Consider the following 569,963-nt stretch of genomic DNA (forward strand, 5'->3'; position numbering starts at 1 on the left):
ACCTAAATCTACTCTCTTAAAAGCTTGAAACCAATTCCTCTTGCTCTGTCACCACAGACCCTGCTAAAGATCGTGTCCCCTTCTTTTTCCTGTGGCTCCCCTTTAGATAATGAAAGGCTGCTAGCAGGTCACCTGAGAGCCTTCTCTTCTCCTGGCTGAACAGTCACATCTCTCTCAGCCTAACATTTACATTTGTGTATAACTCACACAGTACAAAGAGGTCCATTGGCTTTGGTGGGAATATACAGATAAAAATTTAGCAGAAGAGTGAAAAAGATTTTTAAAACTCCTGATTCTTGTTAGGAGACAGGCCCACACCTTGTCCCAGCACAAGGTGCAGTAAATGCTCTCGGCCACCCGGGGCAGCAGCTTGCAGTGGCAACATTCCCATCCCCTCTGCAAGCATGAGCACAGTTTGGAGTCCCATTCTTACCAGGAGAAAATACCTTATTCCTCTAGAAACGTCAGTTGACGAGGAACATAATTTTTGCTCCTCTCCACATCAAAATCAAAAACCCTAAAAATAAAGGTTTAATAGAGGAGAAATGTAATACTGTAAAGCAGCTTCCTCATCTACAGTTTGAATTGCAATTTAAAGATTAAAAATATATACATATATATTTCTGAAAGCTGAAGAGGACAAGCATAACTTTTTTTTATTATTCAGTCTTGTTTTCTTTATTTTGGGCAATAAACAGATTAAAGATACAAAGAACCACTTATGAGGAAAACAGCTGGGAAGAAATCTGACTGGAGTGCATACAGAGGGGATTAGTGAGTTAAGAGCACAGAGGAGAAATGCAAAGCACGTACCAGAGCTGGAAGGAGACTGAATAGTCCCTTATCTGTCAGCTGGTCAGATAGCAGCTAGTTATTTCTAGACTGACTTCTCAGAAAACAGTGTTCAGTGATAAGAGTATTCAAAATGTTTTTTTTAATTTGGGATAAAATGAGGTAATATGAGAAAGCTCTGCCTGGTCTTATTAACTAAATTGGCATGTTTTCTTTCCCTCAGCAAGGGCTACATCTGTTTACATTGGTGCTAGAAGCAGGCTGGTGCTGGGAGCTGCTGTGTGGTGGGTTCAGGCCAGGTGGAGCCTGGCAGGCCACAACTCAGCTCCTCACCACGCTGGGCACTACCTCCCAGCCTGTGTCATCGTGGTTTTGTGCTGAGAAGATCACAGACCACTTGCTGTGCTCTGGGTGAGCTTCCTGTCAGGGTTTTCCTTCTGGCCTGAAGACTCATCACCCTTACAACAGCCAAACTTGGTGCCTACTCTTCCCCAAAAAGACCACAGAGCCATCATAAGCACTGCATCAGCATGAGTTACTGTCACCAAGAACATGCCAAAACAAACAAAAACAACTCACACACACTCCTGTTCATCAGTCATCAAAGGAAGAAATACTTATTCTTGTTTTTCCCACCGGTGTTAACCAAATTGGTTTAGAAAAGCCCCAGCTGTGTCTCACCTGTTCCCAATCAGCAGTTAGGAACTGATGAGGAGGGGGTAGGCCAGTCCCCTCCACTCAGTGGGCCTAACTCTGCTCTGCTCTGCTCACTGGTGCTACTGCCCTACAGTTTGCTGCTGGACCTGCCCCAGCGCTGCCAGGATTGCAGCACACGTGCTGAAGTGTGCCATAGATGTTATTTCTTCTTCCTTTGGTGAAGAGAAATCTGCATTTTTCATGTTTATCTTGGTGTTAGCCATATTAGTGGCATTGTGCTGAAGGAGTATGAAATGTGTTTATTTGGTTGGTGTCGGATGTTCTTTAAAATTTGAACCAGACAAGAACAAGACAATGTGCAGCTGGGGCATTATTTAATCTGCTTGGAAACCTTATGCTAACATTTAAATTACATCTCATTTTAATTGAAATATTTACTTCTGGGAACATAGAGGGTACAGACACTTACAAGCCTTCATGGCACTGACACTGACACACTGGGTGATAATATCAACTGGCTTAAAAAATAGATATGCAGAAGCATTTTCTCCAGAGGTTTGGCAGTGAGAAAACAGAAAGTTAAAATATTTCTTATGTGTTAGAAAAATTATCAAGAGCCTACATTAATTAAAATGTGGTCCTTTATGTATATCGATTCCTTTTGGGATTCTTAGCAATGAGAAAGATACAGAGCAATGGATTAAGCTAAATGTTGGCAATTACAGAAATAAACTGAGAGTTTAAAGCCTGTGTTGACACAAATTACTGAAAACTTTCTTTTTGTGGCTTCTTATAAGAGCAAGTACACAGTAACACAGCAGAACTGTTCATTGTAAGCTCAGGCAGGATCTCAGCTTTGTGGCTGTGACCTGGCAGCCTTTCAACCTTGTGCATTGATATCTGTTTCTGTAACTTGAAAGCAGGTTCTTTGGCACCCTTTGGCTGCCTCTTTTCGCAGACTCTTCTCAGGTTCTCTCTTTTCCCTGGTGCCTTCTTCTCATGGAGTTATCTAGATCAACCTATGTCCATAACCAGGAGCAGTAGGCCTGTGGGCCCTCTGGCCTCTGAAAATGGGAAGGGAAAAAGGAATAGGGAGATGGGAGCTGGGCTCAAGAAAACAAACAGAGCAGCAGCAACAATCTAAGGAGGAAAACTTATTTTACTATGATATCAGAATGCAGGATAACACAATATAATACAATCTAATTGAAATTGAGCCTAATAAATCAAGTAAAATAAGAGAGAGATTTCCAAAGAGTGAGAAGCCTACTTTGAAACTGAAGGTGCACAGCTTGGAAGAACACCCAAAGCTGCTGCCAGGCACTGAGAGAGAGTACGAGCATCACTTCTGTGACGTATTTTCCTCTCTGACCATGAGGTCCTCTGGGACATGTAGTTCTTCTCTGTGCTCCACATGATGTCATGATGTGGAGCAAAATTACAAAACCATGATGCTTCTGTAACCTGTGGCTGCATGGGGCTGGTCGTGCTGCAGCCCTCACTGCACACAGCATGGTGGGGCTGCAATGCTACAGGTCCTGCTGTGAGGCTGTGTGTGTGTGTAGGGTGTGTCAGCTGTGGGACTGGATCCAAAAAAAAACTCCTATGGTCTTTGTGGTTTGCTTAAAGTACATGTGTATTTCATGTGTGGTTCAGGTGGGACAAGCCAATCCATCTAGTGCTTTGTAGTATTGTTCTATTAATTTCCATCTATTTTCCCCTTACAGGTACTTGATAAATTTAAAAGCCTGTAATGAGGGTTGGTAAATGTAATAGGATTTAAATCAGCATAAATAATGCAGAAACTGAAATTGAAGGACGTAGGAATGCTTTGAGATGAAGGCACTATCAAAAGCTTTAGCTGCCCTCTGAGTTTTCTGTGTGTTGCTGATGCACTGAAAATTATTTATAGACATATGTGTACTACTGTCTTTAATTTAAATGTGCACTGAGTGCTTTAAGATCAGGAGCCAGACCCTCTGGGAGAGAAAGGCTGCTCTGTGCTGTCAGCAGCGCTGATCCTCATGGGCAGATAGCTCGAATCACGATGTGGCGCAGGAGAGTTCTCCAGGGTCGGCATGGAGAGGTTTCCTGCCACACACTGCAAAACAAGTGGAATTTACTTCTTTTGCTTGTTGTGACTTTCAGCAAGGTGGTTGGACCATGTCTTATTGAGTTAAGAAATCAGAGCTTCAGAGCTGCAGCTCAAAGTAGTAGCTGTGGAACTCAGAAACATAAGAGAGTGGATCTCTAGGTGCTGATGTTATCTGTGCACATTCCCTTGTACCATCTCAGCCCAGTCACAGCTTCGTGTGCAGGAGTCACCTATTGGAACCGCGGTGCCAGGCCCTGCCTGCACCTGGAGCTCACAATCCCCTTTGAACTGAAGTGGCTGCATTTGTAAGAAAACAGTTGTTACTGAATTTGCTCAAATATTCAGTTTGTTCCATTCCAAGGATTTATAATCAATACTGCATTCTAGCAGAAAAATAATGTAATAAGCCCTTAATTAGTATGATGTATTTGTTGATGCTCACAGCTGACAGCTAATCTTTATTTTAATTTATTTTAATTAATTCTTAGGTTAGTTAAATAAAAGCCTGTCTCATTTTTCACTCTCCATTTCTGAAAAAAAAGAAACAAGACAAAGCTTTATTATGATCTCAGCACAGATACAACCTCTGGGATTGGCTGAATTTTTACCTTCTGCTAGTGCCTAATTTGTCAGAGTATCTCTCAGCACTGATGCCAGCCTGTGTTATTTTTGGAAGTTGGTTAAGCACAAATCCAATATCAGTTTTCATAAAATGTTGTGGAAACAAGTTGTTCTGATATTCCCCTCTGCGTGGATTGATGAAAGGCAATTTGCATATTTGCCTATGACTGCAATTTCCTCTTTGCTGTATTTATGTTCAGTATATCTCAGTGTGACAAAATGAAGCGTTTCAGTTTTTACTTTGTCAGAATTTCACTGGTACTACTGGGTTATGGTGTAAGCCAATGATCTTTCTCATGCATCCTGGAGGATACCATGCAGGATGCATCTTCCCCTTCCTCCTTCCCTGGACAGATGTGGAGTTGGCCATAGGACAGGCAAGATTGGTTGCCTTTGCTGTTCTTTGGATAGCAGCTCTGCCACAAAACAAATCCAACTTGCAGTAACTCTTCTGGTTGCTGTAGTTCAAGTTGATGATAAAACTGCTTCTTGTAAAGGCTTGTTCCTGTGATGCCTCCCTTGTATTTGTAGCTCCAGGCCATGGGATGTATCAGCATTCCTTAGCAATACAATTAGCTTGAGGTGCTGCATCAACACAGTACTCAATGATGACCTCAACACAGCACCAGATAATAACCTGGAAGTCAAGGGAATACTCATTGCTACAAAAAGCTGGTCTTGATAGCCTAATGGGACTTCTGTCCCTAACAATTAGGATTAATCTTGTTCACCGCTAGTAAACAGTTGTCAAATGCAGAACTCCTTGTCTTTCTCCTTTCTGAGTGAATGTAAGAAGAAGTGAATGTTTCCTTAAAGACCAGACCTGTTTGTACTTCTGGTAAGGAAATTTAATCACAACAGTGGTGGGTAACATGGTATTTTGACCAAAGAGCATAGAGTTTGCAGGGGTATTATGTGTTGAGAACAGTTTTGGGTTTGTATATCAAGGCATGAAAAAGACTGATTTATCCTGAGAAGTTGTTTGGGGTTGATTTCTCTTTGATTCATTTGTTGCAATCCCATTTGAGAAAGCAACTTATTTTAGCTTCTGTGAAAATTTAGTGACTTTTTTTTCCTTGAATGTAGAAGCATTCAGTGTTGGGAATTAACCCACCCATGTCAGGGTCTGTAGGGACCTTGGGAAGTTGTGCAGCCCACCATTACTACTATGCTTCTCTTCTTGCTCCTGGCTTGCCTGCATGCAGCAGGAAACACTCTTGTATTCAGTGTTCATTGACCAATTCACCCTTGCAGGTTGCTGAGATTTTACTAGCAAGTTGTAGCTGCCTCTCTTGCACACTTGGTGGCATTTTCTTTTACACATATTGGAGACAGCTGATGAGAACCAAGCTGCTGTAGATAGAATGAGTTAGAAAATGCCCATTAAATTTCACAGTGGAAGTTGAAAATTAGTCATGCTTAATTTAAATTTTATGTAATCTCCCAGAAAACTCTTCCTGACAAGGCGATTACAAGCAAGGACCTTCACAGAATCTTCCTCCTAGCACATTTCACCACTAATGCTCCAAGGTGTTTTCTGCTATGCAAGTTGCTACAGGGACCTTTGGCTTAAAGATGAGAGGCTTACAGGAGAAGAGCAAACTCTGGGTTAAGTAACTCCCTGTAGGCAAAGCAGGCTGCCCTGAGTGTGTGCAGGCAACCAGTGCCAGCCACAGTGCTTGGCTTGGTGCTGCCGGAGGTGCTTGGTCCAGTCCTGCCACAGGCAGAATTGGGCTATTGCAGCCTCCAGGTGTAAACGATGGAGGGAGGCCACTCTGAAAAGCTGTGGGGGCAAAGCAAGTCCTGTGCATCTGTCTGCCTGAAGTATCCAGGCTGGGAAGGAAGGTAGATGTGCAATTACCTCATAGTCATTATTCTTGAGAAGTAATATACTACTCCTGTTGGATCCCATCGGAGTGTTGCTATGCGAGGAAAATCCCTTCACGTAGAAATTTTTATAGACTCCATACTTAGCCAATAGCAGTCGAGCAGCTACACTGTTTTATGTGAAATTAAAATGCTTACCACTCTCCCTTTCTTTCTGGAAAACCTGCAATGTGTTTGTGGGCTGCCAGATCTCTGGGTGATGGAATCATATTTGATATAGAGAAGAGCACATGCTCGTTTTAGGCTGCTTTTCCCCCTCTGTGCTATTTAATATTAATGATGGAAGTTATTGTGTCAAAATACTAAATAATTGTGACCTGCATTAGAAAGGAATTTTAATTAACCTTTAAAAGCTCTATTTACATGTTTTAGTGTATATGAATAATGCATGAAGTTGTGCAGTAAGTTTATCCTCAAAGTCATTTCAGGATCAAGCTGCAGAAAACAAAGAGAAGAGTGGTTTCTTTTCTCTCGCACTTCCCCTTCTTTAATCCCCCAGAATTCGGGAAATAGAGTTGAAGTCTTCCACCTATAGGATTTCTCACTGAACTTCAAAGCTTAATTTAGTCTCTACTGGAATGAAGAGAGGCATAAAACAGGCACAGAGGAATCCATTTAAATGAATGGCTGCAGAAGAAATACAGCTTTGAAGAAAACAAATGTTCTGCACAATAGCTCAACAAAAACCTGCTGTGCTGGAAGGCAGGTGCTGAGGAGCGTCAGCCTCAGCATGTGGGGCTGCCTTGCCATGGAGTCCCAGCTCTGTGCTCCCCCAGGCTCCTCTGTGTGCCTCTCTGGGGAGAGGCAAAGCCCCTCGGTGCCTTCCCGGTGGCAGGAGCCAGCAGGGCCATCTTGCAGCCCTGTGCGTGTACCTGCGAGTGTCGAACAATTTTCCAGAACATCATTTTAATAGGACATGGCAGCATGGAAGATTTGGTTTATTTTCCAGCATATTTGATGCTTCATGAAGGATACAGTTTTACTTCAGACTGCTCCTTTATAAGGCTGCTTGTCAAGAAAAATTCTTGTCATTAGCAAGGTATTTCTTTTAAATCATTTTTCTATCTGTGCTTCTTATCCACTGCGACATGAATTTTCTTCTATGAAATGAGCTGTATAATTTTGCTAAGGCAGTGCTAAGTGCTTTATTTTAGAAGCATTACAGGTTAATGCAGACTTTTGACATATCTTAAAGAACTAAAGGCTGCGATCATTTGTCCCAACTCTGCAGCAGTTTTATGATAATTGCTTGTAATCCAGACACTGCAGGTCTGCAGGAAGTGCTCCAATTATGCAGTATTTCTCCTGATGCTCTGCTGATGTGGAACTGACCTTGGAAGATCTCTCCACTGTGGTCCATGCAAGAAAATCATTGTCCTTTTTGGTGATCTTAAGAGCATGTGATGATCTAGTGCTTCTGGTCTGGAGATGTCACCGCTCTGATTGGTGCTGATGGAAGGCAGTGGGAGGCTGGGCACTGCTCTGAGCGAAGGAGCTGTGGCTGAGGCCAGGTGAGGCAGGAGCTGGGCGCTGCTCAGCCAGACAGTTACACACTCCATCCCTGCCTGCTCCTGCTAGTGGAGCTTCTTGGCAAATCCTCTGAGCAGGAGCTCAGTTGTGCAGAGGCCCCAGGGAGCAAGGCATCCTCTGGTAGATTTGCAGCTGTACTCCCTGGTTCTGTCACCACCCACCCACTGCCACACCGAGCTGCTGTGCTGGACTGCTGCGCTTCTGCCTGCAGTACTGGGCAGGAACAAGCAGGCATGATGCTCTCAATCAGCATGTCCTTCAGATTTAAAGCCACCTCACACATCTGCCTTCTGCCACCAGCTGTGCTCTTCTGCCTCTCAAGAGGTGCAGCGCTGGGCTGCAGTCCAAGGGGTGGCCCAGACTGAGGGATGGAGCTCTGCAGAAATGGCAGGGGGAGTGCTGGCTCAATGGAACGAGGTAGCATTAATTAGGACTGATTTCATTTAATCGTCTTTGGTTTTATCACACAGTCTTAACTGTTGCATAAAACATTTCATTTTAATAATGCACTGGAAATGCATCTCTTTTCATTTATGGGAGTGCTCAGTGCCGTTTTATGTGACTAAGAGCAGCTGTTTGTTTCTTTGCTGCTCTTACAGATAGTGGGGCTAAAGCTGTGGGTCTGTTAACAGTGCTCGTGACCAAGGTGAAGAAACAATGCATTTCCTTGAACACTTGTGTGAGTTGCTGTAAGAAAGTAAACATGAAGTTACTGCTTGAGAACCTGGACCATCATGTTCAGGTGGTGGATCAAGTACTGCAATAGGAAAAACTTCTGAGCTTAGAGCAGTCGATTGAAAATAAAGAGATGTTATAAGAACAAGTGCTGACACAAGCATCTCTTCTCATTTGAGTATGAAGAAGGCTAAGAAATGCCTTCCTCTTAGATGCTGTGGTTCAAAGGAGAAGAGCTGACTTATGGTCCTTTAATTTGTATGTCTGCAAATTTGTTAGGGTAATTAAAGGCTAACTTAAAAAGCAGATTAAAAGGATAGCTTCCTTAAAGATTGCTCTCGACTACCCAGGGTCAGAAGTAAATTGCAAGTAACACAGTTGAGAAGTTAGATCTTTCTGGCTGCCTATGCCACATGATGCAGTAACTCAACTTTCTGTATTTGAATGTCTCGTTATATTCAAGGCCATTGAAAGACACATTAAGTTCCAAAGAGGTGACACATAAGGTCCCTTGCTGAAAACCCATCCTGTAATTATTTTATGGAGGTTAATGTTGCTGTAGTAGAGCAGTAGCTTGGTCTTAGCAGTGAATAATAGGTTTCAGTAGAAACAAGTTTAATGGAGAACTAATAAAGCAACTCAGAATGGCTCAGTTGCATAAAGGCTGGTGATAATGTTCATGATATTTACTGTTGCTTTAGAGGTTTGATTTTGTAGACAGTTTCCAGAAAGCAAAGCCATTTTCTCTCCTATTGTTCTGTCCTCTGTGCCCGCTAAGTTTACCTTTAGTTCTTCTTTTCTCCTTTTTTCTCTCTCTACTTCCACCTCTCTAGAAGAGCTAAAGTGAACATGAAGTAAGGAGATTTCAAGCAGAGATACCAGCCAGTGCCTCTCCCTAGAGGGAGTCTCTCCTTTCTCTGTGTAAGAGTTTTCCTGGACCTCAATTACGGCAGAGGGCTCCAGGGTAATTGCTGCTCATGTCTTCAGAATGGGCCTGGCCAAAATTAGTTCTGGTTTTGTGCTTTTGCCCATGTGCAGGCTTCGTGTCTGCTCAGTGTGGTAGGGCATGTGACCTTATGTCTCTGCTGCCTGTTGTTCAGGGGGATTTCAGCTTCAGTGGCCAGGGAATCAGCATCAGAGCACTTGGGGAATATGGCTCATAGACACGGTGAGCCTTGCACAGGCTGCAGCGATGGGTGGGTGTCTGCAGATGCCTCCTGTGGGTCCCAGCACTCCTGCTCTGGAAGGAGAGGAGGAATGTAGAGCATCAACAACTTCTGCCTTTAACAGAGAAGCAGGTCAAGGTGGTGGAGAAGCTGGACGTTGGCACTGAGCTCCTGGCTGACAGGCCAGAGTGGGATGGGATGGGCCAAGCCCTGGTGTGCAGCTGTGGGCGGATGGAGAGTCTCCACTCTGCTTGTGTATTGTGGCAGCACTGCTTGAAAAGTTCAAGGGCTAAGCTCTTATTTTTTGAAATGTAGCATCTCTGTTTTGTTCTAACTGCCTGCGTATGACTCATCACAGCCTTAACTTCCTGAAGGAAGCCGAAAGCTTGAGGGAATTGCATGCATGCTTCTGCCTCTGCTATCTTACAGCTGAATATAAAAGAAAGAGAAGAATATATGTGAACATCAACATGGCTTTTAATGGCATGGTAGCTTATTTTTTCAGACTAAAACATCCTGGTTAATTAAAGCTCACTATGATGAGCATATAGCTTGTTGAGCGTAGGAAAACCTGCCTTGCAGGGAAATTGTTTTTTTTCTTGTTTCCCATGATGTGGATGTGTGCATGCAATGGATGCAGTAGGAGGAATAATTCAATAAAACCTAACATTCACTATTTGGCTTTTACTCATGACCGCCTGAGATACAACTGAATTTGGTTCTAGGAATTTTGTTGCTAAGTGTCATTCTGTGACCAGGTAAGTAAGGGAGTCCCAGTAAGATTTGTTTTGCAGTCTGTACTAGCTCTAACAATCTGCTTCTTCTGAGACCTGCTCTGTCCCTCTGGATACAGAGAGGTTCACCTGCAGCATACTAGGAACTGATACAGATAACCTCTGTTTGCAGATAATCCCTTGGGAAGAGGGAAGGATGAATGATCTCTAAACAAGTTGTGGGGAAAATAGTTCAAATATAGGTATCTGAGTCAGGTTTTATGGGTCTTCTGCCAGAAATCCTATGGAATCAACGTAGCACTGTCTAATCAGGTTTTGGGCAACCTGATCTAGTTGTAGGTACCCTGTTCATTGCAGGGGAGTTGGATTAGATGACCTTTAAAGGTCCCTTCAAACTCTAAGGATTCTATGATAGTCCATGACCTGAACAGTACCAACCACATGTTTAGTCTTTCTCCTCCTGTGTCTGACCAGAGTCCAAGTATTGAGCAGAGATGCAAATAAAACGTGTACCCTGTCTGTTTAACAAAAACCAAACACTTCTCATATTGCATGGATCAGCATAATGCCTGCCCAGCCTTCTTATGGTCAGCATCGGTGTCTGCTGTGCAAACCTGCTGCAGGGTTGAGGTCAGTGGTGGTAAAGAGCTCTGTCTTTTCAAGTGCTTTTGAACTGCTGACTTGGGATAAAAGGTTAAAGCTGCACAGATCATTTATACTTGTGGGATGGTGTTGGGGAAGGGAGGGGCAGCGATCAGTGTCTGTGAGCACATCTGGGGACAGTTAAGGAGGGCAGCAAAAGTGACAAATGTGTGTTGGGCTGTCAGTTTAGAGATGACTCCTAGCCATTAAATGGCAAAGGTTCTGCAGCCTTCTTTCTATGGGAATAAGGGCTAAAAAATGTTGTAATTCTTTATAAGATGGAATTCAGTGTATTTGTGAGAATAACTCATGGTGGTGCAGGCAGCAGTAGGGTTAGTATGCTGGCCCAAGAAGTACTTGGCTACTCTTAGTATCTGAAGTGAATTCTTAGGGAATATATAACAAACTGATATATCTGTGTGTTTATATACCTACAAATGTAAGGTGTGTGTATATAAGATATATGTATATATTATATATAAAACAGAGACAGATGCTGTTCCTCATTTATGGGCATTGGTTGGCTATAGCAAGCTGGGTTTTGGCATTCACAGATGTTACGGATATTTAAAATATTTCCCCTTCTAATTTTAGCCACCTGGAGTCTCCCTTACAGGACATGTGCAATTACAAAGCCCTCTCAGAGTCTGCAAGTTGTCCTCACCATCACCATTTATGAGGATGAAACAGTCCAAATATTTCTTTACGCTGATTCCACAAACCTGTGCCAGGATTGAAATGCAATGTAATAAGATGTCATTATCACAATCCTGATGGTTTTTTCCTTGGACACAATTTCTGCTGCATGGTTTCATGTGTGTGAGGCCAAGAGCAATATGTGCAGAATTTGCACAGTGTGCATAGGCCTGGGTTCACACTCATCAGGTTGTGATACAAGCCATCAGCAGTAAGTGGTGCCCATGCAGGCCTTCAGAGCATTTTAATGCCATTTTTGAAAAGAGCCTGTTCTCTGTTAAGTCACCACAAAGGTGAGTGGTGCTGAGGCCCAGAGCCATGCACAATGGGGTGTCCCAGCACTGCCCCACAGTGCAGCTCAGCCCCTTGCCCTGCTGTGGGGAAGGGCAGCTCAGGTTGGTATTTGCTGACGTGATGTTATGGTGCCCTGCCTGCATTGCTTTAACTGTTGGTGTTTAAAGCAAGTGCTTTCCTTGCTGAATTTCAGGGATTCTTTTCCCAGTGATCAAACTTTAAGGATGTTTTACAGCTGCTTGGAGTGGCATTCAGTAGCTTTTCCTGCTTTTCTGTCATTAACATTTCAGTGACAACCATTAAGAAGTACAGCTTGGGTGGAAAAGTAAAATGCTGGAGGTTAGTTTTAAGTGGAGTTCAGGTAATGGAAGCTGAATAAAGCTTTCCAGATCCCTTTGCTACAGCTGCTTTTGTTCTGGGTTGTATTATAAATGTTTCCCTATTTGCATTTTCCTGGACTTTCCTGGGTAAAATAAAGTAAGCTGCAGAGCTACCTTTCCTTCATTTGCACCACTGCCGATGGCAGAGGGCTTCTGGCTTTGTAAATGGGCCCTGCAGCTCGGAGGCAGCTTCCCAGCACCAACAGGGACTGTGCTGGATGGCCTGAGGCTGAAGTGCGCTTGATGTCTCATTTGTGGTAGTTTTATTTTTTTCAGTGCCAGCGACACATACAGAGGAAGCCCAGCTCCCTTTATACAAACTTCTGGTTTTATTAAAACTAACGTTTTTGGGCAAGTTTTCAAGGAATCCCTTACTTCACGTGAACAGAAGTGCCTCGCAGTCTCTCCAGCTGCGCTGCTCACTGGGTGCTCCCAGGCACAACACCTGGCACAGGGGCAGTGAGCGGCTGAGCAGACCTCCATCCCATCCCTGGGGCTGTGGCTGGTGACAGCACTGGGCCAGGCTGGGCCAGGCCGCTGGTCCTGCAGAGGGAAACTGTGAGTCGTGCTGAGAAGAAAGGAACAGGTTTTCTGAAGTGCTCAGATGAAAACTGTTTATGGGTGTTGCCACACTTTTCCTCCCTTTACATATGCCCGCTTCCAACTGGTAGCCATGAAATCCCCAGCAGCAAGGAGCAGCAGAGCTCTGCCATTAAGGCTCTGGCTGTCTGTGTGCAGAGAAGCGCCTGCAGGCAGACAATGGTGTGTGGCTCAACCTTGTTCTGCCACCCAAAATTCTATCCTCTGCTTCTTGCCTTTTGGAACACCTGAAGTGCCCTGAAGAACACCTCAGGGTGGAGAGAATTTGCACTGCTCAGCAGACTCCTCAAGTATCTTTGCTTTAGATGCTATGAAGGTCTAGTCTCTTTTTCTTTAAAAAATTATTTGTAAGCACAGTTGAGTGCTCCCATGCTATCATCTTGGCACATACTCTCTGGGCAGCCCTGTGAAGTTTCTTCCCCTCAGGGCCTCATCCACTGTCAGGATGTATCTGTTGATAAGATCTTTCATTTCCTGGGTGAATGGCTCAAAATCCTTTTGCTTAGCACCAGACCGCTTGAAGTTCCCATCCCTGTTGTTCTCAACACAGAGCAGGCGGTCCTCTGTCACTGTCATGTTCAAGAACTCCACCATCTCCTTCAGCTTGGGGATGAGGCTCTGTTTCAGGTCCTCATAGTGGATGACAAGCAGACGCTTTCCGTACTTCAGCCAGTCCAGAACGTGAGAGGCCCACCAGGAGGCATAGCTGTTCACAAAATCCGGCCAGTCTATATGATGGGAAAACCAGGAAAACGAAAGCATGTTAGCCATGATGTTTCCACAGTGTTCCAAAAATTAAGTTGGAACAAGATTAGAGGTGCTGGTCACATATGAGGTGGTTGGATGTGAGTGCTGGAGAAAGCAACATGGCTGGCTGTAGCTACTCAGCTCTGCAGCTATTGTGAGGAGATGGGTGCTACTCTCCTGCTTTGCAAAGTGGCGAGGATGCAGAGTTCCCAAATGTACAGCCACCAGGCACCTGGACTTCTTGGTTTCAGACATTAGCAGTGCTGAGAGTCACCCAGCTGCCTGGGAGCCCCTTGGGACGGGCAGGGCACCTTGGGGCGGAGCTGCAGCTCAGCATCCTCAGTGTGCCGAGCTTCTAGGAGCAGAACTCTCCTCTTTGAACAAGCTAGCAGCTCCATGCAGGGGCTAGGGAAGGGCAAAAAGAGAAGGGAGAAGCATTTGGATGAGAGCAGTGAAGGGGCACCAAGCAGTTTCTGCTTGGCTGCTCATTTGAGCAGTTTTTTGCCATGTTATTTCAAGCAGACCTTTTATCCTCTGTAATTTTCCTACCTTTATACCTCTGTTTCAAATGTAGTTTGAGAAAGATATGGGGGCTATTCTATATTTCATATATACGTGTGCATATAAATCAGTATACCTATAAATGCAGTATTGAGACCCTGGTTTTGGCTGGGGCACTTCTCAGTCCAGAGGTGTTGAGTAATGTAATTTTCTCACTGCTTCTGGGGAGATGATTTAAGGAAACAGGATTAATAGGGAAGGTGCTTCTGTTCCTGGCATGTGGGAGGGATTCGCCATCACTTGCCAGGATCACTGTGACAAAGTTTACTGAAATATTTTCCCTCTACTGCCATATATGAAACCTTAATCTCTTGCTGGTGCCTGTGATAATTTTCTGAGGGTCAAGCTGAAGGCTTTACTCTTGATGAAGTGCAACTGTGTCCAAATTACAACAATTTGTAGTTTGCTGTATGGGAAAGCCACACTCTCCAGGCTTTGTTTTCCCTTTTCTGAGGGCTATTTTGTTTAGGTTTTGATAAATAGATCTTGAGCTGTGGCTGATGAAGGGTGATCTAAGGACTTGGGAAAGAAACGTGCTGTGACCAAGGGCACTCACCTGCTGTCCCCTGAGCACTGTGCTAAGTGGTTTGCCAAGTCACAGCTTTTATGCCTGAAACATGCAGGGGGAAGATGTGTGCTGAATCCTTCCTGTGCTGCAGTCTGAGTGCAGCAGTGTGTGCAGCAGGGCAATCACAGTCCCACCATCCAGCAAGTCATTTTGTGCATTCATGGAACTCTGAAGTCCCCTTATTGCTCCTATCTTTATTTATCTGCAATGCAGCAGCACCCGTACAGTGCTGTAAAATTTCCTTCAGGAAAAGTCATGCTTCATCAAACCCTCAATTAGATTTCTCTCTGTTATTACATGCTGCAGGGGCAAACTTCCTTCACAGAGCACAGCCTGACAGATGGGCTGCACACCAGGCATTTGGTGCCTGGATGTGTTTTCTCTGCTTTGTGCTTCTTTGTTAGCAATGCTGCAGTGCAGGTGCTGCTTTGCTGTCAGTGGTGACAGAGGCACAGCCTGAGTGCTTCTGGGCTTGGTCTTTGATGATGCTCAAGTCCCACTTAATGTCTGCAATGCTCCCTTAGGTTTTGTGATCATGTCCTCGTGTTACCCCTTCCCAGCACGAAACAACTACAGGCTCTGAGCCCTGACCACAGCAGCCCTGTGCACCCATCACACTACCTTTGCTCTTCCAGTTGCGGTCCGCAGCATAGCCCAGATGCCCGGCGAATTTCCTGTTGAACTCTGCCATGAGTGATTTGTACGGGTTTCGTATCAGCAGGATGGCAGAGTCAAACATCTCAATCTCCGTCTTGCCACTTTCATGTGTCTTCACACAGATGGTCCGTCTACTTCGCCAGTGGTCTTTTTCTCCCTTAAAGCCTGTTTATAAGACAATATTGTTGTTGTTTTTTTCCCCACATGGCCATATGTCTGTGACTTTTTACACTCTTAAACAAGGCCTTACTGCTGCGAAAACAGTTGATTAAACTTGTTGCCCAGTACCTGGGACCAGGGCTGCTGCCAGCAAGGGGCAACTGGGGTAAGAGTCACCCTGTGAGCTCCTCCACAGTTGCTGTGATCAACAGCAGTGATGGCCTTGGGTGGCTCCAAGCAAAAGGCTGCTGAAGCAAGAAAAGCCCCATGCCTCAGAATGGCTCTGTGTGTCCCATCACACCCTGAAAATGGTACCTTTGTTGTAGAGGGCTCCATCAAAGTAATAACTGCCCGTGTAGTAGCCTGTGGCGTGCTCAATCAAATGGCGAGCCCACGTGTTGCCAGCCCCTGGGAAGCTTGACAAAGCAATGAACCATTTGGATTTTGTGGTTAAGAATTTCCTGTCTGTGCAGCGGGTGTCTGTGGGTACAGAAGATAATTCATTGTTAGCATTGTGGTTTTCTAATTAATTTCACTGAGAGCCCTTGATTATAGGGTTTATTGTCTTTTTCCTCCCTTACAAATATAGGATATCAATTTGAGTCCAGTTGTGAGTCAGCTACTTCTGAAAATTAATTCAGCCGGAAGGGGCCAAAGATATTATCCTCAGAAAAGGTTTTCACTGGTTTTGTGTGAGGTGATGCTTTCTGTCAGAGTTGCAGTGAACCATTCTACTTGCCAACAAGTTGTGATAAAAGCTCCTTGATGTCTGTTTGCTAGCCGCTGTTTGCCTGGCAGGCTGGCTCCCCAAATACACCACTGTACCTGGAAACAGCAAGTTTTATAATGCAGGAGAAACTCTTCTACTGAAACAAACTGGCAGTCAGTTCTCCTCCAGAAAAGGGCCTGAGGCAGTTAGGAGCCCTCCTGGGGCTGACCACCAGCAGGGGCTGAACAGAGCTCTGCTGCCAGCTTCTCTAAGTCCAGCCCATGTGGCTTGGCATGCATTAAAAGCAAGGGCAGAGGCAAAGAGTGAGCCTCAATGATTCAGTGACTCAAAAAGAAGCCAGAAAATAAATTAGAGATCTGTCTTTTTGTTCTTCAGAGTAGCCTACAGATGAAGCCATAGCCTGACAGTGCCAGCACAGTATCAAGAAGGCTGTCTTGTGCTGTTCCTTATCTACAGAGATGTGGCTGATAGTAGCAGTTTCAAGAAAGCAAGCATTCTTCCATGGTCTTTGTACATGCTGTTATTTGCAGTCAACAGCTGTACTGGGAAATGGAGCAAAACAATGGATGTTGGGAAAAACACAGAACCTCTCTTCACTTTAAGCTTGTAACTAGTTTTGTAGAACGTGGTGCAAAGCACTGCAAGGAAGAAGCTGTAGGCATTATCTTGATGGTTCAGTAGATTGGGGCATTACTCTGCTTTACTCTCCGGCTTTGACATACACAGGAAGGTATTTTGGAGGAATATGGGCAGAGCAGAATCAGAGTCTGCTGAGCTGTCTCTGTGCCTGCCCAACATGCTGGCGTGTGCTCAGGGAGCAGGTGAGAATCCAGGCAGAGTCCTGGTCCCATTGCCTCAGGTTTGGCTGCCCGGGCTCTGCCTCCTCTCCATCTGAAAAACCGTTATTTTTCTCAGTGGAGGAGCTGTGCAGCTGAACAAAGGAACGTTTGGAAGTAATATTAGGATAAATGCATACATATATGAGCATGACTGTGAGATGAGGATTTAGATAAGGGGTGTTTTCTCACTGCAGGTGTTCCCATGTGCTGCAGGAGGGACTGGGGCTGTGGGGCTGTACCTTGCACGGGTGTCTGGTAGGCCAGGCAGTATCTCCCTGTGGCAGTGCTGCTGGCGTTGGGCATCGCGCTGCAGAGCCGCCTGTCTGCGCCATGCCGCAGAGGGAAGCGCCCCGTGGGGTACCCGCAGTAGCACTCCTGCCCCCGGATCACTGCCAAGGGAAACTCCTGCCATGGAGAGAAAATAGATTAGTGAACAAATGCCACAGCATCAACAGCCTGTGGGGAATGCTCTTGTTATGCAAAGGAAGATAAATCTTCACAAGCCACTGTCAAGATCAAAGCAGTGTTTGATATATCATTGTAAAGCTCATTTCTTATAGTGCCGCTGTCTTTCACAGTGCAATTTCTTAAAAAATGGTTTTCAGACAGATCTTGTAAGGCTTGAGAACTCACAATGCTGCTTTTTCATTATTCATAAAAACATATAATTCAGTGATATTCCTTCAGTCCTACTATGTAACTGCACCTGAAACTTCAGCAGGGGAAAGGCTGTTCTTATTTACCTCTGAAGTGAGCATTTTGAATTGCACCGTCTTTACAACTTCCATCTACGGCCCCCAGACAGAGGAGTGAGCTGCCGTTATGCTTAAAGTCACAAAAAAATGTGTGTCTTCCTATGACTGCTTCACAGTCTGCAAAGCCTCAGTGTCTGCAGAGGGGCTGCTGCAGGTTTTGAGCGCTACTTTCCATATTTTTATGGAACAACTTCTTGGGACCACAACACTAAGCCGGCCCTGTGGCATCTCCTGGGGGGTGTGGGGCTGGAGCTGCCGTGTGGGCACAGCACCACTCAGAGGGAGCTGGGCTCTGTCCTTGGGCACAGCGCCTCCTGCATGGCCTTTGCTTCTCAGTGGGGACATGTCGTGTGAAACCCAGGCTGACTGTTGTCAATGACAGATCCCCTAGCAGAGCAAGCCTACCGCTGTAGATGGTGTTTGTCTCATGGAAATAATTCACAGTGCAATTTCTGGCTCTACGACATTTCTTTTCAACGTGTTTGGTTCAGGTTTACTAATCTTACCAAGAGAAGGGATCAAGTTGCAAAGCAGCTTTGCTGTGCTCTGCAACAGATGCAGAGTGGTGGTGCTGGGCCACTCTGCTAATATTGATGAGAATAAATAGAGGGGCTTGGAGGAAAACATCTGCTTGTTGTTTGCTGAAGAAATTAGTGGGTGCTTAGGAGTTCCATAGGAAAAGTACATTTACCAGTTTGCTAAAACTGGCCCTAAAATTCAGTCCTCATCTCTGTCAGGGGACTGGGAGTACGTTTTCTCAGACTTCCAGTGTGTCTCCCGCGTGTGGCACATCAGTATGCGTGGAAGGGCTCGACCTCAATGACAGTGGCTGAAAGCAGCTCAGGGGTTATTCGAGCGCAGAGTATTCAATTCTACCTATTCCACAACAACACTTTTTTGCCTTTTAAAAGTCTTCTGGAGTCTGAGAGCTCGTGCCAGGACTGCTGAGCAGCTTATCTCTTGCTCTTCTCCACATGTTCATCCTCTGATAAGGAGTCAAACACAACACGCATGCCATCTGTGCCCAAACAGTCAAAATTTGCTTAGTGAATGAGATACGACATTGTCAAAATCTATTTAGTGATTTGATCCAAGGGCAAAATAGTTTTGCCTGCAAACAGAGATCTTTCCTTCACAGTGAAGGGATGTTTCTCCATTTGAAAAATGAACAAACATTCTGGCCCTAAAGTGCAGCCTGGAATAAGAATGTGCCATGTCTCCTGCCAAGTGGCACCTGCGAGGGACTCACTTTATGGGAAGGATGCAGATTTTCTCAAGAGACCTGAGCAGGTACTTCATTGCTCTTCCGCATTTCTGTGAAATGACTGTCATGAAGGCAAAGCAAGGCCGGGACAGTATAGTACAGTTCTGCAACCACTCTGCATCACGACCTGTGCCCCGGTGGCGCAGTGGTAGCAATGCCACCTTGCAACACCGGGGCCCGGGGTTCGAATCCCCCCTGTGGCGCAAGTGGTAGAAGTGCCGCTCTGCAGCACAGGGGCTCGAATCCCGGGGGCTGGACTCGATGATCTCTAAGGTCCCTTCCAACCCGCACGAGACTGTGAGACCTATGCCTGTATGTGGTTCAGGGCAGCAGGGATCTGGGGTGGGTGCTTCACCCCTGCAGAGGTAGCCAGGCTGCTCTCCCATGTACAGCCTCCCTGCTGCTCAGGAAGCACTGTAAGAGCACTCTCTGGTTTTCCGTTTTTTGTTTCTTCAGGTGTTTCAATGCCTTTCCCAAGCTTTCATGCAGATGTGCTTAGAATTTCATCATAAGAAGTAGGATAACTGTGTACCTGGACTCTGCTCCCATTGCCTCCATTAGCTTTGTACTACTAATGCTACACCTCCTGCTTCCACTGTGAAGTCCAGTAATCCTGCCTGCATGCAGTGTAGTGTACAAAGTATACAAAACCCCTATCAAAGAGTTATTTCTGGGATGGGGAAACGTGTGGCAGGAGACGGGAGAAGGAAGTGGCTGGAGCCTGCAGCACTCTGGGAGGAACAGAGTAATAATGACTGGACCCAAAGCACCAATGCCAAGCACAGAAATCAGCAACTGATTGCCTGGAGTTCGACTGTCTAACAAAGCACATCAAGTGACTGTAAAATGGCATATTCAGCCCTGACCTCCCATTCATATTCCATCAGCAGCTACATGCCAGCAACTTTGCTCAGGCCCAAGCTACAGTTAACACTTGAGGCAGCTGCACATGAAGCACAGAGCTTGTCCTGCAACACACAGATCTGCGGTGCTACACTTCACTCAAAAACAAGTGAGCCAGGAAAATCTGTGTGTCTGTAATTGGGTGTCCATCTGCACTGCACCTGGCAGAGTATGCTCCAAATGTGTAAATTCTGCAAGCCGTCCCATGAGTCTATTGTTTATGAGAAAATAATAGCATGTAGCTGCATCTGGAAACCAAAATAGCAGGTCTGTTTGGAAATTAGAACATTGTGTTTTTTTCCTGGGAACAGACCAAGGAAGCATCCTAGAGGTGCTCAAGTCTGAGTTTGCAAACTTGCTGGCATGGCTTAAGGATGCATTGAGCTGGTGGGGTTCTCTAGACTTGCGTACCTCATTTTTATTTTCATTGTATGTAACTATAAAAAGTAGCTGAAAGGTAAAATAACTGAATACTTAAAAATATAAATTCAGATGGAGATGGCTAACTTACTGTACAGGTTGGCTTTCAAGAGAGCATATATGAAAATTATGGCTTCTGGCAAAAAGATACATTCATGGCTCTGTGTTATGGGGTGATAATGGGTAGCTATTAAGGCATATCATCACTCACAATTAAGGAAGAAATTGATCAGTAAGGCTACTTAGCAGGTTTCGTAAAGTTTTTACCTCAAATTCATATCTCATGTGCTTTCAAGGACTAGAGCTTCCCCCTTTTGGCTGCACAAAGCCATATGAAAGACTAACAACTAAATGTGCTATACTGCAGTTTGATTTTCTTCAAAGCCCCCACAGAGCAAGAGAGTCATTTGTGTATTTAAATATAGGCCTCAAACCAGTCCTATGAAAAGCCCGCCGGCCTCTTCAGGACACACTGGATTTGGGGGAATTATTCTCTTTCATGTAGTGGGTGGGATTAAAATGAGCATCCTGACCTGACTGCAGGAGAACTAAGTAGGCCTGTGTCAGCAAGGAAGCCATCCATCTTGTTCTGAAAGGATCTAGAGTCAGTGTGAATTCCCACTGTTATCACAGGACTCACTCTGCTGTCTGGAGTTAAAGCTCATGTTGGTTTTTTGTGCTCCAGCCACAAAATTTCTCTCGAGTTGCTGGCAGTCTATGTGCACTGTGGTCTTTTCTCCTTTCTGAACTGGGTTGGGTCGCAATAGACCTTATTTCTTCTGCTTGATTACTGGCAGGAAGTGCACACCACAAACAAACTATGAGATTGGATTGTGACCTTTTTCCCCAAAGCACCTGCAATCAGCGTGGCGCAGATTTCATGGAAAAAATCCTAGCACAGACTTCATAAGCTTTTCCTTCCTGCATCATTCATTCATAGCTAATACGCAGCTTTTGCATTTGTGCCAACAACATGCCAAATCACCAGTATCTGCCAACCAGCATGCCCAAAACGGCACTGCTGCCACAGGAAGAGAACATGGCTTGAGGGAAAAGTAAAAACAAGAATAAATGTAACTGTGGTATTATTTTGTGTTGTGTAGCGTTTTGCTTGGAGATAAGAAGCGGTACAACAGTAGACAAGAGGTGAGCACTGTGATATCCAAATGGTGTGTATCAGTGGGTTCTGCGGCTTTGCTACTGCTGCTGTTTAAATGCAGGGAGGTTTTGCCAGACTTCGTGCAGGCAAATCATCGCCATCACCATAGATGTTCTCTAGTGTCTGCTTCTGGAGGTCAGCACGGTGCCTGGCATCGCTGGGTACTGACTCTGGTGAGTTTTGTCCTTACTCATTCACAAATTCAGAGCTCTAAGGCACTAATCTCTGCTATTCCTTTAGTAGATTAAAGTTTAAAGTAACAAAAAAGAAGAAAGGATGTGAAATGAGAACTGTTCTTACTTTCTTGGAGCAAAATTCAGAGCACATCTCCACCGTCAAATTGGGCTGTATCCAAGAGGCTGGAAAGGTGTCTGTTAAATTTTCTGGAGCTCTAAAACATCCTCGATAGATAACATTCCTCCCTGCAGGGATATGAAATAGGTTTCTCTTGAGAAAACAATGTCCATAGTATCCTGCCTCTATCACAAAGAACAATATTAGGTTCAGAAGCTAAAGAATAATGAAATAAATCTTATATTCCAAATACTTTAGAAATAAGAGAAACCGTGATAATATACTAGAAAAATGTGTTGCAAATCCTGTGGTATGAAAGGAGCACATGCCTTCGGCTTTTACTAACCCCTGAAAGCAGGGCTGCAGCCAAGAGTTTAAATTAAATTCCACCAGTGGAGGGCATTGCTATTGTTTGCAACTCCTGGCTTTCTTTTGAAGACACGCTCTCCCCGAAAGGCTTAAAAGCCCCGATAAAAATCTACAAAGCTTCCCATCATCTGCACCAGAAAAGGATTTGAAATGAATCCTGAAAGCCCCCACGGGGACCCACCTTCCTGCACATCTGCTCCTCCTCTTCCCCTTCCCTCCCTTCTTCTCAGGGTGAGGGAATTTGCTGCAGTCTTCAGAATCTGGACTAGGCTTTTGCAAGCTGCTCAGGGAGAATTGCTTTCCTGAAGTCTTTAGCATCAGCCTCTGATCTGACCTGCCCTTCTATATACACTGCTGAGCTAGGCAGAACTGCTCCATTTTTTGCATCACTGATTGAAGTCAAGGTGTGGCCCAAATGGTTGTTACAAGCTGCAGTGCAATTCTTCCCTCCTGCTTCAGAAGCATCCCTGACAGAACCCATCAAAAACCCAGAACTATCTATCATGGAAGCTCCCTGTCCCAGGTGAGGTGATGCATTCGCACAGATGAACCAATGGCCATGGAGAAAACCTCGTGTGGCGGGGTTAGAGATGGAAAGAAGTGTGAATGCTGACACTGCTGTAGATCTTAGGATTCTGTGAGCTTTACAGACGAGGAAAACGTCTTCATCTTTCTGCACCAACTCTCTGCTGACATAATTAACTGAACGTGACTTAATAGAGCTAATGGTCTCTTTAGGTCTTTTGAGTCTTGGTCTGTGCCCACTGGCCACACCAACCAGCGCACATCAGAAATGATGTGGGAAAGGGCTGGTGTTGGATGGCAGCAGATGGGTAGTGCAGTTCTGAAGGCTCCTGGGAATGCACAGCCCCCCAGGCTGCAGGAGCTGCACACTTCACACTTCAGCACTTCTGGGGTGAAGGGGACTCAAGTCCTGTGCCTGCCCATAGACACAGGGCACGAGTAGCAGAGTCCCGTGGTAAGGGCTGTGCTGTTCCCACTGCACGAGGAGCTGCTGCCTGAGCTGCATTCTGCACTGCTGCCATCCCCAATGGATTCTGCAGATTTCAGAGTTAACTCCCACTACATTTTCACAATTATCATTGTGATTAATGCTTCTGTTGGCTGCTCAGCTATCTCATTGTCTGTGGGATTTTTCGGTCAAATATCAGGTGTTAGTAGGAGCAAGCAAAATACCAGTCTTGCTTCAGGCTAGATTAATTTGATGACTTATTCATTAATAGTTAAGAAAAAAATAAATGTTGTCTTTCCCTGTGAAATACGTGTATGTATTTTCACACTGAAAATTTAAACACTTGCCAATGGGCGTGTCAGCCTGACACTGGCAATTTAGGTCTATGTGCCTTTGGTATGTAATTTCTGCGTGGATGATCAATGATGGTACAAACTTTGACTCTTTAAGAAGTGAAGTGGCAGCAGTGCTGCCACAACCTTGGTCTTGGTGCTTGTTCTAAGCAAATAATATCCAGTATCAAAAACGAAGCTGTGCTCAGCCGTGGATATTTCACATGCCTTGTGTTGGCCCAGAAGTTTATCTGTTGTGTCTCCCGTGGCAGCTAACTGAGCAGATGAGTGTTACAGAGAGTAGATGACAAGCAGTATCATCCAAAGATGCAACAAACACCTCAGGTCCTGCTAGAACAACGACCTTGGGAAAGAGGAACTCCGGGTCTCATTCCTGTTACCGAGACTTCTCTTAAGGTACTGGTGCACTTCTGCCTCTGCCCTCTATTCTCCTGCTGTAGTCACAAGATTTACTTTTGTTTAGGATTATTTCTGAGCTAAGGATGGTATTGGTGGGTGTTTTTAAGCCATTCTAGGGCTGTGTCTTAATCACAAGGTTTTGTGCCTTTGCAGAGGATGCAGAAGGAAGCAGTTTCCTCAGCTAAAGTTCTGCCCCACTGCAATCCCCATGCAACACTGCCTGCCTCCCGGTGCCACTGCCTTCCCAGGCAGCACTGGGAGCCATGGACCACAACAGAACCGCAGCTTTGTCCCTCAGCTCCCAGCAGTGACTGCACATGCAGTGCCCGAGCAGCACTGAGAGAGCATCACCCACACTTACGTTGTGGTGCCGCCGCCTGCAGCTCCTCCACTCTGTAGACTGACAGCCGGTTCACTCCACCGCATACTGAGCCTTTCTCACCCTTGCACTCGCTGTTGCACTCCTCAGGCCTGGATGTGGTGGCTGGGAGCTTGTTCCCACAGTAGCACTCTGCACCATATACCAGACCTGCGTAGGCATAGGCCCTGTGGGTGCAGCACAGGCACAGTCAGAACGGGCCCTCTGGGCACCCTGTGTGGGGTGGGGGTCTGGCAGTACACTCTGTGCACGCTACAGGAGCTGCATGCTGCTCTGTGGGGTGTGCTGGGCTGGGAGCTCCGATGCTGCTGGGGCTGCACTGATGTGAGCATAGAGATGTGGGCTGAGGAAGTGCCTAACCAACAGCTGACTGAAGGCCAAGTTTTGCCCAGAACAACAGAAAACACATCTAAGTCACTGTGCTACAGTAAGACCAGTAGATGGGCGTCAGTGACATAATCTGTCCCAAATGGTAGCAGAGTTGCTACAGGTTTGAAGGTGTGAGACAATCACGGTTTTCACAGATGCCACATGTTTAATGTTTGTGGGCTTTTCCCCTCTCAAACACAGCTCTGCTTACTGTCAGAAAACTCGCTGTGAATGAGCAGCTCACCTCTCAGCACACGCCTCCTGACAGTGAGCCACCGTCATTTTCCGTAAGTCGTAGAATACAGCTCCCTTCAGTGTCCTCTCCCTCGAGTCATCGCTGAAGCAGCCCACGTAGGTGCCTGTGTGCATGTAAGGCAGAGTCAGGACACGTGCACAGCAGCAGGTCCCAGTCAGGGCTGTGCTGGGAGAAGCTGCAGCCTGCCTGCCCCGCAGGATGAGCAGTGCTGAGCACGGTGGCGCTGGGATGGGCTTGGGAAGGAAGGGCAGCAGCCATCCTCAGCTGGGTGCTGCCAGGGGGCTGTGTGGGCACAGAACGGACAGTCCTTAAAATGGTGGAACTGTGGGATATCCTTTTTGATTTCTCCCAAGTTTCCTTGAAAATCTCTAGTGGTGCAAGAAAATCTAAGATGGTGCAAGAAAAATGTTAAGAAAATCGATTTCCTTTGGGTGTGTAGAGTTACATTAAAGCTATAATGGAAAGATAACTCCGGCCCTAACTAGGCAGCACTGTTGCATTAAGCTATCTTCTTGGGTGGTGAGAGATTCTTTTAGCTTATGTCTTGCTTTAGTTAGCATATGAAAGAAGTATTTCTGCTATACTGCAGCCTCTGTTAAGCCTCTTTTGTTGTCCTGAACAAAACACAATGCAAATCTAGCCTGTTTTTTTTCTTATTTGTGATTGGAAAGCTGATGTAGCACCCCACTATTGTACAGCAATTTTGTGGTTACAGGTGCATGTTATCATTAATATGCTATAGAAAAAGGAAATTTGATTTTGGATGTTGCAGTACTGAGATGACAACACTGGGAAATTAAATAACAGGAGCTTCAGAGAGGAAGAGAATATATGATGAAAACCCAAATTAAAAAGCATTATATTAACAATAAAATAGTGCAAAATAAAGTGAAAGCCACTGTCTGCAGGGCAGAGCCTGGGCACGATGGTGTCTGGCACTGAGCATCCACAGGCACCACAGCCACAGGGAGAGCGCTGTGCTCAGAAGGGATCACAGAGCAGTAACAAGGCTGCACAGCTACTGGGAGCCAGGGGAGATAAAATGCTCTGCATAGGAAGTTAAATTTTTAATTGATCATAATTTCCAAAAGCTTTCTAATGCTTGTTAACAATACTGTTATTAACGATGTCACTTCATGTTCAGTCAGATACTCATATAACGTGTATTTCAATCAACATAATTCAATGGCTAGTAGCAATAAATAGTCCTTCTGGCTGCCTCTCAGTCAGCAATTAGAACTCAAGCAAGGGCTGGCAGCACGCAGAGCTCAGGGCCAGCTGTGCCCCACTGCAGCCCAGCATCCCCTGGAGGGTGCGGGTGATTCTTCTCTGGCTTCCTGTCCATGAGGAGGTTCACCTGGTGGTACCAATACCACGTGCTGCTTGTGGCAGCTCCTCTGCCTGATGGGCACCAGGTCCCCATGCCCCCACGCTGGGCTTGGGTCAGCACTGAGCTCATTTTGTGCTTGGCCAGGTGCTGCCATTGGGCTGTATGTCCAGAGCAGGCTGGGAAAGGCAGTGGGCTGCTGGGACAACCCTTGCTCCTGTGTGCAGGGTGCTGGCAGCAGTGCATGGAGCACTTGTGGAGTGCTCCTGTGAGCTCTATGCCTCAGAGGCTCCAGCAGGTGCATGATGCAGCTTCAAGCACTGCCACTGCTGCCTTCTTGTTCCCATTCCCAGCAGCTCACACAGTAGGAGTCACTTGGTGGCATGTTTCTGTGGGATTTCTGCAGAAGGTGCTCCTTTGGATGAATTTATTCAACAGAAGGAGCAGTGTAGTAACACGATACCTAGTCATTCTGACCCCATTCGTCTTGTGCTGCCAGTTCTTCTGAAAAGCAATGCATCAAAGAGAGCAAAGCCACAACCTGGTGCTGCAGCCTCAAAAGTGTAGGGTGCTGAGCAGCTGGTGTGTGAGGGCATCGTGCTGCTGGTGTCTGACGCTGCACTGAGAGCAGCCTGGCCCTTTTCTTACGTGGGTGGGAAAGCCCTGTGCCCACAGGTATCAGGAGGTCAGATCTGTACAGCTGTTGATAGAAATGGCCAACACATCCCTGCCTCCCTAATCGCAGTGACCCAGCATGAATCCTGATGCTTTCTGCATCCCTGTGCTCAGCCTCCAGGCAGGCAGAGCTGGGGCTGCAGCATCGCACAGTGAGAGCAGGCAGTCCCAGAGCAGAAACCATGCATAGGTTAGATAGCAGCAGATAGCTCCTGCTTTGCTTCTTCGCTTGCCCTGGGGACTGGTTTTTAAGAGGTTTCCTACTGAATAAACCATAGCAGTTCATGTATGTATTTATTAGTAGCAGTACGTATTGGCTTGCAGGGAAGCGGGCTCTAATTTCTGTCAGTCCTGAATAACTTTCCATTTAGGATATTATTTAATCACGAGGATTGGAAAATGTACAGTTTTGTACCTTGTGCTCTGGCTGCTAATGCACTGCCCTGGCCCTGCCCCACACAGTGATGCACACGCCCTTGCAGGTGGCAAATTTCCAGCAAATTCACCAAACACTGAGAGTTTGATTCAGGGCTTCTTGTGGTTTGGTGCTTAAGAAGGGTCTAAGGAGTGGTGTGCGCCCATGTCTCATTCCTCTGAACACAGTGTGCTTATGGGGATGGCTCCTGAAAGCAGGCTAGGAAGAAGGAATGTGCTTGTCACAGCAGAGCTGAGTCTATGTTGGAAAGCAGAAACCTACTTCTAAACAGAAGTTACAGCGCAGCTTTAAACAAGTAATGAAATAAAATTCATTTTTAAGCGTTCCCTGTTCTGAGGAGAAACAAGCTTCAGCAGCATTCTCCTTTGCCTGCTTGAAGAGAAAATCATTTAAATCAGAGGAGTATGGTTCTGTCTGGACTTGCACCAACCAGCAGAAATACATTTCTGGAGCTACAACTCAGCATGCAGGGACACTGCCTTACTCTGGCCTGTGCATGCCCTTAAAAACTGGCGTGGAAGCGCTGTTGAGCCGCTGAAAGGCACTTCTAGCACACCTCACCAGGACTGCTGGTCTTTGCTTGGGTTGGGCTGGGGAGCAGCAGTTTGTGCATGTGCCAGAAGGTGGGCAAAGGGCGCATCCCTTACCTTTGTGCTTCGTGGTACCCCTCATGGCTCTCAGTCCTGCAGTCTGCATGGGTTCCTGGTCACCAATGAACCTGTGGAACCACCTCCTCCGCAGCCACCTCAGCTCTGAGTTGCGGGATGCCATCCAGCGAGGGCTGTGCCACGGTTCCACCTCTGGCAGTGTGTCTGTTCCCACAGGGAGTTGGGCACCAGGGCTCTCTGCCAGGTGAGGGTCTGCGTCCTTGGCTCCTGGCCCCACGTCCGGCCCTGGTAGTGCCAGGCCTGAGGCCCCACGTGGTCCCTGCTGGGCTGCAAGGCGGGCGCGCTGCAGCAGCACGAGGCTGCCAGCCATGAGATATGCAGCAGTCAGGAAAAAGAGCAGAAACTGGGTCCGCCGAAGGAACTTCTGCAGCCTGAAGAACACTTTGGCCATGCCCCCACTGGTATGGGCCTTCACGCCTCCCAGTGGGCTGCCGGGCACCCACCTGGACAGGTGCTGCTTCCTCCCATGGGTTCAGCCCATCACTCCAGCACTGCTGCTCTGCATGTGGCTGTCAGGGCCCCGGGCGGCCACCAGGCTGGGCCCAGTCCTGCGTGGTGCCATGGCCGAGCCGCTCGCTGCACCTGCCATGCCAAGGGGAGAGCATCAGTAGAACCACAGTGCTCCTTGGGGCACCTTCCCTGTGCCCTCCCTTCAGCCGTGCTCTCCTCCAGCTGCTACTCATAATTATGCACTTTAATGACAATAATCCTGTGAGAATGACTGATTAAGCAGCAGATAGCTCCAGCTCTTCAGCGTTAATATTTCTTGAGCTAGAATTGTACAAGAAATAGTTATAATGAGGTGATTTCTCTAGAGATGTTTGGAGAAAGGTTCTTTATTTTCTTTTGTTAATAGTTATCTTCTCCCTTCTTTCTCCATGGCTGAAATGGACAGACACTGCACCAGCATTTTTCTAGCAAAGCACTGGCAAATTCCTTCCTTTCAGTTATGCAGTAGCTAAGCTACAAATGCCGATCAGAAGGGAACAGCAGTGTGGGTGTGGGGAGGAAAGAAACTGCATCAACAGACAGTGGATAGGAAAATTATTAGTCTCTTTGCAGTTGAGGACTATATGATCTGTGTGAGGGACCGTGCATGTCACTGTGAGAGGAACTGAATGTCCTGCTTTTTTTAGTCAATTTTTATTGACAAATATCAACATGTAGAGGTGCGTGGGAAAAGTACAGTGAATGTCTGGGATAAAAGCTAATTTCAGATTTAACCAAATAACCACTTCTGAGCTTTGCAGGCTTTAATTGTGCTGATGTGTACCATGATGGGATTGCATGGGAAAGGAAAGTTCCTTTGTGCTCTAGGGAACCTTTAACCTTCTGTAACAAACATGAGGTGGCATCTCCCCACAGGTTCCTGCTTCCCTGGTTAACCACTTCTCTGTGGGGCCAGGCAAGTGCAATGTTTTCCAGGAAAGAAAACATTATGACTTTTGCTTAACTTGCTACTGGAGCACCCCCTGCAATCTCCCGTCCCAGTAAAGAAACATCCCTTTGCTGTACTTTGCTGTTTCTGATCTACATTTTTGTGGCTATACACTTATTCCTCTTTTTTTCAGTAGATGTTACCAATTAAAAGCCTTTGCTTTTTCATTCAGTTGTACCATTTCTTTCTATCTTACACACAGTCAAAAGCAAGCTCAAAAACTTCCAGGAAAAAAAGCACTCCAAAGCCCAGCTTGATGCGCTGTCTGTGGAGCCGTAATTCCTGGCACATGGACCAGGCTGGCAGCCTGCAGGCAGTTCATGGTGCTGATCTCAGCCATAACACTGAAAATACTGGGTGCTTTTGTTTCTGCTGCCGTCCTTACTCTGAGAGCTCAGTGTGACAAGGCCCTGTTCTCCCTCTTCCAGTACCTGTGGGTTTTTAGCAGCTCATGAGCTCTAGAGAGAGACAGCGCTACGGGCTACAAGGCAGCAGCATGCTTTAATAAATTAAGATCACTTTCCCACTGTGAAAGTGATCCCAACTCCCTTCTGATTAGCTCCAAAGCCAAAAGGAAAGAAAAAAAAGAAAAAAAAAAAGACACTGATTTACGGCCGTGGAAGAGCTGACCTTTAGATTTAAATTATTGAAAATCTCTGATTAACGTTGTGAGTGCTCGGGAATTACAGTAAAAGGGTCAGAAGTACCTAGACAGATGAACAGAATATTAGCTCTAATTAGACACTGCAGAGTGCTGCCATGCTCATCTGTCCCAAGGAATAGTGGCAGTCCTGCCTTGTCCCTGCACTGTGCTGGACGTGGAGCTGCAGATACTCCAGCACAGCGCTGCGTGCAACCATCATGACACTGCTGGGCCCTGCACGGAGTCCTGCATGGGAGAAGCCACCCCTGGGGCTCACAGGACTGACTGACAGCCCTCACACAGCGGATAAAAAGTTTAAATGCCATGAGGCAGTTTTACCGCAGCCAATGTGAGGGATACGAAGAACCTCCAGATGCATTCACCCTCACTGTGGTTGCCATGACAGTGCCTTGTAGTAAAAACCAACCAAACAAATAAGCAGACTCCCCGCCCACAGCAACTGCTGAAAATGTACTACACAGAAACGAGATGTTGCATTTTAGTGGGGAGATGGCAGAGAGTGCTGCTGACATTTAAAGAAGAAGTAATTTGATTTTCCCATAAACCACATATTGCAGCAGCATCAGAGTATGCCTAAAAGAACTGAGGTGCATCACTTCTGATGATGGCATTAAAAACAAAAGAGTAGGAAGGACGTGTTATAGTATCTGGTAATGGAAAACGTGCCATTTGTCTTCTTTACACAGATTTCACTTAAAATAAATGAAGTGAAATAGAAGCAGAGTCTTCAGTTCTGATTTATCAGTTCTGGTAGCCACAGGGTTTTAGAACTGTATTAATTGATAGTTGAGTTAAAATCAGTAAAATCATAAAATAATAATAGGAAGAACTTTGAGATGGGTAATGAGAACTGTTGAACAGCAGAAAGCCTCTGGGCAAGGAGAGCAATGAAAGGGTCAACGCTGCACCAGGAACAAAGGGAAAATGAGGAGCAGTGGGTGCTGTGCTGGTACCTGTGGATCCACAGCGCTCAACCATGCAGCTCTGATGGTGAGCAGAGCAGCGCTCAGAGGTTCTGTTTTATACAACAGTACTGTGTTCTTACTTCATATTCATTCGTATTACTCACTTTAGGAGCCACAGGTGCACTTTTAACTGTGTGGAGGTCAGATAACCATTTGTTTGTTTGAACGGTGGCCTTTAGCTGTTTGTGCCTGGAAATGTCATTAGGGAAAAGCAGCATTACATTCTTCAGTGAGACCTGTAGTATTTCTGTTTACAGCAGATAGAAATACCCTGTGGGGAAACTTTGCAATGCTGTATGCCAGCAGGACTAAGTGCAGAGCGATTGGACAACTCCTATCTGAAATTCCAGAACCTCAAAATATAGATCTGTTCCAACGTCTTTCCTAGAACAAACAGTTCTGGGACTTCTTTTGCTGTCCTGGGACAGCCAGCTGCTTAAAATAAAGACTTCCCTGAACACAGAGTAGCTGAGTGCAGCAGTGTGCTGACCAAGCTCAGCATTGTGTCAGCGCAGGGAGCGCTGCGGTGCTGCAGCCATATCTGCACCTGCATAGGAGCCACCCACCCTGCGCAAACTGCCACACTCCTACCAGCACCTGCACTGAAGCTGCTTTGCTTCCTGCAAGCTGCATTGCCACCAGCCTGCTCCTGGGGCCCTTCTGTGGAGTTGTGCAGAGCACTGGGCAGTGCCAGAGCACGGTCCAGGAGCTCAGCAAGCTGTGCCCTGGAACGTGTCCATGGGACCATGCATCGCAACCAAGGCACTGCCCAGTCTGATTATCACTGGTTTCCTTCTAGTCCTTGCATTCTTTCATTACGCATATAGTACCAGATTTATAACTGCCATAAAGGAGTTGTTACAAGGAAAAGCAGGTCAGAAACTTGCTTCCAAAATGATCTCACAAATTGTGATGTAAAAAATGTCACGTTAGGCAGCTGCACTATCATTATATTGTTATTTCTAAAGAGAAATAAACAATGTAAAATTGTTGGTGATTCTGCCCTCCAGGCTGGTGGTGAAGCTCCAGAAACCATAGGGGAGCACCGAGTGCTTTCACCGGTGCTGTGGAGGCAACAAAGAATATTCTCAGGTGCGCGGGTGAGGAACTGCCCCAAGGCCCATCCTTCCACAGGGTGTTCCGTGAAGGAGCTCAGGTCAACATCGCATTGAAGGCTGCAGCTCTTCAATAGCAAATCCTACCTAAAGACCAGCAGGATTTTGCAAATTCAGAGTTCTTGGCACAGAAGCAAGAATCAGTTTTCTCCTACGAACTGAAGGCAGCGGGACTCATGAAAACTATTCTTAGGAAAAAAAAAATCCATCCTTTTCCACATTTGTTCTGTATATCCAGGCAGAAGTCAACAAGCCGTAATCTAATCTGCCATTTCCTGGACACTCAATTTGGGCAGTCAAGGCCAACAGTGTGCTGCGTCTGTGCATGGTGCAGGGCAGAAAGAAGCATCTGGGAAGCTGCAAATCTACAGTTGGGGTCCTGTCAATAGTTTACAGGTCACTAGGAATAAAAGCATCCTGTACCTCAAATGGAATCAGTAGTGGAAGGCCACATTCTCACAGCTTCCAAATCATAGGGTATGAGAGAAAAACAAAGATGTGGGTGAAGGCTTTTCACATGTAAAACAGCATGTGCTGCAAGTAAGGATTAGAGGACATCCTGCTGCTCTTGTGTCTTAAGCCAAAACCTACTCACATTGAGATTCAGGTTGATGCTGACTGATTTTGGCTTAGATCCATCGATACTTTTTCTGGCTTGTTTAGAAAGTGCCATGGGGCATCTTCTCACTAACTTGACAATGTAACTTAGAAATTCATGCAAGCAATGAGATGAGGTGTGAGGAACAGGAGCTGACCGCTGACCCTCCTGGCGGCTCAGAGGCTCACATAAGCACCACCCAGCCTTCCCTGGAGGCTCAGGGCAGCAGCAGCAGAGGAAATGCATTGCCATGGGCACTGCCAGCCCCAGCCTGTGCTGAAGGGTGTGGAGCTGAGCAAGCTCAAGGCTTGTGGCCCATTTTACACAACTGGGGCAAATGGAACCTGGCTGAGCCTTAAGAGCACTTCTTTAGCTTAAAAATTAGAGCGTAGGAATGTGACCACACAGCATTGTGGGGAACAGTCCTTTTGGGGTCACAAAAGAGGACACCGCATGTGCAGGGTCTCTGTGCTCCCCCTGAGGGTCGGGCACTGCCAGCAGTTCTGTGGCCCCATCCTGCCTGGGCTGTGCTGTACCCTTCCTGTCCCTGCCCTCCATCCATGTGGGAGGAGAGCCCTGGTGGCTGTTCTCCCCCGGCCCCAAGGCTGGTGCTGGGGGCACATCAGTAGTGGGGAGGCCATGGCAGCCCTTTGTGGGCCCCACCAGGTCCCCCAGCTCTGCAGCTGCCAGGCTCACTGAGGGTCTATACAAACCACAGGGAGTAGGATTCTTCCCCATCCCTTTCCAAGGGCCTCCCCCTCCCCAGTCGTCTGATTTAGAGCATAATTTAGCTTTTAAATATTCCTGTGTAATAACTCTCCCACCCCTTCCCATGAAAATGAAGCTGATCCCCAGGATTTTTGGTAAAGCCACAGTGGGACCACTGACATTTTCCATGTTATCTTTCAGGAAGCATGTAATTTTTTTTTAATTAATTAATTAATTACCTATCCTCTTCTGTTAAACAAGCAAACACAAAACCACGCGCGCAGGGACCACCAGCCTGCGCTGCCTGCTGTGCTCCCGTGTGCCAGCCCTGTTCCCAGCTGCCAGGAGCAATGTGCACATCCCCACCTGGGGAGTGACACACACAGCAGGAGGGCTCCATGTGAGCAGGTGGTGCTACCTGAACTCTGAGAGCCCACCATGAGGGTGAGATGAGCACCGTGGTGATCCACGTGCTGTGCTGGCAAATGGGGCAGCCTCCTTCCTCCCAGCAAGAAGTGCACTTGCTGCAGGATGTATCACACTGTAAAGTTAACTTTGATACTGATATGGTGTTAAGGGTGTTTAATTATGGTGGTGATCAAGCAGAAAAAATAGAAATCTTTATGCAGAGATGGCATGGAGATGGGGAAATGGGTTAATGTAAACTGTAGTCACATGAAGTTAAAAAGACACACGCTTACATAGTATGCACTGTGTGCAGAAGCCAATACAACATAGGAGCCGTTTCGCAGCTGATAATAATTTGGCTTCAGCAGTGGAAGGTGATGCCACAGAGCAGAGCTGCAGTGTGAGCACAGGGGCTGCCAGCACTCGAGTGCATTTGGTCGCTGCAGCTCTCTCACCAGATGTGCAACTTGCTTAAGACCAATTTGCTAGCACGGGTAGGTGGAAAGCTGGAAAACAGCACTGTCGGAGGCACAGCAGCCTCTGGGCAGGAATGCAGAGCAGCCTGCAGGAGGCAGCTGGTCTGGGAGCATTTGTTGTCAGACAGACTTGGGAAGTGCTGGGTGGCATCTGGGAGGAGGAGGCAGCGGCTGCCTGGTGCTGCTCTGGGAGCTCCTGCCCGTCTCAGTGACAGAAAGAACCAGACTGTGGTTCTGTGCCAGTGGGGAAAAGAAGCAAACAGACATGCAAACAGACCTACATTTTACACGTATGTACACACATCTCCATGTATGTATCCTGTTTCACAGAAGGATGTGTACTCAAAAAACAGCTGTAGGCGCATACAGTCCTCTGTCGCTATTCAGTGATAACCTAGACCCAATTAACAAACAGTATTCTTGACCCTAGGAAGTGTTTTGCTCAGTGATATACTGTAGGTGCATTACGTGCATCCCTGATACTCAGAACTGAAACACTGCAAATGATGCAGTACATGTGATTTCAAACAGAAACAAACCAACCACCAAAACAATCACCAGCACTGCAGTTCTGTGCCTGTGGGTTTAAGTTTTGCAAGAGCTTGTTGCGGGCAATATACCGTACATTGATTTATATCGCATCCCACCATAGCTGAAGCTGCTTTCCTGTGTGCTCTGTAATCTGCTGGAATTCAGACACCACGCAGATCTGTAACTACATCACTGCATTTAAGCAGCGTCTTTCATAAAACCCTCAATCCCGATCCCTGCGGCATCCACCCACCGCACACCGTCGGTCTGTAACCGGCATGTTGACGCTTCAGAAACAGTCCAGGAAAGCGAAGCCTCCCGCCTGCCTCGCCAACACACACACCGCATCCCTTCCTACTTTCCCGTATTTTGTGGATGCTCAGAAAAGGGCATCTCTGCAGGAAACGGCGTTCGTTATGAGTAAGGCAGCTGAGCTCAGCGTAAGCCGCGGACAAACGCACCGGGGGCAGCAGCCGCGGTGTCAGCAGCGGGTGGTAATGCCCGGCGTCTGCCAAAAGTTGCCCGGTAATTCCTCGCCTCGGGGCCGGCTGACGAGCAGCCCGCAAGAAGCGGCCAACGCGGCTGCGTAAGAAAATGAGAAGTCTCACCTGCGTTCCGCGGTCAGGGAAGCCCCGTTAGGGTGAGGCGCGGTCCCCGCCGATCCGGTGGGTATCGCTGACGGTCACGGTGGCGGCCGATGGGCGCTGCGCTGCGCGCTGACCCCGCGCCGCGGAGCCGCGCTGCCCCCCGCTCGCCCCGCCCGCCGCGCCGCCCGTCAGCCGCCGCCCGCACATGCCCTCTGCGCGCCGCCCCGCGATACCGCGGACGCCGGGGCCGGGCCGGGCCGCGTCGACACCGCCCCGCCCGCGATCCGAGCTCCGCGGGGCGCCCTCGGTGCGGCGGCCGGATGCACCGCGCCGTGCGGCCGTGCGGGTGTCGGTGCACGCGCGGATCCGCGGGGCGGGGGAGCGGCCGAGGGGCGCCGCCCTGCACGGGCGTCCCCGAAGCGCTCAGCGATGTGCGGGGCGTTGTTGCGGGCGGGCCGATGTGAAGCGCTGCCGCGCAGCTCCGCCGCGCTGCCGTCTGGCGTGAAGAGTTATTGACTCGTTTTAATAACGGCCGTCCGTACCTGGGGACAGGCGGCCGCCGTACGGCTCAGTGTGCTGGGGCACCTCGGAAGCTCCGCGTCTTGGAAGTCAGGCTTTGGGCTCGGGGCCGCCGTAACGCTGGGAGTGCCTGGGGTAGGGGGGAAGAGGGGGCTGCTTTTGTCAGCGGAGAAAGCCCTTATGGCGAGCAGATGGTCCTGGGAGCAGGTTTGCAGTAGCTGTCGTGCAGAAATTGAAGAAGGAAATATAAGGGGTTTCAAGCTGTTACAGCATTCGTATAAACCTGACAATCCTTCAGACTCGATAAGATGCAGAAATGAACATCTAAATACAGTTTTAGCAAACATTTTCTGGGACTGAATATGTTGGTAGGGCTGCAGCTGTGCAGCAGGTTTGGAGTTGTGAGCAACCAAGAACCTGGACATGAGTTGGAATTGTAACGTGCCGATGTCTGGAGATGTTCTCTCACTCAGTAAGTTGTGCATCTGCAGCCCATCCAGCCTTTAGGCGTGTGTGCTGCTTGAAGGCTGAAAAAGTTGGCAATTAATTTTACTGAAGTGAATCAAATGTTTAATATAATGGCGTTTTTAAATGTTCTGCTGAGTTGAGGCCTAAGTCAGTAGGATTACAGGAATACATCCATGTGAAGCAGTGGCAGGAAATGAAGTTCACAACAATCAATGTGGGAGAAGTGATGCTGATGATTTCCCAGCCCCCCCGATTTGCCTGCTGAGTGTCAGCAGTACAACCCATGTCTAGGGCAGCAGCAGCCAGCTGTCCTTCAGCTCAGACCATAAAACTGTTTATGTTCCACTGGTTTGTTCAAGTCCCAAACCAGCATCGTTTCTCTGTGTCTTCAGGGAGGGCCGGGCTGTGACATGTGCAGTGCTGTGGGGGCTCTGTGCCCCCTGCTGCTGCCCCGCACCACCTGCAGCTGTGCCCTGTGAGCTGCGGGATGCTTCCTGTGCTCCCCGGGAGAAGCTCCAGACTGTGTTAATGTGGCTGAGTGTGGTGGTGCAAAGGGGGGAGAGGAGTGAGCAGTGAGGGGCACGCCAGGCATCGTAATTGTGAATAACAGCCTTCAGCATCCATGGGCATTCGTTGTGATGCAGGCACTCTGCAGCTGAGTGAAATCCTGAGCACTGTTTTTCTGCTTGATGCCTCTCCTTGTTTGTTGCACAAAGTACAGCATGGAAACATTGCAGTGAGTGGCGCTGCTTTTAGAACCCTGTTGTGGAAGCAGTTCCTGTGCTGAACGGCTCCAACTTTCAGTCACTTCAGGAAACAGCCTCAGCTGTGCGGGTACAGAGCTCACGGGTGGGTTTTTGTGGGTGTGGCGTCATGAAATGATCTGAGGGACGTTGTGGTTTCATAAATGAACATAATGTGAAAAATAGTTATTTCGTCCTTTTTATTATCCTGAGTAGTCGGGGATTAGACACTTCATGTGATGCTCCACACAGTGCAGTGCAGGAGGGCACAGCACAGATCTGCTGCAGCCCTCTGCTCTGGAGTTCCATCTGCTGCTGGGGGGCACAGCTCTGCACTGCGGGGCTGTGGAAGGACAGGTGCTGTGCCTAATAAAGTGTGCTTGAAGGGAAGATCCTTTGGAAGATAAATGAGCGGAACAAAAAAAGAAGAACGTACATGATATTTCTAGTGTCTGGAAGGAGGTGAAATGCACTGCAAATATAGGAGATGTAGTAAAGAAGAGTAGCATTAATTTTCCAAATTCTGAAGGAATCTGAAATGTGAAAGTGAACTTTCTGCTTCATTGAGGATTGCTGTAACTACAGCTGCTGTTGCTGCTCTGCTGCTGGTTAAAGACTGAAGTTGCTGTGAAAGAACATGCAAATGTGATGAATTTTGGCCAGTGTTGCTGCCCTAGAGATCACTGCCGTTTTATTTCACAGTTTGAACAGGACATCACATGAAGCAGTGAAGAGAAGCTTCCAAGTAAACAAAGTGGTGGTGGCTCTGCACACATGGGTAAGCTGTGCAGCTCATCGCTGCCTGGCGGATCACCCAGAGCAGTAGCAAAGGAGTGTGGGACTGGCTTGGTTCAGATGGACATGGGCAATGTTTGCCCTTCAACAGCAAGCTTGCTTGAAGCAGGTGACTGCAAGGCGGCCCTGGCAGGCTGATGGCAAGCTTCTGAGAGGAAGTGGATTATGTCACACTGTGAACTTGTTGCTGTTTCCTTTCTGCGGGCATGCATTATGTTTTGTTGCAGTTTTTGTCATGTTTCATTTACGTTTGTATAAGTTCTACAGATATTTAAATATATTTTTGAAGAAGTGCCAGCTGCACAGATGGCAGTTGCACATAGTGCTGCACACGGCAGCGGTGATGGTGTGGTTGCCATCCCTGGGAAGAGAAACACAACTGGTGGAACAGAGCCGAGGTGGTGACGTGGCTTTTCTGCAGCAGTGGCAGGGAACAAGACAGCCTGGTACTATCAGTGCAGAAGGGAGGATCAGGGGATCGGCACATTTCCTAAGTGAAGCACAACACCACACGACAATGACTTCTGGAAGAGAATTTATGGCCAGCTTTGCAGCAAAAATGAACACTTAGCTGATCTCTGCCAGTCTTCGTGCTTTCAGCTTCATGCAAAATCAATTAAATAGAGGGGATTGTTTGAACTGACCTTAAAGATATGATGGTGATGCAAAGGAATTATTTTTAAGTGGCTGAAAAAAGTAAACTTGCTAAAAGCACTTGTTCTGGTTTTGTAATTTGGTTGGTGTTGCTATTCCACATCAGAACATCATATGGGATAATGGGAGTTCAGGGGACAAGTTTTTTTTTCTTTTCTGTGGACTGCCTTAAATGTGCATGTGGGGAGCGGCACCGGAGGGAGGTCAGGAAGGGGATGGGGTTTCTAGATCGGTGTGAGTGTGCTCTGAATACTTGACTTGAGTCTGTGTCATGGTGGGCAAGGGCACAGATTTCAATCAGCCTCAGCTTCTGTCTTTTGAATCGTGTCCTGAAGTTTGCTGACACTGTCATAAATGCTAATTCTTCATTTTTGTTGCTCCTAGACGGTTTGTTAGTTCTTGTTGTCTCTGAGCTATGCTTTTTCAAGATGATTGGAAGAGTCCATGAGATGCTAGTTGGACATGTCTGAGTAATCAGCCTCAACTGGTCTAGTAGGGAAATTTTTCTCAGGATTTGGATGTGGAGAAAGGCTTAGGGGTCCTGGTGGATGTCAAGCAGGGTAGGAGCCAGCAGTGTGAGCTTGCAGCCTGGAAGGTGAACTATATCTTGGGCTGCATTAATAAAGCATCTGCATTTGATAAGGAAGTTTACGAAAGAAAACAACGTCTTTATTCCAGGAATGTAATGGTTTTAGCTCTGGAGTACAAACTTGGATAGAGTCACAGTATGTGAAAGCACAGAAATGCCAAAAAAGAGCTCTCCTGGAGCTCATTCAGCAGTTGTGGATGGGGGGTCTGAACCCTTCTTTGTTTTTGGCTCAAGGTTTGCTTTCTGAGTCATTTCGTGTGTTAAAACTGTGACTTACCTAGATGAGAGGTGGGTGTTGCTCTGTGGCAGTTGGCATCACTGTGTGGTCAAGGTTACGTTTGAAAGCATTTCTGTGGAGCTGTTTGCCTCTGGAAGAGAGTGCTCTGGTGTGTTGACTTGCAGAAGATCTGGCCTGTGACTAAGCAACTCCAGCCTGGTATGGAAAAATTGGGGTATAATACCATTGTGTCCAGACAGGAGGATGCAGGTGGGCACTTTCCTGCTCCCGCTGATTTGCTGGCAAGGCCCAGAAGATGGGAACAAAGGAATTTCTGCTGAGGTTCCCTTAGCCAGAAGCCATCTCTCCAAAGAGAACTGACTTGACCTCCTTGGATTTATTTATAATTAAGTTTGTACTGATGATGGAAAGAACTACCATTGTAGATGTCAGCTGAACAACCACCCTGATGATCCCTCACTACTGAAGATCAACATCTGAACTACAAGCCGTGCAAATGATAAGTGACCATTACAGGTGATGGGACATGCTGCTCTTTGTGCATTGTCAAGGTACTTATCCAGAGAATTCTCTTCTTCCTTCTCCTATTTATATGGCTTATGTTGTCAAGTTTATAAGTAGAGTTGAATACTTAACGTGCTGAATGGAAAACGCAGAGATGAGGTTTTGCCTGTAGCTGCCTGTTGCCCCACATCCTAATGCTTCTGATAGAAACCTCTGAGGACCAGTTTACTGTAGGGCTGTGTGTATACATACTGCCTGGTGCAACAGCATCTGTGCATTGCTGTTTGTGCTTTGAATTCCTGGGCGATGGAATATTGGGAGTTGAACAGAAAACTTCCTGTGTGGTCAGGGAAATTTGGTTCATAAGAAGTTCATCAAGATATGTTAGCTTCATATTATAAGCCTTTCATGTAAGGTGACCTGAGGAAATATGGGATATCTTGGATGCTTTCTGTAGGTTCGAGCCTTACTGAAATGATGGGGAACTTGTGTCTGTTACTGAAATGGGTGCGGCCACGTGCTGAAAACTCTGAGGAGGAGACAAAGACCAAAACTGATATTTCACTTGATTGCTTGGGGGCAAATTGTTCCTTTAGCCATGAATTTCGAAAGCTTCTTTTTGTAGCTAAGTGACAGTATTAACTAAGATAGTTTTCCCTCAGCAGTTCACACTGTGTTCAGGGGAGTCATATCACTTACCAGTATCCCAGGACACTCTGCTTTCCAAATTTCTTACCTATGCCTTTGGAGAAGGGATTGAGCCTCCAATTCGTTGGTTATCAGCCTTGTGAAATAAGTTTAAGACTTGAAGTAGTAAAATAACTTGACCTCCACAAACCTCTTTCCCTCTTCGTGTTCATTTGAACCGTTTGGTCTTTGGGCAGGTTTGCCTTTTCCTATTAACTTGCATGGAGAATTGGCAAGTTGTCATTTGGGCTTTCAGGGATTAATGAGTGCCCACAGAATTCCTCGCTGCAAGTCAGCAAGGTAATGTTAAGCTGTTTTCCTTGGCTAGGTAGGTGTTCAGTCCTGCAGTAAGAGTTCTGAGAAAGCCTTCCTCAGATATTTTCTTACCACTGGTGTAGTCTGTGGCTTTTAGGAAATGCTTCTTCTCTAAGGGAATGGTCAGGTGCTGGAATGGGCTGCCCAAGGAGGTGGTGGAGTCACCAACCCTGGTAGTGTTCAAGAAACATTTGGATGTTGTACCCAGGGGCATGGTTTAGTGGGACATATTGGTGGTAGGTGGATGGTGGGACCTCTTGGAGGTCTTTTCCACCCTCGCTGAATCTCTGATTCCTGTTCCTAAGCTCCAGAATCCCACTGTCTCCTTCCTGTGGTTCAGCAGACATTTGTCAATGGGGTTTAATGCCTCATGCACAGATGACACATTTTTAGGGTTGGGGTTGATTTTATTGATGTTATTGGTGACAAGGGGGATGCATTTAATGGTTGTGTGGCCCCAATGGTGCCATGATGAAGGGCCATGGTATGTTCTGGGGTCAGAATAGAATGGGTTTTGGTGGACGGCTGCCAAGGGCAGTTGCCAGCTCCGCAGGCAGGACACAGTGGAGGGTGTCCCTATTCAGCATGACCAAGATGAAGAACACAAGCTGCAGCAGGCCCAAGAACAGCAGAAATCGCCTACGCAACAGAAGAAGGTTCAGTCAGATTCAGGGGCAGGTTTGTTACAGCATTTTCTGACCAGACCCATCAAACACCCCCACAGACCTGTGCTGTACAGGGAGCTACCAAATCTGTTATACTTAGACATAGGGCTGCCAAAATCCCCACCCCACCTGCTGTTCCCACCCAGGACACTAAGAAGGACTGAAGCTTTTCATCCCCAAAAAGTCCAAATCTGCCCAGTTGTCTCTGGACCGCAGGGCAACTCACCGCAGCCAGGTAGTGAGTGGGCGCCTTTGTGCTGCCGCCTGCTCATCCTGGAGGACAAGGCAAAGCAGAGAAACACATTGGGGTGTCTGAAGGTTTGGGCACTAAAACCCCTCCTTCATCCTCACAAATGGAAGTAGGCCCATATCCCCTGCTGTGGGCCTGAGGTGACCCTTTCCTCCCCAGGACCACAGCGGGGCTTTCTGACTTACCAGCTGCACAGCCACAGTTTCATACATGACGGAGCTTATGTGCTCCTTCCGGCATGTCACCTTCTTCTGTTACAGACAGTGGGAAGTGTGAGAGGAGGCCCTGGCTGGCACCGGCACCTCTTCTCCCCCAAGATGGCCACAGGGACCCGAGGCAGCTGCTCAGCCTGTGCTGGAGCTGGGACGGGCACCTCTTGGTGCCAGCCCTGCACAGGCCTGGCCTTCCCAAGTTTGTACCAGAGGTACAGATGTGGGGGGGCTGCTGGGATCCCCCTCTGCCTCAGGTCTGGGCTGTGCTGAGGCCTGACTTACGGGACAACACGCCTTTTGATGTTGTCCTCAGCTCTTTGGTGTTTCTTCATCTCCACCTCCACCTCTTCCCTCAGTGCCTGGAAAAACAAGGGTGCAGTCAGGAGCCCATCCTGTGCCTGCACGCAGGGGCCTCCCCCCGATGACGGCACTGTTCTCCATTCTCTCTCCCTCTTGGCCTCCTTACCTGGTGGATTTTTTGTTGTTCTTTGACAGTGTCTGCCAGTTCCGCAGACATCTTCTTACACTGTGAGACAATTGGGACCAGTTACATGGATGCAGGGTGGGAAAGGGCATTTGCAGCCTGTCCCCAGGGCACGGAAGGCCAGGCCAGAGCAAGGCAGCAAGGTCTGCATAGCCCTGGCTGCGCAGCCCGGCATCTCTACCCTGCGTGGATTCTGCAGGTGGATTACACACCTCTATGAGCTCCTCAAGAAGTGCAGAGGAGTGCGCATTGTCTCTCATCAGCGATTCCCAGGTGTAGATTCCTGCCATCACTTCACCTGCTGGTACATGAGAAGGCAGAGAGCGGTGTGAGGGGCACAGCAAGGCACGGGTGCTCCTGCGGACAGTACCCTGCCCTAAAGCACCATTGTGCACTGCAGCTCACGTGGGCTCCTTTCCAGCTGTACTTTGGCACAGCGGGCATCCCACATGCAGCCATGAGTGCTGACATGGGTACAGCTGCCAGCCTGTGGGCATGAGGGCCTTGCCCACCCTTCAGGCAAGCCTAGCCCATGGCACACTGTTTGAGACCCAACGTGACCATGCGCAGGCACAGCAAGAAGGGGAGGCAGAGCCTCAGGAATTCTGCCTACCACTCATTGCTCACAGCTGCAGACAAATTCACGTTGGTCCTTGACCACAGTGTGGACTAGGAGGGTACCAGAAGCACACTCTGCCTTCAGTCTCCTCTCCCAATCTCTCCCACCTCCTCGCAGTGCTGCTGCTCAGCACTAAGTGCTCTCAGTGCCCAGCGAGAAGTGCTTATGCTTCTCTGCAGGGTGGTTGTGTCACAATGCACTGGGAGGAGATGGACACCAGGGAAGAGTGGGGTACATATGTGAATTGGGGTTTTCAGGGGAGAAAAGCACTGAGTTTAAGAGCTGATCTGAGACAGTCGGCATGGCTTCATTAAGTGCCAGTCATGCCTGACAATGCCTTTGGCTTTCTATGATGGAGTAATGGCTTTGGTGGACAGGGGAAGGGTGGCACGTGTCATGTGTCTGGACTTTTGCAAAGCTTTTGACTTGGTCCTTCACCACATCGTTCTCTCTAAACTGGAGAGGTGTGGGTTTGAAGAACGGTTTGTTCGATGGGTTAGGAATTGGTTGGTTGGACACAGCCAAAGGGTTTGTGAGTGGCTGTCAGGGTAGAGGCCAGTCAAGAGCAGTGTTCCTCAGGGGGTCTGTCTTGGGACCAGTGCTTTTCATCGTCTTCGTCAGTGACAGACGGTGGCATCAAGTGCACCCTCAGCAAGTTTGTGGATGACACCAAGCTGAGTGGTGTGGTTGATACAGTGGAGAGAAGGGAAGCCATCCAGAGGGGATGGGACAGGCTGGAGAAGTGGGCCTATGAAAACCTAGTGAGTTTCAATAAAGCCAAGTGCAGGGTGCTGCACTTGGATCCGGGCAGTCCCAGGTGTTTAAACAGACTGGGCAGAGAACCTCTCGAGAGCAGCCCTGCAGAGAAGGATTTAGGAATCTTGCTAAATTTGAAGCCGGTCATGACCCAGCAGCGTGTGCTTGCTGCCCGGAAGGCCGGTTACGTTCTGCAAGAGGAATGGCCAGCACGGAGAGGGAGGCGATTGTCCCCCTCTACTCAGCTCTTTTGAGGCCCCATCTGGAGTACTGCATCCAGGCCTGGAACCCCCATTACAAGAAGAACACAGTGCTCTTGGAGTGGGTTCAGAGGAGGGCTACTGAGATGATCAGAAGAGCACCTTTTCTGTAAGGGTTGAGGGCAATTGGGCTTATTTAGCTTGGAGAAAAGAAAGCTCTGTGGAGACCTCATTTACTTGAAGGGAATATATAAGCAGGAGGGAGAATGGCTGTCTACGAGGGTTGGATAGTGGTAAGACAAGGCCTTTGAGCAAATTAAGCAAGAGATAGCCCGTTCTGTGGCCCTAGGGCCAGTACGGATGGGACAGGATGTGAAGAACATCCTTTACACTGCTGCTGGGGAGAAAGGTCCCACTTGAAGTTTGTGGCAGAGAACCTCAGGCAAGACCCGAGGCTGACCCCTGGATTTTGGAGTAGGGTATTCAGGGGGTCGGAAGAGGGCTACACTCCAACTGAGAAGGAGATCTTAGCTGCATATGAAGGGGTCCAGGCCACTTCTGATGTAATTGGCACCGAAACGCAGCTTCTCCTGGCACCTCGACTGCCAGTGTTGAACTGGATGTTTAAAGGGAAGGTTCCCTCCACCCTCCATGCCGCAGATGCCACATGGAGTAAGTGGACTGCGTTAATCACACAGCGGGCCCGGATGGGGAACCTCAGCCATCCAGGGATCCTAGAGGTGATCATGGACTAGCCCGAAGGTAAAAAGTTTTAAGCACCATCGGCAGAAGAGGTGTCACGCGCCAAAGAGGCCCCACCATACAATAAACTTGCAGAAAACAAAAAGAAGTTTGCTCTGTTCACTGATGGATCGTGCCGCATTGTTGGGAAACATTGCAGATGGAAGGCTGCTGTGTGGAGCCCCACACGCCAAGTTGCAGAGGCCACGGAAGGAAGAGGAGAATCGAGCCAATTTGCAGAGGTAAAGGCTGTCCAGCTGCCCCTAGACATTGCTGAGCAGGAGAGATGGCCAGTGCTTTACCTCTATACTGACTCATGGATGGTGGCCAATGCCTTATGGGGGTGGCTGCAGCAATGGGAACAAAACAACTGGCAGCGGAAGGGTAAACCTGTTTGAGCCGCTGAACTATGGAAGGACATTGCTGCCCGAACAAAGAATATGGCCCTAAAGGTGCGTCATGTAGATGCCCACGTGCCCAAGAGTCGAGCGACAGAGGAGCAACATAATAACCACCAAGTAGATTGAGCTGCCAGAATTGAGGTGGCCCAGATAGACCTGGACTGGCAGAATAAGGGAGAGTTATTCCTAGCTCGGTCGGCCCATGAGACCTCAGGCCATCAAGGCAGAGATGCAACACGTAAGTGGGCTAGAGACCAAGAGGTGGACATAAATATGGATGCTATTGCGTAGATTATCCATGACTGTGATACCTGTGCCATGATCAAACAGGCCAAGAGGATGAGACCTCTGGGAAAAGTATAAAAATGGGGAGGCATGGCAGATTGATTACATCAATGTGGACTGCCTTAAATATGCATGTGGGGAGCGGCACTAGAGGGGATGTCAGGAAGGGGACGGGATTTCTCCCCGGCTCCCTGCAAGGAGGCAGCGTGGTTGGAACTTCCTGCCCCCCACAGCCCGTCAGTGAGACTGGGACTTGATTTTCTCCTTGTTGAAACTCTCTCGTTGTTGTTTAGTGTTACTGGGTTTATTAAACTGCCATTCTCAGATCATTCTTTCTTTCTTCATTTTTTCCTCCTTGACCCATTCGCAATCTCCCTTCCCTTCACCTCTCCTGAAGTGGTCGGGCTGCACCACGCTGTTAGAGAAGGGAGGTATTTTGTTCCTTCTCTCCCTGGGTTTGTTCCCACCGTCATGGACTGAGTTCTAGAGAGAACTTGGTGACAGCACTACTCTGAGATTCAGACCAAGTAACGTAGTAGCGCTCATGATTTGGTAATGGATTGTGCTTTGCAATATGTGTTCAGAAAACACCATTCTGTGAACCCATAACCCGTGAGGTGATTTAATTGTGATCTGGGGATTAATAGCCCTCATTACAGCAGATTGCCTCAGGTACAGCAGAGCCACGTGTCACACCGTGTGCAGGCTGAGGAACGGAGCAGGGAGTGGTGAAGGTGGGCAGCCTGGCTGCAGGGAGCCTGGCCTGAAGGGAGCACAGGTGTCAGGCAGGTGGGCACCAACCTTGGTGACTGCACGCGGAATGGGGAAAACAGCATGTCGGTAATCACAGCTGAGTGCTTCCTGCTGTTTGAGCGCCTTCAAAGGTAACTGGAATGTCTGTTCCTTCCTGGCATTGTGTGTCCAACCAAAGTTCCCTTTGTGCTGCACACAGGGAGAGGCATGGAGCAGCTTGCTGTCTTTGTCCTTCCTCTGTGAGTGGTTTCCAGCCTCAGAAAACACATTCAGCTTAAAATCCTGATGTTTTCCTGCTGCTTCCTTTTGATGTTCTCGACCTGTATTATCTTTTACATGCAGCTGTTTGTGGAGGGGAAGGAAGGCCACAGTGCCTGCAGCTTGATCAGCACTCTGTGCCGTGACCGGGATAGGGCAGGCCCTGCTCTCCTCTGCTGTGTTTGTTCTGCAGGGGTTGCTCCCCTGCTCAGAGCCAGGGCTGCACTTCAGTGGAGGCTCTATTGGAGGAGCTCGCAGCTTCCATCAAATGAACTGTTTCTGTTACTGCTTGAAGTCTCAGGCTACTGACAGGTGTAATAGCTGCTTCTTTATTTTTAGTGGACGATAGTAAACTTGAGTATATAGAAAGTCACCTGAGTAATAAACATTTGAATGCCTGAATGTCTGTCTGTATCATAAATACCATCAGTGCCTCTCAGAAGCCTTTGTAGCCTCTGCAGATTCTCTAGAGAGAAGCACTGAACTCGATGATTAATTATCAGGAAATGGCAGCAGAAATTAGTGAGCAATGAGTGCCCAGCACAGCCATGATCACACTGTTATGGTTTTGCAATTTGGTTGGTGTTGGTATTCCACATCAGAACACCATGCCTAATAATGGGAGTAAAGGGGCATGTGGGGAGGGGCACCGGAAGGGAAGTGGGGAAGGAGACGGGGTTGCTGGCCCGGCTCCCTGCGAGGAGAGAACGTGGTCGGAGCTTCCTGCCTTTCACAGCTCCATCGGTGAGATTGGGGACTTGGTATTCTCTTTGTTGAAACTCTCTTGTTGTTGTTTAGCGTTATTAGGTTATTAAACTGCCGTTCGTTCTCAGATTACCTTTTTTTCCTTCATTTTTTGTTAGACTCAATCGCAATCTCCCTTCCCTTCCCCTCTCCCTAAACGCACGTGGCCGGGCCGCGCCGCGCAGTGCCGTGCAGTGCCGATAGAGAAAGGGGGGGGGGCTTTTGTTCCTGCTGCCCCGGGTTTGTGCCCACTGTCCCGGAGTGAGCTCTAGAGAGAACTCCGTGACAACACTGATTCAGGCATTAAATGAAGTCAGGGTATCAGTATGCAATGTGCTGCGCTTTGCAGGCTGGCCTTACTGCCACCACTGCCTTTCTCCAGCTCTGAAGGGAGATGTTGCTGAGTCACAGCAATGTCTGCTGTCAGTGGTGCCCATGAATTAGGTTACTGAGTTGGCCAGTTAGGTTTTCTGTGGCAAAAGCTGTCCCTTCCCTCCAGTTTTGAGTGCATCACAAGCAACAGCTGTGGCAAAGCATCAGAGACGGATCCAGAGAGACAAAGATCACAAAGGAAGGATGAGGGGCGGTGTCATGAAGAGGTGTGGGAGGACAGGTGGTACAGAGACAGGGAGCTGGAGGTGATCAGCACAACCAGCAGGCATCAGTAGTGCTCAAAGCAGGCTTCTATGTTTGCATGCTTGCCTGGTGGTTTTCAAAGAGCACAGTGGATCTATGCAAGGAAATAAGAACAACCCTGTTAGTGGCAGTTAACAGCATGAAACAGAGGAGCACCCCTTAGGGAAGTGCAGAGAAAGCTCTTCTCAGTTGTTCACAACACCAATTTCCTGGACCTGCACGTAACTTCGTGTGCCCTTAAATATATGAGAACTCTTTAATTCAGAACTGTTTGGGTAACTCACATGGAATTGTGCTTTTAGATATCCTCACATAAACTAGGGCTCTGCTGTTTCAGTTCTGTTCTGTTGGGTTACTTCAGGTTTTCCTTTGCCCAGTTCCTCTGCCAGTCCCCTGCCCTGTGCTTCTGGAGCCCCCCTCTGCTCCCATCTCTGTGCACACTCCATGCTCTGCCTGCGGTGCCATCAGTGCAGCCTGGCTGGGAGTGCAGGCTGCCAGCGGTGGAGCAGGGCTCAGCTGTTGCTTGGAAACCAGCAGCCACAAGTCAGAAATGTTCCCTTCTCCAGTGAGCTTCCTAAACTAACAGCTTTGAAAGGAGCAGTTGTTCTTTCAGGATCACATTCATTTTGTTCTTTCTTTTTAATGAAAAAAGTCTTTCAGCCCCAGCTTTCCTTTCTCCTCAGTTCTCTTCCCTCACATCTGTCCCACAAAGGCGGGCAGTGTCACACGCCTGGGAGCAGAGCCCTTTTATCCTCATCTCCCTGGGGCTTCCATGTTGGCATCACTGAATTTCGCTCTGAGTGGAAGGAAGCCACAAACAGTTCCCACAGTGCCTGTGGTTGTGTTACCTCTGCTTTTCGCTGAGCAGTTCTCCTCTATGGGGGCAAAGGGCTCGCATCCCATCCCTTCAGGTCAGCAGGGTCGATAGCAGCAGGCAGGAGCATGTCCTGAACCGAGGCTGCCGTGGCACACCAGCTCAGCTCCCAGCCCACAGCCCATCTTGTTGATTGTTGGTTTGTACCAGGCCCTCAGGATTTATATGGCACCAATACTTGTATGTCTTCCACAAACATAGCTTTACTTTACAATGCAGGTAACATGTACAAGGAGGATGGCTCCTGTGCACTGATCTCTTGGTTAGGAAATTAGGAACTTCCCAAATTGTGTACACTGAGGAGGGTACAAATTCTCATACCTGTTAAACTGCTGTGCATGGAGTTGGCTTGTTTAATAGAGTACAGACCCTCCTGTTTGGAGCACCAAGGACTCTGCTTAGCATTCCAGGGCCAGCACAGGTTTTCCAGGTTCTAGTGGTCATTCCACATGCTGTAAAGTTCCTTAGACACAGTGGCACTCCTCCCTGCAAACACCAGAGGTTGTTGCTGCTGTTGTAAATTTCAGTCCAGCCTTTAGAATGGGATGTCACAGAGCAGCGGATGGAGAATCCAGCAATGTTACCAACAAAATACAAACACAGTGTTATCTCTGTGCTTCAGACTCCCTGCTCTGGATGGTTGCAGCCACATGAACCTTGGGCTCATTGATATTTTAATATTTTAGTGAGATGGGTGGTGGGAGGCTGCAAGATATCAGTTGTCTTTGAAAAGCAAAGAGTGTTTGGAAGAAGATGATGGATGGGTGGTTGTCTTAATTCAACATTGTAGTGGCAGTGGTAAGACTGACTCCCTCCTGTCTCCTCCCTCTCCCACATGTACTTATTCTGAAAGAATCACCAGGGACATCTGCATTCCTGGGTGACACTCAGAGGGTCTTTATCCAGCCTGCACACACAGACAGCACTCTCTCTGTGCTTCCCCCACGTCCCAGGTGATGACCGGTTTCCCTCTGCTTCTTGGATGGATAAGGTTCTTCAAAACATCAGCACTGCTGTAGTAAATCAGAGAGAAGAGCATGTAGTTGTGTAGCTCAGAGGGCTTGCTTGAGGTAAGCAACAATTAGATGAAATGCTGCTCTGCTCAGAGCTGGAGCCAGACCGTTTAGGGCCACACACAGGGTCCTTTTAAGAACTCTTCAGTCCTCATAGAATTTCACATGTAATCTAAAAAGAAATTGCATGTAAGATGCTTTTATTTCTGTTTGGGTCATTTTTAACAGTGCTCTTGAGATATGAGTTACTTAAAAACAATCAGTTTGTTTCTTTACGCAATGGGATGAATGCTTAACCAAAAGGCTTTCCTGGTCACTACAGTCTTAAATCTGGGAGAGATCTCTGTGCTTTTTCTTAATTGAACACCTAAAGAAAAAAAAAAAGGGCTTGGGCTCATAGCATTTTTAGTAGAAGTAAATGTTAGATTTATTTAGCCCTGTTAACTTTTGAAATACAACCACTAATAGCATCTGTTTAAACACTGTCCTCCAAAATGGATAAAACGATTTGCCGCTCAGCATTAAATCCACCAGCGGGGCATTTTATATGTCTCCACTCCTTGCACAGCACATTCCTGTGTGAGGGGTAATGGGGCACCCACACAGAAGGCATCTGCAGAGTGTGGCAGGGCAGGCAGAGCAGCAGCCCCGGTGCAGAGTGTTAAGCTGCTGGGCCAGCACAAAAGGCCAGCAGGCACCCACCTCACCCCAGCCAGGATGGGATGTGCCCACAGCTGGCAGTGGGCTGGGCATACTGAGCACCTGCTGGCATTGGACAAGATGTGATACTCAGGCACCTGCTGGCATTAGGCAGACAGTGAGGCCCGGGTACCTGCTGCATGTGGCACTGGGGCTCAGGACATGGGGATAAGGTTGCCCTCCCACATCAGGCAACTTGGCACACCTGTCCACACCAGGCTGTACATCTGGCTGCAGCAGAGGAAGAGCAGCTTTGTGCCAGCTCTGTGCTGTGTTTCTTACCTGTAGCTGAGCTGACCTGCACAGAAGCATGATGGCCCCACATGTGACCTTGTCACAGAGCTGCAGGATCTTCCTTTGGTGCTGGATCTGGTTGCAGAGCATTTCCTTGTCTCAGCAAGGAACTTGTGTCAGATACATCTGTGGTAGAAACAACCTCAAAGGCTGCTGATGAACCTAATTCTACAATTACAAGATGTCTGCAGGAGTACCATTTTCCTCTCTGACCAGTTCCAGCCTCAAACTGCTCCTCAGGAAGTGGGAATGGGATTGAAGCACAGAGCTATGCCCCATTAGGACCCTTCTGCTTGCACCTGAGAATTGCAGTGAATGGTTTTGACAATCTTTTAAATCCAAAATGCATCTGGCATGGCTGAGAGCAGCTGAAGCTGTGTTTCCTTTTGCTATTCACAGAGAGGATGGGATGTTTCCCCACCACCAGCCGTTGTTGGCTGATCCCTGTCAGTGCAGATCTGGAAGCAGGAGGACACGTTTCACACCACAGTGCTGTGCTGGGTGTTAACCTTAAAATCAGCATGTGAGAGGTTGGTGTATGCAGGTGAGTGTCACCACAGCTGCACCAAGAGACACTGGGATTCCTCGTCATAATTAGCATTGATTCCCCTTTTGTGAGAGGGCTGCATTGTTTGTGAACTCGTTAGGCTGTGACCCACATGTGAGCCTCACGTTTATGCTCTGCAGAAGTCAGCGCATTCGCAGGGGGTTATTATACTTCTGAGGCTGAAGTTTTTAACATGTGTGATAAGAAAACTGTTTAGAAATATTTCAAGAAAGAACTATAAAAACAGGTCCCAAGGATACTTTTTTAATAGCCAGAATCCGTTCTTCTGCCTAAATGTGACATACTAAAAAGGCAGCACTCTGTTTATGAAACCAGCATGGAATCGCAATGCCAGTGTTCATTGTTCCTGATGAATAGAGGGTAGCAACAGAGCTGACGGAGCTGATTTGGCTCAGTTATTGCTTTCTTCAGGACTTGACTCTTTTGTGCTGCATTATCTCCCAAGTGATGTAGCCCAATGCAATGCACCTCTGGAAAAGGGAAGAATTTATGCAGTGCCGTGTAGGAGCAGTTCTGTTCAGAAGATGGAAGCATTACAAGAAGAAACGGCTGCATGTCACTGATGTGCTGTGTCAGGGCTGGCTGGTGGTCATGAGGCTGTGTCCCACCTGCAGAGTGGCTGGCAGCCTGCAGCCTTAGCACTGTAGCACAGTTTATGGGACAGGTGTGAAAGTACATTCTGTCCAAGCATCCAGCAGGTGTTGGGTTAACAGAGCATCTACTGGAACTGGAGTTTTTCTCCAGGTCTCGGAGCAGAATGCTGCTGGGGGGAACAAATACATGAGCATCCTCATCCCCTAAGACAAAATTATTTCAGGGGATTCAGAATGAAGGGGACTTTAAGATTCAGGGCATTTTGTTGCTTGTGCTTAAAGGATATAGAAAATGAATAAATAAGAATTAGAAGGGATAAAAATGCAGAAAACACAACAGGATCATCTTAGAGCAGCAAGATGGCAATTAGGCAGTTCAAAAGTCTCCACCTGAAAGCAAATATGATATGAAAGTATAAATGAGTTATGCGGAACCATTTCCTAATCCGAAATAATAAGCAGCCCTCATTAAGGAGTGAATCCTCTTGTCCTTACATGTGCTAAGCCCCTGGGATGTGGCTGCCCTATGTCTTCTTTACTGTCATGAACATCTTTATGTATAAGCTTAACTTTCAGAAATAATGCAGTTCCACTGGGACCGTAATTGTATGGTGCTACAGTGTTCCGTTGTGTCCTCCCATGTCCTCTTTACCCTCTCCTTTTTTCTAACCCTTGGTACTATGTTATTCTAGGATGGGTTTTGCTGTTGTTGTTGGTTTTTGGCTTTTTTTTTTTTTTTTTTTTTTGTTACTTCTTTTTTCTTTCTGCAGAAGTTCTCCAATTTGTTTCAGCTGATGAATCAAAGACTTGAGCTTCCTTTTAAGCACTAATTGGGAATGTGCTTTGTCCTTAAAATGAGAAATGTGCTGTGCATCCCTGTGCTGCTGACTGGGCTGAGGATATTTACATGACTTACAATTATATTGCTTTCTGTAGCTGCATCACAACTTCTGACCTAGTTGCCAGGCATTACACAAGTCAGTGCAATTTTAATATAACTAAATGAAGTCCAGCTTTTACTGCAGTTACAGAGCCAGTGTGTGAGGAGTGCCCTGGCAAATCATCCTTTGGCATCAATTCCACCCCAGCTGAGATGTGTGTGGTTCTCATGCTGAGCACGGAGCAGCCTGGACTGTGAAGAGCCGAGGCTCCACTTGGCAGTGCCAGGACACAGAGGAGGGGCAGGAAGCCCTTCTTGCTCTCCCTTACTACAAGTGAGCATTGCTGTTCGGTGAGGCACAGTAAGACAGCATTGTGGGGTTTTTGTTTTGTTTTGCCTTGTATTTTGGGGGGATGACATTCGAGGCTGAACATTTTCTGAGCTGGAGATGTCAGAAACGTGATTTAATGAGGTCTTTCTTTCAGGCACAAGATGATGCAAGGCTCTGGGGCTTTGGGTGGCCCAGCCCTGTGTGCTGCAGCAGATGGGGCATCACGGAGCTCCCAGCAGAGCACCCCGTATTCATCAGCTCTCTCCACAGCTCTGAGAGAGCACAGGGCATCTAGTGCTTCTTGTGTTGTCTGGAGCCTTTTTTTATCATTAAAGTCAAAATGGAAATTTCACAGAGGAAGGCAATTTGTTGTCCCCCCTCTTTGGCCAGAATTCATCACGGGGCCAGTTATAACAGTGCAGTACTTGTTAACAATAATTCAGAGTAACTGTTCACTGCAGTGTGTGTTATTTAGCAAGGCACGCTGGGATGTACCCGGATCTTCAAAGCACCAAATGCGTGGTGTGTCCTGGGTGCAGCTCAGATCTTTGCCCTTTCACCGTGACTTCCCAGGGCAGCTGAATGGCAGCCTGGCTGAGTCCGAGTGGAAAAAATGACAGTTTAAGGAGAAGTTAGCACAGACTTTGTGTATTGTGTCCTAATTAACTCCTGGGTGCAGAAGTGGAACTTCAGTTGGAATGCTGCTCTGGCTCTGTGCAGTTTGTGGCAGCACCTTTGCATTAGCCATTACTGTACATCAGCAAAGCCATGGCATGATTTAGCACAGAAATGGACATGCATCGTAGGGCTCATAAACTGGTGAAGCTCCAGTGATTTCACTTTTACTGTTAATGAGTTGCTGGAATTAATTACAAATTTGATTGATGGTATTAACCTGTGTGTAGCTCTGTTTAACATGCACCCTGAATACAGGCATGTCGTGTATTACTTGTCCTGCCAGGCTCAGTGTGCTGGGGCCCTTGATTGCAAAAGGGGTGCATGTGGGTATGTGTTAAGGAGTTTTCTTAGATGGGGCCTTGTGGGCTGTGCTACGAGAGCTTGTCTCTGTGCACTCACTGTGCTGTATGACTATCTAAAAAATACTGCCATCTTCATACCTGTTACTGAGTATGCTTCCTGCCTTCCATGTGAACTTGTGAAGACTTCATTTTTCTTGAATCTCTTTTTCCATCTCTTTTCCTTCTCTTGAGGATAAGGAGAAGGCTGAAATCCTCAATGCCTTCTTTACATCTGCCTTTAATGGGCAGACCAGTTATCCTCAGGGCACTTTACGCCCTGATCTGGAAGTCTGGGATAGAATGCAGAATACACCCCCAGTGATACAGGTGGAGATGGTTAAAGAGCTCCTCCTCCACCTGGACTGCCACCAGTCCATGGGAATGGATGGGCTCCACCCTTGGGTGCAGAGGGAGCTGGAGGGGGTGTATTAGAAACCATGTGACCAGTAGGAGCAGAGAGGTGATCATCCCTTTGTACTCAGCACTGGTGAGGCCGCATCTCGAGTACTGTGTTCAGTTTTGGGCTCCTCACTACAAGAAAGACATCAAAGCCCTGGAATGTGTCCAAAGAAGAGCTACAAAACTGGTGAGGGGTCTGGAGCACAAGTCTTATGAGGAGTGGCTCAGGGAGCCGGGATTGTGTAGTCTGGAGAAGAGGAGGCTCAGGGGAGACCTCATTGCACTCTACAACTTCCTGAAGGGAAGTTGTGATGAGGAGGAGCTTGGCCTCTTCTGCCAGGCAACAAACAGGACTCAAGGAAATGGCCACAAGTTGTACCAGAAGAGGTTCAGTGTAGATGTCAGAAAGAACTTTTGCTCTCAGAGAGTGGTCAGACACTGGAATGTCTGCCCAGGGGAGGTGGTGGAGTCACCATTCCTGGCAGTGTTCAAGAGGCATCTGTATGAGGAAATACCAGATATGGTTTAGTGGTTTGTTGTAGCTACAATAATGGGAGGATGGTTGGACTGGATGATCTTGTAGGTCCTTTCCAACCTTGTGATTCTATGATTCTATATGTCTGGAAACCCAGGTTTTGTTCAGCTCTGTGGGCAGTGCCAGCAGGGCTGCATTCTCAGTGCATCTGTGCTTCATGAGCTCCAGAAGGACATCTCATAAACTGTGCCATTATGGCACAATAATTGTCTTTAAAAGTGGCTGCAAGTGTGAATTTACTCTACTTATTTCTGATGGCCAGTGAAGCTTTAGACAGCAATTTAATCATTATTATTGCTATGGTACAGCTGCTCTCTGGAGGAGCTTAAAACATGTCAGAAAGGGAACCAACATAATGAGTCTGACAGAATTTCGTAAGGAGCGATTAAATTTAGGATAATGAGTTCCTCTGAATTTTTAATGTTATCACAACAATTCACTCCACTACAGCCTGCTCATCTCTGGGTTCAAAACCAAAATGTGCAGTTGGGAATTGGGCTGCACAGGTATGTTCTGCTCCAGGTTTATTCCTCTTAATGTATATATAAAACACAAGACAAAAGAAAGCAGCATCCCCCCTCTCTGTGTGTCAGTCTGAGGGCTGCATTGCTGCTCTCTGCTCTACCCGAATTCAGTGCTTGTGACACACAGGAGCAGTGAGGCTGCAGGGAAACTAGAGATGTTTTGTGCTGTTGGTGGCTGGTGCTATTAAAACAATAATAATAGAAAGGCAGTCCAGCACATGAACAGACACTGGAATGTGAGGCACTCCTGTTCCGCTCTGAGTTCTGCTGTGTGTTAGGAAAGCTGTTCAGGCTTTGTGCTTCTGCCACTCTCTGCCCACAAAAAAAAAAAAAAAAAAAAAAAAAAAAGAGTGTCCCCATGGCACATTCCCCTGAATGCAGAGTTCTGACCACAGAAGTACTGACAGAAGGCATCTGACACTCTCAAGCAGTGCTTCTGGTCTCTACTGATGGGCTCTGCATCTATTTGTGTGGCACGGAGCGTAGTAATTCCCATATCTCAGGTGCTGAATGATGTGATATAATTAATAAAGGTAATGACAATTTCTTCACTGAATACCAATTGATGCTCTGCCTTCTAAGGGAACAGAGATTGGGAATGGAAAGCAGATGGGATGATGGCACATAAAGAAATTATTTCTTTGATGTAAAAGGCATTAAGGAAGTGCTTCATCCATAGCAGGTTGAAAAATGAATCAGCTTTCATAGAAGCCATAAAAATGTCTTAATCTGTCGCTGTTCCTTCTTTACTGGAGACACGAGGGAGCTCAGTTCAACACAAAACTCCCCAGTGCCCGTGACCTTAAATGTCACTGCTTCACTCACGAGTTAACTGTGTTCTGGGGAGGCAGTTGCTCTAACAGGATTTTTTTCCATCTGAAAAAGATGCACTGGTGAGAAAGGAGAAAGTGCAAAGCAGCTCCAATGCAATGCAGTGAAACAGAAAGGACCCCCAGATGAGGCAGTTCCTCTGCTTACTCAGCCTGCCCTGCTCCACAGAGCATGGGTTGCTCAACCCCTCTGATATGTGGCATCTGAGTTGTGCTGCTGTGAATGAGCAGCTATCTAACGGCTACTGCGTCTGGTGTGGGGATTTGTTGTTTTTTTTATGGTGTGCTGAAATGCCAGGGTAAAATCTGACCTGCCTCATTGATCAGCTCAGTATTAGGAAAAATAAAGATGCAGTTAGAATTTGGAAAAATTAGATTAAATACCCATTTCCTCATAGAAAGACATTAAGGCTCCTCCTGTTTCACATTAAGCTCCAAACGGGAAGGAGGCTGGACGGCAGCCCTGTAATTGGTGCAAATGGCACAGGACATGCTTGGAAGCACCTAAAGAGCCCAACTTCAGCTAATGTGATTCATAGCTGCAGGAGGGTCACATCTTCTCATGGTTTTACTGCAGACGGAATTGCCTTTGTCCTTGCTGCTTCTTCCCTGTTCAGCCCAGTCCTGCTTCTAGTTTAAATCTTAGCAGCTTCTTGCTCAAACGCTCTCCACTGCTGCCTCTCCTGCCCTGTGGCATTCGGGTTCTTTTCTATCCCCTCTCTCTGTCACACCTCAAAATCGTTTTATTCTCTGAGACCTCGGTGTGTGAAAAGAACCAGAGGGCCATGTTGATGGCAGATGTGGAATGCTGAGAGAGCCCTTGTCTCCCACACAGGGCCTGCTGGTCCTGATTGTTTTATGGATGTTCATCCTGGAGCCCTGGTTGTGAGATGACATCATGTCTTTGGGCAGTGAATTGTACTGCTTGGTTCTTCATCCCTGAATGAGCTTGGAATTGCATGTGGCTGGGATAAACAGAAGTGAGCAGGGGAGTTGTTAGGGTTAGGTTAGCTGGGTCCGCTGGTACAACTGGCAGCCTATTGATTGCTTCCAAGTAAGGAGATAAAAGAGAACAAACCCAGCCACCCATGTCTGCTTGGATCTGTTATGCTGCCCATATGGTTTGCTATGAATTACTGATGAATTGGTATCATGATGTCTCACTGACAAAACTCATTTAATAGGTTCCCTCATAAATGGCCTTCCCATAAGGCAAAGCTGCTGTCCCAGACAGTCCCTTAGAAGCACATTTTTTTTCTCGGGGAAAAAAAATAAAAGGATAAAAAATATACATACTTTTCCCTACATGTCCCCTGACAAATGGAGCACGATGCTGTTGATATGATCTTTGAAAAGCTTTCTTAAGATAAAACTATCAGTACATAAAAACAGTTTCTTAACAGAGGAAGCATTTGTTGGAAAACCTTCATTGGTGGTAGAGTGGGAGTAATTAGGTGCAGTGTCATCTAATGACTCAAAACGACAAACAAGCTCTGGCATAGCTGTGTAAGAACACGTGGTTCTACTGGGGAAACCCAGTCTGAAAGGAGCGGCGTTGCTGGGGAGTGATGGGACAGAGCAGTGCTGTGCACCCTTCATGCTTCCCTTTTATCTCTTGCAGCCTTTGAGCGACATGGGGCGGCAGCCCTCAGTCTGCCCTGGTTCTGTGTATAGTTTTTGGGTGTAGTCATTAACCACAGATCTTGGTATAACTGAAATTCATTCCCATTTTCCTTTCCTCCTAATCCCTTATATGCTGTTATGTGTGAATGGCGGTGTTTCTGCATTGAACGTGAAGTAGAAATGAGACAGCCTTTGTGATGCACAGAAACAGGAGCTGCACAGCACACGTGTTCCTGCAGCCAAGGGCTGCTCTGCTGAATCCCAGGGTCAGTCTGTCCTGTGGTGATTTTCAGTACCTCCTGGAGACATCTGAAGATCATAAGTTAATTTTCATGCCTCTTTTATAACCGCTTTATAATTAATTTCTCTGAACCTGTTTGTTTTTCTGCTGCTAAACACTTCAGTGCTTATATGTAAATTTTCAACATCTGAAGCCTTCTTCCCTTAGAAGAGAATACAGGGCAATCATCAGATAAAAGTCATTACATATTCAGAGCTATTCTGCTCCACCAATAATAAAATATTCTTAGGGGAAGGTGACCTTTCTACAATAGACTTATTAATGTCAAGACTTAAGAATTGTCTTTTCTCATTACAAGTCTTACAAAAAACATTAAAAAGAGTGAAGTTTATGATCTTAAAGATATGTCAGTGCACAACCATTGAAGAAATTTTCACAGAACATTATTTATATAACCTATTTTTTGCATTTTATAGGGCAAATATTCCGAGTCAGTCTTGTTTAAAGGGAGCTCCACATTTATGACTGCTCTCTATTCCTGACATCAATCCTGCACCCCCAGTAAGGCTCCTGGCTCTAGGTCTGTAGCCTGGAGGTGTCCCGTGGCTGTGGGGCTGCGCTCCTATGAGCACCAGGGCAGATTTTAAATGAGGATATGTGGAATTCTGCCAAGAGAAAACCTGCAAATGCCATTTTGTCATCTGTAAACAAAAGCTGCTGGTGCCAGTTGTAAGCATGGAAAATTCGGGTAATTTCTGCTTATTCACCACCCATTGACAGCACCTTTTGTTCATGGACACGGGTAGAAGAAGGGGGATGCATTCATCCAACAAAGGCAGCTGTAGCAGAAATGCTAAATCAGGCTTTGACCAGCAATGGAGCCCAGGGGAGCTCAGCTGCATGCGGTGTACCTGAATGACTAGAAGGGCTGGAGTCAGGATCCACCCCTTCCCAGACCTCCTTGAAGGGCTGGAAGTGGAGGTGAGGGTATCTGAGGAGATCCTACCTGAGGCCTGAAGGTAAGCAATCTCTTGTTTGTTTCTGTACCCACAGCTGTTATAATTGAGCAAGTCCTCACTTGCTGCAGCCTTGCACCTTGCTACTCTGCTGTCATTACTGCACTTTCCATGGTGTTACAGCAGCTCAGCACCTTCTTCCATGTGCTACTTCTGAGCCCACAGCCAGGCTGGAGTTGGTGTTAATAGCAAAATCCTATTTCCATTGTTCTCTACATGCTGGGAGACCACGTCTGCAGAATTAGTCTCAATGAAGCCAGGAGACCTACCAGAGAAAGATGAGCACTGTAGCGACAGTGAAAAGCTGTTGCCAAAAGACAGTTTTGAACGTTTTAACTGAAATGTGTGACAGGATTTAGCAAAGGAAGAAAAAGAGAAAATCGGGACTTAATTTCCTACAGGCTTTTAGCATTCAGAAAGTTGGAAGGTGAGCCCATTCACCCTGTGGGTTGTGGCAAAATATGCGAGTGACAGCTTGATTGATCTCTGCCATCAGGTGACATCTGTGCCAGGAGGACATCGGCTCAACCAAATGTAGTGATGTCTTTGTGCCATCCTGACCCCATGCACCAAGCTCAGGTTCTCTGTTGGAACCCCATCCCAGGACTTTCTGCTGCTGTTCTGCTCTCCACCTGCCCCACTCTGCCCAGCAGCTCTGCTGACTGCTGTGACAATGGGAACTCAGCCCCACTGCCTACACACTGGTATCTTTCCAAAGTCAATATTTTTAAAAAATGAAATCATCCTACTGGAATTGTGATTCAGACAATGATGGCATCAATATTAATGCAATAATTGAACTTTTAGTTGCTAAGTAACCCACCATCCCCACCTGAACCAAAACAACTGAAAATGGAGAAAACCTCACGTGAGAAAGGTGTTACGGTGTGGGGGGAGCCTTAGCCAGAGGTACAGCTCTGCAGAACAGCCACCCATGGCTCTGCTGGCAGCCGGGTGCTTTGGGCCATCCTGCACTGCCTGAATTTGGTTAGCACAGACAATCAAACACAGTGAGGAATCTGTTTGGTTGTTGTTTTTTTCCCCCGTATTTTTGAGACTGACTGTTTTTATTCCAGCAAATCAGTTTTGTGAGAGAAATCCCAGAGCCCCTTCCCCCATTTGAAGGCGATCTAATGGGGCTCAATGCTGTGCAGACCTGGCACTAACAGACAGGAAAAGGGCTTTTTTCAGCAGCTTCTAAACAACAGACTAAGAACACTTAAAAGAGGGAAGGCTGTGAAAATACTTCCTTTGTACTGTTGTGTTTTTGTTTTTTGTTTCTTCCCATTAGGTGTTATCTTGAGAAGCCCAAAGAAGTCTGTTTATCTAGGAAATAAGATTTGGTTTTAGCGGCGGATGCAAGCAGAGGTTGGGAAGGGGTACAGAAGCCAATTGGTGCAGGAGGGAGAGAGAAAAGAAGTCATTAATTATCATTTGTCCTCACAGTAGCCAGAAAAGCAGAGAAAGGAACATGTCCTCTGGGATTCCCTAGCTGGCAGGAACATCTTTGTAGGGTGACTTCCAAATGCACCAGCAAATGGGAACAAAAATATCTATTCGTTGGAGAACTGCAACTTCATGGATGTTGCTTTAATCTGAAGAGCTGCATAATGATGAGAAGTAGAAGAAAAATAAGATCACAATCTCCTGGAAGCTCGGAGCATGTAGGAGCATATCCAAAGTACTTTTATCTCATTTTCAGGGCTAACCAGATCTTTCATGCCTTTTCTGTTTCTATTTTTCTCTACTTTTCTTCTCCGAAAAGCCAGTTCTGCTTCATCCCGTGTGATCCCAGTGCTGAGCAGATGCCCACTGTGTCTGTGGTGGCTAACAGGATGTTTTTGTTTCAAGACAGCAGCTATCTCATTTTTCCACTATTGTAATTTCCTCCATTTCTGTAATTAGCTCACCTAATGTAAACAGCATAATGATCTGCTCGCTTCTCTATGATGATCATCAGCTGCTGAGCGCTGGCTGTGCAGCCCCCACTGTCTACTCCTGTGTTCAGTGTAGGTCGGATGGGAATCCTCTGACCCGGGGAGATCCCCTGTGCTCACTATTGATCACCCGTGTGCAGACGGTCCCAGCCCAAAATAAGCAGATCTCTGAATCGCATGCTGCCCTTAATCCCAACTTTGTACCGTAGGGGAAAGAATAAGATTCTCCCACTGCAGATATGTTTGGCTCCCTGCCCTGCAGCCCCTCCAGCATTGCCCCTGGCCCCGGCCACCTCCGCCACAGGGGCAGCGCGCTGACTGCACGCTCTCATTGCTGTTCAGCTGGGGGAAGCTTTGGCTTCATGGGTGATTTGAGCAGCTATTGTCAACGCGAGAACAAAGTCAGAATAACCATTTCTGCCAGGCGCTGTTACGAACAGAGAACATTGCGTTCCTTGTTCACAGTTCCTGGCAGTTTATCACGTTCATTTGCTTGTATCCTTATGTGTCAACATTCTGATCAATTTCATTGCAGCTGCCTGTGGCTGGAATATTGCTATGGGTAGTTCTGATTGGGATTTAGGGTTAGGAAGAAGTCATTTATAGTGAACATAAGGGAATACTTAAAAACATTGGGGGAAAAATTGCAGCCATAGAGCCACATAGTCGTTATTTACATGACAATATTCACTTGTACTCCATGTCAGTGTAACCTGGTGCTTCATGAGCCACAGCTACCTCCTCATGCTCTTCTGATGCCAAGATATTTGCACACGCTGTGACACCACAGCGACTTCTGGCCAAGCCCACTGTCCTGCTGTTCAGCAGCACAGCATCCAGGAGCACGAGACAAAACAAAAAGTAGCTTTTGGGGCATAACGGTGTTGGAAGTGTGCATTAGGTGGGCACTGGGGGTGAGCCCTAGCACTGCTCAGCACAGCATAGCCCTGTGCTGCACTCAGACCAATGGCCATTGCGCAGCACAGCACCCAAAGCAGCAGTAACAGCGCCTGGCAGTGGGCTCTGCTCAGCTCCCCAGCCTCACTGCATCATCTTGGGCAGCACTGTCACCTTCAGCCTGCTGCAATTTGTGATGTCTGTGTGAGGAATGCAAATGAGAGGAAAACAAATTTTGTCCTCGGAATGATGCAGCAAACAATTTTCATCACACACAACAACTGGGAGGCATGCAGAGCCTCAGTGTGAGTCGCTGGATGTTTTCAGCCTGCAGGCTTTGCTCCAGCTGCTTTGCTGCAGCTGTTTCTGGAACTGCTCATTCATTTCTGCTGCTTCGCACAGTAATGTCTCCATCCATGTAATCACTACATCAAGGCAAGGCCAAAGTGTTGTAAGGGACTTGCACTACAGGCAGCCGATACTGCCTATCACAAAACCAAGGAGGAAATTGGTATTGCAGTGTTCTCTGGGAGCTGGGTGTATATTGCAGTATCAGTGTTTTAGGAATTTGTTTGTGCTTGTATTAAGAGCAGTGCAACCCAATTGGAAGAACAGATCATTTCAATACTGAAATCCTGGAATAACATTACTGCAAAATGAGCAAGGACAGTAGGGAGGAGCCCTCCTTCTTGGGGGCTGTGCTGCAGGAGGAGCACAGCAGGGAGGTGGTCCACACCAGGAGTACAGTGTCTGTAGGCGCCAAAGGTTAAATTTAGAGCTGTAAATTGCCACAGTAATTTATATTGTTTAATTATGAGGTGGAGTATTAGCATGTGTTCCTTTGTAGAAGTCAGAAAATAAAGAGCAAGAATAGAGGAGGAGTTGCATTCCTGGAGAGCTGCAGTAGAGCCCAGGAGGTGGGGTAGCAGCCCGGTGTTCAGGGAGGAGGATGAGTCCACATTATCCCAGCAGCATGTGCTGGTGCAGGGGGTTGTTGGTAGAAGCACAGTACAGCTGGTGTTGCATCCTCCGCTAGCTGTGGGAGTGATGAAGTTGCTGTGTCAGTTTGCTTCTTCCTGTGCTCTGTGCTGTGGGTTTGTGTCCCACACATTTGTGGTGTAGGGGCTGCAATCTGCATCCTATACTCCAGCATCTGTTTCTTTGGAAAACAGACTGCAGTTGCAGTTTATACAGAGTTGCTCTTTTCAAAAAGAGATGATGGGCCTGATTTGGACTAATTATAAAGTCACTCAACTATCTGGCGTGTGACAATGTAATTCTTACTGTTTCTCCAAGTCTAATACTTCTGCCAGGCAGGGTGGACACCACAAAGCTTTCTTCCTTGACCTCCCCAACCTTGGCAGTACAACAAAGAGCAGAGATAAATCTGTGCCACTGTAGGGGTGCATAGGAGGCAGGTTGGCTTTCTAGATCCTGCAGCAATTGTTTTCTTCGTGCTACTGTGGAACATACTGTGGAACATAGTGTGCAACATTGGGTGTGGGGGCATGGTCATCCCATGGGGGTTGTAACCAGATCACTGGTAGAAAGTGTTTTTTCTCTTTGAGTTTTTGGCCTAATTTTAATCTTCAGTAAACGTTTTCTCAAGCAAAAGTGAAAGGGAAAACATGAAGCAGAACTTGACTGTGCTTTTTTTGTTGTTGTTGTTGGGAGCACTGCTGTGATCTCAGGAGGAGGAGCACAGAGTGGAGCAGCAGTAGCTGCTGTTTTAATGCTGGGTGCTGGGAGAGGCTCAGGCTGCAGTGTGCAGTCAGCTGCTGGGGAGTGAGCAGTGCAGTACATGCAACCATCCTGAGGTAACACACATTACAAGTGGGAAAAGTATATGCTCGTGTTTCCAAAGTGAATTAGGCAAAGTCTGTGAGGCACTGGTGATTTCTGTTACGCTTATTGGGGCTTTGCTGGATTAAGTTTTTGTGTTGGCTTTTTGTTTGGTTTTTTTAGTTGCTTTGTTTTCAGTGGAATCCAATGGGAGGAAGGTAATTAGGTTGTAAGTATCTGAGACACAGCTGTTGTGGTAATACTTAGCAAGGGGTATGCTAGAAGAGACAGGCTTCTCTCGTGGCCTTGGAGATGACTTGTTTCAGAGTGGTCAGTTCTGAGATGCACGTGTGGTTTGTGTGGCTCTCCCCTGGGTGAAGCAGCAGCTATTCCCATCATAAGGATGTCTGATGTTCCCCAGAGCAGGGCTGCAGCATTCAGCTCTCTGCATAGTAACTCCTGGGGCAGATGTGGACAGACCCTGCTCAGCTGGGTGGGTCGAACTGCTGCTGGCATCCATCAGAGCTTCCTCCTGATGTCCCAGAATGCGGTTTCCTTGTGCCCAGAGAGCGCTCCTCTCCACAAATGGATTTGGAGCAAAGCTTTCCATTGGGGAGGCGGAGCAGCGACAGCCTTCCCATCTCTATGTTAACTATTCGAAAATCCTTGTGTAATTCAGGGCAGGTATCTCAGCTTTTCCCAGTGAAAATATGATACTGTCTTTTCCTCTTTCCCAGCAACTGCATTTTTTTCATTTAAAAAATGAAAAGCACAACATTCAGCAACCCTTTTTAACTAGGCTGGAGTTAATCAAGCTGACTTTATTAAGAAGATCTTTGCAACCAAATGAGCTGATTACCAGCAGGAAGAAACTTAGTTCATTATCTGATTCTAAAAGCTTGAATAATTTCAGCTATTGACTTTATTGTCAGGTGAAAACTATTTCAATTATTATTTCTAATAACTTTAGAGGACATCTTTAAAGTTCTTTGCTATGACTCCTACTTCAAATGCTACTGCAGAGATGAAAGGAACAAGCTTAACCCAATGAATAACTCATAAACCAGAAATATCACTGCCTTTCCTCAGAACATCACAGATCAGAGCTTGTCCCTTGAATCTAATCATTGTGTATGCTATCTCTGGCCTTTATTGGAAGTGAAGCTTTTTTATGATATTCTGTCGTTTATGGCAGTTCCTCCAGAGAGTTCATTAGGATGAACATTAATGTGGCTGAGTCTGGGAAACTGCTTTTCCTGACTTAATGCCAGCATATATTACAATGCTGTGCCAATGCAGCAGGGAAGCTTTATGGTTGTTTAATGCGTGTGTGTGTGTTGCAAATTGCATCACTTTTTAACTCTCTGTAAAGCAGTATCTTTTTTTTTCTGAATTGTCACCACTATAAATATATGTAATAGGGCCTGAACAGCTGTTTTGTTCAGCAGTTATCTATGATGATTATGTATTCTTGGGTTAGTTTTCAACACTGGAGAGCTGCAATTAATCTACACTGTGCTTCAAGCCATCAGAGCAGGCAGTTGGATTTCCCCTTCATGTTATTAGTATTTCTTAGTGTTCTGTATACATAACAATCTGTATTAGGAACCTCCTGCATTATGTACTATTAGTAACTTCAAGTCTCCAGGCAGGTCAGTTGCTGAGTACTGGGCAGTATGCAAGGCAGTAGTGTTGGTCTACGTAGTATAGGGCATGTGTAATGAATATATATTACATTTATTGTTGCTGTCAGAGGATTTAATATATCTTGTAAAGTAAAGCATAGCTGAACATGTTTGCTGCTTCGGGAAATGGATTTCCTCTGGCTTCTCTGCCAGTTCTCTGGGCAGTTTCTCCATAGAACTGCAGAACCCATATGGGTGTCAGTCTTTGCAGCTGCTGTGCCAACTGGGACAAGGTCCCTCGCATCATCCTTTGTCCTTAGCAGTGAGAAGGGCTACAGTTTTGGGTGGGTGCATTCTGCTGTGAAGTGTCACAGAGAGGATCTGGGTACTGGAGCGGCTGCCTTGTAATCCAGGGCAGTGCTTCCCTCCCTGGTTTACTGTGCAGGGAGGAAATGGAGGAGGATGGCTGTCCCTGCAGGTTGTGACCCACTCAGCAATGCTGCCTCCAGCTGCAGGGCCAGGGGCACGTGGCCTGCTATGGGGCTGAGATCAGCCTGGGGATCTGCTGCTGTGTGCTTCCTTTGGCAGATGGATGCTGCAGCTGGAGTCTGCCATGTGCTTCTCCCCATTGCCCTGCTCTGATCTCCTTCCTTGGTCAGTTCCCAGGTATGAGAGCCATGCAATTACATTTTTAATCGTTTTCAGTTTCATCTTCTTGATCCCACTGTGCCCATTGTGTGGCACTGTTGTGGGAGGCAGCCAAGCTGTGACTGCCAACAATTAGGGAGTTTGGTGCACTCTCATAGTAATGTACAAATGGCTATTTCCCTGAATAGCCTGGGTGAGCATCACCTGCAGCTGATGGGCACACTGATGTGGCAGCTTTCAGGTGCTTTCAGGACGTGATGGGAAGTTTAGTCCACTTCTAGAAATGTTGAAACAGAGTTGGCTTTGTGGGGTCTTGGCTGTCATGCCAAGGTTTTGTTCTCAACTGGAACACAACAAAAGAAGAATCAGGCTTACAGAGCTATTAGCGTTTCTAAATGGTTTTGCTTTGCTGCACACAAGTCATTCTGCTCAATAAAATCAGAGCTTCCTTCATTTGTATTTTGTGTGAATATTGATACACCAACAGAACAGAATGCTGTTCAGTGCCATCCTGTGTTCTCTAATGATGTGAATGATAAATAATAGCATAATGACTTTCAAAGTAAGGAACTGTTTCAAAGTCAGCCCCATCCCTCAGTCCTGTGCTTAAATAAAGCCAAAGCAGAAGAAGAGGACACACTGAAGATTTTCTATTTTCAGTCTTCTCAAAATACAGTTGTTAGTTTTAGCATTGGATGAAACTGGTTTTGTTTCCAGCAAGATGGTGCTTTGCAACAGTAAAAACACTGGTTTTATGACTCTGATCAACTGCACGTGGGGTCTTAGTACTGGCAGCATTGAGGCTCACAGCTCAGCTGGGTGGGAGCTGTACCCATGGGGTGCTGCGTTGGGTGCAGCACTGGGGCTGTGGCCTTCAGTGCTGGTGTGCTGGAAGGAAGGGAGAGAAGGGAATCATAGAACTTCATCAGTTAAATGGTGAACATTTCTGTTTATCTGGCTGCATTCATTCTGCCTCCCCTCTTCCCCTGAGTGCTCTTGCAAGTGAAACTCCTGCAAATAAAGCAGGGGATCTGCTGAATGCACAGTCATGCATGATGTAGTGGTGTTGGAGCCTCCTGCACAGCTCACCATGAGTGTGCAGCCCCATCAGTGCAAACACCCCATTGTGGGTGGCGGGATTCTGTGTGCTGCTGCATTTTGGTGCCATTTGGGCATTGGACTCTGCCAGGAATTAAAAGCTGATTGTCAGGAAACCTTTTAGTGGGTACAGCACCCAGCGGAGATCCAGTCATGTGTATGTATGGTTAAAGTGAAGGAGTGTTGGTGAGCAGGCTGACGTCAGGGGATGGCATGGATAAATAGCAGTTGTGTGTTTCACTCATAAGTCGCAAGATGAATTTGGTGCTGGGGGAAGAAAACGCAGCATCCTGAATTCTCAGCAAAAGCATTTCGTGTCTCCAGACTGAATGTTGAGGAGAAATGCACAGCTGAGATCTGCCTGTCCTGGGGGGGGGGGGGGGGGGGGACAGGGCATGGAAAATGATTACAGCCAGTGTTAGTATTTACTTGGATTAATAGAATATTGTGCAACATTGCCTGAATTAAAATCAAGGTTGTAATTAGTAGGTGGTTCATCCTGCTCTAATAGTGCAGAATAATTAATTCTTCCTTTTCACCCCACAAATAGTAATTAAAGAGAAATACCAGGTAGCTGCACCTGTTTTTCATTATATGGTTGCCACAGTGAGTAAACCAAATCTTTTATTGATGAGAACAGCCACGAGTTTGAAAACTGAGTGAAGAGCACGAAAAGCCCTTGGAGGCTCCCGGAGACACGCAGGAAATCTGAAATTACGGCAGCGTGTGGTGGCACATACTGAGCAGTGGCCGCCCACCAGCCACGGCTCCTTGAGGGCTTTCAGCTTCGAGTGCTCTCACCCCGATTATTTCTTCTTCTCCATCTTTAAGTAAATCAACAGGAATCAACGCAGCACTGCACAAATAGTGCTGGGCACCTTTTCTCATCCACCTTTCCCAGTGATTTTACTCAGTTAGGTTAGTTTCTTTCCTTATTTTCATAGCCTGAAAAGTGAGGCGCGTATATGAAAGCGGAGCAGCAGAGCGAGGGCTGTTTTCTTCTCCCTATGTTTGACTGCCCGTTCAGGCACGAACCTGACTGAGAATGCGGCTGCAGCGGATGGGCTGAGGATAGTTGGCGGCCGTCGGGCGCGGGTGGGACCGACGAGAGCAGCTTTGCGTATGGGAGGGAGGTTGGAGGTGGTGCGGGAAGTGAGGAAGGGGCTGAGGATGCCGCTGCCCTCTGCGGACCGGAGAAGCGCCGCGCAGGAGCGAATCGCGGCGCCGCTCAGCGGAGGACGCTCAGAGGTGCGGTGTCTGCTCCAGAGCAGCAGGGGATGCAGAAGGTCCCGCTCAGTGAGCGTGCTGCTGGGTCACTGCATTGACTGCACTGCTGTGCTTCTGCAAAGCCATTGCTGTGCAGCTGATGGGTAGCAGTGTTTACACCTGGTACTGTGGCTCAGACCTGAAGTCAGGGTGTGTTTGTGTGTGTCTGGTTGAGGTATTTATGCTGTTTGCCAACTTCTTCAAGTGGAAGGACATATGCTGTCACTTGTTGGCCATTATTTATTGCCGTTCTCTTTTTATAGGCATATGAATATTTATTGACATTGATTAATATTTATTTCTAATAAATAATACATCACTTTGGTTCTGTACAGCCCACTGAAAATAGTGCAGAAATACACCAAATGTGTGCAATAAATGTGGCAGAGGTGGCTGCTTGGAGTAATGGGGGGACCTGGGTGTGTGAGTGCTGCAGTTGGAAGTGTTGCTGCCAGCAACTGCCCTGTTCCAGTGCTCACTGTTGGCTGGTGTTTTGCTCAGTAGACTTGGACAGCCCAATTGGGTCTCGTGGGCTCATTGTGCTGTTCGTAGTGCAGGTAAACAGTGCAAAAACTTAACCCTGAGAGAACCCACAGTCCTGGGATCTGTTAGCTCAGATAAGAGGGAAGAAGGAAACCAACATCAGAGGCGAGCACAGCTCCTCAGTGGGCAAAAGTAGGTCATTGTGAGGCAGCAAAGAGCTGAAACAAAAGAAAGAGAAGCAAAGATAGAGAATAAAATAGACAGATTGCATCAAAGGAAGGCAGCCCTGTTGGTGCACAAAGGGGCAGTGCTGTTGTGGGTTCTGTGCTGCAGAACCGGGGGAGGAACATAGTGCCCTCAGTGCTCCCTGCTCTGTGTGGAGGGCAGGAAGGTATTGTGGTACTGTGGGGGTCACTTTCAGAGGAACAGCACAGGGACAAATGAGTAAGGAAAGTTTGGATGCATTTTCCCAGTTGCTATTTAGAAGCCAAGCTGAAGATCAGTCAATGTTGACTTTGTTTTGCAGCATCTACAGCTTCATCTTTCCTTGTTAGCTTAAGTGTATTTCCATAGGAAAGATGCATTGGCAGAATTGCTGTTTTTCCTGGGTTGTTTCTTGCTTTGCAAATCTGCACTGTTACATTTATCTGAGTAGAAGTTTCATTAGGGAAATTGTGAAGATTTTTCTTTTAATTAACAGGTATAATGCTTATTTGGTCAGACTGCAGCTGCCAATTCCCAGATGTTGTTATGGCATTTGTTTAATTAAGAGCAGAATTACCTGCATGGTTGGAGATGGGCACCATTGGTGTCTGTGGAGTAAATGCTACATGAAGGGCTCAGCCCAGGGATATTCCTGTGGCTCTTTTCCTCTCCTGAGGGGTTCCAAAGGCTGGGAGAGGCACGAATGCATTCAAAGTCTTATAACAAGAGGTGAGAAATGTGGAGATGTGCTGCTATAAAGGACTGAGGCCTTTATGTCCATTTGCACTGCACTGTACCATCGGCTGTTCCTGTTAATGTGTTTCTCTGCTAATGGCTCTGAGCAAAATATGTTCCCAGAGTAGTTTATGATGAGAATTAGTGCCATCTCTGCCCCATTGCTCTTTTCCCATTGATGATTAAAAGGGAGAAATGCAGAAATCCATTTCTGGGAGGGCTTTTTTCCCTCAACCACCGATCATTGTCCTTCCTTATGAAGAATAAAGCAATTAAAGATCAAAGAAATTGCCCGTTTCTGGGAAGTCTGCTTTATTTACTTGAAATTTCAGGAGGTAATTTCTCTTTGTAAAAGGAAAAATGTTCAGAATTGAAAATGTCACTTGGAGCCCCTGCAGGAGTTTGCTCACCTGTCAGCTCTGTAAGCACACAGGTACGGCGGTCCTTTTCTGCTGGCAGACTGTCTGATTCTGGCTCTTGTCAGCATGGCTGGTGTGTGGGGTTACACCAGCAGTGTCTGAGCTCACACCTCATGTGCTGTACTGAAGGCATCTTGTGAGGAACCTGGTGCACACACAGCTTGGTGGCAGCAACTACCAGAAGGTCTGTGCAGGGAGATGTGCATGTGTGCAGTGCTGGGCCCTGTCCATCTGTGGGTCGATGCCAGCACTGGGCCACATCCTGCAAAGAGACCCAAACAGAACCAACACATTGGGGCTTTTGTTCAGCCCTTCTCCCAGTGACAAACAGCACTGAGCAGCATCGCAGCAAATGTCTGCAAGGATTCTGGTAACAGATGTGCTGAGGCTGGGAAAAACCTTATTTTAGATAAGGTAAATAATCTTTTCAATTATCTTTTGCTGAAAATATTGTATTTTTCAAGGCATTCAAGTACATGATGGCACAAAATGCTGGCCTAATTACCATTATCACCTCTATTATGTTAGCAGAAATATTCTGTGGGGTTGTCACACTGGTGCCCGTGCTGTTGTTGGAGCTGAGCTCCTTTAGACAGCTGTGCTGTGTGGTTTGCTCTGCACATTGCAGGTGGGGAGGGACCAACAGGGCCATGCAATGTCTGTGTTGTACACCAGGGCTGTGGCTCTGCTCCTGCCCTGCCAGCTGTGTGCTCACATCCTGCCGAGCACCTGCTGCCCAAACTGTGCTGAGCCCAATGCTGTTGCCTGCTGTGCTGCATCAGTGAGCCTCACTGGAGCTTTGTCTTGCTTGCACCTCCTGCAGCAGTCAGGTACACAGCTTCTGAAAAGGTTATGCATGCAACACTGTACAATCTTGATGAGAAGCTAATTTGATACCATTTAAAATTCTTCTTTTGCTGATGAGCCAGGATTTTACTGATGCTGCAAATATTCTGTGGTGCAAATGCTGTTAGGTGTGATGTTGCATGGCCTGTGGGCTGGAGGTGGGGATGTTGGTGTGCAGTGCAGCCAGCCCTGCCCTGCTCTGATGGGGGCTGATGGTGACCAGCACCCACTGCTGGGGCTGCTGCGCCCCGCGTGTCTCAGGCCTGTGCTGAATTGCACAGAGTTTTTTCCTTGGAAAAAATAAAACGTGCTCTGAAAGTAATGGCATCCTCTGCAAAACTGAACTATGAAATAAAAGGCGGCCTTATCTGACTTAATTTCCTCTTGCTTTGATAGGTTTTGAAATAAATTACTTATTTAGTGGATAGCACGAAACATCACATGGTGATATTTCAGACATTCAAATGCCTTGATCATTTAATACTATTTTCCCTTTTTTATTATGCTATAGGCAGGATTTTAATTAAAATATTTATGCAAATTCTGTTTGTATAATCATATTTGAGAGATGGTGTGGATCAAATTTTCCAGCCAATTTATCTAAATACGAGCTTTAAACTTTCCTTTTATCACTACCACAAACGCCCTCTCCCTCAATTTGTCCTTTCAGGCATTTTCTGCAGGCTCTGTGCAGTGTTGGCCATGGCTCCCAATGAGAAGTGCTGCACTTTGACTGGGCTCCAGCCCTGCGGGAGCTCAGCACCTTTTCCCCCTCCTCCACCTGCTGACACTGCCACGTGTGAATCCTCTGCACCGTGTTGGTGTGACGGTGCTCATTAGCAAATAACTCCAGGGTTGTCTAAATGAGAAAGGCAATTAGGTGGACCTGTGGAAGACAAAACACGTATTGATGAATAATGTAATGATGACACGTGAGGAATAATTTTGGGAGCAAAGTAGAAATCAAAAAAAGAAAGCAGGTGTCTTCCAATTAGGGCATAAATCAACAATTACGAGCTCGCTGACTGCTGTCTGAAATGCGCTCTGTGCATAGCACTCCAAAGGATGGAAGCCACCAATATTTTATATAATTAAAGGAAATTATATATCCAATACCTTTTAATATGATTAACAACTATTGGGAGAAGCTGTCTAAGTGCAGTGGTTAAGGGGAATATTAGAGTGCCATTTACACAGAGTTAGACAAGCAGGGCTGTGTGCGTGTGGCTGTGGGCACTGTGGCGGTGTCTGTTTGGTGTTCCCTTGGGTTAGCACTGAGCTCACATGGATCCTCAGCACAGCATGAAGATGCCAGGCTGCACAAGAGGGATGTTATTCTGCAATGAAAAAATAGATATGCTCCTAAATGCATTATGCAGAAGAGAAAAATTAATGTGGGGCTGAGCTTTTTATGAGTTCACAGCTCAGTGGTCTGCACTCATTTTGGAAGTGGTGGAGCAGAATGGTCAGCTGCAGCCCAAGGCCCCAGGAGCAGGGAGAGGTGAGGTGTGTGGCAGCAAGGCTACCTTCAGCACTTGATGGGAGCAGGGCAGCAGCTGCTTTGGACTCTGCTGGTCACAGCCAGTCCCCAAGCTCACTCCTGCACAGCTGCAGAAGAGGCACTGCAGTGGTCGGAGGCTCTGGAGGTCACATTTATGGCAGCCTGCTGGGTCCAACCCAGGGATGGCCTCTCCCCATAGCGCAGCTGTGTTCTGTATGGCTCTGGCTGCAGTGGGCAGCTAGAAGAGAATCCAGCATGGGGATGCTGTGCAAGTTCTAAGTGGTGTTGATGCAGCAGGGGACCCTGAATGGGACAGAAAGCCAAAAATAAATGAGTAAAATAAATCTTCAGAGCATTGTGAAGGGACAGCGGTAGCAAGGAGGCCAGACCTGGCTCCAGCTGCACAAAACTAATGCTGTAGGCACAGGGCTGAGCAGTGTTGGCAGCAACATAGGCTGTGCATGGAGTGGTACCTGTGGGGCACAGAGCTGAGCTGGTGGTAGCACAGCCCCACAGTGCCATCCTGCACAACACTAGCTGCCAGTCCCCAGCACAGCCCAGCTGAGCTTTCCCTCTGGTCCACTTTCCTCTCTCTGGAGCAGTGTGAGTGCTCAGTGCATCTGTAGGATAATGTGGGAGGGTGGGAAAACATGGGAAGAAACACAGCTGCTATAATCTTTCAGTCATCTCTGACTCCTCTGATGTGTCTTAAAGCACTGTGTCTGCTTAATGAGGGTTTGGATCCATCCCACTAAATTACCTTAGCAAACCCCCACTAGAACATAGTCCGAGAAGATGGAAATCAGTGCCTGGATGGTGGAACTCGCCTGCTCCTCTTATTTCAAGCAGTTAAATGGCTGAGTAATAGATCCATAAATGAACATCTTATTAGCCTAATCCTGAATGGAAGAATACACAGATCAGCCATTTGTTCCATGGGTCTCACAGCTGCCATCCATCTTAGTCACAGGAGCGCTGCGTTCAATGTGTCAGTGCTGCAATGAGAGCTCCCTGATGGGCAAGGAGGAAGGGCAGTCTGAAGCTCTGCTGCTGCAGCCAAGCACTGCATGGTGCTCACAGGGACAACGCCCAGGGCTTGCACCAGTGCCACTCTTCAGCCCAGGGCTTGCCATACTGGCCTGGCTCCACACATTCCTTTCCATGAGCATCTGCCCAGGAAGATGAAAAGCATGGGCAGACCCCAGCAAACAGCAGTATTAATTTATATATTATTCCTGCCATACAGTCTGGAATGGGTGCAGTAGGGAGAGCAGCCTGTGCACAGTACGGCTGTGTGCTGTGGGGCCTCTGCGTGTTCAGTGCTTCAGAAACACCCTGCTGCCTCTGTCACTTCCCACCACCCCTCTGTCACTTCTTGGCATGCAGGCTCTGTCCTGTTTCAGCTCCGCATACAGCACAGCTCCTTAATGTCACAGCCATGTGATTTAGGCTTTTGATCAGGAGAATATAGTGATCTGGAGCACTTTTAATGAACTGTGTATTTATCTAGGGAGTCATACTGCTTTCATCCTCAACATAGCTAATAACCATAGCTCAAAAGAGGCCACTGGCTCTGCATCTCATTTTCAATTTCTGCCTTTTAAAGGAGATAATGATGGAAAAAAATGGCTCTGGGGAACAGCTCTGCTCCCTGTGTTGCTCACAGGACGGGGAGGGGGCAGTTTGCCCAACCCCTGTGCCCAGGGGGTGCTGGCAGTGCTGTGACAGCTGGAGGTGTTTCCACTGCACACTGCAGAGGAGCTGCTGGGGCAGAGGGGAAGGGAATGTTGCTTGAGGAAACGGAGGGAGGGTTGGCTGCATGTGGAGCTGTGCACAGGGCTGCCCCTGGTGTAACTTCTCCCATAACAAAAGGTAGTTGCACTGCAAAGTAAGTGGGAATTCTGAGGTGTTCTTTACTAGAAGGGTGGTTAGGTCCTGGAACAGGCTGCCCAGTGAGGTTGTGGATGCCCCGTCCTTGGAGGTGTTCAAGACCAGGTTGGACGGGGCCCTGGGCAACCTGATCTAGTAAATGTGTATGTTTGGTGGCCCTGCTAGGCAGGGGGGTTGGAACTACATGATCCTTGAGGTCCCTTCCAACCCGGGTAATTCTGTGATTCTGTGTTCAGATTGTGCTGCTGAAGCCATGTCTGAAAGCAAATCTTGAATATTCTTCTTTCCTCCTTTTTCCATAATAAGAAACATTGTGTGTCAATTGGAGAGCAGATAACACTGGGACTCGCCAGAGGGAAAATCAGAGGCAGGTTGTCAACAGTTCAGAGCAGCAGAGAGCATTCAGCAGTGCATCGTGGTTTGTGTGGCAGAACTAATGTAATTAACAGCGTAATGCAGACAGCGTTATTACCAGTTCTGATCCAGTGGTGCTAATTACAGAGCAGTGTTAACATGGAAATGCAGTTTTAGTGTGGCCCACATAGCATAAGGAGATGAAGGAATCCCATTAACGAAGGAGACCATATCACAGGCCAAAGCAGAGCTGTGACCTCGGGGCACTGGGAGGCACTGGCAGCTGTCGCTGTGCCGCTTCTCCCTTTGTCCTGTGAGAAGATGCCCTTATATTTGCAAAGCAGACAAATGATTTTTAAAAGGTGAAAGAGTATTTCTAACTTTGATAGCGTGATTAGCTCAGCTCAGCACAGCGTTACAGCTATCTCGCTCCTCTGTGATAACTCAGAGAAACAATAAATGTCTCCTTACAGCAGACTGACATTCAGTATTGAAATTGGTCTCCTAATCTTTATGTGATTGCTTTCTCTGTGATAGAAATATTGCCTTTTGCAGAGTATTTATTGTCTGCTTCTTTCCAAAGTATTGACTTTATGTAACAGTTTGATATACATCAGATCCTTTATAGATTTAATAAACTCCTCTGGTCAGTCTTCTGTTGTAAACACGTTGAGATTTATGGCCATCTTTGTGCAAAGCCCTTTTTTGCTCAAGTTCTCTCCTTGCAGCCATGGTGGTGGGAGCGCTGTGTTCATCCTGCAGGCGCTGCTCCATGCTGTGATGCCATCCTGTTGTGTGTCAGTGCCCATTGCTGTGTCCCTCTGTGCTGCAGGCTCTGGTGCTGCTGTGCTTTGAAGGTCTGTTCCTTGCAGTGCAGCTCTCGCCCTGGGCTCCCTTGGGGCAGTCCTGCAGTGCTGCACAGTTGAGTTTGAAGAAGCAATAGCTCTCTGTACAGGAATCAACTTTCCAGAAGTGGCCTTCAAGAAATCCAGCAGAGCTTCTAGAATTCATCCATTAAGTGCAAATACTCTCTCCCTTATAATGTATTAACCTTCCTCGGGCAGCAGGAAAGCAGCTTTTCATCTCCCTGCTGAGTTATTAAAAGAACATGTGGTGAGAAGCTTTGGAGTGACACAGATCAATACGAATCATGGAACACCACAGACTCCTGTTTTCTTTTGTGGAGGGATTATCGTTTATAAATGCATGCTTTATTTTGTGGAGCAGGAGCCAGCAGCTTGCCCTGTGCACAGTACTGCATGTCAGGACCCACTTCTGGGGCTTCCTCTGGGCAGAATGTCCTGGACCAGGGATCTCATAGGAACATAGAGCCACAGGACTGAGTTAAAGGGGCCTTTAAAGGCCATCATGTCCTACTGCCCCACAGTGCACAGGGACACCTGCAGCTCAATCAGTGCTCAGATCCCCTTCAGCCTCTCCTTGGCTGTCTGCAGGATGGGGCACAACCCCCTCTCCGGGCAGCCTCACTACCCTTATTGTAAAAATCTTTTTTATATTCAATCTAAATCTCTTTTAGTTTGAAACCATTTCTCCTGGTCCAATGCTCTTGTTCTGGGAGATGTAAAAGGGTGCATTGAATTTCCATTGCCTTCTGATGGCTTCAACAGATGAAAAAAATGTGTTTTGTTCAGCACTGAATGGACTTGATGGGTTGTTTTTTTGTTTCTTTTTTTGTGGTTCCTTTTATTGCTGCCCTTCACATCCTGGCCATGGTGAGAACATTGGTCCTTACTTAAAGTCAGAGGGCTGTCTGGTGCCTGCAGGGCTTCTCTTGGTGCTGCTTGGCTCTTGGATGAGTAATGCCATGTGGGGGTGGAGCTGCACCAAGTTGAGGAGAGCCTCACAGGAGTGATAATGCAGGATCTGGGTGTGATGAAGAAATATCTGGGTCATGTTTTGTGGTAGGATGAAAACTGGCAGCATGTCAGCATCTCCTTCCCCAAGCCTGGTCTTTGGGAATAAAGCATAGTTCAAGTGAATGGCAGTAAGAACAGCCTTACAGTTCTGTGCTGAGGGAAGGTCCTTCTGCCTGCATATATTATTCATTACAGCCCGTGTTCTATTTAAGTTTACATTTTAAGTGTTGTGGTTTTTACAGTCATTGCTGTGGGCTCTGCACATTGCATGGTGCTGCTGCCCACTGAGCGTGGACGCTCTCTGTGCTCTGCCCACTGCTACACAGTGCCCATAGGAAGGTGACTGCCTGCAGATTGCCCACTCCATTGCAGGCAATATTGCACCTGGCTGGAGCCCCCCTCAAACACGTCAGTTATGGTTTCCAGGATAATTATTGCTCCTAGCTGCCACATTGGCTCCTGCTGTGGCACCAGCTTTGTCACCAGCAGAGCACTGAGCAGAGCAGCACATGGAGCTGCAATATTGCAGCATTACTTCCCCCTCCTGATCTATCAAGAAATAACCTCTTACAGCAACAGGGACGTATTGTGCTCGTGGAGATGGCTTAGCTGGGACACAACCGCTCATTCTTCCTTACTGATATTTTATTAATATCCATTAGTAACCTTGATTCTCCTTCCCCATAGTGCTTTATCATCAGCACTAATTAATTCTTCTTGCAGGATCTCAGGATGGGGTGGGCAATGCCTGTGTCCAGGCTCATGCCTGTGGGGCCACCTGGCAGCAGGGTGTTGCTCTGTCCCTTATGGCTGAGCAAACAGGACACCAAGATGATGCCCCAAGAAATACTGGGCTGCTCTCCTCCTTCCCCCGATACACAGCTCCTACATGCAGCCTACAGGCCTGGGGGGGGCTGGGAGCCCCCAGGTTGCTGCTGGAACTGGTGCTGCATGCGGCCTGCGGTGCTTTACAGGCATCTCTGCACTATTCATTCTGAACCAGACTGTGGTTTGTCTTTGTAGATACCTCCAATACATTAATACAAATGGTGTAGTAGTTAGGAGATGTGTTATAATACAACAGTGTGCTCTTAGTAATTCTCCTTCAGCAGGTGAACGCTTCCTTACTCCTTTGTATTCATTGTTTTGATGCTTAACTTGAAAAGTGTGTGTTATGCAGTGTGCTGAAGTCTGTGACAAATGGAAGAAGCTGGGCAGGGGATAACAATGTCCTCACCATGCAGGGGAGGAGGGGGAGAAGGGTTCTGCAGTGTTGTCCTGCATGCAGGGCTATGCATGCTCTCCAGGGGCAGCTCCATTGGTGAACATTTTCAGGACAAGCTGCGCCTATCCAGTAGTGATGAGGTTCTCAGCTGTCTTGCTTGCAAACAGCCAGGTTTTGCACGAGAACAGAGTGCATTCCTCCACCTGCAGGTGCAGGGTGGGTTCCAGCTGGATGCTGGAGGTGGGAATTGCATTGGTTCTAAGTACAAGTGTGGGTTTGGTGCCTGTGTGTCTGCACAATTTGCCTCGTGGCAGCAGTGGGGCTGTGGCCCAGCAGTTCCTGCAGAGCTCTCTCAGGGCTGTGCTGATGTTCTGCATTTACAGGAAGGGCAGAGCTGTGTGGGTCCTGTGCTCAGCACTGAGCTATGGCCATCGTGGATTTTACTGTGGGGCTAAATGTGCAGCTGTGCTAGAGGAGGTGTTCACTGCTATTTATAATGACAGATTTATCTTACTGATTTTTCCAACACATTTCTTGAGAGGAAATTATATGAGTACTTGGTTTAACCTGCGTCAAGAATAAACTGTTTCCCTAAGTACCTAACAGCTTATCCAGAGAGGTGAGGAATAGCTTGAGAGGGCTGCCTGCAGGGAGCTGCAGTTCTTGGTGCTGCTGCACTTCTCCAGGAGGAGCTCAGCAACAGGTGACTGGGAGAGAACTTCAGCTATGTAGAAGTCTTGCTTGAGGAACAAGATGAGGCACTCCTTAAAACACCTCAGAATGGGCAAATGGGTTCAAAGTTTGGATTGTGCCAGCTATAAAACCTGCACTGGTTTACAGCAGGTCTGGACACTGGAGCAGCTTGCAAGGTAATGGAAAAGTTCCTAGCAGCTAAAGTTGCAAGGGGAAATAGGGGAATTGCATCCTGGTTGGTCAGAAATGATGCAGGAGCAGCTGGTGAGTAGGACAGGAGTGCAGATGTCCTTCCCATCCCCAGGAGCTGCTCCTGATGGTGCTGTCCCTGCTGTGCTACTCAATGCTGTCGGCAGGGACCTGATGCACAGTGGCAATGAGAAGTGGCCTACCATCCTGTTACTGTCACCATTACCAACTCCATCTACTTTCAGAGCAAACTCTGAACTCACAGCTAAGCAAATAAATTATGTCTCACTGTGGGAACCATCTGAAACAATCCCTGTGTGCTGGGAAGAGGTTCCCTCTGTCTCTCCTGACATGCTGGGTTATTTTTAACCGTAATTAAAATCCCAACATGGTGTGTCACAGAATCCATTCTATTAACTGATGTGCCAGCACATTTTTTATTAAATAGCCTACAAAAAGTTTTTAATTTTTAGTATTTGGAGTCTTGAAGGAAAGAGCACCCCAACGCTGATGCCTGATGACAGGTAGTCAATGAATAGGGAGCAAAATGCAGTGGTGGTTTTGTCTGTCTGCAGCTCCAGCTGGCACTAAATTACAGAATTAATAGGCTTTTAGAGGAGACTGACACATAGGTGCTGGGGAGAAGACAATTAGATGTGTAAAGCCACTTTTCTCACCGCATTTAATTTTAACTGGAGGCTTTGAGACTCAATAAATCTTTTCCTTATTTCATCCTCAGTTTTTCCACAGGTAGTCAGGCCTTTCAGGGAAACAAAAGGAAAGCAGCACTTAGAAGTGACTCCATTTGTCCTCCCCTTGTGTCCTCTTTGCAGCCCTTTTTTCCCTCCCCTGTAAGCAGCAGTGTTCCCATTGCTCTCTGTGCCCCTGGAGCTGTGCGTGCTGTGCAGGGCTGGGTATGGCTGAGAGCTGCACCCTCCGTGGGCTGCCCAAGCTTTGAGCTGTGGGTTGTTGGCTTCTCTGTGAGCCAGGAGGCATCAGCACGTGCAGTGAGCATTGGCAGCAAATCCCACACACAGAGCTGGGGATGGTGCATTCTTTGCATCATTTCTCAGCAGTACAGGAAGAATTTGCTTGAGAAAATGCTGGAATGAACAAACAGCCCCTTCCTGTTCTGTGTTTGTGGCCCTGTTGTTCTGAATTCAGCTGCCATCTAGTTAAGCATTTTCCTGTGTGAGTCACTGAGGACATGATTAAATTTTAAGTGGTGGCAGAGGAAGTAAATTTAGAAGTAGCAGAATGAGCCATTCCCGGAGAGATGCCCAAAGGCGTCTGCGTGGAGCCAGCACCCACTGCAGCCTGATCTGCTGCCAGCGTGAGGCCAGCACCCATCCTGGCCTTTCATCAGATGTAGAGCAGGATAGAAAGCTGAATTGTGGCTGTGGGATTCCATGGCTGTGCTGCCGGCAGTGCTCCCAGCAGATGGTGGCCATTTACCACTGACACACTTCAGATTCTTTAGAAGACTATTTTTCACCGTTATCATTAATTATTCTTAAAATAAAGTGCTTCCATGCAACATTAATTCAGGAGCAGAAAATGTTAGTTCCATCTTATTCTCTAAGGTTGGTTTTCGCGATGAATTAATGGGAGTTAATTTAGTGCTGCACAACAAGCAGAACGGCTGAAGGAATACAAAGTAGCTGCTGCTTCCCAACTTGTTCCTCCTCTCATTAGTGCCCCTTTTTGGTTTTAATCTGCATGATAGAAAAGGTCTTTGTCAGGCAAGAGGTGAATCTGCTGAAAACATGACTATAAGGGACGCATACAAGGGCATTCCTGCTCCTGTAAGTGCCAGCATAAGTGTGGGCACACAGCTCTGCCCATGGCCATGTGGGGACAGCGGCTGAGCTCTGTGCCATCCCTTTTGCACAGTGTGCCTTGTCCAGGTCTGGAGGGGAGAAACTGCAGAGAAAATCCCGCCAAGCAATTAAGGAATCAGAGCACCTCAGTGACCAACAGGTTGGTTGCTGTGCGCAGGGCGTTGCTATTCTGTACCTGCCACGACAGTGGAAGGCTGTATTCTGCCCAATCACACCTCCCATTAATCCACATCTTATTGAAAGTTTAAATAACAGGCAACATTTGATCCATTAGCTGTGTGATTCCAAGGAGGTGTCCAAGGAGGCAGAGTTAAACCTTAGGCACGTCTGGTGCTTCTGGGTGCTCCTCTGGCACCTCAGGGACCTCCTGCTTTCATAGCATGGCGTTTCAGTGTCTACATACACAACAACAGGGCTTCCCTGCCTATGTCAGTGCAGGGTGCAGAGTTTTCATTTCTTTTAAAGGTTCTTAAGAAATTAAACAAACAAACAAACAAAAGTTAAAATACATTTTTGACACAGTTGTTGCCAGAGCTCACTATATAGAGGAGGATTTGTATGACACACAGAGGGTTGATATACCCATTTCCAGGGGCAGACAGCTCGGACATGGCTGGGGCTCCTGGTGCAGGGATAGGCTCTGGCAGAGGAGACAACTGCAGCAATTTATGGGGTTCCTGCAGCCCCTCCTTCCCCAACCCTGTGTTCACCCTGTGCCCACAGGGGACATACTGGGGGCTGCAACCCAATGGCCGCTGTGAGTCCCTGGATGCTGAGAGGTCAGTGTGACAGCGTTAATGCAAGAGAACACAGCTCTGTACCCCAGGTATCCTTATCCTAATAAATAGTTTCGGTTAATGGACAGCAAAGGGAAGGTTGCTCAGTAAATCTGATTTTACAAGCCTTTCACTTATTTACTGTGCCTATTAGGTCAGAAGTTGGGTAATGGTGACTATCCATTAGTGCATTAGCTCAGAGATGAGGGAGCTGAATTTTAAATTTAAAAGAAGTGAGAAGAAAGCCCCAGAGCTCTGCCCATCGCTGAGCCTTCTGCTCCTCAGCAGCCCATCAGTCAGTTCCCACCTGCCCAGGGGGGCGCATCCTGGCATGGTGCTGGGACCAGGGCAGCCCCTGCCCTGTAAGGTGGCACTGAGCAAAGGATCAGCACTGGGCTGGAGGGCATTTGAAAACTAAACTCATAACAATCAAACTAACCATTGCATGGATAGCCCTTCTTTTGGGGTTTCCTGATTTCCTTTAAAATTTTTACTGTACCCAGGAAAATTAGTTTTTAAATGTCTTTTTCTAACTTCCTGGATACTCTGGGATTATTTACACACCCCAGAAAGAGCTTGTGACTGCTGCAAGTAATTTAGTGAACACTCGCTTGGAGTTAATATGTAGCTCCATTCCAAGTGCTGGCAATTTGCTGATAATTGGCACACTGGCATACCCTGGAAAATCCCCATCTCACAAGGTACTTTATGCAGTTGCATTATGCAGCATAAAAGCCAAATTTCATCATTTACATGCTAGTAAGGAAACTTGTTGATCATTAATGATTAGCTGGCTGCTGGGATGCAGGAGGGCTGCTGGGATTTGGCAGGGCTGCTCTGGGGGCACAGCACACTGTTTGTGCACAGACGTGGAGCTCTGCTCCATCCTCATGTGCTGCAGCAGAGCTGTGTGCAGAACTGAGCATCTCAGTGGGCATGGAGTGATGTCTGACAGTGGTGTCTATCTCCTCTACAGACACATTTCATTTTCAATTTGCTGAGTGTGCCCTCTCTGCAGACAAGTAATGGGTGTAATAGAGACCTTCCTCTGATGCTAATAGAAGGTGATACATGGAAATGAAATCCACTTTGTCTGCCTGTGCTGTCTGCTTGCTGTCCTCATGTGGTTCCTATTATGGGGGTCACTTCGATGCTGGCATTGCACCAGGGGTTTCCAGACAAGAACAGCTCTGCTGCAGGCTGAGGGTCTGGTATGGCGTGCAACACGAAGGGGGCTCAGGGCAGTGGGAGTGGTGGTCCAGCAATTCCTCCTGTTTCTTTTGCCTCTCCTTTTTTCCTAACTGAATTTCCTGAACCAACAATCTTCATGGTACAAATCATTTTGATGATTTTCATGCTATGCTTTTGCCCTCTGAAAATTTGTTTACAGCAAAGATTGGGTAAACATCCTGAAAGTAAACAGTTGAGACTGTCAGGCAAAAAAATGAACATACACAACATGAACCATTTCTAAAGAGTTTGTTTTCGTTGGGGAGCACCATGCCCAGGTCTGCAGGAGGAGCCCTGTGCCTCCACCTGCTCCATCTGCATGGGGCTCAGTGCTGCTTGGTGCTGCATGCAGTGCCCAGAGCTGCCCAGCTGCAGGGTCATGGCATGAAACACAGCTCCGTGTCCATCCCATGCTGAGCTCTGTCCCCAACTCCACAGTTGTCCTCAGAGGGTGACCAGTGTGTGCATGGGAGCAGGCACAGAACAGGACGTATTCTGCAGAGTGCTGCCAGAGTGGGCGCCACATGGGCACCGCGCTGGGATTAATGTTTGAACAGCGCTTATCCCATAAATCTCTCTCTGAGGCTTTCTCAGAACAAACAGCTGAGAACAAGGCATCTGTCTGACACTGACAGAGCTCCAACCTGTGTATCAGGCAGGGAGTGCTGTCAGTGCAGCCCCACGTGCCGCAGGCACTGTGCCGGGAGCTGCCTCCACACTCATGTGCAAGGAGAAAGAGTCATTGAGATTAATTGCAGGATGGCATATGCAATGTGTTAAACAGTTATGTGGAAATGATTGTTTGTGTTTAATTATGACATATGCGCATGTTTAACAGTCATACATTTTTCATTGGATTGCATATGCAGATGCAGGCAGTGCAGCACAATGATGGGATGCAGCAGTTCGGACTGGTCTGGTCCTGCAGCACAGCGCTGCTCCTCACCCATATGGTGGCACAGAGCCCAGCACTGCCTGCCCCACCACGCAGCCCTCGGGCACAGAGCTCAGAATTCACACATTTGCAGCAGAACAGGATCTTTTTCTTCTGGAAGGGAAATTTCCAACCAATGGAGCTGGTCTTAGTGCTGTGCTCATCTCATGGGTTCTTAAGTGTATGCTGAAACCCAGCATGTTTCCAGCAATGACAGTGCTTTTCCAGCTCTCTATTTTCTCTTCTGTTTCTCCTTCTTTCCTCATTCCTCTTTCCCTGACACACATGTACAAATGCATGTTGCCCTTGGTGAAAGAAGAAAATGAAAAAAGTGCAAGGGAATAGGAGAGGCAGAGAGGATGGGCTAGAGAGAGGAAAACAGAGGGAAGATACTGATAAAGAGGAAAGTTAATCAGAATGGAAAATTCCCATGGAAAAAAAGAAGTGCAGTTGCTGGGAGGTGGAGGCAGAGCCCTGCTTTCACTGCTCATTGGAGCACAGGAGTTGTGTTCCCACTGCCGACGCCTGGTGCGGTGGTGGGAGATGAGCAACGCTGTCTGTGTTGCTGAACCAATCCCTCCTGGGACCAAACACATCACTCGGAGAGTTTCATAATGTTTAATTTTGCATTAGGCACAGAATGCACTGTTTCTGTGTTGTGTAATCACACGCTCATGCTGCCTACGTGCTGCTGAACGATGACATTTTTTTCCCTTTTCTCCATCTGCAAGTCTGCAAAGAATGCTCCATTTTTAGTGAAAATAATAAATGCAAAATGGCTTTTTGACCCAGAAGCCAAAGCATTGGTTTTGAACAAAGGAATAGGGGTGTTCTTTTCGACTCATCCTCTCAGATGGTCTCATGTTGGTGCAGCTTTACTCTGTGTTCTGCAAAACATCCATGGGTGATGGGATGTAGCTCAGACAGGATGGAGTGCTGCTGCTCTGTGTGCTCACACTTCAGCACAGGCATCCCAGCGGGCTCCAGCTCATGGCTCTGGTGCAGAGCGAGCACTGAGGGCTGTGGTTAATTAGAACGGGTAATGGCAGAAGACAGTCTGACTGTAAAGGCTGCATTAATCCTGGGAAAAGTTCATTGTTCTTTATTTTTGCTTTGATAATTAACTACCTGCGTCATAGAACTTAATATATAATTACTCTTAAGTGTCACATACATGAGCAGCACACAGCTGCGCCACACGCATGGTGCTGTCAGTGCTGTTCTGAGCACAACCTGAATCCTAGAGCACAGCAAGAACAGCACATCATGGCACGGCACAGCACTGCACAGGACAGCCTAGCATGGCATAGCACAGCTGCTGAACATTTTTCTCAACCAAACCTGCATGTTGTATAGGTTTTAGCCTGTTTAATGAAGCATGATAATTGAATGGTAATAGCTGTTCTTTGAAAGCCCAGAAAACAGATGGAAGTCTGTTAGGATCAATGTATTGTCTACAGGGAAATAATCCATCTCTGGAAGAAGCCAGTGAGTTGTTCTTGTTGTTCTGTGGAATTAGGAAATACTGCTATTTATGAGGCACATTTATAAAACCAGCGCTCGGCTTTTATGGAGTCAACCTGGGGGCATTTCCCACCACCTGCATGCAGCCAGTGGGGCTCTGGGTTTCCCCCACGGGAGGCTGTGGCATGGCTGTGTGCAGTGCGGTGCTGGGCACAGTAGCCGCGGGAAGTTCAGTGCTGTGCCAGGCAGCACAGCTCGCTGTGCACACTATTGAAAATGAGAAAATCAGGCACAGCGTAAGATTTGGTCTTGATTGATTGTGTGTGCTCAGAGCGCAGCCAGGTCGATTCAAGCCACTGCGTTAAAAAAGCGGCAACTTGACAAGAGTTGCATAGATTGCCAACGTGCTCAGAACTGGTTTTGCTGTTTTACTAAAATAAATGCCTCAGCCCTGCCAAAGCATTAAAGGTGGAAGGAGCGAGCACTGAGGTGCAGAACTGAGGGCTGCAAGCTGCAGCTCAGCCATAACCGTGCACTGCAGGGCAGGGGGAAAGGAGAGCAGGGGTACGTGTCCAGGAGGGGCCATCCCAGTGCTCCTTTGGTTCCCTGCAGTGTGGTTTCCGGCAGAGGTCCCTGCTCACCACAACCTGCTTTTTTATCACTGTAGCTGATGGAGAAATTACATTTGTTCATGTTTTAAACCCGGTCAAAGAATAATGTGTACATTTTCCGCCCCATGGCTTAAAAGCCCTTATCTGCAATTTTTTCTGTACTCACTCTAAGATGTGTTGGCCTTAGCGGTTGATTACTTTAATTTCCCCAGGCAGGCATTCATTATCCCGCACCACTCACATCTTTATGAAATAAGATGTTTGATGTAGCAAAATGACTGCAGTACAATTAACAAGGTATTGTTTCCAAAGGAGCCCCACACTTGTATGTAGGTAGAAGGGCACCCAGGGCAATATTTCACAATACAAGAAGGCACATCACTGGGGTTGTGCTCCTTGTCCCACGGTATTTGCCCCTCGACACTGATGATCCCAAGTTTGAGTTGGGCTTCAGGGAATAACCACAGGGCCTCCCTCCATTGGGAGCACTGACAGTCCATGCACTGCGCCCTGGGCAAGGTCAGTGCCATGGATCTGAGCCTACAGGGCTGCAAAAAAAAAAAAAAAAAGAATTGAATCATTGCTAAATAGAGGCCTATTTTGGGTCTGTTTCATGCAATGATTATAATGTGGTAATGGTGATGAAAACAAGCCATTATCTCTGTGCAGCCCGTGGTGGCTAATGGGCAGCACCGTACTGCCTGCAGCCCCCAGCTCAGCCCTCAGTGCACAGAGATCAGAGCAGCCCCTGCATGGGACGGGCAGCAGAGCGAGGTATGCAGGAGTGCAGCCCCAGGCCAAGATGTGCCCCGGCCCCACTGTACCGTCCTGCCCAGCAGCTTGCATGTGCTCGGGTGCTCTTTTTTGTGTAAATATCATGGTAAAAAGACATGACATTTTCTGGGCCATCTTCAGTATTAATAAGCTTCCAAGTATGGGGTGACCTTTTCACAAAGGATTTGTAAATGCCAAAAAATGCATTAAAAAAAAATAAAAATCTCTCCTGCTGAAGCAAGCCGAGGCTTTGTAATTCTGCATTTAGTTCTTAAATAGTGTTTTCTTTCCTTCCCCCTTTGGCTTTTATCATCTCTTTCTACTGGATGTCCATGATGAAATCTGAACCTCTGTAACAGCCACAAAGACAGTGAGCAAACCCAGCAGTGTGGCAGCCCTTGACCTCAGCTTTCAGCTGCGCTGTCAGTGCCTCTGCCCTGTGACTGTGCTCAGCACTGTTCATCCATCAGTACACCTCCAAGAATCCCACTCCAATACCACCAGATTCCTCCTCCTCTCCCTTGCAATAGCCCAGAGATTTTGGTTGCTGGCATGGAACCAACGCTCTCCTATGCTGCAGCTTGAAAAGATAAATTAACTCTGGATCTGACTCAAATGTAAGCTTCATATTTGAATGTTTTATCACCTCAGAATCTCATACTCCTTTTAATTTCCTGAGTGGTTCTTGCGCCCAGCTCAAAAACTGCTAATGCACTCCAAGAGTTTCCTGCTCAGCTTCCAAAGCTATTCCCACATGCACCTCTGCCTCAGTACGATCCAAACAATGGGAAGGAGTAGAAGAGCAGGCTGCAGTCCTGTGCCTGTTGTGTCACCTGCAGATAGTGGGGATCAGTGCAGGAATGGGAACATAGTTGAACAGGAAGCACCACGTACACATGAACCCAGCAAAAAGATCACCTCAGATGTACCGCCCAGCTACACAGGGTGCAAGGTCTGAACCTCACTAGGTTCCCCAGAGCACACTGTTGAGATCAGCATGGATGCTGCTTACCATGCTTATAATGTAATGGTGCTTGGCAGGTTTAATTTTCTTCTTAAAAGCTCTATATTATGGCAAAAGAAACACTGCACGGTGGTAACACAAGCTAATTGCTCCGCTCTCAGACAATATAAACATTTGCTCACTGCTTCTCAAAGGCACTAAGGCACTCAGCCCTGCAGCAGCTCTGTGCCTCTCCTGCCCAAAGCTGAGGGGCACCAGCTGCAGCCAGATGGAGTTTCTCTGTACCTGGACCAGGTGAGTGCCAGGCAATGCTCTGAGACACATCCCAGACTACAGCAGCTGCTCTGTGTAGGGCTGCTCCCCATGTTTGTGAGCAGCTGTGGCCCTACACACAGCCAGGAGCTCCCCAGGCCTCCCAGCAGCCCCACAGACCCCTGGCTCACACCACGCTTCTGCTTAGAACCTTTCCATCACAGCTGCACTGATGCAGTGTGAGCAATTACTTCTCATTTGGTTCTCATTCACTAATTAGAGTAATGGGTCCCTGTCCTCCATATTATGTCCCTCTCAGTATTTGTACAGAGCTATCACAGCTCCCTCTGGTCCCCTTTCCTTTTCACTTACAAGAGTCCCAGTTCACTTTAATCTGTCCTCCCTGACCCTCACTCCTACTCCCACTTCATGCATCACATAGCCAGGCCTCATTGATCTGCAGGATCACATCAGCGGGGGCTGAAAAAGCAGCTGTTTGGGTTCCTGTGGATTCCCTCAGCTGCCCACAGCATCACACAGTGTCTGCACCATAGGGCTGTGTGGCAGTGGTGCATGCAGGGCTGTGGCACTCATTGTGTGCTCTGCAGCACCAAGATGGGGGTTTGTCTGGATTTAGAAAGTGGAAATGCCAAGCTTCGTTTATGTTCTGGCACCAGCGTTAACTACCTTTTCCTTTTTTAGCACCATCCCTGTGTTCTGTTTCTTACTTAGAGCTGATGATAAGCTGTCTGTCCGTGTAAGCGCTCTGCTGACACAAATAGTGATGGATATGAGCAGTAATAAGAGCACGGCTAATGAGACATGGCTCACAATGAGAGGAAAAATTGAACCGCATTCTTTAATCATCAATGTGCAAAGCCAACTGGAATAGATTTGTTTCAAGAAGGCCTCTTTTCTATTTAAATGTAAAATACACTGAAGTGCTTTAAGAACCACAGAAAATCACGGGTTTCTGAAGCAGCATTATCCTTGTAATCCCAGCCGAAGAGAAAACAAAAAACACAGGCAGCTCTGCAGCGTCATAAAAGGGGCCAATGGCTTCTCCTGCTCAGATCACTTCTGTGCAGAAGTACAGGAAACCACAGCTACAAAGAGGTCACTGAAAGCATTGGTCACTCATTGCTCTGGGGGACACCACAGACTTGGGAGAGCAAATGGACGGCCTCTTTTATCTCATCCCTTTTGCCACACCCCCCCCCCCCCAATCTCACTCTGAAGTCTCTCTTAATTGCATCCACTTCACAGTACAACACTATAACTCCTAGCACCACTGTGATGATCCAAATGTTTCTGTGCAATATTCAAAATGCTGTGATCCCAAAGTGAGCTCTTTATTGGGAAGAATGATGAAATCTAGAGTAATAACGTCAATCTCTGAGAACAAAGAGTCAGATACACAGCTCAGGGGTTCTCCAGTCATATGTAAATGAATCGAGGTGCTGAGCCATGTTCTGTTTGCTAACCCCCTTCCCACCCCATGCTGACAGCCCAGCCCCACAGAGCCCTCAATGCAAACAACTGCTCACTGCTCATCACACTGCACACACACAGCTCCCACCAACTGATTCTGCCAAAGACATGAGATTGGATTAAGAGCCATCACACCTCCAGACAGAAATTCACTGAGGGTCTTTGTTTACCTTCGGGAGAGGATTTTTAGCAAATGTTCTGATCTCATTTCCTCCCGCTTAACACACTCATAAAAGCATTGTGGAAAAGAAACCAGGCTCCAGGCCAGCGTCTTCAGCACCTGAGGTATTAATAAGCATCAGATGCTGTGGGAACCTGCTGTGAGATTTTGGATAAGCAGCGTGAAGGAGAAACAGAGGGGGCACGCAGTGCACTGACAGGCACTATGTAATCACATGGAGTGACAGCCAGAGGGAAGGATGGCTTTAAGAGGAGCTCAGTTAACTAAGAGAGGAGCAGCGTCTCTGTGGCTACAAACCCCTCAGCCCAGTGAGCCTTCTGGCTCAGGATGTCCCTGATCTGCTCACTGCCATGACCTGGGGCTCTCATGTTGCATAGCTCTCTGGGTGCCCGCCTGGCTCACACAGGATGCTGGCTGTGGTGCCCCAGCTCAGCTGTTGGCTCTGCCCATGTCCCAGCAGCCACCCCAAGCTGCAGCCTTCTGGTTCAGTGCAGGCTGAGCCCTCTTCCTGCTGCATGATGATATTTTAGTATGGCAATAAGGTAACTGCACTGACACAAGTCAAACATGAACATTTGGAGTGTGGGCTGAGGGAAAAAAACACCATCTTTATGCCCGCACACATCAAATGATCCTCTCCAACAAATGGTGCAGCAGCGTTGCTTCCCTTGGCAGCGCACATCACTGCTCCTCCCTCAGCTCCTCCAAACGCAAACGTCTCCACCACAAATAACAAAACCAGAGATTTTTCCCCAGCAGACACCCAGCCCTTGTGATTTCAGATGCTTTGTTTTCTTGTTTTATCTTCACGAACAGTTTGAATGGTTTTATAATTTGCCTGCACTTCCACTTTATTGTATCTGTCTTCCATCTGTTATTTTTATGGCTTCTGTTGCCATTCTGCTCTCACTAATGCCAACGGCTCCACTGTAAAACTGATGTTGCATCCTACAAACTTATCACCTCACTCCAAAGATACATCTTGTGCATGGCAGCATTAGAACTGCCTGGAGAAGAATGAATGGATCTTTTATTAAAGATTTTCTCATAGGAAGAGGCAACACGATGGTTGCCCTCCGTGCAAATACATCTTCCCACTGCAGCTGCAAAATTCCCCCAAGCTCATTAAGGACCTCCCCTATTTGGGGCAGCATGCTGTCTTCCTCCTTGTCTCCTGGCTCAACTGACTCCAGCCTGCTACTAAGGCAAGGGATGGAACTAATGCTTGTTAAAAAGATTCATTCTGAATACACCAAATTGTCCATTTCGAGTTCATGGCACAGATAAAGCCACGGGTAGGTGAGCCTTGCCAAGGCACCAGGATGTGCCCAGTCACCAGTATTCGGAGGCAGAGAGACATCAGCACGGAGCTGCTTCCACCCTGCTGCCAGCTGGGAGGGATGGAGCTGGTGAGCAGCCCACAAGTCCAATACATACATGTGTAAATTAGGATGTATTAAAAACATAAAGTGCTCAAACATTAATATTTAAACACCATCCCCTGCAGCGTCACCACAGATTTTTGCTGGGGAAGTAGATAAAGAACATGAAGGTGACAGAGTCTAAATAACTGCCCTAAACTCCTTGTCCAAACTCCTGGTGTGGTTTTGAATGGAGCTGCCTTGGGGACAGATCCAGCCCCAGGGTTCTCAGAGGAGCACCACAGGGGAGCGCTCCTGCCCAGGGGGTGACTCCAGCTCATCTACCCATAATCCTGGACCAATCCATGTGCTGCCTCTGGTAATGTGCTCCCTAACTAGCTTGTGTTGGAGTGAGCCTGGTGTTAGCTAATGCAGAGGCCATTTGCTGAGCACAATACATTTATCACGGAGTATCTACCTATCTCTATTGTACTGAGCGTGCACATTTTAACTCACTCTATTATACATACCATGAAACTTAACAAGGTATGTCCTATACAGGGCTATAACATTGCAGCTGTGAGGACTAATTAGATAACACTCATTACTGTTGATTCAATTTGCGTTTGCAGATGCAGGGAGCTGAGTGCTGACTGCTCTCACTCTGATTGATTACCCCCACTTTACGTTCATTAGGAAGGTGGCCTCAGCACAGTGGTTTTACAACATGTGTTTGCTCCCACGTAGCTGGATGTGCCACTCAGATGCCCCGACTGTGCCTCTGATTAACAATGTTGTGCAAACACAGCACAGGCAGTGCAGTGCAATGGGCAGACAGCAGGGCTGGGTGCTGCAGGGAGAGATGGCCGAGGGGGGGACCAACAACAGCGCAGTGTGTCCAGAGATGGCAGCACCCATTGCTCATCATCTGCTCACACTGGACATGAGTTACAGAAACAAATGGCTTTGCCAGGAGTCTGAGCTGTCAGAAAGATACCAAACCTGCAGAATGAGGGCAAATGGACCCATTGCATCGGCCACTGTACCTCTCCCTTCTGTGCTCTGTTTCCCCTTAGACCAGGCTGCAGCCCCTGTCCGGGCTGTGCTGACCTCAGAGCTCACCTGATATCAGCACTGCAACCAGAACCCATCAGGGAATCCTGTGTGTTCCTACGCGAAACACACAGGATGGGCTGAGAGCCAGTTTAGCCTTGTCTATCCATGAGGCAGGATTGGATTACGTGTTGTCCAGGCCTGTGATCAAAATAATAAAGAAACAGGGCAAGAGGCAAATTATACTTTCTACAAATACTGTCCACGTACTGAAGAGAGGTGCCAGTCCAACAGCTGGTACTTCTCTCCCCCTGCACTGTACCAATCTGACTGTATTTAAACAACAACAACAAGCTGTAAGTGCTATTTTTTGCCATCCCCAGAAGTCTGCTTCCACTTCTGAGTGCAGTGAGGGCTCCGTGCTACAAACACAGACATTATAGCTGCTCCTGCAACAAGTCCCATTGTACTACGAAGCAACACAAGTGCTTTTGGCAGATAGTGGTGTTTTCTCAGCCATGCTGAAGCTGTGACACAGTGTTCTGCAATGCAGCACATGCCCCTTGCAGCTACAGCTTTACAGAAGCATCCTGGTATTCAGGGATTGGGTTCAGACCAGTACAACCAGCTCAGAGCCCTCTGAACCAAACCAGAGCCTGTGCACAGTGGTGGGAAAAGGGACTGTGTCCAGCAGGAGGGCACACCTTGCCCCGGGGACCCCATGTGTCCCACTGCTCCCCAGCCACAGATGGGCATGTCCAAGGCAGGATGCTGCCATGCAGAGCTGAACTGGTTCCAGGGGATTTTTTCATTACACTCAGTGTTGCCAGGCACAGCTCTGCTGCCATCATGCCACCAGATGAACTGTTGCTTCAGCTCATTTCGGTGTGAAACACTGTCACTTTTTTCCTCTTTGCTTATGCAATTCTCGCTGGATAGTTCAGGCCTATGCATAACATATTTATTCAGTAGTAATCATTTAATTTCTGCAAAGGAAATATGTTCCACCACTCCTACAGCTGACAGGCTCTGGCATACACTACAAGCTGTGGCCCCAAAAGGAGGGAGAATATGTTTGTAGGATGAACCGCAGTTGTTTGCAGCACTCTTCTGCCCTAGCAATCGTTTTAATAGGAAGAATTCCTGGAGGGTTATTTGGCTTCTGCACAGTGCACGCTGTGCTCACAGCCTCTGGTTGGGTATTAGAGGAGTGAACCTCCAAAGACACTTCTGTTCCTGCAAAGCATTTTTAACAGAGAGCAGGGTTCTGTTCTGCAGCCTGCTTACGCACCAGAAAACACTTGCTCTCATAAATGGCACCAGGAATGGTACAAAACCCAGAACATTTACATAATCTGCATTACTGTAACCCTGCTCTTCATCACTGTGAGCTGCCTTTTCCTCCCCCGGTTCAGAACTCTTCATGCAGCCCAAAGGTGTGCAGCGAGGAGAGGCACAGTGCAGGTGGGACCAGCTGTGTGCTGTGGGGTGCTGCTGCAGGGCTCACACTGAGCAGAGTGCGGCCCTGGGCAGCATCATGGTCGGGCTGTGTGCTAGGCTGTGTGCTGGGGTGCAACCAGGGATGTTGTGCTGCATTTCAGTGGTGAACTGAAAATTCAGCAGCACTATGTGGATGTGTGGCTGCTACGGCTCAGCAATCCGGCTCTGCCAGGATGGCCCTCAGATTGCTGATCACTGATTACAACACCCCAACCTGCCTGGGCCATGAGCAGAGCAGTCCATTGCCTCAGCTGGAGCCGTGGGTGCTGTGTTTGCCCCCAGGCTCCTGCAGGTGGCTGGATGAGGAGATGTGTACATCCTTACTGGGTATTTACTTCCAATTCAGCTGTGCAAAAGACTATTTTTTTCCTTATAATTTCGTTATGCTCTCATTTTCATTTCAAGAAACACACTTGCTTCTACTGCATAGGTAATGTGCTAAGAGCACTTCTACCAGGAAGGCTCTGCTCACAAACTTTAGACCATCTAACAGTGACTTTGGCTGGGAAGATTTGTTTAACAGACTCGGTTATAAACAAAACCAAGAAGCAGCAGAAGGGCAGCACATGGCACAGTAAGGCTGAGCAGTCATCCTGGGCTGTACACAGGGTGAGATCTCTTCAATGGATCAGTCTCAGTCAGCCTCAGCTCCAGCCACAGCCCTGGCTGAACCCCAGTACTTCTGTGTGCCACAGATAGCTACTCAGCAATGCAGTGCTGCACAGACCTGCACGCAGACATGGGGCCACCAAGGCTCCAGGAGACATTTCTAGCTGAAAGTAATGGAAATCGGTGGCCAAACTGAAAGTTAAATACTTTAAAACTTCTGTGGAAAGAGATGTAAGAGACCAACACGTACATAAATAACACCTGCCAAATCACACTTCGGAATGTCAGCCAGAAAAAAGAAAACCCTAACAAATATCCTGGTACAGGGAAAGCAGATAACAGTTTGCTATCACCAAATAATGTTTGTTGCACACAGAAATGCCATCCTTTATCTAGATATTTAGATGGGAACAGAAGTTCAGTGGGTTTGTCAGCGCCATTCATTTCTCTGGAGAGAATTCCGAAGTGCTGCTGCCGACAGAACATCAATAACGGAGATAAATGCTCCAAAGCGTTAATTTTCTCAGTGCTGTGAAATCTGACTCACGCACCGTCACCATGCAGCAGGGAGGGGGTGATATGAGCAGGCACTGCCCACATCGACTGCAAATGAAACAGCATAATTCAAGTGGGAGATGTTAGCAGGCTGGAAGGTGTGCTCTGGCCATAGGATGCGGTTTCAGCAGCTCCCAGCAGTGCTGCAGGCCAACACTGCTGCCAGAGTCTGCCCTGCTCACAAAGAGCTCTGCAGGAAACACTGAAGGAGCTGCTGGCAGTGTCAACACAGCCCCATGAACCTGGTGGTGTTCTGAGCACAGAAAAGTGCTGGCAGGAGCAAATGGGGACACTGAATGTCACTCTTTAGTATGAGCTGTTACCTGCAAACTCATCCTCGGTTATCCTGAATGCAGTACCACATCAGAAGGTCATTCTTCCCACTTCCCACAATCAGTCTGGGATTCATTTTGCCAGTGCTGGGCAAACACTAAAAACATTTATGCACAAGCGTTCATTAAAACATGTTCGTTAGAACATTTCACGTACTCAGTGCAGACCATTTTCTCCTTCCTTTTAGATTCAGTTCCCACAACTTTATTCTACCAGACCCATTTATGATCACAGTATCCACTGAAGTAGCAAATTGCACATGATCATTGGAGATAATCCACCAGGAGCAATGTGATAAATTCATTATTAATTCTCATTATGAGCACCACTGTTTGCTGCCTGTGGCTCTGCATTCAGTCCCCAGAGCTGCAGGCACTGAGCAGCACTGTGCCCAGTGTGGGTAAACCCAGAGCACCTCACTCTTCCTGGTGAGCAGTGCTGCATCAGCCGTTCATTTCATTTAGCTGCTTTCGAGGATGGTGTTGTTGAACTAAATTGAATCTGTCTGCTGGCAAATACCCTAGAAACAGGCAGCAGCCCTCTGGAGCGTGTGGGACCACTCCTACACCCAATCCATCTTCTTCCAGTGAAGGTACTGTGCAAGTCAGGCCTGGATGCTTCACTCAGACAGGCAGGACGAGACCTGATAGAGACAGATCAGAGGAACATGCTCTCCCAGCGACCACATCACTCTCAGGGGAAGACGTATGAGTTGCCTCAGGAAATAAATGCTGTAATCCATAAATGTCTGCAGGTGCCCACACAGCACTGCCCTGCACTGCGGGGTGGTGACAGGCACTGCAATGAGCTCTCCTTGCTCCAAACCTGCAGTCTGCTCACTGGTGTTTGTGCTGCATTCATGCCCATGCTAAATGCCTTGGAAACTAAAGGATTTACACTGAAACTCCTTTAAAAAAATCTTTTAGCCTCAAGCTACACCAAAGGCGTAAAGCAGGTCTGTGAAGTGTTGCTGTTGTTTTCCCAGGCCATCCATGCAGGCACAGATCATGGGATGGAACAGGAGCTGCTGCAGTGCTAGGACCCTGTGGTGCCGATGGCAGGGAGATCCCCACCACGGCACACTGCTGCTGCTATGGCACTGCTCAGGGGCAGCTGCAGCACTTTCACTGACCTCAATGACATTCAGTATGAGCACTGAATTGTCTCATTATTTTTTCAGAGTGAAGAGCAATGAGGAATTAATATCCTTTCCCTCAGAGCTCACTTTTCTACCATCAAAGCAAAAGGCAGATAAAGTAAGGGCCAGGAGGGAAAAAAACATGTATATATATATAAAAATATTTTTAAATGACATAATGAAGGGGTTTGTATTCTGCATTGAGTTATCCCAGTGGTTGGTTATTCCCCTGCCATCTCCTGCCCCAGGCACTGAGCTATTTCTGGCTCAGTTGTGGCCCCGCTGAACAGAGAAGATGTTTCTAACCTTTCTAGGCAATAGCCTTTAATATTTGCAATTCCTGCTGAGGTCAACATAACTTCCAGGCAGGACAAGCTTGCATATTTTACATCTGGCTTTTACTGCCACTAATCTGTAAGTGTAAAAAAGAATTGCACTTCACCACTCCCCAGAGGTAACTTCAGGAATAGGATGCGATAAGCACTGCCACGGTCAGTTGCTCTGTGTTTTCCTGATGCTAATCTTCAAATAGAAATGCAGCCTCCTACCTGCTCCTTGGCTGCGACCCTTCACCAGTTGGCTTATGCACTACAGTCTGGCTATGAGCACGGTAATGCATCCTATGGCATGGGGTGTTTGGGCTGGGACAGCATTTTCTGACCATTGGCTTTGAGGCCGTCTTAGAACCTTGTCTCCAGTTTCCAATCAAAGCCCTGAAAAGCAGATGAGAAGCTGCTGGGGAGGGTGAGAAGGGAACAGAGCCCTTGGAGGAGTGGCTCCTAACACACCCATGGACTGCAGTTTGTAAATGGGATCAATACGGTGTATAACTGCTGGGAAAAACACACACACAAATACAACAGAAATGTGCTGTAAAATATGTTGGGGCAGGAAAATGAATGATCTCTCTGTCAGCTATTTAAAAGCAATCCAGTGATGTGAACAATCAGAAGTGAAGAAAAATCAATGTGCTTCTCACAGCGCAGCAATGAAAACAAGCGGGATTTGCTCCTGCAAAATGCAAACAAAAGCCAATGCATTCATTTTTCTTGCTAGTAATGTGGTCATTTCTTCAGAGACCGAGCCATGCTCAGAGCAGCCCTCTCTATAGATGCCATATGCTATGTTTACTGATGTCAGTCATAATATTCCCCACTGGTGTCAGTGGTACACAATCCAGTCTTTACACTAATTATCAATTATGAGCAATTGTGGTTTATTCCCATCACGTTTAATTTGTTTAATAAAAAGTCAACTAGAAGGATCTCAAGCAAAGGGAGGACAGAGCATGCCAAACCCTACTGCTCCACTCCACTCTGCCTGATGCTCAGGAAGCACAGCAGAGCCAAAACAAAAAGTAACGCTGCCCCTATCAGAGAGATCAGACCCTCAGAGGAACAACTGGTGTGTCCCGCAGGGCTGCTGCTGCAATACAGACCGAAGCCAACATCTGCCCTCAGATATCAGAGGGGAAATCGCATCAGGAAGTACAAGGAGAACACGGCTGGAGCAGCACAGAGGTGGGGGGGTATCCAGGAGGAGCTGCAGGGGGGCTTTGTAATACAGAGGAAATCAAAGGGGAGAGGAATTAGTGGTGCAGAGCAGAAGGCAGCAGGATTGTCATTTGTGCTACCTGACACTTCATGCAGCTACACAGCTTATCTCAGGACTCAGTGTGTGAGCACAGAAGGAAGTACATACTGGTTTTCCTTTCCAAACTTTCTTATCGGACCTAAGAAATAAAGCCAGAAACATCACAGAAATTAAAGACTGCAGAACTGGCACTAAGACCATGGGAACTGCCAGGCCTCAAGTCAGCTCCTGAACCTTGGCCAGGGCTCTGCTTGTTGTCACAGAGGGACACCATTGTTGGACAGTCTTCCCCCCAGTCCGCTGAATGGTCGCAGCAGCCAGCACTGCCAGCAGAGCTAAGGGAGCCTGTGCATGCAGCAGCCCAGGCTGCGTTCCTCATCCTCAGGAGCAGCTCCATGCACCACACCTGAAGGCAGCGCATCCCAGCAGAGCTGCAGCCCCACCTTGAGAACCAGCAGTGCCCAGCCAACACAGCACACTGTGCCACCAGCAGCTCACTCTGCTCCTGGGGACTGAAGGCGATTTTGATAGTATAGATCAAGTCATGAAAGTGCTTTTGCAAACACGCTGCCCCATCTCCAGCTGCAGCAGGAGAGCAGGAATTACTGCCTCACTTTTCTGTCTGCAGGAGGAATATGCATCAGGAGCACGGTCACCATGGTGACAGCAGGGACACAGTGGGAGAGTTCTTTGAAAACATCAGTTTGGATCAGAATTAATGCAGGAAATGAGCAGCTGAAGAACAGCAGAAAAACCTCTTGAATTATTCAGCTGGAATAAACTGTCAGCGGAGGTTCTGAAGCAGACGGTAGCGACGGTGTCCTCCCTGGGCACCACAGGAACGGCACCACCGGAGGGCAGGCAGTGCACGAGCAGCCCAGTCCTGGTTCTGCCTGCATCCCTTTGCTGATAACACTGCGAAGGCACTGTGAGCATTTCCAGGCATTGGCATCACACCTCTCCAGAAATGCCGACTGTTCCGGCGCTCTGGAGCAGCAGAGTCAGCAAAAACGGCAGCGCTGGTGCTGGCAAACAAAAACACGAGTGGTGCAACAACTGCTTGTGTTGAGCGTGCACCAAACTCCACGGCAGCTCATCACTAACAGCTCCTATAGAGCTGCTTAGGACCTGCAAAGATGTGCTGCTACAGTAGGAGAAACAGCAGGTATTAAAGCCAAAATTTCTGAGCTACCCCCCGGCCTGAGAGCTGCGCTTCACCCACGTGCTGCTGCTGCCACCTGGCGGCCAGAGCCCCAACCTGCAGGCGGAGCAGCGCTGCGTTGCGCAGAGCTCTTTGCAAACACAGTAGCGCCGGGCAGGGGGCGGGATGCAGCAGGAGCTGCTCCTCGGGTTTGGAGGTGTTACAATTCTGTCCGACTGCTCCCAGTCAGGCCCAAATCGCCCGGTTCCGACGGGGTCCTCGTGGTGGTATGCGGAGATAGCAGCGAGCATCGTTTACATGATAATGCAGAGCAGTAATCCTTAATAAAGACCGTGCCAAGGCTCGGATGTGACAACACTGTCCCACCATAGGCACATAAACAGGGAGTCTGAAGCAGGGCATCATCATTAACAACTGCTATGAATCTGTAGACAGTTGGAAGGCAGAGCTGTGGAAATGCCATTGAGCTGTGCTGTAATGCTGTGGGGCAGCAGCAAAAGAGCAAACTGAAGATGAAGCAAAGCAGTAATGCATTGTGCAGCAAAGGAAATGAAGAATCACTGCCAGGTAAGGAAGTTAGCCAAGCTATAAGTAGTCCCATGTCTAAAGAAAACACGTTAATTCAGTAGGTAATTTAGTAATAGACTTCTAGCAGATAAATGCTGTAACGACTGTTTTTATTTTCCTCTTACACTCGGATTCATGTTTGATTGGATTTTCTGTAGTTCTTAAGAAAATGAAGAGCAGCGCAGTTTCCAAGTGCCATTCATTGTGCACATCCAAGACACAGAAAATTAGGATCCTGATGTGAACATCTTCAGATCAAAATTATATGGAATAAGACTGAGCTGTACCAGTTGCGTACACAGCGTATCGTAATTGCAGCTACTTCTGGAATAAGTTGTGATGAGCACCTGAAACATGCACAGGGCTGAGCAGAACAAGGTCCTTCTGCTAAAGCTGAATGAGTTTCCTGTCCAGAAAACACAGCTCTGAGCTGGAGGTCAATCTGAGTTAATGCCTTCCTGGGAAAAGGATTTGCTGTTAGATTTCACCTGATGAGCAGACTTAGCAGCTGAATGCTCTCAAACACATCATTTATCACATACAGGCTAAGATTGCCTGTACCCCTAAAAGCCAGCAATTTACCTTGATTGCTGCCCTCCAAATCCTATGGAACCTGAATTCAGATTTCTGCTCCCACAGCCTTCACACCTCGTTTGATCTGTGGGAACAGAGGAGGCAGTTCTTTCAGTGAGTTCTGTTATGGGGAATTTTTTATAGAACCATACAACCATTTGGTTGGAAGGGACCTTCCAACCATGGGCTGAGAGCCCCCCAGATAAGCGCGCCATCCACAGCTTGGGGCTCCCCCAGGGACGAGACAGCACTGCTGCAGCCTCAGAGCACCCTGAAGTTCTTTGCCTCCCAAGTGTTAAGTCCACATTCTCCGGGTGACTGTTCAGCACAGGAGGGTGACGGCAGTGCCATCTGCTGGGCCACGAGCTCTATGGAACAACCGAAGACAGCAAGGAGAAATTCTTTCACCCCTTCTGATACGGGTGTGAGAGGAGTGAGATCTCTGCCCAGAGATGCTGCTCCCTCCGCTGCTCACCCTTACAGGTGGGTGAGGAGTGCACTGCTTGTACCTGAGCTCCCCAGGGCAGCTGTGCTTCCTTGCCCGGTGCTCAGCCCTGGGCTGGGCTGTAACACAGCAGATCGTACACATTAACTTTATAGATTCTGGCTGCAAAACTCATCTGTTCATTTCAAAGTCGCCCATCTGTCAGGTTTGTAAATATTTATATTCCTCTTTAAAGGTACATCTTAACTGTTTGTTTATCTTTAAATCTCGACATTGTCTCACACTACAAAGTTTAACTTAACAACCTCGGGCTGATACTGCTCCATACACCAGGAACTGTCAAGAAATTCACGCTGCATAACAACTACATTTCGTGTCTCACACAGTGAGAACTGCTCACAACCAGCAGCTCCGTTGTGCTGCAGCCTGAGCCCCCCACTGTTCTGCCCTGTGCCATCACCCTGACTGTAAAAATGCCCTCAGCTCTCAGAGCCAGGTGCGCTGCCTGGTGTGCGACTGTGCTGAGAGAGCTGGGGAGATGCATAGTTCCACTTGGTTCTCATTGCTGCACACCTTTTCCTCACCCATAGAGTCAAAATAAAGATGTTCCAGTTCATTCATGAGATGCACTTTGATGGCCACAGACTGGTTTGAAGAAGCAATTAATTCCTCTCCTTGCAAACTGTTAGGGAAAGCTTTCTCACCCTGCCCAGCCCCAGCTTTGTACCCAGCAGTGGCAGCTCTCCTCACGGCTGGGCAATGGGGCACAGGTTGCAGTGCTGGATGGCCATAGAGCTGCTGGGTGTTGGGCACCTTGGGGGGATGGATGTGGCCGCACTTGGTGCCAGTAGGCAGCTCTCCTGAATGGACAGGACCCAGCTACAGCTGAAGGCCCTTCCTGGTTTCACTTGTATTGGTTACAAGGCAGAGTATTTATGTTGTTTGTGCTTGGTGGGGGTACAGGTTGGAGTTGTTTTTTTTTTACTGTTCAATAAAAGTTGAAGTTTCATTGCTATTCTATTATTTTGTTATTGCTGCTCCCAGAAACGCAGGGAAACAAACCCACAGAGCTCCCTTTTCCAGCATCCCTGAGCACGGAGCAGCGGGCGCTCTACTCCGGGCACACTCTGCAGCAGCGAATGGCGCTGCGGGGTCCCGCTGGGTGCGATGCGGTTCAGTGTCTGAGCCCTCGGGTGCGGGTGCGGTGCGTGACCGGGCAGCCACTCCCACTGCGCGCCTGCAGAAAGCGAAAGCGAGCAATACCAAGCAAAAGCGAAAGGGCAGCAGCCAGGGAGCCATGGGCTGCGGAACGTGGCTGGCGGCCGGCTGCCTCCTGAGCGCCGGTACGTGCGGGACGGGGGCGGGGGGGACGGCGGCTGGGAAGCGGAGGGGACGCGGGTGGTGGGGAGGAGCACGGAGCTCCGCCGCCGCTCAGCACCTCCCGCATCAACGGGAGGTTCCGCGGTCGGGTTCCGGGTTCTGACGCGAGAAATCAGGCGGAGTCCGGCAGCTGAGAGCGGCCCGGTGCGTGCAGGCGGTCCTGGACCTCCTGCTCCGTCCTCCGCGTCTTTGCCTGCGCTTTGGCCCCGTAAAGCTGCTCCCACTCTTCCATTTCTCAGTTTCACAGCCACTTCGCGTTCAGTGCCCTTGTGCCCTTTCCCCCTTCCCCCTCACCCCGTTTCCAGCCCCACCGCCTCCGCCGCCCCCCACCGTTCTGTTCTGAGACACAGCTGCAGTGCACGACCGTCCTCATCCGCTGCTCCCCCAGAGACCCACAGCAACAGAGGAACACCCAGAACCATGGGCGCTCCCAGCAGTCCGTCTGACACTGCCATGCGGGCTGTACTGAGCCTGTTCCTGAACTCCATAGAAAAACACCACCCTCGCAGCAAAAGGATTCCAGATCTCGCAGCATTTTGCAGTTCCAAGAGACCTCCAGCACTCCACACAGCTCTGCTCAGCCCCAGCACAGACCCCACACCCAAAGGGTTCTGCCATGCAGCACTGCGCCCATTGGGGCTCACCCAAATTCTCCCCTTCCAACACCTGTAACATTCTAATGACTGGTCTTATTCTAAAGCAATGCTTCCTCTATTTAAAGAATTACTTAAAAGGCAGGTGTTTGAGTGTTACATTTATAGTAAAAGAACACGTTTCTTGAAATAAGGAGACCACCATGGGCAAGCAAAATGGACTCATCACATATAGAAGTTGCAGCTTAGTAACTGTTGTCACTCTTTCATTTTAAACATAGTTTGATTGTGCACGATCTCTGTTTTTCAGTAATCACAAGACCGATGAACAGCATTGTTTCTGCAGAGCCAGGGCTCAGGAGGAACCTACAACTTCCCTGCGTGTTTGAAATGAGAAAAACCATTCCCCTGTCCAATGAAACAGAGACTGTGCTGCTGAACGTCAGGCTGCTGCTGCCTGTAGCTGGAACAGAAGTTGCCCAAAGGCCTCAGACAGAAAGGCTTCCTGCAGACAACCTGCCCTCATTCATTTTACAAGGTGAGTTATTTGCTCAGAGGACCGAGCCTGGCTTGTGGCAAGAAGTGAGCAGATGGGCAGCCCTGCTGTGCTTTAGCTGATGGGGGTACAGCAAATTCAGCATTTCACAACTCAGCACAACAGCTTCACCTCCCCCTGAAGATCTGAACCCAATGAGACCACTGCCCTGTGAGAGCCCAGTGTGGGGTGCTGGGAGAGCTGGTCCCGTCCCACAAAGTGAAGGCAGATGGGCAGCTCCATCCCAGGCCCAGATCCAGCAGTGCTGGGCAGGATGCTGCCCCAACTAAGTGAGGTCACTCCTGCTGGAGTGCACTGGGGCAGGACAGAGCAGGGCAGGACCACACGGAGAGCTGTGTGCAGACAGGAGGCTGCTTCTGTTGCCTTTGGGTTTGCTGGGATCATAAGGGGTCCATGTGTGTGTGTTCATACAGAGCCCTCAGTGAATATTCTGCAGCACATGGATGAGGATATCAACATGCTTGACTGCAGGATCAGCCCTTACTTCACAGCCAACACTCAGATCCTCTGGCCTGGGAGGGAGGTCCAAGCCCATGGCCTGGACACCTGGTTCACTTGCACCATAAAGCACACAACTGGGAAATATGCAGCCACAGCCTTCCTTGTGCAAGGCCACAAGGACAGAGAGCACCAAACTCCAGGACAGCTTCATCAGGACATTGCTGAGCAAACACATATGTCAGGTAATGTTATTCTGGGGAATGTTGTACATTCCCAATGAAGCACGGGGTGGAAAAGGGGGAGGGCTGGAGCTCAACTGTCAGGGCTGCAGGCCATTAAGGTAATTAGCAAGCAACTACCACTGAGCTATTTCAGCTGTGTCCCAATCTGCACCCTCCAAGCTTCAAGCTGGAGTCATTTTCAGAGGGATTATTTAGAGGGAAAACACCTGTTCCTCTCCAGCTATGCTGGGCTGCTATGAACTCCCAGCCTGGCTTTCTGTACCCCACCAGCTGTTGCTTAATGTCACCACCCAGACACTTTGCTGCTGGGCTTACAGACCTCAGACTATTTTTACCAGCCCTGTGAGTTTACAGATAGATCAAGATAACATTTTAACAAGTGTAAGGCAAAATGCTTTAACTGAAAAGCATACGTTCTCCCTTGTGTTGGGGGCACAACACTGCAGAAATGAGTAACTTCAAAGCAGCTTCACAAAAGCAAAACTGTTCATGTAGTTCTATGCCATTATCACTGAGAGCCCTAACAGCAAACATACAAGTCACCAAGGCTCTAGCACAGACAAGTTAAGGCTTTTCAGCAGGCAGAACACTTCCACAGCGTCTGCACAACCCACAGCATGAACTGCTTGCTGAGTTGAGGGAGAAGGCTGCAGAGAAAGAGCAGAAAGTAATCGGCATCTGCCAGAGGGCTGCAGCCTCATCTATACAAGAAATAGGGTTCCGGGTCCTGCCTGCAGACTGCCGTTACTAAACCGCACCCGGCCAGGGCCCGCCCTTTGCTAAGCAGAGATAAGCAGCTGCAGTTCTTAAAAATAGGGAGAGCGAGGCACTCTGGTCCAACAGCGGGGACGCAGCCACGAGGCGCTACAACAGGGGGCAGCACTACCTGCTGGAGGCAGAACACAGTGCAAGCACTCACATCCCCCGCCCAAATACCCCCCCTTACTCCGCATCACCCTTCCTCCTCCCCCTTAAGAAAAGTCAAATCTTCATTTATTACTCACCCCATCAGAGGGGGCTTCTCTGAGACAGCCACATCCAGACAAACCACGCCACCAAGTGACACACCCCTCCCGAGCTCTCTCTTTCGGCCCCACCGTTCTCCTCCCACCGCAGGTTAATTGGGCTCAGCTGGCTCTGATTTGCCACCTGGGGGTGCCCTCATCCCCCTCGCGCTGGAACTGACAGCAGCCCGTGCTGAGGTCACGCGGAGCGCTTCGTTCGTTCTGCAGCTCTGCAAAGATTCCCAAAGCGGCTCGGGAAGGTGTTGCTTCATTAAAGCCAATGTTACGGCAGAAGCTGCGGGGGAATCACCGCATCTCCCGTTCTGTCGCATATAGCGAAGCACAAAGGAGGCTTAGCGATGGCTCAGGGACAGCAATACAAGCAGTTACCGGAGGGCTCGGGGCTGTTCCCCCCGGGCGCAGCTCTGCTCGTGCTCTGGGCTCGCACCCGGCGCGGGGTTGGGCTGAGCCGGTGCGTGTGGCACCGCTCCGCCCGCCTCACCTCCATCCCGACCCGCAGCGGTGCTGGCGGTGCGCACGCGGCTGCCCCACGTCCGTACGGCGCTGGGGACGGACGTGGTGTTGGACTGCTCCTTCTCCACCGAGCAGCGGGTGGCCGTGGCAGTGCGGTGGGCGCTGCGGCAGAAGGGGCGGCAGGAGAGGAGCATCACCACCTCCGGCGGCGGCCGCGCGGAGATGTTCCCGCAGGAGCCCCGCGGTAACGCATCCCTGCTGCTCCGGCGCGTGGAGCTCGGAGACGAGGGGACATACATCTGCACGGTGCAGGCGGCAGCCCTTGCGCTGGAGCAGACGGTCCAGCTGCAGATAACGGGTAAGGGTGCTCTGACACAGTGTGAAGGTCTGGTCAGTTCAGTTGGGTGATGGAGACAGAACTAATGAGTCAAGAAACTCAGCAGTGCCATAAATCTTTGCTCACCAGAAAAGCCCACAGTGACTGTCAACGTGAACTCCCTGTCCCTGGTGGAGGGGGAGCAGCAGAAGTTGGTCTGTGACATCCGCAACTACTACCCTGCGGACATCCACGTGCAGTGGCTCCGTGAGCCGCGGGGTGGTGGGCAGCTCCCTGACGCCGTGCCCAACGTCCTCACCAGCAGCCACCGGCGCAGCAGCAATGGCACCTACAGCTTCTCCAGGTTCTTCCTGCTGACAGCAACTCTGCGTGATGACGGCTGCACCTACACGTGCCGTGTGGAGCACCCCAGCCTGCAGGCATCCATCCGGAGGAGCGTCACTGTGGCAGTGAGAGGTACCGAGCACTGTGCTGGTGCTGACCAGGCACTGATCCCATGGTGGGCTGGGGGGGGGGAGGAGAACAGCCCACTCACCCATTCCTGCTCTCAGCTTTGCCTTCCATTACTTTGAATAAAACAAGCAAAACAAACAACAACAAAACAGGCTGGTCTTGGCCCTCTCTTGTACCTGTCCTTCTCCTTTTGATTCAGCTGCAGAAGCAAACTCCATCACCTGGCTGCTGCTGCTGCTGCTTGGCCTCGTGGGGTGCCTTGTGGCCTCACTCCACCACCTCCACAAAGGTGAGAACAGCTTCAGGTAGGGGGCGTTTGTGGTGGGGGTGAGAGGACTATACCATGCTGTGCCATGATAGTGCCATGCTTGGAGGCGAAGATGCCCCTGAGGTGCAGCATGGCTGTGCTGGGCTGCAGAGCCTGCCTGCTGTCCTTTTATTCACAGCCTCTTTTCTTTTTTTTAACCCATTTTCCTTCTGCCCACCCTAGCAAGGAGCACAACTAAGGTGAGTGTGCTTCACATTCCTGTTTCTCCTACATGAGTGTTAGTGCTCTCCCTCGTGCTCAGCACTAAATCTCCTCCTCTCTGCCCTCAGCCCAAACCTTACTAGGCACAGTGCCCCACTGCCTGGTGAGGAGCAGCCACGGCCCAATGAACTTCAGATACAATCAACACTGCTGAGTGTTCCAGGAGGCTGGGGCAAGCTGAAGGCAACAGCTGTTGCTGAATACCAGTGTGGATGAAACAATCCTCCCAGTGGCAAAGGGGGGAGCTGCAAGAATAACTTTTGTAATAAAGGTTGATTTAGAGAACACAAACTTTGTAGGTTTGGTTTTGTTCTTCCTTGGCCCCTCTGCTGCTGCCCACTTCTGTCCCACGGCATTATCCTGTTCTCATACCAGCGCTGTTCATCGTTCAGCCCAAGCTGTAGGGAAAATAAACAGACACTGTTCCTAAAAATGAAAGCATTTTGTAGCATCCTGGGAGGGAAAGAGCTGGGAATGACAGCACGTCCTCACAGTGCTCAGCTAAGGCTGTCATTTCATGGACATAGTACACATATGGACACAAAATATGTTATTTATTGTGAATTTTGCAAAGACACATTTAAGCAACAAAATATACATTTGTGAACCTTTAGTTTTATACATAACAAATACAGTCTGCTACCATAGTAATAAATTAAATGTACACTATTTACAACAGACATAGGCCACCAGGAACTACAAAGCACCGCCTCTCCACATAAAAAATAAACTTCTGTCAGATACATTTTTATTCAAGATCTTTTTTTACTCTATAAACTCTCTTCACATTCTAATTATATAAATCCAGCATTTTCCTTTGCAGGATATACGCAGTGCTACATTCATTCAAACAATGAAGCATGCTCTAAGGTTCCGAGGTGAGCACATCCCAGCTGCACATGGCCCAGGCAGTGCAATGTGCCACCCCAGCACCAACTGCCCCTGCAGCAGCGGCAGCTGAGGAACCCCAGGGTCATGGCCTCCACTGGGGTTAATGCTCCCAGCAGTGCCAAGGAAACATCCCGGCCCTGCATCTGCCATCACCAAAGAACCCAAAACTCCAGAAAGAAACTGAGTTTGTGCTTGGCACGGTCCCTTTTTAACCAGGGAAAAAAAAAAGAAAAAACACTTCCATTTGTATATAGGTGTGTATATGTGTGCGTGTGTCACGTAGAAGCACAAAACGTTTTGCAATATATATGCAGGAACGCCCTCACCCACCGCTGGAGGACACAACATGGCCGCGCTCCGAACGGTCACACCAGGCAGAGTGGTGGGGCCGCACTGCAGCCCATGACACCCCACGTATCGCTTCAGCCCTGGAGCTGCAGCCCTCCCAGAGCCCTCCGACAACAGCAATACGGGTCAGAAGGAACCTCACAGCTTCAAGTAATAACAGAAACAAAACGACGACCCAAAAACAAAAGCCCAGACGAGAGCAGCCACTGCATCTTCTGTTGAAAGATCTCATGGAGATCAACAGGCACGCAAACGACACCACAGAACTACACAACTCCTTGGGAAAGGCACTGAGCCTCAGGCATGCAGCCAGCCAGCAGCACAGCCACCCTGCAGCACAGCGCTCCGTGGACGGGCAGGGATTCGGTGCTCCCAGAGTGTAGCAAAGCGAGGAGGACCGTCTCCAGCAAAGAGCGGTTCGAGATTTAAATGTGGTTTAAAAGCAATTCACGGACCTCAGGAAGGAGCACTCAGCGCCTGTGAGGGACCGCAGCCCTTCCTTCAGACGGGGCACACACTGGGGTGAGCAGCACCACGCAGCACCACCAGGGTCCTCCCGGCAGCTGCAGCCGCGCACAGACGGCTTTGACACTCCCAGCTGTGTGTCATTAGGAATCACGAACTCAAAACCAGTTTCCATTTAAATGAAGAACATCACTTCTGGAGATTGTTTTTGCAAAGGTGATGGATTGTGATGAGATGCAATGCGGCAGAAGTGGATGGGGGAAATCACACCCTGAACATAGTGGACAGGCTTCAGCGAACCTTAGACAAAGCTCTCTAAGGGCAGAGGGATTTCTGTGTGGTCAGAGAAATCTTCTGCAGGGTGGCACAGAGAGGTCACCTTGCAGAGCCATAACTGCCCTCTTCCAAAGCGCACTCAGAGGCAGGGGCTGATGCTGCAAAGGGTGCCCAATGCCATCCCAGCCACCAGCGGATGGAGCAGCCCCAGGACGAGGCAGACCCCACAGGCTCAGAGTGCTCCGAGCATCAGTTCAGGATTCAGTTACACTGCAGCTTTGGATTTGGTCTGTCTGTCCCAAGCCCACGCTGGAGTTCTGGGCAGGGAAGAAGTACTGAAAACATACAGAGAGTGCAGATGGCCTGATGCCATCTGTGCCAGCACCCAATGGGGGCACAGGGCTGCATGGCCCCAGGTGTTTTGCATCCCAAGAGCTGGCGGTGGAGTCAGTAGGGGCAGTGCCTGAGCCCCAGTCCAACACCACTGCCACTCCAGCTCCAGAACTGGAGAACCAGACCTGCCTGTGCCTGCTAACGGGAAAAATACCTACAGGAGTGTGTGCAAGGATGGTGCAAGCATGGGAGGGACACTGCAAACCTCTCCAGTGCTCACCCAGCTCCACACCCACTGGGGAGCACTGGGAGGGCTGGGATTGCTGGGGTCGGGAAGGAGGTGATGTCCTCTGGTGGGCACAGGGTTGGCTGCAGCAGGGAGGGCACCGTGCTGGCATGTGAGGTGTGTGCATTCCCACAGGTTGGTGAAGTTTTCCCTTTGTTGAAACAAAAAATCTCTGGAAAAAAAAGAGAAAAAAAGAAAAAATAAAAAGGGGGCAGGGTGACTCTCAAGAAAAAGAGCAAGAAAAAGCAGCACTATGTAGCAGCACTGATAGGCAGCAACCACTCCATCATTAATTGCTACCGTTTTTCTTGCTCAGTGCTGCCCCCATCTTACAAAAGCATTTAGAATGCCTAAAGGCCTGGTATTGACCACATAATAATAAACACTGCAATTGGCTGCTGCATGCTGTCGTTAAAGGATATGCATTTGACCACAGATCAGATAAATAATTTCACACAACAGCGCTACAAACACTCACCGCTGAGAAGTTCTTGACTTCCTTTTTTCCTGCTAGTGACTCTAAATGAGAAACCAGAATTCAGGTTGGATTGCAGACAAAGGCACAACGACACACACAGCAGCACTGCCCCACAGCCCCACACTGTGCCCTACAGGACATCCCCATGGTGCATACCGTGCTGGAGCTGCCGTGGCTGAGCTTATCGAAGCGGAACTTCAGGTTTGACCTCGGGGAGTTTCTGTTCTTTATATCTGCTGGAGGGTGGAGAAAAGCAAAGTGAAGTAATAACCCATGAGCAAAAGCAACTGCTGAAGCAGGAGGCAGCCAGGAGCTTTAATATTTTGTCATCAGTGTTACCAATATTTAGTCTATCTTGACTGAACGTTTGGCAAAATCTGTACATTAAGTGTTTTTGATGGAATAAATTGAGGCTTAATTACATCTCACAGTGTTCCTACTGGAAATGCCACTGAAAAGGCTGCAGCAAATGACTGATCTATGTAAGTAGGGGTGGATTTCAATGCTCTTGGCAGGAAAATGCAAAATAAACACTTTAAGCATTAAAACGCTGTTTTGTTCATTCTGAAAATTGCTAATAAAACAGGAAGGACTGGTGGGGTGCTGATAACAAGGAAGGAGAGCCAGGCTGCACTCCCAGCTCCGTCCTTCTCCGGAGTTGCTCCCAATTATTGAGCTGCTCCCAATTACTGAGCTGTTAGTGGTGGATTTGTAGCTCTCCGGCTGCTCTGCAAAGAGCTCCTGAGTTCCTAATATGTGCTTTCATTTGAATCATGCCTCCTTCCAGCAGGACCGCACCGCACGGGGAAACTGCAGAGCTGCAATGCATGGGGAGGGGCGGGCACCCGCTCTGCCCATTTGGCTCATGTTGACTCGTACCTCACTTTGCTAATTGGCTCCAACAGATGGAATTAGTGCAGAGTTGGTTCGCAGGAGGGGTAATAGAGCCAGGCCCGAGGAGAGCTGCTTGGTTATTGAATAACTCCTGAGTCACAGCTCATTCCTTGGAGACAGCGAGTTTCCAAGGCTACTGCAAATGTCCATCAGGAGAGCAGAGCAAGCAGGGTCTCAGCAGAAGCCCCCACCCCCATGCTGGTTTAGAGCTCCGTGCTGCAGTATGAGTGAGCTGGGCAAGCTGGGGCTGTTAGCAGCTGGGCTGCATCCTGCAGCCGCCCCAATGCCTCTTCCAGAGCTGCACCCACCCCAGGCTGCCCCAGAACCCACCTGTGGGGCTCCGGCTCATGATGACTGGGGTGGCTGCAGCCCCCATGCTCGGGCTATCACTGCTTGGTGATGCGCTGTAGATGAACACATCCTGCTTGAAGGGCGATGCGGTGGATGGCTGGCTGCCCTGCACAGATAGAGTGGGACATGACTCCACTCCCTGCAGTGAGCTGCCACCCTGTGCTCTGCGCATGGCTGGCACAGCTGCTCTCTGTGGCACAGCATGGCACAGAACAGCAAAGCATGGCACAGCATGGCTCAGCACAGAACAGCAGCCTTATCCTTACCCTTATCTTATCCTTCAAGAGGATCATCCCATAGGAGCCAATCCAAGTGGGCACATGCACCTCCCATTGCCCCCCGCCCTGCCAGGAGGACACTGGCACCCACTGGGAGCATCCGGGGACATGAGGCTGACATCCTCCTGAGGATCCCACAGAGGTGCAGCAAAACCCCCCAGAGCTACAGTGCAGAACTGGGTTCCTACCACACTTTCGTACTCCTCCAGTGTCTCGCTCTCCCCTGCCGTGCTGCTGAAGCTGCTGGTGCTCGAGGAGGAGCGTGAGATGTTGGACCGGCCGTTCTCCTTCAGCTTGACGAAGGGCCTAGGAGGTGATGAGACACTTAAGGAAAGCACGTGGTCACTGCACCAGTGCTCACCAAGCTGAGCACTGTGGATGAGCTCCTCTGGGCACAAAGCAGCCACCACGGGATGGAGTTGGGGCACTGCTGGGAGTATTCCCCTCCAAAGGAGGGACACAGCAGCTGGCAGATGTGGGAACATGCAGGGGGAGTTTGCTCCAGGTACCTACACCCACCACTGCCAATATGGCTCCTTGCTGCTGCTCTTTTCTGAAGATGGTTATTTTTAGTTCATTAAGGAGCAGTGCATGTCAATCACCAGAGCCTCTGTTTTACTCCCTCAGTATCTAACTTATTCATAGCAGAACCTGGAGATGTTATTTTTGACGGCCCCTGGTGCTCTGGCTGTTGGCTGCCGGGACTGTGGCAGTTTGGTTCTGTGCTGCTCACCTGTCTTTGTTGGGGCATATTTCAGGGGAGCTGGGGTTGGATGAGGTCTCAGATTTCATCTCCTGGGATGAATGTCCAACATCTGGTGTCTTCTGTGCTCCAGAACTACTGTCACTGAGAGCGCAAAAAAGCTGTGTGAGTTACACAGGAGACTTAAAATGAGTGGTCAAATTATACTCCTAGCACCAAGTGCTAAAACTCAGAGTAACAGATGCTCTTCGAATACCACATCTTTGATTTAAGTCAGAGGAGAGGCACCCAAGAGGCCCCAGCTTTGATTTGGCAGAAGCAGCCCTGATGCAGAACAGGGAGGTTCTGGCACCAGAGCCACACTGCAGGGCTGCCAGCACCTTCAGCACTGGGGATGCCATGCTTACCATCGTGCCCTGCTGTCTGCCTGGCTCTCTGACCCCGTGTGCAGGCGTGGGAACAGCCCTGAGCGGCGCTTGATGGGACTCCTCGACTGGTTCTTGGCTGCGGCTGCCGAGACAGGGGGCTGAAAGAACCACACGTCCTGAGCTTTAGGAGTGCACAGCCCCATATGAGAAACTCCCACAGCACCCCACCAGGATGGGAGGGAGTGGACACACAGACAGCGGGACAGAGGGCCAAGGGGCTGTGCTTACCGAGAAGGTGGTCTTGGTCACCTCGCCACTGTTGTGCGTGATGCCCCCGCTCAGGCTGCCCGGGATGCCGCCACCATGCTGCTTCCTCTGGCTGCCCACCATCGTCTCCATGGAGTGGCTGCGCACGCGGATGGCTCTCTGTGGCCGCAGGGGACAGGGGACAGCGGTCACCAATGCCCCAGGACTGTTGCTACCCACAGCTCCAGAGCCCCAGGCCCTGCTCTGCAGAACCCCCAGAGGAGCGACAGCGCAGCCCAGCAGTACAGCAGCATCCAACCACACACCCCAGCACCACTCCCTGGGTTTGCAGGAAGGCTCCACAATGAGCCTCTCTCCTGCCCCTGCACTGCTGACAGCTCCCATGCAGCACACAGCAACTCACAGCCTGCTGCCTTGAGATGTCTGTACCGCTTTCAGTACATACTGCTTCCTATGAAAGAGCAGTCCCTGGGATATTCAGTACTGCCTGACTGCCTGATCTCTGCGCACTGGAGGGGCTGCGGTGCCCCTCATTCTGGCAGCACTGGGGGTCATCCTGCTGACAGAGATCACAGTGGTGCTGCAGGGAGTGAGCAGCCCCTGCAGAGCAGCCCAGGGGTGCAGAGAAAGAAGCAAAAGCACAGTTCTGAGCAGGATCTGAACACATGGGGGCTGAGGACGACTTCAACGTGTTTTGACTCAAACTGTTAGAACCAGAGCTGTGCGTGCGGGAGGCAGAGACCTTTTGCGAATCTGAATATCCATTTTGGATGCTTGAACAGGACTTGAACTATTTTTAAAGCCTTCCCTCAGTTGTTGTCCCAGGCGCTCACAAATAAGACCACGAGATCTTTTGGAAGTCTGGCACACACCATGAGGAGCAGCAGGGAAATGTGCAAGTTAAAAAAAATCTGTACGCATATTTTAATTACTGTGATCACCATAGCAACCAGAGCCCAAACTGGATTGTGATACCGGTGTGTCAGTTACAGAAAAGTTTCTCTTTGCAGCTACTGCCTCCTCAATTTCTGCTGTGCTACCTGGCAGGCCACAGCTACACCCTCCTCCAGACCATTTAAGCACAGCTCAGGACACAGAGGTATTGGAGGAAACTAACCTCCAAAGGCCATGTTTCTGAAGGTTTCCAGTACTGCATCCACATCATGGGCACCACTCTGCTACTGGCTTCAGGCCCCATGTAAAACACCCCATTACTGACCCACACTGCACCCTGCAGCACCCGACCACACAGAGACCACGGTGTCCTTTCCTGCCCCTTGAGTAACAAGCTGCAAGCAAGCATCCATCAGACTGGATTTATTGGGATCAGCAAATTGTACAAACTGATGGTGTCTGTGGGCAGGAGCGGCAGGTCACTCTGCTGCCAGCTCTGCACTGTGCAGGCAGGAGGGTCTCCTCCTGGCACTGCCAGCAGCCCGGCACAGCATTCTATGCATGGCACATCCCCTACCCTGTGAGATAAGTGCCTGCAGAGCCAGCAGGAGAAAGGGGCCAAGAGCTCATCAGCATGATGCAAGGGGCAGAAGGACATCCCCCCTGCTCCAGCCCACAGGGCTCAGAGCACACAGCGCAGGAGAAACGCCAGCACACAGCCCAGCAGCATGGCCCCAAGGCGGCGGGGCAGGAAGATGCCAGCTCCACCTGTTGGGTGCACCACACGGCCCAGGGCGCCCTGCAACACCAAGAGCTGCATCTATCCCCTGTGCACAACAGTGCAGAGAGAACAATCAGTGTCTCAGATCATGAACATGCTGCTGGACAGCTGCATCATGCCTCAATTTCTGCATCTCATACCCCAGCAGGATGCAGCTGAGCCTCCACCCACCCTGACAGCATGAGACCAGCAACATGGGGACCCTCTTCTGCCTTCAGGGTCATTCATGCCCAGAACCCCATCTGCACCTTCCAAAAAGATACCTTCCAGCCATAGGCACATGTTAACTTTACTGCTGGGGAGGGACTGAGGTTTACCTTGAAAGACTCCAGGAAGCCCCCATGCCCTCCATTCTCCAGCTTGTCCTCCTCGGGCCCCAGCCCCAGCATGGTCTGTGTGTGCCCGTGGAGCTCATCATGGAGGTTGTCCAGCAGGGCAGCACGTGTCCGGTCCTGGGGAGCAACACCAGGCTCAGGGTGACGAACCCAGGTGCAAGGACATGAGGAAGCTCACACTGCTGGTACCTGAGCTTGTCCCAGAGCTGACCCAGCTCAAAGCAAGGCAGTGTGGGGGTGGTGTGGAGCAGTAGGGGGCAGAAGGCAGCAAGCCGTACCTCCAGCTTTGCAAACTTGTCGGACTTGCAGCAGGCATTCTCAGCATTGATGAGCTTGGTGAGCAGGAACTCCCGGAACTCAGGGCTCTGGGGAGCAAGAGTGGAGGGTTGGACATCTGCACTGCCCTGCTGTTGGTAGCACCACATGATGACCCTACAGACCTCACACCCAGCTCTGCCCCCAGGTGCGCCCTGAGGAATCCTGGACTCACACCCACACACAGTTCCCAGCTTGGCATGCACTTTCAGCCCTGTCTCACCTTCTGAAACACCGGCGGGCTCGGCAGTGGTGGGCCAAAGGAGGGGACGTCTTCCCGGGCTGTGACAGACACCTGTGAGGACAGGGGCAGTGGTGAGGACAGTGTGCAGCAAGGAGCCCATTGGGGTGATGCCTCTAGCCCCAGCCCCCGGCTGCAGCCCACCTGTGCCCATGGGATAACTGCACACATCTACTTCTCAAAAACCGTTTCCACTCGTTGCCCTAAGCAGTGTGCTTTCAGTGTGAAAAACTGTCCTGCTGCATCTCTTGATGGAAGGGTCATGATGCAGCCTACACTTGGGGTATGTGTTTAGGTGGTATGAGCTGTTCTGAGGCTCATTACAACATCTGTGGCATCAAAAATCCTTCTTAAATGAGCATAATGCTACATGGGTAAGTTTTGTACACATATGTATATACACACACACACTGTAACAGTACAAACACAAATGTATGTATTCATGTACACACATATGCTTGATATACAGGTTCTCCAGTTATGTAGATGCCTGAGCACACTGAGCGCACATGAGCAAATGTGTATTTTGGAGACGCAGCTCATCCTGCACGTGACTATGCAAAAACAGAGCAAAATGCAACATGTGCGAGCTGGGATCCCCTACCTTGTAGGATGCGGTGTCTGCATCGGGGTTCTCCACCTGCACCACAATGTAGGCGTGCAAGAAATTGGAGGCAATCATGTCTGGGACGAATGGCGTGTTCTCTTCTTGAAAGATAATTGCCACTATGTCATTGCCAATGTGTCTCTTCCTCTGCAGCTGGGTGGAAAAAGAAAGTGTGGTTGGTACAGACAGGTGGTCCTGCCCTTATGGATGCTCCAAGCTCATCCCTCACCTGCTGCATGTCCCCTTCCGTGAAAGGCAGCTTGGTGGAGACATGGAACATGATCTCCCTGTCCCGGAACGTGGTGTACACGGACTCAACCCCCGTCTGCCCATGGCTGACATCCAGGCCTCCTCGGAAACTGGAAATGAGGGGAAAGTCAGAGAGAAAGGGAAAAATATTCATTGACAGCTCACCAGAGCCCACAGGCAGCTGTCAGGGGATGAGGCGACAGAACAAGCCATCTCATTTGTCTTTATCTAGCAGCAAGCAAACAGGAAAGAACAAACCATGCACCATGTAATGCAATGCAGCCTGAGGCCTGGGGTGTGTGGCACAGTCACAACACCAGGCATGATGTGGACCGTCATGGCACTGCCGCACTCCCATGGGCCCCTCCTCTACAGCCAAACTGCAGCAGTCTGCTTCACAGCCTCAGAGCTGCAGGGATGGAAGTTCTGCTGTTGGCAGTTCCATCTCCTCTGTAAACTCCCTCAGCTGTGATCCACAAGCCACTGATCCACACAAGCCAGAGCTGTATTTGTTCTGCTCTGTGCTGCTCATGAATGAGCTGACTTCTGCTCTTGCACGATAGATGCTTTACAAACTATATGGTCTCTAGCTAAATTTACATGTAAAATCAGTCTTTCCTACGTACCCTTTAAAGTCCTGCAGTGTTATGGTGTCTCCCAGCAAATTTAAGAAGTTCCTGAAGGCAGCACTCTCCTCGTTGTTGCCGAACAGCTCTTCCTCCTGGGTCTGCAAAAACACAGATGCATGTTGGGAGAGAAACAGGCAGCCAACCTCAATCCTTCATGTATGTATTTCAAAGCAATGAAAACTTAATAATGGTCTTCTATGAGTTATTCGATCCAAAATAAAATGCAATACATACAGATAATGAGGGTGCCTGTCAGAATAATCTATGGCAAATTATACAACTCAGCTGTGCCCATGCTCTGCAGCCAGTGCCCCAAACTAATGGAAGCACTCACAGGCAGGTCTGCATGGCATGCAGCTCCCACCAATGCACCACTCTGCACTGTCTGAACACACACCATGGCTGCTACAGTGCATTTCCACACCCATTTCTCCCTACGGCTGATTTCCATATTGATTATTTTTCAGTCACATCATAGTTTAATGACTCAGGGCCTTATCCAAGTCACCAGAGACTTGCTGTTGGTAAGGACACCAGCTGCAGCATGTGCCGCACATGGCACTCATTTACCTGCAGCTCTCACTCACCTGCCTGAACTTCTGGTAGATGACACCAAACTTGAATGTGTTGTTGACCTCGTGCTCATCATAAGCCACTATCATCTGGGAGGCCTGCAGTGAAACAAGGCACAGCTGGGAGTCCATGGCACTGCCATGCACTGCTAAGCCTGCTGCATGTCTGACACATAACAAGTGGTTGAAGATGATGGATATGCTGTAAAACTTTTCCATAATAGGCTAGTAAGCAGCTCAAGAACTTATAGTGCTCCAGTGATCCTGGAGCAGGGAACAAGTGAGTCCCAGCCCCACCACAGTGAGGACAGGCTCAGACCTACTGGGCTTCCAGCTGAACTGCAGGAACCAAACCCAGACTAGGGCTGGTTCGTACCTCACAGCCTGTGTGTCCTTCCCTCTGGCATGGGGCATCTGAAGGAACCACCATAGGATCACAGAATGGTTGGGTTAGAAGGAACCCTAAAGATCACCTTGTTCCAATCCCACAGTGGGCTGGGTGGTCTCCAACCAGAGCAGGCTCTGCAGGGCCCCTTCCACTCTGGCCTCGGGTATTTCCAGGGATGGGACACCCACAGCTCTGGGCAGCCTGTGCCAAGGTCTCACCACCCTAATCCTATAATGGCAAGCCCTAAAGAAAAGATGCCCTGCATCTGTACAGAGTACCAAGGAGATCTTTCTGCTAGCTCTGCACAAGTTCCTGTAACCAAGCTACTGAACTGTGGGGAAAAGGGCAGAATTATCCTGACCTGATCTCTACTGAACGCAAGGTAAGTTCCTCACCTTGGGATACAGAACTGGATTGAACTTCAGTCCAGAGGCATCATCACAGAAGGCCTGGGAGCAAGGGAAAGTGCTGTGAGCATCAGTGGGCAGCCCAGTCTTGGGACTTTGGCAGCATGGCTGCAGACATCAGAGAGACACACCCAGCCCTGGGCTGCAGGAGCTCCCTCAGCATCCCATTCTGCTGCAGTGCCCATGCCCAGCTGGTGCTGAACAGAGGTGCAGTGGGGAAGTACCTGGGTGCAGCTTTCTCCCCCCCCCATAGGGCAGTCCCTGGGAGCAGCTTCCTCCTCCCCTTCCCTGAGCTCACCCAGCAACCCACCTGGAACAGCCCCATGTAGGTTACCTTCGCAATCTGTGGAATGCTGGGCAGCTTGCTAAATCCTGACAGAGGAATTCTTTCGTGCAATGTCTTCACTTTGGACCTAGCAAGGAAAAAGAAATGAACAGAAGCTGGGGAGGATCCCATGCAGCCTGAGGCACTGCAGCCTCCCTGACCACCATCAGCACAGTTCTGTGGAGTGCATGCTGCAGAGGCTCTGTGCCATGCACACTGCAGGAGGTGCTGCAACATGGTGTTCTGCTCGGCTTGGCCAGTTACCAAGGGCTCACTATTCTCTTCTCTGCATCTCTTAAAATATTTATTATTTGGAAGAGAATTGAGGCAATGGCTCAGGCACCCTGGCCAGAATAGGGGAAAGATGGCAGCAGATATGACAATGGACCATGGGAGTTCCATATGTGATTTCAGCAGCAGATCAAAGCTCTGTGTTCCCAACAGCGGTCAGGCAGCTTCAGCACAGAGCAGTACAGGGACAGTGACTCTGGCTTCTGCCCCATCATAAACCCCTTGAGCCCCTGCACACAGTGGCAATGCACATGCTGCAGCCCAACTGCTGTATTTAGAGAGAAACAGAGAATCTTTCAAGGAGAAGATATTTTGCTAAACACTGCACTTTTTTTTCCTCTTTACCTGAGTATAATCCTTAAATATTCGGTGCCATCCACCTCCTCACACTTAATGGACAGGATCAGGTTTCCCAGGCTGCTGGCCGTGCAGTAAAAGTTTAAGTGGTCCTGCAGAGAGAAGCAGCAGTTGGGTGGTGGAGCTCAGCAGGAGGGCAGTGGGGCTCAGCACATTGCAGGATGATGCTCCCACCTCCCCAGGTCCCACAGGCTCTGGGCACAGCATCCAGCACTGTGAGCCAAAAGCCCTGCTGCCCCTGCCCAGAGGAAAGCTGCAACGCTTGCCTTTTCCACTCACAACTGTGAAATTTATTATTTTCTCCTGGCCAGGAGAAATTTCCAGCCATTCCTTTGCCTTCTCCTCACCCACCTTCCCCAGAAAGTGCTTCCTGTAGGCTCTGGCCTCTCCTTTGCACTCCAGCTTGTACCCGTAGGGGCTGGGGCTGAAATTCTCCTCCTCCTCCTCGCAGACACTGCTGTCGGATGAGGTGGGTGTGCCAAGGTTCTCTGGGTCCTCAATCCAGTACCCCCCAAACTGGGGTAGGATGACCAGCGGGTATGGGCTGCCCTTCTCCAGGATCTGGGGAGGAACAGGATGATGGGCTGCCTCACACAGCAGGGTAGGTTCCGCCCCTCTGCAGCACGCTGCTCTTCTGTGGGGAGCAGGTATGGCACTGCAGAGCTGGGCAGGAGCAATGTGTCTCACAGCTCCTGCTGGAAGCAAGAATGCCACGCACTTCTGGAAAGGCACTGCCCTGGGGGTACAGAAGCATGGTGCAGAGCACGTACCTCATCAATGCTGGGGTATGGAATGTAGTCCTCCTGCAAAGGGAATCACAGAATTGCACGACTGCTTATTTCCCAGGTTCTATCTGTCCCCAAAACCCAAACTCAATTTCACACAATAAAGGTTCAGCCCTGGCTCTGCTCTGCTCTGCTCTGCCCGTGGCACCACCCGCCCTGCACACAAGCCAGCTCCTGCACAGCACCACAGAAGCAGCCAGCACACATCACTCAACAGTAAGATGCACTGGTTTGGACACAAAGCTGGATTAGGGATTTACATGCTCCACTCACTTATCTTCACAATTCAATCAGTGCCTTGCTTTTAGATAACTCCTATATCCCTTTTAGTCCTTTAAGCAACTGCCTTTGCCTACGCACATTAAAGCCCCGATTTCTAGAGATAACAGGGAGTGCTTGGAAAGATCCATGCAAGAAATAAAATCCAACAAACCTTATGTTTTTGGCTTCCAGCTTTCTGATCTTCAAGTTTTGGTGCCTGATTGGAACAAAGTGAACAGATTGAACAACGAAGAAGCTGCCACCACACAGATGCCAGCAGGACATCTCATGCCAGAGCCGCCCAGCACTGCACTGCAGCTCACCTGCATTTTCTCCAACATCTCGAAGAATTCTGCAGACTGAAAAAGAAAAGAGAACTGTGTTGTCCAACCTGGCGCCAGGAGCTGCTGACATGGGCTGAGATGCCGAGCAGAACAGTTCAGCCATCCTGCAGGCCTGGGCTGAGATGGAGCTGCATACTATGCTGCATGCTATGGATGCAGCACTTCCTCATGCCCAGTGCTGCATGGTGCCGGAGATCAGGTAGGCACAAAGCCCGGGCTGCAGCTGAGAGCTCCACACAGAAACCAGCAGCAAAAGCTCTGCTCTGCAGCTGGGCCTGGCCAGGTATGGGCTGACTCATGCTCTGTGGTGAGCAGTGGCTCCTGAATGCACGGCACCTGCATGTTGACCCTTGGCAGGACACTGCTGGGATGTCAGTGGCACAGTCACCCTGCGTGGCCCCTCCTGCTCCCACATACAAGCAAATAAATTATCCAGCATCCTCCAGATGTCAATATTGGGGCACTCCCAGTAAACCAATACATGACTTTGCCAGGGTTATATGATGAAGACCTTCTTTCTCCTCTCCCTTATCCTCCCCCACCCACAGCCTTTAATCCATGTTCATTGCAGGACAGCCGCAAGGAGCCATGGTACTGCTGGCTTCAAGCAGTGGTTGCAGCAGAAGGGGAACGCAGGACATGGGGCAGGGGCTCACGGCACCACGCCAAAGAGCACAGCACCAGAGTATGTTCTGGGGAGCCCCAGAACCAACTGAGTTCCTTAAAAGACAAAAAAGAGAGAAAAATCAGAGGGGGAGTTGAAGAAACAAAAATAATTCCAAGACCAAAGGCGCCTCACACAAGTTATCTCACCCACAGACACAGCAGAGGTGAGGTGTTCCGCAGCAGCCACCAGCCACCACTCCCACAGTGCAGCAGAAGGCGCTGCCCGACGGCCGGGCACCAGCACAGCCCACAGCCCTGGCCACAGTCCTGCCCTTAGACTATGACCCTTCTTTATCTCCGCACCTGCAGCAGGAGAAATGCACCTAGGGTTCAGAAGAGCTCTGTGCCCAGACTGGGAGCACTTGAAAAATGTTTTGCCTTATCTTAAGCTCCTTTCAGGTTCCTGCTTATGTCCAGGTGTCTGCAATAGACGTACGCTGATACAGTGAAAATAGTTGTCACCCCACTGCCAACAGCCAGGGCAGACAGGAAAACAGCAGAGCAGAACCTGATCCACCTTCCCAAGGGAGCTCCCTCCAGTAGAACATGTGTACACATTTAATAAAGCAAAGAGCAGTCTGTAGCCATTAGAAATTTATGCAGACTAGAAGCCAAGCTTTACCAGGCCACAAATATTTTGGTAAATATAGTTAGGACAATTATACCTTTGTGCTGCTCAGTCAGCAGCAGCGTCACCTGCAGTGGTTCAGTCACCAGTTTGTCCTTACTGAGCTGAGTCACTGAGCCTGGCTGCTCCTGCAGCTGCTTTACAAATGCAACCAAAGGCACCACCAGCACAGCAAGCCATTCCCTTCCTCCACAGGCAGGACAGACCTATCCCAGAGCTTGTAGTAATGACCTTAGAAATGCAAAATATCCAAGCCAAAAATAGTACTGCTGTTGTTTTCTTCCTAAGCTCATACATCCACACTACCTCACAGCTCAAAGCATTCTCCTGACAGTAAAGAGAAAAGATCACAGCATCACCTCCAGCATCCCGGCACAGAACACTGCATTTGTTCCTCTGCTCCAAAGCCCCATTGGTGGAGCTGGTGCTGCTGAGCCCACAGCACACGTGAGCACAATGCAGCGAGTGGATGAGGACCAACCAGGATCAGAAGTAGCATCACAGCCACAAAGTGCCCAGATTGGAGGTTTCCAAAGAAAACAACACTCAGAAAGAAAACCGCACCAAGAGTGCGCAGCTAAGGGCCACACACCCGGAGGCGCCCGCAGCCAACCTCTGCCCGCAGCCATCCCCCGCGTGGCACTCACCAGCAGCTCCCGCAGGAAATCCATCTCATCCCGCACTGCCCGCAGCGCTCAGCCTCACCTGCGTGAGCTGCTGCGGACACTGCGAGTCCTCCCGGGAGCGCAGCGCTGAGCAGCCCAGCGTCAGACGGGCCACCATCCCCACTGACACCTCCCTTCGTTAATGTTTCTCCAGCCAGAGGCATGGCAGGGCTACTGCTTTGTTATTTACAAGGGTGGCTCCGCGGGAAGTGCCCCAAACAGGTTGGGCAGGAAGCGGGCAAGATTTCGCACGTGTCTCAGGTCGGTTCTCAGTCATGAACGCGAGTGGTGGCACAGGGAGCTGAATGGGGCGGACGGCAACGGAGGGAAAGGGGCTCGGTTCCAGCGAGCACATCCCCATCTCCCAGCCGCATCCGCGCAGCGCAGCAAAGAGCACGGCACAGCCAGCACAGGCAGCGCCTTGCCCCAGCCGCAAGTCATTGCCGTGGGCAGCCCTTCCAGCCTGCCTTCAACCTGGCTGCTCTCCATAGAAGGCCAGTCAGAAAGCCTGCACCACGCCAGGTCCAGGTCTGGCTGTGCCACGCCGTGCCCACCTGTCCCCCAGCTGGAAGTGCCTGGCACGGCCGCAAACAGAGGAGAGGTGGCTGCAGGGCCATGGCTGCCTCTGGAACCGTGTCCCTGCCTGCACCTGCTGCCTCCTCTTCTTCCCTTGAGTTTCCAGGGCAGACATAGCAGAGCAGCAGGGGAGCCCAGGAGCAGACGGATGGCTTTGCCCCGTGCTCCTCGCCTCTGCACACTTCTGGATCCATCTGCCACTTTTCCTGCACAGCGATGCCCATTGCAAGTGGCAGACAGATTCCTCCTGCTGAGGGCTGGTAGGCAGCAAGCCTCACTGTGGAATTACACCAGCTAAAAAGACTTTTGCAATTGTAGTTTATCTCCTTCAAGGAATTTGAGTTACACCAGGAAAACACATTTTTGCTGGCATAGCTTGCATGCTCTTAGAAGGAGTTTGCTCACCCAGCTGAATTAGCAATGGGCTGTGCTGCAAGAAGCGAGAGCCTCCAGCAAGCTGTCTGCAGCCTGTGCCCAGAAATAAGCAGAAAGCACGGAGTGCACACAGAGATGAACCTCCTCACACTTTGCAGCTCAGCTGGGAGCCCCTGGTTGGGGGCTGCTGCAAGGCAGGAAGGAGTGAGCGAGCTGTGCTGGGCAGGACTCACAGCCGCCTCCATGTGTCCCCCCATCCCACCTCCCTCAGCCCCAGCCCCTCACAGCCCCTGCCATACACCAGTGTGCTCTGCCAGCTCACTCCTGCTTTGTGTACCCAGGCCACCAATGTAAGTGCAAATGAGCCAAAACTTGAGAAACTTCGCTAATAAACACCAACTCAATTCTTCCCCAGCCCCCCTGCCCTTAACAGCCATTTAACCAAGTTCTCAGCTGTCTTGTAAGCTTCTCTTCGATCTCATCTTCGCCAGTTTAATGAGTAATCTCCCGAGTGGCAACATATCGAGTGCTTTGCAGCTACCCAGGGGGAAGAGCTGCCATTTCCTTTGTCTGGAAGCTCCACTTGCACTAATTGCTCGGGTTACTCAGATGAGAGCAGAGGACCTGCACTCCTCTAAGGCTTATGCTGGGGCCAAAGAGCAGGTGCCAGCAGGCATGCAGGTGGGTCCTGGGCGGCTGCTGGGGCAGCACAGGGAGTTGCGGCCGATGAGAACAGCAGCACCATGTTCTGCACCCACCTGGCACTGCCGCTTGGCATTGTGTAATGTGGCAACAGCAGAGCAGGGCCCACTGGCACCCGCACCGCACTGTAGCTGATGGTGTCTGAACATACTGCCGGCTGCTTTCCAGAAACCACCTACTCTGCTCGGCTCAGAATGGCCCCGGCTGCTACAGTCGCTGCGTTGGAAGTGCCACTCCTCGCCAGCTTCATTTCCAAAAGCAGTACCCGGACCGGACTGCACGCCCACGGCCCACAGCCCTGGCACAGGGTGCTCAGCCCCTCAGTGCAACTCACCTTCATGGTGGGGGGGGCAGTGAGCGGGGGGGAAAGCGGCCGCTCCGGGAGGGTCACATCCGTGCTGCTCAGCAGCTCCTGCTTCCTGCAAAACAGAACAGGCACCATCAGCAACCCCTGCGCCCCAGTCCAAGGGGCAGGAGAGAAAGAACACTGTGACTGGTCTCTTTTTGTTGAACCAACCTCACGTCTCAGCACCACGGCCCCACAGAACTCACTGTGGCGGTGCTGCTTGAACTGCCCAGACCTCATCAGACTGGGCTTTGGCAAGGGCCAACCACATGAATCCCCATAGCAGAGTGGCACTGACACTGCTCTCTGGGGCGGTTTTGTGGGGATGTGACACTGGAAAGCAGGGGAGAAAGAGCTGTACCGAGAACCTGCCAAGAAATGCAACCCCCACCCTCCTCAGCCTTGAGAAGCTGCACCCAAAGGCCTCCACTGATGATCTGATAAAAACACACTGTGCCTTTTAAAAAAAAATCCCTTCCCATGCAGACAATCCAATCATCAGACACAGCAGAACTGCCAGATGCTACTCTGGGAGTCAGAAAATCTGAGATTTAATTTCGTTTCCTCTCGTTCCTGCCAGGTTAGTCCTGCAGAAATGGGGCCAAAATGTCCAACTGTTTATCATGCAGTAACAAGGTTTGCTCCCATGGCAGCCTGCCTGGGATGGCACAGAACAACATGAGGCAGTGTATGGAGAGCCAAGCAGTGGTGTGCACCAGGGCCCCCTAGACTGGTAGGTGCCTGCAGCCAACCAGGCAGCAGTGCACTGCAGCAGAAGCGGCTGCACCAATGCAGAATGTGCCCATGGTGCTTCATAAGGAGCTGCCACATCACCATTTGTGCAGACCTGGTTTTCTATGAGACCACTGTGGTAAAAGCAGAACCCCACTGCTACCGTGCAAGGCAAAGAACGGCTGTGCATGGGTGTCCCTGCAATGAGAGGCTGAGCCAGATCCTGACAGGGCTTCCCACTGTTCCTCCCGCCTTCCTGCTCATATTTACCATTGCTTCTGCTAACAGACGTCTCCTGGTCCTGATGGACTTTGACTCCATCTGTCGAGACACACACATGTACGCACTCACCCGGCTGAGCATGTAGGACAGAGTGGTATGGGGCTCCTGCCTTGCCTGATCCCCAGCCCTTGGCTGGCCACAGAAAGCAGAGCCAAGGGGCTACAGCTCAGTGCTGAAAGCAGGGGGAAGGAGCTGACAGGACACAGATTGATAGCTAATAACCATGGAATGGGAATTCATGGACTCAAATTATCCACGGAGCCAGCGGTGGGTCTCAAGGGCAGTGTAGGACTCAGGCCCCTGTCCAAAGCCTTGACCCAAGGCCAACACCCAATAAATGAATGGAAATGCTATAAGACTGCATATGGGCAGTAGCAGAAGCCATGCACTGACCGCCCATGTTGGCCACTGAGTTCTCTCCCTTCCTACTCCCCACAAACTCATTGCAGCTCCACTGCTGAGAAGGTGCCTGGATGGCAATTTGCACTCTTTGCTCTACAACTTCCTGGGTCAGTGTAGGCAGATGGACCTGTAGGCAAGCACCCATCTCTGCTTTCTTCCTTTCAACCCTCTTTCTGGCTGACTGCACCAATCTGCAGAGCGGACTCAAAGGCACAGACCTCCGAAGATGAAAGTTATGGGGATGCATACAAATAATTCTATTTGATCTGGGATTTGTAACAGGTTGCCATAGCATCACGTTCTAAGTATTATAAAATCACTCGCACAACCTAACAACGTGTTCTGCTATCACATGTTGATTTCTTCTTTGGGGCCAAACTGCTGGAGCTGCGATTTCTCTTCAAGGTAAGCACACAGAACACATTCACCAGCACACAGTCCTGGTGCTGGCACCACACTACGGTGACCTGCAGCACTGAGCACAGCCCTCTGTCAGTGCCAGGGTCAAGGGCCACCAGCCCAACTCCCAGCAGTCTGCCCTTGTGGGATGATGAATGACTCAGGGGAAGGTCAGTGTGTCTCCACCTGCAGAGGGCACAGCAGCCCTGGGAGCTCACCTGAAGCTCACAACAGAGACTGCAGTGCCAACAGCACAGGGACCTGGGCATGCATCCGGCATAGCCCTGTGCCACCCCAGGCTCCTCACAGCACAGCACAGCCCACAGCCACCAACTCTGCCCTGAGCACACCCATGGCTGCAGTGGGGCAAAAAGCAAAGGGGATAGAGGCGGGAAGGGGAATGGAGGCTGGGCAATCCCTCACTGCACCCTGCAGGGCCAGGGCAAACCAGGCATGGCAGAGGCTTCCCGGAAAGCAGCGCAGACATCACTTAGGTAATGTTATTTCTTCATTTTCCTCATTAGGCAAATTAAGAAAGAAGGCAAAAAAAGAAGAAAGAATTAGAATCCTACATACTTAGTAAATCTAATTAAGGAAATACCTAAATGCAGTTACCAGGCCCAGCCACAGGGTTTTCTGAAGGGGAGTGGGAACCAACGCACTGCCCAGCACTGCAGCACTGTCCCATTCTGAGCACGGGCACCAGGAACCCACAAAGCAGGGAGGATGGGTAGAGTCACTCTGATACCTACAGATTCAGGTCCTGAACCTGGCAGACCGTGCTGGTATACTGAAATGCTGCTCAAAACGTGCTGCTGGGTGCCGAGCATGCCCTCACTGTGCTGCATTGCTGAATGTACCCAGCAGCAAGGCAGCACTGCTGCACCATGAGGAGCTCCCTGGCAATCAGGAAATCAGGGGTATGGACAAGAGGTCCCACACCAGCCACCCTGCTAGTGACAGCCCCAGCACCATAATGGCACCGCGTATATGGTCCCAGCTTGGGGGGCTTCCCTACGCCCGCCTGGGACAACACCAGAATTCCAACATAATCACATCAGGGATAGGTTTGTTTGCCTTTAAAAACCCATTTTGGGGATCTTTGTGTGAAGGAAGGTGGCCACTTCCACCCACCAGCAACCACATTGGTCCACCACCTCCGGCTGTGCCATCCCAGCTCCACCTGGCAGCTGGGCATCAAGATGCTCTCCACTCACCAACCTTCCTGCAACATCCCAGGACTTCCCTGGGCACAGACTGAGACCAAGCTGCAGCCCTGCAAGGCATGGTATGGCTGTGTGGACACAAGCAAGGACACGAGCACCTTGCACAGAGCCCTCAGCTGCACTTTTTCTCCTATCTTCTCACTAACATCAAACAAAAGACTTCTGCATGCATTCTGCCTTTTTGTTTATTCGTCTGATTTACCAGGCAGGCTCTAACCTGACAGTGCATTGATACAAATTGCGCGTGGGAAGGGGAGATGTCAACATATTATGTGACGCTGTGGTGTTTTGCAGCGAGCAGTAGGCACTGCCTTTTGTTATGCTGTGTCAATTAAGTGCTTGGAGCATCGCAGGTTACATTTATGCCTTTGCTTAATTCTGCTGATGAAACCTGGCCCATGGAGGTGTTAATCCCTCACAGCACACCCATCTGCAACAAGTTCAGCTGTCGGGATGCTTTATCCTTGCAAAGGACAGTAAAGATGTTCTGTAAATTAACAGCCTCTATTTTTGGAACTCTCATTTTTTGCCCTTGATGGGCCTCACCTTGCCAGCTGCTCCCTCTCATTTATTTAACATTCAGTGCCCAGCATCTGAAGTTTGCCCAGAGGCTGGCTCCCCACCCGCACAGCCATGGCCCCACAGTTACTCCTGGGCTCACCCAGACAGAGCCCACGGGCAGCACCAGCCCCATGCAGCCCCGTGCCCTGGGGGGATGGCCATGGGCACACACTTCAGGGCTGCCCAGCTCCGGCCTCAAAGCTGCAGGTGCACAGCAGCTTAGGGCAGGTGTTGGCAGAGCCCCAGCAGTGCAGCATTTTCCCCAATAACCTGATTTACCTTGGTTACCTATCGCTTTTCTGCACTGAAGCCTAAAAGTCAGCAAAGAAAGAGAACAATATTTTCTGGTCTAGATTGTTTGCAATCAATTTTGTGTTTCCAGACTACCAGCCTGCATCTTGTGCATAGAGCCACCCTGACTGCACAGCACGCACAAGCAAAGAACCAAAGCCCTGCTCAGAGCAAGGTGACATTTAACTGCAAATGAGTTTAGCTTTAATTACTCCCCTGTACCACAAATAACTGTAGTTGGACTGTAGTCAGGACATCCCGCACTCATGCAGGCACTGCTGTGCTGTTTCAGGAGGGCATGGCACGCTGAATGCCCGCCCGTCCCACTCATGCTGCTGTCTGCAGCTGGATGGGAGCTGGAGCCCTTCCAGCCCACCAAGGACTTCCCACTTTGTCTTGGTAGGAGAGTACAGCTGGCTCTGCAAATAATGCTAGAAAGAGATTTTTATCGCTCACAGATTTTGTTCTCTGGTCTCACTTCCAAGAGCAGAGAGGAAGCAATGATTTCCAGCAGCTCTTGGATAAATCAGCCAAGGAACTCGTGGACTGTTTAATACCAGAAGGATTGTCTGATCCGATTCCTGAAAAAACATGAGCCAAGGAACCTCGGGCAGCCGCTTCTGAACTGATTCAATAATTTGTAAATTAAACAGAACAGCTCCCAGAAACCAGAGCTTCCGACCGCAGGCAGAACAACACCGGGCAGAGGGATGCTGCCTCTGTCTAGCACCTGGGCAGTGGGGCAGGGGAGCACTTCCAATGGTGGGGAGGGACCAAAAGCCCATGGTCTGCCTTAGTGAGCGTAATCTTTGATCCCACTGAAGCAAATGGGAATGTTTAAATCAACTTCAGCAAAGATTTCACCCCAGTGACTTCAGCAAGGTGTGCAACAGCTGTTGGTGCAGGGTGCTGCTTCTCTGCCTCAGCCTGAGTACAGGACAGGCACAGACCTATGCAGTACCCAGGTGAGCATTGCCTTGCTCCTGTAACAGGAGCCTGACAAAGTCCATTTGTTGTGCTGTACTTTGCTGGTTGCTAATAAGACAGGGACGTGGGCCACCAGGGACTCTGCAGCTGCCACTGATCCTGCCAGACTTGCATATGGCTCATGGAAAGCAAAATTCAATTGCAAATGCAGAACAAAGCCTGAATGTAGGAGGAAAAAAAGAAAATAGGAGCAGGTGGAGGAACAGAGTCCCTTTTGACTACACCGCTAACAGTCCCTTCCTTTTCCTGCAGATTATGTCACTTTGATGGCCCTGGCAGCTTGCATAAGATGAAGCAGCCACAGTAAAGTACTGCCTGAATTCTCGCTATTGCTCCCATGAAGGCTTCTCACACCACAGCAGACAGGAGAAAAAATTCCTCAGGGTCTGGTTCTCCCCTTGAGGTGTCTGTGTGATTCTCAGTGTTCTGAATTAACCCCACAGCCAGAGCACCACTGGGAGGGTTTCTGCTCAGCATGATGGGGAACAAAATGGAAAACATCAGACTCCTGTGTTACAGAGCAGATTCCATGAGAGTTTGGAGCCAAAATCTTTTCTCAGTCTTCAGGTGTCTTTCTGAGCTCATTCATAGAAATCTGGCACCCCATGGGAAGGAGTCACTTTGGGAGCCTCCATGCTCTACCTGAAGCCCCAGCAAAGGAGAAGAAAATATCCCAGAGCAGCAGCAGCAGTATGAGCTACACAGAAAGCAGCCCTAAAATCCTGCTGCCCAGCACACCCACTGCCCATACAAAGCACCTCCAGCAGCAGAACACAGGGCCCCATGACCCAAAACTTTGGGGCGAGGGCAGAAGGAACTCACAAGGGTTGGTGTGCTGGGTTGTGTAGCTACAGGAAAGACTCCAAATGATCAGTTCTTCATTCATACGTTTTTGTTTAAAAATCATCATTTCAACAACAGCACAAAAAGGAAACCATCAATCTGCAGCAGTGCCCATGCTGCTCCCACCATGAATCGGAGGTATGCACACCACTAGGATTGGGATGCATATTTCCGACTATTTTTAACAACAGAGTTGCCAGAGCAGCACAGTCCTGGAAGAGAAAACTCCCTGACCGAGGCCGCACAAATAAATCAGAGCGTGGAGAGGCTTTGAAGCAAAAAGCAATTCGCACTAATAAGTGGGGGGATGCGGGAGCCGTGCAGAGCAGATGCCAGCTCACACAATATTGCAAAGAGGCTATTTCCTCAGTATACAGAGTTGAACATCAAGTACAATCCGTGACTAGTCAATGAAAGATGAAACCATTTGTCAGCTGTTCCTCAGCGAGAAGACAAAGCTGTTCTCTGAGTTAAAGCAGTTCCACGGGCACCGAAAGTGGTCCTTAATGTTCTCATGCCATAGAATCGGGCCCGGGTTCGCCCTGCACAGCAGCGCACGCAGCCGGCACCGCGAGTGGCTGCACCCCCCGATCCCGCTGCCCTGCGCTGCGGTACCACCATCCGCCGGTACCGACCCAGCACCACCGCAGCGATGGCCCGGCGGGCACCGGGGACACGAAGCACAGCGCTCCCCCGGCCCGGAGAGCGCACTCGGGCTACTCAGCGGCAAGGACGGATTTCTTTTTAAACCTTCAATAAAGAGAGAAGAAAAAGAACGAACTTGCGCTCTACCTTTTCTCCTTGTTCTGCTTCCTGGACTTGTGCAGCAGCCCGATGAGCACCACGGCCGCGCGGATGCCGGCCCGCCGGGAGTGCATCCTACCGGCATCCGCCCGGGACATCGCCGCTCTGCGGCCCCGCGCCCGCCCGGCCCCAGCGCGGCACCGACACCTGCGGCGGCGGCGCGCCCGCGTTCCTCGCGCCTCCCCGCGCGCTCCCGCCCGCCGCGCCGCCCCTGCGCGCACAGCCGCGGGCACGCCGGGCTCCGGGTAAGGCTGCGGGCGGGGCGCGGCAGCTGCCGAGCGCTGCTCCGCTCTTTTCTCCCCTTTTCCCCTCTCGGGCTCGCGGCGGCTCAAAGCAGCGCAGCGGGAGCTGCCCGGGGGATGCGCTCCTCGCGGCTGTCGCTGCGCGCCGCCGGGGTTCGCGGGGCTCCGAAGGTACCGCGCACGGGGAGCCGGGCTGCGCTGAGCTCCCGCGGCATCGCATGGCTCCGCTGTTCTCACGCCGAGGTTTAAAGAGAACGGCCCGCGAGCCCCGCGGACAGCAGCGCTTCTCAGCACCTGAGGGGATGGGATGAAGTTAGGTTACGGCAGCCTTACATCCGAACGGGGAAGGACTTTTTCCCGTCTTGCAACCATTTCCTTCTGCCTTTGGCAGACATTGCAAAACCCCTCCCGCGCGGGAAAGCCCGAGGCTGCTCCATGCAGGACTCTGGATTTGGTCCCAAAGTCCCCACATCCCCACCTTCTGCAGCAGCCAGGCCAAAGCGGCGTGAGCCCCAGGCTCGGCCCCTAACCAGGAGCTGAGCACGCAGCTTGTTCATGGCAACTGATACTTTTTTTTTATTAAGGAAACTGTCAGTGATTTACTCCACGAGCTCAGCACCCTTCCCTGGATGTCGATGTTGCCACGGCAATAGAATGGCCGGGTCCCTCTACTCCCCCCCACCTTTCTCTGTGCCCCCAAATGCCCACAGAACACGGAGGGGCTGCAGTGCGCTGACTGCACTCTGAGTTGGAAGGGGCCCTTAGGGGCCATCGGGTCCCACTGCCCCACAACAAACAGGGACAGCCACAACTCCATCAGCGCTCAGAGCCCCTTCAGCTTCACCTCGGCTGTCTGCAAGGATGGGGCACCAACCCCTCTGTGAGTAACCCGTGCAGTGCCTCATCGCCCCTGCACAATCCCTAACCAAACGTGATCTCTAAGTTAAACAAAGAGCCCCATCGTCTTCATTGCGATTTCTTTATGCATTCCACCCTAAGTCAGACAGAAATGCATTAAATGTTGTTTCTGTCCACATCCCACACTGATCCAGCTCGAGGACAACCTGACTGCAGCACAGCCATGGCTGCTCCACCTGTGTTCACCAGCACAGCACACATACAACTCCTGAAACATTTGAGATTTAGACTTAGATATAAGATTAATATTAAACAACTCTTTAGTGGGTCCCTGGGAACTCTGGGGCAGAGCAGCCCCTGTGCAGCAGCCAAAGTCACTGCAACACATAAGCACAAAAGAAAGAACCCAACCAGCTCACAAAGCACCCGGGATGTGTTTGTGCCTCCCCAGGACAACAACAGATGATACAAAACTGCTCACAGTGGGTGAGAAGATGTAAGTGGACAGGAGGAAAAACTACATTGACCCTGGATGCTTCCCTCACTCTCACCAACTCACACTGCAAAATCTTTTGATGAAGTTTTGGTTGGACCAGCAAATCAGTTTGTTTGTGTGGAAATACCCGGCTGCTTCTAAGCAGAAATCATCAGTCTGACCAATTTCTGAGGCATAGCAAAAGAAAAAAGGAAAAAAAAGAGAGAAAGAAAACAGAGCCCATCTCGATGCCAAATGGTATCAGTTCTGCAGCACCTCATTAGCTTTCATTTAATGGAAGGGGAGGGGTTTCAATTTTAAACCTTTTACTTCTCACATTAAACAAGAGGCTTCAGATCTCATCCAGTCTCTCTTTGTCTCTGGAGACATCTTCCACTGTCTCTTCCCCCCTGCTTCCAGACAAGTTAAGTATTAATCTTCCCTTGTTTTATGCTGAAGTGGCTTTGTATTGATTTTTAAAGATGTTCAATTCTCTCATATTTGGAAATAGAGAATCACTTTACGCAGACACACTTAGCCCTATTCTCCTCTCCACTCAAATACTGCAAATAAGTCTTTGCTGTAATCAATTTCTTCTGGACTTCATTTGCACCAGATATACAATCCATAGCAGGAGGGTGGGGTGATGATGCTGAGGGGCAGAGCAGCTCTGTGCAGGGGCACAGTCAGCACAAGAGGGATCCATCTCCCAGAACTGCTCCTGCTCAGGGCTGAGCCACCAAGAGCTGCAGTGAGCATCTTCAGGTGTCCTTGGGAGCATCGTCAGTTGTCCTTGGGAGTGCAGCCAGGGGCAGCATGTGCTGTAGGAGAGGATGCAGGCAGTAATAGGGCAAGTGGAAGCTCCAGGCTCTGCTTTGCTCTGGCCTGTTGTTGTTCCCTACGGGGTGCATCCCGTTTCACCTTCACAGGGGTCATCAGCTGGGAGTGCCCCCCCAGCCACCTCTGGGGGTTCTCTGAATCTTCATCCTTCCTGAGAGCCACAGCGTTGCCTATGCAGTGCCTAAATAACCGCTGAGCTGAGCAGCTGTCACTACTTTATGAAGAAATAAGTCTTGAATAGCCCGGACGGTTCTGCTTCGGAGAAAACAGCTTTTGCAGTGAACTACAAAACTGAGTCCTGAGGGGATTGGGGGAACTCATTTCAGGTTGGAACAATTACACACTATGATTAATAGATCACCTGGGCTGCCGGATTGTTTGTGCAGTGCTTGGCATTTCCTACTGGACATTTTGCTAAGAAAGACAGATCTGAAAATGCCACACTGTGACAAGAGCAAATCTTCATCCCCAACGCTGTAGAATCTCCCCCAGATAAACAATGTGGTTAATACTGAAAATTCATAGTTTGGCTCTGGCTTTTGTGTTAGTACACCAGTGAGATCGAGCTGGTTGCTGCTGCCCATGGCACAGCACAGCCCCGCATCCTACCATGGCACACAGCTGGGGTCCCAATGGATGGAACGGGTGCTGCAGCTCTGCCCACACCAGAGGAGAGAAGCAGGAAGGAAGCAGCAGCAACACAGAGCAGAAACAGCGACCTGTTCTCTGCAGGAGCAGCCACATCCCTGTGCTCCTGGCATAGGAAGAAAAGGATTTGGGAGCTTGCAAATGAAGAAGGTGATTACAGCATTTAAAAATGTGCTGCAGGATGAGGATAGGAGTACATCCAGTTTTAAGCATCACGAGAAACTGAGCTTTAGATTATGTTACATCCAGCCCTGAGTAATCTTATTAGAGCTGTATGTTATAGCTTCAGTGGCTTTCTGACACAGAGGAAATATTGAGGAAGCACGAGGCAGATGAGCTTTTTTCCTTCAGATGAAACATGCCTCAGCCCCAGGAGCTGACAGCCTCCAGAGCATTGACTCCAGCACTGCTGCATCATTAAGAGCAGGAAAAGGTGACTTTGAGACAGCTTAATCACCTTTCATACTACAGATGGTTACAGAGAACCCACCAACAACACAAGGAAACTTCCAACCTGCTTCTGCTCTGGGCACAGTCCCTGCCATTCTGCTGTTCAGGAACAACATCCTCTTCAAACAGCACACGTCCTTACATGAGAGCCAAGGTCACAGAAGACCAGGGCTCACTGCAGCAGCCTCAGACTGGCTGTGTACTTCATGCAGGTCCCAAATCTGTAAAAGCACAGCTCTGGGATCTGCAGAGTGGCCCAGGAGGCAGCAGTGCCCATCTGCATGGGAGCCTGGCTCAGGTCATCGCTTTCTGCCTGCAGGGCAGCAGTGTGCCCTGGTGGAGCTGAGACACAGCTGTTGTGCAGGTGGGGGTCTCAGCCTCAGCCCACACCTCTGACAGAGCTCAAGGGCAGCTGGGGGGGATGGTCTTGTGTGCAGCACAGCTGGTCTGCGGGCAGCAGGGGCACAGAATGCTGCAAGCAGAGTCTGCACTGCTCCCTGCTTGCAGGGTGGAGGCTGCTGTGCCCACATCCAGCTTGCTGCCTTCTCCATATTGAGAGATTTAATAAGGGCAGAAAACTCAATTCAATTGTTTTCTCGATAGAAGGTCATTTGTTCAGCAGCCAGCAAACAAAGTGAGGAGGGAGGGGCAGTGCTCCCTGCTTTCTGCTCCCTGCCCATGAAGGTGAGCAACCTGCTACCTGTGGCTGCAGGAAATGTGGGACTGAAGGCACTGGGCCTGGATCTCCCCAGCATGGTGCAGGACAAGGGCTGTGTCCCTCCAGCAGCCGCAGCACCTCAGACACAAAGACAGCAGGCTTGGCGTTCCATTGCACTCAGGCAACATCAAGCATGAGCCTCAGAACACAGATAGCCCAGCAATGGCAGCCCTGCACATAAAGCAAGGTCTGGTGTGACCCTGTGCTGCCACAAAACATGGTACTGCCTCCATGGGGACAACACATGCACCCGAGCAGCTGCACCAAGAGCCCAGAGCGTGCCTTGAGCTTCTGCCTGCCCGCAGTGGAACAGGGCCCACAGTATTCCATCTCCACAGAGCAATTATCAGCCTGCCCAGGAAACAAACAGGAAAAGCAATCAAAGCTGCAATGAAAGAGAAAAAATTCATTACAAACAGACGACCTCTCATCTCACAGGGAAGCCAAAGTGCAGGTAGATATCAGTACCCATTAAAAATGGAACAGGTCCCCTGTGAGATTGGCAGCAGTGTTTGCAGATCAACAGAGCCTCAGATAAGCTGTGCTGCTGGGGAGCAGCAGATGGGCACAGAGCAATGCTAGGGCACAGGACCTGTTGGTGGGTATGGGAGCAGTGCCTGGCCATGCCAGCAGCACCCCCAGAGGCACACATGGACCCCTTTGTGTCCCATGGAAGAGAGTTTAGGAGCAATCTGAGCTTCAGCAAAAGATCTATCTCATCACTCAATTAACTCCAGTGATGCAAATTGCTTCTCTCTGGGAGCCCGGACCTTCAGCCCTGCTGGAACTACTGACCGTGTTTCTGCCCCATAGAAAAGAGCCAGATGAACCACTCAGTGCATGTATTGCTCAGCACGATCAGCTGTTTTCTGCTGCTTGCAAACAGACCCCTGTTCCTACAGACCATGCAGCCATTACTGAGTGACAGAGAGGTGCAGGAGTGGCAGCAGCTCTGCCCTGCACTGTCCCTGTGTGCACTGCAGTGCCCATAGAATTGTACAGAGCAGCGCATCACTGCAGCACACAGAGGATTAGCAGCACTGTGCCACTTCTGCCACATTCATGCAGTTAATCTGACTTTAAAACCCACCTTGAAGCAGCCGTGTCTGCTAGAGCACTCAGACTGAAACCGTCAGAACTGTAGGAAAGCATCAGCTGAGAGGGGCTATGGGCTGCATGGGGGTGAAGGAGAGGGGACCGTGGGCTGCCCGAGGGTTGGGAGGTGCTGCCAGCATGGACTAGACATCACAGAGCCCTGTCAGGTACCTTCCTGCCAGGTGAACCTATGAGCCCTCTAATGTCACTGTGTATCGCTACAGCAAGAATAATGCAAACTCTAGACATGTTAGCACAGTGATAGTAAATGAATTTGTACTATCACCTTAAAGCACAAAGGACAGAAAGCAAATTTCAGCGCGGCTAGTTGTGTTTCAGCAATGCAGCCTGCACCAGAGTGGGTGATGGGGCTGTGCGATGCCCGCAGCATCCTCTGCCCTTTGCCATCAGCTGCCTGGCGCGAGCGGAGGCGTGCAGCACTGACCTGGCAGGAGCCCGACTTGGCAGCCATCTGCTCTGGGGCCAAATCTGTGCCTGCTGCTCCAGCGCCAGCCACAAGATGCCTGAGCAAGATGGTGTCGTGCCTTACGGCAAAATTATCTATGTTACAGCCATGGCTTGCAAAGAAACCTTGGAGACGGAGAGAGGCCAAGCAAAGAGGGCAGAACCCTTCACCCCAGATGCTGCTGTGACACCCCCAGACCCAAACAGCTGAAGGGAGCACTCTGCTCTCTGTATTCAGCACAAATCACTGGTTGCCCCAGGGGCTGCAGTCCCTTTTATGTGAGAAGATCTGTAGGCAACCATCTATGTATCTACAGATACCTATCTTATATTCCTGTACATCCACAGATTCTCGTGGTGTTATTTTTGTAACTGTTCCCTCTTCCACAGTTGCCCCACACACTCAGCTCTGCTGAAAGCTCTCAGGAAGGCCCCTGGGCAGCACACACAGGAGGAACATGCCCTGGTGCCTGGCTCTGCTATGACTTGCAGTGCCAATGGGCACACAACACACCAAAGGCCTTCAGAGGGCATGGAAACAGCAGCATGGGGAGAGGAAGTGCTACAGGGCAGGCAGAGGAGCAGGGGCAGAGAAGATAAGATTGGGGTGCAGCACCGGGTGCCAGGGATGAGCCCCTGGGCAGCTCCAGCCTGGCTGCCCCATTTCATTTGATGGAACGCAGCACAGAGTCACCATGCCTATGGCAGCAGCATAATTAAATGGAAATCATATGCCTGATAACTTGGAGTATTTTTTGCTATGAATCAAGGCTTTCTGAAGAAACAAGTTTCAAGATTTCAGCATTAAATTAAATTAGATCAAATCAGCAGAGGAAATAAGTCTTTACAGTAGGAGCAGCTCCTTTGAAATTCACCAGCAAATCGGTGAGCTAAATGCCATCATCTATCATTAGCATCATTAATAAAGTCAGACTAGGATGCATAGCAAACCAACACCAGAGATGTGCCCAGTGCTCCTGGAGCCAGCAGCAGGATGAGCCTGTCCTGCAGCCATTCTCCAGCCTGGCCATGGAACCCACAGCAGGCTGTATTTGGGCAGAAAAGAGCTCTCCTCCTCCCTGGGACCCAGAGGACCTACTACCCTGCTCTCCCCCACACTGCTGGCACTGGTGTGCACTGCAGGGCCCCAGTGACATGGGAACGAGGCACTGAGCTGCACTCCTCTGGAGCAGCTCCATTACTGTCTCCCTCTGACACCTTGTTTGATGCAAGCAAGTGAAAAGGCATAATTTGTGGAGCTAAAACACGGGTATTATCTCAGTGACACATCCCTACAATAGGGAGTGCGCTCAAGTCAATCACGTTCAGAAATGGGTTTCTATTGTTCCACAGCCTTTCCCTCGCCTCTTGCTCTCAATTAAAAGATACAAAGACAGTAGGAAGTGTTGGCAAATGAGCATTTTCTTCTTTCAGTGCCTCATGCTACATGGCCTAACCAGGCAGGAGCAGGACTGAGCAGCCCAGCACAACCATGGGCAGAGCAGGAGTGCTGCGCACAGCACAGCTGCTCAGAGCAATGCTGCTTCCTGTTCACAATGGAAAGAAACAGCAGCACTGCCATGCTCCATTTCTCAGCCCTGAGTACTGCCAGGGAGAGGACAACACAGCCCCCAGCTCAATCATCTACCACTATCCCTGTTTCTTCCGCCTTACTCCCCATCTTCTGTTTAACATGCAAGCAAAGAACAAACCCTTCAGTTCCTGCAGCTGCACTGATTGCTGGAGCTCTGCTGAAGACCCAATGGGAGTTGTTCCCCCCTCTCACAACCCATTCGAACTGGAGCTGCTCATTATTATCAGGATGTCACTGAGTCGCAGAATCCGCATTATCCCAGCAAAAAGAACACGGAACGCAGCTTTCCAAATTGAAGAGGATTAGCAATGAACTGCTTGTGCAAGGAAGGAGCTGTCATAGCCCCCGGTGCGTGACACCAGTAACATTTGAGAGGAATCAGAGAGGACTGTATCTGAGAAGAATGACCTTTGAGTCTTCAGAGAGATTTCACAGTACAGCCCCAACCTACCCATGCACCAATCAAACCCTCCCACCTATCTCCCAGATAGGAATTCAAGATGCTCCAGCCTTTTACAACTGACTTTACCGACATGGGGTTCTCAGCGGATCACTGCCTGCCATTTGCTAACCAAGCACAACGCTGCACATTATGAGTGTCACTGGAAATAAAGCTCTGGAGATGGAGAGCCCATTTCCAGGTGCACTGGCTGTAGTGCTGGGCCCCATTGGCTGCCAAAACCCAGCTCGGTGCAAGAAACAACCATGGGAGCAGCACAGCGGTGTCAAATCATTGCCAGGAATCAGCCATAGGCTCTGGCGCAGTTCATGCACTCCCACACCTGGTACTGCTGTGTCCCTCTGCAGGTGCTGCTCCCAAAGCACATCACCCCACAGCTGCATGGCCTGAGCCAGGGACTGCCTGCAGCAGCAGGTGGGAAGGGAGGGCCCCCCTGCCCAGGGAGTGCCAGGCAGCTCACGGCCCCCACGGAACACCCTGTGCTTGTGCAAACCAGGACACACGGTAGCACACATCTGCGGCCAGATGGTGCCTTTATCATTGCAGCCATTAAGTATCCCTCCCCCCATTACAACAATATTTGCTTTTGGAGGGCCGGTATTCTTTCAGGTGGCCTCCTTTTGATGGTCTGCAAACAGCTCCTATTTTTACAAGGCATAAGTATAGCAGAAGGGAAGAAATATACAAACCAACGCAGTTTATTGCTTCTGAAGCAGAGCTAAAAATAGCCCCACGTGGCTGCTGAGTACTCTGGGCAGATGTAATTGTGGATAATCTGGCTTTAAACATGTGAAAGCTGTTCTGATAGGAATGACAACATTTCAACATATGGGATTCAGCATCAGCACACACCACAGCGCCATGTCCAATGTCTCCTGGGAGCAGCGCACACATTGCTGGATCACAGCAAACTGCCTCCATGTCATAGCGCGGGGTTCTGCATTAATAAACCCCCAAATAACCCTGAGCACCTATGGCAAGCCACCGAGAGGAAAGAGTCTAACAAAAACCAAGCCAAGTCCCAAGAGCATCAGTGGGGCTCTGCTGGGCTCCCCCCAGAGGATCTGCCCCCAGCATTTATGTAAGTTAAGCTTACCAGGCAGAATGGCTGAAACACTCTCTGGTCCTTGGGGCCGCAGCTGCTTCCTCTCTGAGATGGAGCTCCTCCATCCCATGCACACTTCAAGACCTGCTTTGAGGATTGCTGCAGGGCACAGGGCTGGGTGGCTCCAGAGGAGGCAGCAGTGATAACAGCCCTTCCTGGAAACAGCAGACAGCCACATGCTCACCACAGATAGGGGAGCAGTGCTGGGACAGCTGGATTGGGAAATCCTCAGCCAGCTGCTGAGCCCCACAAGGCTGGGTTAAGTCCCAGCACTGCCATGCACAGGGTGGGCACCGTCCTTGCAGATCCAACCCCCGCCACTCACCCCTTCATAGAATCATAGAATTACCCAGGTTGGTAAAGACCTCAAAGATCATCAAGTCCAACGACAGCCTAACCATAGTACCCTAACTCCAACAACCTTCTGCTAAATCATATCCTTGAGCACCACATCCAGGGACGGTTATTCAACCACCTCCCTGGGGAGCTTATTCCAGTGCTTAACTACCCTTTCTGTAAAGAAATGCTTCCTAACGTCCAACCTAATCTTACCTTGGCACAACTTGAGGCCATTTCCCCTCGTCCTGCAGTTTTGTGCCCATTAACAGCCATTTATGTCCATAAAGAAAATAGGATATCATTAAGGCTCCCATCTTCCAAGTTCTGTTTTCCCCCTCTAAAAAAAATGGATGTGATTTGTGACAGCTGTTCTGCTCTCACACACAGCATCAACCAATGTGCCCCAAGTGCTGCATACGGATGGCTCTACCCAGGGCTGCACTGCTGCCTGCAGCTGCCCTGCCTACTTCAGCCCAGAGGTGATAGTGCTGGGATATCCACACAAGCCCAAGTGCCGTCTGCTATAGCAGCCCATGAAGGCTGGCAGGAAGGCAGTGCAATAGCAGCACATGGCCCTCAGCACCCTCTTGCTGTCCCATCTGTTTGCAGGTGACCTGGGCCCAGCAGCAGCAGAGTACGTCCCCAGTGCAGCCCTGGGGGCACCCCTGTACTGCTGTGGGAAGGGCAGGGAAGGGCCATCCCTATCTCAGCCCCACAGCAGCACTGCCACGAGGGCAGAGCGCAGATTTCAGAGAAGCGCAACGCTATGGAACTGGCAGTCACTACCTACAGCACTGCCCTGTGCTGGTCCACAGCCCAGCAACCCAGAGAGGAAAACATAGCCGACACCAACTTCTTTGCATATGGAGCAAATAAAGCAGGAGCAGTGAGAGTTGGCTGATGATTCATCTGAGACACCAGACGCACTACCCTACTTTCACCCTCCTTTCACTGATTTATACATTCCTCCCTTTAAATTACTGACTCCCACCTCCGCATCCCTGCACTGCACAGGGCTCTGTGCCTTCAGAACTGCATGCTTTCAGGTACAGCCCTCCTGCAGGGCAGCACCCCCAGCAGCAAATGCAGCACAGACACAAGCCATATCTGTGTGCCCGCTGCTGGTCATGTGTGAGAAGTAGGGAAATGCTCCACATGTGCCATCTCCTCCCAGAGCAGGAGGATTGAGTCATGCTGCATAGTGCTGGAAACCCACCCAGCACAGAGGGTTTTTAGTGTTTGTTTGTTTGGGTTTTAATGCTTATGTGTTTGCTTGTTTGTTTGTTTAAAGCTGATTGCCAGAAGGACTCAGACCTCCACACAGCATCCCAGGCAGTGCTCCCCTCTGCCACATTTCTCAGATCCAACAGCAGCCACAGAAAGCAACAGCACTGCACTCCCCCAGCACTCCTTTGCACTGACATTCTTGAGGGATCCTTCAATTTCAGAGTGAATTCTGCTTCCCCTCCCCTCTCTGCCACATGAAACACTGTGAGAACCAACCCAAACGAGCGCGATGGGAAGCAGCTGATTTATGGCCCCATCACAGATGGTTGGCTTTCCAGCAAAACTTTACAAAAAAAAAGCAGAGATGAGATTACAGTCGGGGGACCAACAAAGACAGCACGGGAAAAGCTCCGAAGAATTTGTTTTGATGAGATGAGCCACATGAACATCCATAAAAATCAATACAGCTGACAACAGAAGCGTCAGAAATGAAGACGTGTTTCCCAAGGGTGAGAAGGGCGTCCTACAGCCGGACAGGATGACGCACCGTAAATCATCCTCATCCCAGCTGGGTGCCCATAATCCCTCCTCCGTGCCCCGCAGTCGAGTGTGAAGCGTCACGGGCCCTTCTATGTGCTTATTTCTTGCCCCAAAAGCCCAAAGCACAAACTTTAATTCAAATCTCCGGTGTTCCCTCCATGCACCAGCACTCGGGGCGGTCCCCAACTTCATCCTCCCGTGAGCCCTCAGCCTCAGCCTCAGCCTCCTCCGCCGGCAGCAGCACAGCGCCACCTGGTGGGCAGTGTGAGCGTGCAACTCGCACACTGGCCCCGTAGTTTTTCTCTCGCATTTCTTTGCTAATTATTTTCATCAGCCGCCGGGCTGGGGAGGGGATCACTTCTGGAAGCTTCAGGTGGCATATCCCACAGCCCAGAATGTCCACAATCACACACCCGAACAAGGCATGAATCCTGCTGCCTCACTGCTCACAGCCCAGCTGGAATGTACGCACCACTGCAGCCAGAAGGCAACTGCAGGTATACATTTACACACAATTATCCATTTTCACAGATGGTAATAAAATCAAAGGTATTTTCTCGGACAATCTCTTCCCAGACCTTGTCCCAGCAGGACCTGAGCACACAGTGATAGTGTAACAGCAGCCAGCCCTGCAGCTCCCAGCAGGAAGCCAATCCATTGCCCTCCCCTCAGTGCAGCTCTGATCCAAGAGTACTGGAGAACCTCAGGCCTACGTGCAGCTCACCTCACTCAGCCTCACACTGCCAGGTGAGCACCATGCACTCATCTGTGGGAAGGTGAGTTGTGCACACCCCAACCTGCACTAGTTGGTGCACAGGGCTCTTCTGTTCCATAGAGACACAATTTCATTGTGATTTTTGCTTCAAAAGGACAAAGTAGGTGGAGTAAAGAAGTGGAGCCTGAGGGCTGAGTAGAAGCCTCAGACAGAGGATCCCCACAGGGACAGCCCTGAGCAACTCAGAGCTACATCACATCCCAGCACACCACCTTGCACTGAGCCCAGAGTAGAGCTGCAATGAGCTCAGGATGGGGTGGGAGCATCTCTAGTACTGCCCAGCCCCGGCAGCCCCTACATCTACCCTGTGCAGATCAACGTGAGAGAGATCAGCTGGACCAGAGCTTCTGTGTGACACAGAATGATCCTTCGCCATGATGTCCTCCTCCCTCTAGAGTCACCTTCCTGCTTAGGAGGTTGCTCTATCTGCAGAGTTACTCTGTGCTGGGATTCCACTCCCACACACACCAATCCCTGGCGTGAGCTCCAGACCCACCTGGTAGCACAGTGGTGCTGGTGTCAGCCTCCTTTGGCAGCATCCCACCATCTCACACTCCCCAGCACTGGCCCCAGCCAGCCCCTAGCAGGGCTGCGTGCAGACAGACAGCACTTGGTGGCACCTCCCGAGGGCAGTCCATGGCCATGCAGTACAAACACCTAAATCTGCAGCAACCCATGGTTCCACACATTAGAACCTCAGCGCTCCCCTTCTGAGTGCCCCAGCACCTCCAGAGCCTTTGCTGCATGCTTTGCAGCAGCAGAACCACTGCACAAAGCAGAGCTCTGCATGCACTGCCAACTGCAAAGCCAGAGCAGGCTGGGCACAGGGCACAGCCAGACCTGCACTCACCAGAGCTTCCTGGGCATTTTGGAGGCCGGGCCTAAAGGCAGCAGCTCAGCAGCAGCTCCTGAACAGCACAGAGACGCTTGGAACTCTGCAGTGCATTTGCTCACTGACTGCACCTGCTAGTGCGTCCTGACGCCTCCCGGAACAGAATAAGGCCGAGCACAGCCTGACCACAATGTCAGGACTGACAATCTCCCTCCTCCGGCTCTCCCCCTCTGCAGCATCCACTTATTCTCTCCAGTCTCCAGTCCCTCAGACATATTCATGGTTACCATAGGAACTAATGAAAGCCAAATTAAAAAAAGAAAAAGGAGAGACAGACAGAGGGAAAAACTGCTTTGAAGCTCTGGTGCCACCTGTGTGTTCAGCCCGCTGCATTCTGCAGCTCTGCACAAGTGGGACCCAGCTCTGCTCCCACGCCAGGAGCCGGCAGGGGCACACAGCCACCCCAGGGTCCCTCTGCAGCCGAGAGCTCCAGGCCCAACAGCACTCACTGCTCTGCTCTGCCAGATTCCTGCAGGTCACTGTTGATGTCTGCAGTGAACAAGGCTTCTTGAAGCACTCTGGCACAGATGCAGCAGCTCATCTTTTTGTTAACAAGTTATACAGCGGAGCAAATTGGCTACGCCTGGTATCCCAGCCAGAAGGTTGCAGCAATAAGAAGAGGGCTTTAGCAAACCAAAACGGCTTTTACAAATACTTAATGTGGCTCTGGATGGGCCCCAATTACAGAAACATTTTGCCAGGCAATCTGTGCACAAAGCAGAAGCACTAAGAGGTTGTGGAAAGCATCAGCTACAAATAGATGGATGGAACACCTACACGGACACGCTGCTGTGTGAACACCTCGGGGCCACATGTGATGCTGTGTGGCCACAGCCCCCTGTTGCACTGTAGGCAGAGCACCCCAGGGCCCTGCAGCACCCGGCATCATGCTGGGGCCATCATGGTACTGCTGTAGTGTGACAGAGACTGATAACAGTGGAAAGAAGCTTCTGCTCCATGGAAAAGCACATTGCTTGAAGAGGTAGGTCATTGCAGGCACTGCCCCCATAGCTGCAGCTCAGCAGGGCTCTAGCTGCACTTCATGAGTACTTGAAGTCACCTCCCAGAAAGTAGTTTTTATTCCCCTACTGCACTTTTGCAGACATGCACTTGTGTCAGGAGACACATGTCAGCAGTAAAGATGCTTTGCTATCACCTCATGCTTTATGTAGGGAGGGAAAAGAAAAAAAAAAAGAAGAAGAAGAAATCAAAAGCAGCATCTGCCCCCAAATCAGGCAGGTAGTGCGGAGGAGCACAGCAGATGAGCACCCCAGGGTTGTGGGGTCACACCACAGTCACCACCCCTCAGCCCAAGCACAAAGGCATGTGAAGGCACACAGTGCCCATGGTGGGCACAGAAGGTCAAACAGTATTTTTGCCTCAGAATAGTTACAAAGGCCCTGAAAAAAAATAAATAAATAAAAGCCAGGGCACAGCACAGTGTGGTGTACAAGGCACAGGAAAAGAAAACACACCAGAGCTGTAAACCTTGACTTAAACTTCTCATTAGTTCACCAAAAACCTGAGCGGTGAGCTTAGCAATGGCACTTCTGTTGTGCTGTTTGCAAAGGGCATTTCACAGGCTCCTTCACTCAACAGGTTCCCCAAAGGCTCTCTGTATATTTTTCCATTAATGAATAATTAGCACAAGTAATGATTATAAAGAGAAACCACATGAGCAGTTACCCATCCATGTTACTTTGAGCCCAAGAGAGGCTCAGTCAGAAGATTTCTGTGCTAGCACACTGCAGTGCTCACAGAGCTGGGAACAGCGGGAGCGCTCATGGTAGAAAATGCCCAACCTGGGAAGTGCTACAGGGGAGAGACAGGGGCTGACACAGGGTGTCCCTGGAGCTGGGGTTGGCTTTGTTGGTGAGACGTCCAAGAGAACCACGGCCACACGGACATATTCCCAGTGATGCCTGCTGCAATGCCCAGAGCTGTCTGGGTACAGCATGCTCCATCCCTGCACTCTGAGCCACCAAAACACCTCATCCCACCTCACTGCAGATGCAGGATGTGCCTGGTGGTCACCCAGGCAGCACACAACAGGGCAGCCCCATGGAGCAGCACCAGCACCAGATGGAGGTGGCTGGGAACAAACCCTCCCAACTCAAAGCCAGCCCAGCCCACCATGGACTTCACAGGACAATGGTTTGTAAGAGAAGAGTGCAGTACTCACTTCATCTTCAGGCTGGCCAGCATCGTCTTGTCAATCCTGGGGAGAGAACAGAGCAGTGTTATTGCGGGCACAGGGCCGTGCCTGTGCCACCATGGGTCCTGCTGGACCATTCAGCCTGAGGACCTGAGGTGCAAACCCTGCCCATGCATGGCCCAGCTCATTCCTGTACTTCCCTCTTGGCTCTTCCATATGGGTTCAGCTCTCCCGCCGTGCTCCCAGATCCACTTACCCATGCTCAAGCTCCCCCCATGCTCCACTCCCCAGCTCCCCATACAGTCCATGTGTGATGAGGACACAGCTGAGACACCTCTGTGCAGTGCACCAGGACCCACAGCCCTGCAGGAAGCCCAGGACGTGGTAAGGACCCACAGTGCAGCAGGGCCAGGCACTGCGGTGCAGTGTTCATTGCTTTGGTACTGGTGATAAATTATGGTCCCCAAGGATTATTGTGGTTAAAGCTGTATTAATATTAATTGATGCAAATCATTATAATGTCTCAAAATGCAAAATGATGCCTTTTGGCAGTAATTGCAAGTATTACGATATCTGCCACGTGAGTTAGTTCCCCATCTTTACAAGCAACAATAACAAAAGGCCAAAAAAAGTAATTCCGAAAGCCCAGTTGTGTGCTCTGCAACCACAGTGCTGCAGGAGCGCAGCTTCCACCCTCCAGTGCTGCACTTCCCCATCACCACGAGGCCACAGCAGCAATAATGCAGGGCTGCATCCCCACAGTGCTGTGCTGCAGCCAAAACTGTGCCACCAGCCCATGGGGATGCTACTGCTGCTTCATGGGGGGGGGGGGGGGGGGGGGAGGGAAGGGAAATAAAAGAGTGAGAAAGAGCACTGTACTCCACAGCTGCACATTAGGTGAGCATGGTGCTCAGTGCGGGACAGCTGCTCTGGTGGCACCACTCTCCAGCTGCAGCTCAGCTGGCAGCATGTGGTGCATGACAGCACCGCAGTGCCCCATCCCTGGGCTGTGCAGTGCTGCGTCTGAGCACTGGGAGCCCCGTGTGGGAACGCAGCTCCCATGTCCGTGGAAACGGATGTGGCCGGTAGAGAAAAAAACAAGCGCTGTTAGCACAGTGCTGTGAATAGCAGCTGCAGCCCAAGCGGGGCGGGGGCTGTGCCGGCCAGTTGTGGGGCTGACTCCCTGCGCTGCCACAGGAAGGGCGTGCAGCTGTGAGAAGCGGCCCGGCAGCAGGGAGCACTGCCTGCACTGCTCACTGTGCAGAAACTGATCCCCATATTAAAAGATAAGAAAAGTTGATGCTGCTCCCTGATCAGCCCAGACCCGGCGCTCCAGCAGCACGCGGCCATTCAAGGACAGCATACGATGCTTTTCCTGTGCTGCTCACTGGTTAGCTGTTATCTCTTCCCTGCAACTGTCGAAGCAAGGAAGAAGTGAGCAAAGCCTGACTGCCCCACGTGCCCTGCGGGGCGGAAGGCGTTGGGCTCCACCCGTCCTTGTGCCACCTGACCGATGGTGGGATGAGCTCAGCACTGCCACAAACAGCAGCTGGAAGGCAAAGCTGCAATTCCATCCCAGTGCAAAACAAGCCCAAATGTCACAAAACTTATTTACAAATAAGTTAATTGGGGTGCTTCCTTATGATTTTTATATCAAGGAAAAAAACAACCATGCAGCACAACATCTGACTCCAGAAGGTTTTGTCAACCCTTGGCAAGTTTGCTGCTGTCCCACACCACATCTCAGTTACTCAGCACTTCTCAGGGGCCCAGGAAGCACAGCAGCCACCAACAGTCCTCCCCAAACCACTGCTGCCTATCAGGCAGCCCAGCTCCGGGCAGTGGGAAGCAGCCACTTCCAGCCCTGGGAGGACACCCTGCTGTGTGCCAACAGAGCTGCCAAGCTGTCAGCTCAGCCATCATAACACATAAACACAGCACTGCCCTGGAATGGCATAAAACAATGAGAAAAAGAGGAGAAAGGGCAGAGAAAGAGAAGTGCTGTTTTCTTACAGCCTTTCCCTATAGAACACAACACTTAGAAAAGGGACACAAGAAATACAGCATTCCACTGAGATCAGTGCACAGGTGGCAGCCACGGTGCTCTGTGCAAGGACAGTGGGTGCAGGGAGGGACCAGGGAGGCATCAATAGCTCCAAGCCAGGTGGGAGCACCTAATGTGCTCCCAAGACTTCTGCGAGCATCACTGTCTGGGCAGTACCCATGGGGTGAGCAGGGAGCTGACAGCTACAGGGTGCCCCACAAGTGCTGTGCCACGGGAGCTCTGCACCAGGACAGCAGCAGCAGCAGCAGCAGCAGCAGCACACCTTCCCCAGCATCCCCGCACTCCCAGAGTGGTCAGGCTGTACCATGAGCTCCCAAAGGGGGAAGAAAAGCCGTGAACAAGCAGGCACTGAAGCAAAAGTCACTCACCAGCCATAGCCACCGAAGGAGATGCTGCGCTTCCTCTGGAACATGGTGGCTGCTTGGCGCTGCCGCAGTGCTGTGGCCGAGGGACACGGTGTCTGTGCTGGCAGCATGATGCACCAAGTTCACAAGGGGCTGCTGCTTCCTGCCAAGGTGGGGGACCCTGATGCTGCCAGGTTGGCTGCCCCACGTCGCACTGCGAGGCGCGTGCACACACACACACCCACCAGGAAGTCATTTCCTTTTTTGTTGTGCGGTTTTGTTTTGTTTTTGTGACCTCAGGCTTTTCACAGCCTTGTGCACAAACATCACATTTCTCCTAATGGCTGGAGCCACGCGGCACCACGGCAGCAATTGGCACCAGAGCACAGTGGAGTCACACTGTAGGTAAAACCAGCAGCTGCGTCACAGCCACTGCAACACAACGCTGCCATGTCGTGCCAGCAGTGACGCCACCTGCACAGCAGCTTCTTGGGGCTCACATCCCACTGCTGGCAGGTTCTGGAACCCCAAATGTGCTTCCAAAAGTCCCAGCACTGCAGAAGCCAGAGTGAACCCAGTGCACCCTATGGGATATGGGACAGCAGCACATCGAGTGCTACACAGAGACACTCGGATTCTGCCAGATATGAGGAAGGAGGAGGAAATAGAGGACTACAGAGAGAAACCACATATAGGGCAAAAGCCCAGACTGTAATACAGCTATTCCAGCTCTCACTTTTCTGCTCACGTTAACCTCTCCTTAAAGGAAAAGATGATGAAAATCCTTCATATTGTAAAGCTCTTGAGGACATTTGTTTCAAAATCCAAAATCCAAAGCATGCTGATGGTTTGGAAGCTGCAGCCCAGGCACCACAAAGCACCTGGAGCACACAGTCCATAGAACACATTCCTCCCCCGCCTCCTGCTCCACACTGAACCTTTACTGCTGCAGCAACACAATGCACTCACTTCACTCTCCCGCGGTCATGCCTGGCTGACACACACCAGCTGATCCCTGCCCACAGCTGCTCACCATTTCCATGCCTGAATACAGCAGCGGGAGCTTCCCCACATGGCTGAGTTCTGCACTGCATCAAAACAACGCGGCTGCAGCAGCTCCTGCAAACACTGGCATGGCAGAGGTAGCCATGGGAAGCCTCAACCCACGGCTGGCATCACATCAGAAGCAACTCTGAGAGCAAAGGAAAACAGGAGCTCTCCATGTAGAAATGTGCTTTTACAGTGCTGTAAGCACCAATTACTGCATCTCATTCTGCCACGTCAGTCCTTGTGTGAACTCACTGGTTTGGAGCTGCAGGAGGCATCAGGAAAACAGTGAGGGCTGCACGAAGCAGAGCAGCGAGCACCCAGCCCCAGAGCCCCATGAAAAACACAAAGTGAAAGGCAGCATTTGGGCTGAGCAAAGCCTAGAGTTATCCTGACATGGCAGCCCAAGCTCTGCAGGGCTCTGCCTGCTGCCCTGTGCCCATCAGCATCAGTTCAGCTCAATGGGCACCTCCCTGATGTGCTCAGGGCAGCACCTGCCCAGGCAGCCACACTGTACAGCACAGCCAGGAGTTTGCCTGCAAGGACACATTCCTGCTTTGCTTCTTCCCTCCGAGGTAGCTCACATGGCTGGGCACAACAAACAGAGGCAAAAAGCCTCCTCCTTTCAGAGCAGGTGCAGCCGTATCAGAAATGATCAGCCAGATCCAGGAAAAAAAAGCCTAGGGGAAGATGCCTCCATGGTGCCATCTGCATGACACAACATTACAGTCTCACAGGGGATCTCCAGCAGAACCAGCAGAGCACATTGCCCAGCTCACCACACGGCCCCAACCTGCTCTTCTCCTGGCACAGGGCAGAGCATCCAATTGTTAACAAGCAAACAAGTACAGCCAAGCCCTGCTGGAGTTGTGGGGCCTGGCAGACAGGGGTTGTCTGGGTTTTCAGGTGGCTCCATGGTGGCACAGCAAGGGGAGGTAACAAAGGAGCAAGATTGAAGGGAGGAGAGGCCACAGTAATAACAGCGTGCTGACAACTATGTGCCATTAAAGCTTAATGAGTACAAACTACTGGGCTGATCCTGTTTACAAAGGGAAGCACACTGCCAGCCCATGCTGGGGCTGTGGCTGCTGGGCAGCCCTGCTGGGGATGGAGCTGGGGCGGTGGGCTGCCTCCAGCACCTCCCCCATGCCCGGCTGCACCGCAGAGGAATGCAGTAGGGTGAGCTGCACGGAAGGTAGTCCAGAGGGGCTCCAGCTGTGACTGCACCAACCACCCTCAGAAACGTGCATCTGCATGGAGATTGTGGCTCCGAGAGCTCCTGGGGCAGCTGCACAATTCCACAGCCCTGCACAGCTCCTGGCAGCACAAAGTGCTCGAGGCAGTGACAGCACCTGAGCACGGAGTCTGCACAGCACAAAGGGCCCCCATGGCAGAGCCAGGTTCTGTCCAGAAAGGGCAGTGCAATTCTTTCTTCTGCTGTGTGGGCTGAGGGAGATGGATTGCATCATTAGTGCTTTAATATTGCATGTGGTGCGCTGAGGGCATTCATCTTTCCATTATGGTCCTAAGGAAGGTTGTGGGCACCCAGAAATATTAGATTTTGTCCTGGCAGGAAGAACACACTGCGAATATCAGCATCCTCAAAGCAAAGGAAAGGAGTCAGAATTACTTCTGACTCAGTACATGGAATGTTTTTAACGGCAGTGCTGATGGAGTGAGATGAAGTGAGGATCTCAGTGACTCAAGCAGCTGCGTCCCACTGAGGCCAGGGCTGCAAACATGGCTCTCCAAGGCAGCCATTCCCCACCCAGCAGCACCACAGTACCCAAGCAGTGCCACGGCTCTCACCAGCAGTAAGCAGGGCAGCTGCTTGCCCCAGCAAAGGGCAGCACAGCACTGACAGCCACACACCCACCAGGCACCCGCCTGGTATGGGGAATCCAAGAGCTTCTGCCAGATGGAGCCACTCTGCTCCCTGGGAGCAGAAGGAACTGAGCTGCGCCGGCTGTTTATCTAAAGCCTGCTTGTTAAACTCATTAGAGAAGGCTCATTACATCCGAGGTTTAGCTGGGAGGATCAGCCTGAAACATAGAGCAACAATTGCACACACATCCAGACAGAAATGAAGAGATAATTCCCAGCAAAATACTCAACTGGCCAGAAAATAGTGAGGAAGTTAAACACGTACGTTATCAGCAGCCTGCAAAGCATTTAAGAGAGGCAGCCTTACCCCAGGTGCTCCTACCCAAGGAGCAGACAGCAGTGGGAAAACTCCCACTAGAGGAGGGCAAAAGAGAGCAAACTGCGAGTCCTGCTGCTTCCCCTGAGGTGGGCAGCAGCACCTGCAGCTCCAGAGCTGCACCCAGGGGAGCAGGGAGTGCATGGCCCAATTCCTGCAGCAAGCAGATGGGGATGCGACCACAGCCTACAAAGAAACTCTGGAAAGACAGAAAAAGATCTGCTTAAGCTGCAAAGCAGGGCTGGCACAACGTGGGGGAGGGAAGCACAGGTATTAGACTGGAGCGCGTTTGGGCTAGAAGTCAGGAGTTTATAAGCTTTAATACAAACAGCCCCTGGAACCGCTCACTAAGTGGAACCATAAGGAAGAAGCCATCCATGCAGTCCTGCATGCCTGCAGCCCTCCTCCTGTACAGCACACTCGGGGACACCCGCACCCACTCCCCCTAAGGCCCAGGAGCAGATGGCTGAGACTTGGCTGCCTGCAGCCAGAAGTGCTGCTGTGAGATTGGGAGTAGGCAGCAATTGGCACTCGGACTTGAGGCCAAACTTGTACATGGCTCCATCCAAACACTGCAAAGCAGGACGCACCAGGTTAGGATACAAGCTTGTCAAGACCTTGCTAGACCTTGCCAGCATCACCTGGATTTTTCCATCATTTGGGGCAGGTTTGCAAGATCTGGGCTAGATCCAAATCAGAATGAAGAAACAGCCTTCTGATTGGCACCCAACTTGGAGGCAGATGTTAAGTGTAAGCAGGGATTCATCTGCCCCCATGAAATTGGAAAGAGGTCTGGGGAGGATGAGCTGTTTTTAGCTCCTGGAAAAAATGCCTCATGGTAATGTTGCTGCTGAAGTCCTGTTCCTGTTTCCACAGCAGCCACTAAGGATGCGCAGAGCAGCCTGACTGCAGGTGGAGGGCGGCAGCAGCAGCAGATGGGCTCTGAGCACCCCCAGACCCACTGCCACACAGCACTCACAGGGACGGGGGGGGGAGAGAGGAGGATGCCACGTCTCAAAGAGCAGAGCTCTGCTGCTGTGGTTGTCACGAGCTGCCCTTTGGGAGGACCTCGCAGCAAAGGGAGAGGGAAATGTTTGCTGGAAGCAGCACACGCAGGGAGGCTGCCTGCCGTCTGGATGCACAGCTCTTGTTGAATCCGAATTTAGACTCACTGGCTTGTTTCCAACTCTTGATAAATCACACCGTGGGGACAGATATTGTATCCCTTGTGTTCCTAAAGCAACAAGCAGCCTTAAATAAAACAGTGAAGCCTGGAGTATGAAAAGGATGAGGAAGTAAGGCAGCACACAGCAGGCTCCATCTCACACCCGTGCACAAGGATGCCAACAACACGCAGCCCTTACAGCCCCACAGCAGGCACCACTCACTCTGCAGGGATGAGCAGCACAATGGAAGGACCGCACTGTGTCCATGGGCATGGTGCCTCCACCCCGGCACAGGGAGCAGTGTGGGGTGAGGATGCCTGGGCACACAGCACAGCAGTCTCTTCCCTTGTCCTATTTCTGTCAAACAGAAGCTCTGCGGGCTCCCTGGCAGCAAGGTGCCCTGCTACAGACAGGACGATGCCCCCCAGCCCCACCAAGAGCTGCTGAAAGCTCCCACCAGCCACCACCAACCCAATGAGCAGAGCACCAAGAAGCCCCTCTGAAGTCACCTCCTTTGAATTTTTAGCGTTTAACATAAGCACTATCAGTCACTACACCAAGAGATCATCACACAGAGGGCACGTTCCTGGTGAGCAGGAGGTGCCCCTGCTCCCATCCCCAACACACAACACCCACATGCCTCCAGTGCTCACTGCATCATTTAAATGCAAACGGAATTGTGAAGAATTTCAACAATAGCTTTCCCAGCTGCGCCTCGCACTGACATCCAGCCGAGCCCATCCCGGATCAAAACAAGGAACAACGCAGACCTGAATATCTCCTGTCAGAGGCTTACCGTACAGATCTGCATCCCAGTCTCCACATGCTATTTAAATCCTTCCATGTACTGTGATTGCAGTTCAGATCTGGAGGGACTCGGAGCACCTTACCTTGATTTCCCGGCTGCTCCCTCTATGCACAATTAACACTGCAAGCATCAGCGTCGGATGAGCGCAGAGAAGCAGATTTCTCCGCCCCGCGGCAGCCCGGGAAGCAGCTGCAGCTATGGCACCGTGGCTGGGGGTGCTCTGCTGACAGAGGCATCGGCACGGGGGAGGGGGCACAGCATCTCTCTGCAGTCTCACAGCCCCCTTACTGCATCGCACCGCTCACTGGGGGCTTGGAAAGAGATGCTCCAGGCAGTACAGTGCTACTCGTGGGGCTCTGCAGAGTAACCCCAGCAGCACAGCTGGGGGCTGAGCCCACAGACCTCCCTGCAGCTGTCAGAGATGAGGGACCGTTTGGTAAAGAGAGGCAGGAAAAAAAAAAAAAAAAAAGAAAAAAGAAAAAGGAAAAAAAGGAGAGAGAAAGAAGCCCCACCATGCTAGAAAATGGAGCAAAAACCTGTGAATTCCACTGTCAAGCACATTTCAGCCTCATGTGAGCCCCTCCATCTGCCATGGCTGCGCTAAAGACAGACACAGACTGCATCCAGGCAAAAAAAGAGCTTCCAGGGCCAAACTCTGTACCCAGAGGAATGAAAGTCAAAAATTCTGTTGCTCCTGATGGGGACAGGTTTGGGGCCACCCCTTCTAGTTTATGAGACTTGCCCCAGAGTCTTCTGAGAATGCAGATATTCACAGACACACATACTGTCACAGCAGAAATCCCATCGAAATTAAATGAGTTTGTTAAAAAAAGGCTGAAGTTACAGGTGTGCACCAGTGAGACTGGAAGCCAGTCTTTGAGCTCAGATGTGGAACAAAGAGCACTGGTGTTTGCAGAACTGCATCAGGCCCCATGTCCCCATCCTCCTGTAAGTGCTGTTCAGGTGAGATGGATGAGCACTATGATGTATCAGTAACAAAGCTAATAGAACATCCACTGCCTCAACCCCAAATGTGATCACCCACCATCCTGCTCAGCTTGTCACCATCACCACACAAAGAAAGACCTCTTGGACCTCCTGCCCTCTGCTCTCTGGTGCAGAACCTCCCCTTGGTGTCCCCCAACACAACTCCATGCCATGCCCTCAGGCCCTGCCATGTTCCTAGCCCAGCACAGCCCGGTGGATCACTGTGGGTCACCTCCCCACCCACTGGGAAATCAAATCAGTCCCATGGAATTAACTCCATCAGCACTTAGTTCTAATTATAAATTACATTACAAGCATTTAAGTTCCACATGATATATGTGCCTGGATGCTGAGATTAATGCAAACTTTGATGGTAATTTGCAAAACTCATTTAAAAAAATCAATAGCTATCACAGTGATTTTGACTGTCCCCACTAAGCCTCTCTGGTGGAAGAGGAATCCCCATCTCGGGAAGCAGATCGTGCTCCAGCCCTTCCTCCTCCTCCCAGTCCTGCTGAGACAGGTGGGCAGCCCCCACTTATGGGCAGGTGTGCTGCAGGGATCTGGGGGCTCTGCTGGCAGGGGAAAGGCTTTCAGCACACAGCCACCCAGAAAGGGGCTGCTCAGTGCTCCTAATGAGCAGAAATATGGACCCAGTGCTACGTGTTCATGCAGGCCCACGAGGCTTTTATGTGAATGGTGTTTTACCACCACTCAGATCTAATCCATCAACAGCACACGTGGCACCAGAGGCAGACAGAGCCCTCCTGCATACTACCAACAGTGTGACTTCAAGATGCATTTCCAAGGAGTTCCGAAGGAAGGACTTCAAGCACTGAACAAAATGATGGTGTCAGAACATACACTCTCCCAGAGGGATCACTTACAGCTGCACCATGGCTGTGCAGCCCCTGGGTCCCAATGCATTTGCTCAGCAAAGCTGGAGCGTTCTGTGTGCAATGGGGTGAAGCAAAGCACAGGGGAACCGTGTGCCATTACCTGCTGGGTGAGCCCAGGTCAGCGCGGCTGACGATGCGATGCTGCTGGGGAGAGTACAGCCACTGGAAGGCTGTCAGCGTCCTCTCCTCGATGCGGAACCGTCCCTCCCTCACGTACCTAAAAATAACAGTGAGAAAGGCTGAAATATTTATTAGCACGGTGCTGTCAAGAGAAGGAGATGCAGGGTACAGGGAACGGCTGGCCCAGAAACACTGCTTCAAGTTGCAAGTCAGGCAGTAATAATAGCAGCACGTTCATTAGTGAAAGCAGCAAAATTACAGAACCAGTGCCCCACTTGAGCCCAGCCCAGAGCCTCACAGTGTCCCCACAGCCCCAGCCAGGTACCAACCCTGGAGCAGCACCCCCTGACATCCCCCCGGTGTCTCCCCAACATCCCGCTGCAGCTCTTCAGGCACAGAAAGGCAAACAATGAACAGTTGCAGATAAATGGGGGACATTTCCCCAGGAGGTCGAGGCACAACAATGCTGCCCAGCACCCCTCAGCCCGAGTTGACAGCCAGCACCCCCAGCACTGCTGTATATCCCCACTGCCCTGCTCACATGCAGGTGTGCTGAGCCCCAGCACCAGTATTGACTGCGGGAGCAGACAGATGCCTTCCTAACCTTGTTTTGAATGCCAGGCCAATGTTGAAGCTCAATGATAATCAAGTTATGAATCGGTGTTTATTATTTTGATTAAAGCAGAGCATGCTCTCCATTATGTAAGCAAGATGCCCATGCCTGCCATTGTTCCCATCTTCTAGCACAAAACTCTGCTGCCTGCATCTCAGCTGTGCTTCATCCTTCCTCCTCTGAACGTGAAATTTCATCAGCAATTCATTAATTATTTAAAGCCTCTGTAGCATCAGTTGGGGATGCACATACATACACACACACCTGGAATTTCGATTCCTGTGCCCATTAATCGGAACAAACGGAAGCCAAGAGGGAAGAGGAGCCTGGAGGCACCGCCTGGGAACGGCACAGGTCAGTTGCTCCGGGCAGCAGTAAGCTGGGGAGGATCCCGGAGAGCCCCGGACAAACTGAGCTGCTGACTTTTCCTGGAAGATGGTAGCGAGGGGTCTACACTCCTAGTGCCCTCTGACAGCTCATGAGTGTGGTACTGTTGCAAAAAGCAGCAACACACAAAGCAAAACGTCTTTTGGGGAGGAAGGAGAGGGTGAAGAGGAATGGCAGAACAGGCAGGTCAAGCAGCCGTCACAGCATTTTGGGTCTAAGTTTGCAAGAAAATGTGCAAACTCAGAATGCCAAGGAGAAGCTAAAAACAATCCTCAGATGATTCCCGTCCTTGTCAGACAGCCCTGGCCCCAGCCTCTGTCCCGGCCGTGGGGCAGTCCCTGGGCCGCTCCCAGCTCTGCGGCACCCCCCGGAGCCTCTCCGTTCGCATCCTGGCACGGCTACAGCGCCCTGCTCAAAAGTCACACGCCTCTAACGTCACAAACTACACAATTAAAGATACAAAGATATAGAGAAAGCTCGTTCCCAATGTCAGCCTGTCCCAGCGGCTCCGGCCGCTGCCATCACCCCATCCACGGAAGGAAACAGCGGGTAACCACGCTCTATGCTGCCCCAGTACCCCTGGCTCCCTAACAAGAGCCACAATGCCCCCAAAGCATCCGTGCCTGTCCGCGAGACTTTCCTGGTGCAGCTACAACAGCCGAGTACGCGCGGAAGCAGAACGCTGCCTCTGCTTCTTCTCTCGCGCAGGACGGGGCGGCTCCCCAGACCACAAAGCTCTGGGACGGGGAAGGTCTCCGATCCTCTCCCGCCCCCGCGGCTCCACAGATACCGAACGCCGCCCGAGCAGCCGCGGCTGTGAGCTGCACCGCCCGCGCGGAGCCGTGAGTCCGGTGCGCCGCAGGAGAGCTCGGTGCCCGACTGCCGGGGCTGCACACACACACACAAAGCTCCCGGAGCTCCCAGGAGCCGGGATTCCCCTCCTGGCTCAGAGACAGCCCCACACACGCAGCTCAGGACCCCACGCACAGCGACCCCCGAACCGACCCTACGGAACCCCTCCCGGCCGCTTCCGCGGCCACAAGACCCGCACCCACCAGCGCACCAGCTCCCAGCGCCGCTCCCCCGCCGCTTTGCCCGAGGCCATACCGCCTCCGGGCGGCCTCGCCGCTCTCGGAACCCCGAACCGCAGGGCGAGGTGAGGCGGGGCGGCTGTGCGGGAGGCGCGGAACCCCCGCCAGGTGCGTGCGGTCCGGTTACGCAAAGAGTTACGCAACGCCCGCGCGGGACATCGGCGCGATCCGCTCAGCGCGCAGCGACATTTCCGTAGGAGCCCGTTTGCAGAACGAACTTCTCGAGGCAGCGCTGCATCCCAACTCACAGCTCTGCCTGCGGGGCGACGCGCCGCCCCATCTCCGGAGCGCTGAGCACCGCGAGTCATTGGGATGCGCGGAACTCAGCCGGGCTATTCGGCCCGAACCTCCGGGAAGGGCTCCATCGGGTACCGATGTCCGTCTGTAGGAGCTAATGGCCCGGCGAGCGGGAACGTCAGATCAGAGTTATTCTGCTTCAGAAAGCCCGCACCGCTCTTTGAACGCTGCTTTCCCCTTCTGTGGTAACCGGAGCTGCTGTCGGTGTCGGTCGGCTCGTGGTGCTTAGGGAACAAATGGGGCATCGTTTCGAAAAGGTTCAAATCGCTCTCAGAGCGGTTTCTCCAGAAGGATGTCCTGGCCCCAGATCTCTGATCTGTAAGAACAGGCCCGGGATACCGAGAGAAGAGCCCCAAAGGGGAGGCTGGTCCCAGCCCTTCCCACCCATCCGGGTTCCCCCCGTGCTGGGTCTGCCCAGAGCTCCGCTTGACAGTGTAGGAGCAGCTGCTGGCAGAATGGCCGCTCCAGCAGATACCTCGCGGGTGAGATACGATCAGACCCCATTGTAAACGCTGAGCTGATAATAAACTTACTCAAACTCTCAAGCTTCCAGCCCTCCATTGCTTTAAGAAGCTTAGTTTCTCGAAGCAGCTAGCAGGCACACACACACATCGTCCCAATTCAGCTGTAAAGCAGTATGCGAGGGTAAGTTAAACTCGAGTTTTTAAATGAAATACATTCAAAGTTCGTCCAGTAATTTACCGGTGGCTGAGGGCCGGCACTGCGCCGAGCCGCCGGGGGGCAGTGCAGGCACGGAGCTGCGGAGCCGCGCCCCGGACAACGCCCGCAGAGCCCCGCAGCGCCCGCGGGGAGTGGAGCTGTGCTGCGGGCTGCTCCGGACCGGTCGGATAACAACCAGAGAGGGCGGGGGGCAGCGGGAGGCCGAGTGCGGCCGCACTCCCGTTGGAAGGCGTCTCGGTTCGCCACGGATGGTGGCACCAACCGCCGCTGTGCGGGTCATAAAGCGCCCGGCCCGCAGGAGCAGGAGACCCAGCGTCGGAGCGAGACACAGCTGGGAGGGGCGCGGGGTGACCGCGGGTGGGTGCTGCTGCACTGGGACTCAGCCGAGGAGACCACCCCGGCACATCCCGGCCTTTACACCAGCTCAGTATAGGAGGGTGAGCACGTGGGAGAGCTCATTAGAATTATTAATAGCGTGCATGCATCGTGCATATATCTCGCTGCCTTCTAAACTCGTTGTTCCTTTTCTGGTTCTTCATTTGACCCATATCATCCCATCTTAGTTGAAGGTGTGGCCTCATTATCGAATTATGACTTCAGAAGTGTATTTGAGCACTTACTGTTGCTCCCAGTTCTGTCTTGCCCTTAGACCTTCATTTCTTCCAGTCATAATGTGAACATACTACACTTAATTTTCGTGGTGCTGTTGCCAACTTCCACAACACACTCATCACATCCCCTCGTTTTGTTGTTTCTTCATTTCACAGAGCCCCAGAACCAGAGGGGCTCACAGGAACCTCTGGAGACCCCCCAGCCCAACCTCTCCTGTGGGGTAGTGGCTGCAGGGCAGCTGCTTGGCCACACGCCTGCTGGATGCTGAGCGCTGCTGCTGCCCTCACACGCTGGCACGGCTGTGTCCCGGAGCAATGATCTCATTCAGAGGCAGCTGTCTGTCCCCAAACGCCTGACCTTGATTGTCTGCAGGCTCGTGTTTTATTCATTGGAAAATCAATGAAAACTTTACAGATCTGGTGAAACATGATGCACTCCAAAACCACCCTCCCCCATCCTGCCTGTAATTCACTTCTGCTAAAGCAAACACATGAGTTAGGGAAAGCTGCAGGGAGGCACTGAACAGCCCTGCTCCCACACACAGCACAGGGACGGGGATGGGCAAAGGACAGCCTGGCAGTACTGACCCCGTAGTTACAAATGGGTGAGGGATCACCCAGTGAGACAACGTGTCTCTGAATAAGAAAGCCTAATTCACACAAATAGCCCTCACCTCATAACAACTTGTCCTGTCAGGAAGAAGGCATGTTTTAAGAGAGAACAAGTTTAGAGGAGGGCCACACCAGAGTCTGTGTGAACAGGGGAGCATTAGGAGGCACCGAGGTTCTCAATTGCGCTGTCTGTGGTCTCGAGTACCACTGTCCAAATAATTTATTGCAAATCCATCTCCCTCAAAGCATGGGGTGTTACAGATCCACTGTGCAGAACTGTGCCTGCCCACCTGCAGGCAGGATGCAGGACTGCTTCCCATGGCAGAATCCAATTGCTGTGCACAGAGCAGGCATTCACTCAGGGGCTCAGACATCCAGGAAGGAGACAGGACATGGGATGACGAAATGACACCACAAGCTATATCCAGTGGGCTGCCTGACAACACGCTCACGTGCTGTTTGTGAACAGGGGGGCAATACGCTAAAGCCTCCCCTATGCAGAACAGTGCAGCCTTAAGGTGAGGACGGCAGCCCAGCCCCATGAGCGCCTGCTTGGGAACGCTGCGCTGTGCAGCAGCTTTCAGAGCAGGGAGCAGATCAGCAGCCTGTCAGCTGACGGGAGGACTCTACCATCTCTGTATTCCTACAGAGCCATGTGACATGGAATAGGCCACATTTCAGCTTCCCCTGCGGTAAGAGAGACACAATGAATGCAGTTATCTTTGCAAGTGGAGCCCCAGCTGCTCAGGATGACACAAATGAAAGGGCGTGAAGAATTACCAGCTGTATGAGTAAACCTTTTCACATCATCCCTCTGACCACAGATTCAAGGAAGCTCTTTTTTGACAGGGTTTCCCACCGATTTCCTTACTGAAGCCACTGCCACCCCATATTTGACATCCCCGCACATACCCTGTATTGTATTAACACTAACAAGTCGGGGGGAAGCACGAACACCGCAAGTTTTCCATCAGCTCCTCGGCTCCCGGCCTGCTGAGAAACGGCTCCGTGGAGGGGCTGCGGGGAGCGGGGGGCTGCTGCAGGGCACGCTCGAGCCGGGGGTCCCCGCAGAAAGCGCGGGGCAGAGCGCGGGGCGCCGGGAGGGAGCAGTCAGCACCGCGGACAGCGGCGGCGGGAGCGGAGCGGAGCGCGCAGGGGATGAAGCTCCCGGCGCTGGGGCCGACCCCGACAGGCCTCGCCGCGCCCCGCTGCTGCCGGAGCCGCCTCGTCCCGCGGGTGCCCGGCACGGAGCGGCGCAGCTCGGTTCGGTTCGGCGCCGCGCGGTTCGATTTGGTCCCGGCCCTTCCCGACCGCGGCCCGGCGCGGCGCCCCGGCGGAGCTCCCCAGTTCCGGTCACGTTGCCGCCTGTTTACGGCGCGGCTGCCAGCGGGCGGCGGGGCCGGGCCGGGCCGGGCGAGGCGGGGCCGCCGCAGGCAGCGCGGGCAGCGCGGGAGCCCGGCGCGGCCCCGGCCCCGGCCCCGGCCCGGCCTGGCGTGGCCGCTCCATGACGCCCAGCGGGCGCCCCGCGGGGCCCCGGCGCTCCCCCCAGGTAACGCGGCGCGGTGACGGGGCGGGGGCCGGGCGCTGCCCGCGGGCGGTACGGCTGCAGCCGGGGCTCGGCGAGATCCGCTCCTGCGCGACCCGCAGCCGACGGGAGGGCGGGCGGCGGGCGGCTGAGCGCCGCGGGCACCGAGCGGAGCGGCGGAGCCGGGGAGCCGGGCGGCACCGGGCTGTGGAGCGAGGAGGGAGCGTCCCGGAGAGGGCTGCGGGGGGGAACTCCTCCGCCCGAAGTTGCCCGCTGCCCTCTCCGCGTCCGTTCTAGAAGTTGCGCCCCGAGCGCGGCCGGCCGTCGCGTCGATCCTTCAGAGGGCGATTGCCGTAGAAAAGCGGACCGGAGCGCCGCCGGGGTCAGCCCCCTCCGCGGGGTTAAGGCCGTTGGAGGACTCGAGGGTCCCCAAAGCGCTGCTGCGAAATTCTCCAAGTGCGGAGTCGAGCAGCAGGGATCGCGCAGTACAGATCGTGATCGACTCCCTGCGCTCATTGAGGGCCGCGTACTGCCCCGAGCTGAGCCCCGTCCGCGGCTCCTTCCCTGCGGGCAGCGGCAGAGCTCGGCCTGACCGCCGCCGTCTGCCACCCAGAGACAGCCCCCAGCTCTGGCTGTCAGACCGGCAGCGGTGTGCAAGGAATTGCTGGAAAGCACAATAATTTATAATCAACGTTCCTCCTATTGATTTTATCTTTGAATAGATACTGTTAGATAATGAATAGCAAACGGGACTCTGAGTGTAATTCTGCACTGCTCAGATCAAGGAAGGCTCCCGCTGACTTTCCCAAGGCCAGGATTTCACCTCTAGTTTCTATTCCTGGCACCGTCTCTGCCTCTGTGACCTTCTCAAGGCTCCCAGATTCCCTTTGCCATAGATTCCCTACATTTAAAGATGCACTTGCTTCATGACATTGCCACAAAGTTCAATGTGCTCAAATTCTTTGTGATCACGAAGAAGAACAGAATGAATTTCTGGTATGTATCAGTGTTTGTTCCTGACCATGCTTTTATGAGATGCTGAGGGGAACCACAGCAGGGGGAATTATCAACCTGTTCCTGCAAACCTTGATTGTGCCATCTTACTCCCAAGGTAACTGGCCAAGTGATGACACAAACAGGGACTGGATCTTGGTTTGACACTTCTTGTGCTGGGATATGCAGACATGCAGTATGTACACATCTGCCTTTGAAATGCACCATCAGGAACCAAGGCTGTTTCCTTAGGTCAAAGTTCTGGTATCCCAGGTCACAAAACTGACTTCTGTACAGTTTTGCCTCAGAAGCAAATCTGCAGACAAGATGTCCCTATGATGGAAATCAGACTGAGCAGACCTGCAACTAAATCAGTCATTGCAGTTACTGCAGGAAGTTGCTTCAGTCCTTTTCTTTTGCAAGTTCATTGGAGCCGGAGTGCAAGAGCAATCCAGAAACCTCCCATAACACACTGGGTGCTTAAGTCATTTTTAACACTAAATGTCTGGTCCCAAGTGCCCTGCAGAAGGCTCTCTGTGGCTCCAAGGAGTCTGGGAGTCCTGTGCTCAAAGCCTTGTGGGGGCAGCATTTCTGGAAGGTGGTCTGTGATGGAATGAAGTCCTTTGGATATCCAGTGATGTTTGAATGCCAAAGTGAAGCACATCTTGTGTGGCACACACCACCTTGAGGTGCTGCAAAACCCAGGAACTCTTGGCTGTCGAGAGCCCTTTGTGCATCCAGGGACTGTCTGAAAAGCACCACCAGCCCTAACCCTGTGAGCTATCCTGCCCTCCTAGCACAGTCGTTCTTGGTGCAGTCCTAGGCACGAGCAGAGCTGATGCCTGCAGCAGAACATGGCATCAATGCAGGCAGAGCTGCAGGAAGGGAGCAGCTCAGGCTGCAGGTGTCCCCTCTGGGAGGGGCACAAACCACCCTCAGTGGGCTGCTGCCTCCTTCCTGGCCCTGTGTGTGTGTGAGCAGCTACCAGCAACAAGGGCACAGAGCATCCTTCAAACTGAAGGGGATATCACTCACCCTTGGCTTTTATGCCACATGACATCACCTCCCAACACTGCATGCTCTCACTCATCTCCCCAGGGCCACACAGTATGTGGTTCTGTGCAATCTTCCACTGCCACTCATGGTGCCAACCTGGGAGTCCGAAATGCAAAGTCACAGCCACAGTGGTGAGGGAGGGATGGGAGCGGGACCTCTTACAGCCCCTCCACTGTTCAGTGCAGACTGGTGCCATCCCCCAGGGCAGCAGCCCTCACCATGCCCTGACTTGTGCCCTGCTCCAGCATGCGGGAGCTGCTCTGCAGCACCTGCTGGGGGCTGTGAAGCCATTGGCACATGCGTATGGGCACTGCTCACTGGAAGGCACAGCGGCACCAGGAGGTGTCATTAAGCCAGCAGCACATCATCCTTATTAGCTCTCAACATCTCCCAAGTGATTTTGCTTTGTGCAGTGACCAAAGAAACTGCTTCAAACTGAACGCTCAAAATGCTGTTGCAATCTCTGCTTAACTTCAAAAGCAATGATGGGAAAATAATGGCTGCCGAGAATTGGATTCAGAAATTCTTTAGGGTAATGTGTGCAGAAACTCCAGCAAGGCAATAGCTCATTCATTCCCTTCTGATAACATTAGAAGTGCTCAAACAGCTTACAGATGCTGTTGAGACTCCATGACATCATTAACAGTGAGTGGCTCTCACATCATTACCTGTTGCAGAGGTGTCAGGGAATCCATGTGCACATACCCCATTGCGGCCCCACGGCTCCTCTCAGCCATCAGAAGAGCAGCATGCAGGTGGCTGCCAGGAGACCCCTGCCCAAGGTGTGGACAGCTCTGTGGGAGCAGAAATCAGTCCCATGGAATGAGGGGCTCAGGACCCACAGTGGCAAACAAAAAACTTTTGTTTGGGTTTTTATGTTTGTTTGTTGGTTTTTGTTTTTGAACACACAGGTCAACTACACAGATCTTTTGTCTTCCAAACCAGACAAAGCAGACATTAACTCCTTAACTCCCCAAAATCTTTTTCTGTTTATTTGTTTTTAAATCAACTTATTACTTAACTTGACTTTAAGGAGAAAAAAAATCATTGTTATGAAAAGGATAATTTTCCACTTAAAGGAGGGGAGGGAAAGTTCAGCGGCAGAACTCAAACCATTTTGACTGAGTTCAGCTCAAGCAGATAGAACAAAGTACTTGAAAATAGCAGCACATTTCCTCCGGGGCTCTGCCCAACCTATTTTCTAACCACCCAGAGATGAAGTCTCACCGCTTCCATAAAGGAGCTGCTCCAAAGCCATTCATGGCTCTCCTACTGCCCCTCCCCATCCCCAGAGCTGGGGGATCACCTGCTGCTGCAGCAAGGTGTGCTCCTGGGCTGCAGGCCCCAGGGAACTCCTGCACTGCCCCTGCTGGCTCTGGGCACTCTTTCCATGCCTCATCCACACTCCCCAGCTGGGGGCTTTGCTGCAGCACTGCAGCAGCAGATGGAGCAGCAGCAGATGGAGCAGCAGCACCTGAATGTCCATCCAGCAAGAGTCACAGAACTCCCACAGGCAGAGACTCCCCCACCGTGCAGCACCCCAGAAGCACAGTGTGCTGTGGAGTTTTGTATCAGGGCTGGAAGGAGGGGGCTAATAACTCTCCCTGTCTGTCACAGTTGTTGTAGCTGTGCAGGATGTGCCAGCAGAGCACCTGAATCCACGTCAGGATGGGTCCAGCAGTGGCCCAGTGCTGGGGCTGCGGTGGGGCAATGGCCACAGCAGGAGTGAGCCCCAAGTGTTGGGCACTGGGACCCGAATGCATCCCCTCCTCTTTGTGAAATGCAGAGTATATGGAGCCCCGATTTCAAGGTTTTCACAAATCTGTAGATGCTTTGGCAAGAATAAAGCTTTGAGCCAGAACTGCTGCCAAAATTGCTTACTTTGGAGTCAAGCTTAAATGGAGTTTGATTTGATATAGGTTGTGGGAATTAGCTTAAGATGTCTTGCATTAAAGGGCTGGGCATGCTGTAAACACAAGCTGAACATTTACTTAGTTCTGAAGTTATGCAGAAAGGAATGGAAAATCAGGAGCAAATGAATGTGGAGTGGCTTCCCAGCAGCAGGACAGTGCATGCTGAGCTGTGGCTTTCCTGGCAAAACTCATCCTGACCTCTGCAATGGATTGCTGTCCGTTCCCTCCTGAGCTTGGTGCATGGCACAGGGACAGGTTCCACATCTGCACAGTGATATTTCCGAGATCTAAGGGTCCTTCAGAGGTTTATTTTCCCTTCCCTGTGCAGGTAAGCAGCACACAACACTGTGCAGTGCTGAACTTCGTGCCCTGGGGCCGACCCTCCCAGCGTGAGGCAGTGCTGAGCTTCTGCCATGTATTGCTGATCGGATTGGACAGACCATATTGCATTTTTCATGCTCTGGATCTTCTGCAGTTGCTGCTTTGCAATGTGGAGATCATCGAGCAGCTGAAATCGCCTCTGTACAGCTCCTAGTGGCGATCCTGCCCCAGGTGTAACCCTGCTCAGTGAAGAAACAGATTTCCTAGGGCCAAATTTAAAACAGAAATGAGCCCATTCAATATGAGGGTTCATATGGTGCATTTTCTGTTTTCACAGTGCTGGAGCTCTCAGCCCGAGCCTGCAACAAGAGGCAATGGGGCCAAGCAGGGGCATGGGGTCCTGGAGCCCTGCAGGGGCATGTGTGGAGCTGCTGCACTGCAGCCACATGCCTGTGGAGCACAGGGAGCAGAGTGGGTGCCCAGCACTCTGTGTCCCATGGGGCATGGGGATGGTGCTACTCCTGTGGTAGCCCACCAGGCTGTGCTCTGACTGTGTGCCCTCTCTTCTCCCTCAGGCGTGGGCTGCAGATTCAGTTGCAATGGAGACTGTGTCCCTGGAGCACCAGATCCAGAGTGTGCAGAGGCACATTGCTTTCCTGAAGAAGGAGCAGATGGAGCTGCTCCATGGCCTGCACCTGGAGATCCTCCGCCTGCAGAAGCACTGCTCAGGTAAGCACTATGGCACAGGGAGCCCAGTATAGCCCATCCTGCCCCCAGAGACAGACCTATTATTGAAACATAGAGCTGGTTCTCCCACAGAATCACAGAATCACAGAATGACCTGGGTTGGAAGGGACCTCAAGGATCATGAAGCTCCAGCCCCCCTGCATGGCAGGGCCACCAAACTTCCACATTTACTAGATCAGGTTGCCCAGGGCCCCATCCAACCTGGCCTTGAACACCTCCAGAGATGTTCTCCCAGATGCCATTTGCGCAAGGGAAGGAAAATGGCTGAACTCCAATGATGATGGGGTGAGCGGGCATGGGACTGCGCTGAGCTCCCTCTCAGAACTGGAGGAATGTGGGTTCATGGCAGGGGCAGATTCCCCCATCCTCCTGCCCACCCCTGGAATCCACCCCAGTGGCTCCCATCAATAATTCAGCCTGGCCAATTACTCGTTGTCTTCCAGCTCCTCCTCATCACTGATTCCTGGGAAACAGACATGAAGGCATTTATAAAATTGCCCACCTTCCCCCCAATCTTTTCTGTGCTTTTGCTGTTCCATTTCACTGTTCTAATAGCCCTATCTGCAGCCTCTCCAGATATGAGGGGCCAGGGGACCTTCAGGCATAAATCATGCAGGGAGCTTCTGAGCTGCCCCGGCAGCAATGGCCCTGCCTCACTTGCTGTTTGCAACAAACACTGTGCTCCATCCATGAGGCATGCAGCTCTGCTTCTGCAGGGCATGATGGGTCGAAGCTCCAATGTAGCTCTGGGGTGACTTTGGATGTGTTTGTTTGCAGTGCCAGTGCCTGCTGTGCAGTTTGCATGAGGGAGGTAGATGGTTCAGTCAACAGTTCCCTGCCTGGTCCAGGTGTGTAGCTCACTGCTGCACCTGGATGTGCTGCTGTGACCTTGGGTTTTTGCATCATGACCTTGGTGTCTCGGTGGCCTCACTGCCAGCAGCTCCTGTCCTCGTGCAGCTCTGCTCCACAGCTGTGCATTGATGGAGTGCTGGCAGCTGGGGAGGGACTGCAGCACCCGCTGCACCACCAGCACAGGACAGCGGAACAGCAATCCCACAGCCGCACCATGGGGTCAGGGGAAGCCAACCCCAGAAATGCCCTGCAGTGAAACATCCCCGGTTGGAGGCTTTGTGGGAAGATAAATGCAGTGATGCACAGTGCAGTGTGATTCATCTGCTGGAAGGATCCTTGCATTACAGCAGTGCTGGCTCCCCTCCCACTCCCGTTTTATTTGCAAAGTATAAACACAGCAGAAATAGCAATGATTCTTACAGACTCCTCTGTTTCCCCTTTTACTGGAAGATGAGCTCAGCTGCTGTGGCAATAATTAGCACATTCCCAGCATTAGCAGAGCAGTGAGAGGAGAGCCACGCTGCCCAGAAGGGCTGTGGTGACAGAGTGAGGGCTCCACGTGCTGCTGGGCTTTGGGGGTCTGTGCTATGGGGCCCAGCAACGGCCTCTGCTGGAACAACACAGTGCAGTGAGGGCATCACAGCCACTGCTGTGTCTGGCTGCCAATGGGGACACTGGAGCCTGACCCACCCATAGGAAGGGGGGCACATGTGGGGCCAGCCATGGGAGTGGCAAAGGGAGGGATTCAGAGGCATCGGCACCTCGGCACAGAAGCAGGGACTCCATCCTGAGTGTCGCTGTGAAGGCAGCCACAGCTTTAGGTTTCCTTTGGAATCTCTCTGAGACTCAAAATCCATTATTTTAAGTTCAGTAAGGTAACACAGCTGCCACTGATCTTTGCAGGAGCACTGAAAGCTTTCCAGAAACTGCATTACGTTCTCTGTTACTCTGCATTCTCACCACAGATTTGTTTTCCAAGACAGACAGCAGAGCAGCCTCAGCCAAGAGCTCCATTTCAGGGTGGCAGTGATGGGGATTAGAGTCAACACGAAAGCAGATTAAAAGAAAAATGTAGGGCAGAGATTAACCATTTAAATTCACACTCAGAAGAAAAAAAAGCCTCAGGACAACCAAATGCTGCTGTTGTCCCTCTGCTCCCCCTCTGTTTGCTGGTGTTTTGGTGGTATACGAGAAGCTGTGTGGGGTCTGTGGGGTCTGTGGGGTTGTGGTTGCTGTGCGTCTGCTTGCACCACATGCAAAGGCAGAGATTGCTCTGCGGGCAGTAAATGATGAAATACTTCAGGTGGCAGTCTATGCTTTGGTCTATTTTCAGTCCATTGCTCCGTTCTTTGTCCTGGTTTAAGGTGCCAAAAATGGTTCAACAGAGAAAAAGCTGCAGAGCACTCCCAGCGCCGAGCACTGCTGTGCTGCCCGAGCTGCTGCCTGCATTGCTGCTCTGTGGGCACTCACAGTGGCACTGAAGCAGAGCTGCGCTGTGTCTCACTGCTGTCTGGTTTCTCTTGCAGAGCTGACCCATGACCTTGAGATGAAGGAGCTGGAAGCCCGCCAGCAAGGTGAGACATGTCAGCATGCGGGGGGATGGATGCAGTGCTACAAGGGGAGGGGGGGCTCAGCAAGCCGACTTGTCCCTCAGCCTGAAGGATCGCTGGGGCTCCGCACTCAGATCAGACGGCCCCAACTGCCTGTCCTGATGCCCCAGGGAGGGTTTGCATGTGAAAGCAAGCATCCCTCAATTTGCTTTGCTAATCCCCTTACACACAGGGGCACTGCAGACCCCTGGGGAGTGACTCAAAGCTTTCAGACCCCTAAGCCCTGGGAGAAAGCAAACACAAAGGTTGGTGACCCTATGCTCCCCCCAACCCCTGTGCACTGTCCCGGGCAATCAGAGGATGATTCAGAACCTCTCTCAGTGCCACTATGTAACACTACATCCCATGGAAAAACTCTGTGCTCCAAGAAATGGTGCAGAAAGGTCCCGGCAAGCTCAGCATGGCTGCAGGCTGCAGGAATGAAGATGGCACTGAGCCCTCATCCAGTCCCTACCTTGTGTCTGGGCCCAGCACTGCACAGCTGCTGTGCCCAGTAGAGGATGCTGTGGGAGCAGCTCCTCCTCCTCTCTGGGATGAAGCCAAACCCCGTCCTTTTTCTGTTCCAGCATGATGCCATGGCCACATGCCAAGGGCTCAGCTTCTCTCCCTGCCTGCACACTGTCAGCAGTGCAAGTGCCTGGCAGTGACCATTGCCTGCAGAGCACCACCTGCAGGGCGCTGCACATCAGGCTGCCTGAACAGCTCCAAAAGAGCACAATCCCACTTTCTACATTTATGGAGCAACAACCTAAATTAAGATGCCATCAAATGATCACTCTTCAAACACCACTCATGCAATAATTACCGTGTGCAGCTGCCTCCCTTTAGATCTCATTATAAAGCATTTCTCCTTTGCAGAAAGCACTTAAAAGCCGAAGCTGTAAAGCGGTTGCAACTTGTATCACAATGGGCAGAGCTTTCTGCAGGCTGTGGGATCATGCCTGGACACACTGTGTGCTGTGCATGGCTGTGCATCCACCCCTCCGGCTGTGCTTGAGCAGCCGCCTTCCACCACATCCCCCTGCCCCACATTGATCACATCTCCACACCTCCTCTGATGGCAGAGTGCAGGGAATGCAATGCGGTGCTGTGTCCCTGCAGGCCCTGCACCAACACCATCTTTCCTTGTAGAGCTGAGAATGCTCTTTATTGAAAGGCAGAAGCCTGAGGCCACAACCCCCTGCACCCAGCCCCTCCTGGGGGCTAGTGGGGGCTCAGGCCAATGTGGGGCACTTGGCCTGGTGCTGAGCTCATGCTCATGTTCCACAGAGGGTATCTGCATGTACAGGATGGTGGGATGGGTAGATGGGAGCTGGTGCCATCCTGCGGGCAGCAGGAGCTGCAGTGGAGCAGCCAATGTGGCCCAGGCAGGGCGGTGCAGAATGTGCAGGAGATACATGCAGGGCTTGTGTGAAATCACCTCATCACCCATCACCAAGTGTTGCTGGGTGACTCAGGAGGGCTGGGATAGGGAGGGTACGGTCCCCGCTCCTGGCTGGGAGTCATGGGGAAGTGCTGCTTGCTGCAGCACCACTGCTTGAACATGTCCTGCCAGGGCCTGTGCCTGGCAGTGACAGCTGCAGTGCAGAAAGAAGCCAAACAGGTTGGGTGTTAGGTGCAGGGAGGCAGCACAGGGAGCACATTGAGGCAGGCAGCGCCTGTGCAGAAGAGCTCAGGTCCCTCCTGCACACTCAGCAAGGAGAGTAGCAAGGAAAGGAGCTGCAGACGTATGGGCTCCGGTGTCTTCATACATATACACACGTGCATATGTGCCCCCGGAAAAACAGCCACACACGTGTACACATTTATGCTGAGGTGCTCAACTGAGCCTGGCCCAACTGCTCAGTAATCCCAGATTAGCATTTTCTGTTCTCTAATCTGGCTTTTCGGTCTCCTGGCAGAAGGGCAGCAACACCCAATGTGCAGGGCTGACAGTGTTAGTGTTGGCTGACAACGTTACTGCTGGACTGGCGGTGTTAGTGCTGGGCTGACGGTGTTACTGCTGGGCTGTTCTCTTTTCTCCCAGCCTGAAACCGTCCCCATGCAGAGGGGACTATGGGGTACAGGGAGGATCTGTGTATACTGGGAGTGAACCACGACTCCCAGAAGCACACAGCTGGGACGTGCCAACACCCTCCATGGCCACCTCTATGCTGGAAACCACTCACAGAGCAAAGCCCCCCTCACTTCTGCCTCCCCACAGATGCGCTGGACCGAGAACTAGAAGAGAAGTGCCGGGCAATGGAGGCTCAGCTGCAGGAGAAGGAGAAGGACAACCTGGAGCTGCGCAAGGAGCTGCGGCACAAGGAGACGCTGGTGGCCGCGCTGCGCTCCAGCCTCCGCAGCAAAGAGCGGCACTTCCTGGAGGAGCTGAAGCGGCGCAGCCACCGTGTCACCATCCTGGACACGGAGCTGCAGAAGCAGACGGAAGCGGCCGCCTACCTCTCCCTGCAGCTGCACGCCACCGCCCAGCGCCTGCCGGGCCCCCGCAGCAGCGGGCGGCCGCCCCCCGAGCAGCCCCCGGCCGAGGGCAGGTCGCAGCGCCGCGGCCATCGGGTCCATCAGCGGCGCACACCTGGGGTCGGCACCCGGCACAGGGACCCCGTGCGTGAGGAGCACGACGCCATGCCCGACCCGGCCCTCTTCCTCTATACGGCACAGCCGCCCGCCCCGCAGCGCCCGTCACCGCTGGAGTCCCCCGCTGAGCCCCGGGGCACGGGCACGGCCCCCCGGGCACAACGGCTGCCCCAACCGCGGCCACAGGAGCCTACAGCCAGGGCTCGGCCGGCCAAAGGTGAGCCCGGCAAGCAGCCGGGACCTGGGCCCCACGGAGCCCGCGCCCGAGAGTAGGAATTGAGGCGGGCACGGCTGACCCCGAAGCACCGCGGTGAGCACCAGCCGAAGTTGCTGTCCCCGTCCCCCGGGATGGGAAGGGGGCAGCGGGAGGCGGTGCTCTGCTCACAGCCCGGGACTGAGCCCGCGGGGCTGGGCCATGTAGAGCGTGGTGGGGCAGTGCTGCACGAGGCTTCCAAAGGGCAATAAAGGAAGAGGGCTGGGACAAGGCTGTTGCAGGGGGGCCCCAAACTGTAAGCTGCCCGCCTGCAGCACCCAGCGCTGCTCCCTGCACGTTGCTGGAGCACGGCTGTGACAAACATCACCCGCACAGGGTGGGCTCTGTCCATATGCCAGCACGGTGCTCCTCATTGGCACCTACAGCTGTTTTCTCACCACAGACTGAGTCTCATCAGCAAGGCACTGGCAAAGCGGGGTCTGGTGCACTGCTACCCACGGGGCAGAGCTGGCCACGGTGCAGCCCCATGAGGAGCAGAGGCTGCAGATGATGCTTTGCCCACAACGTTTGAACCATTGGAGCCCACCTGCTTCACTCTCAGTTTGAAGCCCTGGGAAAGCATCACCTTCCCTCCAGACCATCACCTGCTTCCAGCCTGCAGAGTGCCCATGTGGCCAGAGGTCTCTATTTTTGTTTATACAGTGTTTGTACCTTACAATGCTTTTATGAGACTCAGTAGCAGTTCCAGGCCAGCTTTCCAGACAGTAAAATCAAACACCAAAGTACTATCAGCTCTGCAGGAGGTGGGCAGCTTTCGTGCTGCCCTTTGGCTGTGATGGGCACCCAATGTCCAACAACAGTGGTAGCCCCCCCTGTGTCCCCAGTGCTGCCCCAGCAGCATCTGGCTGCACTGCCAGGAGGGCACTGCATGGCAGCGGGTGAGGCACAACCTGGCACCCCACAGGTGAAGTCCCTCCCGGCCTTGGGACAGGGCTGCTTTCCCAGGGCTCTGAGTGCTTCTGCTGAGAACACTTCCCAGTGTTCTTTTAATGTGAGAGAGGGTAAAACATCTCTGTGTGTCCCTATGCTGTGATTTGCACAGCACGTTCCCTGTTGTTCCTGGACAATCCTGATACACAGAGTGTGTTGCATTTTTATTATAAAGTTATTGATAAAATCATGTTGTTTATGACCGATCTGAGCATTAGAAAGGGGAGGGTGTGTAAGTACCCTCCTGTTCTCTGTAAATATCTTCCTAACAATCAGCATTTTTAGTGCCTAGTATGTAAATGAAGCAACCCTGTGGGAGCTGCAAGACCCCTCCACAGCCATCAGCTGCGCCCTGTGCTTGAGGGGCACATCCCACCTCAGTGCCTCGTGGCTTCTGCCTGCCCCATGGCAGCCTGGATGGGCAGGGGGGCAGCAGGGCCATGAGAGTCTGGGGCCAGCCCTGCACTGGGAAGGGCTGGCCTCACACACTGCACTGCGGTCACTGCTGTTCCTGAATAGGGGGAAGCTCTATAGTACAATATATACGCACTTATATATATATATATGTATACACATAATGCACTTGCTTTGAAGGGAAAACACTGTATGATTGTATTAGAAATGATGTTGAAATAAATTATTTTAATCTTTGTATTTATATAAAATGCTCAGTGAGATCTAAATGATCCATAAACCCAGCAAGGCAGCGCTCCTGTGTTTAACCTGTGGGATGCTGCTGGGTGCGCTGGGCCATGGGTGCATGGAGCAGCAGGGAGCCCCAGGCAGCACCTGCAGGGCCCACGTGTGCAGGGGGCCCAGCTGCCCCCAGCCCCTGCTGCAGTGCAAAGCAGTGCAGAGCAGTGCAGAGCAGTGCCCCATCACTGGGTTGCTCAGAGCTGCTCTGCGTGAGTCAGAGCGGTTAATGTAGCTGTACATTGTGCTGCAGAGCTCTGTATCTGGACACACACAGACTGTCAGGAGTGTAACTGCTGACACCTACGTGCTCTGTGTGGAACAAGCAATGTGTAACGTTGACACATAAAGCTTAATAATTAGACTGGAAATGGATGCGTAGCAATAACGCTCCATTGTTAAACATAACCTGATATATATAAAACACAGCGTGCTGGCAACTCCCGCATGCAGACCAACAGCCAAGCACTGCTCCTGCATCCACTGCTGCTGTTGTGCACTGTGCACAGCCCGGTGGACTTGGAGCACTGGGGCACTGATCATCCTTCCCCCGTGCTGCAGCTCTCGGTGCTCTCCAAGGAGGGAACACACTGTGTTGCACAGCCTCACAACAGGCCTATGGCAGATGCAGCCCCACAGTCTGCACAGTGCACCAGGCAGGCTGCTCGGGGAGCTCTCCTTGACGCCATTCACAGCCCCGGGCTCCAGCTCTGACACGGCTTGAAGCCGATGTGCTCGTGCCAACACCCGGCCCTGTCCTCGTGTCCATTTCCACGCCCGTCCCAGGGACGCAGCCGCGGGCCGGCCGAGCTCTGCGCTCCCGGAAGCCCCACAGCTCAGTCCCAGCCCGGTGCCGCTGCTCCCGGCCCGACTCGTAGCGCGGCGTCCAAAGGACACAAACCGAGGGGAACTGGCTTTTGGCCGCTTGTTTTTCAGTCCCGAGGAAGGGGCCGCCCGCGTCCCGGTCCCGCACGTCCGTCACCCCCCGGTGCCTACACGCCGCGCTCCGGCGGCACCGCAGCTCCCGAGTCCCGCGCGGAGCCGGCCGCGACCTTGCGGGCGTCGGGAAGGTCGGCAGCGGCCTAAAGGGCGGCCCAGCGGCGAGGGCCGCTCCGTGCCCGTGCACCGGGCCTGAGAAGCAGCAGCGCCGGGCAGAGAGGAGCCGCGCCCCCACCCCGGCCCGTCCGGCCCCACCGCCCCGCACCGCGCTCCGACGAGGCCGCCCCGCCGCAGCCCACCCCGCCCCCGGCCTCGCGCGGCGCGGCCCCTTTAAGGCGTTACGGGCGGCGCGGAGGTTGGTCCCGGGCCGCGCGCCGTAGCGGGGTCGCCGCACCACGTGGGCCGGAGCGGCGCTGTCCTTCGCGGCGCGGCGGGACGGGACACGGCGGGCACGGCGCGGGGCGCCCATGGTCAGCAAAGCGGACGAGATGCCGCCGGCCGCTGTGCCGGCCTCCGCGCAGGGCGGAGAGCAGCAGGAGCCGGGACCGCGCGGCAGGAGGGAGGCGGAGGCCGAGCAGCGGCCCGGTAAAGTGGGGGGGGGGGGCTGCGGCGGGGCCGGTGGGGGCGGCCGGGACGGATCCCGTGCTGCGGGCCGGGTCGCCGCGCGGTGCCGCCGCCTCGAGGCGCGGGGCGGGCGGAGAAGGAGCCGCGGCCCGGCCCGCGTCGGTGCGGGCGCGGAGGCCCCCGGGTCGTCGCGCGCGGTGTCCGCTCTCTCCGCCGCGCTCCTCTCCGCTCCTGGCCCGGCCGTGACGGTCCGAGCCGGGCAGTCCGGGGGGACGCTGCGAAGGCGGCCCGGGGCGGCGGGGCCTCCTCGTACGGCGCCGCGGGGGCTGCGCTCGGGGCCGGAGGGAGCGGCGGAGTCGGGGGGTGCGGTTGGGCCCCGCTCCGGGCGGGAGACGGAGGCCGGGAGCGGCGGGGGCGGCCGGGCGCGTTCCTACCCGGCGCGGCGGCACGGGGAGCCCCGGCCCCGTGAAGGTCACCTTCAACGGACGCGGCGCGGCGCGCCCGGGGGGGGTGGGAGGCAGCCGGGAGGGGCCCTCGTTCCCCGGACTCGGTCTGCTGGCAGCGGCGCGGGGGTTCCCGGTGCCGTCCGGGCCGGGCGGGGGACAGCGGGGCCTTCCCGGCCATCCCCGGGCAGAGAACCTCGGTGCGGGCCTGGACCGGAGCGCTGGGGAGGCCGCGCCGTGCCGCGCTGGGAGCCGTGCGCTCCGGGCCGGCCCCGCGCAGCCCCGTCCGTGCCCGAGGTCAGCTGCGGGCCGGGACCCTGCGCACGAAGCCTAGTGCCCATCCCATAGCGCCGGAGCTGTGCGCTGTGTGCAGCCTCGTGTGGCTGTGCCGCGGTCTGTGTCCCATCCTGCTGCCTTGCCTGGCTGGGGTCTGCCTGGGCCCTGCGGGCTGCCATGAGGTCACTGGGTGCTGGTGACCACAGGGTGACTGCAGAGGGATGTGTTTGTGCCTGTAAGCGATAATCTCGTAGAGGAGTTATCTTGGGCCACAAAGGTGCAGTTCGCCTCGTGTGCTCTTCTAAACTGAGTTCTGCTGGGGCTGGTGTCGCAGTGTGGTGGTGTCTGTAACAGGTGAGAGGCAGCTGAACTGCCCTGAAAACATGAACTGCAAGAATGTGTCACTTCATAGAATGCTCAAAAGCAGATATGTGGGATTTCCTGGGAAGAGCAGGTAGCTCGTGAGAGATCTTGGCTGAATGCTGCATGCTTTGACTCTGTAAGGCCCCAACTGCACATAAATGAGGGGGCAGCTCTGCACCCTGATCGGGACACTGCATCAGGGTTTGGGCACCATTGGTCATCCTGTTTCAGGTAGTACCAGGAGCTGAGTGTCCTGGAGACAGGACAAGGGGAAACGGCCAGAAACTGGAGCATAGGGAGTTCTGCATGAATGTGTGCAAGAAGTTCTTTATGGTGAGGGTGTCGGAGCACTGGAACAGGCTGCACAGGGGGTGGTGGAGTCTCCTTCTCTGGAGATATTCAAGACCCTCATGGACACTGAGCTGCACGACCTGGTGTAGGGAACCTGCTTTGGCAGGGGTTTGGACTCTATGAGCTTTGGAGGTCCCTTCCAACCCCTACCATTCTGTGATTCTGTGAAGTGCTGCTCTGCAGCTTGGCCTGCTGCTCTGCTCTGCTCTGTAACTCACAAGAAGAAAGGTAAAAGCATGGCACTGCGTGGCTGCTCCTTATAGGTCACATTGGCTGAGCAGGGGACTGCCGCTGCCTCCCTTCCCTGTTTGTATGGTGATGAGGTGACTTTTTGAAGTTTGTCACTCAAAGCAAAGTTCACTGGTGTTTGAGGTTGGCAGGAATTCAAGTCTATGGGGGAGAGCCTCCCCCAACCCCCACGCGCCGTTTATTCAAATGGATGCCAAGCGCAGCTCCTGTTAAAAAGTTACAAGGTATGATCCCTGCTCAGCATGAGCTGGACCCTGGGAGAGGTAAAGCTCTCTCCTGTGTCAGCCAGAGGGCTCTGGGCAGCGCAGGGGTATGCTCCATCCCCATGTGCCCTGCACTGCTCATCAGGGTCCTGGCAGCTGCACTGCACAGAGGGGTGGCTGCTGGGGCTGTGCTGGGTATGGGCTCCTGGCTAACAGGGTATAACCTTCTGTTGTGCTAAGAATCAAGACTGGGGGGCTGTTTTCTTTTGCCTCTAAAGTGTCAAGAGAGTTGTGACTGCCCCCTGCACCTCCAAACAGACAAACATGCTGGGCCGCTTCATCCTCCTGGGAGCAGAAATACACAAACACTTTGGGTTCCTGCAGTGATTTTCAGTAAGAGTAGTTATGGGTTAAATTACCTCTCTTGTTAACTAGCGCAAGATCAAAAGACAGCAATTGTGTGCAGCACTTTTGGACTATTTTTGTTACTGCAGCTGTCAGTGCTTCAGAACAGTCTTGTCTCATGTGCAGGTTAGCAGTGTCTACCTGGCATAGTCTTTGTCAGTGCCTTGCCTGGAGATTGGCTTTTTAAAAGGAAAAAAGGCCCTGTCCCTTTTCTTCCAGTCCACATATGTATTCATTTTCCTTTTCTGCTAAAAGAGCATAGAATGAAGATAAGTAATGGAGAACTGCTGTGCAGGTAGTGCTGTTGTCTGTTAGCAGCAAAGTCAGAACGCAGGTTCCTAATCGGGGATCTGCCGTCTCTGTCTGTCTGACCTTGGAGGTTTGCTTGTGGTTTGGAAGGGGCGGAACTGCTGACGGCTGGGTTTTCTAATGTGTGGTTGTAACACTTCAGGGGGAGAACTGGACCATCATGCTGTGAGGCAGAGGAAAGGGCTGTGAAAACAGCAACACCTGTGTGATGGGGATGGGACCTGAGCAAGGGGTAGCATTTGGTGCAGCTCTGCTGGGGGTGGCCCTGAGCTCCTTCTGAGAGCCAGAAGCTTTCAGCTCTCCCCCAGCAGCATTGCTCCAGGGTTTCCCAGCTGGAAAGTGGAAGTAGGTCAGGAATATGCACACAGAGAGCTGCGGGCACATGGCTGCCTTCTGCACAGTAAAAACAACTTAGTGTTGCAGAGAACTGTTTGACTTAGCAGTCTGTAAATGACTGAACTTGGCAGCGTCCCGCTTGCTTCTCTGCATCATGCTGCATTAGTTGTACTAGAAAGTTGTTATTTCTAAAAGCTTTAAAGGTCTGAAGTTCATGCATTTCATTATTTGCATTTGAAGAGTAAAACCAGTCCGTGGGGCAGTGTTTGCACACAGCACTGACGCTGCATTGGCTGTTGGGTGGCGGTGGCTTTTGGGCAGGTAGTGGTGCTTTGGAGGCACATCTGCTTTTTGTTTGTTGGTTTGTTTTAACATTTCTGACTCCAAAACGAGAGGTTACCTGGTGTTTTTGTGATATATCAGCTTAAATGCACTTTTAGAGGTGATGAACCTTCATCTTGAGTGGGGAAATTGATCCACACTGCAGGAATGAACACCAGAGCAGTCTGAGGGAAAAGGCCAGCGTGGGGCTATTCCTTGTGTCTAAGTAACATTAAAGTAAGGGCATGTTTTAAAAACAGCACTGTTTTTACTTTGTATTTCTCTTTGCTTCAGCTGTAACCTTGCTGTTTCTCTTGGTGTGGATCTTTGCCCTTTGTCTCCAGTCTAGTCTTTGCTCCCAGCCTGTGTTGGTTGAATTGCTGCAGTGATCTGAAGCAATCACCTCACTCCTTTCAGAACAACGTTTCTGAAGTTTTGGCCAGACAAAAAGCTTATTGAGTGGGCTTAAATTTGTTTCAGAGAACCAGTGGGGCAGTACAGGGTGCAAAGCATGCTGTATTCTGGTGGCTTGAAGTGCTGTAGCTGTGAGACCTGTGAATGCCTTGGGGCTGTGAAGCAGTTATTGGTAGAAACACAAAATGCCACAGAGCTTGGAGTCAGTCTGAAGTGTGGCTTAGATTCTGTAGGTCTGTGTGGCCAGGTTTTTATTTGGATGCTCATGCTGAGTGGTTGCCCCTCTTGCTCCCCATGGGCTCTCAGGACAAGCTGTGGCCTTGCCGTGCTCCCCATGTCGGGCGAATGTGGTGTGGGGCTGCTGAGATCTAAGGGCAGTGCTTAGAGCTCTTCCCGCAGGTGGGTTAAAGCCGATTGAAGTTTAATGACAGCCAGAGAGCAGCTCTAACCCTTCACTGTGGGCTCTTACAGAAAGCAGTGCTTGTTGTGCTGGGGAAGCACTGCAGGTCTCTGGGAAGCTGTGGCTTCCTCTAGGGGCTGAGGGTGGCTGTGCTGTGTGTTCTGCTACCAAAACATTTCCACTGGGGCTATCTGTGATCCTAGAGGCTATTCATTTAGTCAATTTATTTGGATTCAGTAAGCTATTAATTTTGATTAATTTGTTATTAGGCTAAAACTAAATTTGCATTTGCTAGACCAGCAGGAGCTTTCTCGTGCTAAAGCCATCGTGCAGTGCTCTCACTCTCATTTTGGTTGCAGCAAATCCTCCTGGTGCTCCTGGAGCAGACCTCTTGCCACAAGGAGCTTTGGCCCCTCCTGGGTGAGGCCCATGAAGGAAGCCCCTCTGGGGCCATTACTGCACAGCCCTGCATGGTGCTCCTGCAGTGTCAGCTTGTGGTTGGGTCAGTTCTGCACAGAGCAGGAGGGCGGGAGTGGGAGAGGTGCACATAATCCTATTTGAATATGGGTGGCTTAGTTGTTCTGCAGTGTGCTTTCTGAGCACAAGGAACACTGGCAGTCTTATTTCTACATCATCAAATCCCATTGCATCACTAATACGGGATGGAGTCGTATTGCTTTTCCTTAATGTCTTTTATCTCTGTGGATCTTCCATGTGAGCTATTGCACAGCATCAACCACTCGTTGGATGTGGCCTCCTCCTCAGAACCAGCGCGTCTTCAGCTGATGGGTGTGAAAGCTGCTCATCATACTGTGTTTACGTGGATATTATGGGGTGAAGTAAGCTCTGCTGAAATGTAATGATGCATTGTCATTAAAGTTAGTGATTTTATTAATTGCAACAAATTGCAGTTCAGGTGATCTGCTTTGAAATGTAACGCTGCACTGAGCTTCTGCCTGTGGCAGCTCAGACCTGCGGGCACCCTGACTGTCCCTGGCCAGGAGAGAGTTGGCACTGTATGTGCATTGAACTCTTTCAAAAATATCGGGAGTACTTTGGGTTGTAGATGCAGATGTAACCTGAGACCTGATGCCAGCTCCCGAGGTCACAGACTTCATGTTGCCGCGATTTCAAGGTTAGCTTCTCTCATGCTGTGGAGTTGTTTGAGGAGAGCAGCTCTTCTTGGAGGAGGACATCGGCCGTAGCTGAGGCTGCCCTGTTGGCTGGGAGGGTAACTCTGAGGGCTTGAAAGGATTTGAGTGGGAAAGATTTTTCCTGATTCCTTTTTCTGTTCTTAAAACAGAGGAAGAGAGGCCAGACAGGGATTTAATGTGAGAGCCCCGCTCTGCTCTCAGCCAGCCATTGCTCTTCTCAGCATGTTGGTGCTGGAGCACGAGGCACTGCAGGCAGCCTCGGCCTTCCTGGGGCTCTCTGCTGGGGGTCTCCTCCTGGCAGCCAGGGGTTACATGAGCTCTGCACATCTGGTTCCAATCTGGCTTTGGGACCGTGATCGTTGCTGAGGACAGAGCTGTGCTGCTCAGCAGGGGGGGGTGTGGTGTCCCTCCAGAGGGGCCATGTGTGCACAAGTTGCCCCAGCACTCACTGCTTACACAGGGCTCAAGCTCTGTAATCCTAGCGTTGGTTGCTGGGATTTACAGAAGCAGCAGAGAGGAGTGGCTGGAGGAGGCCACCAGTGTGTTTGTGTGGCTGGTTTGATATGGCAGAGCAGTGTGAGAGGACAGAAAATGTGTCTGGGAAAACTTGGCTGCTGCTGCCCAGCCCCTTTGTGCTGCCTGCTCAGTATGGGCGGCCGGCCCCAGCCGAGGACCCTGCAGCCATCCTCCTCCTGTAACTCAATGCGTCTCCCTGCCAACAAGTTTGGCACAGCCGGAGCACCCGTCCCATGCTGCACCAGTACAGTGCTTGATACAGCTCTGGTCTATTTATATCGAGCTCACGGAGCGGGGTGATCGGTGGCATCTGCACTTGGAGCACATCTGAAGATCTTGGGGAGACGCAGACACGTACATCCATCTTGTGTGAGCAGAGCCACAGCCCTTGGAGCTGCGGAGCTGCTCTGTGCCTCGTGTGGGACCAGGGCCACGTGTGGTGGGTGAAGGTCGCTGCAGACCTAGAGCAGGGGCAGCAAGGAGGACATGAGTGTGGGGTGCTGCTGGGCCCCCCGCCCTGTGTGAGGATCTTCTTAGGAGTCAGAGTGACCGTGTGGGACAGATCCGGACTGGGGAGGTGAGCTGTGCCGTGTGCCTGCTGGGAACTTCAATACATGTGTGCAGACGAGACTTGCAGACAGAGCTTGCTGTTCTGACCGGTGCTGTGTGAGCTGGGCTGCCGGAACCATGGGGAACAGCATGGTGGTGAACTGCTGCAGGCGCGTCACCGACCTGCTCCTGCCGGCGCGTGGCTGCAGTTCACCCGATGAGCGCACACCCCTCTTGCTGGAGGCCCCAGTGAGCGGAGCCAACTCTGTGGATGCACATGGAGCTTTGTGGGGCTCCGTGCCATTCCCCGATGTCATCCCCAGTGCAGCAGCAGGAGGAGGCCTGCAGGAACACATTGGATGTGCCCAGGCCCTGTCCAAGGCCGAGGGCGAAATTGCAGTGGCCGCAGCCTGCAGTAACAGCTGCTTTGGAGCTGGCGGTGCTGCCCCACTGCCTGCCGTCCTTCCCACCGACCTTGAGGAAGGGCCGCTGGAGCTGCTGGGCTGTGCTGTGCTGCCTGCGGCCTGCCAGGGCCACGTGAAACATGAGGACTGTGGTGTGGCATGCAGTGCGGGGCCTGGGGCAGCCGGTGGGGTTCTGACTTGCAGCCTGCAGCCAGCAGGCCCCGGGCCGGGTGCAGCCTTGCTGTTGGGCAATGAATCACAGCACGCTGCCTCTTCAGAGAGCCCCGGCACAGCCCGGTCAGCGAGGACAGGAAAGGCCCTGCACGGCCACAGCGTGGCTGCACCACCTGCACTTGGCTGGGAGAAGGCCTCTGGGAGGGGGGCTGAGTGCTCCAGGAACTCTAGCCCTGCAGTGCAACTATCCAAGCAGCAGAAGAGGAGGAAGAAGAGGAAGCTCCTTCTGCTAGGTGCTCAGCATGGGGCCCTGCTGTGCTTTGTGTTTCCTGTGTGCAGGGGACTATGTGTGCTCGTGGTGGGGTGGGAGAGTGGAGGCGAGGTTCCATTAGAGTCTGTGGGAGTGAGGATGAGGAGAGTGGTGAGGTACTCCCTGTGCTACCCTCTCCTTGCCCTCGTTAGCAAACATGAGGATGGGTTATGTGGCTGATGACTGGTTGGCTGCAACGTGAACTGACTCCTGCAGCCAGAGCACAAGAAGCAGGAGCTGTTGGATGGAGCTATGGCTGTGCTGCATGCAAAGGAACCTCTGTGACACAGGTTCAGTGCTGTTCTGTGCCTGCTCTTTGCCTGTGGCTGGTGTGTGCACCTGGAGCTCAGCCCTGTGCAGCCAGGAGGGGCTGGGTAGGGACCATACTGCTCAGTGCTGGGAAGAGCATGGCAGGGTTTGTGTGCCACGATGCAACTGGGGCTGGTACCAAGAAACGCTTTCTTAAATTCAGTAATGAAAAAGGGAGCATTTTAGTCTTTGATTTTTGTATTTCCATGTTACTAAATGTAAGGAAGAAGGCTGGAGGCAGTGAATGCCTTTGATACTCGTACTTCCCATACCCTCTAAAGCAGACCAGCTTGCCACAGTACATTTTGACAGGGCCATCAAAAAACTGATGCCTGACTTGGGCTGAGAAGACATGTTTGAATGCTAAAGAATTATTAACTGGAGCTCCCCATGATCTCTCCATCACCATGTGCGCTCAGCAGCGCTCAGACCAGGCAGGAGCTGGGCATTGAGCTGCACACACACACCTGCAGTCTCACTGTAAATAGCACTGGGACTGAAGTAGCGTGGTCACCTTGGGTGCTCACTGTCTGGGAGCAAGGACAAAGCCTAATCCTTTCCCTTGGCCTTTATAGCAGGTACAAAATGCAGGTCACGTGAACACATGTTCAGTACTCCCTACGAGGAGTCTGTGCCACCTCCTCCCTGCTTCAGCATTTGGTTTTGCTGTTTTCCTGTTGCTTTCCCTGCTGTGCAGCTGCAGCTCGTTCCTGCTGTCACCAGGGGCTGTTCCCTGACCTCCAGACACAGGCTGTGCTTTCTGAGTTGCAGGCACTGTCCTGTACCTGAGCTTTTCTCCCTCCTGGCGCTCCCAGGAGCTTTTCTTCCTCCTTTCTGGTGTCAATGGAGCTCCCCAGAGCCTTGCCCTGTGCCTGGCTTGCCCGTGGCTTTGTCTGTCAAAGAAATGAACAGCTCAGGCTGGGGACTTACACAAAGTGACAGGAAATGTGAACAGCATCTGCTGATGTGCTGAAGGCAGCAGAAGCTGCTGAAAGTAGCTTTGTTTACTTGTTGCCTCTCACTGAGCTTTCCTGGTGTACTTTCACTCTGTGTCAGTTCAGCTGTGCCAGCCGTCTCTGAGCTGGATTTCTGCTGGCAGCCTTTGGAGCAGTGTGGCAGGAGGTTGCACTCAGTGCTCCAGCAGGGCTCCTTCCTGCATGTGCGGGGGCAGCAGTGCAGCAGTCCCAGCCCAGCCTGGTGGCTGCAGGCTGCTCTGGGTGCTCTGCAGCTTCTGACATCTCCACCTTACTTAAAAAGAAAACAAACCATTGTGGAAACTGGGAGGGAGATACAGAGCTCCCAGTCCCTGTGACGCATCTAAGTGAACACTTGAAGTGTCATCACCTTTTTCTTGAATGCAATGGCTTAGGCAAAGCCTCGCCCCGGCCCTGTGGGGTATCCACAAAACGTTCTGGAAATGTGGAGGGTGGTTTTGCTGTATGCAGGGTGTGGAGCTGCCGATGCCTGTACAGTATTGCATTCCATGTGACACTGCTTTGCCTGCAGCTGAGCAGCTGTACTGCAGAGGTGTGTTGGAGCTACACAGTGTGTCAATGCAAGGGGACAGCTGCCTCTGGCTGCAGAGTACCCATTCTTTAACGTAAGAGACTTCTGAAGACTAAACTAAATCTGTTGTAAGCTGTGCCATCCCCCTGCTTCCCTCCCTCCCTGCTCCATGCAGGGGTTGTGGAAGGTGCAAACCCTGTAGGCAAGTGGGTCTATGTTGATCCTGCAAAGGGAGGAGAGGGCACTGCTTGGTGCACTTATGTCCAGTAAATAGTAACTGCAGAACAAAATACTGCCTTTATCCCCTGGTTTTAATCCCTGGTTTGGTTGCCATTCTCCCCTCCCCACTATGTTGACCTCTGTCCCTCTCTCCAGAGCACCCGCCTGGCGTGGCACTTGTCAACGGCAGTGGCCCCCACGAGAGCCTGAAGGGTGAAAAGGATGCCAGGCAAAATGGACATGAGGAGGCTGACACAGGGGAAGATGGGAACGACCAGGAGGTCATTGTCATCCAAGACACAGGATTTACTGTCAAGATCTGTGCACCCGGGATAGAGCCCTTCTCCCTGCAGGTACCTCTCTGCCAACTGGGAGGGGACAGGAGTGGGAGCTGGAGAGGCACCCAGGCTGAGGACTAGGCATGGAGTGATGTTCATGATCCTGGTCCTAGTGGACGCAGAGGGCAGAGCATGAGGTTCCTGATTTATTGTTTTCATGATGGGGTTAAGTGGAGAGGGAGACAGCAAAGCATGGAGGGTGCAGGAGATAAGCTGCTAAACCAATGACTTTTAGAGGAAATGAGTAGGTGATGTGAGCACAAAGCTGTCTGGCTTAGGCTGTGCAGGCATTGGGTGGACAGAGGTAGGTGGGAAGTAGAATTAGGCAGGATGTAGTTGCCCCGTGTTCATTTCAGCAGGGCTTGGGGATGGAGTTGAGCCCCAAGGATAGAACTTTCCCATTTCTGGGCTGTCTTAAAGAAGGGATGTGAAAACGTGACCCAAGGGTCTGACAGGAAGGGAAAACCTCTTGCCTGCCCAGAGGTTTTGGCATGTTGCACCTTCTGTCTGAGCTGGGTTTGGCACAGTGACATGTGCCAGAGCTGTCTGGGGAAGGCACACAGTTGCCTGTACATCAAGGGAACGACACAGCTCCCCTTCACTTTCTGCAGAGCTCTGCTGCATGCAGCATTCTGTGTCACAACGGCCACAGCACCTGCTGCCAGACCATGACAGGCGTTTACATGCCCAGCTGATCCTGTGGTTTTGCTTGGCACTTCACCGAAAACCATTTGGATGAAGTGTCTTTAATCTGGGGGGAGGCATTTTGAGTCGGAAGCCTTATCTCCCCAAGACCAGCAGAGAGAGCAGTGAGGTTACATCCCCTGTGGAACTAGCTGTATCTCAGGTAGCTTTTTCTTCCTTTAAATCCTTTTTGCTGTTAGTTTTAATAGGCTAATAATAGCAGGCCACGTTGTTTACAGCGGCTTATGTAAACTACCCTGAGTCCTCGTAGCTTGAGAGCAACGTCAGTGGTGCTGGAGCCAGGGCAGGCAGGCAGGGGAGCAGCCCGGGACCACAGGTTCAGCATGGATCCTGTGTGGCTGGAGCCATGTGTTCCCATGCCTGGAGGGGCAGCACCATGCAGTGGGTACCACAGCAGGTGAGTTTAGGAAGTGGCCTCTTCTGTTCTCACATCGTTCTGATCCTCAGCACAGATGTGCAGTGTGGATGGATAAGGGATGAACCCCTGTTTTCCCCTCGCCTTCTGTTTCTTCCCTGCCCTGTGCTCAGCACAGTGCAAGGCTGTGACATTTGTTTGTGCTGACCCTGCCAGATGTGACACCTTTACGTGTACTCCAGAACAGCTCTTCATGCCTGTTGCCACTGGAGCTTGCTGACATGCTGAGCATTGCTAGGAGAGCAGAGATGTCCCTAATGTGTTTGTTCTCTTGAGTCCTCTTTGGATGCGTGCTTGAGGGTGAACTGGCTAAGAATAACTGGCTGGGTTGTTCTCTTCATAAGGTCTCTCCTCAAGAGATGGTGCAAGAGATCCACCAAGTCTTAATGGACCGTGAGGATACCTGCCACCGGACTTGCTTCTCTCTGCAACTGGATGGCAATGTCCTTGATAATTTTGCTGAGCTGAAAACTATTGAAGGACTGCAGGAGGGCTCGCTGCTGAAAGTGGTGGAAGGCAAGTTACTTTGGGAGGGAATGAGCAAGGAGTGGTTCTGGCAACCTGGCAGCCCTTCCTTGTGGTTTCTTGTTGAGAATGGTGTGCTGAAGCAGTAAGCATCTGTGTAATTCCAGTTTCTTTCCTCCCTTTCTGCTTATCAGAACCATACACAGTGCGAGAGGCCAGGATACATGTGCGTCACATTCGGGACCTTCTGAAGAGTCTTGACCCTTCAGATGCTTTCAATGGTGTGGACTGTAATTCTCTGTCATTCCTGAGTGTCTTCACTGAAGGAGACCTGGGAGGTATGGGGCAAAAAGGCTTATGTGGTGTGGTCACTGTTCTTGTTCCCCTGACTCCCTGCTTCATTAAAGCACAGTGTAACAGTCAGCTGGGCCACCTCACTCAGGAGTGCAGAGAAACACTCTGAGAACTTCTGCTTGGAGGATGGATTGGTACGTTTTTCAGCACTGATTTTCCATCTTTCTCCATTGTAGACAGCGGAAAACGAAAGAAAAAAGGTACTGAAATGGAACAAATTGACTGCACCCCTCCTGAACATATCCTTCCAGGTAGCAAAGAGAGACCCCTGTGTGCCCTTCAGCCCCAGAACAGAGACTGGAAGGTAGAGTTCTCCTGTGCAATTGCAACAGCTGTCAGCATATACCTTGCAGCAAACGTGTTCAGGGATTGAAAAATGCATTGAGGTGGACTTTGGGATTTGCTCTGCTTGGTGCTTAATGAGTGCTGGAATAGCACTGCTTAGCCAAGAGAATAAAGTCCAAAAGCTAGTGTGCAAAATGCTGGATGCAAAGTCTGGACATCTGCAGAGCATAACATTGGCCAGTCTTGCTGGGGAGGGGAAGCAGGGAAGGGAGAGCTGCATTGCTCTGAAAAGTCCTGGAGACAGGATCTGCAGATCAGTACAGATTATCCTTAGGTTTCCCATGCCCTTGCACTTGGATTCCGTTTTTAGAAGCTGCCATTTGAAAACCAGTACAGCAAGAAATGCATGCCTTGTGCAGCCCAGAGTCCCAGAGTGTCTGTTTTTACCTGTGTCTTATGTGTGAAAAGCTGCAAATTGGGGCAGATTAGTGGACTGCAAGGCTATATTCTAGAGACCAATTTTTTTGTAAGCTCTGTTTGTGAAACCAAGCAAAGGCAGCAGGTAAAAGGAGTCTGGCTTGTACATCAAATGGTTCTGTAACTCAGGGGTATTAATTCCTACTGATAGGAACTGCTTCTGTTGTATTCTGTAGCCTTTGCAGTGCCTAAAGGTATTGACAATGAGTGGCTGGAATCCTCCACCTGGTAACAGGAAGATGCATGGAGACCTCATGTATTTATATGTCATCACAGTGGAGGATCGACACGTCAGTATCACTGCATCCACGAGAGGATTTTACTTGAATCAGTGAGTAACTAGCATTCCTTCTGTCCTGCCCTGCAGCAGAGATCTTGTAATACCCAATCGGAAAAGAACATGGAAAGAAACATGCTGCTTGATTTTTTACCTCTGATTGTTTTCTGTGTATGTGTGTGTGTGTGTGTGTGGAAAGCAGCTTATTTCAATTCACTGCTCACATGGGGTTTGTAGGAGTTGTTCTACTGGATTGGGCTGTTTACTTATGCCTGGTACCTCTTCTCTATTGTGGATGAATGCCTGATGCTTAAGGGAAAGTTGAAACGTCCCATAATGACAGCAACTAATGGTAGTATTTTGAGCTGTGGAGGGAATTCCTTCCTGACCATTGCAAATAGCTCGTTTTGCCCTAAAGGAAAAGCGCAGTCTGCCAGTACTTCCTGACCTGGGCACAGGTTTGACTAGGATTGTTTTTCTAAACAGTGCCTGTGAGAGACTGTTAACGTTACTACACAGTGCCCAGGAATATAAGAATGACTGCACTGAAAAAAGACAAAACTCGAGCATGTTTCTACTTTGTGTCCCATTATGAGTTGGTTGTTCTGTGTTACCCTGACTTGTGGAAAAAAGTAGTTTGTATTCCATGGTTGCCTGTGAAACCATGAGTCTCAGTTATGACAACAGCATGTTTCTTTCCTCTTGCAGGTCTACTGCATACAACTTCAATCCCAAACCTGCAAACCCCAGTTTTCTCAGTCATTCCTTGGTGGAACTACTTAACCAGATCAGCCCTACCTTCAAAAAAAACTTCTCTGCTCTGCAGAAGAAACGGTAGCAGCTCTTCTTCCTCTCTAATCACCTTTGGTGGTATGATGTTGCTTGGTGAGGCTGGGGCACATGGCTGGTTTGTCCTTAGCAGCAGCTGATGCAGAGCAGGGTCAGACCGATAACCTCATCACTTCACTCTGAATACAATAAAACCAAAGCATAAAATATCAGGAACCCTAATATGTGGTGGCTTTAAAAAGGCTTGGAGTGGAGAGAGTGATTAAACATGAATGCGTATTTCTTTTCTCTAATTTCCTTTAGCTCCTGTAATAATAAGGAGCAATAATAGGTTGTTTTATTTTCCTGTTCTTGCTGCAGAGACCATCTATTCTACTCCAGGACAGTGGATCCTTTGCAGAAGCCTGTCATTCTTTAGAGTCCGCTTAATGAACTGCCTCAGCTCAGCAGGATGCAAATTGACAGGCACATGGTGTGGCTTTCAAGAGTTCTGCTTCTGCTCTCATTAGGAAGATGAAAGTGACACCATACAAGGGCTGGAAATTAGCAGTGGCCACACAGCCACCACAGCAACTATCCGGCCATTTAAAAATTATTATACTGCATTGCTTGTTGGGCCAGCAGTAAATACAGATGAGACTCTGGCACCTGCTGAGAGCAGACAGATTACACAGAAGGCCATTAAGGGAAGCTTGCTTTTTCACTTCATTACTGAACGTGTGCTATAGGCTTGTTTATAATGCAGCCCTTACAGACTGCAGCGAAAGCTGAGAGCTAGTCTGACAGAGATGGCTGGGAGTGGTGATCCTCTGCATGTGCCCCTGGTTTGTGCTGAATGGGAAGTGTGCCGGGGAGATACAGCTGAGGACAGGGGAATGAAGAGAGCCCAGTTTGTTCTCTAGATGGTGGCTGAGAGATACTGCCAGCTCAGTCATTAAGGGCCATCACTGCTTGTTTAATGACGTGATCTTGCTATGTTTGCTAGAAATTGGCATTGCAGCAGAGGGAAAATTCTCTTAGAATAGAAAGAAATCTTTCTTTGGAAAATATCTAATTGTTTCCACTCCCTAATTAGGGTTCAGAGACATCCCTTTGAAAGGATAGCAACTCCTTTCCAAGTGTACAGCTGGACAGCTCCACAAGCAGAACATGCCATGGACTGTGTCCGAGCAGAAGATGCATACACTTCCAGGCTGGGCTATGAAGAGCACATACCTGGACAGGTATCAGTCTAACTCTCTCTGAGAACCCTAGCAATAGTTCTGCTGCTCACTGCACTGGGAACCAGTTAACTTTTACCAGCAAGTAAACCTTTGGTATTTGTGAAAGGGTTTTGCGCATCAAGGAAAACTTGCATGAGTCTTTGTTCTCAATGATATCTTTAACTACAGAGGGCTGAGCTACCAAGACTGCAGCTTCCCTGAGTATGTGGGAGTCTGAGCTCAAGTACCTATAAAACTGTGTCCCTGCTTTGACCGGCATGGCTGCTCCTTGCAAACAGCAGTGTTCCTCTGTGCTGGTCAGGCCTGGAAAAGCTCTCATGTCTCTCAGCATACTCTCCTATGGGTGTCAGTTGCAGCCTCGTAGCGTTAAATGTTCCAGGCTGTGCACTGTGCTAGACTGTCATGGCTGCATGTAGGCAGTGCCTGTGGGGTGACCATGTTGCAGTGTGCTTGCTAACCAGGTCTGCACTGGGTTACTCTGGTGTTGGCAATCTGACATTTCAGATAAACTGTGCTGACTAATGTGGACTAACAAGATCTATCCCATATGGATGTTGAATGAGGTCAACTCATGAGGGGTGATCCTGATGCTAATTTTCTTCCTCTGAACATCATGGCAGCCTGAGTTCTTTCCTTCTTTCCTTCTTTCCTTCTTTCCTTCTTTCCTTCTTTCCTTCTTTCCTTCTTTCCTTCTTCTTTCCTTCTTTCCTTCTTTCCTTCTTTCCTTCTTTCCTTCTTTCCTTCTTTCCTTCTTTCCTTCTTTCCTTCTTTCCTTCTTTCCTTCTTTCCTTCTTTCCTTCTTTCCTTCTTTCCTTCTTTCCTTCTTCCCTTCTTCCCTTCTTCCCTTCTTCCCTTCTTCCCTTCTTCCCTTCTTCCCTTCTCCTTTCCCTGGTAAATGAGAAATGCTGGCTTGCCAGCATCCACCTGCAGCACATATTGCTTCCCACAAGGCTTTGACTCTTTCAGACCAGAGACTGGAACGAGGAGCTGCAGACCACGCGAGAGCTGCCACGCAAGAACCTGCCTGAAAGGCTGCTGAGAGAACGAGCCATTTTCAAGGTAACTTCGGGATCTGCAGGCAACTCTATTACACAGCCCCTTCCCTGCTGCCCATGTCATACCTAGACATTTCACCCAGGCTTGCACTGTAGAAACTGCAAGATGGGAGTCCCCTTTTGTGAGCTAAGGGGTCTTGTTCTCTCTCACAAATCGTATAATCATCTAGGTTGGAAAAGGCCTTCAGGATCATCACATCCAACCATCAATCTGAGTTAGCAAATCCCACCACTAAACCATATCCCTTAGTGCCATGTCCACATATCTTAAATACCTCCAGGGATGGGGACTCCACCCTAATCAGGACTTCCCTGGGCAACCTGTTCCAGTGCTTGACCAATATTTGCCTTCTGCTCCCAGCTCTGCAGGGAAGAATTGTAGTCCTTGCCCCCATGTCTCCCAGCTGACCATGAGATGGTCTCCTCTTAGTCCTCCACTGTTGTGTTTGATCCAGTCCTCCTTCAAGCGAGTAGGAGGAGCAGCAGCAGGGATATATGATTAAAACTAAACCCTCCTCAGCAGAGAGCTCATGAGACTGAGCCATGGGGATCCCTAATGCTCTGGCTCCTGGAGCTTGTATCCAAGCCACTGGCCAGGCTCACAAGAGCAAAAGCCAGCTGACCTGCCTGCCTGCTGGAGGGCCACGAGGAGGTGAGGAGCAAAGAGATTTTCAGAGAGCTTTGAGGGCGAGGTGTGGGGAGGTTGTTATCCATTTCTTACCTGACTTTCTTTCTGGCTACCTCCAGGTTCATAGTGACTTCACTGCAGCAGCAACAAGAGGTGCCATGGCTGTCATTGATGGCAATGTCATGGCCATCAACCCCAGTGAAGAGACCAAGATGCAGATGTTCATCTGGAACAATATATTCTTCAGTCTGGGCTTTGATGTCCGTGACCACTACAAGGACTTTGGTGGGGATGTTGCTGCTTATGTAGCACCTACCAATGATCTCAATGGTGTGCGGACTTATAACGCTGTGGATGTAGAAGGGCTGTACACCCTGGGGACTGTAGTGGTGGATTATAGAGGTTACAGAGTGACAGCTCAGTCTATTATTCCTGGGATCTTGGAAAGGGAACAGGAACAGAGTGTCATCTATGGGTCAATAGACTTTGGCAAGACAGTTGTCTCACATCCTAAGTACCTGGAGCTGCTAGAGAAGACCAGCAGACCGCTTAAGATTCAGAAGCACAAAGTCCTGAATGACAAGAACGAGGAGGTGGAGCTGTGCTCCTCAGTGGAGTGCAAAGGCATTATTGGCAATGATGGGCGTCACTACATTCTGGACCTGCTTCGCACTTTCCCTCCAGATCTAAACTTCCTACCTGTTGAAGGGGAGGAAATGCCAGAGGAATGTAAGAAAATGGGGTTCCCCAAGCAGCACAGACACAAGCTTTGCTGTCTCCGGCAAGAGCTTGTTGATGCCTTTGTAGAGCACAGGTGAGCTGAGCTCCCCGCGTCTTCCACTTGCAACTGGTGGTGGTCAAAGTCAGAGCTCTTGGGAGCAGGCAACTGATTTACCCATTGCTTGGCCCTGCAGGTGCAATTACAGAGGCTGACTTAATGAGAGGTGGAACAGTAGAGATTCTGACAGGGCTGTAGGGAACTGGGGAAGAAGTGGTTTGCTCTTTAGTCTCCAGATCTGTTTTGATGTTTCATATCCCTTCTCTGCAGATGCTCTGGTTACCTTATATCTGGGGAATGGGAAGGATTTATGCTTGCTTTTTAAGGCTTTCCAGACATCTCAAACACTACATTTTTCACTTAAGGCTGAAAAAAATGACCAGTAGGAACTGCTGTGGGGAGTTCTGTGGTGGAGTGTGTTGGTGTTGGGCTCATACAGTGCAGGAGAGGGAGCTGGAGCTCTGGGAGCAGGCAGTCATGTGGTGCAGATGCACGGGGTAATGCTGCTGCTTCCCATGTCGGGGGCTGCAGGGTGTTCTGCTACCACAGACAGTCAGAGTCTGTGCTCCACTTGCTGGGAAGATGAGCCCTCAGCTCCTGCCAGAGGAGCTCTGCCCACTAAGCAACCAGTTCTGCAGCCAACACCCTGCGCCATCTTGCCCTGTGCCCACAGGCACCTTCACTTCTGCTTGGGAGAGGTTCCAGACCAGCAGGACCATGGCTGGAGGCTGCTGCTGCATGGCCTGCAAAGCTCCCTGTGCTCAGGTTTTGTAGTAAAATTACAGCTGGATTTCATGTGTCAGTTCTGTGTGTTTGGCAGTAAGAGCTACCATGAGCTGTCTGCTGGTATTGCAAGGAGATGAGTTTCCCATTGTGATATGCAATGACAGCTCACTTTGTCTCTTCTGACATGCTAATGGAAGATATTAGAATCATGCACTCTCTGATTTCAGAAAGCTCACTGATAGAGGGTCAGTTGTGCCTTTGCAGAGAGAAACTGGGTGGCCTGTTACCCCAGCTCTGAGCTGTTCCCCTTATAGCAGAATGGTGATCCTCTTGGATTCTCCTGCTGTACTGAATTCCTCTCTTACTTTGCTATAGGTATCTCTTATTCATGAAGCTGGCTGCATTGCAGCTGATGCAACAGAAAGCCAACAAACAGGAGAGCTCAGCTGCACTGGAAAATGGCACCTCTCCGGAGAATGGGACAGCAGAAAGCGAGAAGTCTGAGTCAGATGATGGTAAAACAGATGACAACATGACTGGACTTGATCAGGTTAAAGAGCTGGCTGAGACCATTGCATCTGATGATGGAACAGGTATTTAATCCTCTGCATCAGAAGCAGCTCAGGCCTGCTGCCCTGCTGGTGGCTGTGCCTCTGGTAGGAGCTGTGCCAAACCAGAGGTGCTTATTTGTGGTTAAACAGGACAAGCACTGGCTTCTGCTATTGATAATGTTGTTTTAGCTCTTTGCATAGAGCCATTCAAGCACCAGTCCATTAATCACCCTGACTGCCTGGGGGCAGGTTGTTAGTGTCTCCGAAGCACAAACCTACCAGCTCTGATGCAGGAATGAGAGCCTTGCCAGCAAGCAGCTCTGCAGGGCCAGGGCTGGGAAATGTGCAGTGCTTCAGCACCTTCAGAAATCCCAAAGTATCTGATTTTGCATTTTTGCAGCTATTCTCCTTTCCATATATCTTACAATTGAATGTATTTATAGTGGATTTCTGCAAAATGTGCCATCATTACTGCTTTTAATAACAAAACTTCTCTCTTTAATAGCCAGGTTGTCCTTTTCTGTAACCCACATTCATTTGTTCTCTTCTTCTTCCTTCTCCAGTTGATCCCAAAAGCAGAGAAGTGATTCGAAATGCTTGCAAGGCCGTGGGCTCCATTAGTGACACATCATTTGACATTCGGTTTAACCCAGATATTTTCTCACCAGGTGTGTGTGCATACAGAGCTCGCTCTGGTCCGTTTTCAGGAGATTGCTTTTATGCAGTCAGACAAAATTCTGTTCCAAAGCCTTAACTGATACCACTGGCTTTTGGTGCAGGGTTCCCCATGCAGCCCAAAGATACAGAAAAGAGCTAAAATTGATCTCAGTGTTCGAACTACCCAATGTAGGCAGTGAGCTGCCTCCCACCACTGCACTCAGTGGAGGTTCTCAGGGTGCTGTCAAGAATCTCGAGACTCTCCAGCATCCCACTGCTGGACATGAGAAAAGAGGTGGATGTGGGGGAGACGGGTTACATTTGATCCTGTTTTTTTTTCTTCACACACAAAATAATCCACACAGTTGTAGGGGAATGAATGATGTTGGGTTGTCAGTGAAGGGCAGGGTTTATTTTCGTAACATTGTGGTCAGTAGGTCATGGTGCCCTTTAAAATACATGCACTGATCACAGGCATTCAATGTAGCTCTCAGTGGCTGGAATCAGCATGCTGTGTTTGGAAATACAGTAAAGCTATCAAAGTGTTAAGCGGGGCAAATGCAGAGGCTGTGTGTGCAGATTGCAGGGCAATGGCTGCATAGTTGAGTTTGGTGTGGAAAAAATATGTCAGGAGGAGCATGTGTTCTTAAGTCTGGTATTAACTAGTGCTTTGGCACTGACTTTGCAGCTAGAACTTAACTTTGTTTTAATTTTCATGTGCCAAAGCAAAGGCTCTGAGCTTCCATTACTTGAAGTGTACGTTGGCCCGTCTGCTATACATGCTGCTCCAGCCTAGTCTGGTCTCTTTTACTGTCAGTATACGTAGCACTTGTCAATAGGTAGAATGCGATTTGAGCCTTTAGAAGGAAGCTACATTAAAAGGGAATGAATGGGGACAGAGCAGCACAACCAGTATCCAAGAGAAGGAGGTAGTACTCTTCCCATTTAGAATCTGCAGATCAGATGAGTTTTGAAGAAGCATTTTTAATCTGAGGGAGGCAGATCCACTTCAGCTTTTTAGCTGCTATTACTACATGTTTTCTGTACGTGAGTTAGTTTTCCTTTTGAGTTCATGTTTGATGTTTTCCTCTTGCCCTGCTAGGTGTTCGTTTTCCTGAGTCTAGCAAAGAGGAGGTGCAGGATCAGAAGCAGTTACTGAAGGATGCTGCTGCATTCCTGCTCTCATGCCAGATCCCAGGTTTGGTAAGCAGCTAAGGGCCAGCAGAAATCTCTTGGGAAGGTTACTTCAAGCTTGGCCACTCTGAGCAAGCACTGCAGTAGTGGTATGACAACTTCACCTCCCAGGCCAACGCTGCACTCTGCTGCTGGCAGCCAAGTTCTGGCACCAGGGGTTGCAATGTGGTAAATAGTGCCAGCATCTCTGGTGCAAGCACAGGAGGGGTTTTCCATGTCCTGTCTTACAGAACAGTTTTCCCACTCACTCCAACAAAGAATTTTTAGCACTAGCGATCAGTGTTATTGCTGAGAGTTTGAGACAGTAAAGATCACAGAAGTCATCCTCCCAAGCCCTGGGCATCACACACTGCTTTTGTGTATCGGACCTTGATTGTGACTCAGTTGGTGGCTTATAACTTGGAGTGTACTGGGAAGTTGTTCATGCTCGTATCTAAAAACTCCTCCTGCAGGTTTTACGCATTCTGGGTGCTTCCCCATGTGCCTGGCCCGATAAGAAATACCAGCTGTTTTCTCTAAAGTGACTGCTGTGTTGCAGCTGGCATTATAACAGGGAGGCTGGGTCTGGTCATCTCCTCTGAGAGGTCTTGGGGCTGTTGGTTTTACCTAGGAGGGTATTTTCATTGCTGGAAAACTTATTTTGTGCTGTACCTCCCTATAAATTCCCTGGTTTCTTACTCAGCATAAGCTTTAATGGCTCGCTATTCAGTTTGAAAATAAAAAAAGTAGGAGAAGTGAATCACAAAAGGACATGATGGTGATTGTTGTTTTGCAAGAGCTGTGATACACTGGTACGTAATGTGACATGCTGCACAGGCACTGTCCGCCCTGCTCTGTGTGTTGGAATGTAACTGTGTTACTCCATGATGTGGATTAAATGACTCTTTATCAGCACTGCAACACAACTTGAAATGCAAGTGCCATTTCCCATTATCAGCAAAGTGCCTCACAGTCACCAATTAAAAATATTTCAGTGAACCAATGAAGCTGTACACAAACAGCAGCTCTCCCATGGGCTGGAAGCTGTCCCTGCCCTGTCCTGTACCTCTGCAGGGGAACCGTGGGCTGTGGTCTTCATGTCTGTGCTCCATAACCAACGTTTGAATGTACCCTGCAGGTCAAGGACTGCCTGGATCACACGGTGCTCCCCATGGATGGGGCTACCTTAGCAGAGGCCATGCACCAGAGGGGCATCAACATGCGATACCTAGGCAAAGTGATCCACTTCATCACCAAGACCCCCGGCCATGCTCAGCTGGATCACATCTTTGTAAGCATCAGCCTTAACTTCAGACTGTCAGCTCCAGCTGCCTCTGGCCTAACGTGCCCTGTACAGATTTCAACTTGGCTAATTGCTTTCTCTGTGAAAAAGAACCAGAAGGACCTGTAGGTGGTCGATGTGGGAGTTTTACTCCCAGCTCCTTAATGGCTCTTGCTGTGTTAGGCTGTTTGAGTGTCCTTTGGGATAAAAAAGTTGTTGAGGGATTCCCAGGTGTTGTTACCTGCATTGCGGTTGGATTTCAAGCCATTCATTTTTAAGCCTCTGATATCTGGCAAGGCTTTGGGTCTGACTGGGAGGTGGTGCTGTGAGCATGTCTGTGTGGGGCTGCAGGGTGAGCTCTGCAGTACAAGGGAGCCAGCTCATGGTGACCTGGGGGCCCTTCCCCATCCACAGGAGTGTTATCAAATACAGAACAGTTCTGTGTTGTAGGGTAAGAGAAGAATGAGGTGCCTTGCGTGCATCTTGGTAAAAGCCCACTTAAGGAAAGCGTGTTTTTCATTGTTGTTATTGACTGACTCTTAAGTCTTCGCTTTTTATTCCTTGGGGTAGAAAATTGGCATCAGTGAACTGATCACTCGATCAGCGAAACACATCTTCAAGACGTACCTCCAGGTATGACCTGCAGCCGAACCTCTCGCCTCCTCTGTTCTCTCTAATGATTTTTTTTTTTGCAAATCGAGTGCTGTTTAGTTTCTTCTCTCATTAGTGTTCACGGGTGTTGCCTAGCAACAGGGAGCACAGGCTCATTAGAGCTAAAATAGGTGTAGGCCTGTGCGCAAGGGAAAACAAGTCCCCACTTGAAGATTGGTTTTCCCAGAGAAGAAATGTTCATGCTTCTCTTTGCCAGATCCTCCTTGCACTGAAGGTTTTTACAAATCACAGCTGGTCTTCCTTGTAACGCCTTTTGTTGCTTTTGCCCTCATAAGGAGCTTTTCTGAATTGAATGAACACTGATGCATCTGTATTCCTGTACATATGTAGCATGGCAATGCACCTGATTTTATTCCAGTGTCAGATCTGCATTATAGTCACTAGTTTCTCTGCCCCAAGTGGCAACCCACAGTAGAACTGTGTATTTGCATGTATGTTGTACCTTTATTTTTTATCTACATAATTCTGTCTGTGCTAGTTGCAAATATTTGCCTCTTTGTTTCTTCTCTCCTTCACCTGGGAGATATTCCTGTTTCTGGGAGGACTGGGTTTGTGCAAGTGTTGGGTCAGAGTAATGCTGTGTGATGGCAGATGTGTTCCACAACTGACTTCTGTGTCTCACTATAGGGTGTGGAGCTGTCAGGTTTATCAGCAGCCATCAGCCACTTCCTCAATTGCTTTCTAAGCTCCTTCCCAAACCCCATTGCCCATCTTCCAGCTGATGAGCTGGCCTCCAAGAAAAAAAATAAGAAAAGGAAAAACAGGAACCTTGGAAATGCTGATAATACAGCGTGGGCCAGCATGACCCCTCAGGAGCTGTGGAAGAACATTTGTTCAGAAGCAAAGAGCTACTTTGATTTTAGTCTTGAATGGTAAGCAAACAAAATTGCCTTTACTTGTGCCTCAACTCTTATTAGCTAACAATAAGAGCTACAGACTGTTATATGACCTTCCTTTTTTGATTTCTGTTTGCATATAAATTTGCATTCTTGAGGAAATCTTGTGGGCATGTAATGGAAAGAAATCAGGCAAAGACCAGCAGAGGGAAGTAGTTGCCATCCACACTGAGATGAAGCCTTTGAGGCAAAGGGGAGAAGGGGCAAAAGATACTTGTCTATAAGAAAGATGATATAGGCTGAAGGCAGCTTGTGTTCCTAAAACAAGGGCAGCTTCTCCTGCATCTGAACCAGATGGTCAGGGATGCTGCTGGCACATGCAAACATTGAATGTTGAACTGAAAGTGGGAGCAAACAGGGCCCCAAGAGAAATGATGATGAGCAGCTGAAGCCAGTGATTGCACCTTCCATGTCAGGGACAGCTCACTGTGTGCCAGGAGCTGAAAGTACTCAGACTTACTCAGACCCTGCAGGGAGCTGTGAAGAGCTCACCGAATTTCAGTGCTACTGTGCAGCTCTGTAAGCACCATTAGCACCCAAGGTATTGTTGCTGGTTTCAGTCAGCACTTAGCTGTAGAGGGAGCCACCACAGAGTAGGGATGTTCTTGAGCAGAAACTTCCTTGGGAGCTCAAGCCTTTGTGTGCTTCTTGCAGTGAGAATGCTGACCAAGCAGCCGAAATGTATAACCTACAGAAAATCACCCTTCTTCGGGAAATCTCCCTCAAAACTGGAGTCCAAGTAAGATCAATATCTGCCCTCCTTCCATCACCTTCGGTACTGACAAGTGTGCAGTGCAAAATGCTTGGCAGGGTCAGCCTTGCAGGCACACGGTGCAAGCCCTGAGAGGCCTCTGAGGAATGGAATACAGGGTCTAATCCCATGAGAAGAGGCTTTAAATCCAGTTCCCTTTAGGGTTAATTGGTCGTGTGTCTCCTGCCCAGCTCTGACAGACCAAACCATCTTGTGCCAGCACAGCTGTGCCTTTGCATGCAGAGCTCCCAGCACACGCTTGTGGTGTTGTACACCTTCACGGGACCCTTAAAAATGCCATCCCCAAGTAGTGATACATGAGCAGTTAGCTGTGACTGATTCCATGTGCAGAATTCCAGGCTCCTTTTGCTCTCCCTCCTGCCCAGTACCTCTGATTGTGACCTTTTTGTTTGTTCCTCCAGATACTGCTGAAGGAGTACAACTTTGACAACAGGCACAAGCCCACCTTCACAGAGGAGGACATTCTTAACATCTTCCCCGTAGTGAAGCATGTAAACCCTAAAGCCTCGGATGCTTTCCACTTCTTCCAGAGCGGGCAAGCAAAGGTTCAGCAAGGTACAGTTCCAGCATGACTCTGCCTCTTGAGGCTGCTGCTGGTGGAAGGAAGAGCAGTGTGTGTCTGGCGTGGCACACCCTCCACCTGCCTTCTGGTAGTTGAGGATTGTGGTCTCTTAAGAGTTGTGGTCTCAGAGGCCACCTGAAACACACATCTGCCATGGAGTCACCTGCTGTGAGGAAGGATGGATGGAGGACAGTGATTTTTCTCCAAGTTTTAGCCCTTGCTCAGGGCAGTGACTTAAAGCTGCACATCCCACCACTGTTTTTGCCAGTCATGTAGAGCTTGCTTCATGTGCATCACTTCTCCCATTCTGTTAGGGGTTATTTAGTATGAGAACATACATGAATACGTGTATATATATTTTTTTTCAGGTTTCTTGAAGGAGGGATGTGAGCTCATCAATGAAGCCTTAAACTTGTTCAACAATGTGTATGGTGCTATGCATGTAGAAATCTGTGCCTGCCTGAGGCTGCTAGCTCGTCTCAATTACATTATGGGAGATTATTCAGAGGTAAGCAGAGGGCTCAGGCAGGGTCCATTTGTTCTCTCATTTGTGTCCTGTGCTTATTTGCTCAAGTGCGTGACACTCTGTGACTTGCTCTGGGCCTTCTGTTCTGTTTAGGCCTTAAGTAATCAGCAGAAAGCGGTGCTAATGAGTGAGAGGGTCCTGGGTATCGAACATCCCAACACGATTCAAGAATATGTAAGTATGGGGTATGGGGAGAGGAGCAGCGCTCCACATGTGCACCTGGAGTCGGAAAGCCATAATTCACACCTCCATTTTGATCACAAGCTTCATGCTTATGATTTTGTAAGCTCTATATAAAAGTGTTTGCATTACAAGCACTGCACATGATCAGTATTTGTCCCCCCTGAGACGATAGGGGTTTTGTCTGCTGAGCGTATCATTAATTCTTCTGGCTTTTACCTTGGGCTTATGCCAAAACCAAGAAATATCAAGAACCCTCAAAGAGCACAACCACAGCTTCTCCGAAATGTAGTTCAATTTTGAAATATGACTTGAGGTTCATAAGAGATTCTGAAGTGAAACATTTCAACAGTTCTTTCTCTGTGCTGTATTTTATGTGCTGTGGGTACCGCAGTGGTGTGCCCAGCTGGGGAAAGGAGCAGAAAGGAGAGATCACTTTGATTTACAAAGTGTTAAAACATTAATGCTGGATTTTGCCTTCTCTTACAGATGCACCTTGCTTTGTACTGCTTTGCAAACAGCCAACTCTCTACAGCATTAAACTTACTGTACCGTGCACGCTACCTCATGCTATTGGTATTTGGGGAGGATCACCCAGAAATGGCACTCTTGGATGTAAGTAATCAGTATCTTTGAGAATCTAATCTCTGAAAGACTTTTTGGACTTAAAACCACGCATACTGCTGGCTGTCTAAACTGTTTGGGTTTTTTATCCCTGAGTTACTATCCATTAATTCCATTAGAGGAAGGGGAAAGGAGTGTGATTGTTTGGCTGGGAAGGCTGGCCTTGTTTCCCTTACATAAAATGGAGAGGGTTCATGGAATCAGGGTGAAGTTCAAAGGGGCCTCTGGGATCCATCTGGTCTGACCTCTCCCTTGCTCAAGCAGGTTGCCCAGGACCATGTCCAGGCAGCTTTTGAATGGTCTAAGGAAGGAGATTCTTTATTTTCCTTCTGTCTGGCTTGTTTGGGCTGAGCTCCCAAGGAAGAAAATGTCATATGTTATATGTGCTAGAGAGAGATCTACTGAGGACTTCTGGCTGCAAGAGCCTTTTCAAGCAACAAAGCACCTTGATGGGAACTGGGAAGCAGTAAATGTGTAATTGGAATTGCTTTTTCTGAATGCCTGCTTGACTACCTTTGTGTGATGGATCTGTGCAGAACAACATTGGCTTGGTGCTCCATGGGGTGATGGAGTATGACCTGTCCCTCCGGTTCCTGGAGAATGCACTGGCCATCAGCTCCAAGTATCACGGCTCCAAGTCTTTGAAAGTTGCTCTCAGGTGAGGCAGGGTGGAGCGCTGGGCTGGGTCTCCATCCTGGGAGTGCACTCAGTGCACATCGTGTGGGAGGGCTCTGATCTGCCTGTGTCCAGCTGTGTGCTGTTAAACCAGAGGCTCTGTCTGCTGCCAGCTGCCAGCCCCCTTGGGAGCACTGGGCTGCCTGCAGTCATGGCTGTGCTGCAGCATCTACGTCTGTCTGGAACAGAGATCCCTTGTTCTTAAGGTTAATTGAGGGATCTTCTTAATGACTCAAAAATATGTCAGGATGACCCTGACCCTCCCAGATTCTCAGGCATGTGGCAAGGGAGTGTTGGAGAGCAATGCTCATGTAATTATACCGGGAGACGAGCGTGATATATAAACACTTGAATGTAATTGTGTTGGCCCTCAGGGAGCTACCTTTGAGGAAACATTATTTGCTTCTGTCCTTCACCATTTAAAGCCTTTTATTTCACTAAAATACTGAGCAGCTTTCTGTTTCCAAGGCAGTGCTGTGTGCTCTATCCTTGAATACAGACCTGGCTTACAAACAACCAAATAGTGGTCCATTCCTCATTACTACTAACACCTTGCATCCCATCTGTTCTTCATCACAGTGAAAATAAATCTTATTAAGTGCCCACAAGAGTCTGATTTGTTTTCTAGCAGTTGATGGATGTGTATTCTGCAGAAAGAATCCTTCCTTGCCCTGTAGCATGGGATGCTTGTTGAGATCCATCATTTCCCAGGGAGTATCACTGCCAAAAATAGACATCTTTTTTTGTTCCATTTTGGAGTGGGGAGTAACCACCAGGGTGCAGTACGTGGTGCAGTACGTGGGGCTGTACGTGGGGCTGTACGTAGTCCTGTATTTGTCACCTTTGACACCACTGTTAAGATTTCTAGGCTAACCTTTCTGCTGCTGGTCATGTTCTGTGTAGCATGAAAATACTTTATCACTGAGATACCTCTAAACCTTTTTTCTTCCCTCAGCCACCACTTGGTAGCTCGAGTGTATGAGAGCAAAGCAGAATTCCGGTCAGCACTGCAGCATGAGAAGGAAGGCTACACGATCTACAAAAACCAGGTGAGGAGCCGCCGTGCTGCTCGTGTGGCTTTTTCCTGCCAGAAGCAAGGACTGACTGCAGCCAGTGCCAGAACCTGAACCCAGGGAGGCCCTTCTCATAAACAGCTCTACCAAGGAGCCTTCTTTTGAAGGACGGGGCAGAACTGCTGTCCTGTGCAATAGCTTCTGGGGGTGATGCTGAAAGTCTGTGAACTGACTGCTGCGAGTTTGTTCTTGCTGTGCCCGTCATTAGACACAACTTCTGGGTGTGGCTGAGCCCCACGTATTGCAGGGAATGGTCAATTCTTCCCACTGTGCATCACCATCTTGTAACATCAGCCCCAAACTCGCTCGGCCATTGAGCTGCTCTGTGGGCAGTTCCCTCTCCTGCTGGCGCCTTTGCTGATGCACAGTGAAACTTCTGCATCAGCCCGGGTGTGTCTGAACACGTCTGCAGCTGCACGCTGTGATTCAGTGCTGGTGCTGGATGCAGAGCCTGGTGGAGGGAATGCCTCTACCCTGCAGACATGCTCCTACTTGATGGCAAGGTGTACTTGGGACAACAAGGTTCCTACACAAATGATTTTTAGTTTTGTTTTGAAATGCGTGTAGTTCTGGTAACTTTCTATAAGGATGCTGAGCTGGCAAAGACAGGAGGAGTGCATCTACTTGGAATCCTGCTCTGATTTGTAACGCATCTTTTTTTCTCTTCTCCTTTTCTGATTAGCTTGGAGAACACCATGAAAAGACCAAAGAGAGCTCTGAGTACTTGAAATACCTGACTCAGCAAGCTGTCGCTCTTCAACGCACAATGAATGAGATCTACAAGAATGGCTCCAATGCTAACATCATGCCACTCAAGGTAACCTTATGTGATGAGAGCAACTGCAAGTACTTGTGGAGGCGTATTGGTGTTACTGAAGGACGTGAGCGTAAGAATGCAGACTTCTACCTGTGCAGAGCAGGAATAGCTGTGCCAGTTCAGACACTTAGAGCAGGAGGTCACTGCAAAGGCAGAGGGGTCAGACACAATGAAGTGCTGTCAGTGTGGACTACTTGCTTACTCTGTTTCTGCGTACAGCTCTTCTGAGCTCAAGCAAGTGAGCAAAGCTGACTGCTTTGCAAGGGGCACCCAAGGGAATCTGACAGCCCACGCTGGGTGCTGTAGCATGGGAGCCTGGAGCACCTACACCCAAACGTGCCACTGCTCTGACTCACAGGCTGGAGGCAGGTTACTCAATTAAAAAGCACTTTGGTTTCCTCATTCTATTTGCGGGGGGGAGAGGGAAGAAAAAGGCTGCCGTCTTTCCCCAAGTGTATTGTTTTCCTTCCAAGGACATTGTGGTGGGGGGAGGCTGAGCAGCAGAGCAGAGTGGCGGGGGCTGCCTTGCCTTGCCTTGCCTTTCACTCAGCAGGAACTGATTGCTGTTATCTGTATATGCACCTGGCAGGTCCCACCAGCCTGTCTGTGGTGTTTCCTAGGGGAGTGTGCAGTGACTTTTGGAGTGGATGCTCTTCCTGCTGTGCTGCACACGAGTGGCTGCTGGAGCACTGCTGGGCTGAGAGAGAAGCTTCCTGCTGCAGAGTGGTTCCCAGTAGAAAGGGAAAGCAGGATAACTCCCTGTAGGGGTGGTTGGGTTTTCTTCTCACTGCATGAAACTGGGTAGACAAGCGAGGAGTGTATGGCCGGATGATTTGAGCTTAAGTACCCTGAATTGGGTAAATGGTCACATCTAAGAGAGAGTATTTGGGTGGGAGGCTCAAACCCCTTAAACAGGAATGGAGAATTTACACTTGTTGTGATGTTTAGAGGAGGGAAAAAGTAGGAGAGTGGAGTTTGATTTCAGAGTTGATGCAGCACGACAGCCTGAGAAGAAGCGGTGCTACTGAGAGACCATCTATCCTGGAAATTCATTTCTACCCTCATCACAGTATTCAATTGTAGCTTTGTCCCAGGGCTATTTGTGGTTGTACATGTAGGCGCAGGTGCTCTGTAACCACTAAGTGCTGCGCTGACTTCTGTCCCAAAACCATGGTAAGGGAATTATTCTTTGCCTGGAGCAAGGATAATATATGTGCAGAGAGACATGAGAGGCACTGTTACGAAACCAATGTATCTGAGACTGTCCTCATGATGGACTACCCGCACCGTGAGCTTGTTCCTCTGTTAATGTTCAAGTAAATAAGTCCCTAATGCTACTTGCTGTAAGAGAGCAAGGGGCTCTGAACTCATAGAAGTTGTTACCCTGAGTGGTGGGAATCTATACTTGCCTCTTTTTAACGTGGGGCTGTGAAGAGGTACAGAAATCAGTGTTGTGCCACTCACAACTGTGAGGCTGCCATGTGAGCTGTCTGTATGTACTGCCTGTTCTAGAGGGGGATCCTAGGATGGTTGTTTCTTGGTCCAGATATGCCCAGGAGCTCTGTGTTGTTCTGTCTGAATTTTGACTTTTCACCTTTTTTTTTCTGTCTCACACTGTAGTTCACAGCTCCCAATATGACCAGTGTCCTGGAGCAGCTCAACATTATTAATGGAATTCTCTTCATTCCGCTAAGGTAGAGTGTCCTAACTCACGGCTTTACAACTCAGGCGTTCTTTGTGTGTAGTCATCATTCCTGAGTCAGTATAAACCCAGTGCTCCCCTTTACTTTGGGAGTCATTCTGACCCAAGGTGCACTTTCCAGAAGTGAGGGACCTCTTGCTTCAAGGTGACACAATCTCCTGAAGTTATCTGCTATCATCACACCTCAAATCCAGACCTGCTCTGTGCTTCTTAAGGAAACTGGGCAGACTTCCTTGAAAACTGATGTGCCCATCAGTGGCCAAGACCACGGTGTGCAGCTCTGCCCGTGGGTTGCTCACAGAGCTGGTATCGCCCATCAGAGCTTTTCTCAGCCTGTTTCCCTGGCAGTGAAAGGGTTCTTCTGTTCAGCTCCATTTGAAGAGCAGGAGGTCTTTGCCCATAAGAAATGAAGTGAGTGGCACTGCCAACTGTAGCAAACAGCAGTGGCTGCCTTTGTCCCTGTGCTTCACTCCGTTCCTAAAGCTGGTCTAACATTAGTTCCTATTCCTGGTTTTTCCACTCAGCCAAAAAGACTTGGAGAACCTTAAAGCAGAGGTGCAGAGACGCCAGCAGCTCCAAGAAAATACAAAAAGTGGTGAACAGCTGGAACCAGAGGACAGAGCCGGGGAGGAGAAAGAAGCTGAGCCAAGCATGCCTTCTGCTGCCATCCCCTTAACGCAGAGCCCTGCTTAATGTGTACCTCGCTTAAAAAGTTCAACCACCCTTTTCTGAATCTGAACCAGGGTCTTGGACTCCCCTGGAGCAGCTCCTCTTTGTTTTTTTGTTTTTTGTTTTTTTTTGACAATGTTATTGCACTGGTACAATTAATACACAATGCAAAGAACTAATCTGAGAAATGTAATCTGTCTGACCGAGCTTGTATCTGCCACGCGAAGGGGGCAGGGGGCCAGGATGCAGCAGCATACGAGAGACCCATCCTTGTTGAGCACAGCCAGAGGCTGTTGTGCCTGTGTGTGTGTGTACGTGTGAGTGTGCACATATCATCAGTTATTTCTACTCTGTACATATGAATTCCAAATGAACTGTCTTGAGGTATATAACATTTCTCAGGTCATTTTTATGTTGACTAAGGACACTGCTTTGCTAAAACCAGTACAAAAAAGCCCCCAACCACTGCTCAGCATTCTTTTAAAATGTGGATTCCAAGCCAAGAGATTCATTTTCCCCCAGTCCTTGTCCCACTTTGTGCTAAGGAAAACGAAGCAGCCATATATGTATCGTTGAGATGACTAAAGCCTGTACTGTGAGTAAGCAGGGAAATGTACAGCATTTTCTACATCAGGATATATAGCCATTGGATTCCTTTAACCATTTTTCTACTTTTGGTTGGCAGTTTGGGCAGGTCAGGGGCGGTTTTTTTTGTAACATTCATGTTCTAATTGTCAAGATACAGAGATAAATATATATATAAATATATATAAGTATATATATATATATGATACTCACAGTTCCACCTCTGCTCTGCTTGCAGCTGAGTGTCAGGATACTGTACCCAAAGAGTGAGGGCTCGATCTTCATGTTTAAAGCGCACAAACTTCCATTCCAGTGGAAACCCCAGTGCCTGGGAGAGACTGGTAATGGCAGCACCCGAGGTCTGAGTGAGGAGTTAACAGTGGCCCTATTAACAAGAGGGGAGGAGACGAAAAGTCAGAAATGGGAACTTGGTCTCATCTGAAATAACCATAACTCAGAGCTCATGGCTATTAACCCCACTGCCAAATGTAAGTGAATCCTGAGTGTCACACAACCTGAATTGCCATGCTGTGGGGTGGGGGAGCAGTCTCTTCCGGCACTGAAACCTGTGGCCAATATCTTCATAACTAACGTCTTTGCACACTGGGTTTGAGATTGTTCCCAGGGGAGCTTCCATTGCTGGCAATGGATGTTACTGAAATGACGGAGGCCTTTAAATGAGTATGTCTGTATTTCCCCCTCTCCTACCACATGCACATCCCATCATTATTCTCAATGCAGGCTGCCTGTTCACCTCTGCAGGCCATGGGCCACCAACAGAGCAGAATGTCCTTTTTTCCCCAACAGATCGAGCTGTAGAGCAACTTGTGGTTGCTGATGCACCCTGCACTGTGCTGACAGAGGAGTCCAGGCTCTCATTCTGTCTGTCATAGCTAAGTACCCCATGCTAATTTGCGTAACTTCTTTTACTGACCTTCTGGAGAAACAAGTGCTGTCACTGTGCTCTGTACCTCGGGTTCCTGTACGGCATGACAGGTATTTGTGAGGGGGGCAAGGCGAGGTGGGCGCAGCGCTGAGGCGTTAGGGGTGAAGCAGGAGGCGGCTCCTGCAAAAGAACTTGCTCCTATTGGAAAAATCTGAGTTTGTCGAAAGCAATCAATAAACGACTACAGTGCATCTTTCCTACAAGAATCTTCTTTCACTAGTGTCTTTCAGTCCATTAAAAGCTTTTGAAACTAATCTGAACATTATCAGTTTCTTTCAAATCCCGGTGCTGGATAACAGGCTGCCCTCTGGCAGCAGCAGCCGATTGCAGCACAGCCCTCTCCTGCAATGCATCTTTTTTCTCCTCCTGAACCCCTTTCATACCAAGCGGGAGATAAAGGGAGTGAGGGAATTCTTCCCATCCCTCTGCCCCACAGCGACATGACGGTGATGCTCCTCATGGTGCCCCCTGGGCTGGCATACCTGGGGCTCTGCAGGGCTCCCACCCCCCGTGCTGTCCCTGCATCCCTCAGCTTGCACAGACCGGAGCTGCAGGAGCTTTTGCTCTCCCCGCAGTAAGGTCAGCACATCCTTGTGCTTCCGTCAGTGACGAAATGTGCACTGTCCTTCGTTGCTGTCCATTTATAGACAGCACTGGAGGCAATTATGGCCACGACAGGAAAACCACACACCGGCTGCAGGGCACCAGTAGGGCCACACCGCACACCCCGCCTCACTCCCACAGCTGCCCTCACAGCGCCATTCTGAACAACACCAGCAAGGAAAGCTGCACAGGGCCGGCACTCCGACCCACTGCTGCAGTGGGGCAGGGAGGAGCAGAACCCGGCTCTGCTCAGCATTAAAGCCAGCAGCGCTCCAGGCCATCTGTAAAAGCAGCTTCTGCCTGCATTCAGCAGCAGAGCCTTGGGACAGCTGCTGTGTGCCCACTGCCCACACCACCTCAACTGAAGCTGGAGAGCAAAACACCGTGCAGCGACTGCTGCTGGAACAGCACCCGGTGGTTCAACAGTTCTGAGCATTGCATCCAAGGAAACAAGAACACATCTAGTTTTATATGCATTTAATAGTTTACCAATTGGTACAATAAGATTTTTTTAATATGCAGAAAACATGAATAAATTTTGTTTTACACAGTCTGAGAGCAACAAATCTTACTGTAAAACACAGAGCAGTATTATATACATTCCTTTACTATTTTTTTGTTTTTTTTGTTTTTTTTTTAAATCGTGTCAATATCTTTAGTTAACTCCTACAATCTGGGAACTGCTTTCTCCAATTGCAACCTCTAACATCATCCTCTTGGAACAAAAAAATCAGCGTTTGCCTTCAGGTCAATGTCAGGATCAGCTCCTACAACTCCAAGGTGTTGCTAACTTATCTTCAGGGTGAGTACGGGGAAGCCTGAGTGCCGGGTGGGACAAAAAGCAGCTACTTACATGACACAGTGGAAAGATAGAAAGGCCAGTTGAGCCCAGGTGTGACTCGGACATCCACCCCAACCTTGCCCACTCCTAACATCTCCATCCCTACCATTTTATGCACATATTCTTTGCTAGAAGATTCTATTGACTTTTTTTTTTTAAATACACTGGACTTCATGTACAGTTGGACAGCAAATAACTCATCCTAAGTGCATTTTTCCTTCACTCAACTTAGTATTTTTTCTTTATATTCAAATCATTAAAAGGATTATCAAGCCACCACTGTCTACAGAAAAGAAAAAAAAAAGAAAAAAAAAAAACCGAACAAAGTCTTTTTCTTTTAAATAGCTTTCATGCGAGCCAAAAGCTATTTAAGAGTGCTAGTGTCAGGCAGCTCACGTAAAGACAGGAGGAGCACAGAGGAGCAGCAGGGTGCTGATGGAAGGAGACGCAGTGAGACGGCAGCCCCAGCTCCCCCAGCACAGCTCACTGCAGCTCCAGCTTCCTCTTTACTGGGTGCCCGGGCACACCATTGGTCACACCACACACAAAAGCAGGACGGTTTTCTTAAGTCTTCTAAAGTGCAAGATGCGATAAAACATCACCTCCAGATCACGTCTGAACCACAATAAATGTTGCACTTTCAATAATACATCTAAGACTTCCTGGGCACATTACATGAGTGGCACTGGAATGTCTGTCTGTTAAGCCAAGCAGCAGTCAGTCTGTATGGTCTGTATGGAGCACGGTTTAGACATGGGTATTTTTTAAGCAATGCTGATTTTAGTACAGAAAGTGACAAAGCAGCAGGGAACCTCTTAAACCCCAACAGTTTGCAATCCAAACCAGTAGCCTCGGCATATCACAGGAAAGGCACAGCATCAGGCAGCTGACAGGACGTTGCCAACAGTAAAAAAGTTCAACACAATGTAACACCACGGAGCAACACTGCAGAAGAGCCTCACAACCCCCCCACCACCTCCTGCCTTGTGGGTTCAGCTTTTGTTTTTTGTCTAAACAGGGCTTTCACTTTTGATCCGTTCAGGACCATCCCTGAGATTATTCACTGCTCATTAAAGGAGAAAGCTGCAAATTGCATTGCAGAACTACTTGGCAGGGTACTTCACACCATCAATTTAAATGCTGCTTATGTTCGTTAGTTGTTTCCTCCTGCAAACAGCCCCATGCTACAGTGAAAAATGCAGCAGACAATTTCCACTAAATAGGTACCTTTAGTTTCTCAGTCATGTCTATGAGTTATGTACACAAGTGTGGTTTTCATAGTTTCTGGGCTCTATCGGGAGCTGAACTGACTGACTACTTTACCATTGCAGTGCACTGAGGAATTTTAAGGTGTGCTACTGTGTATCTGGAGTTCCTGAATAGCACAGAGCAGCAAAATTTTCCAGTCCAAGCAGCTAATGAAAATAAAAATGCTTTATTTCCGCATGCCTAAGTGCAGAAACACACACTGGAAATGACATAAGCCACTGGATTCGAGAGGATTGCCTGAATCATACACCGGCTCCAAACTCCACACATAACAGCCCCGTTTCCCCACCACTTCCAGGGGCAGCTCCACCTGCACACAACGGGTCCTCCTGGGGGCAGCTGTAGGAAATGAGCACCGCATCCTGCACACCTCTCAGCCAACACTGCTGGCCAAGGACTGCTATCTTTAAAAGGGACAGTTTTAAAAGCCATGTATTAAACAAAATGAGTAAAAAAGCACGACTTCACCTGTTAAAACATCAGATCGGTATCTCATCATAGCAGAAATTTTAAAGGGGACTCTCTAGAAGATATGGTTAGTTCAATAAGTACTGGAATTTGTCACAAAATGCTGATTAAAATATAAATTAAATTTCCATTCACTTCAGACCAAAATACGTAACTTCAGGGATATGCAAATTAAAAACTGAATCTACCAGACGATGCCAACACCAATAACCAAGCTGGGCTGCTTTTATGGATAGGATTGGGTTTGTAGTTGTTATCATTCCCCCCAGCTGGGCTCTATTTGCTGATGGCATTTTGTTTTTCTTTTAGAAGCCTGTATCAATTTGTATCTGCCAATATAACCTGAAGCTCAAGATATTTACTGCTTTCTTTAAAGCATTTAAACACTATACCCAGAGATATTTCTTTGTACGCAAACCACAGTAAGTTTTTATTGAAGCCACACTGTCTTGTCAAGGCGAATTTAACCTCATATTCAAAAGGGTTCCCAAGGAGGCATTAAAGAAACCAAGACAACTTTGTATATCCCAACCTCCTGCACGTGAATGTAAGGGAAGTGTACTTTGATACTGTTGTGTAATAGGAATTGCACATCTCTAACAAACATTGAAAGCAAACAGCAAGTTGTACCATGGCAGTCATTTGGGAGATTAAGCTCTATTGGAAATCAGATCACTAAATTCTAGTGGGATGGAAAACTCCTCCTGGAAGTTCGTCTAGCATTAAAAAAAGAAGAAAAAAAAAAAGAAAAAAAAAACCAAAACCTGAAAAATAAACCCCACATTTAAACTTAGTTTAACAGCACAGTTTAACCACTGAATGACCAAATAAAAAATAAATACATTTATCACATCAGCTGCTACTAGGATTTGTTGTCTTATTTCAGGTTTACAGTTAGTTATATAAATATACCGACCCTTGCGTGATAGGAGGCCAAAACAAAGTGTATTCTGTTGATTTGGCAAATGTTTCATGACAAATATTCCAAAGTTTAATTAATTTCCATTAATTACATATAAGGTTCCGAAGATTCTGACTTGCAGCCTTATTATCTAGTACTCTTAGAGAAGATTTATTAAGCACACTTAAGTGATGTTACATAGATACACATTTCTGAAAGAGCCCTACAAAACCTTTCCCAAATGAGGTCACCAATTCAGGCACCAACAGACAGCAGAAAGAAAAACAGGTATAATTATCTGACACAGAACGACACTGTCAACTATTCAGTTAAGTGCCCTATTTCAATCATCCAACTTCTGCCTTCTTAGGTCTGATGTGACCAATGCCAGCCCAAGTTCTTAAACCTATGGTACTTCTAGACAACGTATGTAAATTTACAGTATACAATTTGGATTCACCATGCATGAATACTTTGTGTGTAACATTTAATAAGCTCAATCTACATCCAGAATAATTTACATGAAAGGACAATATTTATTTAAACAGAGCTCAATGGGTAACCATGGTATCTGAGTGCATCCAGAGGAGAAAGGGGTCAAATGTGAAATCAATCAACGGCACTCCCACACTTTTACTGTTTGATCTACACTTCCAGTAACCACATATGGTGCCGTCTTGTGGAAATCTGCGAGGAAAGAAAAGGGTATATTAAGAATGAGTGGAACAGTTTTACTCTCTCTCAGTGAATGACATCACTTCTTCCCCCAAAACAATACCTGCTCAAAGATTAAATTCCAAAGCTCTGCAGGTTTGTAGTTCTGAAGGCAAATTCACTGAACTAAAGTATGAAAATCTATTCTCAGTTCAGTTATAAAAGGTTTTGTAGAAGGGGGAGGAGGGGGAAGCTAACAGATATCACAATCTGGTAATGCCAACCTACAGTGCCCAGGAATTCAAGTTAAATGCTTTTTCCTGGCTCTTACTTTCTCCTCCTTTTGGCTATAGAGTGTTTGTAGCACAACACTTCCCCAAATCCCTGCACACTCAATAGTGAAAGCTTCCACAACACCCTGGCAGTTAACACCTTCATCTCATACACAACACTATCAAGAGAAGTGGAAAAATCCAGGACACCTGAAATTCTTATCTAACCTTATGCAATTAAAATACAGCACAAAACATGGAGATCCTGGAATGCGAGTGCCCAGCTTGGTCCTCAGCTGGTGAAGACGCAGAAGAACTTGTTTCTCTAGTTCTGTACTTCGAATCTAGTACTGGGGAACAATACATACCCAAAGAGGTAACAAAGTGTTCGTGCGCATTGAGAGTTTTCATGCATCGCTTGTTCTTGAAGTCCCAGACACGTAGAGTCTTGTCATCAGCACAGCTCAAAATAAACTTTCCCCCAGAATGGAACAGAACGCCACGTACCCAGTTATCATGGCCCACCTTATGCACAAGGAGACATCAGTGAGCAGATGCACATTTTAAGGTCAAAGAGACTACAACTTATGCTATGGCAAGCTGAGTAAATCCATGCCCTTTGCTTGTAGTGACAGCATTTAGCATTCTAAAACTACCGGAATTCAAAGTTTATCTTTAGTTTCTATTATTACATCTTTATCAGCACCACCAACAATGTGAGTTCCTGTCCTTGAAGGCAAGCAAACAGGAGTTCCCACGTGATCTGGACCGAGTCTGCTCCTCACCCCCCTGCAATAACAGCCAGCTCAGTTTGAGCACAGGGTGGAAAACAGCAGCCTGCAGGACCACCACACTGAAAGAACAACATTTTACTGAAGACAAAATTCAGCTGATTACCAGTAATTCCATGGGAAAGCCAAGTTCCTTTCCTAGAAGTAAAACTCCTGCATTTATACTATGTATTTTGAGATTTACTATTTCTTAGAAACAAAAGCTGAACTACAGAAGCCATTAAAACTGTATTTTCAGTGTGTCTCATTTTGCCATCTCCAGCTCCTCTTCAAAACAAACACGTAAGACAGTTCACCATTAAAGCTGGTGTTACACATGCAGCTATCACCAAAGAAAAATACCAACTTACAAGTGTCATAAGGCACATGCCAGTGCTGATGTCCCACATCTTAATGGTCTTGTCTCTGGATCCAGACAGCAGAAAAGGCCCAGGCTTACCACTCTTCTTAGTCTACAGAAAATTAGGTTTTCAGTTACGGCACATTCAGGGGCAGGAGGGGGCGAAACCAGATCCTAAGTGCTGCTACCTCTTAGAAAGATTAGACTGTATGATAACTAACAGCATATAAACACACAATACCAAAGCTGGGATTCACAGGCATTTTGCTACTAGTAGTATGGGGGGAAAAAAAGAGGAATTAAAACTATTTAAACAGATTGTTTGTGTTCTGCTGATATAACAAGACAAATAAAATACTCTGAATTCAAAACTTTCCAACTGCAAGATATCTGCTTCAAATATTCCAGTAGATACAGTTCAAGTGGAGTTACACATCTCAGGACAAAAGCATATGAAGTTCAGACATACCTTTGTGTTGTTGCCCTTTATGTAAAGTAATGAAGCAAGTTTAACAGTTTTGATAAGGCCCTACTATGAAGTTATTTCCATTTGTAACCATGCAAAGTAGGAACCAAAGACTCAGTTCCCAGAACCTGAAATCTTTCAATGTGAAGTTAACTTGCTTCTTGCCCAAAGCTTAGTACTATACTGTGATGCATACAGCCATCAGACCAGCAGAGGGCAGGAGACGCACCACTTCAGGTAATTATCACTGCATGAGGAAGTAAACATTTGGAATTTAATTTCATTATTTTTAATAAAAAGACTGTGAGGATCTTTTAAGGATGCAGGTAACATTTGACTGAAATCATCTGTTAAGTCCATGAGTAGACAAGTTCTTGACTTTTTGTTATGTCTTTTTTAAGCTTGAAATTACTTCTACAGTGTCATCCTTAAAAGGAAATAAATCTGTGTAAACCTCTGGTAAGCCTTTCTTCAAGATTTAGTAACCAAGCCGAAGAATGTTCATCCATGACCATACAAATGGAGACTTTTGAGAACGCTTCCTCATGTGATTAACTTTGTACGCTAGGAAACTGAGGTCAAAGGTTAATCTAATTTCAACAGCATTTTGAATTACACCCAAGGAAGATTCATTTCTGCATTTTTAACTTGCTATTCTTCTCCCCACACCTTTCACTGCCAGGTATCCTCACAATGTTCACATTACATTAGCTGAGCTGCCTTTCACATTGTTTCATGGAAGTCTGCCAGCGTGGTCCAACTCTCAGCCTTCTCTGAAACAGAGCCTCTCTCTAAATGTCCCTTTCATCAGTGCATAGGTAGGGCCCTACTGTTAAAAGAAGAGTACAGTGACTACAAAGCCAAGATGGGGGATTAACGGTGCAACAAGTATAAGCAGTGAAAATGAAAAAACAACCACCAACTTCCAAAACACCTGCTATGCCTGCCGAGTGCTTTGAGAACAAAACTCAAAAGTTAAATATTAGCACTGGAAACATTACCTCTGATCCTGTAGCTTCTGATATGGTGGAGTATGAGCTCTCAGGAGCCCAGGAAATGCATTCTACCACATGCTCATGTTCTCGGAGCTCAGCTTTGCATTCCTTTGTTGCTACCACCCAAACACGCACTGTCTGGTCATTAGAACAACTGGCAATTAAGGTGCCATCCTGGTTAGGCCGCACCATGCGCACCCATTCTCTGTGACCCGTGAAAGTCTTCACACAGTAACTATTCAAAACAGAGAAATACAGAATGATATATAAGCACTGCAATAAAGCCACTATGCTTGCATTTGATATGTAAGGACACTTGACCTCCTCTCGAGTTAAACTTTAGCAGGAATATCAGTCCTGACTGATGTGCAAGGCCCTAAAGCAGTTCATGGGGAGGAAGCTTGCATGAAAAAAGGACAAGCAGTTAAGAGCCAGCAAATACTTTTAAAGGGAGAAAAACAGGAGGCTGCTGACACTCTAACTTCCATTACATAGGTATTTTAAAAACATATAGAGATTTACAAATCATTCAGATAGCCTTTACAGTCAACATGGAGTAAATGCATGGGTCGGAGAGACTACTGAATAACAAAGCAGACCACAATGCAAAAAAAAAATCTTCCTGTTTCAAGAAAGATAGCAGATTTCTCCTCCTACTTGTCACAATCCCTCTGAATTTGCTATTAGTCATTAAATTCCTACCTGGTCTTGAGTTACAGCATTATACCTCCACAGCTCCCAGAAAGATAAAACCAGATACATTTAATGAGTGGTGCACACCCTGCACTTAATAACTTGATGCAGAACCCATCCACTTATGACTGTGTTAAGGTGCACATGCTGTATCTCCTATTACAAGTGTTTTTCTGTGGGTTTTCTTTACGTAATGATGTTCACCCAAAACTTCACTCACCCTGTTTGGACTTCCCACATTTTGATAGTTTTATCCCTCGAGGCAGAAACTATATGATCTCCATTGGGCATGATGGCTACCGAAGAAACATTATGATCATGACCTAAAAGGAAAAGCAAACTTTTATTAAGTGGTACTACGATATTGTTTTTACAGAGCATACAGGATCTGCTATTCATTCATCTTGATCAAGTTGCTACAGCAGAAGCCTTTAGCATGCTTTATGGAATAACCACTGAACACAAGCCTGAAGTTTTACAGAAGTCACTTATATTTTTAGAAACCATGAAGTCCAGCTCTTGAGCAACTTTTAGGATTTCAAAAATGTCTTTCAGGTTATTTAAAAACAGACAATCAGCACTAAAAACAACATTTGCTTGGTAACAGTTGCTAAACCCCACAGCTTATGTGTCTGCATTTGAAATCACCAGGTAAGCCTGATTACAGTGTTATGATGCACCACACAGATAATGTTTCAAAGGAAATGAGGTCTTTTTCTTTGGCATATTTATTTTCATAAAAATTCTCAAACATTATTACTGCTTATCACTTCTACAAGACGATATTGAAGTGAGATAAGCAGTATAAAATGTTCTTATATCAAGTTTACAAAACAACAAATTGCTGTCAATAACTGGAATCCATGTGGTGGTTATCTTACTTCCCCATTTTTCCCCCCTATGGCTTTTGAGTCTAATGCAATGGGTACACTCATTTGAAATCTGACAAGTCCGAAACAAAAGACTGTACAGTATACCGAGAACACTTTCCATCCTGTTTACTTCCTGAGTCAGCGCATTCTGCAAACAGAGGGGTGCAGATGAAGACAGCTTTCTAGTGATTTGACAGTATAGTTTTGTTATCATTTTCAGTGCACATCTCCTCTGTATTTGCCATTTCATTTCAGTATCATTATGGGGTGTTTCCCCACAGCATCGCATATAGATCTGAGATGCTATTTCATTCCACAGACACTGAATATATACTCCATTTTACAGAACAGTTGAAGCATTAAAATAACCCTCTTTGCTTTGAGTAAAACTCTAGTTTATTTCCCCTTGCCACATCTACAGTTTTCCTCATTCATAAAAACCAAACCACCACAAAACAAAACCATACCTCTACTTCACAGACTGTTAAATCCATTTCCTTAAAACCTTACCATGCATAGTTCTGATGCACTCAAAGCCCTGGAAATCCCATAGCTTAATGGTCATATCAGCAGAACAGGAGGCCAACAGTTTGCCAGTGTGGTCAAAGGAAATATCTTGCACAGAGTCTGTATGCCCCTTAAGGGTTCGTTCGAAGTCTCCTGTCTCATAATCCCACACCTGACGAGCAAATAAAATCCGTTATCAGTAATATATTATTACTCACTGTATTCTCCAGCTTTACATTTGCACTCTACAAACTAGTCTGGCACCTTATTCAATAACTGAACATGCAAGAAACAAAGAAAGACCTAGAAAAGCCTAATAACATTGAAAAAAGCACTGTTTTAATGTGATCATTACTCATATATCCTATACATCTTTTTGTACTCTTTCCTCAACTCTGGTACACAGCCTGTTTTCAGCTAGTGGGGGAAGCACCTTCAAAAACTCCCCCTGCTCCTATTTCGTGGTTTCAGAAACTATTCACTGGTTCAGAGTCAAACAGCAAACACTTCGTCTACTGCAGAGCAATAACCAGAAAATACTGGGTTAGGGATGAGAACCCAAACCACAACTAAAATAACCACATTCACTGTCAGAACAATTTACATTTCTAAGCACATTACTTTCAATACCTTTCAACCTTTGTCAGGACTGCATTTTCCCAAATAAGTTTTCAAAGCAACACAGATGGCAATTTCTCTTAAACAGTGACATTCAGAGAGCAACAAAATGCACAATTATATCTTTGCTTGGTGCTAAAATGAGAAACTACTTGCCTACTACAACAAATCTGTTCTTGTCACTGTATACTGCAATAAAGGTGTGTGAAGATTGTTTAGAATTACTGAAAGTCTCTCCTGAAAGTCATAGCAACCTCACGGGACCTGCACATGTCACTTAAAATAAATGGGAAGAACCATTTTTCAGTTAAGAATACAGCTGCATAACCACTCTACTCTAAGACTTAGATGACTTGAGGCCACTGTCTTCTTCCCTCTCATCTCTGTATGCTCCCTATGCCCTCTTACAGAGCAGTCAAAACGTATTCCCCCATTTATTGTTCCAGTCTCCGATCCACAGTAGCTTAAGTATTTCTTCACAAGTCACGGTAAAACATAATTGCAGATACTAACTGGATCAGTATAAAACCAAAATTCATATATTATACCAGAAATCACATTTGAAATAACTGTCCCTAATGAAGCTAAAGCAGAATCTGGAGCAATCTTTCATCACTACAACACACATCCACCATGAAATTCTAATGCTACATTCTTAGCAGCTTCCTTTAATTTTTTCCAGCAAGCACATACCTTTATTGTGGCATCCTCTGAAGCAGAAACCATTACACTGAAAACCGGATGGAAAATTACTCGAGTGACAGGACTCCTATGTCCACTCAAAGCATACTTCTCCGGAGGACGAGGAATCCACTCCTTAGGGTCTCGTTTCTGACCAAGAGGCCCACCTGATGTAAATTCTTCCTTAGCTTCATTCAGCTTCGATTCTAATTCCATTACCTAAGTTTATGGGTTTTAAAGAGACCAGTTATGTATAGCCTTACACCAAGACCTAAATCATCTATAGTCATTAGTACCACCAACAGGCTTCCAAATTCACAATGAAGCACAGACAGCAGAGAACCAAACCAGCTAACATCGAACTATAGAGCTAATATTTCGAAATAAATTAAAATTTAAAAAAAATCAGACCTAAATCAAAGCACTTAATCTCCTCCAGCTTCCCAAACACTTCTGGCAAGAAAATAAAGTTCCACCAAAACATATCACCTAAATACTGTGCAAAGATGTACAAGCAACTGACTCAAAAGAGATAAGGTTTTTGTGTATGTTTCTTGCTTATCTGGCACTTCTGATGAACTATTGAGGGAGTTTTTGTTAATGAAAACATATCCTACTACTGCAATTTGTTCTTTTGTATCCCTGAGATGGTGTGCGTGTTAACCAACAGCAGAGAAACTGAACACGTGATACAATCTTATGTAGACTGACCTCTATAGTAGATAGGCCATTATTGTTGGTACACTTTGATTTTTAAAGCTTTTAATACCCTCCAGACCCACTGAAGCATTACTAAAAAGAGTTTTGTACCATCCATTTGCAGAAGAATCACATGCTGTTGTGCACTGGAGTTAATGGCTTCTTCCCTTTAATGTAATGGCTAAAGACATCAGCAGCATGGGGTACTTCTGAGTTAAGCCTTCTGGAGACAGTTATTCAGTCTTTCCATTCACAAACTGCCTTAGGGCACATCTTTCCTTTTCTGCCTCATACAACCCATAAACTGAAGTAAATAAAGGTTCTTAAAAAACACTAGCACTAAGATGGACAAAGACTTTTTTTTTTTTTTTTAACAACACGGACATGCCCATTCTCCCTACTCAAATCAACCAAATTAATCTTTGAGGTATTTTCTAAACCCTGCATTTGTCTGAGAAATAAAAAAAATGTAATATTCTGTTCACTGATGAATGTTCACTCTTGGTTATAACTTCTGATACAAGTAAATCTATCAGATCTCTACTTACCTTCTTTTGCAATCTTATAACTGATGTCCATTTTTTCTCCAGAAGCCCGGCATACTTCTTATCTAACTCTTCATTCTGGGTAGGAGCGTTTAAAGAAATCAGTAAGTTCTATGTCCAAAATGTCTCTACAAGTCTCTCCAAAAGCAACATGAACAGCTCATTTTACACAAAAAATCAAACGCAAGACTACAACCAGTCTTACTAATAAAAGGGAACAACCATACTTAAATTTTAATAACTACTGTTTACACACAGGGAAAAAAAGAAACTTTTAAATAAATAAATATTAAAGATAATCAGTAATACAGATTAACAATGAAAGATTCTGCAAAGACAATCCCAAAAACTAGGACCAGACATCAATATCTGAAAGCTTTTTACTCTTATGTGCTTCACGTATCTGAGGAAATTGTGTTCCATTTTGTTCTTTTTCCCCCTCCTGCACATACTGACAGCAAGGACTGAGGCATACAGGACTGGACATCAGTTTCTCCAAGAGCCTTGTTTTCCATATCCACCAACCAGAGCATCAGGAACTAGTGAACAACCTACATAGCTCAGACTGAGCTCACACAGTACTGTTAGCACAGCACCCTTCCTTCTCAGGGAAAGGCACCTTGTTTGAGAGCAGCAGCCAACATCCAGAGGACAATTTAGCCCAAACTAATTTAGAACTATTTCTGAAAATGTGGTAATAGTTAACTTCAAATAACTACCATAACACTGCACAGGAAAAGAAGATTTAATTAGGTTGATAGATACAAGCAAATAAGTGAACGGTACTAGGAATTTCAACGTTAAATATCCCAATTTGTAATCTCTACTTATTTATTGCATACTTAGAAGCAGACTTTGCTGCTATAAGATATTATACTTCAACAAAGGATTTGGGGGAAAGAACACCACAATAATTCTAACAAAGAGAAGGATCTAGTAAGGATCATCTTTGAGTTTACTACTCAAGGCAGCTATCTCCAGAGAAGCAAGCTGCAGTGAAATGCAAGCCTCTAGTAAATGACAAGTTTAAAATTTAAGCTGTAAGAAATGACTGGTCCATGTCACCAGCATCCCTCCAGCCTGACAGAGAACTGCTTACCAGAGCTGATCAGCTTCTGTTAACTGTTTAACCTTGCCCTCCTACTACATCATTAACCAACTAGTATGCATGCAGCAGTCACAGGTAATGGTTTAACTACTTACCCAACTGCAGTCACAATACAGACAAGGTCTTTTCCAAATTCAACAAAACCTTTCACTCAAAGCCAGGTTACCTGGAACTGCTCAGGACACATCCACATACTTACTGAGTATTTCTAGGGACTGACTCTACAACATCTGAGCCTGTTTCACTGCTCAGTCAAAAGGTTTTGTTTTTTAAAGTTCCACACTAAAAATCAGATGGAATTTCTGTGTTTCAGTTTCAGCCCATTGGCTCTTGTTCTGTCACTGAGCAGAGCCTAGTTCTGTTTTATTTACACCATCTCACCAGGTATTTACAAACAACATAAGATCTCCCTTGAGCTTCCTCTTCTCGAGGCTAAACAGCCTCAACTCTTGCAGCCAGTACGGAAGATACTCTGTTCCTTTACTGATCTTCCTTGTCCTTTACTGGACTCACTTCAGTAACTCCATGTCTTTTTTTTTATTTTTTAAATACAGACTTTATCATCTTCCTTATACCTTCACATTGCCTTTCATTAACTTTGCTTTCCAGCACCTTTCATCTTGAAGGATCTAGGCCCTCTCAGGGTCACCATGCAAAGGAGTGTTAGCCAGACAGAAAGTAAGATTAAGTCTATGCCTCAGTCATGAGAAGATAAAGAGTTTTACTCAAAACACTTTAAGTCATCTGCTAATTGTGTTCTAATTGTATGGTAAGACAATAAACTATGCATGTGTACCACCTCCAGTTCTATCCGCATGAGCCAATAGGTAGATAACAGGCATACATATTCACAACAGATGCAAATACCATAAAGTGATAAACTCTTTACTTAAAATAGACACAACGAATTTTGTTTGAACTCACCACATCTAACTCAGCTTCCTTTTTAAAAACTGAATATGCCTCTTCATAGCCATTAGAGCGAAGGTAATCTGCTATTGCTCGATTTCTAAAAAACACAAAACCAAAAACAGTATCTTTAGCCTGTTAGTTCTGAATAAGAGTACACGGATTGATTCAGGGCTTTTTGTAATTCTGTTGTTTGAATTGTACCACCTCAGATCAATACCCAGGGTGACCAGGTTTCTTACAAGCCCAGGCAAACTCTAAGAATACACTTGGTAAACATATTGTTTCAAGACACAAATAGCAACACTCACTTCTTAGAATACATACTCCTTAGTTTAGATTTGAGAAAGTAAAAGGTTACTTTTTTTACTACCAAACATTGGAGTAGCACGAATATACCTATCAATCTGTATGACACAACCTACAGGAGACATAAGAAGTGATAACTACATGTACGTACTAGTCTGGGGCTTTGTCTCTGAAAGAAGACTGCATTGAGAACAGTCTGCAGTACTTAAGAGCATTCACTGAATTCCACGCTTCAGTAAAACTTGAACACACTGTTTAAAAGAACGAGCCCTAGCTTTGTTTTACAGAACAATATAGTAATTTTAGTTAGATTACAGGAAACAATACTCCATATGACCAAAACATACAGTGCTTCCAATCTTACATTTTTGTTCAAAATACTCTTCACTGCGACCAAAAATTATTACTGAACTGATCTGTCTTGGATCTCTCCTTCAAGATAACATGAGTAGGTCTAAACCAAATGCATAACATGAAAGAAAGCTTCAATACTACACTAAGATTTCAACAAGCAGTCATCATCTGCCAGTTTTTGTTTGTTTTTACAACAAGACTGAAGGAAAGTCTGCCGGCATTGAACAGTCGGCCTCAAGGTCCCGTCCACCCTCAGTTGTTCTGTACACAGGTATACATGTGAACACAGAGTGCACTGCAGTATTTACCAACACACAAACCTCTTAAATACAAAAAACAGAATTACATCTATGTAGGGCATTCAATAAAAAAATAAATCTCTTTGGTAGCTGAAGTAAAAAGAAATAATGGCAGTGATTCTGCAGGAATAAACAGGCTACTTTTAATTCCAAATCAAGATTATTTCATTTCATATAACTATGCCATCTGCTTCTGAATTATAGAAAGCAGTATCATGCTATGGTGGAAGAGACAGGCCAAGTCCTCAGTGCCTGAAATGCAACCATTCCTTCCCAGTTCCCCAGCAGCCCCACTACAGCTCAGCCCCTCACGTAATGACTTGTCAGCACACTTTATTAACAGTGTGGGACATGTTCCCAGAGGCACTGCTCTGCTCCTACATCCCCCATAACACAACACACACAGAGGAGGGACCTTCCACAGCAGGCAAACCATGGTGCAGGCTCTGTCAGACATCTCAAAATAGGCATTTTACATCTATGTTGAAGCACATAGTAAAGAACATCTGGAAAAGTAGAACACTGTAAAATATTTGGTACATATCATAGTCAGTGCTGCATTGCAATTGATTTTTCTTCTGAGGAAAATTGCTTTTCACTAGAAAATTCTTTCTGGAGCTTTAATCACATTCTTCTTTCTTATCTCCTGCACATATTCAATCTCCACTCATACACTCAACCCTGTGACTTCAAGTAAAAATTTCCCATTTCTTCCCAGGCACAAAATACATGAAAACACAGTATTACCGCCTTCTACAGGGGCAATAAGATTCTCTATCATTCTCCATTTCTATTTACAAAGCTCACGACAATCTCCCCATTTACATCTGTACTCTTTGAAGTACAGATAATTCATAAACAATTGTCATCATGAATGTGTTTAAATCCCAGAGCTTACTCAAATAAAAAAGATAACCTTAACTAGCTTAAGTAGCTGTATTCAGACAGAACAAGAGACACAAAAGCTGAATGATACAGGTCCGTATGTTTATGAATGAAATCAAACCACAATCTTTAAGTAAATACAGTTGAAAATGAAAATTATTAGTTCAAGCTTTATAAAAATGAGAGAAACTTAGAAATAACCATTCCTTACAGTTCATCTCGTTGCCTTTGTGAGAGCACCATTGTGGCTGTGATGTCAGGTTAATGTGTGTCAGGTTAATGTCTTCCCAAGATCTGAAGCCTTAGGATCCACTATTCAGTTTGCCACAGTGGCTCAAAGCACAATTGTTTCTCCAGATGGGAAATCCAACAGAAAAATCCGGAGGCATTCAACACTGAAGATTCAATCCATCTAGAAGGAAGAGAAAGAGGTATTGTTTATTTATTTTAAATAAGCATTCAGTCACTCTGAGCTGATGAGCAGATTTATGTACCCAGATTACACCACCGCTCCGGACAGAAAAGAACAATTGTATTTGTAATCACTATTTTACTTTGGTTGCCTGGATTCTGTCCTCACAGCCCATTTCCAGTCTGGAGACACTTGTACACATTCTCTATTCCTCCTCTTCCCAAACCTGCTGCTTCAAGAAACAGGGAGCTGAAGGAGTTACCTTCACTGACAGCCCAGTCCCAGGCTACCTGTTGTTCTCACTAGTCCTATCAAAGAGCTACCCCCCTAAATCCTCTATCCTTGTACAAGATTTTTAGTATCTGAAGATCTATAGCTTCACCAAACTGAGCTCAGCAAGGTTTATTTCAGTTAAGTTTCAACACGCTCTCATATCTTCAAGCTTAGCGGTAGAGTTTAAGCAAAAACAAGCATGCTCCCACAGGGGACTAAGGGAAGCACCACTGCACGCTTTGCTCATAACCAGCAAAGTCAGCTCTCTGCCTGCTGCTGCAGCCCAGCTGTAGCATTATGTTGGCAGTTCTCAGGGATTCACCCAAACAGTGCCCTTGAAGAATACGGCTATAATTCAGCACAACAACTTTCCAGGGAGATTATTACACATATTAAACAAATTACTTCTTCTATCCTACCAGCACAACCTGAAAGAGTCACAAATAACACCATTCTGAAGAGACAACACCAGCCGCCTTCTTAGTGATGTGCTGACAGCTGAACTCTATATGTTAAATCTAACCTGTATTTGGGGTACATGATATTTGTAAATGGATCTTCAGTGTTAACAGAGCAATGCTATTTCCACAACACCAAGTTCAGAACGAAACAGAAATTAGAGCCTGTCTTTAATTACCTATTTCTCCCCCACACTATATACTACCTTATTCAGTAATAAGCCTAATCTCAACATGAGCTATTACTAGGGACGTTAATTATTCTCAGTGTGCAAATGGCCTCTGCTGGACAGCTGTACCTTAGTTCAGGAGACAGCAATAAACGCATTTGAGCAGCTCTGTCACTTGGCTGCTGCACTGCAGGTACTCTTTCATAAGAAGCACCATTATGAAAAATGCTGAAGTGGGCACTTCGTGCACACTGAACAAGAAGCTGTGTACAACACAATGACCAAAGCTGCTAAGCAAGTTTCACCAACCGACTTTTAGCAATGAGACAGAGTGAATGCAACAGCACACAAAGACTTCAGGAAGAAGTTGGTGGGTCTGTAACCTTCCTGCCAAAAAACACATTTCCGCTTTCCCTCCCTTGCTGTTCCCCATACAGGTAACAGGCCTATTTTAAACTTCAGACTCTTAGATAATAAACAAATAAAATGCTCAGCTTATGTCATTCACATCTACTTATCCATCGCAGCAGATCAGCAGTTCATTTATAAACCTATCCGGGCTTCATGCTGTTTCAAAACTGCAGCTGAGAGCTGTACGTGCAGCACCTTGCTGCTGGATTCCACACACCAGATGCTGTCCATCACAGTGCTGCACTGTGAGCTGTTAGGACAGCAGCACTCCCTAATTAGCTTAACACCTTCCCTAATAGCTATTTCAGAAACAATTCAGCTGAAAGCCAATAGCACATGTTCCATCCTTTCAGACAAGGGAAGCAAACAGTTCACATATCCTTGTCTCTCATATCACCTCCTGACAGGTAAGAGACAACTGCTCTTCACAGATGCATCTTCTTCACTACAAGGCAGGAGTACAGAATATAAAGTAATGAAACCTCGCTTAACCCATGACAATTTTATATATATATGAAATAATACATTGACATGATCAGAAGAAGTGCCCTCTAGAGGGCAATGCTGCAATAAATTTAAGTGCCAGAAAGAAAAAAAGGAGGCTCATAATGGCTGATCTCTGCACTTCAGTACGAACATAGCAACGATGTGATAAACACTACTGAGGAGAGCAGCACAGGCACCGCCTCCCCAGTAGCACACAGCAGGACACAAGGTGTGAGCTGCCAGAAACTGCTCTCAGTATTACAACTGCAGTAAAATCACAGTAGTAAAAACAAAGGGTTCTTGTATTGTGAACTGTGTCTCAGCACCAAACGCAGTAACAATGGCACAATAACTCTGGTAAAAAAAAAAATATATATATATACCAATATTTTGTCACCGCCTTGAGGGGATGCACCTATAGTACACACCTAACAGCAGCTAGGATGCACTGTAGTCCTGGATCCACCATCCAGCTAACAAATGCATTTCTGTCCTTCAGTAAAGGAACCCTCAACCCTCCCTCCCCAACTGCTGTCCCACTCCAGCTCCCTCTGACAGCAGTCCCTTCCCACGTGCTCCCAACACAAGCTATGCTGCAGCTTTATGGGCTCCTGACAGTGACAGCTCTGCCCACCTTCCCCTGCCCATTACGTCACTCTGGATGCTGAGTGAGAAGCAGCTTCCTAATGCCTGGGCACACTTTCCTCTGCCCACAGCTGCTGTAATTGCACAAGAACTCCAGTGGTCACGCACATTCCTGCAATAGCAATGCGAAGGTATGCTAACATCATCCCACATCTCAGCAGCTAGTCCAGACACAAACAGGCATGGGAATTTGATTTCCAAAGTCTAAAATAATTCAAACAGAGACAGAAGAATTCACGGAGATATGTAGAGGTTGGATTCCTGCTCCTCAGCCCTCACCCTGCCCCATTCACCCACAGGACCACTCAGACGCCCCCCCCCCCCCCCCACACACACACTCTTTGCTGCTCCAGAGAAAAAGGCAAAGTCTGAGTGCTTCACCAACACCTGCACTTCTACAGACCCTGGGGAGCGGTACAGCATTACCAAAGGCTTTCAGAAGTGGGCTCCTCTCATTCTATCTGAGCTACAGACAGCCAGTACTTGCAGGAAATCCACCACAAGGTGCCTGCCATTTTTATTCCATCAGTAGCAATGTAAGGTCACAGCACTCAAGGTTTAAGTTCTACGAAATGCCAATAGACCACTGTGCACATCTTTTACCATTCAAAACTGGCAAGGAACTTGAAAAACTTTCTGAAACACTAGAAAAGCTGTTTTTTGTTTCCGTTAGTGAATAATATGAACTACCAGCCATGGGAAGCCAAGCTGACATCTGGCTTTCTTCGGAAGCTGAACTGCAGTGACAGTGCTTTAACATTGCTGCCTTGTGAAGGGCTTGTCCTTTTGGTGGTACTGGAACACCCTGACACTGAAAGGGAAATCACCTGGCAGTCAGTGCAATTGAATATTAATACATGCAAAATCTTTTTATGAAAAGTTCCAAATTCCAGCATGCTGTAAATGCAGTAACATGGCCTAGTCACAACTCTGCCAAAGTAACAGTAAGAGGTAAATCAGAGCTTGTTTGCCACCAGGTGAGTTTTATTACCAGCTGGAGCAAACACCTGAAGGCCTCCACCCCCAGGTTCACCCCCATACAGCTTCCAAGTGACAGCTGCTTCATCTGCTCAACCTCAGAATCCAGAGGAAGTCTTGAATGCAGCATTAATTCACATTTTTTCACCAACTTACTGCTCAATCACAGTATTTCTCTGTAAATTTGAGAGACCAAAGAAAAAACAAACTGCAAAGTCCACTGAACACAATTCAGAAAGCAGTGCATCCTCAGACTTTTTCATCTGAAGGCAAAAGCAGCATATCAAGGAACTGCCATGGGAATGTACTTCTTCCTTGCCTTAGCTGAGCCCTCAGCATGACATGGCTCTGTAGCAGCACAATGATGCAGACTTGATATAAAAATAGATGGTGCTGATATCTGCAAGTACCAGAAGTACACTGTACAAGGAAAGAGATCATACTTATTTTTTCAGAAGTTACCACCTTGATGGAAACGCACCTGCTTCAGAAACAGAGAATGGACAAATGCTGTCCATGTGCACTGCCTCTTCCCTTGGCAGCGAGGGCTCTGTGATGTACGCAACTCAGTGGAGCAACACTAACCAGTCCTTCTCCCCCTAACAAGGGTTGTAGTCACTGCTGTGTTACACACATGCTAACAGCCCTGGTAATGAGGGAAAAAAAACATTCAACAGAGAAATCTTTGGAAAAACCTACTTGCATCTTGCCTGACATCAGTGATTGGTAGCATCAATAATTTGCTGCGAATAAGGTGGTGTCAAGACAGAGCCAGATCTTTCTCAAAAGAAAATTTCTTTTTTATTTGTTCTGTATTATTCAGTATAGGGAAAAGAAGACTGAGCCTACTAAAGCTATCCATGGAGTAATAACTACTAATTAAATGCAAAACAGGATGTGCCTCCTATTAATAACCCGACCTGTACTGCAAAAGTTCCACTTCCTAACTTAAGAACCTTTTGATTCCATATTGATAGTCCGTATATAAAAAAAAAACCAAACAAACATTGAGAAAAAAAACACTTAAGCAAAGGATTGTCACAAACCCCTCACTTTGTGACAAATCCAGTCATTAAATAACAAATCGTGGCCTGTAGTATGATCTATTTTACAAAGGCACAAAGACTAAACAGAATTGTTGAAGCAGACCTGAAGACTTCATTTTTTAAATGAAAACCAGTCCAATTCAATTCCTGAAATAGTGTTTCTGGACTTTTACTGACCCCTGCCATTAAATACTGCATAGATTAATTACTTCTCAAGCTGTGTTATTTTCCTTGTTTCACCTAAATACTTTGTTATATTGTTGTTACATCTTTGCTTAGCAATCCTAATAGCTCAGTGCTACATCTTTTATCTAAAGGTCTTTTCAGTGTCACAAGGCACCACTCACTCTCCCAAAGTAAAGCATGTATTTAACTATGACAATACTGGAGTTGCTGGACGGGAGCTTCACTGCCGCTGTGTGCAGGCAGAGGGCTCAGGAAGCCCTTCCATTCCATGCAATTCATAAATGCATTGCATGACACATGTACAGTTATCAAACTGTGAAACTACAACCAACCTTATCATCTTCCTGTTACTGCATCAGCAAGGCCAGTTCAAAGCTCTCCATTGCCTTTCCTTTCCTTCCAGCAACCACAACAAAGCAGTGCAATGCCTCAACTACCTAACAGTGCCCATTTCTGCTCTTCAGAACAATTTATAGTAAAAGTTACTCCATATTGAGATACGATCCACCTACACTACAGGTTAGCAACGAGGAAAAGCAAATGTTTAACTCAGAAACAACAAACATAGCAGTATAAATAAAAGATAGGCAAATAGCAAATAACTGCTCTCCAACCCACCTTTTACTCCGGGTGTACACTTGCTTTGCTACACTCAGTGGAGCCTCTGAGGTATGATGAAGACCCAGCCCAATGGTGGGCCCAGCCACCCCACCGGACAGCACAGCTCCCACACAGTGCCAAGCTTTGTGAGATCCCATGCAGACCTTAACTGGTGGCAGACGGGCAGGCAGCAGAAAAGCTAACCCAAGTTCATCCCAAACCAACATTCCTTGCATATATTTGTAACCAGGTTTGTTATAAGACTTCTCAGCATAGCAGCAAAGAGTAACACAGAGAGAAACCTATTATAAGGCCTTTTTAACATTCAGAAGGGCAATTTCACAAGCTCCTGCCATGGCCAAAGTCCCTCTGAGAACCCAGACCAGAGCTCCCACCATCACAACCCCATTCCCACGACAACAGCCAGCCTCAACCCCTGAACTCCAGGCTTAGTGTCCTTACCAGGCTGATAATTCAACTGCCGAAACCCATAAAAATATTGCTTATTAGCTACAAAAAACAATAAGCCTTAACACGTTCATAAACACTTCCATCTCCTGTAATTCCCATGTGCACATTCACCCCTATTGTATGTTATGGATTCTCTCCCATCCACTTCTGAATCTGTCCAAGTCAAAACATGCAGATCAGTCCCAGCACCGCTTGAGCACCATGCCCCAGCCAGCCTTACTGTTGTCTGCCATACAGCAACAGCCGCTGCTGCCCCTGCTGGGACTGCACATCATGGGACATGTGTCCACAACTTCAAAATAAACTAAATTTCTGTGGCTTTGATGACCACTGCTTAAGCTCTGTGAACAGACTTCCCCACAGAAACACAAGTTATATATACCAAACACATAACTGTAGCTCATTATATCTGAAATTAAAAGAGCTAGATAAAATTAATCACGGAGAGAATGTACCATCAGATACAAAGCAGGCCAACACTTTTCCAACTCACAGCAGTGGCACCACGCACTGCTGGGCCTCACAAACAGATTTCATTTCCCCTGCAGTCTGCAGAATTCTAGTATCCAAACAAGCTCATAGATAGATATCTATCTATATATCTTTAAGCAATCTACACAGATTTCCTCGAGGGAGACAGACCTTCAGTCACACTCCCAGTGTCAGGCTAAGCATGCCACGCAGTAAGCACTGCTGGGCAGGAAGGGCACACAAGTCTCTGTGAACAACCACGTGAGATCATGACTGCATTATGAAATCAATTACAGAGTTTCAGATTATTCCTATTTAAATGATTGCACATTAAAACTTCAACATGGTAAAACTTCGACCTGCTCTGATGTCCAGTGCCCAGCTCTCATGCCGCCCCTGCTCTCCTCAGGAGGTGTTCTGCTCTATCCCAGAGGAAACGCCTCACCTTTTCCCCTCAGTTTCTTACTGCATCTGAACTGCTGCTTTGTGCCATTCACTTCCTCTCTTTGGGTAATCCTTCAATCCCAGTGAAAGGCAAATCACAGAGGAGCAGTGGAGATCAGAACCACCAAAAGACTAATTTACTTAATATCATCAGATATAGATTCCATTATTCTTCCAAGTTGGGACCACCCCTCTGTGCACGAATGCAGCAGCCACTCTCCTCGCAAAGTCACTTGTTACAGGTCCCACTTCGGATCTCCTTATAATTTTTCAACAGTGTATCTTGTTTCAAAACACACTAACCAGAGGTGTTAAGTGCTTATTTGTATTTGCTGGCCATTAGTTACAATCCCTTCAGAGAGTACTGGACTAACAGCAGTTGGATCCCTCCGGATTACAGGGCCGGACTCCATGGAACACAGGCAATTCTTTTTAATCTGGATTAATTCTGACTGATTTTTTTTTTCTAAAACAAAAAAAGCTGCCTCATGGACCCCAGCCACAGAATACTTCCCATGATAAACTCTAGAAACAGATTCCACAGAAGCTGCCATTTAAAGTTGATATAACTGAGAGTGAGGTGATATCCAGACTTCTTGGGCATAAAAATTATGACCTAATAAAGGTTTCTTAGAAGTCTGTCTCCATCTCTTGATAGGAAAGGAAAACAACGTAACACAACAAGCATCCAGTTCCCTTTCTCCCCCATACCTCTCATTCCACCAGTCACAGCAGAACAGCACACATACGGTGCTATCACAGCAACCACAGAGCTGCTCTTCCAGTGTGGCAAACACACCCTATGCAGGAAACATTAGAAGCCAGCAAGGATGAGAGCAGGAATACAAAAAAAGCAGCTCAGTTATGAGCTGGGTTCATCTTTTCTCTACTTTTCACCCTACATCTGCATGGCTAGTTCAGCATGCCGTGAAAATAATTGTAAGAAATGATTTCACAGAGTTAGGTTTGAGCTCATATTATCCCTCCATTGCAAACCTGGCATGTTGGACAGGGTGGTGATACCACTGTGCGTGCAGTGGGGGGGATGAAGACACAAAGTATTCCAATGGGCAATTCAAGCTGCTCCCAAACTTGTTTGGCTTATCTGGATGACTCCAGCAAGAAGTATTTTTCAAAATGATTTTTTTTTGGTCAAGTGATACAGACACACTTTGGGGTACGAGTACCAGAACACTCTACTGAAGCTGTTTTGTCTTAGCTGCTGAGAGAAGGCTCTACGTGCTTTGAACCACTTACAAAGCAGGCCAGCAATCGTGCACTGGATGTGAATTCTGTTCCTTTCAGTTCTCTCCCTCGCACTTCCATGAGCTACAGAATGAAGTAGCAGTCAGATGGCTCACAGGACCATACCCACATTATTAGCCACTAGTAACCTGCCTCTGATGTTGTAAATCAGGATGTTAACAAACAAATTTAATCAATTCACAAGATGAAGAACAACTAGAAGGAAACCTGAAGGCACACTCACATTAAACCTTCAGAAACAGCAAGCCACATAATGACAAAACAATCCAAACACTCTGCAAATCACGAGAATGCTCATCCTTCAGTTTGCTGGACAAGCGAAACAAGATTCAAACATTAGTGTCATACGTACATCTTATCTATTAAATGGAAGAGCTTAAATCTGTCACGATGCTGGTGCCAAACATGATGAAAGCAGCATTCTTCTGGAAGGCACCTGATCCTTCTCAGGGCCCATCTCCACCAGGTGCCGCTACCTGCCCCCACTGGCCACACCTGCATGCTGGGAACCCCGCATCACTGCGGCCAGGAGCCACCCCCGCTTAGGTGACATTGCCCCACATCAGCCGCTGCCAGGCTCTGCACAGTTCCTTTCCTGCTGAGACTGATCCCTGTCCCCACACTGAAGCAAAGGCAGATGGACCAGGATAGGTCCTGATCCTGCACCAGGCAGGAAACCACAGGAGCTCACACCCACCCCAGCTGCCATTTTGCTCATGTGTGTTTCTGTAATTGTGATACACTCTGGTACTGGCAAATTATCCACCACTACTGCTCAAAGTCTTCTTAGTGAAACCTATTAGTGAAAGCAAAAGAACAGATCCAAAGTTTAGTTACAAACATGGCCTGCATAATGTCAGAGTTCTGTTCCCAGCCTCATGACCAAGTTGGATCCTGGGCCCATTGCCCCCTCCAAAGCTTTCCTGCTCCAGATTCTGCTTGCTGCCTACAAACCCAGTGCGTGAGAACCCCCATCTACCACCACTGCTGATTTAATAGTCACCATCTGCTTCAAAACATACACTCATGTTAATGACATCATCCTCTTAACACATTGCAAAGAGGCTAGCACTTAAATAAACCAAATTGTTTATCAGATGTTTTCTTGACAGCCCACCAAAAACGTCACAGGTGGATTAAAAACAAGACCAACTGCCAACACCTTCTATAAGGAAGAAACATTCATTTATCTACATGCGAACAGCCTGGATGTTTCCAACCAATATTCCTCTAGACTACAGAGGGATACACGTAACACCTCTGTTTTAGCATTAAACTACCTCCTTGCAGAAAAACAAGGCAACCAATGAAAGCAGAAGCATGCAAGGGTTGGGGGAGGTTAGATTTGTGTAATTAAGCCAACAGAACTTAGATTTGTACAGAACAATTTAAATTGATACAAGAGGGAAGGTCACCTCAGTCATGAAGGCTGCTGCTATCTCAGATGTGAACCAGCACAGCATCACACCACAGAACCTGTTACCTTAGCCCTGCCTGGAAGCAGGCCTGCCAGATGACTCACCAAGCACTGGAGAAGAAGAGGTGCTTCAGAAAAGCCTACCTACAAACTCACTGAACAGGGACCTACTTAACAACAGATCTGAGAAAATTACAGGACAGACTCTGCTGCTGCAGCACCACCTACAAACCACAAGCACAATGGGCTGTCCTGTAACTGGAAATATCTTCTCAAGACTGCAGCAGCTAGTTACTGGTCACAAATACCAGGTGGCTCTTCCAAAACCATTGGAATCACAACCCCAAACATGTATTTATAGTATCTGCTTTAACACAGTTCTAACCTAGAAGTCCATAAGCAGTCAAATCAAACTACCAGGCTTTCTAAGAAACAATACTAATAAGGAAGAAGTGGCTAACACACTTCTCAATCTATCAACTAGCCAGCACCTTAGAAATCATATCTATATACACATAGATATAATATTATATATATATACACACACACACATATATATATAAAACTATGCATGCATAAGTGCACTTGCTACTGTTTAGTATGCCCATGCTGTGCACACACACCTCGCTTTGAAGAGGGCTGTACCCTCACAGTTGTGATGCAAAGGGCAAGAGCTTGAGACAAACACACTACTTTGTAGAGAAACATCTCCTTGAAATTTCTGTCACAGCCCATGGCAGCATGAAGTGATACCACAGTCCACCCTCGGGGAAAACAGCCACAAGCAAGGCTAAGTCACATCTGTTTAATTCCCCAGAGTGTACATGAGGTGAATCTGTACAGGCTCAGAGGCCTGCCCCAACAAGCATAAAGAGAAAGTCCTTCTCTAAAAAGCTAAACAAGATGTACACATCTGTAGGAGGTAATCCTGCAGCATCTAGCAAGTACCAAAATAAAACTAGATCTAAGTTACTCCTTTCACAATGAAAACAACCTGCAGGCTAAAAAGCCCTGTTCAGATATACAGCAGAAGGTAAAACAATTCTGCTTCTTTCAAATGCTTCTGGTGCATGATACTCATCAGTGGGTTACTACACGTTGCTGGAATGAAGAACACGGTTCTAAGATAGTTATAATGTACATGTACAACAGGCACATAACTTAAGCTATGGGCACCGCAGTAAAGCTGACATAACACAGCTATAGTTCCAGTTCGGCCGCTGCATTTTCAGTAACGGCACAGACCGTTCAGGGACACACACCTGTTAGTTCACACAGCAACTACTGTACGAATGTGGAAGAAATAACCTGATGGACTTAAAACTAGTCAAGTTCCTACCAGTCAATTAGTCAAGATTCCTTATTAGTGTAAATGCCTATTTTTAGAAGCATGAGCTGAGGCATAACCTACTCTGCCAAGCACAGCTCAGAAGTAACATCAGTCATTAATGAACATCTTTGCTCACGATACCCAAAAGCCACCGGGTAAGTTCTTCTGTGATAGGTACAATCTTAAAAAATTAAAAATCAGAAACAGGAGAATAAAGAGACCACTTTTTAGACATGACAGAACTCACCGTGTCTCTATAATAAACCTGACAAGAAATCCAGGAGCATTTTGACTAACACACACGGCTCTGACACATGGAAAGACCTTCAATTGCCATCACAAGTTACGCACTAGGCTGGGAAACAAAAAAACCCACTCTATGTGAAATCCAAAATTGTTATTTGTTGCTAATAACAACTGATTGTTATTGTCACTTGGTTCATGTATTTAGACATAAGCAGCTTTTATTTTCAGGCTAACAACTATTCCAGTGTTCACTTGGAAGAAATTTTAACAGCCCTCCCACAGCCTTTGCCATCTGTTTGGGAGGCTGCTCAGGGGGCCACAGGAGCAGGGGAACCCAAATGAAACAGAACTGGTCGAGGGGGGCCCTCTCTTTGTGCTACAGTAGTTCCAACCTTCCCTGTTCATGAACACCAGAATGAGCCTCAGAGGGCCGTGTACAAACATACACATACAGCACAGTACAGAGCTACAGAGAAGCAGGGGTTCTACAGCTCCTTTCCCATAATACTTTACAAGAGGGTACAAATTACAATTAGCCCCAGAGGAAGCTTGTTACAGAGGTCTTGAACAAAGACAAAGTTTGGGTACCGGGTATGACAGTCAGCAGAATAATTCAGTAATAGCCCCCATTGCTGGTGAGATGGATAGGCATAAAACTAGACAGCAGGTAAAGAACACAACCCAAGCGCTGAAGGTTGGGTGGAGCATAGGAAGCAGCACAGGGAACAGACTCAGCCATCCAAGACAGACCTTGCATAGAGTCATACAGGTATGCATTAATGCCATCTTCTTTTGTGGAAGAGAAATTAACATGTTACTGCCATATGAGACAGTAACTTCAATCATTTCAAGGACAAAAATCAGCCAAAGTTATAAGCAGGTAAGAGTTCTATTGGATTTTTCATTATTCTTACCTTGGCTTCATTCGTAGACGCAGGCATTTAATGAATACATACGTTAACTTCTGTAACATATTCTCCTCTAAGTAAATGAACTTAAAAAAGCAACTATACAATAATTTTTTTATTTTGAGCAAATTAATACACGGAGCAGTGTTATCTGCAGCCCCTACCATCAAGAACTGACAGACCCAAGAAAAACAAAATCTCAACTTGCTTCATAATCATTTGTTCTCAGTGCTGTACTTGCTCCAAACAACACTGAATTCAGAAGCAAACACCAATAGTTATATCTCAAATAGCAGGAACTTAGAAAGCGGGCACCTTTCTAGGTGCTTCATCTGTTCCCTTTTGTATTCCCCAAATCCTTTTGTTCTAATGCCTTTCCTACACAACTTTAAGTCTCAGCGTTACTACCTCCCTCATGATGCAGAAGCATGCACACAGTAAGGCTCTTACAAAGCCATCTCACTGAAAAGGGCTTCAAAAATCTTGAGTTGTTATTTTCTATGAACTTGGGACATGACAAAGGGAAAGGCAGCATAATTACATCTGTATGCTAATAGGAGTTGCCTGCCCTACTATGTGCACCAAAGCAAGCAGGGATGCTTCATTTTTGCTTCCACCCAAGACCCAACCCACCTAAGAAGTTATACGAATAATAACACTAAGCAACACAGGGGTTCTCCATAACTCCTGGAATCTTCTGTGTAAAATATCCATGCCAAACTTATAGCTCTGATCTAAAACAAAATAAAATAAATTCAACAAGTGAACATCTAAGTTGATCTACTGAAGTGGATAACAGACAAAACAACTGGTTTTGCAACGGTGACTGGTCACTTCTCACTGTCACATACATCAAGATCCACCCTGCAGAAAAATCAGCCTCCAAACAGAATGTGAGGTTTGTGTTGCTGCATTGTTAGATTCTTCCCTAAAGAAGAAACCTCATTGTTCCATCCATTAGTATTCGTCCACCCCAGCAAAACGCAAGAGAAAAAAAAAAATAAAATCAAAAAGCCATGAAAGGGTAATCGAGCCATTTCGCAGCTCTGTCTCCTTACTCCACCCAGTCTCTCCTCAGCTCAATGGCTGCACACAGCATCCATAAACACGCTCAAATTAGAAGAAACACACAAAAACGAGAACCCTGAGAACAAGAAAAATTTGCAACACGCCTGTTTGATGATATTTTCTTTGTTTAGCTCCCTAACGTAATTTCTCTATTTAATAAAATGACTGGAAGGACAGATAGCATTGCGATAGCAGACCCTCCCTCTTCCAAAATCCAGCTGAATGCTGCACAGTCATTTATGAAATGATTATCACTGAACGTAGACTCTTTAGCACCCCCCCCTCCCCACCTCCTAGTACTGTATGAACAATACTGTCACACAACCATATCCTTAAAGGGGTCTCCACATAAAAACAGAATTCAGCCAGGTCCATACACCCGAACATTTACTTAGAATAAAATAGTGCCTATTCAAGATTTTTTATATAGCATCAGTAACCTTCCCCCATCCCCTGCTTGGGGAATTAACTGTGAATTGACCTGCAAGGACCAAGCCCTCTGCTGCAGCACTGCCAGCAGGGAAACATTACCAGTGAGACTATCGCAAAGAAAGGGGAGGTAACACACTGCTACCGCTATTAAAGGTCAAGATGAAATGCATCCACCTTTAAGGAAAAAAAAAAAAGTCAATTAAAAACCTCACACCCCCCTTAGAACGGAGTAACCCTGAACTTCATAAGGCACCACTCCCACCCCAGAGCCGCCAGCAGCCCGGTATATAACCTCCTGCCCGAACAAAAACTGGAAAGGGGTGACAAACGGAGCCATGGAGCAAAACCGACCGCCAGGAAAAGGCTTCGGAGGAACCGCACGTCCCTGGGCAGCGGTGTGACCCCAGGAAGGAGAGACCGGCCTTCCCTCCCCCCGTTCTGCTGCAGCTGGCACCGAAGGGCTGAACCACCTCCTGCCGACGCTTCCCGCTCCGTCGCCGCAGGGAAACGGTGGATACGAAGGATTCCTACGGCAGCGCTGCCCCTGCCCTGCGCCCCGGCCCTGTTTTGTCCCCGTGCCGCAGCCGGGGCCGCCTCCCAACAGCGCCTGTTTTGCCCTCCACAGGGACGGGAGGCGGAACGGGACGAAAGCCACCGGCAACGTTGCAGAGGCCGCTCCGCATCCCCCGGCGCACACGCACCGGGGTCCCCGCCCCAGAGCGTCCGCCCGAGATTCCGCCGGGCCCGCCGCCCCTCCCGGGATCCTGCTAAGTCACCGGGAACAACGGAGCGGCCTAGAGGCGGACAGAACGCCGGGCCCGCCGCTCCAATCCGCTGCCCCCGCCCCACCCGCGCCGCGTTGCGGCCCTCCCGCCCCTCCCCGCGTTCCTGCTAAGTCACCGGCGGAGGGGAACGCCGGGCCGAGCGGCGGAGAGCAGCGGGGCGAGAGGCTAAAACGAAGCAGAGGAGCCACTCCCGGCCCAGAGCCCCACCGCGGAGAAGCGACCACCGCCCGCCACCTCCCGGCCCACCGCCTCCCCTGGTCCCTCCTCACCAACGGGCGCGGCCGCCATTTTGAGAACGAGCTGGAGAGAAGGAGGGAGGGGGCAGCGAGGGAGAGGAGGGCGGGGAGGAGGGGAGCGGCCGCGCGGCCGCCGGGCCTGCACCGCTCGGGACGGCCTCCGCGGGGCGGCAGCGACGGGCGGACACACGGATGAAGGAAGGGAGGGAGGAAGAGAGAACGGAGAAGAGCCGCAGCCCCGGCCTTACCCGAGCCGCCGCTGCCGCCGTTTCGCTGTGCTCCGTGAGGCCGGCACCGCCCGCCTCTCCCATCCACGGGCGCAGCGCGGCGGGGGGGGTCCCAGAGGCGCTGGGCGCTGCTCCGTTCCGCTCCACGCTCTGTCAGTGCCGCCCGGCCGCCAGGAGAGAGGGAGGGAGCGGCGCGGCCCGCCGCGCTACTGCGCATGTGCGGGGCGGGGGGCGGGGACAGCAGCCCGCCGCCATCTTGGAAAGCTGAAGTGCAGGACGCAAGTCCCGGCGTGCTCCGCGCGAACCGGTTCCCGGCGTGCTCCGCGCGCGCCCCGCTGCGGCCCGTGCCGGGATGGACCGGGGGGGGAAGGGCCCGTCCGCGTCCCAGCACCCGGCGAGAGCCGTGATTCCTCTGAGCGTTTGCTGTTGTGCTTCACACAGTGTAGCTGCTCATCAGCCCGCCATCCCTCACACCTCTCACCACAGATACTGCAGATCTTCGTCTGTATCTCGACAGAGGGTAAAAACGTGTTAGCCTTCAAAATAGCGCCACAAATGTCAATGAAGAGAGTAAGGCAGCTGGTAGGGCTAGGAAGGGAAAGAAGACGTGGAGAAGATTGTGTATCGTGTGTATCCTTACTCCCAGGAGGGGAGTAAACTCTTGGAAAGGGCTGACAATAGCAGGACACGGGAAATGGTTTTAAGTTAAAAGAGGGAAGATTTAGGTTGGATGTTAGGGGGAAGTTCTTCACTAGGAGAGTGGTGAGGCCCTGGAACAGGCTGCCCAGGGAGGTTGTGGATGCCCCGTCCTTGGAGGTGTTTAAGGCCAGGTTGGACGGGGCCATGGGCAACCTGATCTAGTAAAGGTGTATGTTTGGTGGCCCTGCCAGGCAGGGGGGTTGGAACTACATGATCCTTGAGGTCCCTTCCAACCCGGGTCATTCTGTGATTCTGTGTGTATGTGTGAACATGGTGTGGCACCCTGTGGCACAGTGCAGCTCTGTGCTGACCCACCTGTGGGGCTGCTGAGGACAGGCCTGCACTGAGCTGCTGCTGGTGTCTGTGTCTGTGTCTGTGCCGTAGCGCCATGCTGTGCAGCACAGCCATGGCATGTCCTGGCCTGTGTAGCATCTCCTGAGACGGCAATGTTTTCAGTGAGTAACCCAGCTCCACAGCCTGGAGTTCCAGGCTGGAAGGAAGTGTGCATGTCTTTGATGGCCTTTACCTCCGTGTGAGTGCAGATCTGGCGGCTGACAGAAGAGGTACAGAACCCCAGAGGAATCACCTGCCACCTCCCTCAATTGCTACTCACCAGTACAGAGTTACACAGCTGTGTGTATCACAAACCAAATTCTACTCCCAGTTTTTTGATTATGCAGACCTTATGGTCTAAAGTGTTTTGTCTGTCTAATAGTGAGAACTGTCCCTCACTTTGCAAAATGTCCTGTGTTTGGTGAATGAGAGGTGAGCTGGCAATAGACCCAACGAGTAGAACTGCTTAATTGCAGTAAATCCAGGTGCAAAACAAAAAGAACTCTGCTGTTACAGGAAATTGTTACATATGCATCGCTATCAAAGACCAGTGACCAAAGTCACCTCTAATGTTGGCTGGCAAAGCAATGTAATACAAGGTTTAATATGGGCCATAAAGTTTTCTGAAGTGCCTATTTAGGAAAATGAGAATTTTGACATACAAATTATCCAACTAGTGAAAAAAAAAACATATATATATATATATAGAGAGAGAGAGAGAGAGAGAGAGAGAGAGAGAGAGATAGATATATATATCCCAAAACTTCAGGAAACTTCAAGGGAAATTTTCATTTAAAAAAGCTGCTTCTCTTGCAAGTAACAACTGAGATTATGAATGTGGATGAATCTTTGCGGACTAGGGTGCTGGAAAATGCTTTGCCAGCTTTGTTGTTGACCTGCAGCATGTGGTCAGTCACTTTCATTTATGTTGCTACTTTACAGCAATAGGCTACAGAAACCCAGTGCATAGTGTGGAACTGCAGATGCACCCAGGACCAAGTCTGACTAGGAAACTTGGGAAACGCAGTTTATAAGAACTGTAATTCCATGATCCTTACTATCTCTCAAGTAAATGGGGAAAATATTATGTCCAATTGAAAATCATTATTCCTCGTATTCTGAATCCTAAGGATTATTATTAGTCATTGTTCAATTGTAACCACTTAAATTGTTCTCAGGCAATTAAAATACTTTTCATTTTTAAATGTGCTAAGTAAATTTTCTTATCTCTTAAGGGGTAAGTGGTGTATGGTCATTGGCCCATTTTTTTGACATATGATTGTAAGTGGAAATTACTGAGAGCCTTCCACTCATGCTGTATGGTGACGTATTAGCGTTTTTCACATTCAAGTTAATAATCATAGAATCATAGAAAGTTTTGGGTTGGACAGGACCTTTAAGATCATCCAGTTCCAACCCCCTGCTATGGGCAGAGACACTTCCCTCTAGACCAGGTTGCTCACAGCCTCATCCAGCCTGGCCCTGAAAGCTTCCAGGGAGGGGCATCCACAATCTCACTGGGTGACCTGTTCCAATAATGTATGAACATCTTCTCATTTATGTTCTTGTACATCTAACTTGCATCCTAGAGTCCTGTGGACCGCTGCTCACAGCCCCCCAGGGCCCCGCAGTTCATCCTTTTTTCCATTCCTGTTTGCTAGCACTTTGGCTATCATAATATGCTGGGAGGCCATGAAGAAGCCTTGCTGAAGTCAAAATAAGCATCATGCAGGGCTCTTGCCATGTCCATAGGGTTGGTTGTCATGCTGCAGAGCATTGGGCTGTGCAGGTGCATTAAGTGCACCGTGCCCTGGGTGCTCCCAGCCATCTCCTTGTTCTGTGTACCTGAGTGTGGCCTCCAGGAGGTTTTGTTCCAGAGCCTTCCAGGAACTGAGATATTCCCCAGCTAGTTTGTAGCTCTCTAGAAGTGGCCATCAACTGCAGCCAGTGAGCAGGATATCTGCAAAAACAGCCTGAAATTTAGGGTAAGACTTCGAAATAGTATGCCAGAATTATATTTGTGTTATTTCAGTATGTTCGCAAAGCAAGCTAAACTGCCTTGAAATTTCCCAAAATTATAATGTATCAGGTATTTTGGGATGCATATTCTAGGTGATAATTAGTATTTACTCATGAAATTTAATTAATTTTACAGACTGATGAATTTTCCCAGTGCTTTTAGGAAATAGATATTTTTTTCTCTTCTACAGCTGCCCTCCCCTTTACTACCATCACTTGATATTGGGATGAAAAAAATCCCAGCTCTCAGGACAGCTAAACTATATAGTCTCAGAGCAGAAATGTTCTTGATAATTTCCTTGATTGCTACAGTGCGTCTTGGTGATGGAAAGGATGCACTCTCAGATCCCTCATCAGGGATGTGTAGATCCGAACTGTGTTGCTCATCCCGATGCCTGCTTCAAATTTTCCTGCAGAATATTCCTGAAGTAAATGTTTTCATCTTGTGCAGAGGGACTTCAGAGCAAGCGCACCTCCTGCAGTGGATGTTGTACTGCAAGGACTGTGGTGATGGTGTATTTCAAGAAGTTGCATCAAACCCCAGAGAGGCATTGTTGTACTAACCACAGAGTATTTCATTCATTGATAATCCACGTTGTCTATGAGTGAAAGTTGTGATTAATATTCTGCCTGTGTAGATATTCGCGTAGGAAAACATCTGCAGTGATTATACTACTGTAATGAACTAATTTACACGTTGCAAGTTCTTCTCTGTACCTGACCTACAATTGATGCTATTACAAAAGATCTATTACAACTACAGAGCAATGGAAGGAAGTAGCCCAAAATTTTTGTACACATTGGACAGAAAGTTTGTCCCAGCTTTAGGATGGGAACAAATTCTGGTGACACAAATATGGTCATGACGAGGTGTGTAAGCGTATACCAAAGGAGAATTAACTTCGAGTTATGTCTTGCCATTCCATTTAATGACTCATGTCTACCTGTGTAGTTAACCCCATCACTGGAACAAGTCACAAGGAATATTTTTTCACCTTTTTGTTCATTAGTAAATAGTGACTTCTTTGTGGCTCAAGGCACAACTTCTTTCTTTCAAAGTTTTCCTCTTTCTTATTTCTATGGGTAGAACAACGTGCAGAAGTTTTTGTCATTCTATTTTTTGATTTTAACACTTCTTGGGAAATGACAGAAGATACTGAGAGCAATTGTTTTTGCAACAGAAATAGAGAGAAAATACCTACGTGTGGGAAACTGTTTGTGTTCCCAGTGTAAAGCATGGTATAAAGTATTCACATTCATCTCTAACGTATATTCACATTTTATGAAACATTTCTCCAGTACTCGTGTGAACTTATTCATATGTTGTTAACATAAGGAAGAGGACAGTCTATATGGCATCCCTCTCTACCTGACCTTATGATAGCATTAAAAATAAGATAAGTAAGTCCAGGCTCTAATGTGTTTCCGTGCTGAGAACCTTGATCTGTTGCAAAGTCTACACCCGTTGCAGCAGATTATTTTTTTGCTGAAGCTGGGCCTCTTTTCACATTTATCCCAAAGAATGTGTTGTGATGAATGTTTTATTTCTACAATTTGATGTTTACCTGTTTGTATTTATTCTCTTTTGCTTATTAACTGAACTGGTCATCACACACAGGTTATACAGCATTATCTTTCTACACTTTGATTCATTAGTCTCTATTTCTGCAGATACTGTTTTCATGCTTATTTTTGAATGCTCACACATCAGTTCCTCATCTCCTTTTCCTAGAGCCCAAAGTGAAAGTCCAGGCACAAGCAACACATCATCAGTGTATTGGTTTTATGTTCTGTGGCTGTGTCACAGCAGAGGACCTTGCATTAGCTTTATTGTTTACCTTTGAAGTACAACTTTATCTAACATGTAAACATGACTCATTTGTTAAGTCATTATTTATTTGTGGTTCTTGTGCGTTTTAGTGGCTATATGATCCATTTCTGCTGTGCACAACATTTCAACCACATCCACTGCAATACAGTGTGGTGTCATTTTGTGATGCTGTGAGAATAAGTATTGCATATAACGACCCCGACAAAGCTTTTAATGTTGTATAATAACATTGCATGTATTTCTTGTCACAAATAAAGATGTTTTCTGTTTCCAATATATATATATATTGGAATGTTGTGTATATATATATATATATGGGAATAAATGTATATAAATTACACTTATTCAAAGGATAAATATACTTAATTTTTAAACTTATATTTTTAGCAAAGGATTCCTTATCTCTTCAAAATGTTTTCTGAATTAAAGCGAAGGCTTTATCAATCACATGTAAATTCCAATTAAAAGTATTGTAAAGCAATGCAGAGATAGTAGCAGATCTACTTCTAAATCTATTTGGGTGTGCGCTTTTTTATGCGAAAGATGTGCACAGCTGCCATGCAGATGTAGAGCTGCACTATAGCTGAACATGTAGATCAGGCCATCATGTAGATAACTGGAAAAATGTGGGTGCATAAGTACCTGATTTGCACAGGAAACTGCTGCAAAAGTACATAAAGATATTTTAAATCAGATAAATCATTTGTCAATCATATAGATGTGTTCCTAAGCATATTGCAAATGGAAGTAAGCTAAATTTGACACTCTCTTTGCAAGCTTTTGTTGTATTTCAGCATCCCTTTTTCATTCATACTTACAGCCTTCACAAACTGTGCTTTGAAATAAAATGAAAGAAAGTCAGCATGCAGACTATTAGAGGAACTGATATAAGAATACTTCACAAATTTGTTCATCAAAGTGAAAAAAGCAACTACAACATAAAAGTTTATTAGTGTAAAGGCTGGGAAAAGTAGTCCAAGACATATTAGTATGAGGTAGCAGTATTACAGGAGGGGAGCACAAACTAACAGCAATGTATTCTTAATCCACACTTATCCCAGATTTAGATTAAACTGTCTTCTGGAGGTTTTTTAAGGCCCTTTTTATATTTGGGTATTTACCTTTGGTTGCGGTGTTTCTCCCTGTTAATGAGTTTATATTTGAAAAAAGACCAAGAAATCCTTTCTGGTGAGGATATCAGGGGAGCTGCTGCTGAGTTAAAATCACAGTTAAAGCGAAACAAATTGTTGCTTTTATAATTCTTTAAATTCCTTTGCTAATTATAGTCACGTGTAAACAGGTGTGCTATTACTGCTGACACTATCCAATACCCCTTCTAAGTTCTCTTCACTTTATTCCTTTTCACTTAAAATAATAAAGAACTGCTAGCAACACTGCATGACATTGCTTGCATTCTTTGTGATCATATCCATTGAGGCTAGTTGCACTGCACTCAGCCTAATACTAAAAGATGTTCTGATGTTATTTTTTCACACTTCTGTAATTTTACTGTTAATATATAGTCCACAGAAACCTAGTATTTGCATCTAAGTTAAGAGTTTCTTTCCATCACTTTCATCCATACACCTTTGTTGTCTATTGCAGAATCACCAAAAGTTCTCTAAAGTTCAGCTTTTACAGAAGAAATCTTTTGCTCAAGATCTGTAAAACACCAGGGAAATATTCCCTCTGTCCTGCCTATGCTGCAGCATTCTGAACAGCTTTAATGTTAAGTAAGATACAAGTGCCTTCATGTTCCATTTTCACGGTTCTATGAAAATTCAAGTCCCTGTGTAGTTTTCATTAGAGATAAAGGAAAAGAGAAAACCGTGTGCAGACTATAGTTTATGGCTGTTATAACGAAAATGTATCAACAATTACTGAGTTTGTAATCACTGCATATACCGCTGACATAACATGTTTTTGTTCCTAACAGGTGCAACAGTGAGCTGTCAGACTGCCTTGCTTCTTCTCCAGAAGGATCGTAAACTTTACAACTGAAATTACTGGGAAGCTGATGGGGATTTGTAATACATATGCTAAGGTACGTGAGAATCCTGGTTGGTAGGTGCATGGAAGACAGTTTTTAATTGTATGTGTTTTCTAAGCAAAAATATCTTCCCAAACAGAAGTATTTAAATCTTCAAAGAAAATGAATGCCCCTGCCCTGACTATCTATTTAACTAACAGATCTGCTCCAGTCTTTAATAAAATGACAGTCTATTACCCTATTAATATCAGCAGTTTTTTAAAAAAAATAGAGCTATGTTGAAGCTGATGCTTTGGCAAAACATAATCATAAGTGCCACAGTGATGCCTATTTCTTAAAGTTTAGGAGATTAGGAGTTTTTTAACTATTATTTCTTAGTAACATCATGAATGTTACTGGTTTAACTAGAATGCTAAGGAATTAAAACAGATGTGTGCTGGACTTGCTGGCAGCTTTTAAGAAAGTGGTTCAGATAGACAATCTTTCTTTCTAATAGGAAGGAATACTGAAGCTTCCCAACAGCCAGGAGGTATGTCATTCATAATGCCTTATGACTCACATGCATAGGAATGTACCATGATCAATCCATGCACAGATACTCACACACCCTAAAGAAATTATATGTTTGACGTACTCTTAAAATGAAACTTTCTGAATGCAATTATACTTATTAGTCGTGCTGTGATTCAGTTTTATGCTAGCTGGGGATGGAAAGCTTCAGTGGAATTTGACTGTTCTTCGTAGCATATCTCATGAGGAAATAGTGACCTTAGCTGGCCTTTTTACCACCTTTCTTCCTCCAGAGGTCAGCCATAATTAATATAATGTTACATATAAGGGATGGTAAATAAGGTAAATAGTTAGAGACATTGGCTATCATAGTAGGTATTTTCCAGTAAATGCACTGAAAATTGTAAGTGGAAGAAAAAAAAAAAACTTTGGTGAAGAGCAAACATAGAGAAGACAGCATGGTGGGGTGCTACACTACTAAGATGAGAAAGAGGATGATTAACAAGAAATAAAAGGCTGCAGAGGCAAATAAAGTTGTCTGCCTGGTAGAAGGTGGGATAAAGATAAAGCAGGACTTTGGTGTATTGGAGAAGGGAAATTCTTAGCTTATGTTTACTGTAATTCCACTTCTTCCAGAAATATTTCCCAGAATTCTTAAAGTACAAACGAGGGTAGAAAACAACAAAAAAGTTTTTTTTTTATTGCATTCATCTGAATTTGAAAATCTAGATAAAGGAGAAATGTTTTTCTAATAGGGTAAATTGTCTGACATTTTATTGAAAATGGGACCATCGTTTGATAGCACTGTGAAGAAAGTGAGGTTTACTCCCTTAGTACATCACTGAGCCAGAAAGATGCTGTAGATATTTCTATAGATAACATAATTTTACTAGTCTATTAAGTGATCATTACATAGAGTGTAAAACAGCACATACTTTTCCCATGTGGACATTCAACATTGAAATCTCTAAATGACAGAGGCAGTAAAACAATTCAGTTTGTAGTATTTCATTCTGAAGTTCTTTAGTTAATCTTTTCTAGTCAGATCTGTAATTATCAACAGTGAAGAAATCTGTAGACGGAAAGAACATCTCTTCATTTTTGGAAAATCTACAAATGGTTAACACTGACCTGCAGTGATGTTGTCCTGTGCTTTATTCTGTCAGTGATGCATCTTCTTTTGAACAAACCATTTACCTTCTTCTGGAATTTTTTTTTCAAACATTTATAGCAGCTGCATTATTAACTCCTGTTTTTGAAATTTGTTTGTATTTATTCTTTTGTAGATGACGGTATTGTCATTAGAAAAAGGTGGATTTCAGCTCATGGCATTTCTTGGCCAGGTTAGGGGAAAAAAAAAAAAAAAGCTTTGGAAAGTCTGCATTTTCTGTGTAAATTATTGTGTGATTGAAGAAACATGGGACGTAGTGGTCTCAGGAGATGACAAAACATGATTTCTGTAGTCTTCACCATTTATTTTACTTAAGCTTGACTCATCCAGTAGTGACATACAAGTTTAATTGGGAACAAAGTGTGAGACTGTAGTTATAAAAATTGTGAGGTTCTGTTTGTAAACATTTTAATGTGTGATTAGAAATTGATAATCCTTATTTGGGATTGGGAAGAATTTCTAATGGAGACTGATATACTACATCTTAAAAAAATGGGAATGAACACTTCTCTGATTCATTTACAGAATCCCAGTAGATTTCCATTTGGCCTGGAGAGTTTTCTGTCCCCGTTTTCAGACTTCATTGTGTCGTCTGTATTCATTTCTTTATCTCATATGGCAGCCTTTTCATTATTAAGCAGGCTCAGTGAAGGATACACTAACTTCGAACATTTCTGTCCGTTTACAGCATAAGACAGCACAAGGTCTCTCCTAAGCTTTTTGTTGAACTGATACAGCAGATTTATGCAAGCTGTATCTAACATCTAATCTATAGTTATCTCCTGAAATGCTACATTTTCAGAGCTACTCGTACTTTTCAGTAGTAAAGAAACAACTTATCTCTGTTAAGAATTTCTTCAGGCGGATGTAACAGCCCAAGTTCCTGAGAAGTCAGCAGAGACTGACTTGAGTAAGGATCATAAGGAGTTTGAGTTACAGAGTTGTTTCTTCCCATAGCAATTTTACTTATGATCCTTTATATCTCAAGACTTGTCAGGCTAATTTGGAAATGTAACCTTACACATCAAAAATGGGGAGGGTAGAGGGATGGGCAAGTGCTTGATGTGTTATGCCAGAGTAATTAACTTAGATATGGCTGCTAAAAATTGAATCTTGGTAAGGCAGAAATAACTAGCATGGGAGTCTGAACTTTCAAACAGCTGTAGCAGATCGATAGACTTTCTGTAAAACTCACCTTTCTGTATGCAACCACAGATCTGCATGAGCAGGCATTTACAGCTGATAAATACCCATACAAGAGCTCAATTCTGAAGCACATATAAATGCAGTTGCCATCAAGCACTTAACACAGAAGCCACTGCAGTAGCAAGCAGGAAAAAGTTAAGCACCGCAGAGACTACCAAAATTACTTCAGTGAGCTGGAAAGTAAAATGAAGTGTGAAGAAAAACGTGACTCAGTTGGGAAAAGCGATTTGATTTTTGGAAGGCCTGATGTCCTTGAGCAGCCTTCTGATCTCTCCATCTCTACCTTCTCTTTCACCTGATGCGGTGGATATTTTCATCTTTTATTTTATTGTGTACAGAACTGGGCTTTATGTGCTAGCATAGCTTTCAAAAACATTCTTTGAATGTAGAGAAAGGTCCTTAGGCAATTCCAGCAACATAGATTTTATTTTCATTTTCTGGAGAGAAAAAGAGAAAGCACTGAATGCAGAGATTATCACATTTTCCTATATTAAAATTAAAAATTAAAAAGCATGTAATGTATTTTAAATGGCTAAGAACAAACTTTCAAGGAAAACCAAAAATCTTTTCGCCTTGAATCTCAGACATCAGTCTTTGGATCTGTAACCTGCCAGTTGCCTTTATGTTCACAAGCAGGTACTTTTTCCAACTGCCATTTTAAATTCCAGTTGTTTTTCCCACAAGGGAATCCTTCCATGCTCCAAGTTAATTATGTTTCTCTCCTCTCAAGTTTCTTTACTACCTAGAAATTTAAGCTAATGCAGTCTATTTTAGGTTTTTAAAAGTGCTCAGTGCATAGATTATATGAATCAGGGGAGATAAGAGGCCGGCCAGGGATCATCCTAAAGCATGGTATATTTTGGCTGGCTTGAACGGTTGTTTCAAAGTAGCACTGCATTGTGTTATGTAGAATGTGTACATCTTAATGTGATGAATTAATCCCTATATTCTTGGAAAAGATCTTGATAGTGTTATCTGACTTTACTTACAGCAGTCTTTGTGTTAGAGTGCACAGAGCTATTCTTGGTCTGCCAGACCAGCTGAAGAAAAACAGCCTCTAACGGGCAACTACAATTTAATTTCTTACAAGCTACTAATCAGTCACTGCAGTGAGTGTCAGAAACAAGCAATGACTGCTGCATTTGCTGAAGGCACTGAAAAGAAGCACAATGGAAAAACTGGTAAGGTCTTAAGGAAGAACTCACTAGTGCTTTCAAGTTGCAGAGTCTCAATAGCACTCAGTTCCAGCTTGGGTCAGTATTAGCAGTGACATCCAATTAACAGAAAGTTAGCTGCACACATTACTAAGATAATGCCAAATGTCAAAGTTTTCTAAAGAATCCCTTGCCCTGCAGTTGCTATCATCCTTGTCCATAGCACAGGTCTTCAAAGTTTGTTAGCTGACAGCAACAGGTATCTCACTGACCCCTTGGAGATGATAGTTGTAGTCATTCCGCAGCCCTTTTTCCAGGTGAACTCTCGGATTTCATTTTCAAAATAATTATGTTGGACTTACAGGGAAAGTCTGTAGCTTTGGGAGCAGCAGGAACTCCTGCCTGAATCTGGGCATGTAATAACTGCAGGTTATCAGTATTCTTACTGGAAGACAGACAGAGATTTTGACATTAGAAGAGCATTATAGCTGGCTTTGGCACCAGAGAAATCCTCAAGAATTTCCTGGATTTTATTTATTTGTATTTTCAGTATACAGTTCAAAAAAGAACCACAAAACTAACTTTCATTGCCTTGTAGAACATTTCCCATTATTCAGAATAGGTGAGAATTTACCTACACATCTTTGGTAAGAGAGCTGGAAAATATGAACAGAATGTATCTGAGGATCTTAACATTTCAATACTTGTATACTTTTAAGATTTTGAAGTAATTAATTTTCATGGCTTAGCATGCAGCACTTTACTGTTTGACTCTAGCAGTACTCTAGAACCCTTTATTGATGTATTTTTGTTCACTTCAGATTTCTTTTTCATTACTGCTTGTGGAGTAATTTACATATATGCAAAACGAAGGGAAAATAGTAAAAATTGTGGCCTTCCTCACTGAAGTTTTGCAAGTGCTGATAATAATGCAAGAATCCAATTTCAAACAATTCTCATCCTGTCCTTGTTTTGATATTATGCTTAAATTATATCAGATCTTTTATCACAAATTAAAAATTACGCAACAAACTACCAGTCAAAAATCACTGTGAAAGTCATTGACTAATATAAATATTTATCTGTAGTACTGAGAATGATAGTGAGAAGCAAGACAGGATGGAATGGGAGTAAGGAGCTTGGAATAATGTCAAGAAATTGGAGGAGAAGGATAGAAGCTCATTTCCATTTAGCAATTAAGGAAAGGGTCTGTCTTTATCTATTGCAGCAGACAGAGGAAAGAAAAGAGAGAAGGGGGTGATGAGCTGGGTGTTTCTTTGTGAGCATACAAGTTGTGGGCAGAAGGATCAGTGGAGGAATAATGGGAAGTAGCTGTCGATATCCACAATAAAAAATGTCTTAGCAGGCTGGCAATCAGCTCGTCAGAGATTCTGTAGCCCTCGTATTAGCCAGGTGGCCAGTTCCCCACTTAGCCTGCCAAGTGAGTTGATCATCATCTAGGAGCCAGACAGTGCCAGGTGGCCAGATCCATCACTCAGCATCCAATTAACAAGGACACTGGTTCCAAGCCAAATGGGAAGGCAGCTCTGAGATGGAGAGGGAGCATTGCTGCACCACCAGTCCTGACCCTATGTCAGGTTCAGCTGCCTTGAATTTTTACAGAAAGCTTTTTTTTTATTATTTGATTCTTTAAGGGCTTTGTGGTTGTTTTTTGTTGGTGGTGGTTGCTTGGGTTGGATTTTTTTTGCTTGTTTTGGAGCAGTAAAGCTGTATAAATCTTCTCAATCTCACCACTGTTTTTCTTTTATGGTGCTTCTGTGTTTAAGAGCAGATGTGCCACACTATACATAGTCTGTCTGTACTGGAAAGAAACTACCCAGGTCATTTACCTTCTGAGCTACACTGTAGTTCTAACCTCATTAGGTGAACGCTAACCCTTGTCTGGTGCTGGATGTCATGGCACAGGTGGATCTTGCCTGGTTTATTCTTGAATTACTTAGCAAGAAAGGATCTTTCACCCATACTTCATCACGATCCTTAGATATAGGGGTAGTTTTTGAACTCTGTTTTTCATACTGTTTCAACCTTTGATAATGGCAAGTGAATTTCAAAGGCTTTTTCATTTCAGTAGATTTTGTAAGAGAAGTCCCTACCATCCCACCTGGAAATCAGTTACAATTTTTCTATAAGTTTAAATGGAAATATGGAATTTATTTGTATTTTATGATGATGTGGATATAATCATGCACCGACTAGAAAGCCCTGGAAAATAGTCAGAATTTGGGAGATAGACCAATTAATCTGATAGTTTAAATACTCCTATGTTTATTAGGATTTCTTGTTATCCACACTGATGACTGTACTGCATGAAGCAGTCTTCTATTGGGGTCTGCTGCCAGAGTGAAGCAAAAACTGAAGGTGTTTCCAGTGTTCTCTACTCCCTAGAAATCAGGTAGAGACACAAAAGTTGAGAACATTTAGGCAGTTTTGCGAGCACGTTGTGAATAAACAGAGGTCTTCAGTTTGTAATACTTTGCATCATATTTAAAGAATGGGAGAAGGAGAATACTCAAAAATGCAGCTCTGTTTGGGCCCCTCTCATGGTCCGGAAATAGTATTCCACCTTTGGGCTGGCAGTTAGGGCAAGATAAACAGTTATGAATGAAGCATGCCGACTGGTGAGAAGTGAGATAATAGTTTATAGGAATAGAGCTATATATAGCTTGAAGGATGCAGCAGTTTGAGCTGCAGCATCCAGTGACTCATGGTGCACTCAGGATAAAGCCTAGTCTGAAATCTCTGCACTGCCACTGTCGTTAGCGCCAACATAACACGCTGATGGAGAACACACGTGTTTGTGATTGTACCTGGACAGCTACAATTAATAACATTTCAAACAGTTTTACAGGCCAGCTGGGGGGTTTGTCATGTCTGACCGCTTCACTGTGTATTAGTACAAGAGACTGCATTTAGGAGCATGGAACTGCATGGAACAGAGACACCATCTTGTTTAAAGAGATGTTGGTTACCTCACCTGGCAATGATACAGAAAAGATCAGCATTCGTTGTGAGCTCCCAAAGACTTCCTTTGGTTAAGTCACGTAATACTTCCCTTTAGATTTCTTAGTGATAGGACAGGAGTGGTGGTTTTGATGCATAACTCCTTGAAATTAACAAAACCTCCCAACATTTTGGGGTGAAAGAGTCCATGACTGGTGTGTTACAATCTGGGGTCTGCTCAGAGTAGCCCCGTGACCTTGCATTAGTCTCTCACCAGTTTCCATAGATGCAAAATGGAGCTAACAGTGCTTAATTATCCCCTTTATCTACTAAGTAGGGCTAAGGCTGGGGACATTGTGACCATTTAATTACTCTTTGTAATGAGCTCTGAAAATAAGTGACTTACAGCCAGTATGGGTATGAATCAGGCTGCTGCCGGCCGCGCTGGGAGGTGCTCCTCGCCGCGGCCGAAGGGCGCAGCCCGACCGTGGTGCAGCCAAGTGCCTTGCATCATCCATCCGCTCACCTCCCCCTTGCCGCACGCAGCTGTGACAGTAATAATTATGCTGGGAGGAGTGCCTCTATCTGTGGCATTTCAACCCATTTGATCCCTTTCAGACAATCACAAGGAGGTGGGGTTTCTGTCTTGCTTACGTGTCTGTGTTTTCAAATGAGCCTCTTGTGTTGCTGCTCTGCAGTCAGCATACCGCCAGGCTGTTCCGTGCTGCGTACAGCGCAGTGTCTCCACCAGCTGACAGCAACCTGTGGCTTTCCAGCTGCAGGCAGCTCTGTGCCAGCACCGCCCATAGGGATGGGACGAGGCACCCTGCTCACCCCGGGGCACCCCACTGCCCTTCGGCTGCACGCAGTGGGGGAAGTGTGCTTTGTGTGAGGAGAGAGAATAGGCTGCGTTGGATCGAGCTGTTGCTGATCAGTGGTGGGATGCAGCCTCTTCAAGGGCTTGATAATTACTGCGCTGGTGCTGCTTGCCTCTGCCACCAAGTGCAGAGCCCCACAGTGTACATCAGGTTTGCCTTTGCCCAGTGCGTGCTTACACAGCTTGGTCAGCAGACCTGCAGGCAGCCAACAGCTCTGATTGTAGTTCCTGAAATGTATTTATTTTATAAACAAGTTAACAAGCATTTCATGCTGCCTGGGTCCAGAAATGAGGCACTGTCTGCCTTTTTGTCTTTTTTATTTATTTATTATTATTATTATTGTTATTATTATTATTATTATTATTATTATTATTTGTGAAACATAAGGAAATTATGATTCTGTCCCCTTATTTTGTATTTTGATGTAACTGCTTTTAGACTGCTTCCACGAGAAGGTGTTTTCCTGACAGCTTCCTAAGGGCAGTTAACGCAGCAATGTTCATTGATGAAGGCAGAGAAAGGAGTGGTCAACTTTATGATTTCAAATGAAAAGCCCAGGAGAGGTTCTCCCCCAGAGATTTTTTTTTTGCCATTTAAATTAAGCACTCAGACTACGCTGATGGCTTTTACCAGCATGTTATGTTGTTTTTCCAGGTAGCATTTGAATTCTAGAGTGTTGGTGAACACCACAGGAAAGAGCCCAACCAAAATGAGTTCAAAGATAGTATTGCTTTGTCATTAACTTAGTTTGAAGTGTTTTAATCAACAGTCTCACATTCTGAAATGCCAGTAACAAGGCTGTTGAGGGGATGTGCATTGGGAATGGACCATCTGTACTGAAGCCCAGTCAGCTGCCATCACAGGGGAGTCCATAATCCTGATCCTCAGTGTCTGTAACAGGGTTGTTCTCTTTGTTTTGGTTTTTCGTTACCAGAAGATGAGTTTTCTCCAGGTTGGAAAAGCCTCTTTCAAACCTCTGTCCTTCAGTTGTCAGAAACACTGACTGCGGATGGGTGACTCCTGCATGGGCAGCAGGGAGTGTTTTACAAGACATTGAAGGGCAAAGCTATTTGTTTCAATTAGAGTGGCTTTCACTGGCAGAAGTACTAACTTCATGTTAATTTCAGTGTGTGTCACACACTATGCCCTATACCTTTCTCAATGTGTAGGCAGCAATTTTGTCAGTCTTCTGCTTCTCTCTTATAGCACCCATCCGTTATCTGCCAGCGTGGCTGTACTGGAGCATGTGTGAGCAGTAATGCAGCCAGCACAGCTCTTCAGGCCTGGCAGTGCTCATAAAAGGCTTGATGAAATGCAGAAAGCCCCTGCCAGTCACTGTAAACAGTGCTGCCCCAAGGAAATGAAAAATTGCCTGCCTATTTTACACCCATGTGCTTTACAGATTAGAATGTGGCTTTAGGTATTTAGGTGCTGTAAGCCTGAATGTAAGATTTATTTTGCCCATAATAATGAAGTGGAACTAAATGATCTATTTCCCAGTATGCCACAAGGCTGATTAAATAGGAGACTGAAAAAGGAGTTTTAGAGACAACATTTAGCTTTGGGTCTTCTTTTGTTTGTTTGTTATTTTTTAACAGTGGATTGGAGGAGATTACAAAGCCTGAAATTAATATAAGCAGTTTTATGGTAAAAAAAAAAATAAAGAAATATGAAGCAGAAGGGGACTTAATTCCAACCTTGCCCCCAGGAGCAGGTGGCTCAGAGGTGCAATGAGTATTCCTTACCAAAAGAAAATTAAACTCTGCTGGATGGTGTTGTTTCAAGATGTTCATCTAGCCCAGCTGTTTGTTACGCTGTTACTAACATATTTATCCTAGGAATTAGGAAACTATCATTTACAATTGCAGTACTTTCATGTCTCGTCTCAGCTTCAGAACACTTTGTTAGCATCAAGTAAATTTTTTTAGCAGCACTCCTGAAATGGAAGAGTAATCCTTATAACCCGAGCAATCTTCTGGGAAATGTGAGCAAATGCTTTGGCCCATCACACCTGGGACATGGCTGCCTCACTGCCCAGTCAGGAGCATCGTGTGGCAGCACACAGAAGCTTGTAGACAGGCACACTCTCATCTCCAGGTCCTCGCAGCACAGAGTCCTGGTCTTGTGACTGCTCTTCAGCACTCCCACACCCTCCAGGATTCCCATTGACTCTGCTCAGTTCTTCACTGAGTTGCGTGAGTTGCATGAGTCAACTATGGAGCCATGTGCCGCGAAGTTACATAGAGAATACATGAATACATTAGGGGAGAGAAAAAAAAAAAGAAGAAAAAAAAGGGAAAAAAAAAAAAGAAAAAAGAAAAAGAAAGAAAAATGAAGGTATGTGAGAGTCCAGCTGTTAGCAGGGTAAGGCAGCCCGCTGTTTCCTTGCTCCTGTGGCATAACCTCTGGGAAGCACTTTCCATTCTTTCTAACTCACAGTTTTTTTCTGAAGAAATCTGGTGAGGGATCAGGCAAAGCATAATGGAAAAGCCATTGCACGCTGCAAGTGACAAACCCCAAAGCAGTTTACATTTATTTTTGCTGCATTTGGAGGCACAGACTGCATAATCTGTCTTTTATGTTTTATCTTTTATTATTTCTAGCAAGATTGTTTAGTGAGCGTGCCACCTTTAGGCATTATTAATAAAAAACATTAGAAAATGGGAACTTCAGCAGGCTGCTTCTGAGATATAGAAAAGCCCAGGCAATGCTTACAGCATTGTAACGTAGAGCTCCATTCCCAGCTCATGCCCATGGCTGGGCTGTGTTCCCTACTGAGCTGTGTGTGCTTGAGAGCGCAGCCCACTGAAGTTGTGTTGAAGGTGTGTGGAGTGTCTTAATGTGAGGTTTCATGTTGGAACACAGGTGGTGTGAAATACAATAAAGCTGTCTGGAAATATGGAAATAGCATACCTTTGCTTATCTCTATTTGGTTATTCGGTTATGTTCCTATTTACATCTGCACTGCATCTGATATTTGTTAATTAAGAAGCAAAAAATATCCAATGTTTCTGCCTAATTCATTGGGAATTATTGAGGTTTTCTGGGACCACTAATTAATATAGAATCTTCATCTATTGAGAACAAGGACGAAAGTGGACTTAGCAAAGAATGCCCTGAAGTTGGTGGTTTTGCTTCATCTCTTTAGTGACTGCCACACAAAAAGCTTTCAGCTCTTACTGTAGTTTGCCATCTCTGCTATGGAGGATACACAATTATGTATATATGAGTGTATATTCATTTAAATATATGTACACTTAAATCTGGTTTTAGAGCACTTAGGGGAAGATGGGGATAACTCTGACCTAATTTCTCACTGAATTGATTAGTAGTTCTGTGTGCCTCAAAGTGAAACACATTAAAAGGTGGCATCTTGTTAAAGTTTCATCTCTGGTGGTTAAGTTTCTTTGAGAAGGCTGTAGTTAACCACTCAAAAATAGATGTGGTAGCAGTCACTAAGTAATTTCTGAATATTTAGGTCAATCATTCTCTTTTCCAGTTTTCACTGTTGAGACAGGACCTGGTGCAGGTAGTTACCTGGTTTGAAATCACCTCAGCTTCCACTAAAGTGTGAATTTTGCCATGAAACTCCATGGACAGAAGTATTCTTGAAGGCCTCCTCTATGGCTATTGTACAAAGCAGTCTGCTTCCCCTGATCTGGTGTCAGTGTCTGCAGGACAGGGAGTTTCCTGTGGGGTCAGCGTTCTGAGCTGCAGCTCACACTCCAGTTGGTGCCCAGGCTCTCAGCCTCGCTGTGCCCCCAGGTATCCTGCGAGATCTCAGTGTCAGCAAGGCACAGCTGAGTGAAGTGTGCTACGATTCCTACAGAGAGATCAGTGCAGGGCTGACAATCGGATTTGGAGCACCTAACTGTCCCGTGAAGCTCTTGCACTGCCATGGCCTACCATGCAAACACTAGTTTGCTTTTTATTTTTCACTTGCATTAGGACATAGAGAGAATCAAATACAGACACTGGATTGTCAGGTTAGAGGTGACTGCAGCTTTCCTTTTTGAAGTGAAATATCCCCATTGGCTTTACAAGCTGCTGCTACCTGGTGTTCAGTGGGCTGGGAACCCCACAGCAGAGCTGGGAACCGCACAGAGGGGCTGGAAATAGTTTTGATTTCATTTGCCCAGAATATCCGTGTCCATGTAAACCCAACATGTTCCATGTTTCCAACTGTAACTTCTCTCCCTCCCTTTTGTCAGCCATGCCTGGGTTGGGGGTTTGCTCAGCTTCAGCTACCCCATTATAATTAAAGCAATACACTTTGCCTGTAGACAAGCTCTTAATGTCATTTGCAGTGATTATACCTGTATTAGAATTACAGCACTTGTTTCAAAATAATTGTAAAACAAATGACTCGTCCTTTTTAAGAAAATTGTTTCAAATATCTTCGGATACATTTCTTCTTCTCTTCAATGTATAGATATTACAAGACCAATGTTCTGCCTCACTGGTGACCAGGGATGGGTTTCCATGCGTGTGCTCTGAGCGTGCTTCACCTGGGTGTGAGCAGTGCATTTTTCTGCATTTTCCATTTTGATTTCTCTCTTGTGGTCCTTGGCTCATATACTCCATTACCTTGCTCCTCATTCAGTGATCTGACGCTTACTCTATCCAGCTGGAGGGTACTAACTATACTGCCCATGCAGCTTTCCTCACCCTTCGTGAAACCAGGTCATCTGGCTTGTAAACCCACACGGCAGTTGAGCTTGGTTTCCCTTCCTTCGATACTTGATGCTTGTTTCTAGAGAAACAGAAGCTTCTCTTTCTCCTCTTGTAGTTCACTGCTGTACCTGGATGGCTCCTGAATTCGGGGCATTTTGTGTAGCTGTGATTTTGGACGCATTGGATTGGTCTGAATGGAATTTAACATTGAAGACTCAATCAGCTCTGGGTCTCCTCAGTTCGGGCTGTCCCTGGGAGGGGCACCCACTGCGCTGAGCACTGCACAGCACCTCGCATCCAAGCGGTGGAAGCTCAGCAGTGCTCTGCAGGATGCTGGATTCTGTGTGCTGGTTCTCCATGGAATCACACAGTACAGGACGTGAACTCACTGTCAGGAGGGCAGTGAAATCCAAGTGGTTATCAGATTTGTACGTGAATAACCCCAAATAAGAATATTGAATCAGGCACTTATACCACGTCCTTGAAACAAATGTGAGATGTGAGCAAATGCTTTTTGCATCTTTGAGTATCGTTGCTGTTTATTGTGCTCAGATTCATCCTGTCCTTAAACATTTTCTAATGACAAACAAATGCTATTTGGGTTTATGTATTTAGACTGATAGTGACATCCAGTGGTTGATCAATCCAACCACAGGAATAATAACAGTAATATCAAATGGAGCATCCAAAAATGAAGAGGGGACATTGATTTAGAGCAGATGAAGTCTGTAGCAGATCTATGTCACATGCTGCCTTCCAGGCTTCTGTGACCAGGAGAAACTTGGCAGCTTTGTGCTTATTCTTCTGGGATGATGGCAGTGAAATTACACAAGTATCCAGAGGAGGAATTGCTTTATATTCACATGTGGTGGTGGGTAGCTTTTGGCACAATTCAACACCTGGCTTAAAATCTTATTGTGCTGTTTTGTTAAGTTACTTGAGAGCTGATTGGTATTTTCTGCAAGTTAAAGGAGATTTTAATGATGTGACATTCACGGGGCTTTAGGACAATAATTTTAATAGCAGTACTGCATTCCAGGACCCAATCAGGATACTGCAAAAAATCTCTCACAAACAGTGCAATGTCTCCCAGAAGTCGTCTGATATTAAGCACACAAAAAGAGTGCAATAGAATAAATGGCTGCTTCCAGCATGAACAGAGCTAATTTTAGACGGCAGTGCTTAATGTGCCTGTCAGAACTACAGAATGAATGATTAAAGATAAAAATAGGTTTATTGTATTGTCGCTGGACAGCCTCAGATCTGCAGGAAATACAGTATCTACTGCTGAAAACACCCATGCAGGGCTGCCCTGATGTATTCTGGAAGTGATTTCCCAGTGTCTGTTCAGCACAACTAATTGCATTGTCACAGCAGCCAATGTACCAAGTCCTGGTTACAATTACAAAAAGTGCGGGGTAAATTTGTTTTGACTTCAGTGTCTCCGGGTTAACTTAGTGGTGTCTGGCGATGTAAGTCACGCTTCGTGGTGTGCTTCTTTTCTTCCAAGAGACTGCCAGGAAACTGCAGGCACAGTGGGAGATCTGTTCTGTGGGACTGGCACAGACATCGGTGCTCCCCTTGCTGGAAGCATTGTGCCCATGGAGCTGTGGGACTCTGACAGCCCCCCACACCCACCCCCAGCTCTGAGCCCCTGCTGCCCTTGGATCACTGCAGCAATTCCGCATTGCTGCCACTATGTTGTGGAATCCCAGGTGGGGAGGCAGCACCAAAGGCACCTACAGTGTGTGTGGTGTGTCCTCATGTTCCATTAGCACCCAGCTGGCTGCAGGCACTGCTTGCACCTGCCAGGCATGAGCACCTCAGCAGCGCGGGCTTGCACTGCTCTAGTGAGTTGAAACTAGGTGAGAGAAGGATGCATGAGGTGCATGTTTCAGAAGTACCTATTAATGAACATAAAAGAAGGGAATAGTTCCCCCCCCCCCCCCCCCCCAGTATCATAGAATTGTAGAATGGCTTGGGTTGGAGCCATCAAGATGTACAACCCGAGGTGGACCATCGAGGTCAAACCCCAGCCACTAGTTGAAGTGCTAGGTCAGTTCAGATTAGATTTTTCCCCTCAAACTCCTTTTTTAATTATTATTATTATTATTTTAGCTGTATATATTAATTCATGATGGCTATTCATTTAGCAAACAAATTTCCTCTAAAATAACAATTTCACTTGCCTCTGTCTCATGCTTTAATTTCTAAAATAGATTACCAGGAATAGAAAGATTTTTTTTCATAGTAGCAGCAGTACAAAACCATTGCCAGAATAGTATTGGAAGCCATAAACATGTGTTTGTAAATGAAGAACTCTTCCCAAGGCTGAAACGTGCCTGCAGAAACTCCACCATGAGCATCCCCGGCTTAGCAAGTCTCTTGTAAAGTACCTGGGGAAGGGGTATGTCCATAGCATATACTTCAATGATTTCACTCTATTTATAGACATATAATTTATCCAGAGAGCACGAAAGAGTTAACAGCTTGTAGTTAAGTGCTTAATTAGCAACTGAAGAGTAAAGTCAGAAAAATTCAGTTCATTATTTGTCATGGATACAGAGTACTTTCACTTTGCCATGTAGGGTAATACATTGATATTAAGACTTTACACATTGGTGGTTCACAGGTCAAGATTAATCAGTTCTGACCTTGGAACACAACTCTTTATGAAGTAAAAGCTGAGTAAGGGAATCTGAAAGGAGAGTCCATATATTTCTGTAGAGCTCAGTCTGTTCGAATGGTTAAGATGTAATTGAACGGCAAAAATAACATTCCCTTTCAGAGGAAGAGTTAGAGCCTGTCGGAAAAAAGAGTAGTCAAATACAAGTCATTTTTCAGCGCAAGTAGCAGTAAGAATTCATCTCTAGCATCAGTGAGGTTGTTATAATTTTCTTTCTACTACAGCAGTTTCTCCTGCTTCAGATGTTCAGTATTTTATTTGAAAAAGGTACAAATAGCAAAATCTAAAATTGCCACAGTTTATTTACTGCCAAACAGAACACAACATTTGTTTCTGCACAACATCTTTGTTTACAGAAACTTTTTTTTTTTTTTTTTAAATCTACTTCATATGTTTTTTAGTAGCAAAATAGAGCATAACTTTATAATGGGTTGCTGCAGTCACCCTCACAGCATTAATCAGCAAACAAAGGAGCCTAAAGGTAAGGAGTGGTTTCTCTGTGTCTGAAGTGAGCTCTGTTTGGACTTCACAAGCAAGGTCATTAGAAAGCCGTCTCAGCTTTGTAGCTCTCAGTTTACAGATGTGTGTGTTAAAGCTGAAGAAGAACATCTTTGGTTTATGCCCTGACAGTGGCTGTTTGGTATTTCATTTATGTAGACGAGCTCTCTTTCAAGCTCCCATTTTCTTTATACCCATCTGAGCATCCTGTGCCTCTGCCCTACTGCTCCAACACAGCTTTCCTTCACAAGGGGAATTCCTCACTCACTACTTGTGGCTGATATCAGGTAATTTCATGCTGCTTGTTGGGCCTGGCACACCAGAGATTCTTAACTTGACAGTTCAGATAGTTTCTAGTTGTGAATCTGGAAACAATTACCGTGTAGAGTTCCATGCATTGTACTGGCGTGAGTGTGTGCTCCCTGGGTCCCTAGTGATGCTATTCACATTGTTGCACTCAGTCTTTATAATCATTTCAAAATTGTCCACAGTTTAGCCAATATTCACCTATTTCCACAGGTGTAGAAGCAGTTAAAAAAAAAAAAATTACAAAAAATCCTGATTCATGGCTTTGGAATTGCAAGACTGTATCTAAGCTACTTCTCATTCTCTCTGTTATTTTATATTGATGCTCCAGTCTAGAGAAGGGAGTCAGGAAGTGATGCCCCTCCTGGTTGCTGGCAGCCCTAGAGCATCCCAGCTGTGTGCCCTCCAGCAGCAGGCAGGATTTGCTCACAGGCACTGCAGGTCTCCAAGTTGCCCCAGCATGTAGTGAAGCTGGCAGCACCTGCACGGCCAAGGATGGTGTTCAGAGAAGTCTCCAGCATAGCTGCATCAATTTCAGTTTCATTCCTTATGCCTTTACAGGTTGCTTTGCATTTTTTACCCTGACAAGTACTGCTTAAGCCCAAACTGGTATTCCTATTGTCCTTTTGTAAATCCACTGGATCATTTGTGTTTGTGTGTGCTTATAACCTTGTGTTTGGAAAAGGAGCGCTGACCTTTGGCCTATGTCATTTGCTAGACTTCCTCTAAGCTTTGCCACAAGGTATTACATTAATGAGGTGGAACAATTTATTAATCTGTCATCTCTGAGCAAATGAGTTGCATTTGTTTTGAAGCCTTAATGTAGTGGTCATAGGTTAACTATCCTAGAAAGTCCCTTAGGCTTTTCTTTTTGGGGAGGAATAAACTATAGGGTCTTGCAGATTTACCATACATCATGGAAAAGAATGGGTAAAATCTATAATTAGTTTCAAAACTTTGTGAATTTTCCATAGGGTCCATAATTTACTGACGGTTTCTGTGCTGCAATGCATTGCACCTGCAGAGCTCTGTTCAGACCTCAGAGGAGATCCATCCAGTGCCACAGTTAGCAGGTCCATGATATATAGAGAAAATAGCTCCAGCAGATATAGATACCCAGATTGGAAAAGACCTCAAAGATCATCAAGTCCAACCACAGCCTAACCATAGTACCCTAACTCTTAACAACCCTCTGCTAAATCCTATCTCTGAGCACCACATCCAAACAGCTCTTAAACACATCCAGGGACGGTGACTCAACCACCTCCTTGGGGAGCCTATTCCAGTGCTTAACTACCCTTTCTGTAAAGAAGTGTTTCCTAACATACAACCTAAACTTACCTTGGCACAACTTGAGGCCATTTCCCCTCATCCTGTCACTTGTCACCAATGAGAAGAGACTTGCTCCGCTCTCTCTGTAAGCACCCTTCAGATACTGGAAGAGAACAATAACGTCTCCCCTCAGCCTCCTTTTCCCCCAGACTAAACAGCCCCAGCTTCCTCAACCTCTCCTCATAGGGTTGATTTTCCAAGCCCTTCTCGAGCCCCATTGCCCTTCTCTGGACCTGCTCCAGTACCTCTATGTCTTTTTTGTACTGAAGTGCCCAAAACTGAACACAGTACTTGAGGTGAGGCCTCGCCAATGCCGAGTACAGGGGCAGGATGACTTCCCTAGTCCTGCTCACCACACCATTCCTGAAACAAGCCAGGATGCCATTGGCCTTCTTGGCCACCTGGGCACACTGCTGGCTCATATTCAGCCCACTGTCCATCAGCACACCAAGGTCCCTTTCTGTCAGGCAGCTTTCTAGCCACACCTCCCCAAGCCTGTAGGATTGCCTGGGGTTGTTGTGACCAAAATGCAGGACCCAACACTTGGCCCTATTGAAACTCATGCCATTAACCTTGGACCATCGATCCAGTCTATCCAGGTCCCTCTGTAGTGCCCTTCTCCCCTCAGGCAGATCAATATTCCCTCCCAACATGGTGTTGTCTGCAAACATATTAAGAGTGCACTCAATCCCCTCATCAAGATCATCAATGAAGATGTTAAACAGAAGCAGTCCCAGCACTGAACCCTGGGGGATGCCGCTCATGACTGTCTGCCAACTGGATTCCACTCCATTGACCACAACTCTCTGGGCCCGGCCATCCAGCCAGCGCTTCACCCAGTGGAGCGTGCGCCCCCCCAGACCACACGCAGACAGCTTCTCTACCAGAATGTTATGGTGGACAGTGTCAAAGGCCTTACTGAAGTCCAGGTAGACCACATAGACAGCCTTACCCTCATCTATCAAGTGGGTCACCTTGTCATAGAATGAAATCAGGTTTGTCAGACAGGATCTACCATTCACAAACCCATGCTGACTAGGCCTGATCCCCTGGCTGACCTTCAGTTGGTCCATGATGGTTCCCGAGATTATCTGTTCCATAAACTTCCCGGATACTGAGGTGAGACTGATCGGCCTGTAGCTGCCAGGATCATCTTTCCAACCCTTTTTGAAGATGGGCGTCACATTCACCAGCCTCCAATCCACCGGGACGTCCCCAGTCAGCGATCAGTATTTTCAGACTTTGGACCTGTACTTAAGACAATTATTGAACTAGTTTTTTTTAACAGTATTTTTATATCCTTATGTACCCTTAACTGCAAATGTATTGTAATTCATATACAGGTACCTTCAGCATTGACTTTAGCTGCTTAGTATTAGTCACCCATTTATAAATAATCTCAAAAAGAACAGGGTTTGATTCTAACACGGAGTCAATGAATACAAAACAAGACAAGTCACCCTAATATACATTTAAATATTTATGCTGTGCTTAAGAGGATAATAATTACATGGTGGTGACTTGAAAACCCTATGAAGGGTTTTCATAGTTGAAAACTATGAAGGCATAGTTTGCTTCAACCTTATAGCAAATTCATTCAAATTCCATTCTCAGTATTTGATATCTTTTATAAAGAGTTCACATTTCTCAGTTTTTGAAGTCAGCTGTCTTATGTGACATTGCACTTTGTTTCTGAACTTCCAGTGTTCTCTTCCATTGTCCACCACACAGTTGCTTCCATTTAACATTTTCAGTTAGGATGTATGTAAAGAATAATTTGTTCTGAAAACACCTGCCACAAGTGTGTTCTGTTGCTCTCTACCACATGCCATTTGAACAATATGCTGTAATCCTGGATTAGTTTTCTCCCAGCAGACACTCTAAACTGCTGTATCCAGTCTAAACCTCATGTCCCACATGTTCTTGGCTTGCTGAATCTGCAGAGAAGTGTTGTCTGGCTGGCTCATGGCCCCTCATTGTATACTCCAGATGCAAACCACGTGTCAGATACTGCTCTTGGCAGGGAGACCTACACAGTCTGCTTGCTTAGGCACTATCAGTAGTCCTTACTTTTTAAACCTTTCATAATAGGTAATGAATATGATCATAATATTTCAAAACTCTGCACCCTCTGCTTCACTGTTTTCTGTGAAAAGCTAGCAGTAGACAACACTGGCAAGTTGAAATAGTAAGCATCCAGATAGCAGAAACCTTAGTGGAGATCTTTCTTCTGTTTGTCCTGTGTTTCCAAAAATCACCTAAGATTTTGTCTTCTGAACTTCTGCCTGTTTTAGCTTTCTTTTAATTTAGAACTACTCCTTTCCTGTTGCCTTTTGGTAAGTTTTTCCTCGGCCAGCTTTTACCTCTTGTTGTAGTGAGGTGCTGTGAGGCAGCAGCCCACCTAGAAGAGTGGATTCCATGGGGAATTATGCTCCTTAATGTCTACAGATTTTCTCATTTGGAGAGGTGATTATCCTATAATAGCCTCTGATGACCTGACATTTGCCATTCCTTGGCCTTGCTGTAGGAATCACAGTTAATAGCACAGCAAATTATATGGCATAATTTTACAATCTCAGTCACTCCTTTAAAACCAAATGCCTTGTGCAGCTGGAGGCTGACACACAGCCTCATTTGTCACACGGTGCAATGGAACTCCTGCTTTCAGATTTGCATTTTGGAAAATAAATATAAGGATCTCCACCTTGACTAGATATATAAACCTGCCTGGCTCTCTCAGAGCTGCTGTAGCAAGTCCATAACATGGGATGATAAAGGCCAAAGCTTTACCTGGAATTGAAGGGGAAAAAAAAAAAAAAGTAACAGGCCTCCAGCTTGAGCCTGTATGTAAAAATGTAAAAGTTGTCTGAGGACTCAGTGCAATGCAAACAGATTGATTAATTCCTGAGTACAGTTGCCTGAATAGCAGATTACTTGCATTTAAGATATATAATGCAAATAAGTGTATCTTAAATTAAGAGTACTCCCTATCACATTTAGGGCAGAGAGAAAGTCTTAAGTTACTACTGATGCCACTATTCTACTGTGGTTAAAATATGGCTTTTGATTAGTAAACAGATGGATTTTGATCTGCATCATGAGCCTGAAAGAAGTGCCTATTCTTGAAGCAATTTGTATTTTCAGAATCAAACTACCAAACGGTAACAGATGTGAATACATTGAGCTGTCAGGAGCTTAATGGGGTAAAACTGAGATCACTAACCAGTTCTGGAGAAGGGTTAAGGGGATCCCTTTTTGAAAGCTAATTATTTAGGACAGCACACCTGTCATTAGGTAGCAGAAGATATCAAAAATTAGCCATCGTCTTGCATGAATTGTCATTCTGCCACATGTGGCTGAAGTGGTAGACTGAGCTACAGCGCAAAATTAATTGAGCTTTCAAATCTGGAGAAGGTGAGAGAAAAAAGTTGATCTGGGGTTATTACAAACAGTTGAAATCACCAGCACAGCATGTATTCCATTGCTACGAGACATGTATTTTTAATTCTTAACATTATAAAGATGTTTAGAGATTGTCTTTCTTGAGACCTTCATCACATGGCACTTTGTGTGGCTGCACAGAGAGGATGCACAGCTCCAACTCTGAGCTCCTGGGTTGTGTGGCATTGGCATGGAGCCTTCTAGAGAGGCACGTGGCTGTGAGAAGATCCATCTCTGTGAGTCAGAACTCACTTGAAAGAAAAATTGAGTTAAAAGTTGTTCCTAAGAAAACGCTATTTCTGATCAATTTGCCTCCATCAGACCCGCATGTCCCCAGCAGCACAGTGCCCTGTGCCAGCACTGCTGGTGATGCGCACTCAGCATTTCTGTGTGCACAGTTTTATTCATGCCATTCTCACCATTCTCGATCCCCTGCTGCATGTGGAGATTTTAGACACAAATGCCTAAAGCAGCACCATGGCTGGCTGCCAGCGATGGCATGGAGAGAAAAACCTTCCCCACTGCTCTGCAGCAGCCACAAAGGATTCACATTCCTGACACCAGGACTCCTCCCTAGGAGGGTAGGTTTATGTCATGCTGCATTTCTTTCAGAAGATGTGACTGGATGTAGATCTGCTTCCATAGGGGCTTTTTATCATTTAGCATCCTACTGATATCTGGTTTTCCTCTCCACAGGAAGCCTGCCCCAAACTGACTGTAAATTGCCAGGCAGAAGTCTTTGATTACTTACCAATTATCTCTTTTCCTTTCAACACATAAAACTCTCTGTATGAGGTAACTCCTGGAAATTCAGCGTAAACAGTAACATTTAAATCAGTATTCTGGAAGGTTGGTTGCCTGTTACTTACCTTGAACAGAAAATATCTTCCGTGATTCTTCTCTGTTCTTTTGTTTTCCATGTAAACACAAACCTGATGTGAGAGCTTGATTAGTGGCTTATTTTGTACATTTGCTGTTACATGTCTAATGTAAAAACATTCTTGGTAAGCTTCTTACTTAGACTTGACCAGTTATTTTGGTAAGAAGAAAACTCATCAGCCTGAGGTAGAGGGGGGCTCTCACTTCTTACCTTGAGCTCAGTGAAACACATCTTTTCAGTGACTCTTGGGTTTTTTTTTCCTTGGAAAATGCTGGGAAGCAATGGAATAATTGTGATCTACGTCAGCATGGCACCCAGTGTTGGCACTACTGCTCACTCCTGGTTCTGTGCCCTCAACAATGGCACCCAGCTCAGCTGGGTGATGATATCATGGAGACCACATTTCTCCAGTAGTTTTCAGCGCTGGAGCAAACAGTGAACAGTTCTGCACTTTATACTTTCGCAGAACACTGCTCCATAAACTATTGCTGAGTTTTAATGGATTCTGAAGTTCCTGCCTTGTATTGAATTGAGGACTTTTTGGCTTTTAACTTCATGTTATTGTACTCGTTCCTTCCCAGAGGGAAGTGCCCCACATACGGAGTCAGACACAGAATTAGACTCTACCTTCCCCTGTGAAAATGCTGCAAAGTTTCTCTTTTATTTTGTTCTACTTTTGTTAAACCTACACAGGGAATTTTAACTCTAAAATAAGTTTTACTGACTCCTCCAATCCCAAAGCAGACTCATGTGTGTGTATACATACACACATACATATATATAGATAAGTGATCATTAGCTAATTCTATTACAGTTACTGTTAAAGAGCTGGGTGCTCTCTAACATTGCTCTACACAGCTATCACTGCTGTGGGATGGCTCTGTGCCATTGCAGATCACACTTCTTAAGCGTAAAACAGTTCTATTAGTTCTTTATTCTTTTTTCATTCATTATTTTACAACAAAAAGAAAACCTTTCCTGTAAGAATCTCTTGAAGTAAATGTGTTATAGGAATTATTACTAATGGATACTTCTTCACTCAGTCAGTAGATAATTGCATTAAGTTGTCTTTACCTGATCTGAAAATGATGTTAAACCCAACAATCACATCACTGCCCAAATGGCATAAATCACTTATGGACTAAGATGTTCTCCTCTTCCCCAACCCCCCCCGGAAGGGGAGGTGTTACCCCCACCACCTGTCCCTCCAGCTGTCAGCATCCAGAGTCCATTCATCACAAATGTGCAGCTCTTTGAATTAGGCACTACACGGTGTGTTTGCTGGAGACTATCAAACAGAGCAGCAAAATGCCCTCTGTGCTGCTGGTGGCTGGGCAATGGGTCCTGCTGGTCCCTGCCCTGTCTGGACACAAAGGCAAAAGCTTGAATGTTTCATGTGGGTTTTGTTTTTCCTTAGAAGAGTCACAAAAGATTACAGGTGAAAACAAGGGAAAGTGGATTCCTTCTCTTCAATGATTTGTTTTTATTTTCATTGTTGTTTTTATTTGTAGGGCAGTTAAAGTGCACTGAATAGTTAGCAGATCATTTGTCTTTTATTTAATCTGCAAGAGAAGTAAAGCAAGTTGCCTGTATGTGAAGTGAAAAGTACAGAGTAATGCTAGCAAGCACCTTGGGGGCAGAATGAACCAAAGGACAGTCCAGCAGTGTTCCCACTGTGGTGCACAAGAGCCACTTGCTAGGACGCTGTTCTGCAGGTGATGGCAGCGGGGAGGCAGCTGCTCACCATGAGCCTTGGGCTCCCCAGCGGGCAGTGCAAGGCTTGGGCTGCAGCTCTGTGCCTGCCCCTTTGGTGCAATGCTTGCAGAGTGGCAGAAGGCTTCATGTATCCACCCCTTGGTTTGCAGATGAGAAAACTACAGAATGCAGGAGAGGTGTTTATTTAAATGAAAGGCATCTGCAATAATCCAACCAAAATGTCACTTGTCACCATCTGTCAGTTGTTTGCACGCTCACAGTGTGACCATAGCACAGGGACCCGCACGCCTCAGTTCTGTGGGCTCCAGATTCACAGTAATCCAGCACCAGCCCTGAGCAGCCTCAGAGCCGTGTCTGTGTGTGCAAGTGCATGTTTTTGTGTCCGTATGCACATTAGTGTGCTTACGCATGTGCACATTCTCTCACCAGGTGGCTGCTTTCCACAGCAGTGGGGACAAGGGCATTGCTCAGCAGGGGGCAAAGCAAAACGAGGTGTACTGCAGCCCAGACAGGCCGAGCAACAGAGCAGGAGCAGGAGCCAGCTAAGCAGAAATATTGGCCTACATTTTTTTTTTCTCCTCCTGGTGGAAGGCATGTGAGTTTCTATGGCAACTTGTGTTTTCTGTTCCGTCAGGCCTACTGACTCATTTCTGGGGGAGCTGTGCAGCCAAGGAAGATTTTTTTCTATCCCTGCCAAGCCAAGTGGCTTCTTTTCTGCAGCCCATTGCTCTCACCCATCTGATTGGCATTTGAATCTGGCACGGCTATTCAGAATCACTTTAGGGCAGCAACAAATGACAGTGAAATGCTACAGCATCTTCCTGCTTGGAGATCCACTGCAAAGCAGTTGGGCCCGCCTGCTTCAGGGGATGCCAGCCCTACCTGCAGGCCTTCAGGGACCGGCTGTGAGGCATGAGCTGGTGAGAGCACCATGAAGGGGCACAGCTGTGCCCCAGCTGCTGCCCCCATCCCTCCTGGGTGCTGGAGCCTCAGCACCCCACACCTCTGTGGCCAGAGGCTTCTTTTTGAACCTGCCAGTCCATTTCACCTTTAACTGACACACTCGGCCAGGAGCCTTGCTACATCCCAAAGGGTTTCCCCCACATGGACCAGTGTCCATTGCTAAAATAATTGGTCTGTGGCACTGTGGTGACATCTTCATTGCCCTGGATCAAATGTTCCATGGGAACAGATCTCCTACAATCTCACCTGATCACTCTGTTTGTTATAATTGGGAAGCTGCCATGGATGACCAGGCTGGATTTTGCAGGAGTGTCTGGAGATGCTGTACCACTATTCCCTGGAATAGCGGGATGGGGTTTGCATCTGCTTCTCCAGGCTCTGCAGAAAATTGCAGCTCTGACATCCCAGAGAAGATGGTGAACGCTCACACAACCAGCAATTTTTTGGAAGGCTAATCACAAACATATGGTTCACTTTAAGGGAGATTATCTTCACAAAATGCAGCCTTCCTTTAGCTTTACAAGGTCACAGCAGCTCTGCAGTTAAGCGGTAAGCAGAAAGAATACGTTCACGCAGCATGACCTTGGTCAATCAGTTAATCTTTCTCTATTCTGTTTTCTCCAGCAATATAAAAATCTATCCATACACGCTGCAAATTGCCTGGAGATCTCGGGATAAAAGGTGCATCATAAGCAGAGTATCAATTATTTAAGCCCTGATTGTCTGCTTGGTATGGGAGGGAATACAGATGAATTAACTATCTGTTATTATCTGTTTATTTATATCTAGTTGCTGTCTGTGTTGATTGCAGCCCTGTGGCTCACAGTGCACGGGGTAGGTTGGAGGCTGCAGGCAGGGTATGTTGCTTTTCCTTGTGGTTCATGACACTGAGACTGAGAAACAACAGTGAGAATTAATACTACAGAGAGTACGGACATTTCAAAAGACTCATGTTAGCATTTTGTGCAGAGTTTCTTATTAATTACACTGCAAGGGGGAAGAGAGGTAGGATGCAGTCAGCACTGAGCATCACTGTGTGCTGCCAGTAATGTAATGTTGGTTCTTGAGGTTTTGTGGGGAAACCTCATGTAAAATTGCTCACAGATTGGCTTTGGGTTGTTAGATTAAGCTGTGCTGCACAGTGTAAAACATTGATTTTTAGATTTTAGAATGCTGAATAATGTATGTGCTGATGGCCTGAACTGGATTGTGGTGGTTGGAGAGCTTTGGCCCTTGTCAGAGCAGCCCCAGACAATGACTGCTTTAAGAAAGAGGCAAACTTTGAGTTCTTTAGCGGTCCAGTGTCTGATTTTAAAAGGAAAATCTCTTCTTACAGTGTTTTATGTCACTGAGATTTCATTTTATAGTGTATCACAATGCAATCCTACCATAAGAACGAAGGATGCTTTTTAGAGCTGTTGTTCCTTCAAACCCACTTTTGCCATCACTCTCTTTTCATGTAGCTGCATGTTATGGGTATACAAATGTTCAGTACAAGCACAAGTACATGTAGACAGAAAGGGAACACTGTATTTTTCTGAACCATGCAGGTGTTATCATAAATCTAAATAAAATCCTTTTTCAAAACTTCAGTCAAATTGATCCAATTTGAGCCCTTCAGAAACTTCTATTTTCATACACAGATACTACAGAATGTATTTAAAGATAAAGTAGCATGTTGGTACGTAACTTCAGCAGCAGTGTTGGCACTGTCATTGTGCAGGCTGCCTGAGGAGCTCAGTGCACTCCTGCATGGATTTAAGCCCCGTGCAGACACTGATGCCGAGTGTGTAATTTCTGTAATGACTTCATCACATTTCTCATACTCTTCCCCTTCACTGACTGCTGCAGGGTCCCAGGCCGTGTTGATTCTCCTCCCCTTCTGGGTCAAAAATTGGTTAAATCATCAAAAGCACAAAATATCTATTAAGGGCTATTTGCTGAGTCCTCCATTCACATGGATTTGCAGGGAGCAGCAGATATTTTCCTCCCTCTTTCTCCAGGCTGGTTCCTGCTTCCCCCGGAGGTCACTGCCTCCCCAGGGGCCCAGGGCTGTGTGCACAGCGCTGCACTGAGCAGCTCCCCATGCTGCCATTCAGCACCGCTATAATAATCTCACCTAAATACGGCAGCTTCCATCCATCAAATGATTGACCCTAGATAGGAAAAAACCCTGTAATTGTCACTGCACAATGCTGGCTAGCAAACCGGTCTTTGCACTGGCCTTTTCCAAGGCGGCGCATTATGCTCACACAATAAGCTATTGACACCGTGTCAGGGGTTGACATTTATGGTGGGGTTATTGACAATGACTGTTTGGGGCTGGAGATGGATGGCTGCTGCTGTGCTCCCCCTGCCGCAGAGCTGCCCGCCCCGGCAAGCGCAGCACGTCGGGCACTGAGCGGGGCCGGGCCGAGCTGGGCGGGGAGCAGCGGTACCTGCTGTGAGCAGCACGTGCTGCACGGGGAAGGGGGGGTCGGCGTCCCCAGGGTGTTTAGGAGCCGTGGAAATGCGGCACTGAGGGACACGGCCGGCAGCATGGAGGGATGGGCTGGGCTTCCCCAGCTTTAATGATGCTGTGATTCCGTGACCCTCTTTTGACTGGGCTGGTTTTATTTTAATTGCGGCCCTATGGCTGCGTTTCCCATTAGGGACAGGGACCAATAGGATGAATGCAGATCTCTCCAGTGCTGCATATAAGCAGAGCAGCCTCTAGACGGAAACAGCTCCTCTCCATCAGCGTTCACAGTGTCAGTAGGTGCCTTTTTCTCTGCACGGAGGAATTCAGTGCCGCATCTTTGCTCCATGTGCACTTCCATGTCAGCCGCCATTGTGTCAGACAGCCCCTCTGCTGCCGTCTGTCGCACGGCAACAAAATGTAACGGGATATCGGTGGGAAGGTTCAATTCTGCTCCCATTGCTCCGTCATCCGCCTACCGACGGCGCAGGGCAACAGAACGAAACGGGAGGCGTTACTTTCGGAGCGTTCCTCGGACACACACACACACACACACACACACACACACACACACACACACACACAACGGCGCTGCGCCGCTCCGCCTCCTGTCACCGCGCCGCGCTGCTGTGGCGCCCCGGAGCGGCCGGGAGGCTGCACTGCACCGCGGGCAGCGGGAGCCGCGGCGCTGCGGGTACTGCCGAGGGGAGCGGGGAGATGCCGCAGGTCGGGGCGGGACGGCGCGCGGTTCTCCGCTTCGGGACGGGAAGCTCCGGGAGCGCGGCGGCTGGTGGCGGCGGTCCTCCTGCTGACAGCCGGGACTGCCCGGATCCGGCGTCATTAACGCCGTGAACGGAATGATGGTAGGAAAAGTCGGTGTGTTTCTGTCGAGGACTCGTCATTTCCACCCGTGGGATTTGCTTTGTTTTGTTTTTAATTCAACACAAATCTCAGAGTGAAAATACTGAGTTAAACTCCACCTTGCACGTGAGCGGGGTGTGATTTCTTACCCACCGCAAATTCTGAAGAAGATGACAGAATCACACTATCGCTTCTGCTCAGCCCCATTTCCAGCACTGCACAGCCCTGCGTTCCTCCAGCCTGCTGTGACCGTGCGAGCTGCTCTGCTCAGCACCGGGCAGCTGCGTGCTGCACGTGGAGCTGTGCTGAGCCGGGGCTGAGTCGTAGGGTCTGGAGTGCCAGCAGAGCGGCTGAGCGCCGTGGGCGGTGCTGAGCGCGGCTGGACAGCCGGCAGCTACGGGGCAGAAAGCAGCACCGCTAGAGCAGAAAGAGCAGAGAACCTGAGGATGTGAGCGCTCCCCTCGTGTGGCACAAAGGCCGTATCGGAGCTGCTCAGGTAGTTTCATTCAAAGTTCATAAAGAGCAGGAATAGTGAAAATGTTTTAACTTTGGAAAGTGATGCAGCTGGGGCTTTAAAAGACATTTAATGAGCTTACATTATCCAAGTTGCTCTAAAACCAGCTGCGATTCAACTTAAGTAAAAATCTTTCCGGCTGGGATGTGACTTAGTATCTTTGTAGTAAAAAGCTCCCATTTAGGCACTGCTTTACCTACTAACAGCACAGCTTGGACACAGTGTTCTACAGAGCTTCTGTCTGATGTGGAATCCTGTGACACAGCCGGGAGGCCCAGCAGACAGTGCACACAGGGGAGCACAGTGCGGCCCAGTGGCTGTTCCCTGCCTGCAGGTGCCCACAGCACCTGGTGTCAGCACTGCGGGCCCCACAGCCGCTCCCGCAGCCCCAATCTGATCCAGGCAACTCCTGGTGCAGCAGTGGGTTCTGAGTGGGAAAGGCTGCGTGAGTGCTGCGAGGAGTGAGCGTATCAAAGCTCACGTGATGCACAGCTCAGAAGATGGTCTGTGGAAGGAGCTGTTGGCTGCGTAGGTGGGAAGGACCAAGGCAGAGTAACAGGAGGAAGGAGACTGTCAGGTCTGCAGCTGTGCTGCAGTTGCTCCCCCAGATTTGCACAGCATATCCCTGGTACAAGGTGTGATGTCCAGGTTATGAGGTGGTTGGATATATGTAAAGAAATCTAAAGCCACTGAAACAATCCTGGAGTGCCACAGGTCTCGCTGTATGAGCCTTGGTTCTCCCTCTGGGAAGCTCTGTCAGCCTGCAGGTGCTCCATGGGAGCCATGAAGCCCAGGCAGCACCCAGGGGACCATTCAGCCTGTGGGGAAAAACTGGTTTGACCTTACAGCAAACCACCATCCTCAGCCCTGACAGTGTGAGTGCTCTGCAGCACTGTGTGTACAGCCCTGCATCCTCTGTGTGTGCCTGGGGCATAATGGGGTGAAACCGTTCCTCTTGTTGCTTTTAGCACATGTACAAGGTTTTAAAAATTCTCCCCAGTGTTCACAAAGACAGTCCAAATAATCCAAGTGTTCTGGTTTATTGCTGTCCCTAATAACAGGGTCAAATGATTCATTAAAACCTTTCAGTGCAATCCTCCAGCAGCAGATGAATACCCAGCTGATGGGGTTTGGCTGTGCTCCCACTGCTGCACTGGGCAGTTCCGAAAGCTCGCAGTGAGAGACTTCAATCAGGAAATGTCACCACATTATGAATGCTTAATGGCGCTGATTTGTGCCTTCAGCTGCCAAAGCTGGGAGCTGGCTCAGCATCCAGGAGCCTTCTGAGCTCAAGGTTCAGAACAAATAACTCCTTGGGGTCAGTGTGTTGCAAGAGATGTTCCCAGGCAGCCTGCAGTGCTGCCTCAGAAGTCAGGGTGAGTTTGGTGACAGTGCTGTGATCCCTAATGAGAACTGGGCCCCTTTACCTTCTGTAAACCCATATGGTTTGTAGGGTTACGCATGGTAGGAAGAGAGCAGTGGTTGGAGGAATCTGTGGTCTGTTATTCTTACAACTGCTGCAGACTGCAGCCCGCACCTCCAGCTACTCCTGCCACAAATGCACGTCCCAGCTGGGGCTTTCCTCCCAGGCAGCCAAAAGCACCTTTTGTTCTGCTGTCCTGTCTGAATGTGCTGCTTGCTCAAGTGCCAGACTGGTGAGGTACTGGCACAGGCTGCCCAGGCAGTGGTGGGATCACACCCCTGGAAGTGTTCTGAACCAAGGGTATGTGGCACTGAGGGACATGGCCACGGGTGGGTTGGGCCTGATGATCTTAGATGTCTTTTCCAACCTTAATGACTCTACGATCGTATGACCGTACTGGTGTAAGGTCACAGCACTGCAGCTGTGCTCTGAGCTGGGCTGGGGGACAGAGGGTTGTCTGCAGATACAGCTCCATTCATTGCAGGAGCTGTGGGGTGACTGGAGCAGAACGGAGGACTGAGCTGTGCAGCACACATCCCTCCAGCTGCACCAGGTGAGCTCGGCCAGCACCGCAGCTGTCAGTGCTCACAGCAATGGGGTGTCCAAGGGCTGTTAGGCACCATAAGTTCACCTGGGAGAGGCGACCCACAGCTCCAGGAGCATCATCAGGGATTCCCACACTGAGCTTTGCTCTCTTAGCATCCTGCAGGACAGCCTTGGGTTGGTAAATCAAAGTTCTTTACATAGAAGGAAAAATATCTTCTGCAAATGATGGTTTTCCTATCCCATCCCTTCCATTGTGTTTGCTGATTCATTTTATTTTCTTTCACTTCGGTACTTTTTCCCAGCTCCAAAATGAAGTCAGTGACAAGCAGATACAAGATACTTGATATGGAAAGACCCAACGTGGTGGCAAAGTTCAGTTGAGGTTTGTAAGGTGCTGAGAAAAGGGTCCCATGAAGGCCGACAGACCCCAGCGGTGCCCGCAATCAGTGCTCTGGGCTGTCTCCTTACCGGTACCACGGCAGAGCGGGCACTACTCGCTGTGTCTCCCCACGTTCCCCCCCATCCCGGCGGTTCCCCCGGAAGGGCTCAGGGCTGACACCCCCCCGGCCGGGACGCGGCTCGCGCGGCGGCGGGAGGAGCGCGGTGCCGGGGCTGGCCCTGACCGAGCTTCTCCTTATAGAAAGCGACTGCAACGAGCCCCAGAGCCGCGGGGTTTGCGAGAGTCCTCTGGACATCCCCGAGTCCGCTCCCACCAGGTTTCCTACAGCCGCGGGTTTCACGCTCTGCAGCCGATTCCATCGCGAACGCGTCTAACGAACGATGGTACATTCTTAACCGTAGGGCACGCTGAGGCGAACCCACGCGGCCTTAGGAACGCGAGCGGGACTTGCAGCCACGTGCTCGCAGTGCCGCACCGCGCCCGCAGCCCCCGCCCGCTCCTTTCGCTTTTCCTTCCCTCCCGCGGGGTCCCGGCCCCGCCCGGCGCAACGCGGCGCCTTTAAGGCGGGCGGCGGCGGCGCGGGGCGCCCATGTGGAGGTGCTCCATGCCTTGTTGTCCTCCGCGCCCATTGGCCCGCACGGCGCTGACAGCTCGCGCGGCGCCGCCAGCGCACTGCGGGGGGAGGGCGGCCCGCAAAGCGCGGCGCGGAGCCCGGCCCGGAGCGGCGCCTTCCTCGGGGCCGCCGGCGCCGCGCCCCGGCCTCGGCGCTCGCCCACGCCGGCCCCCGCCCCGAGCGGCCAACGGGGCGCTCCGCCCGCCCCCGCCCCGCCCCGCTCCGCCCCGTCCCGCCCCGCCTCGCTCCTCCCGCCCCGTCCGCTCGGGGCCCCGCTCCGCGCCGCGTTTTCGCTCCGTCCGCCGCGTAGTAGCGGGGCCGCGCCAGCGCCCGCCTGTTGTGTTTCTGTTGCCGCCCGCCATCTTGTCGCCAGCGCTGCTGCTGCTCCTGCTGCCGCCGCCGCCGCCGCCGTCGGGACGAGCCGCGGGGCGGGGCGGCGCGGGCGGGAGAGGCGGCGGGCGGCAGCCGGGGGGCCCCGCGCCATGAGCATCGAGACGCTGCTGGAGGCGGCCCGCTTCCTCGAGTGGCAGGCGCAGCAGCAGCAGCAGAGCGCACGTGGTGAGAGCGACGGCGACGGCGGGGGGGGCCGGGCGGGCGAGGGTCGGAGCGGCGCGGAACGAGGACGTGGGTGGGGGGCACGGGGGGCGCGGGGGGGAACGCGGGGCCGCCCCCGCCCCGCCGCGCGAGGACACGCAGGGAGCGCGGCGGCGCGCCCCGGTGGGAGGGGCGGGGTGGGTGACGTGATCGGCCCCGCCCTCCTTCCACGTGCGCGGTGCCGCGCCACGCCCCGGTTTCCCGCGGGGAGCGGCGGCCGCCCCGCCCCAGCGCAACGCGGCCCAACGCAACGCGGCCGTTCGGGCGGGGCGGCCGCAGCTTCACCCCCCGGGTGCCCCCCGAGCAGGAGCCGCGCTTTGTTCGGCCGTGACTCATCATCGGCGCGGGGCGATGCGGCAGAAAGGCCGTTGGTGCGTTGTCACCGCGCCGCCGGCGGCCCCGCTCTAATGCCGTGCACACACACACACACACACACACACAGATCCAGAGCTCCTTTGTCTGTGTTATTTGTAAACTCCAGAGACGATGGACGAGAATTAGAGGGTGTCTTGTGCTTCCGAATTGAGGTTAACATTGTATAATCGAAGAAAAGCACTATATGCGCTAGAAAATATAGCCACAAGCAACTAATACTTGTTTTCTAATTATTTTCCCCATATATACATATATTCCTCTGCTGTGCTCTCTGCTTTGCTCCTGCCTGTGTTGATAAACCTTTTGTTTGCATCAAACTTCGCAGCACGGGCAGTGATCCAGCAGTGCACAGGGTTTGTGTCCCATCCCGTGTCACTGCTGGTGGCACACACTGGGCTGGGTGGGATGTCCTTTGCCGTGTGTGCTTGGGGCATTCCCATTGGTGCGGCCCAAAACAGCCCTTAGAGATGCTGAAACATGCACTCATGCACTCAGGGGTGTCTTTCTCTTCTTCACTGCTCCCTGTGCCTGGGTTGCTGTCTGATTTGCAGCATGGGCTGTGCTTGAAGTTCAGAGGCTGCTCCCCTGGTTGCTGGTGCTGTGGGGATGGCAGCAGTGCCATAGTGGCTGTGGGCAAGTCCTGGGTTGCCTCATGCATCTGCAGAGCACTGGGTAATTCATGACGTCTCCAGACCAATCCCCGAGTGTTTGTGCAGCACCAAATACTCTCACTTTTCCCAGTGCAGCACAAAGCATGCCCTGGTTCTGCTGACCATGCACACTGCTGTGGTCACGTTGCAGGAGCACCCTGCAGGCCCAGCACGGCTGCAGGCCTGGCTGAGGTATGGGATAACCTCTCATCCGTTTGCAGTGAGCCACGCAAATCTAGATCATGCTGTGCATTTTGGATGAGGATGGTGTGTTTAGTGCCCATGGGAGATGCTGTAGGTTCAGAGTTTGGTTATGGAGATGGGCAGAGCTGTGGCGATGTTGTAACCTGTGGGAGGACGTGGTCAGCTTTGGCTCCTCCATAGGGGAGACCAGGCATGGAACCTGGAGGAAAGTCAGCCCTGAGGAACTGTGGCACTGCAGCTGCAGGGACAGCTGTGCAGGCACAGAGCTGGTGTGGGTAATAGTGCTGGTACTGCTGAGGGGTGATGGGTGAAGACTTCTGACTTCTGCACACATGGATCTTGACTGGCGAGCAGATATTGTTCAACTTTTCTCAGTTATGGAAATAGGATTTTGAAGGGTAGTTTTCTATTTCCCTTCATTGCACCAAAGAGAGCTGGTGGGTGTGAGCATCCCATCACAACAGCTGCACAGCCCTGGCATAAAAGCCCAGCAGTGCACTGTCCTGCTCATGGGAACCCAGAAATGTTACATGAGCTTCAGACTATCAAGACCCTGTGATTAACGCAGGGGTCTGGTTCTGCCATGGCTCAGTGTGTGGCACAAAGTCACCCAGCCCATATCTGCTTTGGCTGCAGTTGGTGCAGTGCCAGCAGTGTTCTGCCCAGCTCCTTGCTCAGCACTCCACTCACACCTGTAAGGCTTAAGTCAGGTCCCAGCGCTCTGCTCTGTGGGCACAGCAGGCACGTGGGCTCTGTTTCCTCTCAAGAACCTGCGTTTCCCACTCTTTCCTGCCTGGCACTCTGGAAGCATGCCGCTGTTCTGTTGCTGCAGACTCTGGTGCCATCCCAGGCTTGGGAGGGGAGGCAGTGGTTCTTCACAGTTTCTTTTGTGTGCCCTGTAGAAGATGGGACTGGGTTGTGGCTGCCCTCACTGCCATGTCTTGCTTTGACCACGAAAACTGTTAAGCTTGAAAAGAACTGCTGATCAGAATACATGACTTACTGCTTCTTAAAAGTGCTTGTGCCTGGCAGAAAAGCCCAAAGGCAGCACCTTGCATCAGCAGAGCCCAGTGACCGCACACCCAAGTGAAGCTCTGCAGATGGCGGAGCAGCCTCAGTTGGTGCAGAGCTGTCCATGGAGCTCCGTGCAGCCGGTGGGAGGGCACCATGGGCCCTGGTGGCCGAGGTGGGATTGGTTTTCTGGCAGTCCTGATCCATTTTCTTTTCCCCTGCTAAGTACCTCATTTCTTTCTTGTCTCATCTAAGAGATGTAACTGAAGTGCAGCTGTGTGGACCCACTGAGACTGAGTGGGTTTCGATTAAGCATGGGAATAACAAACTTAAGCATGATATCAGTTGTCCACGGAGGTGTGAACAGTTGCTTTGAGAATCATCTGTGTTATTTAGGGATGGTTGCTTCTTGTTGGAGGCTTAGAATGCAAACTGTGAGGTTTCTTGACACCTTCCCAACCCTCCCATGTTTCTCCATGGCTTTATTGGAGGGGAGGGATCCCCATGGCAGGAGCACAGTGCGTTCGTGGCCTTACGCCTCTCACCAGGCAACAGGGGCATCTCATTGATACTCTGGTTTGTCTCAGGTTTGAATGCTGGGGTCACTGTGGTTTCTGGGGGCTGCAGATCGGCCCATCCCACTGATGTCAGTGTTGGTTGGTGCTACAGAGGCACGGTTTACATGAAGGCTGGTTTTGCTTTGTTCTTGCTGATAGGACATAAATGTGTCATAGTCATCTGGCTGAGAAAATGGAGACTCGAATTGTTGTTGTTCACAGTGAATGGTGACACCTGCAGAGAAGGTGTGGGAAGTGTGCATGACATCAGTGAGGCGACTCAGCATGGGGGGGGGCCTGGAGGTGTTTAATACTGGGACACAGAGGGCAGGAGGGCGGCTCAGTGCTTCCAGCGTTGTGCCGGCAGCCCTGGGACCCCATCGGAAAGCGTTTCCCATCCTTTGTCCCCACTGCACTCCTAACATACGGCTTTCCCTTTCTATACGGACGCAGTGTCTGTGTTAGGACGGCGGGGCACCGTGGCACGGGCTGACAGCCGGGCTGGGTTCCCGGTGAGCAGCAGTTGGTGGGACTGGGGATGGTTTGGGGCTCGTGAGGGGGTGCGGAGGGCAGCAGAGCTGGGCAGTGCTGTGTGCTGCCATCAGAGCCGGGCAGTGCTGTGTGCTGCCATCAGAGCCGGGCAGTGCTGTGTGCTGTGTGCTGCCATCAGAGCCGGGCAGTGCTGTGTGCTGTGTGCTGCCATCAGAGCCGGGCAGTGCTGTGTGCTGCCATCAGAGCCGGGCAGTGCTGTGTGCTGTGTGCTGCCATCAGAGCCGGGCAGTGCTGTGTGCTGCCATCAGAGCCGGGCAGTGCTGTGTGCTGCCATCAGAGCCGGGCAGTGCTGTGTGCTGCCGGCAGAGCCGGGCAGTGCTGTGTGCTGCCATCAGAGCCGGGCAGTGCTGTGTGCTGTGTGCTGCCATCAGAGCCGGGCACTGCTGTGTGCTGCCATCAGAGCCGGGCAGTGCTGTGTGCTGTGTGCTGCCATCAGAGCCGGGCAGTGCAGTGTGCTGCCATCAGAGCCGGGCAGTGCTGTGTGCTGTGTGCTGCCATCAGAGCCGGGCAGTGCTGTGCGGGCGCTGCTGACGTCACGTGCAGATCGAGGCGTGCAGATGGGGCTCGCGCCGTGCCGGCACTCCGGCTGGTTTCCAGGCACCGGGAAGCACCGCGGCTGTTCCTGCCGGATCCTCTTATGTCAGCAACATTCGGATGACTCAGCCCTGATTCAGACTGCGCTTTCCCTGTGCTGTGCACGGCCTCCCCCTTGCAAGTGCAGCCCAGAGCAGCCTCTGCTATGTGCAGGAATGAGGAAGCAGCGCCTCGTTTATTTGATAATGAGCAATCGGAGGCTTCTTGCTATTCCATGTCGTGATGGGGAACCAGAGCTCTCCGTCTCCCCTGCTCTCTGCTGCCCATCCCCTGCTTGGCCGGGGAGGCCCCCACAGAAGCCCTTTCAGCAATGATGTGCTGCTGTCCCCCCCGAGGTGTGCGCTGCAGCTGAGCTGGAGCACTGCCTGGCAAACAGTGGGACGGGCACTGCTGGGCAGCTGGACTCGGGTCTGTTCTTGACCCTTCTCAGCACGGTCTATGAGCTTTTCATCCTGACTTCTGCCACTGCTTTGAGGTCCAGACAGCAACTCTGCCTCATAGAAGCTTAACTGGGAGCATTCACTGTTAGAAGTGCAGAGCATCTGCAGCTGATGGCAGAGATAGTCAGGAGCCCAAAGGACATTTGGGCCCCTCCTAAAGGAATCGGTGACAGTCAGCATTGTGGCTCTGCCTGCACTCAGCTGTTGGTGGTGGTAAGGTGCTCTAAGAACATCTGACCATCTCTGAGCAGACTCAGGGAAGCTGCTTGATTTTGCAGAGGCGCTGCCGCTGATAAATTACAAATATTGATTATGTCCCCAGTGCAAAATAGGAGCATTAAAGATGGCATTAAAATCCCTTTAGAGGAGTGCTCGTGTGGCAGAATGCCACAGGTATGAGCTGCTGTACCCTGACAGCTGCCAGCCCCTGCACCTCTTCTGTCACCCTGAGTCCTGCTGTGGGTGGGAGGTGCTCACTGGGCTGGCAGAGGGAGGAGATAATTCTAAACCCGGCAGATTATTAGGTAATGAAGTTAAGAGTCCCTGGCACTGTGTATTCCTGGACTGCTCGGCCCCAGAATAGCATCAGCTATGCAAGGATTGCTGACCCTGTTTCTGTGCTTTTCTGTGACAAGATTGGCTGTGTCCTCCCATTGCTGCTGGTGTTGCTCTCACCCACATTACTTGCGGGTGGTGAGGCTGAAGGCTGCAGCTCCACTCACAGAGGTGTGAGTGGGTGGGAGCCTTGCAGCGCTTCATTGCTCTGTTCAGCCCTATGATGGAAAGCTGGGAACTTAGTTCCTATGAGAAAATAAAGAGCTTGGAGGGTCTTTGTGACGGTGTCTTCACCTTGTTTGCAAAGGGAGCAGCAGGCAGAGATTGCCACAGCTTGCACAGTGTTTGTGTCCTGGACACAGACTGCTGACAGGCACCCTGATCCCTCCGAGGAGGGGCTAGTGGCCCACTGCCTTGTTGCCAGTGAAGTCGGACACAGAAGGCAGCGGTGTCAGGTTTTGGCTAAAGCTATTGAAATAAACCCTCCAGCTCAAAGGAGATCAATATTTGAAGCACCAAAGGCCTCACTGGCAGCTTGTCAGCAGCCTGAGGGCTGCACCTGTTTCACAGGGACATTTACATACATATTTCTGATCAGCAGTGCACGCGTGTAACCTTACTTTGCTGTGCTCTCAAGTTGCTCAGTGAATGGGAATGATGTGTGGTAGGAGTTTCACTACTGCTCTGCATTACTAGCAGCACCAGGGCAGCTCCAGGCTGTCCTGCAGCTCCTGTGCAGTGCTGCAGGGATGGAGAAGTGTACGTTGGGATGTCACAGCCCTGGAGCAGTGCTGGGGGTTTCTGTGCCTCCCTGGGCTATACTGCTCCTTGCTCAGCCTGTGCCATCATGGCTTTTCCCAAAGCATTTCTGTATTGCTGTAAGGAGGTCCCAGCTTGAAGTGGCTGTGGCTGTGCTGTTCTTGCAGCTCTGTGCAGTGCCTGGAGCAGCACCCAGTGAGCTCCTTGGGCAGCGTTGGAGCTGTTTGTTGGAGGCCGTGTCTGGGTGCCGGTGCCCCTGGCGCCATGGAACTTGGGTAAATAAATGTAATTGGTGCCATGTTCACATGATTAGGGCCGGAGACCCGGATCAAGTTTAATGAGGTTTATTTTGCTAGTTGGGCCACATAGATTGCTTTTAATTTGTCTGGTGTTCTAAAAACATACAGGAACACATGTACATAAGGGTGAGTTTTTGGAGCTTGAGTAAAGTAACAGCAGCAGTGTGAGGTCAGTGTGAATCCAGTTGGGTTGGGATTTGGCAGCACCAAACAGAGCTGCTTAACCCTGTCTGGGATGGCTGCAGCCCCTCAGCCACTGTGTTTGCCCTGGCTGCTGCATGTGGCAGAGCGTTGGCAGCAAAAGCAGCACCTGGGGTGGCCATGCAGAGCGAGGGGTTGGTGTGGGCTTTGGACACGGCGTGACCTTGGCTTTGGTCCTAAGGCCTCTGGAAGTGCAGACGGTGCCCTGCTGGCTTCCTAAGGGCTGTGGGTGGGAGACACAGGGGAGCCCAGTTAATGACTGTCTTTTGGTTTGTCTTTCAGAAGAAGATGAGAAGCACGAGAAGCTCCGCCTGGAGCGTGAGCAGGAGCAGCGCAAGGCCAGTGTGCCGCGGGCCAACCATGCCGTCCCTCCGGAGGAGCCACGGGCTGAGCTGCTGGTGCCCATCTCGCCGCCCGCCCCGGCCCCTCAGCCACCCCCGCCGCTGGCGGCCCCCATCTCCGTCATCCCCATCCCGGTGGTTACCAGCCCTCCGCAGCCCACCGCCCAGGCCGCCCTGTCCCCTCCGCTGGCTCAGCGCCACCCGCCCCTCGTGAGCACTCCCGGCATCGCCAAGGAGCCGTCCTCTGTGGCCCCGGTCATCCAGCGGCCGCCGGGTGCGCTGCTGCCGGACGGGAAGGCGGGCACGCCGCCAGCGGGCAGCCCGAAGCAGCTGCAGCACTACACGGCGCCCGTCCTGGCCATCTCACAGCACCACGTTGTCCCGCAGCCCATCCAGCCCCAGCCCGTGCCGCACCCGGCACCGCCGCTCGGTGCCCTGAAGCTGGCGCCGGCAGAGGACGTGAAACCCAGCGAGCAGAAGAAGAGGCCGGGAGGGTGAGTGAGTTCAGTTCCTGAATGCTGCATCAACCCTGAGCAGCTGCTGCTCGGTTGAGTTTCGGATCAGAAATGATCCGATAAAATTATCAGATCGGTGGATGTTTGGACATCTGGGTTGCTTTGTTTTTTGATGGCAGGATTTCTCAGCTTGATGCTTTTCATTTTTTGCCCCTGACCACAGAATACAGATTTGTTTTTCCATGTCAGAGCAGCGTTAAGGAAGCAAGTCCCACACTGGCTGTCTGACCCCAGGCAGCACCTGGTGTTATGTCTGGGCAGAAGATCCCTGTGTACAGTGTTCAGGGGGATCATGCAGCAGGTCTGGGGCCTGGAAGCAGCATTGAGTTATGGGCAGTTCTGTCTCCCAGGACAGGGCTCCCTGTGGGTGCTGTTCACTGTTAGCACTAAGGTCATCCAGAGCATCTGGGGCCAGAGGGGATGCACAGCTGCTGAATATGTCCCTGCCTGGGACGGGCCTCTTGGCTGGACCAATTCTGGTCAGTGTTTGTCTCGTTGTTATGGACTTGGGTTGGCCGATGCTCCTTAGGGGATCCAGAGTACAGTATCCCAGTACATAGCCTGGTGTTATTTCTTGTGCTGTTTCTTATGGACTGCAAGAACAAGAGGTTCCCTTTGCCTTTGCAGCAGCCTCTCACCTGTTACCATGCTCCTGCATTACTCCTTTCTGCAGGACAGCTGATAGGGCTCTGCTCAGTCCTTCATCCACGTTACCACTCCCTTGACCATTCCATCACTTCCTGCACTGATGGATGTTTCTGTGAGTCCCAGAACGACTGTGCCCACCCATGGGGTCTCAGGGTGCCATGCACCATTGATGGGAGCCTGCAGCAAGGTAGCAAAGCAGAGGTGCTGGGGCCATGTGCTGCTGGTGCTACTTACTGGCTCACAGTACTGCTCTGTGCCTCCATACTGCAGCTGGTGGCAGTGGGAGCCGTGTTGGGCTCCAAGGCGCTGTGTGGGAGCAGCACAGAGCATTGGGTCCCCTACTGCCCTGAGCAGTGCTGAGCTCAGGAGGTGGACGATGCTGTGGGCAAGGACAGGGTTTGTGGTGTCCTCGGGGGCACAGAGATCCCAGTGTGCATAGAGGGAACTCTGGAAGATAAGTGGAAATTGTGTAGATAAGAGTTTGTGACGGTGAAAACCTTTGCAAAGAGCAGATACAATTCCTCATAGGTAGACTGTGATCCTGGGAGCTCACTCTGCCGCAGATAGATGTGTAGGTGTGTGGGCTTTTCCTGGCTGCCAGGTGGGCCCAGGGTAGGTTTTGGTGGCACAGGGTCCAGGGTGCATTGCTTGTGTTCAGTGGGTGTAAGAACAGAAGGGATGCTTTTTCCAGCATGTGAATGTTTGGTGGGAAAAGGCTGTCAGATATTTATTTTTAAACACCTGAATGTTTATTAAATATTTACCCATCTCCTTCAGTGCTCGCCTCACTGTTGGTGTGTTGTCGACCTCTTCACACTTGGTATGGAAGATATTCAGTGCCTGTTGCTTTATCGCCATTGTAGCTGAAAACTTACGGTTGCGAGAATTCATTTGGCTTTTCCTAAAAGTTTTCCTGTGGTCTGTGAGGTGGGGAGACAACCCAGATCCCCCCAGCAGAGCCTGACCCTGGCTTTCCCGTGAGCAATGGCTGCAGGATTCCTGGATTACTTCACTCCATATTTATGTTGGGCTGTGTTATTTCAGGCACAGCAGAAATGAAAGAGGTTTGAAGTATGTCTGCCAAGTCCTGTAAACTTTAATTTGCGACTGCATAAATCTCACCCCGCTGGAGTGTAGGCGTGGATCAGAAATGGGTCAGAACCTGGGCTGCCAGATGTGAATACACCATGCACACCCGGTGTCCCGTCCTTGTGCTGGGAGCAGCCCTGTGCTGCTTACGTGGTCACATCATGCTGTTAGTACTTGGATCCAGCGTGCAGTGCGTGGGTAATGCTCATCCCATCACTAGTGTGTGTGAAATAGGGATTTTACCTCAATACAGTGTAGGGAGAAATATACGTGCAAGTAGTTCCAAACCAGCGATACCTCAACAATGCTGTTCTCTCATATTTACCTCTGTGTCCCAGACACACGCACACACTGCTGAAAGTACAGGCTGAATGGCAATAGTTTTAAACCTGACACTGAGTTTATCTTTGTTCTGTTTGGGTTACAGGGTTGGGACCAGGGAAGTACATAATAAATTGGAGAAAAACAGGTGCGTAGAAAGCCAGGGTTTTGCTTTTTTTTTCCTTTTTTTCCCGATTTTAATTCTGTTTCGCAGTTTGGTTTTTGTTTTTTTTTGGCCTGTAGTCTGTCAATATTTGTTTGCCTTGGGCTTGTTTTTTGTTTTTTAACAAATGACTTGGACAAAATTCTTAGTTCCATTTAACGAACCTTGCAATATTGCTTTGCTTTCTTATGGCTCAATTCTGCATCTCTTGCTTCCTGGTACGTTTTATTTATCTGCATAATTGCATTGCAATAACCTTGCAAAGCCCTGATCCTGCAAAGTAAATCCCCACGTGCATAACGGTGTAACTTATTAAAGTAACGAAGAGCAGAGCCCAGCATGCACTGAGAGTACGGAGTGGAGGTTCCTGATCTGACACTTGTAGCCCAAGTAGCCAAATCAGAAACACAGTGAAACCAAGAGTGCAGGGAGGTGTGATGTGTCATTTACACAATTTCCTACCAAGGTAGGGCTGGAATCGGAGCTGTATAACCAGTCTGCCTGCTGGAGTGGTATGGTTTGGTTTGAAGTTTGCAGGTAGTCCCAGTGACTGCTATGCACATGTGCAAGTGCTTTGCTGGATTAAGGCTCAAACTAAGCTTCAGCCCTCTGTTAAATTGATTTCTGGTGTGTGCTGACACAAGCTGACAAACCACCTGTGTTTTCTTTAGACGTGCACATTTGAAAGAATGCTTTGAGACATTAAAACGCAACATCCCCAACGTAGACGACAAGAAGACCTCAAACCTCAGCGTCCTAAGGAGTGCCTTGCGATACATCCAGGTACGGTGGCGGTCGGGTCCCTGCTAGTGGCCGTTGCACAGCACTGTGCCTGCTGGAACAGGGAACAGTGCTGGCTTTGCTCAAACCAAGTACAACTTCTGCTCTGGATTGAAAAGGGAAAGAGGAACCCACCCTCGTCAGTCCCGTTTGGATATCGTCACTTCTGAGCTTCACATTTCCAGGCCTTCTAGATCGTCTAGGAGAGCTGGCCTCTTGCAGCCTCCTTACCCTAGATATTCCTTAGGTTGCTGTAAGCCATCTGTACCAGTGATGGTGATCAACTTCAGGTGGCTTTCACTGTAGTGCAAATAAGCCACATGGTCTGAAAAAGGGACCTGCTGCCTAAATAAAGGCATGATATAGGACTGCTTTTTGGACTAAGGGGAATTTTCATCCATATGTTTTGGGAGGTCTTTGTTTGCTTAACCAAGATGTGTAGGCCTTGAATTTCTCAACTTTTTGATGAGAAGATGCGTAGGTCATTTATGTTGAGGTAGGGAAGGCTGGAATTTAGGGTTGCAACGTGAAGCTCCAGGTTGATGGGGTACCAAGGAAGAGTCTGGAAAAAAAATAAAGATCAGATTGTATTGTGGTGATTGCAGGTTGAGTAAAATAAGCATCACTGTTTGCTTGTTGTTGTCATACCTGGCACTGTCAACAGTTTTGTCAACTGAGTTGCAAATTGAGTTGTTCTCATGCTGAGGTGTTTTGCACACCTGATATTTGTAAGTGGTGGTTAATTGTAACACAAAAGTGGTCCTTAAGAAGTGTCCTCTGTGGTGGTGATATCAAAAGCATGTAGCACAAGTAAAATCTGTATAGAAAATGGAAGCCAAATTCATAACGCTGTCTTGCAAGTGAAGAGAGCCAATAGACCTCATATGTTTTGGCTGAGATAAAGAGCGCTGAGCTTTTCACGTGTTGTCAATTTCGCTCTGTTTCTTTCTGTATTTCTGTGCCTCTCAAGTACTGCGTTATTCTTCTGTTCAGAGGAACTGGACGTTCCTTGCCAGCACTGCGTGCTCTTACCTTTCAGAATTAGATCAGTTCAGCTCTCCTGTGTGGCCTTGACCAGTGACATCCCTTGCAGAGCCTTTAGTTGGGACCTGGAAACCAGACAAACTGTAACAGTGCCCAGCTACTAGGGAGGGGCAAGTGAAAAAGACACATGTTGCTTCAAAAGGTCACTTGTGGCTAAAAGGCATCAGAAGTTGAAGCATTTAATTGGGCTTCAGATTGGTGTCAGTATGGAGCTGGGTTTCCATTAGCATTGGTGGGGATGCAGTGATCACATCACCTGCTGGTGCACCAGGAGCTGAGTCCAGAGTCCCAGTGTCCTGAGCAGCACTGCTTGCTATGAATGCTGCTGTGAGTGCTGGTTTGTCTGCCAGCGTGCTGCTCTCTGACAGAGTTTGTATTCTGTGCTTCTGGAGGGCAGCTTGCAATTCTCTGTGAGGATGTCAGTGGGGATGGCCAGCTCTTTCTCCCCTCACTAAACCAGTTGTGAAATGCACTGGCCGTTTGGAAATGCATTGAGTTGGAGGCTGTGCGAGCAGGCAGCTCTGGGTGGGTGGGATCTGGGGCCATGTGAACGTGCTGCAGCCATGATGGGACCAGCTGCAGAACCGGGTCAGGGCCACACAGGGGAGGTGGGCGGCGGAGCGCAGCAGTGGTGGTGAAGGTCACGGTGACCCCATCCAGCCCTGCACAGCCTCCTTCCTGCCGGAGCTCCATGGCCGCATCCACGGCCACGTGCGCAGTGAGCACGTGGCACAGCTGAGGCCTGGCTGGCTGCCCGCAGTGCCTCTGGGCATGGCACGGCCTGCACTGCTGTCAGGGCCATGCTGGCGGCCGCCCCGTGCAGGCTGGGGCAGAGTGCCCAGAGCCGTGCTCCCCTCGGCAGGGTTCTGCTGAGGGCAACAGATGTGAGTGCTGTGACTGTTGGCCTGAAAGAATCAAATTGCTGAATTTCCTGATTTGAAAAGAAATATATGGCGTTTGTTTTGTTTTGAATTTGGCTTGGATTTAGCTCCATTCTATTTCACCAAAATAACGTGCACAGAGTTCAGGCTGTAGATGGGTCCAGGATGAGCCCCTTGCAGGTGCTGCCTGCAGTGTGTTGGTGGAGCTCATCCTGGTCAGCAGGTGGGAGCACGGGGCTGTTCAAAGGGCTGCCTGCACCTCAGTGTGCTCCAGCTCTCTGCTTGCTGGGTGCCTCTGCCTTGCAAAGACAATGAGGGAGTACAGAAGAGCTCTAAAATGTAACACTCCTTCTTTCAGCACGGCAAAGTAGTTTCTTATGAAAAGAAAAAACAAAACAACAACCAAGCGAGACTTGCATGGGAGAAGTGCAGTGCACAGCCCCAAGGTGCTGCTGGGCTGATGCTCTGCCACAAGGGACATGGCAGCAGTGGTTGCTGCAGCTGCTCTGCCTGCAAAATCCTTTTTCCCTCTTCCAGCTGGAACTTCTCACAAATGAGCTGCTTGTCTCCTTGGCTGGATTTGAATATTTGTATCTGCATCAAATCAGATAAGTCACAAAGTTGAATTCCAAACTTCCCGTGGAACTGTCATTCTAATTTATCCTTAGAGTCGGGCCTGTGCTCTAAGAAAGTAAATAAATAATCTCTGCAATTAAGCGCATTGTTGCACAAAGGAAATCAGGCTGAATGCAGCTGGAAGTTGAAGTTAATAATCCTTTTAAATGGCGATTTGGCTCCAGGCAGTGGAGTGAGGGAATCATCCCCTGTGCGTTTCAGTGCCATGTGCTTCAGTCCCTGCATGTGTTGCCACCCACTGCCCTCCCTGCAGAACTCAGTGGCAGCCCTGCAGGATGCTGGCAGCAACCTGGGTGTCTCCTGCTACACAGAGAAATGCAGTGGGAGGGAAATGTGGGGATCTGCCTGGGGAAGGTGTGCCTGAGTGCCCCGGGGCTGGGCAGCCCTGGTACAGGGCAGGGTGGGTCTGGCACCAACCCAGGCAGCAGAAGCTGTGCCGCAGTGCTGGGGAAGGTGCTGCTGGTGCTGAGCAGTGGAACACGGGGCAGTGGGCTGCAGACAGTTCATGGCGAGAACTCCGCACAGCTGGGTGTTTTGATTTAATTCCCTTTGAAGGGTTCCTTGCCCCCTAGGAAATGTTGTAATCATCTTAGTTGAAAGCTAATTGAAGCCCTTAAGCAAGACTGTTTTCTCTTCTGTGTTCTCAGACTGTGCCTGTCGCTATGGTACACTTTCCAGTTTCAGGGGTTATTTCCCATTGCATATTTGGTGTGACACCACATCCAGACCATTAGCTCACCGGGTGACGCCAGGACAGCCAAAACAAGCAGCTCACAATGCGTGGAGCTGCAGCTGATGGACCAGGGTTGCTGCAGGCCCTGGCTGGCAGAGCTTCTCACTAAGAGCAGAGCCAAGTGCTGATCGAACAGTAACATGCTTAGAAAATACTGGTCAGAACTGCCCAGACCCTGTGAGGGACAAAGAGCAGGATCCTTTGAAGTCTGCAGAGTGGGACACGCTGTGATCCATGCTGCTGTGCACTGCTCAGTACAGTGTTTGGAAAGGTATTGGGGGGAGGAAGGTGCTGTGATAACTGCACACGGCTTGAGTTGTGCCGGAGGAGCGTTTGTTGTGCATAAGAAATGCTCACAAGTTCGTACAGCTCACCTGGCAGTTGTATTTGCTGCTTGTGGGATTAGGCATAGAAAATAGCTATAAAATGAATTGGGGATTTATATAATGTCCGCTGTGTCGTCTGTTGCCAGGAATAGAGGCAGGAGGGGTATGGTTTTTCCTACCTCATGAGCTGGAGTTTACATTCGATGGTTGGACTAAATGATCTTGTAGGTCCTTTCCAACCTTGTGATTCAATGATTCTATGATTCCATACTCTGCACCCACTGACCGAACAGCGCTGCAGCAAAGCCACTAACACCATCAGGGACCTCAGCTCGTGGTGTGTGCCTCAGTCTTCCCTGTAATCACCAGGAATTTTGGTAGCAAAATAGTCCAGTGTTTTCTGTTTATGTGCACTTAAAAAGATGTGTAAATGAGTGGCACTGTCACACAGGTGCTGTGTGACCAGGTGGCAGCCCCTTGCTGTCTTGAGGTGCAGACCCGCCAGCCAAAGGAGGTACCAAAACCCAGCTTCACAGTGGACATCTGTCCTTGTCCAACTGCTGGGAGTAAAGTACTATAGCAGCTGTGTGTGCTGTTAGAGAGGTGAAGCCTTCCTCAGGAGCTGAGTTCAGGCTAAAAGAAATGAAGTGGTAGTGCACTGGGCTCAAGGTAATCGACATCTCTTTGGATTCCCAAATAAATTGCTGCATTGCTCACATTGAGGGAATGGTGCCCAATTTCCTCTTCTGATTACAAAGGCAGGCTTCCTCATCATATCCCCGCCGTGTCCTTAGCTGTCTGCTGGCAGGGCGCCGTTCCACTTTGTCAGGTGTAACTGCTTTGGGCTGGAGTTAAAACAAGGGCAGATAGCTGAATGTGCCAAGGGAAGGAGGTATTTGGCCAGCTCAGACCAGTGGGCATGGGTGTGAAATAGGGATAAAGTGATTATCCCAGGCAGGAAAATGGCTTCTGTCCATTGTTAAACAAAACCCAATAATACACTGATGCAGGGAGGTGCCATGCCACAGGCAGAACTGATGTATCCGGTGCTAGAGTGTGGTCTCTACTCCTGTATGAAAACCAGAGCTCATCTGCACACAGTGCAGGCTGGAGTACTGATCAAAATTCATAAAGCCAAACTGCAGTGTTGAATCTCATTAAGTTCCTCACCTTGAAAATATGATCGTAACTGGTGGTTCTGGTTGAAGTAACAAAAAACAACCAACCAACAAGTGGCAGCAACCAGTAGAGAGATGTATCTGTGAATCCGGACGGAAAGAGCCTGAGTCAGTCTGCAGTATCAGTGCCTCCCTCATGTGAGCAGTGCTCACATGCAGCAGAGCTCCTTTATGTTGTTTGCCTGACCCGATCAATTGATTCTATCTTGTCTAATTAGCTTGAATTTCATTGCAATAGTGTATTCCAGCAACAATCACACCACAGGGGTATGGTATTATCTGTACATTTCAGAAAGAGGTGAGAGATATGATCTTAAAAACTGATGCTTAGTAAAATACAGCAGGTTGGAGCCTGCATTAAAATGTGAAAGGTAAGAATTAGGGCACGGGGCTGCTGTGCCACGGGAGTCAGCGGGTGTCACACCTGCACAGGGAGCACAGGTCCAGTTCCTGTTCCTTGTGGAGCTGTGGGAGTGTTGATTTGGCCCAGTGGTATCGTGTTGGGTCCTAGCACTGTGGGGGCTGCAGGCCTGGGGAGCACCTTGTGAAGCATTCCAGGTTGTAAGACCAAAAACGGGGCCGGGAAGGGATGGTGTGTGTGCTCACGGGGGCAGTGGTGTGATGTCAGTAGGGTGGGAGCAGAGGAAGCACACATGGTGTGGCGAGAGCAGCAGCATCACAGCCTGATGGCAGGGCTTTGTTTGATGTGCAGTGCTGTACAACTCACCTGCCTTCAAAATAAGGCCCAAACCCTCAAATAAAGCCACAGAAAGTCCACAAACAAAGTAACTGTTGGCTTTCTCTGTGATTCTGCTTTTTATGGAGGCAGCTGGCAGCTCTGTGGCTTGTGGATGGAGAGCATGAGTTCCCATTGTTGTTACAGGTGGTGAGGTATGTGCTGATCCTCCCCAAATTGTTGTGAAGTAGCTGGTGACCCAATAAAATTACACACCAGTGATTAGAACAAAATGGTAATTAGTGTGCTCGGTCCATGTTGTGCAGTGCCATGAAGTCACACGGGCAGCAGCTGTCTTACCAGACATTGTCAACTGTGAAACAGCAAATGAGGGGGATTTCAAAACCATAACACAGCAGCCGGAAATTGGTATCAGCCCAATCTCCTCTTGCCATGTTGGTGTCACAGCACTGTGATAGAAATGCTGATAAAAGATATGCTGGAGAATGTGGAAATCAGGGCACAGTTTTACAGCAGTCAGTTTGCAGTGTGGTGTGCAGGGTTGGGGTGGGCTGCTGTTCTGCTGCACCAAGGTTTTCTGGGGCTTTTCCAGCCAGGAGGATGAGAAACAGTGAGGAGTGCAGGAGCACGAGGGGTGCCTGGCCCAGGGCCATCCTCACAGCCCCAAACACTCGTATGAAAGCAGTTTTCCATTTGCACACATGGATTTGGCTTGTAGCCTTATGCAGGCACAGGCAGTTGTTTGCATGAACCCCTGGGCTCTGTGTGCTGCCCTGAGCCCTCCTCCTGCTCCCTCTGTGGTGCCAAGGGCAGGAGGTGGACAGAAATCTGCCAGTGACCCAGATCTGATCTGCAGGCTGGAGGTGGAGCTGCCTGGACACCGCAGTGGGGAAACTGGGAGGGAGGAGTGGTGTGGGGGAGCAGGGCAGAGCACCAGGGCTGTTCTGAGCCCTGAAGGTTTGGCCTGGAAGCGTCTTGCCTTGCATTTGCCTCAGGACACATGCAGCCCCTGCTTTGTCTCACAGCATCTTGGTGGGATGCCTCCAAGAAAATACCAGAGCCCTGCAGCAAGTAGTTGCAGCGCTCGCATGTCCCCACGCTGATCCCTTCCCATCCCTAAGGAACGTGGCTGTGCTGCAGTGTGGCTGCATGCTGCCTCCCAGAGCTGCCAGCTGTGTGTCCATGCACAGGCTCAGACAGGCTTAGAGTCCCCAGTGCAGTGAGTTTGTCATCAGTAACAATCGCTACCTGCAATGCAGTGCTGTTTGTTTTAGCTTGCAGGTTATCGTTAGAGTTATACCACAGATACATTTGCCTCAAGGGCCAAATTAAAGCAGTTTGTTTTGGATAGTCTTCTAAATAACTGTCATCACAGCATTTCGAGGTATTTTGGGAATCCGTATCTATTATTATTATTGAAAATGTCTTGTAATTCCTGAATTACAGAGATGATTAAAAAAAAATACAAAACCCACAACCAGATGTAACGCCTCGTCATTGCAAACAATACTCCAGTGTTTTTTTTAATGCTGGATTTCTCTTAGCTGTGAAAGTTCTGTCCAGGAGCAGGGTACTGGTGGAGGCCAGTACAGTCCTAGTGGTTGGTGCTGGGAGCAGCCCTGCCTCTGCTTGGGCTCTGTCTGTGCTCTGTGTTCTAGCTCTGAATTTATTCTTTATCTTCCTGATTCGGATCCTCCCTGCCTTCTGCCCCAGTAACTCTCTGTGCTTCCTTCTGAGCTGTGCTTATAGGAGCTGGATCCTTCAGGCCTGTTGATAGCCTTGTTTCAAGTACAGTTGTGTTCCAGAGGTTGTGGCCCAATGTGTTTTTTATCAGGAGTCCTAAGTGCTAACAATGTGCAAACTCTGCGTCTTCTCATTCCTCATGATTCTCTGCTCCAGACAGATTTCTGGTTCTGTGAAGTGTTTCTGTGTGGATATTTCTCTGTTCTGTGAACTGGAGAGAGCAGAGCAGGGTGCACAGAACTGCCATGGGCAGCCGACCCCTTGCCAGCACAGTTCTTGTCCTTTGCAGACAAGCCAAGGCAGCTCTTGCTGCAAACAGCGTGCTCATTTCCTGAAATCACAGTGCTCACTGCATGCATGTGAGGGTGAAATCACATCCTAGAATATAACCGCTCGTTGGCTGCCTTCCTTGTCTGGGGTTAAACAAATGGAAAAGCTGGGCCACGAGCTGCTGGCAAATGGCCCATCAGGTCCTGCAGTCTGGGGACAGAGCGCACTGTGCTGCAGGCTGCTGCATCTGGCAGGAGGTGTCTGCAGGGCAGGGCTGTGTGTGGGGCTGGGGCTGGGGCTGGGAGTGGAGCAGCATGCAGTGCTCATCTCCCAAGTCTGATTCTGGTCTCAGCGCTTGTGGGAAGCATTAGTTTTGAGATCTTAGGAGGCTGAAAATAATGCAAAACCAGAGGTAAGCAACCTGAAATTCTGCAGCTCATTCCTCTCCTCCCTCCACAAGCAGGCTTCCTTGTAGGGTGCAGGCAGACAGTGGCTCTTGATAGCCATGAATGCAGATGTTATTTTTTGCATGAACTGAGGTGTCACACGAGTGCTGTGTCTGTCAGTGCTTTCAGAGGTGCTGGATTGCTGCTGCAGCTGCAGACCATACGTTCCTTAGGAGCGATGCTGTGTGCAGCCCAGAGCAGGTGGATCCGCGTGGTAATGGCCTGGAGCTCTGTGTGGAGCACAACACAGTGCCACCAGTCCTGGAGCGTTGGGACCATAGCGCTGTGCCGTACAGGTGAAGCCATGGAGCACACTGCAGCCTGCAAGGCCACAGCTGTAAGAGCCAGCCAGTGCTGCAGCTGCCATAGAAACAGAGGATTTTGTTCCCATGGCAACCAGCTGGGGCTTTCCCAAGAGCAGAGTGAGAGCTCTTGGAGAAGGAGCAGGATGGTGCCCTGCTGTGGGGCCTGGTCCTGCTCGGTGCTGCTCCCCACACTGGGGCCGTGGTGCTCTGCAGCTCCACGTGTGGCTCTGGCTGTGCTGCTGCTGTTCTGCCTGTACATACAGGGATGGGTGCTGGTGTTCAGGTGTGTTTGGGCTCTGCTCTGTCGCTGCAGGCTGTGCTTTGTTGGCCAAGGAGTCACTTTGGTGCTGTGTTTTAAAGAAGCTGCTTTTTGCACCCAAAGAGCTTCATAGAAGACATGGCAGGATTAAAGCAGGAATATCTGGGGTTGCTATGATGAGTGCAGAGCCCTAAAGGCCCCCAGGTGAGCGCAGCACAGAGGTGTGTGGCAACAGGGCAGTCCTTGTGAGAAAGAACCTTCCCGTAGGTCTGAGCTCCATTCATTGCATACAGCAGTCAATGTCATGGGGCAGCCCATGCTGACCAACACTTGGCAGTGTCATGTGTGGGTGCTGCACTGGGGCAGCATCGCAGGGAGCTTCCACAGCCATGAGCTCGAGATCCGCTCCAGTGGCTGCAGAGAGCGAAGGAATCTGGTTCAGAATTACAAATCACTTCCATGATTGCTCATTGATGGGGAATTTTTAATCAGTGGATGCAGTGTAGTAGAGCACAACAGCTGAAATATGCTTTTGGAAAAGCTCATAATTGAAAGTGAGTTTTTAAATTGCTAATGTAATGCCTATAAGGGGAGCTTTTTAATAAGGCCTCTTAAACCTCACTGATTCCTGCACAGGGTTAGCATTATTCCTGAGGCAGGCATAGAGAAAGTAGTGGGAGCATTATTCTCGATCTTGACATAAGAATAAGCAATTTAATTACAGCCAGCTATAAAATGGAAAATTCTTTACAGTGACAAATGACCACTGCGGTGGGGTGACAACAGCACTTTGGTTCTGGTTTGTTTACCAAGCGGCGGCAGCGGGATGCATACGAGGACCACGAAACGGCTCCAAATTGGGGAGAAGAGTGGGCACAAAGCGCATTGCAGCTCGTACTGTGGCTCTTGGCTTCCTCTGCGATTGTGTTGGGCTTACTGTAGTAATCCGTGTGGGAAAGGGCTGCTCTGGAGCTGAGAGCTACGTGCAATGGAGGAAAATCCCATTCCATGCGTAGCAAAGGCAAACACAGCTTCCAGGCAGGCGCTCTCCCTGGGGCTGCTCTGTGCTGTGCGTGGAGCCCTGCTGGCGTGCACAGCTGAGTCACTCATGGGCACAGCCGTCACTTTCAGAATTGTCTTCCCTTCTGGGAAATGGAAATGAAAGAGATACTCACGCCTGCAGCAGAGTGTTCCTGCATGCCCTGCGTGGACTCTGCTCCGGATTTCAGGCAGGAGTTAAACTGCACAAACTGTTGGGAGTGAAATCATCAGCTCCTTTTTAGCAGAGCTGGCAGCTTTGTGCAGAACATCCCTACAGCAAACCCCAGCCTGTGCTGCAGGATGCAGCCCTGCTGCAGGGGCACAGCCCTAGCAGAGGCAGGGCTCAGGAGTAAGGGTTGGAGCCCACAGGGTGGGCATCCTGTATCACAGCAGCTTCGTCCCTGTCGTGGTGGTGAGGCTTCATCAGAGCCCTCAGCACAGCCACTGCTGCTGCTCCCAGTGGGAGCAGTGGCTCAGATGGCAGCTGTAGACCCTCAGCTGTCCCAGATGCAAGTGCCTCTGCTTTGTGGCATTCCAGACCTGCAGAGACAGGTGGTTGGCCACTTGGATGAATTTCTTTATTGAAGTTTTGTTCCTAATTTTGTTTGATGTAGTTCTGGTGGTCTCCTCTGCACATTCCACCTGTAGGTTCCAATTCTGTTGGCAGATCCCAAAGACAGTATGATTGCTGCTTATTTTAAAGATAAATGTAACTACTGTGACAGTGGGTTGGTTTGGGGTTTTTTTTGCATAGAGTTGTTCTGTTGTGATACGACTGCTGTTGTAAGAAATTCTTGTGCTTTGCATTGTAACAGCCCTTGGAACAAGTGTGAGGGTCTGGCTTCAGCCATGAGTATGTCCAGGAGCCTTTATCACCACATACACGTGTGGAACAATCACTTCCTATAAGTGTCAGATTTCTGTCTCTTCCTGGCTTATGTGCTGACCAACTTGAGCTTACAGAAATGCACTGTCATCACGTGTAGACCTTTTTGAGTTTGTGTCCCAGAAGCTTGTCATTTGTTCCTAACTGCTGTTAGTTGGTTTAGTAAAAGATGCTATCTGTTCCTCTGCACTTTGTCTTTGAAGTACTTCAATTTGTCTGTGGTTTTGTCATCCCACATAAGAGCCGAGTTTTCTGCACTGCGCTTCTTTCTCATTGCAAGGATGTGGGGATTCTCACCTTTCTCAAGCACTGGGCCAGCAGTTAGCTGCTCTGCAGGAGCACTGATCTGTGTACGTGCTTGCTTTCCTTTAGCACTCTTGGAAATAGATGTATGTAGTAGAAGCACATTCTCTCACCTGGCGATAAGGAGAAAGCTGCACCCATTGTGCTTCCTTCGCACCTCTCCAGCAGTCGGCAGTAAGCCTTAATTCCCTTTACATTTCATGAGACAGGTGAGGTCAGGCTGATGTTCAGAACTGGTGCTAATCGCTGTCACTGTCGGCTGATGGTGAAGTTCTGCAGTTTTCCCAAGGAGTTCTGCACTGCTCCCCCTGGAGCTGAAGTGACTCACACCTGACCTGGTTAATCATTTCAGTTTTGAAGACTCAATAGTTTTCCTTCAGAAAGCAGAAAGCAGTTGGCCAAGGCAACTCTATAGGTTTTCATGACCAGCTCCTTTTCTTCCTGTGTGAACTTGGAAGTGATAACTATACCTGAACCCAGCATAACTAATAATAAAAGAAAACCGGCAACGAATGTGGCAATGACCAGGTTAGAATAGATTACATTTGTTTTTTTTTTCCTCCTTAGATTGTTTTTCTTTCCTTTGTTCTGCCTTTAGACTTTAAAGAGAAAGGAAAAAGAATATGAGCATGAGATGGAGCGGCTGGCGAGGGAAAAGATCGCTACCCAGCAGCGGCTGGCAGAACTGAAGAACGAGCTGAGCCAATGGATGGACATCATGGAGATCGACAGAATTGTTCGACAGACAGTTCAGCCAGAGGATGACCAGGCATCTACCTCCACAGCGTCAGGTACCCGCCATTTCTCTCTTCTTGTAACCATCATTGTACACCATTGTAGTAGAGATGGCTGGTGGGGATATTCATTTAGACCGTCACAGTTGCTTTGCATTCAGAATTAAGTAAAAGGATTTCAAGGGTTTGTAGTTGGTGATGGTGGCCTAATAATATACTTGTGCAAAGTGCACTGGAAATCATGTATCAACCATGTTACATAAACACAAGGTGCAGGTTTGCACATTCGTTCTGGTGGTATCTTGCATGAAGTTCCTTGCTTTCAGAATGTAGTTTCCCTCCTGCACAGCTACACAGCCCTGCTCATGAAAACTGTTTGGTGTGTAAGTGTCCTAATGTATTTGTGCACGGAGGTAAGAAGGTGTTCAGCCACACAGAGAAGAAGGAATTGGTGCAGGAGTGTACATCTCGTACATTGCACAAGAAAGATTCACAGTGAAGATAAGCAATGCTAATGAAAATCAAGCATGCTATTGCAGTGAGAAGTTTTTGTGAGGTAGGAGGTACCAGTGACCTGCAGCAGGAAGAACAGGCAGTCATGGATGGACAGCACTGTACTTTCCAGAGATCAGAAGGCTGTAGCAGTTCCCAACTATTTGCAGCAGTTCCTTATAATAGCAGTGGCATTTGCTTGTGGTGCTCCAGGCAGATGGCACAGCAGGAACCCAGAAAGGGAAAACCTGAGCTTTCTGGTTCATTCAGATTCCTGTACTGGGCTCATCACCTTTGAACGTGCTCCAGACCATCTCCAAGCATAAGCTGGTGGAAGCTGAGAGTTGAGAGCCTTTGTAAATTGAGGCATCAAGCTGTTCACTTCTCCAGCTGCCTCTGCTGAAAATGATCTCTTCAAGCTACTACTGACCATGGGGCTTGCAAAAGGGAAGTGTCTTCCTTAGTAATCTGCTTCTGTATCTTCTGAGTTTTTTAATCTCTACTGTGTGCCTAGCGTTAGAGCAGGCAGAGCAGAGTGCCCTGCTGATGATCCTAATCTCCTTAAGGTCAGCATTGCCTCATTAATTTGTAGGCTCAATGGAGACTTTTTTTTCCAGAGCCAGACCAGTAAACTTGCTGCCACAGTTCTTCATCACTGTTTCCTTCCTGCTCTGGGAGCAGGAGTAGTTCCAGCTGATAGAACAACTTACCAGGAAAAGAAATCCTTCTCCTCTCTGTGCAGAGGGTGCTTCTCAGTCCAGCTTCTGTCTGTCTGCCTCAGTTCAAGTTGCTTCTGTTGCCTGCCAAGTGGGATCTCCCAGTTTTTTGCGAGCACTTTGAGCTGAGCTGAATGGAGCCTGCTGTGCTGTGCTGTGCTGTGCTGCTCTCACTCAGCTCAGTGACTCCTCCTGCTGTCCTCTTTGCTGTTTGTGCTGCCTTGCGGGAGTGGTCAGGTAGCCCAGGTTTTTTGTGTTTTTTTGTTTTTTTTTTAATGGGAGTTTCTTCATTTCATTCTTTTTCCAGAGGGTGAAGACAACATGGATGAAGACATGGAAGATGACAGGCCTGTAAACTCATTACCAAAACTAGCCCAGCGCCAGCACCCAGAGCTCCTGAAAGCCGTCCCTTCAAACACTGCTTCCCATCACCTGGCGGTTTTGCCTCAGCACCTGTCTATCCAGCAGAAACAACCCCCAGCCCACGCACAGCCTTCCATCCAGACACAAGCACTGGTTCAGCCGCAGGCGATTGTCCCAGCACAGACTCACATCGTGGCGGCTTCGACAGTGCAATCGACTGTTATTGCCCACACGGCCACTACCCACGCTTCGGTCATTCAGACTGTCAACCACGTCATTCAGGGTCCACAGACCAAGCACATTGCTCACATTGCACCTTCCACGTCCAGCCCTGTGCAACTTACCACTGCTGCTCAGCCTATCGGCCACATCACTGTGCACCCAGCCACCATCAACCACATGGCCCACCTCGGTCAGCAGCTGCCCATCTACCCTCAGCCCATGGCCGTCAGCCAGCCCGTGGTGAGCCACATCGCTCACACGATCTCTCACCAGCAAGTGAATGGAACCACAAGTCTTGGCCAGCAAGCGGTGATGGCCAAACCGGCCGTAGGAACCCAAGTTGTCCATCACCCGCAGTTAGTTGGACAGACAGTCCTAAACCCAGTAACTATGGTAACCATGCCATCATTCCCAGTGAGCACACTGAAGCTGGCCTAGAGAGAATCGTCCGAAGGTGAAGTCTTTGTTGGGAACCTTTCCTAAACTCCATACATTCCAACCACGTCTGACTCCACGGGAGGGAGGCGCAGAGCGGCAGGGCAGGGGGTGGGCCAGTCTGACCACCCAGCAGCCAGCCTGGCTATGGCCAGAGGGGGCCTCTCTGCGCTCGAGTTTTGTTAATCTGAGAAAACTTCAAAGACAGTTGTTCATGGTGATTTTTTTTCCTTTTATGTGTAATTGGTGAAATATGGTTATGATGTTCTTCAGACTTTAATTTTCCCCTTTTATGTGTTGCTTCTTTGTAGAATAAATCTGCTGATCTCTTTATTGAGATGTTGCGTAGAATGGGAAAAACAAAATCATAAAAGTCTATATTTATATATATGTGTGTATGTGTGTGTATATATATGTATATACATATATATATAAATATAACATTTGAAGAAGGCCTTTTGTAAGGGTGATTATTTTGCAGGATTATTAGTCAAAATTCAGTTTCGGAGGAAGAAGACACAGTGTCCTCTCTAAACAAGAAACTCAAAGTTAGATGGTTTGGTGGACCAGGGTACACATACAGTGACAAAAAAAAAGCAAATTGAACTTTTGAGGTATTTCCCATCAGTATATTACATTTCAAAAAACCATCTAAAATCACTGTGACTTGTTATGGCATTTTAAGGAAGTTCTCTGTCCTGTTTAATAAAAGGAAAAAGAATACACAACCGGACTTCATTTGTTGCAGTTTTATAAATGACTTGGTTTTTATAGCTATGTCAAAAAGGAAAAAAAGAGGAGTATTGTTTTTTGTTATTTTAATGGATGACAGTGTTTTGTTTGGATGCTTTGGGGGGGGTTTATTGTTTGGTTTGGTTTTGCTGATGCAATAATTGATTTTGCAGAACTGTTTCAGGATCCCTCGTGCCAGTCCCACGCCTTAGATTTTTCTGGGTTGTTTTTTGTTCTTGCAAAAGCAGATACTTTGTGCTGGCGACTTACAGTGCTTTTATGTGGCCTGATAACAGTGGAACTTGGGGCAAGAAGACCAATAGAAATCAAGTTGATCTGCTGCATGGTTTGCTTTTCTTTGTTAGTTTGTTCCTGAACAGACCACGTTTTAGTGTGGAAGTCACAGGATTAGAGAAGTGATAAACGTGCATGTGTTATCTTCCAAAGTGCAAGCAGTTTTTATACCTTATCTTTTTGGGGGAAAAAAATGTAGTCTTTTGTAGGAGAACAGTGTGAGCACTGATGGTGCTCACCTGATGGTGTGTCTTACAGACTGCAGTGGGACACGCACCAAAGCAACTCCACATCTTAAGTAACAATCTTGTTCCATCTCTTCTGGTAGTGAAGTCAGATCTTGTTGCAGTTAATGACAAACTCCCACTGAATCACGAGGTGGGAGGTACTGACTGTGTGCTGGTCCCTGCTGGGGAGTTGGCTTTGGATGTGTTTTATTGCTGTCTGCATATTCTGCTCTGAGCAACATTTAGTCTATAGCACTACTGGTAAAGATCTTTCTGTTCCTTGCACCATTTTGCATGTAGTACTACTCTTAATGATCTCTTCTCCATCTTCCTCTTTCTAAAAACAAAAGCCCTGCAGTCCTCAATGCAGGTACAATCCCCACTGTAGCCAGTGGACGTTCTTGAGGCAGCATGAGGGGACGCTCCCTGCCAGCATCCAACCCGCGTTGGAAATGACACCCATTCAGAGGAGGAGATAAGACAGGCTTCAGCAGCATGAGACCGCTTCAGTGTGCCAGCCAGCCAACTGTTCTGTGCTGAGATCTTCCATAGGAAAACTTGGTCTGTAGTGCCCAGCACGCCTGTAGGCTCCAGCAGGACTTTGGCCTGGCTATGGGTGCTGTACCTGGTGGCAGGGGTATGATGAAAAAATCTTGTCAGTTCTGTACTGCCCGTGCTATTGCTGAAACTGCTGGAGGCAGCTGGCATTACTACGTACAGAAATAAGTGTGGTTGTGCCTTCTGAGTAGATGTGGCTGAGAATTGCATCAAATCTGTATTTATTAAGCCCTGAGTTGCTCAGTAGTTAATACTGTTGGTTTTTTGTTTGTTTTCTTGCATCCTCAAGTCAAGGAAGCTCTTCTCTGTGCTGTTAGCACAGTTCCTACGGCAGAAGGACTGAATCTTTATGATTTCCTTATCTCAATCATGTTTCAATAGGTTGTTCTTTCTCTCTTCCAGAGCACCATTAATGCTGCATGGAAATGAGTCACCATGTCTTTCCTGTCTGCCTTGTACATTCAGGTGCTTGGCCAAGAGAGCCGTGTTCTGTGTGTTGGTTGGACCTTCCGCTGGTATTTCTAGAGGTGGTCGTTAGATACCGGACAGTCTCTTCACAGAGAATACTGGAAAATGAACACTTGTAACAGGGTTGTCTCCTTTCTTGGGCATGGCTTTGTCTTCTGCAGCTGTTTGGAGGAGGAGGAAGCAGCCTCTGCCATTCTTTGCAGTTCCAACTCTCAGAGCCATGCAAAGCAACAGAATGGAGGTAGGAAGCTTCATTGCTGGCCAGCAGTGGCTGAGCTTTTGAAGGAGGAAAAGCCCAGATTGGGAACTCAGCAGCGCGTGGCTGCTGTGAGCACAACAGCAAAGGAGAACCAGGAGAAGCCCCTTCAGTGCCTGGAGGTGGATCCCATTCTGCAGGTGTTGGCAGGGAGGCACAGGAGCAGCACGCACCATTCTCCTGCTCTTGTTACATGCAGTTCTGCATGACGGCTTACTTCTTGTATTGAAAACCTTCACTCCCACCTTAATTCCATCGGCTTCTTGTTGCAGGGAGCTGATGTGCTCACTGGCAGTGGCACAGCCATACTAAATTGTGTAGATTGAGAGAAGGGTTCCTGTTCTCTTTGATTCGGACAGATGAGCTTTCTGGTGGGTTATGAACGGCCTTTACCCCGTGGTCCCGCTGCCTTCCTCCCTCCCCCCGCCGTGCCGTGTCCCTTTGCTCTGCTCTGCTGCGCTCTCTCCTTTTCCCGCACCAAGTCTCTCTCTCGTGCTGATGTCGCGGCCGGCGCTGCTCTTCTTTGCCTTCTCCGTGGCTGCGAGAAGCCTTCCTTTGTTTTGCTCTGTTTTAAAGCTGGCCAACTTCTGTTCTGTGGGGACACGACGAGGCGCAGCCCCTCCCCCACGGCTGCCATTTCTGCTCAGAAACTGCAGATTTGTGCTGATGCTCTTAGAAATGTTCGGTACTGTATAACAAGGGGCACTTTAGAAATGTCTCTCCTCCTTTGATATATGTGTTTTCCCTATGGAGAAAGCGATATACAAATAAATATATGTGTACACTTGGGGATTCAGAAGATCTCATTTGTCCCCTCCCCCCAACCCCCCCCTGCCCCACAAAAAAAAAAAAAAAGAAAAAAGAAAAAAAAAAAAACCATAAGAAAACAAAACAAAACAAAAAAACCCAAACAATAAATACGAAGTTTACAAGAAATCTCTTCTGTTGTTGAATAATCTTAGTTACTGGTAACCGTGCCACGTTAAATAGAGAACGGGGGTTTCTCCCGAACAGCTCTGAATCTCCGGCCGTCCCCGCACGCCGCGTTGCTCTCCCGTTATCTCCCGTTGCTGCCGGCCCCGGGCGGTGCGGGGAGCGTCGCGTTCTGCACACGGAGCGCGCGGGGCCGGGACCGCAACAGCATCGGTTCGGTTCTAACCGAGAGCAGCGCTCTGGGTACGGGAACGACGGGGAGAGGACGTGAGACGGGCCGACAGCCGTGAGCTCGGACAGACGTGCGTCAGAGTGAACGGCCGCGTTACGAGGCGTGGAGCGGGTCCGGCTGCGGGAAGAGCCGGGTTGTGTGCGGGAGGGGGGAGGGCTGAGCGCAGCCCGAGGGAACGTGTCTGATCGGGCGGGATCGGCGCGTACGGCGCGGAGCGGCAAAGTACCGCCCGGAGGAACCGCAGCCGCTGAGCGGGACGGGCTGAGCGGGCCGGGATGTGCGGGACGGGCTGAGCGGGACGGGCTGTGCGCGGCGGGGACGCGCGGTGGCTGCGCTGCCGTTTCCCCTCCCGTGAGCGGCGGTTCTGCTGACCCCGTAAGTTGGGAAAACTGTGCAGCTGCGTCCCCCAACGTGCGAGCGTTTGGAAACCGGCTGCAGGACTCTGGTTTATTCTCTTTTCGTTGCACATCTCGGTTAGGAGCAGCTCTTCCACGTTGAGGGAAACCCGCTGTGTAACGAGCCGAGGCGTCTTCCCGATACATGGAGCCTGAAGGCGATAATCCCGCACCTGAGTGACCGCAGCGCAGCTCGGACGCAGCTCCGCAGGACGCGATGTTCGGGGCCAGCGGCGGCGCTGCCGGCAGCCCGTCCCGCAGGGCGCCGCTTGCAGGAGGCGTTACAGGTTCTTTGCAGTTTAGTTGCAGAGCGCTGCGTGCTGTCAGTGCCGGAGGCCGCTGTCCGCGCCACCCATAGGACGCCGTTTCGCCCCGTCGGGGCACCGCGTGGTTCTGCTGTAGAACAGAACGAGCCCGTTTGTTTGACCCGTTCCTTGATGCTCAGAGCGCAGATGAGTCCTGCAGGAGCAAGGCGCTGCTGGCCGCGCTCTGTTGGCTGCGCAGTGCCAGTCGCTCCCCTGTTCTGTGTTCTGTCCCTGCGTTCTGTGTTTCCTGCTCTGTCGGCTCTGTCCGTGCGGGGCGAGCAGTCAGAGCCGCCATCAGTCGCGCAGCTCTCTGCACTTTGGTAGGGAAAGCTGAACCGATACCTGCAGACACACATTGAGTCAGATCCAATGGAGAGTCTCTTCATGGAGTAAGAAGTGCAGTGTTAATGGAATGCACCGACACTCATTTGCTTCAGGCTGAGGACAGGCCTCGGCGTTTTGCCAGCTGGGGACGGCAGCAAAGCACGGAGCACTCCCGGCCCCACTGCCAGCACTCCGTGCTGACGGAATCCCTGCTCTGTCGTGGTTCATCCTCAGCCTTTGGCCGTTTACCTCCAGCCCTGCCGAGTTCTTTGCATTACAGACGTTGCAGTGTCGATACCGGCTGTAAGTGCAGAATCACATCCAACGCTCCTCACTGATTCAGAGTCCCACAATCCTCTTTTCGCTGCACTGCACCTCAGGAAAGCCAGAAAAGGGTCAGCAGCCACAGCGGGCAAATGTGCCTGTGCTTATGGCGAGGACCATCACTGCTCCATCAGTGTATTGAGACAGGAAATACTGAAAAGCTGTAAAGACTTTTGTACATTTGGGTACATCTGTTGTGTGAAAAAACGAACTTTGTAATATTGTATTTTTACTATTCAGCTGTGTTACATGAATGCTGTAGAATCTGGGTATCCAACATGAATGATATCCATGTAATGAGCACTTGCCTGAAATAAAACAAAAAATGAAATAAATGGGCTGCAGTCTGACCCAGGATCTGTGCTTCACCCTCACACTTTCCACGCAGATGTTGCCCTTCCTTTGGCACTGTCTGGTCACACAGACTGTTTCTCTCTGATCTTTCTCTCCAAACGTGCTGTTGTCATCAGCTCCTGAGCCGCCCCCAGACTGAGCCCAGGTCTATTGAATGGGGAAGGCTGGCCAACAATGCCATCAGTGCTGTGACTGCGTGTGCCAAGTGAGGCTTTGGCGGCCGGCGATGGTGCCATGCACCATTGGTGGGACTGGGGGTGCTCCTGGGCATGCTCTGGGAGGGGGGATCTGCAGCATCCATGCCTGTGAAATGAGGAACTGGAAATGCAGCCTGGCTAAATGTGCTTCACCTAACTCAGATCTGAATGCTCTCTTCTGCAGATCACAAAGTTGAATGTCAGAGGTTTTGAGAAAAGCCTCCTGGGTCCCTTGAGTTTGGAAATTGGTAATCACAGCCTGAACCTCTGATTAATCAGCTGAGGTGAGTGTCGGGTCAGCTGTGGGAGCACAGGTGAAGGTAATTCAGCTGTGCTCCTGGAAGGCGTGGAGCTTGACTCCACCTCCTCTAGACCTCATTTAAGGGCTGACCACCACTAAGGCGACTTCTCTTTGAGATTGCTCCCTGGTGGAGATTGCTGCAGCATTTCCCAATGAAGGCATCCCTATTGGTGAGTTTTTCCTCATAAGTAACTTTCTGAATATCTGTTACCGTCTTTGTATCATTCCACCTTACAAACATGAACTGAGCCAGGTCACAGCACAGTGCTCCAGCAGGGGGTTAGGTGTGCTTTGTCCCCAGCTGGGACTGGGCTGCTAAAACAAACTCAGTTGTGTAATTGCTGCAGCTGTGCCTTCAGCTTTCCCTGCTCTTTTAGGAGTCGGTGGAGATCATCTCAGTGCTTAGAACTGGTTCTCTGGTCAGACCTGACAGTAGATACAACTAAAACATTCTGAAAAGGGAAACAATAGCTTTTTGGGCTGCAAAATGAAATACAATGGGATTTGCATGGAGCCTATGGGAAGGAAGTGAAGCTGAGGGAGCCCAGCTGTGCCAGGCAGCTCATCCAAAGGTGGCTGTGGTGCTAGGGAGGTGTTCCTGCTGCAGGCTGTGGTGTTACAGGGCCTTTGGGAGCTGAAGGAAGTTTTGCTGTTTTATCACTTTGGGATTTTTGCTTGTGTCTTAATTTTGCTTCTGAAACTGTACAGCATTTCTAGACAGGGTAGAGCTTCTGAAGGCGGAAGGCAGACCTGGGGCTGATTTAATAGGCTGCTGTGAGATGTGACAGTGAACTGTGAGGGCCCAAGTTGCTGTTTGGCAAAGTGAGTGGTAGACTGGAGACAGCACACGAAACCTAACCGAGCTGCTCGGGCTGAGGCTGGGTTACAGGAAAGGGAGCAGAAAGCAGGGGAGATGATTTGCTTTTTATGTGGTTTTTTTCCTGCTGGCAGTGGGCAGCAGTGAGAATTTCAGTGTGGTGAAACTTCACTGGGATGCTGCGTGTTGTGAAATGAATTCCTGCTGCTGTGGGGACTCTGCAGCTTTGGGGGACGGCTGAGTCAGAATATTCAGCTCAGAAGCTTCTGAGAGCTTGTGGGAAAGAAGAGTGCATGGGGTGCGGGAGGGGGATGCTGGTACTAAAGAAGGCCGCGCTGAAAAGAAAGCAAAAAAAACCAAGATGAAGGTGAAGGGCACAAGCACTGGAAGATCATTTAAGCCAACGTGTCCCCAGATACATTTCATAAAGAGCTTATGCTCTTGAATAAGGATAAATACATGATTAACAGCTCCAACAATCGCGAGTGATGGCTGAGGGGCTGCTGCACACACTGCAGCACAGAGGGGTGTTGGTACTTCTGGATTCTGACAGTCATGGATTGGGAAAACTCTCCTTTGCTCCTCGGGAACCTCCAGCAGAAACACAGATGAGGGCTGCCTGAACGCGTGGAAGAGCGATCTCTGCAAAACCTGATGGCAGCAGATGAGCAGCAAGGCAGCAAGGTTGGGGAGAGGGAGTCACTGCTCCAGGACAGGAACTGCAGGAGGAGTCTGCTGGAGGCTTTGGAGGACAAACAGGGAGTGATGGAGGAGGATCTATCCTGGAAGCTCAGCTGTGCTGTTAGTTTTTTTTTTAATGCTAGCTGCAGCACGATCAGGCCCTACACTGTAGGCTGGAACTTGTATTTTTTAGCACCTGTCATAGGCCTTACTTCTATCCACACTCCCCCAGGGCTGTGCTGGTGCAGGCTCAGCGTGTGCTGGGCTCTGTGTGTAGCTGACATCTGTGCTGGAGGTCACGTCAGGACCATGATCAGTCTGCTCAGCAGTGACCTATTTACTTCAGAAATAGTGCTCAGTGCAAAGCCTTTCTGTATTCATCGTAGAAACATTAATTATGCACCCCCCCCCCACCCCTCTTTCCAGACAGCCTCACAGCTCCTGCTCTGTCTCTGAAGGTACCTTCAGGGCTGAGAATTGTTTCCGAAGATCTCCATAGATTGCCTTGACAGTAAGTATTTATTTATATGTTACACTGAAATGGAACTGAGCAATAAAGAGAATAGTTTGCTCTTGACAAAAATAAGTTAATACACAATATTCATAAAATACTATTAGACGGAACATTATAGCAAATACAACAAATTTTGCAGAGTATTTTTTTAAATAGATTTGTATAGTACATTCCCGACAAAGAAAAATAGTGCAGTTTTATTTCTTACATCACCTCCTCAGGCTCTGTATATTGGAGAGCTTTTTTGCTCATAGTTTTTGTTAATACTTCACTCTTCAGACAACAGGCAGACACAAACTGAAGCGCTTTCAGGCCTTCCAGCAGCCATGCTCTGCCCTATGGTTAGTGTGGTGTGCAGCTGTAAGCGATGGTGAGGTCAGAGTGTGCACAGGCTGCAGTACAACTTCTTGGCTTCTCATCCTGAGCACATCCTAACCATTGGACGTGTGGTGGGTGAGGAGTACAGCGTATCAATCACAGCCTCCCTCCTCCTGTCATTCCCACTGTTACTATTTTAGCACTGTTAGCACAGTGCGGGGGGTCTCCTTCTAACCCTCCTCCTCCTCTGCACCTTTTTTCAGAGTTCTGTAGGCTCATCCGTTCTCATTCCTGCACTGTGACTGTGGCACTATGGAGCATGCAGAGCTGCAGGTTTGTTCTGCTGCAGTGAGGGGGGACCCACACGGCGCTGCCTGCACAGCTGGTGTCACAGTCTGGCTCAGCACCTGAGTGACACCCATGAGCAGGAAAATGAGGGTAGGGACAAACTGGTGTTGTTGCTTTACCCTCCCATCTAACATTCAGAGACTGCTTTAGCAGCTCAGTTATTGAATAAAAAAAGCATGCTGCTTTTTATTATTATTTTTTAATACCTCCTTCTGGAATACTGCTTGTTGTTTTTATTTTACTTCAATCATAGAGAACTAAGCACAGATGACACTTTTAGAATCAAATCTTGCTCTTGCTTGTGCAAGTCATGCTCAGCTCATTAGGACCCAAAGGCGTTACGCATCTATTGCAAAAGCAAGAGAAGCTGCTCACTACCTGTGTGGTACCAGGAGGGAGCTACCAGCCAGCACTGAAGGCTTTGGACAGAGTAATTTGGTTCCCTCTGCCTGCTTTGCTACAATCTGATTTTAGAAGCTCATCTGAGTTGACAGCTGCTTTTGGGAGGCTCAATGGAAACAAAGCTTTGTAACCCAGCCTGCTCTGCATGGTTTTGAAAAGAAAAATACTTCAAACTTTATCGCTGAGGTTCAGTAGCAAAGGGAGGAGTCCTTGAAATGCAGACACCCAGTCACTGAGTTTTCTGGGAGTGCAGGTCACACCAATCCTGAAATCTACAGTTAATCCCATTAGTAAAAAGCTGCTCCCTTCCTCTCGCTAGCTGACACAAAGATACACTTAAAAACAACACATGCTGGGAAAGCAGTAGGAATATAGGTGATAAATTTTATATAGTGTGATGAAGTGCTGGGATAGCAACAGACAGCTCTATCGCTGAGCCCCAGCTAACTATAAGTCACTTTTGCTCTCTACAGAAGATGGGTTAAAATAGATGTTTCTGAAAGCATGCAGCCAAGCACAAAAGGAAGAGGCACAGAACTGTCATGGTGTGTGCAAGGACGGCTCTACAAACCAGCACAACGTGACAGCAAAATGGATCCTGTGCAACAATTTAAACTGCTTAATCGGGCAAGTACCAAGACTTGCTTGAGTTAATAAATGCCTGGTTTGTGTTTGCAGGATCCTGAGGGAAGTCCTCCCAGAAGGCTGTGCAGTGTCTGCTCTGTAAGTAGGATCTGAACTTTATGGGACTCTGCACAGATGCAAAGAGCGTGGGATTTGCAAACATGAGTAAGGAAACTGTTTCTATATGCTTAAACTGTGTTAACCTGAACTATCTTAGGCAGATTTGTCATCTGGGAGTACTTGCCAAGTAAATTTGCAAAGTAAAACAAGGGCAAGTTTGTGGCATATGTAGGCCATGAACACTCAACAGCATGAGCTAGGCAGCAACGGCTAACCAGTGACTCTAGCCAGCATTGCCAGATCTTCACTGCTCATCTAAACCATGTTACTTACTGTAAGGCTATTCTCCCAGGTGTTAATCTTATTTTACTTGCTAAATATTCTGAATGTAAGTATGAATGTTTTAGCAACAGCATCTACATGTGCATTTCTCTTCCATGTTCAAGACTGTGAACTGAGCCCACAAAAGTTCAAGTTGAAGCTTGCCCCACTTCAGTATTGGATCAGGCCTTACCTCCTGAAAAATTCTGGCAGAGCACAAAATGTGCCAGTAAAGTCAGAATATAAATGTTCTAATATGTCAAATACCCCCTTTTTAAATCTCAGTTATGTAAGCAGACAGTCTTCTAGAGAGAGAGGGAAATAAAAGAATGCAAAAAGTTTCTGTTCTGAAATACAAAGTTGAGTGTAACAAGGACTATCAAACACAAACCCTATTTGGTGAAGGAAAAGTTCATTTTTAAAAGTATTACAAATCTGGTTATTTATTACATTACATGGAAGATGCAATTAAAACACCATTTTGAAGTTACAGTGCAAGAAATGCTCCATCCAGTAGCTCACAGCACAGCCCATGACGGTCTGCTCGTTATCACTTATTTTCAATCAATGTCTGCACTTTGTAGACAAGGTCTCTTGCTATCCTCAGTATTTCCTGGGCATTGTGATGTTCTGCCATTTCTAAAAGACACAGACAAGCATTTTTAACTGTCCACAGCAGGAACATTTCTTTTCTAGCATTGATATTGTTGTCATGTTAGCACTGATTAATTAGCGTAACATAACACCAGAACAAAAGTATTGGCAGTGGTCTAGGTTTTTAAAATTAAAGACAAGTAAGTGAATGAATCCCTTTGTGCCACAGGTCCTGGCATTAGGATCTGATCCTTCAGGTGTTAGTTCTCATGCTGCAAAAAAATCACAGTTCACGGAACAGGAATGGGAGGTCACTACCAACCCATGCCTAGGAGCAGCCCTCCTGGACTCTAAAAGCCATAAAGCTGCAGGACCAGAACAAACTTGATCAAAAGATGTCCCTCCAGGAAAGGACTTCTGCAGGACCCTCTGCAAATGATAACACATTTAAGAACAGCTTCTTTTACCTGGAGCAATGTGTCTAAGTAGTTCCCCATGCAGAGGTCCCTACTAAAAGTAAAATCAGGAAGTGATAGCAGCTCCTGATAGATCATAATACATGTGATTTTTGTTGCTCAGTTTGTTTTTAGGAAAACTGAGGCGCTGCTGTTTGTGGGGCAGGTCGGATCTTCAGCAAGTACGTGAAAATCTGAGCTCTTCACACACATGGAAAGCAATGTGACTGAAGAGGTGAGAGATTCTCAGCTTAAAATGAACAGGGACAGCAAGGACAGTGAACAACTGCAGATGGTTTGTCAGAGGAAGGGAGAAGCAGCAGACTGTGGATAGTTGCTGTTTATTGCAACATCTTTCTTGAAATACGTCTCTTACCATTAAAAAACTTGATGATATCAGTGAAGTCCATGTTGTTATCACGGATAATCTCTCGGTAAACTTCCACAAGTGCTAAGGCAATGAAAAGGACAAAATGTTCTGAAGAGATGTGCTTTGCTGCCCAAATTACTTCCCACACTGTAAATACATCCTCGTACAACAATTCTGAATGGGAATAAACATTACAAGAGCATCTGATTATTCAAATTGACCATTTCTCCCCACCCCCCACTGTGATGTCTTTCAGGCCGTATAAAGAAAATAAATGTACATGATGATGACTCCTTTTCCCTCTCCCTTTCTCCTCCAGCCAGTTCCTTTATTAGTGCAAGTATGGCAAGTGAAAATTAAAAAAGAGCACAGATGTAGTGGTGTGACTTAATCCCCAAAAGTACCCATGTGATAGCACAGGTGGGCCCATTTGCTGTTGTTAGGGCTCCATGACAGGTTGTGAATCTAAATGCATAGCAGAGGTCCTTCTAGTACACAAAGTACATCACTCAGCAGAGTTCAAGAGCTACTGAGCTGCCCCTCGTAAAAACATTTTGCTACAGCCAGACATAGGTCTGTCCAGTTTTGCACAACTCCATAGGCATAAAACATTATTACCTCTTTTAAAGTCAAGCAGGAACCAGCGATAGCAGAAGTAAAAGTGAGTGTAATCCCCGTTCTGATGCATCAGTTCAAAAAGCTCCGAGTCTAGAATCTAACATGTAAAACATCAGATGTTGGTATCTTGTCTGAAAGTAGCCAAGTCCAGAGGTGTTAGAGGCTGGTGAAATTTTGTGCTGCTCTCTATCACCTGATTCTATAGTTATTCTGAGCAGCTACCTTGCACAAATCTGCCTTTCATTATGCACTTGTAAAACGCCAGTGGTATAGCTGCCCAAACTTGCCAACTGTCTGATAGATGTCTTAAATGCGTAGAACAAATTTAGTCATTTCTCACAGATGCTGTCCTAAGGGTTGCTGGATAATGAGGATGGCATCCTCTTGCTTGTCTTGCTTCTGCTGCTCAACAAAAATGTTGAAGCTGTGTTTGTTTGCTGCTTGTGTTTTCCATCCTGACCCTTTTTTAACTGGATCTCTGCATTCACTTTATAAATATATATATATATATATATATATATATATATATTTAGATTACCACTTACAAAACCAAATAATGGCTTATCCAGATAATTCTTGCAACTATAAAACATTCAGTAAGCATATTGTGTAAACACAAATACAGCTATGGCCTATAAATCTGTAATACTTTTTTTTGCTTTTCACAAATAGCAGCATTTGCTTTTGGAAGAGGAATGTAGGAATGGATATTGATGTAACTCTCTGACTTTATCTGGAGCTGGACTGCACCACAGAGGTGAGCCGTTCCATGGTCTAGCTGGTGTAACGGAGACAGAAATTTGAGGAGTTTGTTCTGTCAAGTTAACCTGAACTGACCTGCTGTAATACATACTCTTTATCGTCACAGCAACTGCTGCCCCCTAAGAAGCAGGAAATCAGTTTGGGGGTGCACAAGCATCTTCCCCAGCTCTGAAGTACCAGATGGCTAGGAACCCATCAGTGGAGGTCCTGCCCTTCACAATGGCATCATGGCAGTTCTCAGCCTCTGAAACAATCTCAACTTCATTTAAATAGGATTCAGAAAGACTCACTTGGATTAGAGACCGCATGTTGGCAAAGTGTGTGTCCATAGCACCTCCATTGGGGAAGTTTTGGCTCATCCTCTTCATCAGGTGGCTGAAGCAGCTGTAAGCCAGTTGATCTGCAGATACAATGCATATAATGCAGAACACTTAATTGTTGCAAGTCTTCTGACTTCCTTGATCCAAAGTAATGCACAGCACAAAAAAGAAAAAAAGGCTTTCCCCTTGCTGCTCCCTAGCCCCATCGTCAGTACTTAGATGAAATGGAAGAAAGTAGCTGAATCTGGATCACTTTTCTTAGTTATGCTTCAAAACAACACAGCTTGAGGTTAAGTAGGAACACAGCTGCTTTGAAAATCTACTAAAATTTAATCTGTAAATTGTTAATTAAGCAGGGAATCCCTGATATACTCATGACTGTCATTTCAGAAACAACCTCACCTATTGAAAATGCAGGTAAGAGCATTAGGTATGTTCTTCCTAATAAGCTAGCCTAACTTAAAACATACAGCCTCTAAAACAGCAATTACAAGGTCTCCCAAAAGATACCAATACGTTTCAAAAGAAAACCTTTCCTACCATTGTCAAGTATAACCATCAAAGGAGCCAGGAGGTCACACATGCCTTGGACATAACCAACTTCTAGGTGCTCCCAAACATAACTGTAGAAAGAAGAAAGCACAAGAGATAATAGGATTTTAAAAAATCCTCTTGCTATGCCTTCACCTCAAGACTTTATCTTGCATGTAAGATCCAACTCCTTTTGAAATTGTGATGTTCGACAAAAACAATGTTAAGGTTTAGTGATTTTCTGACAATTCAGTTTTTCCAACTCATTAATAAAAAATGACAGTACTTCTGTCTCTTGTAACATGGACTCTCACAGTAGGCTCTTTGCTATGAAAAACTAGAGGAATCTCATCAGGGGAGGAAGGGTAGAGAGATGGGCCTAAAAGCAAAGTAGCGACAATGATCTGAAAAGAAACAAGCTAATTTACTAAATAAGATATTGGAATGCAAGATAGCACAACATAATACAATATAATTGGAACTGAAGCTAATAAATCAAATATAATGAGAGAGTATCCAAAAGCTGAAGGCCTTACTCTAATGCTGAGGCGAGACGATCTGGGGAGCTCACACACTGCAGAGATCAAAAAGGGGAGGGAAAGTGTTTTGTGGATGGCATTTATCTTTCCCCCTGAATGAAAGAATGGAGACACAAATAACAAAGTCCTCTGGGGTATGTATTATGTAGCTGTTCTTCTCTTCTGAGAACCAAGTACCCAGAACTGGGGCACGAACTCTTTAACTCCCACTGCACTACATGATGTTATGATGTGGAACACCAATAACCAAAAATCATAAAACAGTGACATCTATTTTTGTGTTGTTTGTTTTTTTTGTATTCTAAGTGGATTCTGTGCTAAGTGGAATCTTTATCTTTTCCAGGTGTTAAAGTCTATGACACATTCTGCCTTAAGCACGTTCAGTTGAACAGCCTTCCTGACAATTTGCATGCCCATTAGTGAAACTGGTTTTCTATTCATTCCAGCTGGTCTTAGTGGTCAAACACTTTGATACAGTTTGATCTGAAGATCTTCATCTTGTCTATTCCAGTGGATATCCCTCAACACTGCATCCGTTCATCTTCATAGAACCCCGGTACAGCATGGATATATTATCAGCATGAGTAGGAAACCAAAGTACATTGAGGGAACAGTCCAAAGTGGCTGATGGGCTCTGGGGTCTGCCTCTTAAGGTAGAAACAAGATTTCTCAAGTCTGCATTTCCAACTTAAGCCATCTGTTGCACCTATACTTTCTAACTTACCATTCCTCCTTCTTTCAAGTTCTTTTAATTTTATGGTTTATGACAGACATGTGAGAAGTAATTCAGTTTACAAGCTGTCCTACCTGCACATAACATTGCGGAGTTTTTCCAGATTATCAGCAGTAAAATACCAGTAATTCCGGTCACATCTCTGGACATCTTTATCAATTCTGTGCAAATTTAAGGCAACGGCATCCAGTAATTCTATCTATAAGAGAAAAGTTTAAGTTAGATCTGCTGTTCAGTCAGATGCAGGCTGTTATATCACTTTTAGACAGATTTAGAGACCGATGATAAGCAGGGAACGTGGAGCTGTAGCAGAGTTCATGTCTTTTTTCTCCAACTTGACTCCAACTGATGACTGCCTTAGTGGCACTATGGAGGAGAACATCCCTCAGCAGTGGCGATAGACCGAGCTTAGAACAGTCCCAGGTACAGATTCACTCTAAGAATCAACAAACCAAAAAAAGTAAAATGGTACTTTGGATTTTGGAGAGCACTGAACTAACTACTCAATTACCATAAAGAACTAAAAATCTGAAATACAATGCACATAAGTTCACTGATAAGTGGCCCAAGCCTGTGCTCTTTACAAAGAGTTATGTTCAACAGCTCCAAGAATAAAACAGAAACAAAACCTCAACTACTAATCTGTCAGTGATGCCAATAGAGATGGTGGAGTCTTTAGCAAAGCTCCTCAGTTATCCTCTCGCCACCTGCAGTTCTAGTTTGAGACAATATTAAATCCTATCTGAAATCCAATATAAGTGCTTGCCATAAAAAGGGAGGTGATTGCATGTAAGTTGTGACTTACTGTGTAAGATGCAGCACAGACAGAAGCAACATCCATTAAATAATCCACCTGGGAACACAGCTGCTCTTCTGCTACTGAGTCCTGAGGCTGTAGTACAGCTGACTTGGCTTTCTGCATAGGTGCTATTTCTGGATCAGTCTTTTCCATGTCACTGCTGGCCTCTTCCTCAGCCCCATCTTCAAAAGAGACGCTCTGCCCATCATCAATACTGGACAAGATGCCTGAGGCCACAGAGTAGTTCCGTGAGGATGGCAACCCAGAGTCAGGGGAGTCAAACTCTACAGACTGCTGCTCTACAGCAGCTACTGCTGCTGGTGTGTCAGCAGATACCACAGTGAAAGTAGGGTCTTCTTGACATTTTGAGTCTTGTTCTGCTGAATCTGTTTCATCTACAGATATAAAGACCTTAAGGCGGATGAGGAAAGGGGAAAAAGTTTCAGGTAAAGCAGAAGAGAAGAGAGAAGTGAACATTAACATAGCAAATGACTCTCCAACCACAATGGTGAAATAACTTCATTACTCTTGTGAACAAGATAAAAAATTAATAGAGCTTCCACACATGCAAGAGTTCTGAACTCTTCAGTCTTTATACTGAAACTGTAAGTCTAAAAATAATATCAATTTATGATCTTGCGTCTGTCTCCTAAAATGATGTCTCCCCTTTCACAATCTTCAATTAGAAAACCTTTGTAAAGCAGTAAAGCCTCACTACTTGCAACACCAACTCTAAAAGCTTGTGGCCATTCTAAGTTATCATTGAAGGGGACCAACATATCTTGGGCCTCAGCTGCAATGCAAATACCTCACAGCCTATTCTCTCTTGCCTTAGTGAAATCACTTATCAGGTCACTATTTCAACATATAAGTATCAGTTAACTATTTCAGGTCTACGTAAGTAGCAAATGCCCAGAGATGCTTTTGGCACAGGCACACCTGCTCTCCTTTCCAACAATATGACTATAATTAAAAACCCCTTTCTTGGTTATTCTCCAAGGTGTAAACTCAAGTCTGCCTTTTCTACTGTTTAGCATCTTTACCTAAATTGACCAAGATGCCCTCTCCCAAAATAAAATTACACTCAACTTCTCAATCAGGTACAGGACAGAATCAAAAATATGCTTCAATAGCAGCAGTCTTCTGCTCTTAAGCTGAATTTGAAAAATTCACAACAAATAAGACCCACAAATAAGAGATCTAGAAGGCTATTCCACAACTGAGAGAAGAACCTGTAGTAGGTGAACCCTAACGCCCCTTAGAAAGGGTCTGCTTAAGAACAGACGTAGATTACCCAAAATACAAACCTGCTCTTTGCTGTATCGTGGAGAAACTACTGCTTTAAGTTCCATATAGGATTTAAGCAGCTCCAGAATGATAATCTGTGAGCTGTGCACATTAGCTCCCACCACAGACACACACACTGCAACATACAAGTTCTGGGAAGGGACACTTACATCATTGCTGATGGTGGAGTCCCTGTGAATCAGCCGTTGGACATGGCTGTCAATGCTGCTGCCTGAAGAAAACTTGGCCAGTGTGGCAGAATGTGATTCCTTCTCTCGCTGCTTTACAATGACCTCACAAGCCTTCCACTCAGCCATAACCTTCTCATATCGGAGAGCAATCTCTTCATCCACCTGTGGACAGACAGACTGATAGATACTGAAATGCTGGTCCTCCTGGAAAGATGGCATTAAAAACAAACAGAAGCAAGAAAGGGAGAACTAATGCAAATGTAATATCTCAAACAGCTTTAAAGGGTCCTGAATCCTTCTTGATAGAGCAGAAATCACTTGAAAATGCAATGACAGGAACAGTAAGTTGTTACAAAGGAAAAACAGCTGGATATTTACTGAAGGCAATAAACTACCACTGAAAATGCCAGAAAAGATTAATATAAGTACCCATATCTGCTATCAACAGCACTTCAGTATTCAGGGAAGAGCTAAAGATGTCACTGACTTCCATGTGAAACCTCACACACAAGTCAGATGCAATCTGATGGAGCAATAGCTGGCTTTAGTTGGATTATTCCCAACATCTCTGTTTCCCTTTTTTCTTTTTCTTTTTTTTTCCCCTCATCTGTTCCACCTCTAACACAGCTCTTGCAATGAATTCCAGCTCACAGGTTTGTTGACATCGGCTTGCACAGAATTACATGCTGGAACAGAGTCCTGAATAGTAGAGATCCCTGACCATATAGCATAGTACAGTGCACATAGTCAGACCCAACCACTCTGGTTCCCATAGTAATAAAACTTTTCTTTGCCACTGCTGGCTTCTGCTGAAAAACAAAGGCAGAATCCCCCTTGAGCAATTTAAGGGACACATCGTAATTTCGCTATTCTGTCACTTGTCAAGAGCTGAAGAGAAACCACTGTTGTGAGTTGGCTCCAGGCTCTACTGGTTGCAGTGGCTACCAGACCATTCATGCCAAGAGCTGCAGGCTTCTTGTCACCTGAGGTAGCTGCACAGTCACACGTCACCAAATACAACTGTTAGTGGAAGGCTGGAAGACAGCCACGCTTCGGAGTCTCTTGGATGCCAATGGACTGCAAAAATACCATCAGGAGGCAAAGGTGATCAATCATCCATGATGATTTCAGTTAAGGATGTGAAAAGATTCCCAAATGTGCTGACTGTTCCCTTCTTTTTCATTTAATAGACTCTTAGATTCAACTGTATGCTTTATTTAGCATCCAACAGTACACTTCTTTGAGGAGTCAGTTATTGCTATTACTTATTACTAATGTTGAATAGATCACAGGAATTTCAGATAAGGTTTGAAGCACCCCTGTACTAGCATGGAACAAATTCAGGGGAAATAGCTGCCTATAGGAACCTGTATTCTGCAGTTCAATTATTTATGCCTTGCAACATGTCTTTCTACATTTACGGTAATTCCTTTTTTCAAACTGACTCAGGTATTTAGCTCTTCTTGTCAAATCTCTCATGTTCTAGCTGTATTAATGCATATGCTCTATGAAGCTGGGGCTAAAATCCATGAACTGTGGTTTGATTCCCATCTGGTCAATTCAGACAGCTCCAACTGAAGTCCAAGCAGACAAACACAGTACCTTGTAGACAGAGCAGTTATTTCAAATTAACCTGTCACTCATGTTTTCAGTAGCATTTTGCCTTCAGAATATTAAACAGTAATAAAAGCTAACATTGTAGTTATTTAAAAAACAAAACTTGTTATTCTAACCCCCAGAAATTTTTACTTACCTGGTCCATTTCTTTTTTGGCCATGCCAAATTTATAGTGACCTAACAAGAATGGCCATACTTCCTTTCGAATGTCATGCTGTACTCCACCATAATAAACTTTTCTTAGCAGTTCCAGCTCCTTGTAATTCTGCAGCAGTTAGTAGAAAAAGAATACATCTTAATTTTCTTTAGGCGTCCTCATATATGGTCATTTCCAACTACAGAGACAGCGAAACACAGCCATGTCTAATAAATCCAGTCTAATAAAGTTGCCGTGTCTCTTACGAAAACAATCTAATTTTAATAGATTAGAGTAATCATGAGATGAGTGTGCCCCAGTGGCGCAGTGGTTAAGGACACCGCCTTGCGACACTGGGGCCCGGAGTTCGAATCCCCCCTGTGGCGCAAGTGGTAGAAGTGCCGCTCTGCTAAACAGAGGCTCGAATCCCGGGGGCTGGACTGGATGACCTCTAAGGTCCCTTCCAACCCGCACGATACTATGATACTATGATGAGATCAATTGCTTAAGATTTCATCAATATCTGCCGTCATCAGAGAAGCAAAAGATAAAAGAGGAAAAAAATAACTGCCTTTCATGAAAAGTCATCCTGGGAAGACCAGGAGGCACCTTTAATACTTCCTGCACACAATTCTAAGGGATACCATGCTCACCACATCAGCACATTTGAGCTAGTTTAATCATCATAGAGGTATTGTGTGACTTACTTTTCTGTCCTTCTGGTACTTGCTCCAGACCTCTTTGGTCAGGCCTCCTGCAGCACTGGATGGCTTGTCGGGTGGGATGATTGTGTGGTTCACTAGGGCAGACAAATGCGTTCGCACTGTTGATAAATGACGGCAGTAGGCAAGCCCTGTGTTTGGGGAGGAGGTAAACTTTTACAAACCAATCTATGTAGTATCAGCTGCCTCTTCAGGATCGAACTGTGACATTTTAAATTTGCCACTAATATTCCTTCCTGAAATAAATTTGCGTTTGTACTGTATAAAACTGAAGAACTGCAATGGAGCCAAAGACTAAATCAGTCTTACACAGACAAGTAAAACCCAAATAGTATTTATTATACAGCAACATAAAGTTACGTTCTGTCTTCACTAAGCGTCACTTCTCCCATTGCTACATTAAACTTACAAATAATTGAGTTACAAAGCTACAGTGGTTGTGTCACAACCGATGCAGTGTCCTGAGCTGATTTGACTCAATAAATTTGTGTCTTGACTCCTTTTTAAAACACGTATTACATGTTTTCTAGGTAAGCATATGAGACTCACAAGGTCTGGATCTAAGATGCTTTACTTACATCCATAAAAGGCTCTGGAAACGATTTGTCTCTTCATGCTTTCACACAGCATCTTTAATGGAGTCCTGTGGAGACACATGATGGGAACATGATAGGTCACAGGGTCACAAATCATTGTGATCTTTATGTTGATCTCCATGATCTTCACATAGGGATTCTTTCATTGCAGTAAGATTTATTTAGCTAAGGAACAACATCTAGAAATAAAACTTTAAAAAGCATATTCTCACTAGAATTTTGGCTCCAAACAGATGATTCTGTTGCCTTTAGCTACAACTGCTTTGGTGCATTGTACAGGTCTTTGTCCAACTAGATGAGTTGTTGCCCTTTGTTACAGTTGCTAATTACTTATTAAAGACCATATTTCTAGAGTTGAATTACATAAAACCACACACACACACACACAAAAAAAAAACACATTGCAATTTTTCTATCAAAATATGAGTCTAACTTACTAGATTAGTTTCAATAAACCAAGTTTCTTGCTATATAACTCCATCTTTTTGGGTCAGAAATTATTTGAAAGCTGTTGAACTGTTACCCGTCATCTCTGTTGCAGAAATCAATAAAACAATGCTGCTTTTAACTGTGGCACAAGTTTTTCCAGTTGAACTCCCTGCACAGTTTGCTTACCTGTCATGGATGCAACTGCAACAGCTGGGTATATCGTAGGGAGAGCTGCCTGTTGAACAGGAGATGCACGAGGAGCCTTGGCTACAGTGCTCCAGCTGCCATGAAAGCAAGTTTGCCCCAAAGCCTTGCATTTCTATCATTTCGCTGGTGTCTAGGGTAAAAAAAAAAAAAGAAACAAAACAGCAGGCCATCATCTCTTACTCATCTTTCTGCCTTCTGTGTATCCTGACGGCTTCATGCTTTACCTCTCAGCAGGCTTTGAACCTTGATTCCAAAAAGGGGAGAGCATCATCTTAGTTACTTCAGAAATACTGCTCTCACTTTAACCTAAAACCAGCTGCATGCTGTGCATGTTCACTCGAGGCCAGCCCCTTCACAATTGCCCCTTTTTTGCCCATGCACACATCCCAGTACATATTTCAAGAGAGCAGAAGCGGGTGCTGCATTAACAACTAAAACTGGTTCCTGTGAAATGCTAATGTTATTTATAGCTAGAAGAGATCATCTAGCCTGATCTTCTGTTTAATTCAGGTCTCATAATTTCATTTTGCAGTTCCTCAAATCAGCCATGCAACTGCTAGTCCAGCTAGAGTGGAAGTTTAAACATAAAAAGAAATAAAAACTGATTGATTCGGGTACTTTCAGAAGATGCTTCTTTCCCCCCTATTTAGAACCAGATCCTATAGTATCCAGCACAGAAGGATAGTTCAAGCCCTACCAAAATCAATAATGTGTTTGTAAAAGTAGGACACTCTGCAGGAAAATATACAATGGTACACTGCAGCTTCTTGAGTCATCACCAAATCCATCTGCTTTCTAAACCAGCTTCAGTGAGGCAACACACACCAAAAAAATCACCAGTTGCCTTTATAAAACTTGGCTTCTGCTCTTCACCTTTTCCAGTGGGCATTTGAGCTTGTGGTTTTCTTGTTTTATGACAAATAAATAAATAACTGGCCTTTCAGCTCACCCATGATTAAAATTAAGGCAAATGCCATAATACTGTATGCCACTGAATTAACATTTGTAAGCAAAATCCAGTCCCCTGGGCCGTGCTTTTCAGACATACATTTGTTGGGTGGTAGGGGCAAATCCAAACCATCTCATGCATTTTACATCAAGGTAGCAGAAAGCATTTTAGTACTGCCTGTTAAAAAGTGGGCATAGGTGAGGAAGAAATGGGAGTAAAACCATTTGTTAACAGAAAAAGCACAGGCTCATGCGGAAGCAGTCACGTATAATTTCACTTCACAAAACAAAGTGTGATGAAAAAATGCTCTTCACCTTAATTCTTCAGGAAGGAGCTGAATGACCTAGTATTTATTGCAGCTTCTCATTTGGTTCAAATGAAAATGATTGGGCAAACATTTTTAGATCATTTTTTGCATCCCCTCTACAGATAAAAATAATAAGTGGGTTTTTCCAGCTTTAATTTGTAGATATATGCATTTTAGAGAACAAAGAAAAGAACCCCACAGAACCTAAAGATTCAGATGAAAGGTACCAGAATTAATGAAGAATTAGAGTGAACAGCATCTTTTACTTAACTGTAGTGGTGTTATCTGTAACTTCAGCTACATGCAAAAGTTGAGCATGTTGCAAAATGTAAAAGCAAATGGCCAGCAAACCTGCTACAACAGCGTTGTCATTATTTAAAAGGGATCTTGCTGGACAGACAACAGTCATTCCAGTCTATTTCAGCAAGAATCACTACTCAAATAGCAGACACAATCCTACTACACCCTTACCTTTAAGACTAAAAACAAAAAAAAAACAGTTATCTGACAGTCATTTGAGTAGGATGACTTAAAATTGCCATGGACTGACTAATGACTAAATTGTGCTTCTTATGTTTTAGGTCACAGCCTCTTATCATTGTGCATGGCAGCATCAGACCTTCCTTTCTGTTATCACTCGCATCCAGAAGTGATCAATTAAGATACAGGGGAACTTTCCAAAACAGCATCTTTCTTCAAGGAAAGCAAAATATATTGGAGTTTCTTCCCATCCATACCTCCCAAGAAATCTCTGTCAACTTGGGCTGGGCTTTATTGGCTGCTAAGGGTTATTCTCTTGGGATACACATACATCCTGACCTACCAGGAGAACCTCACTGCATACAGATTCATATCCTATCTAAACAAAACTTACACTGTACAGATGTAAGTAGTTACAGTCTCCTAAAGGTGGTTGCACCAGACCAGGGCAATCATTTAGAACTAAACTCACTGCTATTTAACACTGTGTTTGTGAGGACATCAGGAAAAAAAAAACAAAATGAACGAAACCCCAACACATGCTAACAATGAATTAAAAATACAGAAAAGAACCAAATCTGCAAATAGTTGCTCTCCTTCCTACTTCTGCATTTACCCAACTTCTAACAGCTACTTTATAGCCTGGTAACAGAGAACTTTCTGTTCTTGCTGGTAAATTCCACTGAACAGCAAAAGGTAGCAGCTTTTGTTTTTTATTATAACAGGAGCATGCTGGATTTGGCACACGTACTCATGAGGTACCGAGGCCAGAAGTCTGGTGGCATTGAAGCTGTGCAGTCACTGGTAAGCCTAGAGAAGGGAAAAGACTTCACATGAACTAGTGGACTGGCCTGGATGACATCTGAACAATTGCTCTTTGAACAATTACAAGCTTTAGAATTGTAGCTGTGTGGGAGTCCTTTGGCCTTGGGAATGGATTTTATACACTATTCAGCCTCCTCTTTTGAGGAAGCAAGGGCTTTTTAAGTCTCCAGAACCACAGTACTACAGTACACAGTACTACATCCTGGATGCTTGTTAATGCCTACACTTCTTGTGAATGTCAACTTAATATGTCTTATGAACAGCTTTAGGAAAAGAATGAGATGACAAAGTTTTGGAGGGAAGAATCTTCCAGCTCATCACCTGAAACCACCTAGTCTACAAATGGAAGAAATGAATCAAAGCACCCAACCACAAAAAAGCATCCATCTCCAATCTTCTCTGCAAGCTTCTACTACCTTGCAGAGTTATGCATGCTCATACCATCCTGGGGCTCACACTGTAACTCCCTACACTTCTGTTCTCCATATTCTGTCTGCAAAGGCACTCTCCTTTTCTGACTTGGCTCAGCACAAGCCACACTATTGTAATGGTGTCTCTGATCCTCTGTATGAGGCTGCCCTACCCAGTTTTTTATGCTTTATATGAAAAATGATCCCTCCTCCCATGAGAACACGCTCTAGCACCCAGCCATTATGAAGGCAGGGCAGAAAGCCTCTGGAAAGAGAGAAGATCAGTTTGTTCAGGAGCACAAATGCTCATATCAGAGGGGAGATGCTGCTGTTTCCACTTCCCGTAGGTTCTGCGCACATTCCCAGCCTCTCTGCAGAGACAACTTAATCTCTGGATCTCAAGGCACGAGTGAAATGTTTTGCCCGGTAATAATGCCAACACTGTTGTATGCATCAGTGGAACGAGCTGCAATAGAGCTCTGGGACACAGAGGGAGGAGGATAAAAACCTTTCATCCTATTAGGAGCTGTGAGGTTCCGAGAGCAGATCATTGATAGCATTGCGTGTAGCTTATCTTCCTCCTCCTCATCATCGTCAACAGAGGCAGAGCGGCTGGCAGCTAAGTGGTGGTAGTTAATAGTTACTGCTCAAAGAAAATAGTGAAAGAGGAGCATAAGAAGAGAGAACTCAATTCTGTGGGAAAGCTCAAAAGGTCATGTTCAGCAAAGACAAAGGGTTTGGAATCCTGCCCTCTTCTTGAGGGCACAAGCTCCTGTGTGAGTGGGTATGAAAAATGAAGTTCTTACAGAAAAATAGCATGCTCCACCAAACACAGGCTAGCTTCTGATTGTGCATAGGCTGTTCCCAGGGCACGTATGTCAAATCATAGCAGTGGAGGAAGGTCCCAGTGCCAGCCTGCAGTAGGCAAGCATGCTCTTTAGCAAAACTCCATGGGAATTCAAAGCTCCAGCCAGCTCCCCTCCACCATACCACATCCATGCTATAGACTCCTCTTTTCCACTCTGATACCCATGCCAGAACCATCTGGGCAGGACACAGTCTGCTCCCAGTTCTGTCTGGCACTACAAACACACAGGGTACAGGCCTACTTCCAAGGAAGCCCATGGCAGAAACTAGCTCTGCCCTGCACTCAATAGGCAGGTCTGTGATAAAAGTGCCCACAGAATCTGCAGTCCCCTCGATTCAGGCAAATGGAGAAGATGCTTTTGCTAGTGTGTGAGCACACAAACTTACCTGTGTCAAAGTCAGAGGCCCTAATAAACAATGACTAACATTGTGGTTCAGTCCCATGGGGTGAGGAGGGTTCACTGTTGAGACTTCTGCTTTCTTAGCTGCAGTTAAGTCCCAATAAATCCAAATTCCCTGTAAGTGTTAGGGTTTTGTCTTCCTGGGAAATTCTTGGGTTTTTTGGTTTGTTTAGGTTTTTTTGTTTTTTTTTTTAAGAGGAGTGAAAGCTGTTAGAAAACTAGCTCAAATGCCTTCTTGCACGTAAGGAATTCATATTCGCTGATGACATGAGGTGGTTTGGTGCTTGGAAATTCGTTGTTTCCTCAGAAGGGCATTTATTTATCCACTGCTGAATTCTTGCTTCCAAGCCAGGTAAACTCAACCCAGGGAATTCTTTGGGGTATTTTAAGATGATTTTATGGTGTTTTTGCTTCACTTTGTTTTTTGTTTTTTGTTTTTTTTCCTAATAGAAACATTATGAGCAAGCAGTATGACCAATTAAAATATCCTCATTTCAGGACCAAAAATACTCCTGGATAGTAAAAAAATATTTTGGTCTCAGTTTGCAAGCCCAGGGGAGTATTTTGAAAACTTTCTCTGCAAAACACAGAGTAAATGTAACATTTCCTACCTCTACTCCGTTTCCTTGAAGATAACAACTTTGTTAAGGAGACCTACAGTTAGCTGTATCTGTAGATCACAGTTATCAGTCAAAGTTTGTGGTAGATTTTCCCATTACCACTCCCTGTCTCCTAAACAGGTTTTTTTAGATGTGTTTTGTTGTTTTTTGTTTTTAAACAAAGCACAACAAAAGCACTTACTGTTATCGTGCTTGTGTCCTGGATAGATAATTCTGAACACGTAGTCTGTAGAAGTGTCTTCAGCTGACATTTCCTCTAAGTCCACTGATTTGTTGCTGTTCCTTTTTCGAAGCTTTGGAAATACCTTACCCTAGAGAAAATAATGATCATTCAACTACCAAATACTAACAGAGTACAACAAAGTAAATACTTTGGATTTTTGGCATCTTAAGTCTTAAAAATAAGCTTTCTACGATGGGAGAAAACAACACTAGAATGATAGACAGAAGGTGGCTTTATGAGTACTAAATGCAGCTTCTCTCTGTGCTTAAAACACAACCTCTTCTTGCAACCCACAGAAGGTGGGCACCAGCTTTTTCAGTAATCCAGATCCCTGACAGCAAGTATATCCCAGACCATTGGAGACTCAGTCCCTATAACCTGCAACTAATCTATCTGACCTACTGTATTTTAGTAAGACAAAAGACTCCAGTTCAACGCTCAGTGTGGCAATGATGGTATAAATAAACTTTAAGGACAATCTTAATGAAAGTCAAACCGGACTAAATGGAGTTTTTTTGTTTTCCATTTTGATTTTCGTGTGCTTTAAAATAATGCCTGGACTCTGCAGGGCAGGGTGCTGTTGCACACAAACTGCAAGATCAGCCCTAACACAAACAGGTCATCAGAAAAGGCAGTACCTTGCCCTGTTGGGACCAAAGTGGTGGTTCCAGCTGACCACGAGGCAGAAGACCATTTTCCAGACAGGAAAGAAATGCAAGGAGGTGACCTCCCTGGGGAAAGTGCAGTGGAGGCTTCTGAGTTCCATCCTGACTCACCAAGACTAATGTCCATCTGCTTTCTCCTGCAAAGGAGGACAAGGGGAACCCATACTGTTACATCATAATGTCTACTTGTTGCTCTTACCTTCTAAGTAAGTTTTATTTGTGACCACCTCTAAGTAGATAAACTTCTAAGTCACAGTATAACATAGGTGACCCCAGTCCTTTCACCCTAAAGAAGCTCAGGATACAACAAACTGTGATGGGTCTCATGCAGAAACATTAAAGTGATTCTGAACATTAATAAAATAAATAATAAAGGACTAAGTAAGTATTTGGTGTATGGCATAAGCTGACAAAGTACACATAATTTAGAATGAAAACCAGCCTAATGTATATAACAAGAAGCTTTTTTTCTTGTGAGAATTAGCAATTCATATTCACTGTTATCAACTCTTCTCTATTCCATTGTCACTACAGACTTAGCACAAATAATGAAACCTGCTCTGGGTATTCTTTTATGCATAATAATCTGAATTTTGAGTACAATTTTCAAAAGCACGTAAGTGAATTAGATTCTTTATTTCATTTTCAAAATATAATGAATGAGGAACATAACTCAACAGAGTGCTTTTGAAACTTTTACCTCTGGTATTTCTCCCTCTATGGCATCTAGAGGCACCTGGTAAAGGGGAGATGTCTCAAGAGCAGGTGGTGTTCCATAGCATGGCTGTGCAAGTTCCAGTCTGGTAGGTAGGTGCTGTGGCAGGACCACCAAGTGTCTGTCATCTTACGCAAACAACAAAAATCATGTTGTGTATACACCTGAAACCTGTTGCTGAAACAGCCTTCTCAATGAACAAAAGCAAAGGATGTCATATTTCATGTCTGTCATCTGATTCCCTCTTATCTATGAATCTACTGCAAAGCAGTGAGGCATCTTATCAGCCACTGAGATCCTGGGCAGGCACAAAACGTTCTGGAAACGGTAATTCAAGTGAGGAAAACAGACTGGAACAAGTCCTCTAGATAGGACTCCAGGTTTTAACACCCATAAGCCTGGGCTGGTATGGTGTAACTGGTTGTGTTAATGGCACAGAGGGAAAGTGATCATTCAAGTGGCTTTCCCACTCACGTATTTTAAAGCATACATTTTACTTTAAAATATGTATGCATTTTAAAGTATACATGTCTTTTAAAATAGGCTCCTAGTTCTAAAGGTCCTTTAGTCCAACCACAATTCAAATCTGAGTAAAAAATAAATAAATTCTATATGTTCATTCTTTGCTCTGTGATTTTGACCTAAAGCTCATGGTAAGGAAAACAATGGGAGAGATGTTTTCTTCAGACCCCCCTCTTTCTAAAACAAGCAGGATAGGGTAGTCAGAACTCAATGGGCAAATGGTGGCTGTGTTACAAGCTCTACATTTCCACAAAGGTTGACAATCCCACTAACAGAAGTTGTTTTTCCCCCCCCTCTCGTCTTGTAATGGTCCATGGATTGAGGCTTATGAGGCTCATGCTTACAGAACCAACATGTCTATGTTTAATAACTGCTGCTGACAGGTTCCCAGAAGTACTGATCTGCACAGATGACTCAGAAAAAAACAAAGGACATAGAAAGAACAACAAAGAAAACAAGTGACAACTGGAGCGTTGTTAGGCAGGAAAGATCTTACCAGGTTTTCAGTCAAGACATCTGAAGAAGAAAAATGGTCTGTCTCCTTTTGCATTAAATCCCTAACAGGCACCATATAAAATGGTAGCAGTATCAGCAGCATTAATATTAATCTGGCAGACAGAGGCTTTGGGGGTACCCCTCATGAGGAGAAGTTTTATGCTTACGTTGTTGATGGCAGTGAATACAGACGATCTGGCTGAGTGGCACTATTAATGCGTAGTCCCAGTAAATGCTAATAGGAAAGGAAAAAGTGCAAGACAATTTTTTTTTTTCTACATTTAGGAGGGCCTGCAGCTCCAAGCATGCAATAACAAGACTTTGCTAAGTTAAAAACTTCTGCTAAATCTGACTAATTGAGGTAAATCAATAGTCAAGTTAAAAAAACCAAAGTACTAGTACTCCATAGTAGGTACATCTGACACCAATCTGTTCAGTAGGGCCTTTTTTGCACCCCTTTCCCATTCCCACCTCCCCAGGTCAGAACAATGTTCTGGTTAACATTAAAATGCACAGGGCACAGACTTTATGGTGGGATTGTAGCTGGGTTTCAGGACAGCAAGTTCACTTACGTCTTGCACACATTATTGCTGGGGCTCAAGCTTACAGATTAAACACTAGAAACAGCTCTGAACCTTTCTGAGAACAAGCCCTACAATTTAGTATCAAAAGCAATGGTAGTGGACTTCAGCGAAGCTCTATTAAAAATATACATTATTTTAAAAAGAAAAGAAAAAAAAATGGGGTGGATCAAGCATTAAAGAGCACTGTTCTGAGGCTGAAGGAAGCATCCCCTGAGGAGACATACCTACCTGATTCAAGACTTCACCTATCTTTCCACAGAAGTGGAATGCCATAATAGAAGAATAACTCATGAACAAGAATGACATTACAGATCTCTCTTTTGAGGCTGACAGTAGCCATTTGCTTGTCAAGTGATTTCTAACTCTCTGAAGGAAGAACTGTAATGATGGAAGGTACAAAATACCTGGAGAAGCAGGCTTTGTTTTCCACCAAAAAAGGCCTTATATCCAACTTACTTTGTTTGGTATACCCCATTTGTGATGTCTATTATTTCTGTATCGCTCAGTAATCCAGGGAACTCTAGAATAAATAATCTGGAATCGACCAGTGATTACTGCTGTTGTTGTTTAACAACCACGCTAAGTGATTTTTTTGAAGTTCATTTGACAATCAGTCAGTTAATCTCAAGTTTTACCACATATAAAGTGACACATATTTATAAGTAACACTCAGAGATCCCCTGCAGGGTCCCTATTCATTCCAATAGATTTAGATTTAGTATTTAGACTCCACTAAGGGCTTGTATGTGACTGAGGGCCTCATCTGCACCTCTGTTTCTTTTCTGTTTTGTCATTTTAAGACAAACTGCACTATAGAACATTCAAACAGAACCTGAGCTGCCTGACACCTCAACAAGTACATTGTTCCGAAGCCCTTCAATTATATCAGTTTTGTTACACTTATGCCATTATTGCCAATTTGCAAGGAAATAAACACCACAAATGCTTCCAATCTTCTTCTGAATGCAGTGACTACCTTTTCTCCAGCTCTGAATCTCCAAGAGTTCCATTCATTAGCTGATTTGGAGTCCATTTTAATGTCAAACTGTCTGCTGACTGGTGAAGCGAGAGATATCCAGGAATTGCCTCCAAATCATCCTTCTGTTTGCAGAAATAAACAGAAAAAGGTGAGTGTACACACAATTTTTTTTCTTTTCCTCCTCTTGTTTGTGCATTTGGTCACATTCTGTACATGCCAGCCTATTTTCATTTGGCCTAATTACACTTCAACATCCAAATCCTCCACAACTCTGTCATCCACACATTTAAATCTTGAGTGCAACAAACATGAATGAATGCAAGTAATAAGCTTTAACACAACACAGAGATGGAGCACTGAAGTATCCTCGCTGGAAGCAAGAAGACACTGAACTAAGAACTATCAACCTTGTTCTCAATAGATATTATGTTATGATACTTGTATTTTGTCAGTGATAACAAAGCCAATTTCACAAATTCAGTAACAAGGATCATACCAAATCACATATAAAAACAGCAGAGAAAGATGGGCAATTTGGCATCACTGCATAAATATCCCTTGTTTCTCTAATAGTCAGATGGCAGAAGTTTCTCTATCAGTTCAGTTCCCTTCAGCACTACAAAATGCCTTCCTTGCAGACAAGACACAAACCTAGGCTTCCACAAACGTACAGCTCATTCTATTTTTCCTTCCATTAAGAAATGAGGATCACAGAGATCTAGACTTCACATCTGGGCTTGCTGCACTCGATAGGTTATTGTGACAATCAATACTCCAAAATATCTTTAAAGCTTTCTAAGTTTCAAGTCTGAATTCACTTATAAAAAGATGAAAACCACCATTCACCAAATCCTTACAAGTTGCTTATTTAATGCAACTTACTCTCCAAATCAACTATGATAATTGTTTTGTTCTTTAATTGTCTTGCAACGTCCCCCAGGATAACCTCCATAACTTCTTGCAAAGTGCAAGGTTTTGCACTTGGGCCGGAAGAACCCCAGGCACCTGTGCAGGCTGGGAGGAGTTGTCCTTGAGAGCAGCTCGGCAGAAAAAGACCTAGGGGTCCTGATAGATGAGAAACTTAACATGAGCCAGCAGTGCGCTCTGGCAGCCCAGAAAGCAAATGGGATCCTGGGCTCCATCAGGAGAGGGGTGGTCAGCAGGGATAGGGAGGTGATCGTCCCTCTCTACTCTGCTCTTGTGAGGCCCCATCTGGAGTACTGTGTCCAGGTGTGGAGCCCTCAGTACAAAAAAGATATGGAGATTTTGGAAAGGGTCCAGAGGAGGGCCACAAAGATGATCAGGGGGCTGGAGCACCTCCCCTATGAGGACAGGCTGAGGGAGTTGGGTTTGTTCAGCCTGGAGAAGAGAAGGTTGCGGGGTGACCTCATTGCAGCCTTTCAATACCTGAAGGGAACTTACTCCCAGGAGGGGAGTAAACTCTTCGAAAGGGCTGATAATAGCAGGACTAGGGGAAATGGTTTTAAGTTGAAGGAGGGAAGATTTAGGTTGGATGTTAGGGGAAAGTTCTTTACTAGAAGAGTGGTTAGGTCCTGGAACAGGCTGCCCAGTGAGGCTGTGGATGCCCCGTCCTTGGAGGTGTTCAAGACCAGGTTGGACGGGGCCCTGGGCAACCTGATCTAGTAAAGGCGTATGTTTGGTGGCCCTGCTAGGCAGGGGGGTTGGAACTACATGATCCTTGAGGTCCCTTCCAACCCGGGTAATTCTGTGATTCTGTGATTCTCCAGGGACTGAGGTTAAACCAAGAGGTCTGTAGTTTTCCAGGTCCTCCTCTCACGCCCTCTTTGTAGATCAGTATAACACTGGGTAGCTTCCAGTCAGCAGGAACGTTCCCTGACTCCCATGACTTTTGGTAAACAGTTGAGATGAGTCCAGATATAACATCTGCTAATTACCTCTGTAGTTCAAAGTGAATCCCATCAGGTCCCTTGATCTTAGAAAACTTAAAATTTCTGTGACCACAGATGGAAAGTCACTGCTCCCCAGCTTCTCAAGTCACAGACATGCAGCAGCTGTGTGTATGGGCCCAAAACTCAGTGTACTTACTGGCTGGACTAAGACATTGTTTTTCCCATATAGGAGATGCGTTCTGGAATTCTGGTGCAAAGACTCCACATATTCTCTTGCTGAAGCAGCAAAGCGATCTTCTGATGTGCTCCCACTCGAATGTCGTTTCCGGATCTACCATGTACACACAAACAGAAACAGTCAAGGCAGATCACGCAGAATAGGAATGGCTCTACCGACAGCTCCATTCAAACCAGCTTCTGTACTGGAATTTCTGGAGCCAAGAAACCTTGCAGAAGTTATGCAGGCTCTTTGTCATCCCTGGCCAAGACAGCTCACTTCTTGTGAACTATCTGGTCAAATAATGCACATTAAGGGCCATGTAATTTAGCCCTGGATCTCAAACTTTTCTTAATAGTGTATCTGGGCCCAAACGGACTTTTAGTCTGTGATAAAGGCTGCATTACTGAACGAAAAAAAAGAAACAGTGTTTTAAATTCAGATTTCTTCCGAGATATTTTTATTGTCAACTTGTGCCTTGTAACTTTGAAATAGCTGCAGAGAAAATACCTACTCCTAGTGCTGGGCGCTTTGAAGGCGAATCTTGGCGGCCATGGACTCCATGAATCCGATGTCGCTGAACAAGCTCATCTGCTGAAGGGTCTGTCCAGTAGTGATCAGCTGTTTTCAGCTTGGTGTACTCCAGTGCACATGGTCCAACTAAGAAAGGAGCCCAGGAGACAAACATGAGTCTATCTGCAAACCTACTAAATCGTATACTGCTGGCCAAGTACTGAAAGTAGGATTTGCTTCTCAAAACAGATGAATTATTAATGATTGCTTAACGATTCTACAGGGATCAGCCAGCCAACTATATAGACAATATGTATAATAACATATCAGGTCCTGTTATCTACGGCTGCATAAAGATACTCCTTTAGTACACAATACCCTGCCACAGAAGCATTTACAGTTCCAATCTGCTCGCAAGCATTCTGTAAAAAGCCATTTCCATTCTGTCCTCTGATCTAACCAATAATTAACAGTACTAGTCTCTACTGTTCTTGAATGCAACAAACACTATCTCCTCTAATGCTCTACTATAGTTACTCATACCACGTGCTAGAGATAAAAATCACCCCTTGTACAATTATAATATAAAAAGGCTTAAGAAGCAATTTATTTTCTTTAGGATAAGAAGTAACTTTGCAAGAACTCACCTAGAAGGGAAGCAAGTATTGGGCCACAAACGGGATCTGCTAGTAAAGCTTCTTTTTCATAATATTTACTAGAAATAAAAGATTAGAGCCCAGTTAAAAACACCAGCTGTTTACTATGCCAGTAGTGTTACTTAACTGACTTCCAAACTATCATCATCAAACTATTACTGCTTATCAGAAAGTAAGCCAAAGAAAGCAAGATAGATAACAACACAGTTCTAATGCAAAACAAATTTCAACAACAGAATTTAGCTGTGATTATCAAATGCACATTCTCACACAATGGGCAAATAAGCAAACCATCTACCTAAACCACCAGAAATGAGAGCAAAGGAATCCAAAACTCATCCCTTCATGAACTAGACAGGTAGAGGAAAAGCAGTTGCTAATTGCTGATGAATGTATCTCTTCTAAAAGCTCTAATACACCTTGATTAGCTCAGGATACCCAAAGAAGAATTGTTACATGAGGCTTTCAAGTATGTAGACAGCTTTTATTACATGGCAAGTCCTAAACTCGGGTGCTCTGGGACATGGTTTAATGATGGAACTTACTTAGTAGGTCAGCGTGATGGTTGGACTTGGTGATCCTGAAGGGTTTTTCAATCTACATTATTCTCTAACCATTCTTTAAATAAGTTAAAATATATTCCAATAAAGTTATAAAGAAATTAATTTGGCCTATTTTAGACATTTGCTTTAGTATTAATTTCCTAAACACAATCAGTAACATTGACTAGATCTCCATGAAGCGTAAAGGAAATATACAACAATCAGTTCAATAAATGTACCCTCCAAACTTTTATATTTAATAACATTACCACCACCTCTACTTTTGATCATATTCTTCCATTCATCAGCTGTATAATTTCAAGTAAGTGACTTCCTCTCAATATAAACATTCTGCCTTATCTATTTTTAACACTGAGCTTGAGAGGAAGGATCTTGCCTTTTGCTAGATGTGTTTACCCAGTATATTGATTTGAGGCTTTAGACACTAATGCAATATGGAGACAAATAACAATTCTCTGCAAGCAATACTGCCAGTTTTCCACAGAGACCAGGAGATACACACATCCTCAAAACATATTGGTCATCTGCAAGGAATGTTCTTGAAACACTTTCAGCAACAATGAACTACTACAAATAGTGACTGAAAGTATTCCCACCACATCTGCGAAACTAACTTTAAAACACACAGCCCAAAAATCCAAACACCCAAATTTCCCAAAATGTCATTATCCTCTGCTGTCTCTCCCACTAGATGGGGCTCAAACTCTAAATCGTCTTCCTCAAGACCAGAAGAGCAGAAGGAGTTAAACATGGAGTGCTGTGACACATGTTTGTCATAAAAATGCATAAGAACAAACGTTGTTTTATTCACTCTAACTGAAGTTCTCAAAAATCACATTTAAGGACATGTCCCTAACTCATTGGCATGGACGAAGAAGTCAGTAAGGTGAATATCCACAACACATGAAACAACTGTGATCAAATTCTCTTTCTCATGTATGGTGAATCATGTGGAAGTTAAAAATAAATAAATAAATAAAAATTCTTGGATATATTCAAATATTAGCAGATACGCTGATACAGAGGATACAAAATACTTTCAACAAATATCCACACTTTTGATTCTTATTTTACCTGCAGTTATCAACAATATACTGCACAATCTTGTCAAGCACTTTCTCAATCAATGCTGTCCGAACCCATATATGTTTGATGGCCTGAGGAGTCAGTACAGGAGTTTTGCTTGTGGTTGATCCTTGCCTCTTGAGGGGTTCCTGCACATTTGGCTGATTTTTCCTGCAAAACGACATAAGAAAAGTTGCCAAAGTTCACAGTCTCCTCACTGGAATCCGTCCAGCGACAAGTTTACACAGAGAGCTGCTGGAAAACACAGCATATCTGTATACTAGCTATGTCAGTACTTACCACCTTTGGTTTCTGGTTTTTAGTCAGGGATTTTTTGAAAATCATGGTTGTATTGAGTGATTTAGAACACTTCAGTTCTGGACTGAAATCAGACACTAAGCAATCCCTAAAAATAGCCCCAAACAAGCCTGTATTAGGTATACTGGGTGAGGCAGACCACAAGCAAAAATATCTTTTGCTTTTGGTGCTTTAGAAAAATCCCAACATCTGAGCTCCTCCAGAACTTCCACATGCTATATAGGCTGAAATGAACAAGCAGCAACTCTATAGCAGACCGTAGCCATCGAAAGAATGAAAACATAACAAAATGCCAAGGGAAATATAAAATAAGTTGCAGTTGATTAACAGAATTTAGCTTCTTAAATAAATCTTCATACTTATTTAAGAAAACTACATAGAGGATGGCAAAATAAAAAATAGACACTAGTCTCCCAGCTTCTACCATCAAACTCAAGCTAGCCCTGATCCCAAAAGGGCACAAAGCTGTTTCAGCACAAAATATTCCAACTGAGATCAGAGGCATGGAGCAGGGTTCGAGATAAGCAGAGGCAGAGCTGTTTTACAGAGCTCCTGCCGCACCACTGTCAGGCAATCCTTGGACACAGGCCCATCTTTTTATTCTCTGTGAAGCGCCATGTACAGCTACAGCACCAGCTGTGTTAGAGCCTTGGCAGGGAGATCCTCCCTCTTACTTCCTACAGAAAGACAGCAAGATAACTAAAAGATAAACAGCATCAAACTGAGAAACCAGAACTAAAGCAAATGAGCACCCAAAGCCAGCTAGTAGCTTGCTTACAGCCATTATTCCCTGCTTCTTCCTGTAGTATTAGCCAGTGCTGCAGAAGGGCCAGTGAAGAAATGGGGTGCTTAATGCTGTGTTTTAGTGAGTGACAGGATGGTGAGCTGGTTACACAAAGCAGATTTACTTCCAAAGTGCAGCTGTAAACAACAGTGAAGGGACTGGTCAACAAAGTGGTCTCTGAGCCATTCCTTTCTGTGGAGTTAGTTTCTGCCCAACAAATAGATCTGACCCCAACCGAAAGAGGGGGAGTGGCACACTGTGCCTCAGGCATGCTGTGGGGATGGTGTTTTGATGCATGAACACAATGATACTGCTCTTTGGAGATCCCAATGTGCTACGCTTTCTGTCATAACACTGGTAGAAATGCAATTTTGAAGACAATTCCCAGCAGAACACATCTTCTGTCCTTCTGCTGTTAGCTTGATGAAACTAAACATTTGTCTTATTTGACGCTCAAGATTCAAGCCTTTTGCAAATTTGGCCAAGAAAAAGCCCTCCGTGTCTACCAAGTGATCTCAGCATCCTCTTCAGAAAAACTGTGTGAATTTTGCTAGTAAACAGATATCATCCTCACCTGCTCTCCACCTGCTGCTGCAGCTCCTGCACTTTCTTGCATATGTCTCCTGCAATTGCATATGTCTTGCCAACTTTGGTGAACAGCGCAGCTACCTTGTCGGTCCGCAGGAAGCCAGCAGCCCTGCGTTTCAGCATGTGCAGGAGACACGCTTCCACAACACCTGCAAGAAAGGGAAGGAGATACATTCATGGGTACTCCTGTCCTTCAGCATTCTCTTTGGTCGGTGCTATCTGCTAACACCTACTGGTCAGGTGTGGAGACATGAGAACCGAGAGCTGCAGAAAGACAGACAAACTAGATCTCAAAATCAGACAATGCAAGTTATGTACATAATCTGCAACAATAAGCACCTCATAAGTTACTGACAGTGAAAGAATTCCAGATTCTACTGAAAATGAAGCCAAATGCAAATACTCCCATCAAATCCTCACAGCAGAAACATTCATTTCAGCCTTCAAAGAAACCGAACCAGGTCTCACTTAAACTGCTGCAGAAAAAGATAAAATTGCATATTAAACAAAATGTAAAACAAAACAACCAAAACAAAAAACAAACAAACAAAAAAACCCCAAACAAATAAAAAGCTTTCCCTGTCTATGAGCTTTTAAAACGTCATTGCAGATGAGTTGTCCAGTCAACATCATCCATAAGAAGGTATGAGGAATAGACCAATTCATTCACAGGGAGGGAAAAAACCCAACAAAATGACATCTGCAAGCGCAGATGTCCCTCAAGTGCACCCTCACTGAAACCCACAGAGGCATGCCAGCCCTTATGCAAGAGTCTGTGTTCCACACCTGAGCAATTCTCCTGTCTTCAATGCCAGAAGGCTGTTCTGTGGTAAACCACAGTTAAAATGGCCACATTAAATTTGTGTTATGAGTAATAAGCAGTATTCCATCTGCTCTGCTATACATCACACCTCTCTCAAGATCTGGCAGCTAATTTGGACAGAAGGCAGCATTCTGTTGCACTCTGAACCCAGTCCTTACAGGTGCTGAGTATTTCCTGAAGACTCACAGTACTTAATGGTCTCCAATCCCATGCTAACTGAAAGCCTGTGTCCGAAAAAGACTGTCCTCACTGCTGAGCCCCTGAAACCTACCCCAATTCCCAGGCAAGACTTAACAGCACACAGGCACATCTCCTGCTAGCTAAAGCTAGCCTAGGAGGTGTTGCAGCACTTGAAGGATCACAGGATGTGTCTGTATTAAGTAGTGATATGATGCCCCCTTAATAACCAGCACTGCTGTCCTATTTCTTTGCTTTGCAAGACTGAACAATTACCTGCTGAATGAATTAAAAAAAAATAAAAATAAAAATAAATGGAGAGAGAGAAGCATTTCTGAGGTTTCATAACTTCACATTTTGAGTCTTGACACTCCAGTAAAAAAGAAATGTCTAATTGGCTTCCCACTAACACATCTCTATTACAGAAATTACCCTCGTGTGTGTTCTGAAAATACAGCCATTTGCTTTTTAAGTGTGGAAAACAGCACTAGTAAAGCAAATGGGAAATATGTTATGGGATAACAATGATTTTGCTTTCAACTGTGAAGGCAGATATGTCCTTAGGCTAAGCAATATTGGATAAAATCTGACAAAAGGTAAACTTTCCATGAAACTCCCTAATTTCCCAGTGGAAAAGCCAGCAGAATTAAATATTGATGGCTTAGATTGCTCATTTGGCTTTAGAATTTTCATCTTTTTTTTTTTTTTTTTTTTTTTTAATATAAATCAGGATACAAGTAACTTGATCTAGCAAAATCAAATCTTCTAACTATACACCCTGAATTTATTCTCTGTAAAACAGAAACCATCGTACTCTCTTACTCCTCCATCTTAGCCCTTCCTAAATTTAATTAAACTGAAAATTCTTCAGAATAAATTTCACATATTCCCTCGTTGCACCACCTACATGGGAAAGACTCAACAGAATCTTCAGTTTCATCTGCAAGTGAAACAAGAGACATGCACTACCTCAGTAGTGTCTAATCTGAAATACATCACATAAATATTGCTGCTAAGCATGTCACAACCATAGGACTGTGGTGCACTGTGCTGTGACCAGCTTCAACAGCTAGACAACAAAAACACAGGAAACCCCATGCACATGCAGCCACCCTCCAGTGAGTGGGTAACCCAGGAGATGCGCAAGCCCATGGCAAGCAGTGCAGCTGGTGTAAATGAAATAGCATGCCTCATGTACTTAATGATAATGAAGGACTTGTTGGTTTTTTTCTTTTGTTTCGTTGCTGGACTTGTGGGGGTAGATGTAACTGTGAGCAAGTCACCAAAGAGCTTATCTGACTCTGGTAGACCTTATCACTGTGAAACTCTGGAAGACCAGAGTGTGAGACAAGAGCAAGCAGGGTCTGTTTGCTTCTAAGGATGGACAGGAGGTTCCACTGATATGCATTGTTAATCCTGTTATTCTTAAGAAACCTTTCATCCCCTATCACATTTGTTTGGGAGAAGCTGGGACCAATTAACTGATTAGAAGCACTGTTAGAGAAACAGGAATGTCTTGTTTGTACATAAATTGTATATAAAATGCATACTGACCACAATAGACAGACTACCCTGATGCTACAAGGAACTACGAGAGCTCTCTAACTCGACTGAGCACCAACAGGACTCTCAATAAATAAAAGCATTCAGACATTCACAGTATCTAACTGATATCTTCAGTATCAATGCTTGTGCTATTCAAATCCACACCTCCTTTATCCCCAGGACAAATAGACAAAGTTACTATTGAGCTAGAAAGTACACAAAGGAAATACTGCCCCATCTATGCTTCTTCCAAAACACTGCAGTACAAATAAAACCTCACTAAACGGTACAAGGTATTTGTATGCTTTAACAACCATTATCTGTCGGAAAAAAATGGTGACTCACCTGCTGTGATCCCTCTGTTTGTTATCACCCTCCAGTTTCACTACAAACTGCACCAACAAACTGTTCTTTGGAAGAACAGAATGTTATACATTTTTTAAGAAGTGGTTACTACTTCCTCTGTTTCACTAAGGTCTCGCTGCATCAAGCACAGTATAAGCACATAATGGGACAGAGATCACATCCCAAAGAATGGAACACCAATAACTTCTCCATAGTCAGGGCTGCAGCTTGCCCTGAGCTACTGTGCAATAACTGCCCTAGCACTGCTTACTGCTGCTTGCAGGAGGGCTGAGGCTGAATCCAGAGGAGCTCTAGTCTAAGAGAAGCAACAACCAAATACTCATTGAGAAGAAGACTGCCTCAGAAGTCAACCACAGCCTTGCTTTTCCACCCATATCATGCACAAAAGCCAGAAAGAAAGGCCAGGAGACACAGACACATCCCTGCCTGACCTCTCAGCATTCAGCTCATACTGGCAAACATCTGCTGCAATCAAAGGACATCTGTAGGTGGCAGAGGCAATGCCTGTTTGCCTGCAGTCTTACAAGTGGGAGCCCAGTGCTGATGACATCTCTGCAAGCACGGCTGTTTCTACTCAAAGGAAGAGAGAGCATCTGTGCATCTGATAGCGAAGTGGGAGCGGGGGCGAGCACCATTTGGTTGCACACAGGGTTGTGCAAGGCCAGGCAGAGTGGCATAGGAACAACAGTGACGGTAACGGGATGCTCTTCACAGCACAGCCCAAGATCCTGTCTCACAGCCATCACAGAATCCTAACTCAGCTGCTGTTTTGCTCTGCCTTTCAATTAGAAATAAAGAAAATGAAAAAAAAGAAAGGCAGTTTTCCAGATGCTTAAAGCAATGCAGTAATAATTGATACCAGACCTTAAATGAAGCAACCTGCCTTTAAAAATAACTGCAAAGAAGTGCACTGCTGTTGCTTAGGAAACAGGCTCTCTTCCCACTGTCACTGTATTTTTTGTTGTTGTTTCTTTAGAACAATAAAATATTGATGAAGCAAATTTAGTGAAAAGCATAGCAGGCACAGCTTTAATTACTAATAAATGCTGCAGCTGCCATGGAGGGCAGTTTCCACAGTGACTGTCCCTGAAGCTCCAGTATTTAATTATTCCACTGTGACATTTCTCATCACGAGGTCCTGGCATAACATCAGTACCCAACTGACGGTAATACACACAGAGCAGTTCTTTGCAAGGGGAGACATGCTGGAGTTATCTCCTGGATTCCCACACAGTATGTGTACCACAGGATGAGAGATTAATGCATCTCATTCGGTTATATGTGAAAAGTACCCTAAGGTCTGGGTTTAGGTTTCAGTTCTAGCCACAACATGTGCCACCTTCACATCACTTCCTTAGCCTCCACCACCAAACTGAGGCCAGCAGTATTTCCTTTCTTCAGCTTTTCTCGCAGAGTTCCCTTATACAGAAGAGCATTACTCCACAACAGCCAACTGACTTTAAATTCACACCTGACTTAATGTGAATTAAGTTTCAAACACACAGTGGCTTATATCCAGCTAAATTAAGCAACATTTGAGGGAGGGAGTACATCTTTCAACAGACACGTTCCTACTCCAACACATGGGATATAGATGTCACCTCCTCATCGCAGCCCTCCAACACAGCATTTTTATCAAGAGCTTCACAGAACATTAGTTAAAGAGGTCAGCAGCCTGGAAAATGCATAGAGGTCTTTTTGCTTACTACAAACCCAGAGGCAGGCACTCAACTCACTGCACCTCCTCAGAATCACCTACAGACACATTCTCCTGTACACACACACATAACCAACCTCAGGCAGAGAGGAATCTTCAGCACAAACTGATAAATGTGTGAAAGAATCATCTCAAGCTGCAGGATCTTTTTAAAGACAAGAAAGGACATCAACAGTGAAGCTCAAATGTCTTTGCGGAGGGAAATACGAAGTATTTGAGGACCTGCTTCTGCCAGAAAGCAAACTGCAGTCTGGAAAGTAAAAACAGATTACCTCATCCTGCAAGTAAGGTGCATATTTTTGATCTGCAGGAATGCTGATCAAACATCTGAAGAAAAGGGATCCTCCATATCTTGTGGTTTTGAAATCCAAGGCAGATATCTTTTTTGGAAGAGAAGTCCTTGGCTATGCTGGTTACTGAGTTCAATATATGAAGGCAACATGATGAACTCTTCACTCAATGTTATTTGTACAAAGTAAATGCAGCTTTACCTACAGATCCACAGATGTGCCCAAAAACAAACAGACATCACACAACTACCTTAATTACATCTCTTTAGCTCCACTTAGCGCACCCTGTACACACATACATTTGCTTCTATTTGTATTTTACATGCACACAGGTAAAAACTATGCTAATATGCTATGCTAAGAAAGCCTGAGCTTCATACTGTCACTACAGCTATAACAGATAGAGGAAGAAGAGAAACACAGATTCTCATTATGGGCACACTGGAGGAGCAGCACTGTGCTTGGAAGAAAAGTTATACACCAAGTTGCAGCACGCCACATCATTGAGAAATGCATGGAGAGCAGATGAGATACATGCAGGTACCTGCACTCTCACCAAGAAGTAAATGACTGTGGAGGATGTATCCAAGTATGTCTCTCTGTCTAAAGAGTGCTGCTTTGGGCATTTTATACAAGAGGGGAAAACAGAACATCAAGTTTGTGCTTAGGTCTCAATCTCCATTTAACATCCTGTCTTCAAACACCAAGGATAACAGACTGTTCAGACAGGACAAATCCACAGAGGCTCATGGGGCAGTAACAAAGATAAGAAGGAAAGAGTTGTGCTACAGTCAAACTCCCACTCCCACCTCCCTCACTTGATCTTCAACACGTCATCCATCAAACCCAAATCCGTAGCAATCACTGCAACTGAGATCGAAGAATTCCCTTAGTCCACCAAAAAACAAAAAAAAAAACCAAACCAAAAAACCAAACGAAACCAAACAAACAAAAAAACCCACCAAAAATAAAAAAAATAAGTGGGCCATTTGGAACTAACATTTTCCTCAGTCGTTTGCTGCTGTGATTTAAATATGATAATATGGGTTATGAATTACATAAGGATACCTGCAATCACTTATTTTCAGGGTTGCAATAATTTTCAAGGTTAAGCACATAAAACCCTGGAATTAAAGAGCTCATAGGTTACCTAGTAACCTCCTTGGCTGCTGGTAATGTTACTTCAATACTGGTAATTATTGCATTTCCTCCCTGGAAGCACTGCAAAAAGCAGCAGCTAGCTGGAACTCAACACCTAAGGCTGTGCAGTTTAATAGTTAAGTTGACCAAAACACTAACTACTTGCATTTTGCTCTACTACACAAACAGAACACAGACATCACTTTCACAGCAAGTCCCCTCAGAAGGCGGTGAGGGAATAAAAAGGTATCTAAATGGAGCATCCTCAGTTCTAAAGATAGGTCTGGCTGGGATGCATCAGAGATGGAAGGTGGTGATGACCGCACCTCTGTAAAATCTTGACCATTAAGCTTCCAAGGACCCTTCAGAAAATGGAAGTGTTTCCATTAAACACTGTTAACGGTGAATCAAAATAACTGAGGTTTCTCTAAATAATAGGATGCAATCTAATTTGATAGCCCAGAGCAAACATAACGTGTTTAGCTGAGTGCTCTAAAAAGCATGAGAAACTGTATCTCACTTCTCAAGCTAAAAGCACGTGCAGTTCAAAATCTGATTTCACAGCACAGCTAATATTCACTCTTTTATTTCCCCTCCCTATAACACTCTGCTCATTACTCCAAAGTGGTCAAATTGGGGGCACAATCAAAAAGCTTTTAAATTTGTGTGAAAAAATATTTGCCTCCCCTCAATAATGATAATCTCTCTTAGGGCTAATGTGTTTATGAAATGAGGTGGAATCTCTGTAAACTACTTTGAAGGCATTACTCATCACTGAAAACGTTCCATTTGTTTCCAAATAGGAATAGGAACACAGAGTCACTTTTTTTCCTTTTTTTTTCTATTTCTTTATTTTTTAAAACAACAGACCACTATTTACATAGATTATTAACTGTGTTTTTAACTGTGCATCTTAAAAACAAACGAGAGTTTCACACATTGCCACCTTTGAAGATTTTTACTGCACGTCCATGGATATTTGATACTCTTCTGATAGCTTTACCTACTTTAAGAATGCCACTGGACAAGAATCTCTGGATATGAAATATATTTTCTATTCCTCGGTTGATTTTATTTTCCTGTCATGAGCTTTAATCTAGTCTTGTAATTTAGAGCCATGAAGGAAAATTTTTCTGACTCAGATTTTTCATTGCTTGGGGCTGCCAGTCCTGGCTTTTGGTGACTGATAACTGCTCATACTTCAAGTCCTGAATGAGAAAAAACAGAAGACAGGCTCCAACATCACAACAGTCATTGGTTCCTAATTACATATTCTCTTTCAAACACAATTAACTTTGTACAAAATGGGATAACAAGTCATCATAAACCAAACAAAGAAAACAATCCCACAACTAGCCTCATTTTTGTTGCTATTCCCTTTTGTACGATAGCAGCCTAGGTTCCTAACTATACGTTACCTGTCCCTGCAGCTGCCCAGATATCTGGTCTTGAGTCACCAGCCACATGTTCAAATGCTTCCTGGTATTCCACTGACAATTCTGACAAGCAGAAAATACACTGCTAACTTCACCGAGGAAAATATTGTCTGGCCAAAATTTATTTCCAGATGGAGTATTTATCAATTTACCTTTAAAAACAAAGCACATTTGCTACATTTAATTACTATTATTCTAAGGCACCAAGTGTGCACCATGTTCACAGAGTACTTTAAGTGCCTTTTCCAGTAGAAGGCTCCCCCCACATACATTGTTTTCTTTTCCTCCTCCAATGAATAATGCACACAAATGTAGCACAGTGTTTGAGCAATCAAGGCAGTTATTACAGCTCTGCAAATGCAGTATGCAAGCAAAACATGAAGTGTATTAAACAAACACCACAATGATAATGGAGCAGAGAACAGGGCAATAAATCTCCCTTTACTGATTAGCCAAGTAGGGGATGTAGCTGTAATGTTTCCAGCTGTCACCCCCACCTCATTTCTGGGCTGTCCTGCACAGGTAGACATGGCATTTCCTCAGAGCAGCCACACCATGACAGATGTGGACTGGACACAGCATAGAAGACCTCATGGAGAAAACCAGTCCTGTGAGATCCACAACATAAGCTACATGCCCTTGACAAGAGCAAGAACAACATTCAGGTAAGCTTGTTTTTGGATCTGTTCATGAACAAGGCATCATAAGTTGATTTAAACAGATTTTAATTTCTTTGCTATCAGCATCACACTAGCGTCAGACCCAAAGATGGGCAACCACACATAATAAGACTTGAAGCAGAGGAAATGCGGTGTGTTGAACCAGAAAGACCTGCTTGCTGATTACTGGAAAAAACACGTCAGATAACTATAAGAAAAACTTCCTTTTTCTTCCCTTTTTCCTCAGAAGAATAAAATCTGGGAAGGACAGGTATTTCTGGTGAGAATATCAACACCCCAGAACCTGCAGGGGAGCTTGCTGGTAGGCAGGATGCAGTGAAGACTGCACTCACTGAACACACAAAGCATGGTCCGTTTGTAACATGATGTCAGCTACTGTTACTAAGGCAACGGCACAAGATAACCTGGGCTGAAAACATCCACATCCAGCTCCTAACAGAAATGCCTGTCCACTAAAGATGCAAAGATTTAAACACAACCTGTATTGGTTCATATATTTTCTGATTAACACCACCATATGGGTGAAATCCAGCCTAGAGCAACCCACTGTCCTTGTTAATGAATAGAGAGTAAACTGGGGAAATGGGGAGATGGGAAGCGCAAGTACTGCTTTGTTCTCTTACACAGGGCAGTCACCAACCGCTTGAGCAAAATACGAATAGCACAGCAAAAGACAAGAACTTCCACAGCAACTTTCTTCAAAGGGAGCAGGCTCCTCCCTGCAAAAACCCATTCCTACCCTCCTAGTTCCGAAGTTTGGTTTAGTCTCATGCACAGGCTTGTGCACAATTTCTAATCAAATATTTCAGCCCCAGATCACTAAAAAGAAAAAGGGCTGACAACAGTTAGACAGAACAGCACTTCACTATTCCATCTGTAAGCAGGCTCCACTTTGTTCCATCACTGACACAATGTTATCTAGATCAACCTATGTCCATTACTGGGGGCAGTAGGACCGTGGGCCCCCTGGCCCCAAAAATGGGAAGGGAAAAGGGAAAGGGGTAGGGAGATGGGAACTGGGCTCAAGGAAACAAACAGAGCAGCGGCAACGATCTAAGGAGGAAAACTTATTTTACTAACTATGATATCGGAATGCAGGATAACACAATATAATACAATCTAATTGAAATTGAGGCTAATAAATCAAGTAAAATAAGAGTTTTCCAAAGACCAAGAAGCCTACTCTGAAATTGAAGGTGCACAGCTTGGAAGCACACCCACACCCACTGCCAGGCACTGAGAGAGAGAGCCAGCGTCACTTCTGTGATGTATTTTCTCCTTTGACCATGAGGTCCTCTGAGACGTGCAGTTCTTCTCTGCACTCCACATGATGTCATGATGTGGAATACCAATAGCAGAAAGTACAAAACCATGACAAGCACCTGCAAAGCCCATTTCAATATGCACTTATCCACAGAACCACTACCTAAAATCCTGATGTTGTGCTCATTTTCCCTTAAACATTCATGACAGTCATTGGGAATTCTGCTTGAGCAAGGCCCTCAAAACCTGTCTGCATAAATCTCTATATATGCTGTAAATCACACGTGGTGGTGTGGTTACTCAGCAGCTCAACTGGTTTCCCCCTGCCAAAATACAAGTGGTTGCCGTAACAGTGGTACATCTCATGTAGCTGAGCAATAAACTGCCCACTTAGCTCACTCTGCAGCTGCACTGACACAGACTGAGCCCCAGTCTCCACATGTACTAAAGAAGGTCTGGAAATGAAAATCTGTGCAAGGTCATCTGTTCCCCAGATGACCCTACCAGACTAGAGCACATCTGCTGCAGAAGGATTAAAGGATTTCTTCTCCTTACAACTCCCCGTGTGCTGTAACAAGCATGCATTTAAGATCATGGGAAAAGCAGCAGATACTACTTAAGACCCAGTGGTACATTAGCCATTTAGCATCTAAGAGAGCTGGGAAATTTTCAGTTTCCAGTGCAAGCAGGCACCAAAAAAATCAACCAGCATGAATTTAACAGACTCTTGTTTAGCTCAGCCTCGCATAGAGTAAAATGATTCACAAGAATTCTATATTTATAACGAAGACTCACTGAAAATGACTCATATACTGAGCCAATCTAATTTTAAACAGAAGGGAAAAACTTGAAAGCACACGAAACAGAAATTGGAGAGGGCAAAGAACTGCACACACAAGAGAACCCCAGCCAGGAGCAGTTAATCTGCTGCCAAATCTGCTGGAAACAGTTGATGTGATAGTGGAAGTTTCAGCTTCACCTACATCTGTTTCAGAGATAGTTAAGCCCTGCGTTCCAAGCAGCAACCTTTCTGCAGGTTACAACATTTCCTTACGATAGGTAAGATTGCTGGGTAGTACAGATTGTTATCAGTTCTTCAGACCCTGCCAAATTCACAGAACAAACCCAAACAGAGTCACAGCAGGAGGAAGAGATAATTACTAGGAAGATTTTACAGTATTCCTAATTTTGGACAACAGCTGCTTTCCCATCAGCCCTTACATCAACAATGCAGCTCAAAGACAGAGAACATCCACTTTGAGCAATCCAGATTCAACAGGCAGTCTGCAGCAAGGACACAATGAAAGTTTCTTCATTTGCTCCAGTCTCAAAACCATTCCCCTGATTTTCTCTTTCCTCTATGTAAGTGCATGGCAGAGCAAAGGAGAATATTAAACATAATGACAACCTAAATGCAGAACTCACTGCAGGTTACTATTCTCAGAATTTTGTGAACACATGCCAATAGTTGTTTCTCTGAACAGCCTTATATTTATCACACTTATCTTCAAAAGTCAATTCCACTCTTCTTAACCTCTCTGTTTAGATGATGACTGTTCTCCAGTCATTCTCAAGCACTGCTCTGAATTTGAAGCGTAACAAGAAAGCAGACAAGAATTCACAGTCCAGCTTGCCTTTACAACTGTATACAGCTTTAATTCTCACTAATACCTTGCTGTGATATTTTCCATGCACCAAAGTCTGACGAATAGTACTAAATTCTTATTGGCCCCAGTAATGATGGCTGGATCGCAGAATCAGTATTCAAGAGTTCCTTTTCAAGCATGTGAATGAAGAGGCTATACTTCCATAGGAGTTTCTGGTGCAAACTCTTGGGAGCTGCCCCCTACTGAGGGTCCCACAAGCGGCCCATCTTTATTCACCAGTTCACACAGGGTCTGCTTCACTCCACATCACGATACACACATCAGTCTGCAGCAGCCAAACTTCATAATTTATTCAGACTTAAGTTTTTCCAGAAAGAGTTCTGAAACATCAGCTGTCTTTGATGTACTTTGTGGTATTACCTCCAAAGGAGTTTTATTTTCTTGTTAACTCCTGCTAACACAAGTTCCAAAATACATGATTGTATTTAAAAATATCCGAGAATGCCCACAGTGTCAAAGCCTGGATCCTCAATCTCTCAAATGCACCACTGATGTAAAGCGGCATTTAGTTCACAGCAGAGAGCAGAGAATTGCTGTGAAGATCTATAATGTGCCAGGTGTTGTTACACTGGTTAGAAAAGTCACTGAGATTTCTATTGCACTTTCCCTTCTTCTAAAAAAAATAGCAACAGCTTTTTCAGTGACTTTTTGGGCTGAATTCTGTCAGCTTCATTCAAAATGAGATATTATATTCTACAAATACATTGATAGAATTTACAGAACAAAGTGTTTTAACCTGGAAGATAGCTGCCAGACTTCAATCCATGACTCGAAACTTCAACTTTTGCCAGTTATTCTCTGGGTTGTAGCTTAACAGTCACACATACGTACTTATAAACTATTAATGCCTCCTAGAACAACACCTTGTTTTGGCTTGGTATTTTTTTTGACAATGATATTTTAATAAGTTACTTTATTATTCATAATGTACCAACGGATGTAGCAAATACAAAGAAACGGTAGCATGAGCCTGCACTCCATGTTTTTCTAATATCGAAATCCCAGAATTTACCTCTTACAGCAGAATAAATAAAAGCAGAGTATGCAACACTAATTTTTTGGTGTGCCATTTACCACATAAGGCGATGATATGACTGCTGTCTTCATGTACAAATTTCCTGGTGACTGCTTCTTCCATAATCTGCTTCACCTAAAAGAAAGAAGTAAAAAGAAGTGATTTTAAAATCCCAACACAAACAAGTACAGCACTTGGGAGTTTCAGCTTGTTTCAACCTTTGCGTGGCATTTCCCCATTGCTAGAAGATGAATCACTCATGAAAGTTACTCTGTGCTTAGAGGAAATGGTAAAAGGATGCAAGAAGGCAAAGGAAGAATGAAACAGAACACCTTTTTATAAGATGGGGTAAACCACAGGGAGAACACAGACAAGTCTATCTGCAGAGGGCCTCTCTAAAAGGCTGAATTTTTTCAGAGCACTCAGAGTGCCCTCTGGAGAACTTCTTCAGCAGAAGTTAACAGTCAGCTAGCAAGCTTTTTTTATGGTGCATCCCTTCTGTGTATATTACTTCTGCTCACTGTACAGAGATCATGTATTCCTACATGGTTTTTTTCCCCCCCACGAGACATTCTGCTCCTTTTCAAACACAAGGAACCCCTGAGCTACACAGGCATGAATCCTAAGCAAGGTTTACAGTGACCTTTCTCCTATTCTGCTGGGAAGAGAACCCAACATCAGACAGGCTGCAAACAGCTCACCAGGAGTGACCGGAACATTTTGCAACCTTACATAAATGCTCCCTGACATTTTATCTCCGTGTGAGTGGGTTAGGGCAGGAAATAAAGGGTTGTTTTAAAAGAAAACTATCAGTTTTATCCATGTCAGTCTGGAGAATCAGAAGTAAAACCAATAAGCACAGACATACTTTGCTACATATGCTAGAAGCACTTGCTCAAGTTGAAAGGAATTGGTAAGTCAGAGTACCACTGGAAACAGTCACACTTCTTATTGCCTGAACTTACATCTGTAAAGCAAACATTTCAATAGATGGACACTGTTAATAATGGGGGGTTTAAATGCCACAATAATTACAAGAGATGTTTCCAAAGCTCTACTGTGCCAGACACTAAATAAAAACAATAGAGAACCATAGAGGAGACAGCACTTTCAGTTTGAGCTTCTACACAAATTTCAACTAAACTTATATTTATCACACTTCTTAAGATTTGAAATGAAGTTCCTCTACAGTTTCAAGCTTGAAGTGTTGAGCTCCGGAGGGAATTCATTACAGATTACTGACTTTCAAAAATTAAGGAAGAAAACACACGTCTTCCAAGTGGGCCCCTGAAGAGCTGCTGCAGTTACCCTTAATTCAGCTTCTAACTCCTTCCTCCCCCAGTGGCTTCCTTAGCCTGATGAATCTCATTTGCCTCAGCCAACTCATTCATCACATACTCACTCCCTTCTGGCCATGGAGCACTTGCTTCTCCAGATACAAATCTACAATTGCTTTTGGTCTCTCCCACTGTGAGCTGTAATTACAGGGTTAGAACACTGACTGAATAAATGCCGCATCACAAACATTAAAAAAATAAAAATAAAAAATGGAAAACAACAAAAAACACAACCTCAGAAGCAACTTCTACAGCAGCCCTGGAGTCCATCAAGTAGTGAATTATCTAGCAGGTAATCATGTGTCCCCATAGACAGCTCTATCAACATACTCAGCACACCACCCGTGTATCAGCTCAGTTTGAACTGCATGTTAGTGCAAGTGGCATAGCAATGGCCACCAGTAACCTGCCACAGGGGCTGCATTTTCATGTCTAGGAGACCTCAGCTCTTCTCAGCAGTGCTGCACTGAGCTCTCATTAAGCGGCACCTGGTACCTGAGATAACCAGTTTAAAGCTAGCTGGGTTACTGCTCCTTTGTAGTGCTGAGAGGTCCAAAGGTTGTAATTGTTCCCTCCTAGTGCCTGAGCTCAAAGGAGCTGCAGATGCACTGCTTGGGCAGTATCTGGGCTCTGTATTTGAGGTAGCAGCTGCCTACAAAGGTTTTCTCTTCAGTTTGAGGGGATTATTCCTCAGGTGAGACTATCTGCAGAGCCATCACACATGCCTTCCTCCAACTGACTGCCTGAGGCTCATACCCACCCGCACGTCCCCTGACCAGGGAAAACAGCTGTACAAAGCCCCAGCCTCAATGCTCAATGTATGGGCATTTTAACACGTGACATCCTCTTTAGAGCCCAACCATATTTAAGCTATTAAATGAATGGCCTAATTTGCTGCAGGGGAAATGTACCTGAGTGCCACTAGCACTAAGGTAGCTAGGAGAAGGAGCACCAGGGAGCAGCTCCAGGATAAGTCATGCATGTGTGACTGAAGTTTATAGATTTGAATTTAGGCACCATTAAGTCCTTAAGACTGCAGCTAAGATTTCAGTCCCAGCTCCCCAGAGAACAGTAACTGGAATCCTGCCTCTGACTATGGGCAGGAAGATGAGTAGTTTAATAGGAGTTAGAACTCAGGAGCTTGGAGGCAGTTCCTGCTGTCACACACTTCCCAGGCACCCCTGCACATTAGTGTTAATTAACACTAACATTAACATAAGCTCCGTAGCTGATGTAGACCCAACTCTGTATCCTCAGGAAGAAAAAAATAATTAAACTGTAGCCACAATTAGAAAGAACAGCACTATGAATGCAATAAATCAACACCGCTTTTGTGCAGCAGTGCCATGTGGTCAGCCCACTGTTGGCTTTCAAATCTAGGAACCCCAGCTAAGCAGTATAGACCAACTGAACAATAAGGTCTGTTCCCAGCTGCCACCAAATGCAGAGCAAATTTCTGCTCTTTGCAAATTTTCAGGAAGCTACTGCATGTTAAAACACGTTTTCAGGGCCCTGTCAGTATATGTGAAGATTCAAAAGCTGGAATGCACTGTTCTTTCAGTCCCACGTCATTGCTCAATGCCACAGTTCAGGGATGCCTTAGGCAAGAAGTTCAGTCAAACTGTTTCTGATCAAGTGGAACAGAAGCTCTCTGCCCTTCCCTCCAATTCTGCATCATTCTCTTTGTACGGAATTATGCCGTTGTGGCTCTATTGTCTGTTCTGGGAATGCACTTGTCAATGAAGCTTTCTGAGCCTACAAAGGCATCCACCTTATCAAGTGCAACTTATTCTCGTTAAAATAAACACGAGCATCCCATCCTCCCACCTTCGTTCATCCACCTGCATAGGTGAGAAATCTCTTGGAACTGTTGGTCTGTTGTGAATTGCTGCACGGGAGGAGGCAGCAGCAGGAACATGGAGAGAAAACCCCTCAGGTGGCTCCCTGGGACAGAGGTTCACCCCAGGTGCCACAGGCTCCTTCCATCCTACACCTCCTCTGTAAGGTCAGTGCTTACGCAGTCAGTCAGCCTTCTACTCTTGCCAGATGGCACAAACACACAGAAAAGCGGTAAGTACATCAACTTCTATTTCAGTTCTTCTATTCATGAACCACAAGTGGCAACAAAGCAAGAGAACTGCAGAAAGCTTTACTTTAACAGACCGCAGTGACAGTCTCCAAAGACATTCCGTTCACATGCACCAAGTTTACCAACCATAAGAACGGAAAAGATACCCAAGCAAAAATCCTGGCATCTGAGGAGCAAAGCACATCGTGACGGTAGCTCTGCCCACACACTAAGGCAGAGCAAGCTCCTTCAACAGACACTGAGTTATAATGGGTTACTCTGACTCTCAGCCAGTGCTTTCAGAGGCAGTCAAACACCAAACCTGACTTATTGAGAAATGTTTTTGTTTTTTTTTTCTTTCAGTTTCTGTTATATCGTTACAATTTTTGTTCATTTTTGCTTTTTTGCACTGTGCATCATGATGGGATGCTGGAGATGCACCATCGGGACAGTAAGTGTCAGAGGGAAAGAACAGTGCTTGTACAGCACTGGAATAACCAGGAACACATTTCACACCCATCACATTTTTTCCCCAAGGAAGAAAATTTCATCTCTCACATCATTACATCTTTGCCTTCTTCAGCTTCTGCATCTACCACTCATTTATTGATCGCTTCTGCTGCACTGACGTTTGTTATGCTGGAAGAACAGGGTGGTGTAAATGAAAGTAGTTAACCAATCTGCTTAAAAATCATTGTGTTTTAGTTGTAAGATGAGCAATTGCATTTCTAAAGTGCTCTGAAATTTTTTTATGGGGGAACTGCTAAGGTGGTTGTTATTCTGTTTGTTTCACAGCTAGAAAGAGTATTTACATCCATAAAGGGCAAAACACTCTCATTTGAGAAGGTACAACGAAACAGCTCAAGAAATCTTGTTTTATGAGCCTACTTGTCACAACAGATTTTCCTGCAGAGAGAGGTGTTTGAAACGTGAACTTATAAGCAGTCTCAGCACGAATCCCAGCAGAGTGTAATTTCGAAAACACATTACACATCCTCCTTCCTATCAGAGTCAACAAAATACATTCGTTACCAGCAGGGAATGAAAAGTCCATTTGAGCACCGCAAAAAGCATCAAGTTCTCCCAAAGGAACAATGCCAAAGTTTTTGCTGTGGGGGAAGAGAATAGACAATAAAAAAACCTGCTTTGCACCAAGTGACTTCAGAGGCTGCCCCTTTATATTCTGCAGACTCACTGAATCCTAATAGGATTGGTGTAAACACCATACAGGAAAAAAATAACATTACCCCAAACTCCATTAGACACTGAGCTAACATGAAAATAATGCAACAGGATGAACAGCCTGGCTTCAAAGGACTAAAGAACAGAACAAGAGCTTTGAGAATACACACAGGATAGTTGAACTTTCAAACAGTATAGAAGCAAGACAAGCTGTATGGAAAAAACTGAGGTTGAAATAAAGGGGTTGTGTTCAATTCCTGCCTGTGTTACTGACTGCCTGAAGAGTCTCCACCTCAGCACCTCCCGACACCACTTCCCTCACCCAGCACAGAGCTGACGATGGGTTCCCCAACACGTCTGTGCAGTGCACAGCTCTTGCCTCACACACAGCTTTGCTCAAGCCAGCTACATCATGAAAATCCTTTTCCCTTTCATGTAGTAGGACAATACAGCGGTGAGAAAACACATCTCAGATTTATTTATCTATGTAAATGTTAACCCATGAGAGCAAGCGCACTCAATCCAGTATCAAAGCCCGTACTGCTCTGTCAGAGGCCCCAGCTTACGGTGCAGTTCCTTAACGAAGCAGCACACCTGTAGCTGCACCGACCCACCACGTCCCAGCTCCCCAGCACACACCGCGTGCGTGAGCAGGTAGGGGAGGGCGATCAGCTGTTAGGAAAACTTGCTCCTGCTGTGAGGAATAATCATTACATCCTCACTTCGCTCTTATGTAAGAACAGCCGCACGCAGCTGTGACAGCCGGAACGCCACACGAACGCCCGGCGCAGCCCCGGCTGTTACCAATGCCAGCAATGCCACCAGCGCTGCTCGGGGACAGCGGACCCAGGGACGAAACTCAGCCCGGTCGGACCGTGGGTATCGCAAAGCGCCTCAGCCCGGCTCCCGGCTCCTACCGCCCCGCGGGCACAGCCGCCATCCCGCCCGCAGCGCTGTCACGGCGGCGCCCCGAGCTCCGCTTCTCCCCGGAGCGCCCAGAGAGGCCACGGGGCGCAGCGACTCGGCACCAACAGCACCGGGAGCGTCAGAGAGCAGCACAGTTCTGCACTTCTCGTTCAGTACCTCCCGAAGGGAAATCAGGTTTTAACCCAATCCGCCCAAAGCTTCATTTTATTTACTCGGGGTGGAACTATCGGCCCCGCCGCAAAAGAGATTAAACGCGTTTGTCACGCGGAACGCCCCGGGTGCCGTTACCGGACCGAAGCCGCCCCACAAGGCACAGCCGCGACCCGGCCCCACGCAGCAACGGGTTCCGCGGGGACGACTCCCGCCCTCACCTCCTTCTTCACGTTCCGTAGCAGCTTCTCCTTCGCGGCGTCCGCCGAGCAGCTCATGGCGGAGCGGGGTGCGGGGCCGCCCGCCGCGCCGAGCCCCGCGCTCAGAGCCGTCCTGCGGCTCCGCTGCGGGAGCGCCCGCGGGGCGAAGGCGCGGCACCGCCCGGCCCGGCACGGAGGGGCTGCTGCGCACCGCGCGGCTCCGCGGCCATCTTCCGCGGCTCCCGCTGACGTCAGGCGGCTCGGCCCGCCCGCGGGCGGCGACACCGGGAGCCGGGGCGGAACCGCACCTGCCCGCTGCTGCCGCTCGCGGTGCCGGGGAGCTCGAGCCGGCAGCTCCGCTTCGCAGCGGCTGCGCCGACAGACGGGCGGGCCGAGCTGCGGCCGCCGCGCTGCGCTGAGGGGGTTCCGGGGGCCGCGCGCTCGCGCTGTTCCCTCAGCAGCCCGCGGTGCCGCCCCGCTGTGATACCGACACGGCGCGGGCAAGGCGGCACTCGGGGGAGCTGCAGCAGCGCACCTGGTGAGAAGGGAAGGGGCTGAAGCACCAGGTCAGTTACACGCGTTTAAACCGCCTCTTGCTAGGGCTTATTTCTTTATATTCCTTTATTAACTGTAGAAGAGCGAACAGCACGCTCGGTTTGTGCGATTCTCAGGTAGTTTCGTGTTTAGTCTTGGCCAAAGGGCAGCACTTTGCAAAAACATGTGGAAATGTCAGGTGTTTTTTTGTTTTTTTGCAGTTAATTCATCAGCCCACCCCCACAGCAGACACCACTACAGCAGCGGTCAGTCTCACCCTGAAGGCTGCGGGCACGGGAAGCAAGGACTGTCACTACATTAACCACGGGTCTGTGCTCAGACAGGTGGGAAAACCAAATAGGACAGACAGCAGACACTGCCCCCAGAGCCTTCTCCTCTTCAGTTACAGCCTGGATATGTTCTTGATCTCCATAAGAGGAGCTGTGTTACTTCTGTGGTAGCAGAAGTTGCATGTGGCCCTAAACGTCAGAGCAGTATGCTCTGTGATTCCTTTTAGGAAGCTATTTCCATGAACACAAAAAACAACACTGCTACAACTAAAGGAAAATTCCAGAGAAAGAACCAGCTGCCTGCAACACACTCAGCACACTATAAAACAAGAGCCTGTAGGGCTTGGGTGAAAGGTGGGGAGGGACACATCCATACTGCAAACAGACCCTGAGCCACTATTTCTGTATCATGGGACCCCTTACCACTGGGAGAGGATCACAACTACAACATAGAACAGCAGTACTGAGACACTGAGGCAAAAAATTCTGATGCTGGAGGAAAACAAGGGCGATGTAAAATATAACGCTTTATTAAAAACCAGTGTTCCATTTACCTCGCTGATAACAGAGAAAACACCTTATTCAATAATTAATATGGTTATTATTTTATTCATAAGACTGACCTTTAAAAGTTAGAGAAAAACAAAATTAAGCCCGGTGCTACAAGAAAATGGCTTGATTGCAGAACATCAGTTTAAACAATCACATTTACTATCCTCCAGATACAAAATGTAGAAATCCAAAGTGCTCTATTGTTATGAAACTAAGCTTCAACATCCCTCTGAAGTAGGGGAGAGTCTTACCCCCTTTTATTACAGATGAGAAAAAATTCACATACAGTAAAACTGACTTAGTGTCTGTCACTAAGTTTGTGGCAAAGCTGAAGACAGAGGTCACGTTCCCTCATCTCTTAACAGGACTTCAGTTGCCCTAACAGAATGCACAATGTGAAATCTGGCCATAAAGATTTAACATCAAAGATTGTCACAGGTCATAATCTAAATTACACTTCATCAGGATTTGAGAGTGAATTCTGTCTGAAAACTTAAAATACAAAGCTTAAAAGCATTGCCTGCTTCAGGCCAAAGGCAGCAGAACACCACAGTATCAGTCTCAAGCTTGGGTCAGCTTTTTTTTTTTTTTTCCTTAATTTTTAAACCAAAAATTGCAGAGATGTGAAGTCACTGGAATGTTATAACAGGATAGATGTCTCCTGTTCCAAAAACTAAATGTCAAAGTGAAGGTTAAGCATTTAGTTTTGCCTTGGCATTTATCAAGCAGTTGGAGGCTGCTTCCCTGCAGAGCTCACTCTTCTGACATTGCCTAATTAACACCAGTATTGAAGAACTACTTAACATAAGACATTCACTCAAGGCACCAAGGCTCCTCATCTGCCGAAAAGCTGAGGTTGTTTTTCAGTATGTTAGGACCCCATTAGAGAATCAGTAACACTTTATTACATTGCTTGTGTATAAATGTCAGTTAATGTTTTTCATCATTCTTTCAGTCTACTAATATAATGTTAGAATGCGCAAAAGTTCACTTAAATTCAGAAGTGAAGAAAGTAAGGTTATGAATGAGGCCAAGAGGTACTTCCTCCTCCTAATGGCTACTTTAAATTCAGTCACATCAGTAAACACATCCAATGTTGATATTCTATGTAGGAAGCCATTGCTCTTAATTAGCAGAGACAAATGCATATAATTAGAAATCTGTATAATCTTAGTGGGGATGATAATGGGATTCTTAAAGCCAGCAGAGAATATTCTTAGGAAGCACAGCTGTTTGCTCTAAAAGGGGTCAGCGTACTGCAAACAAGTGAATGCTGCATCACCCTTTCCAGTGCTGCTTTTTTCCATTATACCAGGTTGTCCAAGTATGTTCTAGTATGTATGTCAAAACTTATATTGCTTACCTAGGTAAAGCAAATTACGATGAGAATATAAAGTACATATTACATCAAAGCTGCAGTGTTAAAAATTATCAGAGCTTAGCAGCCAGACTGTACTATCAATATGTCATGATTTTGGTGGAAAGAACATTCAGTTAACATTCCACACTGGAACAGTTTCAGATAAGCAGGACTCTTCTAAGAGAAAATAAATTAGTTTGTACCCCTTGCACAAGAAATAAAAAAGTTTAATCTCTGAACTGTGTAAATGATGGCAGAATTCATGTCTGCATTTACAATTCCTGAGCTTTCATGTAAATTATGCAATTACACAATCAGTCAGGAAAGAAACAACCCAGGGCATTCCAGATTTTATCAGAAACTGGAGCACAGCAGCTGTACCTTGGATGGGAATCTCTAAAAGTACTATTGTTTAATGCTGTGCAGACATCCCAGCACACACCTAACCGTGAATTTCCTGGTGTTTTCCAATTCTTGATCTGTCCACCAGTGGAGGGAACTATAGGACTGTTAGTGAAATCCAACCACAGCTTTTCACCTAAGATCTTCTCAGCCACATCCTGAAAGCCTTATCAGGACAAACACCAAGACCATAGTTTTGTCTGTTTAAATGACAGTTTTAAAACCAACTGTTGCTATGGGATACAAGGAAAAGAAAGCTAACTAAATCAATGCACAAGCTTTTTTTCCCCTCCTTTCCCCTCCAGCTTCTTACAGCATAGTAGGAAGTCCACAACTTGGATCAGTCCTCTTAAGGAATACTGTGAGCACAGATGTGAACCACTAATTGAAGTATCTGAACCAGCACACTGATCATTCTCTTCCTCATTCTCATTCTACACCTCATTCTCTTTCTTCTCTTCCACACCTTTTCCCCAAACCGGACCCCTCCTCAGAGAAATGATGTGCAAAGATGTCATTTTTCTGCTTATAACTTCTTTGAACAGTTGTGCAAAGTGACCTGTGTCACTTACTTAGTCTGCTAACATTCACTATGACAGTATGAAAAAAAAAATCATTTGCCAAGAAATACAAATGCCATGCATATGAATTTTAAATGGCAGAATTATTTGTTACACAACGGAAAAACAAAAAAAGTACAAGATTCAACTGAAACTACCAAGTACAGCAAAAAGACCATATTGCTGTGGGTTTCAAAGCACCCACCATGATTAAATTTAAATAGTATCAGTGAAGAAAAATCAACTAAAAAACAAACAAAATCCACATCACGCTTTATCACAATTAAAACCAAAATTTGTAGTCAAAACTAATCTCAGCAGCTGTATTTTTCCTGGCACAATAGAAAAATCAGCTGGGAAACAACTAGAAGAAAGCAATATAAAAAGAGAAGTTGTTAGAGTTTTAAAGAGGCCTTTCAGAAAAAGGCAGGTGCATTACTGTGGCAGTTACTTCCTGAATGTGAGGAGAACGAAGTAAGTGCCTTTCACATGGAGGCCCAGTGAGGCAATAAACTTCCCACATTTTGCAGCCATTTGTGTCTTCTTACAAAGCCTTAACAGTTACATTTTCAAAACCCTAATTGTATGGAAATCACTGTTTTGTTCCTTCCCCCCCCTTTGTTTTGTTTTTAAATCATCTTATATCTTAATTTTAGTTAAGACTTCATGAATTTGATTTTGCATTAATTTGCTTTACAACTTATATGTAATTTCGGCACTGGTTAATGGAGTTCAAGGCTAACCATAATGGAATCTGAGCCTTCCACCTTCACATAACATATAGGGAAATAAAAGCAGTGGTGGAGGTGCTAAGCCACTGACACATGTACAAATGTGTCAATAAGCAACCTTGAGTAATAACCATTTGTAACAGTGGTAAAATTTGAATCTGCAACCTATCTTTGAAACATACAATCAAACAGTTAAAAAGAAATTAGCAACTTTCCATACTAAACATCAAAGTTTTTCTAGAGACCCAATGTGCAAAACAGCTGGGACTCCAATCTTCTGGAGAATTCTCTAAAATTAGCACTCAATCAAGCACTCATAATATGGAATAAAGCTGATATTTCAGCTTACCATCTCTTCCCCCTGTCCATAGCCTTCTGCATGCCAGAACAAAGTTTTTATGATTATTCTTCTCTCTACTTCAACTTCTATGCACTAGATGTGATTCAGAACACAAAACTTTAACTAACTCTCCAGTATATTATTATCTAGCATTACAACTGTGTATCAATATTGTCTGCACTTCCCCAGCCACTGCATTATTTTCCTGTTGCCAGATAAATTGCACATCAAATAACACTTTTGGGCCACAGGGGGAAACTAATATAAATGTAATATGTAATTGTTTACATGAACAGTATCACGCTATCAAAGCCCTGAACAATGCCAACCCTGCCACAATCTGTTCTTGGAGTTTTCTTATTTGAAAAACTTCCCTCCTTCACCATGTATATTTTTCTAGCTCCCATGACAAGTCATTCTGTATTATTTAAATTTTCAGATATTTCTTATTTTTCATAGGGGGAGATTTTTTGATGATTTGACTTCTCAGAAGGAGCATGCCTTAGAAGTAATGAATTTTAAATACAAGTATACTGGAACACAAATTGCTGTATGTGCATAAAGGCAAAATATTTGTAAGAAATCACATATGCAGTGCATCAGACTAGCGGATAGCTAACTGTCTCCTCCAGGGGTTATCAGCTGTAGTGTTTGGTAGAAGTAGTCATGTTTGAGTTCTTTCTTCAGTATCTTGATTCAAAAACTGGAAGTTCCATTACACCAAACCCTAAAAAGGACAGGTAACTGAAAATAATATTTTCAAATCACTCCATCTCATTCAGGAAAAGCAGTACTTCCCACAAGAAGTAAGATATATAGCACGTCATTAGATATAAAAGAGCAACCACAAATGGTCAGAATCAGTGTTTTGGAATCCTTTTCTCATGTCTCATGAAAAAGGGGCCAGTCTGTGTTTGAAGCACGTGGTGCAAAACAAACATCTTAGTTCTTAAAGCCCTTGGCCTTTAGTGTTGCTTTGTGTGCATAAATGCCCATCTGCTTCTCTAGGGAGACAAGAAGCCAAAAGAAAATCAGTCCAGAGTCCAACTGATCCCTCCCTACTTCCTGATCTCCCTCAAAGAATATTGATACAAGCCTTGAAACCAACCCTTCTCTCATCAACTGACTAGTGGCCAAGCTGACGGTCGTCATAGGTGCTGTATCTCTTCACATGGATTCGACGCACTCGGTCACGAAGTTCAAAACCATCATCATCCTCACTATGAGAGGCCTGGCTTCTGCTCCTGCTGGTTGCTTCCAGCAGAGAGTTATCAGGAACTCGCGGTGTTTCGTACAGTAAGACGTTTAGAGTTTCCTCATAAATACGTGCCTCGGGGAATTCAACCTACAAAGAACAGCAGATGTCATTTTCCTGATCTAAACAGGGTAACCTGACTGGAACATCAGCCCAGAAATAACAGACACAACCATTTAGTCAAATTACATATGATGACTACATCAGTGCAGCAGAAACAAAGTTGGTAAGTCTAAGTAACTGCAATGAAATAAACTTAGGTAGGTATAATAAAATCCTCGCTTAACTAGAGAAGAGTTTATAGGCATTTACGTGGTTTTGGGACACAAATTCCATCCACTTTACAGATTAGTGCTAAAAAGACCATGCTGTCAGAATTACCATTTGGAGTCCTTCAGTATTCTCTGAATTCTACATGCCCTCTTTGACCAAATACCAGATAATGCAGCAGCCCTCTAAGCAGTGAGCCACCCAAGTAACATGGAGGTCACTGACCATCAATTCCAGCCAATATTTATGACTGCCAGTATCAAAATCTCCCTAAGAAACGACATTGCTTTCCCCAAGCAATTTGGTTCATCCACATCTTTCCACTATGCATTATCCAACTGATTTATTACAAACTGTAATAGACAAGTGGGTAAAACTCCTGTACCTTGGTTTGCTTCTTCTCTGTGGCATACACTATAGAGGTACAACAGACTTCAGCAAGTTTCCGACCCTGTCCATAGAAAGACCAGCAGCAGATTTCATCCCCTATAACATCCTTAATGAAAAGAACTCTGCCATTGAATCGGAGAGAGAGTTTGTCAAACAGCTCTATGTTCTTCAGTAAGTTGTCATCTGAATTGCTGTAACAACAACAAGATTTTATTTTTCACTGGCTATCTCTACAGAGTTTCATGCCTATTCCACCACAGTTTTAAGCATTGATCTAACTGCAGAATATAAGTAGTGACTCATTGCCATATGCTGCCAAGAAAAGAGAGGATAATAGCCAACTACAGATACAAATAAGGTGCTCTGATTTTCATGAACAAACACACCAGCCTTCAGAAGTCACATAATTAATAACGACAGCATAATTTCCCAAATAATTACGTTAACTATCTGCAATTATCTCCTGACTTATGCTCAAGACAATTAAATCATATGCTAACTGCAGTTCTGTGTATTGGTAATAGGTGAATGGTTGGACTGGATGGTCCTTTAGGTCTTTTCCAACCTTGTTGATTCTATGATTCTGTTTAGCTCAGTAACAGCCAAGTCTGAGTAGTCCATGTAGACACAATGTAGACAAAGGGTAGCTAAAAATGACTGTGTTCTGCATGTAAGACTAGCCATCCCTCATACCAATTTCTAGAGTGGATACATTATTTAGTAAATTGTGTTTTACTGACAGGAAGAACAATTTAGGAACTTGATTAGCTTTCCAAGCAAGTTCTAGATGTTCTGGAGAAAAGAATAAGTATCATGAAACTTTAAAATCAAGTAGAACCATCAGAAAGTTAGAAAGTTAGTCTTAAAATTTAAGATATTACTTAAATTAGAACATAATGACTAACAAACATCCAGTTTGAACAAATTAAAGAAACAGGTTAAAAGTATTATTCTTCTGATATTAGCTTGAATGCTGCTCTATCTAAAGCTTGTATTCTGTGCACCTTTTGATCTCATTTTATAGGTGGCTAGGAAATTGTGTGCAGATATGTGGAAGATGGCAAGCATATTATTGACACAACAACAAAGCTAACCTTACCAGCTTTAACAGTAAAGTTCCTTTCTCACTGCATCCAAAAGCTAAAGGTTTGCACTTTGCTGCCATGAACCTACCCAGAGGAATGAAATTATATTTCTGTGTGCAGTACCTTAATTTTTGGAAGTAGTCCCAGAAGGCTACGAATACTTGCGATTCAAGACACTGCTGCTAATGACAGCTGACTAGGCTGTACATAAAATGCTTTGTCCAAGATGTCCTGTTCAGATCTAAATCAAATAAGCATGATGTGCAACCCAACAAAATCTCCAGCTCTTAAGATATCATGTGATGAAAGCAATTTGGGATTCAGCCAGTAACAAATCCCAGGCTTTATCAAGTGCAGAGCTACAAAAAGAATTTAGAAGTCTTCATCCATTTCTGATACATGACCACAATGCCTGTGTAACTAAGAAAACTCCTTTCATAATGTTGATTAGGAATAACAGAAGGAGATAACCTTTGGTTGTTAGCAGCCAGCACTGAATTTTAAATAAAGATTCCTCATTTAAACACCATCAAGGCATGAAGATTTATGTGCAAGGAATAATTAGAATCCTACAGCTAGTTGAGATACCAGCAGCTCCTGGTATCTATGATTCTGTTGCTCTCATTGCTAGCATGTTTACATTTCCAGAGCCATGATGACTAATATGCTATTCTGCACTTGCTTTAACATTTCTGCCATAAACTAGAGGATAACACCAGGAGGAGTGCAGAACTGGCAGATACAAAATGCTAAAAAACAGGCTGCTCTTCAGCACTCCCTCAGGTAGCATTTCCTGACTACCTGAAATTTCATGATTGTTAGAATTCATCTCTCTGACACACAGTCAGTTTGCCTAGAGAAAAAACCTTCCAAGATTGCATGTTAGACTGAAAGGCTGAAACCAAGAACTTTGCATAGCATCAAGGATTACTCAGATCACTACAGTGACCAGCTTGGGAAAATCCAGATCCATTCTGATAGCATCACAATAAATGGATCCTGATAGTTAAACCATAAAACTAAAGCATAAAACTAAAAGCCAGTGAATTCTTGCACTGGCCCTATCTGGGTTGTTCCTGAGCAGAACAGATGCTTTGCTTTCCTTTGTAGCCAAATAATTAACTCATCTGGAGTCACTGAAAGAGATGGAACATCAAGAATTTCAGGGTAAACAGAGTGCAAAACTTAGAAGGGAGGAATCATGGCTGCATTGGCTTTGCCCTGAAAAGCAAACACCCTGTTAATAGTTTGCATTCTATTCTATTTCAGCCAGTAGCCTCATCATTTGTATTTCTCGTCCCTTATTTCTGTTCATCTTTCTCAGGCACACACCTCCAGCACAACGTTTCAGATAAGTTTCTCACATCCTCAAAATGTCATTTGGATTCATATAAACCAAAAATAACTTTACTCAAATCCACATAACAACACTCTTGTAAGCTCAATAATAAAATACAAGGTAGGCTGTACCACACCTTCCTTCACCCCCAAAGTTAAACTTTCCCAGTGGAAGAAATACTTGGTGACATACCTGGTGTAAGAATATTTGTTGTTGCTTCTGTTATACAGCAGCTTAACAACAGGCTAATGGGAGGAAAAAAAAAAAAAGGTTAAGCTTTGTCTTAGAATATGTTTAGCAAAAATTCAGTGAATTGATAGAGAAAAGCAGTTACTTTCATTGACGATTCTATCAGTCTTTCTTCTTCTTTAGGAGATGTGATAATAGGGATGTTACAGACAGGTTCATACAAGTCTTTCTTGTCCTGTTTTGAGGAAAAAAAAGGAAAAGAAATAGAAATAAACCTCAAGAGACATAAATGCTAAAGCTAACATCTGCTGCTGCTTGCTCTTCCAAACCCTCCAGCCATGTTTCCAAACCCTGTGATGCAAAGGAAAAGCTCTGTGTTGCTATAGTAACCACAGAGCATTACTTTGATCTGCAACCCAGAAATACAGTGGAGAGATTTCTTATTCCCAGAAGGCAGGAATAATTGAAATACTGGGATGCAGGTGAACGTCCTTCTTAGCTATAGCAAAGACTCTGAGCTCAAGTCATATCTGCTTTAAGTGGGTTTATTATTGTCCTTTTTTGAAGAAAAGGATAGTATGAGTTTTAATCAAATCAAAAGACTGCAGTATAGAAGAATATCAGTCATGATGAACTGAACATTCGGCAAGAACAGTACGTCACCAAAACGGACTTTAGTCCCTTGTGATACAAAAGCAGCAATCAAGAATGTGTGGTACAGTCTGTGAAACCAGATTCCTCGTGTAGCAAATTAAGGAGAGCTCAATAGCTGGTAAGAAAGCCTTGGAACATTTTGTTTCTAGAAGACATGTTTTGAATTCCAAACCAGAAGGAAAATTATCAGTGTACCTTTACATCTTATTCAGAGGATATAAGAAGCATATTGAACCTACTGCATGAGGTATTTATTAAGTATTTAGTTTTGTCCTACAAGAAATATTATTAACCATGTATAAAATATTTGGGCTAGCCTTATTAAAAAGCTTACCAAACAAACTGATTTAAATCAGCTGAACTCAAACTCATAGGAACTGGGTGAGTTAATAATGCTAACTCAGATTTACATATTTGCAACATATAGTAATGAAATGATAGAGAAGTCCTTGAAGTAAACAGCGCTTAATCTTGGAAATCTTAAACTTGGAAAAAGTTATTACACTGTCAAGGATTTTCAGAGCTCAGGCATAAGAAGTCTGGAAGGCCACACTGTGACAGCACATAGGTCTGAAAACATATCCAGGGAGATCATACACCAGATATTTTCTCTATCCAAAGCACTGCAGAGTGCGTATGGAACAAGGAAAACCAAGGGTTTGATAAACGGAGTGGTCAAGATCTTAATTAGCTGCTGTTGAATTTTTGCTATGTTACTTTGGCTACTTCCATTTCTTACCTGCAGAGCTGCTTGGCACATGTCAACTAAGCCCTGAATGAGATAATACTTGGCTTCTGCCATCAACTCTTTGATCTCCTGTCTGTGTTTTGGAAGTGCAATTGTGTCATCTCGGAGATAGTTTAAAATGGTTCCAAAGTGCTTCCCACAACGGTCTATAAGGATCCATCCTGAAAAATAATCACCATAACATTTCAGTGAGCTTAACGCTAGGAGGCAAAAAAACCCAACAAACCTCCCCAGTGAGTCAGCTGCTGCCTGAAACTACAAGACATTCTTCTGATTCCATTCAGGAGAAGACTTCACTGACTTTCAACAAATTGGTATTTGTTACAGAACAGAAACTAACAGCGGAACCTCTCCCTTGGCACCTTGTCTGTATTCTCACTACTTTCCAGCACCTCAGAAGAGAAGCCATGAGCTTCCTATCACTTGACATTTAAAAAACTGCAGCAAGAACTTGACTGCACCGTATCTATTGATCAGCCATTGTACCAAAGTTATTTTCTGTGCTTCATCCTTTTTGTATTTTGTTCCAATTAAAGGCATAAACCTTTCTAATTACTACAGGAAGTCACCAGTGCACATCTATTTAATTGACAAATCCAGTGAGGGAAAAATGCTGCTCCAGTATCCAAACAGGAGGAAGGAACAGGACAAGGATGGATCAGGAAGACGAGGAACGGGGGGGATCCAGCACAGGAAACAGCAGTAGACAGTTTTTGTGATGCTGAAACTTCCCTGCAGTCACATTCACTGGGAAACAGGATGTCTGACTTGCTGGCAAACAATAGCAAAGGACACACACAGACAGAGGGCTTAATAAAGTGCCCAATCATTGTTCATGAAGTGGAAGGCAGACCAAAAAAAAAAAAAACCAAAAAAAAACACCCAAAGTTCTTTATATTTTAGGACCTAGACATATAAGGTAACATAGGAAAGAGGGTTAAACCACTGCCAGATTCTCCAGCTAAAGCTGCCTGAAGACAAATCTCATCCTCCATTCTGGTAGATTGGGGCTCTTACACAGAACTGCTGGGCCAAACAGATTCAGCCTTACGTGACACTCAACAAGATTCAGCCTATCTGAAAATCTTCAACACAGCAATCAAGGCTGTGTTGAGTTTTAAAGCTGAAAACTGACTCTCCCCTCCCTAAAGACATTTTGATTAATGCACTGTAGATATGACAGCCCACATACTGTCCAGTCTTCATAAAAACATCAACGATCTGCCTACCACCTGTGACTGCAGGAAAGAGAACCAGCCCTTCTGCTTGTTAATTTTAATAACAAAAGGACAATTTATATAAAACACAGGTAGAGCCAATGGGATCTGGCAGCCTGATGTTCCTGGCTCCTTTTGGAATACAGCTTTCTCCACACCCTTCATTGAGCATAGCTTTAATATGCATTAAAAACAAACAAAAAAATACTCCAATAGTTGTTTTACAAGATTCTCAACAACAAAAGACATTTACTTACCTTCCTTATCTGTGAGAACTTCCATTCTGCCACTGAACATGGCCTTCAACATCGTGTCATGCCTGGTCAGGACTTGCACTGTAGTGTAATACAAGGAGCCTCCGACATTTAGTCGCACGTACTTGTTACCGAGGCTGCCGACTTTGAAGCTGCAGGTTTTAGGCTTGGGGCCCACAGCTGGACACAGGGTGGTGGTTAGACACGTGTCCCCTGACATCCCCTTCTGTAGGTAGATGACGACCCTGCAGAGTGTGGGTTTGATGGATTCCGCCGTGATTGGCAACGAGTCACGAGTCACTGTGCGAAGATGGGAAGGCAAAAATGGTCATAGCCACCAGACTCTTGGAATGGAAATGTTTAAGATCAACACAGAAGCCTAGAATTTACACAAAGAAACAAAGCCATGAAGCCCACAACGAAGAGACAAATTCAGTACATTCTTAAGGACACACCTACAAATGTGCTGACAAAACAAAATGCAGGTGTATTTTCAAACAACTTACACAGCAATACAGAAGCTGTTTAACATCACAGTCATATTACGACTTCATTACTGTTAGTGAGGCAAGCTGAACTCCTCTGGGCTTCCTGTTATTCAGTCTTCAGCCAGCATTACAATCAACACACAACACTGCAGCCCAAGGTTAAGTGCTAGATGGGATTCAGATCCCGTTCAACTTCCCGAAATAACTTTTCTGCCTGCAGGAGGGAAACAAATGGAAGAGCTTTGTCCAATTCTTTCATCTGGCGATTACATAAATATTTTAACGTGATATTCTTATAGCAGCTCCAACTTCTTCAAACGACTTGATACTGCAGTGCTGGAACATTACATTCTATTTCCTCGAAACTCCTTTTATTCTACTTCTTTTCCCCCCTTCACTCCTAGAAAAACCAACAGTCGATGTCATGTAGTTTCTATTATTATTGTTTCAGGATGGGTACGCCTAAAAAATGTCTGGTCTTTGGAGCATTTGTCTCAGTTAAAAGCCAGCACAATATTGCTCAGAGGAGCAATTCCCCACCAGTAACCCAGCAACAGCAACTAACAGCTGCTTATTACAGTTGTGTTCTGTAAGAAGTTAATTGCACAAATAAAGCAGCTCCAGAGAAATCCATGTTGCCAGCAACAAAGTTACTTTTTGTCAACTCTAGGTTATATTGTCATACACCGAAGTAAACCAGAAGCAGCAGCAGCAGCGCACTGTCCTACACCTACAACCTCCAGAGAAAACAGCACCATGGCTCAGGGCTGCAGGTTTGCCCTCGGTGTCCCATCCTGCTTCAGACCACAGGAGCCCTTCCTCCAAAATAAAAGCGTGTTTTTAAGGACAGCCAGAGTCCGTAACGAGCTCTGGGTGTGCACGAAGCTTTCCAGTCTCAGCAGCGGCATCTCTGAACACGTGCACTAGTGAAGGTTTCTGTAGTTGCCGCACCTCCGGCACGTCGCTACGTTTCTGACCAAGAAGGACGAAGCAAAAAAACAACCAAAAAGCAAAATGAGAACCCGCTGCACAGCGTGTCCGGGGAGACAAAACGTCACTGAGGTCCCTGATCATCGATCACGTAGGAGGCTCCTGCGGTAAACAGAGACTGAACCTTTAATTACCCACATTAACACACGCATAAATGTTGCCCCGTTTCCCTTCCGGCCGGAGCGCAGCACAACAACGGCACCGCCGTCAGGAAGCGGCCCCTGTTCAGCACGGCCACGAAAAGGAGCGGGACTAACGGCGCGAGGGGAGAAAACGAGAAGAGACAAAGGAAAAAAGACGCACAAAGCAGAGAAAGCAACAGGACAAAGCGACAACTGCGCCCCGAGTTGAACCGGCGGGGCCCGGACACGCGCTCCGCCCCGCCCCGCTCTTCCCCTGCCCCGTACCGGCTGCGCGGGCCGCTCCGGCCTGTCCGGGCAGCGCCGACCGGGTGTCGCGGGGCCGTCGGGCGGCGCGTCCGTGGCCTCCGCAACGTCCCCGGCCCGAACGCGGCGGCCACACCGAAGTTCCGCGTCCGCAGCCCCGCCCGCGCGGCCCAACGTCACCGAACCGCCCGGCCCTACAGTCCGCTCACCGCCCGGCCCTACAGTCCGCTCACCGCCCGTGGCCGCCGTCCCCCCCGCTGCAGCCCGTCACTTCCTGCGCGCTGCGCCGCACCCTGCAGCGCTTCCTGTGGCTCCGTGTATCCGAGCGGTGCCGGGATGGCGCAGGAGGCGCTGGGCGCGGCGGGGCTGCACTTCGACGAGCTCAACAAGCTGCGCGTCCTCGACCCCGACGTGGCGCAGCAAACGGCGCAGCTCCGCGAGGAGTGCAAGGCCTTCGTGGACAGTGAGTGCGGGGCGGGGCGGGGGGCGCCGCTTCACTCCGCGCAGCGCTGACAGCCACGAACGCGGGACCGTTTTTCTTTCAGAAATAGCGGAATTCCAGAGCACGGTGGGCGGCCTGATCGAGCTCATGGACCAGTTGGCCAGAGCTGTCGAGAGCGAGAAGATGAAGGTACGGTCCGTTGGGGCTGTCCTTGTAGTCACACCTCCTGGCAGGACGCAGCTCATGGTGGGCTCTGAGGACAGGGCTGTCCAACGATTCACGCAGTAAAAACCTCTGTAACTACCTCAGAAACGTGCACGTCACCAAGCGCTCTTTATCTTCTCACTTTATTATGGGGTTGGAGATGAATTTTCAGCACAGCTGTGATTACTTTTCCCTTGTTTGTTCTGTGGGAGAAACTCCTGAGCCTCCTGTTGGTAGCAGCCACCAGGGGGTCAGTTTATTTCACACTGTTAGGAATATTCCAGGTTGGAAGGAAGCCTCAGATGCCTCAACCCGCCCAGCCCCTACAGGGACTGTGTTTGCTCCACAGCCCATCCAGCAGGACGATGCCCCCTTTGCTCTTAGCACAGCTGAAAGACTTTCATCGCGACCTGCTGGTAGTGAAAGGGGTTAAAACTCCTTGTACAGCTCCATCACAAACGTCTGTTTTGACAGGCCATCGGTGCACGGAATCTGCTGAAGTCTATAGCAAAGCAAAGGGAAGCACAGGAACAGCAACTGCGGGCTTTAATAGCTGAGAAAAAGATGCAGCTGGAAAGGTGAGCTTCCTATTAAGTGTTTTTGGGGCATGGACGTAATAGTTGGGAAAGAAAGCTGTGTAGATGTGAGAGAAACAGCCACATACTGAGAAGGATCATTTCTAATGGCTTTGTGGCTATCCGGATAGAGGTGATGTGAGATCATACAGCTGTGGAAATTAATAAAACAGTAAGAGTGGCAGGCAGGTGACTTCTAAAGGCTTTTTAGAACTGTCAAGTCTAATTCATGTGACTGTTGCCTTAAAAAGGACACACACAAAGCCCTGAGCTTCGCTCTCAGACTGGTGAGCACTGCACTAAAATATCAGCTGGTAACCTATTTTCTTTGTCTTTCAGATATCGAATAGAATATGAGAGTCTGTGTAAAATTGAAGCGGATCAGAATGAATTCATTGACCAATTTATTTTTCAGAAATAGTAGACTTTAAGATAAAGACCAGCTTGGAAACACGAGCATTCCAGACTCTTTGACTATTTCAGAAATATGCAATTTTTCACTGTGTGCAAATAAATAAGGATGGTTTGTGCAAATAAAAGTGTTTTTTAATGCAGTGTGAGTTACACTACAAGTGGCAATAAGGAGGGCTTTCTAACAGCTGTAAGACTGTTCTGTCCTTTGATTTTTATAAAGGTTTTATACAGTCAGTAGTTCAGATTCAATCTGTAGTTCAATTAATACTGCTGTTCCTCTGTTAATGTCTCTCTCCCTTTTTGAAATGTACAGCTCTTTCAATGAAATCAGGCAATAAACTTTTGTTTGTCACCTACTTGGACATACCAGAATTAGCTTCTTCTGCTTTGTTACTGGGGAGCTCGTAAGTTTGTGACTCCCTGGATCGTCATCATGAAGGACTTCCCTCATGTAGCCATTTTAACAATTCTAGCAGCATAACGTGCAAAAGAGAGAAGCAGTGGTTGGTAACTCCTGCCTGGGAATTCCTAAACTGGTCAGAAAAATCGGTGATTAACAGAACGGGGCAGTTGCACACAAAGAGGAACAGAGAATTAAGATTAAACTGTGCTTGAAGTAACATTGCAGTGGAATACTGTCATTGGCATTTTAACCGTAGGACTTCAGACTGATGAGACAAACAACCCTCAGCGTGTAGTGGCACCAGGAACGCATACAGACCATAGATATGAGCATGGCATTTAAAAACTGAATGTCTGTGACCTAAAATCAAGGCTCTTGTTCAAATAGCAATAGATGCATTTTACACCTGTCTTTAGGCAACCAAATAAGAAAACGCTGCCCTTTTCAAAGCTTCTGGGAGGTTTAAGTTACACACCAGTAACGTCCTGAAATAATAAAGCAGTGACTGAAGAAGCCTGCTAGAATTTTACACAAGTCTTCACTGCTCAGTGGCCCAGAATTTCACACAAGTCTTCACATTGTATTCTTACAGATCAAACAGGAAAAAAGGCTACCAGCAGTTGGTTTTATTTTCGATGATTTCCAAGTATAACACAAAGTGTTTATCTAAGCTCTCACAGATTATGTTGGTTTTAGTTCTTCCTTTCAGAAATGAAATGCCATTTGGATGCAGTTATTTATTTCCACGTTAGAAGTTATTTCATGGAAAAGTTTACAAATCCCTGTTTGCAGCTACTGAAGTACTTGAAGAAATCCAGGAGGAGCTGCCAGACAATAAGCATACAGAAGTACAGATGTGGACACATTTATCACTGACCAGGCATTAGCAAGTGATCAGAACTGGAGCAGAGGAAAATAAGGTGAAATTTTAGACGGAAGGAAGAGGAAGGTGAGGATTGTTACATCATCTGAAATGCTTCTAAAGTAGCTGAGAAAAGGAGTTTTGATTTTTGTATGTAATCAGTGAAGGATTGTGCAGAATGTGCTACTGGAACACACTGCAACCTGAAGGCATCTTGGAGAAAGGAAAGTGTAAGGAAAAGCGTGGGCTGCAGCTTCCAGCCTCCATCACCTGGTTATGCATGAAATGGTTGGAAGTTCATTTTCCAAGTACCACACAAAACTGATGATGGGAAGGGAGCTGCTGGGCCCCCTAAAGCTACAAATACCCAGCTGCCACCTGGAACCACCAATACAGGCTTCTGCCAAACCTATTTCTGATGGAAGAGCTGTGAACAAAAGCCAATTCAAACTTTCCTTGCAGGAATCTGACACTTTGGTAATAGGTGTTGCAGCCGACATCGCTGCTTAGTGTTCGTCCCAGAGAACTGGGGTCTGGATCGAAACCAATGGGAAATTTGTGCTCACATCTTTTACAGCAGACTATTTCCTTTTCCTTTTCTCCACCTGGTTGTACTGGGGGCTGTACAGCATGGTAAAAAGAATCAGAAGTGGTATCAGCAGGTACGGTGCATAGATGGATAACAGGATGAGGCGCTCACGCAGTGTCTGAGGACCCAGATGCTCTGATGTTGAGAAATCGTGGAACAGGATGTGAGCCAGGATAGCAAACAACGTTGTAGCTACATGGGTGGAGTAGATAATTGCAGGAGTCCTTATCCACTTGCAGCCACCTGGGTAGAAGCAGCAAAGAAGCAATATTAAGGCATTTGGAATCAAACTGAATTTGGATAATCACTTGTGGATTAACAAAACATCAGCTGTGCGTCTATCACAGCGTGAGCCATAAAGCATCACAGGCCACAGAAATGAAGTACTTATAGCAACCCATGGAATAATCCAACTGTGTGGAAACTTGGAATGATGGTGCAACTGTTAAGGGCTTAAAAGAAGTTCACAGCTTAACCCAGAGCTTCACTGATGCTGGAGCTCTCCACATGTCAGCTGCTGATGCTGCTTACACAATAGGGAGCTACGAGATGTGGGTTAGTGGTTTTCTGTATGGTAAAGGGAAGATGGTTGGACCAGATGATCTTTCCAACCTTGTGACTCTATGATTCTACAAGTGATGGCAGTTGGTCTGTGAGTCACCGTTTTAATTCCCACCAGGCCTCACTCTGCGCTGTGTTCACAGGCAAAACCTGCCATGAAAGCAGCACTGTGTGTGCTGTGTCTCCTCATTGCTTAGGACTGACAGATGAACCACCCTGCACAGAACATGCCATACAGAAATGCTGTACAAGACACATTCTCACATGTTTATACCGACCTTTTAAGAAGGCATATGCTGCGACGGGAAAGAACGGCAGCTGTAAGGCAGCTTCACAGTAAATGAACGCCTTGAACCACGCCGGGGGTTGGAGCATCATGGGGTCCCGGAAGGTGGTGGCGTACCAGGTCAGCAGCTCCGTCAGCTGCAGGGGAAGAACGAAAACACCCGGTAACACACCGAGTATCACCCGCAAAGGGGACAACGCGCGACCCTCCTGCACTGCTTGGATGGAGCCGTTATTGCAGCAGGACAAGCTCCATTCCTCAGTAGCAAGATGGGAGGATTTCAGCTTAGTGAGTTACAATGAGTTTCCATGACAGAAATGTAAATTCCAGCGCGGCTTTCAGTTGGACTTTGAACAGAGATACGTGTTAAGATTTGCAAGTTAACTATTAATTAAAAATGGCTGCTCTAATGGGACGGCTCTGCAGATGGCAGAGAACGCTCATCAGATGTAAAGTCCAGTTCCAAGCCACGGATCGCAGCCTGGCGGCCAGAGCCAACATCTTCTACTCATCTGCTCCTCTCACCGTTCCGTGGTGCCACCCGTCCTCCAGGCGTTCATTCATTGCGCGGCCAACCCGACACGCGCAGCGATCGGTCCCGCACACCACGCTCCATCCGCCGCTCCCCGCCCCCGCCGGGCGCAGAGCAACCACGCGGCCGACAGCCCCATCTGCCTTAAGGCCCCAAGAACGCCCGGAGCCGGTCACAGAGCGATCAGCGGCGTTTCGATAAGAGCCGTCCCGGCAAACCCGCCGCGCCCTCCCGCCATCGCCCCGCTCCGTACGGACACCCCAACCGCGGGCTCGGCGACACCCGGCGGCACCCGGCCGGCCCTCACTTGCTGCGGGTACAGCCCGGCGGGCAGCAGCGGCTGCAGGTCGATCAGCAGCGTGATGGGGATGTGCGAGATGAAATACAGCGCGAACGCGGCCTCCAGGCAGCGCAGCGCCCGCGCCATCGCGACCGGCTCCTGTCGCTCCGCCCCCTCGTTCCGCCCCGCGGAGCCGCGCGGTCCCTGCGCGAATCTCGGCGACGTGGAGCCACGTGTGCGCCAGACAGAAAGGAAGGACGTGCCCGAGAGCAGGTGTTATAAACTCTCTTTACTTGCATTGTTTCAGACAGCATTGAATCACGATTGTAACAACTGAATCTTAAATAAAAGTAGGAGATGAGACAGGAAATGAAGATAACGCGCTGCTTTTTCAAATGTCACATTTAATGTTTTCACCACTGTACTTCAAATCTACATTTTACAAAGTGACCAGCAAGTGTGCCACATAACTGACCAACCTCTGAGATTTTACCTTTCATACCAGTGTCTTCTCGGGCTCTCGTAATTACACACGTTTCCATTGCGAGTGAATTGAAATGCTTCATTCAGCTGGTTCTACGCTCAGGAGCCTCACAAAAAACAAAGATATTGCACCATCTTTGTTCGGTAATTCAACGTTTGTCTCTTTCACAGCAAATAATTACTTCATTGAAGTTAAAACTTCCAAACATAACTTACGGATGGTTTCCAATCCCAGCTCAGATCACCCTTGTTGAAAATACTCTGCTAAATACAGATAACTTACAATAACTTTAACAGTTAATTGTCCATAACAAACACCACGGTTGTTGGTTTTTTTTCCTCCAGACCAATGCTCAGATTTTAAGACCACCCTTTAATATTTCTTTGTACAGGTGAAAAACAGTCCTCGATTTTCTAAGTCTCGTTTTAAATACAAAAGTTGGAAGGGACATTCAAGTTTCAAGTCTCCACACTGAACTTAAAAAAAACAAACAAAAAAAATCATGTGGAGGTAAACAAACCCAGTTGTACGCTCCAGGAGGTAGAGGCCTTCAATTTGTGTTCATATATACATATGCACAGAATTCAGTGTTCCAACAGAAAAAAGAATTCGCCAAAAAGTAATAAAAGTTATTTACTACGGTGACATTTCAAGACTTCCACAGCTCTGCCTAAAGACACCAACACAATTAACCAAACTCCCTATGTGCTTTTTTTGTCCTTTTTCTTTTTTTTTCTTCTCTCTCGACTGTCCAGTGCAGGAAAAAGTTCTCACAAAATTTCACAGACCTAAAATGTGCAAGCTAGATTCTCTCTATACAGCAATGATGTCAGGGATCTCTGAAATTAGCCCATCATGGAAGTATTTACACACATAGAAGATGCATGCTGGGGGGATTTTATGTAAGAAAGAGCAGAAAAAACTTCTAATAAAAATAGATTAAATATATATATATATTTATACTGGGTAAGGAAACAGAAGTTTAGTCTCTCCTAGTCACAAACTCATTCTCTCTACTCACAACATCTGATTTTAGAACAGCACACATCACCATCACGGCTCTAGTGAAAGCTATTTATAGGGTCGGATCATCAGGTGCGGTGCCACCAATGGTCACCGGCACCCAACGTGACTTCATGATTGGTCGCAGTCAAGTTTTTCGGTATTCCTTAGTTTTAGAAAACCCAAAATCTTCAGGAATGGCTCAATATCAAAATGTCTGTCTTTGTATACAATCTCACTTATTAAAAAAAAAAATCCTCCCCAAATTTGGTTCAATTCTGTTTGTTCCGAGCTGAGCCATCACAGCTGCACTAATTCATAAAACACGTGCAACTCTGGGTAAAATATTTTCTCCTAAAAGCACAACCACTTTACAAGATTAAAAGTCTAGTACATTTCTAAATATTATTCATATTGTACAAGTAGTGGTTGTTAATTTAAAACTTCATTAGTAAAATTACAGTACAAGCATGATTAACCTCCAGAATTGCAAATCCCAGACTCCAGTGGAAAGCTACATTACATCTTCAGTAGTACATTATCTTCCACTTCACTCCCAAACCAGTGGAGATGGCGGCATCTCAGAGGGTTGAGCAACTGTGGAACTAGAAGGGAAGAGACACAGAAAATCAGCGTTCCTTTGCAAAAGCTAATGGACAGCAAAGTTAATGCTTGATTAGAAAACAAATGTTTCAGGTACACAAACATTTCAGCACCCGCCCCCTCTACAGCACAAGAAAACAAAGCCTTGAGGCCAACAGGTACCACTAGCAGCATCACGTGCTGAACCACATTGTCTGAGTGGTTCCGTCCTCAACAACCATCATTTTGCAGTGCATTTTTGCAATCAGAATTTAACCCACCAACCTTTCAATTCTAATTTCAACTTTTTTTTTTTTTAAATAGAAAATTACTACTTGAAACTTTTACACATTTTACTTAAACTCTAAACTCTAAGTGTTTATATTCTACGTGCACATAAAACCCATCTCCATAAGTTCCCACTCATACACCTGAGGGGTTTTCTCAGCAGTTATCTATGGAGCTTCACCACCCACAGAGACTCTAAACAAAAACCACTGGATGTGTGAATTCTGTACTACTAACAAACATGAATTAATACCAGATGTGATTACATACAGTTACCTAATAAAGCTCTTAAAAGCAGCAGACTGAGGGTTGATGCAGAGAGGTACTCTGTTTCCTTTCTGCTGTTCCAAAATGAACTGGTGAATTATTTCTGTACATAAGAGAAAAATAAAACACAACACACCATGGGATTAACATTTGTGCTGCAGTGATATCTGTGCTACTGTCAGCAAGTTTAAAGACGGCATTTACAACAACAGATAACAGAGAAGACAGTAGAGCGATATGCAGCACTGAAAAGTGATGGACAAAGACAAAGGGAATGGAAAGAACAATGGTTTAAAAAGGAAACAATTCTTTGAGAACTCTGAGGAGCTCCCAGTGTGAAATGCAGAATTCCAGGTTCAGGGTATGTCCAAACAGGTCACATAATTACAGCAAAACGGTATCTTTTCCCCGAGTGACTGAATTGCTTGTTAAAAACTGGAGGTGATGCATTTCTTCTCCCTGCCCTATTTGTGTCTTATTTGAGCTGCCACCAAATAGAAACAGAATCCCCACTAATATCTCTCATACTATATTGTTCTCTTAAAATGAATGCTTTCCTGCCTGGATCCAATTTCTAGAGAGAAATCATGTTTCTTATGGCTTATCTGTTATCATGGAATGACTTCAGATCTCCCATGCCATAAAGCTTGGCTGGCCCCTGGCAACCACCTGCACCAGTGGCTCCCTGTTCCAGGCACGTGGAAACCCTGAGCACAGCCCTGCATTACTGCCTGAGCAGCACCACCAGCAGAGCTGATGGCAGCAGCTGCTGCTGCACAGACACCAGGCACGGCCACTTCAGTAACAGCACAGTGCCACAGCCAAGAGGAAATGCAGCAGAACTGAGACCACCTCACTTCTGTAATTATTGATGGTGCTGATCCTTCTGCAGGACAACCATCAAGAGAACACCTCACACCTGGAAACAAAATGGAGGCCGCACCACTAAAGGATGCGGCAGGAAGACACAGGCACACAGTAAGGCTGATTATGACTCACCTTTAACCTGCCGAACAGAACTGAGGTTCTTCTCAAAAGTGTCATCAAATTTGGGATTAGTGATGGGTTCAAAATCACTGGTATAAACTCTTCCAGTGGATGTGGAAAAACAGCATTTACACATACAGGTGTGGTATCGCAACCGCCCTTCATCAAGGTATGGGTGAGCTAAGGCATCCTTAGCAGATATTCTTTTGGACTGAAATGTTGCATTTGAAGAAAAACAAACAAACGGAGTCAGGATATTTCCAGAGTTCCTGATGCAGCCCAACACACCAACACACACCCACCCACTCATCCATCTCAACTGATTGTTCTACAAAATCCCAAATCCTATTACATGCTTTGGCTTTGCAGACATGCTGCCGCTAGGGGGAAGATTTCACTTACAAAAGCACCACCACCAGGATGACGCTGACCCGCCTGCACTGTGGCCTATAGCAGAACTACCACGAATGCGACTTCTACAAATTTGTTCTACAAAAATCACTTTTTCCCAATAAGCTTCAGGTGTTCTTCACAATAAACCAAAATAAACACCAGGAATTTAAACATGAGCAAACACAGTACTTTTTAAATCCAGGTTCTGCACAACGATTTCCTGTGTCCTTAAGTACATATTTAAAGTAAAACACAAATTCCAGCATTACTTGAGGACAGAATAATGGCACATGGCATCCAGAGTTCTTAGAAATCCCTTACATGCCACGCTTCAGAAAGTGAGTGGTGAAGGAAGAACAGGGCATAAGGTGCTCACCTTATAAATAAATAGGGGTTTTAATTACAGCCTATTTTCACAGTGTGTGACTTTTTGTCCCTACCCCAATTGTCCTATGTCATTAGATGGGAGTCATCCCATCTAAAAGGAGACTCTTACCCAGATACACACGTTATCTGTGCCTGCAGAAGGAATTTCTTGTGCCTTGCAAGGCCACAAACACCCACACATCTTTAATTAGAACTGCATCAAAGTATCTGATGTTCTGCTACCTACACCTAGCTAGGAAAAGACAGCGTGATTCACAAACACCCTCATCCCTCTGACTCTATCACAGCTTTCTGCAAAGGGCCAGCAGATCTTAATTGTGAAATCCTCGTTCCAGGAAGAAATTAATTGGCCAACTGTAAGATGATACTTTTATGTCTCTTACGGAACCAAAAGTTCTGAAATGCAACCTAGAAAATTGGTTCAAGCAGTTCCTTACAATGTTCTTAAACAAAAGGTATTGGATGTATTTGAAATCATACTTACTGGATCAAAGACCAACATTCTGCAAAGGAGATGAACTGCCTCATGAGTAGCTTGACTAGAAAGTGTGTACAGGACAGGAAGGGATGGCTGTAAGGGAACAAGAAAGAAAAGCACAGATCATTTTTCTGTCAGATCTACCAGCCAGAAAATCCTGCTGCAGCGTGCAACTGCCTTCCAGTTACTAAAGACAAACTTCTTGCTAAGGAGACACCGCTTCATGCTTCCCAACAAGACTGTAATCACTAACTCAGCAATTGTAACTGAAATCTAATTGAGCCTTTTTTTCCTTGGTTGAGACATCATCCCTGGGTGCATCAGTATTCCCAGCCCAATATCTGATGGTGAAAGGCCTCTGCTCTGATTGCAGCACAAACCAGTACGGTACAAGGTCTTCCTTCTCACTCTAATTAATTCCTAGAGCTGCCCAACATCAGCAATTATTCCCCAGCTGGAAAACCAACAAATTTAATTCTTGGCAAACTATGGATATCACTGATGCTGTAGAAGATTTACACCATTTCCTAAGATCATTTTAAAGAAAAAAGCCAACAAGTTTTGCAACGCTTTAATGACACAGTCATAAAATCAAGGCTGAATCACAAGTCATCTATGCACAGTGCTACCCTTAACCAGTACATTGCAGGCATTTACCAGGAAAGTTGCTATCACTTGCACTTCACTTCCAAGACATTTGGCAGAGCACTGACAGAACCCAGAGCTCCCAGCCCCCACATACTCCCTGCATGAGTCCATATTTTTTGTCCAGCAGTTCTGAAGGCTCTGGTGGGTTCTGCAACTTCCACCTTCTATAAAAGAACCTTCTGCTTCCTGCTTGCACGTTTATTTTCTAGGGGATGCGTTTATATTTTCTCCATAGACACTCCATGAAGCAGTGCTGCTCAGAGGTAACAGTAGACACAGACTGCAGCTTACAGTTTAGCTCCTATAGATAGATTGGTGTATTGGCCATATCAGAAATACTTTATAGCATTTCACCTGCTTGCTTTTTGGCATTCCCATAATTCAATAGATAAAACAATGGTTTCAGTGGCTTGTAGAGAACAACTTCAGCACTGGGATTACAAAACATAAAATAAAACAAAAAAAAAATTTCCTCTTCCCTTTTTAATTCCTAATAAAGCATTTAGGTTTAACAAACAGAACAAATCAATACTGGAGTTCTTGCCTGCCCTACCAAAGGCACAAGTACTGCACTGCAGGAATGCCAAGCAATTATCAAACCATCAGAATTTAAAAACAACATATTCCATAAAGCACCTGGATGCAGTTGTGCACTGCATTTGTACACTGCATTACACAGCTGTACACAAAGTGCATTGAAACAACTGAAATGTTGGGAGCACAAGACAACAAGCTTAAAATATGCAATTCTTAGTGTGTGCTAATGAACACAATTAGACTTCATTTGTTTGAGAACTGGGAGAGAAAGTCTTAAGGAAATCCTCCTATTATTAACATTAAAAGAAAGAGCGCGTACCACAATGTAGGGAATCAAGGCTGCCTAGGAGGTACAACTCACACGTTAATAATACAGCACAGGATATATTCAGTGCTCATTTCTATGGTAACTACCATTGTGGTGAGTTGACATTTGAGAAATTACTTCTATATGGAGAAAATAAATATGCAAACTCTACTGGAAAGACCTGATGTATTAACATGTACTGGTTACTCATCTTGTTCATTTTTTACTATCTAACAATCACAAAATTGGCTACACTGGGCGGGCATAATGCTTTACCACTGTTAGGGATTCCTGCCTAGGCATTTCTTTGCATCCGTACTTTACATTAGCTAATTTTGTTTTCCAGGTGGCATAATGGTATCATCTCATCTCATCTCTTTTCCCTGGTTTGGATTTTTATTAACTTTTACACCGGTTACGTTGAACATCACACCTCAGCTTTCTGTGTCATCTTAAACCTTTCACAAACAGCTCAGGTCATTGCACGGCTGTCTGAGGGGACCTCTGCTGAGGATCTGCTTGACCATTCTGCTTACTGATCCTGATAATGGGCAGTTTCCTCTTCTAACACTCTCTATCCTGTCTGTAAAGTTGTCCCTCTGGGGCTTTCTGAACTGTATTGCCAATTTAATTTATTTCTTCCCAACATTATCGCTTAAATTAACAACTTCATTCAGAATAGCTATCAAAACATCATCTCCTCAAAAACAGGAGCGATGTTCACCTGTATCGGCAATTCAAACAATATAAATGGGATTCATCAGAGATGCACTTGACAACAGAGAAAACATCTCATTTGCACAGGAGATTGAATAACTGCACTATTAACCAGAACCACCGTCAGTGAACTTAGTAACTCAGTTCACAAGCAGAGACAACTCTGAAATTAGATATCAAACAAAGTATTTATGAATGTCCGTGCTCCAGCCTGAGAATTCAACTGAGATGTGAAACACAGGAATGAGACAGCAGTAGTATCTACACAGAGGAAATGCTATGCCACGAAGGCCAAATGCAGCCTGTACCTGTTTGTGAGGACCCCTGAGTATGTGTGCCTTGGCGCCTTCGCACGCTGTCCTCATTGCCTCCAGTGAGGGCGTTCCCAGCAGGTCTGTGATCAGATCCAGCTGCAGGTACAGAACATACACAATTGGGATTTCAGGTATATATTAATATGTTTCACTATGATAGCAGATTCTGGAGCTAAACTAACACGTGAACCAGTGCTTTCACTGTATTTTTGCAGAAGCGAATGTATATGTTCCTATTGTGAATGAAAACAAAAACATCCTGTAGGAGTCAAAGTTAAAAAGCAAACAACCAATAAATCCTGCCAGTAGAGAGCTCAGCTCCTTGGTTCCAAGGGTTCCCTCATGACCACCATCCACTCATGCTAACAAGCAATTGCCCAGCTCCCCTCTGAGACTAAACCCATTAAAGCCATTACCATCATTACACAGGCATGAAAATCACTCATTGACTGCTGGCATCAAAGTGAGAAATGTGATTACTGTCTGTACACCAAACGTGTTGCTACACTTGGTGGCTTCTCTCCATCTCAGCTCCACTCCCAGGCAGAAGCACTGCTCTGTGAGGCACCACCAGGTCCATCAGCCCCACAACTCAAATACAATACTGTTATACACTGATGGGAACGTTACTTTCTCTTATTCATAGTCAGAAAAATATTGATCCCATTTACATCACTTTAAAATGCCACAGTAAACGTTGGTACTGCAGCAGATTAAAGGGAATAAAAAAAAAATCACAAATTTCAAAAGCTAATGACAATTATTACTACTTTTAACAACATCTGGAAACCATCGCTTCAGTGTTACAAAGAGTTTGGTTTCCTGCCCATGAGTAAACTAAGCAAAACAAAAGGAAGTTGAAGATTCAAAATGCATCGGTATAACTAACTCCATCAAACTGTTTTAGAGGGAAGTTTAATGATACCTGCTGAATGGGACTCTGTGCCTGAAACAATATTCTTCGCCCGAGCAGTTCTGCAAAGATGCAGCCTACAGACCAGATGTCAATAGCATTGCTGTAGTGGCGGCTGCCCATCAGGATTTCTGGAGCTCGATAATACTGAGTGACAACTTCCTGAGTCATGTGACGAGATTCATCTAATTCTTCCACCCTGGCCAATCCAAAATCACAAATCTAAATTGAGAAGGTAAATAAAAAAATTAAAATAACCAAAACACTTAATGCGCTTCAAATAGGCAGCCTGGTGGTAACGGAGCATGTCATTCCAAGCCAGCATTTAAATGAATCGGATAATCCATAACTGCACAAGCCAAGGGAAGAGGAAATAGGTAGAAGTTGTTACTTTGTTCCATATCCATTTAAACTTCCCACCATTTTATTTGAAATCTCAGTATATTTTTAGTTGGCTTTGCAGGACTCAGTCTGAAAGCACACACACAAAAACAAGCACTCGAAGTAAACCCTGGGTTCAGAATATCCCAAGCTAGATCTCATTTGTTCATGGGATGCCTCCAAAACGTTGCAGATTCAGCCTTGTCGCACCCCAGTTCGGGGGATTTTTAAAAGTTTCCTTAACCAGAAGGGTTAAGAAAGCAGACTGACTTTTCCACAATTGGATCGCACAGCAAATCAGTGTATAGAAATCTGTCTTGGTATTCAGCATTGCTATACAGCACACCTGCATAATTCCACAGGCCTAAGAAGTCCCTGTGAGCACATGCACCGCCTCAGAGTGCCTGAGCCCTGGCTGCCAGCACAGCAGCAATTCTGACCCATGAGTCAGAAGGAGAACACAGATGTCTATGTGGGCACAGAAGGAACAATGCCCCAACATGGAACTCCTTCGTTTCATTGATAATTTTTAAAGAATCTGTGCGACATTTTTCCCCCTCCGTTTAAATTGACTTTACAGGAAAACTGAATATGAAATGCTTTCGCAACAAAACACATCTGATTTGTGATGAGCAGCACATACAGACAGACATGTTCAATAAATTTAAGGAGCACCTTAAGAACACAGTTGCTGTTCACGAGTAGGTTCCCTGGTTTAATGTCTCGATGTAAAATGCCAGCAGAATGTAGATATTTCAGACCTGAAATATTAAAAGAAATTCAAGTCAGTATCCGTTCTTTCCTTTTAAATAGAAGTCCAATGCTGACAGCATCCTCCAGGGCAGTCCTGAAACTCAGTCAAAGACTGCACACAGAGTCATTTCCACACTGCTCTACCTTCCAGTCTCCACAGGCTCTACCAATAGCCCAATTCTGGGTACCATTTAGATTCCTCTGCTCTGCTTCTTACAGATTTGCTATTTATTTACTACTAGATAAAGCTGACAGTTTACTGCAGTGAAACCATCCCAGTAAAACTAATGGAAAAGCAACTGGACTAACACTGATCAAAATAATTTAATTTCTTTAGATAGAACTTTCCAAACAGATTAAAACCCCAAAGAATCAGGCCTAAAATCACTGCTGTAGTGATTTGCTTTGGCTAAACCTCACAGTCAATTTAAATCAGAGTTCCGCACAATGCAGTGAGTGGGCACAGCCTGTGTCAGCCTGGCTCCGTGCAGGGGCCATTCTGTGCCTGGGTTCACCAAATACCAGAGGAGCTCTGGGACACCAACATCTCCCCCACGTTCAGCCTCTCAAAGGCCACTGAGAAATCTCTTGCAGCAAATTGTGTTTTCTCGTCTTTACCCACGTATGTAATAGAAGGCAGCAAGGCTGCGTATTCTTATAACTAATTAAATCCTTGCTATTCATTATATTGTGCCTTGGCAATAAATATTAAGAAACAGTGAAAGAAGAATTACAGCAGCGCACAGCTTTCATTAATTTTACGAGGAAAAAGAAAATTACCTCTTAAAATCTGGTAAAGAAAAACTTTGACGTGATCTGAGCTGAGTGGCTGAGGAGAGACGATAATCTTATGGAGGTCGCTCTGCATCAGTTCAGTGACGACGTATCTTCAGGTCATTAGTTAAGGCAAAAGCAGAAATTGCAGCACGTGATCTCCTGAAACATCCACTCTAACTGCTGGGAGCTGGAGCTCTTATAGAGCACAGCTCAACAGTAACAACACAGCTGTCCCAGGACAGAGGTCAAGTCCCCACACTTACCACAACGAAAGCGAGAAATGAGTTGGGAGAGAGGATTATTCATTATTCAGCAAAATACCATCTGCATTAAGGCAGTTGTTACTCAATTATTCCAAATTAAGTTAGAACTCAAAGAAAATAAGATTCTCAACATAATTAATGAGGCACTGAAATCTGTGAATTTTTCCTCGTGATCTGCAAGCCCCAAATTACAGGTAACAGAGCGGTGTTGTCAGAGGGGACACACATCAACACAACAAGTGCAGATCTGTGACCATCTGTCATCAGAAGCGTCTCACAGGTTGCTATGTGCCCTGTAACGCAGACTTCCCAAGCACACACAGTTCCCCAAACCTTCCCCACCTCTGCTGCTGTCCCTGGTCAAGCAGCACAACATACAGATCCCAGCCAAAAAACCTCTTCTGAGTTATAACATGAGAAGAGAAATTAAAGGAACAAAACCTCCTGCTACCTGAAGGAAAGGCAAACAGCAGAGAGCAAACAGAACCCAGCAGCAATGTATTCATGGATACTCAGAACACAAACAGCCACATCCACTGACAATTAACTACAGGAGACAACAGGTGTAGCTGAAGATACAAAGAGACCCAAAACAGCCTGGTTACCCTGAGGCAAGGCGTTATAAGAGCATCATGCTTATTCAGAAGGCACTGAAAGTACTAAAAATAAAGTTTCAGTAAATGGAGGAATGCATAAGACAGCAGCAGCACGTCTGAACCCACACACGCAGCATCAGGGTTGGTTTCCTGAACACATTCCTGTAACAAAACACGCACTGAAGCTTAAAGCAAAATTACACATCCCATGTCTGAGGTGGGACTGAACCTGCAGTACTGAAAAGGCCTATGTAAGTTGTAACACAAATAAGCTTGATGAGAAATATTACGCCTTTAAAAAGTTTCCTTCAGCAGCCACATCTGAAACAACAACAAAAAAAGGAAAAACCGATATCAGTGCATTCATGGCTGAAGAAGGTAAAATGCTGCCACCACACGTCAACGGAATTTCTGCTTCTCAGCAGCACATGGAACATCTCACACCATGCTGCACTCGGTTCTGCAAGAGGCAGAAGCAAAGCTGAGTGTGCTGGGCCTGTGTCCCAGGAGTGCATTACAGCCTGCAGGGTTACCTGCCCTGCAGCAGCTCCGGCACCTCCCAGCACAGCAGGGCTCTGTGTAAGGCCCTGACCTCCTGCAGGGAGCGACAGGCGCTAACTAGGTCAGCCAAGAGAGCTCTGGTCTGGTTAAAGCCTCACCATTATCTGCAGAAGCCCACCAGCTGGGCAGCGCTGCATAACCCACTGTTACAGAGTGAGTCTGAAATACAACAGCACAGCCTGACTTTGGGCCAGACATTCACCTCTGGGTACCACTGTAGACAAGTCAGCTCCAGTACAAACCTACCTGATCTTGCCTTTATCAGCAATTAATCAGCACAGATTAAGCTGCACTCACAGCAACATCAGAAGAACATAAATGTGCTCTCATCTCCACCTAAAGGATGTTTTTCCATCCGCTGCTCTGCAAATCCTATCTGATCTTAATAAAATAATTCAGTAAAACTGTTCATTTGCCATCATCACCATGCAAAAAATCATTTCAGAAAATAACTGTTGCCAACTTTGACCAAAACCATCCCAAATTACAATTCCCTTCATTAAAAACATCATAGCAATCCTTCGTTATGAAAAATCCCAACCCTGTAGCTCCATAACTTCTTGTCCTCTATTTTTTCTTCCCCTTTCACAAATGCTCTCTTAATACCAGTTTTTTCATTTATTTATTTTTAACCTAATGGCCGCAATACATCTTTGCATTTCATTTTTAATGTAAAATATTTAAAAAAAAATCTGAAAGTATTACTCTGCACTTTATTACGATAAGATTTCTGTTTTGCTACACCACAAATCCTCCTAAATCTCAATCCCGAGCATAATGTCTCCCAGATGTCTCAACTAGTTGCCATGCCAACTAAAGCAGCTTAAATTAAATGAGGGCCTGAAATGGCACCTGCACCACTCCAGGTCTGCTGCGCATTAAATAAAGCTCTCTTGACAGGGCTCAGAGGTGCCATTAAGTTGAACGGCAGCTATCTGATTATTGTCTCTAGATAATTTAATGAGGGTCTCTAAACATCGGCGAAAGCAGCACTGGCTGATGTTCCTGCATTTTGCAAACAGCTGGTGCACAAGTGGGTCAGTGACTTCAGCCTGCCCAGCTGCAATACATATTAAACAAAACAAACCACAAAACCCTGCAGGGTTGCGGTCAGCGATCCCAACGAATGCCCGCAGTTTCCTCCTTGGAGTCGGCCCACGCGGTGTGCTGGTGGAGAGGCGGTCACTTGAGCTGTAACAGTGAGCTGAGCACCACCACCAGATAAAAATTGCTACTGACAGACGTAATTAGTTAAGTAGCTGCATAAAATTAGAACTACAAACGTACCAATTTGCTTCAGACTAATTGCCAAGGGAAATGTGCAGCACAGAAAAACTTCACTTGCTCTGACAGGGAGACTTGCTGAGCTGGTACATTTTACAAGCAAATTTTAGAAACGAACTAAGTATTGTGATGCAATATTCCCACAGTGACTCAGAACTTTCCTCCCTACAGCTCCATGCCTCAAAACTCAGTGCTACAGATATTTCTCTTCAGGAAGAAGCAGCTCTTTGTGGCTGAGCCGTGGGGCAGGCAGGTGCTGTGTGTGCAGGGCAGGAGGGAGGGGTGCAAGTGCATCCTACAGGCATGGCCAGCCATGGATGTCACCATAAGGGCTCCCTGCCCACATCTTTGATTTAGTAGCACCGTATTTTGTATCATACAATAAAACTGCTTTAATTTCAATACTTGCATCTACTATTTGAAAAACAAAGCTTGAATGCTGTGAAAGCTCTGTTCTGGGAAAGACAAACTTAATCTGGCATTTCGCTCCTGCACAACTGTCTATGGGTTTGCTGTGACATCTTCCTGGCTGTACACTGCCATCAGCCAGATAAGGCCATACAGGCTCCTCTGGTGTCAGCAAAAACTGCCCCTGAAATCTCTTCCCTACACAGTGGGATGGCAAACCATTCCTAAGGGCCTGCAGGGTAAAGAAATAAACACTACTTCAGCATTAGATCCAAAATTCCCTTAGCTATTTAATTGCTTGGCCTCAAGGTTACCTGAATTTAATATTTGGATGGGAAATATGTTTGTCAGATGTTTGTAATACTGAATACTTCTTGCAGATCCCAGTTCTGAAATGTAACAATGCTTATGGGCACATGTGGCAAAGTTAACAAATATTTCCATGAGTAGAAAAAGAGCACAACAGTGCAAGGGGCTGTGTGAATTAATCAGCAGATAGAGCTGTGCGAATTAATCAGATCTGTGGATAGGGAACAAATTAATATTGATAATTTATTCTACAAATAGCTTTTGAATGGATTGAAAAGATGCAGTGCCAAATATCAGCGCACACAGCAGAGAGCTCCTCCTCAAAGTTAATAGCGTAGAATTTTCTTCCACGGCATCATTTCAGCTTTTACAAAAATCAGACTGCAAACTTTACATTAGAAATTAAGATAATGCATTGAGCGCTCACAAAAGGTTCAAAATTAGAAGGAGAAAAGGCAAAAAACACCAGTCTGTTCTTAGTGACTCACTGACAGCCAGACACACACCGCTGACTTGAAAGGTAACTGCTAACAATACATGATATTCAACTTTAAAACCTCCCTTGTGCTCTCCCATGAGGACACAACCTTCTTAATAGAAATAATTTCCCACTGATGCATACCAGGAAAAAAAAAAATAAAATCACTATAATACTGGTATACTTAGATACAGTAAATTAAATTCCATGATTCCATGAGTAGCTCATTCTCTTATTAAATGAAAAGCACATGGAACAGATAGCTCTGTGTTTAAAGAACAGGCTGCTATTTCAAGAGCTCCATAGTGTTAGCTGGGAATGCTGTACAGCTTGCAGGGCTCACATCCAGGTAAGTTTTTGCTGTAAGAAGGAACTCTGAACAAACATTACCTGGCAGAGATCGATTTGCATCAGTTAAACCACTCCTGTATCAGTTTGTATTGGGCCCAGGCATACTCTTGGTTAACTGAAAACAAACTGTTGGGGCTAGGGGATATGTTTGCAACCAGACAGAGCTGGATCCTGGAGTTACCTTTTCAGTTGCAGACAATATTATCCAACTAGGTATTGCAAGTGCTGCAATAAAGGTACTCAGCAGTCAAGTTCTAATAAGGTGAAATTCAACCCTCCTTCAAAAGCCCCTTGTGTGACACTCTGGCACACAGCTCATTCAAGCAGACATCTGTGACTTTTTCAGACAGAATTTACTACTTTGAGGACACAACCATTTCCCCATTACCTTTATATGATGTCAGTGAAACTGTTTGGTTTGCATTCTGCTCTGCCCAGAACACAAACTGTTAACAGCTGCAAAAGGGAACCCACAGCCTTCTGCAGAACATCCTGAGCCACTTAGTCCCTCAAGTCCTGCTCAGTTTGTTGGGAGTGTTGGCCCATAGGAATGTGCTGTGCCTGCAGCAGCCTGGCCACAGAAGGACATGAAGCAGCAGCTCATGGTATACTGTCTGCTGTTCTGGTGGGGCCACACTGCCCTGAGGAACAGCTTTTGCCCCCTGATGGTCAGAAAACAGTTCTGTCCCCTCTTACTAGATAGATGGGAAGGAGATGCTACACACCTTTTCTAACCTTAAAATCTTTCCTGGCCAACACACAATACTGACAGAATATTGTCTTCTCAACTGCTTCTAACATTCCCCTTAATGGAAAAAGTGTTCCAAAAGTTATTACAGCACCAACTTAAGACAGTTCTCAGCTAAAAGGAAACATCTATGTATTTCCACTTGCAGATTTCAGTATTATGGTCAATTAAAGATTTTGTAAATCTGACTGATAGGCTGCAGAACAAAAAGAGCTGTATGGCAGTTCGACCGAGTTACCATGTTCAGTCCTCACACTGAAATGCACTTTAGCCACAACATCAGTGGTTACACTGTTCTCCTTTATAACTGACACACTTGGACACTGTCAACCCAGCACAGAACCACACAGCAGCCTGGCTGTGCATCCCCACAAAACACTGCTCAGAACAACTTAAAATTGGTTAACCACAAAGGAAGTTAGAAGTCCTTGTTTTCCATATGAAACTTGGCAGAAGCTGAGCTTATCCCACTTAAAGATTCTTGGCTGTACAATTACACAGAAGGAATAATCCTTAACCTAGATTTGATCTAAAACTCACTTGTTATCAAAGGGGTGCACTGAACTATTGCAAATGACTAAAATCCAGTTTGTGAAGACTCAGATGTTGTTCAGATGAAGGAAATTTTAAAGCAAAATTCTAAGAGCTTTATTTAACGCTTATGTGACAAAGACTGAGAACAGCATGGCAAAATTCTCAGCCAACAAATTCTTTCATCAGCCAATAAATCATGTCATACTTTGGTTACAACCACTGGGTTCAAAATAATTTTCCTGAAGACTTTTCTTCACCAGAGATTTTAAGGCACTACAAATAGATCAAATCACACCTTACAAAGCTCATTTATCTCAAATAAAGAATGACAATTTTCAGGGTTTCTTTTTAAATTATTCTAAAGGGCCATAAGTAAAAAAAACAAAGACCCATCAGTAACTTAGAAAATAACCCTCCCAAGTCTGACCATCACCATAAGCCGATACACTCAGCCCCACTGAGGACTGACACCAATACACCAAAGCTGCTTGTGGGATAAGTAGGACACGTGATGGACACCCATAGGATTGTGCAGTCGTTTTTAAATGCAACTGCTTGCATGCATCCTGCTAACAGAGAAGTTTTCAGGTCTCAGTTACAGTGGTACAAAACTTACAACTTCAGAAAATAAACCTAAATCCTCAATCAGAACACTTCATACACTCCTGAATGCACACACATATGTTTTGAGATGGAAGGCGACTGTGGGTATCCTGCCTGATTTACAATGAGATCTGTGTAACAGTTTCAGCTTTGGGAGGAAGTTATTATGTGAGCAAACTGGGTTTTGGATTATAAATTTAAAAGACAGTGCAACCAAAGCTGTAAAAAGAACAGCAGAACAGTGAGATGACACAGACCTGAGCAGGCTACAGTGCAAGTGCTCCATCTCAACAGGTCAGCACAGTTTAACTGTCAGTGCTTCACTTGTGGCATTTTCCATAGGAAAAACACAGGCCTATCCAGCTTATCTCAGTGTGGCACATCCCTCAATATGCTCACTTGGTAACAGAAATGCCAATGTGTTAGCATATTTGGTTACCTACTCTCAAACATTGCTTTCACTTGTGAAAGTCTACAAAGGTTATTATTTTACTAGTAACTTACGTAAAAATATCTGAACAGTTTATAAAGCTGTGAATAACCTTCAGACTCCTGAGGGAATAGAACTAAATGATCCATTCAGTGCTGTTTATCATGGTTACATTTCACCAGTTAAAAACTTCCTCCAAACTGATCTTAGCATGACAAATTTTTAAATCAGCTTGCAGAAGAGAGCAGCCAATGGGATTAACCAGGCAGAAAAACCTTGCTACAGTTCTGGGTCTGCAGCTGGTAAATCAAACAAAACAAAATGACATACCTGTGTCAAGTTATGATGAATGAAAGAAATGTAAATTTTAATATGGTTACCTGTAGACAGCATGTACCTTTGTATCAGTGACATATCCAGCACAACACTCTGAAATCTGTCATCGTGATCAAGATAGGAGCTGAACAAAGAGAGCCACCACCCAGCCAGGCTGCTGCAGCATCCCCAAAAAGTAACGATTTGAAAGCAGGTGACAGTCGCTGGTGCTTTCTGAGAGCACCAGGAAGCATTTGAAGGCACTAATAACTGACAGGATGATAACTGCTATATATAGCTTTCAAAGAAACATTTTGGAGGATTCACCATCAGTAGCAGCAGTACATGCTGGTCCGTATTGCAGTGCACTGCGATACAGCCTTACACATTCTTAGTTTCACATTACACTGCTCAACATAAGCACTAACAGTAACAACAGCTTCATGAAAGTACAGCTTCCCTTCTTCACATCTAACTGTTCGTATACTGACTCGGGGTTTTTGTAGTTCTGGTTCACAGGTCCCACCAGCTGCTTGGAGCTTCTAAGCTAATGAAAATTACACCTACCTCAATTAAGAAGCTCTATTTTATTTTTAGGATACATTTCTTCAAAATAGTCGATGTGTGGAGGCTGGAGTATGTCAAGGGCAGAGAGTACCTAGGAAACACCACACAAGATCAAGACTGACCCCAGTCAGACAAAACAAATCCCTTTCACAAAGACAGTCAGACTGCAACTTTCTTTTAGAACTGAGTTTTACATTATCTTCTACAGACAGACCAATATTCTAGCTCACTAAATTTGTGCATTTAAGAGCCCCAGGTCAGATATCATACACTCAGGGTCTCTTTTTTCATTCATACCTATTCAGGTACTGGTTTGAGAGCATAAATTTATCTACCCATTGTATTTTATAGATCTAAAAAAATAAGTGATGACAAAGTAAGTAATTCTAACACAATAGTAAGCGAAAGTACACTTTATAGCCATTTCTCCTCAATGGTGCAATGATATAATGCTTCCATACAGGAATTAAAAAAGCAAAGCTGTTTATACCCTGAGTCAGAAGGGCAGACAGTTACCCAAGTTTTCTGAGCAGGGCAAAGAGGCAGAAAAGCAGCAGTACAGAATTTACATCTATCCTCACATAATCTTCTAGATCATTTCCCAAGCACATACTTTGGGAAAAGCTTCAGTGGCTATCAAGGATGAGATGTGACTGCTTACAGAGATAACTTTATTTCAATCCTCAATAAAATCCCCCCCAAAGACAAGATTCTGGTGGGAAGAAGTTTAAGACTGTTCAAAAGTTCAAAAGAAATTGTGCCCCAGAGCCCCTCCTCCCTGGGGACGGCAGCAGTGCACAGAACTCTGCAGTCCGGCACTCACACACACTGGTCCCTTTCCTTTGCATCCCCGCTGATAATTATCTTAATTCAGTTTTGTGCCACAAAGTGTTTCTTGGAACGTGATAATCCCAGACCAAAAAAAAATAAATAAAAAATAGAAATTTTACAAGGAGGAAAAGCACTGAAATCTAGTTCTGAAACATACAAACTTCCTGATCCAGTTACACTGGAAGTGCTCACTGCTGCTCACCAATGAGAAGTTACCACACCACAGCTGCATTTGTGGAAGCTTCGGTGAGTACATTGTTATTCAGTGCACAAAGAACCATATGGGTCAATTCAAATAATTTCTGAATGATTTAACTTCATCCAACTGATCTCACTGAAAGCAGACTCAGGAGTGCTTGCACAGACACTCTGCTGCAGAACTGAGAGCAACACACTCAACAAAGGGGAACGGAAGATGGAGTAAGAAACAGTGAAAGCAAAAGCAAGTCCAGCTGGCATCACTTTGTGCTGACTGAAATTCACCCAAAGCCCAAAATAAGATCAGTCCAAAGGGCGCTGCCTGTCTATCTGTAACCATTTTGGAAGGGAAAAGTATGAACGCCTTTAGACTCCAGGCGATCAAGTATTCAAATTTTACAGTGTTTGCTACACTAACATGTGAGTTTCCAGGAAATCTAATAAATGGAAAATTACAGAACTTTTAAAGCATTTTAAATACTCTATAACTTAAAAGGAAAAAGAATCATTCACATGGAGTTAGCATCATTTTATCATCAGGCTTTTTTTCAAAGTTAGTTTGAAATACTTAAAAATTACTTACATTGTCATGCTTAAAAAAACACAACATCTTCAACTCCCGGAAGACCCTTTTACAAGAGACCAGATTTTGGAAGACGTTGGGCATCTTTTTGAGTGCAACTCTCTTTCCATCTCGCGGATCTGTTACTGACCTGCAGAACATCACATTACCATTAGTCCATGGTTTATTTAAGAGTTATCATTCTCAACTTAAATGCTGAGTCAAAACAATGCAAATACATCACACAGGGACAAAAACATTAAGCAAAGGGTGTCATACGCTGTGCTCCAAAGCCTGCATAAAATGTAGCATGATCACTGTTTGCTTACAGTACACACACGGGTGGGTTCAGCAGCTTTTAAGTGGCTCAACACACATCCATGCACACACTGCTGGCCACTGGCATACACTCAAACCAGCACCTCAGCTGAGGAGTAGATGTGACCACAAACATCTTCACATCCCAAGAAAGACTTTACTACAAGTAAAATGCTACATAGATCTGTTTTTCCCCAAAGAGGACACACACTGTAACAATCCCACTCGGACAGCACCATGTCAAATAAAAGGCCATCACTCCATCTATCACCGAATCATCCTGCATCAGCAGAAGTAACAGCATATGGCATCTAAGTTCCTACAAATGTAAAATGGGAATGACACCAGGCTTTCTCTCAAAGTGCTTATGTGACACAAGTATAGTAGTACAGAAATTATAAGGTGCCTTGCAGATGGTGAGCATTTTAATTTAAAGTAATTAGATTCTGAAAATAGAGTTTTATAATGAGAACCACAAAACTAGAGCAAGGAGATTCTGGCACCTCAATTCCCAATCACCATTTTGAAGGTGGGGTTTCTCAGAACTCCCTGTAAAACAAGGTTTCTGGATCTTCAGGCGTGATGAAGCCTTTGCTTTTGTCTGCATACTTTCATTGGGGTGGTCAAAATAACTTTCTTCTGTAGAAACGCACTTAAGAGTCTACAGTCAGCCATACAGACTGATGAAACTGTTCCAGTTTAAGGCAGGATACACCAATGCCTGAGATCCAGCAAGCTGATCCACTGCCACGTTTCCGTCAGCTGTAACAAATGAACGCAGCAGAAAAGCGCTGTCTTTAAGGATCGACCCAACACGTCACCAGAGCCTGCATGCTGGGGCTGTACTGTTGCACACAAAAGGAGCAGAATAGAAACCGTCAGCAACTCATCTGCATGTTTATTCCACTGAAGAAAACTAAGTTGCTTCTGAAATCCAACCTGCCAGTGGGCAGAATGAAACCGATCTGCTGCAAGAGGAATAAATACCAAAACAAGTTTCCACTTGCTTGCAGGCTCAGTTCTAGTTGAGCAAAGGGGAATGCTCTGCTTGGTGCCATAGGATTTGGATCCCTCTTCCCCTCCCCAGGACAGGCAGCACAGCTCCACAGCAGCAGCACGGCTCTGGAGGCCGCACATGGGGACCCCTCGGGGCTGTGTTTAAGAGCAAACCTCCAAACCACATCCCTCCTCTGAACGTGCTGCCTGCCTTCCTCCTTGGAGTTCGAAGTGAAAACATTACTGAAGTACTTGACCAGAATGCTGTAACACTCTCAGCTAGAGGAATAATACACCTGGCTTCAAAGCCGCACTGTATCTTGTTCGTGGCTTAAGGTAAAACTTACAAAGTAGCATTTGACGTTATTATTCATGCAAAGACCAGTCATGCTCGGAGCTGGTAACAATATAACTAATGAATGTGAATGGCAGCACAGTAATTTCACGCCATGTTGAGTTTGTTCTCCCTTAACTCAGGGCAGCAGCTGCTTTCGCTCAGCACAAACAGTCCCAGAGAACAGAGATAAGCGCTGCAGCCCCTTCAGAGGAATGCTGCTACTCTGGTGAAACGCTGCAGGGCCGAGCCCATTGGTAGCACTGGGTCTGCTTTCTTCCTGCCATCACACCACCCTCTTCCAGACATCTGCCCCAATGGCCAGCTTCTGTTCAAACCAAACCTCACATGAGTTAATTACACATTAAGTAGATGGCACTCTAAATGCATATACTGTAAAAATCAGATGTTCATTAAGTAACAAATCAATTTACATAGTCCTATCTCTTGAAATGAAATTTAAAGAAAAAACAAAAACAAAACAACAACAACAAAACAAAACAAAAAAACAACCCAAACCTCTAGAGCATTCCTTCTATTAGTCTACAGCCAAAGTAACAGCTATCACTGCCCCACATGTGCTCTGCACAGTGCCATGCCTGTACAGCCACTGGAAGACCTCCAAAAGTTTCCTTTTAATTAAACCAGAGCCTAAAAGTCACTCCCAATCCTAATATTAAAACATCAGATTTCAGTCTGAGAATGGCAAACCAAATCATCTTCAGGCAGCATCTGAAGTTCGCTGCATTATTTTAAAAGAACAGGACTTCTCTCACTGAGGATTCCCTAAGGAAGCCATAAGAACTGCCTGAATCAGTCAGATCTTCTCACCCAAATCCGCTGTGCTGTATCTGGATGTGACGGCCTGAGGCACCGCAGCGTTCTGCCTCAGCAGCCACGGGGCCGGTGGAACCCACACAGCAGCCACCTCTTACAGGCTGAGAAGGGACTTCTGCGTGTGAATGTTCACCACCTCCACCCAGAGAGTCTGCAACTGCTCTGTAAAGTCAGGAGGTGGTTGTAGCTGCCTGAATTAAAGTCCCTGTAAATCAATTTTAATTACACATGAACAACGATACAAACTGCTAAGCATTTTTCCCTGATGGTATTAAGCCAATACTTTGTCTAAGTTTTCTCCTAAATCCTTTATAAAAAAATAATAAAAGCAATGTTTCACAATCAAAATGATTACCTTAGAAAGATTACTGAGGTAAGGAGGACAGCTGCTGAATGCCTGGGAGTCCTGACAACTACCACAAATTTACTGGTACTCCCTTCTCAAGGTCCAAAACCTATCTAAAAGCCAGGAAGTGTTAAACAGACTGCAGAACTGCTGAACTTCATCACAGCTGTGTAAGCATGGATAGCACGGCTGCTGCCCCCTGATTTGTCATTGAACACTTTCATACTGCAAAAATTGGTGTACACAAATAGACTTTCCTAATGGCCCTGTTGTAGGCTGTGATAAGAGTTGAACCAGGTTGCTGCTGCAGGTGAACTCAAGGTGCTTTTATCTGTTAGTGATGACAACCTGCAATGCCCTGCTCTGAAAGCAGCTCCTCAGCCCTTCCCCTCTGCATTGCAGTGCTCTTCTCCCCACACCCCTGCTGGGTGCCCTGCGCTGCTCCCAGGGCACTTCAAGGGACAGCAAAAACTGACAAAGTGATGGAGATCAGCGGTACCAGGACAGTACTCCAAAACAGGAAAGAAGAAAGAAGCCTGTCTGAAAAACTGCTATTTACAACCAACAACGATGCTGAAAACGTGGCTTGGTGCTTGTATACTTTGATACTAGTAAAATAATTATTTATAGCAAGAACGTATCAGGTCAGATATGCCCAAGAGGAACAAAAAAAGCATGAAAGTCTCCCAGGAGCCAATTGAGAGAACAACCAGAAAGGCAGCTTTGCTTACTGTGGCTCTCAGAACCCATTTTAAATCCCTCGTCTGCTATGTTAGGATATTGCTCCCTGAGTGAATCCAGCAGCAAAGTGACCAGCAGGCAGGAACCTGTCCATCACTCAGCACAGTCAATGGGGCACTCCTGCAAGGGACTACGAAGTTTGCAAGTGCTTTGCTTATGAAATGTCAATTGTAGCTGAGGATGGAGATGAAAGACCATGACTTAATCCAAAAATAACCAAGTGCTATAGAAGCGTGGGGCAAAAATTAAGGTCATAAATAAAATTGGGAGGGGGAGAAAAACAACCAAGGAAGTTCTAGTTTAGCCTTAGTTGTGCCTTTAAGAACTCTGGCTGCAGATGTTACTGTGAACACCCAGCCACACTGGTCTTTTTTTTATTATTATTCAGTGCAAAACATGTCAAAAGCTACTGGTAATGCCATTAAATAGAGCCCAACATTTTGCTTCCAAGGCAGTCCAAGTCCTTCTGCAGCACCATGAGCTGCAGGGCAGGAAGCTGCAAGGGCTGCCAAACCACACAGCTGGGAAAGCAAAGCAGCTTCTTGTGAGATGTGCTCCCTTTGTTACCTCTCCAGTCTCCCAGCACATAACGCTCCCCAGTGAGAATATTTATATTAATTTCCACTTCAACTAATCAGCTTCATGGTTCAGTCACCTAAAAAATGGTGAGCAGCTACACCAGCTGCTTGTCACCTGTCCCCTACTAATACAGGTAATACCAAGAGAAGTACAGCCAAAATACCACAGCAAGTTGTTTCCTTCTTGTTTGCTCCGTGTATTTGAAAACACACAGTTATGCTTAACAGCTGGTTTCCTCCAGATCAGCAGTCTGATCTGTTCTCCCTTGCCATGCTTATAAACAGGACTAAGAATATCCTGCCAGCCAAAAAGAGGGAAAGGAAACACCAACAGAAGTGGTAAAAAGATTTTGGTTCAGGTAAAGATAAAAATACCAAGGAATGCAAAAGTATCTGCCTTATTTCTGGAAACATCCAGATAAAATCCACGGTCCCTCTAAATATATATTTACCTTAGATATGCAACCTGGCATATTTCATGTAACAAAACAGCTGATTGCAAACTTTTGCCAAGAAAACATCAATAGTTTTGCTGAGTTAGGCAAAATAAGGTCTTATCAAACAGAACACACAGCCTAAGAACTGCAATACAGATACACTCCATTCTGCTACAGTTCGCAGACCCACTGCAATATGTAACTTCTGAATGCTCAACATCAACTACACGTGCATCTATATTAAAAAAAAAACACAACACCTTCTAATTGAGGTTCAAACAAATCTCTGACAGAAGAACTTTGGCTGTTGTCATAAAGTTATCAAATACACATCTGGACACCTGATGTTTCTCTTCAAATATCACTATTTCTTTCAGACATCAAATTTCTGCAAAATCTCTCATCATGTTGAAGCTGATCTTCCTACACTTGAACACGTATTACATGTGCTCTGGACTTAGGGCTGCACCTCGCTTAGCTCTCATGTATCTGTCCTGCATTTGCTCACAAGCCTGAGACTGGGTACAGAGCACACAGCACGCAATGAAGTCATGCAAGGCCTCCCTGGCCCCTTGGTGTGACAGCAGAGCTGTTGGGCACTGCGAGCACTTTGCAGCACAGCAGGACTGAGGGCCTGGAAGAAGCACGCCTGGTGCAGGGCTCTTCTAACCGTAACAATACTTTTTTGGCTGACTACAAACAACAAACATATACTATGTCTTACTGTACTGAATTACTGCATTAAAATATAGAAGTCTGATATGAAATGTACTAAGAAACAAAGATAATTTACACAAACTAGCTTTTCTTCACAGCAAAGGCTAATCACTACAGAAGTAATACATTCTTATTAGCACTGGAGCTGCAGAACGGATTAATGACACCATCCAGCTTTCAAAACATTGCTTATCAAACTGAATTCTCACAGGCATTTCACCTTCCAATTCTCTCTGTAAGTCTTTAGCAACTCCCTACCGTGCTCATGGCAAATGTTCAAGGCAGACATTATGCCAATGGTAACTTCTCCTCTCTGAATCCAGGTCAATGCATACGCACCGTTCCAGAGTTTCAACTGGCAGAAAAACAAGTTTGTGACTACTTCATAGCAATTATTACACCAAATAAGATAATGAAAGAATGTTCTCAGAGGGTGGTGTGGGAAAATGCTGATTTTGTTCTAAGAGGGAATCAAACCTTCCCTTCTGTTTACAGGGAATACCTATGAAGGCACACCAGGATTGAATGCCATTACTCCCAAGTTTTCTCTATTAATCCAAAACTTCCTTCCTTCCTTTGGAGTTGCCCAACTCCTTCAATCATGAATAGTTTTTCAGAAACCTCTATGCTAAGATACATAAAAAACATGGTCCCACGAGCATTTCAGCTGCTCACCTGTGAATATTTGATACAGCACTTTTGAACAAACAATGCAGCATGTATTCAAAGGCACATGATACCTGAGGTGCTGCTTTTGGAGTACACAGCATTACAACAAATCCATGATGTTACAAAGCAGTCCTATTCTCAGGTACTGAGGTTAAGAGTCCTGCTTTAGTCTGGAGAATGCTTACAGGCATTTTGTACACTTTGATAAGACTCCCAAAACATCTGAAAGTGAAACAAAAAAAATACTTCAGAAATGCTCACAAAACCAAAGATTCCCAGAACTAGTTAGAGGGCAGGGAGAGGGTGTGTGGCTAATCACCTCACCTGCGTGCGAAATGTTTCATTGGGTACACAAAGCTCACTGGATCCAATGGCCCATTCCCATATATACATCTGGTCTCTGGGTAGAATTACTGACAGATAATAAACCCACGCATTTGGAAGTGGTGGAGTTTTTTTTTTTGTTTGTTTGTTTTGTTTTGTTTTTTTTGTTTTTGACAGTTCCTAGTGGCAGTGAAATCATTAAAACACTAAAGCTGGAATTAATTTAGCCAAACTTTGGAAAGCAGACGTGGCTGCTAATGTGAAGCTCAAGTGTACCTCCCTGACCTGCCTCACTGCACTGCATGCAGACAGCACAAAAACAGAGCTGGGACAAACAGGTGACAGACTGCTTTGTCACTACCACAGACAGCCTGGGCAGGTGCCAAACATGGTCTGTGGCCAGACAGTCACACAGACTCTGCACAGTCAGTAGGAGAAGGATAGGTGGGACTATTCTTTATGGAGGGCCTGTTTTGGGTAACAAATGAAATGCTCCAGACATGCCTTCCCCTAACAGTCACCTGCAGAGGGAGGTAGGAGACCCAGCTTAAAATGGAGGCTCACCTGCAGATAAGCAAGGTTTGCTGACTTGAGAACTCTCATTTCTAAATTCTGCTTGAAGTCTCCCCCTTCCCAGTGTGCCAAGCCTGAATTCAAAGTCAGCACTACGAGTTCCTGTCCTATTAGTGGAGTGACTTAGGCTTTCCCTGCAAGGAGAAATGGGAGTGGTGGCTAATTGCACAGCACCATTAGAAGAGAGGGTTTATTTTTGTTGGATTTTCACAACAGGAGAAGCTTAGCATACACACTCACGCAATTAGCATGGCATTATAATGTGCTTTACCCTCTGGCTGTACATTCATTGTTTAAGAGATGCAAAAGCTGATAGATTGTGGTTTAAAGGAAATATTCATAATCATTTTAATTATTCTGTTTAAAAGAAAAGCCACACGCAGATAAGAGAAAGAGGAAAACATTACGGTTGTGGCACGTTCACTTTGCTGCACCAACCACAGCTCTGAGGAAAGCTTTATAACACTTCCAGCACGAGGCCCATTGTCACTAAGTGAATAGATGGAAATTTACTCATCAGTCACAGTATCATCAGGGATGAAGAATCTCAAGTCAGAAGTACACAGAACCAGCGCACATCTGTCCACTGGGGTGACAAAGGTCACAGGCCAGAGGTGAAGTCCTCCTGCAGGAAGCAGAGACAAATGTCTGGGAACAAAGCAAGTTCCTACCATCCTACCAGCATGCTACGGTAGTTGTCTGCTCAGGGCGCATGAGACAGGCACATGTAAGACAAACACTGCCATGAAGCGTGCCCATGTATTTTCACCAGTTCATGGACAAAGTGGCCACAAAAATCTGCTTATGCTTCTGATGCAAATTGCTGCCTTCCAAGAGCTGCCAGCAGCCACACTTCTAAAATTGTTTGAAACAGAACACTGAGCACAAGTCAGTGCTGATAGCAGCGCATGGGCATAGAAAACAGACAAGGTTGCATTGTTAAAAGACTTATTACCAAAAAGAACAGCTGTTATTTTTGGAAATATTTAAGAAATTGATGTGCTGATTTTCAGGTCACAATTGCTGTGCAGCAGTCTCCAGTTGGCAACACTTCAAAGATGCAGTAATGAAATATTAACAGTCATTCTTTATTTTAAGAGATATGATTCAAAAGCAAACTGAAAAAGATAGTTGAGATGATACCATTGAACAAACCTTTGTGTATGCTCACATTTACTTCTGAGGTACAAACAAACAAGACCAGTTGCTGTGTGAGCAATAAGGGCCCATGCAGACACAGTGCAGTAACAACCAGAGGTAAGAGATCTACTCAGGATATAAAGACAGAGCCTCCCTCCAGCAGACATGACACCTGTTGCCCTCTCCCAGGCACATAACTGCAACATAAAGCAGCAGCTTGCTTTACTGTCTTTTGCTAACAGCGAACACTGTCAATGAGAACCTCATTTGAAACGTAAGACTCATTCAAGGAAAAAAAAAGGATCAACACAAGCTAAGAGACCTAATGGATAACTTTAATATGAGTCCAAAAAAACTCCTAGACTTAACTTTCTCCAAAAGGTATTTCATGTGAAAGGGTTAAGCAACTTGTTCCTCATATCACACTTCAAAGGTGTTCTTTACTCCCATCTTGATCAGCTGCCAAATGCAGACCTCTCCAGAGCTCCTTTTTCAACAGTAGATGTCCTAAAAAGCCTTTTAACGCTGTGTTCTAATCACACCCTCAAGCATGTGTGCCATTATCACTTATTCTTTAAAAATCAGAGCTAAAAGCAAAACTGATTACTGCAAGAAATCTGTCTCCTTGAAGAAAAATTGATTTGGAGTACCTTACTTAAAAGAAAAGAATAGAAAATTAAAGGGATACTGTTATGGTTAATATATTTTAAAATGTTTAATTTGTCTTCCTTCATGGAAGCTTAAAACTGAAACTGCTTTTCAAATCAAACTTGTTTCTCCACTTACAGTACATTTTCTGACTGTGCTTAAGACCTCTTTTATTTACTTTCCAGCTATATGAACCACTGCACAGAACATTCATTCTGTGCCACCTTCTGATTCCATACAAGCAAGTCTTCTTTTCAGTCAATGCCACAGCTCTGTAAGGTCTGCAATTCTGACAAACATGATAAACATGCCCATCTCTATGCACTTTTGTTCCATTTTAAATATACACCATCACTACAGGAACTACTACATTCCTGCCAGCCAACCAAAGAAAATCCAAACGTGAAACCTTCTCCGTGTCCAACAAACCAATAGGCCTTGGTGTAGTTCCTAGAATATTTTTGTACCACCATAGGAAAGTAGGTTAATAAAACTACTGGCCATATCCTCTAGATAGATATCTAGTTTCCAGCAGTAGTCATGTACAGTGTCTTAAATTTCACTACAAGCTGCTGCTGCTACCCGATGATTAAACTCCTCTTTGCTCATTACTCCAAGCAGACTGAGCATAATCACTGAGAACCAGTACCATACCTCATTATTTCACTGCTTCATCTCCCAGGTTAAACCCATGGCATTTCAGCCACTCCATCATTTCACTACTATCACACTTGGCTGTTAGCCAGCATATGAAAAACCAGCAGAGTATTCAAAGTAACACCTGCAACAAGGATTGGAAACAGCACTTCGCTCCAAAGTAACCACAGTCTGTGTTCCAGGCTGCAACCAGGGGAAACAGCTGTCTCCGTTGGACTGCTAAGCTTCAGGACTCCCACACATTAGTTGTTTGCAAAAGGTAAATCTTATTTACTGACCTTTCAAGTTTCAGTTTTTTCTCCTGTCCATTATTACAATACAGAATATTTGTTATAATAATGCAGAATCCCACATTAGAACACAATATTTATTACTTGCCATTCTCCCTTCCCACTCCTCTTGCCAGAAATTGTTTTAGACAACAGCATTCACATTTATCTGTTTTGCATGGCATTGGACACCACAACCATAGGACTTCACATTCAAGTATTACTAAAATGTTAAATTCACCCAGAATTGCAGTTCCTGACACCAACGTTTAACAACTGATGAAGTAAGCACATACCGACACGTACTTCTTCCTCTGCTGAATAAACCAAAAGCAAGAGCTGAGAAATAAAAAGAACAGCGCTGTCTATTTTGTTAGAAACAGCAGCTAACAAAAGCTCTTTTCGTGTTACCTCTTTCAGTGACAATGCAGTTTCTTTTCATAATGGCAACTCAAACTGAAGATAATTCTTTATATATTTTGACAGTAGTGGTAAAGAGCACAACTACATTAGTGGTAGCTTCCTTGTTTCTGTACAAAAGGCAACTGGGCATCAGTTCTTCTGAAGTTTCCTCTGTACGTTTTACTCATCTTAAGTACTGGTAATCTGCTGTTTTTATTTCCCCCTCCCTCTCCCACGCAAAGACTTCTATGTGACCAGAACTGCACATTCACTCTTTAAGTTACTGTAGGGGCAGAAGAGATGTATCAAAACACAAGGGAAAAATAAGGTTATTGCCAGCACAGCTTGAGAGCATGGAAATGCTTTAGAGTTGTGGATATTTTTCAAATACAGAAGATTCTTTTTTTTCCCCCCTTTATTTTAAAGAGACATATTACCAAAGACTTAAGATAAACCTACAGCCTTTCAACTACTTAAAACTATTATGAGAATGTCAAGGAAACGGCATTTCTTTCTACTCAACAAAACCCAAAGCCCCACACCACAAAAAACACCCTGAACTGCTACAAACCCAACTAATTTCCCTCCTACACAACAGTAATTTCAGTTTCATAATTTTATGTGAGGAAACACCAAAGTCAGACCTGCAGGCCCTTGTCTAACCTACTCGCTTCAAAGCTGCATTTAGATTTAAATGATCTCCATGAACTGACCTGAAAACCCTAATACGGGTTTCTCTATTCTGAGTCAGCCAAAAGCCTCGTGATAACACAAATCACCACCGTGGGTGTAATTCCAGCCTTCTCAGGACTTTCTAAAATAAAATATAGAGCCCTGGGAAAAAAGAAAAGAAAAACATGAAAATTCAAAGGGGAGTTATGTTATGGGCTCTAAAACACCTTTAACCCAGAGTTTAAAGAGAAGTTCCAGATGAAGCAAGAACTAATACACAGAAGGATTCCCATCACACGATGCTATGACGGGTGATAAAATCTTCTTGGGATCAATTGTGGGAGTGGTAAAGTTATCTACATTTAACGTCCAAATTACCAAACGTATCTACTCTTAATTTTAGACAAGTCTTCAGATGAGTAAACAGTAGCAGAGAAATGGCAATGTGACATGCCTGAGACAGATCAGAGAAAGCCACAAGTAGGTCAGGGCTGGTCCCGATTCTGTCAACATTCACCTACTTTCCACCTCCTTCAGAAAACAAAACGCAAAGCTGGTCTCATTTACCTCTCCTCTTCTCCACACTGGCAACAGGAAAGGTGCAATTCAGGTTCTGGGCTCAGGAGGGTTTGTCATTGCCTCACAAGTGCAGTGCAGGTCCTTAATCCTCAGTTTTCAAATAACATCAATGAGCAAACCTGAAGCCCACCAGAAAAGCACCTGATACCTCACCTATCTTTAATAACTTACAAGAATACTTCCAGCTTTGGACTAAAATCTGCTTTTTGTGAAGCTGTTTGTTAAACAGCACTCTGACTTTGTCACTGGAATTAAATCAGGTGACCCACAGCAAACTATTCCATGAGGACCTGCGCTGCCCTGCATGCCAGCTGCTGGCACAGAGCTGCTCCAGAGAACACACACTGACACATGGGCAGCAGTCCGGACCTGCAGGAGCAGACAGACACCTCTGCCTTGCTCCATCAAAACATAAATAGTGACTGATAGCAGCTTCACAATTCAAACCTGAACATCATTCTGTCAGGACACAGTCTCACGGTCTTTTGTTCCAATTCATAATCTGAATATTCACTTCTGAAGCAGCACTAAATACAGGACTAATGACTTTGGACATTGTCATACAAATGCTAGCTCAGGCACAGCAATGGGCTGCCACAAACGCAACTGTGAAGCCACATCCTTAACCAAAAGCAGCTCTCAAAACTGAGTCTTTCAACTCACATATTTACTATGCTTGTCAAAAAAGATGAGGCACTATCATAGAAAAAAAAAAAAGAGAAAATGTCAAGACAGTCACAGTTAATTCATTAGGCCAATTCAGAACAGTGCAAGGAATAAGGGATGAGGAAAAAGCAGAGTTCTCCCAATCTTTTTAAAGGCTTAAATTAACAGCAATTATTACATAGAACTCCTGCTCCCAACAATAAACATTAAGGTAGGTGCTGAGAATTACTGACTCCATTTATTTCAGAGCAGGTTACTTTTACAAATACAACCCTGAGTGCCAAACACTTTTTTCTACTTATATACCCAAAAACTCCAGATCAACATCAAGGTCTGCTTCTAGCTTTTTGAAGGCTCACAGCAAAGATATGAGAGATCCAGAAACACTGTGAGATTCAGAATACTCTCTTACTGGTCTTACCTACAAGTGCCAGCCAAGGAATTAGGAGACTATGAAAGGTGGATTGCAGGCAGTCTGGGAATAACCATGATATTCTGTCCACACTAATGTAAAAGCTCATCTGCAAGACAACCTCCCTCCAGATCAGAGGCATGCAGTGAGCAAATGAAACAATCAGAAAGATGAACATAATGGAAGGGTGCTACAAGAGGTGTAATGACAAAAGGACCAACAAAATAGAAAGATGTTATAAGGAAAAAAGGACTGTTCACCCATCCTCAAAGACCTAGACTCACAGAGGAAAACTCCACCAAAAAGGGATCTCCAGAAAGAGAACCATCCTCAATGGCAGTCAGCCCTTAAATGAGGTCTAAGAGTAGCCAGGCTCCACCCCCTCTGGTCACACAGCTGAACTGCCTCCACTGTGCTCCCAGGGCTGCCCAGTCCTGTCCCCAGGTGCTCTATCAGTGTCTCAGGCTGTGACTCAGCAGTTACCATACAGTAAGCCAACAGGAATTTACAGAAACACCCTAAGTTACAGTCATACTGGAAAATCCTTTTAACGGTGCTTTTGTTCTGCTTACTGCATAATCTCTAGGGAGTTAAACTCTCATTTAGTGCTCACACAGCCTCACACATAGGTGGGAATGCAGCCACTGAGGCACCTGTGCAGCCTGGCCAGCCTCAGCTGCTCAGGTGAACCTGAATGATGAGCAGAGAAAACAGACCAGGGCACACCTCCTTCTGCTTTTCTTGAAGCTGTAACAAACCTTAATGTATTCATTAGTAACCAAAACAGTTAAAAGAAACATAAAATGGATTTCAGTGTAACAGACTACTGACTAAGGGCCTGTTGGACTCCTTCCTTCCTGACCTCAACTAGCTTGTCTTTCCTTGGGGAGCTCAACAAATGCCACTGCACATCCCAGAAGTTACTTCATGTGACAATGAGAACCCATTCCTGAAAGCTGCTATTACTTTTATGGGATAAGTGTAATTTATTCATAGACAGGTATTCTCCAATGGTTGCAAGAATTTATGTTAAATAATAAAATGCATTAACTGAAATATTAAAAATTCCTATACGCACTTCCATGAGAGAAGGGATGGGCAGCAGCTTCTCAGAAAATAAATGAATGTAGGATTTAAACCAAAATTACTACTTGACTACCAACCATTCAACACTGTGCTCTGTGTCTCTCCCACCATTAAGCAAAGGTTCAATTTTGACACTGCACCGAGCCAACAAAATGGAGGAGCAGTGAGAACACGGCCTGGTGCTTCCTGAGCAACAAAGCAAAATCACACACCAGAGCCCACGGATTCATTCCCCCATACCTTTTAGTCTTCCATAAAACCTCCTGCAACTGTTCTTGAATGTGATGCCTGGAATTAACGTTTCTGTAATTGCCCACAAATACCAACATATGGTGCTCTACAAAAACCAAAGAAGTAACAGAAGATAATTTATCAAAGTACACATGCTACAAAACAGTCCTGCCATCACATTCTGGTGTCAGAAACATCATAAGCAGTGTAAGAATTCCACTCACACATGGATGTTTCCAAGCCTTGATGAAAAAGAATCACATCAGGAAATTAAAAGAAGATATTGCTAGGACACACTAGTTCTGCTACAGCCCTCGTGATTAAAGCTCAAGTTCTTGCTAAGCGCTCCCAGACAGGGTACATGGCCATGTTCCAAAGCCATGGAAGTTAGCTAATACCAAGGTTAACACAAGACTGCCTTTATTTATCCATCAATCTCATGTACCAAGAGAGAACCAACACAATTTTAAACGATATAATGAAGTTCAGGTCGTTCTAACACGCTCTGACTGAAGCAACATGAAGGGATGGAAGTGAGCTAGAACAAAGGAAGAACACGCATCCTCAGAACAGGTTAATGATATTACCTTTTAGAAAAGCCTGGCCTACTGGTACAACACCAATTTTACAGCCTCTCCATCACTAGATGGCAGATAATTGCCATGGTTTGTACCACCTTTAGCTACCCACTCCATCTTCCACTACTTGCATTCACTTTTTCCTTGTTACAGCTTATTACTCTTAAATACTGTTATCAATAAATAAATGCATTAACCACATAAGCCTCCATCCTTCACATACATACTTCAACTGCCTGTCATAAGCCACTCTCATTTAAGCATCTACTACCTCACTCAGGGGTCTACTTTACAAAATTGGACGTAATAGTCAGTTTGACTCACAACAAAGCAAAATTTCCAGCCCTACTACGTGACGTACTCCAGATTACAATGCCAGGATTTTGTCTACACCAAATGCACTGAAAAACAGAACAGCAGAGGATTTCTGTGTCGGCCTAGTGTTAGAGGCAGCCTGGATGAGGCCTGTCACCAGGGGCAATGCCACAGCTGTGGGGCTGCACCGTGCCACCCCACTGCCCCCAGCAGCCACACACAGCACACACTGCTACTTGCTGCTATTTTCCACCTCTTGGATCACGTGCTGGGAGCACTGATGCGTCGGCCCACATACAAACACGAGAGGAATTTGTGTCTTCTGCCTTAGTGATAGGGACGAGTTAAACTCTCCCTTTAAAAGATGCAAAAACACATGGTGGGGAGAGGAAAAAGAACATCTGAAATTAAATGTCTTCTGAGAAACCAACATGAGGCTGTAGGCCCAGTTACAAGCTGCTCTGCTGTAACATCTGCAGAACTGAGGGTGATGAGTGCTCCCCAGCCTGGCCGTGCTCAAGTGACCTGCACACCACCGACCTTGGCATAAACTACAATGAGCTGATTTATTCAAAATAGTCCTCACCCAACACTGAGAAAAAAATATTATCCACATTCCTTCCTTCTTGCATAATCTTATGACACAGTAACGAACAATCCAGTAGATTACATGGAGAGAACACCACTTAGCCCCCAGTGCCGGATTTAAGCACAAGCAGTTGCTATACGCATTTTATTTCCTTCTGCACATTTGGGGAACTGCCATTTACATGTTAACTGAATCCTTTTCATGTAATTTGAAAACAACCCCAACAACTTAAACATAGCAGCTTTGCAAAGTGTCTCATAATACAACTGAGTGTCACCGTTCCACTCTATTTTTTCATAAACTGAGCCAGAATTCAACATAAATAAAGCAACCCTTCGAAAAACACTGACACAATCACCTGCAGATGCTTAAGCTGTGACGTCAGGTGTGAAACACAGCACATGGCTGCTCTGCTCACTGCTAGGGTCGCCTTTTGCCTCAGGCATCTCCATGGCATCCTCCAAGACTTGGTCTCTTTCATGGGAAATTGCTGCCTATCTGCATCAGATGCCCCAGCCACCTGAAAAGCTTGCTGCAGAGTGCCCGTAGCAGCTGTGCCTTTTACTTTTATTACTATTTCTAAACATTTTATTTAATCATTTTAACTGCTTTGTTGCTCCATTACTAAAAGCAAATTGTACTAACCTGAAAACCAACAGGCCATGCGCAGATGTCTTCTACCTTCACAAATAACCCACATTAAGCTCCCAATTGGTATCACTGCCACACTTCAGCCAGCTGCAATAGCAGCAAGTGAAGGCTCTTCCCATTTGTCTGCTGCTTACTGAGCTCTCTGTTGCACGTGGTGGGCCAGGCTGACTCCTGCCATAGGCTCTCATCCAACTGCTGGTGGATGTTCTGTTCCACCCACAAGAGAGCCCACTTCCACTCACTGTTCTGTTATTCTCAGCTTCATTCACAGCGAAAATTCTAGGGTTAATTTTAGACAGCTTTTCCAGTTCTTCTGATCAATGATAATAAAAAAGTAATTTCAGATTAATACAAAACAGCAAGTGAAATGGTTTAAAGCAAAACAGTGCCCATCTAAATGCTAATGCTAAAATCAGATACTCTTCCTGTTCACAAACGCTCCTCTAAAGGTGAGTTTTCAGGGACAGGAGAAAGACCCTAATGCAAACAGCTTTAGCTTAGAAAAAGACATCTCACACCCACAAATCCAAAAAGGTTTCACAAAGCAGATTTTACTAATGGAACTTTCTCTAAACTTTTCATGTACCAGACTGGACTTTTGCATTCCCATTTGCATTAACCATGCAAAACATCCCTTGGGTTCACTCAGAGGTGAACTTATCCTGCAGTTATTCATATGGGTTTTGAAGCTGTAACTTCCTTTATTTCCTAATACATGTTCCAGCAATTTGTCCAAAATAAACAACCTGCACTGCATCCCTGCTCTGCACGAGTCGGTCCTTTGCAGTACTGCTGGGGGTGGGGGGTCACCTGCTTATCCCACAGTCATCTCTCCTGCTGCTCCGACCAGCACCAGTGCGGGGATAAAATTCTTAACATTGCTTTAGGGTCTACACAACAATCAATTCTATGCAATACTCCTTTCAGTGTTTAACTTAGCACTAGCTACAGGGATTTCAGGCCATTGAAGGCTGGGAACTAAGTATAAATTTAGGCTAAATTCTTTCTGTTTTGACAAAGTTGTGGCAGCCCGCGCACAGCATCCTATCCCAAAGTCAGCCAAACCACCACAGCACTACACGGCTATCAAACATTCTGAATAAAAACTATCAGAAACAAATACATTGAAAACCACACAGCAACATAAAGTTGCATAAATCATGCCTTTAAAAATAATTTCAAAAGAACGCACAGCCTTTTTATATGTGCCATTTGTGACATGTTTCCCACAGAAACGCCTCTTACCACAGTTTTTATAGTAATAACACTGGTTGCCTGGTTCCATCCTCTCTGACGAACTACACCTTTCTGAACTCCATGGCACACAGAAGGCAGACATGACCCGCACACAGCTGGCAGAGTCCCATCCCAACCAACACAGCGCTCAGTTCCATTCCCAACGCCTCCACAGCCGCTGCTGCCCTCAGCTCTGGGAATTTCACACCAGAACGGCACCGTCCCTCAGCCCCTCGCTCCCCAGCCAGACTCACTGCCCTCTTGTTATTACTATCATTATTTTTACGAACCCCAGCAGATGGCAGCAGCACGTCTCCCCAGCAGAACAGGGAGCGCTTCTGCAAAGGACAGCTCCTCATCCCCAAAGCACTCACAAGACTTCCAAATATCTGACGCACGCTTTGAAACACGGGGCACAGAGTTTTTGCTGAAACTAAAATCTGGATTATTTTTTTTCCCAGCACGTTAAGAATGTGCTGACAGGGACTGGGTGAAGGACAAAGCATCCCGCTGGCAGCAGGACAGGCGTGTGGCGTGGGCAGCACCCGGGGAGCAGCAGGAGCTGCTTCCTAACTGCGGGACAAGCTGCAGCTCCTGGACAACACGACACATCTCAGGGGTACAATGAAGGACTCCTTCAGGTACGTCAGCCACCTGCAGAGCAGCATTTCTCACCAACACACATATGAGCTCTTTGGTTATTTGTCAGTGCCAACCGATGCTCAGAAAGATACAGATATGTAATAGAACCCTCACTCACAATTACCTTGGGCCTTGTGTTACTGAATTTTTCACATTACACTTGTACCAAAGGATGCGTTTTTCATGCCTAACTTGAACTGTAAATACCCAAATTGATGTTCATGTTCCATTATCCCACACAGTCAGAACTGAGCTAGACAGGCACTCCCGTTTGGAATGAAACCCAAAATTCAGCTTTCCTCTGCTTACATGGCCTGTCAGCTCAGTACAGCCCCACCCGCCAAAGTTAACGTGAAACACCAAACACTGTAAAGAGACCGCAGAGTTCGGCTACATGTGAGCAAAGAGGAACTGAATTCCACCCATCACGTTCTCAATCTGCACACACTTACATCTCTACCACAGCAGCTTCTGCTTTTATTTCATGCAATGCCCTCTCCGTAAAGGCTGCCGCCCTCAGGTAAGAGCTGCAGCTCTGCAGGCTCCGTCCAATGGCCATGTGGGAGCAGAGGAGCCTGGCGCCACCCAGGGCAGACCCTCATCCTACACTTCTCTTCCCTCCGCGTTCTCAGTACTGAATATGCAAATGTAACCTTTTATTCCACCGAATTTATGAACATGCATCACTCTTTCTACCTTTTTTTTTTTTTTTCAGATAAAACTGGGCAAAATAAAGACCGGAAAATTACACACAGGTAAACAAAGTGTTTGAGCCAACCACTAACCGGGTCTGATCTTACATAAAGCTCCAAATTTAAGCAAGCCAGCAACAACTGAGATAAAAAACCACACTTTATCAAGAAATAAATACAGGAACGGATGAAAATAATCTTTAGACATGTTTTTAAAGTTTCCTCTGCAGTTCTCACTCTTTCCTGGACTTTTTTAACACTTCTGCACAGCAGGACTGGAGCAGTGCTGCCCAGCACTTCACTCCTGCAATAAGGGACACAGACCAGTCGCAGCACTCAGCTACGCCTCTCCTACGCAGCTCTCCCAGCCAACAGGGTGTGTGACAAACACGGGCCTGCTCTAAGGGCAGGGCTAATAGATACCGAGCTGGGCTGTCCCTGCTCTGCCCTGCAGCCCCCAGCACGGCCCTCAGCCCCGCTGCTCTCGATGACACCACAGCACCCACAGACAAGCGGGAGCTGCACCACTGACCTGCTGCAAACTTGGTGCCGGCAAGACAGGAAGTGTGTGGCGACATGACAACAAAACCCCGACATCCCTTCCGCTCCCAGAGGGCCACAGAGCACGGGGAGCCTGGCAGCAGCTCATCCAAAAACCAACCAAAAAGCACGCTAGCTTTGCTCCTGTGATCCTGAAGAGCAGTTATGACATGCATGAAGCGGTCACAAAACATATTAGAAGAGATTATGACCCACTGAGAAAAGCCTCTGACATAGCAGCTGAGGGAGTCATGGTATTGCAGCACAGTACAGTAGCACAGAAAATCCCATTTGCATTTACGAGATGAGAGCAAAGTTCAGGCACTGTGTTTCAGGCAGCCTCCCAGGCACAGCTCCCAGCAGGTGACGGGGGCAGGAAGACATTTTCAGACACTTTCAATTTCTAGCTCTGAAGTCAGGTTAGAAAATATCTTCTCATGTTTGTGAACCTGAAATTTCAGCAGGTGCGGCTCAGCCACACGGCACGTACGTGCTAACAAAATGTGCAGGAGCCGCACAAACACGCTGCTTTTGTCCTAATCGAGACCGATGGTGCGGCCTCATAACAAGGGGTTGTTCTTCACTGCTTCACACCTCGCTCTGCCAAGAGAAACAAGAGAACCCAACTTCCTAAGAAAAGAAAAGAGCCAGAAAAGAGCTGGTAGTGAGCAGTTTTCTTGTATTCTGGATCAAATGAGAAAAACCAAGAATGAATTATGATTTGGTAGAAAAGAATGCAAACTTGGTTCAGCTTTTTCTCTACTCACCAGACAACACCAAAGGCTCCGTATCCAATAGGTCTGTCCGGCTCAATATCCAGTTGCTGCTGTGGATGTTGTGAGTGCTGATGATGGTGCGCTTTGACCGCAGCTGCGGCTGCAGCTTGTACCTGAGCTGGGGCGGCCGCTGCTGGTCCAGGGGCCTGGCCTGGTGCCGGCGATGGGAAATATGGCTGCTGCTGCCCGGGGTTCAACATTGCCGCCGCCGCTGCCGCCGCCGCCGCGGCCGCAGCTGCTGAGGAAGCGTGCTGCTGCACGGGATGGACCGCGGGCGTGGAGCTGGGGTGCAGGTGGTGCTGAGGGTGGTGGTGGTGATGGAGGTGAGGAGGAGGGAGGTGAGGGAGGTGGTGGTGATGGTGGTGGTGGTGACCTGCCGCTGCCGCAGACGTACCGCCATTGTAAGCCGCCATCATTTTTGCGTTGGCTGTTGCGCCACAAAGAGACATTCAAAAAAATGCCCCTCGACTGGCAAACGACTGGGTCAAGCTGTCATTTGGCCATCAAAAAATGAGATCTGCTACACTTTAAAGGAAGTCGTGTTCCATCATACGCGGCCCACCTGCGAGAACATCGAGCTCAACGGGCCTGATCTCTTGGCGAAGCCACACGCCGTGGAGACTCTTCATGTGCACGAGCCCAAGCGCCGACCCACCGCCCACGGCGCTCACTGGGGCTCCATCCTGGGCAGGGCCGCGGCGGTCCGGGCTCTCCACACTTGGATTTCGAGGAAAGGGGCGCTCAGTGCCCCGTGCCCGGAGGATGCGGGGCCGCCGCCCGGGGACGCCCTGCGCGGGCCGAGCCTACCCCTGCCATGCCCACATCCCCTCGGAGCGCCCCGCGCCTCCTACATCGCTCCCTCCGCTCGCACACCTGCTCCCTCCGCCACAGCCAACAACTCGGGGAGTTCGCAACTTTTCCTCGCAGGCCCTGAAACATACACAGCACCCGGAGAGAGTGAGGGGGGCGCGGGCGGCGGGGCGAGCCGACGGGACCGGCGGAGGGAGGGGGCCGGGGGGGTCGGGAAGGAGGGGGAGGGTGGGCGCGGGCACGGCGGGAGCAGGGGCGGGTGACAAATGGATGACAGGGGCGGGAGCGGGGCCGCGGGGCGGCGCGCTGACAGCGGAGCGGCGGCGGCGGCGCCGGAGGGGCGCGGCGGGGCGGGGAAGGAGCGGGGCCGGGAGGGGGGAGGGGGGGTCTCCGCTGCGTGCGTGCGGCGGGCAGGGGTGGGGGCGGCGGGCTCTCAGGCCCCCGCCGCGCGGCGTCGCTCCGCCCCCCGGCCGCCGCCTCGGCCGCCCGACCCTCCGCCGCCGCCGCCGCCACTCACCTCCTCGCGGAGCCCCAGCGCGGAGCGCACAGCGGGCACGCGCACCCGGCCTGCCCTCCCCCCGCCGGCCCCCCCCGCCCCCATGCGGGGCGCGCGCCCGACACCCGCCCGCAGCCAATCGGACCCGGCCCACCAGGCTCCGCGAGAGCCGCCCCCACCCAATCACCGAGCGGGACCCAGCTCGGCCGGCCCATAGGACTCGGCCGCCGCAGAGACTCCCTGACTCAGTCCCGCCCCCTTGACCCCCGCCGCCCAATCACCGCGCGCCTCCGAGCCCAGAGCCAGCGAGACCCCGCGAGATTCCCTCACCTCACACAACCCTCACCTCGGGCGGCCCCGCCTCCTTCACCTTTCTTGCCAATCACGCGGCGCCGCTCCGGCCTCCCGGCCAATCGCGTCTCTCCCCGGGTCGATTCCCGCCCCCGAGACCCGCTTTTTGCCCAATCGAGGCGGCCCTATCCGATCCGATTAGCCAATGAAGGGAAACGAAAGCCCGAAAAGGGGTTACTGGGCCAATGGTGCTCGGAGCCCGGCCGGGGCCTGATTGGCAGCTCTCCTCGCGAGTCAGGGGCGGCGGCGGCCGCTTCTCCTCGAATCGCTGCGCGAGGCGCCGCGTGACGGCCGAGGAAACGTTCGGTGCGCCCGTCCGCATCGGGCAGGCGGCCAATGGGAGGCGGGAACGGGGTGACGAGCGGCGGGAGGAGCCAATGGCGCTGCCGGGGCGGGGTGAGGTGAGGACGCGGAGGTCGCTGTGGCGGGCAGCGGGTGAGCGGCCGGCTGAGTGCAGGGAGCTGCGCGTGCGCGCCCTTGGAGCGCTCTGAGGCGGCGGCCTTCGGGCTTCGCGGGGCGCGAGCGGAGCGCTGAGGTGATCCCCGCCTGTCTCCGCTCCCGGCAGGTGACGGCCGCCGTCCCGCCTCCAAAGGAACTCGCTGAGCTCAGCGGGAACGCGGGCGTGCGTTCTAAACCTGGATCGGCCTCGAGGCGGTGCCGGGCGGCGTTGCCTCAGGTACAGCCGGCTGAGGCAGGCGGAGCGAGGAGCACGGCGGGAGCGCGCCGAGCCGAACTGAGCTGAGCTGAACTGAGCTGAGCTGAGCTGAGCTGAGCTGAGCAGCCCCGCCCGGTGCGTTGTGCTTTGCAGGCGCTGTGCGCATCGAGCCGGCCGCGCAGGATGGGCCGTGTGTTCAGTCTGCGGTCGCTGCTCTGAGCGGACGCGGAGCTGCTCCTCCTCAGAGCGTCCTGTCCTGAAACAGCCCGTCAGGGGTTGAGGCTCCTTGATAACTGCTGCTTTTCTCAGTTGTTCCGGGTATCGCTCTGCTCTGGGACTGCTATGTAGTTTTGCTGTCACGTTAGGTATTAGAACACTTCACTTACAGTTAATTTGGGAAAAAAACACCATGAAAGGGTTCGTTTACAACTGCTTTATGATCACAGGTGGGGGAAATTCCAGGTGAAACTCACGCGCTCGTACCGTATCTTTAAGTTACTTTGAAAGGCTCCTTCAAGAAGTAATACACGGGATATTAAGACGTAAAGCCCCAGGAAAACTTGTCAGAATGGTTCGTGTGGTTCGTATACGATTCGTTCAACGAGCTGCAGTTCTGGCGTGAATGGCAGCCGCTCTCTAAGGATTGAGGGGGAATTAACCGGCCGTACCAGCTGCCCGCAGTGCGGACTGACTGACCGCCGCCTCCGGGCGGTGCGTGCGGCGGGTGGGCAGGGCTGTGTCTCAACGAGAATGTTCCGTCCTGCATAAGGACTTGCCCCTACACCTGCAATTCCTGACTTCTATAGGCTGGTGAATCCAACCCATGTTGGATTTTCAGTTGGATGTCAGCAAATGGATGTCATGCACATGAAATACTTAAAAGCTGGTGTTGGGCACTGCTTTGTACATGAGTTTTTATAAGAGCAAAAGCAGTGAGCTGGATTGCACGCCTGGCACTGTTAGCGATTCTTCTGGCACATAGAAATTCTTCTTTTTCAATGGGTTAATACAAGCCATATTTTCCTTTTTCCGTGTGTGTGAAGTGTAACTGAAATGTGGGATGTACTTTCTTTTTGTTCAACTACTTGCCACAACTACATTGTTCTTTTTGTTTGCCCTTTGAGATTGAAACAGTTCTTCTCAGTGAGGTAGAATACTGGTGAGACAGCAGCTGAAATGATGCACTTACGAGTCCTTACGGAGTTAAGTCAGATGTCAGTTTGAAAGACACACTTATGGTGTATCATCCTTCTTTGCTGAGTTTATAAACCCTTTTATTGGTATTCTTGGCCTCCGCTTTACTGTAGAAGGCAGGTGGGAACGAGACTGGAGCTGGCTTATGCTGAAATATATTTAAGGAAATGTGGAATTTGCAGATGTACTAAGTGCTCCGTTTCTTACAGACCTCTTGTTTCCTCAGTACAGTCCTGAAATAGACACCTCTTACCTGATATAGTGTTGCATGTTGTTGTATAAATCGCACTTCTTTAGAGCACAGCTGCAGAATGAATACATGTTGTGCTGATGCAAGTTGGTGCTTCCTTGTTACTGCATGTCTGTGTACAAGAAATGTGAAGTCTGCTGAGAGGAGCTTGCTGCAGTTGGTACACAGCTGTGAGTGCTTTGCAAGGAGTCCAGTGAGTGTGAGCTGGCAAGATCCAGTAGCAGTTACTTGAACTGGGCAGGTAGAAGCGCTGCTCTCGATCCTGCCAGAGCGCAGTTTGATGGCAACTAATTTGTCATCCCCAGTGATGCATGGAGATATGTGATTGGTGACTGCTGCTGATGAAACATGACAGATCAATTCTAATTTTTTACTGGTGAAGACAGTTATTCATGGGGACATGCATCTGTCTCTTGCTATTTTATTCACAGTAAGAGGACTGTAAAGAAGATGCAAGTCTGCTTTTTGAATATCAAACACTGTATGGTAATGTATCTGAATTTGTTAGACATCCAGCTAAGCCTGTTTAAACTGCATGTAAAAGTAAATACTGTAGTCTGGAAGCACAGAGGACAGCCTTGTCTCTTTCTGAAAACCTACTGTATCAAGTTCAGTATTTCCTTTTGACTCTTGGGAGATTTACTCTCCCCTTGAATTTGCCACTTGCCTTGCAGAGGTATAATCTTTTTGACAGCACTCTGCATAAGGCTAAGTGGTAGAAGACAATGTGTAATCATCCCTGTTCTATTTCTTTGATGTTCCTCAACAGTGTGTTAACCTCAACATTCTCTGTGAAAGATGGCATTGCTCTGAATAAAATGCTATAATCCACATTCAGACGTAGGTTTTGGAAGGTTTTTTTTGTGTGCCATGGGTACTAGCTATGAAGGTAGGCCTTTAAATGATAGAAAGGTACTTCTTGATTTCATGGCCCAGTATTGTACATAAACATCCTTCAGCATGTGTGTGCAGTTTTTTTCTTGTGACAATTCAATGCAGAAAAGTAATATTGAAGAGAACAAAGCATAATTAAATGCTTGCATAGATTTCCGTAATGCACAAAAGGGGTTCTCTGAGCTGCGCTATTGATGATTTATTGTGTGGGTGTTTGGCAAACCCACTCGTACCTCAGTGTACAACTGTGCAGTTGCATTCCTCAGCATTCTTCAACACTGTTAATATTTTATTCATAAATCCTACTACTGAAACCATAAAGCATCATCAACAGTGTTAGTGCCTGGGAATTTAATGGGTTTTGGCTAGTCATATTTTGCTGTAAACTAATTATGGTTCTAACATACAAAGGGATAATTAATATATGCAAGGCATTTATAGCTTTAGAATTTGTTGTCTATTAGTCTCTTCCTTTGAAAAATAATTCTCCAAAATTTTCATCTTTAAAGAGTTTTATAAAAGGTTTTATAAAGCAGAAAACAAGTCATTAATAAGGCACAGCGGGGAAAAGAATATTTTGTTGTGACTTTGGTTAGGTTTGCCGGTTTGCCTTACTTTATGAAGTCCTTGCCTTTATCTAGAAGATAACAAAGTACTACTTGCGTTGTCAGATGGGGAACAAATTCCTGGTCTAGGTAACACATAATAATTAAGAGGCTGGGGAGAAAATCATCAAGTAATCAAAACAAGTGGATGACCTAACATAGGTTAGTCAGTCAGAAAGGCGTGTTGATCAAAATGAGCATCACCTTCATCTTCAAAGCAGCAGTGGCCGATCAGCCCCATTCATGGCTCTTGCAGCTTAGTTCTTGCTGTGGTCATATTGCAGTGACAGCTTTGTTCCAGGTTTGTACAGTATGCAGTATATACAAGTATGGTAGTCACGACTTAGTGCTGGGGCTTGAATTCCAAAGACTGCCAGCTCCAAAGCACTGAACTCTATGCCCTCAAGTGTTTTCTGGCCAGAACTATTTTTGTTTCATTTTTCTGTAGGAGTAACTGAATCCTTTGCTCAGTCACAGAGCTTAAACTGGATCTTGGCTTTAACTGGAAGTGCTCAGGTGCTTAAAGTCAGTATATAATAATTTGCAATTTAAAGATGCAGCTCTGATTGTTTATTGTCTTTTCTATCTCATTTCCCTTCTTGCTGCTGAACACCAGTTGTAGGTGGAAGAGGAGTGATCTTTAATCCTCATATTTTTTTATTTATTTTTTTTTTTTTTGGAGAAATTGACAGTTCTACAGTTCTGTTCTCTTTTCTTTTGCACCAGAAATGACCCCGCTGCTCTTTGTCACCAATGTTTCCTTTTATCACTCTCCTGGCAGCTGCTCTTGCTCCATTTTGATGTCAGAACAACAAATGAACTCCCTCTGAAGCTAATGTCATGCCAGCAGATTTTGAAGCAGTAAGAAAATCATCTCTGTCTCTGAAGACAGAATTGGAGACCTTTGTGAATGAGCTGTGTTCTTAAAATAGCTTCTCAGCATGTTATCCCCAGAAGGTGAAGAAGTTAAAACATCATGACATACCACTTGTATTTATGTGAGCAGGATCCCTAAATAGTGGAGTGAGGAGAGAAGAAGGTTTCTTCGTTATCCTCCAAATTGAAGTTGTTATGGTAAGTATAGTGTCTAAGCTCTTTGTTTCTGTCTGCAATATCTTTTGGAGGGGGGGAGTAGAGGAGGAAGAGGCTAAGACACCAGTAATTAAAATAAATTGAATTATTTAGGTTGTAGGTTTAATCAGCAAAGAGAATAACACTGCTGTGGTGGTGGTTTTAGGAATGCCATCTTTCAGAGCCCTGGCTAGCTTTTGTTCTGTCACTGATTCCAGTGACAAAAAATTGAACGAACCAGTTGAATTGATCCAAATTGATGATATGCCTCTTGCAAAGCACTTTGTTCACCACATCGTGGCTAACAGGTATGACTGTTTCTCTTCCCTCCCTCACTGGAGCACAGTATGTGCTAGAATTTGTTTTGTCATAATAACTGTGTTTTGACCCAATTCTCTGCCGATCAGATTCAGTGAAGTCTTGGGTAGGAGATAAGACCTTTAGGCTGTTAAGTTCTTGCAGATGATGCATCAGTACCAGTTAGTTTTACTTACTTTAACTTTGTAGTGATAACACAAAGTCCAACCTGTATTGTTTCTTTGGTTTTTTCTTTTTTTCCCTCTCATTTCAAGTCTGGATAACTTCTTAGAGCTTGTTCATATCATGACTAATCTTTTCTAGCATATTAGCTCATAGATCAATTCTTCACTATGTCAGAATGCCTTCAGTGTTGTAATAGACCACGTTCACTCAATGTCAAAAAAGAAAAATGCTTTATGTTTTACTCATAAACAGTAATTTCTAAATTGAGGTCTTTGCAGCAGGCACACCTATCCATTACAGCAGGGCAATTTTGAGAATGCGTCTTAAACACTGTTTTTCACTAAGGTACAGAGAAGTGATTATTGCCTGTGGTCTTGCCAGTTTTACTACATTTCTTTGTCATACGCAGTCAATATGGGAATACATAAAAGGCCCAAACATCTGGATACTAATAGGAAACAACAAACTTGCAGCCTTGTTCATGGCAGCATCTCACTTAAGCACTGTCTTCAGAGTTTGACTCCTGTAAATTGGATAATGTAATGCTAATTAAACTTGTTTGCATAGGTGATGTTGTAATTGGTGCAACTTGAAGCCTATGCTTTTATTTGGTCATTACAGGTATGGAAAAAAAATTTCGGGTTGATTCCAAACTTGCCTATATATATATATATGACCGTAGACTCTGGCCCACGATGTTAAGTTAAAATGGACTGTGTGAAGCCAAATCCTTAGTTCATAAAATCAAAGGACTTATACAGCATCAGAACTTTCACATGTCCCTCATGCAAACTTTTCCGAATCATTCTGTTAGGTAAGTTGATGGTTAGGTTCCTGTGCTGTAGTATCAGAGCACTTGGATGCTATCATTGACAGCTTTGCTCACTAAATGCCTTCACACACTGAACTTCTGCCCTTGTCCGAAGCCTTGGCTGCAGGTTTGCTATGTACATTTGTGAGACACTTATTTCTGGGTTTTTCTGTGTCTACTGTATGTGAAGAGGACAAGAACTAAGCATTCATCAGTTAGTTGTATTTTATATCCTAGAGCCACAGCATTGGCTTCACTCACATCCCTGATGCCTTTCCAACTCCTCAACATTGTTGATTAGGTTTAAGTAAACAGAAAAAAGTGAAGTGCTGCAAGGTCCCAGGAAGGCCTGTGGATCAGGCTTCACTTAGTCTCTCCCTTACACAGAGAAAGGTGATTTAGTATTAGTATGTGTTTATTTTTGTTGTTGTTTGTTTTTATTAGCACCAATTTTTCTGCATGTGCTGCAGCACTGTTACAGGCTTCTGCCAGCCATTGGCCATATAAGCTGATGGAGCTTTTCATAGTTTCATTCCAAGTAGAGCCACAGGATGTTGTGAATTGCTTGGGGTTTATACCCACTTGCAGAAGTAAATGACAGTGTAACACGTCATCTCGAAATATCTGAAAGCAGCCATCTTAAACATATTGAGTTTCTTCCCACTGTTGCTTGAGACAAAATAAATTTCATATAATTAGTAGTGAAGGAAAATTATAAGGACAGAATAATGCAGGAAGCCCATTAAAATGTAAATACTGGAATAACCCAGTGATTGAGCTTTGGTTCTGTCCTCACCCCCTCACTCATCTTAGGAGCTGCTTTGTATTAAAAGTAACATGTCTGCAGGATGATGCTCCAACATCTGAAACAAAATGAATTGCTTGTTTTTCTTTCTGTGTTCTCCCAACATCTGCATAAACAGATCTCTTGTATGTTAATAACTTCTACTGTTGGTTGCTCATATGCAGGAAAAAAAATGCATCCAAGTGTATGGAGAGCAATCTTTGCTTGGGTGGGAAATGTTTTACTGTGGAATTCTGTCTTGCCATTCATTTTCATTAGGTATTAGTGAAATATCTAATGAAACGTATATTAAGTGACTGTTCACCATGAAAAGAAAACTCTTGAAGTTTATGGGCTTGTCTGTCTCCTGAAATGTTAGTGTCATCTTACACCACGGAAACCATGCGAATCACTTGCCTCATTTCCCACTCCAGGAGTGTTTGCAGGCAAATAATCACTTTTTAAAAAGTGTTCCATATGAAAAATGCTCTGGTTTTGTTGGGACTTTGAATTTTGACTTCATAGGCTGATCCAAGAAATTAATTATAGGTGTATGTTGCTGACTGCTTGCTTTTTCATTCACTCTAGCTGTGGTTATTCTGCTAAGCTGCTATTTCTTTGTTTTCTGTTTTAGACACTGCTCAAGTCACTGGTTGTTGTGTTTGTTTTTTTTAATGTAATGTGGGTATGAATGTGACCTGAAGTATCACTTGTCAGTATTTGTACTAGAAAATTACAGCAGCACGAAAGTTCATCATAAGCAATTAGAAAATACTGCAGATTTAAGGATACTTAGAAATCTTCTCCGATCTTTAATTATCATGTGGTTAATTCTTTCTTCCAGTCTAGAAACTAAATTGTAATTGGGAAAGTGCATGCTTAAATCATTCATATCCTGGAAAATACCTGAGCTTAATTTAAAGCATGTACAGAAGTTACATTGGTTCAGTGACTCAGAACTGTTTGAATCTCGTGCAGTGTCAGACTGACTACATAAACAAGAGTTGTAATGTAAATGCTGCAGTAAATAAGATAAATATGGGTCACTGGTTTTCTGTGAATTTATCACTGATTTTGACTTCTACAGGCGCTTTCTGGTATAAAAATGTAATTTTTTTTTTTTAAAGGCAACATTCAACTAATTTTATTATGTACTGACATATATTAAGTTACATGAAAGAATCCATATTATAGTAATCCTGCATATACATGGGAAATGAGTACTGAGTGTGCATGGCAGATGGTTTCAAAGGAAATCCTCGAGAGCTGGGATTAAAAAGCAATTTTCAGCAAGTTTAAAATGGGTCTCCATATTTGGGTCACAGATATTAACTCTTTCATCTCAAACGAGAAAGAAGTCTTGTAGGGCCGTTATGGAAGTGTTTCTCTCAACTAAAGCTGACCAGTATGTGGTGCCTAAGAAAGAAATGAAGATGTTGATTCTGTTCGTAGTCTGGCTGTTCTGGCCACTGTGGGAAGTGGAGCTGCAGTGTGCGGAGACAGCCATGTGCTGCAAGTTAATGGGCCTGGTTGTTTGGCTAAGGATCATTGGTAACCTGATTGAAAACAATGTATTTGTGGCTTCCTCCGTTTTTGACTGCCCACCCACACAGGTTTAAACAAAGTCAAATGCTGCAGAATAAAATGCTCATGAGGAGTATTTTTGTTGTTCAGAAGTTGGAACTTTCAAGGACAGCTGAGGTATAAAGCTTAAGGTACCTAAATGCTATTTTGTCTCAGGTTTCTGAGCTCTCTTCCTGCCACTGCCAACTTGCATTGATTTTATTGGTCTTTAGATCAGAATTCTGCATTTTTTTACGTCACAGTCACACATGTAATCCTCTCCCTTTCTCCTACCCATCACTTTTCGTTGAAAATTTCTGGTGTGTTGCTTTTGGTGTGTTTATTTAAAAAAAACCAAAAACAAAAAAAAACCAAAACAAACCAACAAAAAAAAAACCCTGTTTCCATGCAACAAATTTATGCTAATTATATTATGATTTTATGGAATTGCAGTATGGTATTCTATTTTTTGTTTGGTCTGATGATAAATAAGTAACTGAACAGCTATGCAGGAATGTCCTATTCAGTCCTAAATACCAATGAACGTGGGCTGTGAGTTTTGCTTGAAGTATGTGTGCTAATAAATGACAAGCAAGCCCATGTGCTCTCCAACGTTGTTTTAGGAGGACATTTTATTTACTTTTAAAATTAAGCTCTAACCTTGGTTATATTCTATTGTAAACAGTACCATGCAAACACTGTTCCAGGCTACAGCTCTTCACATTAGCGTTTGAATCTCCAGGAATATTATCAATATCATGCATAAAAACGAGTGCAGTTTGACTTTGGTTTCTGAGATGCAGAGAAACCATGAGTCTGTAGCTGGTATAAGTAGCAGAACAAGTTGGGGATTATTGGCTTTAGCCAACTTACACCAGCTAGTAAACATGTTAGGAATGTAATTCACACCTCAGTGCTCCTTTATACACTTCTCACAGTGTGAAGGGGAGTTATCTGACATGGGCTTAAATTCTTTTAAAGACTCCTATATTTCTGAGGCAGAAATTCAAGTTGAGCTCTGAGTAATGTTTATCACTAACTAATGATATGCAGGAACTGCTATTAGTTTGTGTTCTCAAAACCAAATAGGGTGTACTTTGAATAGATTTGCTCAGCTTTCTCAACAGAGGTGTCTGATGTTCTGCTAAGTGAATTATAGAATTAATTGCTGGTTTAAATTTCAGACCATGGAGAAGTTAATTGGGTTGCTCTTTGGCTATTATATTAGCTGCATGTTACCAGCAAAGGACAATATACTTGTGAAAGGGCATCATAAATGTCCTACTGGGATAACTAACTGCAGATATATCTGCGATCTGTTAATTAATGCTGCTAAATAATAGGTGTTTTCTTCAGGACTGATCAGATATATCAGAGGTCTTATCTGCTCTTTAGGAAATACAATTCAAGTGGATAAAAGCAATACTATGAAGTACTTGCCAGTGTTCAGCTCTTTCACCGAAACCAGGAAACTTCAGTTGTCTCGTGATTGTTTTTTAACTGAATTTGAATCTACTCTCCAGCATTTCCTATGAGAAATTTCTGTGTACATCTTGATGTGGCAAGACTTAGTTTCATGCAACCTTACCAGGTGCTTTTTATTTTAGTATAATCAGTGTTTCAGATGATTATTCCTGCAGAAAATAAATCTTAGACTTTTTTTTGTAAGTTGCCCCCAGACTTCAGGGAGGCAATAGGTAAAGGAGCAGACAGATTGAGGGAAGACTGTGTGAGCTGGTACAACTGGTTACTTCACCCCCAGTTCTTTGAGACCCTTGCAAAGACTGGAGTTTTTTGATGCCTCGTGACTTGAGATGAGGACTGAGCATAAAGATATTTGTATTATAGGCTGTAGATGCAGAGTATCTCTTGTGGTCGTAAATCAAGTACAGGTTTTAATGCTTTTTGTCTTGGAACCAGCATTTCTGCTTTGTACCTAAATTCAGTATTCCAAGCTGTTGTCAGCCACTGTGGCCAAGTTATGATATTAATTTAAATGTTTTTTGTTTTGTTTTGTTTTCCCAAAGGCCAAAAGTCACTTTGATCAAAATTCTGTAAACGCAGCTCAGAATTTTGACTTAAGTTTTTCAAAACCTGTCCTTCAAAGGAAGGCGTGTAGATTGATGCAGGTTCTGCTGCTGCTGGTATCTTCCAGGACTTTGCTTTCAAGTTGCTTTTTGCATCTTTGAAGTAGCACATGATTTGAGCTGTTTGTCTTTAGATCCATGTTAGAATCCCTTCTCTTTACTTCAACAAACTTGCATCAACTTCTAAATAAAGGAATTAATGTTGATTTTAGAGAACTAGTCTACTTGGTTCACTTTGCTCACTGTGCAATCAAGTATTTGATAAAGCAAGATTTTCTCATGCAGGGTTCATGTTCATCCACGATGGAAGCTGATGCAGTTAATCAGAATTTGTAAAGGTTCATGGGGGGAGGAGGTGGGAGGGAGTCCTGAATCCTCCTGTTAGGGCTAAATGTGAGTCACTGAACTTACAGGGAGGTGCATCTCTAAAGCAATATGGCAAGCTGTTAAAATGTTTAAAAATAGTATGAAAGGGAAAATTCTCTGATGCTGTTTGAATATTCTACATTATCTTTGTTGTGAATTGCTTGTTTTCAATTAAAATAGTAACTGTCAGGGAAGATAACCCTAGTTCTTTGCAACCTTCTGGAAGCAGTTCCTAACAGCAGAGGTTGGTCATGCAATGGGGTATTGGGTAACTTGTTCCTGTGCCCCTTCCTTCAGAAGGGTACTTGAGCATTTTGAGAGGGGACTGCAGCGCTGTGGGAATGGAAGGCCAGATAACCCTGTACTAGCTCTTCAGTTTTACTCAGAAATGCTAGAGTATTGCAGTATTGATGAATGCACTTTCCAAAGCAGTGTTGTGCTGTTACAAATATGTAGTTCTCTGTGAAATTGTTTTTGCTGTTTTTTTCAATGTTCCAAGTACTGGAGACTATAGTTCTTAAATGAGTTATATTATTTCTTATGTGCAGAAACTCTTAATGGGAAACAACAAAAGTTTGGTTCCACTGAGTGCTTTGCAATTACTCTGTGTTCCTTTAGTAGTCTATACTTACTAAAAATGTTTTGAGTAGATTACTGAAAGCAGTTATTCATCTCAAGACTGTGAATTCATTTTTAATGTTACTAGTTAGGTGAAAGTGAAATCTTACGGGCTGATAAATGTGAAATTTGTGTTGTAGATAGACTTCTCTGCTCTTCTTATTAGTGGTACTTTAAGTAATGAGTTGGGGAAAACCAAATGATGGAAATTGATTCTTCTCTGCAGGTCTTGCTTACTGTTGGACTTCGGCGACCTAATCTGTGAAGATAATTAAGGTTCTTTTACTCTGAATGCTGTAAGTGATTTGTTTTTTCCTTTGGTTTTATGGAAATCACTAGGAGTCCATTTGCCCCATGTAGGGGAAAAAGGTGAAAATGAAGTTGATGCAGATTAGTTATGACTGTACATGTTTGCAGGAATTATTTCCAGACCACATTTCATGGTTAGGAATATTCCTCTTTCCCCTCTAGCTGGGCTGACAAATGAAGTAGCAGAATTGTAATTTCAAATTGTCAGTGAAGATACCAAAGCAAACAATATTTTGATAGGTTCATCAGGATTACAGATGGATTAGTAATTTGAGTGTGGTGCAGGGAATGTGCTGTTTCTGTGTGTATTCTGTTTGTCTGAGAGTGAACACCTGAAGAATTGGTATAGTGTCTTAGCCAGAAAATTATTGTTGGGATTTCAGAGGGGTGATAAAACTTGAGTGGAAAAAGAATTATGCGGGGTGATGGCCCTACCTGTTATTTGAGTTTTGGGTGATATGGTAACATAACAGGAGACGTTTAAAATGTTTTTGTTTCAAGATTCTTGCAGTAGCAGACTTGCCTGCTTTAAATCCTCCAGATGTGGAAGAATGGCTTCTGGAGCATCTGGGAAATGACCCATGTAGTAATGGGAATCCAGGAATTGTCTGGTGGATTACTGCAGGGAGACTGGAAACAATGTCATGTTTTTGACTTTGTTTCAGCATTGCTTTAGTATTCTTTAACACAGTTACTATACTCATACCAAAGAAAACATGCAAAGTTCTCACACCCTATTCTCCCCCACCCCAAAAATCTGTAAGAATTTACTGACTTGTAGAACAGAGAGGTTGGAACTAATTACATAGCCTACATCTGCTCTGGGCTTAGTTATTAAGAGAATTATTAACATGGATGCTAAACTATTTTCTGACAAGAGAGCCTTTCCTATGCACTTCTTCAAGGATGAAGGTAGTCTTTTTGTTTTTGGTTTATTAAGGATGTTTCCTTGATCAGTTTGTCAGTGTGTTGTTGGAAAGGAAAATAATTTTGCTTTTTTAATATCAAAATTTAGTTAATGGCTCATCGGGCTATTTGTTACCAGCTGTTACCAGTTCATGGTAATGTATTACTTCAGTTCCAATGGCAGACACATCACATATGGATTGCCATTTTGATGGCTTTGAATGGTAATCTGACCCATAAAAACTGAAGCATAATATGCAAACTGATTTTTCTGGCCCGCCTTGTTCTTGATGCCATCTGTGTTGGGATGGAGATGAGCCTGCTCAAAACGTGGCTTGCCAGTTTTAAGCAGAGTCGTAGTGCCAGTCACAGATGGATTTAAAAGAATAACTTCATGTAAACAAGGAAAGAAGGGAGATCCTCCTGGAAGCAGGAAGCATCACTTTAAAGCATATTGTGTCTGTTAAATCCAGTGGCCTGTGGAATACCTATCAGACTTTTCTGTGAGTTCTTCACAGGGACAAGAGTAACTTCAAGTGTCCTTCTAAAATAAAAAAATAATCCTTAGCTTCCAAATGTTGCTTTTCAACCAGTGTTGCCTTCTATTGCCGTCAAGTATCCATACAACAAAATCAATTACAGTATATTATTTTGTAAGATTTGCATTCTTAGTTAGTTGTGTGAATCCTGCTGAAGTCATTGCATTTGGTGTGCTGAGCTGCTATTTCTGAGTTCTTGTCCTTGACAATTAACAAAGATCTATTTGGCAGGTGAAGGTGAGTACTTGTCTTTCTGCAGTATCTATACACAAAATCTAAGGTGTTAAGCTCCCAGTTTTCACTGTAGTCGATGAGGTCTGTCTTCTGCTCATTTTGAGAGCCTGAGCTTTGAGGTTTAATTTAGTGACCTTGTCATAGGTGAAACCACAAGAGTATCTTGGTACTATTTATAATGCAAAAATACATGAAATGATTTTCACTGGTTACGAATGTAGTCTACAGAAATCTCCTTTTTTATCCTTTTTAAAATAGATTACACTGTTTGAGCTCCCATACCCTTTCACAGCAGGGAAGCATGTAAGAGAAGGCACTCATCAGTGATGCCATGTTCTTGACATTTGAACATCCCTCCAGTCCTCTTTAGGTCTTTTATTTCCAGGCTAAATAAACACCAATTTCAGTGATGTTTTATCTACTCCCTTTAATTACTGCTGCAGAGAGAAAGTTTCTGCCGGTGCAAATGTGTTATTTTGTCATGTCACATCAAATTGCATCAGCCTTATATTTAGGAACAGAAAGGGAGGGAGGCAGAGACAGGATGTGGCTACAAATTGAACTAAAAATTGAACTGAAGGGTTTTCTTCAATACAGGCTGAAAATAGACAATTGAGGCAGCAATGCTTTTTCAAGCAAAAATCCATGAAAGGGAAAATCAAGTCTGTGACGGCAGAAGTGAAAAGCAGGCTGAGGGTGTGAGAAGAGGGAGTTCTAGCTGGAGCTGTGGGCTGGTGTAATGGACAAGCTGATGAACTAATTTATGCTGACAACCCCTTACACTGACTGGCTGGTGCAAAGTAGGTTTAGAATGTTAGACCACATACAGTTATTCTACTTCCTTCTGTGCAAGCTAAACATTTCTAGCCCTTTTTCTTTCCTGTTTGTTGCAGGGCATGCCATTTCCTTTGTAATTTTTTCTCCTTCAGAGATAATTTGGTAGAAGTTAATCAATGCTTATTTTTACCAGCCAAAATTTTAACTAGTGACTTTAAAGTAGTTTTTAGTGCTACAGTTAGTGTTTGCCTCTAGAAATTCCAGTAGAAGAATGAAGCCCTCCAAATACAGCTCTGACACTGGTACAATACAGATATTCTGGGTTATGCTGGGTGGAAATTCTTTTATAAAAGTAATGTGAACTGAGGGTTATTGGAAGTAGTAAACAGAAACAAGCTCTCAGTTCACATTACTTTTATTGTTTTTTCTTCCTGAGGAGCTTTGGACCGGATCTTTGGTAATTATTCTTGTACCTTTACCCTACCTCTACTGTATCTCTGTAGTTCTGCTAACAGATGAGAAAACTGATGGACATGGAATCTTTCATTCCTAGTCCAGCAACAGGACAAAATAAAAGGAAGCCTCTACTGATGAAATAAGTGGAACAGGATTTTGGTCACTGTACGATGGGTATCAAGCCAGTATCAACGGGGCAAGCTGTTAACAAAAATGCCAAATTAAAATTAAATTGTGATAAATAGTGGAAAACTTACTGTAACTATTCAAGTTAATACAGTGCTTTTTCCCAAATAGTTTTTATATTCTTGAAGCAAGTAATTCTGGTTCTTGAGAAAATACAGTAGCATATTCCCCATGGAAAATGTTTTGCCCTCTCAGAACTGGACAGAAAATGATGTATTAAAATCAAAAACATAAGTTATATGTGTGATACAACATGCTTGGAAATGATGAGACTGACTGGAAGCTGGCAATTAAATTCTGAAAAATCATCTGTTTGAGAAGCGTCAAATCTCTGCGTGTGGATGTGGTCTGTATCTGTAGTGGTGGCACTTCTCAAATTAGGAAAAATAATATTCATTTCTTACAGGTATGCACTTGGATTCTCTTCTTGGAAGCAATTGGTGAATTCCAGAGGTAGTATTTTTATTCTTGTCACTGAGGGTAATAAAGATGCATCAGAAGTGTAGCAGCTTGCTTATTTACAACATGGACAGATGTAAAAACAAAGTGGTATTTAGCACTGAAGGTAAACAGGCTGAGGTACCCCACTCTTCATAACTATTACCCCCTGTAGAATCACCAAGGTTGGAATCAACCCAAAAGATCATCCAGTCCAACCATTCACCTGTTACCAACAGCTCCCACTAAACCATGTCCCTCAACACAACATCCAGTCTTTCCTTGAACACCCCCAGGATCGGTGACTCTACCACCTCCCTGTGCAGTCCATTCCAGTGCCTGACCACCGTTTCTGAGAAGTAATACTTCTCAGAATACAAGACCAGCTTGAATCTCCCCTGCCATAGCTTGAAACCATTCCCTCTGGTCCTATCACTAATGACACAAGAGGCCAACCCCCAGCTCACTACAACCTCCCTTCAGGAAGTTATAGAGAGCAATAAGGTCTCCCCAAGTTCCTCCAGGCTGAACATTCCCAGCTCCTTCAGCTGCTCCTCATAAGGCTGAAGGACCCCTCACCAGCTTCATAGCCCTCCTCCAAACACGTTCCAGGGCCTTGATGTCTTTCTTGTAGTGAGGGGCCCAAAACTGGACACAGTACTCAAGGTGTGGCCTCACCAGTGCTGAGTACAGGGGACCAATCACCTCTCTGCTCCTGCTGGCGACACTGTTTCTGATGCAAGCCAGGATGCCATTGGCCTTCTTGGCCACCTGGGCACACTGTCGGCTCATGTTCAGCCGAGAATCAATCAATACCCCCAGGTCCATTTCCTCTACGCAGTCTTCCAGCCACTCTGCCCCAAGCCTGTAGCATCGCCTGGGGTTGTTGTAGCTGAAGTGCAGGACCTGGCATTTGGTCTTGCTGATCCTCATCCCATTGGCTTCAGCCCAGCTCTCTGGCCTGTCCAGATCCCTCTGTAGGGCCTTGCTACCCCCAGGCAGATCCACACTCCCTGCCAATTTGGTGTCATCTGTGAACTTACTGAGCGTGCACTCAATGCCCTTATTTAGGTCATCAATAAAGATATTGAAGAGGGCACGCCCCAGCACCGATCCCCTGGGGAACACCACTCGTGACCGGTTGCCAGCTGGATTTAACTCCATTCGCCACCACAATAATCACCACCATAACTGTTATCTCCCAAACTGTAGGATATCAAAGTGATGCTGTATTATGATCTCTTAATTTTTAAATTCTTTACAACTGGAAAACAACACCCATGGTGCTACATCCATATATCCAGTGAAGCCTGATGAAGGCAAGGTTTGCACTGGGCTTTCTGTACAAAACTGTGGCGCATGGGTGTGTGGTAGTCTGTGCTCACAGTGATGGGTTCACAACTGGGAAAAGGAGCACCTGCTGATATGAGTTACAGTGTGAGGAATAAGTGGCTTATGGCTTAGACTTGGTTGCAGTATTTGGTGTTCTGCAGTATGTGACATTTATGTTTGGTAAATGCACCCCTTCTCCAGGCATCCTTAGGTGGGCTGGGAATGCTTCCTCCAGTAGTAAACGGAAGAGGAGAGCATCCTCTACAGATTCTAGTAATACTTAAGGAATTTTATTGAATGAATGCTTTGCTGTTCATTTTCAGGTTCATGTACTTCCCAGCACTTAAGACAATCATATCAAATTTTTCTTCCTCATGATTTTTTCTTAAGTTCATGAGAAAACTAAAAATGTCCCAGTAAATTGTATCTTCTTAGTAATGAATGCAGAACTACTGTTCTTGTTTTCAAAGCAAATCACAGAAAAATACAGGAACAAAGATAGCTGTTTTATAGTCAGTACATTTATTTTGAACTGAGTAAGTCTGGAAAATACTTGATTAAAACTGCAGATAAAATGAAGAGTCCACAAGCTTTTTCCAGATTGTTCATAAAAAAATCCACCCAACTGACAACACTGCATCAAGAAAATGTTTTTAATTGAAGTCTTTAGTTAAAGGAAAAGCATTGTGGCTCTCAAACATATTATTAAATCTGTATTGTTTAGTTAATAGGATGGGAGAAGACACTTGCAGAGTGCTGCGTCAGATTTATCAGGGCATGTTTTAATTCTAGCTCACTTGCTGGATTTCACAGCTATTTGTCTGGTATTGGGATAATTTGGAGGGCTGAGTAAAGCCAGATGACTGTAATGAACTCATTTTGTCTTTAGCTCATTCTGGAAAGAATAAAAATGCTATTTATAGGGTATTGTGTATTGTTAGGACTTCTGTTCTTCCTGTTTTTCCAACTTTCTCTGGGCCACTGTCTTTGTGCCATCAGCAATAATTACATCAAATTAATTCAGCATAATTGAGTTAATTATTAGCTCTGAAGGTTAGCACCATGACTTCCATTGAACCAAAGCTTTTATCCCTGTTTAACCGAGGTTTTGTGAAATATAAGCAAATCTGAATCATGGGTGAAACCTAAGGCTTCCCATAAAGTGCTGATCCTGTTCTGAAGAAGTACCCTGCTGCATTCATTTGTTTGTGGGTGATGATGCCCTGTCTGTGAGGTGAATGCTTTGGAATTGTGTCAGTCCCCAAATACTTAAGGAAAAAATAAAATTGAATTGCCTCAGGGCTGTTCAGTCAAAATTCAGATAGGTGGAATGATTACTGGTAGAGATTTAGATTCATAGAGGATATTGAACCTGGTTTAGCTGATGCGTATAAAAGCACTAGAAACAATTGTCACACAGCCCCTTCTGAAGCCAGATACTGATTTCCTGAATGAGGAGCTTCCTTCAGAATTTCTCTTTCCATTTCAATACCTTGTAACTTCCTAAAATAAAGCCCTTATGTATAGAGATGAATAGTCCACCAGGGAATAGGGAATGTGTAGGTCTTTTGTAGAAACCATAGAATCATTTCAGTTGGAAGGGACCCTTAAAGGTCATCTAGTCCAACCCCCCTGAAATGAGCAGGGTCATCTACTAGACCAGGTTGCTCAGAGTCTGGTCCAGCCTGACTTGGAAAAGCATCTACCAAAGCATGGAGATTGTGCAAATCTTGTGCTACCTTTGTGAGGAGCTCTTTTGTGGAATCCTTCTGCAGCCAGCAGTTTAAGAATGAGCCCTTGGCTCAGAATGCCAGCCAGTTGCTGGACTGTACTTTTCCTTTGCAACAAGCAAAGACAGACTTTTCCTTGTTTTTCTTAGACGTTTCTCTTTGGGGTAGACTAGGCCATGGAGAATTCCAGTGAAGCTTCTGGGAGAACTTGAAATATGGCTTTAAGAACTCACAGATACTCCTAAGATACAGAAGGGCATCTGGCCACATGATTGACTGCTGGTATGCTAACAATCCCTGATTAGTGAACTGTACAAATTAAAATCCTCCTAAAGAGGCTAAACACTCCTAGACTTGAATGTTCTGTAATACTGCTACTTATAAGCATTTCTCCCATCAGAAGGCATGTGTTTTGCTCACAGTGCAGTAGGCCAGAAAGTTATTGTACTACCTGTCATACAGTAATTGGGAGAAGCACTGTTGCTAGTCTGGAGCACTTCAAAATGCATTATTTACAAGAAAGGGAGGAATGAACATGCAGCTTTAATTCTAATGGCAACGAGGTACAACTAACTGCGTATTGGGCATGATCTCAAACAGAAGTACTTACAAACTTGATCAGTAAGAACTGCGTTCATGTTATTGAACTTGTACTGAACAGTTTACAGCTGGGAGGATAAAGTTCTTATAAGACTGTGGCTTTCAGAATTTTCCTTGTGAGCTGGAAGGAGTGACTGGGAAAAAAAATAGATTGAATTGCACCTATACGAGGGAGACTTTTGTCTGTGCCCCTATTGTTGACTGAATTTGGTGTTTGGTGAGCATTATGCAAAGCAGATTTGTTCGATTAGTCTAAGCATGCTCATTAATTATCCAAAACTGGATAATCTGGCCTGAATGTAGGAAGTGCACTGTCTCACTGGTGTTAGATGCTAAGCCTCCATCTTTCATTTGCTGTGTTTAGTGTATTGCATGTCTCTGCTTCGTGATAGCAAATGACACTGTAAGGTAAAAGTCTTGTCCTGCAGCTTTGTTTGCTTGATTCATGTGAGCAGTCTTCTGACCTGTATTCTGAACTGTGTAATATTTAGGTGCATCAAAGCACAGCTTTTGAGTGGAACCAGTTTATCCAACAATTTACCTCCTTCTCTACCCTGTTGTCCTTATATACAACTCTGATGCAAAGACTGTTGAAGCTTGTGCATTTAAATGTTTGCTGGAAAGTAACTTCTGGTGGTGTTCAATAGCTCTGGGCCTAATACTGAGGCTGACAGACTGCCTGAAGCCCGTTTGACTGACGGCTATTCCTTGTCAACAGGCAGATCTTTGGATTTTGTTGTTTGGCCAGTTTGTAATTTCCTGTATGCTGATACTCTATAACGCTACCTTCACAGCACAGGCCTGTGTTGTTATTTAACTGTCATTTGACATTGCTTGGTGCATGCAGCAGAGAAGCAAAGCACAGAGCAGAGGAGAACAGAAATAGAAGTGAACAAGAATGTCTAGCTATCATCATTCATGCAATAAGACATTAGAAATTGTATTCAGAAAGGACAGAATCCACAATAATGACAGGCCACAACCCGTCAGAAATCATCATGTCAAACCAGCAGATCTTAATAAAAGCTCAGTATGTTGGAGAGATGTGTTTATTACAATGTGATTTCAGCATTGTGCATGCTCACCCATATACAAGAAAGGGTGTATCTACAGGGCAGGTCATTGCCCAGGGCTGCAAAGCGTTCAGTAGCTGTGAGTGAATGTGACTTGTAGGGACAGATGTTTACTGGTTTGCCTAAGGCAGCAGAACCCATAGAGCTGGCCTTGAACACAGTGCACTGTTCATTCTTCTGTGACCTTCTAGGAAATAAAGAAAACCTATTACAGTGCAGTACACAGAGAAGAAGGCGCTTATTTCACTGAAACAGGACAAGTCTGCTACTCTGCTGCAGGAAGCTGTAAATATATTTTACAATTTTGTCCAAAATTTGAGGCTGTTCCCACATTCCATGCGGGAAGCTGTGAAATGTGAAAAGGAGGGCTAATGTAACCATATACAAAGATAAAAGAGTAGGGATTCTACTGAGGAGCAGCAGTTCATTCTGCTGTCGTCCTGGGTTGATAACAGATCTTGAACCAAGATGTTTTGTGGCTAAAGAGGTTTCCAGAGGCCTCCAATTTTATTCTTATTTTGGCAGCTTGATTATTACTTCTCTGTATAGAAAATGTTACCATCTCATTTTGCAGAAATGCCGCTTCTGGAATTTATATTCAAACTAATACAAGTAGGCCCAGGAAAGGCGTAGTAGATCAGGTTACACAGCTGAGCTATGAATCTTTAATAGTAAGTTTATTATTATTATTATTTTGAGTCTATTATTGGTTTATTGGGCATTTATTTATCTTTTTTGTTTTCAAGGAGAACAAATAATTTTGGAATGTTAGTTAACTGTGGAAGCTATTCCAACAGAAACACTGAAATCTCAAGCTACCTGAAGTTATATATAGTATTTTTTGAAGGGGAAGGAACATCTCCAAATATTTCTGTGCTATTTTATAAATACTTGCATAGCTGTGAATATTCTGAAGCACCTTCCTAATAAGAACTGCACTAATGCTGCTCAATAGATACTTTACATTATTTTTACTTTTTTTAGGAGGTTTGATTGCTCAATCCTAATTTGCAGAATCCACCATGTGTTGCTCAACAAACTTTGACTGAGTCCAAACAGCCTACTGACACCCAGGGAGACAGTATGGTTTTCTTGAATATGCATTGCGATGAGCTCATAAGAGAATATGGAGCAAGAACTTCAAGCACTGGTACCAGCTTTTGGGTCCATGTGTACCTTCAGTGGTACAGCCAGGTGTGAGAAATAGTATCCAATGGTTCTCTGTTTCCATTAGTTGTTCTCTCTGACTTCTGTTTTTTGTGCTTGGATTTGTGTGAGCTGGTAGCAGTCAGCAAGAATGTGTTCCCCATCAAAGATCATGAGATGGGACAGCGGGTTGGATGGTCAGAGTATAGGGGTGGCTGTGGGAACCCCCATGGTCCTGGTGAACAGTGTTCAACACTGGGGACCCTTGCTGCTATGTTGGCATGGGGAAGGCTCTGAGTTGTCAGGGCAGTGTTCCAGACGAGCTTTGTGTCAACTAGGTGACCAAATTAAGTGAGTGTCTCAGCTCCTCATTGGAGTCTCTGAAGCCCAGCTTTGGTGGCTATTTAACTAGTCTGAAGGAAGTGAGATTCGGGCTTTTGAGCCATAGGGATCTTTTTTTAAAACACCGTAGCAAGAGAAGGAAAAAAAAAAAACAACCAAAACAACAAACCATCAAAGAGCAGTGGCACAGTGTTGTATCAGTGTCACGGGTCCAGGTATATGCAGTCAATTTACAGGCTCGCTAGTACAGAGTGCGAGATTAATTGGCTTTGGCCAGCTTTTGCTTTGCTATCTGAGTATCATTATCAGGAATGTAAATGATGATGCTATGCAGAGAAATACCACAATAGTCTCAGTGTCTCCTCTTATACTTGTTTCTTTTTAAACAGAGCTTTTTCTAAATGCAAGTCTGATTTCAGCCTTCTGATTAGGACATTATACAGTCATCCATTCCAGAAAAGCATAATTAGTGTATAATTTTATTTTTGACTCAACAGTTCTTGGTTTAGATAGTCTGTTGCACTATGCATTGAATGTAAGTTATCAGAAGGAAATTTATATTATTAGTCATAGTTATAGCTAGATTCTGTGAGGTTGAGGTGTTGTTTTTTTTTCTTGGCAGATAAAAATGGTAACATTTGTGGGATGTTTTTAGAACAAAGGCAGTAGTGCAGATTCTTACTATACCTCATTGTCCTTTGTGTGTGTATGCAAAATGGGCCAATTGCCTTGAGTTACAATGCAAACTCTCTAATACAGCGTGGTGTTCAAGTACGAAGTTAAATATTGGAAAGAGGAAAGTCTACACTACTGCATTATGCCAAGAAACTGTAGAAACTCATTAGGTTATTCTGATTAAATAGCTATTCTGCCAAACAGCCATTAGGTTTTCTGTATCCTGTAGTAGAATAGTGAAGTGCAGTAAGAAAGATGACGGTTGCTTTTGGGAAGTGATGTAAGCTTTTAGAAAAATTGGGAATTTTTGTAAGAAGAATAAAGAGTTTTCTGCTCAGTGGAAGGTAGCTAATGCGAGTTGTGCTGTCATAACGGTTGAGGGAAATTTTCTCCCTTCTGCTGTAAGCATGGAGACTTTCTCAAATTAAAGTCTTTCCAGTGGCTGGTGGTTGTGAATTCAGGAAGCTGTATAGTCCCTTCTCAGCACTCTCTTCCAGCCCTGCTGGTGACAGTGTTCAGTCCCAAGAAAAGCAAGAACAAATCAGCTCTTCTTTGCTGTACTTCTACTATTTTTGCCGCTGGTGGGTATTATGTGTCCTTCTTCCCATCTCAGTTTTTATGACCAATACAAGTTTAAAGAAGATTAAGAGAATGTCAAGGGCAGGCAAGTCTTTTTATAATAAACAATTAACACATTTTAAAGTTTTGTTTTGCTCTGGGAGAGGCCTGCTGCTCTGATTTGTGAAAACTGCTGAAAATGAAGAAATACAAGACCCTTAATTGCCCCTGTCATATCCTGCTGTTCATGTGAATGTTTTCTGTCACCGTGGTTGATTATCTTTACCAGCACTGTAAAAACCTATGAATGAGATGCCCAGTGTCACCAAACAAAACTGAGACCCGCTCTGGATTAAGTTATTTCATTATATTTCTGTTTTCATGGCAGGTTATAGACTTGGAATCATCCTACCTGATTTGGGCTTGTAAATGTAGGATCTGTGTTATAACCCTTGTTTTGCTACCCCTGCATTCAATGGAGAGAAGATTAGGGAACAATTGAGTCTTGTTTATTACCTGAGCTTCATTTTGTAGTTTCTTTATCTTTCTGCTGGTTGGAGGGGTGGCATAGGGATCTCTTACTGTGCTTTAAGAGTATCATCACCCTTTTTCTCAAATGCCGGTGTGGAATGAATCTAAACCAAAAATACACGTGGAACTGACATTTGGCATATAGGTTTCATTGTGAGGAAAGAAACCGTTTTCGCAAAAGATTGGAAGTGAATGAGAGATGAACCACATTCTGGGGATGTTCAGATCAGTGTTTTAAGTTGAATGTTCCTGTGCAAATCCATAATTTTCAAATGTGATGAGCTGGCAGATTGATTAGTTGGGCTGGAACCATTTTGAAGTCAGCTCTTAGTCTGTGTTTCTGAATTTTTGTAACATCTTTTTTGCCCAGTATTTAAGTCCTGTAGTGAGTGAGGGTGAATGACTTCTAATAAACAAATATAAGTGAACAGAACTGGAATCAAACACGCATAATGGAAAGACTGCAGTAGTACGGAAGAACCATCTTCTTGTCCTCATGGCGGAAGAATGGTTTTCTGATTGTTCTCGAAACCCAATGGAAGCCATATTTTGGCTGTGAATAATTCCCTGGAGGTATTATTGGGAAGTCTTACCTCATCTCCCTTACTTTACTAATAGAACATATCAAATATTCAAAACCAGACATACCCTAGGAAGCTCAGAGTGCACTGAACAACTGATGTTTTAGATAAAGGATGGGGCTGTTCAGTGGTGGGTGAGGTTTTCCAACCTCAGTGAGCTGCCAGGGCCAGTACAGTTTTGTCTTTGTAACTTCTCAGTTCTGAGAGAATAACTGGCAGAAGGGAAAGTGTATGAGGATGGGAACCAGATAAAGTTTTCATACCCACTAGACATTGTGATTTCACACTCAGCTGTGGTGTGAAGTGTTTGAAAGTTAACTCCAGTCAGCAGCTACTACATCAACTTCTGACTTACCTGTAAATAATTAAAGAAACAAAACTTGCTGCATCTTGTCCATGGAATCTTTCCTCAATATTGTTATACTATTTGAGTAGAACACTATTTTTACTCAGTGTACATGTTGAGTGAAAATGGTTATCCTAGAATTCAGTAATAATAATCAAATGAAAATTAACCTGTTACGTTTGATCCACTTTTTGTTTCTGATGTGTATTAGGCTTCTTGGCACTGCATGCAAAACCACTGGACAGCCAGTTGCCTTATTTGATACTGGCATTGCCCATCCATCCATCCTAGGAACATTCCTTAACTACTTTCTAAGATCCCCTGAACATCAGTTCTTTCCCTAGGACTTTCCCTAGGATTATGTAAGGAAGTGACCAACCTAAATTAGTTTTAATAGTTTTTACTTCATCAGTTCATGAGATAGTCTTTTTCTCTCGAAGGCTAGAAAAAGGTTTTCCTCGTGAAGTGTCATCATAGCTCTTCTTAGGGACTTCCATGGCACCTCTTGTTAGCTGTGACCCTTTATTTTCTAAGGGCCTGTAGAAACGCTGTTGTGAAACTTGCCTGCTGAGAGCAGCTAAGCAGCTGGTGAGCTATATTGTGTGCTCTATTAGTCTGCACAAAAACATGTTTGGATTGCTGTCACCTCCTCCCTGTTCCCATCCCACCTGTTTGGCTCATCTACCTCATCTTGTGACTTGTCATTAGTCTGCCTTGTAAATAGTTTGTGGCAGAAACTTTTTCATGAGATAAGTGTGTAGAGATATACACAGAAAGAGGAACTACCTGCCATAATTGAGGCTGAGCTCTTGGCTGAAGATTATGGGCACAATTCCAATGCAGACAATAATGCTAATATTGCAAGGCTTTTTCTCACACATCTTCTGCAGACAAAGAGCTCTACTCCAGGAACATTTTACAGGATGTTATGTGTTTGAATCCAGCTACCTGCTATTGAATCTCTATAGTATAAATTTCACCCAGTCTAGAAACTTTTTACTATGGCTTAAACTTTAAAGAGTATTGCTGTAAATCAGCAGAGCTCTTGTTCCTATTGTAGGGAGATGCTCATTTGTATCTACTTGACTCCACCACAGGCTGTTCAGTTTTGCTGACAAAAGAGATCACAGTAATAGAGATCCTGTAATGATGGGCATTTCGTAGATAGTCAGTGAACAGCTTTTTGCCCCCACCAGATCTACTAGTAACTGCAAGTGTTCCTATTGCAGGTGCTTAGAAAGATCACTTTCAAATGTTCCAGCATTATTGTCCTGGGGATTTATTCTGTCATGCTTCAAAATTCTTGAGAGATACTAAATTCTGTAGCATATGGGAACAAATTTGTATCACATTCAACAGAAAATTTCTACTATTCTAGTCACTTTTTACCATCTTATAGATTATTTTTTTTTAATATAAATGTAATTGTCTGTGCGTGGGGTTTTATTTTAAGCTGACAAACCCTTTCCTCCTGTAGTTATAATACATCATTCATTTGGAGGAGCTTTTTGTTAATGCCAGGAGCTATATCTGCTTGGCAACTGAAAGGATATAAGGAACTCTAAGGTATGACCCTTTCAAATCCGTGAGAAAGTTAATGTGAATTCTTAATGAATATTTTATGAAATCTGAAGGGATTGCAGCACTGTGTCTGACTGAAGAGTGCAATGATCCTGCAGCAAATGTTTGAAGGTACTAGGAACTTTATTCTCTGTTTCTGTCAAGAATATCAAAGAAATTAAAGTTGTATGAATGATTAAATTCAAACCTTCATAACATGCCCCATCCTAATGGGGAGTCACTAAGATAATTCTTCCAGTTTTTAGTATGTTTGTGACAGGACCTACATGGTTTGTATTATACTGTGAGGTCAGCTCTGAGCTGACTGAAAGCAACCGCTTTATTTTGTCCTACACAAAGTTCTGAGCTGTTGCACATACTGTGGTATTTCTTAAAGGGTTGTTGTTGTGAAATACGTTTGCATCCAAAGTACCTAGAAATGGTACAGCTTGTGGTTAAATTGCAGCCTTTACTATTTTCTGTGCATTTTGCAAACTGTTGGAGAAGTATTGCAGCCTATTAGAAATAATCAATATGATCCTTAGCAGCCCATGAATAGGATAGTTACTGTGGTGTTATACTCAGAAATTGGCCAAAGACGTTACTTAAGAGAAGGAAAAACATAAATAGATCCAAATGATGTATTGTAAGGGTGCTAAAGTACTGTCATACACCTACTTCATTATTCAGATACTTTTGTATTATCTTTATTCTTAAAAGAGTAATGATGTAGAAGTGCTATTTTCCAAATGTTAAGTTAGTTCTCTACAGATGGTCACCATCTGTTAAATGATGAGTCCTTTACCATATTTGAGTAGCACTTTATATAGCTTGGATGGACGTATTGGTGCAATACATACATGTAGTTACTGAGGTGACACTTGATTTGTTTGTTTTTCTTTTGCTGTTCCAAAAAAAATAACAGAGAATTTCAGAGCTCTCAGTATTTTTTGCTTATTTTCTGTATTTTGAGTTGAAGTTTGACATTCACCAGTCAGTCCACAACATACTCTTGAGAGAGTTGCAATGCTAGGAAATATTTTTAAATTACAATGTAACTCATAGCAATTATAAAGGCCCTTATTCTGCAATGTCACTATGTGGATGAGCTCTTACAGGTACTCATAGGAAACAGCAAGCTTTTATGAGCCTCAGGATCATCATGGCTTAACAAGCAAACAGTTCTCTAACAGATTTCTTGGAGCTGTTGGTACTTCTTCATTTACTGTTGTTGCATTTTCTGTTGTTTGTTTGGGGGTGGGGCGAGGATTGTTATTGCTGGGGTTTTTATACTTGGAAAAAACAAGCATAGTATTACAATATAGTTTAGTGTTACAATCTCTGCATATTTGTCTGTAAACTAAGCAAGTTCTGATCCATTTCTTATTGTTTTCTTCTGAAGATTTTTTTCAAGTTATGTTGTGAAGTTTTAATTTATACGCCTTGCTTTTGTTGTTGTAAAATTGCCTTATGCTTTTATTACTGTGTTTTTGATAAAATTCAGTGAGTATCCTCATTTGTCTTCTTGATCTTTTTCTGCAGCTGAAAAGCTTGAAAATGGCTCCACTACCCAATGCTGAATTAGTTCAGAACTCTCTGCAGTTATATCGTTATTTGCTCCGATGCTGTAAGCAGCTTCCTGAAGAGAATATTCGTCAGCATTACAAACATGCAATCAGGCAGGTGAGAAATGTAATTCTTTTCTGTTATAAAATTTGCAGTAGGGTTTTCTTGTTGTTTCCTTCTACAATTTGGGCCAATTTCTTATAATTCCTGGAACTTTAAAAAAACGAAAAAATTCTTCTGTAGGCTTGAAACCTCTGTGGATTCAGAAGATTATACAGGGGTTATGTGAAGGAGCATGTGATCTTGTTTGCTTTCCTTTGCTTTCTTGTGAGTTCTTGTGTTAGTCAAGACAGTGAACAACAGTTGTTTATTTACCTAGCCATGTCCTTTTGGTGAAACTTGCTAGTTCCCTATCTCGGTTTGTTTTCCACAACAGGTGCTCATATGGAGAATGTGTAATGCCTTTGATCATACCTGTTGTCCTGTGCCTCTTGTTCTGCTGTAACAGAGAACTTCAAGGAAGCTTCACTATGCAGTGTTTGTTTTATGTTTTACTTAAGTGTTGCTGAATTTACTAGGATGTTACATGCTTATTAAACCAGAGCATGTACTTTCATGCATTTCTACATTAAGGTACCTTGACTGTTGTCCCAAAAAGTTCTCATAGCCTGCCATAATCTTTTTGGTATTTTTTTGATGATGATGTGTGAAAGGAGAAAAATATTTTATATGGAAAATGTTTGATAAGCCTTGTTATGGAAATAGTGTAGGCAGGTGCTGTGATGCATATTTTTACCTTTTCAAATCAAAAAGTTTGTTGGCATTAAATTTTCTTCAGGGTTTCAAAGTATTCCTTATTTAAAGAACAGTTGCATTGAGTTGGCTAGTCAGTGTAATGCTTGGATCAATTGTTGCAGAGTTTCAAAGTTCATGCTGATGAAGATGATCCTGAGAGAATACGGCAAATTATTAAGAGAGCCATTGAGGATGCTGACTGGATCATGAACAAAGTAAGTGCATCAGATTGTCTAAGCTTTTCTCTGAATCGGATCAAAACGAAGAAAACTTTGCAAAGTGAATTATGAACAGCAAACTGTTGTACTATTTGGGACACTGAAGTATCCAAGAGAAAGGAAATAACCTGTCTGCTAGGTTTATGATTGTAGTGGTTCCTGTTTAAAAATTTGTTAACGTAAAATTAAGTGTATTGTTTAGATGCATTGGTGTTTTAAGTTAGTCTACGTGTAACTTGCTTCCATTAAGAATTAAATTTCCACAGTAGTGACTAATATTAATCTATCACAGAGGAAAGATGTGAAATTTTTGCAAGTCACAGTTTGCAGATACTCACTGGCTGCATTCCTAGCAAAAATCTATCCTCTCTTAGTCATTTCAATTTGCAGGATGTTTTTTTCCTCAAGCCTTGTCTATGGCTGTGCAGGTCAGGGTTAGACAACACAGTGGAAAAATTGCAGTAATCCATTTACTCGTAGTTATCACCCAGTGGAAATGCATCTTTATTATCAGTGTAGCTAAAAATATCACTCAAACTGTCAGTTCTGCAAGGTCCACATCAGTGTATGCTAGCTGAAAAACTGTGAAATAACAAACTGGATGCTTAAAGAATGTACGCTGTATGCCAGTAGACAGCTGAGAATACTTGTACTTCCTGGGATTTAAATGTCTGGTGAGCATGACATGTTAACATGGACTAATGAAACAAGTCAAAAATTCCGCTTGCTCTAAGTATCTGTAATTTAATCTACTAAATAACTGTGAAGTCCTTATCTCTGCCAGTACAAGCAATCCAAATAAAAACTGTTACAGGAGCAGGCACAGATTAGTCATAGATTACAAAATTACAGCAATAGCAAAATCCCAGCAGTTACACTCTAGTACATAACAGTCTGTGCATTATTCAGATTTTGTTTGCAATACGACTATGAAAAGCATTATTCAGATTCCACAGCTGAGTGGAAGATCAGATTCACAGTGTTCATGAAAAAGCAAATGTCTCCATTATCTTATATAGTAGATGGTGCGTCCATCACATCTCTGTTGAACTGAAAGGAAACTGAGACAATTTTGTCTAGATGAGTAGACTTGTAAATCTTTGACAGTAAGAATCACTGCTTTTAGTTATGTATTTTTCTCCACTAATAACTTTTTTTTTTCTCCTCAGTATAAAAAGCAGAAGTAGAAGAAGGATGAAGTCAAGAATGTCATTGGTAAACATCCTTAGATGACGTCAGTCAAATAAGTCCAGTACTATAGTATAGTTATTGCTTGCAATTTTACCTTACCTAATGCAAATACAGTAATATTTCTGACGCCACTTGAGATAATAGATAACTGACACAGCATAGATTCAAAGCATTAGAATGTGTAATTACAAACCTTAGCTTAAAGCCAAACTTCCCCAAGATTTGCATAGTCCAGAACATTTCTCAGGAAAATGAAGTGAGCCTGAAAAGGTAATGTAGTACAAGTAATTAATAAATAATAAATATTGCTCTATTAATTGTTCACATCTTGTGAGTTATTCCCACGTGAAAAAACTTAACCACTATCTGAGCAGAAAGGTCTGTACCGAGAGCCCTCAAATTTGGGAACTGCCCATTTAGGATGAGGACAAATTTCCCTTCACTTGTGTCATGGTTTTGTAATTTATCCCATTCCCCTTTTCCCCCTCCTTTCCGGGCCCTGGGCGGGGGGAGGGGTGCCCTATGGGGTGGCTTCCCCTGTCACAGGCATTGGTAAATCTTAGTAACCCGTGACAACTTGATTGTACATTAAATTACACTTAGATCTGGATTCTCGGTGGTATAACACTACTTGATACACTTGGTCTGTAAATTGTTTTTTACCAGAAGAACATTGCTACTAAACTGTAGTATTACGGTTAGGCTTATGTTTAGGTGTGACATACGTATCTAGTAGCAGAGATAAAGGTATAGGTTACTGAGTGGAGAACTTTGCCATGAGGACTTTAAGCCCATCTGAAGCTTGAACTACAATATCCCATTGATAGCTAGATTGATTAGTCTCACTTCTTGTCCCTTCATACGGACATCTTTGTTCTACTTGATAGGTTTACACTTAAACTAATGTTTGTGTTTTCTTTTTTTTAATACAGATGCATGTCCCTGTGACCCTAATTTCTAAACTCTTCAGGAAAGACTCCATTCAGCTGAGTTCTATACACTCAATGGCATTATCACTGAAATGTGCAACTTAGTACAGGTATAAAGGCTTTCGCATCTTTTTGAATTGTGTAATAAACACCCTTTAAAAATGGTAGTCTATGTTCTTTTTAAAAAGACAATTTCGTTGCCCAAATAAATTTTCATTGGTAAAAACTCAAAAAAAAAAAAAAAAAAAAAAAAAACCCTCAAAAAAAACCCCAAAAAACAAAAAAAACCACTAGATATATTAATGAAATTTAGGGATGCAAAGGTTTCCTTTCACAGTATCGTCTTTTTAGCTGTACTTGAAACTTTTTGCCTCCAGATGGCAGCGTGTGCTGCTGTAAATGCAGGAAGTCCTGAGTATTTGAGGGTTAGATTTGTTTGTTTTTACTGTTTCCAAATTGCTGAGCTTATTCACCTGCGGAAATAAAACTCAAGTGCTAAATGTGGTCTGTTCTGGGCTCCAGATTTTATTTTTTCATTCAGCCATGAAAGAATCCTAGTTCCAAGTGATCAAACAGAATTTCAGGCAAGTAGAAGAAATTAAGGCCATAATGTGCAAGTTTATATCGTAAGGTATTAACATTTTTTGTTCATATCTACTCATTTTATACCATACTCATCAGGCATTTCTTTGCTTTGTTATTCTGTCTTCTGCCATCTTCATTGTCTTCTCTGGCCTTTCATCTTCCACTTCATCTTATACGTCTTCTATTTTTGTAGCTTCTCTTTTATATATACTTTAATTCTGATCTCTCTCATCTTGTCCCTTGGCCTCAATTCTTTCTCCTTCCCAGATACTTTTCTGATATTTGTAGGTACATCAGAAGATACTCAAGTATTAAATAGAAGTCATTCTTCTGCTTAATTTCAAGTAATAATGAAGCTAGCAGAATGGATGCAGGTTTTTTCTACCTATGGGGAAAACTACTTAAATACATTTTTGGAAAGTGCAGCTGTTTGTCATTCCAGTGTAGTTTGATGCAAGGTAGAACACAATATTTCAGCCCTGACATTTGACAAGGAGTATATAGTATGAAAGCAAACACAAATAGAAAAGCTCAAACAGGTTTGAAGATAGATATAGGAATGTGTTATCTTTAATCAAGAGCAAAAAAAAAACAGCTGACCAGTATAGAGGTGCAGTGGCAGCTTTATTTCAGTATAATATCAAAAGCATTGAGACTCAGTAGCAGTAGCAATGTATTGAAACATACTGCTTTCCCAAAATTTAGGTGTCATTTGCTCAGTAACCCTCCATTGCTTTGTTTCATACTACATAAAGTTGGACGTGTTTTGCTCTGTTAATAATTTGGTTTATATATATAAATAATAATAATAATTAATAATCAACTCTTAAATAATTTATATTATTCTTACATACATAGTGTTTAATTTGTGAACCACTCAACAGGGAGTACACCAAGGAGCTGTAAGATGTAACCATGGCATCTGTGCAGTTCCAAATTTTGAGGTGCCAGATGAGATCTGGGAATATCAGACCAGAGGTACGAGAGTTGTAATTGTTATAGCAGACCTGGAACTGTAAATTTTGGAAACTGGTAGAATATGTACTACCTTGTATGGTGTAGAGAGGGAACATGGTTAAGGCAGGAGCCAGAATTTGTTTTCAAAATTAGAAACCTGTGATGTGAAGATAAGTTTATTTACACTGCTAGGGAGCAGGTAATATTTTTATAGTGGGAGAGATAATGCAAACAACTATTTATTTCCTTGTAATAGTGAAAGTGACCCCTAAGACAGAAGTGTTTCTCTAATGACTGGACATGCAGGTGTATAGCTGAGGCTTTCCTGCTTTCAAGACATAAAACATTCTCTTCTTCAGTAGCATAATTTCATAGTTTCATAGTTTTGTGCAGGTTGGAAGGGACCTTAGAGATCATCGAGTCCAACCCCCCCGGGATTCGAGCCTCTGTGTAGCAGAGCGGCACTTCTACCACTTGCACCACAGGGGATTCGAACCCAGGGCCTCTGGTGTTGCAAAGTGGCGTCTTTAACCACTGCGCCACCGGAGGCACACAATTTGAGGTGAAATACATTGTTTTACTCAAAATATAGATGAGAATTTGAACTCACAAACAAAATCTGAGCAGAGATCAATACTTCAGACCAAAATTGTTATCCAGAAAAGTTTCTTATCAGAAGTCACTAGACTGTGGAAGTGCCCTAAACTGTACCTTTCACTCCCTGTTTGACCTGAGAGTTTGTACAGTAAATTGAATTTTCTTCAGCTCTGTGCCTTTCTGCTTTCTGCAGCCCTGCCTGTTTCCTGAGATATCCCCTTTTTCCACCAGTCTCTTAATGCAGTGTTAATGTGCTGTGCTAAAGATTCTTTCAATTGCTGTGAGCAGACCCATTGTGGGAAAGTCTTGTACAGTCATATACATCCCTTGATTTCTACTGCTCGTGTGGGGGAACTTAATTGTTAAGTCTCAGCCAGGGTTCTCTGCTGGTGATTGCAAAGAAAATATCAGCACCAAATAGATTCATACATTTGTGTTTTTGTATTCAGCCATGTAGAATTTTTGAAAATAGAGATGTTGGGTGTAAGTTAATATATTGCATCAACAATTCAATGAGAAGTTAGAGCAGTTTTTGTTGTTGACTTTGCAAATAAGGCCAAGCCTTTTCTGGTTATTGGTTCCTTATTTCAGTAAAAAGAAACCCAAACCTATTTCTGTACTTCTATATCATGCCATTTCTGGTAAGTAATGGACTGTTGATAGGTATATGCAGTAACTGAACTTCAAAGCCCCATGTTTTTCTGGGCCCAGCAAAGTAAACATTGAGTTACCAATGCTGCTTTCATCAGTTTTCATTGTATTTACAAATTAACAGCTACTTTCTGGAAACAGTTTTGCAGCTGGTTACTATCAGATCTTAAGTCAATAACTTCTAAGTATTTCTTTCTGCTGGGGGGTGGGTGGCCTTGTCTGTACATAGCCTTTGAACAGTTAACTCTGACAGTTATGCTACTGACAGGGTTTCATAGGAGGATTGTGCAAAGCAAATATTAGAACAAAGAAAAAGACGATTATGAGATTTCTGTTTGATACATTGGGTAAATTACTTTTAATTTTTGAAGTATGGAGAAGGAGCTTGTTTGGCTCACATTTCAGATATGGAAATTGATAAACAAATTCTTAGTAATTAGTTCCAGGTTATAGACTTACAATATTGAGTCTAAGGATAGAACCAAATTTGATGCTTCCCTTTCTCTCTCTCAGAAATATTGGTTGAAAACTTATGGAAAACATCTGTACAACATAAATATGGAAATGACATATCTCCAAAGACTGTAACAACTGATAATTTACTAGTGAGTTAGTTGAAACATTTTGTTTAGTCAGTAAATTCTTGCTCTTAACCCCAGGGATATGTTTTGAAGGATCTGCTTTTGATTACCAGCCTCAGAGCCTCATGCAGAAGCTTTCTGTTTAGTCTTTCCTTTTTTCAGTTTGTTGACGTTGGATTTTGGTACTTACATAGATTGTAAATGTGTGATCTGTCTAAAGTACAGGAAAATATTCAACACTTTCCATACTTAAAAAGATGTATGTCTTTCTGATCTTATTTTTGTGCCAGATACTGATCTTGGTTCATTCTTGTCACTGAGAGTTATTTGAGTCTTCTGTGTACTGAATAAATACTTCCATTTCAAGACAGGTTCTCTGTAACACCATTTGTCAATAGCTGAATATTCTTTAAATCATTCTTTGTACTCTAGCACTTTGTGAACTTTTTCATGTGATTTGTTATGTCACGGGCATTGCTTTTTGTGTAGTGACACGTGAGCTTAAGAATTTGATGCTACATAAAGACATCTCTTCTGGGGCATTTGGCTTATTTTCAGGTGTCATAAAGCAATGCTGTTTACTGCTGTACAATAGAGAGCAAGCATACACACTGTTTCTGAGAAAAATAATATTCACAATGATGTTTCTTAAGGGAAACATTTCCTTATTTGTAGGTAGCTTTCAACTTGATGTTACAAAGAGTGCCTTCATATACAATTCTGATAAGGCGCAAACTGAACAAATAGCACTGTGCCTCTGAGTCTTAAATGCTCAGTATCATAACATTCATCATTAGTGTCCTTGACCTTAAGCTGCAAGAACTAGTCTTTAAGGCTAGATGCTTCACAAGGTAGGATCCTTTGGTGTTATCCAAAATAGCATATGTTTATTTGAAAAGTCTTGTTGTCACAACTGCATTCTAAGGGAACTGAATAACTCATGAAGGTGGCTTTAAAATTTGTTTGCTGCTTGCTTGGCCAGTTGCTTTGCTCTGGTCTTTCCTACTGCTCAGGGACTGGGTATTTTTTTCTTGAATGTAACTCAGCTGGCACATCTTTCAACTTCTGTATTATTTGATTTTATTTATCTTATACTTCTGTTAAGCCAGGTTTTATGAAATAGTGTTAACTGAAATACACGCCAGACATCAAGTATTCCTTTCAGCTTGTGATTAATCAAAGCAGATATTAAGGGAAAAATAAGTCTGTTCTTTGAAGAATGTTTTCTGTTTTCCTCATAGCTGTTTGCTGATATTTAAAATAATTTTGAATGGTTCAGAAATAGAAGGAGATGTCTGTCGAAACTAAGAATGTGGCAATATTTGTATTTATCATTAATTGAAGAGATCTCTGGCACTGTACACTTAGAGAGAAACCTTGTGTACTTAAGTAACCTCTGGAGTATGTGAATTCTGGACTGACTGTTTATTGTCCTGATGTGGGAACTGGGAAGACTAAGAGGTTAATTTCTTATCCTGTTGCTATCAACCTGGATTTTCCCAGGCTAATTGTATTCTGCATTACTCCTTTTAGAAAAGGATTAACTTGAATTTTAAATCACTTACTTCTGAGCAAACTTTATTTGCATGTCTAACAACTTCATATAAAATACTCTTTCCTCTGCCACCCCATAGCCCTGAAGCATTTCATTACATTTGTGCTTTCTTCCGCTGGCATTAAACTTCAACTATTTAAAAACTAGAATACTCTGTGTCCTTATATTATTATAGCTTTTTTTTTTTTTTTTTTCCAGAATTTTTCATATCCTTCCATCTTTCTTGAAAGAAGTTTTTAAAATGTTCTTCTTTATATTTCTTGCTGTTCTGCAAAACACATTCTAAAGGTGAATATTAAAGAGTTACAACATTACCAATAAATTCTCGCAACTGATTGATATCTATTCTGTATTAGGTAATATCACACAGGAGTCTTACTTTCATTTTCTTGGTGGTCATTTCGTTGACAGAAAGTCAGCTGGTATGAAACAAGGAACAAGGAAAACAGTTATGTTTCAAAATATCAAACATGGAGGGCCATAAAAATAATCCTGGAATAGAGAGCAAATCCCTGCCCTTTATAAATCATTCATTATCCTCAGTTACTTCATAAGCAAAAAATAAGGTTTTACAACTTACATAATACAAAGGATTTATACACTATGAATGACAGCATAAGAAATAATATGAATGAAAATCCAGGACAGAACAGGAACAGAAAATCCAAGGACAGAACCATAAACTCATCTAACAGTGACACTTTGATAAAAATGGATTGTATAACAAACGGAACCCTTTACAGCTGACTGTATTGTACTGAGAGCAGCCCAGCAGAGGGGGTCCTGGTGGACCTGGAAGAAGCTGGATATGAGCTGGCAGTGCTTGCTTGCAGCCCAGAAGGCCAATTGTATTTTAGGCTGCATTAAAAAAGAGGTGGCCAGCAGGGAGAGGGAGGCAATTGTCCCCCTCTGCTCGGCACTTGTGACGCCCCATATGAAGTACTGCATACAGGCCTGGGGCCTCCAATACAGGAAGGATGTGGAGCTCTTGGAGCGGGTCCAGAGGTGGGCCACTAGGATGATCAGAAGGCTGAAGCACCTCTCCTATGAGGAAAGGTTGAGGGATCTGGGCTTGTTTAGCTTAGAGAAGGCTCTGGGGAGACCTCATTGCAGTCTTCCAGTACTTGAAGGGAGCATTTAAACAGGAGGGGGATCGCCTGTTTACGAGGGTGGATAGTGATAGGACAAGGGGGAATGGTTTTAAACTAAGACAGAGGAGGTTTAGTTTAGAGATTAGGAGAAAGTTTTTCACCCAGAGGGTGGTGATGCACTGGAACAGGTTGCCCATGGAGGTTGTGGATGCCCCATCCCTGGAGGCATTCAAGGCCAGGCTGGATGTGGCTCTGGCAGCCTGGTCTGGTGGTTGGTGGCCATGCATATAGCAGGGGGGTTGAAACAAGATGGTCATTATGGTCTTTTTCAACCTAGGCTATGCTATGATTCTATGATGATTCTGTGTGTGTGATTTTTTTCACTTACTACTTAGCAATTTTTTTCTTATTTATGTCTCATAGAGGTCACAGGTCATAATGGTATAACTTTCATCTGTAGAAGTCTGTAACACTCTTAAAAACCTTGTGTTCATAGAGAATTCTTGTTAAAAGAAACACTGAGATAAATCTTGTCATTATGTATTAGTCTATAATCATGGAATTGCTTGAGGTGAAAAAAGCTACCGTACATGAGCTTTCACTTAATTCCTTATCAACAACTATCAGACATGATACGGGTGAAAAGTGAGGGTATGTCATCATGTACTTTGGAAGTCATCTTAACTGATATGGTCACTACATCAAAACAAAACATTCTTAACTCTGAGGGTTTCTTTCTTTTCGATGAAAAGTGAGAGGAGGAAATAATATTGAAGTTTTCATCTTATGCTGGTTACGGGGCTGTTCTGAACTGTTCTATCTTAATGGTCTGTGTTGTAAAGTTGCAGAAAATTCCCCTTTACAGTCCCTCCTGCCAAGTCTCAGAGGACCGAGCTAAAGCTAGTCATTTGTAAACACAAGATGAGGTAAGAACATGCTAAAAGTATTAATTCTCTCACTCAGGAATATTTCTAGTCTTGTGAACAGCTCCTTCTGCTTTGGTGGCTATGGTCCAAATAGCCTTTACTGCAATGGCTATATGAAACATTTAGACTGTGTTAGATGTATTTTTATATCCTATTGTTTTGTGAATAGGGACAAAAATTGTTACACGTAATAAGAGCACCTGCTATTAATTTGTAACCTTCCTACATGTTTTTATTAGTATTATTTGTTACATATTAAACCCAATGGCTTAGCCCAATTCGTTGTTCAGTCTGTAACTTTTTAGAATTGGACCTTACTGTATATCAGCACAGATTCTTCCACAAGCTTGTTTTTTTAAAGTGACTTCTCTAACTCAAAAGTCGGTGTTCTCTCTTCTGAATTCAGCTTCAACTGTGGTCTTCCCTGTCAGTGCATTCAAGAGTTGTGTGAATAAGCAGTGTATTTGTTTGCCCCAAAAAAGAAACTAAATAGACAACCCCAAGCTGGAACTGTTAAAGAAGGTGGGATGGGAAAAGCAGCACAATTGGAGTACCTGCATCTTTTGTGCTACTGTACTTGGTTCAGTTTGGGCCCCACTACAAGAAAGAGGTTGCTAAATGAGTGAATTCAGTGGAGGGATACTAAGATGGGACTGAGGGATGTACCTCATGAGAAGAAGCTGAAGGGACTGGGTTTTTACTGCCTGGGGATGAGAAGACCCAGGGGACTTGGTAGCGTCTTCCAGCACCTCTGAGGAAATGGAGCCCTGCTCTTCACAGCGGTGTGTAGCAGGAGGAATGAAGAGCAGTGAGCAGAAACTGAAATAGGAAGATTAGACTGGTTATAAGGTACAACTTTTTCCCTGAGAGGACATGGTTGGACTAGCTGATCTTTGTCTTCTTTTCCATCAGCAATGCTTCTGTGACAGCCTGACAATGGTGTAGGTTGTGTGGCAATGTTTTCCAGTCTTGTTCCTTGGAAGTTTTTGAGACCAGCCTGGATTGAGCCCCGAATTTCCTTCTCTGACCTTGCTGCTTTGGGTAGGAGGATAGACTAGACGAGATGCTGAGGTGCCTTTCAATCTGAATTTTCCTATAATCCTACCTAAATTCCTGTTGCTGTTAAGAATTGCGTGGAGGTTATATCACAGTCCATGATAGATTGGAAAATATATATATATATAAATTCTGTTAAATATAAGTCTGTCAAACTAAACTTATCCAAAAGAGTCTGCCTGGTTAGAAAAAAGAGTGTACATTACACTGCAGAAGCAGTCTGTGAACATGGACTGTCAGAAACTGAAAGCTGAGGCTGTACATTGCTGATCTTAGGTGCCTTTTCCAGATTTGAGATTTCCCCAAACATTACTTTGTTTCAGAAGGCTAATCCATGGGCTTAGACATAGCCCAAAACCACAACCAGGGTGGATACAAATGGTAGGTAATTAATGTGGTCAGGAGAATGAGATTTAGCTTTTCTAGATGTGGGAAATGTTCCCGTGGTGTTTTCCTTCCTGATCTACCCATACTTTTAATCTCTTTTCTTATCAAACAGATAAGCAGGCAGAGACAGTATCAACACAGAAAAATTAGGCAGTTTTTGAGAAATTTCCTGCTGAAATTTTAGAAACCCAGTACTGGGAGAAAAATACCACAGGCTGGGTGGAAGTATGATTTGACAGAAAGATACGGTGATCCAACCTCCATGATAACACAAAATTATAACCCTAATGTTTTATAGAGTGGCTAAATCAATCTCCAAAACCATGTCGTTCTGTTTGACTTCACAGTAGAGTTCTGAGTAGGTTTGGTGAAAGTGCACTGTTTTCATTATATTTCTAATGTGTTCCTATGAGAAATAATATGGTGGCTGACTGCATTTCCCTCCACATTCTGAAGGGAATATGCTATGAGATATCATTAAAATATATACTTTTTTTTTTTTTTTTTTTTTTTTTTTAATATATATCTTAACATCTTTGGATAAAAATGAGCACAGAATTGCAGAATGTAGTCATGGTACATAAAGGTAGACCCTGTTATTTCCTGGGCTGAATTTTAGCTTGACTTCCATTTTGTTTTATGTATTTTTAACTTTTTGAGGTGTTTGTTCTTAGTTTTGGCGCAAATACTTAAAGATTTCATTTATGAAAAATGGTATTTAAGTCTCTTAAATGGTCTTGACAAGAAGTTCTGTATCCTTCCAGGATTAGTCAGCGGTCTGTTACTTCAGACCATGCTATCAGTAAATAAGAGCTTATTTGCTATTCTGTGGCACACTGTTAGTTCTTGAGGAAAAAGATATATTTTTGCGTGTGGTGGATGTAATGTCATTTCTTTACAGCTATGACAAACACCAGTTGCAGTAGCAGAGGTGAGAAACTTAGTTCTGTGCATTTTCTTTACCCATATGCCAGCTTTCCTTTATGTTCCTGAGAGTAAAGTGTTCAATAGGCTAAATAGAATGAAATTATGTCATGGAATGTATGGCGCAGAGCCCAGCAGACAGCCACATACAGACTACCAGTCAACTGCCAGGTGTTGTTTTAATTTTTTGCTTTAGATCTGCTAGTAAGTGGTCTTTACTGCTGCAATTATGAGTCAGTCAGTACTTTTTGGAAGACACATCAGCTTGAGACAACGTGCACTCAGGCACAGAGAAGCGTGATCATTGGTTGTCTGATTGCTTTCGCCCTCGTTTACTTCCTTGTTATGTCCACACCCAGGATTTTTTTTTTAAACAGCCAATTAAGGGATTTTATGATATTTCTACACTTCTAAACATGACCTGACTCTTACAATTTGTAGGCAGGAAGGGATGGGTTTACTGGCATCGTTTTTTAGCTTTCATTTTCGCTCTGGTGTTAACATCATGAAATTTTCCACTTTGCACCATCACTGTTTGTCTAGACTGGGAGATGGCAAATGAAACCGTACTTTTTTCACCCTAAAACAGCTTTTTAATATACCTCAAATGTGAATAAAGAGTCCAGACAATAGATTTGGGATCCTTCTTGTGTGAAGTGTCTAGACCTGAGTCTGTGATTCCAGCTTTAATAGAAAGTTCTTATCCTCACTTTATATTGTACGTTTTAAAATAATGAAGAAGCTAGTGCAAAAGATGCTACAGTTAATGGTGAATTTGTTAACATTCTTTGAAATCGTGGATGATCCTTAATGATACAGTGAGCAGACAAAATACTAAATGGTAGAAGTGGTTTTACTGTCTTTTTGAGGGTGTGTTCTAACCAAATGAATTCTCTCTGGGAAATCCAGACAGGTGAAACAGAAGATGGTTGTTGGTAGTGAATATGAGGAAATGTTTTGGGGCACCTTTTGAGCAGCAGTGTTACTGCTTGTGTGTTTCTTTGTCAGAAGCTATTACTGCAAGGAGGCTTCCAATGAAAACGGCACATCTACAGAGACTGCAAAGCACAGAGGCAGAAAAGAATAGGTGAGGAGCTCTGTTACAAAGATCTTCATGTTAAGACAGTGTCTGAAAATTGGCTACCATGGACCTTTTCTTTTTCTTTCTTTTTTTTTTTTTTTTTTTTTTTTTTGTGGTTGAGGGTGGGATGTCATAAAGAAAGTGTTCTAAGAATTGACTTTTACATTTTTTCACCTTCTAAATTAAATGCAGCAAGTCAGTTGGTTTGAAGTCTTATGTTTTGATAAAAAAATATGCTCTTTTTCTATGTCTCCACTATACATTTGAAGAAGAGTGTGAGGAAGTAGGAATTTCTAGTCTATGCTCTTTTGTAATTCTCTGTGTGGACATACACTCGTCACTGTTTCCATCTCCATCCTGTAGTGAGAGGACATTTTCATCATATTTCACTCAGAAGAGCTTTAAGGCCAGTGACACTCTAGCATACCCAAGTGAGATCAGCAAACAGTGAGAAAGAAGACCAACAGAAGAGATGGGACTTCTGTAAGCTTTTGAGGAGTTTTCATCATACAGCTCTTGGTTTCTTCACAGTCCGTGTGTCACAGGCTTTTTCTTCAATTTCTGGTACATTTGGTATGTGGTGTAGGAGTTTGGGAAGAGGTTTTATTTATTTATGTATTGACAGGAAACATTTTTTAATCAAAAGCCTGAAATTGCTAGCAGGTGGGCCTGTAGGCACTTTCCCAGAGTGACCTGTCACCCAATCAATGGCACAAATCCTCCCAGTTATTATTTACATGTTTTATTTACATTTATTTACCTCTGACCTGGTGAGGAAGCACTTTATTGTGGCTCAGTGTCAGGTTGTACCAGAGATGGGATACTGTACATAAAGAAACTACTTCTCATAGAAGATCTATTTTAAGCACGTAACACATAGTGAGGTGTTGCCAGGGAGTTGATGTCTTTTCTGTAGTCAAGTGACAGCAAGCTGGAAAACTTGAATATCTAATAAGAAAAAGGAACTTCAGCATAGAAAAGAAACAGAAATTGAATTGTTGAAATGTTCCTAATGAGTCAAATGATTTAAATCATTTGTACCACAAAGGAATATGATGAGCATTTTATTGAAGAGCATGAGTCCATTTCCATAATAGTCTTTCCTGATCTGACTTCCCTTTAACTGATCACCTTAATCTTTGGTTTCTCATCTCAAGTAAGTAGACAGGGTTCTTTTGCTGAAAGTTTTTCTCCTTGTACTGACTTGCACTTTTCTGGTGGTTCAAAAATACCTCCATTACAGCTGACCCTGCTAACAGGGTAGTCTAGATGGAGTGGCTTCCATGTGGGGTCCTTTGCAATTCTTTTTTAATACTTCTGTGTTATTGGCACATTGAGAACCAGATTTTTTTGTTCAACCAGTGAGGTTAATCAAAAGGATTAAAGCAGGAGGCAGAGTACATTTCCTCAGGAGAAGGAAATGCATAAAGAATGAAGCCATCAGTTTGTAAATGGAAATGGAGTACCTCATCCCTGTCATAGGTTTGCCAACCATATCTTGGGCAGCATCGGGAAAAACATGATGAGCAGGTTGAGGAAGATGATTCTGCCCCTCTGCTCTGCTCTTGTGAGACGCTAGCTGGAGTATTGCATCCAGTTCTGGAGCCCCCAACACAAGAAGGATGTGGAGCTGTTAGAGCAGGTCCAGAGGAGGGCCATGAAGATGGTCAGTGGGATGGAGCATCTTCACTACAAGGACAGGCTGAGAGCGCTGGGGCTTTTCAGCCTGGAAAAGAGAGGGCTCCAAAGAGAACTTATAGTGGCTTAACAACCTGAAGAGGGACTAAAGGGGGAAGGCCAGATAGGTACTTTTTATAAGGGCAGGGCAGGTAATCCTTAAAAAGGACAAGGGGAAATGGTTATAAACTGGAAGAGGGTAGATTTAGAGTAGATATCAGAAATAATTTTTTACTGTGAGGGTGGTGAGACACTGGAACAAGTTGCCCAGAGAGGCTGCAGATGCTCCCTCCCTGAGAGCACTCAAGGCGAGGCTGCGGGCCACATGGGGCTGCGAGCAACTTGGGCTGGAGGGAGGTGTCCCTGCCTATAACAGGGGGTTGGAATGAGTTGATCTTAAATGTCCCAAACCTTTCTATGATTCTGTAGATGAAACATTTAAAGTCTTAGATCTTCGGAGATGACAAGTGTTTGGAGATAGGGGCAGTGTTACATTTTTAGTTTGTGATGTTGTATGGAATGTTTTTAAAAGAGCCTGGGTATGTCTCAACTAGATAAGATAAACAAGAGAAATTAGAAGAAAACCTTAATAAAGTAAGCTCGTTATCATCAGCTTTGCCTGAGTGTAGTAGCACCTTTTAGGACTTATATTTGTCTGATCACAAAGGAGCAGCCATACAAATATAGCTTGTTATTTAAGTTTTTTAAAGAATGCAGTATCTTGAGTTAATATTGCAATCAAAAAATGTGATTTGATTTTGAATGAAATTGCAGAAAGTCTGTTGTTGAAGCTACAGACCACAGTTTTGTTTCTGCTTGCAGAAACAAGACAAAGTTTAACTCAGAATTACTGCATGCTTAGAATGCTATTGAATAGGTCAAACATTTTGCTCTGAAAGGGCAGCTCTTTCATCAAAGTTAATACAAGAACAGGTACTTCTTGCATTTTGTTGTGGCAGAGGCAGAAGTGACAATAAAACGAAATCTGTGGAATTGGTTTTTTTGATGAAGGAACATTGCAGACTCCATGGAATGGTTGTGGAAGGAGGGCACAGTGATCTTGTTTTGCTGATCTCTGGCTCCACCTAAGAAATGTGTGGTGAGATCTTTGTTGTTGATTTTGGTGAGTAAAAGAACAGGTCCTTTTTGAAAAACTGATGATTAAACAGTTCAGTGAATGGCTAAATCTACTGCCAGTCCTATAAACAGGGCTCACGAGGAAAGATATTTCTCCTCTTCTGGTAATACTAAATATGACTTTTTTTTTTTTTTTTTTTTTTTTTTTTTTTTTTTTAACCAAATTCCTACGTAGTCTGTCTTTATTTTCAGCAGTGTCCAATCCAGGAGAAGTAGGGAGGGTGTATAATAAAATCTTAGAAACTAAATTCATTTAAATATCTACTAAGGTGCATCCTTTTTTCAGCACTATGCTGAGATTCTCTATGCTCTGTAGAAAAGAGGTAAGATTTAATAAAAAATGAAAGATTCCAAACAATTTTAAAATCCCAACAATACAGCAAATACTCCAGATTAGCATAACCTCGCTCTTATAATTTCTGGACTTTTCTTCCACTTAGGACACTTTTAGTTTGACCATTGAGAGACACGGTTATTTTAAAAAAAAAAAAAAAAAAAAAAAAAAAGTGAACATTCATGAGCAGTGAATGCAAAGAACACAAGTGTGATGCAATCAAGCAGATGAATGCTCAAACTGTAGAAAACTCGGGTCTCTGTTTGAAGAGATTCTTCTCTTGCAGCCATGAATGTGATATAAATACAGGTGTATTCATGCATGAACCCGTGTATACGTAACCTCATCTATTAGTGTCTTACACAAGCATTTGAATATTCACTTCTAAATAGCAAACTGAGACATAGAGGAAAAAATGCCTTGCCCAAGCTTGCCCAGTAGAAAAGTGGCAAATGAAAAGAGAACCCATTTCCTTGTTTCTTGTATAGCCTTGTGCCAAATTTTTGCAGACCCTTGATCAGGACTTGGAAATCTTTCTGTCATCATCACTGTAGCTTGAAAACATCTGAAAAGTTTTATAACATAGTGTTATTCACTCATACATAATATTTATGAAGAAACAACTCAGGATTAAGTCCTTGAGACTTTGATACTGACATACCATAGCATTTCTGAGTCAGCAGGTCCCTAACAGCACTATGCTCTGTATGCCATTGTCAGCTCCCAGATTGCTTGTGCCTTTTAGAACCCAAGAGGAAACCCAACTCTGTACTGTATTTTTATCCACATTTTGTCTAAAATCAGCTCAGTAGTCCCACCTTCATCATCTGTCTGTCCTTCTGGTGTTTACATATACAACATTATGTGACTAGTTTATACTTTCAGGGAGTTGTAGTTTCCTTCCAAGTTAACATGTTGGTAGAGCACAAAAGGGCAAACCTCACAGACAGCAATGACTGCAATATGGAGACTTGTGGAGGAAAAAATCTACAAATGCTCTATTGAGAAGCCCCTTAAAATTATACCAAAAATAAGGATCCAATATATTATTAAGTGTATATTCATGTTAAAATAACTGTCTTAAGTTAGAAGTATTTATTTAAATGCTTTACTGGTCAATTTCCAAAAGGTCTATGATTCTGTAAAATTACTCTAAATTCCTTATGAAAGTCACAGGCTTAGTGCTACAGCCCCTAGCTGAATGTATAGGAGAACAACCACCCATGGGTAAAATCAATATGAGTTTCTCCACGGTATATTTTTTCCATTTTAACATTGCCTGCAGAGTTCACTGAAAAACTGTTTCCTGTCTTATCCTGAATGTATGACTGAGGTCAGAACTGCAGCATACTGTGCGTGAGGGAAAGGATACTTGTAAGACTGAGGAATTAGTCACAGCTCTGTCACTGGTCAGTAAATATTATGTAATGCAGTGGCAGCACATGGGCTACGTGCCCTCCCATTCTCAGAGTGTAGGAATTTTAGGGATTCCCCCTTTGACTACTGTCCATTTGTAGTCTCAGTCTGCTGTTTTGCATACATAGCTCTGGGGTCTATAAAATGCCTTGGCCTCACAGGAGGGATACAGAGCAGGAGAGACTGCAAGAAAGCAACTTTCACAGAGAAGACCCTCTCCTAGCAGATTTGGAAACATCTCTCACAAAAACATGGTAAGAGCACTGTGTCTCATTGCTCTATTGCCTTTTCATTTGATGCAGCTTGCAAAGTGAAATAATTGAAAAACAACCTTTTTTTTTTTTTTTTTTTTTTTTTTTTTTTTTTTTTTTCCCTTATTAGAAGCAAAGTATTGGAATCAGTCTCCTCTTTTATTTCCAGGCTATCCTGCTACTCTGAAAACTTCATCCCTCTTCCAGCTGACTTTAAAGGTTTGTGGGTGTAACGGGTAATACCATAAAGGTTCTTTCAGCAACTTTGTTATGAAAGCATAAAATACAAGCAAGTTATTATACTAATTGCCAGTGAGTGGAAAATAGGAGCAACCATTTTACTGTCTTTCCTTCTCTCCCTCTTTTCTTTCTTTCTTTTCTCTCCTGTTTTCTCTGGTACGTGCTTTATCTTTCACTCTCTTTATTGCTCTCTTTATTTTTCTCTTTTTTTCTTATTTCTCTTTTTTCTTCTTCTTTTTTTAAAATCTTTTCTTTATTTTTCTTATTCTTTCTTCATTTTTCCGTGCTTTAAAATGATTCTCTGCAATATAATTTATACTAATGAACAGACGCACTGCAGCATTTTTTTATTGCAATACAGTGATCTAGATTTGTTTATATTTTGAAACTGTAGTGTGCTTATTGCACGCTATGTATTTTACTTGAGTTAACAGAGGAGTTCTAACACCTTTCAGTTTCTGCACAGGTAGTTGCATTCATTTCTTTCCCTGTGTGATTTTACAGCACACAGCATCCTAGCATCCTAAAATATGACTGTTACAAATAATGTACAAACTCTGTGGCTAATTCTGCTTTGTTCTTTTTTTTTCCTGACACACCTTCACTGGCAGAAAAATCTCCCTTACAGACAGAAATTGACAGAAAATCTGTGTTATAGTGAATAAAATTAAATTGCTTACATTCTTGTATAACTGCTAAATTTTACATTCAAATATGTGCCATGTATATATATATCTTACAAAATACAGAATTCAGCATCTTAGAATTCCATTTGGCTCATGCAACAGGATATATTGCAAAATGCTTTGATTTAATTTAATTTTTTTTTTCCTGGTGATAATCACTGTATGAATAACACAGCAAAATTTTACATCCTTTTCCTTTGTGAAGATACTGTGATAGGAATTAGTACAACATTTAATGACAACATTTAAAGAAAAACAAAGAACATTTCAAGATGTGTCTTTCAGAGAAGTTATGCATGGATGTGTTGGCTATTTTGGGCTTTTAACTAATAATAGAGTAAAAGATGGTTGTGGCACTACTAAAAATAACAGTTCTCCTCGTCAGTGTGTCATTGCTATAAGCATCAAGACAGTTTTTAAATGCTGAAAGTTAGTTAGATCAAAGTCGTTAATCTGCAGTTTCTGCATCCTATTAGAGGGAGTTACCTTCTTAGTCAAAAACTGACCTTGTGGTTTTTTTTCTCTCCTCGGAAGCGTTCCCACATCACACAAAGCAAGATTTCAGCACTGTGAAGTAAAAGCATAAATAAAGTGTACGAAATGCTGTGCCCATGGCAGTTTGCATTCAAACCTCGTGTTATTAAGAACCAGCCCTCTGAAGAGAAGGATATCAATAATAACGTGGAGAAAGATACAAAGGTCCACGGGTAAGATCTTTGTAATCGTTTCGTGGTTTTGCTTTTGTTTGAAAAGGAAGGATACAAAGTAACACGGGGCTGAGCTGTGTGCTTCCACTGCAGTAATTGTAACAAAAGAGCGGTTGTCCCTGGGGGCACTGGGTGGTGTTGATTTAGTAAGGTGGTGTTGGTTTACTGAGGTACATTTAAGCTTTTGTATACATCGCTGAGGAAATAAGTCATTGTAGTTTAACTGTCATGGTTCTAAATTTATCTGGTATGCTATAATGGTTACATGTTTGCTGGGCTTAGGAGGCATTTGTGTACTATAAAAACATAAAAGTAAAAACGAAGCGTGTTGCTTTCTATTGAATTGTCTTTTTCTCTTTTAAAGCTTTGTGAAAGATGATGCCAAATTACACAATCTAGGCAAGAAGCAGATACCGATGTCACCTATAATCACTGCAGCAGAGGTCAGTGATGGAGAGGGGTCTGTTTCTAGTTTCACTGATACAACAGTTCACACAGGTTGTGCTTACTGCTCAGAACCCTTTAGAGTTCTCATGCAAGGAGTAACTGTGGTTACAAGAGCTTAGGGGTGCTGTGAGATCTCTGGATGAAAGCTCTTCTCTGAATGAAAAGGTGGTTTGGTAAGTCTTGATGCCAGGTACCTGGCCCAGGAGGACTGGAGTGCCAAATTCCTTTATTCCTTTGAAAACCTAGTTTTGTCCTTTCTCTAATTTTGTCTGATTTCCCCCCAAGACTATGACTTTGAAATTACAGAACTGTTTGTAGTGGCAGGTTCTGTTTGGTTGGTACAAAAATGTTTTTGTCTGTTTCATGTCAAACTGTAGATCAGGTCAATAGATTTGTACTCAAATGAATAAATACTCAAGTTGGAGATCTTTCAGTTTTTACCTTTAAACTGTAGTATTCACTAGTAAAATAAAAATAAAATCAAAACATTATGATATTTAATAGGTGTGAAGATAGTTTGTATTTTTATCTTTTCTATGGCCAGAAGCCCCCACAAAATGGTATCAAAGCTTCAAGCCAGATATCAAGATGTCCTAGACATGTAAAAGTAAGGAACATGGAAAATGGATCCAGCCTTCTTGACACATTACACCTGACAGCAAAGGAGGTAAGACAGAAACCTAAGCAGTAATTTTTCTTAACTTTCTGAAGATTTGTAGTGCAACATTGCTTTTTAAATTTTTATTATTTTCCAGGTTATCAATTGTCGGACCAAAGCTTGCCAAGGAGCACTCATGACCCCAAAGGGCCTGGTGAGAGGCACTAGAGATGGGCCAGTTCCTCCAGCAGAGCTTCTACCTCAGGCAATAGACTTTGTCAAGCAGTACTACAGTTCATTTAAAGAGTAAGCTAACTGTACCTTCAGTTTTTGAATAAAAATCCTCTATGTCCCTACCTGTCTGTAGGACTAGACTGCTTAATTTCTTCAGAGGTATTGGCAGTTACACAGCCTGCTTCCAAAAAAGAGGTGATTATTAGAAAATGTGAACAGAATCATTACTGCACTTCATATGCTGCTTCTGCAATCCTGGGTCTAGAGATTACTACTGTGGACTCTTTCAGTGCATTTCTCAGCCCCATCCCTTCAGAGTGTGTTGCACTGTAGTATAGAATTGTAGAATAATAGTAGAATAAGCAGGTTATTTGGGGCTCTTCCAAAGTGTGACTTTCAGTTTTCTTAACACTGGATGTTAATGGGATTATCTCCTACTTGGATTAGTTTCAGACATGTGGGTAATGCTTGTAGTTTGTGCTGTTCCAAGCATCTTTTCTCCATGTTCTTTTATTGTATGTTTTGCTTCTCAAGGCTTTGACCAGAGTGTGGAAGGACAGTTGATACCCCAGAGCTTCTCAACCTTGCTCTGTGCTGTTATCAACGTAAGATGACTGAGCATGCTGAGAGCAATGTTCTTGCTTCAGAATTGGTTTGTTTTCACAAAAATAGAGATGGTGTAGAGAGATCTTGTTGCAGGAGAAGCTGGAAGAGCTGCTTAAGGTCCAAGAATTTGCAGTGACGAAGTTTTTGAGTGACAAGCTTTCAGTGACAATTCAGCATTTGCATATTTTACTATAAAATATTATTGGGCTCAGCCACATAACGACTTCTTCTTTAGAGACTTTGAACTCCTCTACAGAGTTTTATTCCAGCAGAATCTCTCAGAAAAACCCTGTTTTACATACAGACTGTGGTTATTTGTCAGCATATTATATTTGCACGTCTCTGTGCCTGTGGTATTTGATCACACTGATTTGCACTGTCTTATGTGCTTGCCCTTGATCTTTCATCTTGTTGAAAATGTGAAAATTCTCAGACAGTGCAGGCTATTTTCATTCTGTCTGTAGACCAACACAACAATTTTTGTGTGTGCTGTGATAAATATTTCCTAATGTTTTGACTTCATTTTCTATTATCAACCTAGAAACATTTAGTTTCTTTAACGAAATAATTGCTCAGTGCTTCCTTTTTTTCAGTGTCAAAATCTTACCTTCTTTGCTCAGAAGACCTCTGTCCCTGTGAAAGTAATTGAACGTAGAGAGAACAGTCAGTGTATTCCCATGTTGGGCTGAAGCTGATCTGTTCTCTAAGTTCTATTTGATTGCGTTTTGACAGTTTTTACCAAACTAGTCTGGAAAATCCAAATTTAAACTGAAAATTTTCACAAAAAAAAAAAACATGTCATCAATGAATACTTGCATTGGATGGTGACAGGGCAGTGTTTCTAGTTCAGTTTCTATTGTGGTGGTTTCTTCATGAGGATAGTAAGCTGTCATTTGTACTGTCATTCAGAAGCCACGAAAAAGTCATTTGATCTGATCTCATTTAGAATCGTATGTATTTAGCTCATCATTTTACATGGAATACCTGCTGCTTTGGATAAAAATTTCAGACCCTAGGGTGTTGCAGTAAATACTAGCTACACTTTGGGGACAGAAGTGTGGTGCTACTGCAGATAGTCACACTCACACTTGGAACACAGGGAGTTGCTCATTTGTTGAGGTAATGAATGCTTTTATAAATGATCAAGTATGTCGACCCATTTCACACCCAGATAGTGTGGATGCTTGAGGACAGATTTCTCAGTGTATGTAAACACTATCTGAAGCAGTATAGCTAACAGTCCCCTCCTTGGAAATGGGCTCTACCTGCATAGTAGTAAATAAAGTCAGCAATGCAGATGGAGGTCTCTTGCAAAAGGATGCTTTGCCATTCAAAACTTTGTTTTCAGCAGTGTCTGAGCTCTTGACCCAGAACAAAATAGGCATCTGCAATTTAGATCAGCTGAAAGTAATGAAATTTTCATTGTTTCTTTCATGGCTGTTTCCTGTTCAACAGGTTAAAAATAGAAGAGCACCTGGCCCGACTAGAAACAGTGACCAAAGAGATAGAAACAACAGGAACCTACCATCTGACAAAGGATGAACTGATCTTTGCTGCTAAACAGGCCTGGAGGAATGCTCCAAGGTGTATTGGGAGAATCCAGTGGTCCAATCTACAGGTAACTTATGACTCTAAAAATTATGGGCTGAATTGGTACAGCATGCCAGTTGCTTCATCTGAGGGCTGTCCTTCCTGTACATATCATAAAATCAATATTTTCTTGTACTTCTCTGTTCCATAGTTGAAGGAAAACTTAAATGGGACTAGTTATAGTTAGGAACCAATTAAGTTATGGAAGCAGGTCCATCTCTTGGAGCATTGTTACATGTGACAATAACAGTAAAAATAAACCTTTCCTATTGGAGATAGAAGTGAATTGAGAAATTCTGATTTCCTATCCTTAACTGTGTTAGAAAAATAACATGCTTGTATTACTCTTTCAAAATATTTTTTTCTTTATCTTTCTGGGGAAACGTACAGGTATTTGATGCACGTGATTGTAAAACAGCCAAGGAAATGTTTGAATATATCTGTCGCCATATTCAGTATGCCACAAACAATGGAAATATAAGGTAGATCTCTTTTATTTCATTTGAATTTTAAATATCGAAAATTCCATCTAGATCTGGATTCAGAACTCCACAATAGACCTGATGTGGTCTATCTAAATATTTTGACAATTTGTCTTTGTTCTTAATTCTTCTGATACTTACATGTTCTTCTCACATGCACCATCAACTATTTTGGAAGTTTCTAACATTTGTCGCTAATATTGCAAAAAAGATTTCATAATTCCTGGGGAAATAAATGATTTGAAGACTTGGGAAGGTGGGTGGGAAGAATGAATTATATTATTCTTAATGATGTTTATTTTAAATATAAAATAATTGCTGCCAGTAACAATTTGTCTTAATAATCAGAATTTATTTGATGTACTACTGTGTTGTAATTGGGTTTGATCACTTCCCTGAGCAGATCAGCCATCACCATCTTCCCTCAGAGGACTGATGGGAAACATGATTTCCGTGTTTGGAACAGCCAGCTCATCCGATATGCTGGATATCAAATGCCAGATGGGTCTGTCATAGGAGACCCTGCAAGTGTGGAGTTCACGAAGGTATAGTTCCAAACACAGAGTCTTAACTGTTCTCCATCTTGTTTAACTCACCTGTGTTTCATTTATTTTTCTTGCCTTTTTTTTTAATGCAGTCTGGGAGGGAGCTATGTATTTCCTTCCCCACAGATTCTAGGTGCAGGCTGAAGCAATAATTTCTTGCTATCCAGTACAATACTACCCTCCATCTCAGAACAGAGAGAGCTAAAACTCCTCTTAAGTGAGAGACATAATCTGTACTTGAGTGGCATGTCATGGTCTTGTTTGAGTAGGAAAACAACCTTTAGCACTAAGAATTTACCTCAGAGGGTTAACAGAAGGGAGGACTTCAAAACTGAAATTCACTTTTTTTACTTACAGTTATGCATTGAGCTTGGCTGGAAGCCAAAATATGGCCGCTTTGATGTAGTTCCTCTCATTCTCCAAGCAAACGGCCAAGATCCAGAAATATTTGAATACCCACCAGAGATTATCCTTGAAGTGCCAATGGAGCATCCAAAGTAAGCCATATTTTGCTAATCGCATTTTTGCCACTGCCTCACCTTGGCAGGTGCTCAGCCTGTTCTTGTGGCAGTCATTTTATGAGCTCTTTGTTAGGATGAAATTATGGTAAATTGTCCTGAAAGGCAAAATGCCTGTTAGAACAGTAAAATGAGATTTAAATTAACAGTGGTAGTTCTGTTGGGCATTTTTTTAATGTTGTCCATTTCAGTCAGATTCAGAATTAAAAACCAAAACAAACAAAACCAAAAGACAAACAAAAACAACAGTTTCTTATGCCAGTGGAATACACATATAAAATATGGTTGCACTTGCAACAAAATGCTTATTGCTTTTTTTTTTTTTTCTCTTTGTTTTTTGCATCATATTTGCTTTAGAAGTGGGTTGCAGATTGCAGAACTCTTTCATACTGTTTCTCAGTTTCCTTAGCAGGCCATTCCCAGTTACCACATTGTATGTGAAAGCTTTGCTGCAAGCTTTTGCAGATTTCTTCATGGGTTGGCCTCCCTACAGACAGTGCTCTTTCACTTCCTGGGCTTCTCTGGTTGATGCCTAAGGGAGGAATGCATAAAGTAACAAATTAAATGTTTACTTAACAGATATGAGTGGTTTAAGGAGTTGGATCTGAAGTGGTATGCTCTGCCTGCTGTTGCCAACATGCTCCTTGAGGTGGGAGGCCTGGAATTTACTGCATGTCCTTTCAACGGCTGGTACATGGGAACAGAGATTGGAGTGCGGGACTTCTGTGATGTACAGCGGTACAATATCCTGAAGGTAATTTCCTGAGATGAAGGATTTTGTGACTTTGAGAAGAGAATGGATTTGAATGAGAACGGGTGAAATGTTTCTGAAAAAGAGATACTGCCAGCCTTTACCTGTAAAAAAAAACAACAACAACACAAAAAAAACATGTTGTCTTAAAGGCTGTTTTCCCCCAGTTTTAACATGAGTACTGCTGATTCAGGAATTTTGGTCTCTGACTGCAAATATCTCAGAGATGTATCTGTTATTAGTTCCAGTCTGTTGCTGACAAGGCAATGGAGTCCTGGATGTTAGTTGCAGGTACTGGGCTCCTTGCCTCTGCAAATTAATAGTGATGACTTAGAACCAGATGCTACCATTCACTAACCATTTGGTCCAACAGAGCCTTTTTCCCTTCTCCGAACCAGAATAGCCTCATGATACCTCTAATACCAAATGTGTGCACCTGTCACTTTTCCCATCATAAGACTGACCTTTCTCCTTTCTCGAATATTTTTATCTGCATATTAACATGATGAGGTGGAGAAGTCATGACAGTAAACTTGCTTTTCCCTTTTTTCTCTCTTTTCCACTTATAGGAGGTTGGAAGAAGAATGGGACTGGAAACCAACAAACTTGCATCATTGTGGAAGGACCGAGCTGTTGTAGAGATTAACGTTGCTGTGCTTCATAGCTTCCAGGTAAGACAGTGAGTCTCATATCTGGAAACACATTGAATACTGTGTATTTCATTTCACTTACAACAACTTTATACAAATATAGTGCCAGTGGACTTATACCAGGAGGTTACCAATATAATTTCAATGGAGTTATTATCTGGGAAAGCAGAGGAATGTAAATGCTCTCTTGATGCCAGAAAAACAAGATACCTTGGATAGAGGGAAAAGGGAGAAAAAAAAGAAAAGGAAGTTAGAGGCAAGATTGTTCGTCTTTTTAGCCCAGATGTTTAAGTGTCAAAATCTGCATAAAGCCACAGAATTCATGGATTTCATTCACAATTACAGTCTCTTTAAGATATCATGACATTATATAAGGTGGGTAAAAGTGAAACATAGTTTTTGAGCATTTACTCTCAATGCTGGAAAGGTAAAATACTGATGTTAAAAATAAATAAAAGAGGACTTAATAAAAATTCTTAGCCAAAGGTCCACCTACATCTTCATTTTATAGTTGGTAGTAGAAAAAATTTCCAACACTGTATAAATTCCTTGGAATATTAAGCAAGCAAAAAGATTATTTTAACTATGGAATGGACTTACATATATATGTTTCTCTTTTTGCCATTATTCTAGAAACAAAATGTTACTATCATGGATCATCACTCAGCTGCTGAGTCCTTCATGAAATACATGCAGAATGAGTACCGTGTGCGAGGAGGCTGCCCAGCTGATTGGGTGTGGATTGTACCTCCTATGTCAGGGAGCATAACTCCTGTGTTCCACCAGGAGATGCTGAACTATGTCCTCACTCCCTTCTTTTACTACCAGGTACACATTGTCAAAAGAATAAAGATTCTAGCAGACAACTTCATCAGTGCAGACGATAATATGAGACACAGAAAAGTCTGAATGAAAAGCCCATTCTTCATACTGTTCTTAGTCTTGGTATATACAAATCAGAATTTACTGGATAAATTCATAAAAGAGTGGGCAATTTTTTCTTATAATGTGCTAGATAATTTTAGTTCTGTTGAATTCCTAGGCTACAAATAAAATGCGACTTAGTGCTGTAGGGACTGGTCAGTGTTTGTACATGCCGCAAATCGTAAGTGTAGATCCTGTAAAATCTGTCCCTTTCAATTGTACTGTACGCAAGTTGTGTATTTGTTGTTTTGCTTATCTACCATTACTTATCTGAAACTTAGCTTTTTTTTAATTGAAGGTGGATGCATGGAAAACACACATTTGGCAAGATGAGACCCGTAGGCCAAAGAAAAGAGAAATAAAGTTGAGCATTTTGGCCAAGTAAGTTGTTCAAATAAACATCGTGATTTTGTCAAAATATTCTATTTTTCTGTTCTTCTCTTACACATTTTTTTAATAATTATTACAGTAGGGATGACCTGATTTATTTGAATTATAGACTTCATGTAAACATCTAGGTAATGCTTATATCTAATGTTATTATTCAGGGCTTTCTGTATTGTATTGCTTCCTAACAATCTTCCAAGGAAAAGCCATGCTCAAAATGAGCCTTATCTAGGAAACTGCTTGTGCATCAGTTTGAATTTCTACACAGCTATATTCAAAATGATACATGTTGTGCTTTTTTTTCCCTCAGGGCTGTACTCTTTGCGTCATTACTTCTGCGAAAAACAATGGCAGCCAGGTCCAAGGTGACTGTGATCTATGCAACAGAGACTGGGAAATCAGAAACATTAGCCAACAATCTGTGCAGTTTGTTCAGCTGTGCCTTCGACACTAAGGTAAGGAAATATAGGTCACTTAAACTAAGCAGAAGATGAAGTTTGCCTAGTTTTATCAGGTTCTGCAAAGTTTTTCATTCTCTAAGCCTGTGTTTTGTATGTTCTCTAAATGTAAGTTCGACCTTAGATACTGACTTTTTTCATATAGAATAATGCCTTGTAAATTTGATCAACAGTCACCTGACAATCAGAGAGATCTAAACTAGCAGATTCTCATGAGCTTTGTATCTTTCAGATTCTGTGCATGGATGAGTACAACATCAGTGACTTGGAGAAAGAAACACTGCTTTTAGTGGTTACTAGCACTTTTGGAAATGGAGATTCTCCAAATAATGGAAAGGTACTATTTGACTCAGAAGCACATATGCAACTCAACTCAGAGACTGCTGAGATGAGCACTTCAGAGTTCTCTCTGGTGACCAGTGATAGGACCTGAGGGAACAGCTTGAAGCTGCCTCAGGAGAAGTTAAGACAGAAATAGGAGAGGGTTCTTTACCAAGTGGGTAATTGGGCACTGGGCTGGGCTACTTAGGGAAATCACCATGGCACCAAGATGCTGGAGTTCAAGACATGTTTATGCAACACTCTTAGACGTATGGTTTAATTTTTAAGTAGCCTTTTGTAGAGCCAGGAATTGGACTTGATTCTTTTGGGTCCCTTTGATCTCAGGGTATTCTGTGTTTCAAAGACAAGCTTTCATTTCTCATGTACTTAAGGTATAGATCAGAGTCTCACTTCTCTTTTAAATCAAAGAATATTTTTCTAACATTAAATGTTTAATGAATTTTTCTACAGACACTGAAGAACTCCTTGCTCACCCTGAAATTGCTGAGAAAAAAAATTAGGTAAAAATAGTCTGTTATTTTGTTTACATATGGTGAGTCCTTTTGTATTTCATTCGTCATAACATAGCAGTCTTATTTGTGTCTCCTGCAGATACGCTGTGTTTGGTTTGGGCTCCACCATGTATCCTGAGTTCTGTGCCTTTGCTCATGCCATTGACCGAAAACTGTCCCAAATGGGGGCTTTGCAGCTTGTTCCAGTGGGTGAAGGAGATGAACTCAATGGTCAAGAAGAAGCCTTTCACACATGGGCAGTCACTGCATTCAAGGTGACTATATAAATAATCTAGATTATGTGTTAGTTCATTCATTCATTTCAATTATTTCAGTTTTTACTGGTATCCCAGAAAAATAGGGAATAATGAAAGAAATTCCCTTTGTTATCTGAATTTTGAACTTGCCTTTCATCATCTTCTGCTTGTCTAAATTGTAGGAGAAACAGGATCCCTTTTGTGTGATTTCTTAGTATTCACATAAAGTTCCACAAATCCTTCTGGATAATGAAACACTCAGTATAAGTAATTATGGTAGCATCAGACCTCTTAATTTTGCTAAGTAGATCTTTTTTTTTAAGCTAGATTAGAAGTGGGAACTTGCCGAAATCCTATAGCATTACTGAATTCAACAGATTTAATAAATAACAGTCAGTGAAACTGAAATCTCCCCATAAACATAGCAACAGCAAATGAACAACAAACATATGACAGTGTAATTACTACTTTTTTCTAGACTGCCTGTGACATTTTTGACATCCGTGGGAAAAACAGTATTCGGTTACCTGAGATGTACTCATCAGATGACAGCTGGAATCCTAAGAAACATAGGATAGTACATGGCTCTCAAACCATGGACTTGACTAAAGGTATTGGAACTGACTTTTAGCTTCCTCTATCAATGTTACTTCATATAGGTCTGGACTGAAAGGTTGTCTGATGTTGTTAACAGTCATGCTACAGCACTAGGTGGTAGAATTCCTGTAATGGAATTAGAGTGGTCAAAGAAAAAAAGATATCATTTTACACTAAATAAATCATTACATCTTCTAGTACAAAAACGTCAGAATACCAGAGCTGATATACATTTTGACAGACCCAGAAGAATTAGAGTTGAGATGCTCTTAGTCAGAGAAGCCATACATAATGGACATAGAGGCTGACAAGAAGTATATGGTGTTCTAGAACAGGCGTGGTTCAGTTCTTTTCTCTGTATTCTTGGAAGATCTATTAAACAAACCTAACGACAGAATTTTTCATTAATCATGTCCCCTTTTCTCAACAGCACTGGCAGACATTCATGCAAAGGATATAATTCCAATGAAGCTGAAATTCAGGCAGAATCTTCAGAGTTTCAAATCCAGGTATGATGCCTCATTCCTTTGAATACTGTGGTACATTTTATTAAAATATTAAACAATTGAAATGCTTATAACTAAACATCTCTTCCCTGTGTTACTGAGAAATATATCCAAATTTTGTTTCATTCTTAGTAGAAGTAAATTATAATTACCAGACCACAACTATAGTTAGGGACGTCACTTCTGTTTTCATAGTTGCTTATTTCCGACTGGAGTCTCTGGCAGCAAAGGGAACTAAATAAATTGATGAATATGGCCCTTTGATATCTACTAAGTGTGGAAGGTCAGGTGTATGGTCCCTCTCCTTTGCTTTATCAGCTACCTGCCAGACAAACATTTACTTCATTTAGGGGGGAAAAAATGGCTCCTTAATAGAGGGGAAAATATAAAAGTTGAGGATAGAAAGAGATATAGTACAAGAAGATGCTATGGATTTTACTACAAAGCAAGCTGAGACAACATAAAAATACAAAAAGATAATATATGCACTGGCATGTGTCTGAGAAATAGCATTCATGAATGCCTCTTTAGCATCCTCTAGGAAATCCTTTTCATCCCTGTTCTAAATGCAGTCTTCTTATAGGATGTGCTCTGAGCAGCTGTAATGTGTGAGCTATTCAGTCTTCAGTAGGACTGCATTTCCTGTCATTGGCTGACTGCAGGCATACTTGTTCTATACTAAGCAGATCAGGCAGCACTTCAGCATCTTATTTGTTTTTATACAAGTCTTCACATCTCTATACTTTTTTTTTTTTTTTTAAATCTTCATGAATTATTAAGCTGATCTGATAATTTGAGAATGAACAGTAAGCCCTTGCCAACTCTCACTTCACATTTGTATCTTTTCTGTGCAATTTAAGGGAAATCCTGTCAACGTAATCATGGTCTAACTGATCTCTTTTTTTCTATATCTAGTCGTGTTACCATTCTAGTTAAGCTTTCCTGTGAGACTAATCAGGAAGTGCGCTACCTGCCTGGAGAACATATTGGGATTTTCCCAGGCAACCAGCCAGAATTAGTCCATGGCCTCATTGCACGTGTTAAGGATGCCCCTCCAGCTGATCAGACTATCAGACTTGAAACCTGTACTGAAGGTAAGTCAGTTCCTTTCACATCTGATAACAGAGGATATTTGATAAGTTTTCCTAAATTCATAAGAATTCTTATAGGCTGAATTTTCTTGATGCTTTTAAGTATTCTTCTAATTATAGATTCTGTTTTTATATACTATGGGGGTTCATGGTAATTTCACCAGTATTATCTGATATTTTGGGCTGACGCTATTTGTAACTCAGTTCCTAAATTGACTATTGACTGCAATGAAATCAGTCTACAGTTTCCTTATTGTGGTTACCTGTCAATATCGTAAAATGGATTTACATGTCATGGCCATTTTTTTTACATCTTAGTAGCTGCAGTCTGCGAAACCATGGGAATCTTAGGATGCAGAAAGATGATTTCCATCATTCTTTTCCCTTAAAACCTAGTGTTTTGTTACCATGTGGTTCTCTGCATCAGATTCTCTACTCACAAAAAGCTTGAAAGCTCACATTAACCTGTAGTCCAGACCTGTATGCAACCTAATCAGAAGTCATATTTTAAAAGACACTGAGTTTTGCAAAGCACTACAGTTGTTAAATGCCTTGGGAATTGCCACATGATCTACTTCCCTTGTTTCCAGGTGGCTATTGGACAAGCGAGAAGAAGATTCCTGCTTGCACACTCTCCCAGGCCTTGACATACTTACTTGATATCACCACACCACCCTCCCAACAACTGCTAAAAAAACTCTCCCAGCTGGTAACAGCGGAAGCAGATAAACAGAGACTGGAAGTTTTATGTCATGTAAGTAATTAGGTCTGGAGTTACACTAAAAGTGCTACATAATGGATCCATCAATGCCCTTCTAAATTAGAAGCTTTAGAAATGCTTGTAGTGATGGTGTTTGATTTCCATTCCTCTGTTACATATTCTGTGAGTGTGTAAAACCAAACACAGTGAGAGAAAGAAAGGGTGATCTTATGGTTTCACTTATGCGTGGGAATCAAGAGTTTTCTTCAGATCTGGTATTTCCTGTGTGGTTATGGGTGGGTCATTTTTCCTGCCTGTTTCTCTTGCTTGCCCTGTGGTGGTTTCTGATGAGATACCATTAAAAAATCTCAGAGTTTGCAGAGGGAGATGTTGCAGAGGAGCTGTTAAGTATTTTTGTCATAGAATTTGATACCAATAAAGTAGAAGCAAAGTCACTTCAAGTAACCAAACACTCATAGGTGTAGCAACTGCTTTATTCTGCTGGGATCAGCAAACACTCAGCAAGTGCTCAACAGGACCTGAGCCTACACAGCTTTGTGGATACCCCATAGCCAGGGGGCTGAAAAGCAGAACAACTTTTTCAGGAAACCCCAGTATTAGTCTAGGGATGGTTTTGAGAATTCTCTGCTGATTTGCACTTTATTGCATATTTGATTTAATATAAAGTAGGAATCTTATTTTAAAAGTTACTTTTCAAACATCTTTGCTCTCCTGTTCTCAACATGGCCTGGTAACATTGTGATGGTGACTTTTGGCTTTTAGAGCACAGAAGAATACAATAAATGGAAGTTTTACAACAGCCTAAACATCCTGGAGGTCCTGGAAGAGTTTCCTTCTGCTGAAGTCTCAACAGCTTTCTTACTGACTCAGCTGCCACTTCTGAAACCTAGATACTACTCTGTCAGTTCCTCCTGTGACATGACGCCCGGAGAGATTCATCTGACAGTTGCTGTGGTAAACTACAGGACAAGAGGTAATGAACTGTTGTGTTGGGTTTTTTTTATTTATTTCTGTCTTAATTAATTGACATTTAGTCTATGCTGTGGTTCAGAAAAATCTGTGCATGCTACATGGCATGAAACATATCTGTAAGAGAAAGCTTGTGTTGTGATACATGCAGAATAGTACATAGTACAGATGCTCGTACTGTATCAGGATTTGTTAAAATACTGCATCACTGGTATATACTTGTTTTATAAAAGATGACTAGATCACTTATAGCCTTGTTTATAAGCATAATATTAAGTACAAACTATGTTTTTTTAAAAAACAAACACCTTTTGAATGCTTACAAATAAGTTTTCTTTCCTCTGATTAGATGGACAAGGGCCATTGCACCATGGAGTCTGCAGCACGTGGCTGAACAAAATAGCTCTCAATGAAACAGTCCCGTGCTTTGTGCGCAGGTGAGTGAATGCCATAGGAAGAAGCCAAGAAAAATCATGGAAAAGGAATCAATAGGCAAATACTTGCTGCATAATTCAGTGAAGCTTCTTTTCCTAGACATCTCCTGAGGTTAATTACCATGAAATTTTTCAGGAAACTAATGGAAGTTTTATTGAATTCTAATGAAGGAAATTGTTCAATTTCTACAAAATCACTGATGGTTACTCTCCGGAATCACTGTGCACTTATCAGTGTTTATTTTGTAAAGAAAAAAATAGCAAGTCCGATTCGGTCTCTTTTCAGTAGTGCGTGGGGACAAGACTAGGGGTAATGGGATGAAACTACAGCATAGGAAGTTCTGCATGAAGGTGCGCAAGAACTTCTTTACGGTGAGGGTGATGGAGCACTGGGACAGGCTGCCCAGGGGGGTTGTGGAGTCTCCTTCTCTGGAGATATTCAAGACCTGCCTGGACGCCTACCTGTGCGACCTGGTGTAGGGAGCCTGCTTTGGCAGGGGGTTGGATTCGATGAGCTCTAGAGGTCCCTTCCAACCCCTACAATTCTGTGATTCTCTGATTCTGTGATTCTTCAGTCCTTCAAGATACATTTATCCTCACATAGAAAGGATAACGAGAAGATTCAAGGCAGTAGAGATGATCACTAGGTATCATACTGTCAGCCTTCTAGGAATACTTTTATTCTGAGTGTTATTTTACCTAATCAACATATTTTTGCATATTAGTGCTGATGGATTCCGACTCCCAGAGGAGCCAGCCAAGCCATGCATTCTTATTGGTCCAGGAACAGGAATTGCTCCATTCAGAAGTTTCTGGCAGCAGCGTCTCTATGACTTGGAAAAGAAAGGTACTTAGAGGGACTGCCACTTGGGGGAGGCCAAAACTCAGCCAGCCAGAAGACATCTGTAGTCCTCCAAAGAAAATCCCTTCAGGTGGATATTTTGTTTGGAGAACTATAAAACAGGTGGCGACACTTCTAAGCTTTATCTAAGTAACCCATGTAAAGATTTGTCATCACAAGACTGAATCAAACACTGCACTGAAACAGCCAATAATTCCAATCCCACATGTGACCATTCTGGGAGTATCCTATGTGTGTAAGTACTACGTTGTTCTACATCTGCCCAGCTCTCACAAAGGGGCCACAATGCAGAGAGGAAATATTTTAGCCTGTCTCTATCATTCTGCTTGGGAAATGTACTTCAGTAGGTGATTACATGTAGTACTTTGAAGTATCAGGCATATTCAGTCCTAATGCAGATTTCAAATTAGGAACTGTCACTCTTGCACACATACTCCTCAGAGTTTTAGCAAAGGACTAATTAGAAATAGTGGTTACATTGCCCAGCTAAGTTGATATGACAGGGCTCTCTCTGAAGGCTAAAATAACTGTCTGATCTCGGTTTCAGGGATCAAAGGTGGTGACATGATATTACTGTTTGGCTGCCGGCAGCCAGATATGGATCATATCTACAAAGAAGAAGTAGAAGAAATGAAGAGGAAAGGAGTTCTGAAAGAAGTTTTTACAGCTTACTCCAGGCAACCTGGTCAACCTAAAGTAAGGCTGGTTCTTTCATTCTTTAAGAGTTGGACCCTTTAGGGAGGGTCCCCCAAGTTAATGTTTGGGCTCTGTTGAACAATTTTATTGAAAAACAAGACAAAGCAAAACAAAACTGTTAGCTTCAGTATACTGTGAACAAGTGACAAAAGGCCCCATTCCTCCAAAACAAAGGAGCCTCTCATTGTTCACTTCTGAATGAGCACCATATATGTAAAGATGTATTTTTAATCCTCACTGCCTTATGGATAGGTGTAGTAGACATACAATTAAGCCTTTGAGTGCAAAACATCCTTTGAAATTAGAAGCTGGAACATTTTTGGAAACCTTACATTTGGCAGGATATGATAAGTCAGTGAGTTAGAAATGAGCAGGCTCTCATCATTTGTCACCATTTCAGTACTGTTTTTAGCTGTCTTGCCTCTCTAAGCGAGTCAGGAATCTTTGGCAGTGGTAATTGGTTCTAAATAAAAGCCTCTTAATGTACTCTGGTTTAATCAGGGACAGCCTTCAAATCTGGGACTTGTAGAGAGAGCATTTAGGACATTTTCCCTCTCCTTTGCTGTCATGCAGCATGTGGAATAGTTAGGATGTATTGAACCTTCCTATGTAGGCCCAGACTGAATTTAGAAAAGCCAATAGACAAAGTAGCATTAAAGAGACCTTTTCTAATGATATTTTCTTTCTGTTTCTAAGGTCTATGTTCAAGATATTCTTCAAAATGAGTTGGAAACCAAAGTGTGTAATATCTTGCATAAAGAGGAAGGGCACCTGTTTGTCTGTGGAGATGTACGCATGGCCAGAGATGTTGCTCAGACTTTGAAGAGGATACTTGTAAAAAACCTGAACCACACAGAACAGCAGGCAGAAGAGTATTGCTTCCAGCTAAAGGTATCCTGTGATGTACAAGGCATTGTTTCCATTCAGACAGTGCTCCAACACGGGTTTCAAAGTCACAATCCAAATCCTACAGGCTGCAATTAGCTTCTTTTCAGCAGCATGCTAAAGAAATGTGCTTAACTGATCTGCTTAGTCTACTCACCGTGATTTAAAATGGATGGTTGCTGTTTGGTTAGGTTGTATGAATGACATGTCATGCTCCTCACTTACATACTATCATTCTGCACAGTGTCCTTTTTTTGATTCCGGACATTAGCTTTGCAGTTTCTGGAGCGTCAAAGGTTTGACAATTTATTGTATCAAAATAGGAATGTGAGTTCAAGAAAGTAATGGAGCAGTCACTGACAACACAGTGTCTGAGTATGGTGGGCTTTGTAGGACTGTTCTGTTAGCAGAACTTGTCTGGAGTTTGCATGTCTGCAATTTGATTCCTTTATTGGCAGCAAGAAAGTCCACCATCACAGAATCATGATTGCTTACCTGAATGTCACAGAAAGATTCATCTCTTGGGTTTTTGTTCTTTGCTTTCTTTTTCAGAGCCAAAAGCGATACCACGAAGATATATTTGGGGCTGCGTTCCCACATGAAGTCAAAAGAATATAAGAGATTTGCACCCCATTGGTCCGGGCATGAACCAACAGACACTGAATGTGATATTTGCACATTTGTTGTTGTTTCAAAAATCAAGGGATCAAATGCTCTTCTTTATTCATGCTAAATGCTGCACATCTGATGGTAGGATTTGAGTTCTAAGCTCTAGCCTTAAGTAAGAAAAATATGAAATTTAACGTTTATTCTTCTCAGACTTCTTTTAAGAGATTAATTTAATATTGAAGATGCCAATTATTTTTTTAATTCTATCTAGGTTAGTGTATATCTGTCATCTTTTGCAAATATAAAACATATAAAACCTAGTCACAAGGAAAATGTAGAGGGTTTTTTTGCTATTAGTGACATTTTTTAGTTTTTTGCTATTGCTGGAAGTGATTTTTTGTTGGTTTTTTTTTTTTAATGGACTATTTATGTTTGAATTTATTTATATTATTGTTTTACTGTGCACATTATCTTCACTTCAAAGCAAGTAAGTAGATGGTTGTGACACTTGGAAACGTGCAGTAATTTGTTGTATCTCAAATGTGAAAAAATACAATGGCTTATGAGTGGAAATACCTGCTGCATGCACTTCAAATGTACGCATGTCAGGAGGCAGCAGTTCTGATTTCTGCTCTATATAGTTCAGGTACACCAACCTGAATTTTTGTTGTTACAGAGCCTGTAGCAATGAGGTTCAGAAAATTCAAAAGCACTTTGTACACTTGATATCTATGCTCTGACTTTACTTGATTTGTTTGTAATAAAAGATACCTTTATATTAAGACAAACCGATTGGTGTACTTCTTTTTCCTGTTATCTTAAGCCTGAAAAAGTGCAGGTGGGTAGGTAGATGTAGGGAACTGCTAAAACACAGCCTGAGCTGGTAACTGAGCACCTGGCGAGGGGGTGGCTGGCCCTGGAAGCACAGGTGCAAGCAATTCTCCTGAGCTTCCCACCCAACTGCAAGGGGTCCACCCCTCTCTGGGCTCATTAAGAGCAAACCTCTGACGGGAGAATATCTCCTGGGTGAAGGCTGCTTCTTGAGGTGTGTTTTATAACCAGAAGACCCTCATCACCAATTGGGTCTGTCAACTTCTTTCTGTATGTGATTATTGGTTTTTCTAATGATGCCTTGTATTGCAAAGAATCCATCAGAAGCTGTTGCTCTGCTTCTAAGGGCCGACATGAGGTGTTCTCCAACCAGCAGTCCCTCCTTAAGCAAGGAGTCTATGTGAGTTACGCAGCCTAAGATGAGTTGCACACTCTTGTTCCTGCTGGCGAGGTGTGAATCTTGCCTTGTGGACTAAAGAATGCAAAATAACAATTGGAGCAATGTATATTGCCCTAGTTATATTTTGAGTTTGGCTCTCATCTCTTGTAGTTCTGTCACAACTTTTTTTTCTGAAATCAGCAGGAATTTACGATGATGTTTAAAAAGAGATTTTTCTTGTCATCCTTTGTCTTCAGGAGCTGGAATTCAATGAAAGATTCAATGCTCAAAGTCAACAGTGTCATGTATATGCAGTGTGTTTCATGTGTACTTCAGGGCAGCTTTAAACATAAGATGAAAAATGCACTGTAGCTGAAAGACTGAGCAGTGATGGTGGAGAACAGGAAATGTTGGACAGCAAGTAGAGAGGGTGAAGGACAGAGGAGATTCATAGCAAGTATGTGAGTGTTATTTCATTCTTCAGTAAATTCTTTGCTTCTGAAGTTTTGAGGTGGGATGGATGGAGAATGAGGTAACTTCCATCTCCATTAAGAAAGTTCTCAATAAGGCCAGGACTTTCTGAGCTCTGGACTTCAAATAAGTCCAACATAGGCAACAGGAGTTCTATGTTTTAAAGTGCTTGTGTTTGCTTCGCGCTTTCAGGTGTATTAAAGCATGATGCGTTTGCCCTGTGTTTATCAAAATAGGTATATTTTCTTGCCAGAAGTGCTCGTAACATGGTCCCCTCTGGCTTTAGGGTTTAAAATGCAACGAGTGTTATATCACAGCTGTCCAGAGCTCTGCGTGATCTCTGTGCTTGAGCTTGTCTTCACTGAGATGGGAATACTTGTGGACTTAGGAGAGGAGCAGGGAGGGAAGCTTCTGTTGTCATTCAGAGAAAAGAGATTGTTGGACTATTCCCTGGTGAAAGATGGATAAAAAACTTAAGAATTTTAACAAAGATATAAACAAATGTCATTGTAATAAAGATGCAGAAGTTGTACAGTGTGTTGCACAGATCCCAGGTTGAGGTGTGTTCTTAAGCTTTCAGCAGGAGATCGGTGATGATGCAAATGCCTCTAGGCTGGGTTAGCTGCTCTTCCTTGGGAGAAGGCATTACCTGGAGCTGGTGGGAGCTGTGCTGCAGGGCTGGGTTACAGCTGCTGGGATGTAATACAGCCATTCAACAGTGAGCTTCCCTTTGCAGCTGGTGGGATGTAACCTTCCTGTCTGAGGTTATTTAGGGTTGGGTTTTTTTTAGTTGTATTTAAATACATGACCTTGCCCTTCAAGTTTAATTGATAATTACATTCACTATTTTTTTCTTTATGAAAAGCAAGAAAGCTCAACTTATCTGAGGGTTTTTACTGTTTGCGTATGAAAGATCTAGATAAGATGGCTGCAATGTAAGGCAGTGCTGCGAAGTGCCCAGTCCTTTTCTCTTCAGGGCAGTACAAGGCTGCTGTTATTTTTGGCATAAAGCTGTTTGGCAGCAGCACAGTGACCCTGGGGTCAATGGATTAATTAACACACTGCTGGGTAGCGCTGACTGGAGCTGGGGCACCCACAGGGAAGGACAGCGAGTTCTGGGGCAGGAGGCAGCTCACACTTGTGTGGCAGCGGATGGGCAGCCTTCTCCTTGCAGGTGTTGGTGTCAGATCAGTGCAGGCTGAGTCCTGTGGTGATGGGGGTGTGGGGGGACCCCACTGCTTTCCAGCAGCACAGGGGGGTGAATTCCTCCAAAAACAAACACTGTGGGGTGAGATGGGAGCTAATAAGATGAGCTTTCATCAAGCTAACAATGTTAAGATCCCTTTTGCTGAAGCTTGCTGTGTGATATCATAACTGAATGGGCAGCTCCGCTAGGAGGCAGCTCCTGAGCTCTGCTCAGAGTTCTGCTCTGCTCTGCCCCTCCTGTTTGCTGAGCAGTCCTGAGGTGCTGAGCTGGCTCAGCCTCGCTCCCAGTACAGTCTGATGCTCTGAGAAGTCAGTGTTGGAGCTCTTAAAGCCAGGTAACTTGGCCCATTGTAGTGAGTGGGAAAGCTTTCTGGTGTGCTGAGCAGCTGCAGTGATGTTGGGGCTGCAAGGAGACGGTGCAACCCAGAGCTGTGTAGTGGGATGGGTGGTTGATGAGAGGGCACTGGGTTCTCACTGCCATCGTGGTGCCATCTGATACCATTTGTGGTGAGAATCCCAGTGGTTATGGCAAGAAAGGAACTTGAACAGCATCTCTGTTCCATCTATTAAACAAGTTGAGGTTTGCGCTGTCCTGCAGCTGAAGGGCTTTTGCATTTGACTTCTAAGAGGAAAGAAAATGATCCTTGTCAGCTGGGCAGATGTCAGTAACAGCTCAAAGCAAACCTGCCACAGGTTGAGTCAGTGTAGGGAAAGGGGCTGATGGACAAGTGAGTGTGGGGTGGGAGGGGAAGGTCAGACCACAATTCTGTAACAGTTGCTTTATCCAGAGCAAAGATTTATTTGCTGATAAGACTGCTGTGTATCCCAGATTTCATTACCATAATGTGCACTTTATTCCCCCTTGCTGGTTGCATAAACTAATACAGAAACAGTTGTTAATACTAACAATCTTTAATTAATTTAATAGCAATTCTGGAAGACACTCTGATAGAAAATATTTTTAAAAAATTTTACTGTACAAAGTTTACAACACATTTGAAAAGAAAAACGTGTCAATTTTCACCATATTACAGACTGCATTTACATTCACTATTGACGTGTGGCTATTGTAGCAGCATTGTACAGCCAGCTTCACATTTACACCTTTACAACAGGACAGGCTTTCTGTGCTTCGTGCCTCTCACCAGCACAGGTGGCCATAAAGCAGTGTGACCCAATGGCTGCTGCTCAGCTGTGATGGGTGGAAGAGCCCAACTTCACTCACAGCTGTACTGCTCCACAGGTTCTGTTTGACTTCCATGTGCCTTACACAGCTGACTGCAACACATCACCCACGGACAGTAATCAGCCCTGCTCTCTGGTGTGCTGGGTTTTGCTTTTAAGAGCCATTTATGAGAGTTAAACACAAAACCAAGGAAGGCTGAGACTGAATCTCAGACTTTGTGGTTTCAAGGCAAGGTTTGAAAGTCTTCCTGCAGCAGGACAGCACTCCATCAGCCCGCAGTGCTCCTGGGTCAGCCCTTCTGCTTCCTGCACACTTTAGAGTGCAGCATGAAGGGACAGGTGGCCCTGCTGGCACAGGTGAAGCTGCCTTGCTGGGAAGCAGGGCTGGCACAGCATTCTGCCTGGAAACAGCCTTCACAGCCAGGGTTTGAACCTCATGTGAGGACAGTCACATGGGGAGAACAACATCTTTTGCTTTTTAATTTTGTTTTGTTGTAAGCTGGGTATCACCCAGTGCAGTTGTCTGTCCAACCAGCCATCCCATAGGAAGAGACTAAGGTTGTCCTGTCTCAGCATTGCTGTTGCACATTGCCACAGCAGCGCTACTGCTGACAGCCAGGTGAGCAATCACTTCGTTTCTTTCCCACACTGAAAGCTTTGGGTGTCCCAGGTAAGACCTGTTGTATGCACACAGATGGCAGGAGTAGCAGTGAGGAGCACGGTGTGGGTTAGCAAAGGGGCTGCTCACACCCTATGGCTGTGAAGCAATGTGTGCATCCAGCAGCAGCTCCTGCTCTCCCTAAGGCAAGGCACACTGCCACCCATGGGTTCATAATGTTAACGTTGCTATGAAGCACATCTCTCCTTGCTTTGTATTGCACTGTCAATACTTAAGCAGTACTGGTTGGAAAGCAACCCCTGCTGAAACCTGTGACACTGTTATTGTGAGAGCACGAATAGTAGCAAGGCTTGAAGAGAAGCAGGTGAGCAGGTGGTGGCTAAAAGGGCCGTGTGTGCTGAGGGGCCTATTTGCTTTACTGAGGTGGTGAGGCGGAGGCCAAGAGAACAATGTCTCCATGCTTGGCTACCACCAAACCAATTTTGTTTTATATCTGAGACATGTTTTAAAATCACCGCAGTGCAGTACGGGAGTGAGCTCTCTGTTCAACACAGCCTTGTTGTTTGTTTGTTTGTTTTCCTCCACTTGCTTTTTCTCTAAAGGTGCCTGTAACCCAAGTGCCTCCCACTTTGTGTGCCTCGTGGAGGACTTTGGAGCTCTTCCCTCTTTGATCCACATTTTAAAGACTTGAAACAGCAGCAAAAGATATAAAAGAGGCACGTAATGTACTGGTGTGACTGGAGGGATGAAATTTGATGATATCCAGTAACTCCTAATGATCTGCCTTAACAATGAAGCCGTGTGAGGACAGAAGGGCTCTTTAATGTTCACTGTGTAATTATAGTTGTTCTGCTGCTCTGGCTGACAGGTGAAGGCAGAGGAATAAGAATAGAGGTGTGAGGGAACATTTAATACAGCTTGCAGTTCATTTGCAATTGAGATACTGCCATAATCAACTGTGTCCTTATCAGTCTGGGTGTTACACGTGGTAGCACATGGTTTCGTTTTGATTTTTGGGGGCTGAGTTTTTTCTTGGTCTTAAATTTAACCTTTGAAACAGGTCTGAGCTGTTGGACTGAGTCAGGTTCTCTGGAACACAATGTGACTTTCCTTGCTGCAGGGGGTTTGTTGTTCTTAGTTTTCCTCAGAACTACATCTTAGTCCTGAGTTACTTAAATTCTTGCAGACTTATCTGACTGTCCAGAGTAACACATGTGTGCACAGGGGGAGAGATGACTCTGAATCTCTTAACAAGCTCCGTGTATCAGATCAGTACGTAACACGTTATTTAGGGATGGCTTTTTCCCTTGATTTTCTTCCCTCCCTGGAGCTCTATCCTGTAAAATACCTCTTCTACAAGTGAGATGTGGATCAGGGCAGTGAGGGGTGAGGTCTGGCAGTGCTGCTGGTTTGGGGGACAAAGCGGGTTGTGCCTGAAGCTTCCTGGGAGCTCGGCTTCTCCAGGGGCAGCTGGGGTGGCCTGAGCGGGGCTGGAAGCGGATGGACCCAGGGGTCCGTTCCCTCCTGAGCCAACCCGAGATGCTGTGGCACAGCAATGCAGCTTTTCCTGTGGGTTCTGTGTTGAAGTGCCTGGTTCTGTGTTTCAGTGGAGATAACGGTATGTTTGACAGCAAACTCTCCCATGAGAGGCAGATTTTTACTACTTTAACTTAATTCAAAGTAACCCAGAGCTTAGACCAACCCTGAGGAAACAAACCAGAGTGATCACAAACTGAGTTATCAGCTTGGATGAATCACAATGCAATAGATAAATTTTACCTTAACGAGAGAAAAACTTAATTTAAAACTCCCATCTCCTTGTAAGAGATACATAACCATTCTGAAACAAAGCGGTTCCACTCATCTTAGGGGAAAATGCACTGAAGGCAGAAGATCGTTCCTATTTAAGCCACAGACACAAAAAGGAACTAGGAAAAGGTTGGTTTCTCTTTGTGCTGGTTGAATGGCTGTAGTTAAAATGATTTGCTGTTTATTATGCTTTAAAAAACTATAGTTCACACAAAAGCATCATGTAAACATCCTTTAAAGAACTGCTGGTGCTCAGACAGAATTCACATTTTTGCCAACAACAAAGGACTGAACTGATGGTCGTGTGGCTCTCAGCTGTGGCTGCACCAGTTTCATTGCTTGGAAGATTCAGTGAAGATTTCTTTATAAGTAGGTAGATGTCACAAGACAACTACACACCATGCTACAGCTTTTGATTACTTGGTTCCAGGATTCCCAAGCCAAATCTCTCAAAACGCAGGACAACTTTGCTACTGTTAATGCTGAAAGAGTGGAGAAGGAAAAGGGAGGGGAGAAATTATTTATTTACTGTTGGTTTTTGTTGTGATTTTTTTTAGAAAGCTACAGTCATATAAAAGAAAACTGGCTGGGTTCTGCTCTCATGCAGTGTGAGATCACCCAGCAGAGTTTAAAAATTAAGCAGCAGTCATTGGAAATTTAATCATGCAAACCTCATTAGTGAAAGCATGTGGCTCCAATTGGCAAAACAGGAGGTGTTTATAAGTACCTGACTTAAGGCGGGGAGGAGGCTGACAGACGTTTGGATTCCTTGAAATAGAAATGGAGGGGGAAAAAAATCACTTTTTTAAGGGGAAGGGGCATTCTGACAAGGTACATCAATTTCCTGCTCCTCTTTATAGTCTATAGCAAGTGAATAGAGATGTCTTTTCCTTCAGCTTTCATCTGTTAGTGGAGCTAGAGACGTTTTCACTTCAAAATGCCTTCCTACACGTACATGTGAGGAGGCAGCAGGGCAGGGAGCAGGAATACGTGAGGGCTTCCAGCAGCCTCCAGTGCAGTGTGCAGGTTGTCTGCCTTTCTGAGAGAATGACGTGTAGGTGTATTTGGGTGTATTTGTCCCCACTGAACACAGGAAAAACCTCCCTGGTTCCTGCTGCAAATCTGCCTCTGTCCTGTCCCCCATGGAACAGATTTTTTTCAAAGAAGGAATAAAAAATGACCTTTTGGAAAAAGGCACAGGGCTGAGGCACTGCCTGCGGTAATGCAGAGTTCCTACTGCAGAGTCAGGCATTTTGCTGAACCAGGGATGTAAACAAAAACAAATCACAGAACTTAAAACAATGGATTTACAAGGGAAGGAGAATGAGGAACTGAAGGGCTTCCCTGCTTCCCTCCTCTTCTGCACAGTGCTGTAGTTGATCTCAGTTTTGGATGCAGGTGGTGGTGGTGCATTCCCAGGTAGGCTATGGGACTGCAATCTGCCCTGAGCACAGCGAGGACTATCCTCCTTTCTATGCAGAAACTTCACCTGCCGTGTGCACCCCTGACAAAGGTGACCCTTGGTTCAATGCAGGGCTGGATCTGGCCCTGCAGGAGAACTGACCTGATATGGCCCTTAAGTCACATTGGTTTGCAATGCAAGTGATGTGTTCAGTTGTTGGTTATGCCAGTGGAAAATGTACCTGTTATCTTGAGTCAAAAGCCACAGCCCAGCACTAAGGATGACAGCCACCACCTCAGACAGCAGCAAGGAAACTTCCCCCTTCTGCCTCTTGTGCAGGCCACAAATGCCAGTGTCAGCTGAGCCCCAACCTGCTGCTGCCTGTGCCCTGTTGGTCAGGGCAGGGCATCAGCTGCTGACATGGCTCAGAAGTGAGAGGTGCCACGTTGTTAGACAGTAACTTCTTGCAGGCAGGAGTTGTTATTCAAGCTAACAGCCCACGCCAAGCAGAAAAAGGCAGAAAAGGAGAATTCGGATAAAATGTTGATTATGTCCATGTGTTAATTTCGTGGTTTGTTTCCATTTTTTTGAATGGAACGAGATTGTCCAAGTTGCTGGTTAGGATACAACACATGGAAGCATGCAAGGTGGAACCCGTTATTGCACCAGTAGCTACAACCTACAAGGAAATATGGGAGGGAGAAGAAAAAGACACCATGAGAGTTAGTTTTCAGTTATCGTAAAGCAAGCTCTTGAAAACTACCTATTATAAAGCTTACAGCAGTCAAGCGAGGGGTTAGTGCAGCATTTCTCTATGGAGCTGTCAGAGGTGATGTGGCTGCCTGCAGTAGGTTTTGCATCTGGTTGCTGGATGATACTGCTAAGAGTGCTTTCCAAGTGTGACCTGAATATAATGCAGCTTGCAGGAGACAAAAACCAACTGAGCTTCCTACACTTTCATTCCACTGAGCACAAAGTCAGCTGTCAGCACTGATAATTAATAGAGACACTTAAGTACCTCTCTATTGCATGCTTTGAGCAGAGAAATAGCATTGATGTATGCAAATTTACACTTGCAGTAGGAGGGGAGGATCTGTCTGCCCACAGAAAATATAATTTGGGTAGCTGTTGCATAAGGCACAGTTCCACAGGCTGATCAAGAATTCCCTATGGAAACACTAACCCAAAGTAATCGCTTGGCAGACTGCTCTGGAAACGAGCGCTCTTGTGAACCGGCTGCCCAAATGAGAAGCATTACTTCAAGTAATTTCCAGTGTGATGTTAGGGGACATGGCAGGATTCTCTGACAGTCTGCATGGGAATATTTAGGCAGCCTGGGCTCCCAGTCTGCACTGCAGTGTCTGACTAGGTGGACTGAAAGATACAAAATTGGCTGTGAGAGTCAATGATCCAACATAAGTGGATCTGACAGTATGGAGAAACGAGGGCATGGAAGTGTTGACACGGAGCCATCGGGTTGGAGGGCTCTACAGAAAAGGGCTTCTGTAGGAAAGGAAAAAATTAACAAAGGACGCTGCCATATCCTGTAAATCTCCTGACAATAGAACTGTTGTTGTTCATAAAACAACCTGAACTCATGATCCTCTGAGACAAAAGATGACTTGTTTAAAATACTAATCTGGGGCTGTTACCTTTCAAGTCCAAGAATAGGAGACCCTCACTGGTCATCGCACTCTGCAGCTTATCACACTCGACCAGATTCTGTACCTGCCCTTTGGTACTGACATCCTTCTCACTGCTCCAAGCACAGCAGCATCACTTGCTCTCTAACTCCCAATGTGCAGAAAAGACAGATTTAAATTTACAATGCTTTAGGTCTGAAGAGGAAGAAAAGCTGTTTCTCTCAATTTATGAATGATATATATTTTAGCTCAAGTTCTGTCGGTTTCTCTTTAGATGCTTATTTAGGAAAAACAACCTTAAAAATTCAAGGCAACTGAAATCCCCAGACTGAAACTGTAACATCTGCTGCAGCAAGGAGTGGGCAGGGCACAGAAAGACACCTTTCCTCCCACCTACAGTCACAGCCCAGTGCAAAGCTGAAACTGATGATGCAAAGAGCTGTCAAATCTAAGGATCTCCCTGTTTTTCATTGTATCTTTTTAAAATGAGTGATGTGGTATGAATATATACCTGTCCAACACATGGAAAAAATAGCAGACAGCTCTACTTATCAATGAGTGGACAGTAAGCATTCAACTTTTGTTGGTAATAGTTTCCTTTTGTATAAAGATGAGGCCATCTTTTAATGTTGTTGGACATTATAACAAGAGACAAAGGGTAAAATCTGCAAGCAAAGCCCCAGATAAAGCACACACACCAAGGCACAAAATGCCATGACAGTCACCAGACAATGAACAGAAGCAGTTTAGTGATGATAATGTATTACAGGAAGATCATGAAGAGTTATGGTAAGGAAGAGGTAGATTAAACATCAAAAAGGAAAATGAATAAGCAAATATTAGATGGTCAGTTAGAGAAAATATACCACAAAGAAAGTTTGTGGTGATGGGCACAGTTCACAAGTGTCTGATCTCCCCATGACTTTGAGGCAAGTGAGACTGGGATCCCTTATTGTCTGAGTGATGGGTTATTTGTGACATAGGAGACAAAAGGTTTTAGGCACTACGACTTTATGCAAATCAATTCTGACCTGGATGTAGTTCTAAATTCTGGTCTCATCTATCGTTACAGATGTCATAGGATGTTCACTGAGGTATTTCTGATGGGTATGTCCCCATTTTAGCAGTTTACAGATGCTTGATCTTGTAATACTTTTCTTTCCTAGTTTCAATACAAATCCTAAATTGGAAAGCATCATGATCTTGGCTAGGGTTTGTGCTGCTACCTTTCATCCTTCCTTGATCCAAATCTTGTCGTGATTCCAGCTTATTCAGTCCAAAAGTAACAACTGTCCCAAGCTGTCAACTTACTGCTTTTGCCAAACAATTGAGAGATTCTGAACATTTTAGTGTGTGGTTTGGTTTTTTTTTCCTCCAGAGGTCAACTATATGAAGTGCTCCATTCCTTCATCTGTCTGTGCAAACTGGGCAGTCCTCCATACAGAGTAGGAGGGGTTTGTGTTATTTTCCTATGTGCACCTTGAGGAAGGTTGCTATGTTAAGACACTTCCATAAATTGATGGTTCAGTTTAAAGGGGAAGTGGCAGCACGTTTTTTGGTGGCTCCCTTCCTCATTCAGTAACAGCCTTTAAAGGGGAAACTCTAATTGCTTTCAGATCAGTGTGGGCACTTTCCAGTAACGGTGGTAGATATTCCCTGAAACCAAACAGAGCTGGATAAATAATCTACAGAAGGAGGGAAGTGAATATGTTGAAGTGGGAAATTAACTGCCTGAAGTGCATGCACATTTCATTGCATAATTTCCTAGTAACCAGAAAAGCAGAAGAGCACGCTGTTACATTAAAGATATGACAGACCCCAGGAAGACAAAATTAAGCACAGGAATGGTCAGTTAGCAAATTCTGAGCAGCACAAGTGATAACATCACAAGTGATAACATCACAGGTACTCACTCAGCAGACTTCCAGAAGTGCCCTGGGTGGGAGAGCCGACGATTCAGTTTTGGCAGTTTTTCAAGCATATCCATGAGGACAGTGAAGCTGGGTCTCTCACTGAGATCAAATGACCAACATGCTGAGAGAATTTCCTGCAAAGGATAATTAAGGCTCATTATTTCCACTTAGTTCACATGTCAACTGTACAAACTAAGTGACTGACTGAGCATTGTGACTTGTGACAGCCCAGAAAGAGCTACTTTTTAAGCAGTTGTCTTGGACATTGTTAAAATCAGTGTCCTGAGTACCAGTGGATGTCACTTCTATATGACAACAATGGGAAGAGGACAGTGTCTCATTCTGATCTGTTCTCTCTCCCGTCCTTTATGTTTAGAATTATAATAAAGGTAAAATAAGCAGCTCCCACTTTTCCAGCAACCCTGAGAAACAGCTTTTTGGAAGGACTCCTGCAGCTGATGTACCTACATTGATTTCTTTCCCCAAACTAACTGTTGCAAGGATTTGTTTCACTCCTTCACCACTTCCAATCTGCCAGATGAGTGCCTCGGCAGGCTGGTTCTTGAAGGGCCATTCTCTAGCTTGGAGCTCATACCACACAGTCCTGCAATATAAACAAACAAATCAAAACTCTGACAAAATCCCAATTTCTTCAGAAAGCTCTGGAATGTAAATAAGGTTGTGCAGCAAATCCCTCCCAGCCCATTCACCCGCATCCTTGTCAAAACGTCACACCCATGTCTTCTGTAGTAGGTGAGGGAAATGCAGCCTAGCTGAATCCTGAATCTGACAGAAGACAGGCAAGGCTCAGGTCTGCATCATATCTCATTTAGAAAGTTCCTGTGATACTCCTTAGGCCTTCTCCCCTTACCCAAAGGCATAGATATCTGCAGCTTTGGAGAAAGGCAGCTTGTCTTCATCTTTCCCAGGGGCCATCTCACGAACGATTTCAGGGGCCAGGTAGCATAACCAGTCATGAGGAAGCTTCAATTCATTCTCCCTCCTGAGATCAAAGGAAAGAAGTCATATTGAAATGCAATATTAAGTAAACTAAGAAACAGCATATGGCCCGTATCTGTGGTTTGCCTAATGCTGTGACTTTTCTTACATGTTTTGGCTTGGCTAACATTCTCTTTCTAAATTTTGTGCCATATTAAAAAACATATGCAAGTGTTGGCCTGACTCTCCAGCTCATTCTTGGGCTTAAAATCGTTTTGTTCTGTGTTCCGAGACTCAAATCACATATTACTTTCTAGCTTTGTGCCGCTGGAAGTGCAGAAAGGCCTTTCAAGAAAAGAATTGTATTCCAGACTATACATAGGAAAAGACTCAATCTCCTCTCTTGCACCATGTAATGCATCAAAGTATGTCCCTGTTAGATCGTTTTTAATCACCCCAGAAATGGACCAAGCACTGAAACCTCCACCTACCTTCCTTCCTGAACCACACCCGAAATTCCAAATAGTCCAAAGTCAGTGATCACTACTTTCCCATTGTCATAAAAAACATTCTTGGATTTCAGATCCTTGTGTACAATCCCCTTCGCATGAAGATAGCCCATGCCCTGGAAAAAAAGTTTATGTGCAGAGATGTAAATGTTGTCATGTTTACAAGCCTCTAACTGGGCATGCTTCTCTTTCTAATACATGTTTATTTACTCCAACACAATACATTAAGTGGGGACACAACAGCTTCCTCCTCTGTACAGGAGGGTTGCTGGGAAGGTACTTCTAATTGAAGCAGTAAGTGATGGTGAACTTCACAACTCTGAATAAGTGTGTAGGTGTGTGAACAAGGAACAGCTGACACAAACTTGCTCGCTGAATTCCTAGGACACTTCTACCAGCAAAGAAAACAACAGCTTAAGAAATGCTACTTCAGTTGATCAATACTGAAAATAGCCATGGAAAACTGCAAACCTGGAAGATCATGTCTACTTCAGAATGCTTTAATGTAGCTGTAGTTACCAATAAAAGAGACTGGGAAGGAAACGTGCCCTGCGTGCATTTCGTCATGGTTGCCTTTTATCAAAATTCTCCCTCCCCAACCCCATATAAGTAAAAGATCAATTTCTATCCCTACAGGTTTTCAGCTTACAGCCCACTGAATTAGCAGTTTTCCTTCCTCCATTTTCAATTTTTCCCTGCTGCAGCACCCTGTGGATGGCTGTTGAACTTACAGATCAGCTGTGCAACCTCTCAGCACTTGCTGAGGAATTGCCCAGAAAGCAGATATCTCTGATAACACAACGTATGCTTACCTTAATGATCTCCTGTGCTATCTGCCTGGTTTTGTTAATATCCAGGGATATCTTGGGGTCCCTTACAAATGAATACAGTGTCCTTCCTTTGCAGAAGCTGTAAAAAAGAGGAACAAGAGTCCTAAAAAGTTTCTTTAAAACATTGGAGGAATGTAAAGACCAGTGGATGCTCAAAAGGTACTTTTATCATGTTGATGGAATCAGTCTTCTTCCCTCTGCTGAGCAATGCCATTTTCAGTAACACAAATGGCTCAGTTGACACCTGTGTGAGTGTACACAATTGCAGCTACTGATAACTGTCATTCAGTTATTGCTAAAGCGTAGTCAAGCAAACACTTATTTGTTTCCTCAGTGGCCCTGATCTCATTTTGCTCTTCAGACAAATAAGTCCAGTTTTCATAACCTGAGCACCAGCTTCTGCTGAGACTGCAGATTACTTTGTCCCGCTTCTTAAGAATTCAAGAGACTTTAAGAGATTAAAAAATAAGAATTAGATTGCCAATAAATAAACTCCCTAAGAAGAGACATCTCTAATATCAAAACTCCAAGCAACAGAGGCTGCTTTGATGTCTTCCACTTTCAGACTACAGAAATAAATATTACAAATTTATTTATAATACACACATATATCATGCATGTGCATTAAATATTTGTTATGGAAATATATAATTTACAAATATGTTTATAGAAATTTATTCTGTATTATTACTATAAATAGATAAGCACATGCAGTATTACTAACAGAAGTTGTTATATCCTTACCTGGTAATGATTGCTAAATGAGGAGGGTTCATGCATGCTCCCATGAAAAGCACCACGTTCTCATGCCGGGTCTGTCTGTAATTCATCACTTCCTTTTTAAAGAGCTTGAGATGATCCTGATTGTTCCCATCTATCTCCAGCAGCCTTATGGCCACTTCCCCGTGCCATTTTCCCTTGTGAACCTTCCCCCATCGTCCTTGGCCAATGGGATCCCCCAGTTCGATCTGTTCAAAGGGAATGTCCCATTCCTGCAGGTAGACACTGGTCTGGCTGGGTTTGCGATAAATCATCCCTTGCAGGTGTGGCCTTCTGTTTGGCAAATCTTCCACTTCATCCTCATCATCTTCAGGTTCTGATTTATTACTCTCAGGTTCTTCCACCTGCTTACAGAAGGAGAATGGAAAAACATGCTGAGAGTCTGTTTTGAGAGGACTTGGGCAGGTTGATGAACCTATTTGATGACAGATCTAGAGATCCCTTCATAGGACAAAGTCATCCAAAAAGGCTACGAAAAGGCACACACCTCCTCTTGGGATGTGGCTCAAGAGCCACTTGAGAAACAGCTGCAGGCAACTGAGTGAGCCAAAGATTTGAGCTCACCTTCTCCCAGTTAGAAGCAGTTACTTTTTGTTACAAGTATTTCATTGCTTCAGCCTGGCAACAGAAACATCCAATTGTCAGTAGATCTGTGCAGCATAGACAGCCCAGTGGAACTGAAGGCACAGCTAGTCTACATTCACAGCTTCAGCCACAAGCTTCTGCTGCATTGCAACATGGCCTTTGGGATTACAAAAGAGATATAAAAGGGGAAACCATAAAACCTACCTCTGCTTCATGTTTAAGTCCATCTGTATTTGGCTGTTCTTTAGCACTAACAAGAGAAAACAGATTTGTAGTAAGAAATAAATGGGGTGCAGACAGTGAAAGCAGTATAGTCAATTAGATCAAAGTACAATCACTGCTCTAAGTCTAACAACTAAGGACTTTCTAAGATTACTTTGGCAAATAAGGGACAAAGATTTTGAAGTGATTCTTGGTGTTTAAGTGGTAGGAATTCATTGGCAGTGGTATGGCTGCATTATTACAATGTGTTCCAGTAACAGATACTCCTATTCCCAGTACTACAGAAACACCTGTACAGAGTATTGGTCAAGCAATTGTGAGTGCTAGGGTTGTAGGTTAAAACATCAGCACACCCTGCAATTCAGATCCCTACAAACATGTGAGCTTGCCATGCTCTTCCGTGCTGCTTCAATCACAAAACCTTCTACCTTTTATTCCTTTTCACCTTCCTGAGCTGGGAACATGCTCACAGAACCATAACTACATATTTGAAAACACGGTCCCACTTAAAATAAATATTTTCAGCTTTGCAAAACCAGAAATGCCAACATCGCTCTTGCTGATCAAAATTGTCCTGTAGAAGTTTTCAGATGATACATTCAACAGGCCATTGGTCTCAGTTATAACAGTGCCTTTGTGCTGACCTGAAGATTATCAGGTTAACACAACATGATTAAAACAAGCAGTTCTTACTTACTTGGTGTCTGCAGCAGTTTCTGGAGGCTGTGCTATTTGTGCAGGACTGGGAATTTCTGGGAAGTATGAAAATTATTACACATATTTTAGACTCAATTCCCTTATAGATCAGAATATTCAATATTGCAGTACCAGCTGTTTTACACACCTATATATCAACCCATTCCAGCTTTCTTAACATTCACTTATCTGTAACGTTTTGCAATGGCCGTCCTCATTTCTGAGCTGCTCACACCCTTTTAAATGGCCTTCAGCAATCAGAAATACTTGAATCCAGATGCAAGGATTAATAATTGTAGGTCACACATTCCAACCACACTTAGTATGATCAGTGTCACCAGTGCACAGGAAATTCAGTTTGGGTTGCAAATCCTTGCAAAATTTAGAGTGCAATACTCTGTACCTGGCATCCTACATCACCAGTTCTCTCTTTGGAAATAGATGGACAGTTTCTGAATGTTAATGAAAAGTGACCAAGAAAAGAGCTTGCACATATGAATAATGTTGCACCATTTTCAATCCCATAGGCAAGAACATCAATTCATAAATATGATCTCAGCATTCCTGAACTGCCAGCATCCGTTATTCCAAGCATATAATCCCAAAAGACAGCCTTAACAAAAGAACTCAGCCGTGAGTAGAATCGCACAGCAGAAATCTGGTGCTTTATCTGTTGTACTGGATATACTTCTTTTCAAAAGCAGAATTATCACTCTTGGGTAAGCATGCAAAAAATTTACAGTTACTTTCTGGCAGCAAAAGCTTAGTTAGTTGAATTAAAACAGTCAACTCACCTGGGAAGATAAACTGTTGTCTATGCTGAATATAGTAGGCAGCTTTTGTTTGGTTAAAAAAAAAAAAAAAAAGACATAAAAAGAAAACAAAAAAAAAACCAACAAAACAAACAAACAAGTTAGAGGATCATCAGTAAGTGCCACATATGCATTCAATTAGTCCCAACTCACTGTTAGGAAGCAGATTAGTTGATTATCAGTCTGCTTGAGGGGTGAATTTCAGTACATGCATTTCTGGAAGACAGATGACACCTGTCACATGAATGCTGTGTTAATGCAAGCAGTCTGGTGGGAAAACCAGCCATTCATATGTCAAGTGGAAGAAGCAGACTCAGAGAACACAGGGATGCCAGCAGGCAGGCCCAGGAAAAGGTTGATCCTTCAATGCTCTCTCACACTGTCAGCGTTTCCAAGCTGCATGCAGAGAGGCTGAAGTTCAAGAGCTCTTTGCAAGTTGTTTTGTTTGTTTTAATTTCACTTAAATTGAATTACTTGTCCTCATACAAAGTAACTGCAGTAGAATCCCTGCACTAAACTTGCACTGCTTCTGCTCCTTTTAAGTAGGCTAAAACAGCAACTTTCACAGGCGAGAAATCTTTTGCAAAACAGTTGTATTTAAGGCCAGATGCAGCACCTGTTTAGCAGCATGTGACTTCATTTCCAGATAGAAGAAATTAAGTTTATTCTACTATGCAAGCCTTGTCTCTATCAGCTTTGTTAAGGACAGCATATTTGGGTCCTTAATCCAGGAAGTATGTAAATTCTTCACCATACACACCTGTCTACACTTTAAAAGCCAAGTGTTCATTGTTGGTTATCTTTTGGAAGGGACTAATAGAACTAATTTATGTCAGTCTCCATTTTAATACTTTTTTTCTAGCAATGACCTTACGTTTCAAAGCCACCAGTGACCAAACACAGCGGGCAGCACGAATTTCATGATACAGTAAGAAAAAGGAAACAAACAACACCACTTTCTTCTAGTACTCATCGGAAAAGGAAAAAAAAAAAAAAAAAAAAGATAAAGTAGAAAGATCATATTGGGTAAAAAAGGAACCAGAACTCCTCAGTAATTTGTTTCCTGCAAAAGTATCTTGTTCCTTTGGCTTAAAACCTTCTAAGAACAGACTGTGTCCCCTTTATCAGATGACAGGAAAAACTTTCAAACCTTGAGTAAGACTCAACTATCTATTCAGAAACCTAAAACTACTTATGAAGTCTTGGTTAGCCCCAGCTTCCACAGATGCCTTTCTGATCTTGGCAGAGCCCTCCAGAAAAAGATGGGTTTACCTGGGAAGTTAAATCGTGCATCCCTCTGGCCCATAGGAGATAGGTTTGGGGGAGGTGTTGCACTGGGAGGGTTGGAAGACTGGAAAGGTGCTGGAGAAGATGGAGTGGAAGAGGTTGTAGAAGAGGGATTACTGCTGGAGTCCAGATGATTTATTGCTGGTGGGTGCTCCTGGAAAGCAAGAGAAGTCACTAATGAGTACATAATAAAAATATAGTTTCCATCAATGTTTAATAAAATGAGGAAGGCTGTCCCCAGCCTCAAACACAACAAGATGTGTGTTTAACAATGTTTAACAGGGAAGAAAAGTCATTCTAAAGACTCTTTGCAAAATGAAAGCTGAAGTGCCATTCTTGTTCAGTAAGGTACTACTGTGACCTCTCCTTATTGTAGTTCCTCACTGACTTTGAGGCAGAAGATTCACATCAGTCACTAAGTACCTTTTTAGTGAGTGCTTTGGGAAGAGTTCCAAACTGTGGTTCTGTTGGTCTGTCTACTGGATTGTTGATATCAGAAGGGACAGACTCTGTTCTCCTTATTTTGGCAACTGAAAAACAGGTTGGATATGAGATGAAAAAATCCCTTTAATCAGACTTCTTATTCTTGTGATACCATCAGCTACATTGATGTGCTAAGAATCTGTAGTAAACTTACTGGGAAGGAATGATATTCTACAAGCAGGCGCCTCTTTAGTACACTTGTTGTGACATTTCAATCTGAAAGAGAAACATGAAATGCTAAATAGCACTTGTTCTTTCCCATAAAGAAGAAGCCTACCCTTAATTTATACTAGTTATGTGAATCTTAAGGAGAATTCTGAAAAGCTCTAAGCCCCAAAGCAGGCCCACGTGTTCATATGAAGAATCTCGTTATATGCATCATTAGGCTAATGCAAGTCAGATAGATACCCTAGCATCTGATTAATTTCTAATACAGTTGTCTTCACTTATGACTATCCTGAGACAGGGAACTGTGAAAATTTCAGCTCTCTGCACTGAAAATCCAGAAAGAATCAAAACCAAATCCTTGTTATATAGGCATTCAACTTCCAGTACAAGATTTGCCTGTGATAAGATAGGAATCCTATAGTAGTGAATTAAATTTGGTTCCTCCATACATCAGGCTCCTCAGCCTAAGCACTGCCATGCCAAAGCAACCCACTGCCAGTCTGACTGATAAAAGTCAAACGCCACTGTTAACAGCGCATCACAGCTTGAGATATTTGTTACTGACAGACTTGAATGAATAAACCCTAAAGTTCTTATGTAAAAGATCATCTCCGTGTGCTCACCTGCAGTACTTACACTTCACCCCGAACATCATACTCTTCTGACAAACTTGGCAAATCTGAGATAACCAAGACTTTGTAGAGAACCTAAGCAGAGAAACAAGGGGAAAAATATGTTAACTGGAACCTTAAGAAAACTACATCTGTAGCTACAGACAGGCTACACTCCTTTAGCATTTCCAGAAAAGGATAAGTGGTGTTATGGAAGACTTCTCACTTTTCTGATTAATAGCAACTGAAAGAAGCCTAGCACTGATTCTGCTGGACTCAGGCTGGGCTGAACACCTTCACAAAGCTGGGATCCAGTCTATAGTGCATGCAGTGCTGGTGGTAAGAGTATTAAGCCTTCTACTAAAAGGAGCTGATACGTTTGTTAGGCATTGGTACTAGCTGTCCCAGTTTCAGTTTGGATTTGGAAGGGGGAAATAACAAGGGAAGAAAAAGGAAATGCTTCTTCCATGAAGGGAGGAAGGATCAGCTTCCCTTTCATTTTTAGCAGAAGTGCCTTTATAAAAGGCACTGTTGCACATTTCTTTTACTTAGTCCTTCCACTCAGGACACAAGCCCCATACAAAACATTACTGCTGTTGGTCACTGAAGAATCACAAGTCAGTTAGCTTTGTAAAAAAGATCTCAGGAGCTGAACACATCAGAGATTAAAAACAGAAGGAGCCGAAATATACGTTCAAAGTTGAACCTGACAAATGAGGCACCCAACCCAACTTCAAGCTCATCTTTACCACTACAAACACACTAAATATGATGCTGTTCTGGTCTGACCCCTCTGTTTATTTCCTTTGTGGTTCCCACAGTATGTGTTGCTTACCTGTGTGTTACAGCTAAGCCAAAGTCTCTTCGTACCATTTGAGGGGATCCTTGGGAGTGTTCTGATGGAGAACAAAGAGATCTTTTAGGGAAGCATCACTCACAAGCACACTTACCAGCTTAGACATAAATACTGTCATAGATAAAAACTAGTAGCCATGACTTCTCTAGGAGCACAGCTGAGATCTATTTGCCTTGCACAGTAAAACTACAGTACAGTAGTGTTTTTCATACAGAGGCAATGTAAACTAAGATTTGGTGTTAGAATCATCATTCTTCCTTCCTTGCATTATATTGTTATATATTATGTTTATGGATTAAGTAAGCCCTAGGCCATTCTCATAATGTGCAAGAGGAAAGTTGCACAACAGCTTATTCCCAATTAGTTTTCCATCAAAACCATCACTCAGCTAGCCAATAAATGCAGAAAAGGAGAGCTGCACTCCAAGATCCCAGCACAGTGCTCCAGGGCTTATACCAAAAAACTTCCTGAAAGCTCCTAGATATTAAGACTGCAACATTTCCTGAATTAAATCTGTAGCCATTTTGCAAACTGGGAGAAAACTCAACCTGTAGGTACCAGCACGGCCTCAAGGCGGGATGCTGTCAATACTTATAAAAGCCACTCTCTCTCTTTGACCCTAGATGGCACCAAATTCTTTTCTTTTTTTTTTTCTTTTTTTTAAATCATGATCTTTTCGAGGCATTTTTGGGCTTCAGCATCTCACAAAAGGCTGGACTGAATAGCTGTTTTTCCAAAGAATATGGTTGAGCAAATGTGGACATCTAAACCACAACCGCATTAATCAGCATAACTTCTGACACAAATTTATACATTTTCGAATTTCATGAGACATAAGAGAGCCTACAGTATAACAGCATATCTGCATAGTATACAGTATATACAGAATATCTGCATAGAAGCACCAAATATCTTAATTCATTTTAACTTTCTCTTATGCCTTTTTAATTCATTACATAAATTCCACCACTCTCCAGAGAGAAATGCCCAGATTTTACAATTTTCTCTCCTTATACTTTTCCATTTTTGAAAGAAATTTCTGGCATTTGTTCTAAAGGCTGCTTGAGAAGTGTATGGTCCTGATATACATTTTCACGCTTTGCAGAATGGTGAGAAACTTTCCTAGAGCTTTTAAGGTTATAAGTTCTGTGTCAAAGAGGCAGCTGTACATAGTCACATTCAATAGCATTAAAACACTAAATGTATCAGTGTATAAAAGCATAAGTCCTTGTCCTATAAACCTTTGAGCGTGTGAATATACTCATCAGCATCAGAGGAAGTATTACAGATTTAGCAATGTGCTGGAGCGTTTCTCAAAAGGTCACACACAACCGTCTAGTTTCATTACAGGAACACTAGGCAGTGAATATCTGAAGCCACAATCTGAAGACAAATGGTTAGACCTATTTCTAGTACCAAGGGACAATATCAGCTCTCAGAAATCAAAGACAAGAAGTTACACACAAACTCCTTGCTGTAGCCCTTAAACATCAGCATTCCTTTTTCCTGCTTTTGTCATCCAAAGAAATACCAGGTACAAAGACCCTGTAAGCATCCTGCAATTCTTCAGCTGGCAGAATGCAAGGCCTTATTGAGGGCTTCCACAGACTGGACGGAGGTGATCATACTGCAGGCTGTTGACAAGGACAGGTTCTTCTCTCGCAGTCAACGAAATAAAGACAATCCTGTAAAAATGTCTTACCGAACCTATAGAACAAGAAAAAAAAAAAAAAAAAGCCTGGGTCAGTCAAAAATAAAGACTTAGCCTAAGACTACCTGTCTTCATATGGAGACATAGCTGTCACATAGATAGGCTTTCTTAAAGATCACACATTAGCAGCTAAAATACATCTTAAGATAAAATGTAAAAAGATACCAGACACCTGAACTGAGAGTAACATTTAAGGTCAAAAGAAAATTCAGGATACATAATCGACTATTAGATATTTGAGAAAAAACTGGTTGGGGCCCTTTCATAGCAGCAGTCATCCCAGCCTCCCAGGAAGGTGCCATTTCAAAGAAGGAGACTATTAGCAAGCCGGTTTTGTGATTATCTTAGAATATCCCACTGATATTGATTGTAAGACTGCAGTGAAACCACAACCAGGCAACTGGCCACCAGCATCAGATTGAATGCCTGTTGGTATGCTCTTCAGTGCCCACAATGAAGGAAGTATCTTGCTTACTTTATTGGAGGAACATCATCTATCCTGTTTCCCAGCTGTGATTCATGGGACTTGCTCCTTGTGAGGGTTGGAAAATTAGGTAGCAGCTGAAAAACTTTCCGGCAAGGGGGAGGAGGAGTCCGTGGTGGCTTCAACTTGTGCCGTCTCTTGGCTTGAGGAGTGGTTGGGGGAGTGATGGTGATGCTATGAGGAGTCCTTGGTGTTAACCTTCCACTGTGTGCAGGGAAGGCAAAAGGGTCCAGGAGGTTTTCTGCATAGATAGAAGGTCCGTGACTTGAGGCAGGAGAATCTGAAGATGGGATTGTAGACACCGACACCGATCGAGCCTGCTGGCTGCTGCCCTTGGGAAGGTTCAGTGCACTGTGAGTCCACGTGGGCGCAGAGGAGCAGGGGGACTCAGTTGTGTTTGTAGAGCTGTTCTCTCGGCGTGCTTCAGGAAGATTCATCAGCACATCATCTTTTAACTCCCCACCTGTTCAGCAACCATAGCAATGTTAGGTTTAAAAAGAAAGCAAAACAAAAGTGCTGGCACAGGATATTGCATGACACAGCTTTGGGCTATGAGGTGTTGTTGTTTGGTTTTTTTTGCCTTATTTGCATATAGCCAAGTAATTGCTTCTTCTCTCCTAAGATCCATCTACGGTATCAGCTAAGGTTAACCTTTAAAACAAGGAATGCATTAACTACCCTTTTTTCATATCTGTAGCTATGTATCTCAAGTTCTAAACTAAAATACACTTTAGAAGATCTTACATTCTAAGATGGGTTGAATTTTAACAGATTAAATGGTAATCACAGACCTAGGATTTAAAAAAAAAAAAATAATAACCTCTCAAAACACAGATTATTTTATTTTATTTTATTTTTTTCAAATGAAAAGAGAGGAACATAAATACAAGTGTATGTGAATTTGGGCTGGGTGCCATGCCTTCTGAACAATGGCTGATATTGCTACACATGGATGGGAAATATTTGACAGTGCAGGACGAGAAAGATTAGAAAAAAGGAAACACGAGATTGAGCTGTTTGTTGGCTTTTCCATTAACTAATCTTTATGATTTGAGAATGGTATAAGCTGTCATAATACAGGAAACAACACCTTTCAGTGACAGATGGGTAATTGTTACAAAGAAAGATCTGATGCACAGGAATGCCAGTATGCTGTCTGATACGAACAGAACGTACAGTGCTTTGTGAAAGTAGCCCTGGGCAGGTGGCAGGGGAAGATTGTGAAACAACATTCTGGGAATCCTGAGGCTGTTCTTAAATAATTTAGTCAGATCCACTGGACCTGTATGTTCCTAATTAAACAGACAGTATCCTTCTTTCCATAATTTCAATTTAAATCAATGTTCTTTCTAGCTCTTACATCTGCTACTGGAATTTGGTTAATGGTTCTATCAATTTCCAGTCCGAAAAATAGCAGAAAGGAAGCAGCTTTAAAGAGAAGCAAGTCAAATGGGAGACTGCAAGCTATGCAGTGAGAAAGGGTAGTCAGAGCAATGTTCTGCTTTTCCAAAGAATTAAGCTGAAAACCGCTCAGGTTTCTGAACTACATCATACAAAACAGAATTACCTTCTCTCTGAATTAGCAATATACGAGGGGAGAGGAGGTTACATTTGTTAAGTCCAGGATACTAAACAATGGAACACTGTAGCATCAGACCCAACTCTGAACACAGAGGGAACAATCATACAGTCTGTTGAGTTGGGGAGTGTATTTCTACATACATTTATTTTCAGAGCTGAAAATGTTCTCAAAAACCAAATCTCATTCATAGCACTAATTACATTTGATTGTTCTAATTTCATGCAGATACAAGAGCCATAACCTGACATCAGCTATAGCATATAATCGAAGACCCAAAGGTTTCTGTAGATTGTCTCAAATGAAGGGAAGAAGGATGCGATCTGGCTGCTGAGAAACTAATTCCATAGAACAAAAAGCAGTCTCATACCTGATTCAGTCACCTTCCTTAAGCAGCTCAGTGCCCCATTGAGTCTGGAGCACTCCTCGTCTCTGGCGCCACATCTCTTCATTGTTTCTTTCACCTTTGATTCATTCATTTCAAGTAAGGCATCTAAGGTTAGCTCCTCTGGTATTCTCTGCAGGAGGAAAAAAAACCGCATATACTTTTTTTTAAAATATACCCATAATAAGACTGCCATCTTTGTTTCTGATGTAAAGTAGTGCCACTGTCTCACTGCCTGGTCTGACTCATGATTTCCTCATTTGGTAGTGTATCTCTCTTAGGGATCAGTAGTGATCACACAGCAGTAAATGCTCAGAATCTGCTCTCTGTTCTCTCTATGCCAAGAGATCCTCTGTATCACTAGCATGTCATTGTCCTTCTCCAGTATTTAAATTAGGATTAGAGTTGACTGAAATATTCTTCTCTCCTTCCCCTGTGGAAAGTTTTCACTCAGTATTTCTGAAAAGTTACTAATTGAAGTTATCTTTATCATTAAAACAAAGCAGGCCAAAAATCTGAAAAATATGGCAAATATTTGGCTTTTCACTGGAGAAATGAAAAGTTCAAACAGTGTGGAAAATAGCTTCTTTCATCAACAGAGAGAATGTTTTGACAAAGAGGTATTGATCTCCTCCTTAGGCAATTCTACCTTCATTAGAGGACCAGCCTTACTGATACCCTGCTTAGGAAGATATTAGTGTAGATTTCCTTGTGCCTTTTATAATACACCAAACCCCCAAAAGATAATCAAGCAGACACAAAAGATATAGGATTCTGGATGGCACGAAATGATCGAATGCTCCATGACAAAGTTAAGCTGTATTGCTTCTCTCCTCCCTCATTCAAATGTTTCCAGCGTAAGTCTGCAGCAATTGTGGTTAATAAACAAAACCAGGATACTTAGTGCAGATACCCAGGAATTTCCCCCACTGTTTTGCCTAAACAAACCTCACTGCCGCCTGTTCTCACAATGAGATCACAAATTTCACAATATTTGGCCTCCTTCCTGAAGTTTCAGCTGCTGGAACCGTGCTACATAACAAAGTTTCAACCTCTATTTAAATGGGAAACTGAGCGTATCTGTTTGAAAACAAAAAGCTTTGAAATGTTGTGGACATTTCACACTGACCCTTCAAACCCTAAAAGGCTACAAATCAAATATGAGCGTGCATTGATGAATGCTGTTTTAAGATCACACCTCTCGCAATCCAGACCAGGGACAGAAGTTAGCCTGGGTCCTAAAATCAAGAGGTTAATCAAAACTGCTGCCATTGCTTTGATACAGGTAACTGCTCTCAAACATTCTGAAACAGTCAAGTCGTGGTACTGAGAGCGCTCAGCTAATCACACCATACTTCCAAAATGATTAAGAGATAAAGTTATTCTGCCCTAATTTAGGCATTTCAATGCTAAACATCTTAAGTTTGAACTAATCTCCCTAAAATCCACCACTCAAATATTCCAGCACAAAGCCAGCCCAGCTTTGATCACAAAACTCCCCAGCCAAACTGTACTAATTCCAACATTCAACCAAGTCTGTCTGACAGTGAGCTGTTTCCCAGCACCCTCTGGATTCCACTCCTCTGCACGCAGACAGCAGCTCACAGAAGCATCTTTGTTCAGTACTATCACAAGGCCGGCTGTGGTGCAAGATGTCAGTGATGGGAGCAGCACAAGCACGATGCATACCCGCAACATGGGAGCTCAGCGTGTCAGGGGGACAGAGTCATCCAGAAACATTCCAGCTCTGCCAGTTCCTGTACCCCCACGAATGCCTAAAGCAGGGTATAAAGCTTTGAACACCACCTACTTGCTAAGTAAGTAGGTGCCCCTACTTACTAAAGCAAGGATGCTACTGCTTCCATTAAAGCATAACGGAAAGCCAGTGCTTCTTGTGATACACACTTATCCCACTTCAGGCTTTTACACAGTCACAGAACAGGCAGGATTACAGCAATGTAATTCTTGAACTATCTGGAAACATTTCCTCACTACCACCACTCCCTGAGCTGAGATTACATAGCTGCTGCTTTAAGTAACGGCATCATGTAGCTCTCAGTATGAGCTACCAAGTCCCATTACCCAGTACCACCCCATTTCTCTATCCTTTGCAGGACACAAAAGTAACCAGTAACTTATTGGAGCTATTCATAAACCAATAAAAAAATTGGTCAAGAGACTAAGATTTCCTCAGGAAGCTGAACGTGTCCATCACAGACAACACCACCCCTCGCCCAGGCTTCAAGCAGTAGCGCAAGCAGATGAAATGCAGGGTCAGCCGGGACAGGGCGCGATGGATGGAGCAGGTGGGGATCAGATTCCCTCTGCTTCTGCTCTGTGGAGGTCCCAGATCGGAGAGGCACTGCTGATCTGCAGTGCTAACATTCAGGTTAACGATTGGCACAAGGTTGGCAGCTAATGATATTTGGGCTGGCAGAAATTCCAGTGAGCCACAATGCTTTGCAGCAGTAGGTGTGGCATCACATACCAAAAACAGTTCTCCTTGCTCAGCTTAGAGATTGCAGCAAAGCCTGTAAAGAAAATCCCAATCAAATGTAAATTTAAATATATATTTAAAATAAGTAGAAGCAAGAAGAAAGAAGGAAGTCAGTTTGTTCTGCAAGCCTTCCTCCCCCCAGGTACCCAAGATGCAATCAGGTTCTCTTCTATCTTTTCTCCTTTTACAAGGAGGGCAGAGTACACCAGTTACCTAAGGCATGTGCCACAGCACCTCTGACATGAGCCTCGCTCGTACCCACAAAGTTAGTCCTCAGTGGAGTAAGAAATGGTCTATTAGACAAAAAAAAAAAAAAAAAAAAAAGCAAGCATATACTGAATGTGTGATTCAAGTTGTATCAGCGAGGAATAACTGCCTATTTTTACTTACCCCAAATTAGCTCTCCTGGTTGTGCTAGTATAGACAAGGCTTCAGTGGGGAATTCCAATTCCCTACTGCAGGAGGTACGAGGAATGGCATCTGGGCTCAGCTCTGCTCCTATGAGCACATGCTCACTGCTCCCAAGGGATGGTCCACAAACACAAAACTGTTCATCTCCACCAGTACAGATGGGCGGGGATGGCGGGGAGGGGTTGCCACAACGGTCTCTGAGCAGAGCTGAGTCCTGCACAGCAGCATCTAGAGCCCCAGGTCCTTCTCTCATTCCCACAGGAGCATACTCAACATTTACTGACACAGAGAACCAAGCCGACATCTTTGTCACACTGCAGCCCCACAGTTAAACCACAGGACTGCCTGTTCTTGCAAGGCTGGCGCTGATGGTTGTTATTCATTTTAAAGACCAAACTGCTGCAACGAGGAATCCCCAGCTTTCACTTCATTTTTCAAACCATTTTAGAGAAAAACCTTAACACAATTTTTAAAAGATGACAAAGCACTCCAGGCTCTCTTTCTACAAGTGCTCAGCCATCTCTTCCTTTGTGGTACGCATTTGCTGCAGAGGGCTTGAACTCGTCACCCCAAGGCTGACCAGTTTCATTTCCGCCAGCAGCGCTGTGCTCTGTGCCTCAGTGCATGCAACACAAGGCACAGTACAGCACCACATGGAAGCCCTGTTTCACTGCTGGCTTTGCTCTTTATCCTAAGATAAAGTGTGCTTTCACCCAGGCACACCCCAGCAGTGCAAGCTCATCTCCTTCCTGGGCCAGCACACAAAGTCCAGTCTACTTTTTTGCTCACTAGTTTAATTTTAGAAAAACAGAATAGCAAGTTGTAGGAAAGTATAAGTACAGAAAAGGAGATTATATTTACACAGCCCCAATGACCTTCAGCTGGGGCAGCTCAGACTCTCTGAACCTGCTGCCACACGACAAAAGAAATAAGCCTTTGAAGAGGGGGAGGGAGGGGAAGTAAGAGGCTTTCTTTAAAGAACCACTCTTGTTGCACATACACAGTGGCTTAATATAAAACCGGCCAACCTGAGCCCCTAAGATCAGCCTTATATAATTTACCTGTGTTATCCTCCCAGCCAGTGTGACAGTGATAATGGTCACCAGTTCAAGATCGATCTTAAAACAGGCCAGCTGATGCTTTGGTTTAGCTGTTGAGCTGGGCAGAAGTGGGCTCCAGCCCCCCAATGGTGCAAGTGCAATTCTGGGCATTTGAGAAGCAGTTACTCCCATTTTTCAGCACCTGAGTGAGCAACAGGGGTTCAACAGACTCATCTTCATCTCATTCTTCACAGGTGCTGTGGCTTCAAAATAAACGCAGTTTATAGGCTGACATTAGGGCCCAGCTAAGTGCCACCTCCCTGGGCACACCTTTCCTTGACTACAGAATGACACAGCATGCTGCAAGATATTCACATACTACTGTAATAGTAAGGCCAAATTTATTAAAAGGAAAAAATATATAAAGAAATAGAAACTGCTGCTTTCAATCTTCCAGCACCTCAGAGCAGCACCAGCAAAGCTTATAGCCTTACTCATATACACTGTGCAGCAGAAATGATGTTAAAAAAAAATCCAACCCAGGAAGAGAAATTCTCTACAAAGCTCACCTGCTTATCAGACAAACAGACTGTGCACTTCGTAGCATCCATGTTTAAAAGGGAGAAGTGCAAACCAGAACATCTCAGAAGCCATCCAAAGGTTTCTCTGAATTAGCCAGGGTGAAGAGTTCATGACAGCATAATATCTTTAATCTTATCTGGTGTCCAACTTAAATCCTTGAAACATGGCAAAAATGCTGATATCTCACACAGTGGATGAGGTATTTTTGGTAAAGATTCTTTAGTGCAGATAAGCCTACAGAGCTAATGCTGCTGGTACTTGGACAAATCAGCCTGACCTGCCCCTCAACCTCGTAGACATGGCTCTTCCTGTAAAGCCAGACAGTTGACAAGGCCCCAGGTGCCTCCTCTTAAATCAATACACTCTCTCACCAGCCATCCTCCCATCAAGCAGCAGATGTTAGAAGAGAAAGCTCATTACATAAGGTGCTTAAATTCCCACTGATAGCTCTAAGCAAAGCACATCAGGATGCTCTTAAGAACATTCTGTGCCTGATGGTTTTTCCCTCTCTGGCTTACTGGTGTTCAACAAAGAATTTACTGAAAAATTGTTCTGTTCTTAGATTTCTGTAGATTTTACGGGCATTCTGGAATGCCTCCCACATTGAATTTCTAACTTGCATTGTTGTATTTACAGGCTATGGTTTTTCTTAATAACTTCACATTTTAGCTCTCACGCAACCAGTGGGTGGAGACGAGCTGATAGACTCAGGGCAGTCCCACTCTGCTCTTTGTGAACAGAAACTGCAGCTTTTCTGTAGGAGGGCAGGTGTACAGCTGCAGCATCTCACTGCAGTCTGGAGGGGTGTGTGAGCCTCACTAACACCATGCCTTAAGTGATTCAGTGCTGTGAGGGGCACCTACCTGCCACGGCATGGCCAGTAAGCCCTGGTAGCAGCAGGGAATGGCTGCTTACGCTGGGGAGTGGCCCTCAGCTGGCACGTGGTGATGAAGTACAGGTGCACAAAGCCTGCATGACAGAGTTTATTTGCATGCACACAATTAGCAGATTCTGGATCTCAGCTGTCTAGCCATCGTGTCAGAGTTTCTGCTGCTGGAGCCATGAAATCCCAAATAGATATCCTTATATTATAGATATCCTATTATTGAGAAATCCCAAATAGATATCCTTATAGGAGATGAGAGGACACACCTGCAGAAACCTGACAGGGTTAGGCAGATCTACCTCTGATATTCCCCCAGCTAAAGTAAAGATGGACACACAGAAATGCCACGCCTTTCCTCAAACAACTGATCAGCATGATCAACTGCAAACTAGAGCCCAGTCCAACCAGCAAAACCATGGGTCACGATCTAACAGTATCAATGCTGTACCAGGGCCTCATCCTGTACAGCCTCTCACAGGGACAGCAGGAGGATCTTAAGTTCATTCCTACTCAATGCTCTGCTGCTGTCTGCCAAGTGCTGCCCTGGTTTGCTCAGGAACCAATCTGCCCCTCCCTATGCAGGACAGTTATCTGTACTAAAAACAGCTTTCCAGACTTGATTGACTGGAACCCCTGCTACATAGTGAGCAGGGCTGGTTCAGACATGCTTTGAGAAATAAGGAGATGACTACATTTCTAATTTGCTTTTTAAGATGATGACAAGTTATATTCAGAAACAGAATATTGAAGTTTCTGGGAAGAACAAGAGAAAAGACAGAGAATTTTTTCTGTGCTAAAGAAAGTAAGTGAATAGAGATTTTTTAATCACTTTTATTTGGAAGACATGCTCCAAGCCCAGAACCCAGCCAATAGCTCTGCAAGAGACTCCTTCAATCAGCCTAGGAGCAAGGCTCACATCCTCTTTCCTTCACACTCCCCTCAATTCCCATATCCAGCTCTCAAGGGGAGCATGACAATCCAGAACAGTGTATTTTCCCAGGTACATTTTACAGAGCAACTTTCACCCACTGGAGACAACTACATAACTTAAATGCATCTTTCTGCAGATTTCCTTGACCCACATTTTTTCATTCTCAGTTCAACTACCTTTTTTTCCCAGTTTCAGTTCACCATGTTTAGCTGTATATGCACCACTTTTGGTAGTAACCTAATACACGCAGTGCTAATCCACCTCCAGAACTCCTAGCCAAAAACAAGGCATTTCCTAGAAAAAATGCTGTATTTAAAAAGAAATAAAGAAGTTACAGAACAATATTAGGCCAGCTCCAAAGCAGAACCTGCTCTATAGTAGCCACTGTTTCCTATGATACAAATCTGTCTGGCAACTGATTAGAGGCACAGTAACAAAGAAACAGAAATAGCATGAGTTAGGGCGGGGGGTTCCTTTTTTCCTTACCCCTCCAAACAGCGTATTCACAGACAGCAAACAGGATCACAAAGTCAACACTTGTATTTACCACCTACCTCCAAGTTTTCTAGGTCCACACAGAACAGCCCTTTCACTCTGCGCAGCATGACTGGCTGACTGTTATCCATGTTCACAGGAGCTTGAGCTGTCACCCAATGCCATAAACAGTGCATTGTTATTACTATAATCTCTTCCAGAACTAAAGGATTTTACAAGCAGACATTATTCTTGTTTTAAATATAGCTTTTCAAAGAAAGAAAGGAGCCCAACAACAAGACAGCAATTATAACACCCAGAGCTTTCAAGCTTCACAATGTCTAGAGTAAGTCACTGGGCAAAAATAGGCTTCAGTTTGGACTAGAGGAGTCAGCAGATATTCTAATTTAGAGCTGCTGCTCTATTTCTGATGGGAGAGCCAGGGAGCTTCTGTACTTCCCTGCATGGCAGCTTTATTTGGGAGAGAGCTGGGGGCAGGGGGAAAGGGAAGGAGGAGGAGGTGGAGAGGGTGAAAAAGAGCATTGTTTCTCTAACTGCTGAGCTAAAAAACTGCTTTGCAATTAGGCTGTTTTTCAAAGGTGTTGTGTCAGAGATTAGCACAACCTTGTGGTGCTCCCTCCAGCAACACCAGAAGTGCAAAGGAAACCAGAACCATTTTAAAAAGCAAAAATTCCTAAGAAAACAACAAACAACGCATGAACTCAGGCCTTTCTCCTGAAGCAAGTAGTGGGCCACAGGCAAACCCTTCACCCAAGCACACCTCCATTGTACCTTCAGACCTCAGAGGTGGCTGCAGCAGGACCCTGCTGCAGCTGGAGGCTTCTGAGAATCACAGAAGGGATAGTTCTCCAACTCTACAGGTAGTTGGCAACTTTTTCAGTCAGTTTCAAAGCCTAAAAGTCTCAGAAAAGAGAGAGCTACGTGCCTAACATGAAAAGATTATTACAACATATGTGAGGTTTTCTTTCTCCTTGTAGTGTTGAAATCCAGTATAAGTACTTCAGTTTTACAGACAAGCTATCAGGCTCTTAGGGATGTTCAGTGATTCCCCAGAGTAAACACGTACACTAGCAGCAGAACCAGGTACAGGAACCGAGTACATTCCCGCTTTCATTTCCTGACATACTCAGCTATCTCTTTAAAGGCTCCCTTATGGCTGCTTCCCAGTCAAGTCACAGACTGTGCATAATGCTAAGGGCAGCCATTTTGTATTTCATAATAGCTGATCTATCAAAGCACTTTCTGTCAATGACTGCTATTTTCAAATGATTCAGCTGAAATGTTCACATGCATGACCCTAACCCTAACCAACAACAGGAATGATCCCATGACACCTCTAACATTTCTGAAAGACAACCCATCATGGACAGACATCTCTACTAAAAAATCACTGTAAAGACAAAAGGTATTGCAGTTCTCCTGCTCACCAAACCTAAATGCTCCAGGAGCACTCAGCAGCTGCATGAAGTGGATGCAGAACTTTTAAAAAATAGCCACAAATTTGGAATCATGGAGCAATTTCAATAAATGTACCTCTCGTATTTCTGATCCAGGGAACAGAAGGAAAAACAGTTCATACCTTGGTGACTGACTGGGAGAAGGTAATAAGCACAAAGAAAAAGAATGAACAGCTGGAAAACATTCTCTTCCTGACTTGGATCAAAACCAAATTTGCTCACCTTTTTTAGTGACTACATGTACAGAAGGACAGTCTCCCTGAATTATCAGGATGTGGCAGATTTGAATTATCCACCTCTGTTCTCCCTGCTTCCTCCTCCTCTTCATCCCTTCCCCCAGTTTTGCAGGCACCACAGAGGATTTCAAAAAGAGCTACAAAGACATTCTTTTAGGCTCAAGCAATTCCAGTAACCCTAGAAACCAACAATAGTTGTGAGCCTGGCAGTTTGGCCACAGCAACAGGCTGCTTTTCTGTTCTCTCACTGTCTCTGCTGCACCTTCAGCTGCACGACCCACGCCCTCAGTGACCTGGAGGATAATATCCATTCTAAAGCATTACATTTAAAATAAACAGTAGTAAATAAAAGGTACAACTCTGTCTCCAACTCATCCTATTTCACCAGAACCTGTTCAGTTACGTCAGGACCAATCTGGAATAACGTTCATAGAAATCTTCTCCATTTTTCACTTAGTCCTTTTACAGGCAGATTCCTGATGAAGTCTAAGAAATTGTGGCTTGTGTAAGGATCAAAGGAAATCGAGTGGAAACGCTCATGTGGCCTGCAGGGCCAAAAAATGTGAAAAAAGAGTGGAAAAAGCCTTTCCTGCTTTGTTTAGCTGCCAGTAGAATGAACTCTACTTACACTGCCATTAATATTATGCAGAACAGAACTTTCCCCAGTACAAAACAGCATAGATAAGTCATGCACAGGCCAAACCCAATGAAACAATCTGAACCCTGAGGTTCTACTTATCACCTAAACACAGGCAGGATTTCAGACTCTTAAAAAAAAATGTGTCCAGACAGGAGCTGGGGGCGTTGGCTTGTCTGGTCATTGCTGATTCCAGCAAGAGTATCAGATTATTCTGTGCAATAAAAAGGTCTTCAGTGATTTGCATGTTAAGAATTAAATGATAAAAAATCTGTAAAGATCAGAAGCATTCACAGTCTGTGAGCATGAACAGCTGATGCTGGCCACCACACAGAACACCAGAGGAGTTATTCATTTCATTCTTTTGCACTGATGCAATACTCTTTGGTATCAGTTTGGATCAGACCTCACTCACAGGAGAAGGCTTTTGTGTGAAATAAAAAAAAAAAACAAACAATTACTTGTTTCTGAGTAAAGACTCCCACTCTGTCAAAATCCAGAGCACAGATTCACACCTGCCCAGAAAACTAACTCAAACCCAGCAGGCAGCTGAGAAAGTCACATGTGAGTGGGCGGGAAGGTTCTGTGATGATGGTTGCCTTCTTACCTGTACAACTTCTTTCCTCACATTGACAATGTCTAACCAGTCATTGAATCTCGGGTAGCTGTTGAGCTCTGCTGTCCTGTCATTCAGGGGCACACTCAGCTTGCACTGCCGTTGGCGGTGGATGTAGTCAATCAGTTTCACCTGTTGGAATCCAGAAAGCAAACCATTAAGTTCCCTGGGAAAAGCTGTCAACTTCACAGGCAATGCTTGCATAGCACCAAGTCAAAGGAGATGTCTGTGAGTGGGGCTCTTCTGTGATATAATGATGACCTACTCTTACAGGCATTCAGAAGCTCATACATGGAAGCATTTCTCTCACACTGAGTATCTTTATTCTTTAGAATTTCAGGAGATGGTAGTGCAGAAGTTTGTCAGAGTTATGTTATATATAAGTTTCCCAAAAGTATATCGCATATTCAGTGACTGATTTCAAGCAGGACCCCCTATTGCCTTGGTACAAAGACTCAGCAGAGCTTCTTTATCTCCTTGGTTCTGTGACACAGCTCTTTCTGTTTCCTGAACGAATTGCAGGGCAGGGCATTAACAAACACTAGCAAACTTAATGATATTGTCACAATTTGTATCAGTAGAACCTGGTAGGGTCACTTCCTGCAGGACGCAACACTAAATCCATATCTACAAAAGTCCTGGACAGCAGCTGGGCATCCTGACAAAACATGAAACGGCATCCCAGCCATTGGAAACAATTAACTACATTCAAATTAACAGCACTGCACAGGTAGATGCAATCTCATTCTGGATGCTGTGAGCACTGCTAGTGTCACGTGCCAGATTACCTGTCCTCTGACCCATTGCTCCCATATGTTTGTTACACTATCTTTCATCAGGCCTTCACTTGGAATAGAAAGAGAGTGAGGCAGGAATAACCAAAGCCCATTTCTACTACAAAATCAGCATTAAAAACATTATCTTCTTTAAAAAAATGAAAACTTAAGATTTATTCCATTCTATGGTTGCCCATCTCATGCTTAATGTGCTGCACAGAAACTGACATGTCAAGCACCAAATATAAAAATGACAAGAAGGAACATAATTTGTACTTTATGTCTGCTTATCAAAAACAAAATACTCTCAAAAGATTTCTCACTGTGTCACACATTCCCGTGGGGTAGACTTGGGCTTCAAAACCTTCTTTACAAAACAGTGCCTCAAATCAAGTTAGCGGATCCATGATTCATAAACTAAGACATGTCCTTAGTCAATAAATTGTAGCATTTGGGGCAAGATCAGACCATAAATGAAAAAACAAACACAAATTCTCTGACCACTAAAACCTCTCTTGAGCTTCTGCTCCAAATAATTTTAGTCTCTCTATCTGAAGAATGCTGTATGTTACTTGTATGTTATGCATGGGAAAGACAATTAGACCACTTACTCCTCCCCCTAGATAAAGGATATGTAAGAAACTGGAGGGAAAATGGATATTGTATTTGATCACAACTAAGTGATCGCTGTATGGAGTACAGTGCTTTTGGCATGCTCATCAGTCTGGGAGAGCTACTAATACTAGTAATTATCATCTGATAATTATCCTAGAAAAAAAAACATACATTCTTCCTTGGCAGTACTGGGAGCACAGGAGTAGATGCTATTGGATGCATGTTCTGATGACAGGCATATAAGATGTGGGAACATTTGTCATCCACCTGAAATCAGAGGAACCTTTTAACTCTTCACTTCTTAGCATGGCTTTGGAGCATAATACCTAGCAGAAATCACCTTGGAAATCTTTCTCAACCTCAGCACATATTTTTATAGAAAGGGGAGGATAACACTTCCATTTTGCCAACCTTTGCTTTCTGCAGTCAATCCCAGTGCTATAGAGCAGTGCAGGGCACGCTTTATAGGCAGCTGTGGCTGCATGCTGATGATGGGTTCATAGGCCCATGGTACTGTCCCCATGCCAGCTGGGGACAAGTCAGCTCTCACTCCTTCAGCATAGTGCCCTGTGCTGGTGTGACTGCAACTTCTGAATGCTGCTGCAGCTCGGTGTGCTTGTACTCATTCTCAAAGACTGGCTGTCAGCTATGCCCTCCTACACAGTAGCACCTTCATCTGTATGCAACCCTAAATTAAGATGCCTTTGGAATACGCATGCTCTGTTCCTCCAGAGTGAACCTAGTGCATACAGGGGCACATAAGGTATCTTGGCTGCTTTCTCTTTGTCATGAATTTTCATCTATCCAGTAAGGTCCTCCATTTGCAGCCAGGTCTGTAATGATCCTGGAGATGCCTTTCAGAGTATTTTCATGCTAGCTGCTTTTTTTTTTTTTTTTTTTTCCTGCTGTTCAGCATTCTTTTCCCCACCTCATGCCTTGGCTTTTTGTCATATAGAGTCTGACATGCTCCAGCCAGCTGGCCCACATTAGACATGGTGTGACTTTGAAAATCTTCCTAGTAATTAAAATAAGTCTGCACGTATTTGGAGTGGAGGTAATTCCCATGTTAGGGAAGGAGCTGGAAATCTTACATTCAAAGCAATTTTCCACAATTTAGATTGAATGTTGTCATGGATCCTACGTAGGATTTTTGCCCATCTGCCCCAAAACTCCTTTGTTAATGAGACCGACTCACATTCTCATCATTTGGGTTTAATTCCACTCAGGATGCTTGGTTCCGCTCTTACTGCCTCCAGACATAGTGTGTTTGCATCCTAATTTATTTCCTCAGAGAACATTAGGGCAGAAGAGATTAGAAAACAAGGAATTAGCTGTGGGTAAGGATAGGAACAGAACAACCAAAACCCTGACAGAAGGGATGGGAACTAGAAGTCCGGGTAACAAAGCACACAGAAGGAATGGAGGCAGTAGGAATGAAGAAATGGTTTGAAAAGAGAGGGAAGGGAAGGTCTGTTAGCGAGGGTCAGAAAGAAGAACTTGCATGAAGTTTGGGGACCACTCAATAGCCTCCAATATGCCAAAAGTCATCCTACATAAATCAAAAATAGGGCAGCTTCCAGGCTGTGCAATTGACTTGTCACGGAGAACAGAAGGATGACAGAAAACAACCAAGCATTCTCTTTTCTGGAGGCCATTCCAAGTAAGGTTCAGTGACTGTGCGCACTTTGATACACAAACAGCAACCACAAAATCCAGCCAAAGGCAAACTAGTCAGCCACAAGTCAGTAAGCCATAGCATGCAGAACTCCCAGGGTGCTGCTTTATGTTACTGCTTCTCTCCCCAGGTCATCTCACCCCTTTGCCTCTCCCGGGTATTCCTCAAGGTTGCTGAGCACCTAGGGAAAGGCTGGTGATTTTAAAACTGGTATAGTCAGCATGAAATGCCAGCCAGTCAATGTAGCAGCTTGGCTCCTCTGTCCATAATGTTATTTTAGTGTAGCACCTCCCTTCAGGCAAGATCTATTTTCCTGGAAGAAGGATGAGGTATCAGCATAGTCTCTAAAGCCAGAGCGCCACTTTTAGTTCAATGCAGAACTAATGACATGCAAATCCCTTCAAAGTAGCACATGACCCAGTATAAAGCAGGGAACTGCAAGCACTGACTCTGGTAAAGTATGGAGGAATCTGTTCCAAAAACCACAGTGGAAGGCAAGATGAACTTAACATCTATTTGGGGGAGTGGGGGGGGGATAAAAAAAAGTCTATATGTATACATATATGGCCCCAGATTAGCTTATTACAATCTGCAAATAGAATGAGAACTGCATCCTGCTTTAAATAAGGATATTCCTGAAATGCAGTCACTTTTCTCACATCCCCCGCAAAAGCTTTTCTCACCCATGTCAGTGCAACACCAGAAGCACGGCATCAAAAATGGGACCTTGATTCCAGGCAGCTGAGCCCTCTTCCAGCTCCACCACCAGCACCTGCTGTGCGACTGTAAGCAAACTGAGTAACCAACTCTCTTTTGTCCCCCACACAGCTCTGCCTGCACGAATTCCCTGCAGTAGGCACTGCTTCCATGATTGTCACACAGCTTAAAGACTCAAATATTTTCATTTGAGAAGGTTCACGCTTCTAAAAGGACACCATGGGGAGGTACTCTGCATAGCACAGATTTCAACAAAACTTTTCTTCATCACTGGATATAGCAGAGATGTAATCTTCTAAAATGGAGAAATATTCTGACAGCACGGATCCGAGTATCTCAGATTGCCAAGTCTGGTTTTCCCATGATAACTCCTTCACATTTACTGATTTCCCCTCTTCCTATAAATAGTATATTTGCATTCTTTTCCCACCCTACATGCACCACGCTTCTCCCCTAGGATGGATTTCATTTTGTTATTTCCTGCCCAGACTTTTAACTCAAGAACAGTTAGGCTTTAATAGCTGAGCTGTTGCAAAACCCTTTTCTGAGAATATAATAAAACTTCTGGGTTCAGTGACGCACGTAAGAAACCCACAAACAACATGCAGGTCTCCAACCACAAACTAGACAGAGAGATAAAGCCAATACTAAGCTATTCACTGCCTGCCTGCCAAACAGCACAGCCTACTCATCACAAGTGGCAAGTCCCACGACAGAAGCAGCAATACTCCAACTGCCTGAAACCCACAGACATGGGAAGGAAGAAGAACAGAGACAGGATATGGAGCAGCTGGAGCGAATCGCTGCATACAGGGCGTGCTCCATTAGAGCCCTCCTCCTCCCTCTCTAGTGGAGTTGACGGCAAGAACATCCAGTTCTCTTTCTCCTTAAGAACTACACATGAAAAATTAGGTTTCACGCATTTGGAAGTCAACTATCCCTCAGAGCTTTACTCGTCAACTGCATTTTGTTCATATTTAGAAAATGGCAGCCTACTTCAGAAGTCACTAAAAGACAAATGCATTATACCTGATGCAACTCGTACACAGAGAAAAAAAAATCAGTCTGGTTTCAAAGCAGTTGATCCAAATAGCTCATTCTCATTGTTTGAATGCTCATATCTTTGAATGTCCTACAAATGCAGCAAGATTCATTACCTTCAATTTTAAAAAGGGAAACTGAGGCCTAGAATGGAAATTATACATTAAAGAACCTGGGGACAGTCAAAGGTACTCTGACAGGGACGCTACTATACCAAAGGAGCAGCCAAGACTGCTTCAGAATATCTGCAATTTGGGACTGTTGAGAAAATGTTTTTGTATTTTCACAAAACCTATCTTGTTTTCTTCGCTGACGCCTTCAACTTCTCTAGATGGCCTAAAATGTATGCAATAGGCAGCTGACATTAATCAACAAACAAAGCACATGTTAAACAGCAGTTCATGCTTCTCCTGTCCACTGAGATGAAATCTCACAGAGTCTGGCAGCACTTGGAAATAATTAATGTGAGTTTCCACCAATACTTCCACTCATTGCCTGGCAATTTAACAAGCCAGTGGCTTACCAGCTCTTACATGCAGCTAAGAGAAATGTATATCACCTATATTCCATAATCAGGAAGGAACTCCTCTACCAACCTGCTGAGAACAGGACCCAGAGGGCAGGGTGTGCTCGCTGAAGCATCAAACAGCAGCTTGTGCTGCAGTAGGACACTGCGTGTGTCCCTTGCACTGTGGGAGGGGCAGCATTTCTGCCTTGGGAACCACATCTTCTGATCTTGAAGCTTATCTACATGAGGACACTGGGAGATGAGTCATCTAAAGGCATCCAGTGAAAAGTGGATTCACTTTACACCTTTAGCTGACTCTTATGTTTTCCCCAGCACCAGTGTATAGAAAAACCCTAATTTTGACCCCAAAAATCTGGAGCAACATGACTGCTAAAAGGATCCAAAAAAGTCAGAATCTGACTAGCCAGATTTATCTCTGAAGTCATGCTCAGAAACCATGTGAGAAACTGATTAAGATCTCAACAATCATTCAGAGACCAGCAGCCTGTGAGTGTACTTCAGGAGACTTTTTCAAAGTCATCTAAACTGAAGAAAGATGCCACTGAATTGACCCACGGAAATTTAAGAATTTTATTGAGAAAAGTATGCAGCAATATTACACAGAAATATGTTACACAGAAATAGCTGTGAGGTCTATCCCACAGACTGCACATGGAGCAAGGAGCCGAAGGATGGAGGATCACAAGACACAGCTTCTAGTATCAGCTCTGTGAGAATCTGCAAACACACAATGCAACCCATCCCCCAAGCACTCATAAGCCCCACTGTTCAGGCAACCACCCTTAACAGTTCTGGTTCAAAGCAATGGTTTGCAGAACTCTTCAACTAACAACAAACCAACTGTCTTTGCAATTCCTATACACTACCCAACCTACCACTGAGCTCAGTTTGCCTGAAGCAGCTGACTCATCTGAGTGCCTCCTGGCTATCTAAATTGTTATCATCTGATCACAGTATCACCAAGCAGCATCTGAAGACTCTGAAATTCTCCTTTCCCCTCCGCATTCAGAGGAGTCATTTGTTGTGAGCATAAGGACAAAGATAGCTTATGGCAATGTGGACTGTTCTCTCTCTAGTACGAAGAGAACTGAGTCAGAACTGCTCCCTTTTGCTTGGCTTAACCACATCTGCCTGATTAAGAGGAGACAGCAGGTCTGTAGTCTTTTAACATGATGTGTTAATTTAGCAGGTAAAACTGATCTAAAGCTGTTCATTAAAAAATTTGTTCAATTGCATAGAAAACCATCTTTCCCATCTGATCTTTCATTAGGAACACTCAGCTGAAACAGAATTCAGGTGATGAGTCAAAATCTCACAAACTTCAAAGCTACCTGGAATCCAGTGTGGATTTCAAACAGCTTTCTTCAAGGCAAGCACAAGGGCGGTACAAGGACAAAACATATAACACAAAATAGAGAGATGTATCCTAAAAGTAATTCACTCAGTTTCTCATGCATATGATTTTGCCCTCAACAACAAAACTGAATACATTAAAGGATAATATGTTGACATGAGTCTTCACCAGAGGCCAAGTTCACAGATGAAACATTACAAAATGGCTGGTAGCAGATTCATTTACTGGAGATATTTTCTGAGAAAAGGAACTCATATAAATGTCAGACTCCGACCCACAGTCAGCAGAATTTACATTGTGTACTTGAGCCCAGCTGCCTCATTCAGCAGGCAGGTGGCTGAGGGAGCAGCACTCTCGTACCAGACTGAGGGGCCCATCCTCCAGTTCTGGCTAGAACTCAATTCCTGGTATCTGTCTCCCATCCTCCCTTATTGATTACACAGGGGCAAAGGCACCAAGTATAGAAGTTCTTGCTACTCTAGACCACAAGCACGGTCTCCTTTGAAAATGACAACTTGGATAACAGTGCCACTGTTTTGAATGCCAAAACCAACTGCGCACACATGCAGGACCCCGGGCAGTATCACTATTTTAAAAATAAGAAGGGAGGAGGAAGAAGGACTAAACACAATTTGTACAAGTCAATTTCAAGGAGCAGTTTTAAAAACAGGTCAGTTTTTTCAGTCCTCTGATCTCACCACACCAGATCATGGCAGCAATGACTGCTACGGAGCTTCTAAAAAGCAGAGGAGATTGGAATGACAGGAAAGACAGAACAAGTGCTCTGAGAGACAGCAGCACCACAGCACACTGCACTGCATGTCACACCAAGCCACAGTGAGGAAGCTACAGGCATCTGCATCAGATGAGGATCTGTGCATAAGGGTCTCCATGCCAGCCTTACTTGCAGCAGCTACAGCAGAGACATCTGAGGGCCTCCCACTTCTGCAGAGCCCAAATGTCTGTACTGGCTGAAGGACTTTTGGTTTGGGTTTGTTTGTTTTTTTTAAAAAAGGAAATAGTTTCTCAATGCATTGCTAAACAAACCCTGCAGAACAGGACCCAGTGCAAGCCAGCAAAAAAGTGTATGCACAAGGTACATTTTGGGGGGTGGAAATAAATTAATAAATTAGCAAATTAAAAAACAAAACAAGGAGAGGTAGAGGGAGAAATGTAACATCAGATGACTGCATTTTCCTTTGAACCTTCAGTCATGCCTGAGGCTGACACAATAGCCACTGCCCAAACACTACAGTATGTTATTTCTGCTTTGTTAGATGATGCAGACAGCATAATTTCTGGGTCACTTGGAGGCCACATCCCACCTTTCCCCTCTCCCCTCCTTTCTTTTTCACAAACCCAACAACCAAGAGCTGTAAACACCCAGCTGAGGCCTCCCAGCTTAGGGTGGGAGTGGGAAAATGACACTGCATAATCAAGCAGTTCCCTGTATCCGATAGCAAGATTCTCTTTTGAGATTTCATACAAGCCTAATGCAGCTGCAGGCACAGTCCTCTGCTTAAAGATCACAGTTTTCACACACAGTGCACACTAACAATGAAAGCTCTCCCCCTTCCTCTGTAACCCAAAGTCATGCAACTGCAGCAGAATGACTGAGAGAGCTCTGCAAGACTAAGAACTGCATTTACTGTTTGCTATGCACAACCCTGCTGCTGCCACATCAGATCTGCAGCTCAATCATCCCTCAGCTCAGACTTCTTTCCAGCATCCACCCAGCAACTTTAGTTCAGCCATGATTTACTAAGCCTAACTGTATTTCCGTATGGAACACAGGAAGAATAATCCTTCCCCTTGCAAAAGGACATCATTATTGCCAATCACCCTGAAGACCTGTTAAAGTTTCTCATCCACTCATGGACTTGGTGCATGTGCCACTTACCAGGCTTATGGTTTTACCTGCCACGTAGAGAACTTCTGCCCAAAATCAGAACATCTCCTGTTCTCAGTCAAATCTGATTCCCTGATCCAGTCTCTCTTCACTTGCAGCCAAATCTCAACCAGCTCTAACAAACTGAGTGACAACCTGGAAGAATATCACTACCAGTTTTCTCCTCAACAGCTAAGGCTAGCAAAGTCTAGTTCAACACAATTTTGGCCCTTAACCAATGTCTTTAGCAATAAGATAACAAATGCCTGTCAAAAATGGACTAGGCAGAGCTAATGATGCCTTTGGCAAGACAGTAAAAAAGTTCTCCTGCATTCCCTTCCAGGACTTTTATACCTCAAAAGGCAGTGCCACAGCTGAAACACTGACCCTTGTCATAACAGCTCTGATAGAACTCTGGAGAACCTCAGCAAATCAAAGACTTCCATCTCCCTGCCTCAACAAAAGACCAGCCTTGAATAAACAGTTGGAACCTAGCTTCAGATCTTTGCTCTCCTTCCTATTTCCTGCATGCTCCTAAGTGAGCCACCACAACAGCAAGTTTAGAGCTTACATGTGTTGATACATGTAAAATTGATTCTGTAGTGAGGAAGGTGTAAGTTCCTAGCACAAATAAAGGAGAAGAATTTACAGCACAAAATTTTAAAGCCAGGCATTTCCTTCAGGAAGGTCAGGAAGGGAATGACTAATTCTAGGCTCCCATCATATTCTCACACTTCCATTTCCTCCTCATTTCAAGCCCCATCCTGCAAAGTACTAAGCACCCTCTGCTCTCATCAAAGACTGCAAGGGACCAAGGGATGGCAATTTGCATGGCTAGCCTGAATGCCCATGAAAGCCTGGGAGGTCTCTGAGGTGCTGCTCTCTTTTAGCAGTGCACTTATTACACACGATGCTGTCCCTAATCCCAAAGAATTTTTTCACATTTGACTTCTCCTTGTCAGCTGCCCACCCAACCACCAGTTTGTTTCCCAGCCACATTTGCTACACAGGCTGTACCTTTTGTCTCCTGATCAAGAAATATGTCATACAGTCTCATATATTTGTATATAATAAGCTTTATATATATATACTTTTATTTGATACAATTACATCCACAAGACCAGTTATACTAGTATAATTACACCAATACTAAAAAAAATCTAACTTTATTGGTTGAAGTTCAGAGTTGCACTAAGAGAACTTTTGTCACAGAGAACTGGACTGCATATCATTAGTCCTTTCTTGTAAAAGTGTTTACAATTTCTATATCTTTGACTTTTCATGCTCTACATTCTTCTTAGGAAACATTCTTCATAGTATTCCTTTGTCAGCCCCTCTGCATTACACGTGCTTAATTACATTTCTTTTGTCTTGAAATATCCCCTCTGATTATCCACAGCAACCCCAGGTTCAGGATTTCTGCTCAATCTCTTGCTCAGATGACTGCATCAGAGGAAGAACCCTGCTGAGTGACAGCAATGAGAAAAAGAGATAAAAACATGCCTACTTATGAGAAAATAAAAAGACATTGTTACAAGCCCCTATGCTATTCTGTAATGGAAATATCCATTCCTAAGGAGCACTGGCAAAGACAAAGGGATTCTATGTTGTATGTTTCTGCCTGTGAACTGACAATTCAGGGTGCTAGATACAAATTCATTCCTCGAGTTCAGAAATTGTTCACAGCAGCCAATCAACACTTCATAGTTACATAGAATCATTTCTGATGAAATGTTTGAGGGATCCAGCAATGCAAATAACAAGCAGCAGCCTGTTACTAGCTTTTCAGCTGTGATCTGATTCAAACAATAATGGAATTTTCACAGATCTCCCAGCACGCTGGATTAGGTCCTGCCTGTGTTGTCTGGTACCCAAACAATACTGTTGTCTGGCTTAGAAACAAAAGCATTGGGGAACTCAACACAATCAGTTTGGCTGCCCATCATGCACTTTCCTATGCTAGCACTTCTCCCTAACATGACAAAAAAAAAACCAACTTCAGGCTTAGAAGAATAACCTGTTTCTAAATCACAACCCATTCAGAAATAAAATAAAATAAAATAAAATAAAATAAAATAAAATAAAATAAAATAAAATAAAATAAAATAAAATAAAATAAAATAGTATGTAAAAATAAATTATATTTAATTTACAACATATACTTTCTGAAGCATTCCCTACCACTTCACACCACCTCATATATTATCAGTTAAGAGATGTTTACATTATGCAATGAATCCAAATACAATACCATGCTGCTGATAGGCACTGGCCTTCCACAGTTTCCCCAGGAACATTCTTCTCAAACATCTAAGTGTTAATACAGGGGTTGGGGCTTCAGTGCTGCAGGTTGTTATTGTTCTCTTGGGGTTTTTTTTGTTTTTGTTTTTGGTTTTTTTTTTGGTGTTTTTTGTGGTTTTTGGTTTTTTTTTTTGTTTTTTTTTTTTTTTTTTTGCATCTTCCAGTGTAAATGGAGGAGGGAGATGGCTGAGAAAACGACATCCTTTTTTTTAAAAATGTCAGCTATAGGAAATTGCTTAACTGGAATGTGGCAACTTGCCATGTTCTCTGAAAGTATCTTTTAAAACAGCAAACCAACTACCAAATTGCAGTTTGGGATTGTCAAAAAAAAACAAAACACACCAAAGCACAGCAAACCCCACACCCTGCTCAAAATATTTCGGACCTCTACAATGTCTCCTTATTTCAGAATTTAAGAAAAATGGCAGTAGTGATGTGCCATGCATTAGAGATCAGAGATGTTCCGTTTGTTCACCAGTTTTACAGGACGCTTCCTAAGCACTATATCTAACAGTAAGGCGCAGTCAAAGCAGGAAATACAAGAATGAAAAGTCTTTTGTAGAAATATAAGGCACCAAGCAGAAAGCTGATCACCACAGCTCAGCTCTGCCAAAGGTTTCTGAAACAATTCAAAAATAAAATGGACAGTAGGAATTTTCTTTTTCTTTTTCCAGGGCTGGATATGCCATTAGTAAGTGGGAATCACACTGAGCTTGTTTGCCTGGTCAGCTTTCTTTCCTTCTCAGTAAACAAAGACATAAACCTATACAGCTTATCCTTCCAGTTCCCTCTTTTTCTGCAGTACCACGTGTCCTTAGGTTATCCATTCTGCCACCTCAGAACCAGCAACACTGCGGTTGCTGACTAACCTCTCTTCTCTTACAAGTGGGCAGACAACATAAAGGGACACTGAGCTCTTAGTCCAGGATGCCTACAGCAGACCTCCCTTCAGGCAAGTATCCCCAAAACAACCCTCATGAAACATGCCAAGTGTATCTACTAATTGTGCTACAGAACACTGAACACAGGAATTCCAGTTATGCCTGAGGTATCCTCAGCTCAAGAATGACCACTCCTCAAAACACTCCTGATTTCCTAGTGGAGAAGTATTCATTTATGCTCCTAGTATATTCACCTAACTCAGCTGTCTGCAGAAGGCTTAACGTGTGAGATTTAATGCAGTTTAAGAAACTTACTTCTGTGCATTTGCAAACAAGGGAGAACAGCATTCTGGATGGCCAGTCACCCAAAAACATAGGAGACACCTTCCTGCAGTAGATTACAGATAGAAACTCCTCTCTAATTCCCCTGGACAATCCCTCTGAAGGAGTCTGTGTTGTAATGAGAATGAAGGACTACGTGAAGAAGTTTTAAAATTACTGAGGTGAGCTCCATGCAAAAACTTAACTGACTGACAGTGCTGTAAGACTGTTCTTCAGTTACTGGGTTTCTGTGACTGTGAGGTTTTCTACTGGACTGGGTTGCTTTGCTTCCTACTCTCCCTGCTATTCTGCAGGAAAATGAGCACAAGTGAGGCAACAGGAAGAGTAGGAGTTCCCTCTACAGAGACAAAGCAGGATGTGACCTCTGTTCCCTAAATAGGGTAGAAATGGTTGGAACTCAAGATCCCAGTTGGTGTTTTCCTTAAGCAAGGAAAGACTATATCAAGGACCAAAAGCATCACTGTTTATCATGGGTTAGAAACTGTGCATTTGATGATGCTGAGACAGTGTTTTGTAAGATAAACTTAATTAACATTAATAACTATAATGAAGTATTCTTGCTAAAGGACACTTAAACACTGTAGTACTTGATGAAGCCTCAACTGCTAACCTTCGATTTTACCAAGTATTGGTGCTGCTCCTACCTGAGAGCATCCTGCAGCTTTGGTGCTCTGCTTTCATTGGGACAGGGAGTCTGGAACCTGTGTGACCTGTTTGTCCAGCTGACAGGCAGCCTTCACCCGCTCTGTGCTGCCCTACTAAACTTTGCCTTTGAATTTAACAACCTCTCCTGACACTGGTTTCCATGAGCTGCCTGACCCCTTGCCTTCCAGAGCAGTATACAGATTACCACCTGGAACAAAGGAAAGAGTGTGACTTCTTGTAAGGTAGCTTCATCTCTGAGTGCAGATTCAGAGCCATACAAAGTCTTTTCAGTCTCAAATATAAAACTCCTGTATTAGCATGCAGATGACTAGAGTTGAAGGAGGCCTTTTTGTCTAAGTACGTCAGCTCCCTTACTTCTTCAGTGTTTCTGGGCCGGTTATGGTTACAATTGACTTACTGTTGTCAATGCTGTACAGAGGGCCAAGTCAATACTCAATGCTAGAATTGAATACTCTGTGAATATCTAAGTTTAGCCTCTTATCTCCAGTCTAGGAGACCAGCTTCTATATATGCCAGCCTTCAAAGCCAGAGCCTTGTCTATTAGGGATTTCTGGTAGTACGTCAGATTAAAAAGGAAAACAAAAAATTGGTTAAGATAACTAGCTGGGTTAGTGGTAGCTAGGATGACTGAACTCCAGAGTAGCTACACCCACATACCAGAACAGGGCTGTGACAGCAGGTGTAGTTGCTCTGCCATTAAAGTCAGAAATAGTCATATTTACCTGAGCCACTGAGTTCTGCCCTGAAGCTCAGCAAAGTAATTCTGCATATGTTTTATTCACATTTGCCCTAATTCAGGAGTTTGAACACATAATTGAGGCAAAGGTAAGAACTGTACAATACATCTCCAGAGACTAAAAAGGCAAACTTCCACCACTATTTTAGAGCTTGGTGGTCCTTCTATCTCCTTTTTACTGGAAGGGGCCTTACTTAGTCTACTACAGATACAGGCTGCTGATCTTGCTCCTCACAGTGCTTCAACTCTAGCTTGCTTTTCCTTTTAGCTGAAACACTTTTGTATGAAGTTAAGTAAAAGTGACCTAGAGTTTGTTTATGCTCTCAAAGGGTATATGTTTTGTGCTGGAAGCAAGTGCCTCTAACCAGACTGACTCCATACTACAATAATAACTGGAAATGAACTCTGGACCATCGGCTCCCAGCCGATCTGGGTTAGATCATGTTGCATAAATAATAGTCAACTCTGGGGGTGGGGAAAGGAGAAACTGCTGCACTTTCAGTAACATGGAGTAGCCTCCTTTCTGCTGCAAAGGCAGATACTCCCAGGAGCTGCACAAAGCCTCAGAGATTATATACATGGAACCAACAAACACAGCACTGGGAGGAGAGAGGAAAAAGCTTTAGGGTTACACAGCAGCTGAAAGGAAGGATCAGACTATTAAACAAGGTACCATACAGTTTCACTTGAGTTTGAACATTGAGACTAGCAGACAGTCTGTCACAAGTTTGCTTCATATACCAGACCCAGCAGTGCTAAGGCTGCATTTGTCTCATAACCATGCCATCTATGATAGTCATTCCCACGTGAGAATTAGAGTGCAATGTGTACAGTGCAAGATAAGAGAAGTCCCTTCTTCTCCTATTTCCACCTTCATCCTACCTTCCAAATACTAAGGAACACCAGGACTACCAAACACTTTGTTTGAAAGTCTGCCCTACCTGCTTGTTGAAAGAGGTTAGAAAAACTGCAGAGTAGAAATGTTGTCATAAATAGGTGGACTGCCTGCAGTTCCTTTTAGCTTAGAAGATGTTGGACTTGGCCATTCTAGAGAATGAAGAAGTAAATTAAAAGTCCTTGTCATGTGGTCTTGCAATCTTGTAACTGTTCTTTGTCCTTGTGTAGTGGGTGGGGAGAAGTTGCAGCTTCTGATCTCAAATCATCTGCCCTCTGAGCACAGCACACTTTCAGTACAGGTGATTAAAGGTTTTCATAGATTGGAAACCAGGAATGGCAGAAGAGCTGGAAAGAGAACTCCAATAATGCCTATATTGTCTGTTAAGCCTAGTTTCAAATATTATGCAAGATAACTATATCAAATTTTGCACTTGGTTATTCAACTGCAATCTAGACAACTATACTTGTGTGTAGGCAGGTATCCTCCTTTGCTGTGGCTTTCTCACAAAGCTGATCTGGAAACAGTCTGAAACAGTCCCTGATCACTCCAGAGAACTGATATGCTTGTGCGAAATTGCAGTAAGCTGGAGCTTAGTACATGTTGATCTACTGATGGGCTCTCCAGAAACCATTCAAGGGAGCTAGGAAATTTGGTACGATGAGTCAGAGCAATGCATGTAACACTGTTATTCATGTAGTTAATAACAGAACAACATTTATTTTTTGAGCTCTAATTTAACAAGTCCACATGATCATCCATCATCTGCTCATAAGGGGCTTGGATAGGACTTGACACCCATGAGTTTGTACTCACCCTTAACAATTCCTGGTACTGGCTTCCATCAGTAAGGCAGAGAAACAATCCTTCTGTCTTCTATAAACACCACACTTTCTCAGTTTGCTTTCCTATTTGAGTGCTGTTTCCTATTACCTTGCTCGTCAAAAAACACTTACTTTACATCAGACCAAGTCTGAAGACAGTACAAACAGACAGCACTGCTGTTGAAATAGCAGGATCTTCAAGTGAGGGTCAAGGCCACGCTGTTTAAGGTATTCAGCCTTGAAAGGAACTTATAAAAGAACTGAATCAGCAGAGAGTAGAGCTAAATTCAGCTCTTAACTCTTGTTTTAAAGTGCTTCAACTCCACTGTTTTCAGCACAGCCATATTCAGTATCTACTACTGTATATGAAACATGGGCTCACGTAACCTGACATTCATTTAATGCCAACTGGATAACTCCAGGGAAAACAAATGGGGTCCTAAGTTAAAGCCAGTTGTGCTCTTTGCTACAGGTATGTCACTTACGTGATAGCTTTAGCAGACCAAGTGTTTCATCAAGTGATATGGCTGTAAATAATTTACCAGCAACCCCATAACACTTGATTAAAACCTACTGAAAGATCTAATTGAATTGGCTCTGAAAGAACAGATAATGATATGACAACTGGGTGAAGAGCAGATGGCAAGTGGAAGCTGATCAGAACATGAGAAAACAATTTAGAAAAAAGGTACCTTTTCTGCATTGAGTTGTGATGATCTCTACTTGTCTGATGGTGGCTGTAATGGAAGTCATTTCTTCTTTCTGCCTTTGGGCATCTGAAGTGACAGCAAGATTACTGGCTGGCCTCATGAGTGGCATTTGGGCATCTGTGGAGTATGTACCTAATATCTCAGGCAACCAGGTTAGTTTTTCAACTTTTACCGATGAGCAGCAGATTGGATATATCCCATTCTACAAATAGGTCAAACTTGGACAAGTCAGGCAGTAGACACATTATGGAGTTTCAAAAGAAAGGAATGCCCTGGCCTAAAAGTTATACTTATTTCTGGCTGGGGTAGATTGATATAGGCTGCCAAGTTGGGTCTCAGGCTCTGGGCACAGGGGATCTGAGCTGATTTTTTTTGAGTAGCAAAACAAAGTTACAGTAAACATGGGAATTGGGCTGAGTGCAGAAAGCTGAGTGGAAACTGCTCCAATAGAAGAGTTAATACTTTTTAAAAAGTTATCAGAACCCAGAAGAATAACTGTTGCTTGTACTACAGGATACAATAACCAAAATAAATCATCTCTTGATCCTCTTGATCATACAAGTTCATACCAGCTCTCAGTCACAAATGCGTGCATATAGCCCACTTGTCAGCACCTGGAAACAGGTTCGAGGTTGTACTGCCAACTACCTTCCCCAAGCCCTAGCAATGAAGATTAAAAAAACAACAATAAAAGAAAAACAACCAACCACAAAACCACCAGCTGGTCACTGCTCACCCTGCCTCTTTCTACCTACATCTCACTTGGCCTCAGATTTCAAGCTGTGAAGTCTCCCCACTGTTTCAGAACTTCCAAGAATCAGGACTGCCTGGTATCAGGACTTCAAGGATAAAGATGCTGAGGAAAAAACCTCACCATCTTTTTTCCCCAAATAAACAAGCCATTCTCACTAGTAAATTTCAAAATCCCTCATCCATTAGAATGGCTCTCCAATTTCCTCTGCCTCAAATTTTGAGGCCAAAGAAATCTTGGAGCCACAGCAAACTTCATTAAGCAGCTGGAGGTCAGGCTCAGCATTTAGAAGAACTCCAAAGAATTCTAGCAATGCAGAGACTTGCAGCGCTTGCTGATACTGTTCCCACAGCACAGGCACTTTGACAGGAAGCACTGTGCTGCTAACTCACCCTGAAAAATACAGTTTGAATGTGGAGATTATTCTTTGCAGTATAAAGGGGCCATGCCTCATATGTTAGAGACCTCACACCAAGCTCCTCTCCTCACCATGACAGGATGACAAAAAAGGCTGATCCAGCCTATTTATTATGCACAGAATCTGTGATGAATAGAGAGGCGGGGATCAGACTATGCATTTCATCGTATGCTTCCCCCTCCCCCTACACCTTGGTTTTACAGCTGCAGGCTCCAGCAAGACAGAACTGTGCAGAACTGCTGAGTCAGGATCTCATGTGGGGTCTCTGAGGTCTGCAATGCTGAAGCCAGGTGGCAAAGCTCTGTGACAAGGCAGAAAGTGAAGCATCTGGAAACCCATATCACATCGTGGACACTTCCAGTCTATCTGAATAAGGTCTGTCTGCCTGTGCCCCCACTCGCAGGGCAAGCCAGCATTCTTGTCATGCCTTATGCAGTTGTTAAAGTAAGTGACGTGAGGGGCTGCAAAAAACTCTGAAGCTGGACAGGTAACAGGCATTTTATTCTCCCCCCAGAGATCTTTACATTGGCGGTGTGCTAACCCTGAACTATTTGTGCAAGAACAGCTGCAGCAGCAGCTTCAGAGCTCTTACTGCATGATTCCTGCAGAACTAGAATTGCCATTACAAAGACACCTGGCCATCAGCACTGGTCCCTGCTTCCACTCCTGAAGTCTTCTTACCCTGTTCCAAATAGCTCTTAGTTGCTACGCTACATCACAAAGTCATCTGTCTCATCAACAATCAGTAATTTCTGTACACCATGTTAGGAAACAAATGCACCTTGTAGTTACCAAGTCTGCACACTTCTCAGTGTGTTTTGTAAGAATACCATGGAGATTTGCTAGAAGAATGTTATGGGAAGACTGGAGTACTTGCTCCTTCACTAAGAAGCACAGGAAGACAGTTGGATACAAAGCATAAGAGGCTGTAAGAAGCTCTCAAACACTACAGTGAACTTCAGCTAAGAGCAGTGCTGCATCACCACTGCATTGCTCTTGCCCTAGTAGTTCATTTCTTGACAAAGGAATGAAGGAATAGATGCTATTACCTTCAATTTGAAGTTTTACACTGTGAGGCAGCCATTGACTTCAAAGCTCTTAGCTTCAGACCACAAACTAGTCATTATTGGCAAATAGGGCAATCTGAATAACACAGTAGGAAAAAAAAAGGGGGGGAGGGGGAAGAACACATCAGTGGAACTGTTGCATGTCTTGGCAGCAGGATGATGCTGTAGATTAAGTTTCCGTAAGAATGAAAACCTAAATACCACCAGCAACCTAGTGGAAGTATTAAGCCAAGTTAGCTGTGCCTTCAGTTGCAGACCGGCAGCTGGTACCAGATAAAGCCTGTTTGGTTAGATGCAAACAGGTAACTACGGCTACCTGCATGCATTGAACATCATTACAAAAACATCTTCCCAAGAAGTTAGGTAGTATTTCCTACAAATGCAGCCTCAGCAGAAACACAGCCACTATTCCAGTGCAGCCATTGAAGACTTGTGCTCACAGTGGCTCTCCTTTCCCACTCTCTCTGTAGACTCCCTCCAAGTCATCGTCCATGACTGCAGATGACCCAGGAATTCAGGTTGCCATGGCAGGCAGCCCGCAGAAGCTCTGCCTCATTATACCCATACAAACTGCCACTGATAAAGCAATGGCTAAGTCAGGCCTGCAGCACTCAGCCAGTTTTAACACACATAGTATCCTTACGTAATACAAACAGGGTTGGCAAGCCCTTTGACATCCACTATGGGGCTTCTTCCAGCTTTGTTGTGTAAGGAAAAGCTAAGTCTTTGGTGTTTGTGCTCACCTTGGTTTATCTCAGTGACAGCTGTTTCCTTAAAAGAAAAGAAAACAGACAAGAATGTAGCTTCCAGAATTCACTAAAATTAGGAAAATAAACACTGCATCTGACCTGCACCTGCACTAAGAGTCTAATGCTACTCTAACTGGTGCTGGCCTGTGCGAGAGTTACATTACATGTTTTTGTATGAAGTGTTTTCCTTTGTGGAAAGTTTCAGTTTTAATCAGTGAGACAAAGGGCCCATAAACTGAAATGTTTTGCTTAGTTGATGAAGAAGTTTTTAAAAGGGAGACATCTGAAAGTCAGAAGTCTTCTGTGGAAAGCTCAGCCAAAAACAGTTTCTCTTTTCCCTGAAGCTCTAAGCAACAAAAACTTTCTAACTTCTGCTTATTTTGGTGGAGGTGCAACTATCTTCTAAAGCAGAGTTTAACCCTCTAGCTGTCTAACGAGGTAAAAAGAAAACAAAAACAAGAAACACTGCTCTGGAAGATGAAAACCTTTGATAGAAAATTCTCAGTGCTTTAAAGATTGATAAATTATTGAGCACTATAAGGTAGCATAAGGGATACTGTCACACATCTTCCACATCTTTCAGTAATTACTTACTGACCAATCCATTTACATCCCCTACCTAATAACTTGCAGTCGTTACACCTGATTGAAGTTCTCAATCTGGAAATAAATACTCATTATTTATTGTTTCTATCTTTGTCAGCATAACTAATAGCTAAAAGTACAGCCACACTGGAATCTGCAAGATTCTACAATAGCCTACGCACACAGCAGCAATGAGAAGCTCAGGACTTCCTTTCTAAAATTAGGTTGCTTCAAACAGAAGTGGAAGTTCTTTAAAAAAAACGACAAACCCATGTTTTAGAAGCAAATAACAAGAGTAGGACTGGGCAGGAAACTGCTTGCCCAACACTTACAACTTCCTTGAAAAAGGCTTCCAAGCATTTTCCGGGATTCTGACCCACAGACCAGCAAAGTGCCCTGTCGACCACCTGGCTGCATTCTGAAAGCCATGCTCAATTAGTTCTTCTGGCAATGTCACATACCCGAGTGAGAGCCTGGATCTGCTGCATCCCAGCAAGATTCCTCAGTGCCATGCTAAGTACTGCTCTAAAGTAGATCTCACGGTTTCTGCTTTTAAAGCTGTTCCATTTGGGATAACTAAGAATCACAAAATAAACATCAGATCACAGAAACTCTCTAGACCCTCATCAAGGCATGATTCCTTATTCTACTGATTAAGTGTCCACAAGATGCACACAATGCAAATTAAACTTCCTCTCTACACAGAAAAGAAATGACAGACACCTGAACTCCGCTCACAAAACATTTCAAAGCAATGAACAGCATTCACCATTTTTATTCTTAGAGACTTGTTGCAACCGGACAGAGAACACCATGGGTCTGCATCTGATAATTGCACCAGATAATTTCAACAACTTCCCCAAGCAAAAGAAGAAGCACATGAAACTCCTTGTTTTCTCCTTTTAGGAAAATCACCGCTGAGGAGGCTGGAAGCTGTCTCTTCTTTCCTCTTATTCATTAGAAATGTATTTGAGTGAGACATCTAACTACATATTCTACACTATACTCTTGCTGCAACCCCTTCCCCAAATCACTTCTGACTGATCAAAAGCATTAGTAAGTCAAACTACCAAATTCTCAGCCCATACGTAGGAGTGGGCATTTCTAATGAAAAGCTATTGCTTTTACCTGTCATTGTGGTTTCAGTTTGTAAGAAACAAGTGTTTCTTGTGTCTCCTGTGGCAGTACTGCAGGGCTACGACAACCCTCTGGGATCATCTGTAGATGGCATAGCAGCCTTGCTCAGAAGTTGCATCTTCAAAGGGATGTTCATCTCTTTTGGAACAGGTTTGCTTCCAGATTCAAAGATCCTGTTTCCTCGCTTACCAGCTGTGGCAGCTAAGCCATTGCTTTGCTGTAGCTGTCAGTCACGTGGGATTATTCCATGGGAATGGGAAATGAGCTAGGAGGAAAGTCTCTAAGAGATGTCTGAGTCAGTATCTCTGGGTGGTGCCACCTATACATCATTCTGTGCTGTCCCTTTCACCACAGCAGTAATCTAGCCAATACATTCTCCAATCCCCAAAACAGTGACAGATAGCCAAGAATTATTTCATTATAATTTCTCTTTTGGAAAGACAAAGCTCCCCTATTGGCTGAAAATAAGGACGGGAAACCTTAGTCTTAAAGAAAGTGAGTTTTATCCCACCAGCATCTGAAAGTTCACATGGTCTATGGTGTCAATATATTTGTAAGTGTAGCTATTCCCCAAATAATTCTGCATGTTGCAAGACTTCTGTTAATTGTTCCTATTTATGAACAACAGGTGATAAATTTATGTACCACCATGCTGACTCATATCTGTAAATCTGTCACCCGTACGCAACCGTAACTCTCACTGGGGTTTTTGTTGTGCAAAATGCAGTTACTAGCTGCTGTCTGAACTTGAGTAGCAGATCAAGTTCTGTTCAGGTGCTATCTATGCAAAACTGGTTACAGCCACAGGTTTAGCTAGATATAACTGGAGTTCAGGCTGGGCTACTTGCCTGATTGCATCAATTCTGAACAGCAATACACATCAAAATTTGTATGTGGAGAGCGAGGCTTGTCAAGCACAACAGCCTGTGGGTTCCTGTTAGTGTGTGCAGGCACGTACATACAGAGGTCCTAACTCCAGGCACCAGTGAACTTCACTGCAGTTTAGTTGCTGTAAGGACCACCAAGCTGGTTCTGCACAAAAAATGAGCAGAAATAATTCTGCTGTAACACAATCCAGCAGCCACACAATTTTGGAGACAAAAAAAAGGACTCCCTTCTTGCTTCCCATTTAGCACTCCATAGAATCCAGCCAAGGAGATAAGTACATACAAAGCTTAAAAAGTGAAGAGAAGGCCATTTTGCATCTTCATTGTGATGGCAACCTACACATGAGAGCTTATCCCAGGCATGTTAAAACATGGCTGATGACTTTTTATGTAAACACTGATATAAAATTAATTGTGGGAGATAAGCTAACTTCAATTACAATGTACAAATTCCGATCATATGCAGAGACACGCTGTTAGAAAGAACAGGTGATGTCTCCAGACTTTGTAATAACACATGGTTCATTCTCCTTCCAAGTCAAAGATTCTCTGTTGAAACCTATCTTATACAAACAGATGCACAAATGTATGAAAAAAAGAAAGCTTTCTGCTCACCTCTGAGAAAAAAACAAATGCACTGCATATCATATATGCAAAAAGTAAGATGAAGTAAGGGAAGAATGTCTCTTACATAAGACCTGCTGGAAAAGGAAGTCTTTTCAGCTGAGCGAGGCCTATAAACATGTGGCTACAGGTTGCAGTTTGGCCTGATAGATTCACTGCTCCCACTACTTAAAATTTAGAAACACACAATCTTCCTTTTCTTATGCATACCACACAACCAACTTCCAGTCTGCAGGTTTGGACAATTACAATTCCTCACCTTCCATTCCTCCCCTCATCTTCAGTGCATTTGTTTCTGCTTAGAGATTGGTTGTTAAGAGATAAGCCTTTTCTAGTCAAATTACCAAGTGAATGAAGATCATGATAAAGCAAGTTCAGACATATTTAATCTACAGGTATCATTCAGCCAATTTGAAAGACTGATTTGAGGAGTCATAGACTTATTTGTGACACAGTGCAGCTCTCCAATCTGTTATCACTTTTTCTGGAGATGCTGAAGAAAAGACATTCCTGAGGAAGAGGTCAAAGTGATCTCTTCAAAGTGATCTCTGCACACTGGGCCAAGGATGCCTCCATCAGAGACATGGGTAAGCCAGAAAGCATTAAAGCAGTTTTCTTAAAAGCAGGCAGATCTCAGCAATGCATGCTGCTGCCCCACCCCGACACTCCCACCAGTTTGCTTCCTTCCCAGAAGCACTCTAGTTAGCTCTTATGATGTAAGAATCGAAGTAGAAAGAAAATACAGCTTCACTCTAAATATAATCTAGGTCTCAGTTCAGCCTCATTCTGCGTCATCTGTGTTGCAATTAGCAGTGTTGGAGGATTCGTCCTGTTATCAACTTCCTGGTCAGAGAGACAGATCCAGAAAGTTATCACTTTTGTAAAACAAACAGGCAAATAAACAAATTAAAAACAAACAAAAAATAAACAAACAAACAAACAGTGACAATAATACACCTCTACCTTTGCAAAACCAGTTTAAGGGGTGATGCAAGAATTAGCACAAGGACAGAGTTAAAAACTCTGACAGTTGTTTCTCTGCAAAGATATCTGGGGGCAACGCTGGGTGCTTACTCCATGGCAAGAAATGATGTGCTCTCATTATTTTCCACTTTGGTTTTGTAGTCTACTTGAGAAATGAGTAACCCTGCGAGGACAGAACTGAAAGAAAGCCATACACCAAAGTGCTGGGTAAAAACACTCAAGCACTTACTCGGTAAAATATATATAAATTAAGAAAATACAAGATCTTGTGGTATCAGAGAATCTACTCTGCTAGTAACTAAACCAGTACAATCCACTTTGCACTACAGAGAAACTCCCTGCCCTTCTAAGAAAAAGCCTTCATACATGTGAAATGGGCTCAGCTCATGGAAAATATCTAAACTCAACACATTATTTTTAAGTAATTCCCGCAGTCCTTTCTTTCCCCCTCTTCTTTCGATATTACAGAAAGCTCTGCCTGTGGTCTTTAGACTGAGTGCTTATTTTTTCCTGCTGGGGTTCCAGTTTGACATCCTTATCCACCAAGCACTTCAGTTTTGAGACCTTGTGCACGAAGAGGAATGAGGAAGGACTTGATGCATTTCAGTAAATTGGGAGGGACATAAACATGCACACAACCGAACCTTTACTTATGTTGACACTTTGAAGTACACATGCATTATGAATCATGTGGTGTATATGACAGGCTGAGAAGACTCAGAGGAAAGCGGTGCAAACAGGATAAAGACAGTAGGTCTTGGATAAAAGTAACATACATTTAAATTTGTTTTTCACCAGTGCTTTAGTCTGCTAATTCAATCCATAGTGCTACTGCTTTCAGAACTTTACTCCAGGGCTGTGTTAACCTGGGAACCAGAAGTGGCAGTGAGCGTGCACTGCTGTCTGACCTGCACGACATAAGGTTTAAGACAGCCATGTTCAGCCAGCAGCACTTTCTGCCTGTGTGGTCAGAACATCTGTTGTTTATGGATACAGAACATTGTATGCAAGGAGATATCCCTTCACCTGTCACGTTCAGACTTCTGACACCAAAACTAGACATTACGAAAGTTTTCAACATACACGAACTATGTATTGACTATATGAGAGAAGCTTCCTCTGCTTTTTGTTCTTTATCAATTTCACTTGTTGTTTTCAGTCATAACTGTTTTTTGACACAGTACATTGGACTGTCTTCAAAAGACACATATGCAACCTTGTATTTGGCCACAGGAGCCACTTCTTAACTTCTAGAGTTAAGTCTCCTCCCCTTCCCAAATTAATACTTCTGCTTCCAGTTTGTTCATTGTATTTATCTCATGGTTTTATCACATCCCTGTGGCTTTGCTGTACAGTTGACCAGTTATATACAAATATACATGAACATGAGACATGCAGGATCAAACCAAAGCACTGATGAGACTTGCAGGCCCAGCAACCATATCGCCAGTAGCCAATAGGCAGGATTCGCAAAGCCATTTAGTGGCTCCTCAAGGCCATGCAGAGAGCACAGCAGGCACTGGAGATCTCCGAACTTGCAGCTTCTCATTTCACTGCTACTGACCAGCAAGGAGCTGCTCACAGGCTGCACAGTAACCACAGGCTGCAGCCAGGCTATTGCAAATGCCGGCTCTGTGCATGTTGTGGAGCACGTCCCTGAACTGACTTGATCGGATAGGCAAATGCATATGAATACATATGCACACACTTCTGACACATTAACATGGCACAGTGCAACCAGCAGTTGAGCCACCTGTTTCTGGGGCAGCTCTGCAGCCCTCTGGGAGTCCCCATGGTGCACCACGAGAAATCACAACTTATGAGAACGAACACAGACCCTCAACTCTTACAGCCCAGTTTTGCGCTCAGCAGCAGCAGACAAACCTTCTTCAGACTGTGCAGAGTCAGTAAGTGGGAGACTCAGCCCCTGATGACATCATGTCTTCAGGCACAGGCAACTGAAGAGAGCAAAGGGCAGTGTCCGTGCCCATTCCCGTAGCTTCATGGGCTGGCAGGGATTCAGCACTTGGTTGAATTCCCAGAGAAATCACGTACTGGGGAGTATATCAGAGATTTTTCTGATGAGGGACAAATTTTATGATCACCAGCAAAAGTGGCACCCATTGGTTTAAGCAGATAATCGCTTAAGGAATGCAGACACATACTCAATAGTTATCACTAGCAACATTTTTTGTTGCTATCAGAACAAATTGAAGATGATAGCAGGCCTTTAGGCTCTATGATTAAAGGTTTTCTTGCAGAATGAGTCCACCAGCAAAGTACTGATGATCGTTTTCCAAACTGATGGTGATTTACATTGTTTGAGCACTGAAATGACAACAAGGTTGCCAGAAGTCTACAGAAGTACTGTGTTATAAAGAATAGCCTTTGAAGGCTATTTGGAGGTGGCAGGAAAAAAAAAAACTACCAAGTTTTTTTCTTTTTTTTTTGGGGGGGGGGGGGGGGAGGGAGGGCTGAGGAAGAGAGAAAAAAGAACAATAGATTTCAAAGAGGCCATACAGAGAGTTGGCACCTATTGTTTTTCCTAGCTTCATTTAAGTGAGGGATTTTCTAGTATATATGTTTGTTATAGATTCACAAGGATTTTCCTTCTTTGAGCCTGATGCTCCAGCTCTGCAGCCTCCAGTAATGGACTAGAGAAAAGGAGCACTGGCCTCTGCTTCTGACCAAGCAGGGGGCTGGGTGGGAACTGTGTGTTCTGCTTGGAGCAGCATTACCTGCACACAAGGCAAAGGGAAGCACTATTCAGTATATAAGGTCAAACAAACGGAACAAGTCTGAATTTCCTTTCTAAACACTCATGCATACAGTCAGATCGTGTCGGAAAGCATCACAGAAGCACACGTTCTCTGCCTGAAGGATTCTGTATAACCTCTCTTAACGGCAGAGCATCTCTCCAACCTGAACTGCAATGCTGCCGCCAGCCACACCAACAGAGTGGAAAGAAGGATCGGATTAGCTCAGTGAAACCGAGCCAGGGATAGAGAGACAGGCCTGGAAGGACAGAGCAGGAGCCACCAGAAACAAACATGAGAGACCAGCGGGAATCATCTGCGCATCCAGCATCCTGGGACCAGGGATGCAGCGTCTCATCTCTGCCAGGCGGTCGGGAAGCACCTCGGGTCCCCGCCTCACCCCGCACCTGCCCCCTCCCCCCCCAGGCGCCCATTCCGCGTCAGGCCGGCAGCCGGGCAGCAGCAGCGCGGAGGGGCGGGGGCACATCGCGGCCTGCCCGCGACTCCCGCACCTGTCTGGCCCCGGCGAGCCTTCCCCCGCCACGGGCACCGGCACCGCGCTCTGCCGGCGGGATGCCGCGATGCCAGCGGCCCGAGGGGACCGCGGCAGGACGGCGAGGCCCTGCAGCCTGCGTGGGAAGGTGGCCGACCCCCCTTCCTGCTTCCCTTCCGCGTCCCCCAGCACCCCTCTGCGCCCGCGGAGAGACGAAGGGGGTTCCCTTCCCCCCCTTCACCACCTCCCCACAGCCCGGGCACCGGTGAAGGAGCGCGGCGCCCGGCGCTGGAGGCAGGGCCCGGCCCCAGGACCGGCGCATCCCGGCGGCGGGGCTCCCCCGGCCCCGTACCTCCAGGGTGCGGATCTCCTGCTGGGTGAGGTCGTTGGACGCGGCGCACTTAGTGCGGAGCCCGCGCAGGTTGGACAGCGAGATGTCGATGAGGTCCTGGAGCAGCCCGCACTGCTGCAGCGTGCTCCGCACGGCCGGCAAGCCCCGCACGGCCGGCCCCGCCGCCTCGCCGCCCCGCTCCTTCCTCTCCAGCATGCCGGCGGCTCGCAGGGCAGCCGCTCTATCCATTCCTCGGCATCAGGGAGGCCGGGGAGGAGAGGCGACGGCGGGGGGAGCGGCGGGCAGGGAAAGAGGGAGGGAGAGAGGGCAGGCGGCGGCTCGCTCCGCCCCGCCTCGCCTCTCCTCTCCGGGCAGTTACCGCGCATTAGCATGCGGCACGACGAGCCGGCACCGCGGGTGCGGTCGCCCCGCGCAGATGGCGGCCACTCCGCGAGGGGGCGCGGGCGGTCGCTCCGCCTCAGCGCCTCAACAGATCCCGCCTCAGCGCCCACCTCAGCGCCCACCTCAGCATCCCTGAGCCCATCCCTGAGCCCACCTCAGCGTCCCTGTGTAGGCCTCAGCAGCTCCCGCATCAGCTTCTTGCTGCTTTCAGCCCACCTTACAATCCCTCAGGTCTCCGCAGGTACGTCAGGACTTGGACCTCACCCCGGATGAGCCTCACCATCGGCACACTGAGAGACAGGGAGAGGGGTGACACTGTACCTGGCCCAGTCTGCCCTGTGGGATGTGTGAGCTGGGGCTGATGGGTGCACTGTCCTGCTGAGAATCGGGTCCGGCCAAGTCCTCGCGTCTGCAGATACCAAATGCCAAAAGAACCAAAACGGAGCTTAGAAATGGCATACAAACAATGTTATATGCTCTCAGCATCATCTCACAAAAGCCCCTTGGGTGATTCCAGGTGGGTCGGCCGTGGCCATGGCACAGTTGGAGTCACTGGGGCTCTGCACTGTGGGGTGAGGAGTTGCAGAGTTCAGTGATGCTGTCATGGTTCTTTGCTGTTACATGGATACAAACCATGTGCTGGCCATAAGCAAGTCTCTTGCCAAGGCCATTGAGCGTTTTCCTAAAATAGAGTTTCCCAGATGTTCTATAAATCCATCAGATACATGTGTTCTTTGGCATAAGTGTTTGCATAGCAAAGACCTGGCACATGAGGTGGGAGTTATTAAAAACAACTTACAAACACTTGAGTGTGATATGGGTTTATTCATATCATAAATAGGAGAAAACTTCATTATGGCCTTGTGAAACAACTGTGGGCTCATATTTCACAGTGGAAATTCTAGAAAAGTGGCACAGGCACAGGTAGCTGCACAGCAGGTGCATTAGCTGCAAGTTCTATCTGTTGGGCTCACCCGGAGCATCGCAGTAGCGTGGGACATAACCCTACAGAGCTGACCACCCAGCTGCCTGCACAATGAGGGCTGTTCATCTGACATGACAGATGCAGAAGGACAATGTAGTTGTGCTCTGCTGACAGGAGATAACTTCCTCCAACGGATCAGATTGACAGCAGGTTTAAAAAGCCAGAATGATATCTGAGCTACGTGTGGCAACAGCAGAGTTTTATGCAAAATAAAAAAAAGGGGGGGAGGATCTGTGGATATAGGACATGAGGCAGTGGAGCAGGGCAAATCAGCTGACACAGCTGGTTTTCTCATGATTAGATGGATATTGGTGTATGTGTTACTTTGGCTGTATTTGCATCAAGCAGTGTGACGTACACTGCTTAGTAATTTTCTTAAGAAGGTATTAAGAAGGCCGAGTATTTGATTTCATTATTCTTCACATGCTGCAGGTTTCATACACAAAAAGGGCTTTGCTGGATTATGGTTTAATTAGTTTGCCATGTGATACATCCTGTGGTTTTGGAAAAGTCACTTGCTTTATTACCTCCATCATTCCAACTTAATGAAAAAGTCTTTACACCCCTCCTCTTGGGAGCACTGAAAGTTTAGCACTGAAAATTGTAGTTTATAGAAGTGTGACAGACTGAAGTCTTGAATTACAAGTGTCTGGATTTAGCAATGTTATTAACAGGAGTATTATTATCATAAACATTCTTTGTATACCTGCCTGAGAACATCCATTTACTAGTAGACAACAAACCAGGTTTATTGCATAAGAAAACAAACCAGGAAAATTATGGGCTATGCATGACAAGATATTTGGCATTCTTTCTGAATGTTTCTGTACTGTGTTGTGAGTGCTGGGCTCCTTAACCAGCTACCGTAAGTGGGCAGCATTCCAGTCCCAGTGTACAAGACTGCCCTCCAGGCCCGCATGGAAAAATATGCTGACTTAACACTCCTTACCATGAATTCCTGCCCCTGCTCAGCACTGCTGAGCACTTGCATGTTGGTGAGGCTGTCACCTTTGCAGAAATGGAGAATATCTGAGTGCTCTTCTGTGGAAGAAGGTTACACAAGTGAGCTGCTTTCTTCCAGGCTAGCTGCTTTGACTCCCACAGCAACACTGAGATGCTCACACTAATCCAGGGGAACCACTGTCTTATGCTGAGGTGAACCCCAGATCTGCCTTAGCAGAGAACCACAAACTGGGGTGTGCTCCGAGCTGCAGCCTGTATCATACAGCAGGAGTGCTGAGCAGATGTGATACTGAGATACCTGAGATACCTGAGATACCAGGAGTGATGAAGTGTCTTCAGCTCACTGGAGAAAATGCAGATAATTGCTTTCTTTTTTTTTTTCCCCACCAAAGAAAGAAAAGCACTAATGTATTTCACATGCTGCTTTTATCAAGTCTCCTATTACCTCTTTAGGTACTGTGTCCCAATTACATTCTGCTATCACAACACTGAATTTAGATATTTAGATAATAAGACTGAATTACTCAATTTGATGTGTTTAACACAGATAATAGAAACCTGTTTTAAGAAAATTCAGTGTTAGGATTTGAAGAGCTGAAGTGTTAGGAGATTCAAATAAAAGAGGCCTTTATTATCGATGATTTTCCCCTTAGAGGCTTCCTCCTACACAGACAGTATGACTATTCCTTTCTCTTTGCAGCACAGCACAATAATACACAGTAGTTTCTGCGTGTTTCTCTGCTATGAAATTAAGAAACTTCAGTCCTATTTTTAGACATGCTGTAAATAGTCTTTTCAGAATATGCAGGAAAAGTGGAGATGGTAAGGTATGGTTCATGGGATAAATTCTAATCATTTTCCTCAGTTTAAACATCTCCATTGCCTACAGCTGAACCAAACCAACGCATATGAGTTTGATATTTACCTCTGCACCTTCAAGAAAATGCTTAAAGTAAGTTTACTTCTCCCACAGATTTGTTCCTGTTCAGCTGCCTGTTTGGTAAGCACAGTGCAATAATTTATAACTGAGGGCCAAATTAGATCAAGCAAAACAACCACTTCTTTCTATCTACATCTTTTTTTCCTTTTTTGACATCAATGGTCATCAGAAAAACCAGGAATTTATAGCAGTCCTCTGCCACTTAAAATGGCAAGGTCAAAAGTGATGGATGGAACAGTGAATCCACAGGTTTGACAGCAGTATTTACCAATGGGACCATGGATACAGGAAATAAAAAGATACAGGAAAATGAAATGTGCACTGAGAATAATGGAGGATGTGAAAATTAAACATTACTGCTATTCTTAAAAATCAATTGCACTGGTGGGAGAAAACCACTTGGGCAAGATAAGAGAAACAATTCTTGCTTCACAGATGGAGGACATGAGAATCTATCTGTGTAGCTGCAGTCATTGTTTTCTCTGGACAGGTCAGCAGCCGGGAACTTTGACATAGGACTGGAAGGAAGATCATCAAGATGTGTTCATCCGAAAAGACCTTGCCTCCTGGAGTCATGTGAGTAAGCAAGAACTGTGGCTGTTAGAATAAGTAAAAACTGTCTAGCTTTAAGGACTAAGAAGGCGTGAAATTACAAATGTTAGTAGTCCATAAAACAAATACAAAGACTTAATATTTATTTTTAGAAGCATCTCATATGTTTTGCAGGCTTTTCCATGTTGCAAAAGTACCGCCTTTTCTCTGCTATTTATCACCAGGCTCTTCTGTTTAGACTATAAACTGCTTGGGGCAGGAAGTGTCTTTTACCGTCTCCTTGCACAGCAATGCCTGAATCACAGCTAGAAGCCTCTAGGCTCTGCCATAATGTAAATACTAACTAATGATAGCAGGGAGGATTTAGCCCCCGCCCCACTTGGAGGCTTGCCAGTCTGCAGGGTTTGTTACAGCAGCACACTTGCCAGCAGTGAAAACTGACAAACTTTGTTGGTGAAAGATATTCATAGGTCTAACAAGGAGAGGAAACACTCGTCTCTAGAGACAGAGGCTTATGTATCTCCATGGATAAACAAACCAAAGATTGACTCATGCTGCCATAATCCCTTTGTGCAATTTATACATTGGCACTATATATGTGTGTGAAGCGAAAAGACAAATATTTGGTTAATAAAACAACACATGGATAATCAAAAATGATTAAGCAGCTTTACCTTGCAAAATGCTGGAGCAGGTAAGCTGCTGCTCTTCCCCTAGGACAGGCATAATGCAAGGAGAGCTTCCCTATGTTTGTTTTATCTGTGGCAGAATAACAAGCTTATTTGGTTAAATATTATGAGAGTAAAAATAAAAATAAGAAAGAAAGCAACCCCAACAACCCATAATATGGCAAAGGAGGAGGAACATACTGTGGTGCAAAAAACAGGCTCATGTTCTACAAGGCTTTGTCAAGTGTATTGCATAAGGAGATTACAGCCTTGAGTTGCAACCACAGCTAAAGGTTTTAATTGTTTTTGCCAACACCTCTGTCATTAGTGTGTTACTGAGCTGCGTCACAACAGCCCCTCTTACACCTTGTGAAAATGTTCCAAACCCCATGATTTTTTTCAGAGTTGTTACTCCACATGACTTCATTTCCCCAAGCCATTTATTCTTATTTTAACTAAAGCAAAAGAAGTTTGACAGATTAATCATTTATTCACATTACACTCTGTGCTCGTGGATTTGTTTGATATCACATGGCTATAGAAGAGAATGGGTCCAGGTTCTGCTTGTACATACTCTAAGTAAGGCCTGTACTGCATTTCAGTGTTTCGGCAGTGTAGTTATGTTGATTAGCATAATGAATAAAAACTCTTCCCACCTCTGTATGCCAGCAAAACTCTGTGCCAGTTTTAATGGAAAAAAGAAAAAAACAAAACAAAACACCAAAAATGCAGTTCTTTCCTGATGCAGCTTGTTCTTTGTGGAGAGATTTTACCATCAATTCTTGCACTGTTCTGTGGGAGGCCTTGCTTCCAGTTCTGCAATCCTGCTTTCACGTCTGCGTGTGCAATGCCCCAGAAGTGGGGTGACCACATACATTGCTCAAACAATTCATTATGTCTCTAATCACATTCCTAAAGGCTGTACTAGAATCAGCAGGGCTGGCTGGATAATCCACACCCCTTTCCATGGGAGGAGCAGGACCACAGAGACCACTGGCTCCCACATCCATGTTCTTCTCAAGACTCATCTGCACATCTGAGGCAGCCATGTCCTTCCACTGTCCACAGTGTCACCTTGGAGGAACTACTGCCATCTTCCACTTGTACAATACCCATGAAGTTTCTTTGCCTTAAGAATTCTTGTGCATGTGTCTTGTAGCTCTTAAGTAAAAATCTTTGGGAAGAGCCTTCGTAGATTAACATTTCTGCTTTAGAAGAGTTGCTAGAACTGTGTAGTAGGTAGACATGAATGAGCTGGAGGCTTTCTGAAACTCCAGATAGGAGAAAATAGCTCTTCTAGCATAAATTATATATATACATGTATAAATATTCTGGTAAATATCTATGACTAGAGTACGTGTTACTTGCTGTAACCTGTAGTGCTGTCTATGTAGCTGAAGGTAAACCATCAGTTCAGCCAGTGTAAAACAGATTGGGTCAACTTGTATTAATAGAGGATGAGTCCAAATGCATCCAATTGGTATTGCCTATAGAATCCTTTCATAGGAGGTAGAATTCTGCAAGCACTACCTGCATATATTAATATTCCTCCTGGCCTTACCACATGCTCCTGCTCATTGACCTCTCAGAGGCCAGGTCTACGAAAAACCTGCAGTCTCAAGAAAGCTTACAACATTGTGAATATTTAAAAACTCAGACCTTTCTTCTGCAAAAAAATGGCTCAACTATCAGTCACATCATCACTACAGTGATAGTAATAGGAAGAAACTTATATTCACAAATCAATCATTATAGCTCTTGATGAATTGAGAATTAATCTGCAGAAAGAAAAGCAAACACACATTTTTCGTTCCTTCCTATTCAAAGCCCTTTGAAATCAGTGTCTTCCCTGTCAGTGAGTTTTGGATGAAGTTCTCATTCCGTCTTCCTTTTCACTGTCGCTACAATACCATGACAATTCAAGCTGTTTCTCTTTACTTCCTTCCTCTTAAAATTCATAAAATGTCTAATAATCAGCCATCTGGTGTCCAAGATGCCTTGAGTATTAGGGCATTTCCTTTATCCAGGGGAGGCTTTTGAGAAGAAAGATAAATGTGTTCATGACCTATCCCTGCTGTGTGCTGATTAGGGTCTGGCATTTTTTCTTTGTTTGTAAGGATTATTGTAATGCTAAGTTGTTTAGTAGAGAAAAATATTTACAGAGAAGAGTCCTAGTTTCTGCTGTAGCGGATTTTATGGCATTACTTGAATATTCTTGATTAGAATTATATGTAGCAGTATAATAGCTGTAATGTATGTTAAAGACCAAGTGGAATTTTGAAGGGAAAGGATGAAAAGATCTATAGAAAGTGTTGTGTCCTAAGCAACTACATTCTTTTTCTTTCTCAATTTAATTCTGTCTCACACTGGCACCCTATTTCTCAGAACTAACTAAAAAAATGTAACCCCTTCCTTTCCATACCTTCTGCACAGCAGACTGGTAGCCAGAGACTCAGCGCTGCAATATAAACTATGTATGGGGCTCTATTCAATTCAGTGATTGTCACTGTGGAGCAAGGGTTCTGTGCACCATGATGTATCCAAATGGGTCAGGTCTCAAGGTAGATCATGGACTGAGATTTGAGTATTGAAGGTCACATAGGAGCTATGAAAAAGTGTCCATTGGACCACTGCATGAAAAAAAAAAAAAAAAAAAAAAGGAAAGCAAGCCTAGGGAGTGGGGGTGGGTCAGACTGAAATGAAAATACAAGCAGAATGAAGAAACTGTCGTCTAAAAACTAGAATCAAAACAGCTTCCTGCTTTATTCCATGTTGATTTGTAAGCCAAATGCTTGATGTGAGGGAGTTTTATGTCTTAATTTGTGAGCCCTTAGGAGCTGCAAGTTATTTGTTGTCTTGACTGTCGTGGCATGAAGAGAAGCCAGCCAAGTGCTGTTCATATTCATGGAATGATACTCCATTCCCATTAGGGTGTAGACACTAAATATTTGTACTAGGATTCTTCACCTGGTGGAATGCTTATGTATAATAAACAGTTTTGGTCAAATGACAATTTGTGAAGAGAAGTGAAAAAACACATCCCAAAAATCACTTTAGACTGTTTCTGTATACATACATTCTTAGTAAATAAACATATATATGTGTGTGTGTATATATATGTATATATATACTTTTCTTTTGAAAGTCACCTTTAAGAGCATATACTAGTGAAATCCCTGTTAGAATTCCACATACAGTTCAGACTTTGGATTATAGTAGTCATATGGTATTTAAGCTACTTAGTGCATCCACAGATTAACCAGCAAACAGCTGAGTTCAAGAGGTAGTAAGATAGCCTAAACTTTCTATACAACACTATGCACAACTTCCTTTAAATAAAAACATCTGGCTTAGTGTAAAGACCCAAAACTACATGCATGTGCTTAACTTTTCAACCAGCAAACATCCCCACCTCAACTACTCACCTAGCACGGTATACATGCACATCCATATTTTTCTGATGATGATACAGAAAATAGTGAAACATATATTCTGCATTCCACTTATACACAATAAAACTCTTTATGAAGACCAGTAGGCATATTTTTTTACATGTAGTTTTGATTTAAGTTTCACATTTTAAAGCATACCATGGTATACTCTCCAGTTTGGTTCTGTAGTTATCAAGTATGATTTTAACAAAGCAGCTCATACAAACAGAGGTAATTTAAAACCACTTAAAAAGCTGAATTTTGATCCCTAGCTTTTTTTGATGCCAAAAAGCCTTTGTGCTGATTCTTTTACTAACCTAGGGGTCTCATGCATCCTCTTCTTGCAACAGACATGAGCCCTGTTAATCAGTTATACTCATGGCTTTTAAGTGCTTTGTGGTCTTGCTCCAGTGCATGAAACATTTTAGGAAGGCAGAGTGAGTAAGGTCTAGACAATCTGAAATCCTAGGCTGTAAAACTGAAAGGTGGTGTTACATGATAGCTCCTGTTATTGGCCCTGACTCAGCCAAAAAAAGGTACGCTTCTGTGTCTAGCTGAATCAGGGCACATAACAAAGTGACTGAAAAATCCAGCTCTGAAAAGACTTGAACTCCCCAGCTGCATTCTGCAGCTTTGCTCTGTGTGGTTCCACTGCAATCTCACTGCTGCAGTCCTGTTCTTCTGCCTGCTTCCAGGCAATGAAGAGTGTTGCCTGCTGATGCAGTTTATGCAGATACCTGGGATGGCTAGCAGAAAACTCTCTTCAGACAGTAAGTGCTAGAAAGCACAGCCCATCTCTCTACCCCATTTCTGTCAGTAATGCTAGTGGTAGGGCACAGCTGTCCCAGTTCTGCACAAATGCAAACTTTAATCTTGTTAATAACTTCTAGAGAGAGAATGTTCCTGGGTAGTGCTTGTCACTATTTGAATTCCGTCTCTCAGTTTTCTCCTACCTCTTCCACCTCAGTCTGCATCATACTCATCAGCTTACACAGGAACAGTGTCTCTGGAAAAGGTTTGTCTTAGAATCAAGATAAGCAGAACATAAATGTTAGCAGGAACTGAGCCAAACTTGCGAAGATTCCAGCTCTCACCTCAGAGCATCAAATAGGAAACCATTTGCATTCATGGCAGATGAATACACAGGAAGGATCAAAATAAACCCCAGCCACTTTCTCTCATGTCCAAGCCTAGTTCTTCCTGATCCAGCAGCTCACAAGTTGATTTGCCTTTGTTCTCACTGCAAAACTGAAGAATTAATTCAACTGAGAAATAATCAGCTACTGCCTGCTTCTGCAGCTCATGAGGAAAAAGTCCCCATTGTTTTCTGATGGGGAATACCTCCTGATGAGGCCCCAGCACTGGTTCACAATAGAGGCAGAGATCCTAGTGCAGGAAAGTGTCTTTCTTCAAGTTACATAGGCACAGCATTGATTTAAAGTCCATATTTAAGTGCTATGGCAGTCATGTGACAGAAGCGCTTACTCTGAAGTCATGTTAGTACCTGATCTTAACTGCTACTGCACAGGCTTTGCCTAAGAACGCTTTAAGGTGCTAACTTGAAACCAAATGCGTATCAGTCCAGGGTAAAGTGTTTTGCTAAATGAGAGCTGAAGGGTTTTCCAACCTTATTGATTCTATGATTCTGTGATTTTATCACTCTGGATAGTCTTTCCATTACAGGAAGAAGGGCAGACGCCCAGTTTTTGTCATTGGAATGATCCCTCTGCACCACAAACTATGGGTTATTTTCATTAAGACAAAAGAGCACTTAGTTATTTCTTATTGCACTGATCTTATCAGTTTGTTTGTAATTAGCTGTGTAGGTCTAGTTTAAAGCAGAAGGTAAACTCCCCTTGATTTTAGTTAGTTTATGATCAAGTTCAGAGCAGATGCAGTGAGGCTAAATGACCCGTTTGTCTGGGAAGGCAGGAATTCTAACTGCAGGTCCTAAAATGGGTGTCACTGTATTTTCTGAGCATAGTAATGGCAGAAATAATTCTCTGTGAAGGCAGAAATTTGTAAATTTGTAAGAAACAACAACAAAACTAAATAACACAAAAAGGAATTAAGAGAATTAAGAAAACAAAGATTTTCTGCATCTCTCATGTTGTAGATCCTAAGGTGGCTTGGATACAGTTATCAGAAGGAAAGGGACAATGAAGTTATAGTCTTAGTCTTAGCTTGATCATCATGGAGTTATTCAGAAAGTTAGATCTGTGTGTGCTTGGGAATAACTAGTTTATACAGCCCTTTCCTCTCTGGAATGCTCTCTCATCACTAACAGCAGCCTCCAGTGTTAGAGCACTGATAGTGGCCCCCCGGTGTCAGGAAATAATACTGACACATCCTCTTTGCAAAGTTATCTAAAAAAGCAGAGGGGAGTTCTTTTTCTGACTGCAGTAGAGTGACACCAGCCCTACAAAAGCCATCTGCATGCCAGCCCTTCCTTCCTTGCTTTTAATTTAAGTTCTTTTTATGGCCAATATATTTACAAACACTTCACTGGAGATTCTGAGTTGACAGCTTTTGCAGTTTCTGGTCGTTTGTATTATACTAATGCAAAAGGTTTGCAGCAGTCCTCATCCTATATAATTTACCAACAAAACTGGAGTAGCTCAGAGCATCACACTTTGCTATGAGGGGAAACTGGCAGAGCACAAAAAAGCAAATAAGTCAGCTACCCAGACTAAAGAACCAATGGATCAGCTTGGTATCTGACATCTCAGGTGATCATGTTTCCACCATTTAATGCAATTTCTGTTTATTTTTTGCTCAAATGAACTCTCCTGTTCCCTACTAGTAAACTTGTAGTTATAGGGAAAGGGAATGTTGGCATGAAGCAGCACATTGTGTTTCTTTCCCATGGGAAAGTCCTGTTCAATAAAAATTGAAAACTACTTTCAAAGGCAAGATTTATCTTGGTAGATCTATCTGTTCTTCAAGCCGGATTATGTTTCTAGTGTCATGAAAAACTAAGGGCAATATTGTAAAACATTCTAGACAGTGAGAGGGAAGAGCTCCAAACTGTAGCCTGTGGTACACTGGAAAAATGTGTGTTCAGTACTTTGGCTTCCAGTCAGCATAACAATGATTTCAGAAACCATTTCAAAGGGAATTATGACCTCTGGTTGAGACACTAAGACTGGGGCAGTCTAGTTCTGTCCTCAGATCTTTCAGAAAGTATAGCTCTGGGCAAATAATCTAATCTGTTAGCTTCCCCATGAAGTGGGGAAGACAGTGTTTCCTCTCTCTGATACCTAAATTTAAGCCTAAATATAGAGCACATAAGATTTAAAATTACAAGGATGAAAAGGATAGATTTGATCTATGCCCATGCTTCCCAGAATCCCTTTCAATTTTGCCAATGACAGTGGTACAATAAAAACAGTTACCTCGATTAGTGGAGTTACTCCAAATATTCACTGAGCTAAATCAATTCAGAACTTAAAATACTGGGTCGGGATTTGTTTCTTTTTTGATGGGATTGCCTGCATGTCATGTTGTTATGCAGCACCTCTGAGATCTGCAAATTCCTCCAAATTCAGAAGTTCAGTTCAGTAATATACAATGTGTTTTACTAAAACATGAAAACAAAAAGATGGTCCCCCCTCAAATGTAATTTGCCCTGAACAATTCACATTTAAAATAGGAAATATCAAAATCACAAGCATACAAATGCTTTCATAAGGATAATCAGGATATTTCACTTGCTAATAGTTTCATGTAGCTGGTAGATGTTCAAACTAAGAAAGAATCCATATGCTCCTTTTCCATTCCTTAGTTCTGCTGCAAAACTATACATCTAAAGAGTTTCAGCACTTGTTGGCTCTCCTAGAAAATAGCAGCCAGCAAGTTGTTACTCTCTGTATTTCTTCTACTTCCTGACCCCTCTTATACCCTTCAAACAAGAAGTTTCACAGGCAGAAAGGTTGCTACAGAAATATTCCCAGCTCCACTTATCAGCCTTGGCCCATCTGCAAAACAACAGAACTGGGGCTGCAAATGTCTTTCTGCTCACATTTTTCCCTGTCTCACATGCCCCAGAGCTACACAATAAGGGAACTGTGTATAATATGGTAGTGGAGTTTTGCCTACAGCAGATACAGCCATCTGCAAAGAATTCACATTTCAAGACGTGCCGGTTCCAATGTATTTGAAAATTGCTACTAGTCAGCAGGACTGGATGCAGTCTGCATTGCTAAACGCTTGGGTGCACTCATATAATTGCATAATTCAGTGTTGTGAACTCCCTCTTCTCAGACAATGTGTTTTAGATATTGACTGCACAGAAGGTCAGCTTGTGCTAGAAAAACAAACAGGCTGCTTTGCTTACTACAGCAGTACAGGGAAAGCTGGGAATAGGCTATGAGAGGGGCCATTTAGCCTTGTTAATTGTTGTTACTGTGTTGTGGTCACAGCATTTCAACCTAGCTTTCAGCAGTCCAGACTTAATGTTTTCTTTTTTGTACAGTGATGTGTAGAGGGACCAGTCAAGATTGACTTCTAATTACGTTAGTCATTGTGCAGACAGTTCTCAGTCCAAACCACTGTCTAAGTGCATGAGACATACTGGCAAGAGGTGCACTGGGCACCAGAGCATGGCACACAGATGCACAAACTCCTGTTCTATGTATACACTGCCTCTGCTTATGAAAATACTAGGTGGGTCAAGGTGGCTTGTGGAATTCCTAATACTGTATTTATTGATTTTGGGCAAATTTCACGGAAGAGTGGAGATTTTACAGGTAATTAAAACCCTACATGTTTGGGGGAGATAATTTTGGTATGTGAATTCAAAGCCTCTGCATGAAGTTATTACTTACAGACATTGAAGAGTTCTCAAACATTCTCATAAGAGAAGCTGCATTTGGAGGATACAGTTAGCCACAAAATCCAAACTTTTTCTTGTGGAATTATCTAACACATCTGAAAGTCCAAGTGACTGTAGTGATCCACACAATTATTTAGAGTTCTGTTCCCTTTTTTTCTTGTTCCTTGATTTGGGTTAACCACACCCTTGTAATTGGCACAAAGCAGCATCTCTAAGCAGAGTAACTTTCCTCCTGAAGAAGTAGTTGGGAATTAAAGGTGGGGGAAGGAAAAATAAATGTATGCATTAGTAGCTGAGCTGAGAAAGGAACTTGAGCTTTGACATTTAGTTGCTATTCCTATAGCAAGCTCTCACCTCAGATAAGAAGCCTCTGGATAATCCTAAAAGCTGAAGTCAGAGCTGTGTAAGAAAGTAAGAGGAGAAGTGAGTACAAGACAGAAATCAGAAAAAAAGGTACATGGAGTTTTTACCCCATGTGGAGCCAGTGAAAAAATGACCATGTAACATTGTGGATATAAGCGTGGCTGCAGAAGTGTTAAGAACTTCTCTTCCCTATGGAGTATTTCCAAGTTTCTAAGGCTCTAAATAAAGATGCATGCATTTTTCTCTACAGGGATGTAGCTGGAATGACACAGCCTTCCCTTACCAGGGACACAAGAAAAGCAGAAAAGCAGTGCTTCATTAAGGTGTCATTTGTTTTCCTCTTCAATGGGGAGCTGTCACTGTTCTATGAGGCAGATAAGGCAACACATTAGAAAGGCACATAAATTGTCAGGGAAACCTGACATTCGTTCTTACTTTGTTGCTTTCTTTAATTCTATGTATGGCATCCCTGCTGCTGGGGCATGATGGGAGCTTGTGAATAATGGACAGGCATTGCACTCAGCAAAGTAATCACAGTGCACATCTTCTGGACAGATAGATTCTTCAAAGGAATATATGCTTAAAGTCAATTACATGCTGAGAAATCAGAAAGCTAACAGGTGTGTCAGGTATTCCCCTGATGGTATGGCAGTTAGGAGGGAGGGTAGAAATTCAAGCACAGAAAGGCAGACTGAGAAATAACTGTGTGTGGAGCCGTGTGCACTTACTTCTTTAGGGAAAAAGGAAACTCATCAAATGACTATTACCAGTTCAGCAGTGGCAAATCATCTATTATTGATTATCTTCAGTGCTCAGTTAAGCCACCTGAATTGGGGATGCTATGAGTTTATAGCTGGAGGTGTACCTTGCATGTCAGGGTATGTCTACCAAGATGCAAGGCAGATCCCTGCAGTCTAGGATGGTCTCCTTACAGTCAGGTGCATTCTGAGTACCAGGACTGCCTTCTCTGGTGATTTTTAAAGATGCTGAATCTCTAATACAGGACAATGAAGAGAAAAAGAGGGTTCTTCCAATGAGCTCCTGTTAATGAAGTCTGGTTTTAGACACATCACACTCTCCAGAGATCCCAGTGTGGTATTAGGAGAGGAATGCAGTTCTGGCTTGCTTTTTGTCTCTTTACAATATGTAGCTCTGGGTATATCACACAGATAATGTCATAATCTGTTTGCAAACTGGAGCCAATCAAAATGTACTGGTCTCTTTCACAAGTTTTTGAAAAGGTTGATTAGTTAATGAGGAGTAATGTATCATGATAGATGATATTTAGAGGATTTTTTTTACAGGTCCTAAAACATTGGGCTTTAAACCGACTTCAGAGATAAGTGCTGTTCAAAGCCTTGCTGCACCCAGGAAGGAAATCTGGTCTGCTGTTGCAAGTTACAGGCAGAACTGAAATCAGACTACAGTGAGCTCATCTGTTAGCCTGGGTTCTCATCCTCTGGGAAATGCTGTGTAGTAGTGAAGTGGTATAAGGAACTGTTGATAACTGAAAATCAGGAAAAAGCCTGCACTTACTCATTCCCTTGTGACTGTGGGCAGTCCCTTCTGATTATTAGTTGGGATAATGATGGTAAGAACAGGAATGTAGATGAGGTATAGGAGAAGGCTCTGACAGGGGCTGTTCTGGAGATTTGTGCTGGATGGCTGGAACAGCTCCTTTCTGTTCCTGAAAGATGCAAAGATGAAAGCAGGGTAGCACATCAAATTCCTACCTGAGCTTTACATACATGGAGAAACAGTTGCGTGTGGGTCAGCTTTTTATTCTAGTTTGGTATTTTTAGTTATTTGTCAAAGTGGATTTAAAAAAAAAAAAAATTGAATGCATGTCAAATTCAGCTGAGCTGCTCTGTGAGATGTTTCAGAAAGGTTTTACCTGGTGTGTCTCAGTTCCAGAAATAATGGCCCTTACTTGAAGCTAAGGTTCACTGACTCAGCTGATGACACATTAAGGGAAGTAAACAAATATCAACCTAGATTTCAGGGAGCAGCATTTGACAGCCTGCCCAGCCTTCAGTCCATGCTGCAGGAGTGCTGGGCAAAGGCTGTGGTACCTCAGTAGGGATTTGCATGCACACACACATCAGCCCACATATGTGAGTGAGAGGTGCAGGTTTGGGCTCTGGGAGTCCCAAGAGCAGAATGTATTCCACAACCGCTTGTGGAAGCAACCATCACTGCTGTACTTTCCCACACAGTAAGAGCAACCTCATAGAGATCTTGTATATTAAGAGAATGAGAAACAAAAACTGCTAGCAAGAGGAGACTGGCAGAGGCTTTCCAGGAGTTTTCTTATCTAAAGCTTGTTCTCCAATGACCCAAAATGGCTACTTATCTGTAGCAGGGATGGATTGATTTAAAAGCGCAAGAAAACTCAGAAGAGCTTGTCAAGTTACCTAGATAAATACTGTGCAGTAATGTCATAAAGGGAGTAGACAAGGAGCTCATAGTGGAAATGCAGTCCTTTACTGTCACTGGGAATCAAGGGTTTTGTCTGCTGAGCTTAGATGGAGATTTGAACTATGGAAAACTTTGGGACATGCAGGGCTGGGAGCTTAACTCCCCCCTGCCTGGGATTTGCAGTGAAGGGTTTTACAGTTTTCACAGTGTGGGGCTATTTAAGGATCCTGGGATAAAAATGTGTGAATGCTTCTTCCGTGTAAGAAGAGTTGTAGAACAGATGCCAGCTGTTTATGCAGGCTGCTAAAAGCAAAGTGATGTTACAGATAAGAGCAGTGCTTATTTCCCATTCCCTCTGGGCTTGATCCAGTGTCTCTGAAGTCTTCAAAAGGCTCCAAATCATCTCCAAACTATTGCTCTTTCTACTCAAAACAGACACAGTTCTTTGAGATACTGTGAGTGCTGCATAAAGAGCATTCTTTGGGAAGCTAGAGAGACACAGACACAGGGAATTTTGTAGAAAGCAGTAATGTTCAAACAACCTAAATCCTTACTGGATTTAGGATGGAGCAGTTGGTAACAAGAAGGGAAACAAGTTACCTCTGTGATTCACTGCTGGTAAAGTGAGTGTGATGTGTCCTGAGAAAGTCCTTCCTGGACAGATTATTTTGTTTCCAGTATGTTCAGATGTATGGGTAAGGGGCGTAGTCAGGACAATGTCTGGCTTTCACTGTAACTTCAGGATGTGTTCTGAAAAGCAGGAGTGCAAGTCCCTAAAGCCTTAACACACCTCTGCAAACTTTATGAGAGCTGCTGGTCCTTGCTTTGTAGAATGCAAGGACAAAGAGGTGTCTGAGCTCCTCGCATGCAGGTGTCAGCTACTGGAGAGGTGACAGCCCCCCTACAGCTCATCTCTTCAGGCTGGCTCGAGCCTTGCTCAGGGTGGAGCTTGTCTGCTGCTGCTAAGGCTTCATCAGCTCTGGGCGAGGAGCAGCAATGTGCTGCTTGGAGCGGGACTCCACACCCTGGGGTGACACTAAACGAGTGGCCTGCCCGATAGTGCTACACAATTCTGCATTTTCTCCTGCTCCTGGAAATGACTTCAGTAAGAAATCGGCTGGGCCAACATGTTATTGCTATTGTTCTGGAGAGAAGCCTCTAACCTCCTTCTCCGTTGCGCAGCGGTGTAGTCTGTCCGGTATCGGGGCTCGGTGCCAGAGGGCCGCAAAATAAAGTGTTTGGGTCCCGGACGCGGTGTGACCCCAGCTCTAACTGCGAGGCTCTTGGCGCTCGGGTGCCCCCTGCAGCTCGCCCTGCCCCGGAGCAGCTCCACTCCCTTCGGGCCGCCGGGAGTAGGAGGGAGGGAGCGGAGCCCTGCAGGGCGGAGTTGCGTTCGGTATCAGCTCCGCACGGCGGCGGTGTCCCAGGCAGCATCCCTTCTTCGAGATGGGAGCGTGTGTGTAGTGCAGTGGGCGAGGGTGAATGTGTTTATTTCTCTCTCTTATGTTCTGGGTTTCCTGTACTCTCACCTGTGAACTCTGTAAAATACAGCCGAAAGGTCCTTGTCTGTGCTTTGAGCCGTGTGTAGGAAGTTAAAGAACCACCTTTTATTTATAAGTTAATAGATTAAAAGTGGCCCTCTTGCAGCACCTGGAATTCCAGAAGCATTAATAACCTGAGGGCCAGCCCTCTCCTGCTCCCTGTGCTCTTGCACCTTGACTCCAAGTGCTGCTTCATACACAGGTCATACATGAGGTACAGGCAAATGCAAGCTGTTCTCCCCACATCCAGTGACTGCACCAAAACAAGCCTCTCATCTCATATGGACTTGTTACTTCTGAACCTAAATACTCTTCACTGTGCCATGCATTTGTCCATGGTTTTGCCCTCAGGAGCTGCGGTCAGGAACTGATTCCCCACTGTTTGAGACACTGGCAAATACAGATAGAGGCAGACCCAGAATAAGGTAATTGTTCTCACTCACAGTTACACAGTATATGTGTCTATGTGTGTTTATATATAATATATATAGTATTTATATAAGCACATAAATAAAGTAGATATATATATACTCTTCTGTAATAACATCAGGAGGAAGAGATGCAGGACGCAGATGAAGTAAATCAGCAGTAGTCTCAACTGACTCCCCATGTAATTGTCAAATCTGCTTTTTTTCTTTGTGTTGCTTGTGAGACTGTACAGTTTTTCCTGTTGTAAGAACGATTAAATAATACATTGTCCACATGTTTTGGAGCAGTCATGCAGAAGGGAATGGTGCCTGCCCATTGCACCCTCCTGGCAGCTGACATGTGGATGCAACGGGGGTGACCTCGGACCATCTTCTCCATGCAGTTACAATCTTGAAGGGTTGGTTGCTCTCGTGTCCTGATGAAATGTTTTTTTCAGGTGGCTGATGTAGTGGTTTGAGTCTTATCACTGGAATCCTATGCTGTAAAATATTCTCTGCTGGAAAACTTTGATTTCAGATCTCTCCCTTTGTTTCCTGTTGTTGGAGATGATTTTTTTTAAAGAACACAGCTATTATAAAATCATTGCTAATTTCCTGTGTAAGTGATAGTTCACTTTCCTCAAAGGTGTAGTTGCAAATAGAAGTTGGCTTTGATGTTGTTGGCACAGCCTTGCTTTCAGTCATAGCATCTCTGCCAGGATAATAAGTTCCTGAGAGTGACTGCTACTTGAGCACAGGTGTTGTGGGAGCTCAGATGAAGAGGATGAAGAGGAAGAGGATGTCTGACCTCTCAGAGCTCTCAGACCTCTCAGAGCCCAGCTCAGAGATTTGAACTCATTTCAGGCTGGTGGCCAGCTGTGAGTTCACTCACAACTCAGTGAGTTCATCTGAGGTCTATTTCTAGCTGTCAGGTGTGTTCTGCAAGCAAAACACTTGGTATGAGAATGAAGCCCCCAGTCCCTTCTTTCTCAGAAATGGGGGCTGTGCACCAGAGTGCAGCCTGCTGGAGTTCCAACACACAGGGCTCTCCATGAAGGAGGTGATAGCATCTGTAGGCAGGAATGGGAGATTGGGTCAAGCTAGTTCATATGCTGAGGTAGTAGCTGTGCTAGCACTGCATCAGGACATCTTTCCCTCCCAGGAGGCAAACTACAAATCCTTTATCCATCCTGCTGTAAAGATTCTTCCTGAAGTGAGCTTTAAATATCATCCTTGTGTTGGTGCCTCTGCTGAGTCTCAGTCTGAGCAAAATGTTCCTACTCCTGTTAAAAGAGACAGTTGAAATAGATCCTGCTGCTAGTGATGATTTCATGGGAGGTAAAGGTAGATAGGGAATAACAAACAAGACACAGGAAAGGCACCTTATGATGACAAAGTATCCTAACACAGAAATCCTGTGTGTATGAGGAGCACATCCTCACAGATGAACCAAAGCCACTAGTCAGTGAGAAGCAAAGTAGCACTGTGGTAAGCTTGTTGCTGGGAGGGGAACCCAACAGGCAACAAGAGACCAGGTGTTTCATTGCGAACTAAAACTTCAGGGCAGTTTTACCATGTGGGACAGCTGACCCTACTTAGCTGTGAGATTTTGTGCCTTGTAATCCCCCATCGATCTAGATTACTTTCTTACTTAAAGAAACTGACTTCCAGAAGCTCCACCATGTCCCTCTGGTCCAGAAAGCAAGTCCAGAGCACAAGTACAGAAACAAAAATTCTAACTTGGAAAAAATGGGGTGACCCATATTAGGCCTCAATTAAATGGCCAAAGAAAACTCAAGATTTTATCTTAGAAAAATCATTTGACTAAGTAGATTATGTTGTCTAGCAGAGCCCATTAAATCTGTTCCTCAGTTTATAATTTAAGGGATGCCAAATAATCCATATATTTGCTAAGCCATAGGGCACTCTTGAAATTCTGGTGTAATCTTACCAGCAGCCAGCTGCTTCCTTTTTTTGAAGAAGGAATACAGACCTCCATAACACAAATATTAGCCAGTGGCACAGACAAGACTATGTTTACTTGACACAGACTTTGTGTGTCTCTTTGGGTAAGTTCCTCAACTTCTGTGTACTTCAAACAAATCCCAGAACTTCTCTGCCTCCCAAAGATATAATGATGCAGAAGTGGGTGGTGCACAGCTGTCCTGCTAATGAGTCTGAGAAAGTCATACTATGCGCAGGAGTAATTGAAAGGTAAGAATATTAAAGGCACAGTAGGCATCATTTGCCTCGACTTTCAGTTCATGTCATGTAAGTCACCTGTGGTCCCTTCCCCCTGTAAACGTCACTCTAGTCTATTCTCCTATGCATTTTCCCATGCTTTTGATAATTGAAGCCCCTGTTCTCCTGAAAAAGTTGTGTTGTTGTCCACAGCTATTGTGATGGTATCAAGTCGGGCAATGCTCCCTTAACAGTTTTCATCTCAACAATGGTAACGAGCCCTAAGAGACGTAGTCTTAAAACTTCAGTTTAGGCATCTGCCTAAAAACAGTCCTTGGGCTTCATGTGGGCTAGAGACATGATTTCATCAGTGCTATTCTCGGAACTTATTTTCTGTTCATGTGTACTGCCCAGTTATAACCCTTCCTAAATGCATTTCTTTGCAGAGACCACTGGAAGATAAATAACGGGTGTGATGTTGCAAGCCTGAGGTTGCTTTGTCAAGCCCTTTGTCTCCAAGTGTAGGCATGATAATCATTGAACAAAACCCAGCATTATTGCTGCAGGTATTCCACACAACTGTGCAATTCTACCACAACAGGGTTGTAACATAGCTTCGTGCCCATACTTTGGGGAAACAACTGTACACATCCCTGCTGCCATATGTGGAAAATATGCATTTGAAAATGTAGTCCTTGTGATGAGTGAGGATAGTTCTTCCATTTTATGCCTCTGGGAATTATAAACCCACCCAAGGTACTTTTTAATAACAGCAAGAATAGACGTCTTAGACTGTACTGGAGGGCAGCACCTCTACAGAGTTCAAGGGATGCAATAAATATGAATTGAAGTTGTTCTGTCTTTACTGACCTCCTACTTTGCTGTGTTGCTATTTGGGGTGGGTCCATCCAATCCTGATGGCATCTGTGTTCCACACAGACATCGCAGCATTAGGTCAGGTCAGAATAGTGCCTGGCTTACTTCAAGTAAGATGTGAAAGAACTGATGACTTAGCTAGTTACTAAATATATACATATCTTTTGACTTTTCTTGATAGAAGCAAATATCCATGCACCCTCCCCCCCAGTTCCTGGCTGGATACTCCTTGCTTGTCCCTGGAAAGTGTCTGAGACAAAAATCTTGAGTGATGTGATACATTAAAGAACAGCAAGAAAATTGTTCCTGTGCTTCTGGAAAATTACCTCGGTGGTACTGAGGAGGATGGTGGCAGGATGTGAGCTGTGTTCTTGGTCTGCAGATCTGGCCCTTGTGACTCAGCCTCTCCTACACAACTTCTTGGTCTCATAATCTTGCAGTTCATCTTTCAGTGTTTTCACTTTAAAGCCCCATTTCCTGGAGTAACATGGTTTCTTGTAAACCTCAGCTTTCACTATAGTAGTAAAAGTAAGACAATTCTGCAGAACTTCAGATAAGAAAAGAATAAAAGAAGCTGTGTGAGATCTACACAGGTACAGCTGTGTGGGTCCCAGAAGATGGCAATAAATAACATAATTCTATTTAATGTTTTTTTGAGCTACCTTCTTAGCACTTTTCAGATGTTTGATTTAACATGAGCATATACATGAGCATTTAACAGCTCATGTATAAGGTAATGGGACAGTGTTATGAACTTGGCCACCAAGAGTTTAAAGCTACATAAAACAGGAAGATGGCTGCAGAGGCAGAAGTGGACTCCATTTACCTGAGTGCCAGACTTAAATCCCGATTTCCCACAGCTGACTCCCTGAAAAATGAATTGCTGACTTTGTAGCAGCGAAGGATGTTATTTGCAAGAGAGTGTAGGGATAGTAAACAAAATGGAACATTACATTACAACAAAACCTCAATTATTTAACAAAATACCATGTGTGTCTGACAGCAACAAAATTTTTACTGAGCTGGGAGCCTCTGAAGAGTTGACTGATGGCTTAATTGTGTTTGGGACAATTTCAGAATGCAATTCCTCAATACTTGCTGGAGGAACAGTTTTTCCACTCTTCCTTAGGCTGGGAGCCAGACTATTCTTTCCCAGAAGTGATGAAAATGAGCATCATTAGCTGGAACTTTCCTGATGCTTTCCAGTAGAAGGACTCTTGCAATACAGCTCCACTAAACAAAAGCATGATTGTTTGCAGGCGCAGGAAAAAGTACTGCTTGCAGATGACAAATAAACATTAGAAGGAGGAAACAAAGTTTTGACAGATGCCAGTCTCCAGCCATCACGAGGCTACTGTCATACTCTGATGATTCATATGCAGATTGTATCATGAAAGGCCTATAAAGCTGTGCATAATTTATAATTTCCTTCCTCCTCCTCCTCAAGGGCAGCATCTCACAGCTGTAGTCTCTGAGGGAGTGTTTCTGAAACAGTTTTCCTGGAAGAGTTAATAAATGTATGTATTCGGGAAAAGAATTGAAGTCACACATTTCTTTGGTTTTCAGGGACTGTTTTATGTTACATGCTTTGGTTCATTCCAAATTAAAGCAGGGGAAACAAAAGAAGTCAGAGGTTGTCTCCTAGCCTTAGCAGAACCCTGTCATACTCCTTGCTGCTCCAAGCAGATGGCCTCCTGCAAGAAGCCAGGGCACTAATGGATCAGAAAATCCCACATAGCTTGTTTTCTTCCACTGCAGCTGATAAATCCAATCTGCAGTGGGATACAAATGGTTGTTATGACACAGAGTACAGCTGCTACAGGTTACCTTCAGACCCTGGGTAAACTAGAGATTCCCATCTAAACACACCCTGGTAGTTTTATTACTTGCTAAAGAGCTACTTTCTTGACTCTGACCTCAGAGTCTCTGCCTTTATGTACAAACAAAAGGAGGCCATGGGTAAATGTCTCTACCTGCGAAGGTAAGCAAGCACATCAATCTGGGGAACAAACCCTGCAGCTTACTGCCTAGTTCTCATCCAGAACTGCACTGCCTTATGTTGTAATCAAAGCCAGGTAGCTGTGCGCAGGGTCCTGTAGTAACAGTAACATAGACAGCAATGGAGTTAGCAGAAAGCCACTGGTACAGCAGCTGGTTGCAGTCTCTTGTGCCCTCTCAAAAAAGCCTTCCTTCTCTGTGTGTTCACAGATTGCCAGAGAGCCTGAAATTCTTGCCCCTTCCTGTGGTCTGTCTGGCAATTCTTTTGATATCAGTACTGATTCACAACACCTTTTGAAGAAAACCAGCATTGTAACCATTTTAACAACTAAAAACGTCAGTTTTACTCCAGTAAAGAAATGCTTGAGGGAGTCAGAAATAGACTCCAGGATCTCCCACTTTTTGGTCATGTGGAAGCTGACACAAAACACATAATGAAGGAGAATAGAAGATATTTGCTAACAATATAATGTGTTGATTCTCTTGTTTGTGAGCATTTTTTGCTTTTATAGCAGGTAGCATCTTGAAGCTTGACAACATATAGCTCACCATCTCTTCAGAGAGAGCCAAGGGATGTGCCAAGAAGACAGTGGTTTTCTCAGATTCCATCCAAGAAGCTATTTCCATTTCAAACCAAGTAAGCAATAATGTATGTTATCCAGCAGAGAGCACTGTAGACTCAGAAAGGGTTCCAGTATGGGGAGAAGTTGAGTTCTCACAAATTGATCATAATGTTTTAACTGGAGGCCTTTTAGGGGGAGTTCTTCTTTCTCTATTCCTTTTTATTTTTTTTCTTCCTGGCAAAGGAATGCAGCGACAATTCAAACCAATCCCAGCTTCTCAAGTGGAGTTAAATGGATCACAGTCAAAGTCATAAATGAAAGTAGAAACTCATCAGGATGCACATAGGGTCAGATCTCAGTATAGGCCAGCCAGCCCTACTGTCTGACATGTGAGGGTCAGAGCAAAATCCTGAATATATCCTTAAGGAGCACATGGCCTTAAAATTAACATACTGTTTGTGCCTTGGTACCTCTTGGTTTTGGTACATAAATAGAGATAATGATTTTTACCATGACTCTGGTAATGTAACAACATTTTGCTCCTGTTGCTCTGAGATGAAATTCAGCTCTGGTTGTTTTACTCTTGAAGTTGAGTTCCTAAGAACAAGCGATCACTGGTGTAAAATCACAAGACTAATCAATTTTGAAAGAGCAGAGAAAACCAAGTCAGCAGCAAAGCTACATCTGTGATGAGTGAAGTAAAAGCTCTGGATCTGCCCCTGTAGACTAATGTTATTGAACCATATTTGTATTTGAGAAGCAAAATAGACTTGTATCAAAGGTACTATCTTACCATGCTATCTTACTATGCCTCATTTCTTTCCCCTTAAACGAGGGATTATATTTTCTGTTCAACTCTTTGTCTCTTATAAGCTTAGTTTAGGAGTTCTTTGGGCTGGAGAGACTTGGTTTTTGGAGACTTGAATGCTACTGCATTGTAGTAATAAAGATTTAAATGTTTACTGATTTCCATAAGCATTCCAAATGCTATTTTCATTACATTTCTCCATACATGCTGCTGACTTGCATTATGGGTAATGTTTGGTTTGAAGTATTTTGTTATGTAAAATGCTGGTTAATTTCTGAATAGTAAATAGGTAATAGCATCTGCTGTTGAAGCCAAGAACTGTAATACAATCAGGAAAAAAAATAGCCTAAAAAACACTCTCATCACCATGTTTCTTATATTACAAGACAGAACTGATAGTAAAAAGAGGAAGCCATTCTCTATGTATCACATTGCAGAGCATTCTCCCAGCTGTATGTAAGAATCTTGTTTGAGGGGAGTGTGGGGTGTGGTGCTGGCTTAGCTTTAAAGGAATCGCCCATTGGGCAAAGAACTCCATAGGAAAAGCGTAATTTAAGAAGTTCTGCATCCACACAGATGAACATCTTGAATTAATTTAGTTTGGAGCACGATGCCAGAAGAGCTCATGAATTGAACTGTATATCCTTCTGGAGACAGAAATAGGCTTGGTTAAGTCAAGCCTTCCTGGTCTGATTATGCAGATTCGCTGGAAAAAGACACTTCTGCACCAAATATGAGGCTGTCTGTGCAATGCGTATTTCATGGCAGCAGTGATAATTAGTGGTTCAGGCCATCAGTCAGAAGATGTTGCACTGAATATCTTGGCTGAACACCGTCCTGGCAGCTCTTCACCAAACACAAACACTTGAAACACTTAGTACACTTCCAGCCCCCCTAATGTCTCATGAGCCAGTGGGCACAGAAAATAAACGTTGCAAAGCCAAGTGGTCTTTGTACCTTCCCCTGTGACACTGCAGTGAACGCCCACACAGCCGCCACCTCTCTGGATGTGGGAACTAGAGCTCAAGGACAAAACTGTTCCCAAGCCCAGGAAACACAACCCCATGGCCAGCTGGACACCACCCAACCTAGACACACTTATCTGAAGTCACTCATACCCACATCAATCCATGTGACGTAGATGTTTCAAACTTCCTTTTCTTTAATGTAAATTGTTCTTTGCTGTAATGATGACTCATTAGGAACTGTCGGTTGTTCATCAGATTGCACTCATGATATATTCTGTTCAACTCAATTATAATTCATTTTGCACTGGAGTATATTCAGAAAAGATCCCCCAGGCAGTAGATAATGCTCATCTGTGATAGCAGTAAGGTCAGAGAAGTAGCATTAGCAAACCATATGTCAAATCTAGAGTGGATTGACAGCAGCAGCAACAACAACAAAAAAAGTGGCCACTGGCCTAACTTTTGTTTATTCTCCTGAGTATGCTGGTTGTAGCAGCTACATTTGATTTATTGTTCTGAAAGAACAGTGCCTTCTGAATCACTGTCAAGCAAATAGCCTGGTACATTAGGTGTATGTAGCCTGCAGCCCTTCTTGAATGTCTTGCTGTTTTGTAGGTGTGTTGCTGAGGTTTATGTGTGTGGGGCAGTTGCTCAGCCCCACTGCAGTGCCAGTGGCCTAACAGGAAACAGACTGGGACAGCAGCAAACTGAAATCTCAGTCTTGTGACACGCCACATCAGGATCAAAGTTCTTCCCAAACTAGGTCTTCAGGTTACTGTTATCTGCAGTGGACCTTGGAATTTTTTTTCTCTCACCTGACACAATTAAGATGAAGCAATATTTCTTTTTAAAATCTTTCCCCTGGACGTGTTTCTCGTGCTGTGACCACAAGTAGCTAGTCAATAATTAACAATACCATCAAAACATACCCTAGTGGCTCATTTAAACAGGCAAGCTGTGCAGGTAGACAGGAATATGTGCATTTACACGGCAAATATAAAATGCCAGTATACTTTTATCGTACACTTTTTATGTCTTGGTATTTATTCTGGTATAAGATGATTTGCAAATTGATGTTATATCTTTTGAAAGCAGATTAAGATAGCCTTCACAAAGAGTTATCTGTCTTTAGGAGCAAGAAGTAACAGAGAAGAAAGTAGCATCAGTAACATCTTAGTGGTTTAATTAGACAAGCATAATTAATCTGTTCTCAGAGGTCATTGAGCTGATGAGCTTTTTGGATCTCCAGTGGAATTTCTGTGGCCTAACATAATTGAAATAATAATAGAAAAGTCATAAAAAAGAAACACTGAAGGACACCATGAATACAAAAAATTTTTTCATAGTTCAACTTTAAAGGACGTGTTTCTATTCTACCTGCTGAATTAGTATTTAGACATTTCTCTGGCATTTACTGACAAATTTAATGGATCTCAAAGCTTCTTTGGATTGCATAGCTATTTCTCTAGTTAGTCTTTTGTATACTGAATTTCCAGCCTGAATAATGAAAATACAGTCTTAGCGCTTGACTCTTTTAAATTGAATCTTATCCATCAGAGAAGCTATTTCTACACTTACACTTTCAAGAGATTAAGGGTGAAGTCATTCAAGTGAGCCCACTTGACATGCCAAAAAACCTATGTCTTTCTGCAGAGTATACAAGATTCAGGAAGGTTATAGGGGGGAGAAAGCACAGCTAAATGGCAGCTTAGATTTTAAAGCAGTAGAAAATAAGGAAAAGCTTCCTATGTCTGCCTTTCAGTGACAACTTTCCTCTCTAGTTTTAAATACTCCTATACTCCTGCCTTTGATTGTAATTTCTGATATACCTCCTTAAAAATGCTGGTTTCTACCTTGCAGTGGGAGCATAATGATGATGCATGGGATTTGAAGGGCACACTTGCATGACTAATACTGTTCATTTCAGCGGGACTCGGGCCAGGTTTAAACTTCGCAAGTGCAACCCTCAGTCAGGGTATTTTTTCCAAAGTAAGAGTTCACCTGTAACTCTCCCCTTGTAGGCTGCACATACAGTAATCTCCAAGCACTGCAATGCTACTTTTTGCATTAACTTTTATGGACTCTTGTAAGTTCTCACAGTTGTGTGCTTCTAACCTCAGTCACTGCTAGACAGTATCTGCCACTCTGTGTTCAGCTTAAAAAAACAGAGAAGGCAGATAAGTGCACACAGAAGGCTGCATTAAGACTTAAGGGCTTTTTGCTTTTATTATCTTCTTTCCATGTACACAGAACCATGTAGGCAGGAACTGTAGCTGTTTGACACTCAAGTAAGTTCACATACCTGAGGTAATGTACAATCATGTAGACACCTGAAGAAGTACAAGGTATGCTCCAATTAAGTGACAATAAGTCCATCATTTATACAGGCAAACTGAGCTATCTTTAATGTTTGTGAAGCTTGTGCAGGCTGAGAAGTAAGGTCAGAGGGAGGTGGGATTAGGCTTTCTGTTGTGTTGCTCCCAGCCTAGCAACTCCAGTATAACAGCCCATAAATAAATATTTTATCTCCTTTATGCAACCAAGAACTCAGACATCTGCAAAGACAGTGAGTGTTTGAAGTTTTCTAATCTCACATGTGAAATAACATAAGTTCCAGAACTTCTGTCTGGAATTCAACGAGTTACAAAAGGTGTAATTTAGCTGATAGCTGATATTGTTATAATGACCTAAACAAAGTTACTGATTGCTTATCTGAAGTTTACATTGGCTTTGCTTTCATTCTAGTACATCGATAATTAAAGCTGTTCTGGAACTGCTTACCACAGCTGGATTTGTGTGCTGTGTGGAGCAGTGTTTATAAAACAAAATTATCCCTGTGCAGAAGCATCACACATAAAATCCATTTGCCTTATCAGATGGTTCCAATCTGATACTTGGCTAAGAAGTTTTTGCCTTTACCACATTTCCTATGGGATCTTATATGATCTCTGTCCTTTATGAGAATATTGTAATATATAAGGAATAGAGGTTATGGGATTCATCCACCTTATTTCTGAATTGTTGCAATGGAAGACCTCAATTAGCTGCAGTATTAACAAAATCAATCACACAAAATTCTTAGGAGTGTTTTTTGGTCAATCTCTGAGTAATTCAATGGAGATGCCATGTACGAATGCTGAAAATAAGCATTGTGCTCAGAGCATTTCCAAGGACCTTCCTTCTGATGAGGAAATTATATCTCAGTCTCACTCCTCTATGACCTGCTTTCAGGCAGCCGTTGCACCCATGTGATGCAGACAGAGGCTGGTCTGTGCCCAGGGGACAGGGACAGTCCCTGAGGACCAGTCTGCAGGTTCGCTGCAGTCTTTCTCTCCATGCTTTTTTGTGTACAGAGAGGCTCCCATTACTGATGCTGCTGCTTTTTTATCCTTTCCTTTTCTTTGGGTTTTGGTTTTTTTTTTTTTCCTTGTTTTCTTTCTTCCCTCCTCCCACCCCCTTCTCCCCCTCTCTGTGTAACCTATTGACAAATGTTACTTAAGAAGAACTTGGAAGGAATTGATATTAGCTTGAAGTAGGCTTAATTGCATTCAACCTGAACAGTATCCTCCCTGTGGAAACTCCTTCCCTACATCTTTAATCTTTCTGATCCTTGCTCTGGTTCTCTCTCTGTGTTACATGAGTGCAGTTTCTCCTCAAGTCCTTCTTCTGTGTCTCTGCTGGCTGCATGGTGAGCCCAGCGTTTGCCTTGGCTGGGCTGCCTGTCTGACTGCTGTAGCTCCTGTAAGTGTAGCCTGTAAGTCATTTGTGGGTTTCTTGTGCTTCTGGAAATGGTAATATCAGAGTTAAAATTGTTGCTTCTATTTTCAAAGCTTGGGCAGCTCAGGTGTCTGGGCCTGTCAGGAAATATAAGTGAATGAAAGATAAATATGCACTGGTCAAAACCAAGTGTTTTTACCATAATCTTCCTAGAACTGTACTGGACCTTTCTTTGCGGAGAGGCTGATTATCAGATAAATACCCCCAAGTTCTGTGGTCCTATAAAGAGCACCATGGTAGTTGTCAATCAGAATTGATGCCCTCAAGTCACAATGCCTTACAGTTTCTGTCTCATCTAGTCTTGGCTAATGAGGTGCGTCTTCTCTGATACACTAACATGATCTGCAGGGATATTTTGAGTTAGTTATATGATAGTAATCCAGACAAAAGTCCCCAGAGGTGCTGCTCCTTCCCCAGCTGCAAGGTGCAAATGTATGTGTCCCTAATATTTGGGCATACTTGGATTAAGCAGTTGAGCCCCAGCTAAGATTCCCTGTATGCAGCATCCCTCACATCACAGAGGCACTCTACAGAGGATGTGCTAAGCTTTGAGAGTTCATTTCTGTGTTTCTGGCCTTACTGATGGGCTTAGTTTTGTGTGATGGTCAGAACTGGAAATTCCTTGGGGATGTTGGGGATGAATCAGTTGCAGATCTCACGTTGTAGTGTCCCTCTGCACCACAGAAGGCAGAAGCTTGTAAGCAGTTGATTACATATACACTTACTAATGAGGTAGCGTGTGTACTTAGCCTACAATTATCATTTATGTCCTGTAGAAAAGATTGAAACAAACAACATAATTGATTCAGAGTGAGGAGAAGCAGGCTGAGGCTTTATGTGGATAATGTTCCTTTTGAAGTAGCTGGGGTTCTCTGTTCAATACTGGTAAAGGAGAGGAAACAGAGATGTTATTTTCTTTCTTTGCTTCCATAAATCACCCATTTCAGTGAACCTGGCCTGATGGTTTCGATAAGCCTCTCTAGCAAGACTACATTTAAGTCATGCTTGCTAAGTCCAGAGAACATGCATCATGAAGGACAGGCTGTCTGGAAACAAATCAGTATCTCTCAAAGTTGGCAACACTCAGAAATGGAGTGTGGTGTGAGTACAAGGAAGTGAAATAGATTGGATCTATAGCTGGGCTTTCCTTCAACTAGGGTATGTCTGAATCTGTGGGCTCAGGGCTCAAGTACCATGGTGATACTGGGCCTTTACAGTGCAGAGAAGAATGAGAACTGATCAGTAAGTGCTCCGCATAGTCCAACATCCTGTCCCCAGAAGAAATGTGCTCTGTATTACTGCATATAGGGCTAATAAACAATAACACAGTAAATAACCATCAGCGTATTAGAAATTTCCACTTTCCTCCTGCCTATTTTGACTGCTGTTGTCTATTACTTTTGTGTCATTAATGTAACCTCCTTTTTAAAAGAGCTTAGAAGATGCAGAAATTTTAACTTATTCATGTCTTTCTTCCACTGCTCGATATTTCTGTCCATGTTAGGAAATTATGCAAGCTATTACATCATCTGTTCTTCCTGCTAATTGTCTTTGCTGCCTGCCCGGGCAGGGCTGTGCTTGCAGTACTCAGACAGCACAGTATGTCAGCATATTGCAAGACAAGCTCCGCTTCCGGCCTCTCTGCTCAGTTCCTGTCAACTTTATTGATTTTCTTTAATACCCAGAGTGCATTTCAGCAAAGGATTACAGAATGCTTCAAAGACATTAATTATGCTTGCTACAGAAATACCAGCTGTGCAGAGCATGTTTCTAGATGGTTTTGAATGGATCTAAAACCGGTTCTGTTCAGTCCCAGCTAAGCAGAGTGCCACCAACACAGAGAGGCTACTTTTGCTCCATTAAATTTTCTTCTTTATGAGCTCTTTTTAACTAGGCCAAATATTTGACAGCTTGGTAACGACAGCAAAACACCCTTCAGTCTAAAAACCACTTCCACGCATCTTAATAACATTCCAGAGTTGCAGTTTATTTCCTCCTTTCCTGACAAATGGCTCTGGGCAATTTTTTAGCTGTAGGTTGTTCCGAGGTTGTGGAATAATTATTTCCATTATCCAGTAGAGCTATTAGGGACATACCCTCAAATCAGAGCTGTCTGCATACATCTGTTTAATGT

At 45.5% G+C, this 569,963-nt stretch overlaps 16 protein-coding genes and 6 long non-coding RNA genes across 133 annotated transcripts; 11 read left to right on the forward strand and 11 right to left on the reverse strand.

Moving 5' to 3' along the window:
- Window positions 1-12,415: 12,415 nt before the first annotated feature.
- On the reverse strand, window positions 12,416-35,699 carry WSCD1 (WSC domain sialate O sulfotransferase 1). Its single transcript, XM_015881207.3, has 9 exons — window positions 35,541-35,699; window positions 28,009-28,611; window positions 24,912-25,026; window positions 24,281-24,465; window positions 21,832-21,953; window positions 17,270-17,435; window positions 15,777-15,941; window positions 15,267-15,467; window positions 12,416-13,497 (listed from the first exon to the last, which is right to left on the reverse strand). Exons 2-9 carry the CDS (start codon window positions 28,418-28,420, stop codon window positions 13,145-13,147), a joined length of 1,719 nt encoding a protein of 572 aa, XP_015736693.2. The 5' UTR covers window positions 28,421-28,611; window positions 35,541-35,699; the 3' UTR covers window positions 12,416-13,144.
- A 5,718-nt stretch (window positions 35,700-41,417) lies between these two features.
- Window positions 41,418-42,198, reverse strand: LOC146757368 (uncharacterized). Its single transcript, XR_014936356.1, has 3 exons — window positions 42,132-42,198; window positions 41,923-41,969; window positions 41,418-41,670 (listed from the first exon to the last, which is right to left on the reverse strand). It is a non-coding gene; the product is annotated as an uncharacterized LOC146757368 (long non-coding RNA).
- Window positions 42,199-42,439: 241 nt separating this feature from the next.
- Window positions 42,440-42,945, reverse strand: LOC146757369 (uncharacterized). Its single transcript, XR_014936357.1, has 3 exons — window positions 42,855-42,945; window positions 42,625-42,684; window positions 42,440-42,517 (listed from the first exon to the last, which is right to left on the reverse strand). It is a non-coding gene; the product is annotated as an uncharacterized LOC146757369 (long non-coding RNA).
- Window positions 42,946-99,493: 56,548 nt separating this feature from the next.
- On the forward strand, window positions 99,494-106,850 carry LOC107322778 (uncharacterized). Its single transcript, XM_015881200.3, has 12 exons — window positions 99,494-99,532; window positions 100,077-100,219; window positions 100,343-100,538; window positions 100,976-101,046; window positions 101,595-101,893; window positions 102,834-103,061; window positions 103,493-103,762; window positions 105,287-105,598; window positions 105,707-106,033; window positions 106,230-106,319; window positions 106,521-106,537; window positions 106,628-106,850. Exons 1-12 carry the CDS (start codon window positions 99,494-99,496, stop codon window positions 106,640-106,642), a joined length of 2,007 nt encoding a protein of 668 aa, XP_015736686.2. The 3' UTR covers window positions 106,643-106,850.
- A 244-nt stretch (window positions 106,851-107,094) lies between these two features.
- On the reverse strand, window positions 107,095-158,204 carry RAP1GAP2 (RAP1 GTPase activating protein 2). Of its 14 annotated transcripts, none has more exons than XM_015881191.3 (26): window positions 157,333-158,204; window positions 155,258-155,374; window positions 145,669-145,704; window positions 124,225-124,309; window positions 120,258-120,293; window positions 120,107-120,151; window positions 119,659-119,691; window positions 119,240-119,449; window positions 118,877-118,980; window positions 118,250-118,328; window positions 117,904-117,957; window positions 117,136-117,219; window positions 116,546-116,646; window positions 115,900-116,029; window positions 115,668-115,823; window positions 115,046-115,117; window positions 114,786-114,872; window positions 114,490-114,624; window positions 112,519-112,656; window positions 112,270-112,388; window positions 111,893-112,006; window positions 111,348-111,465; window positions 110,861-110,987; window positions 109,793-109,869; window positions 109,637-109,677; window positions 107,095-109,330 (listed from the first exon to the last, which is right to left on the reverse strand). In XM_015881191.3, exons 1-25 carry the CDS (start codon window positions 157,674-157,676, stop codon window positions 109,669-109,671), a joined length of 2,610 nt encoding a protein of 869 aa, XP_015736677.2. In that variant the 5' UTR covers window positions 157,677-158,204; the 3' UTR covers window positions 107,095-109,330; window positions 109,637-109,668. The 14 variants fall into 14 exon arrangements, with proteins under 14 accessions (XP_015736677.2, XP_015736676.2, XP_085377985.1 ...); XM_015881190.3 differs by having other exon boundaries at window positions 109,793-109,872; XM_085521859.1 differs by lacking the exons at window positions 155,258-155,374; window positions 157,333-158,204 and adding an exon at window positions 153,354-153,857.
- A 2,494-nt stretch (window positions 158,205-160,698) lies between these two features.
- On the forward strand, window positions 160,699-173,032 carry CCDC92B (coiled-coil domain containing 92B). 2 transcript variants are annotated; one of them, XM_015881155.3, is made up of 4 exons: window positions 160,891-161,118; window positions 165,953-166,106; window positions 168,503-168,550; window positions 170,790-173,032. In XM_015881155.3, exons 1-4 carry the CDS (start codon window positions 161,074-161,076, stop codon window positions 171,434-171,436), a joined length of 894 nt encoding a protein of 297 aa, XP_015736641.2. In that variant the 5' UTR covers window positions 160,891-161,073; the 3' UTR covers window positions 171,437-173,032. The 2 variants fall into 2 exon arrangements, with proteins under 2 accessions (XP_085377770.1, XP_015736641.2); XM_085521644.1 differs by lacking the exons at window positions 165,953-166,106; window positions 168,503-168,550; window positions 170,790-173,032 and adding an exon at window positions 161,392-162,077 and having other exon boundaries at window positions 160,699-161,118.
- Window positions 173,033-174,356: 1,324 nt separating this feature from the next.
- On the forward strand, window positions 174,357-206,857 carry CLUH (CLUH binding protein of NUMT mRNA). Of its 4 annotated transcripts, none has more exons than XM_015881152.3 (26): window positions 174,357-174,584; window positions 183,931-184,127; window positions 185,577-185,748; window positions 185,892-186,035; window positions 186,228-186,355; window positions 186,990-187,144; window positions 187,799-187,924; window positions 188,955-189,102; window positions 190,069-190,161; window positions 190,905-191,599; window positions 192,665-192,882; window positions 193,404-193,508; window positions 194,600-194,700; window positions 195,809-195,961; window positions 196,523-196,585; window positions 197,252-197,496; window positions 198,175-198,259; window positions 198,694-198,847; window positions 199,223-199,362; window positions 199,474-199,554; window positions 200,050-200,175; window positions 200,721-200,842; window positions 201,815-201,908; window positions 202,615-202,749; window positions 204,370-204,443; window positions 204,976-206,857. In XM_015881152.3, the coding sequence occupies exons 1-26, from the start codon at window positions 174,467-174,469 to the stop codon at window positions 205,142-205,144; spliced, it is 4,041 nt and encodes a 1,346-aa protein (XP_015736638.1). In that variant the 5' UTR covers window positions 174,357-174,466; the 3' UTR covers window positions 205,145-206,857. The 4 variants fall into 4 exon arrangements, 2 of the variants coding, with proteins under 2 accessions (XP_015736638.1, XP_015736637.2); XM_015881151.2 differs by lacking the exon at window positions 174,357-174,584 and adding an exon at window positions 180,540-181,723; XR_014936358.1 differs by lacking the exons at window positions 174,357-174,584; window positions 194,600-194,700; window positions 198,175-198,259; ... (7 more) ...; window positions 204,370-204,443; window positions 204,976-206,857 and adding an exon at window positions 180,540-181,723 and having other exon boundaries at window positions 197,252-197,429.
- Window positions 206,858-207,716: 859 nt separating this feature from the next.
- PAFAH1B1 (platelet activating factor acetylhydrolase 1b regulatory subunit 1) lies at window positions 207,717-237,909 on the reverse strand. Of its 5 annotated transcripts, none has more exons than XM_015881153.3 (11): window positions 237,718-237,909; window positions 222,942-223,142; window positions 220,899-220,983; window positions 218,870-218,944; window positions 217,635-217,841; window positions 216,327-216,495; window positions 215,165-215,267; window positions 214,258-214,486; window positions 212,801-212,902; window positions 212,028-212,184; window positions 207,717-211,420 (listed from the first exon to the last, which is right to left on the reverse strand). In XM_015881153.3, exons 2-11 carry the CDS (start codon window positions 222,971-222,973, stop codon window positions 211,347-211,349), a joined length of 1,233 nt encoding a protein of 410 aa, XP_015736639.1. In that variant the 5' UTR covers window positions 222,974-223,142; window positions 237,718-237,909; the 3' UTR covers window positions 207,717-211,346. The 5 variants fall into 5 exon arrangements, with proteins under 5 accessions (XP_015736639.1, XP_015736640.1, XP_085377767.1 ...); XM_015881154.3 differs by lacking the exon at window positions 237,718-237,909 and adding an exon at window positions 237,503-237,541; XM_085521641.1 differs by lacking the exon at window positions 237,718-237,909 and adding an exon at window positions 237,150-237,306.
- Window positions 237,910-247,862: 9,953 nt separating this feature from the next.
- LOC107322732 (uncharacterized) lies at window positions 247,863-252,363 on the reverse strand. The gene is made up of 3 exons (XR_014936360.1): window positions 252,225-252,363; window positions 251,977-252,116; window positions 247,863-249,054 (listed from the first exon to the last, which is right to left on the reverse strand). It is a non-coding gene; the product is annotated as an uncharacterized LOC107322732 (long non-coding RNA).
- A 23,683-nt stretch (window positions 252,364-276,046) lies between these two features.
- MNT (MAX network transcriptional repressor) lies at window positions 276,047-300,845 on the forward strand. 3 transcript variants are annotated; one of them, XM_015881067.3, is made up of 6 exons: window positions 276,047-276,317; window positions 282,833-283,385; window positions 285,571-285,612; window positions 286,299-286,410; window positions 297,754-297,946; window positions 299,405-300,845. In XM_015881067.3, the coding sequence occupies exons 1-6, from the start codon at window positions 276,242-276,244 to the stop codon at window positions 300,118-300,120; spliced, it is 1,692 nt and encodes a 563-aa protein (XP_015736553.1). In that variant the 5' UTR covers window positions 276,047-276,241; the 3' UTR covers window positions 300,121-300,845. The 3 variants fall into 3 exon arrangements, with proteins under 3 accessions (XP_015736553.1, XP_085377995.1, XP_085377994.1); XM_085521868.1 differs by having other exon boundaries at window positions 276,100-276,317; window positions 282,836-283,385; XM_085521869.1 differs by lacking the exon at window positions 285,571-285,612 and having other exon boundaries at window positions 276,082-276,317.
- A 1,518-nt stretch (window positions 300,846-302,363) lies between these two features.
- Window positions 302,364-305,347, forward strand: LOC107322738 (uncharacterized). The gene is made up of 5 exons (XM_015881083.3): window positions 302,364-302,443; window positions 302,558-302,637; window positions 303,643-303,828; window positions 303,918-304,192; window positions 304,296-305,347. Exons 1-5 carry the CDS (start codon window positions 302,364-302,366, stop codon window positions 304,839-304,841), a joined length of 1,167 nt encoding a protein of 388 aa, XP_015736569.2. The 3' UTR covers window positions 304,842-305,347.
- Window positions 305,348-308,015: 2,668 nt separating this feature from the next.
- Window positions 308,016-354,861, reverse strand: SGSM2 (small G protein signaling modulator 2). Of its 13 annotated transcripts, none has more exons than XM_085521862.1 (24): window positions 354,630-354,861; window positions 348,804-348,879; window positions 336,612-336,774; window positions 334,945-335,106; window positions 333,299-333,366; window positions 332,653-332,798; window positions 332,118-332,252; window positions 330,048-330,172; window positions 328,655-328,722; window positions 326,729-326,892; window positions 326,049-326,178; window positions 324,488-324,598; window positions 320,988-321,138; window positions 320,355-320,419; window positions 319,762-319,907; window positions 319,055-319,183; window positions 317,281-317,478; window positions 315,830-316,234; window positions 315,099-315,223; window positions 313,762-313,844; window positions 313,192-313,301; window positions 312,140-312,236; window positions 311,528-311,695; window positions 308,016-310,741 (listed from the first exon to the last, which is right to left on the reverse strand). In XM_085521862.1, exons 1-24 carry the CDS (start codon window positions 354,684-354,686, stop codon window positions 310,653-310,655), a joined length of 3,171 nt encoding a protein of 1,056 aa, XP_085377988.1. In that variant the 5' UTR covers window positions 354,687-354,861; the 3' UTR covers window positions 308,016-310,652. The 13 variants fall into 13 exon arrangements, with proteins under 13 accessions (XP_085377988.1, XP_032304391.2, XP_085377990.1 ...); XM_032448500.2 differs by having other exon boundaries at window positions 317,281-317,505; XM_085521864.1 differs by having other exon boundaries at window positions 311,528-311,602; window positions 317,281-317,463; window positions 324,488-324,622.
- A 127-nt stretch (window positions 354,862-354,988) lies between these two features.
- LOC107322743 (uncharacterized) lies at window positions 354,989-355,997 on the forward strand. The gene is made up of 2 exons (XR_001559033.3): window positions 354,989-355,174; window positions 355,364-355,997. It is a non-coding gene; the product is annotated as an uncharacterized LOC107322743 (long non-coding RNA).
- Window positions 355,947-368,908, reverse strand: TNFAIP1 (TNF alpha induced protein 1). 14 transcript variants are annotated; one of them, XM_015881077.2, is made up of 8 exons: window positions 368,876-368,908; window positions 367,285-367,480; window positions 366,782-367,078; window positions 365,299-365,468; window positions 364,051-364,140; window positions 363,909-363,961; window positions 361,288-361,483; window positions 355,947-360,722 (listed from the first exon to the last, which is right to left on the reverse strand). In XM_015881077.2, exons 3-8 carry the CDS (start codon window positions 366,996-366,998, stop codon window positions 360,504-360,506), a joined length of 945 nt encoding a protein of 314 aa, XP_015736563.2. In that variant the 5' UTR covers window positions 366,999-367,078; window positions 367,285-367,480; window positions 368,876-368,908; the 3' UTR covers window positions 355,947-360,503. The 14 variants fall into 14 exon arrangements, with proteins under 14 accessions (XP_015736563.2, XP_015736559.2, XP_015736564.2 ...); XM_015881073.2 differs by having other exon boundaries at window positions 366,782-367,157; XM_015881078.2 differs by having other exon boundaries at window positions 368,852-368,908.
- On the forward strand, window positions 360,720-362,906 carry LOC116654258 (uncharacterized). The gene is made up of 2 exons (XR_004309344.2): window positions 360,720-360,858; window positions 362,317-362,906. It is a non-coding gene; the product is annotated as an uncharacterized LOC116654258 (long non-coding RNA).
- A 31-nt stretch (window positions 368,909-368,939) lies between the features above and the next one.
- IFT20 (intraflagellar transport 20) lies at window positions 368,940-370,633 on the forward strand. Of its 2 annotated transcripts, none has more exons than XM_015881100.3 (4): window positions 368,940-369,105; window positions 369,188-369,273; window positions 369,763-369,866; window positions 370,203-370,633. In XM_015881100.3, exons 1-4 carry the CDS (start codon window positions 368,979-368,981, stop codon window positions 370,282-370,284), a joined length of 399 nt encoding a protein of 132 aa, XP_015736586.2. In that variant the 5' UTR covers window positions 368,940-368,978; the 3' UTR covers window positions 370,285-370,633. The 2 variants fall into 2 exon arrangements, with proteins under 2 accessions (XP_015736586.2, XP_015736587.2); XM_015881101.3 differs by having other exon boundaries at window positions 370,279-370,633.
- Window positions 370,634-371,291: 658 nt separating this feature from the next.
- On the reverse strand, window positions 371,292-373,954 carry TMEM97 (transmembrane protein 97). Its single transcript, XM_015881098.3, has 3 exons — window positions 373,818-373,954; window positions 372,971-373,115; window positions 371,292-372,374 (listed from the first exon to the last, which is right to left on the reverse strand). The coding sequence occupies exons 1-3, from the start codon at window positions 373,935-373,937 to the stop codon at window positions 372,124-372,126; spliced, it is 516 nt and encodes a 171-aa protein (XP_015736584.1). The 5' UTR covers window positions 373,938-373,954; the 3' UTR covers window positions 371,292-372,123.
- Window positions 373,955-374,059: 105 nt separating this feature from the next.
- NLK (nemo like kinase) lies at window positions 374,060-413,296 on the reverse strand. 5 transcript variants are annotated; one of them, XR_014936422.1, is made up of 11 exons: window positions 412,686-413,296; window positions 393,065-393,194; window positions 391,488-391,543; window positions 384,009-384,115; window positions 383,151-383,236; window positions 382,107-382,293; window positions 381,176-381,277; window positions 378,665-378,751; window positions 377,413-377,611; window positions 376,423-376,516; window positions 374,060-375,881 (listed from the first exon to the last, which is right to left on the reverse strand). XR_014936422.1 is itself a non-coding variant. In XM_015881068.3 (11 exons), exons 1-11 carry the CDS (start codon window positions 413,141-413,143, stop codon window positions 375,827-375,829), a joined length of 1,584 nt encoding a protein of 527 aa, XP_015736554.1. In that variant the 5' UTR covers window positions 413,144-413,296; the 3' UTR covers window positions 374,060-375,826. The 5 variants fall into 5 exon arrangements, 4 of the variants coding, with proteins under 4 accessions (XP_015736554.1, XP_015736555.1, XP_085377996.1 ...); XM_015881068.3 differs by having other exon boundaries at window positions 382,107-382,316; XM_015881069.2 differs by having other exon boundaries at window positions 376,417-376,516; window positions 382,107-382,316.
- Window positions 413,297-413,549: 253 nt separating this feature from the next.
- LYRM9 (LYR motif containing 9) lies at window positions 413,550-449,998 on the forward strand. Of its 50 annotated transcripts, none has more exons than XR_014936425.1 (8): window positions 414,645-414,752; window positions 418,731-419,023; window positions 425,959-426,028; window positions 441,594-441,734; window positions 442,535-442,627; window positions 443,800-443,845; window positions 444,754-444,860; window positions 449,875-449,998. XR_014936425.1 is itself a non-coding variant. In XM_015881094.2 (8 exons), exons 5-7 carry the CDS (start codon window positions 441,609-441,611, stop codon window positions 443,815-443,817), a joined length of 237 nt encoding a protein of 78 aa, XP_015736580.1. In that variant the 5' UTR covers window positions 414,755-415,027; window positions 418,731-419,023; window positions 425,959-426,028; window positions 429,546-429,592; window positions 441,594-441,608; the 3' UTR covers window positions 443,818-443,845; window positions 444,754-444,917. The 50 variants fall into 50 exon arrangements, 46 of the variants coding, with proteins under 46 accessions (XP_085378010.1, XP_085378002.1, XP_015736570.3 ...); XR_014936424.1 differs by lacking the exons at window positions 414,645-414,752; window positions 449,875-449,998 and adding exons at window positions 414,755-415,027; window positions 448,054-449,825 and having other exon boundaries at window positions 418,676-419,023; XM_015881094.2 differs by lacking the exons at window positions 414,645-414,752; window positions 449,875-449,998 and adding exons at window positions 414,755-415,027; window positions 429,546-429,592 and having other exon boundaries at window positions 444,754-444,917.
- An 11,457-nt stretch (window positions 449,999-461,455) lies between these two features.
- NOS2 (nitric oxide synthase 2) lies at window positions 461,456-479,027 on the forward strand. Its single transcript, XM_015881060.3, has 26 exons — window positions 461,456-461,589; window positions 461,954-462,032; window positions 462,581-462,703; window positions 462,792-462,940; window positions 464,930-465,092; window positions 465,455-465,546; window positions 465,950-466,091; window positions 466,449-466,588; window positions 467,189-467,363; window positions 467,930-468,031; window positions 468,644-468,838; window positions 469,233-469,315; window positions 469,632-469,776; window positions 470,012-470,116; window positions 470,572-470,621; window positions 470,713-470,887; window positions 471,348-471,480; window positions 471,897-471,975; window positions 472,888-473,066; window positions 473,654-473,817; window positions 474,547-474,757; window positions 475,103-475,190; window positions 475,913-476,034; window positions 476,597-476,745; window positions 477,442-477,636; window positions 478,183-479,027. The coding sequence occupies exons 1-26, from the start codon at window positions 461,483-461,485 to the stop codon at window positions 478,246-478,248; spliced, it is 3,411 nt and encodes a 1,136-aa protein (XP_015736546.2). The 5' UTR covers window positions 461,456-461,482; the 3' UTR covers window positions 478,249-479,027.
- A 2,874-nt stretch (window positions 479,028-481,901) lies between these two features.
- Window positions 481,902-539,439, reverse strand: KSR1 (kinase suppressor of ras 1). 10 transcript variants are annotated; one of them, XM_015881175.3, is made up of 20 exons: window positions 539,176-539,439; window positions 512,414-512,554; window positions 502,620-502,767; window positions 500,662-501,133; window positions 500,178-500,182; window positions 498,455-498,515; window positions 497,632-497,715; window positions 496,995-497,056; window positions 496,781-496,887; window positions 496,343-496,511; window positions 495,053-495,094; window positions 494,260-494,314; window positions 493,545-493,590; window positions 492,720-493,099; window positions 491,958-492,054; window positions 491,128-491,261; window positions 490,569-490,700; window positions 490,166-490,301; window positions 489,698-489,831; window positions 481,906-485,221 (listed from the first exon to the last, which is right to left on the reverse strand). In XM_015881175.3, the coding sequence occupies exons 1-20, from the start codon at window positions 539,401-539,403 to the stop codon at window positions 485,143-485,145; spliced, it is 2,712 nt and encodes a 903-aa protein (XP_015736661.1). In that variant the 5' UTR covers window positions 539,404-539,439; the 3' UTR covers window positions 481,906-485,142. The 10 variants fall into 10 exon arrangements, with proteins under 10 accessions (XP_085378039.1, XP_085378043.1, XP_085378042.1 ...); XM_085521913.1 differs by lacking the exons at window positions 500,178-500,182; window positions 500,662-501,133; window positions 502,620-502,767; window positions 512,414-512,554; window positions 539,176-539,439 and having other exon boundaries at window positions 481,902-485,221; window positions 492,720-493,102; window positions 498,455-499,963; XM_085521918.1 differs by lacking the exons at window positions 500,178-500,182; window positions 500,662-501,133; window positions 502,620-502,767; window positions 512,414-512,554; window positions 539,176-539,439 and having other exon boundaries at window positions 482,023-486,820; window positions 492,720-493,102; window positions 498,455-499,963.
- Window positions 539,440-540,015: 576 nt separating this feature from the next.
- Window positions 540,016-546,778, forward strand: LOC146757370 (uncharacterized). The gene is made up of 2 exons (XR_014936427.1): window positions 540,016-543,020; window positions 544,583-546,778. It is a non-coding gene; the product is annotated as an uncharacterized LOC146757370 (long non-coding RNA).
- The last annotated feature ends 23,185 nt before the right edge of the window (window positions 546,779-569,963 follow it).

Source organism: Coturnix japonica, chromosome 22, assembly GCF_054131305.1.
Source record: "Coturnix japonica strain WE chromosome 22, WE-NBRP24, whole genome shotgun sequence".
Lineage (NCBI taxonomy): Eukaryota > Metazoa > Chordata > Aves > Galliformes > Phasianidae > Coturnix > Coturnix japonica.

Excerpts from the sequence above, each read along its gene's own strand:
- WSCD1 (XM_015881207.3), bottom strand. The coding sequence starts at position 28,420 with ATGGCCAAAGTGTTCTTCAGGCTGCAGAAGTTCCTTCGGCGGACCCAG. Across the intron at positions 21,954-24,280 it reads GCAGGCGGCGGCACCACAAC|GGAGGAATGTTATCTATCGA; the intron begins GTAAGTGTGGGT and ends ATATCCCTGCAG. Across the intron at positions 15,942-17,269 it reads CTACCAGACACCCGTGCAAG|ACACCCGCTGCACAGACAGG; the intron begins GTACAGCCCCAC and ends CTGTACCCACAG.
- LOC107322778 (XM_015881200.3), top strand. The coding sequence starts at position 99,494 with ATGCATTGTGCAGCAAAGGAAATGAAGAATCACTGCCAG. Across the intron at positions 100,539-100,975 it reads CTGATACGGGTGTGAGAGGA|CCTGAGCCCCCCACTGTTCT; the intron begins GTGAGATCTCTG and ends GTTGTGCTGCAG. Across the intron at positions 106,034-106,229 it reads CGTCACTGTGGCAGTGAGAG|CTGCAGAAGCAAACTCCATC; the intron begins GTACCGAGCACT and ends CTTTTGATTCAG.
- RAP1GAP2 (XM_015881190.3), bottom strand. The coding sequence starts at position 157,676 with ATGACTCGCGGTGCTCAGCGCTCCGGAGATGGGGCGGCGCGTCGCCCC. Across the intron at positions 145,705-155,257 it reads GACCTGGGCTCACCCAGCAG|GATTGACAAGACGATGCTGG; the intron begins GTAATGGCACAC and ends TTCTCTCCCCAG. Across the intron at positions 118,981-119,239 it reads GGAAGCACTTTCTGGGGAAG|GACCACTTAAACTTTTACTG; the intron begins GTGGGTGAGGAG and ends TTCTCTCTGCAG.
- CCDC92B (XM_015881155.3), top strand. The coding sequence starts at position 161,074 with ATGACGCCCAGCGGGCGCCCCGCGGGGCCCCGGCGCTCCCCCCAG. Across the intron at positions 161,119-165,952 it reads GGCCCCGGCGCTCCCCCCAG|GCGTGGGCTGCAGATTCAGT; the intron begins GTAACGCGGCGC and ends CTTCTCCCTCAG. Across the intron at positions 168,551-170,789 it reads GCTGGAAGCCCGCCAGCAAG|ATGCGCTGGACCGAGAACTA; the intron begins GTGAGACATGTC and ends GCCTCCCCACAG.
- CLUH (XM_015881151.2), top strand. The coding sequence starts at position 180,991 with ATGGGGAACAGCATGGTGGTGAACTGCTGCAGGCGCGTCACCGACCTG. Across the intron at positions 186,356-186,989 it reads CCCAGAACAGAGACTGGAAG|CCTTTGCAGTGCCTAAAGGT; the intron begins GTAGAGTTCTCC and ends TGTATTCTGTAG. Across the intron at positions 199,363-199,473 it reads TTATGGGAGATTATTCAGAG|GCCTTAAGTAATCAGCAGAA; the intron begins GTAAGCAGAGGG and ends TGTTCTGTTTAG.
- PAFAH1B1 (XM_015881153.3), bottom strand. The coding sequence starts at position 222,973 with ATGGTGCTCTCACAAAGGCAACGAGATGAACT. Across the intron at positions 220,984-222,941 it reads CAAAGGCAACGAGATGAACT|AAATCGAGCAATAGCAGATT; the intron begins GTAAGGAATGGT and ends TGTGTTTTTTAG. Across the intron at positions 218,945-220,898 it reads AGGAAGCTGAGTTAGATGTG|AATGAAGAGTTAGATAAGAA; the intron begins GTGAGTTCAAAC and ends GCTCCTACCCAG.
- MNT (XM_015881067.3), top strand. The coding sequence starts at position 276,242 with ATGAGCATCGAGACGCTGCTGGAGGCGGCCCGCTTCCTCGAGTGGCAG. Across the intron at positions 283,386-285,570 it reads CAGAAGAAGAGGCCGGGAGG|GGTTGGGACCAGGGAAGTAC; the intron begins GTGAGTGAGTTC and ends TTTGGGTTACAG. Across the intron at positions 285,613-286,298 it reads AATAAATTGGAGAAAAACAG|ACGTGCACATTTGAAAGAAT; the intron begins GTGCGTAGAAAG and ends TGTTTTCTTTAG.
- LOC107322738 (XM_015881083.3), top strand. The coding sequence starts at position 302,364 with ATGTCTTTCCTGTCTGCCTTGTACATTCAGGTGCTTGGCCAAGAGAGC. Across the intron at positions 302,444-302,557 it reads GTTGGTTGGACCTTCCGCTG|CTGTTTGGAGGAGGAGGAAG; the intron begins GTATTTCTAGAG and ends TGTCTTCTGCAG. Across the intron at positions 303,829-303,917 it reads AACCGAGAGCAGCGCTCTGG|GCGTGGAGCGGGTCCGGCTG; the intron begins GTACGGGAACGA and ends CCGCGTTACGAG.
- SGSM2 (XM_032448499.2), bottom strand. The coding sequence starts at position 354,686 with ATGAGCTGCTCGGCGGACGCCGCGAAGGAGAAGCTGCTACGGAACGTG. Across the intron at positions 324,623-326,048 it reads AGGACACAAGCACGATAACA|TAACTATTAACTACCACCAC; the intron begins GTAAGTGCTTTT and ends TTCTTTGAGCAG. Across the intron at positions 310,742-311,527 it reads TATCATCAAGTTTTTTAATG|AAATGGCAGAACATCACAAT; the intron begins GTAAGAGACGTA and ends TGTGTCTTTTAG.
- TNFAIP1 (XM_015881080.2), bottom strand. The coding sequence starts at position 366,998 with ATGTCAGGGGACACGTGTCTAACCACCACCCTGTGTCCAGCTGTGGGC. Across the intron at positions 363,962-364,050 it reads TGATAGAATCGTCAATGAAA|CCTGTTGTTAAGCTGCTGTA; the intron begins GTAACTGCTTTT and ends TCCTCCCATTAG. Across the intron at positions 360,723-361,287 it reads CAGAGAAGAAGCAAACCAAG|GTTGAATTCCCCGAGGCACG; the intron begins GTACAGGAGTTT and ends TGTTCTTTGTAG.
- IFT20 (XM_015881100.3), top strand. The coding sequence starts at position 368,979 with ATGGCGCAGGAGGCGCTGGGCGCGGCGGGGCTGCACTTCGACGAGCTC. Across the intron at positions 369,106-369,187 it reads GTGCAAGGCCTTCGTGGACA|AAATAGCGGAATTCCAGAGC; the intron begins GTGAGTGCGGGG and ends TTTTTCTTTCAG. Across the intron at positions 369,274-369,762 it reads TCGAGAGCGAGAAGATGAAG|GCCATCGGTGCACGGAATCT; the intron begins GTACGGTCCGTT and ends CTGTTTTGACAG.
- TMEM97 (XM_015881098.3), bottom strand. The coding sequence starts at position 373,937 with ATGGCGCGGGCGCTGCGCTGCCTGGAGGCCGCGTTCGCGCTGTATTTC. Across the intron at positions 373,116-373,817 it reads CCGGGCTGTACCCGCAGCAA|CTGACGGAGCTGCTGACCTG; the intron begins GTGAGGGCCGGC and ends CTTCCCCTGCAG. Across the intron at positions 372,375-372,970 it reads AGCATATGCCTTCTTAAAAG|GTGGCTGCAAGTGGATAAGG; the intron begins GTCGGTATAAAC and ends GCTTCTACCCAG.
- NLK (XM_015881068.3), bottom strand. The coding sequence starts at position 413,143 with ATGTCTCTTTGTGGCGCAACAGCCAACGCAAAAATGATGGCGGCTTAC. Across the intron at positions 393,195-412,685 it reads GGAGCCTTTGGTGTTGTCTG|GTCAGTAACAGATCCGCGAG; the intron begins GTGAGTAGAGAA and ends GATGTTCTGCAG. Across the intron at positions 383,237-384,008 it reads TCTTTACCAGATTTTAAGAG|GTCTGAAATATCTACATTCT; the intron begins GTAATTTTCTTT and ends TTAATATTTCAG.
- LYRM9 (XM_015881084.3), top strand. The coding sequence starts at position 414,537 with ATGGTGCTCGGAGCCCGGCCGGGGCCTGATTGGCAGCTCTCCTCGCGA. Across the intron at positions 414,753-441,593 it reads CGCTGCCGGGGCGGGGTGAG|CTGAAAAGCTTGAAAATGGC; the intron begins GTGAGGACGCGG and ends CTTTTTCTGCAG. Across the intron at positions 441,735-442,534 it reads ACAAACATGCAATCAGGCAG|AGTTTCAAAGTTCATGCTGA; the intron begins GTGAGAAATGTA and ends CAATTGTTGCAG.
- NOS2 (XM_015881060.3), top strand. The coding sequence starts at position 461,483 with ATGCTGTGCCCATGGCAGTTTGCATTCAAACCTCGTGTTATTAAGAAC. Across the intron at positions 465,547-465,949 it reads ACAAACAATGGAAATATAAG|ATCAGCCATCACCATCTTCC; the intron begins GTAGATCTCTTT and ends TTCCCTGAGCAG. Across the intron at positions 473,067-473,653 it reads ACTTGAAACCTGTACTGAAG|GTGGCTATTGGACAAGCGAG; the intron begins GTAAGTCAGTTC and ends CCTTGTTTCCAG.
- KSR1 (XM_015881175.3), bottom strand. The coding sequence starts at position 539,403 with ATGGATAGAGCGGCTGCCCTGCGAGCCGCCGGCATGCTGGAGAGGAAG. Across the intron at positions 496,888-496,994 it reads TAGAATATCATTCCTTCCCA|TTGCCAAAATAAGGAGAACA; the intron begins GTAAGTTTACTA and ends CCTGTTTTTCAG. Across the intron at positions 494,315-495,052 it reads ACAACAGTTTATCTTCCCAG|AAATTCCCAGTCCTGCACAA; the intron begins GTGAGTTGACTG and ends CATACTTCCCAG.